The sequence below is a fragment of the Vulpes lagopus genome, chromosome X (assembly GCF_018345385.1).
Source record: "Vulpes lagopus strain Blue_001 chromosome X, ASM1834538v1, whole genome shotgun sequence".
Classification (NCBI taxonomy): Eukaryota; Metazoa; Chordata; class Mammalia; order Carnivora; family Canidae; genus Vulpes; species Vulpes lagopus.
In genome coordinates, this window is record NC_054848.1 from 84,629,084 (window position 1) to 85,205,799 (window position 576,716).

General features: G+C 39.2%; 4 protein-coding genes and 3 pseudogenes across 4 annotated transcripts; 5 read left to right on the forward strand and 2 right to left on the reverse strand.

The window, feature by feature from the left end:
• Window positions 1-282: 282 nt before the first annotated feature.
• LOC121483090 (ubiquitin-40S ribosomal protein S27a-like) lies at window positions 283-797 on the forward strand. The gene has a single exon (XM_041741321.1). The coding sequence runs from the start codon at window positions 292-294 to the stop codon at window positions 760-762; it is 471 nt and encodes a 156-aa protein (XP_041597255.1). The 5' UTR covers window positions 283-291; the 3' UTR covers window positions 763-797.
• A 4,641-nt stretch (window positions 798-5,438) lies between these two features.
• On the forward strand, window positions 5,439-71,057 carry ALG13 (ALG13 UDP-N-acetylglucosaminyltransferase subunit). Its single transcript, XM_041740465.1, is given in 29 exon segments — window positions 5,439-5,581; window positions 6,572-6,734; window positions 7,659-7,797; window positions 26,484-26,517; window positions 26,520-26,583; window positions 26,586-26,638; window positions 26,640-26,843; window positions 27,402-27,485; window positions 29,494-29,544; window positions 32,014-32,175; window positions 34,696-34,777; window positions 34,974-35,136; window positions 36,848-36,923; window positions 37,908-38,016; window positions 39,055-39,119; window positions 39,668-39,768; window positions 40,965-41,092; window positions 41,451-41,697; window positions 42,285-42,398; window positions 42,588-42,744; window positions 43,095-43,215; window positions 45,357-45,389; window positions 45,492-45,547; window positions 49,129-49,200; window positions 50,396-50,561; window positions 60,008-60,166; window positions 64,510-64,550; window positions 66,501-66,684; window positions 70,144-71,057. Coding segments are annotated over 29 exon segments (3,375 nt in total). The 5' UTR covers window positions 5,439-5,500; the 3' UTR covers window positions 70,410-71,057.
• Window positions 51,377-55,264, forward strand: LOC121483037 (annotated as a pseudogene).
• Window positions 71,058-87,459: 16,402 nt separating the features above from the next.
• On the reverse strand, window positions 87,460-358,434 carry TRPC5 (transient receptor potential cation channel subfamily C member 5). Its single transcript, XM_041741576.1, has 11 exons — window positions 358,370-358,434; window positions 235,439-235,837; window positions 192,386-192,907; window positions 138,367-138,703; window positions 136,863-137,002; window positions 131,699-132,021; window positions 117,273-117,468; window positions 91,974-92,177; window positions 91,703-91,744; window positions 90,572-90,661; window positions 87,460-88,213 (listed from the first exon to the last, which is right to left on the reverse strand). Exons 2-11 carry the CDS (start codon window positions 235,814-235,816, stop codon window positions 87,521-87,523), a joined length of 2,925 nt encoding a protein of 974 aa, XP_041597510.1. The 5' UTR covers window positions 235,817-235,837; window positions 358,370-358,434; the 3' UTR covers window positions 87,460-87,520.
• TRPC5OS (TRPC5 opposite strand) lies at window positions 186,712-187,044 on the forward strand. Its single transcript, XM_041741249.1, has one exon. It carries the CDS (start codon window positions 186,712-186,714, stop codon window positions 187,042-187,044), a length of 333 nt encoding a protein of 110 aa, XP_041597183.1.
• A 36,784-nt stretch (window positions 358,435-395,218) lies between the features above and the next one.
• On the reverse strand, window positions 395,219-395,369 carry LOC121483732 (annotated as a pseudogene).
• A 56,032-nt stretch (window positions 395,370-451,401) lies between these two features.
• Window positions 451,402-452,699, forward strand: LOC121483364 (annotated as a pseudogene).
• Window positions 452,700-576,716: the final 124,017 nt, after the last annotated feature.

Consider the following 576,716-nt stretch of genomic DNA (forward strand, 5'->3'; position numbering starts at 1 on the left):
AAACCATTGGTCAGCCAATGAACAAAACAAATACTCTATTATTAGAACAGAAAAGGAATTATGTTTTAATTATCTCTAATCCCCCCAGGGCCTAGGATGGTCCCTAATAATTTAACTCTTTTTAGTTCAATAAACATTTATTGAGGATCTTCTAAGTTCCAGGGATAGCACTGAATCCTGGGAATTCAGAGATGAGGTAGACATGCTCTCTACCTTTTAGGATTTTACAGTGCAGAGGAAGTAAAAAGTATATAGGTAATTTAAACATCAAGAATTATGGCTGAGGCCAAGATGCAGATTTTCGTGAAGACCCTTACGGGGAAGACCATCACTCTCAAGGTTGAGCCCTCAGATACAATAGAAAATGTAAAGGCCAAGATTCAGGATAAGGAAGGAATCCCTCCTGATCAGCAGAGACTGATATTTGCTGGCAAGCAACTGGAGGATGGCCGTACTTTGTCTGACTACAACATTCAAAAGGAGTCCACTTCTCATCTTGTGTTGAGACTTCGTGGTGGTGCTAAGAAAAGGAAGAAGAAGTCTTACACCACTCCCAAGAAGAATAAGCATAAGAGAAAGAAGGTTAAGCTAGCCATCCTGAAATACTACAAGGTGGATGAGAATGGCAAAATCAGTCACCTTCGTCGAGAGTGCCCTTCAGATGAATGTGGTGCTGGAGTTTTTATGGCTAGCCACTTTGACAGACATTATTGTGGCAAATGTTGTCTGACCTATTGCTTCAACAAACCAGAAGACAAGTAATTGTATATGGATTGATAATAAAAGAAGTGAACTGATAACATTAAAAAAAAAAAGAATTATGGCTGAGGTAGACAAAGAGTAGTATTTTACATAGTGAATGTAACTTACAAGGGCCAGAGAAAGGCTTCCTGGAGGAAATCATCCTCTGCTGAATCTTTTTTTTTAAATTTTTTTATTGGAGTTCAATTTGCCAACATATAGCATAACACCCAGTGTTCATCCCCCCAAGTGCCCCCCTCAGTGCCCATCACCCAGTCACCCTAACCCTCCACCCACCTCCCTTTCCACTACCCCTTGTCGTTTCCGAGTTAGGTGTCTCTCATGTTCTGTCACCCTTTCTGATATTTCCCACTCATTTTCTCTCCTTTCCCCTTTAATCCCTTTCACCATTTTTTATATTCTCCATATGAGTGAGACCATCTAATGTTTGTCCTTCTCCGATTGACCTCTGCTGAATCTTGAAGGATTAGTTATCCATAATGATGGAGAGGCAGAGAAAATAGCAAGAGCAGAAACAAAACATATAAAAAGAATATGAATAAGTTAATATGGCATGCATTCATTACAGTCTCTTAAAAAATTAAATAGCTGGGATCCCTGGGTGGCTTAGTGGTTTAGCGCCTGCCTTCAGCCCAGGGCATGATCCTGGAGTCCCAGGATCAAGTCCCACATTGGGCTCCCTGCATGGAGCCTGCTTCTCCCTCTGCCTGTGTCTCTGACTCTCTGTGTGTCTCTCATGAATAAATAAGTAAAACCTTTAAAAAAATTAAATAGCTCCCTCCTCAGTTACATAAAATAATTAAGAAACCACACTTATTATAGGGATAACTAACGTTACTTTATTTTCCATATTTCCTTTAGATTCTTAGCAATAGCTTCATGTTTATTTTATCTGGGAAGGGACGTATGAGGTTTTTTTTGTTTTGTTTTGTTTTGTTTCTAAAATGCATGTCAGGATACCTGGGTTTCACGTGATGAATAACTGTGAAATATTTTGAAAGAGAAAAAAAAAGAAAAAAAGATTATTCGGCATCTTATGGAAGGTGAGGCATTGTTTAGCACATGCATCCTGGTTATCTGATGCTATGCTATCTGTGCCTTTCACTGGATTAAAATGAGCCCTGGAAATCTTACCATAGTCCACTGGTATGGTCTGAAAGTTACCTAAGTGATGTCAGCTCAGAAGCCTGAATCTCAAAGTCTGTTCTTTGGAGTGTCAATCATGTGAGGTACCTCGAATGGTCCCTTTCCATGTGGCTCTGAGATTGTTCTTTGTTGAAGATGCAAATTCTGGCCTGTAGTTTATAGCAGAACCTTCAGGTATGCTTTAGAATAAAACAAGAACATTAAGAGATTTAATGGCTGTGGTTAATTTATTACTATTGTCAACTCTATATATTGCCAATCTTCAATAGATGCAAAACTCTATCAAAGTACAGTATATATTTCATAAGACAGAGGCAGAGACACAGGCAGAGGGAAGCCCAATGTGGGACTCGATCCCAGGACCCCAGGATCAGGCCGAGTCAAAGGCAGACACTCAACCACTGAGCCACCCAGGCATCCTTATAATACTGTTTTACATTCTGCATGTAAAGAATAACCTTTTGTATTGTAGGTAGAAGATTTAATTACTAAAGAAAGTAAGACCATCTAAACTGAGGGGGTGCTGTAAACATTTGAATACATTTCATAGCTTCATTTCAGACTTAGGTTTTATAAGCCACAGCAAATAAAATCCACTTTCTAAATTCTGTCATTTTTTAATACTCTTTCACATTCTTTTAGAGGATCTGTGAGGTCAAAATGATTTTCATAACAATACTAAGATGTTATCTGTCTTTTTGACTCTCTTCCTCTCATGAGTGTACAGTGGAGTTTTCCAGAGGCTATGTGATGTGTGAAATGCAATGGATTAAAAGCAAAAGTTGATAACAAAGATCTGGCTTTCTTTCTATCTGTTAGCCCAGATAGTAAACAATGCTATTCTTTTTATGAAAATTTTTGTTTGGCAAAAAAGCTATTTTCATAAAAAATAGGTCATTTACATTAACATACAATGTGCTCATCATTGCGACTTTCAAATGAATCAACAAATATTTAAAATTTTCTCATTTTGGGACGCCTTTGGCTCGGGTTGTGATCCTGGCGTCCAGGAATTGAGTCCCACATCATTGGGCTCCCTGCATGGAGCCTCCTTCTCCCTCTGCCTGTGTCTCTCATGAATAAATAAATAAAATCTTCAAAAAAATTTTTTTCTCATTTTTATCTCAAATATGGTAAATAATAGTTAATGCACATTATAATCCATATAAACAAAATCTCTGAGGTTTTTGGTAATTTTTGATAGTATAAAAGGTCTGAAAACTAAAAAGCAGCTTTAGGCAAAAATTATCCTTTGTCCTTGAAAAAAGAAAACAGACACAGTATTGTAATTGTCACTGTTACTCTTTGAAGAGCCTCAACTACCATATTAATTATAACTTTGGACCAAAGTGACTAACTTCTATTGGTGGAAAATAGAAGTATCTGGCATATGCAAACATTTTTACAGACTAGCAAGGCTTAAGAATACACATGACAAAACTTCCCACAGCCACACAAATCCTTTTTATAACTTCCTAAAGTGGCAAAAATAAGACATTATACAATTCCAAGACATGGCTTCTCTATAGCATCTCAAAATAAGATGCAAAATCATATAAAATTCATATTGGAATTATGCTTAGCTTAAATCAATGTTTCAATAATCTGTTTTATTTATTAAGTTTCTAGTGATGCAACGATTATCCATTCATTGACCCAATTTAATGGGTCCATATTCTAAGTTGTTTAAAGATCTTGGAAACTATCTTCAAGTTAGCATACTACAAAGTATATTTGTAGTTGAAATAAAATTTGTCAGAATATTTATTTAATGTAGTTGAAAATAAATTTACATTTTTCATAATCATAAACATTTTTACAGGTAATGTTAACTTCTTTTCTCAGTAAGCCTGTGTAAGTTTAGGAAAAACACACTTAAGTAAAGTAAAATGCATTCTCGTATTGTACTTAACACTGACAAAACAGAGAAAAGACTTACTTGCCAAAATTTTACATTAATTATGTAATCTTGGGTACTTAAAACATTTCTGGATCAGTTTCTGCAAGAAGATGCTTTATTAAAGTCCAGCATATTTAAAATATTAGAAGTTCAATTTTCTGTTTTTCTGGGAATTTAAGAATATTCCATTTATACGTGCACTTTTCTTTCTGCTAATCAGAACAGTGCTCCTTTAATTAAGTATCTTCTACATATAGAAAAAAAAAGGTCACAGACATAAGAAGAGATCAAGGTTTTTCTGAATTACAGAATATTTTGGAATGTTTTCATATTTCAATAAATATTCAGTTTATTCCTCTTATTAGGCAGAAAACTTGTTATGCTTATTTTTTAACCATGATCTTTGTACATTTGCTGTTATGAGTCTGTAGTTTGTTTCATTCTATCATTAATTCGTGAATATTGTTATCAAGAAAAGCGAAGCTGCACATCACTCCCCCAAAAAAGACAATTAACCAGGCTATGAGATTTAAAGGAACAGTCCAGGAGAAATATGCCTAAGAGGTTTTTTTCCCCACTTAAGTTCTAGGCCTAATTCACCTCTAATCCTTTTCCTCTTTAATTTCTTCTCGCAGCTTCCCTTCTGTACATAACCAGGCAGGGTAAAAGACAAATATGAATTAAAGAGAGATTTTAAGTAGGAAATACAGAAAACATTAGAATGATATTAAGCAGGCAATCATCCTAGTAATGGTGGTAGGAGAAAGAAGGGAGTCGTGAGAAATCACCTCCCGGGTACTTGACTACTTCAGTGTAACGTTATCTGTGGTATTTATTCATGTTAATGTGTAACTTTACATTTTATCATAATTTAAATTTATCATAACTTTACGTTTTATTTATTTATTTTTAAAAGATTTTGTTTATTCATTCATGAAAGACACACACAGAGAGAGGCAGAGACACAGGAGGAGGGAGAAGCAGGCTCCATGCTGGGAGCCTGATGTGGGACTTGATCCCAGGTCTCCAAGATCATGCCCCGGGCCAAAGGCAGGGGCTAAACCGCTGAGCCACCCAGGGATCCCCTAACTTTACGTTTTAAAGGGCTCAATGGATGAGTAAGGAATTACAGATGCATGCTCCAGGCCCCTAGTGCCTCTATTTTACACACAATGCTTGCTAAATGAAGGTAACTGACTCTGCAGCTTCCAAGAGACCCTGTAGGAAAGTAGTCTGAAGAGCCTATGCTAATGAGTGATTTTGAAAAGGCACTTTTTTTTTTCACATGCTCTCGAGACTTGAGGTGAAAACATAGCTCAAACGGAAACTGGCAAAACAGGGTAGCAAATAAAGATTCCCAAAGTCTTGTAGCATTCAAAAGTTTTGTGGCACCCAAGCAATGACACAACCACAGCACTTAGGTGTGATGTTTCATCAAAAACTACCACTTTTCAACTCCCCACTTCTCCATTGTGAGGGCTCAGTAAGTTCACACAAGTTTCAGGCACGTACGCGATTTGTACCCTTCGGTCCCCCGCCCGCCCCTCCCCCCACGCCACACTCCCGGGTCCCCATCGCCCCCTGGCGGCCATGGCCGACTTCCGCTTCCCCCGCTGAGCGCGGCCTCTGCAGCACACGTGGCGTCCTCTACGTCACATCCGGCCCTTGCGATTCGGGCTGGGAACCCGCGCGATGAAGTGCGTATTTGTTACAGTAGGGACCACCAGCTTTGACGACCTCGTTGCGTGTGTCTCGGCTCACGACACTCTGCAAGTGAGTGGGGGAGGTGCGCAGTCGCGTGCACGGTGGCTCTGCTCGCCGCTCGCAGCCCGCCGCCGCCGCTAGTCTTACCACTAGCCTCGGTAACCTTTCCTGAACGCCGCGCTTCGGAAGAACCCCCAACAGCTCTACCTCAGGTGCCGCCGCCCCTTTACTGGCTCCTCCCCGCGCCCGGCTAGGCCCTCCTCCTGCTCTCAGTCGCCGCGGCGCCCTCCGCCTGCTCTTCCTGCCGCCCTCCCGGCCCCTCCTCCCCGTCCTTTCTCTGGCTCCTCCTTTCCCTGGCTTTTCCCTTCCGACTCTCCGCCTCCGCCTCTCTTTCCTCCGGCTTCGCCCCTCCTTCCCGCTGCTCCGCCTCTCCAAGTGGGGCTCCTGGGGTCCGGGCCAGCCTCTCGACGTACCTCAGGCTCGCTCGGGGTCGGGTAGTCAGCGCCGGGCGCCTCGACGAGCTCCGTCAGGCTCGGCCCGGCTCGACTCGATCCGGCCGGTTCCTCTCGGCGAGCCGTCCCCGCCCTGCCCCCGCTGCACTCGGGCGAGCCCGCGCCTCGCGGTCTCACCAGGCGTCCTCGCGGCTGGCGTCCTCCGGCGGCGGTTTGGCGGCTTGGCGGCTCCTCCAAACGGGGGTTTGCACAGCTTCAGCCCTGAGGCGGATCGGGGCCGTTTCTTCGTCTCCTTTCCAGTTTTCGAACCTTTCTCAGGGTCTCTACCTGGTCGTCTGCTTGTGGCGTGGCCTGTCCTTTCGACGGCTTGGTGAGCACAGTCACATAGATCTTAACGTTAGGGCTTGTGAGGTACCCTGTCGGGGCCGGGTACGGTGTGTGTGTGTGTGTGGGTGCACAGCTTGGTTCTGGAAAAGTAAAATCAGCCACAGGTAGAAGATTTTGTGGCCCGCGCGCGGGTCTGAACACCGACTTTAGGGGTGGCGGTTGTCCTTTTTACGGAAGCCTGTTTAAAAGTCCCGCTTTTTTTTTTTTTTCTTTTTTCCAGATCCTCAGGAGTCTGGGCTACAACCGACTTGTCCTCCAGATAGGTAGAGGAAAGGTGGTACCTGAACCATTGAGTACTGAGACATTTGCTCTGGATGTTTACAGGTACAAGGATTCATTGGAAGAAGATCTTCAGAAAGCAGATCTTGTTATTAGTCACGCAGGTAAAGTGACTTAGAATCCCACGGTTTAGGTTTTGATAGTTAAGAACAGAAATTTAGGGATTTTTTTTTTATTTTTTTGAGGTAAAGTAAAATCAGAGTAACTCACTGTAGCCCTTTTGAGTATGATACTTATTTGAATATACCTATTGAGAACATTTATTAGACGTTACTATTTTGGGTAAGATAAAAGTTTTAAAACTTTTGGGGATAAAAGGATAAGAAATTAAGAACATGGACTAACTGTACAGTAAGAAACTCTAAACGCAGGAGCAAAATAATTTGTCTAGTGTCATGCGTAAAGAGTTGTCTAATTTGAAATTAGCGTTTGGGCTTAGATCTGCTGAAATGTTCAGCCAGCTAATTGGGTTGGACATGAAGAAATTGGCTTTGAACAATTTTTTTTCTTACATTTTACATGTGAGTATGAAAGACAGAGAAGCAGAGACACAGGCAGAGAGAGAAGCAGGTTCCTTGTGTGGAGCCCGATGTGGGGGACTCCATACCAGGACTCCAGGATCACGCCCTGGGCAGAAGGCAGACAGACGTGTAACCCCTGAACCATCCAGGCATCCCAAGAATGTATTTTTCAAGTCAAATTTTGTAGCATTTAATACAGAGCAAGTGATCATTTGACTTTTGTTATTTTGAATGTATAATTAAGAGGCCTGGTTTGTAGTTCTGCCAGCTAAGTTTTTCTTTTTTTTAATTAGTTAATTAATTGATTTTTATTTATTTTTTGTATATTTTTTTAATTGGAGTTCGATTTGCCAACATAGAGCATAACACCCAGTGCTCATCCCGTCAAGTGACCCTCTCAGTGCCTGTCACTGCCAGCTAAGTTTTTCATCTTCAGTTCTGTCTTAAAGCTTGGTGGAGCACATTAATTTTTTTTTTAACTGTAAACAATTTTGATTTATTTTGTAGGTGCAGGAAGCTGTTTGGAGACTCTGGAAAAAAGAAAGCCACTTGTAGTAGTTGTAAACGAAAAGTTGATGAACAATCATCAGCTGGAATTGGCAAAGCAGCTACATAAAGACGGGCATCTCTTCTACTGTACCTGCAGGTATACTACAGACTGATAATTTGACCTCTTGCCTTAAATCCTCACTAGCTATTCTTATCCACCTACCTGACCTGTCGGTCTTTTTAAACCTCTTACCTTCTGCTTATCAAACGCTTTGATTTTCCTCACCTGTGAAACTGTTGTTTGTCTTCCACTGTGTGTTTTCTGTTATATTTCTTTCTGTATCTGTGCCTATTTCATTTCATGTGATTATCTGAATGTATGTAGGCATGTATGTAAGTTTCATCTGGGCACTGAAGGCTCCGAGGATATGATTTTTGAGTTTGTTGGCTTTTCATTATACAAAGAAGGCATTTGCTTATTTTTTTTTATAATTAAAGTTTTACCTTCCGTAAATCCATTGGGAAAGCCCCTGCTCTCATGGTACTAATGTTCTATTAGTGGGAGATAGTAAACAGTTTAAGAATAAGCGATCAAGATAATTTCACATTGTGAAATGTGGTTTTTTTTTTTTTGGTGAAACGTGTTATGAAGAAAATAAGGGTGAGAAGATAGCTGGGAGTAAAGATTAATTAGATTGATCAGGGAAGGCATGAATGAGTATATGACATTTGAGTTGAGACCTGAACAAGAGGTAGTCATGTGATTGAAGCTCTAGAGGAAGAAGGAACAGCAGCCATTGCAAAAGCCCTAAGTTAGGAATGAGCTTGGAGTTGAGGAACCAGAGGGAAGATTAAGTGTGGCAGGAGTATGGTAAGCAAGGCAGAAGATAGATTGGGTGGAGATAGCTCACGTAAGAGTTCTGATTGTATTGTGTTTAGTGAGAAGCGATTAAAGTATTTTAAGCCTGAGGAATTACTATGATAAGGAGTATTATTTTTTAGAAGTATATTAAAATTCAACAAGAACTGATCAACACAGTAGAAGGATGAAGAAAATTGCTGGTTGGTTTTCTGTTAATTCTTGAGACACTAGAAGCTTGCCAAAGGGTCAGGTCAGTAATTCCCAATTATTTGACTTTAAAAGTTATCATAGTTTGATGTTTTAAAAAGTAAAGACCTCATAGAAGTATTATAAAATACGTATCTTTTATGTTATAATTGAAATTAATTTTAAAGTGAAAAATAAGTTTTAGGAGAAACTGGCTAGAACCTAAAGGCTTTTCTTTTAACTTCACTGCATCTCTTAGACACTCAGTAAATACTTGTTTATTTGTTTAATATTTATTGAGCACCTACTATGTGCTAGGCATTATTCTAGGTACTTGGGCGTATATTGGTGAACAAAACAGACAATTTCTGTTTTTATAGAGGAGACAAATTCATTGATTATTTCAGGAACAATTGACGTCTTAATCCCTATATGATGGGGGAGAGGGAATATCAGGGTGGCTGTGTAACATAGAAGCCGTTATTGTAAGTATTCTGTGTTGGAAGAAGCTATATAATAATTATGTAGGCTTCTGATAGTAGGCATAGGTGTCCTTGGGTAGCAGAGATTGTTAGGGGCTAATATTTTTTTTTAAAGAATAAACTAACTGGTTTATGCAAGTCAATTTTTCCAGACATTTCTAAGGAGTATTTTTATTCTAGATGTTAATCAGCTTTGATTTTATGTTAGTACATTTATTTTTAATTTTTTAAAGACGATTTTGTTTATTCATGAGAGACACAGAGAGAGAGGCAGAGGCAGAAGGAGGAGCAGGCTCCATGCAGGGAGCCCGACTCAGGATCACACCCTGGATCACGCCCTGGGCCCAAGGCAGGCGCTAAACATTTGAGCCACCCAGGGATCCCCTTATGTTAGTACATTTAAAAGGAGAAACCATTGATACCCAAAACATCCTGATTCCTTATTCAAGCTGAAAAGGAAGCTGTGCAAGTCTCCCAATTTATTTTTTACAGTTTGAGAAGTCTTATATTTTAAGACATGAATATGGTAAAAATAATTGGTTATATTTTCATTTTAGGTATATTATTTATTCCCCTGAGTCTAGGCTGGATGATTGTATGTCTGGTTTTTTTTAAGATTTTATTTAGTTATTCATGAGAGACAGAGAGAGAGAGAGGCAGAGACACAAGCAGAGGGAGAAGCAGGCTCCATGCAGGGAGCCGGACATGGGACTCGATCCTGGGTCTCCAGGACTACACCCTGGACTGAAGGTGGTGCTAAACCACTGAGCCACCCAGGCTGCCCCTGTATGTCTGTTCTAATTTAAGTGGCTGCTTTACTTACATTTCTGAAGTAATACTTATGTCATGGTTTGGAATCTTACTTCCAACATGCATGGTGATTGTATATTACTTAATTATATGTGGATTTATGGTAGTACAATTACTGACAAAAGAAAGTTATTTCACAGTCTTCATGCATGGTCCAGTAGTCTCCCCAGCTTATTGTTCTTGTCTGGCAGCTGTTAATTTTGTTTTCATTTATTCTGTTTTCATAAATTAATTTTGCCTTGGTTTATGTCTGCCCAGTCCTGAAAAATGTTCAAAAGTCCCATGACTACATCTTTAATGAAATAACATTTCTTTAATATTTCAGTTGACAAAATATACAGTATCTGTTGAATTGGTATGGACAGGTACTACATAGACCTCTTCATATTGCTTTCATTTTTGTATGTGTGGTTGACCCTCGAACAACACAGATTTGAATGACATGGGTTCACTTCTACACAGATTTTTTTCAATACAGTACTATAAATGTGTTTTCTCTTCTGATTTTCATAGTAACATTTTTTCTCTAGTTTATTGTTAAGATTATAGTGTGTAACGTCATGTACAAAATGTGTTAATAGACTCTGTTATTGGTAAGGCTTCCCATCAACAGTAGGGTATTTGTAGTTCAGGTGTGGGGGAGTCAGAAGGTGTACATGAATTTTCTTTTTTTTTTAAGATTTTTATTTATTTGAGAGAGAGCAAGTGGGGGAGGGGCAGAGGGAGAGGGAAAAGCAGAATCCCTGCTGAACTTAGAGCCCAAGGAGATGGGGCTTGATCCCAGGACCCTAGATCATGACCTGAGTGGAAGTCAGATGCTTAACTGATGGAGTCACCCTGGTGCTCCTGAAAGTTGTACATGTATTTTCAATTGTTCAGGTGATCAGTTCCTTTAACTCCATGTTGTTCAAGGGTCAACTATATATATAATAAAAGTATACTAAAATTCACATGTACAGTTTCAGAAGCATCACAGTATTCTTGGAAGTTAGATTCAGTCATCAAGTGGGCGGCAAATGAATTTTACAGAATTTTCTCCCTTGTTACCTAATATTTTTCTTCTTTTGTTTTAGCACGCTTCCGGGGCTGTTACAGTCAATGGACTTATCAACACTGAAATGTTTTCCTCCTGGCCAGCCAGAAAAATTTTCTGCATTTTTGGATAAAGTTGTTGGATTACAAAAATAAACACTAATCTCTGAACACTTTAAAAACACCCCTCCCAAATTCAACCTATGGAATGTGGTTAAATCAAATTATAAATACATAGTATATATTTGCAGAATAATATAAATTAATAAATTTACACATCTATAGAATGTATAGAATTATTCATGGTGTGAATGTTAGCATCTGGGTCCAAATCCTTATTGCTACTTAGTAGATTTTTTGCTTAATCTTTATATTTTAGTTAAAATATGTAGTGAGCATTCATAGGTTTTATCCTAGAATCCCAAATTGATTTAGAAATCATGTCAAAAATAAATCTGAAAACTTTGACAAGAACCTCAAATGAAGTTATTAGTTTTGTGTTGCTTAGAGTAAAAAAAAAAATGAAGCAGTAACAAATTGGTAAAGGCATTTGAGAGTCAGTATCTTTAGCTGTACAATTTAAGGAGCCAATTTTTTAAAAACAAGCTAAAATGATGAGTTGTGTTCTGTGAAATAAAAAGTTAAAAAATTACCTTAAAAAGATTAACAAGATTAAAGATCAAGTTAGTTGATTGGTGGTACTTGGAGAAACTACTTCAGTGGAGTAGATTCATTCTCTTTTCTCTAAAATACAAAGAGAAAAGGACAAACTAATCTTGTTCAATATGGAAGCTTTATTGGTTTGAAAAGAGTAAATCAAAAAGGACTCAGGCCAATAGAACTTGCTGTTAGGCCCTTTCTCAGTAGTTTTGAAACATTTATTATAACATCATAGAGGAATTTATAATTTACGTACTTAAAACATTAGTTTTATAAGCAATTATGTGATCAGATGTATAGAATAGCCTAAATACATGACTTTTGGGTTCATGTAACTTAAGATTGATACGTCATGAAATTCTGATTAAGTAGTCTTGAGACCTATAAAATTAGATTATCTGTAGGTGTTCATAGCTTTCTGGTAGAAATTTTGTATACAGTTCATAAAATAGTACATACTATAAAGACATACTTTTCATAATATTCCAAGATGTTGGCTATTCTAAGCATTTTACCAGTGCTTTATGTAGTGTCTCTGTAGATTTCGTTTCCTGATTGTGTTTTACTTAGGTTAATATTAAAATAAATTCTTACTAATAGTAGAAGGTGGTGACTGAGAAATACTCTGGGTAGCAGGAGGAAGCCAACATGGATTAAAATTTGCTGAGAATAATCTAAAAAGTGAGTAATCTGCATCTACGTAGTTTGAGAATTAACAGCACCATAATCATTATTATACATTAATCTTATATTAATGTTATATAGGAAAGGCCCTTTTCAAATACTTGGAGATAATTTGACTTTTCTGGGCTCTTTTAAATGTGGTTCTCTAATCGATAAAAATTACGGTTTAAAATGTATTTTGATCACTTGGTTTTTAGTTATTTTATGTCATGAAGGACTAACCATAGAGAATCAGAAACAAAGGGTCTACTCAAACATGACAACTGTAAAACAGTATGGACCCCAAATCCTGTTTCTTTCCCACAAGAATATATAATCATGATTCCATTATTTCATTTAGCAGGGGGTTAAGCCAGTGGTGTTAAATTGTGTGTAGTGCTAGCCTTTGACTATATACCTTTGTGAAATAGTTTATCAGTTGTTCAGCTTAAAAATCCAGGGATATTTTGATTTGGCAGGAATTTTTGAGATCATCTAGTCCAGTCCCATCAGAAGTTTACAACTTGTCTAGATAGAGCTGCCACTGGAAGCAGTTTCTTGACTCCTGGTCTTGTAACTCTTTTTATCATACCATAATATATATTTTAAGTTTTTTGATTCTGCATAATCGTTTGCCTGGTATTTAGTTACTTTACTCCCTTACAGGGAGAGTTTTGTTCATTTATTAGAAATTTATTTTAGTAGGAATTTCACACTTAATTGGATTTTTCTTTGGTGTATGATAAACTTACCTTGGACTTAGAAACCTGTGATTCTTGCGGTTTTAGAATCTTAACAAAATGCCATGGGTAGGATTGATACTAGTTGAATAAAGGAAGACTTTGAGACAAGGAATTGTAGATTTTTGGAGTTAGAAGAGAATATTAAACCTAGCTATTACAAACCACTTCATAGTTGAGGAAGGAGGCTAAGGTAAATTAATTGTCAAATTTACCTGTTATTGGTCCTTATGGAAAATGAATGGTTAACCAAGATTCTATTTGGAATATTTACTCTAAGTGAAATTTGTGTGGTTTCATTGCATGGCTGGCAGGGTTTCAGGTTCTTGAAGTCAGTGGGTAAGTGGAATGTAGTTTAATTAGCAGTGTTCTGTTAGAGGTGTTTAGATTTCCAGGGATAAGGAAGCAATTTATATCAATGGCTAAGTTTAGAGATGGACAGGTATGAATAGTAGAAAGTTGATGTTGGAGTAGATGAAAAGTGATGTGAGGGTATAAGATGACCCTGGGAAATAGGGAGTTTTGATGACTGCTTATGATTTGGGAGGAAAGAAAGCTGGAAGGATTTGGTGGTAGCTAAGCTAGTGCAGCTGAACATTTAAAGGTATAGTTGACTCTTGAACAATGTGGAGGATTAGTGGTGCAAAACCCCAGCACAGTTGAAAATCCACATATAAATTTTGACTCCCAGAAGATTTGACTGATAACCTACTGTTAACTAGAAGTCTTATTGATAAACTGTCCATTAGCACATATTTTGTCTATTATGTGTATTATATATTGTATCCTTAATAAGGGAATGTGAAGAAAATAAAGAAAAATACATGTATAATACTGTACTGTATTGAAAAAAGTCTATATAGGTAGACTTGTACAGTTCAAATCCGTGTTGTTCAAGGGTCAACTAGTTGTCATCTGAAAATTCTGTCAAGTCTCTGATTTTAGACACCTTAGAGTACTGCTGTGTATGCTTTTAAAGGTAAATCATGTTGCTAAAAAGGGCAATATAAAAGTGTGTACCACCACTTTGATAGTTTGAGGACGTTTTTTCTGAGACTAAAAAGTTAGTAATGACTAGAAGTAATATAGACATTTTTCTTGGCCCTTTTTTATGGTATAAGCATTTAATCACTGATTTGTTCAAAATGTAAAATTTTCAGACATGACCAGAAATCTGTATATAACCTACGTAATGAGATGTATGGACAGACTATTTGAAACTGATTTTGGGGAAAGATTTGGAATCGGTGGTCCAGATAATAGTGTGGTAACCTGTTTTTCTGCTGTACAGCCAATACTATATTTTTGTGAAGGAGTGGGAAATGGAAAATAATAATAGTTAACACCTGTTGTGTGCTTAGTATGTATCAGATACTATTTAAAGTTGCTCAGGGGCTCCTGGGTGGCTCAGTTGGTTAAGTGTCTACCTTTGGCTCAGGTCATGATCTCAGGGTCCTAGGATTGAGCCCCACACCTGGTTCCCTGTTTAGTAGGGAGTCTGCTTCTCTTACTCTCTCCTTCTGCCCCTCCCCCCCAACTTGTGCTCACTGTTGCTCTCAAAAAATCTTAAGATTATAGGTACAAAGTTATTAAATCTTTACAATAACCATATGAAATAGCTACTATTTGCCCATTTTGCAGATGAGGAACCTAAGCTCAGAACATAATGCAAAAAGGAAGTTTTATGCTATGTAAGTGTCTGATGGACTGGGAATTGTAATTGTTAGAATGCTTATTTCCATTGTATTTCCATCATTTATGGTCACAGGACAGAATATTTGAAGTTAGAGGACTATTCCAAGAAATTTTGGTTGTATGATAATCATAGATCTATTAGTTATTTCAGTTTTAGTTATTGTTAGAAATATATTAGTTATTTCAGTTTTAGTTCTTGTTAAAAGCATACTGAATGCTACTCAAAATCAATGCAGAGAAACTCTCCTGGGTGGTTTGCCTGGTTGCAAGTTACTTACTGGCTCTTTTTTTTTTTTCTGAATACCATTTTAGGTTCTATTTTTGCTCGTTTTCTTTATATGTATTTTTCTTGATACTTTTCAACACTCCCAGAGCTGCTATTGATGCTCCTATTCTATATCCGTCACCTCTGATTTGAGCTCCTGAAGGGTATTTCCAGTTACTTACTGGTCATTTTTGTCTGTTAATTCTCTTAAGCACGGTAAACTTAATGCGCTCCAATCTAAATCCTATTTCTCCTATCCTTCTGAGATATTGGTAGTATTATGTTTAGTCTTCCAGGCTTATATCTCTAACCCTTTATATCTGATTGATCACCAGGTTTTTTTAGCTTTACTTTCTAAATGTCTCAAGCCCATTTATTTGCTCATTTAGTCTTTTAATTAATGTAAATGCATAATAAGAATCTACTTGTATAAGCACTCAAGACATGATTCCTGCTCTGGAGGAACTCTTGCTAGTTGAGGAGGAACTGTCTTACTCATTCTTGAATCCTCTGCCTGCAGCACAGTAGGCTTTCCATAAACAATAAATGCACTTCCTCATTGTCTTGATTAGGATTAGGTATTGACTTTAGGAAACACAATAATCTTGCACACAATTATTTCATTATAGTCTATCTAGTATGTCTCTTATTCAGAAGAAAGATGTGACCATCACATTGTATGGTGAAGTTTGTAAGATCAAACATTGACAGGACTGGCATTAAAACATAGCAGTACTGATCCTGTGTATATCCAAATAGTATTGAAGGGTCTGTCAAATAATGGTACTTATTGTGGATTTTTGGTAAAACATGATGTTAAAAATCAAGAGGTTTATTAAAGCAATAGCTATAGTGTTTTCAAGTAAAAGATTACATGGAGAAAGGTTTAAGACAACCACCAAACATTTCATTCCTTGTTAGATGGTTAATTCCTTCATGAGTGCAATCTTTATATTGAATAGAAATTCTAATTTTTGTGAGGGGCTAGACAGAAGGTAAACAAACCTAGCTTGCTTCAAACAGGAATGAATATATGCTTCTTGGCCCTGATATTGATTCTCAAAATATTTTTAGGGTCTTTTACACTATTAAATGCCATCTGTTTTGGTATTTCACTTTATTATGTTCATGAATTTTTGCCACATCCTGGCCAGAATTATTTTAATTGACTGTCATTTTATTTTGATGGTTATAGTCCTGCTCTCTAAGGCTCAGGAATGAGTATAAGCCTCTGGGACTTGGAACCCTTCAGAATATTTAGAACTATTGTTTCTCTCAACTAACACGTTTTGCAGTGAATTTCAGGAAGTTTTCCCAGGTACCTTGAGGCTACAGGTTAAGAATCTCCAGAATGAGGCCAACTTAAGTATTTTCATTCCTTGTCCATTAGTACTCTGGTGGTAACTATTAGACTCCTTCATAGACTCCTATTAGACTCCTGCTGATTAAGTTTAGTAATTGCCAGTTTTCCCACTAAACAAATTATAAGCTTACCAAGTTTAACACATAGCAAGCACAATTTGAAATTAAATATTCTATTAACTGTAATCCATAATGTGTAGCACTGTTTTCTAACTGATAGAAGGAACTAAATGGAAATTTTTTCGTTTGTAGTAATTATTTTAGAGTATACTAGAATAGGCTATTTGGAAAAGCAATACAGATTTGTACCTTATTTACTATCAGGTGTGCTTCTAATGTATTTGCTGAACTGATAATCACTGTTGGAATGATGTCTGTGAGGCCATATACTGCATCTTTTTTACTATTCATTTCTCCTTTTTTTTTTTTTTCCATTTCTCCTTTTGTATAGAACATTGGTTCTTTCTCCACTACCAGTGTGCAGTGGGTGGATAGTACATTCCCCAAATTTTAGGAATGAAAAACATTCTTAAATCCTCTGCCTAAGTAATTTTCTGGATCTCAGTTTTCCCATTTGTGAATTAGTAAAACTGAGTTTCTTCATAGGTGATTTCTAAGACATAAAACCAATTATGTGGCATGTTTGAAAATAAAAAATGTCATTGAAATAATACATTTTCCCAGTTTAGAGTTTTTAAGAAGTAAGAGTAGACTTAGAGATATTTACGTGGAATTTACAGTATATACTCCTAAATGATACAGAAAGCAGTTTACATTGAATTTCATATTTAAATTCATAGTCTCTAGTTAGGGTTATAGTTAGAGAATTAAGGATTATTTAGAGATTTAAGGGAGCTCCTCAAAACAAGAGTGTTCTGGTCATTATTCTCCTTTCCTTCAATTCCCTGTATGTTGTTAGACTAGACGCTGTAAGTATCTTGAATAAAAAAACAACCCTGATATTTCTGTGCCATTATGATGCATTTTTAAACAAAATATTACTTTACTTTTTTCCCCTAATCTATATTAGAGTGCTTCTGATGGAAGTGGGGAAGAGAAGGAAATAAAAGCAAATGGCTCTTGGTAATATTTCTTTTATTTTGCATATCCTCAGGCTCACTGCTCTGGGAAATCAATTCTTTTTTGTCTCTCTGCTAAAGCTTGAGAGAGGTTGAATAGGGTCCTTTGGCCAAATTTTGTTTTGGAAAGATTGTGTTCCCTTATGAATCCTGCTTTGTTCATCTTGTTTAAATATCTACTACGAAAAGTAGCAACAGGTTCTAGTACCAGGGTGCTGTTAAAAATGTTTTCAAAATGTTTACTATTTTATTTTTTTTAGTAATGAAAAACCTTAAAAGGGCCAGTAGAGTTATTTAATACCCCAGTTGTCTCCATGTTCTATTTTGCTACTAAAAATAAGTGAAATATGATTTTTAGTGCTAAAGTTTTTTTTTGGTACTGATTGCCTTGCAGCAGTTGCTCATAAGTTGTTACATACATGTGATTGTCATTTTAATTTTTTCCAGTTAAAGATAAAATTGACAACATTGTTTAAGGTTTAAGGTATATGATGTAATGATTGGGTGCATGTTTATATTGCAAAATGATTACCACAATAAGTTAGTATTCATCACCACACATGATTATAAATTTTGATACCTTTAAAAATCTAGGTCTGTTTATTTCATTTGCAAGGTAAGATTAACTCATTTTTGTATGAGCCAGTCAACCCCACAATTTGCTAGTATAATAGGTTAATCCCTCTACAAGCTATTTTTATGGTTAATGTTGATCACAAATTTGACCATCTAAAGGGAGGTCAAACAAATCAACAGATTTGTTATCCACCATTGAATCAGTTCCTTAGACCAGAAAGAGAGCTTAGACATGCAGCACATCTTCACTTTATAAATGAGGAAACTGACTCAAAATGGCATAACCAAATTCATAATACTCTTCATGTTAGTTACCATGTTGCCTCTCAAAATAGTAACTCAGAAGCCTCATGTCCTATATACATTTATAATTAAACCTTGTGTATCACAGATAATGTATGCTTTAAAATTTTTTTTCAGGCAAGTACCTCATTTAATTAGTTGAAACTTGAAGGAGTGTTATCTTAGAACTAGTATTGTGTTGTACTATAGAGAATTTCCCTATTTGATTAGTGAAGAAATAAGAATTCTACAAATTAAAACAAGTCACATTTGCAGGTTAAATTACAATATAAAAAGTAGTAATTATAAAATTAAAGCACATCAGTTTCATAACAAGTCAAATAATGTTCATTATTTTAAGTTAATTTGATTTTCTTAAATATGTTCTTTTAATCTGTACCAGAGTACAGTGCCTAAAAGTTTTTAAGGCAGTTACTTTTCTTTCCATTACTTTTGGAAGTGAAAGAAACTTAGGGTTGGGGAAAGCTGCTTTGGGGAGCTATATTTGACCTTTGACTTGATTTCCAGTAGAATTTAGGTGAAATTGTTCTGGTTCTTCCCTTTTGTTTGTTTTTGACCAAAGAATTTCTTAGTGAATTGTTTTGTCAGGTAGCAGCTAACAGTAGTAAATAATAAATTAAGCACTTTTGCGCTAAGCGCTTAACATTCAGTACCTTATGTAATTATTCCAACAACCGTAGGTATAGATGACAAAAAAATTTGTACAGCAACATTTTTCAAATTTTGAAACAATTTAAAAGCTAAAAACTATTGCTGGGTCACTTGGGTGGCTCAGTCAAGTGTCTTCAGCTCAAGTAATGGTTCCAGGAGTCCTGGGATTGAGACCCGCATGGGACTCCCTGCTCAGCAAGAAGTCTGCTTCTCTCCATCTGACTTCCCCCTTGCTCATGCTTGCTTGCTCGCTTTCTTTCTTTGAAATGAATAAATAAAACCTTTAAAAAGAAAACCTGTTAATTTGAATGCTAAAGTTCCCTGCCTAACTTTGATGGCTTTTCCCAAATCTTCAGAAAGATTTGGAAAGTTTTTGTAAAAGATTTCCCTATGGAAAAGATCATGTCAAAAAAGGAAAAGATCATGTCAAAGTTAAGCAGGGAACTTCAGCATTCCTTACAGCCTTTAATACTGCTAATGGGCATTGTGAACTCAAGGACTGGGTTATAACGTGCAGTGTTTGCTGAAATTTTCGCCTTGAAACTCTTCAGGGGTGATTATTAATAGTTTGTAAAACAACATTGTTGGAGAGCACTAGTTCCCAAATTGGTCCTGAACCAGCAGCATCAGCATCACCTGAGAACTTGTTAGAAATTCTTAGGACCCAACCCAGACCTGAATCCGCGTCTTGTATGAGGTAATCTGTTTTAATGGAGCCCTTCTACTGTTCTAGAGGTTTACAGGATTGGAGTAGTTTAATGTAGAAGAATAGTAAGCCAATGGGGATTTTAAGTGCAATAAGGTACTTTGAAGGACAGTATTAAATAATATGAAATGGCTTTAAAATACAGGATGAAGTCTACTATTGTCCTGCAGGTCTTTTTAAAAAGTCCTATTGTACTAATCTGGGGAATGTAACCTGTTCTAACCACCTCTGAACCTTCATCTTTTCTTTTTTGATAAGTGATTCCTCTTTATAATAATTGTATAAAAGTCAGACAATATATAGTCCTTGTACTGTTACTGATGGGATGTGAAAACCTGGACAAATTTCATAATTAATTGAAACTTCATCTGTAAAATAGGTCCCTTGTAGCTATAAAATTCTATTTATTTTCCCATTTTATTATGCTGTCATATCTTTGCTTATTGAGTATGTTTAAAAATTTTTATTTAAAATTATACATGTAAATAGTATAAAATATTAGCTTAATTGTATAAGATGTATAACAGCAGTTCTAGGTCCCATTTTTCCCCATCTCTGATCCTGCTTTCTTTAGTCAGCCATATTACATTTTATGTTTTGTAAGCGAATATGTTCAGACTCGTTTTCATCATTTTGATTTTTTTAAAAGATTCTACCCATTTATTTGACAGCACACAAGCAGGGGGAGCAGAAGCAGGCTCCCTGCTGAAGGAGCCTGATTCGAGGCTCGGAGCTGATTCCAGGGCCCAGAGATCATGACCTGAACTGCAGACACTTAACTGAATTGAGCCACCCAGGCACTCCTATTTTTTAAAATTTAAATGTATAGACTGGCTAGTATGGAGGAGGAGGTTTTATCTTCCTGTTCTCTTCCACATTAAGAAGTCTGTAGATGGTAAATAAAAAAGAAACATTTATTTTAATCAGTTCTTGTGAGTTCTGTTCTCAGTGTTAACATGATTAAGTACAATATTCACATCTGAGTCATGTAGTCCATGTTCATTGATTACATAGCCTTTTCTATAAAACTGCTTTACCTTATTTTTTCTGTTTTCATTTGCTCGATTTTTAAAAAAGATTTTATTTATTCATGAGAGACAGAGAGAGAGAGAGAGAGAGAGAGAGAGGCAGGTTCCATTCAGGGAGCCTGACGTGGGACTAGATCTTGGGACTCCAGGATCACCACGCCCTGGGCTGAAGGCAGCACAAAACTGCTGAGCCACCCGGGCTGCCCTCATTTGCTTGATTTTCTATAATAAAAATATTCCCAAATGGTCCCAAAAGAGATACACATCTTTCCTAGTATGTTTAAATAGATTACGTTATCTGCAGCTTTGATTATTTATTTTTGAAATGTCTGTGCTGGAGTTCTGTGCCCTTTTATGTGAACTGGTCGTTCTCTAGTCCTGAATATCTGTCTTCCAGGGATTTCCTCCTCACCCTTATCCTAGAAATTTCTTTTGCTTCTCTCTTGCATTGAATCTGCTGTTTTTAGGACTCTGTGCCCCCTTCCTTTGCGGTTTAACTTTGTTATTTTGGTTTCAAATATTCTTCATAGCTTTCTGAGAAAAGATGATACTTTTTAAAAAATCTTTCGTATTTGGAAACACTTCTACTTCCATCTGATTGATAGCTTGGTATAGAGTTCAAAGTTGGAAATAGTTTTCCTTCACATTACTGAACTTTATTTTTTTTCTAGCTTCTAGTTATTCTGTTGAGAAGTTTATTGTTCATATGTGTGATCTTTTGTATATGACCCATTTTTCCTCTCTGCAAGCTTTAGAATCTTTATCCCTGACTTCAGAAGTAGTATGTGCATTACTGATCTTTTTTGCTTTTATTGTTCTGGCTACTTCATGGAGTTTTTCGATCTAAATATGGTTATTCATTCATGCACTGCTAGAATTTTCCTTTCGTCATCATCATCACCATCATTTCTTTCCTTCCACTTTTTTTTTTGGGGGGGGGGGCGCCTGTTGGTTAGATGTTGGTCATCCAGTAGTCTTCTAATTTTCTTCTTTTTTCTGTTCAATCTTCTCCATTCTGTGAACTCCTCAACTCTAAATTCTTTCTGATACTTTTTGTTTTATTTAGTTTTCAATTTAAATACAGCAGAATCAGGGCACCTGAGTGGCTCAGTCAGTTGAGCGTCTGCCTTTGACTCTGGTCATGATCCCACGGTCCTGGAATCAAGTCCTTCATTGGGCTCCCTCCTCAGCATGGAGTCTCCTCCCTCTGCCCCCCCCCCCACTGTGTGCATGCACATGCTCTCTCTCAAATAATAAAAAAATAAATACAATAAAATTGGCATTTTTCTTGTATAGTTGTATAAATTTTGACAATTGTGTAATTGTGTAACCACTACCACAGTCAAGATACAGAATACTCATATCACCCCCGTACATCCCTTTCTAGTCCACTTTTTCCTACAGCCCTAACTACTGGCAGCAACTGATCCTGTTTGCCCTTTCTTGTAGTTTTGGTTTTTCCTGTATGTCATAAATGCCGTCATACAGCATGTAGCCTTTTGAATCTATCTACTTTTACTGAATGTGGTTTCAGATTCACGCATGTACATTCATGCATGCATATTCATACATCATTTTTTATTACTGAAGAGTATTCTATTGTATGGATGTACCAGATTGACCATTTACCAATTGAAGGATGTTTGGATTGTTTCCATTTTGGGGCGAATCATGATTATGAATAAAACTGCTATAAACATTCATGTACGGGTTTTTGTGTGAGCTGAAATTTTCATTTCTCTTGGGTAGATAATGAGAAGTGGAATTGCTGGGTTATGTGGCAACTCTTGTGTTTATAGAAAGTACTAAACAATTTTTTTTAGAGTGGCTGTACTATTTTATATTCATACCAGCAACATATGAGAGTTCCAGTTGCTCTGCATCCTTGTCAACACTTGCTACCAGTTGAAAAAAAATTCATTTTAAAATGTATGTAATGGTATCTCATTAGTGACATACAAATGGTCAATAGACCCATGAAAGGTTTTCAGCATTGTTAACCATCAGGAAAATACAAAACAAAACAATGAGGTACCACTTGATACCCACTAGAATGGCTATAGTCAAGAGATGGACAGTAATTATGGATAAAATGTGGAAAAATGGGAACCCTCATTTACTACTGAGGAGAATCTAAAATGGTGCAGCTGCTGTGGAAGACAGTCTTGACAGTTGCTCAAATGATTAATCATAGATCCAGCAACACCATTCCTAGGTGTTATCCAGGAGAATAGAAACCTGTCCAAACAAAAACTTGCACATGAATGGTTATAACAACATTAGTCATAAAAAGCCAAAAAGTGGGAACAACCTAAATGTCTACTAATTGATGACTGGATAGATAAAATATATTTTTGAAGATTTTATTTATTTATTCATGAGAGGCAGAGGGAGAAGCAGGCTCCATGCAGGGAGCCCAATTTGGGACTCGATCCTAGGACTCCCAAGATCACACCCTGAGCTGAAGGCAGACGCCCAACCACTGAGCCACCAAGGCATCCTGATAAAATGTAGTTTATAGGATTGAAATACTCATAAATGCTACAACATGGGTGAACTTATTTTTTTTTAATTTATTTTGTTTTCAATGGAAAAAGGTTTTATTAAAGCATGGGGAGAAGACCAGTGGGCAGAAAGAGCTGTGCATGGGAGAACCTTTAAAACCTCCTGCTAAGTGAAAGAAGCCAGCTACACAGGAACATAAATTGTATGATTCCGTTTACTGAAATGTGTGGAATAGGCAAATACAGAGACACAGAAAGTAGATTGGTTACCTAGAGTTGGTGGGCATGGGGGATTAGGTTGGTGGTTATGGGATGTGGTTTTATTTGAATGTAATGAGAATGCTTTCAAATAGACTGCTGATGGGTAACAACTCTGTACTAAAAATTATTGAAATGTGCACTTAGAGTGAATTGTATGGTATGTGAGTTAAAAAGCTGTTAGAAATCATCACTTTTAAGTGCATGATAATTTTTAGTGAATATACAGAAGTGTGTAAACATCATAAAACCGTCTTAGAACATTTTTTATCACACCAAAAAAGATCCTTTGTGCTTGTTTGCAATTAATGCTTATTCACACCCAACCCCAGGCAGCCACCAATCTGCTTTCTATCTCTATAGATTTGCCTTTTTGATGTATTTTCATATAAATTGAATCCTGTATCTTTTGGAATCAAACCCCTTTTACATCTAGCTTCTTTTACTTAGGTTTCAATTTCTCCACATCCTTGCTGACACTTTTTTTGCCTGTATTTATTATAGCCGTGCCAATAGGTGTGTTTTGATATTTCATAATGGTTTTAATTTGTACTTTCCTAATGACTAGTGACTTTGAACATCTTTTAAGCTTATTAGCTATTTCTATATTTTCATATGTAGTCATGTCATTTGGGCATTTATTTGTGTTGTTACTGACTTGTGAATTCTTTTTATATATTTGATGCAAAGCTTTTTAGTCAGATATGGGATATATTAATATTTTCTTCCAATCTGTGGCTTGTATTTTCATTTTCCTGTCATTTGCAGATCAAAAGTTTTTAATTTTAATCAAGTCTAATTACTCATTTTCTTTTTATTATATCTAAGAACTCTGCTTAACTCAAGGTCTTGAAGATTTTCCCCTATGTTTTCTTCCGAAAGTTTTGAAGTTTTGGTCTGCATTTAGGCCTTTGATCCATTTTAATTATATAAAATGTGAGGTATAGATTAAAATCATTGTTTTATATGAATGCCATTGTGTAGCACCATTTGATGAAAATACCGTCTGTTGAACTGCTCTTGCATCTTTGTCAAAAATCTATTAACCATATTTGTGTGGGTCTTTCTGTGTGCCTTCTCTGTGTACTTTCGCTATCTTTGTCTCCTTTTCGTTTCTTTCCTCTTTTTGTCTTATGGTCTCTAATTTCTCTTTGTTTCCTGCTCTTTCTTCTATTAGTTTTCTAGTTCTTTTTTCCTCTCCCAGTTTTCCCTTCATCATAATGAAGTATGTGGATTAGTATTAATTGAAGTTTTATGTACCTTAATTTTAGTTTCAATAGCAATATATGTGAAGAATGTGAAGAATATATGTGAAGCATTTTTTCCTAGAAGTAAAAACTGCCAAAAATTAGTTATCTTTTTCATTATAGCATTTAATTTTTCTCAATGAATTTGTGGCCTTAGAAAAAGTTGGTGATCCCTCTTCCCAAACCATGTTTCAGGACTTTTTCAAAAGGCGTAATTTCCTTAGTGTTCTGGTTTCTTTAAAAAAGAAACTAAGGTAACTTCAAATTGATACGCTAAAGGAAGTCAAAATTTTATTCTTTATTTAAACCATGTTTTTATTTAATTCCTAAATTATAGGATTATTGATGCGTTTTTTTTTTTTTTTTTAAATTTTTTATTTATTTATGATAGTCACACAGAGAGAGAGAGAGAGAGAGGCAGAGACACAGGCAGAGGGAGAAGCAGGCTCCATGCACCGGGAGCCCGATGTGGGATTCGATCCTGGGTCTCCAGGATCGCGCCCTGGGCCAAAGGCAGGCGCCAAACCGCTGCGCCACCCAGGGATCCCATATTGATGCGTTTCTATAGGCAGGGCAGTCATGAATACCACTGGATCCACAGATAGAAGAAAAACAATTTTCAAAGCAGCTTAATTTTGCAATTTCTCCAAAGCCAACATTTAAAAAAAATTTTTTTTTAAATTTTATTTATTTATGATAGGCACACAGAGAGAGAGAGAGAAGCAGAGACACAGGCAGAGGGAGAAGCAGGCTCCATGCACTGGGAGCCCGACGTGGGATTCGATCCCGGGTCTCCAGGATTGCGCCCTGGGCCAAAGGCAGGAGCCAAACCGCTGCGCCACCCAGGGATCCCAGCCAACATTTTTTAAAATTTATTTTTTAACACTTAAGTAAAAGAAAGGGACTTGATTTTGGTATTTAAATAAAAAGGAGACACTTGACAGTGGAATCAAGTAATGTAAATGATCAGGCCTATTTTTTGAACCTTACAAATAAGCCGTATGTACTTTGGTTTTCTTAGAACCCAGAGTAGTTTTTCCAGAAAATTGCCCTAATAATACATGGAAATAGTCTTATGTTCAACACCTCTAATGCTGTGCCCCACAGCATTTTAAATGTATTCTGTTAGAAAGTTTGTGGGTAAGACATTCCTTTCATGCTGCTTCAGTTTAAACTTTGTTTCCAGTTTCTAAAAAACACTTTCTACGTTTTCTTTTTGCTAATGCTATACAGTAATTTGGGAATATTAGTCAAGAATTGTATCAGTGTTTCCTAATACAGTAAATGGATTTAGCTTCTGTGATCTTAGCAGAGGGTTATTATCCAGTAGAACCAAATGAGATTACTTAAACTTACTAGCTAGTGAGTTCTATCTTTTTTTCCTCTCATCTCCATGAAATTATGAGGGGAGCAGGGAACTTGGGCAGAGACTAGTTGGAAATTTGGGCAGAAATCTTAACGCGATATAATGTGGGCCAGGCTGCATCATATACACCTGAGCCTTGTTGCAGTCCTATTGCAGCCTCGTGCAGCAGTTGCCCTGAGTTAAGCTGCAAACTCGGCTTCCTTTTGGTCCCAAAGCTCAGCTGCTTGTGCATATTTCTCTCAACCTTAGGCTGATTGCATTAATCCAATCCTTCCTCAACAGGTATCTCCCCAAGTGCTTTCTCCCATGTCTTCTCAAGTCCAGTTCTCTATTCCTAGGAGCATCGGCTTTTTCTCTTCTTTTCACAGGGTCCCGACTTGTCCCAGGCAAGCCAGCCCTTTGCTTCTCCTGCTCCTGAGAAGTGCCAAGATTCTGCAGTGCTGACTTCAACTGCCTTCTCATCCCTAGACTTGGGCTGCTTTCCGGATACCTGCATAAGCAAGCCCTTGTCACTGCTACCTATTCCTACCTGCACCCTGCTTTTCCTTCTTGCCACATTTGTGTTTCTTCCCCCTCCCCCTGGCAAAATGCATAAAGGATGGAAAAAGTTCTGCGGCCAGAAGTCTCTGAATGAGGCATCAATGGATGACTACTTAGGCAGCTTAGGGCTGTTTCGAAAGCTGACTGCCAAGGATGCCTCTTGCCTCTTTCGGGCTATTTCGGAGCAGGTAAAAGGAAAACAAGTATATTTTCCCTATACTGAGTTTTCAGGGTTTGACACATGGCATGATACTGGAGCTAGAAGACCTGTAGCTCACCAAAAAAAAAAAAAAAATTCCCTTTTCTCTTTCCTAGTAAAGACTTCCAGGCCTGTCTGCCACTTATTAGTTTGGTGTATGCCTTTGCTGATGAGTCCAAATATATTGCTGTGCCTCTGCTGTCTTTTCTGTTTTCTAAATGCCAGTTTGGAATGTAGGAGAGCTAAGAATAGAATTACAGAAAACTTTGAAATCCTGATCTTTTATAAGGATCTTTCTCTAAATTTTATGCCTAAGGAAAAATTTATAGGTTGTGCCATAAGGAGTAGAAAAAGGGTGAGGGTGGTAACTATCTCTCCCCAATCCCACTAAAGATGGCAAAAACATATTTTAGAAAGGTCAGTACTTAATTTCCCAATTTTTACATATGTTTTGAACAAGGGGGACGTAGTGTCCAGTTCATTGTTTTAATTTAAAAGCTATTTCAAATGACTGTTGACAGTGAGCTGGTCTTTCTCTTCTTTTTAGTTGTTTTGCAGCCAGGTCCATCATTTGGAAATCAGGAAGGCTTGTGTGTCCTATATGAGAGAAAATCAACAAACTTTTGAGTCTGTAAGTAGAATATATGTGCAAAGTAAAGATGTCAGTAGTGTGTGTAGCAAATAGGAAATGAACTTTGAACCATCTATGTAATGAAAATTATGTCATGCAATCTCCTCACAAGAGCAAATACTTATTTTCAGCTGCCTTCCCCCTAGCTAGCATACTTCTGGACTGCCTCTAGAATTAAATTGTTCTGTACTCTATAAGTTAAGAAAAACAGTTCATTTGTATCCTTTCTACTATTTTCTACTCCCCACATACTCCCCTATAATCTCCCAAGTCCTAAAAAGTCATATTTTGACTGCTATTCTGTATTATGCATACCACTGTTTTCTTGAACAAGTAATCATAGTTGACAAAAAGTGAGGCTGTGTTAACATTTTTTAATGTATGCTTCCAAGTATGTATAAATCAGAAACCCCTCTGTTAATTTTATGAAGAATCTTAACCTAATTGTAGGGAAGCAAACTAGTTCTTAACATTAATATTTTCATGTGACAAATTGGTAATTGGTGCTCTGCCATTAATGATTGGCTTTAAAACAACTTTTAGAAGACGTCTTTGTATACTTTGGAATATTTGAATTCTTGTTAACAGAATGAGGTTTTACCAAGGTCTTATTTGTAGTGTGCCCTTTTATGTGGCTTAAAAGAAACATTCTTAGCCCTTCCAGTACAATTTGTTTTCTTCTGACTGTAAGTTATGGGTATTTGCCTGCTGTTCGAGGTTTACTCTTAATTTTCCCCAACAGGTTTCAGTGAATTTTAAAACTATGTGAAGGCTTCTTGACTTTAAACTTATTACCTAGGAGTTAATTAGAGACTTTACCACACCTGGCAAAAGGATTATTCCTGAAATTACTTCAAATGCAAGACCATGGTGTAAAACAGTGCATCTCAAGTATTTTTGTGCATACAAATCACCTGGAGATCTTGTTAAGGTGCAGATTCTGATTCAGTAGTTCTGAGCTGGGGCCCGAGATTTTCTGCATTTTAACAAAACTGCCAAGTGATGCTTGCTTTTGTTTGTGATACAGTAATAGTAGCCATATTTTGAATAACAAGATTTGTGTAAAATTTTACAACTTACATGGATAAATCTCAATTATTCCAAGGGAAAGAAGGCAGATCCTCCCCAAAGTATATACTGTATGATTTCCTTTATATAAAACTCTAGAAAATGCAAACCAGTCTATAGTGATAGAAATCAGATCAGTAGTTGCTTGGGGGTCAGTGGAGTTTTAGAGGGACACAGGAAAACTTACGGGGGTGATAGATCTATTCACTACCTCAATTGTCATGATGGTTTCATGGGTACATACATATGTCAAAATGTATTTGATTCTGCTATTTAAATATGAGCAGTTTGTTATATGTCAATTTATCTCAAGCTGTTTAAAAAGGGATTGAGCAAAATTAAAAAATTGATCTTTAAGTCTAGTGATATATGTACATGGAACTAGACATATATTCTGTTCTTCGAGTTTATTTTTATTGAGATATATTTTACACACGATAAAATTCACCATTTTAAGTTTAGCACTTTCAGATTTGGCAATAATATATAGTCCTGCAACTGCCACTGAAATCAAGATACCAAACATTTCTATTATCTCAAAAATTCCCTTTAAAGTTCCTCAGTTTAACTTTGCAAAAAAATGCATGTCTCCGATCAGATTTAAAATCCTTATAATTATTGGGCTTTCATGATTTATGGAAATTGTCAAGTTATTTAAGTTGGCATTTCAAAAGAAACTAAAAGGTATTATCATTTGCTGAAATGCACTGGTATGTGGATAAGCCAGGACCATTTCCTAAGATAGTTTTATACTCCAGCTTGTCTCCACTCCTAACTTTTGTGTATGTGCAAATCTTCTTGAGGTGCTGTGCAAAATAGTTATTTAATACCATAATTGTTGAGCTGAACAAAACCCCATTGGAGGATAATATTGCAGAATATAATCAGATTTTAGTAATGCTGTGTATTTGGTTAAGTCAAGTTTGTTTTATTTTTGAAGTATGTGGAGGGATCTTTTGAGAAATACCTGGAACGGTTGGGAGATCCCAAGGTAAGATCAAATACGGGAATTTAATCTTTTCAGAGTATTTGGAATAGTAAACCTAAATATTCATTCAGCTGTGTCGCTTTAGCTAGATGCAACCTATTTTCTTAAGTAGCCAGCTGTGTTGAATCAGATTTTGCAAAACCTAGAGCTGGCAATTGACTTACTGTTTTGGTTTCTTTAAAAAAGAAACTAAGGTAACTTCAAATTGATACGCTAAAGGAAGTCAAAATTTTATTCTTTATTTAAACCATGTTTTTATTTAATTCCTAAATTATAGGATTATTGATGCGTTTTTTTTTTTTTTTAAATTTTTTATTTATTTATGATAGTCACACAGAGAGAGAGAGAGAAGCAGAGACACAGGCAGAGGGAGAAGCAGGCTCCATGCACCGGGAGCCCGATGTGGGATTCGATCCTGGGTCTCCAGGATCGCGCCCTGGGCCAAAGGCAGGCGCCAAAACCGCTGCGCCACCCAGGGATCCCATATTGATGCGTTTCTATAGGCAGGGCAGTCATGAATACCACTGATCCACAGATAGAAGAAAAACAATTTTCAAAGCAGCTTAATTTTGCAATTTCTCCAAAGCCAACATTTAAAAAAAATTTTTTTTTAAATTTTTTATTTATTTATGATAGTCACACAGAGAGAGAGAGAGAAGCAGAGACACAGGCAGAGGGAGAAGCAGGCTCCATGCAGGGAACCTGACGTGGGACTCGATCTGGGTCTCCTGGACCATGTCCTGAGCTGAAGGCAGATGCTCAACCACTGAGCCACTCAGGCATTCCAAGAGCCAGCTTTTATTTTTATTATATCTAAGAACTCTGCTTAACTCAAGGTCTTGAAGATTTTCCCCTATGTTTTCTTCCGAAAGTTTTGAAGTTTTGGTCTGCATTTAGGCCTTTGATCCATTTTAATTATATAAAATGTGAGGTATAGATTAAAATCATTGTTTTATATGAATGCCATTGTGTAGCACCATTTGATGAAAATACCGTCTGTTGAACTGCTCTTGCATCTTTGTCAAAAATCTATTAACCATATTTGTGTGGGTCTTTCTGTGTGCCTTCTCTGTGTACTTTCGCTATCTTTGTCTCCTTTTCGTTTCTTTCCTCTTTTTGTCTTATGGTCTCTAATTTCTCTTTGTTTCCTGCTCTTTCTTCTATTAGTTTTCTAGTTCTTTTTTCCTCTCCCAGTTTTCCCTTCATCATAATGAAGTATGTGGATTAGTATTAATTGAAGTTTTATGTACCTTAATTTTAGTTTCAATAGCAATATATGTGAAGAATGTGAAGAATATATGTGAAGCATTTTTTCCTAGAAGTAAAAACTGCCAAAAATTAGTTATCTTTTTCATTATAGCATTTAATTTTCTCAATGAATTTGTGGCCTTAGAAAAAGTTGGTGATCCCTCTTCCCAAACCATGTTTCAGGACTTTTTCAAAAGGCGTAATTTCCTTAGTGTTCTGGTTTCTTTAAAAAAGAAACTAAGGTAACTTCAAATTGATACGCTAAAGGAAGTCAAAATTTTATTCTTTATTTAAACCATGTTTTTATTTAATTCCTAAATTATAGGATTATTGATGCGTTTTTTTTTTTTTTAAATTTTTTATTTATTTATGATAGTCACACAGAGAGAGAGAGAGAAGCAGAGACACAGGCAGAGGGAGAAGCAGGCTCCTCCAGTGGAGCCTGATATGTGGGACTCGATCCTGGGTCTCCGGGACCATGTCCTGAGCTGAAGGCAGATGCTCAACCACTGAGCCACTCAGGCATTCCAAGAGCCAGCTTTTATTTTTATTTATTTTTAAAAGATTTTATTTTTTCGAGAGAGAGAGACAGACAGACACACAGGCAGAGGGAGAAGCAGGCTCCATGCAGGGAACCTGACGTGGGACTCGATCCTGGGTCTCCAGGATCACACATACCCTAGGCTGAAGGCGGCGCTAAACCGCTGAGCCACCGGGCTGCCCCAAGAGCCAGCTTTTAAATTTGCCTTCTGTGTATGTATGCCCCTCAAGCTAAGAATTTTTTTAAAAGTTTTTAAATGGTTGAATCAAAACTAGAATAATGTTTCCTGGCATGTGAAAATTGTATGAAATTCAAATTTCAGTGTCCATAAGTTAAATTTTACTGGAACAGTTGTGTACTGGTTTATCATGGTCTGTGGCTGCTTTAATGCTACAAAGTTATAGTTGAGTAAACTGTATGGTCTGCAAAAGCTGAAATGCTTGTTCTCTGTTCTTTTACCAAGTAAAATTTGCTAGCCCATGCTTTAAATGAGTGGGGAGTCTCCAACACTCAGAAACATGCATACAGTTGGTAATCTAGTTTCTTTACTCCTCCTTTCCCCAAATTAAGGTACATTTTAAAAATCCATAGAACTTTAGGGGCAGTTATAGCTGTCTACTTTGAATTACCATTATTTAGCCTCTTTTAAACATTTGGATTTTTTATATGAATAAGGTGGGCAGTTTGAAAGCCCAAATATTTGTTCTTATAACTATCTCTCGCATATATTAAATTATCTCTTTTCAACCACCTATGTTTTCTACCCATGTAGTCGGGATTTTATTCTTTATCGCTATCCTGGAAAGCCTCCAACTTATGTTACAGATAATGGCTATGAAGACAAGGTAAGAAGATGAATGAATGTTTACTAAAATAAAAGAAATTGAATGATGCTGCTGGCTTACCAAGATAGTAAGAAATCATCTTTTATTACCTAATTAATGGGAAAACATAGTCTAAATGCCAAGCTTCTCTGCCACCAGCCTTTTTCTCTCCATTCAGTTATCCTCAGTGTTGTTAGCCACTTTTCTGAACAGACCTGATCTTACTTATTGGATTATTTGAGTACAGACTATACAGTAATTGTGTTTTATAAGTCTTAATTTCACACCATGGAGCATAATTCAGGAAACATTTTGATCATAAGACAAGACTAGACACTGGGAGAACTGTTAGGATGTTAAAGTAATCTAGACAAAAGACCTGAACCAGGCAAGTGGCATTGGGAATAGAGCAGAATGCAAGAGATAACTTAGAAAGTAAGTATAATAATAAAAAAATAATAAGAAGAAAGTAAGTATAAATTGGGACACCTTGTTTTATCATTGATACTGCCGTCTAATTTGTTTGGCAACATTAAGCCCCTGTAGTGTACCAAGCACTTCACTGGGCTTTGGGGACACCAAGTTGAATACAACATAATACTTGTTTTCCAAGGGCTTAACAGATGAACACAGACATGCAAATTGTTAATTTTACAGCGAAATGATAAGTTTCACTTACCATTATATATAATAGAAGTATGTACAAAGAGCATAGAAGAAAAAGTCGTTCCCTCTGCTTGAGGAAGTTTAGAGAGTTTCATGATGGTAATGATATTTAAATGGAATACCAAAAAATGAGTCAAACAAGTATGAAGGGCAGTCTATTCAGAGGACTTCTGCAAAGGCATGGAAGCAGCAGACCCTTTGGGACTCAAGTAGTTGGGTGGGGAAAGGTCAATGCTGAAAAGTTAGGCTGGAATTACATAATGAGGGGACCATGCCAAGAATTTGGCTTTTCAGAATAGTCGATTGAAGCTTTTTTACAATATTTTATTATAAGAATTTAAAAAAAATACAGAAGAGCTAAAATAATTTTACAGCGAATATTCTAATTCCCACCACTTGAATATCCTTATTTTATCACCTGTCTATCCATTTATCAATCTGTCTTAATTTTTGGTATATTTCAAAGTAAATTTCAGAGCATTTACAATTGTTCCTAAACACTCATTCAGAGTTTTTAAGCAGGGGTGTGACATAATCAGAATTCTTTGAGGAAGGAGGATGGTAGCTTTTGTATTTTTAGTAATTGTATACAGCATTGCCAGAGATGAAATTTAGACATTTAGATCTTTACCAGGACTCTAAACTTGCACTTCAGTTTTTTCCCTCGACATTTTATTTTGTGAAAATTTTCATATAGAGAAAAATTAAAAGACTTGTATAGTGAACATTCATATACCTAGTACCTAGTTCCTACAATTTTACAGCTCCATTTTTAAATGAGTCCTATACATTTTAGAGATATTATTGAGCTAATTAAAGGGAGAACATCACCCATTGGGAAGCAGAAGAATATAAAAGGTATAAGACCTTTTGAGTATTTGCAACCATGAAAATATGTATAATTCTAATCTGTACATGCATACAAAGCTAATACTTAGCAGTTGGGCATTTGCATGCACAACATAGTGTATATATGTCTGATTTGCAAATGTATAAAGTTTGGGTAGGTATCCTCTATCATTCTCTTTGCATTTATTTTTTTTTAATGTAGATGGGCTCATGCTAAACATGTTGTTACTTTTCTTCTCATTTACCCTCATCGGTAGTACAGATCTACCTCATTTTTTCACTAGTTTAATGCCATTACATCCCATCTACTTACCCACAAGTATGTATCAGAGAACTATTATTTTATGTTGGGATACCACCAGGAACATAAAAGCCATTTCATGTTTAGTTTTACCTCTTCCAATCAAAATTTAACTTCTTGCCACATGAATAGAGAAATTACACCATTATCTCTGGGTTTTTTTTCCTGCTTATTTTTTCAGTTCTGGTTAGCTGGATTGCTTTACTCCTTAACAACTGCCTCCAGTTATTGACCTTTCTTAGTTGGAGTTTCCATTTTTTTTCCAGTCAGTTTTCGAAGTTAAGCTGGGTTTTTTGACTTCCGTTAGGATTTCTGTTAGATTTACCCAGTTTGTAAAAGTTCCCATCTATTTGGAAATTTATAAATCAGTCCTTGTTTGGTATATTAATGGGAATGTGACTTAGGCTCACAGTGTAGCCTTGGTAGTAAATCTTGGCATTTAAAAGTCACTTTGAAGAAAATCTAAGTTCTAGTTTGCACTTATCTGTATTTAAATTTTAAAACTCACTTTGCCTTAGTTTTATTGAGATATAATTGATACATTATGTTAAGTGAAATGAGTCAAAGGTAAGTACTGCATGATATTGCCTAATCTGTGGAATCTAAAAAAAATCATGTTTTTAAAAATTAGTTACCAATTTCTGATTAGCAACTTAATTTCAAGTATTTCATGGTTGTGAGATATGTAACATTCACTTAATTGTCCTGTGTGTTTTTCTTTTCAGGTTCTACTCTGCTATTCAAGTAATGGCCATTATGATTCAGTATATTCAAAACAGTTTCAGTCAAGTGCAGCTGTTTGCCAGGGTATGTGAAGGCTTTATCAATGCTTAGATGTGTTTTGGATCATTTTTTTTGCCCATCTTTAAATTGAGGGACCCACCATAAGCAGCCGTTTTAAGACTTTGTTGGCACCTATTGAAATTGTGGTTTATGGCTGTTTTCACATTGTTATAAAGAGATCTTACTTTGAGAGTTGAGAGTTTTGGCTTTTTTCCTTTAGCTGTATTGTATGAAATTCTCTATAAAGATGTGTTTTTTGTGGATGAAGAAGAGTTGAAGACTGCGGTTGAATTGTTTCGAAGTGGTTCCAAAAAGAACAGAAACAATGCTCTGACTGGCAGTGAAGATGTCCATATTGACTACAAGAGTTCAACTGAGGATAGGTAATAAAGGGAAAAGGGGATGTCAACTATAGGATCATGTTTCTGTGCATCATCATTTGAAAGTGGAAGGGGCTTGACAAGTTTATGCCTTAAACTACACACACATATGTATATGAATATATATTTTTTAATTGGGGTTGAGAAATTTTACCATGAAGATATATTATATTTTGATATGCTTAAGCTTTGGAGATTTTTTTTTTAGATATTTATTTATGAGAGAGAGGCAGAGACACAGGCAGGGGGAGAAGCAGGCTCCATGTAGTGAGCCCGATGTGGGACTCGATTCTGGGTCTCCAGGATCAGGCCTTAAAACTTCAGTTGTATATGAGGGTATACTTACAGTGCTTGTTAGAAATGCAGATTCTTGGGCCTACTTTCACAAAATTTGGAATCAGAGTGGGGCCAGAGTGTCTTTTTTTTTTTTTTGACAAGTACACCCCAGGTATTCTGATGTAAGTATTTGAGAAAAACTGGTTCTAAACCAGCACCATCATTTTGTTAATTTGCTAACTGAAGTTCATAGTAGTTACTTGACACACATCCGAGTAGTAGAAAAGAATCTCTCAGGCTAAGGGACATTTTAGGAGCTTTTGAGTGTCTGTCTTTGGTATTCACTAGGAGGGTAGATTGTGGCCTCTGAGGAAACCACTATTGAACAGATTTCATCAAAAACTTTGTGTTAGAGATAATAAAGTAGATGTTGTCTTGTATTTCTTGATTCCTACGTCTGTCTAGGAAATTCAGATAGGCTCATTGCCAGTCAGATGTTACCTGGTCTTTTTGCCTTGCTTACAATTTTATTTCTTGGATATTAAATCCTTGCAAATTTTTTTGGTAGAAGAGGGGTTTTTAAAACTTATTCGGGAATGCAGGGGGTGGCAGTCCTGTATGAGGGTAAAAATTGCTTCATTCTTCACTGATGACTTGTCCTAAGGATGGTAGGCACATAGAAACTATAGTAGTAAAAAGGCAAGATACATTATTATTGCTCCAGGACCATAATACTACAGATTTTGCAACTTAACACACTTAATCTCACAATTATGTGGGTTGGGAATCTGGGCACAGCTTAACTGGGTCTTCTGCTTAGGGTTTCACTAGGACTATGGTGAGGTTGGCCAGGATTGAGTTCTTTTTTTTTTTTTTCAGGGTTGAGTTCTTACCTGGAGTTTTGACTGAGGAAGGATCCACTTTTCCACCCAAATAGTTCTTGGCAGCATTTAGTTCCTTGAAGCTGTAGGAGTGAGAAATTTGTGGGGGTTTTTTCCTGGCTGTCAGCCAGAGGTAACCCTCAGTTCCTTGCCACGTGGGCTTGGTGAACATGATTGCTTGCTTCCTTATAGTCAGCAAGAGAGGCCAGCAATACAGACCCTACATTCTTATGTACTACAATAACATGTCCTATCTATCGATGGGTTAGAAACAAACTTGAGGAGATAGGGGAATCATACATGGATGTGAACACCAGGAGGCAAGGATCATAGGGACCATCTTAAGAGATGGAGCTGTGAAATATAGGAAATCATCTTCTAAGTATATTGTAGTATATACTTATACAAAGGAAGCATAAATGTAAATGTTGGGGTAAAAAGTATTGGTCTCATTTTTAGACCTGAGCTACTTTACCACTAGGTGGTGGTATAGTCATTAGACTTAAAACAGCTACTGCATATATATAAAGTTCTTTGTTCTAAATCTTTTCAATTAGGACTGAAGAGTTGGGTGCCTGCTGCAATGTTGAAAATACACCAGAGGGGTACAGTCAAGGAACAGAAGAAGCAAAGGTTTGAAATTTTCTAGGGCAAAGAATTTTCATAATTCTGGCTTGCAGCATCAGAACTTGAATGAGTTAAGGTCATGTGGTCCGTTCTAGTTATATGGGGTGAGGGAGGATTTCATGTTTTACTTTCCTTAATCTGAAAATGTCCAAGGGGTGTTTAATGTCTGAATTTTTGTTCTTAATGGAATTATATAGATTGTTTCCAAGCAACACTTGAGAATTTTCAGAAGCTGTTTTTCAAGTTAAAATAATGTTACAAATCCAATAGATATTTCCTTTAATCACTCTTCTGATGCTGAGGGTTTTTTTTTGTCATTAAAAAATATAATGCTTGTCCTATTCTATTCAAAGAAAATAGGTAGTAATTCTGTTTAGAGAAACGGGAGAAATTTTACCATTCTTATAGGCCTAAAATCAAGCAGACCTTTATTTTGAGGCTAGCTACGTAGGGCAAATACTGTTAAAATAATCTTTGTGTATGCCCCAAGTGCTGATATTTTGGGAACAGTAGCAGTATTGGATATGGTGAAATTCTAGGAAAGGGGAAGAAAAAGGTAATTTCTTGGAAGTTGTAACAGATTTTGACAAATGAAATAAAATTTTCAGATTTTTTTCAGTTGATTTTAGGGTACAGACACACTACACCTCTGTGTATATATCAAGATGAGATTTATTGAATAGCCTGACTGACTCTTTAATCTTTGTGTGTGTTGCATTGATTTATAGGAGATGAATCCTGAGTTGTTGGCTGCTTTAGGCAGTATTTCCCTTCTGCCATCCAAAACCTGGTAGATTATTTGCATGTTGCTGCTTTAATCTCCTGATTTTTAAAATACACAATAAAACTTATTATGGCATTAATTTCTTTTTTAGCAAGAAAAGGGAGGCATATGTATATAGTTTAAAAAGACAGGAAGAACTTTTAATTCTTCTTTCTTCCCCTGAAGCTAAGGATGGTGAATTTGTAGCATGATTATTTTTGTTTTAGTCTCCAGAAAGTCCATCAAAGATGCTCTTCCCCTATAAGGTGCTAAAAGCCCTGGATCCAGAAATCTATCGTAATGTAGAATTTGATGTTTGGCTGGACAGCAGGAAAGGTAATGATACAACAGCATACTTTTGAATCCTGACAGATCAGGGAAAAAATATTGCAAATTGTTTCTGATTATGTGTTTTTAATGTATTGTTATAAAAAATAGCCTGGTATCTTTTAGCTTACTAGATACATGATTTTATTTTATATTTTTAAAAGATTTTATCTGAAAGAGGGGGAGAACATAAGCAGGGGGAGGGGCAGAGGGAGAAGGAGAAGCAGGCTCCTTGCTGAGCAGGGAAGGCAGACGCTTAACTGAGCCACCCAGGCGCTATGTACATCCTCATGATTTTAAATCCAAAGAAGAAACAAATATGTTTAGAAGTGGAAAGGGATCTTTTAGAATCTGATGTTTATCCAAGACTTTTGGTTTTGCAAAGACTAAGTGGAGATAAACTTCTGATGATTTTAAGAGTACCTGAGACTTGTAACTGCAAATAAGCCTGTCTTAAATTTAAAATGATAGGACTACCCTCACTGATAAATGAATAGGTCAGATGGTCACAAACTATGGCCTATAGACCAAATCCATTCTGCTGGCTGTTTCTGTATGGTCCTGTGAGCTAAGAATGGTATTTATATTTTTAATGCTTCCTATTTGTCATCTTGGACCTTGGTGAACTTAGGTATAATTAATAACCCAACAGTCTAGAATGAGGTTAAGCTCCTGTGGAACACAGTAAGTTGAAAATAACAGTTGATTTGAAGAAGCTGTGTAAGTTTTTTTTTTCTTTTAATTGAGGCGTGTTACTTCAAATTGTTATCTTACTGGTGTTTGACCAACCCAAGATTATAACCTCCCGATTCCCACCTATCTGTGTTCTGTAGCACAAAACTGTTTTGGCAGGTCTCCTTAAATTGACCAGGGAAAGAACCGTATCAAGAGTAATAGAATGACCCTTTAGGATCCCGTCTGCCCCTGATTTTACCTTAAGAGTGTCATTGTCAAAAACACTGGTAAAAGTAAATTAGAAAATTAAATGATGTAGAATGGGAAAGGGAGCAGTTTGGTTGAGCTTGAATCTTCATTTTCTTTTAATAGAACTTCAAAAATCTGATTACATGGAGTATGCTGGGAGACAGTACTATTTGGGAGACAAGTGTCAGGTTAGTTCATCTTTTAAAAACTCAGTAATTTGTTTTCCCAAGGTTGTGGTTTTAGTCACAGGTTCAACAAAGCTCATTTACAAAATGCTAGAAAATTTTAAAAATATTTTATTTACCTATTCATGAGAAACAGAGAGAGAGAGAGAGGAGCGCAGAGACACAGGCAGAGGGAGAAGCAGGCTCCATGCAGGGAGCCCGATGTGGGACTCGATCCTGGGACTCCAGGATCACGTCCTGGGTTGAAGGCAGGCGCTAAACCACTGAGCCACCTGGGGATCCTGAAAATTTTTTTTAATGTTTGCATTAAATTTTAATTACAAACTTTTGTGAGAAGATATAAGGATCTTTCAAAAAGATGTAAGGATCTTTCAGCATGTGCCACCTCTATTAAATGAGACTGGATGGCAGTGTTGATTATCAACCACTTTAATAAGTTGACACTGAACTCCATTTGGAGAGAAATTGTATTTTTATTTTTTTGGCAGAAGACCTATCTGTCAATAGATTTGAGATTAGATGTATTTTTACTGTCTCCTATCTCCTTTCAGGTTCGCTTGGAATCAGGTGGAAGATACTATAATGCTCATATTCAGGAAGTTGGAAATGAGAACAATTCAGTAACAGTCTTCATTGAAGAATTGGCAGAAAAGTAAGAATATAATTGTTTGTTAATTACTAAAATATTTGGCTCTTGATGCCTTTTTGTAATACTAAATTGAGAATTACCAGGATGCTAGTAAAAGATCCAAAGTTCCATCTGGTACCAGCTTAAGATGATTTAAAATTGTTAAAAGCACATGCTGAAGTATGAAATATTATTACCGCTATATGAAAAGTTTCCAGATCCCTAGTTCACAGCCAACTTACTAGGCATATTACATACAATAGAATTCTGGTATAAAACTGTTCTATTGGAAAGCTGATTTACCAACTGAACTTCTGCCTATACCACGATAAGCTAGCTCAGTCATTCTCAAACTTTAACATGTCCCAGAATTACATAGCTTGTTAAAACAGCTCCATCCCCAGAGTTTCTGACTTCAGTAGGTCTGTGGTAGGGCCTAAGAATTTGAACTTCTGACAAGTTTCCAGGTGATACTGATGCTGTTGGTCCACTTACAGAACCATTAAACTTAGTTATGCTGCCCTTACAACCAAAAAAATTTCGGTAGCTTAAAACAATGAAGTTCATTTCTTATTTAGCAATCCATAGTGCATCAACAAAGGGGACACAGGCCAGCAGAGGCTTTATCTAGATACAGTCTTCCATGATCATGGTAAAAATGAACGTGACCAACCATGTGCTAGTTCTTAAAGCGTCTGCTCACATTTTATTAGTCAAAGTGGGTTACACAGCTGAGGCTGAAGCCAGTGGAGTGGGAAAATACAATCTCCTTCCAAGGAAAGGCAACGATAGTTGTGGTTTTTTTTAAGATTTTATTTATTCATGAGTGAGACTAGAGGCAGAGACATAGGTAGAGGGAGAAGCAGGCTCTTCTCAGGGAGCTCGATGTGGGACTAGATCCCTGGATCAAGATGATGCTATGCTCTGAGCTGAAGGCAGACGCTCAACTGCTGAGTCACCAAGGCATCCCTAACATTTGAAGACTAGTCTGTGACAGTCTTTTACTCTGGATCATAATATGTGCTACAAATAGCTGTGAAATTATATAAACTACTCTTAGGTTTTTCTAACCTTAAAAGAAAACCCCAGTAGGGTAGCTAGTGTCAACAAGCTTAAGTAGAATATACTTGAAAATGAAGTGGGATGGGTGAAGGTATATATATCCAGTGAGAATTAAGTCTGTTTTGCAATGGCTTAATGGTGGTATCTTTAACTTTAAGGCATGTGGTTCCACTGGCTAACTTAAAACCAGTTACCCAAGTCACACCTGTTCCTGCCTGGAATGCTATGCCCAGTCGGAAAGGAAGAGGTTACCAGAAAATTTCTGGGGGCTATGTCCCAGAAATGGGTTTGTATGCTGAAGTTTTTTATTATTTCCCCCTTCTTGTACTTACATCTTATCTTTAAATAAAAGACAACATAGATAAGCCTTGTTCTCAGTTTCTCAACTTTGGTGTGTTACTGACATTTTAGGATGCATGGCAGCTTTGTCGTGGGCAGCTGTCTTGTGCATAATGTGCATTATAGGTTGCTTAGCATCTCTGGCCCCTATCCACTAGATGCCAGTAGCATCCTTTTCCCACAGTTGCAATAATAACCACAAATGTCTCCATACATTACCAAATGGTTCTAGGCACTTGGGGGAGGGGTGGACTGGATCTTTTGCTTTGGTTATGAAACTTATTTGATACTTCTTTGCCTGAAAGTGATGTCAGAGATGGACATGAAACAACGGAAGAAGATGTTCAAAAAAGTTAGAGGAAAAGAGGTTTTTATGACTATGGCTTACAGCAGGGGAGATGCCCTCCTCCCGCCCAGGCTTCAACACAGTATGCATTACGGGCATGACCCTCCAATGCACTATCCACAGACAGCCGGCAGTATTATGTCTAATGAGCATTTTCATCCTCAACATTCATCTCAGAGACAAGGTCGGGGATATGGGATGCCCAGGTAAGGCTTAACTGACTTGCAAGATAATGTACGTTTCTGTTGAAATATGGTTAATAATTCCTGGACAGAATTCTAGTAGAATTTAGAAATACCCTTTTTAAAAAGATTTTATTTATTTATTCATGAGAGATAGTGAGAGAGAGGCAGAGACACAGGCAAAGGGGCTCCCCGCAAGGAGCCCGATGTGGGACTTGTTCCCAGACCCCAGGATCACGCCCTGAGTGAAAGGCAGATGCTCAACCACTGAGCCACCCAGTGTCCCAGAATTTAGAAATGTTTTAACAGTTTAGCTCCCTTTTGTGATGTCTGCATAGAGGATGGGACTAATGTATACTTAAATTTTTGTCAAATGAATTTATTGGGAGAATTGTATTCCCACTATTTAAGGATATATGGAATGGTTGAAGACATGTGGGGCCATCAAGCACTGTATCCATTAATAATGGATAGGCCTAATGCCAGGAGTGAGGAGATCACAGCTCTTTCTATTAGATTTTTAGAAAGATGTGTTAATTCTATTTAAGCGTAAAGATTGACAATGCAAGTACTATGAATAGAGTTGTTTTCTCCTTTCTCTTCATTTTTAGGGATTCATCTCGCTTTATAAACAGGCATAACATGGAGGGCCCTAAAGTTGGTTTTTACCCTGGCCCAGGTAAAAGGTGTTGCCAGAGCTATGATAACTTCTCCTATAGATCTCGGTAAGTGAATTTTAAATGTTGAAAATCACAAAATGGGTAAGTTTGGCTTCCTTGCTGAACAACAAATGTGGATTAATTTTTTTAAAATGTCAACATTGAGAAGTGTGAACTGTTATTTAGAAATTAGAAACAAGTTACCACCATATGTAATCATTTTCCCTCTTTTCTCTGAACTACTGAATACTTAAGTTCGTTTAGACGTAGTCACCGCCAGATGCACTGTATGAATAAGGAGTGCCAGTATAGCTTTTCCCCAGAGAGTGGACCAATGCCCAGGGGCTTGGAAGAAACCATTACCTTTTATGAAGTTGAAGAAGGGGATGAGACTGCTTATCCAACTTTATCTGTAAGTAGGTCGAAGCTTTATTCAAAAAGCTGTTTACTTTTTCTTTTCTTTTAAGTAAAGGCAATGTGGATAAATTTTTAGCGTTTTGACAAACCACCAAATAAAGCACTTCCGAAAAACATGAGTTTTTATCTTAGAGCTTTTAAAGATGGGAGAGGAGAACTTTTTCTCAGATATTTTTAGAGAGAAAGGGTAGAGATGGACCAATAATCTTGGCTTACATAATATGGGAAAATATTTTCTGTTTTCTTGATAATTTTCTCATGTTTTTTGATTCTAAGTTACATTAAAATACTTGGAGCTGTTTTTTTCCTGAACAGCTTGTGTGTATGTATGTGTCTTTGGTACAGAATCACAGAGGGCGCCCTACAGTGGTTCCTGCTGCTTCAAGATACTGTGTTTCAAGACGAGGACATAGCTCAGGCAAACAGACTTTGAATTCAGAGGAGGGCAGTGGCCAGAGTGACCATGGTGAGTCAGTTACAGTTAAATGTATCTTTGAAAGGTGATTCTTATGGCATATCAGGCCCACTGTTCTGGTAGCTTGTTTTGAATGAGTTATCAATTCTTGTCTCAGACCTTGCTAGGTGTTTGAAGATGTCTTGGTCTTTCTCAGAAGGACGGACTTCCAGTTCTATAGGCTTATTTTCAACTCTCTGCATAGGTCTTTACTGAGTTTTGATTTGGTGTGATTTCAGTATGGAAAATATCTATTCCTTATTAGTAAGGCACCTCACAAATGGTGAGGACCCTTTGTTTGTAGAACTACTTTGGGCTTTTCTGTAACTAGTTGCAATTTTATGAGATGGCTAGAAAATAATTTCTTTGCCCAAAGAAGTCTATTTAAAATGTTACTATTCATTGTATCCTATTGGTCATCTACCGTACTAAATAACTATAACTTAATACTTAACAGTGAACCTCTAAGGAATATGGTATCCTTGGTTATAAATGAGGAGATTGAGGCTCAAAGGGTAAATGACATGGCCAAAGTCATACCCTTGGTAAGTGGCAGAGATTGAAGTCTTTTATAATAGCTTTATTTAGATATAATCCACGTATGGCATATTTCACCTACTTAAAAAGTATACAGTGATTTTAATACAGTCACAGAGTTGCATGACCATCTCCACAATCAATTTTAGAACATTTTTATGACCCCAAAAGAAATCTTGTACTCGTTAGCAGCCACTTCCCATTTCTCTCCACCAACCCCCACCCCCAGCCCTAGGCAACCACCAGTCTGCTTTCTATCTTAATAGATTTGCCAATTCTGGACATTTCATATGAGTGGAGTCATGCAGTATATGCAATATATGATCCTTTGTGATTGTCAGGGATCGATTTTGAATTTGGGTTTGTCTGACACTAAAGACAACATCTGACACTAAGAAACATCTGTCTGTATGTTCTTAACAGTTGCTATAGTGCCTCTCACCATGGGGTGTGCTTGTTATTTTACCATTTTACTGTAAAATGACGTTACAGACAATTCTACTGAAACAATTCTGGAGGAATTGGGTGGATTAAGGAGGTATGAGGCAATCTCACTTAACAGTCAAGTTTTTATTATGATGTTTTTCTTTCTATATGTGTAGAAGAAAATAGGTATTTCTAGGAATTAGGACAGAACATCTAGCAGAGGAATGATCTGTGAAGACTTTGTCCCCATGCATGTGCATGCATGTGCTTAAGGATGTATATTCTCTGCTCTTTTACTCAGCATGACCCTTTTGTCTTTTCCCTTTAGCTTGGTGGGCACCTTCAGATGTGTATTGCTTACCTGTAGTGGGATATTCAAAGTAACCAAATCTTTGTTCTCACCTTAAATCCTGCTGTCTGGAGTGGTTGCATGTATGTGTTTGATAAGTGATGTGTTTGAGAATCAAATCCAGTTTTGAACTGTGGAGTTTATTTGGTGGAAAACTGTCCAATTGATCATTAACTTTCTCTGTGTTTTAATGGTATAGTAGTCTTAAAGTAAAATCCTTTTAGTACACTGAGCCATCCTCTGAGAACAAACCAATTTTAAATGTATTATTTACTTAAAACAGGCTGAGAAACAGATGGTTCATGATATGCCCTTTTAATGTCCATGTAAGCAAATGATAGGTTATACTCCAATTACTTAATAGACACCATTTACTATATATCAAGCACCGTGCTGTGTTCTTTTCCCGCTCTATGATCTGGGTACTTTTATTCCCTGTTTTATAGTGCAGAAATTGAGGCACAAAAAAATAACTCCCCTAAAGTGATGTAAGTTAATCAGGATTCAAATGTAGACAGCCCTAAGTCTAGAGCCAGTGAACTCAGTCACCATACTTTACTGTTTGACTGAAAAAAATTAGATACATCTGGGTTTTCATCTCTGTCTGAACTCTTAAGAACTAAGGGAATTTTCAGAGGAGAAATTTGTCCTGTTTACAGTCAATATCTGACTTCAGTATCTGTTGACTAGTATCAAAGTTCACATCACTTGTTTCAAGGACCATATACATTTTAGTTCTGAATATATATCCATAAAACTTAAGAAAAAGCAAGTGCTGGCCATCTGGCTCTGCTGAGCTAAAAAGCCCTACATAAACACTTCTTCTGTCTTTTTTTTGTAGGGAGATATCATGAAGAATATATTTATCCTTCAGGTCAGTGAGCTCTAGATATAATCTGACATTCATCATTGTTTATACAATTTTAAGTTCTAAAATAATGCTCATTTTTTACTTTACTTTGGCTATATTCTCTAGAACCAGACTATGAAACTTCAGGTGTTTATAGCACAACTGAATCTACAGCAAACTTGGTAGGTATTTAATAATGGCAAGCACTTATACCTCCTATTGTGTATGAGGGCACTATTTTAAGAGCAATAGATATAAATGTATTTAAATCAGAACAATCCTATGAGGTAGTTAGGGCCTCATTCCATCATTTTGTAGATGAAGAAATTAAGACCCTGAAATTAATTTATTTAGAGATCTTCTAATGTGTTGATACAAGAGAAAATTCAAACACTGGCAGTGATGATTTTTAAGAGGATTTTAGTATGATTTTTCTATAAGAATGGGCCATAAGTCTCAGTTACTTCATATAACAAAAATTTGTTTCCTGGTTATGCTTCATGACCAGTGGAGGTCTACAGGAGGGCTCTGCTCAGGGACTGAGGCTGATAGAAGCTCCATTCATGGTTGCCAAGGCAGGAAACAAAAGGTACACTGGCTCTTACAGCTTCCATCTGGAGATGAGGACATGTGTCATTTTCATTTTCATTAGCCAGAGTATGTTCCACTGAAGTATCTAACTTCTATGTGACTGAAAGTCAAAAAGTTGGAAGTTATTTTAACAGTGCTAAGGACAGCATGCAACTCAAACTCCCACAGACAAAATACTTGCTTCCACAGGTGGAACTCACGGAAGATAATCCACAAATCTTAGTGTAATTAAACTCAGAGCCCAAAGTTTTTGGGAAATGTGTAGTACTCTGTATATTGGGTCCAGATGTGGCTCTTCTTCATCTGGAGGCCTAAAACCAAAGATACAAAGTTAACCACTATATACCCAACTTAAAATTGTGGAGCAGGGACTGAAAAATGTCAGTAAAAATTCCCATTCAGAAAAGAGGGGGAATGGGAGAAATATAGCTAATGGCCTGTAGCAATTCTGACATCATGGGTAGACATCGTGAGGGCCTTCAACCTAGGCACAGGGACTGTTCCCTGGAGGGGTCCTCTCTGATTCATTGTTTTCTGGGGCCCTTGGTTGTCCTTGGTCATATTTGAAGTGTAGGCATTGGGGAATAATCCTTCTTGGCAGCTGAGCAGCTTTCTCAGCCTGCTTCTTAGAGAAAATTGGGAGCCCAAGGGTTGTTTTATCTCAGTTGGATGGTTTTAGTTCTGCTCATAGTTTCTTTGGCTGTGTGATTAATTTATTCTGCTTCTCTGTTTGATTCCTGTTAGTTTCATATGCTAATAGCCATACTGACAATTTTTTTTTTAAAATAGACATCCTACTTAGAATTGCTGTAAGTTGTTTTCTTATCCCTATGTGTCTCTCTCTACTTGATTGCAAGTACCTTGAGCCTATTAGGGATGGAGGAGCCATACTTTTGGAGGCTTTTCCATGAGTCATTTTGTTCAATTGCAAGGATTCGATGGGTGTTGCATTCTTAGTTGGACTCTTGCTTTGAAATATCTTAATGCAGTCAGATTTTAACAATTTGATTTTTGTTTCAAAGCCAAGTTTTAACTGATCTTTGTTGTTCAAAGTATTTATCAATTTTATATTTTACAGTTTGAAGTTCAAACAATTGCATCTTCAACCCTCTAAGTCCCTGTATTCAAGGACTTACTCCCTGTATTCTCTTCCCTTTCATTCCTTCCTACAGACTACTTTTCTATACACATCTGTCTTAAAATATGTTGCTAATCTCTGCCAACAGTAATCAAAACACAAAACTAACATTGTTTTCCAAACCTCCCCTAAGAAGCACAAGTTCATTATCTCATTTTCAAGTTAGGTTTTTATTACAGTAGCACCCTACTTCTAATCAAATTACTATTTCAGTCAATCTAAGTTATGCCGCAGTAACACCCCCCTTCCCAAATCTTAGCGGCTTAACACAGGACAATTATTTTTGCTCATGTTCTATGTGTAGTGTAGGTTGGTAGCAGGCTTTTGTTCATCATAGTCCCTCAGGGGACCCAGGCTGATGGACATGTGTGCTTTCACAGTCACTTTGCAGGACTGAAGATAGGGTAATTGTACACTGGCTTTTAATATTTCTGCTCACATTGGCCAAATAAATCACGTGGGCACACCTAACTTTAAATGAGGCCAGGAAGAACAACTTTCCATGTAGCCAGGAGAACTGGAATATTTGTAAGAACTTGAGTAACAACCCTCTGTTCTCTAACTATGTTTAATCTTAACTTCAGGACAGCCCGGGTGGCTCAGCGGTTTAGCGCCGCCTTCAGCCCAAGGCGTGATCCAGGATTGAGTCCCACGTCAGGCTCCCTGCATGGAGCCTGCTTCTCCCTCTGCCTATGTGTCTGCCCCCCCCCTCACATGAATAAATAAAGTCTTAAAAAAACAATCTTAACTTCATGTACTAAACTTTTGTTTTCTCTGTTTAGGTGATACATCTTAAGAAAGAAGAAAACTATGATATGTGGTTCTCTTCCTTATTTCTTCTTCCCTTTCCTTTCCCCTTCTAGAGGAATAGGTTTTCCTCCCACTCTGCCATTACTATTCTCCTATCATATGCTTCTTGTGCCATTTCTTAAAATAGCCACCCCAGTGAGAAAAGCAAGTAAAAATCTCCCCATCAAGGATGACAAGTTTATCCCTTTAATTTCATTTGTCAACATATTCCTTTTTATTCTGAGCTTTATTGTATAGTCCCAGTAGCTTTTAGTCTCTTCAGGATGTGTTCCCCTCCCACACTCCAATCACCAAATCTATAGCAAGTTTCTAAGTAATTTTTTTCACAGCATGCTGTGGGGAACAGGACCAATGTAGGACTTACAGATGTCCAGGCAGAGCCTTCTAAAAAAGAAACCCCCACAAACATTTATTGCTACTTATTTCTATGCCCAACTCTCAACAAAATCCTTCTGTAGAACTCTTTGGCATTCGCACTAGGCCTTTTGAGTCCAAGCCAAAGTTTGCTATTTGGAAGGTGCTTTAGCTGTACTTGAACATAGACTTTAGAAATGTGCAATCCATGTTAAGTTGGGTTCATCTTTGTCACAGTATTATGATTCCTCTGTTTTCTGTGATTGCTTCCCTTGATTCCCTCTGTGTTCTTATCATTGTTAAACCAATTTCTGCTCCTAGGTTTTTTGTTTTTTGTTACAATTTGTCATGCATAACTCTGAGCCTTTTAAAATCATTTTCATTTTCACAAAGAAATCCTTGAGCCAGAGGGGAGTGGTGTTCGGACTATACTCCATCCTGCTTAGCTAGGATATAGCTGAATAACCAGATACCCACCCTTGTCCTAAGCTACAGTTGTAGATGGAATGTTTTTGATGAGCAGAACTGTTGTTGGTCCTACTGATTTTAAGCTCTTAAGTCAAGAAAGTCCACTAAAGTGTGTAAACTACAATCCTCTATTTTAGTTTCTGCATTGGACTAGAATTGGATATGATCCAGGATCATATATGATCCTGAAAAATATGATCAGGATCACTATAGATAGGAAATAGCACAGTCACCTGAATTATAATGAACATTATCTTAGTTGCTTCCAAATCTGAATACTTAAAGGACAGAGGACTTGTCACTTAATTTTAGGAGATGTTGAAACAAAGCAGATCTTTTATTGATGTGTTGTTTGGTTTCTTGATTTACCTTTACTTAACTGTACTTCTGTATTCATTAAAGTCTCTTCAGGACAGAAGACCATGTTCTATGTCTGCTCAGGACACGGTTACCTCATACAACTACCCCCAGAAGGTAATCTTAATTGTGTTAACGAGCAGTCAGATGGGTGGGAAATGACTTTTGTTTTGTTTTGGTTCTTCTTTCATTATATTTAAAAGATGTTACTTGTGTTTATAGCTTAAGTATTATTGTATTTTGTGGTGCCTGGCACAGTAATTAGTAAATTCATTGAACAAATTGATTATCTGCTGTGTTCCAGACACTATTCTATGTGTGGGCGTTAGACTACTTATAGTCCTGTCTCTTCTTAACCTCTTATATAATCTGTCATTTGCTGAAACTGAAGTGTAAAGAATAGATTCAGAGCTAGCGTCAAAAAGGTAGCTGAAACCATGGGAGTGAATAAGATAATCCTGGGGGAAGGAAGAGATTGAGAAGAACACCTAGAACAGAGCTTGTGCATCACCGAATGTTAGCAAATGGGCAGAGAAGGAATAGTCAAGGGAACAGGAAAAGTAGGAGAGTATATTGCTATGGAAGCACCAGGAAGAGCATGTTTCAAGGAGTAGTCAAGTGTCAGTTGCTGCCAAGAGGTGAAGCACCATAAGGACTAGCAAGAGTCTACTAGGATTTGTTGCCATGAAGACCACTGGTGACTTTGAATACAGTTTCTGAGGACCGGAATGGGTAGCAGCCACATAGTAGTAGGTGTGGTAAGAAAATAGAGACTGCATTGAGAAGTGTCTGTTACTATGTATTGGACGTCTTTCTGTGCACAGTGCTGTGTTGGGTGCTGTGGCCTCATCAGAAAAATAAATTGCAGTCCCGTGAAGTTTTACACAAAGCATTTTTTTCTCTTAAAAAGTATGTGTTAGTGTGGAGAAATGTAAATACATTTAAAAATAAACATTTAAATCTCTGGATAATATGTAGGAAACCCATAGGTTACCTGTTTGGAAAATGGGGAACTGGGCAGATGGAGGATAAGGGGTTGGAAGAAAATATTTCATTATATGCAATTTTATATTTGATTTTTGAATCCTATTAATGTATTACTTTTTCAGAAAAATAAGAAATTAAAATTAAGATCTTAAAGTTAATTGTGGTCTTTTAAAAGAAATAACCTATATGTGGCTTACATAAAAATTGATTTCTCAGTGTTCTAGTTCTCAAAATACTGTGTCTTGAAACTTAGGATCAAATAAGAGACTAATAATGTTTGAAAAATCACTAAACTTGATTTCTAAACTTTCTTCTATATTTACAGGTGATGGTAAATTCTGCAGCAGTTGCAGCTTCCTGTGCCAATAATATTCCAGCTCCAGTCTTACTTAACTGTGCAGCAGCTAATCAAGCTAGTAGTACCACTTCAGTTTCCTCACAGAATGCTATACAGCCTCTATTTGTATCTCCCCCTATACAAGGCAGACCAGGTAGGTTATTAGTGGTTGCTTACTTTGGGAAGCCTCTTTTCCTATTCATAAACATGCATACAACAGTTCTGGTGATTAGATGGGATTACTTTAATTTCTAGTATTAAATTTATTTAACCTGCTTAATAAAGTATGTTCTGTATTTGAAGGATCCATGAGATTTGAGAGCCAGAGTCTCAAATTTTTTCTTGCAAATTTGGCTTTTTTTTTTTTTTTTTGCAAATTTGGCTTTGATATGATTTTGTATCTATTGTTTTGCTACCCTATTGAAAACTTAGAGGATTTTACTAGTTTCTTAAACTTTGAGTTAAGTTTTATTATACAGGAATTAAACTAGAGGTGTTTCATACTTCACAGAATTTTCATTCCTAAAATGTTTGCTGTAAAATACATTTGTATTTAATGAATCATTTCCCCATGAATGTTGTAAGAAAGAATAGAGGCACTAGAATTTAAGACGTTTAGATTAGAATTTTGGTTTTACAACTCACTACCTATGTAATTTTGGACAAGGTATTGAGCCTTTCTTACCTATGAGCTTGGGGGTACTGGTAGTACCAATTTATGAACTGGTTGTGAAATTCCAGTGAGTTAATATAATTTAGAATTCTGGGAAGGTGGTAGCAACAACAACATAGCTATTTAATCTGAGTCTTCAAATAAAAATGGAAATAGCAAAACCAAAACCCATACACAACATTTACAATAAAACGAGGTGACAAGGTATCCCCATGGACCCCAAAACTTAAGCAGGTAGGGGCAAACCAGCAGTCACAAGATCTGTATGCTATCAGGATCTTTGTGGGAGCCAGAACATGGAAGCATTGGGGATGTTGTCTGATGGACCTAAGAACAGAAGGCCCCCCAGAAGAGCTAATAAGAATTCACTGGAAAGTGGGGTAGCCAATTTGGAAGGAACAGCTAAGACTGGGAAGTGATTTGACTTCTCCCAGTACTAAGTAATTGCTTTGGGTACACGGTAAAAGGACTTGAAAAGCTCTGGAGCAATCTGGCACCTAAGAACCCTCAAAACTAACCTGCCAGGGCTCCCTTTTAGGATAGTATTCTTCACTGGGAGAAACTGCTAGGAGTGGAATGGGAAGTGATTGGGATAGGGGAAAAGAACATCTTCAGACCAAAGCTGAGAAGAACAGAGCCATGGAATCCTAGAAAGCAGTCATGTTTTTGAACATGACAGAAAAACAAAACTACTCTGTATCCACTTCTTTCTGAAGTTCATGAATAATAATTTCACATAGTAAAGAAAAAGCATCAAGGTGAAATCCTATACAAAGATGTTTTAAGAACAAAAAAAAATAATATCCCTATAGACAGTAAAAGTATGTCGGAAATACGCCCACCAAACTAAACCAACTAAACAGCTATTTCAGAATGAGCTAAAGATATAAATAATGTAATAAAACATTAAAGAATAACTGGAATTAAACTAAAATCTTAAGAATAACATCAGAATTAGAAAAACTCAAATGAAGTGACAACTCCGGAAAGCATTAAAAATGGCAGTCATTTCAGTAATGAAGACTAAATGATAAAGAACATGATCAAGTATATACAACAGATAAGCCTTAAAATGTAAGAAGGGGGTGGTATCTAGAATGAAGAAAAGGAAGATAAAGATTCAAAAGTGACTTAAAGTTGGGCAAAGGAGATCAGTGATAGAAGTCTCTGAAGAAGAAAACCAAAGTAAGAGAAAAGAACAGATACTGAAAACTAAAATTCAGAAAACTTTACCTGAAATTAAAAACTTTATAGAATGAAATAATACTCTGCATACCTGAAAATACCAACCCAGAACAGCCAACACCAAGCGAATTCTAGTAAAATAACTGGATGTTAAAGTCTTTTGATTATCCAGATAAAAGAGCCTATGGAATATAAAGGAAATAAAATGATAATCATCAAACTTTGACAGTATTGCTTCATACTAGAAGAAAATGGAGTAACATTTAAAATAAGGAATGTGTAAACCAAACATCTTATATCCAACCAAAACTGATTTTCAAGCCTACAAAGGTAGTAATATTTCAGAGAATATCATTGGCATGAACCCTTCCTGAAGATTCTACTAAAGCTATGCTGTCAAGCAAGGTAATCACTAGCCACATGTGAAAACTTGTTTTAATTAAGTACAATGAAATAAAATCCTCACGCTCACTTGCACAAACCACAGCCAAATGCTCAAAGCCACATGTGGCCAGTGGCTAGTGTATCGGACAGCACAGATAAAGAAGATTTCTATTATCGTGGAAAGTTGTATTAGATGAACTTCAGTGTACCAGAGAATTAGTTGACTTTTAGACTACCAAAACAATTAAATAAATCAACACCTAAGATCTAATGGTAAGTATTAAATGTATAATGATCTAAAGAATTAAGAAAATGAGGCCGAGCTGTGGCCAGTGGTGCTGACATCGGCGGCTGGGCCAGTGACCTCATCGCACTGACGGAGGCTGGGCCAGGGGCGGGAAGATGCCCCCCACTGCCTGCCCCCTGTTGTGTGCGCCTCCACGCCACAGCCGGCCTCATCTCCCTGGATGCAGTGAAAGGTAAGATTCAGCAGCAGGCGGACAAGGCGGAGGACTGCACAGGGCCGAGCTGGACGCCAATTGCAAGCGGCGCAAGAAAGCTGAAGCGGATGTGGCAGCTCTCAGTTGACGCATCCAGCTTGTGGAGGAGGAGCTGGACAGGGCTCAGGAGTGACTAGCCACAGAAGCTGGAAGAAGCAGAAAAGGCTGCGGATGAGAGCAAGAGAGGAATGAAGGTGATAGAAAACCGGGCCATGAAAAAAAAAAAAAACACGCCATGAAAGATGAGAAGATGGAGATTCAGGAAATGCAGCTCAAAGAGGCCAAGCACATCGCTGAGGAGGCTGACCGAAAGTAGGAGGCAGTGGCTTATAAATTGGTCATCCTGGAGGGCGAGCTGGAGAGGGTGGAGAAGCATGCTGAGGTGTCTGAACTAAAATGTAGTAACCTAGAAGAAGAACTCAAGAATGTCACTAAATCTGAAGTCACTCGAGGCTGCGTCTGAAAAGTTTCTGAAAAGGAGGATAAATAAGAAGAAATCAAACTTTTGTCTGACAAACTGAAAGAGGCTGAGACCCGTGCTGAATTTGCAGAGAGAATGGTTGCAAAACTGGAAAAGACCATTGATGACCTGGAAGAAAAACTTGCCCAGGCCAAGGAAGAGAATGTGGGCTTACATCAGACACTAAACAAACTTAACTGTATATAACCAAAACAGAAGAGTCTTGTTCTGACAGAAACTCCAGAGCTCCATGTCTTTCTCTTCTCTTGTAAGAAGTTTCTTTTGCTGTTGAATCTTCGCTTTGCTGGAAATGTCAAGCAAATTACAAATACATGACCAAATATTTTGTATCAGAGAAGCTTTGAGCACCAGTTAAATCTAATTCCTTCCTTTTTTCAAATGGCACCAGCTTTTTCAGCTCTATTTTTATCCTTAAGTTGCATTTATTCATAAGATAGGCAGGGTATTTCATATTGAGCATAACTCTTTTAAGACTGAGGGCATTTGGTTCCTGGGAGAATAGACAACCCTACACTTTCAAAAACAACTCCAGTATCTAGTCATGGGTCAACTTAAAAGGCCAAGGAATATATAACCTTCTGGGCCACTGTTGGTCACATGACAGGTAGCCAGGGACCATCACATTATAATATGGGTAGGTATTTTCCATCCAGAGCAAAAAAAGAAAACAAAACAAAGCCGGGGGAGGGGGGCTGGCTTTGTGGGAAGTCATAAACCATAGAAAGATTAACTTAATCATCTTGGCCCTTTCCCACACTCCACAATGCAGAACAAACATCCTCTGAGTAGTCAGCATGACAATACTTAGAAAATAATCATAATAATTACCCAAATATTTTCTGGATAGATCCTTGATGTTATGCTCTTCTACATGTTCCTTTCATTCTAAAGTCGGTCTCTGAGGAGCAGATAGCTTATTCCTTTTTTTTAAGATTTTATTTATTTATTCATGAGAGACAAACGGAGTGGGGGGCAGAGACCTAGGCAGAGGGAGAAGCAAGCTCCATGCAGGGAGCCCAATGGGGGACTCGACCTGGGACTCCAGGATTATGCCCTGGGCCGAAGGCAGGCGCTCAACCACTGGTCCACCCAGGGATTCCGATAGCTTATTCCAATAATGACCCGTGCTTGTCTGTTCTGATCTGAGACCATCTACTCAGCAGGAATAAGTGTGGTAGAATCCAGTCTTACTTAGAGAAATTCTATCAGGAAGACCACTAGCCATCAATAACTGAGTAGTTCTTAACAAATAGTGGGTAGAAGGGGCCTCTCTGACAGCAAAGTAGAGATAAAGTAATTGGCCTAATTTCATCTCTTTTATAATTCAGGGAATGGCAAACTGAGGATTTACTTATGTAGGACTTTAATTCCTTCTTTAGGACCAAGTTAATAAAAGACCAGGAAACTCCTGATTAAACTGGATATGGAGTATTTTGTAGGCAGGGCTGCACATTTTGGCTTAGTTGTAATTTCTGCTTTCTTGTTTAACATCTCAGCTGAAATATTCCACATTCCCCAGCAGTGTGGGGGCCAATTCAAGTTTATAATTCTGACAAAATTATCCTGCTTCTAGCTTATCCAAATCCTCTGCCCCTCACTCCTATTTATTAAGCATCACACTACCCAGAAGGTACACTAGCAAATTGTGCAATTGAATAAAACCCACACTTTTCATTTAGATTCTTAGAAACTGTATCATATGTAATAGTGTACTTCTACATTTTGGTCAAATTTTTACATAAACTGTAAAAAAAAAGAATGAGGCCTAACAGGTGGAGACTATACTATGTAATGGCAATATCCTTATGTTTGGACAATGTAGATATTGTATAACTATTTTTAAAAATAGAGTTGAGAGACCATGTGCCAAGCATTTTTAAATCCTCTCAATAATCATATGAGGTTCTTGTAACTAGATAATCAGATTGTTATTCTGTTATTCTGAGACTGTGATGTTGGCTAAAACAAACGAGTGAGTGTATGATATTCTAATTTTATTCCCTTGTGCCCTTGCAAACCAGGAGCCTCAGTATGGAAGAAAGGTAATATGAATATAATAAGGCTAAAGAAAACCTTTTATGGTCTCAAATTTGAATTGGATGTATCAGTATAAATTCAGGTATTTTATTTTTAAATATGTGTATATTTCCCAGCTCTGTCCATTGTAAAGGCCTGGAAACCATGAATATTCTTACCACTCAAAAAATGTTGTGGTCTTGAAATACCATTTCTAACTTAAAAAAAATAAGCAGCTCTGTGGAGAAACGGTTGCTGATTCCAGGTCTGGGCAGGGAATGTTCAAGATGAGCCTATATCGTTTTGTTATACTAGATAACAAGGAAGCTATCAGAGTACTGGGGCCAATGTCAAAAGAACTCAGGAATCATCTCGACGAGGTTCCCAGTGGCCAAAGATGGAACAAATTGAATCTCAACGATGATAATTGCAGCAAACTGGAACGTACCAAATAAGTTAAATTTAAAAATTAATGATATTTTAAAAATTGGTCACCTTAGGATAAGAAACTAGTTCATTTTCTTAACTGGAAAATAAAGTGAAAGAATCAAGCATTTATCCTGCCTACCTTATATGAACTGTACCACTGGGTAACCAAATAGTAGATGAGGGGAAGTGTTTGTGTATTAGTATTCTAAGTAATCAGCGAAGGTAAGTATGTTTTGGTCCTACTAAATGCGAATTAAACAGCGATAGTTGTGAAGATTGCAGAAACATTACCTGTAGATGTGTCAAAGGAATCAATTCTGAGTCTGATCCAGTCTTCTGGATCTAGCTGCCTATTTGCAAGAAATAGAGAACATAATTGAAAATACCATGAGTATAATCAGGAAAATCCAGACTGTGGGAAACTCAACAGGTCAAAGGGCCCACATCTTCAAAAGAAAAACTGAAAGGAAATGACAGAGATGGAGAAAGGACCAATAGCTTAAAAGAAACTTAAGACATGAACTTCTAAAAATTATCTAGGGAGGCAGTTTTGGGTGACAAAAGTCTTAAAACCATAGGGGAGTGATTACTGTGAATTTCAGGGTAATGATTAAATTATAGTGGGAGCGAGAGGGTTGTGATTGGGTTGGGACGCAAAGATGTTTTCTGGAATGACTGGCAAAGTTTTATTTCTTGACCTGGATGGTGTCCACCTTAAAATTATTTTGATTTGTTTTCTGTATCTGATTCACTTAAAATTTAAAAATTAAGTGCTTAGTTGGCATAGTGCCTGGAACAAAAACAATTTATGTTCATTAATGACCATAGAAATTTTTCACTGAAAACATTAAGGTAGGCCCTGGTTTTACTACTTTGTGCTAATTGTAAGAAAAAGCATTGGGTGTCTGCTTTACAGACCTCTGAGCTTAAAAAAAAAAGTAAAAAGACAAGTGAATCAAGCATTGGAGCGCCTCATTTATGTACAGTCATTGAAAACTTACCAGTTTATGCCAGATTATGTTCTGTGTAGATATTTCTTAAATTGTATTTATTTTACTTCTTATTCTTTGAGTCACTCCTCAACCTCAGCTATAACTGCTAGGTTGGCTGCTATTTAATTGTTCTTTAACATTCCTTTCACTCCTCTGGATGAAACAACTCGTGTTTCCCATTGTGTTATTCGTGTGTTTCTCTGGCAGCCCCAGCCCATCCTTCATTATGAAGTCACTTCTTATTTGCCAGGCATTTAGATGGCATGGTTGCTTTTAATATGAATCTCCTTATAGGCATTAAATACTGTTAACTGACTTTGGTAACCGTTCCAAGGCTTTTGTTAGGGCCAGAACTAGTGACTAATTTGCCCTGGGTGCAAAATTTAAGACCATGCCAAAAAAAAAAGCCTACAGTAATAGTAATTAAGGTAAAATAATACTTCAGTGTAATTTTTTTGTTGTTGTCAGAACATGTGTGTATGCATACAAGCTGGGTGGAGGAGGGTGGAGGGACGGAGGGAGAAGGAGAGAATCTTAAGCAGGCTAAATACCCAGCGCAGAGCCTGATGGGCTTGATCTCATGACTCTGAGATCATGACCTGAGCTGAAATCAAAGAGTTGGATGCTTAACTTACTAAGCCACCCAGGTGCCCCTAATATATATATATTTTAAACAAGAGTAATTAAAAAAATCCATGGTAAAGTATCAAAATTAAAGACAGGGTCTATGGGCCAAGCTTAGGGTGAGTTGAGTGAGGTACTCTTGAGATCATGCAAATGCAAGCTTGGATCCTGTCTTCATTTATAATTTTAATATTTTTACTAATCATGGATCTTTTTATACATTATATTGGTGGACCTTGAATTTTGTGCCTCACTGCACCTAAACCCCACCCCCATCCTTTGATCTGTAGAGAAGTCTAGCCTTACTATATATATTCATATGTTCTATCTGCAACATCCTGAAACACTGCCGCTTCATGGACAGGGGAAATAGGCATTTTGAATGCACTACATTTGTTTCTATTAATATTTTAGTGAAGTTTGTACTGTTTTGGAGCTATCCCTTAAATTCTACCTGTTAAACCTATAGAGCCCTGTTAAGTTTACAAATGAGATGCTCAGGTATTTCTAGAGCAATTAGAAATTATAAAAGCTTTTTCTTAGGAGGCTTACTATGATATTCATTTTCAGGGAAGATGAGTTCAGGTAAAGTAATCTCCAACAATTTTTTTCTGCTTTTGATTCTCTCAGGCCCATGAGAACTTCCTTAGCTATCTCCATGTCTAGTAGTTGGTTTTTACCTAGTGGTCATAATCACATTCTGCTATCTATAGCTAATTGCTAACTTAACTTTTTAAAAAACGGTGTGATTTGAGTGCTAGTTTAAAAGGACTATAAGTGTAGCTTTGTTGGAGAAGCCTTTTTTTTTAATAGAAAACAAATTGATAAAGCCTTTAGAATATTTGGATACACTCTAAAAATTAAATGCCTTTTCCAAATCTGTGAAAGTGGAGATTTCTACATACATGATGAAACTCCAGAACAGTTGAGCAAGTTTTAAAATTTTACTGTTTAATTTAGATACAGAATCATTTTTGGGTGCCCAGTTCTGAGTTTTGACAATGCATAGAATTGTTTAACCACCGTCACAATCAAGACAGTTTCATCATCCCTGAAGAATTCTTTTTAAGATTTTATTTATTCATGAGAGAGACCAAGAATGAGGCAGAGACATAGGCAGAGGGAGAAGCAGGCTCCTCATAGGGAGCCTGATGCGGAACTCGATCCTGGACCCCAGGATCATGCACTGAGCCGAAGTCAGATGCTCAACCACTGAGCTACCTAGGCATCCCAAGAATTGTTTTTCCAGGTTTTAAATCACCCTAAGACATCTCTGATCATTGTTAGCCTGTAATTGTGTAAAGGGTGTAGATAAGTATATTTATGTTGGTGAATGAAAGCAATATGGAATATTTCTAATACTTGACCTTAAATTCCTCTTGCTAAATTACCAAAATCAGCTTGTGTGCACTGTTCCTGTACTAAATTAAGTGTTCTAAAACTCTGAACTTAAATCTTTATTGAATGAGACTAAACTTTGTGTACTTCTCAGGATTAAAATTATAGTGCAGGTAACACAGTTAATTGGCTAAAATGATTCAGTTGAAGGGTTGTGTCATTGATCTTTAGTCAAATTTAACAAATTTACCTGGTATGTGTATAGGAGAAACTTCTATTTACTGTGTTGGAACATCATTTCCTTTGTAGAGGAAGAATTTATTCATATTTAAACATAATTGTACTTGAATTTCTTATGTCAAAAATTGGAACTCCTGAATGAATATTGTTTTATATATATATATATATAGGTATAGAAAGTTAAAGGGATAAGATATTTCATCTAGCCTTAGATTCTGTGTGTCCTTAGAAATGGAACTGTCCTGGTTTAGAATGCCCTATATTCTAGTATTGATGCTACCAAATAGAAACCTTCAAGGATTACTTAAACCTGTAATCTGTAATTTAGTCTCTCTTATTAGCTTCTACATTTTAGGATTTTACTAAGAATGGCAGATGGCTGAAAACATCCTTAACTTTGTATTAAGCTAACTAAAAATTTTGCTTTAATGGTATTTCACTTATGTACCCATTGGCTGATATTTTTTAAAGTCTTGATACTCAAAACTCTGCAACTTCCGGTTTTTTCCTTTTAATTTCAAGTAATTACTGTAACTCAAAATAACCTATAATGAACTCCCAGTTTCAACTGGCATGTCTAAGAATGTGGGCAATTCATCTTCTAAGTTTTTGTTCTTAAAGTCAAACTGTAAGAATTAGAATTGTTTGGCCATATTGGGGACCCAAAAGAAGTAGAAGATGAACTACTGCTTATAAGGCATTAGAGTTGTACATTGCTATTTTGTTTTTCTTTTTTAGTGATTGCTTCACCATCCTATCCATACCTTCCTGCTCCTATTCGTGCTGCTGCTGCTCTACCACCTCCACCTCCTCCTCTTGAGGTCGGAGAGGCTTCAAACTTACCACCACCACCTCCACCTTATTCCTGTGATCCAAGTGGCAGTGATCTGCCTCAGGGTAAGGGGATTTTGAGACTTGCATGAGGATTATTTAGTCTGAATTTTCTTTTTTTCTTAGAGCATATCTTTGGTTGTCCACTGGGGGTAGGATGGGGGGACCAAATGGAAATTGACTGGAGAGCATAATGCTAGGTAAGTAATAACTAAGGAAAGGAAGAACTGAAAGCTGAGAAAAACTTTTCCATAATCAAGAAGTGGATGATTTTTTAGATGGTTTCAGATCTGCCTTGAAGAACATTATCAGCTGAGTATCTTTATTCTCAACTATTTTTTGAAAAGCAGGAATTGACTTGATGGGATGAGCACTGGGTGTTATATGTTGGCAAATTTAATTTAAATTTTAAAAAGCAGGAATTGATACCAAAATTTCTCCATTTCTTAAATTCCTACCAGAAGTGTATGAAATTGTTGCAGTTCTTGATGTTTAGGATTCCAGCTAAATTTTGGATTTTGAGAAGTTGGTTTTTTTTTTTTTTTACATATTATGTATTATTATTTTTTTTATTTTTTTTTACTTATGATAGAGAGAGAGAGAGAGAGAGAGAGAGGCAGAGACACAGGCAGAGGGAGAAGCAGGCTCCATGCACCGGGAGCCCGATGTGGGATTCGATCCTGGGTCTCCAGGATCGCGCCCTGGGTCAAAGGCAGGCGCCAAACCGCTGCGCCACCCAGGGATCCCCGAGAAGTTGGTTTTTGAGAAATTAGGGGTCTGATCTGCCTAGGATTTTAGCCATGTCGTCCTGTTTCTTTAGTTAAACTAAGGGATAGCTTTCCATTGGAAGTTCTTTGTTACTCATCAGTTTGGCAGTGTTTCTCAAAGGAGAATTGTAGTTGAAAGGTGTTTTGTAGCTAATTTATACCTCTTTGCTGTAAAATTTTCTGGATTTTTCTAGCTGCTTCTCTATTTCAATTTTTTCAGCTCCTGTATAGTTACCAAGATTTTCAGTTCCATGCTGTTCTTTTTCTCTACCTTACAACTTCATTATCACCTTTTTATAAACAATTCCTAAATCTATCTAGCCTTGGCCTCTGAAATTTGTACTTATCTGTAGCTACTTGCTAGACGTTTTCTCTTGGCTTTCTTACTTTCATTTCAAACTCCATCTATAATGAAATTCCTTATCTTTTATCTCCCTTTTTTCTTCTTTCCAGGCCACACAAAACATTGACACCTTGGTTTCCTATTGTTACTGGTGCTTCATTTCTGCCTAACTTACCCTGATCCTGTCACTCTTCTTTTCTTACTTACCTATTCCTGCCTAAGATCTACTCTGTCACCACATAATGCTGATTTTGCATTTCCCAACATTTTATTATGAAAATGTTCAAATATACATGAAAGTTGAATTTCAAAATGAATGTTCATGTATTCATCACCTAGATTCTATCATTAGCCTTTTTTTTCTATCATTAACCTTTAAGTGTATTTGCTTTATCACATATCTGTCCGTCTTTTCCTCCATCCATCTCCTTGTCCATCAAGTTATCCATTTCGATTGTGATGTATTCCAAAGTAAATTGTAGACATCAATATTCTTCCTCACAAAAACTTCAGTATAAGTATCATTAACTAGAGTTTGGAGTTTATTTTTTCTTTTGATGTAAATTGAACATGTAATGCACAAATCTTAAATGTATAATTGCTGAGTTTTGAGAAATGAGTGCATTCACCTTTGTAACCCAAATCTTCATCAAAATATACCATTATCCTCATGCCCCTTCCCGGTATTTTTCCACCTCTACCTCTACTTATCCCCAAGAGGCAGCCACTCTTTGATTTTTTTTCTGTCATAGTTTCACTTGTTTTAGAATGTCATATAAATATACAATATGTAATCTTTATGGAAGGCTTCTTAAACTCTGCATATTTTTTATATTCTTTCATATTGCTGCATATATCAGTAGTCCAATTGCTATTGCTGAGTAATATTTCATTGTATAAAATTTCTTGTTTATTGGTGAACATCTGGGTTATTTCCATTTTGGGGCTTTTATGAATTAGGCTGTGAATATTCTTGTAAAAAGTCTTTATGAACATATGTTTTTATTCCCTTTGAGCATATACCTGGGAGTGGAATTGATGGATCATAGATAGGTGTGTGTTTAGTTTTATAAGAAACTGCTTATTTTTCCAAAGTTGTATCTTACACCTTTCTACTTTTTTTTAGATTTTATTTATTTACTTTAGAATAAGCACAAGTGGGGCTAGGGAAGGGCAGAGAGAGAAGCAGACTCCCTGCTGAGCAGGGAGTCTAATATGGGGCTTTATCCCAGGATCCTGAAATCGTGACCTGAGCTGAATGCAGATCCTTAACCAACTGAGCCACCCAGGTGCCCCTTATCTCTACTTTTGCTAGAACTCTGTGCACCTGATTTTTTTACTTCTAAACCTTTGCCTAACATACGGTGATCTACTCATTCTTTCCCCTTCAGTCTTTCACCTTCCTATTAAAATCAAGTCATTTTCATGATACCCCCATTACATTTTGAAGTGATGTTTTGAGTTTTTATAGTCCCTGTCTTTGCCAACTTTTTTTTAACAGCTGGAGATCTAATTCACATACTATACAAGCCACCCATTTAAAGTGTACAAGTTGATGGGTTTCTAGTATATTCACAAATACATACAATCATCACCACTATTTCCAGAACATTTTCATCACCCCAGAAAGAAACCCTTGTACCCATTAACAGTCCCCACTTCTTCCCCCCGTTGCTACCACGATTCTACTTTGTATGTCTATAGATTTGCCTATTCTGGACATTTGACCTAATATGAATCATGCAATATGTGGTCTTTTGTGACTGGCTTCTTTCATTTAGCATGATATTTTCAAGGTTCATCCATGTTGTACCATGTATCCATACTTCATTTTTCTTATAGCTGAATAATGTTCTATTGTTAGGTATGCCACATTTTATCATCTATTAGTTGATGCACAATTGGGTGGTTTTCACTTTTTTGCTACTATGAATAATACTACTATGGATATTTGTATTTAAATTTTGTGTGAATACAACACACACACACACACACACACACACACCCAAGGAATGGAATCCCATGGATTTACTTCCTTCTGTTATCTCTTAATATTCTTTAGCTTAACCTTTAGTCTTTATACTCCTACATAATGGTCAAAATAAAAGCTGATTATTTTAAAATAGTAGTAAACATATCTCTATATGTGGGAAGTCTCCAATTTAAAAAGAAGGGTTTTCTGAGAGTTTGTTAATGGGAGTCAAGTTATTTATCAGAATATACATGGATCCCAGATCAGTCGATAACGTAGATTTAGAGTTACAATTAGAATGCTAAGATTATTCCCTCTCTTCCCATACATATAGTTTTTACTTATTTGTGAAATATTTTAAATTCTATGAAGAAGTTTTTATCACCGTAGAATATATATTGAGTTACCTTTCTTATTGCCTCCTCTTTTTGGAAGTTCTAGTGGTGTGGTACGTTAGTCATGTTAAATAAAAGCAAGATGAATTGTTTTCACAGAGTAGTAGTTATGTTAGTAGGCATCATTAATCTTGTCATTAGTAGAGCCTTGGTTTGTATTGTGTAGTAGTTCCATTAATAGAAGACCATTAAGGGAATCCCTGGGTGGCTCAGCGGTTTAGCGCCTGCCTTTGGCCAGGGTGTGATGCTGGAGTCCCGGGATCGAGTCCCACGTCGGGCTCCCTGCACGGGGCCTGCTTCTCCCTCTGCCTATGTCTCTGCCTCTCTCTCTGTCTCTCATGAATAAATGGATAAAATCTTAAAAAAAAATAGACCATTAAGATTGGTTATGTAGTAAATTGCTTGTCTCAAGATTTTATTCTTGAGATCTCACAAGAAGAAAATGGCTTTACTGGATTTTTTTTTAAGATTTTATTCATTCATGAGAGAGACAGAGGCAGGCAGAGAACACAGGTAGAGGGAGAAGCAGGCTCCACGCAGGGAGCCCAATGTAGGACTCGATCCCTGGACTTCAGGACCGTGCCCCTAGGCTGAAGGCAGGTCCTAAACTGCTGATCCACCCAGCGATCCCCTACTGGATTCTTTCTAAATATTAGCAGGGTAGTATTCCTGTAACATTTACCTAATATTAAGACTAGAAATATTGGTCTTAAAATATATAGAATACATATTTTATAATTAAACCTTGGATCAGAAAGTGATTTTTACCTATAGTGTCTGATAAATGACTATTTACTACAAGGTAGAATTGAGAGTGGTGTTGATGTGGGAAGACTACATTTTTATCTACCTTAATACTCAAAAAAGCTTTTGAGTGGTAGTTCTAATTGCTTATGTTTTCTAGTCACTAAAATTAAGATTTTTAATTTTAGATACAAAAGTTTTGCAGTACTATTTCAATCTGGGATTGCAGGTAAGTCATGTTAAAATTGTTTTGACAAACTCTAGATTAAAAATGCAAGTTGGTTTGATAATCAGACTCTTGAACTTTTAAAAGCCAAGAACACTGTGAGGAGCCCAAAAGTTGTCTTTATAAAAGATATCTCTGAAGATGATACAAGTGAGTTTTCTATTTTAGCCTCCCAGTGCTTCAATTCCTCTTAGAAAATAGTTGTTATAGCAAGTGGGGGCCCTAACAGCACAACTTTAGCATTTATTGGCTTCCGTATTTAGCATCATGTATATGCCAACACTTTATTATGTTTTTCTGTTTCAGTAATAAAGGGGTCATTTGTCTTGCTTACTTGAAATATTTTTATGGTTATTTCTACATGTTCTATGAAAATAACATGACTAATTCAATAAAGGGCTGTATTATTTTTAAAGCACTTACGTGGTCGTAGATATTTACAAACACTTGATTTTTAACACTCCCCTGAGTTCTAGAAGGGTGAGGGTACTGACAAATAGCTTAATATTCCCTGAAAGGTGTCTCTGATTTCAGGTAAGAGCTTTTTTATTTTATTCTTTCAGGCATTATTTCCCCCCCCCCCCGAAATACACCTGACTTCAGATATAACAAGATGGCTTATTTCCTAAAAAGGAATGATACATTTTAAGATTTGGCAGATGATAGTAAACTAGACAGTCTCCTGGATAATGCTCAGATTAGTTCATATTCCCAGACACTGATTTCACTAAAATGTTGGGCCTATCATTTCCAGAAAACTATCTTCTCCCAACTGGCACACGTTTATAAATTAAGAATGGTGAAGTTGGTTTTTTTGTTCTTTGAGACTATTTCCTAAATGCAGTTTCAGGAATTGAAAATATAAACTGCTTTGCTTTTAGTTATGTTTATTATAGTTACTTGTTGAAATGTAATTCATATCAGATGGCTGAGGCATTTTAAAACATTCTTCTGCATTTTACATCATGGGAATACAAGGAAATGCAGAATAGTTATTTTAATACTTTTTAAAAATTTATTTATTTTTAAAGATTTTATTTATTCATGAGAGAGAGAGAAAGAGGGGAGCAGAGACACAGGCAGAGGGAGAAGCAGGCCCCATGCAGGAAGCCTGACTTGGGACTCGATCCCGGATCCCCAGGATCAGGCCCTGGGCTGAAGGCAGTGCTAAACTGCTGAGCTACCCGGGCTGCCCGATACTTTTATATATTAAAAGTAATAGTATTCATTGTAGTACATGTGAAAAATATTAAAGTATAAAGAAAAGTGAAATCCCGTGTGTAATTATAGCTTATTTTATAAAATATTGATCATGCTATGTAATTTTGTAAACTTTTAACAATATGAGCATTTTTTTCTTAAATACTTGACAGCATATTTTTTTATTGCCTCTATTGTATCCCATCATGGATATATCATAATTCATCCAGTTCCTTATTGTTGAATATTTAGGTTGTACACTATATTTTTCTTTTAAAAAATCAATGTATAGTTGACACAGTGTTACATTAGTTTTAGATGTACTGCATACTCATTTGATATGTGTGTGCATTATGCTATGCCCATCATTTGTGCCACCCGTTACCATACAGCGCTATTAAAATACCATAGGCTATATATTCCTTATGTTGTACCTTTCATCCCTGTAACTTATTCCACTCTATTTTGCTTTTAAAAATAATGCTAGAAAACATGTCTTTGTATACAGGTCATTGTATATCTGTAATTTCCTTTGGATGCTTTCTTAAAAGAATTCCTATGTTCAGATATGAGATACATCTGTTGCAAAAGATCTTAAAGTTGTAATAGAGGATAGATTTTCTAAATGTTCTGATTTTTAGGTCAAAAAAGTCACTGCTACTGTCCCTGAAAATCATAGCCCAGCTTTTTTTTAGTGAGGAACTGTACTACTTTAAAGGTATAGTAAAGTGTTTTTTTTCTTTCTTACCCAAGTGCTATCACCACAACTACTGGCACTCCATGGTCTATGTGCCACAGATGCAGCAGCAGCAGCAACTTCATGTAGAGAATTATCCAGTTTATGCTGAGCCACCTCCTCTGGTAGATCAGACAGTTCCTCAGTTGTATGGTGAGGTGGGGAGACAAGATGGCACACAGATGGAAGCATCGGTAAATGGTGAGTATGTAATGAGAGTACCTGCAAGAAGGACAATTAGATTGTATTATGTAATTTAACAACCTTCAGATACCTCATTTTGTCCATATTCTAGACTCATGTTTGGGTTCTTTTTTTTTTTTTTTTTTGAGAGGAAGAGCATGAGTGGGTATGGAGGGGCAGAAGATGAGAGAGAGAGAGAATCTTAAGCAGGCTCCATGTTCAATGTGTACCCTGATGCAGGGCTCGATCTCATGACCCTGAGATGATGTCCTGAGCTGAAATCAAGAGTCAGATGCATAAAAAATTGAGCCACGCAGGTGCCTCTGGGCCCATGTTTGTTTTTTAAAGCATAGTATGTAGACCCTTGGAGTACCTGAGACCCTTTCAAGGACTCCATGAAACCAAAAGTATTCATCAAAATATACAGATCTTAAAGATTTTTATTTGTGCCTTTCACTGTTATATTCTGCTTTGAGGATGCAGAAATCAGTAGTGAGTAAAAACCACTGCCGCCTAAGCACAAATCCAGACGGGGGCACCAAACTGTGCTAGTAATCAGTGTCTTCACTGCCATATACACCCATGTTACAAAAATTGCCAGTTAGATGTTTTTTGTTTTTTTTTACTCAAAAACGTTCTTATTTTATTAAATCTTTATCTTTGGACTTCATGTTCCATGTGACAAAATGGGGAGTATTTGTACTAAAGTATGATAATTAAAAGGATTTATGAGGTTGACTAATGAGATGAACTAGTGTTTTTCATGCAACACTGTTTTTACTTGTGAATGATACACAAACTATGGTTATTTAGACTTGAGGATCTGGCAGATATTTTCTCAAATAAATAACATGAGCCTTTCACTTCAAGAAAAAAAAAAAACAACCAAATGTATTTGTTGTCAAAGATAAAAATTCCTTAGAGACCCTGGGTGGCTCACTTGGTTGAGCCATCTGGCTCTTGATTTCAGCTCAGGTCATAATACCAGCCAGGCTCGTGAGATTGAGCCCAGTGTCAGGCTCCACTGCCAGCAGAGAATCTTGCTCTCCCTCTACCCCTAACCCCATATATGCTTGTGCTCACTGTCTTGCTCTCCTCAAATAAATAAATCTTGGGGGGTAGGGGAGATAAAAATACCAGCTTTCAAATAAAACTTAGAACTTTGTAATACTTGTATCTGCCACCATGAGCTTGACAGCTCAATATTTAACTTTTCTAATAATATGGATGGGGTTATTGGGGTGCGTGGCTAGCTCAGTCAGTAGAGCATGCAACTCTTGATCTTAGGGTTGAGAGTTTGAGCTCTACACTGGATATAGAGATCACTTAAAAATAATAAAATCTTTAAGAAAAAACATAGGTGGGACTATTAATTAATGTTTTTTCACATTGTGTGATGAAATGTGTCAACATTTGGAAGATCTATGTAACTCAGTAAAATAATACTTTTCCAGTTATCCAATGCATGGTGTTACCTATGTATGATTTTGTAAAAGGTCTATTCAAAGTGCAGGATAAAACAGTGGATTTCATTGTTGAGAGAGTATGAAAAAGTCCACATTGCTGCTCACCTTTTGCCACTATCACTTACCTAGTTTTGGTGTAGCATCAAAGAGTATCTATAACTATCTGAAAAGGGTGGTTATTAAAAGACTTCTCTCTTTTCCAGCTATGTATCTGTATGAGGCCAGGTTTTCTTCATATACATAAAAACAACATATCCTAATTGACTAAATACAGAAGCAGATGTAAGAATCCAGTTTTCTTCTATTGAGCCATAGGTTCAAAATTTGCACAAGTGTAAAACAATGCCACTTGTTTCACAGTATTTTTGTTTTAGAATATACACTCATTTTTCATAAAAAGTTTAATTTGTGTTAACATTAATAGGCTTATTTTTACATGAATTAATATTTTTAACTTTCTCATTTTAATTCCTAGTATGGTAAATTCATAGTACAGTTTATGTGATATAACTCACATAAAAGCTATTTGAGATCCTGAATTTTTAAGAATGTACAGGGATCCTGAGACCAAAGAGTTTGAGACTACTGTGCCAGACCATAAGGATGATTGCTCTATGAGTTTACAGTACAGTATAGACAGGCATTTTAAAGGAATCAGAATAGGATCTTTGGACTTCCCTTGTTGGAAAAGAATGAACAAGAGGTAGAAAAAATTATGTAGACTAAACCAAATTTTTTGCATTCCAGTGCTGCTACTTGACAGTTGTGATCTCACCTAAATTACTTAACCTCTCTAAGCCTGAATTTCTGTAAAATGGGGAATACCTGACTTGCCAGGGTTACTATAAGAACTAAATGAGATGTACTGTTTGTGTATACCAGATAGAGAAGTTACTGTACCTGGTATGTGTGAGAAATGTGAATTTCCTTTTGTTTCTCCCTTTCTTTAAAGCATATTAATGGTTTGGGAATATTAGCACTATAGAGTCTTATTCCTAGTGTGGTGATATGATATATGGCCCATAGTAATAAAAATTAAAGTGTCAACATTTGTTGCGTTTTTGTACCAAAAACTATTCTTAATTGTTGTAAACCATGAGGCAGTGCCAGTCTTCATTCCACAGAATGTGCTTATCTAAGTTATCCCAGGTAATGAAGGATTTCTTTTTAGTATTTACATAGTCACTATAGCAAGGTCAGAACTTCATCTGTTTCCACTAAAACTGACTCATGGTAGCAAAAGTGGGGTAAAATGGTGGGGGTAAAAGTGATGCTAGGATCTTAATGACATTCAGGAGACAACACTTAAATGTTTGGTCTTTAAGATGCTCTTCAGAACTATACCTTCAAGTATGGACCAGATTGTGTAGACACCAAAGTTTTTAAATGCTAAAGTGGAATATAAAATGGTTATTTGGATAATACTTGGCACAGTGGGAACTATTGGATAACTTAATTGGAAACTACCTTTATGTGAACTTAATTGGCTAGAAGGACTAGAGAATGTTCCTGTATGTATTTAGTGTGTAGGTACCTAAAACATCCTAGAAAGATAGCTATCTCTAGTTAGAATACATTGACCCATTATACATGCACACATACTTAAATTTTTTTAATTAGGGAGTTTTTATATAATCTTTTGGTAGCCTACTCTAGTCACTAATGTTCATATCTCAAGTGTTCTTTGGATACCTGGGTGGCTCAGTTGCTTAAACATCCAACTCTTAATTTCTGCTCAGGTCATGAACCCAGGGTTGTGAGATCGAGCCCTGCATTGGGCTCTGCACTGGATGTGGAGCCTACTTGAGGTTCTCTCCTCTCTCTGCCCCCTGCCTCCCTTTCTCCTTCCCTCTCTACAATAGTAAAATAAAACTGCTCTTGCCACATTTATTATGATCTTTCCTATAGTTAGTGCTAAGTTTCACATTTACCTATAAGAACATCTGTTTATGTTGATATTTTAGTGAATCTTTGTATATAAAGTGTGTACTGTATGCATTCTTTGTTTCAGGTACTTTTCCAAATGCTGACCCTGCATCTGTCCCTCATGGAGCAGTCTATTATCCAATGATGTCAGATCCTTATGGGCCACCACCTTTGCCGGGTTTTGATTCCTGTCTTCCTGTTGTGCCAGATTATCCCTATGTTGCCCCTTGGCATCCAGTTGGTACAGCATATGGTGGCTCTTCTCAAATTCATGGTGCTATGAATGCTGGGCCAGTTGGCTATATTGCTTCACCTCCCTCAGCTTCTCATTACATACCTCAGAATATGTAAGATTCAGCAGTATGAAGTATTCTTGCACTGCCATTTTTTTGTTGTTTTGATTTTTTTAAGAAGTGTTTTATGTTAGTGTTTAAGTGATTTAGGTGGTTAGGGTGGTTACTATTGTATCTGTCTTTAAGATTATTTTATCCTTTGATTTAAAATACTACTTTAAAGGAATACTACTTTTGGTTGTGGATAAGGAAATTGAGATGGATGTACAGCTAGCCCCATATTGAGCATAATTTCATTGTATTCAGCTAATTTCCTGTCAGCCAGCTTGTCAACTTTGTATTAGCTGATGGTTCCAGTTGATAAAAGGAATAAATCATACAAACTATTTCTTTGGTTCAGATGTCACACATACTAAACCGTGCAGAACTGAAATAACTTTCACTTTTTTTCTGGAAAATAAAAAACAAAACCAAGAGCAGTTGCTTCTGGATAACTAAATATTAAATGAGAGAGCTCTTCAGGTTCTTAAGAATTGTCTGAACTAAGTTATGTTCTGTGATAATCAGTTTCAAAGGCACATGGTGCTCTGCTTTAGATTTATCCCATATGCTATTGTTTGATACTGGATTTATGTAACTGTTTTACTGCACAGTATTGAATTGGTGTCCTTTGCACAGTTAGCAGTAAATAAAAATTAGCATTTAAAATTGCTAAAATGAGTGGGATTTTCTTTTTTTCTTTTTTGTAGCAGCAAAAAGAGTACCAGACATTTGATTGATCTAATGTTTTTCCCCTGCTATCATGGTGTCAAAAAAAAAAAAGTAATTTTTATGACATGAACTGGTTGGGCCCAATCAAAATGTTATTCAATCTCAAGACTTTAATGGTGCATACTACTAAATCTAGTCTTTTTCCCTTGAGTATGTCCCTTTTTAAGTTGTGGGTTTTTTTTTAATCTTATGGAACTTTAGACTTACTTTCTTATTGTCCTGTACTTCCAATAGTTGTATCTTTCAGTTTTTGTTTTTAGACGTACCTTGTATCTCTAGGCCTGCCTTGTCTCTGACATTCTGTGAGACCTATTTCATCAGCCTTTCTGTCTTTTCTCTTTCATCTATCCAGAGACCACAAGATCCTTTATATTCACCAGTTCTCCTGTAAGTTTTTCATAATGAATACTTTGCTGTATTTCACCTGACAAACAGCTACTTAAAAAGTGTTCTTTGGTTGCCACAAGACCTATTTATATTGCTGTCTTTAAAGGTTATTTATGCTTGTGAATCAGTCCTTTTTTCCCTGCACCTTCACCTACACCCTAGGCAAAAATAGTCATTGAGAACCTCCAGGCTTCAGGGGCCTTAGCAGTTAGCTGAAAGTACTGGAGGGGAAACCATTTTAAAGAAGACGTTCTATCTTTAATGTATCGTTCTCAAGATAATTGTTATTAATGTGTTCCAAATCCATGTACTAGTTAAAGCTCATCTTTCATAATAGAGATGGAATTGTTTTGTTTTTATATCCTTCAGCTTAAGTCCTTGCTGTACAAGTTGGCATCAGGCGTTAGTAAAAAATGGAACAACAGTGCACTCATCTGTATAACAACCTGACTATGCATTAATGTTTTAGCTTCTCTCCTAATCTCCTGGATCCTCAATTTGGGCAGCCTACGAATCGTTTTATGTTTTCAGTAGGGGTTTATTTTAGTCAAGCTTAAAACATAGAGCAGAACCTCTATCTCAGGTGGTTCAGGTGTATTTCAGAAATATGCTAAATACACATAACTCACAGCAAGTGATTGTCCTGTATCTTCAACTCTCAGTGGTTTACTAATTAGCTTCTAAGTGGTGTTTTAGAAGGTTATAGTCTATTTTGAGAATGTGGGTCTGGAAATTTTGTGGTTTTGATACAAGTATGTTTGCCTTAGCCTTCCAGTTGATTTTTCTTTTAAACTTGTAGGTTGCTGCTTTGCTTTGAGTCCCATTACTTATCAGTGTGATTTTTTTTGTATATATTTTTTTATTGGAGTTCGATTTGCCATAATCAATGTGATTTAATGAGATGCTAGTTAACCAGAAAACCAGAAATCAGTGGTATATACTAGGTCAACCTAATTGTTAACTCACCAGTGTGGAAATCAGTATTTATGGTCTGTTAACATACAAGTATAGTCCACTTGTTGATGTATTATGAGAAGTCTTCTCAAAGAAATAATCAAGACGTGTATCCCGACCTTATTGTTTTGGAGTTTGAGAGGGTGAAGGAAACCCGTACCGTTGCAGAAGTCTGCAGTGGTTTTTGAAAGTAGCTTCCAGATAAAAAGGAAGTGGTTTTTCTGCTAATTAAAAAGCCCTAAGACTTAATGTGTTTAATCAACCTATAGTATAGATATAATGGTAGGCTTCTTTTTACATATTACCTCTTTAGGGCCCTTAATGTTACAAAAACTTCCTGTCTTTCCTCTGCTGCAAAGGCATCGTGTTTTGTTCTTGACCCTTTACTTCCACCCCCTTCCTGAGATAGATCTGATTACACCAAGCAAAGGTAGAAAGCTGAATCATTTCTATAGTGAGGAAAACAATTATAATTCTTTTTTATTGTGTATTTTTGATTTCAGAATTAGTTGCAGTTTTATGCCTTGGTTTAAGAGCAAGTGAAAATATTAAATCTGTTTTACTGTTGAAATTCTAGAATTGTGAATTTTTCAAACCTCTTTCATTTCCTTGGAACCTATAATTAAGGCATAACCTTTTAATTAGCTTTGTTTTTTTAAAATATTTTATTTATTTATTCATGAGAGAGAGAGAGAGAGAGAGAGAGAGAGGCAGAGACACAGGCAGGTTCCATATAGGGAGCCCGATGTGGGACTTGATCCTGGGTCCCCAGGATCACACCCTGGGCTGAAGGCAGCACTAAACTGCTGAGCCACCCGGGCTGCCCTTTTAATTAGCTTTGGAAATAAAAGTCAGAATAAATAATTTCTTATGTGAAAACCCAGACATTCAGAACTTAATTCAGACCTAAATCTCCATGAATAATGAAATATAGCCCATTTGAGGAACAGTGGTACACGAACTTAATCTAGACTTTTTCTAAATCTGGGACAGATGTTCATTTTACATGAAACTTTTCAATCCATTTACATTTCCATTTGCAATAAAAACTAAATTCAGGAGAATTAATAGAGCAAAAGACAACCTCTTGTTTGCCCCCATCTCACCTAGAATGTTAAGCTTCAATCAATGGGAGCAGCTTGATTAGAACACTTGTCTTATACTTCAGTTATCAAAGACAGTTTTAGGAATATGTTGAGTCCCTGTGCATGGGGTGTGATACAGCTTCAGGGAAGGATGGACCTGAGTTTAGGTAACAACTATGGGACTACAACCACCTCAGTGACTAATCTGGGCATCACTTCAAAATCGGGGTGGCAGGGTTGATAGATGAAGGATTAGCTGCATGTTAATTGCTGAATAGTTGTTGAAGCTTGGGTTCATTATGCTATTCCCTCTAGTGTTTGAAGTTTTTCATAATAGTTTTTTTCTGAAAAGCTACCTTAGCAGGTGGAATATAAGAAACAGCATAGAGGATCATAGGGGTACGGGGGTGGGGAACTGAATGGGAAGTCATCAGAGGGAGAAAAACCATGAGAGACTCAACTATAGGAAACAAACAGGATTGCTGGAGGGGAGGTGACTGGGGGCATGGGGTGATTTGGTGATGGACATTAGGAAGGCACATGACATGATGAGCACTGGTTACACAAAACTGATCAATTATTGAACACTAAATCTGAAACTGTGTACTATATGTTGGCTAATTGAATTTAAATTAAGAAAATAAAAAAAAGGGGATCCCTGGGTGGCGCAGCGGTTTGGCGCCTGCCTTTGGCCCAGGGCGCGATCCTGGAGACCCGGGATCGAATCCCACATCGGGCTCCCAGCGCATGGAGCCTGCTTCTCCCTCTGCCTGTGTCTCTGCCTCTCTCTCTCTCTGTGTGACTATCATAAATAAATAAAAATTAAAAAAAATTTAAGAAAATAAAAAAATAACTACCTTGGCAGCTGGCAATAGAGAGTAAATGTTTACGAAGTTAGTTAAGATTTGAGGTCTTTAGAAAATTTTTGCCTTGATTGCTAAAAAACAATCTTAGGCTATTACATAAGGTCCATAGATTAGGTACCTAATAAGGTACATTGGGGGTTGGGAGAAGCCTATGGTGTAGGCAACTGATTATTCAAATTCTGTAATTCTCAAAAATATTCACTAGCTACTTGTAAAACTAAATTTTGTTAAACCATGATAAACATTTGTAGTTGAAATTGAGGTGACTGAACTGTTTCAGGCTTTACTGCTTCACTATTCCCTATCAACACTTTTGAGTTCACTGCTTATGGCTGCCAGAAGGAAGCTTGGAAATCAAGAAGTCCTTTACTGTTGAACAGCTATTTTTTTCCCCCTGGTAGATGGTCCTTGCCACTAGCTAGGTTTTTTTGTGAAAGAGGGCTGGGGGAAGTGATTCAACAATATTCAGGTTAAATGGAATCCTTTCTTGTGAAAATTCAGGCCAGTCCCTGAATAAAAATGTTCAGATGTATCTTAGCAAACATGACTGATTGTGGATGTTCAGTCCCTTCACCTAATCAACTAATGGATCTTTGTGGCAGATCTTAATGGCCTTTCTCAAACAATATAGGTTTTTCAAATCATTTGCAGAATTATAGAAAAAAAATTTACCTTAGTACTAGGGTACTAAAGTTCTAGACCTAAAAAAACCTAGTATTTTATTTCCTTACTGGTATATTTGTGAGATCAAAGTGAGGTTTTTTAAAGATGTTATTTATTCATTCATGAAAGAATGACACAGAGAGGCAGAAACACAGGCAGAGGGAGAAGCAGGCTCCATGCAGGAAGCCCAATGTGTGGGACTCGATCCCATGACTCCAGGATCATGCCCTGAGCCAAAGGCAGATGCTCAACCACTGAACAACCTAGGCGTCCCTCAAAGTTTTTATCTTGATAATTGTGTAAGTTTCATTTCTCCAAGTTGGAGTTCTAGAGATCTACTATACAACATTGTGGCTATAGATTACAATTCTATATTGTACACTTAAAAATCTGTTAAGAGGGTAGCTGTCCCAGTAAGTGTTCTTACCACAATAAGTTAGAAACAAAAGTTCTACCATATGGTTAGCCTTACCAACCCCCGCCCCCAAAAGACCCCACCATTCTATACTTGTTTTGCCTGCTTTAGCAGTTGAATTTTAAAAAATTTTCTTTCATTCCTTTTGCTCTGCTAAAATAGCTTCAGCTATCCAAGAAGTTTCCCCCCCTTCTAGTTTTGAAGCACAGTATAGTTTTGGCTTTTGTTAACCTAGTTCTTTTCCTTTACTCACTGCTTATTTTTTCCAATATTTTATTATGAAAACTTAAAATATGGAAAAATTGAAATAATTGTGTAGTGAACATCTGTATATCCACCATCTAAGTTTTACAATTAACATTTTACTCTACTTTTCACATATCCATCTATAAATCCTTGTAATTTTATGCATTACAAAGAAAATTGCAGACTCCAGTACACCTCACTCCTAAATATTTCAGCATGCAATATTAATATTGTTAACTAGAATTGAGTATTTGTTAAAGGTTCACTTTCTTCTCTTTTGAGGTAAAATGGACAGGCAACGATATGCACAAATCTTGTGTTTGATGTAATGAGTTTTGATAAATCCTGCATTTATGAAACTCAAACCCTTATCAAGGTAATATTTTCATCACCCCAGGAAATTCCCTCAAGGTCCTTCCTAGTCAATCTCTGCTCCCCCAGCCCGTCCCCTAGGCAACCACTGTTCCTTCTGATATTTACCCCATCATAGATTAGTTTTTCAGAATGTATATAATTGAAAAAGAGTATCTGCTCCCTTGTATAAGGCTTCTTTCAGCACAGTGTATTCGGGATTCATTCATGTTTTGTGTGCCAGTAGTTCACATTTATTGCTGAGCAGTGTTTCATTGTATGAATATGCCATCATTTGTTTATCCAGTCTATCGATGGACACCTGAGCCATTCTGTTTTTAGTATGAAAAAAGCTGCTATGAACATTTTTTTAGAAGCCTGTGAGCATTTGTTTTTATTCCTTTTGAAATGGAATTGGTGGGTCATAGTTAAGATGTACATTTAGTAAGGAACTGCAAGACATTTTTCCAAAGTGAACATACCATTTTACACTCCCACTAGCAATGTATGAGAGTTCCACTTGTTTTTCAGCAGTATCAAAGTTTGGTAGTGATCAGTCTTTATGATTTATCAGCCATCGTGGTAGGTGTGTAGTAAGTTGTATCTCCGTGGTTTTATTTTGCATTTCCCAGATTATGTTGAGCACTTTTTCATGTGTTTATTTGCTAGTTGTATATATTCCTTTTTTAAAGTGTGTTCAAATTCGTTTTTCAAAAAATTTTATCTATTTGAGAAAGAGCGAGAGAGAAAGCACTAGTGGGGAAAGGAAAAAGCAGATACAGGGCCTGATCACAGGACCCTGGGATCATGATTCGAGCCAAAGGTGGATGCCCAACTGACTGAGTCACCCAGGTGCCCTAAATTTGTTCTTTTTATTACTGTTGGAGTTTATTGCATATGCCAGTTGCAGATCTTTTCCAGCTATGTTACTGCCTATTTAGTTGTTCTTCCTAACTAATGTGTAGATGTTATTTACCCAATCATACTTTAAATAATTAGACCAGGACTTGCAAGTGAGTTATTTGGCTGAAAGTTAAACTGTTCTGATGTGCTAACCAGTTCTCTGGTGGCCTAAAATTAATGTTAGTAGAATAAAAACAATAAAGTTTCAGAGTCTGAATGAACTAGGGGCAAGGTAATTGCTAAGAAATCTATTACTACAAAATTTTTTTGGAGAGTGCACATGCAAGCGTGGTGGAGAGGGGCAAAGGCAGAGGGAGAGGAAGAATCTTAAGCAGGCTCCATGCCCAGCATGGAGCCCATGCAGGGCTTGGTCTCACAACCCTGAGATCATGAACTGAGCGGAAATCAAGTTGGATGCTTCAACTGACTGAGCCACCTAGGTGCCTTATTAAAAAAACAAAAACTTACAGCATCATTTTCCTGATATTTCAGGAAATACTGCCCAAATGTACTTAGATTATACTAAGTTTATTTTTTTAAAGATTTTATTTATTCATGAGACACACACAGAGAGGCGGAGACACAGGCAGAGGGAGAAGCAGGCTCCCTGCAGGGAGCCCGATGCGGGACTCGATCCCAGGATCCTGGGATCACGACCTGAGCCAAAGGCAGACACTCAACCATTGAGCCACCCTGGTGTTCTAGATTATACTACTTTAATAACAACCAGCTTAACTTCAGTTTATGTGTCTTCTTTCTGGCCTACAGATTCAAACTGTTCTACACAACATGTATCATACTTTGGTTACTCAATAAAGAATAAGAAATTTTCAGGATAAGGCCTGTAAAGTATCTCATTTTGTAAGGTCGAGCTTTATAACTGTCTTGGTCCCTTCGTGTCATTATCTCATAGTTCTTTAGGAATGCTGCTTTCAGTTTTTAAATATTTGATAGTCACAGCTCTAATGGTAAATATAAGGATGATATCAATAATGTTTATTCTCAATCATCTTTTTCAAAATATATGGGACTTCAGAGATCTCAAGTGTCTGCTGGTTAAATTCTAGTGTAAAATCCATTGTTTTCTAATGTTTATTAATAATCAGTGGATATTAATGATAGAAAATGGAGAAACAAAACACCTTGATTCTGAGCAGCCAGACATTTCGGGGGGAAGAAGGTCAATGCTTTATTTTTCTTGATACTGAAGCTAAAAATACACAGAATCATTTCATTGTACAATATTTTTAATACACTTAAAGATGACACTAACTTTGCACTTCTTATAGAAAGTATTCAAATAAAGTTCCTCAAGGTGGTTTTAGCTTTTAAAATTGTAGTCGGCAAAGCCAAAATGCCATTTACACAAACACATAAGGAATTTTCCTTTTCATTATTAAGCCCAAGAGATCTAATTTTAACCTTAAGCTTGCTGCAAATGTTTTCTGTATGGCGATGTGTGATTGGGGCTGTCAACTAGGGTTAAGAATGTAAATTCAACACCACCTGTGTTTTTTACTGTCAAATGTGACTTCCAAACTACATAATTCTGTGAAAGGTTTAAATATTGGTATCTTCTTGAATACTACCACTGGTGTGCATTCTTGTATTATAAGAAACAAAGACAAAATGTTTTCACTTAAGAAGGATGTATTTGTTTATACTTAACTGAAATATCCTTGAGAAAGTCTTTCCCTTTATAATTGAACTAAGAAAACACATGGGTTTATTTTTACTATGTTAAAGGAGTAATTTGAACAGGTAAAATTTTTAAAGCTAATCATTTATAAAATTTGATTCCCTTTAACATTAAGAAAGCCAGAGACTAATGTGTTAACCCTTTGGGTTTAGAGGTTTCCTCATGAGTTCACATGACATTCATTTTAGTGTCATTGGTTCTAATGATCCTGTTATATACTTGAGAATTCTTCTCGTGTCCAAGTATACTAAGTACATTTACTACTGTGCTTATTGGACTACAGGCTACATTGCTTTGGTTATTTAAACTGATCACTTAATATGTGTCCTAAAAAAAGTCCTGCAGGGCATGACCACAAAGTGATGAAACCTTAAGTCATTTAATTAGACCTTACACAGGAAAAAGATGTGACTTTGAAATGACTTGAACATTCAACTGGCTGCCGCCATCCTACCTCTAGATCCACCTCCTAGTTAGTTCTACCAGAGCTCCTCCTGGGTCCAACCCCCACCACCCTCCATTTTTCTACAAAGGCTGGGGCTTTTCTTTACTGACCCTTCTTCCTGCTAACAGCTTCGTTGTCAGAATCCCTGCATCATAAAGTGTCATTTCTTATGGCTCATACAAGGTTTGGGAAGCCAATTCTGGGTTTAGTTCTATTAAACTATTGGATCTTGGGATGTGCTCTACTATTTAAACTCAAATGTTTCAAGGGTTGAGTGATTATGGTTGTTCCCAAATCAGTGGAGGTTCTATATCTACATACGGTGTTCTTTAATGTTTCCTCCTTGGGAGGCTTTTTATGCCCTTATTTCAGTAATGCTGCCACTCACTGTTCCAAGCATGTTTAAAACTAGATTTCAAGACAAGATTCCATCAAAATCCTAGAGAACACAGGCAACACCCTTTTTGAACTCGGCCACAGTAACTTCTTGCAAGATACATCCATGAAAGCAAGAGAAACAAACAGAAGCAAAAATGAACTATTGTGACTTCATCATCAAGGTAAGAAGCTTTTGCACAGCAAAAGAAACAGTCAACAAAACTAAAAGACAACCTACAGAATGGGAGAAGATATTTGCAAATGACGTATCTGATAAAGGACTACTATCCAAGATCTATAAAGAACTTATTAAACTCAACAGCAAAGAAAGAATCCAATCATGAAATGGGCAAAAGACATGAACAGAAATCTCACAGAGGAAGACATAGACATAGCCAACAAGCACATGAGAAAATGCTCCGCATCACTGGCCATCAGGGAAATACAAATCAAAACCGCAATGAGATACCACCTCACACCAGTGAGAATGGGGAAAATTAACAAGACAGGAAACAACAAATGTTGGAGAGGATGTGGAGAAAGGGGAAACCTCTTGCACTGTTGGTGGGAATGTGAACTGGTGCAGCCACTCTGGAAAACTGTGTGGAGGTTCCTCAAAGAGTTAAATAGATGTGCCCTACGACCCAGCAATTGCACTGCTGGGGATTTACCCCAAAGATACAGATGCAGTGAAACGCCGGGACACCTGCACCCCGATGTTTATAGCAGCAATGTCCGCAATAACCAAACTGTGGAAGGAGCCTCGGTGTCCATCGGAAGATGCATGGATAAAGAAGATGTGGTCTATGTATACAATGGAGTATTACTCAGCCTTTAGAAGCGACAAATACCCACCATTTGCTTCATTGTGGATGGAACTGGAGGGTATTATGCTGAGTGAAATAAGTCAGTCGGAGAAGGACAAACATTATATGGTCTCATTCATTTGGGGAATATAAAAAATAGTGACAGGGAATAAAGGGGAAAGGAGAAAAATGAGTGGGAAATATCAGAAAGGGAGACAGAACATGAGAGACTCCTAACTCTGGGAAATGAGCAAGGGGTGGTAGAAAGGGAGATGGGTGGGGGGTGGGGATGACTGGGTGACAGGCACTGAGGGGGGCACTTGATGGGATGAGCACTGGGTGTTATTCTATATGTTGGCAAATTGAACAATAAAAAATAAATAATAAAAATAAAACTAGATTTCAGACTGCAAAGAGGAATGAGGACTCTGGGGGTGGCGGAAATTTTTGTACCTTAATGGTGATGGTGGTTCCAGGGATATATACAACTGCGAAAACTCACTGAATTCTACATTTTAAAGGTATGCACATAATTGTACACCAATCATTCCTCGATAAAGTTGATAAAAAATTAACTGGTTTCCAAAGAGTAGTTTCAGGTCACTTTACAATCACATAAGAAACTATCTCATTTTATACTTGTGCCTATTAAAGTGCCTATTATGTATTAGCACTTGAACCAGACAAAATAGAACTCAGCTTGATTACCTACCTTTTTACCCAGTATGGATCTAAAATTACTTTTGACTGTTTCTAAACATTTTATCTTATAGGATCATGATTTTCTACCACTTGAGGATATTCAGAGGTTGTATTATGGATTTGAAAGTCCTCCCCAAAGCAGAAGTCCACAATGATTTGAGTAATGGCAGCCTTAGAATATGGATGCAGCTTAAAGGTGATTACTTTGAAGAACAGCATTCATTTGGGCACATATATTCCAGCATGCTTATGAAAATATCAATCTCATTATTTTGTAATCTCACTTGATATGTTTATTCCAAATTTATGAGGCTAAAAGATGACACCAGGTATAGAATCTAGCTTTCTTCTATACTACCCTCCAATTTTACCTTTTATTTCTCTTTGATGTAGAGTTTTGACAAATTCATTTTATTTCTTAGATAAAATTTGGAGAGATCAATCCCAGTAGCTGGTCAAACACGTATACTTATAAAAGCCAATCAATTATATTGCGCAATTTAAAATATAACCTTACTATGAGTCTTTGTTGAACCTAGTAACACAGTGATCACAAAGTGAGAACTTGCTATAATTTGAGATTCAAACTAAATTTGACCCGACCTTTGAAAAATGATTTACAGTTTTTTCAGAGCTTGTTTTCACATACTATTGCTCTTCTGGAATTTTTTGAGTGAGAAGAGGGTGATGTTGATGTTTTAATTCAGGAACTACACTTTTTATTGGGGTACTCCATCTCAATTTGGTCACCTAAAGAGTTCAGCAATTTGACGGTTTAGCCCTAGGTTTTAACCACTGGTCAGTACTCATTCTTTAGAAGCTTTTCCATCTGTCTCTTAGTATACCACCAGCATCTAAGTACCTCAAGCACTCCCTGCAAAAGTTGAAAGCCTCTTGTTTGTCTTGTCTTCCAAGGGTCAGTTTTAAGGGTTGTATAAGACCAGAGAACTGTCAAAAGGGTTTCTAAGTTGGAAGGCAGTTGGTGGCATTGAGTATTTTGGGAATATGTTGAACTTTGTGGAAAAGGGCATGAAATGGCCAAGGCCGGCTTAGCTGTACTTGCAAATGGTTGGCCACCTTAGGCTAAAATAAAAGGCACACTGCCACCTACTCATTCAAGTGCTGAGGATGTTGCCTTGGTATGTGTGTGTGCATGTGTTGAGGTGTACCTCCTGGGATGTTAGGTTCCCTGAAACCTGTTCATTGGTGAAGTCAGAGGGCAAAATAGGCTGCAAATTGGTGAAAATGACCTTAACATTGCAGGCCATTCTTACATACTTTAGTCTTTTTTGGTTCTATCAAGCCATTTGGAGAGTCGTACAAAAGGCTTTTCTTTTTGAGCGTGAACAATTAGGGTAGTGTAGATATGTGTTACATTAATGGATTTATGAAGGTTGATTACGATGGTTGAAAGTGGCAGACTCTTCCTGTTACTACAAAAATTGCCTTTCATTTGTGTAGTAACAGGAAGTTCCTACAGAGCTTCACTACTTTTCACATCAGATAAGAAAGCTAGCTATTGGCATACGAGCATTCCACTTAGTTTTATATTTAGACATAATTCTTATGTGTATGTCTCTCAAGTACCACAAGCACTGATGGTAGATCTTTACAAAATGAAAGACCACAACTGAAATCCAATAAACTAACAAATAAAAGATGTAAGTCCACTCTAGAGTAGGAGTAAAATATGGAGCTTAAAAATGCTAGAGCACCCTGGCCTGCTGCCTGTATCACCCCAAGCAATTGCCTCTTTTGTTTCTTACCGAACATCTCATTCTCTAAAAGTAAAGTTCAAAACCACCTATAGGTAACTTTTTCTCTGGACTACCATGCAGCCTTTAGGTGGAAATCCTAGGCCACATATCAGCATATAAATGAATAGTACTACCTCAAGTATGCAATAAATCTCAAGTATGCAGACTTAATTTAAATCACCAAAAACACATATTTTAATTTTTACAAGTAGGTTTTTCCTTCTGACCTAAATGCTTTATCTTTTTATGAAACCGGAAACCCAAAATTCTGAGAGCTTTCAATATTAACAATTGTGCTACAGCAGATACTGTCACAGCAATTTATTTTAGAAATTCCTCACCATATCTCAGGAAGTTTCTTTCCATTAAAGTTATTCCTGTTCCCCCTCCCTTCAGAATGATTAAATAATTACCAAAAAAGATGAAGGACCAAGGCCAGAATGATCAAATGCTATTAAGTTTCATCGTGTGCATTTGCCTGCGTGTATAACACAGATAAGGTTCTCAGTTCTAAAAAAAAGGAAAAAAAAAGAAAAAAAAGGTTCTCAGTTCTACATACATCCCCGTAAAAGCAACGCAAGTCAAAACCCTCATCTGTTGGATACAAAGTGATGGAAAAAGTCACCGGAAAGCCAGTAAAAATAGCATTTCTCTGTACTAAAGTAATGCTCACATTGAATTGTGGTACTCGGTTCCCAATGGCTAGTTCTTCACCAGCAAAGTGGATATTTGGAACAACTATCTAGATAAAGCAAGCCAGAGAAACAATCTAAAATGCCTGTAGCTTTGAGGCAAAGTCACAGGGGTAAGAGGAAGCTGACAAGTGGGTATGAAGAAGTTATTTAGATGATCTGAAAAATTACATCAATTTATGTTGGTTATATCTATACAATCTGTTAGCTCTGTTTTGAAAACTCTATTACCAGAATAATGTGGTCAGTTTTTCTTACGTACTTTTAAAACAGGAAAGACTGTCTCCCTAACTTCAAGTACTTTTTACCTGATAGTTTAATAAATCAAGGTCTGGGCCACTTAAACTGTTAGTCAAAATACCACTGGAGTCTTACAAGGCAAAAGGAACATCGAATGGTCATTGATATATTCTGGCTAAGGTAGTGGCTCATATTTTTCACTGAAATTTAATGAAATTTACAGGAGAGCTTTTGCACTGCCATAACTATAAAATTCTTAAAAAGTATTTAAGTCATTCAAAAGGTAGAGGCCCTAGGTTTTTTAAAGTTCTTTACTCAAATTGCAGGCAGATGTTTAGATGTTTTGGGCTTAGCTGAAATAGCCTAAATTAGGTCAGAGTAGAATGAAAAATGACTATGGGAGGCAGAAAGAAATCTGTAAATTCTGATGTAAGTGGACAGAAATATAACTTGGAGCATTTATACCCCTATACCATTTGGCATCTTCCAAAAATGATGACCTTGAATTTGAAGTCTTTCCTCTGTCTTTGTACTCCACTGGCCTTAAAGTTGGAAGTGGAAGAGATAACTTCAACAGTGGTCATTTTCCAATATAAATCAGACATTTTCTTTATAAGGTCTATACCTTTACTAATTATCTGGGGCACTCTGATGGATTTATGGTGGAATCAAACAAATGAATACAAGTATCTAGAAGTGACAAGCCAACTGTAATGGAGGTGAACCGTGGTATAGATATTTGGACAACTAGTAAATGATTTTTACACCATGTATTATTATATTTGACTTTGGAGTTCATTTTTCACTTTACTTTTAAATATGTCAGTCTGAAATTTGGGGGCAAATGAACAAAAATATATGTGTATCGGCCATTCCATTTTCACATTTCCTATATATACCATATAATATGCTTAATAATAAATGTTTTGCTACTATGATTTAGAAGATTTAGGTTTATTGACTGGCTCTTTGACCTTGAGCCAGTCATTATTCGTCTCTGCACCTTTTTTGTTGTTGTTTGTAAAATAAGAGGTTGGAATAGAGGTTGAGATACAGTGGATTGTCTCTGAGATACTCTCTTAGGTCCAATTTTCTGTTTCTAAATTCACTCTCACATTGGCTTTTACTTTCTCTGGGATCAGATGACATTTAAGCACTGTACTTGAAATACCTTTCTTGATAGTAGCTGGTCCAGAGGTCCAAAGGTGAACACAAATTTCTTTTCCTTCCTACTTCCTATGTTAGAGTTCCTACTTTTCTGAGTTAGAGTAAATAAAAATGTTGATGTCATCAATATGGAAGTAATGGCAATAGTTGTTCGGCTTTAACAGCTCGCTGGCCTCAGTCCCTGTCAGACCCTGGCCTCAAGGTAGCTAGTGAAGTTGTAAGCCCAAGTCATAAGCATAGTAGCCCTGAGACTATCTGAAAAGGAATGTACTGCTTATGAAATATGACATTGGTTTCTTTTAGTAGTTGAGATTGGCTACTATAATTTATACACATTCTCTCCTCAGAACGTAACTGAGAGAAGACTATTTTGGAGCATGGCTCTATGGCTACCATTGTTTTCTGACAAACTGATGCAGTAACTGCCAGAACAATTATACCTAGGTTATCACAAGTACATGTATTTGTGAGAAATAGGGCCATATATTGGGTTTTGGTGCCATCAGTATGAATTAGGAATGTAGCCCGGGTGCCATTTATTATTGAATGTAGACTTGACAATTGGAAAAGTTGAATCTGTAAAATTAGAAACCTTCCTTCTGGAAAATAACCTGATATTGATGTCATTAAGGTCATTTATGATAGTTCCGCTGAGGGAAGTGGGAGAGAAATTGGAGTTGAGTAAATAATCACTTCAGATATGATTAAAGAATTACTTGGGGACAATCTGTTATCAAATGGGTCTTGTTGCAGCTTGTTCTCGGGATAACTTTTCCTTGGATCTGAGCTTTATTCAACATTTAGGGTTCCCCCCTCCCCACCAGTTTGTCTCTTCATGTGGAATTTTTTTTCATGTGGAATATTTTGACCATCAGTCACCAAAGCTAGGGCTAGAAATGGGAATCAATTCAAATAACCCAGAAACTACAATGTCAGAAGCTATTTTGGAGGCATATATGCATTGTTTGAAAATGCTTCATTTTACTTACTTGTAACAGAAAGTAGACACATGAATTTAGGTGGATTTCTATTACTGTTGATATTTACAGAACAACACCTAACTTTCTTATTTTTCTGAGCCTACGCACTGTTAATTTAACTCTCTAGGACCCAGACCTAGGGCTGTTTGGGTCATATGTTAGAGTGTGAATTGGGGACAGCCCTGTACTAATGTTGGTTAAAAGAAAGAAAGAAAGAAAAAAAAAAAGCAACCAGAAAACCTAAAACCAAAAAAAACCACAAAAACCAAACCAAAACAAAACAAAAAAAAACCCCACCCTAGGTCAGTAGGTTATCTGCTCAGTGGCTATTGGGTCAGTTACAGATTTCATTTTTTAACCTGCATGTTTGGATTTTGATGAGGTACTATTAAGCTTTGGAGAGTCATTTGTATGTATAAATGCAGCTTTCTTTGATGACAGTAGAATTTGGATCACGCTTATAGTTCCATGAATTCACTAGGGTTATGTTATATTTCTAATGTAAGTTGACACATGCAATTCCACTGCTCGCAATGAGTATTAAAACTGCAACTGGAATCAGGTTATCTAGACCTAAAATTGTTTTTTTCATTAGAATGTGATTAAAATGAAGATGCACTTTCCAGATTTCGACAGTGCAGCAAGATGTTATTTTTCTGATTAAAAAAATGTTTTCAAACCCAGGCTTTCACCTTAGAAATGCTTTTGATAGCAATGACTAAAACTATCAACAGTCGATGGGACCCTATACATGTACCAGCTAATTATTTTTCTTGCCAATGTATGAGATATAGCAACTACTGGTTAGAGTGCAGCAGAAGTTTTTAAAAACAGCACACATCCTAAATACTAATCTCAATACTATCACATTTGAAAAGGTAGTGGGTCAACTGAAACACACAAACACAGAAAAGGAATTCACTAACTTCTTAGGTGGGACACATAACTACGTGGTAAATATTCACTGGCACACTTTGGGAAACTAACAGATCTTTCAGAAACAAAACACTCAACAACCTCCACGGTAAGGAGAAGTTGTGTTTAAGAACAAAAACAAGAAGGCCAGTTCTACCTAGAAACCACAAGCTGACAATTCTTTGGAGTCTGTTCAGTCTCCCTTTGATGCTGTTCATTGAACTGGAATGGGCAGCATGGAGCACTGAAGGGCAACAGAGATGGCTTGTCTCATCTGATAGCTGGTGGGGACTGCCGAGCACCTCCCTCAGCCCCTGGGGAAATGGCGTGAGATCCTGAGGAAGGTCAGGGATCTGTGCGACAGCAATGGTAGCAAAGTGGCACCTGGAGCTTCAAAGAAGCAAGGGTAAGAAAAGCAAAGCCAAAGGGTAAAGCACCCGACTGCACCTCTGCTGATTCGGGGTAAGCACCCCTTGCAGTTGGTTGTGAAACGGACTTCATGTTAAGAGGCATAAAAAGGCAAATAATAGCAATAACACTAAGAATCACACTGACAAGAACAAAAAAAAAAAAAGGAAAATGTGGCTATAAAAGAAAATAGAGGAGTTTCACTCTCCTTTCTGGGGAGGGGGTTGGGCAATGAGGGAATCAGATTCTATGTCACCTCTGAGAGCAGGGAAATTACAAATTTTCTCTTGAGTTCCAGAGCGGGGGGCAGGGCAGGGGGAGGGGAGGGGACGGCTTGACTTAGAGTCGAGTTGTTACTTGTTCTTCCTGTCCATCACCCCATTTGTGCATGAGCAGGTCGCAGGCCTCTCCCCAAGTTTCGAACACATCCTCTGAGGAGTCTAAAAGTTTGGAATTTGAGGAGCAGATGCTGGATGCACAGTGAAGAGAGCTGGAACAGGATAGAGGGCATTCACTGCTCGGAGCAGCACCCCGGGCTTCACCTAATTCTACCTCACTGAGGTTCATTTCACTCTGAGAACAGGCCCCTGCTTTCCCTTTCTCCATCTGAGAATATCTGATGTCTTGCCACATGTAGTGCTGTTGAGCAATGCCATCCGAAATGGTGTACATTGGCTCTGAACTTGGTTCGGACATATGACCATTGAACTTGGAAAACAGAAGACCGAGTTTCTTGAGAGAAGGACCCACGAAGGAGCGTTTGCTCGATGACTCAGATTTTGACTTCCCTTGGGTGCCACTGGCTCTTGGCACAGTTCTGATGAGAGGTGGCCCGTGGCAGGCCTTTTTTTTGCAGCCTAAGTTGAAAGAGACACTCTTGGATTTGGCCCGTGCCCCACCACTGCCATCATTGGTATCGTCCCTCTGAGAGAGTTCGGTGCTGCTCGTGGAAAAGCTTCTCCTTGAGTGTTTCCTATTTCCTAAGAGGTCAAGTACTTCATATCGAAAGCTGGAGATGTCCTGCTTTAATTCCTAGGGCAGGAGAGAAGACACCTTACGTTAAGAAGCTTGGTCTTGAGTTCAAAATAGGCTTGCTCATTGGGTGTCCTTTGGAAGGCTCCCAGTTTTGCCTAGTGCAAATTACAAAGTACACAGACTACCAGGAAAATCTTGCATTATTCCAGCACAGGAAAAGCAGATTAAGAATTCTGTGGGCAGGGCTGGCCATTGGAAAAACTGTATAATTGGTAAAGTTGATTTCAGTTGGCCCTTATCACGAGGACACTAACGGACTTGTCCCTGTGAGAGTGCTAACTAGCAATTAAGGAACTAGCTCTCCTAGGCATATCTGCATATAGAAAAACTAGGGAAGAGGAAAACCGCTTTTAGGACCCTAAGGAATAAAAGTAGGGAAGTGGAACGTGTCAGGTTAGAGACTCCTCTTTGAAGACTGGGGCAGGCGTAGGGGGTGGGGGTGGGGCTCCTGGCCACTCAAGTCCCCAGGAAATGTCTTCTATCTCTAACTGGCTGCCTAGAGGCTAGAATCCTCCTTTAAAAGACAACTTTTAAAAGCTTAAGTTGGGTCATATTGCTCCCCTGCTTTTAAAACTCTTGAGTAACTTGTCACTGACCTTGGGTAAAAGTAGAAATGCTATTCCAAGGGGACGCCCGGGTGGCTCAGCTGTTTGGCACCTGCCTTTGGCCCAGGGTGTGATCCTGGAGACCCAGGAATGAGTCCCATGTCAGGCTCCCTGCATGGACCCTGCTTCTCCCTCTGCCTGTGTCTCTGCCTCTCTCTCTGTATCTCTCATGAATAAATAAAATCTTAAACAAAAAAAGAAATGCTATTCCAAGGACTACAAGGTTTTTCAAGGCCTTGTGTCAGCTCTTCCTACTCTATTTCCGGGCTCTCTACTGTCCACCTGCCTGGACATATTATCTCTTGCCTTGGGCCCTTTGCCTGTGCTGTTCTCTCTGTCTAGAACATTCTTCTCCACAACTCTCCTTTATCTGGCTCCTCCTTTAAGCCTCAGCTTAAATGCGGCTTCTTCTGAGAAGCTGCCCCAACTCTCCAAATCCCAGTCGAGTGTCCCTCCTCTCTGTCTCCACATCACTGTGTGTTTATCCTGTCAGAATACTCAGTCCTTCTATTGTTACCATCTGTGTGTCACTCTGAAGAGTGGGGGCTGGTGATATCTTGATACCCCAGGATCTGTTGGAATGCTTGGAACATAGCAAGCCCTCAATAGATGAGTTCTATCTATGGATTAGTATAATAGGCCTTCTAAGAAGATTTATTTATTAGAGAGAGAGAAAGAAAGGGAGAGAGAGTCTGGTGGGGGAGGGGCAGAGGGAAAGAGATAGAGAAACCCAAGCAGACTCTGTGCTGAATGCAGAGCCTTGACATGGGGATCGATCCCACAACCCCGAGATCACCACCTGAGCTGAAACCAAGAGTCAGACTCAACCAACTGTGCCACTCAGGCACCCCGGATAATGCCCTTTTTTTTGTTCCTTAGAAAGTATACATGTGTTCTAAGATAGGGTTTCTTAATCACTTGACATGTTGAGCTGGATCATCTTGGTTGTGGGAGGCTGTCCTGTGCTTTGTAAGATGTTTAGTAGCAATCTTGGTCTCCACCCACTAGGTGCCACTAGCATACACATCCAGTGTGACAACCAAAAATGTCCCCAGACATTGCCAGATGCGCCCTAGGGAACAAAATTGCCCCTGATTGAGAACCATTGTTTTAGGCTAATGCTAGTATTATGAGAATTTTGATGTTTCGTGGTAGAGTTTATTAAATCTTAGATTTAATATTGGATTAGTTGGTCTTCATCTCTGAAGTAAAGAAAGTCTTTACATTTGCAGGCATATTCCTTTTGCTCTGTTGCCCCTTACTGCACATCCTTGCCACAACACTTAAAGCCCTCAATTCTCACACTGGGAGACACCCACAATATTAAAAGGATGCATAAGGCAAACTTCTTTTATTCTTAAAGCTGATTGTAGTGATAGACATTGATGAAATCTCTCTATTGACTGGATAACAGACCATTTTTTTTTTTGAGAGAAAGAACAAGAGAGTATGTGAGTGGGAGTGAGGGAGGCAGAGGGAGAGGGACAAGAAGACTGTGCTAAGAGCCTGACTCAGAACTCGATCTCATGACTCTGAGATCAGGGGCTGAGCTGAAATCAAGAGTTGGATGCTTAACCATCTGAGCTACCCAGGCACCCCAATGACAGATCATTCTAAGAGAACATAAAAACCTTAGGCGTTTTTGCTGTATTATAGGCAGTTGAAATGATCACCAGAAACCTCCAATGCTGTGAAGATTAAATAACGCTTAGGAAATGTGAAATGAGAAACCACTTCATGATTTGATTACCTTAAAATTTTCTTCTGTTAGTCCCTCATTTGTTTTGGAATTTCTTATCATAGCAGCCACATATCTTTTGACTAAATTCCTGATAACTTCCTGGAAATTAAAAAAAAAAAAAAACAGAGGCATTAAGTTTTCTTCTCAGGCTCTCAGTAAAATAAGAAACATACCCAAGAAATAGAACATGCTCAGACTGCCTTTGCAATAGGAAATCCTCCTAGGATCCAGTCATTTTCTGCAAAATCCATCGGTTACAGTCATTTTCTGCAAAAATCCATTGGCTAAACGAAGAATTACTATGTGTCTAAATGTGGTGGCAGAGTGGGCCATGCAAGATCAAATTCACCCAAAAAAGGAACATTTCTGCCCACACAGAAGGGAAACACAGATTCACATTTATAGAATAATGAGAGTGGAATAATCCTTGGATGGTCATGTCCAATACCCTTCCTTTCAGACTGGATTAAACTTTAACATTCCTAGTAAGATGAGAATTATTCTTTGCTCTTGTAGAATTGATAAAATCATTCTTTGGTGTCACAAAGTTTGCCGATTTCAATGTTTACTAATCGCATAATCCAGACAATTTTCTTAAGGTCAATGTACACTTCTCCTTTATAGGGATGTAAAGTAGTCTTTTTTAAAAAGACTTTATTTGAGAGAGAGAGAGTGAGGGGAGGGGCAGAGAGAGAGAGGGAGAGAGAGAATCCCAAGCAAGCTTATCCTGAGTGCAGAATGCAGCACGGGGCTCGATCCCACAACCCTGAAATCATGACCTAAGCCAAAATCAAGAGTCGGAAGCCCAACCAACTGAGCCACCCAGGCACCCTGGGATGGTCTCTTTTTTACTTAGCTTCCTGGGAATGGCACGCACGTGGTCACTCTGCTTTGTATTAGTAATGACAATGATGATAGATAACACTTAATGACCCAGAACACATGCACACACATGCACATGCACACACAATCATTTATACATGCTCACCACTTGATTGTCTCAACAACCCCGTGAGTTGTGTTTTATCACCCCCATTTCACAGATGAAGAAACTGAGGCTCAGTGAGGTTAAATGACTTGTCCAAGGTCACACCAACTGACCAAGAACTGTTTTTGTTTAGTCTCTGGGTCGAGCTTTACCTGATAATGTTGATTCTGTATCAGGCTGTCAGCGTGGCGTTCCTGTAATTAAAAAAGGACAGAAAGCTCCCATCAGTGGTCTCCCAGCAACTCATCCACTGGAATATATTTCTAAATATTAGGACTAGAGAATAACACAGGAGCTAAACTCCTGTGATTGGAGTGATTTTATGCTGTTTAATGTAGGGACTGTCTGGAAGGGTGGGGTAGGGGTAGGGGAGATAGAAAACAGTTTTGTTTTAAAAAGAAATGTAATTTTAAAAAGCCTTACTGTGAAGCTTCTCAAGTTGTGCCTTCTCCGTCTACCATCAGGATCTCTTTTGGGGCAGAAGGTATTGTTGAACCAGTTACCAAGGTATAGAAATGACTTGGGACTGGGGATGATGTTGAAAGGAGGTGGCAAGGTGCCGCCTTCATCAAAGTAACTCATCCAGAGCTTCGTCCTTGCAAACTTCCACTCAATATCGGCATGATCCTGTGAAAGAGAGATGTTCAAGAATTTGGAATGGGAAGCTTGCAAAATGCACACATGACTTGTTCTAAAAGTTCATCTTGCTTCTATAGAGGGCAATCTGTCAGTTGGTATGAAAATTCAAATTATACATATCCCAGGACCCAGTAATCCTACTTTTAGAGATTTAGCTTATCATTATACTTGCAAAAAGGTGCGTGCATAGGGTCATTCACTGTAGCACCATAGCTTGTCATAGCAAAACAACTGGCAACGACCTAAATATCCAACAGTGGGAGACTCTTTAAGTAAATGATGTTCTGTCCACAAAATGGCTTGCAATATAGCTATTGCAAATATAGTAGGTCTATTACCATTTTTATATCTGGAACATTTATATGTATATATGCGCTTATCCATATATCTAAGAGCTCCAAGACCTGGAAGTGCAAAAAAGCAGCATAAAACATCTATTGTGTACAATGATGGCATTTATGCAACTGAAGAACCCTTTATATTACATGCTTACATGTTCTAGACAGGTACATACCAAACTGTCAACAGTGGTTATTTTTAAGGAGTGGAATTGGTTTGGGCAGGCTTTTTTTTTTTTAAAGATTTATTTATTTTTTATTTCATAGCGACAGAGAGAGTGTGTGGGTGGTGAGAGGGAAAGGACCCCCTAAGCCGACTCCCAGTGGATCATGGAGCCTGATGGGGCCTCCATCCCAGGACCCATGAAATCACGACCTGAGCCAAAACCGAGAGTTGGACGCTCAAATAACAAGCCACCCAGGCATCGTGAGGCTTTTTTTTGTTGTTGTTGTTGTTCTAATTTCGCGTCATCGAGGTATGATTTCCATAGAGTAAAATGGACCCATTGGAGGTGTTCTATGAGTTTTGACAAGAGTATATATACCTGTGTAACCACCATCATAATCAAGATACACACAGACACACAGACACACACACACACCTTTTTAGGAGTTTTGAGATCTGGATGGACTGCTGTAACCACCACAGTCAGGATACACAACAATCCCACCACCTTCCCCAAATTCCCTTGTGTTGCCCCTCTGTAATCAATCTCTCCCCAACTCCTAGCCCCTGGCAACCACTGCTCCAATCCCCAATGCTTTAGTTTGCCTCTTCCAAGATACTAGATAAATGGAATCATACAGTAAATAACCTTAAAAAAAAAGATTTTATCTATTCATTTGACTTAGAGAGAGAGAAAGAGAGGGAACAAGCAGGAGGAGCGGCAGTCTGGAAAGGAGGAAAGGAAGAAGTTGCCTTCCCGCTGAGCAGAGAGCCCAATGCGGGACTCGATCTCAGGACTCCAGGATCATTACCTGAGCCAAAGGCAGACGCTTCACTGACTGAGCCACCCTGGCACCCCCATAGATAACCTTTTTGAAACTGGCTTTGAGATTCATCTACCTCCCATTTTAGTTCTAAGTGATTTTCCGTTATATGGATGAAGTTTGTTCATTCACTTCTTGAAGAACATTTGGGTTGTTTCTAGTTTTTGCAATTGTGACTAAAGCTGCTCTGAATGTACATGTACAAGTTTTTTGTTAAACCTAAGTTTAACCTCTCTAGCTTAATTAGGTAGGGTGGTATTGCAATCACATGGTAATTGTACGTTTAACTTTATAATGAACTGCCAAACTGTCTTCCTGAGTCACTGTGCAGTTTTTCAAATTCCCATTGCTTGCCCTGTAACTTCCTTAGCACTTACCAGGTTTTTATTTTTATTTTTTATCAAGTTTTTAGTTCCACTTTGTTAACAGAAAGGATTATAATAGTGTCAGATTCACGATATAGTGATTTGGCACTTCCCTACATCACCAAGTGCCATTTGTCATGGTTTTAAAGTTTAGCCATTCTAACAGATAAGTAGTTGGCGCTCATTATGATTTTAAGATGCATTTCCCAACTAGCTAATAATGTTGAGCATCTTTTCATATGCCCAATATCTATATATCCTCTGTGGTGAAGTGTCTATTCAGATCCTTTGCCCAGAACCCATTCTGTTCAAACCCATTTTTATTGTGTTGTTTTCTTGCAAGTGTAATTTGGTAGTTTTTTTACTATACAGGCATACCTCAGAGATATAGCAGTCTCAGTTCCAGACCATCACAATAAAACAAATCTCACAATAAATAAAGCAAGTCAAATGAATTTTTTCGTTTTGTAGTGCATATAAAAATTATGTTCATACTATACTGTCATCTGTTAAGTGTGCAATAGCATCATATTCAAAAAACAATATGCATACTTTAATTAGAAAGTACTTAAAGATTTATTTATTTTAGAAGGAGAGAGAGTGTGTAGGGAGAGGGGCAGAGGGAGAAGGAGAGAGAAAAAATTCTTAAGCAGACTCTCCGTTGAGCATGGAGCCTGATGTGGGGCTTGATCCCAGGATACTGAGATCATGACCTGAGCCGAAACCAAGAGTCATATGCTTAACTGACCAAGCCACCCAGGCTCCCAAATTGAAAGTACTTTATTGCTAAAAAATGGTAACCTGAGCTTTCAGCAAGTCAGAGACTGAACATAGATCACCATAACAAATATAATAATAATGAATATGTTTGAAACATTCCAAGAATTACCAACATGTGAGACAGAGACAAAAAGTGAGCAAATGCTGTTGGAAAAACGGTGCCAATGGACTTGCTTGATGCAGGGTTGCCGCAGATCTTCAGTTTGTAAAAAAAAAACACCGTATCTGCAAAGCACAATAAAATGAGGTATGCTTATATTCTAGATACAAGCTCTTTGTCAGGAATGTGACTTGCAAATGTTTTTTGCCCATCTGCATCTTGTCTTTTCATACATTCAGTGGTGTCTTCCATAGCGCAATCTATTAATTTCAGTGAAGTGAAATTTATCATTTGGTCTGAGGATCTTAGTCTCTTGCTGGCTATTGGCTGAAGACCTTCCTCAGTTCCTTGCCACATGGGCTTCTCCATAGGACAGCTCATAACATGGCAGCAGGCTTCATTCAGTGGTAGTGAATGAGAAGAGCCATGGTCTTCATGTAACCTAATCTCTGAAGTGACATCACTTCTGCCATATTCTATTTGTTAGAATTGAGTCCCTAGCTCATAGTCAAGGGAAAAAGATTGTATAAGGGTTCACATGCCAGAAACTGGGGATCAGTGGGGGCCATCTCAGAGGCTTCTTACCACAGTATTACTTTCCAGAAATTGAGAAAATGAATGACTATAATCTTTTTTTTTTTTAAATTAATTTTTATTGGTGTTCAATTTACCAACATACAGAAAAACACCCAGTGCTCATCCCGTCAAGTGTCCACCTCAGTGCCCGGAATGACTATAATCTTGAGTAACAAATCTTTTTCTAAGTCGTGTGGTTTATAATTCTTTGCTGTTGATAAAATATAAAGCGAACCTAACCAAGCTGTCAGATGATAGATTATTAAAATATTATTTCATATGATAGATTATTAAAATATTATTTCATGAAAAATCGTTACGTGGCTTTTTGGCATGTAGCTCAGAGTTCAAAAAAACTGAATGACAATGGCATAATAAAACTGTCCATTCAGATGTACTTATTAATATGAAAAGGTTTCTTAGCACTTACTTTTATAAAAATAGAAAAATATAGTTGATGCTGAATTGTGTTCCTGAAAATTACTTAATATTCTATGGCTATAATAACTGAATTTATTGGAAATGAATTTCTTAAATATGTGAATAAGGTGTGAAATGAAAAACCCTATTCACATATTTAAGAAATTCATTTCCAATAAAAATGTATTTTTATGTCTTAGTTATTTACCAAAATTTGTATTGTTTTGTGTATTTTTGAGCTGTTTTGTACTGCTAGCTGTGGAAGCATAACTAAAGTCAAAGGAAATGTTTTAACGTTTATTACCTTCTGCCCACAGGAAATAAAAACTTAAAATTTAATTTATATTTTTGTTATGAAGAACTATTATAGGGTGAACAAAGTAATAAAATACTTAAAGCAAAAATTGTACAACATCAGGATAAAATCCTGTGGGGATATGAATAGAAATAAGAATTTAAGAAGGAGAGGAATGATGTAAACTTTGTGCCCTTAAAGATTTTAGCCATTTAATTTTTAAATACATGTTTATGAGTCACAAATCACTATGGTATTCAGAGTCCATTGGATACATTTAAATGAGTGATCAGGTAGTTTTATTTCAAATGTCAATATTTACCACATTCCAGAAATTATATCACTTGCAATGGTTTAAACTTATGACATATCTAGATGTCAACCTGAAAACGTATAAAAGGATATATATTTTTTCCCTCGAAATTCATTAGAGAGTATGCTTGAAAAACACTTGAATTGCCCCTGATGAGACCCAGAACTAAGACAGTTTCAGTATATAAATTGTACACACATGCACATATATGTGCACAATTATCGGTATAGTAAGTATCACTGCCTTGCCTTGAGAGACAATGGTGCTGTAGGCAAACTGGCATGCAGGGGAGGACCGAGGTTCTTTCCACTGCATTTCTGAGCCCATAACACCAGAAACAAACTTTGAATTTTTCGTTTTACCCTTTGATGGCCCCAAATAGCCCATCTTTCATCCACGGATGTTTCCGTAGTTCCTGAAATGAAGTGACTATTCAAGAAGTATTTCTTAAGATGAACTGAGTCACATTTTCAAACTTGCCTAGATAACCTGGTATCTGGAAATGCTCTTTTCTTTTTTTTAATCTTTTTTTTTAAATTTTTATTTATGATAGTCACAGAGAGAGAGAGAGAGAGGCAGAGACACAGGCAGAGGGAGAAACAGACTCCATGCACCGGGAGCCCGATGTGGGACTCGATCCCGGGTCTCCAGGATCGCGCGCTGGGCCAAAGGCAGGCGCCAAACCGCTGCGCCACCCAGGGATCCCGGAAATGCTCTTTTCTTTTTCTTAATTCCTGTGTGAGTTAAGGCTTTTGTGTTTTAAACTCTAGGAAGTTATTACCTTTTAAAAAAATTTTTTTAATTTTTAATTTTAATTTTTTAATTTTTTTTAACTTTTGTTTTAAAAGTAGTCTAAAATTCTGAGGGGAAAAATGTATTTAATCTCAAAAAAGAATAGAGTTGTACGGTGGGCCATGTTATAAACCATAGATATCTTTTTGAGCTCAGGAGTCTTTCTGGTGTCCCTTATTGTCCCTATCCCATTCAGGTAGAAGATATGATTTTGGCTAAGCATTTTGCAATCAGCTCAAGTACCCCCATTACTACCATTCCATGCCCCTAAGGCTCAGGTGAGGTCAGGTTGGGAATTACTATGTACTAATTTAGCAGAGAAGTTATTGCAAATTACTCTCTCTTATTTATTTATTTATTTATTTATTTATTTATTTATTTATTTATGTGAGACACAGAGAGAGAGGCAAAAACACAGGCAGAGGGAGAAGCAGGCTCCATGCAGGGAGCCCGATGCCGGACTTGATTCTGGGACTCTGGGATCACGCCTTAGGCAAAAGACAGACGCTCAACTGCTGAGCCACCCAGGCATCCCCAAATTACTCTCTTAATAGTCCTTTTCCAAAAAAAAAAAAAAAAAAAAAGTCCTTTTCCATTAATTTATCATGTATCAATTCATGGTCCACTTAGCCTCCATTTTTTGATTCCTATGTTGAGCAACGAACTACTACATTACAGGTACTCTGCTAGGTGCTGGGTTTAGAGAGATGACTGCACAGTAGTGGTGGCAGGAGTATCACACAAAACATGATTAGTTTACAGAATTAACACCTGAGTCCTGAAAATCTGGAAATAATAGACCACCTGGCAGGATTAAACAGTGTGAGCTGTAAAGTGATTAGTAAGTATTTACTCATACATTCACTCATTCATCAATATATATAGACACTAGGTATTAGGACTGTAGCAGTGAACAACTGATCAAAAAGATGATTTGGCATGTAGAAATCTGTCTTATTTTCAATCTGTCAATTTCAAGGCGCTAATTTGAATTGCAAGATGATAGATGTGGCTTTTGTAGTTGTATTTGTCTACAACTTCCTTGAATGTATGATGCCCAAAAGGTTTTTATACAACTGCATGAGGCTAGCCTTTCACCTTTCGTGATGGACAAATAAGACACTATTTCTTTGCTTATTTTCAGTGTTGGGTTCTCATACTCTCTGCCCTACCCTTTCTGCTCAACTATTACATCCTCCACGATCAGCCGCTGTTAGAACCCTACCAAAAGGGTTCTTTTGTGTAAGATACACTTATACAACCAGAGACTGTGGTTTTCCTCTTTCACACTTTCCAAAATATTCAGGACTTTGGTGCTACCATAAGTTGCTCTTCATGACACATAGATTTACATATGTGTTCTATGTCATGTGTGCCGTGCATTGCCTTTGAGATAGTCAGGTCCTGTAGAGCAGACCAGGGCTCTATTTTACATTATCTCCATTCACTATCCCAGTGTGACTGTAGAACATACCCTCACATGTTGCTGACTGGCTCAGATTCTGAACACATGGCCACAGCTAGGTCAAATGAACACGTCTGTTCAATTTCACATTTCTCAACAAATCCAAGCTCAAGGTTATTTTCCTTGCAATCAAACCACACGGCCCATTTCTTACCAGCTTTTGACAAATTTTTGTGCACTCTCTTAGATCTCCTGCCAGCAACCATCTTGCTGTAGCAAATTGGAAAGCTTTATAACATAATGCTAAGGGAGAGTGGCAGGCATAGACATAGCAAAGCAGAGCTAATAATAACCGTTAAGGAGAAAAGCTACTCTCAAGAAATCTTGGGCCTAATGGCAGGCTGGTGGGAGGGTGATTTTGAGTAAGGGGATATTTTGGCATTTTTCACATTAACGAGTAGCTGCTAACTTCATCTGGGCAAAGGACCCACTCTGTTTCCCTATAAGGGGAAAGCAACACAAATTGCTGTGGGTACACACACTCCAAACTAAGGCGAGAGAATTCACTTCCCTGGCATTTCAAGGGAAGCCTACCTCCTTTGGAGCACTTCCTTCTCCATTAGAATTCAGGGCACACTTCTCAAAGGTTGGTGTGCATATGGGGCATTTGTTAAAAATGCAGATTTCTGGACCTTGCCCAATGTTATATGTTGCATTGTGGTTTTGCCTCAAAGCTAAAAATGCCATTTTGAAACGATGTAAGCATTTAAAATATATCATAGTTTTCTCCATTTTTGTTTGAATTCAGTTAAAAAATATACAGGAATCTTCAGAATATGGAAGTAGTCCAGCTCTCTTGGAAGCCCTGAGGTAGAGCAAGTCCCCTCAGTGAGTATCGCCATTCTCGGGACACCTGGGTGGCTCAGCGGTTGAGCGTCTGCCTTTGGCTCAGGGCGTGATCCTGGAGACTCGGGATCGAGTCCCGCGTTGGGCTCCCTGCATGGAGCCTGCTTCTCCCTCTGCCTATGTCTCTGCCTCTCTCTCTCTCTCTCTCTCTCTCTCTGTGTGTGTCTCATGAATAAATAAAATCTTAAAAAAAAAAAGAGTATCGCCATTCTTTTCTGGTGCCCTCACCTCCAGTTTATTACGCATGTACGCATGTGCAGTGGTCTAGAGGGAAGCCGGTTCCCTGTCATTCAGGGATCAGCAGTCCTCCTCTCTTCCCCAAGGTGGTTAGAATGTCCTGTTCCCATCACTCTGGAGCCTGCTGAGAGTGACTCGGATGCTGGTGATGCTGGTGATGCTGGTGTATCAACTTTACAGCCTTTGCACCGTAGTTCTGACACCTCCTCAATAGTCCAATTAGCCCTTCTCAGACTGCAAGAGCCCCTTCACTGGGTGTTTACAAACAGGTCCTTCTCCCTACGGAACATACGCAGTTGTCTAGTGGGCGGCCATTTTGTCTTCCCGCACCCCCTCCCCAGGCATGAAACACCTGCGTATCCCTGTCCATGATTATGTTGCTAAGTGGTTGCTCTGACCGTCTGGGGGCTTGGTTGTGTCACTGTTTTACTGGTTACCCAGCTTCCAGCCCTAGAACAACTTCAGCACGCAGAGGTGGGGGTTGGGGGAGAACTTTCCAGAAAGAAGTAACACTATGAAAAGTGAGGCAGCATAGAGCCGTTGAGCATAGCTATTGAAGTTAATTGAACTTCTTGGGATTTGTCAACATCAGTGGTTCTCAAGTTTCAGTGAATATTAGACATGGCTGGGGGGGCTTGCCAAAATGCAGATTCCTGGACCCCACTTCAGACCCACAAACACTGATGATGCTGTGGGGATGGGAGGTCTGAAAATCTACATTGTTTAATAAGCCTCTTTGGCTGATATCGATGCAGGTGTTTGTTGACCACACTTTTGGAAACATTAATCCTGCGATTCTACCTGCTAGTTCAGGTGTATTCAGCAGTCCAAAGCAGCAGACCAGCAGCTTTGCCTCCTCCCTGTCTATCCCTATCTTTCCATGGATAACCCCTCTACCCCAGCCCAGCTTCCATCCCTCTCTAGATGGGACAGTGGGAAATATAGTTGTACACCCCCAAAGATAATGTCATGAGGCCACCCAGCAACATGAACAAAGCTGCCTTATCAGGCTACTATGGAAGGAGTACAGTGTGCAGGAAGGAGAGGCAAAGGCAGCTCCCTAGCCTTTCTTAATGTGTGCACAATACAGTCAACGAGCTGAAAGGTGCCCGGGAGGATATCTGATGGTCCTTGAGGCTTGGTACTCTCTGAGTTTTCATTTTGGTGGGGTGGGGTTGGGGTGGGGCTGATAATGTTTAACTTTGCAGAATTATTATTTTTTTCTTTTGGTTTTACTGACATATAAATTGGCATATATTACCATATAAGTTTAAGGCATACAACACAATGATTTGACCTATGTATATTTACCACAATAAGTTTAATTAACATCCTCATACAGATACACAAAATATTTTTTCCTTGTGGTAAGAACTTGTACTATCTAGTTTTACCAATTTTCAATATATACCATATATGTGTGTTTATACATATATTGGTATATATACCAATATATACTAGTAGTGTTAACTATAGTTGTCATATTGGACATTACATTCCCAGTATTTATTTATCTTAGAACTGGAAGTGGATGCCTTTTGACCACCTTCCTCCAATTTTCCCTCCAGTGACCACAAATCTGATCTCTTTTTCTATGAGTTTTTTTTTTGAGTTTTATTATTTTTTATTTTTAAAGATTTTATTTATTTATTCATGAGAGACACACAGAGAGAGAGAGAGAGAGAGGCAGAGACACAGGCAGAGGGAGAAGCAGGCTCCATGCAGGGAGCCCAATGTGGGACTCCAGGATCACACCCTGGGCTGAAGGCAGGTGCTAAACCGCTGAGCCACCTGGGCTTCCCTTTGAGTTTTATTTTTTAAGATTCCACATAAATCTAAAAATTTAAAATTTGTAAAATAATTTAAAATATATTTTAACTGAGGATAATGAAAATGGCAGGAAAAACAACAACAACAGCTGTAAATTGATTCGGTGCACTAGGTCCCTGAGACTGCAGAAGGATCTACTTTGCACCTTCTAAAATGGTCCTTTGAGGTCCTCACAAGCATCACTGGGTTTTATTTAGCTTCCATTTAGTAAATGGAACAGAAGCACACTTGTAAAAACAGTACAGGGTCCCAAACAATAGACTGTTATGTTCCTCTCTCTGATTCCAAGGGACATGGCAGGAAAAGTGGCAAACAAGTTAGTGAGAGCACTGTATCACTGGAAATCCCTCCTCGGTGATCCACCTCTGACCCACTCTGCTGCTTTCAAAGAAATCATCTACTATCTGAGGTTCACAATGACATTTGGGCAGCTTTAAGTTCCTAAATTCTTGTGAAATCAACCAGTGGGATTGCAGTCCCTTACTCTCTTGTCAGACAACCTCTGTTGTCATCTTGCCTGTTTCAGTGATCTTCCTCTTCTTCCCTGTCCTACCCAAGGGTGGGGTGAGGGTGGGGGAGGGGAAGAAACAAGAGGGGCACTCAGCATAACTGGATGCTGGAGATTAAAAATGTGGTTCTTTTCCAGTAGACACCTACCCCTCTCAGTTGTTATGTAAGAGAGGTGGGCCTCAGTGGAGTAGCACACAGCCTAGGTGAGTTTGTTGTTGTTTTATTTTATTTTATTTTATTTTTTTATTATTTATTTATGATAGTCACACACACAGAGAGAGAGAGAGAGAGAGAGAGAGAGAGGCAGAGACACAGGCAGGCTCCATGCACTGGGAGCCCGACGTGGGATTCGATCCCGGGTCTCCAGGATCGCGCCCTGGGCCAAAGGCAGGCACCAAACCGCTGCGCCACCCAGGGATCCCCTGTTGTTGTTGTTTTTTAAGTAGGATCCATGCTAGGCCCGAACTCACAACTATGAGATCAAGACCTGGGCTGAGATCACAAGGCAGATGCTCAGCTGACTAAGCCACCCAGGTGCCCCAGCATAGGTAAATTTTGCCTGAGGAACAACACTGTACAAGCCTCTGGGTAATACATGAAATATGTAGATCATAGATGAGACTTGGAAACAAGCTATGTTACTTCCTCTAGGCCTCCAGTTTATCACTGCAAAAATTGTTCTCGTGAAATCTCAGGTGGTCCTCAAAGCAAATAAGCTCTAATTGGACTCTCAGGTCCTACTGGGCTCAGTTGATGGAGCCAACATCCTGGACCCCCGATATCCTGACAAGGTGTGCTGGCCATCATGGCATGGGGACCCTCTTAGCACTTTCTAGAGCCACTGTCTTCTCTATGTAAGTGCTTTCTTGCCAGTTTCAAACACGAGGGGCCAGAAAATAAAATGCCAAGTGTTTCACCTTTAGCTTGCTCCTGGGAAAAAGACATCAGACAGCCAGACCTCATTTGTCTAGAGCTTTACGCTTTTCCAGGCACTTTGACATTTTCTCTTTTGATTCTCAGACCCATCCTGTGCAGTTGGCAGTACACTTGTTGTGATGTTGTATGTGGTGAATGGGGTCTGGAGGGATAAATTACTTCTTGAGGGTCACACATATAGTTAGTGGCAAAGCAGATCTAGAAACTGCGTCCTCTGACCTTGCCTCCACTCAGATCTGCCACTTACTTTTTTCACTAACTATCTATGGGGATCATGCTCAGACAAGATTCAGTCGGATAATGTCTGGAAACATCTGTAACATCCTGCCACACCCAATCCCCATCTGAAGCTCTGAGTAACCTGACCTTCTTGTGTCCTCATTCCCTGCTCCTTACTCTCCTGATAGCCTTCCTGAGCCTTGGGTTTGGGCCCGCCAGTACCCAGGGGGCTCCTTAGGCCCCCTTTCACATCCCCAACTAAATTGGCAATTCAAGGCTTTACTTCTCCAAGAGTCTCCATAGAATGACTCAAGATACAATGATCAGGGTAAAAGAGGAGGGATTTGGGGAAAATTTTTTTCTGTTTATGTTTTAATTGTATTTTTTACTAGTCAGGGAAATAGAGCTGGCTTATTCTCATTTGTCCATTCTCAGCTCAAATCTCACCTCCTCGGAGAGACTTGCCTTGAAGAACCAATTTAGAGTAGGCTTCTTCGGTATTCTACCTCACAGCACTCTGCTGTGTTCTCTTACACCCATAATCACAACTCACTTTAATGGACTTCTCCCTAGTTATTTATTCTTAGGCTCCTCATTAGAAGGAAAGCCCATTGAGGTTAGAGACTTTTGTCTTATTTGCTATTGCAGCCCTAGAGACTAGCACAGATTGGGTGGACAACAGATTCTTTCTTTTAAAGAGTGAGAGAGAGAGTGAGCAGTGGGAGGGGCAGAGGGAGAGGGAAAGAATCTCAAGCAGACACTACGCCCAGCATGGAGCCTGATCTGGGGCTCGATCTCATGACCCTGAGATCGTGACCTGAGCTGAAACCAAGAGTCGGCCACTTAAACCGACTGAGCCACCCATGTACCCTACAACAGATTTTTGTACAAAGAATTCATTGGAGGCCAAAGGCAGATATATTAGTGAAGGGACCATCAGTAATATTTTTCAAGCATATCATCTTATTTGGTCTTTACCACAGCCTACTGAGCTAGATTGTTTTACTATTTACTTATAAATAAGGCTCACCAATGTGAAGAAACATCTCTAGGAACATACAGCTAGAAACTGGTGGAGCACAATTCCAGCCTGGGTTGGGTTGATGCTAGGACCCAAGCTCTTGTTTAAGATTTTATTTATTTATTTATTTATTTATTTATTTATTTATTTGAGAGAGAGAGAGAGAGAGAGAGAGAGTCCCTGGGTGGCTCAATGGTTTAGCGCCTGCCTTCAGCTCAAGACATGATCCTGGAGCCCCGGGATCGAGTCTCACATCGGGCTCCCATGGAGCCTTCTTCTCCCTCTGCCTGTGTCTCTGCCTCTCTCTCTCTGTGTGTCTCTCATGAATAAAAAAAATAAATAAAATCTTTAAAAGAGAGAGAGAGAGAGAGAGGGAGTGCACAAGCAATGGGCGGGGTGGGGAGGGAGAAGCAGACTCCCTGCCAAGAGGGGAGCCCAACCGTGTGTGGCTCGATCCCAGGACCCTGGGATCATGACCTGAGCTGAAGGCAGCCGCTTAACCCAATGAGCCACCCAGGCGCCCCAGGACCCAAGCTCTTAACCACTAAGGTGCTACATTGTACTGTCTCTTTGGGAATTGCACAGGGTGGGACTTCATAATAAGCAGCAGGTTTATTCCTGTGTGTCAGAAAGGTACCTGCGAAAAGTACAGAGACAGAGCGTGCTGCTCGGGCTCCAAGATTTTGAAAACAGATCCCACTACACACTTGGCCAGGCCTCTGCCAACCCAGGTTTCCTTTCCACTTGTTTCCTTCAGCTTTTTGTGCTTCAGAAGAGACCTTTTGCAGGGCTCTGGCATTCAGCCGTGTAGGTCGTACACTGCACAATTCTGGTGGCACCATTCACAGCAGATGTGGTGATCCTGAAGTTCACTGAACTGTCTGTCACCATTTCTGGGGGTCTCCAGAAATGTAAAGTGAGCCCTTCATCCCAGGAGACACAGATTGTTCTGCCTGCCTGTATCTTTCATGTGGGGAGGATGAGGACCTTTTCTTTTCAGAGGACAGAAGCAATCAGATGGTGGTGCAAGCTGTGGTTTGCAGAGCTCCCCCTGCAGTTTTCAGAAATAACCAAGACCAAGCCAGTCAGGGCCTGCCATTTCTGAGCCTGGGCCCAGAGAGATGGGCCCAGAGAGAGATGGGCCTGATCCCGTGGGCATGGGAAAATCTACTTGTCTGTCCCGATTGGCCTCACTTAGCAGGACTTTACTTTTAACTCTCTAGGCCACATTTCTTCTTCTTTTTTTTTTTAAGATGTTATTTATTTATTTAAGAGAGAGTATGAGTGGCATAGGAAGGAGCAGAGGGAGAAGTAGCTGAAGCCAGACTTGGGGCTTGATCAGAGCTCACATTTTGTTTCTAAACCTCAGCTGCTCAGAAATCAAAGATCATTTGCACCACTTCACTTTCCAGTCAACTGACCCCTGGTGCCCAGAACAATAATAATGGGAACCAGTAGAAGCCACAAAGAACTTCATGGCCCAACAACGACTTTTGGACCATGGGCATTTGACTTGTCCACAAATATGATTTGTAGCCTATGAAAAGGACATTCAGAGACCAGTCCAGAGGGAGGCCAGGTCTTCCACGAGGAACGGTTCTTCCCGAGTCTCAGATCTGAAATCATTTGAAATACAAACACAGGGCACCTGGGTGGCAAGGCACCTGCCTTTGGCTTGGGTCATGATCCCAGGGTCCTGGGATCACACACTGTGTTGGGCTCCCTGCTCAGCGGGGAGCCTGCTTCTCCCTCTCCCTGCTGCTCTCCCTGCTTGTGCTCCCTCTCCCTCTCTCCCCCAAACAAATCAATAAAATATCTTTAAAAAATGAAATACAAACACAGTCAAGTCATTTTTATGAACACAGATTGTCCATTGATAGTTGTGATTTTATAGAGTGGCTGAAGGCACCTTTGGCTTGGTGACTGTTGCCACAGATCTGATCCTGTGCAAAGTCATGATGATGGTGACATTGTTCTTCTGTGCCTCTAATCCCTTTTCCTTGTTATTGTCTCCTCCCCAGTCCTCTGGGGAAGGTACAGTTCCCTCATGGTCTTTCTCACTTGCTTGGCCCCGTATGCACACCTGATCTTAGGAAGGGACCGGACTCATTTACCCTGAGACAGTGGCCTCCTAACAGCTTAAAACAGATTCACATGCTGAGGACAGGTCTTAAGATGAGGGATTTCTGGAGGAGTGGGAGGATGTTTGTGAACCCTCTGAGATTTTTCTGCCAAGTTGGATCATGTATGCTCATCTGTGCATTTTTCCTGTCCATGGTCAACAGATGATCAAAGCAGTCCATGACCCTGAAAAGGTTAAGGGCAGTCTTCAAGTAAAAAATGAAATGCAAATTGTGACATGTAAAAATGCTCCATGAATGTAGACCCCGTGAGAGCAGGGGTCTGTCCTATTCATCTGCCACCTATTGTATCCCCAGTGACAGGAACATAGTGTAGTATGTTGCAATCTCTCAATAAACATTTGTTAAATGTATTCGTCTATTTAATTTATCCTTCCTTTATTTATCTCTTGATTTATCATATCTCGTCCAAGGGATATTTATTGTCAAATGAATGGGTGAAGTAGTAAACGCCACCACCCAGCAGGTAAACAGAGGGATGCTTTGGGCATTAAGCTCTTCCTGTCACTTGCATACTTGGTCTTGTTTTGTTTGAGTCACTCGGGATAGAGTCACCATGACAACTAGTGATGTTCTTGATGAACATCCAGGACAGGAGAATCTGGGATGCAGAGGAGCAGTGCAGCCATCTGCCCTGTTGATTGCCTTTTGGCCCAGCGAGACGGGGTGGGGCGGGGGAAGGAAAGCCATTTCCCTTCATTGTCTTCTTCCGGTCCCCCTTGCATATTTGTCAGTGACCAAAATCATTACCAGGTCACAGCAGGCATTAGAGGCTGCTGCTGCTGTTGGAAGCACAGCCTGCCGCTCAAGAGAGACCTGCCAAAGGACGCCCTCAGCATTTTGAGGTGGAGAGCTCTCATCCTCAGCAGCTGCGGCTCTCAGGACCGCTGGCTGACAAAACCATGAACGGGCCTTGATGCCAAGGGCTCGAGAAATCCAGTTCTGTGTTAGACCAGCAGGGGGCAGGCCTGGCCCAAGCAAGAGGCAGAGGTCTGAAAAGCCTGCCTTTGGCTCCCCCTGCAGTGTTAGCAGAGGATATGCTCCTCTCTCGAAACTTCCCTGAACCTGGAGGGTGGATAGGTAGTCTACTTGCTTGTGGGAATATACTTTCAAGAGAGGCTTTTGGCCTGCAAGAGCCCTCTGGGAAGGACAGCATGAGAAGTCCTAAGGCAGGATGTGTAAGTTGAATGAGGAATTCTTGTCAAGCCAGTGAGCTTGCCAGCATTGAACTTTTTATCCTCTGTGGGTGTGATTATCTCAGGTGGATTGTGTGATTGTTCATTGAGGAGGCTGGAAGTATTCAGGGCAGAGCTGAGAAGAAACTGGAAGTTTGAAGTGCTCACAGGCACAATGAAGGAGAAAAAGAGCCACCGTGTGTGTGTGTGTGTGTGTGTGTGTGTGTGTTAGGGGTGGGGGGCAGAGAATCTCAGCTGAGGTAAATGGAAGGCCCGTAGTCTCTAGAACCAAGGAAAAGACCCTTAGAGGATATCCCTCTGGCTAGAAGTCAGGAGACCGTCAGTAAACCAAGTGGAAAGAAAACGCTGAGGGATTCCAATGTTGGGGGAGGGGAGGGGAAGTGAGGGGGTAGGGTGTGTTCATTTGAGTCTTGCAGGGGTTGGAATGCAGGCAGGAAAGATGATTACTTTGGGTTACACACACCTGCCAGTGCCATTATTAAGAGTGTCCCCTTGGAAAAGTCACTTTGAGCTCTGTGCCTCAGTTTCCTCACCTATAAAATTGAATTTATAATAGTACCTGCCTCATAAAGTTGTAAAAATTTAATGAGAAAATATGTAGGAAGAGTGCTTTGTATAGTGTCTGGAATATAATAAATGCTCAATAAATGGTAGTTATCATTGATAGCAGTTATGATAATAAATTGGAAACAGATGAGTGCTTGTTTATAACATTAATAAAGACTGTTTATGTTAGATATTCATTGCATGCTTATTAGTCAGGCAAGGCAGTTAGCCCAGGGTACTATGCTAAGCAATGGAGACAGCAGTATAAAGACTCAGAATGGAGATATGAAAAGGCCACAAGAGCAGACCCCCATCTTTTAAAATTATTATTCTAAAGGTAGGCTCTGAACTTTGGGTTTTTTTTTAAAGATTGTATTTATTTATTCATGAGAGACACACACAGAGAGAGAGGCAGAGATATAGGCAGAGGGAGAAGCAGGCTCCCTGGGGGGAGCTTGATGTGAGACTCCATCCCAGGACCCCGGATCACGCCCTGAGTCAAAGGCAGATGCTCAATCACTGAGCCACCCAGGTGCTCCAGGCTCTGAACTTTGTCATCCAGCTCCTAAAGATATGATTTGCCTACGTGCTTCTTTTTCATTGCTGGGGCATACTCCCTGTTGGTGCAGGGAGGACCATTTGAGGATACTTTCATGGGATATCAAAGAATAGAAGGCAGAAAAGAATGAGGCCAGCTCCTACACCCTGACTGCCTTCGATCAACACCAGACCGATCCTTACTGGCATACTACTTCCCTCCCAGAAATGAGATCTGAAAGCTATCCCCACTTTTCTGTTTATTCTGATTTGACCTTCAGGTCTCAGCCCTGTCTGCCTGTCCTAAATCAACCCCACCAATAACTTGATCAGAGAGGTACCGAGAGATGGGGTATAGCCAGACAAATGGAAATCTCTCTAGGTCTTTTAAGCAGAAAATTTCAAACAGGGATTAGGATGTCAATAAGGAGCCAAACGGGACAGTGAGACAACTCAGAGAGTTGTCAATTCAGCAACAACAGGAAGCTGCTCTTCTCCCTGGAGTTCGAGGGACAACTGGGAGGTGGTGAGTGGTGTTACCAGGGCCCAGAGACTGGGGCTATCTGGTGGGACCTAGAGCCAAGATGGGGATGCCTTGCAAAAATTAGGGCCAAGGAGGCTTGGGATGCCTGTGGTAGCTGGAGGTGAGTCCCATGGGAAATACAGCTGCTGCTTGGAAGTACCACAAAAAGGGGGCTTGGGGTGCAGAAGAGATATATGAGCTTCTTCTTTCTTCTTATCTTTGGGTTGGTTAAACCTAAGAAGCCAAAGGGCGGCAGATGGTGGGGAATATAGTTCCCTTGATACAGAGCAGTGTAGGAAATGGACAGAGGATGGATCAGAGAGTCAGCAGATAAAAAGCCTAATTATCATCCTTATTGTACAGAGAAGTCATATGAGGCAGAAAGAGGTCAAGTTGCCCCAAAGCACACTAAATGGCAGTCCAGATCTCAAATCCAGGCAGTCTGACTTCTACGCCCATTCTCTCTATAATCACTGTTATTATCTATTGTGATAATACTATTGCTATTTTACTCATGTCTGACTTCTCCCTCTGAAGTAGACTTTAAGCCCCCTAAACCCATTAACTGTGTCTTTACCTTCATATCACTTACAGCACCAAGCCCTCGTGTATTTCTCAGAACCTACCAGGAAATGTAGGTTGTTCACTGATAGGGGATTACTAGCAGGTTTGCATAGGTCCCACGTTACCCAAAGTGGGGGCACTATTAAAATGTCCTCTGTGGTTCTGAATGTTTGCTTTCTTGTTAGTGAGATGTAGCAATCCCAGATGGGATTCCAGGGAATGGTTTGGCAGTAGGGAAAAGCACAAGCTACAATGAGAAAAATTAATATCTAGATTGCTTGAGGGTATCCCAAAGGAAAGAGACAGTTATTAAAATTTGAAATGGCTCTGCTCCAATATCATAACATTTCTATAGGTTGAATCAAGAAGCTCCTTCACCTGGAAAGAGGCTCTACTCTTCCTTAGACTTATTATAGCTTCCATAGTTCAGATTGCTTTACGGGACTGAAAGCTGGCAAGGTTTATGTTTTCTTCTGTTTCCTGATGAAGCCATTCTTGAGAGTTAAGAGAGGGATACAGGTGTGTTGATAAAATGTTTGAGGTTCCTATGCTAATGGAACCTTTAGTCATTGGAACTGGTAGGTCAAGGAGATTGGTGGTTCAGAATTGTGATGTAGCTAGGGAAGGAGAAAAGGTATGCTGGGGACTTAGCAGTGAAAGTGCAGTCCAGGTGCTTCCTGGTCTCAAGGTCTGTGTGATAGGGTAGCAGTTCAAGAATGCTGGGGTCAGACTACCTCAATTCAAATCCCGGATCTACCACTCTTTAGCATATGATGTTATCCGTATCCTGGGGATAATACAGTATTATAATATAGTGCACTATCCTTATTTTTCTCCTACCTCTCTGGTTGTTCTTAATCTCCTTGGGCGATCTGTCCTGTCTTTCCAACCTCTATGCATTAGAATGCCTCACTTTTGGACCTCTTCTCTTTTGTATCCATACTCACTCCCTTAGTGATCTCACCGAATCCCATGGCTTTCAATACCATGCACATGCTAGTGACTCCCAAATCTCTGTCTGCAGCTTGGACCTCTCTGCTAGACCTGTAGACCACTGCCTACCTGACATCTCCATTCAGATGTCTAACAGGCATTTCCAACTCAATATGTCTAAAACTTAATTCTGGATCTCTGTCTTCCATGTTAAGCCTCCTCCTTTACCACACTTCTGCCTCTCAGTAAGGGAATACTCCACCCTGCCAGTTACTCAGGCCCAGAGTCTTGGTGTCATCCTGGACTCCTCTCTTTTGCTCATACTCCACATCTGATCCATAAGAATTGGATGTAGCTTTGAAATATACCTAGAATCTGACCATTTCTCATCGTGCCTATCATGACCACGCTATTCTAAGCCACGATCAGCTCTTATTTTTGGTTAATGCAATGATCTCATAACTGGTCTTGGCTGGTGCAACACTTCTGTCTTTTCTCAATCAGCATACTCTTTTTTTAAAAAAGATTTTATTTCTCTATTTGAGACAGAGAGAGCACGAACAGGGGGAGGGACAGAAGGAGAGGAAGAAGCAGGCTCCCTGTTGAGCAAGGAGCCCGACATGGGACTCGATCCCAGAACCCTGGGATCAGGACCTGAGCCAAAGGCAGATACCCAGGTGCTCCTCAATCAGCATATTCTTATTAAAGTGCAAGTCAGATCATGTACCTCCAAAACCCTCGCATGGCTCCCAATTTCACTCAGAGTAGAGACCAAAGTCTTTACAAAGGTCTCTCAGGCCTGACACAACCTCTTATTGACCCTCATTACCTTTCTGACATCATCTCCTACTTCTCTCTGATTTGTGTACTCCACTCCACTCACAGTGGCCTTCCCGAGGCTGAAATCAGAGTGTCGGTGTGGCTTAGCTCTTATCTAGAGGATCTGGAGAAGAATATGCTTCCAAGTTCATTTATGTTGTTGATGGAATTCATTTCCTCGTGGTTGTAGTACTGAGGTCCCCACTTCCTTACAGGCTGTCAGCTGGGGGCTGTGCTCATTTCCTAGAGACCACCTGAATTTCTTACCACATGCTTCCCTCCATCATCAAGCAATGGCACAGCAAATCCACCTCATGCTTTGAATCTCTGACGTCTTCTTTTGTTACCAGCTGGAGAAAATTCTACTTTTAAAGGACTGACATGATTAGATTAGGCCTATCTGGATAATCTCCCTGATTAGTGACCTTAATTACATATGTAAAACTCTCCTGCCATGTATGCAACATAATCACAATTGTGCCATCTCATCATCTTCACAGTCCTGACGATTAGGGCAGGAAATCTTAGGGGAGCATTTTAGTGTTCTGCCTGCCATGATGACTATGACATTCAGACTGTTTAAGAAACCGACCCATCAAAGTGTATGCCAGAGACAGCATTGGAACAGAGGCATGGAAAATACCTGCTATTCCAGGCATCAACTTTCACCTGCTGGATTGTGAAGTCATCCATTGGCATCCCAGAGAGACAGCTGGAGTGGCAGCTATTTACCAACTGGTATGGAGATATTTCAATTTCAGTCTTCACAACTAGGTGCCATACCAGTGTTTAGCAGTTGGTTATCTGCCTGGCTAGTGGGTTACAAATCATAGTGTGGTGTGTGAGTTGTTGTCTTCTCTGTGCTTTGGAAATCTGAGGTTGTCTCTGAGTGACTGGGTGTGGGCAGGAAGACCACTTGCCCCCCTTGGAACTCCTGGGTATGCAGTGGCCCCTTCCAGCCTTGTTTACTGTCTTTGTAGTGCTGGGATTGTTTTTGATGAATGTCTTCATGGGCATAACTGTCTTTTGCAGTTGGAGAGTTCATCCATTATCTGAGCCTCCAAATGCTGCCACCCTAAGGGAGATAATCAATTTTATGTATTTGGGCTCTCCCCAAGTCTTGCAGCAGATGTGGCTCAGTGAGGCAAGTGCTATTTACTTAATCTCGACTTTATAGTGAACACTCCTCAGAAGCCAGAGAAGCGGAGGGTTCTTAGTAACTTGCCAAACGAGGCTATATCACACAGATCATTAGAAGTTTCATGTTTTGTAAGGATCAGTCTCAGGCAAAAGAGATGCCCCTTGTAGGTGAGTTGGAGGTAGGAATAGGGCCTAAGGTAAGTGGGTTTTTGTGGAGCTGGTCTGTCCCTCCCACCTACTGTTTTCATAAAGGTGAATTTGTAAAATGGTATCAAGGGCAGCTTCACTTGATGGAACTAGACATATATATGAGGAACAGCAGCAACAAGGTGGATGTGTTGGAAGAAGTGTCACAGAGAGAAATAAGCAGCTTCGGAGAGATAAAAGGATAAAGGAAGAAGAGTAAATCAATGCTAACCACAAACAATATGAATATAAAATATGGCCAGCTTCACTTGATGATGCTGGCTGGGACCACAGAGCACAGGCCTGGAGTGATCCTTGCTTCCCCATATCTTAAAACTGACTATCTGTGACTGCAGTGGTGCTTCCTCTGGCACAGAAATATGAATTTCTCAAGAGCCACATATCTACTCCACCAGCAGCTCTGCATCCGGCACAGAGCATCGAGAAAGAGGTTGACCCTTCAAGGGATTCCTATTACCTTCTATTCCTGAGCTCTGTCCTAGAATGTATGCTTAAACACATCCCCAGTAAAGCATGTCAACAACTGAGTCTCCACTTAGACTGAGTCAGCCTGTTGTTACCTTTTGAAGTAGGAGAGATTTGTCTTCAGTGGCTTCCCTTGCTATAGCATTTCCTCCTGATATATCAGGGCCTTCTAAAAACTGCATTGACTACTGAAGTGGAGATGTTGCAAGTGGAATAAAATCTACTTGCTGGTTTTTACTGCTCAGATCCAGATATTATTGGAATCAGATTGCCCAATATCAGGATCTCACTGGATCCAGTTCCAAATGATACAGACACATTACCAGAAGATCCCAAAGTAGGAGATGGCATTCAGAGTGGTTGGCCATGAGTCCATAGGTATGGGATGGTGTAGACCCTATTCAGGCCATCTTCCAGCAAACCCTCACTGCTCCACTCCCAAGCTTTCTCTTCAAGCTAAGGTGTTTTCTTCAGGTACAACAGTAGGTGGCATTAAAACACAACTTGCTACCAGTGGGTGGTGACAAGAGAGCAGGAGTTGACTATTTCCACCCTTCCTAGCAAAATGTCACTGAGCTCAGTGGGAGACACCACAGCCCTGTATTAGGTGACAAGAAAATCTATTTCTTTTCCACTGCCTTTAGGGGCAATCAGCTGCAAGACACCCAGGGAGAAAATGACAAGTGCCTCGGCATGAATATTGCCATCTTTGGCAGGGTAAGGAAATGCTAGGCATAGGGGTGGAAAAATAACCCCCTGGGATTTTAGGCCTATCCCCTTTATACAGACAGACTTGTAGTAAGCATAGATCATTCCAGAGTTCTTGGTCTGGTTGGGTTTGAACTATTAAGAGAGAGAGAAAAGTATAAAATTGAATGCTATTCCATTTCAAAAGCAGCAGATGGACAGCATTTCAGGGCTAGAAGGGGCCTTGTGAGCTTGGCCTGTTCATCTAGACACCCAGACTCACAGGATGTCAGAGCTGACAGGGATTTTAAAGATCACTGTATCAGACATACAAATGGCCAACAGGTGCATGAAAAATTGCTCAGCATAGGTAATCATGAGGGAAATGGAAGTCAAAACCAGCATGAGCTATCATGTCACAGCTGTTAGAATGGCTATTATCAAAAAGATAAGAGGTAGCAATTGTAGTGCAAATGTGAAGAAAAGGAAACCAAGGTGCACTATTGGTGGGAATGGAAATTGGTGCAGCTGCTATGGAAAACAGTATGGAGGGTCCTCAAAACAATTAAAAATAGAAGTGCCATGAAGGATGCTTCAGCAATCCTACTTTTGGGTGTATATCCAAAGAAGATGCAACTACTATCTTGAAAAAAAATCTGCACTCCCATGCCTACTGTGGCATTGTTCAGAATAGACCAGACATAGAAACAACCTAACTGTCCCTTGACAGACAAATGGATAAAGAAAATATGGTATATATATGGACAACAGAATATTATTCAGCCATGAGAAAGAAGGTTTTCCTGGATGGATGAAAATGGAGGGCATTATGCTAAGACAAATAAGTCGGGCAGAAGAAGACCAATATTGGCTGATCTCAGTTACATGTGGAATCAAAAACGCAAACTCAGAGAGACAGAGAGTAGAATGGTAGCTGCCACGAGCTCAGAGTTGGGGGAAATGGGGAATGTTAGTCAAAGGGTACAAATTTACAGTTAGAAGTTGAGTAAGTTCTAGGAACATAAGGCCCAGCATGGTGACTCTAGTTAACAGTGTTAATAGTGTTATAGCATATACTTGAAAGTTGCTATCTTAAATGTTCTCACCAAAAAAAAAAAAAAAAAAGGTCATTTATGTGAGGTGATGGATGCGTTAACTAACCTTATTATGATAAACATTTTGCAATATATATGTGTATCAAATCATCACATTGTACACCTTAAGCTTACTGAATGCTATATGTCAATTATATCTCAATAAAGACCATTTTAACCCTCTTTTTGGAAGAAACTCAAGCCAACAAAGGGAAAGTAAGTTACTCAAGATCACAGTTATAAATGACAAGACTAGAACTAGAGTCCCTAATATATTTTTTCACTATATGTCCCCCCTGAGGCACCTAAGACCTAACCCATCCTAATGGATATTTTTACGTTCTAATTTCTTTAAACTGTCCAGTGAGAGAAATTCTACAAACCCACCTAGGGGAATATATTTCATTGCTATCTATGGTTAGGAAATTTTTCCAAATAGAAAGCTCAAAAGTCTCCTGCTGCAACATAAACCCATTCCGCTTTGGTCCTCGTCCTTAATAGAAATGGATCACAGATGGTCACTATCACCAGTAATATTTATGAAATATGGACAATATGTGTGTATATATATATATGTATGTAAAAATATGTGTGTATATTTATGTATATAAATATGTATGTATGTATTTATTCATGAGAAACGCAGAGAGAGAGAGAGAGAGAGAGAGAGAGGCAGAGACAGATACAGGCAAAGGGAGAAGCAGGATCCCCCAGGGAGCTGATGTGGACTCGATCCCAGACCCCGGGATCACGTCCTGAGCCAAGGGCAGATAGATGCTCAATCATTGAGCCACTCAGGCGTCCCAGTATACTTATATTCATATAACCAATAACTTAAGCTGTTTTTCTGTAAGCTAAATGATTCCTCAGTGGTAGATCAAATCTGAGAAATAGCATCTATGAAGGAAGACAAGAGTCGGGTCTTTTCATCTGTCTTCTGTGTTATATCAAAAACTTACAGCAACAGATAGACCCATGGAAGTGGTCTAGCATCTTATTATGAACTAAACATCCAAAGCCACTGATAACCAACTAAACAGGAACTCAGATAGAGTTCAGATAGTCAAAACTCCTAATACTCCATTTTATTTTTTTAAAATTTTTTTGTATTTATTTATGATAGTCACACACACACACACAGAGAGAGAGAGGCAGAGACACAGGCAGAGGGAGAAGCAGGCTCCATGCACCGGGAGCCTGACGTGGGATTCGATCCCGGGTCTCCAGGATCGCGCCCTGGGCCAAAGGCAGGCGCTAAACCGCTGCGCCACCCAGGGATCCCAATACTCTGTTTTAAAATATGATAGGTAGATCATAAGAAAATAAGCTAAGATTAGATATTTATTTTGGCATCAAAAACCAGAGCAGGGCCTGGACCATTCTCATATCCTATACCTTTACCATTTCTCATTTATTGCTGATCCAAATTATAGCATGATGGTCAAGAAAAGATTCAGTGATTGACTCTACTTAAGCATGTCTCACAGTGGAGTGCAATTTCTCATATATTCTTTCTTAAAAAAATTTATTTATTTATTTATTTATTTATTTATTTATTTATTTATTTATTTATTTATGAGAGACAGAGAGGCAGAGACATAGGCAGAGGGAGAAGCAGACTCATGCAGGGAGCCCGGTGTGGGACTCGATCCTGGAACTCCAGGATCACACCCTGAGCCGAAGGCAGACACTTAACCACTGAGCCACCCAGGTGTCCCTCATATATCCTTGATGAAAAAAATAGTCATTCTCTGAGAAAGTTGTCTTTGGCAATGGAATGCTCAGTTTTGTGAAGGACATGTTTGCAGTGAAGAAGGAGATATAGACCCTCCTTACCTAGAGAACCACTCAATCCACCCTGGAGATTAGTGGGGTGACAAGTTATAGCCAAACTGTGCTCACACCTTCCGAATTCTTTCTAAGGCAAGAAAGTGGACTCACAGTTTTAAACATATTATTTAACAGGCTACCAGAAAGTCTTATTAACTAAAACCTCCTCTTCAAGATTACTGAGATTCAGTGGACTAAGAGTGCAAACCAAGTTGCCTTTGAAAGAAATAATTCACTCTAACAAGTGGGAAAACTAATGTAAAATACTCGATGCAAACACACTGCTTCATTGAGCTTCCAGTGGGCTCCAGGCCAATGTGGCCACTCCTGAAGTCAAGTAATCACCCTTGTAAAGCAAAGCTACTCACAGCAATAAGCTGGTAGGAGTTGTTCATCATGGCAATCAGCATGTTCAGCAGCACTACTAGGGAGATGACGTTGTATGTCCCAAACATGGTAGCTCCCACAAACTCTGTGAACTCGTGTCTGGCTTTCACATTGGTAACATAGAGATTTAAAAGGCCGAATACAGACCAGAAGAGTGACTGGAGGGTTTCAAAGAGCCTGAAAGAGGTCAAAGAACAGGTTAGTTAGTTCTTTAGGAAAGGTAAGGAAAAGAGAGAAAATGTGGATGGATCTGCTTAAATAAGGGGCCTGTCAGATTTCCATCCCAACAGGGAGACTGGTGATGTCACATATTTTGGTCTCTTTCCCTACCCAGCCCAATCAAGTGGGTTAATTTGTTTGTTGCTGCTTCTGTATCTTAGGCTTTTCTCTTCCACCTGGAATACCTTCCTTCTTTTCTTTGTCTACAGAAAGCCTATACTTTTCTAAGACTTATTTGAAGGGTTCCTTCCTTTGCCAAACTTTCTCTTTCATCTTGAGACCATATGATTTATCACCTTTCTAATTACATAAAGGCAGTAAATGAGTAGTTAAGAATATGGTGCTTGGGTTAGATTGTTCTAGGTTAAGATCTCAACTCTGTCATTTGCTAGCTGAGTGAATGTGAACAAGTTACATTTCTGATACTTCTTTTGTGGTTCTGACAGGGCCCAGCATAGTGCTAAGCTCAGTGGGTGAGTTTAGGGATCCTTGAATTAACATGTTGTGTAGATTATTTTAAATGATATGTTAACTAACAATTACTGAGAACTTACTATATATAAACATGTTAAGCACTTTTCCATACATGATCGTTATTATTCTTGTAAAACCTTTATTGTTACAGCTGAGGAAGCAAAGATTCAGAGGTCACTCAGCTCTCACTGCTGAGCCAGAATTCAAATACAATTCCAGGGCAGCCCTGGTGGCGCAGCGGTTTAGCACCGCCTGCAGCCTGGGGTTTGATCCTGGGGACCCTGGATAGAGTCCCACATCAGGCTCCCTGCTTGCTTCTCCCTCTGCCTGTGCCTCTGCCTCTCTCTCTCTCTCTCTCTGTGTGTGTGTGTCTCTTTGAATAAATAAATAAAATCATTAAAAAAAACAAATACAATTCCACCTCACCTCCTCAGACCACTGCATTATTTTATTAGACTGCTCCAAAATTATGTTTCCTCTCCTAGTCTCCAAATATGCAACTTTGCAATGATACGTTTTCAGTGTCTAGGGTTTCTTTGGCCTTATATTCAGAAATCTGTGTAGGTAGCAATAAAAGGCAGCCAGCTCTGGGTGGCAGAAATCAACTATTTCTCAAGCACATGGATGAGGGGCAGAACATAAGAAATGCTACTTTAAGATTAGATGCCCCTTTTCAATTGCTCAAAATACGTTCTTTTTATTTTTTAAAGATTTATTTATGTATATATTTTTAGAGAAAGAGTGAGCGGGGGGGGCAGAGGGAGAGAGAGAGAGAGAGAAAGAGAGAGAAAGTGAGAAAAGCAGACTTTCTGCTGAGTGCAGAGCCCAATGTGGGGCTCAATCTCATGACTCTGGGATCATGACCTGAGCCAAAATCAAGAGTGGGATGCCCAACTGAATGAGCCTGGCAGGCACATCCAAAATATGTTGTTTTTAGTGCAATATATATATATATATATATATATATATATATTATATAATATATATATAGTCTTTTTTATCTCTTTACTCATAAGAGACACAGAGAGGCAGAGACATAGGCAGAGGGAGAAGCAGGTTCCCTGCAGGGAGCCTGATGCAGGACTCGATCCTGGGACCTTGGGATCATGCCCTGAGCCCAGAGCAGATGCTCAACTGCTGAGCCACCCAGGTGCCCCTAAAGTGCAATATATTTTGAGAGGTTTAGAGATTTGTTCTTGGGTTCATTTAGGGGGTATGTGGGGTAATGTTTTAAAGCTTCCCTCTCTCTGGGATTGGTCTTTCCCCAGACCTTTGAATGACTGTCTCCTTAACATCACTGCAGTCTCAGCTCAAATCTCACTTCCTCAGAGAAGCTTTCCTCAGTCACTCTACCAAAAGTGGCTCCACCAATTTTCTTTTACCTTATGGTCTCATTTAATTTTCTTTGTAGCATTTAAAACTCCCTAAAATTAGTGAAGTAATTTTTTTGTTTAAATATTCATTTTCTGTCCATCCCCACTAGTATGTAAGCTCTATGAGGGCAGGGACATACAGCTACTATGTACCTGGTACATGATAACTACTCAATAATACTTGTTGAATAAATGAATGAATACATATGAACTATTATTGTTATCAATGGATTCAGGTCTAGAAGACTCCAGTCCCATTGACACAACCAGTAGGATGCACAGTGGGGTTAGTCATTTTGATGAAGGTTGTGTTCTGTCTGCACTGGCCTGACTCTCACAGCGCCCCCTTCAAGGCTGCCTAGGCAACATGCACATGGCTCTTTCAACATCATAGGTAACTTCCATGATTTTTCCAGCAACACATTGCTTGTGAGCTAGCCTAGAAGGAAGAAATTTGCTTTTCGTGTGATGAAAATAAGTGCTGGTTGGTGAAGCATTTGAGAATCAAAAGTCAGATGAGAGCCTGGAGTTCAGAGGCCAGGGCACAAGAACCAGAATATGGCAAGTCAGACTTAACACAGGATCTGAATTTCCAGGAGAGTCTTTTTTTTTCTATTTATTTATTCATGAGAGACACAGAGAGAGGCAGAGACATAGGCAAAGGGAGAGAGAGAAGCAGGCTCCCCTCAGGGAGCCCGATGTGGGACTCGATCCCTGAACTCCAGGATCTCACCCTGGGCCAAAGGCAGAGCTTAACCACTGAGCCATCCAGGTGTCCCTCCAGGAAAGTCTAAAAGTCAGGGCTAGGCAATACAGTGTATTACAGAGCCAGGAAGAAAGTCAAAACTGGGAGAGATATGGTGCTCAGGAGTCTGGTTCTACCAAGAGGGCACAACCAGGGCATGGTAGTGTACGCTTGAAATCAGGGCAGGTGGGAGGCCAGTAGTGGCACAAGCAGCTAGGCAATAGCTGAAGAGCAGAAGCCAAGGCGAGTGTGGTTCAGAAAAACAGAAAGGAGCTGCAGCAGATAGGAATGGAATGACCTCGAATATAGAAAACATTCAGTAAGGATTTGTTCATTGCATGACAGATAACAAGGCCACAAACCAGGACAAGTGATATGTTGGCAAGGTCTCCCTTCATTGGTTGTTTTTCCAATCGAGGATGTTACACTCCTCCACCCCCATCCTCATAAATAATGAAAATTGCAACGGTTAATGCTTGAGTGTAGAGCTTACTAGCTGTTCCAATAACTAATAGAAAGATTCCCTAAAAGTGAAAGTCTAGGCATTTAAAATCTTCCCTCAACTGTGGTGATATTCTAGTCAGGGAGATCCTATATGTATAATTGTACAAGAGAGGGGGAAAAAAGGTGGAAAGATTGCTCCTCAGTTTTCATAACTCATACTGAGAATGCCTTCAATATGGCACACAAAATGTCAGAATATGGCCTGGCCACTAGGAGAAGCTGGCTTGTTGAAAGGCACACCCAGGTTAAATGGGTGACTGACATATGGGGCAGATAAGAGCATTCTAGTAATACATCAGTAGGAAGCCCTGTGGCTTCTAGGCTCAGCTGAATTTACAGGAAAAGGGTCGCTCTCTAGGGCATTATAGACCTGGTGGCCAGGTCCATAATAAAATCATCACAGATCACAGGGATGGAAAGGGATGTTGACCAAACCCCAGAATCCTAATGCCAAAAGAATATCTTTTTAGTTTTAAAGGATATGATTTTAAAGAAAATAATCCATTTTTATTTAGCAGAGAATAAACAAACATAGGGAACTTGCTAGCTCAAGAAGGGGCACAAAGTGAGGCTACAAAGATTGAAGAAGACTTGATATTAAATATATGAAAGACAAATCTGTCCCAGCTGGTTAAGGAGAAAACTTGAGCATGTTGAGAGCCATTCACAAATAGATCACAAAGCTAAGAGAGGCACAGTGGAATAAAGATAGGAACTATAGTCCTCTGGACACTTTCTGAAAGTCTCACCTATGAGATAAAGAGTTCATCTTATAAAGGTAGAAGGACTATGGAGAGGGCTTACCCCTCTGGACTTAATTCAGACAAGTGAAGAATTGGAGTGTAAACTGGAATAGAAAGTCTCATCGGGTAAAAGCAGTAATGTCATCCTGTATTTCACAGGGCCATTCTGCAGTTTCCTGGACTTGCAATTTCTTATTCCATCACGCATTTCATAAGCTTCTAACTCTGGGTGGAATGCTCCTGCCATGCTCTCAACTTCTAACCTCCACTTTCATCCCATCTCCTTCTCTGCCCATCTCTTGTTTATTCCTTCCCTGCCTCCTTCCCTAAAAGGTTGGGTTAGATGCTCCTCTTTTGTTCTCCCATAGCACCTTAGCCTGATTCTATAAACATATGTATCACACTCTGAAACAGTAAAAGAGAGTGGCCAACTTTAGACTCCTCCCCTTATTAACCGTTTGACTTTGGAAAACTTAAATAGCCTTTAAACGTCAGATTTCCTCATCTCTAAAATAGTTTATTGGAAGGATAAATACTAATTGCTAACATTTATTGTGTTCTTATTATGTGCCAGGCACTATGCTAAGTGCTTTGGAAGTCCTGTAATGTTGGATTCTCAGAATAATCCTGTGAAATAGTTACACTTATTTTTTTTTTCAGATGAAAAACTAAAGCACCCAGTGGTCACACTGGGAGAGAGTGGCAAAAGCAGGATTTGCACCAGACTCTTCTGATCCTGGAGCCCACATGCTTAACTAGCCACTTTTCTCTATTACATAAGATACTGCATATAATGCACTCAGCACAGTGTTTGGCATAAGCATTAAAAATGGCAGCTATTCTAATTATTTACTCATGTTCTTCATTAGACAATGAACCTCTTAAGGATAAGGGTGCCATCTTAGTATCCTCATTGGCTGGCATGTAGCAGTTGCTGAATACATGTTCGTTGAATAAATCTGTTTTTTTAAAAGATTTTATTTATTTATTCATGAGAGACAGAGAGAGAGACAGAGACAGAGAGAGAGACAGAGACACAGGCAGAGGGAGAAGCAGGCTCATGCAGGGAGCCTGACGTGGGACTCAATCCCAAACCCTGGGATCATGACCTGAGTCAAAGGCAGACGCTCAACCGCTGAGCCATCCAGGCATCCCTCATTGAATAAATCTGTTAAAGATGATGGGCGAAGCACACACCTAAGTAAAGTATAGATAATTGGTACCATCCTGTGATAAGAGGAGCAGGAAGGCTATGCACTTAAAATAGGGGAAAAAAGCAGGAGACAATAACAATCTTTAATAATCTGGCCAGAACATAAAGAACCTTTGATAGAGACTGAGTTTGTTGTATTCATGTAACTAAGCTGGGAAAATATAGGCTGAATGCTGGGTAGAGAAATCACCACTGATTAAGTGGGAATAGCCACAAATGAATGGAGTTAGTCTATAAGGAGGTCCCAAGTGACCTGCTAGGTCATGGCTCTGTCCAATATTTTTGCATGTATTCATGATGCTTGCAACTTTACACAACAAATTTTATGTAGCTTTATAAAACTGGTTTTATACCTACATCCCTGGATAAAAGCACAGCCTACAGGTTATATGTCTGCATTGAAATCCTGACTCTGACATTTACCATCTATGTGATTGGAGGCAGCCTGGGTAACTGCTTTGTACCCTAATGTCCCTATCTGTAAAATGGGTAATAATAATAATAATAATAATAATAATAATAATGCCTACCTCATAGCATGGTTGTGAGGATTAAATGATTTAATTCATGTATAGTTCATTTTGTCCTGGTGCCTAGACCTAACTCAGTAAATATTAGATACTTTTATGATTATTGTTAACCTTTACATTTTTTTAAAAGATTTTATTTATTTATTCATGAGAGACACAGAGAGAGAGGCAGACACACAGGCAGAGGGAGAAGCAGGCTCCATGCAGGAAGCCTGATGTGGGACTCGATCCCGGGTCTTCAGGATCACACCCCGGGCTGAAGGTGGCGCTAAACCACTGAGCCACCCAGGCTGCCCAACCTTTACATTTCTTTATTGTCTTTACAGATTGCCATCCATATGCAAATCTAGTTACATATTTGCAATCATAGTGTATATAATTTTTGTGTTTTTAAAATATTTTGTTTATTTATTCATGAGAGACACAGAGACATAGGGGGAGGGAGAAGCAGGTTCCTTGCAGGGAGCCCGATGTGGGACTTGATCCCTGGACCCAGGATCACACCCTGAGCCAAAGGCAGATGCTCAACCACTGAGCCACCCAGGCATCCCTAATTTTTGTGTTTTTAAGAATTACACATTTCGGGTATGGTGCTTTTTGTGTCTATATAGAATATTTCCGTGTTATCATTTTAATAGCTGCCCAATATTCCACCCAGTGAATATCAAGCCTGTCTGACATTTTTATCAATGCTTTGGATAAGAATAGATGTCAAGCTTCTAAGATTTTTCAGATGACACAGACTGGGATGGATAGTTAATAGATGGGATGACAGGATCAAGATTCAGAAAGATTTCAACAGCATGAAGCAATGGGCTGGAACTAACGAGATGAAATTTAATAGGGATCAATGTAGAGCTTTGCTCTTGGGCCAAGTGCCCAAATTCAGGATGAGGGATGTAGGAGAAATGCCAAGGATTTTCTCTGACAGCAAGCTAAAAGTGGATCAGCAGAGTGACACTGTGCTAAATGCTTTGCATGTGTTGTAATATATGATTCTCAGATCTTCAGTATGGCCAGATACTTCACCCATATGAGGGGGACCGTGCAGAAGTAAGTATTCTAGAATAGAGGACAGGATGGGCATGTCGAACATCATTATGTCTTAGGCCTCTGTGGTAGGTGCAAGGCTTACTAAAGTGGAGGGATCTCTGTTTGGTGGGTGAAAGAGACAACAATGACTAACATACAACAAGTTATATTGTCATGGAGATGTGCTTAGAATGTCATGCAAACAAATACAGAAGGAGCCTATAACAGAGTAGAGTTAGAATGGGTAGGAAGAGACTTAAAAGAGCAGGTAATTTTTCAGCAGAGGCTTGAAAGATGGGTGAGAGTTTGCTAGGCTGGCCAGGTGGAGATGGGCATTCCAAGCAGGCAGAGGGAATGGTGTGGGATGTGTCAAGGCCCATAGGGCCAAGATGCTCTCCTGTAGTTGGGAAGAACAAGATGTTGCCTATGGGGAAGAGGAGTGAGAGGCTGGAGACGTCGGTCCAGCTTACCAACATCCTGTGTGCTATGGTAAAGAAGCGGATTTTACACTGGAGATGATTCCAATATCTGGCAGGCATGAAGCTGAGTGGTAACAAGATGAGACTGGTATTTAGAAAGAAACTTCTGTGAGGCAGGTGGGAAATTTTTGGAAAGAGAGAAGACTAGAGCAGGGAGACCAGCATTTCTCTTTCTCTCTCTCTCTCTCTCTGTGTGTGTGTGTGTGTGTGTGTGTGTGCTCATGTAGAGGCTGAATTCAAGAAATATTTGGGAAGTACAACTGGCAGGGCTAGGTGAGAGACTGGACATGAAAAAGAGGGTAAGAGTCATAGATGACTCCTATGGTTCTGGCTGGTGTCACTTAATAAGATGAGGAATTAAAGGGGAAATAGGTTTGGGGTGGGGATATGGAGATAATGGAATTTAGTTGTGAACATTTTGTGTTTGAGAGGCCTGTGACACAGACATGTGCATTCAGGAGGCATCTGGAATCGAGAGCTGGAACCTCAGAAACAGACATAAGACACAAGTTAGCTTCTTGCCACTTCCACTATTTTCTCTCACAAGTCCCATGCCTGCAGAATGCTAATGCATTCCCAATTGCTTCTCTCAATAGTAAATGAAGGCCAGGTGTGCCCAGGGTAGACTACTAGACTTAAAACGTGCAATAGTACTGTCCTATGGTTGTCAGCAAGGACAATGAGGTCCTCCTGAACTGTGCACCTAGGAAAAATATCTTTTTTTTTTTTTTAAAGCCAAAGAATAGCAATGGCATCTCTGGAGAATCGGAAGGAAAAGGATGACAATAAGCCGATGGCATAGTTGATGTCAGGTATATAAATGAGCTTGCTTTTTCTTTCTCTTAAAAGTTGAGGTTTTCTGATATTCTGACCCAAAGGGGTGTGTTTTAGCAGGTCTTAATAAATGCCTCAGTTGAGGTATTTAAGAGAAAACATAAAGCTGAGTCAGACCTCTATGGGGGAAAAAAATCAACACTTAGAGGAAAAGTTGAGGTAACAACTTTCTTTATACCTGACACCCCAAGGTATAATTTTGTGTACACCAGGTACCCATTCTTGTCAATTAATTGTCCCTGCTGGGCAAGTGATGGGAACAAAATGTTAGTTGGCAACAGAGGTGTTAATAATGACTATACAAACTTGCAGGAAGGCATTTCATAAACTTCTTCAGCAGAGTTTACATGAAAGGATAACTGGCAGGGGACCTGGCCTCCTGGAAAGCACCTCGTATTCAGGTGTTCAGTTCTGTTGAACACTTTGATGTGAACAAATGCAGTCTCCTGGTGCTCAAGCTACTACAGATTTTACTTTTTATCCTGAAAACAGGTTGATATGAATTCTGCCTCTAGAGTAATGCAGGAGAGGTAGCAGGGCCTAGTCAAGAGGCACTAGCAAGGTAACCAGTTGCGTGGTTGGCTTAACCAAAAAACCCCACTACCTTCTCATCAACCCACTTGGCTTCTTTTTCCTCTCACATGAGTCTTATTTCCTTTATTTCCAATATTTTTTCCTGAGTTCTGGGAAGAGAGGCAGGGAGTGGGACCTAGTGCAGGGGGTGGGTGCTGTAAAATGGGCAATCGAGTGAGCCAAAAATTTTCAAACTCTGTTCATTGGTATGTAATCCTGGCCAATGTATTTTGTGTAACTTCTCCCTACATCATGGATTCACAGTGAAACATCTCTGAGAAGGCCTTCAGTGAAGAAATCTTTTAAAATTTGTCCTAGCATTTCCAAAAGTCGTTGGATCATAGATCCTGTCTTTATGTTTCTTAAACATCCCTGTGAACTGTGTTTATTTGTAACCCATTTTAGGAAATGCTGCTAAAACAAATAATAGGGGTAGACTACCTAGCACTGGTTTTTTCCCCTCCTCTCTATTGGTACAACATGAGGATGAGCAGAAACTCTTTTTCCCCTAGCCTTTGTTATTGAACACATTTCTAGAATGTCTGAGTTCACTGAACTGCCTTCACTTATAGGGCTAAGGGGGAAAAAATGTACCTTCGTTTAATGACTCAAACCCTCTCATGACCTTGGGGTCAGTGCTATGAATACCAGGGATGGGTGGCACTATCCAGAATTAGAGGATTGAAATGGACAAGTTATAGGTCATTGAGTCTAGGGTAAGCCCAGGACCTCTTTTGGATTCTAACAAATTTCATTTCCTGTGCTTATTTTCTTCTTGTTTGTTTCCCCTAATGGTAGTTTGTCAGAAAATAAAAGCCATTTTGGAGGCTTGAAGGTCCTAGAGTAGTAGATGTTGAGTTTACAAAGACAAGGTACAGGAATTCCATGTGGGGATACCTGGGTGGCTCAGCGGTTTAGCACCTGCCTTTGGCCCCAGGGCGTGATCCTGGAGTCCTGGGATTGAGTCCCACATCAGGCTCCCTGCAGGGAGCCTGCTTCTCCCTCTGCCTGTGTCTCTGCCTCTCTCTCTCTCTCCCTCTCTCATGAATAAATAAGTAAAATCTTAAAAAAAAAAAAAGGAATTCCATGTGTCTGAAGGCAGTGGACTAATGGACAGTCTCATGAGTTGTCTCCTTGGGTCCCAAGTGGGAAAAGGAGACATTTCTCATCAGTGCTAGATGCCCTTTGGCCCACTTGAAACCTTACATTAATCCCAGAAGGTGAACTGATTCTAATTTTGCCTTCAGCCTATCCCCTCTCTAGCTTACTCCTATGAAAGGGGGTGCAGTTTTCAATGGGAGGTGCTCACAGGCTTTTATTGCAAGCCCAGTCTATGCTCTACTTAGGGCTATGGCATGGAGAATTTGTCCCTATGAGCACTCCAACTTCTATTCCACACTGTGTGGACTCAGGCAATCTTACTGGTTCTTATGAAGCATGCCCAATTAACATTGCTTGAAGGGTGGATTTGCATACCTTCTGTCTTACAATACTAGGTAGGAGAGACACTCTTCAATCAGATATAATGTCCATCCCCACAATGCAATTGGATAAAACAGATGCAACCAACTTTACATAAAGGCTACTCAAACATACCAGTTTTCCTACAAACTTTTACCTTAATTCTATCGACTCTTTTGATTCTACCTCTAGTCTCTATTAGGATTTCTTTTTTTTAAAGTGTTTATTTAGGGATCCCTGGGTGGCGCAGTGGTTTGGCGCTTGCCTTTGGCCCGGGGCGCGATCCTGGAGACCCGGGATCGAATCCCACATCAGGCTCCCGGTGCATGGAGCCTGCTTCTCCCTCTGCCTATGTCTCTGCCTCTCTCTCTCTCTCTCTCTCTCTGTGACTATCATAAATAAATAAAAATTAAAAAAAAAATAAAGTGTTTATTTATTTCTTCATGAGAGACACACAGAGAGAGGCAGAGACATAGCCCAAGATAGAAGCAGGCTCCCTGTGGGGAGCCTGATGCAGGACCGGATCCTGGGACACCAGGATCCTGACCTGAGCCAAAGGCAGATGCTGAACCATAGAGCCACCCAGGTGCCCTTCTAATAGGATTTCACTGATAGTTTTATAATACCAGGTAGGGGAAGTTTTCCCCAGCCAGACTATAATATCCATTCCCATAAAAATGTTTAGGTAAAGGAGACAAAATATTTTTACATAAAGCCTGCTCAGGGATCCCTGGGTGGTGCAGCGGTTTGGCGCTTGCCTTTGGCCCAGGGTGTGATCCTGGAGACCCGGGATCAAATCCCACGTCGGGCTCCCGGTGCATGGAGCCTGCTTCTCCCTCTGCCTTTGTCTCTGCCCCCCTCTCTCTCTGTGTGACTATCATAAATAAATAAAAATTAAAAAAAATAAAGCCTGCTTAAGCATTCTACCTCTCACGATTGTATCAACTCTTACATTTTTAGTTTATTATTTCTTTTTAAGTAAGCTCTACACCCAACATGGGGCCTGAGCTCATGACATTAAGATCAAGAGTCACATGCTGTATCAACTGACCTAGCCAGGCATCCCTACCCTTTCATTTTTGTATTTTCTCAATCTAATTGTGGTCTGAGTCAGGGCATCACCAATGGGTTTTGATACCACAGTTATGAGGATTTCTGTATTCATGAGTCCTGGAAAAGTCTCTTTTCCACCCTCTGGCCATTTTACCCACTCTTGTGCAGAAGGCATTGGGTCCCCAGACAGAGTTTGAGCCAAGGAACCCTGGCTTTTTTGTTAATCTTTAATTTCATTAATCTGCCCAAACACTGCCCCAAATGATTGCTGGTCAGGTTTCTCATCATAATTTTTGCCTGCTGGCTGTTTAAAGTTCTCCAAACTAGGATAAATAGAGTAGACTTGTTTGGGGCCCTTTAATGTTGGGGACCAGCACGGGGTCCCTTTGGTCCTCCCAACCTTTGACAGTGCTGTATTAAAATCTTTACTTTAACCTGATCAATGTCTGTTTTATTCATCTCTTTTCTTAACAACCATCTAAAGATTTCCATCCTGTGGGATGAGTCCTGGGACTCCTCTGTTTCCTCTTTGTTTTGCTCCTTTCAAGATTAGCTTTATTCACCTTATTCCTTAATAACTGTTTAAAAGCTTCCACCTTTGTGGCCTCTTCCTATTCTATTGTTAATTAGCCTAATGTTTTCATTAATATCCATGAGAGAAAGCTGAGACTTCAAATTGGCAAAGGCTTCCCAGAGTATTTTTTGGTTTTGGAGCAGTAAGGTTATATGGGGTGGGCTGTATGAAGGAGGCCCCCTAACCCCATGACCTGGGTAATGGCCATATTCAGCAGGCAAATATCTCAGTCATCTTAAAGCCAGTTCCATGTAGCTTGCATATGAAGCATGTCAGTCGTTTCCTCTGGGGTATTCCACTTGGCATTGATATGTGAAATTGACAAGTCCCCCTGCCCAGGTTAAACAGACCCTACAGTGGCTTTTATCCAGTTAACTGGGTTGGTCATTCCCTTAGGAGTAACCTCCTGTGTATATGGATCACATATAGTCATCTGTGATTGTTCAGTCATGAGCCATGGGTCTTGTATTAACCCAATTATTACCATCCACTCCACAGTATTCAAGACCAGAGACACAGCTCCTAAATTAGTTACTCTCATAATCTGCTTTAGTAATGGTTCTTCAGGAAGCTGATGACACTGATGCACAAAATGAAAACAATTCTTTTTACATTATACTCTCTGGTTTCAATAATTTCTTGATTTTGCCCTCCCTCACATTGACTACCTTCTTGGTGATCAGAGGTCTGAGAGGGACCTTCTGTTATCCCTGTACAATTTTTACCTTGGGGGGTGGCTTTGAGTCTAGTGGCCCAAATTCAGACTGACCCAAATCTGAGCTTGGTTTAGCATCAAGGCCCAACCCAGCACTTTCTTTTTACTTTCATTTTAGCTATTATGGATAATAACCAAGGGATTGTGTATTTAGCGTAGTTCTTATTATTTTGCATTTCCTTATATATCCAATGAGCTAACTCCTCAAGAGTTGGGTTTACTACTAAAGTGGTTCAGAATAAAGCTCCCCAAAGTATGCCATTTTGGCATGTGAATTGCTTTGAACTGAAGGCAATCAAGACCCAAAGGGCTCAGGAGAAATTTTTGCCCCTCCTTTAACTACCTAGAAGAATTCAAATTGGAAAATTTTCTCCAAATGAGAGTTTTTACCAGAGACAAATTTTATTTAAGTGACCCATCTGTATGGCAGGGCAAACACCTAATTGCCAAACATCTGCTTTTCTTGTTCTGTGAATTACCCTTTGAAGCCCCAGGCCTATAAGCCCATTCCCTAGCTCAGGTTGGCATATATACCTCATTTTACTTTTCTGTCTTTGAACCTTTCATATATGTCGGGTTCCCATACAGATGAAATTAAATTTGATTTTCTCCTCTTAATCTGTCTCTTGTCAATTTAATTCGTAGACCAGCTGGAAGAACCTTTGAAGGGTAGAAGAAAAATATTCACCCCCAACACTACCATTTCTAAATTCCGTTGTTAATTTTTACTTTTAGTAATGGATCACAGTGCAGCTGCAGTTGCGTACTGTGGTAGCCACCCAGGGATCAAAGGTTCATCATCCCCTGCCCTCCTCTCCTTTCTCTTCCTAAACCGCAAGTTTCCATGAGTCAGGGCTCTTTCAGCAAATTCCATTTTTCTGATGCCAACTAACGGCTTCTGAACCCAACATGTAGATACGGGGAGGATTTTCCCCAACACCACCAATTCTCCAACACCAGCTGGGTGTCCTGTAATTCAACCCAATTCTGACACTACAGGGAGATAGTGTTAGATTCTGTTGATCAAGGGCTCTGTCCCCAGAAGACTACTCCCTTTCCCCCACTTAAGATGTTAGTTGAAAGTTCAGGTTGTTACCTGTTCTGACTGATGGGTTATAGATGAGGGCTTCCCACAACCTTCTCTTTGGGTTAAATTAATTTCCTAGAGTAGCTTACAGAACTCAGAGAAACATTTCACTTACTAGATTATTGGTTTATCATAAAAGGCTATAACTCAGGAACAGCCATATGGAAGAGATGCATAGAACAAAGTATGGAGGAAAGGTGCAGATCTTCCATGCTTTCTCCAGGCTCACCATTGTCCCCAAATCTCCATGTGTTCATCATTCTGGAGGCTCTCCAAAACCTATCCTTTTGGATTTATGTGGAGACTTCATTGCATAGTCATGATTGATTAGACCCATTGGCCATTGGAGATTAAACTTAATGTTCAGCTCCTCTCCCCTCCCTGGTGGTTGAGGGTGGGACTGAATGTTTCAACCTTTCAGTCACATGGTTGATTCCCCTGGCAACCAGCCTCCATCCTTAGGTAGGGGCCCAAAAGTCACCTCCTTAACACAGCAAAAGACACCTTCCCACAAATTCCTCTAAAAATATGAGAAGCTACCAAAACCATTCAGAATTAACTCTATAGATGAGTTCCTGGGAGCCTATTTGTGTGCTTGTCTCTTTCCTCCCTCACCTAATTGTTTCCTCTCTTAGTCTTCTATAGTGAGCAAAGGACCTCCCTCCACTTCAGACCTTTTGGGTTGATCCATAAGTGAGTTTTGTATGCACTGCCAAGAAACAGTGACGAAGTTGTGGATTAAAATAGAGCAAAGAAAGAGAAAGCAGAAAAAGGCAAAAGAGAGAGAGAGGGTCTTACGTGGAGAAGGCATTATTCTGTTTCTCACATCGGATTCCCTTGCAGTTGTTTGGCTCATCGATTGCTCTGGTCTCATAATAAAAGTATAGCTGGTTCAATCCGTTGGCAAAAGCTAGCAGTACCAGGCAGTAGATAAAGAGGAATTTGAGGATATCGAGCAGCATGCGCCCCAAAGAGATCTGCAGAGGCCCTAAGTGGGAGTTGGCTGTGAACAGGGATATGAGGCGCAACGAACTTAAAATGTTGGATATTGCAAAGAGTGCTTCTGCAATCAGAGTCGGGTGCCACATTTCCCATTCTTCCCTTGGACGAGAACCATTATACTGAAAGAAACAAGTGCACAAGATGAGAGGTACAGTGGGCATTCATAAAACTTTTTGCTTTTTTCTCCTAATACCCAAATAAAGCCACCAAAGTAAGCATCAACCATGCATTTATACAACAGGCCCCACGCATGGCACTATTTGTCTCCCCTCCCCATCCAATCGATATATGATGCTAATAACTCTTTTCCTCCCACTCACATCCAAATATATTCCCTGCATAAACACAGAGAAAAATGAATTTTGGAGCAATAATCTGGAGCAACCACCTGTGGTTTATCAACAGACATTTTCTGTCAGTTTACCAGATTGTTCGGGAGTGTCACTGGAATAGAGCCATTGGTATACCCAAGGCAGTGGGGACAAATTACTCTGGTTCCTAATGAGATTTCAAATCATATTTACCTCTCCAATCCCCCATTTTCTTCAGAGCATCACGGGCAACTTGTAGTTTCTGAATGATAAAGGATAGGTTCGGCCACCTCAGTGTGCAATGTTTATCCTGACTTCCTCGCTGACTTGCAGTTTGGGGCTGTTAGAGCAACCTTAGAGGGTCATTCAGTTTTCTGCTGAATTTTAGCAGTCTGCAATGTATTTTATATTATTACAGATAGCATGTCAACCTTCCAGGTAGTGAATTTAGTACTGCTCCACATGGTGGTGTACGCATATATTTATAGTTCCTTTGACAGCCCTACAAGTTCAAATGTCCTTCTAGTACAAATGAAGAACCAGGGGGTTGAAGGAGGGGAAGAACCAGTATTTCTGGGGTTGGTTGTCCATTTCTCAGCCCCATCCTGGACTTCCCACTCCTGGAACATTGGGAGTAGTCTTATAGAAAGATGGCTTCATTGTGAGACCGTAGGTCTGACTTGGGCTTTGTCAACTTAAAATGGCCTGTATCTCTCAATTTCACCATAGAATGAGGATAATATCTACTCCTATCCATTGCACAGGTTTGTGATTATGTATCCATATGTGAGAAAGCATGTACTCCATAAGGAGAGATGTTATGGAAATATAAGAATTTGCTTATTACCTTCCCCAAGACAGAAGTAGATTTTGCCTGGAATTCAATTTGAAGCATATTGCCTTGAGTGCTCATCTAAATATCACAATTTCTTAGGACTAAATGTAAACAACTTTTCTGAGAAAATGTTGCATTGGGGGCCAAATTATATTGTTAGCATTTCTAAGATGTGCTTCAGTTCCAACAACTGACAAAACTGGTGTTGTTAAAATCATTTGTGTGTATCCAATGCTCTTCACTGTCAGAGGAGTTGGGAGAAGCCTTGCCACACTTGTGCTTCTGTTTCAGATGAACTTTAGGTGACTAATACGTTTTCTATGCTCTTGGCCAAATCCTGTATCTCGACACTTTTCCTTCCAAAAACAACAATAAGAACACCCCACATTGGCTGCATTGCTGTGAGGGGTGGGTATTTTCATGCCTGTTTTATAAATGGAGGAACTGAAATCCAGATAGGCAGAGTGACTTGCTTAAGATCATACAGCAAGTTGGTAGCAGAGCCAGCACTAAAACTGAGATTTCTATATAGTCAGTCTGGTATTATCTCTATTAAATGTTCAAATAATAGTTGATATCACAGCACATATGTTAGATACGTCTTTAAAAGTTTTGAGCACTATGCAAGAGATGGAGACTGCTGATAATGAAGTAGACGTATGTTTTAAAGCTAGGAATTATCAACTGGAACATGCACAGCTCACAATTCAGGATTTTCTCCTTCCATAATCACAACTGTAAGCACAGGGAAGTCTGCTGTCCATGGGACAGTGAGTCTGGATGTGCAGAATATTCAGAAGTGTGAAACATGATTCTTATGGCAAATCTATGTTTTGCATCTATACCTTTGGAGGAAGATATATAGAATATGAGATCAGGGAACAAACTTAAGGCACATTTAGCATCAAGTTCAGCAAACTTTTTCTGTCAAGGGCAGATAGTAGATATTTTTGGCTTGGTGGGTATATGGTCCCGGTCACAACTACTCGGTTCTTCCTTGTAGAACTAACAGGGAATAAGTGAACAAATGGGTATGGCAGCAGGCCAAATTTTGCCTGCAGACTGTAGTTTGATGACTTCTGGCCTAACATAGGTGGTTTGCAAATTGTGTTCCTTGAAGCCTGAAGGTTCAGTAGAGGCATCTGGTAGCCTCTCTGGAAGCCAAAGAGGAGGCCTAGAAGATTGATTCCACAACCCAGATTCAATCTTTGAGCTCTTTAATGTGTTGAAATTCCTAATAAGTTTTAACTTCAAGATATGGTTTCATGGGAAAAATTAAAAGGCTGACAGCCACTAATCTAGTCTAGTCTGCTTATTTTTTAGAGGCAGATTCTCAGGCTCAGGGAGGTAGAAGGATCAACTGTGGTAATCTAGCTTGGGTCAGAGCAAGGATTGCATTCAGGTTTCCTGATTCTTGAGTTAGTGATACTAGGAGGCAAGTGATTTTTCTTATATTCTTTGAGATGGAATACAGATTGAAAATTGGCCTCCATGTATTTCAAAGGGGTATAAATCGCACTCTGTCAACTCAGAAGCAAAATATGAAGAAGGCCAGCCTAATTTAGGGATATAATAATAATAAGGATAGAGTGAGAAATTGTGTCTTCAGCCAAGTACTAGCTGAAGAAAGGACCACAACTCAATGAGTGTCAAAGTTCACATTTTGTTTGAACATATGGAAGTAAGGTGATGGTGGGATAAATCTAGCTGGTAGTACCCTAGAAGACAAAAAGGTAATTATTCTCCATTTGTAGGATTATCTGGGAGGCACTAAGGGCCAGACTTATATGTATTTGTCCTTTTGAGTACTTTGGTATGTACCTTTTGGTTTCTGTTGTTGCAGACCGTGTGCAGTGGAGTATATATATTGTTGACTATTGTTTTTGCTCTAATAAAGGATCTTCTGTAAGGCCAGTTTATCCCATAGCATTTCTGTACTGCTTTAGTACAACAGTGATCTGAAATGTTTCAAGGGAGTCCGGGGACCAACTCTTGTGGCTTCGCTTCATAGAGGTTGTCTTAACCTACTTGGAGAAGTTCATCTCAGACTAGTGTGTCTCTGTGGATGAGCAGACCAGACTGACCATCTGAAATTTTTCATTGCAAATCCAAATCTGCATGTGGCATGTCTTGCTTCATAAATTCTCCTTTTTTTTTTTTAGAAGAACTCCAGCTCTTTGGCAAATGTATCCTTTGGGTTGTTTATCAGTTGAGGGGCATTTACTCAGCTTAATATAGCTGATTTATCCATCCACTACATGATGGGGAAATTCTAGCTCCTTGGAACCCTTGCCAGTGAAATTGGATAGGTTATAAAATTAGCTAATGTTGGGAATCTATAGACACATGTTTATATCCTTAAGAGAAAATCCTTTTCTTGATCATTTATTCTAAACTTTCCTTTTTAAGCAAAACCCACCAATTTCTAGATTGATAATCTATTGTCCCTCTTGTGTATAAATACTACTTCCAAAGGAAGAGGTTTTTTTTAAAGGCAAACAGTGTTACTTAGTCAACAGAGTTCCAGAATCACGTGGATTTCATCCAGGCACATTAACAAGAGAGATTCAAACATTTTCCTTACCAGCTTTTTCTTGTAAGGAAGTTGTAAGTATGTGTTAAACCATCACCACAAGGATAAGGCATACTCTTAGGCTTCTTTCAAAAATGTTTCATGACTGCATTCAATATTCATGCTCCACATAACTAACTCCCAAGGTCTTCAAATTTATGCAATATGCATATTAGGGATATAAAAATAAGTTGTTAGAGATTTGGGGGACAGCCATATTCCCATTCTAAAACTCCTTAATGTGGGAGTTAGTGCCAAAAAGCATGACTGACTAGACAATCTTGGAGACTGGATTGTCAGCTTTTCCTCATGCTGGAGAAGTTCAACTCAGGGTAGAAGGAACCAGCCATTCTATCATCTAATGAGCACCAAATCTGAACTCAGAGCCTCGGACTACCCAATGTGAGATGTTGGCCATGAGGCTATTTTTTTTTTCAGGATGATTTAGGCTGTACATTGTGTGGAAAAACATTAAGGTAGTGTGTATGTGTACACATTATCTAAATTGGTAGAGAGGCATAGCTTGAGTGATACTCAAAAAGATAGATTTATAACATCTTGAATAGTCATCTTTGTGCTGGAAGTAATGACGGAGGCAGAGATGATTAAAGATCTCTGTCCTCTGCAGTGAAGTTTCTAAGGTTCTACTACCTGTCATATAAAGAACACTTGAGGGAAGAGTGAATAGTTAGCTTTGAGAAGAGTCAACTCAGCAAGTTAGGGAGAGATGGTTTTACATTGGAAGCACTATTCAGGAAAAGGAACAGCTTTGTTGTTTGACCCCACTGGGAAGGATTATTAATGGATGTGTCCCAGAGAAAGTAATATCAGAAAAACACAAAGTAGCACTTTTTAATGAAGTGACAAGGGTTGAGAGAGACTTTTGGAGATTGTGAATTCAGTGTGTTTTCTGTCCCTGACTTATGGAAGCATCTGTGGACCATCTTCTTGGCAAGGATATTATAATAGAGAGGATTTAAACACTGAATGGGTGGATGGGTGGCTGAAGACCCTTCTACTGTCAGAGTTTAAGAAGCTAAAGATTCATTTGTAAACTGTTCTGTTCTTCACTTAGGTGGAAACTACTTATAATCTATTGAAAGAGTGCCTGTTTGTATGGTACTTTCCCGCATGGATTGGACTGTTAACAGCACTTTTCCCCTAAATTCTTCTTGCTCCCTGAGCTAAAGCTTAATGTAACCCAAATAAATTGCTTAAAAAATGGCAGACATTCCAAGTTACCTTGACATAGGCCACAATCTTCAAGGAAATAGTTGCCAGGTAGAGTGAGTTCATTGCAAAATCCATCAGGTTCCACCAGTCATGGATATATTCAGTAAATCCACCATCCCACATTTCCTTAATCTCCCCCCAAATGAAACCTGAGGAATGGAGGCAAGATGTTTATTTCTAGACAGGGTCAGAATAGTCATCATAGTCATCACAGTAGGATTCCCTTGAGTAAAGATAGGCAGAAACAACGAATGAATTGAGATCACTGGAGTGAAGGCCCCAGACATGGTAATAATAATGTAGCTCATTTTCTTTCCTGTGTCACCTCTCAGTTATGGACTTGCCAATCCTGATAGGCATTACCTGAAGATGCTCATATGTCATACTTTTCTGGGTGCTACTCACTTTTTAGCACTGTTATTATAGTTCCTGGAATGCTGGTACAATTTTGGGTGCCTGATTCTACCCCCTTCCAATTTTGGAGTAGGAAATTTATTAATTTCATTAATAAATTAATGAGGCCAGTATTATCCTATAGTCTTTAGTTTCTACCATGTGCTAAAACTCAGTAAGTTTTGAGGTGAGCTAGCTAACCACCAACCAAATTACTGGATGTTGAGGCTGAAGCTAGGCAATGAGGCCCAAAATAATTTAGAATCCTCTTTTCTCTTTTCTCCTCTCATCGTGTGTGGGGTTTTGTGGAATTCTGCCTGATGGCATAGATGTTTCTTGAATCTTGGAATTAGGAGACAGTAAAAGGTGTGACTGTGGTCTAAGGCAGTGCTTTCTAGACTTTAAAGTGCATGCCAATCACCTGGGGATCATGTTGGAATGGATTCTGATTCCCTAGCTCCACAGTGGGACTTGAAATTCTGTCTAACAAGTTCCCAAGTGATGATGCTGACATTGCTGATTTGGGAATTACAGTTCGAGTAGCAAGGATTTGGGGGATAGCAGTGCATTGGAGGGTCCAATGCAATCTAACCATGCTTGGAGACTACTGGTAAAGTTACTTTTACCATGAATTGTGTGAATTTCCCAGGTTCCCCTCCTGATTGTGGAATTAGTACCCATATAGGATGTGAACCCTGAATAAGTACTGGGATTGTGTGGAGTAGCTACAAGAAAGCAATAGGTTCAAGTGCTCTTGAGTTATAGGAAGTGCATTGAATAGACTGATTGACACTTGCTCTGCCTGTCTTATCTAAAATCCATTCTGATTGATACTTGGCTTTCCTTCTAAACCAATTGACAATCTCTTGTCCTTGAAGATGTTAGGTTAGCAGAATTAAGCCCTGGGTTCACTGCCAATCTCACTGTGAGCCATGTAATATTAAGTGACCAGGGTCTAGGGAAGAAAGAACCACATTTTTGAGACTCCCAACAAAGGGCTTCCCCACTGCACAAAGAGATGATGTCCTAATTCAGGGCCAGTCTTTCTGCCTGTTCCAGCATTTTCTTCAAACAAGAATAGCAGGCAATCTGGCCATAGAGCCTGCTTTCTTTGACTCACCGAGAACCCAAGGCAATATCATCCATTCCACCACAGTTGGGGGAGGCCCCTGTACATGAAGGTCTGTCCTGACGATGTGTTGAGAAGCCAGGAGAAGCATGAAGAGGAAGGTCAGATATGATGCTGTGTGGCAGATAAACTTGATAAAGGGTTTCTTGATGAACAGCCCAAGGTTGCTCCTGGGTGAGATCAGATAAGCTATGGACAGCATGGGAAACAGGAACCCAATGGTCATGCAGGTTAGAAGCTTGACTACCCAGTGTTTCCGTCGCCATCCAGGGAAGCCGTCATACCACAGAGTGGCAAGTAATTGTTGGCAATTAGGCTGAGCAACAAACTGGGAAAAGAAGAGAACAAATTAGGCATCTTGGATGTCCAGGGGGAAGTCTACATTCATAATACATCTCCTAGTTTGCAGCCAGCTGCATGGCCAATCCCCAGAAAGGGCCTGTTTTCTAGGTTTCCATGAATGGGTCTAACTCCAGGGACAGCTCTATGTGTCAAGCTATGAGACTGGCTTTTCCTTAGAGATATTTGTTTCATATATTAAGCAAAATCACTCTGTTGGGTTTGTGCTTTAGCATGCTTCCCTATTCTTCCTCCCATAATCTTAGAGAAATGGTTCCTGAGCCTTGGCTCTCCATTAGAATCATACAGTGAACATTAAAAGATTCAGATTTCTGGGTCACAAATTGGGCATCTCTGGGGAGTAGAGCCTGGGCAGTTATTTTATGAAGTTTCACTGGGAATATCCATATCTATTAGCAGAGAATCATGGGGATATTTTCTTTCTTTCTTTCTTTCTTTCTTTCTTTCTTTCTTTCTTTCTTTCTTTTTTCTTTCTTTCTTTCTTTCCCTTCCTTCCTTCCTTCCTTCCTTCCTTCCTTCCTTCCTTCCTTCTTTCTTTCTCTTTCTTTCTTTCTTTCTTTCTTTCTTTCTTTCTTTCTTTCTCTCTCTCTCTTTCTTTCTTTCTTTCTTTCTTTCTTTCTTTCTTTCTTTCTTTCTTTCTTCTTTTTCTTTTTTTACTTTTACTTGTTCCCCGAGCTTACCTGAGGTCAACAAATGTGTGCTGTGTTTGGGCAAAGACAAACTGGCACGGAATATGCTCATGCCTGTGGCTATGGTTTAGAATGCAAATGAGCTCTCTGCTTGTTTTGTCTTTTTTTTTTTTTTTTTTTACCCTTTGGTTTTGAGCACCTCTTGGTTGGTTCACAGTAAATCAGCTTACTGTTTTTCCATCTATTAACACCCTCTCAACTCTAGACATGCAGAGGAGGGGAAAATATTTAGGGGCCCAAATTACAATGCTGTGTACTAACCCAGCTGGGATTTTACTTAAAGGCAATCTACAAAGTGTCAATGATTAATAGTTAAGGAATCATCAGCATTGCAAGTCATCATCAAGTTTCTACTCCCTGGTAAGCAACTCAATAGGGAGCTCAAGAGTCAGCCATGATTTTAAATACTGCCATATTCCCCAGCTTCCCATGGGAAAGGTTAAACAGAGCTGTACCATATAGCTTACTAGGACAAAGGAAATAAAATTCTTTCATCATTTACCCAACACCCGAGGTAGACTAGCCCAACTTTACTGTTAGTATATATGTGAAGGTGACTAGCTTCCCACCAAAGCCATTCTGTTCTTCCTTGAGCACACAGTGGGACAGACTACACCTTCTAGTCTCCCTTGCAGTGACATGTGGCCACGTGACTAGGTTCCTAATAATGGGACTGCAGAGAAAAGATGAGTGGTACTTCCTGGCCTGGTCTGTAGAGGTATCCCATGTGTGTTCCTCCATGTTCTCTCCTGCTTCTGGCTGACTGGGATGTGGTAACCCAGGATGACCTAGGATTTTCTGTCAGCTTTTATCCATCAAGGACCATATAGAGGAGAACTATCCTGCTGATAACCGCCTTGGACTGTTACATGACTGAGAGGATTCTAGTGTGTTTGGGCCATTGTATATTTGGGAGTCTAGACTACCCCAAAGCTGTTTACTCTTATGAAACTATCAAAAATAAGCTGTCGGGATCCCTGGGTGGTGCAGCGGTTTGGTGCCTGCCTTTGGCCCAGGGCGCGATCCTGGAGACCCGGGATCGAGTCCCACGTTGGGCTCCCGGTCCATGGAGCCTGCTTCTCCCTCTGCCTGTGTCTCTGCCTCTCTCTGTCTCTCTGTGTGACTATCATAAATTAAAAAAATAAGCTGTCAATTTTTTTAATCATGTCATCTCATCTTTTTCAAAGATGCTTATGATGCCCAACATGCCCTATGTCACATAGAAAGACACAATCTTATAGTCCCTTACTACTACTCTTCTTGGCATTTCAGTCTATGCCAGAGGCTAGGATAAAAATGTCCTTAAAAAAGTATAGAAAATTAGAAGGGTTAAGCAAGACGTTTGGATGCAGTGGGAAGAGCACTGTGAATGCACAGTCTAGTGAGGGAGAAAGATATATAAAAAGATGGTTATAAAACAGTATAATAAGGGCTTAAAATTAAAATGGATAAGAACAAAGCATAATGGGAGCACAATGGAGAACAAATCTGGACTGCTCAGCCAAGGCTCCCTAGTGGAGGCAATACCTGAGTGGAGCAGTACATGATGTATAGAATTTGGTTAAGTAGAGGGGAAGAGAGGGGAAAGGAGTGAACAGCCAAAGCAGAGGGAATGACATAACTAAAGGCATCAAGGTTAAAAAAGAACATGATTTGTATGAGGAACTAGAGCAGTCTGCCGTGGCTACAGCTTGAAATGCAAAGCCATAAATGGCAAGATATGGGGCTGGGGAGGTAGACAGGGGTTACAGAAGATTAAAATGATAACCTTTGGCTCCTGCAAATAGTATTATTCATCTTAAGAGAGATAGGGAGCCTTAAGTGATATGTTTATGTGTGTGAGTGTGTGTGTTTGTGTGTGTTCAGAGTAGTAGAGTAAGTAGTTGAGACTCTCCATTAGAGACTCGAGCTAGATCGCCATGGTTCTCTTTGTTCTTCAGTGTTTTTGTCTGAAGAATCGAGATGACAACAGCATCTACCGGCTAGTGTTGGTGTGAGAATTAAGATCACTTATGGGGTGCTTGGGTGGCTCAGTCGACTGAGCGTATGACTCCTGATTTTGGCTTAGATCCTGATCTCAGGGTTGTGGGACTGAGCCCCAAGTTGGGATCTACACTTGGTGGGGAGTCTACTTGATATTCTTTCTCCCTCTCCATCTACCCTGCCCCAACTTACATGCTTCTCTCTAAAATAAATAAATCTTGAAAAAAAGATCACTTACTACATATGAAGTATTTAGAACTGTGCCTAGCACATAATAAGGGATCATTCCATTTTAGATGCAGATATTACTATGCATGCAATAGGATCAGACTTAGACATTAGAAAGATCCTTCTGCGGATTGAGTGGGAGATGAATGGAGGGTAGAAAGCAGGCAAAACTTGAGGCAGGAAGACTGGTTAGAAACCTGGTATACAATGATTACAATGTAGACTAAGGTAATGGCAGTGGAAATGGAAAGCTGAATTCAGATGCAAAATGCAGTGAGGAGGTGGAAGGAAGTAATACATGTGGATTGACTATAAAGGGGAGGGAGGCTTCTCTTTTGGGTGAATTGGTAGCTATTAGTGTCATCATCAACCAAGAGTGGGAACACTGAAGCTGGAACAGGTAGGTTTATGGAAATGCATGCAGAGTTAGATTTGTCTGTGTGACACCGAGTGGAGATATCTGGACTGATGTACTGATGTCCTACAGCAGGAGTTGACAAACTTTTAAAAAAAAATATTTTATTTATTTGAGGAGAGAGAGAGAGAGAGAGAGAGAGAGAGAGAGAGAATGAGCGAATGAGGGGGGAGGGACAAGCAGACTCCCTGCTGAGCAGGGAGCCCAATGCTGGGCTCAATGCAGGGCTCAATCCCAGGACTCCAGAATCATGACCTGAGCTGAAGGCAGATGTGTAACCAACTGAGTCATCCAGGAGCCCTGACAAACTTTTTCTGTAAAAGGCCAAATAGTAAATATGTGGGGCTTTGCAGTCCATAGAGTTCCTGTAGTAACTACTCAACTGTTTTAGTGGCAACTCAGCCATAGAAAATCTGTAAATATGTAAATGAATGGGTGTGGCTATGTGTGTGCCAATAACACTTTATTTTTTTAGATTTATTTGCTTATTTGAGATAGAGCAAGAGAGCAGTGGGAGGGGCAGAAGGAGAGGGAGAGGGAGAGGGAGAAGAAGAGTGAGAATCTCAAGCAGACTCCCTGCTGAACACAGAGTTCAATATGGGGCTATATATCTCACAACACTGAGATCACAACCTGAGCCAAAATCAAGAGTCAGATGCTCAACTGACTGAGCGACCCAGGCACCCTTTTGTCATAGTTTGCCAATCCCTGTACTATGACATTGCTCCCTGATGCTGCCAGGACCAAGCAAATATTTGGACCACGTCAGTGGCAATCTTTATGACCTCCTGCAACTTCCCCTTGTGTATCCCCAAGAATTATGACTCCAGAAATCACTTTCTCTTAGGCAAAAGTGCAGAGGTGAAGCTTCTCTTAATAATAGATATTACCATCTAACCTCTATCTTCATTGCCTCTGCTCTGATTTTCAATTAGGCTGAAGTTGGTAATTTTACAAAGTTTGGACAGGTTTTTTATTTTCTGTTTTTAAATCTGACAAGAGTAGTGTAGGGTGGTGTGGATTCTGGCAGAACAAACTGCAATTACAGTATTATAAAGGAGGTTTTTATTAAGCCACCATGTAGTATCAAAGCCCAAAACATCTGTGAGCCTTAAAAGCACAACCCTGATTCCTGTTTGCATACTGAAATTCAAATTTGACAGGTTACTTAATCAATCTCTCTTTTTTTTAAAAAATTTTATTTATTTATTTATGATAGTCACAGAGAGAGAGAGAGAGAGAGAGGCAGAGACACAGGTGGAGGAAGAAGCAGGCTCCATGCACCGGGAGCCCGATGTGGGATTCGATCCCGGGTCTCCAGGATCGCGCCCTGGGCCAAAGGCAGGCGCCAAACCGCTGCGCCACCCAGGGATCCCTACTTAATCAATCTCTACTCAATTTCCAGAATGCCTCAGGATAGATTGCGGGAAAAACAGAGGAGTGTGTGTTGTATGCTTGATTGTGCTAAGGGCCGAACTGTACGGCGACTAGAACAGTAATTTTTAATTTTGATGGAGTCCAATTTGTGTTTTATGTTGTTTCTTGTGCTGTTGCTGCCATATCTAAAAATCCATCACTCTATCCAAGGTCACAAAGGTCTGTACCTAGGTTTTCTTCTCTGGATTTGAAATCTTTAGCTCCTATGTTTATGTATTTGATCTATTTTGAATTAACTTTTGCATATTGTGTGAGAAAGGGGTCCAACTTCATTCATTTGCATGTGGATATCTACTTGTACCAGCACACTTTTTTTTTTTTGAAAAAGCTTACTATTTCCCCCATTATATTCTTCTTCTGGCATCCTTGTTGAAAATTAACTAACCATTAATATCAGGGTTTACTTTGGGCTCTTTATTCCATTTATCAATAAGTCTATCCTTATTCCTGATTTTAAGGGAAAAGCTTTCAACTGGTCTTCATTAAGTGTGATATTAGCTATGGCTTTCTCTTAGATGGCTTTCATCAGGTTAAGGAAGTTTTTTTTTTAAAGATTTTATTTATTCATGAGAGAGAATGAGAGACAGACAGACAGAAGCAGGTTCTATGTATGCAGGGAGTTTGGCATGGGACTTGATCCCGGGTCTCCAGGATCAGGCCCTAGGTTCAAGGTGGCGCTAAACCGCTGAGCCACCCGGGCTGCACAGGTTAAGGAAGTTCTAATCTGTTTTCTGAGCGTTTTTTTTTTTTTTAATCACAAAAGGATGTTGAATTATGTCAAATACTTTTCCTATGTCAATTGAAATGATTATGTGTGTTTTTCTCTCTTCCATGGATATAATGTAATACATTGATTTTGTTATGTTAATCACTCCTGTACTACTAGGATGAATTCCACTAGGTCATGATGTACAATCCTTTCTATATATTTCTGGATTCAGATTTTTTTTTTGTTTAAGCCTATATTGTTTGCCTCAACAACTATCCACTGTTTCAGGTGGCTGTGATGCAAAACAATTGCTGCTGAATTTTCCAACAAATTCCCTTAGGGAAAGGGCTGTTGGTCCTGAGTAAGATCACATAAACATGAGTTCTGTGGGAGTTGCCAGACAGGTCATATAATGACAATTTTCTGGGGACAGGTCTTTTAGGGGAGCTCCAAACTCAATCTTTTCCTTTCCAATGGCTGCCAAGCTGTTGCTTTTCCCAGTTGCTGTGGTTCCAAGTCTATTGATTTGCAAGACTACTTGGGACTGGGTAAAAGGAGAGAGGAATAGGCAAGTTAAAATACCACAAACTTGCTGTTCTTACCAAGATTCAGCTGTTTTTCTTGAATACATGTTCCTCTGGTTGGTGCAAAATTTTGGTTAATTTTCAGAGTTGTGAAATGTTTATTTGGAATATTTTTCCTATGCCTTGTTGCTTTTTTCGAGTGTATTTTCAGCAGTCCCTACTCCACCATTCTGGAAGTGTATTCCCTTTGCCACTTTTTAACTTTTTGTGGGAGGTGATGTTGTATTTGGGTTGTTGGATTATGGAAAAGGATAGAGTCCTTTCCCAAATTCCTCCCCAGGGAGCTTCAAACAAAACAAAACAAAACAAAACAACAAAACAAGGTTTGAGCAGTAAGAGAGCTTCTTAAAAGCTGGAAGACTGGGTCTTGGTCAAGGACTAGGAGCATATCTTAGTTTCCATTAAATTCCCAGCATTTTGCTAAGCACCTGGCACAAGGCAAACACTGGATAAATATTTGTTAAATGAGCGATTGAATAAATAGGTATGTGATAGATGAACCTTGGTGGAATGCTGTCTTTCCAAAGCTTTCTTTCCTTAGTGTATATGGGGAGTGATGTATGGTAGTTAAGACAAAGCTCCTGGAAATTGAAATTAGGAACTATTCTTGGGGCACCTGGGTGACTCAGTAAGTTAAGTGTCTGCCTTCTGCTCAGGGTCCTGGGATGGAGCCCTGCATCAGGCTCTCCACTCAGCGGGGAGTCTGCTTCTCCCGCTGTCTCTGCCCCTGCTTGTGCTCTCTCTCTTTCTCTCTCTCTCTCAAATAAATAAAACCTTAAAAAAAGAAATTAGCAACTACTCTTAACGTAGATTAATTACTATATATTGAGCTCTTACAATGTACCAAACATTGTATCAGATTTTCACATGCATCACCCCAAAGCAACCCTAAAAGCTGATATTAGCATTGTACACCTTTCACAGATGATGGAACTAAGCCCAAGATCACATTTGTGGTATGTGGTGGGGCCAGAAGTGGAGCCCTGGTGTGGCTGACTCTAAAGACCAAGCCCTTAAACACTGCACTCTGGCAATCCATATATGGTATGAGTTGGGGCCTGCAGAAAGCTGAATTTCCCAGTATTGTCCCCACTGGCCTGGCCACAGTGATTGAAATGTTCCTATCACTTGTTGCTTTGGGTCAAGGTGTTGAAATTATATTCATGTTTTTATGGGGTGCCTGGGTGTCTCAGTCAGTTAACCATCTGCCTTTGAGTCACGTCCTGATCTCAGGATCCTGGGATCAAGCCCCATGTTGTAGGGCTCCCTGCTCAGCGGGGAGTCTACTTTTCCCTCTCCTCCACCTCTCCTCCTTGCTCATGCTCTCTCTCTCAAATAAGTAAAATCTTTAAAAAAAAAATTAACTGTTGGGATGCCTTGGTGGTTCAGTGGTTGAGTGTCTGCCTTCCGCTCAGGGTGTGATCCTGGGTTCCTGGGATCAAATCCTGACTCTCCCATCGGGCTCCCCACAGGGAGCCTGCTTCTCTCTCTTCCTATGTCTCTGCCTCTCTTTGTGTCTCTCATGAATAAATAAATAAAATCTTAAAAAAACTAACATTTAAGGTTTAGTTAATAGTTTCATATGTTACCACTTCCTAAAAACATGAATATAATTTCTTTTTCTTTAAATATTTTATTTAAGAGAGAACACGAGCAGAGGAGAGCCAGAAGGGAGAGGCAGAGTCAGAGGCAGAGGAAGAAGCAGACTCCCTGCTAAGCAGGGGACCCTATGTGGGGCTCAATCCCAGGACCCCAAGATCATAACCTGAGCTGGAGGCAGGTGCTTAAATGAGCCATCCAGGTGCCCCAAACCATAACAGTTTAAAGTGAGTGTATATAAAAAAAAGTGAGTGTATCATATTAGCCAGTTACCTAGCTATAAGGGACCTGTACACCAGCAACGCTGAAGAGGAATGATCAGAAACTCAGATCTGGGCTGAAGATCTTACCTTCCTAGTTTAGCCCCAGCCCAGATCTCTATGGCACTCCCCTTTCCAACCGTCTACATCTTTTCTTCACAAACCTGCTAGGGCCCTCTGTACAGTTCCTTTTATTTTTAAAAATCTTCGATGCTTTATTTCTCCAATGCTCTCAGGCAAGGGCTGAAAATTAATTTTTTCCTTACATAGGACTTTTGGAAAAGCCCTGACTTTCTTCCTTTGACATAAAGCTGCATTTTAAATGGAAGAGCTCAATAGCTCTTTGCCCATCGAAAGAGTAATTCTTGATAGGAATAACGTCAGGTTCTACCAGAAAGAGCCTGACCCTCCCCCAGACAACTAGGAAAACTGGTTCAATTTCATCTGGGCTGAGCTCTGACTTCATTCATTCAGTGAGGAGAATTATTTCTTTAGCTCCTCACTAGTCCATTGGATTAAACTTTTGTTCCTACAGCTGTCTAAATGATCACGTGGTTTTAGTGCTTCATTCACATGCTGAACCCAAAGCAGAACCAAATTTGACTTGCTCATTGCTAAGGGAATGCAAGAGCAATGTGACTCAATTTAGGTGTTGCAACAAGTATTTCTGTACACCTGCTCCATGACCAGTTCTGTGTGGTGCGTGGGGAGAGGGCCACAGGAGAGACCCACAGTGACTCTGACCTGCAGGATCTCACTGACAGACCAGCCAAACTCACATGACACAAGTAATAAGCAATAATGTCTGTGTTCAGAAGCCCGCACAAGCACAAGTGGTACAGATGGTAAAAGTTTCAGGTTCTCAGCTGGTTGGTGGCCAGAGACTGGTGAAGGCCACTCCCTTCCAATTCGGGAGATTTTCCCAAGTAAGGATGTAATAAAAAAGAAAAAAAAAACAACCCTACACCGCTTTGATTCTTCTGTTAGAGCCACTTCATAAAAAGAAAGGTCAGAATAAAGTGCAGTCATTCAAACTGGATCCATTTGGCATTAGGAAAAAGTGACTACGTTGTCATGAGGAATGACAACTTAGAGACTCAGGGCATTCGGAGAAGGAACGAATCAGCAGGCACGAGAGTCAGAAGGAAAGGCTATAGAGAATCCTTAAATCAGAGAATCTCACTTCCTCCTGGAAGCCTTCCGTAATTGCCCCAGCCAGAGGTGATCCCTCTTCCTCAAGCCCAGACCACTTTGCTTCTTCCTTGAGGTACCTTAGAGCCCGACCTATGTTAGTTACACTTACTTTCATGTAGAGCTTTTTTACCATAGTAAAATTCTGAAGGGGAGGGACAATTTTGTATGTTGTATGACATTTCATAGCCCAAAGGGCTTTGCAGACATTTACTGTACTTGTTAAAGTGAGAAAATTCTCTTCTCTGCTTTCCTGCTAAACTTCAGTCCTGAATATTCACTGCCTAGTGGGCATTTCAAATTCATAACCCAAGTGGAACTTTTTCTTCCCCAAACCTCCCAACACACACACACACACACACACACACACACACACACACAATTCTCTTTCACCTCATATTCTGTGTACCCTCCAAGTATTTCTCTAATACCAGTCATAATAGTCACAGATTAAATGTACACAGAATTTTCTGTTTTGGATAATTTTAAAAGCATGTTATACATATGAACAAACCCAGGGGGTTGGTACTGCATTTACACCCATTTTACAGATGAGAGAAACTGACTCCCAGAGAGGTTAAATACTAATGAGCATTTGAGTGCTCACTGTGTGTCAAGCACTATAGTAAGTGTTCATTTAAGAGTAGTGAGCTTAGGATATACTAACCTGGTTAGTGACCAGGTTCACCCCCCCACGTCCCCCTCCTTCTCCACCCTCCCCACCCCCAACCACCGTCTCTAATGAGACACTGGGAAATGAGGGGGAAGTCCCTTGGTTGGAGTAAAGGATCTAGTGGTGGGGGGCTCTTGAGAAGGAAGCCAGGCTGTAAGGCAGAGAAAAAAAAGCCCGCAGCAGTTGAGTTTTCAGTGGTTCCCCTAGGGACGGGCAGTGTGGTCAGAGAAGAAAAAAAAATCTTTCTTAACTCCCACAATCCACTCTGTTCTGTGCCATGGAGGCAGTCAGGAAGAGAAAAATCAGATCAGGATAAAACAAGTCGGTCCTACATTGAGTCACCTCACTGGTGATTTGTGCATGATTTTAAACTGTTGGGTATGTGTTGAAGTGGAGTAGATGAGACTAGAAGAAAGGTCACCTTGACGTATGTTTAACATTCAGAGCTCTGTTAAGCAGCTCAGGACTGTTGTTCCCGGGAGTAATTGGCACTGAGTTATCTTTGTGTGTTTCCTAAAAGAGAGCAGTTGACCTCAAGCTGGGGGACTTACAGCTGTAAACACTTCTTCCTTTAGTAGCTTGGAAGAAAAGAAAATCTGAGAGGTGATAATGAGCACCCCCCAACATTCCCCAGGGAAGAAGGTGAGGATCCGGAAGAAAACTTGAGTTCCCAACTATGGCAGGTTCTGAGCTAAGGGCCTTTCTGTGTGGTTGGAAAAAGTCTACTCATCTTTCAAGAACTTGACTCTGCTCCTTCAGTGAGTGGCTAGACAATGGAATAAGCCCAACTTGCATTGCCTCAGATGTCAGTTCTTCAAAAGACAGTCCAGTTGTGTACAAGGGTGTATTTAAAAAGCCAGCTGGCAAAAATGATCTGAGATAGAGCAAGTTTGGTTGGTTTGTTTTGTAGTTGCCAAACAGGCTGGGCTCTGATGAGGAGAAAAACGCTCAAAAAGTAAATCCAGGTCAGCACACAATTTTCCAAAGAGGAGGCAAATGTGCAAAACACTTTCCTTCCCTATCATGATGGTGAGCTTGTTGAGCTGTGCTTTTTTTTTTTTTTAAAGATTTTATTTATTTATTCATGAGAGATATACAGAGAGAGAGGCAGAGACACAGGCAGAGGGAGAAGCACGCTCCATGCAAGAAGCCCGACATGGGACTCGATCCGGGTCTTCACAATCATGCCCTGGGCCGAAGGCAGAGTTAAACCGCTGAGCCACCCGGGCTGCCCCTGAGCTGTGCTTTTATGAAGTGGTTCATCTTTTTACCACGGTAGCAGAAATTTGAGATGAAGAAGTAGGTTTTGGCAAGTAGATTAGGCCCAGGTCATAATTCAAAGTGGTCCCTACGTTTTACATGTAGTCTCTGTCTGAAATGGTGTCAATCTACTTAGATCACTAATCTGCAGTGATTTTTTTTTTTTTTTTTTTTGGAAAGAAGGAGCTGCAGTGCTTTTGCAGGGATTACTGAGACATTTTGTACTCATCGGGCTGTTGCTGCAGTTACCTGGTGCACTTGGTTCCTGTACTTGGCTACCAATGTCAATGGCAACAGAAGTACAGACTGATAAAATGAGTCAACTGGCAGTCATCCCTCTGATTTCACATTTGAGTTAAGGCTCACTAATTTGAACTCACTGAGGGAAAGTGAGGCTAGATGCTGAAGATTCGGTTTTAGAATACGTATTTTAAAAAATACAGTTACCCATTTGCACGTACATACAGCAGTGGGGATTTGCTAAATGGCGTTTCCTGGCAGATGTTATCCTCCCTTGTTGGAGCTGATAGGCTCTCAAAGGATCTAGTGCTGCGAAATTTAGTCCAATGCAGTGGCGTATTCTAGTCGTGAGGTGGCAGCAGAGGGCGGTGGGAGCTCACGTCCTACTTCCAAGAGGGGAGTTCTAGAAGGAAAGAGGAGCCTGTCTTGGAAAACTTCTCACCTGGGAGAGAGCAAGTGAACCAGCATGTCAGGGCAATTGGAGAGGAGAGCCTGGAAACTCATTAAAGCCAAATAAGAAGTCAGATGGGGTGTGATTAGGTCAATTAACGACCCATGGAACAGAACAGGGGCAAAATAAAATGAGAGCCAGAGGCAACCAATTCTGAGGGTGTAAGTCTTTGAGAGCTGGGTGTCCTGGGCAGTTCCAAGCCCAGTGCTGGGTGATGGTACAGGTTCACAAGTCCACAGTACTTACTCCAAAATCCTTGAGGCCAGATGTGTTTTGGAATTCTAAATTTGTCAGATTTCAGAACAATAATATGCCATTAATATGCCATCTGCACTATTATTAGGTAACACCCCCAGTGGGATTTAAGGCAGCACTCTTAATTAGGGTTGCCAAATTTAGCAAATAAAAATACAAGAGGTCTAGTTATATTTGAATTTCAGATCAACAGTGAATTGTGTTTTAGTCTAAGTGTATCCCCTTATGATATTTGGGACATACTGACACTAAAACATGGTTCACTGTTGATCTGAAATTCACATGTAACCGGATGTCCTGTATTTTATCTGGAAATCTGACGATAGTCAAACACATTAGTATCACAGCAGTGAAACCTATGAATGCTTAGACTAAATGGGATAAATAAAGACAATAAATTGCCTCATGTCAGTTCATTTCATGTTTTGTCACCATATGAGTTTTGATAGGAAATCTATGGAAATTTTTTTTTGGTTTTTCAGAACATTGTATATTTTGGAATTGTGGACTTGCAATCATTCAATAAATAGAAGAGAACAATGGAGAGATCTATGTTAACAGGTATTCATGCCTGAAGTATTTCTAGTTCTTCAGGGCATGGGTCCTTTTTTTTCAGGTCACAAGATGTGTGCAGGTTTGGCAGGTCCTGAGACTTTGGGGCATGAAAGGAGATTGAGTCAGGTGCACCCAAATAGTTTTCATCTTTATAAGAAGGTTTGGCTGGAGGTTTCATGATGTGCTGTGAGCTGCCCACTTTGAAATCTTCAGCATGAAATCAGAATAAAGGGGGTGGAGGAAATTTAGCTCCTAGCCATAAGAAAGAACCCATTTGGGAAACATATCTTGAGCTCTGACTCTCTTTTGCTCTGTGATTTGTGGTGGAACTCAAGGTGTGTCGTTGTGTTTGGGTATCTGTGCAATTGGTGGTTGCCACCCACCTGACCTTTTCATCATAGGACTCCCTGGACAATCAAATGGATCATGGGGGTGGGAAAATGCTTTGAAACATTCTCAACACCAACAATAGTAAGATAGCGTTCCTCATACATCCTTGTTAGCTTATCAGTGCAATGTATGCCTTATACACAAAGATATTCCTAATAAGGTAGAGTGGTAGCATGGTCTCTATTGTTAGGCAGACCTGAGGTTTAAATTCTAGTTCCACAACTTCCTGGCTGGATGACCTTGGGCAAGTTGCTTAATCTCTCTGGACCTCAGTTTCCCCATTGGAAAAATGAGGATTATACTAGTAACCCATGTCCTAAGGTCATTCTAAAGGTGAAGAGAGTTAACTCAGTGCCTGGCAGCAAAGAAAGAAGCATCATCATTGCCATTCTCATCATGGATTATTGTGAGAACTAGGCAAAGAAGTGTTTAATAAATGTTAGTTATTTTCATCATTATGGCTCTCATTGTTATGAGATGGAGAAGCATTGCTGCTTGCAGAGTCTCGAAGTGACTATATATGTGACCCTACACAGGCTTTGCCTAGACAGTACACTCAATTTGAGTCAGTATGGTCCTTGTCATATAGTTAGATCCTGTGTTTAACTCCCACAAGTTCCAGAATGAAAAACTGGATTATTACACAAGACATACTTCAGAGGAAGGGAGACAACTCAGTAGATAAAGGGGAGGGGGATTTCTCATTGAGCAAGACTGGTAAGTCAGGATTGCAGGAAGGACAGCTTTTGGGGCGCTGACAAGCTGATGTATCTCCGGGAGTTCTTTAAAGCCAGGATGGAAGATTCCATAAGTATGGCTTTGGGTCTGGGCAAAAATCTTGCTCCAGGTGGCTTGCACTGGGTGATTGTTCAGGAGGATGGCCCGGGGACACAGAACAGGATCCGGCCTCCCACCGGGACAGGCAGAGGCCAGGAGGGCCCAGGACAACAAGGACGCTCCTGCCCCGAGCTGAGCAGATCAGCAGCCCCGCCCCCGGAGCATCCAGGCCCTGCAGACGGAGAGCCCCGGAGTTACTGCGGGAGCTGAATCCAGGGCTCCAGAGCTGGTCCCGCCACTGTGTTTGTTCCTCCTGGGGCCTCACGGGGTAAACAACCCCCACTGAGCCCTGCACCAGGCAGGGGGCAGAGCAGCTCCCCCAAGTGCTAACACCTCAAAATCACCACAACAGGCCCCTCCCCCAGAAGACCAGCTAGACGGACAAGTTCCAGGGGAAGTCAAGGGACTTAAAGTATACAGAATCAGAAGATACTCCCCGTGGTTTTTTTTTTTTTTTTTTTTTTTTTTGCTTTTTGATTTCTGTTTCCCCCACCCTTTTTTTCTTTCTTTCTTTTTCTTTCTCTTTTTCTTCTCTTTTTTTCTTTTTGTCTTCCTTTTTTCTTTTTCTCTTTTCTTTCCTTGTTTCTCTCCTCTCTTTTTCTCCTTTTCCCAATACAACTTGTTTTTGGCCACTCTGCACTGAGCAAAATGACTAGAAGGAAAACCTCACCTCAAAAGTAAGAATCAGAAACAGTCCTCTCTCCCACAGAGTTACAAAATCTGGATTACAATTCAATGTCAGAAAGCCAATTCAGAAGCACTATTATACAGCTACTGGTGGCTCTAGAAGGACTCAAGAGACTTCATAACTGCAGAATTTAGATCCAATCAGGCAGAAATTAAGAATCAATTGAATGAGATGCAATCCAAACTAGAAGTCCTAACGACGAGGGTTAACGAGGTGGAAGAACGAGTGAGTGACATAGAAGACAAGTTGATGGCAAAGAGGGAAACTGAGGAAAAAAGAGACAAACAATGAAAAGATCATGAGGATAGATTAAGGGACATAAATGACAGCCTGAGGAAGAAAAACCTACGTTTAATTGGGTTCCCGAGGGCGCTGAAAAGGACAGAGGTCCAGAATATGTATTTGAACAAATCATAGCTGAAAACTTTCCTAATCTGGGAAGGGAAACAGACATTCAGATCCAGGGAATAGAGAGACCCCCCCCAATCAATAAAAACCATTCAACACCTTGACATTTAATAGTTAAGCTTGCAAATTCCAAAGATAAAGGGAAGATCCTTAAAGCAGCAAGAGACAAGAAATCCCTGACTTTTATGGGGAGGAGTATTAGGGTAACAGCAGACCTCTCCACAGAGACCTGGCAGGCCAGAAAGGGCTGGCAGGATATATTCAGGGTCCTAAGTGAGAAAAACATGCAACCAAGAATACTTTATCCACCAAGACTCTCATTCAGAATGGAAGGAGAGATAAAGAGCTTCCAAGACAGGCAGGAACTGAAAGAATATGTGACCTCCACACCAGCTCTGCAAGAAATTTTAAGGGGGACTCTTCAAATTCCCATTTAAGAAGAAGTCCAGTGGAACAATCCACAAAAACAAGGACTGAATAGATATCATGATGACCCTAAACTCATATCTTTCAATAGTAACACTGAACGTGAACGGGCTTAATGACCCTATCAAAAGGCGCAGGGTTTCAGACTGGATAAAAAAGCAAGACCCGGGATCCCTGGGTGGCGCAGCGGTTTGGCCCCTGCCTTTGGCCGAGGGCGCAATCCTGGAGACCCGGGATCGAATCCCACGTCGGGCTCCCGGTGCATGGCGCCTGCTTCTCCCTCTGCCTGTGTCTCTGCCTCTCTCTCTCTCTCTGTGACTATCATAAATAAATAAAAATTAAAAAAAAAAAGCAAGACCCATCTATTTGCTGTCTACAAGAGACTCATTTTAGACAGAAGGACACCTACACCCTGAAAATAAAAGGTTGGAGAACCATTTACCATTGAAATGGTCCTCAAAAGAAAGCAGGGGTAGCCATCCTTATATCAGATAAACTAAAATTTACCCTGAAGACTGTAGTGAGAGATGAAGAGGGACACTATATCATACTTAAAGGATCTATCCAACAAGAGGACTTAACTTACAATCCTCAATATATATGCCCCGAATGTGGGAGCTGCCAAATATATCAATTAATAACCGAAGTTAAGATATACTTAGATAATAATACACTTATACTTGGTGACTTCAATCTAGCTCTTTCTACACTCGATAGGTTTTCTAAACACAACAACATCTCCAAAGAGATGAGAGCTTTAAATGATAAAGTGGACCAGATGGATTTCACAGATATCTACAGAACTTTACATCCAAACTCAACTGAATACACATTCTTCTCAAGTGCACATGGAACTTTCTGCAGAATAGACCACATACTGGGTCACAAATCAGGTCTGAACCAATACCAAAGGATTGGGATCATCCCCTCCATATTCTCAGACCATAATGCCTTGAAATTAGAACTAAATCACAACAAGAGTTTTGGAAGGACTTCAGACACGTGGAGGTTAAGGACCATCCTGCTAAAAGATGAAAGGGTCAACCAGGAAATTAAGGAAGAATTTAAAAGATTCATGGAAACTAGTGAGATGAAGATACAACCGTTCAAAATCTTTGGGATGCAGCAAAAGCAGTCCTGAGGGGGAAATAACATCACAATATAAGCATCCATCCAAAAACTGGAAAGAACTCAAATACAAAAGCTAACCTTACACCTAAAGGAGCTAGAGAAAAAACAGCAAATAGATCCTACACCCAGCAGAAGAAGAGAGTTAATAAAGATTCGAGCAGAACTCAACGAAATCGAGACCAGAAGAACTGTGGAACAGATCAACAAAATCAGGAGTTGGTTCTTTGAAAGAATAAGATAGATAAACCATTAGCCAGCCTTATGAAAAAGAAGAGAGAGAAGACTCAAATTAATAAAATCATGAATGAGAAAGGAGAGATCACTACCAACACCAAGGAAATACAAACAATTTTAAAAACATATTATGAACAGCTATGCGCCAATAAATTAGGCAATCTAGAAGAAATGGACGCATTCCTGGAAAGCCACAAACTACCAAAACTGGAAAAGGAAGAAATAGAAAACCTGAACAGGCCAATAACCAGGGAGGAAATTGAACCAGTCATCAAAAACCTCCCAAGACACAAAATGCCAGGGCCAGGTGGCTTCCCAGGGGAATTCTATCAAACGTTTAAAGAAGAAACCTTACCTATTCTAGTAAAGCTGTTCAGAAAGATAGAAAGAGATGGAGTACTTCCAAATTCGTTCTATGAGGCCAGCATCACCTTAATTCCAAAACCAGACAAAGACCCCACCAAAAAGGAGAATTACAGACCAATATCCCTGATGAACATGGATGCAAAAATTCTCAACAAGATACTAGCCAATAGGATCCAACAGTACATTAAGAAAATTATTCACCACGACCAAGTAGTATTTATCCCCGGGACACAAGGCTGGTTCAACATGCGTAAAACCATCAATGTGATTCATCATATCAGCAAGAGAAAAACCAAGAACCATATGATCCTCTCATTAGATGCAGAGAAAGCATTTGACAAAATACAGCATCCATTCCTGATCAAAACTCTTCAGAGTGTAGGGATAGAGGGAACATTCCTCAACATCTTAAAAGCCATCTACGAAAAGCCCACAGCAAATATCATTCTCAATGGGGAAGCACTGGGAGCCTTTCCCCTAAGATCAGGAACAAGACAGGGATGTCCACTCTCACCACTACTATTCAACATAGTACTGGAAGTCCTCGCCTCAGCAATCAGACAACAAAAAGACATTAAAGGCTTTCAAATTGGCAAAGAAGAAGTCAAACTCTCCCTCTTCGCCGATGACATGATACTCTACATAGAAAACCCAAAAGCCTCCACCCCAAGATTGCTAGAACTCATACAGCAATTTGGTAGTGTGGCAGGATACAAAATCAATTCCCAGAAATCAGTGGCATTTCTATACAGTAAGAAGGAGACTGAAGAAAGAGAAATTAAGGAGTCAATCCCATTTACAATAGCACCCAAAAGCATAAAATACCTAGGAATAAACCTAACCAAAGAGGTAAAAGATCTATACCCTAAAAACTACACAACACTTCTGAAAGAAATTGAGGAAGTCACAAACTGATGGAAAAATATTCCATGCTCATGGATTGGCAGAATTAACATTGTAAAAATGTCAATGTTACCCAGGGAAATTTACATGTTTAATGCAATCCCTATCAAAATACCATGGACTTTCTTCAGAGAGTTAGAACAAATTATTTTAAGATTTGTGTGGAATCAGAAAAGACCCCGAATAGCCAGGGGAATTTTAAAAAGAAAACCAGAGCTGGGGGCATCACAATGCCAGATTTCAGGTTGTACTACAAAGCTGTGGTCATCAAGACAGTGTGGTACTGGCACAAAAACAGACACATAGATCAATGGAACAGAATAGAGAAGCCAGAAGTGGACCCTCAACTTTATGGTCATCTAATATTCGATAAAGGAGGAAAGACTATCCACTGGAAGAAAGACAGTCTCTTCAATAAATGGTGCTGGGAAAATTGGACATCCACATGCAGAAGAATGAAACTAGACCACTCTCTTTCACCATACACAAAGATAAAGTCAAAATGGATGAAAGATCTAAATGTGAGACAAGAACTATTGGGACTTCATCAAGATAAGAAGCTTTTGCACAGCAAAGGATACAGTCAACAAAACTAAAAGACAACCTACAGAATGGGAGAAGATATTTGCAAATGATATATCAGATAAAGGGCTAGTTTCCAAAATCTATAAAGAACTTATTAAACTCAACACCAAAGAAACAAACAATCCAATCATGAAATGGGCAAAAGACATGAAGAGAAATCTCACAGAGGAAGACATGGACATGGCCAACAAGCACATGAGAAAATGCTCTGCATCACTTGCCATCAGGGAAATACAAATCAAAACCACAATGAGATACCACCTCACACCAGTGAGAATGGGGAAAATTAACAAGGCAGGAAACAACAAATGTTGGAGAGGATGCGGAGAAAAGGGAACCCTCTTACACTGTTGGTGGGAATGTGAACTGGTGCAGCCACTCTGGAAAACTGTGTGGAGGTTCCTCAAAGAGTTAAAAATAGACCTGCCCTACGACCCAGCAATTGCACTGTTGGGGATTTACCCCAAAGATTCAGATGCAATGAAACGTCGGGACACCTGCACCCCGATGTTTCTATCAGCAATGGCCACAATAGCCAAACTGTGGAAGGAGCCTCGGTGTCCATCGAAAGATGAATGGATAAAGAAGATGTGGTTTATGTATACAATGGAATATTACTCAGCAATTAGAAACGACAAATACCCACCATTTGCTTCAACGTGGATGGAACTGGAGGGTATTATGCTGAGTGAAATAAGTCAATCGGAGAAGGACAAACAGTGTATGTTCTCATTCATTTGGGGAATATGAATAATAGTGAAAGGGAATATAAAGGAAGGGAAAAGAAATGTTGGGAAATATCAGGAAGGGAGACAGAACATAAAGACTCCTAACTCGGGGAAACGAACTAGGGGTGGTGGAAGGGGAGGAGGGCGGGTGTTGGAGGGGAATGGGTGACGGGCACTGAGGTGGACACTTGACGGGATGAGCACTGGGTGTTTTTCTGTATGTTGGTAAATTAAACACCAATAAAAAAAAAATAAATGTGAGACAAGATTCCATCAAAATCCTAGAGGAGAACACAGGCAACACCCTTTTTGAACTCGGCCACAGTAACTTCTTGCAAGATACATCCACAAAGGCAAAAGAAACAAAAGCAAAAATGAACTATTGGGACTTCATCAAGATAAGAAGCTTTTGCACAGCAAAGGATACAGTCAACAAAACTAAAAGATCACCTACAGAATGGGAGAAGATATTTGCAAATGATATATCAGATAAAGGGCTAGTTTCCAAGATCTATAAAGAACTTATTAAACTCAACACCAAAGAAACAAACAATCCAATCATGAAATGGGCAAAAGACATGAAGAGAAATCTCACAGAGGAAGACATAGACATGGCCAACATGCACATGAGAAAATGCTCTGCATCACTTGCCATCAGGGAAATACAAATCAAAACCACAATGAGATACCACCTCACACCAGTGAGAATGGGGAAAATTAACAAGGCAGGAAGCCACAAATGTTGGAGAGGATGCGGAGAAAAGGGAACCCTCTTACACTGTTGGTGGGAATGTGAACTGGTGCAGCCACTCTGCAAAACTGTGTGGAGGTTCCTCAAAGAGTTAAATAGATGTGCCCTACGACCCAGCAATTGCACTGCTGGGGATTTACCCCAAAGATTCAGATGCAATGAAACGTCGGGACACCTGCACCCCGATGTTTCTAGCAGCAATGGCCACAATAGCCAAACTGTGGAAGGAGCCTCAGTGTCCATTGAAAGATGAATGGATAAAGAAGATGTGGTTTATGTATACAATGGAATATTACTCAGCCATTAGAAATGACTAATATCCACCATTTGCTTCAATGTGGATGGAACTGGAGGGTATTATGCTGAGTGAAGTAAGTCAATCGGAGAAGGACAAACATTATATGGTCTCATTCATTTGAGGAATATAAATAATAGTGAAAGGGAATAGAAGGGAAGGGAGAAGAAATGTGTGGGAAATATCAGCAAGGGAGACAGAACATAAAGACTCCTAACTCTGGGAAATGAACTAGGGGTGGTGGAAGGGGAGGAGGGCGCGGGGTGGGGGTGAATGGGTGACGGGCACTGAGGGGGGCACTTGACGGGATGAGCACTGTGTGTTTTCTGTATGTTGGCAAATTGAACACCAATGAAAAATAAATTTATTATTAAAAAATAAGGTTTTATTGGGATCTGGCCATACGCATTCGTTTACATATTATCTATGGCTGTTTCTGTGCTACTGTGGCAGAGTTGAGAAAGTACAACAGAGACCATATGGCCCATGATGCCTGAAATAACTGCTGTGTGGCCCTTTACAGAAAACTTGCTGACCCCCAGCTCTCCCCACTAGAGTACACAGTCTCTGTCTGGAGACTTTGGAGTTAGACAGAGGCTGAAGTCAAACTTCAGTTTTGCCATTTTTTAATAGCGGGTCCTTGGACAAATATTTCTAAGTCTGTGTGCCTTAGTTTCCTTATCTGTAAAAATAGAAATAATATTACCTATCCTCTAGGATTGTTATGAGGATCGTTGTGAAGTGCTATGCATGGAAGGTTCTCAGCAGTGTCTGCATGCTTGGCACATGGTGCACTCTTAAAAAAGGGAGTTACAGGGCACCGGGTGTCTCAGTCATTTTAGCGTCTGCCTTCGGCTCAGGTCATGATCTCCGGGTCCTGGGATTGAGACCCTCATTAGGCTCCCCACTCAGCGTGGAGTTTGCTTGTCCCTCTCTGCCACTTCCCCTGCTCATGCTCACTTTCTCTCTCTCAAATAAATAAATAAAATCTCAAAAAAAAGGTAGTTAAATTATTTGGAGTTGTAATAACAGCAGTTAGCCAGAACATAGCTCTGTGCCTGGCACATAGTGAGTGCCACTTCAATACCAAATCTCTGCACTTGTTTTGTTCCTCTTCTTGCTGACTTTTCTAGGACCTTGCGTTGCTGAATAAAATTCTGAAGTTTGGGGCTGGAGGTAGAGATGTGGGGATCAGTAGGGCAAGGCAGTGAACACAGTCGTTTTGGCCTTAGAAGGTAGTTGACAGCTGAGGATTTATTCTTGAACAAGCGGTTTAATGCTTTAAGCCTGAACCATATTATGTGACCAAAATGAAGGGTGTGTGTGTATGTGTGTGTGCATGTATGTGAAAGAGAGAGTGCACCCCCAATCCTATGGTTTTTTTTCCTTGCTTCTTCAAAATCCCTCTTCCTGTGTTACACTTGAATGAACTATGATTCCATTCTTTGAAAATTTTGCAATTTTCTTCAAGATTCCGGCCGTGCTCACCTCCCCATTCTCCAAGTTCCTGTAGCAAGTACAGAAAAAAAATTACTCTGGGATACATTATGTTCTCAGATGTGCTTGGTTGGCCTCCCTGATTAGACTCTAAACTCCTGTAGGGCTGAGACCCCGGCCTCTATCTCACAGGTTCAGGGAGAAGGAGTGTGTTGCTACTATTAAACAATTAAGGTGTGTGTGTGTGTGTGTGTGTGTGTGTGTGTGTGTGTGTGTGTGTATGTTTCTGGCTGGAGAAGTCTCTGATAGAGAAAGGAGAATGAATTTCAGAAGCAAGGTCGTGGGGAGATAAGTGAAATGTTTCAATGTTTCAGTGTCCTCTCAAGCAACAAAAGAACTAGAAATGAGATCTTGGGGAATAAAGGGCAGGAACATCACCAGGAGGACCTTCTGCTGGGTGGCCACCATCTCTCAGTTACCCAGATGAAAGAAGTTACCTTCGAATGATGGCAATTCCTACCTTTGACAGGTAAGCCATTGGTGATGGCCCTTCTATTTCTGAGAACCATCTTTTCCTAATGTCTCTGTGAAGGTCAACCCTTCACTCACAAGGTGAGTTCCCTCATAAACAATTCACCGCTTGCAAGTATCAGAGAGGACACAGAGCATACATGTGGTTTGCCGAGGGAGGTAGGAATGAGCTCTCTTTCCCTTCTGGGGAAAGCACCTGCCCTTCTCCTTCGGATGCCAGTTTTCACGTCTTGTAATCTATATTTAGAGTGCCATGTCCATTATTCAAATGGGATACATATTTCCTGTCACTGACATAAACATCTTTCAAACCAATTCTCTTTTTTTCTTGTTAGTCGAGTGTGGAAAGTCGATGACTCTTGCAACCAAAATTTGGAGCAGGACCGCAGATGAATTAAGACCTAACAGCCTAAGGGAGCAAGTGGGTTCTCTCTCAAGCTGTCTTATCTCTGCATAATATCACTTCCAGATGATTCTGTTCCAGATGAGGATCAAGGCCATAATTGGTCTATACTACCCAGGACTTCCTGGCAATGCTGACTTGCCTTAACTGTGGTTGTCATATACTCCTCTGAAGAAATGAGATGCAAAACTAAACAGACTCAGAATTCCTGGCTTCTCAAGGGTATGGTGATTGGTTTGGTTTGGTTTTGCTTTTTCCCTTTCACTTACAGCCTATATGATTACTGGGGGTGCTTTAGTCCATCGTAGCCACATTCCTCAGCTATCACACTGTGCAGTCATCATGCTTGAATACCCAGGAGCTTTGGTTTAATCCTGGTCTTACGATTCAGTTTGTGAGACTTCCAGGTTGCTAAGATATTTACCTCTGCGTGCTCAGATGTCTGTTTCAGAATGATCAATCTTGGCTGTTTGGAAGATGAATTGGCAAAGGGAATAGGGATGGGGTGACAGAATGGCTGGAGATGGGGGTGCTGATTAGGAGTCCGTTGTAACTCTCCAAGTGAGAGGCAACAGAGCCTGAGTTAGAGCAGTGGGAGTTAAATGAGGCTATGATAATGGAGATATTTTAAAGGTGGAATTGGCAATATTTGGTAATGGATTGCATGAAGGAGTGGAAGGTTATTACATGATAAAAGGGGACAAGTGGAGGACTGAGTTTGGGACAGATACTAATGAGTTCACTTTAGGTGTGGTGACTTATGGTCCAGGTTTGTCTGCTACCGAGGGAATACCCAGAATGTGGGACTCTCAGTACTAAAACCAGGAAAGTTCTGGGCAGACCAGGACAAGTTTGTCACCCTAAGTTTAGGATATATTGGATTTGAGGTGTCCGCATACAGTGTCCAGGAGGTAGCTGGGCACGTGGGAGTGGTGTGTAGAAAAGATATCAGAGTCAGGGGTTTAGTCCGGGGAGTTGCCTGTTACAGAAGATGGGTGAGCCCATGGAAATGCATAGGATAACTGAGGGAGAATACACGGGATGAGATTATACCTATCTCAAATCCCCTGAGGAACTCTAGATCCTTGTGAATATGAATGAATGAATAAAATAACTAAGAGCAAGAGGTGAATGAGAACGAGACAGCAGGCTGCACTTTGAGGCACATCTACCTGTACAGGTGGGCAAAAAAGAACCAGAATGGATGAACATGAAAGACTCCTAACTCTGGGAAACGAACTAGGGGTGGTGGAAGGGGAGGTGGGCAGGGGGTGGGGGTGACTGGGTGGCGGGCACTGAGATGGACACTTGACGGGATGAGCACTGGGTGTTATTCTGTATGTTGACAAATTGAGAACCAATAAAAAATAAATTTATTTAAAAAAAAGTCAAGGAGGAAGAAAATTCAAAAGGATACGGGTTAAGAGGATTAATATTGAGGACAGGCAATTGGCTCTGGTAATTAATATGTCAACTGTAAAAGAACACTTTCTGTGACATCCTGAAATCAGATTATAAGATGCTGGTTAAATAGACAAAGAGAAGAAAGGAAGTATGGGTAGCAGAGGTTCATCTTTCTCCCAACAATGAGGGAAAAGGAAAGAATAGTTTTCTCCCTTAAAGGCCAGTTCAAGTCCCAAGTCTTCTTAAGTTTTCCTGAATGATTGCCATGCCTATTGTTCTTCCCCTTCTCAAAGCACTAGAGACTCTGTAGGAAAAAAAAATAGCTATGTGTGATATACTTCTTTAATTTTCTGGTAGCTTCTAGTGTGCTCGTTTGGTCTTCCTATTAAACTCTGAGCTTCTGGGCAGCCTGGGTGGCTCAGTAGTTTAGCGCCTCCTTCAGCTCAGGTCATGGTCCTGGGGTCCTAGGATGGAGTCCCACGTCAGGCTCCCTGCATGGAGCCTGCTTCTCCCTCTGCCTGTGTCTCTGTGTCTCCCTCTCTGTCTCTCATGAATAAATAAATAAAATAAAATAAAACCCTTTAAGCTTCCTGAGGGGTAGAAACCACAGCTTAGGTCTCCCATCTTGCCTACAAGAAAGGCCTTCAAGAATATTTGCTAGTTGTTAGGATGGGAAGGATGGAAAGATTCTCCAGTTCACATTTTTTTCAACTTCTGCAGTATTTGCGTTTTGGGCTGGATAAGTCTTTGTTCCAGGAGACTGTCCTGGGCACTGTTGGGTGTTCAGTTTGACATTTCTCTATCCCTCTCCTATAGTTGTGACAATTGAAAAGTATTTCCAGACATTGCCAAATGTCTCTCGGTGTGTATGTGTTTGTATGTGTGTGCATGCGCGCTCTGTTCGGGAATAGACTCAGTTGATACCCACTGCTCTAGGTGACCTGAGCCTAGCTTAGTTGCACCCTTGTCCTTCAGCCGGGGCAATTCAAAGCCATTTCCCACTGAGAAACATTGGCGTCCAATTCACAGCCTTCAGGAAGATGTATAATATTCCTTGGTTACTTGCTTTCAGTTCTGAGATCTTAAACTCATTCCTTTCTCTGCCTCTCCCTGGAGTGAGTTAATGGCTCAGTACTTGCACTTAAACACAAAGTACTGAAAAGATGCCAACACACTTCCTTTATGATCCTGAATATCAAAGCAGAGCCGGAGAGACATCTAATTGCAGCAGCAGTTTGTAATGTTTCTACAACTGTAAGGGAAACATTTATTAATTTGTTCACAAAGTGTAACTAGTAATTAATAATACTTATTCTGTTCAAAGTATCTTTCAAATATTATATTATAACTCCATCTGTAGCCTCCTCAGAGACTGGCTAGAGGATGAGGGAAATTAGAGAAAGAGAAAATGTATAAAATAGAGGTACAGGATGTTTCAGTGCTCAAGCAGAGTGGAGAACCTAGGAGTCCTGGGCTCTCATTCTTTAGGTTAGTCCTGAAGTGTCTTCCTGACATTTTAAGAAATATTTATTTATTCATTTATGTGTTTATTTATGAGAGAGAGAGAGAGAATCCCAAGCAGGCTCCATATCCAATGTAGAGCCTGAGCTTGATCTCATGACCCTCTGAGATTACAACCTGAGCCAAAATCAAGTCTGATGCTTAACTGACTGAACCACCCAGGTGCCCCTCTTCCTGACATTTTTTATGTATCATCACAACGGGGCCCATTGTTCCCAAAGGACATTTCATGTGGGTTGAGCTGGATTGTGGGTGAGGATAAGAAAAATGCTCTGACACCTTGCCCTGTTCTACCACCATTTTACAGATTTCTGAGGTTCCTGAGTAGTGCTCTGCAAATCTTCCTACTGCTGCTCTATGGGAAAGTCCAATAAACCAGGCAGTTCATTTTTATCAAGTGCATGATAAATAGTCTTATGACACCAAAAGTGATACGGATAGAAGGAGTAAGGTTGTACAGGGCATAGCTCATTCTTCCTGGTTCTTAATGGAGCATGTTAATTTATTGAACTAAGAATTTTCTGTATATTCTTGGATTTTAGCCCCATGGCAGCCCCATAAAACAGGTATTAGTATCTGGCCTCTTTATACAGAGAAGAGAATGTTAAATCAGTGAGGTTAAATCACATGCCAAAGGCATATAGATATAAAGTTATAGAGAGCTGTGATTCCAACCCATTCTGTATAACTCCAAAGTCTGTGGTCTTATCCCCTATGCTAATGTGTTTCATTTATCCGGTCCACTTTCTCTCCATTTTCTTTTTTAAATGGTAAGCTATTCCATTTTATGGAAGGAAGAACTGTGGACCAGAAGGTATAAATGACTTGCCCAGGATGACTCGGTGCTGGTGATGGTAGGAGTGGGAGGGGAAGAGGCTAGAAAACACATTTTCTTCCTTATACTGTGTGTGCTCTTTTCTCCTTATCACATTATTACTAGTTTAGAATATAAGTCACATCTCATTCTAGGAAACAATTAAAGGACTAGAAAAGGAAGCCTGCCATTAATTGTGTGATACTAAATTTCTGAATTCTGTGGCACTGACAAATCAGATGATGGAGCCATTTTATTTCCCAATGGATATTGGAGGTCATTAGCTAGCGTTAGCCTGCCAGCAGGCTTTGAGTGGAGAGTACATTCCATCCTTCCTTTCAGGATCTCCCAGGAGGAATGAAGAATCTAGTGAATATATAGAAATAGAGAATATTGAAACAACTTCCTACATACCTTAACCAAGGAGCTGGACTAAAGAATCTAGTTGCCACAAAAGGAGAGATTTTCTTTTATTTTTTTAAAAGATTTTATTTATTTCAGTGATAGAGACGGAAAGCATAAGCAGGGGAGAGAGGGGCAGAAGGAGATGCGACTCCCCACGGAGCAGGGAACCCGAAGGGGGGGCTCAATCCCAAGACCCTTGGATCAGGAACTGAGCTTAAGGCAGACAGTTAACTGACTGGGCCACCCAGGCGCCCCAAAAGAAGAGGCTTTCTATAGCATTACTAAGTTGCTTCTGAGTCACTTTGAGGAGTGAGAGGGAGAAGAAATGCAGAACCAATTGGCATCTTCCAGGACTTAATGGAGTGATGGTTCTACATCTAGAATAACCTTGGAAAGTCCTTGGTCTTGAAGCAGGTCAGTTTCCTACTGTCAGCTGGAATTCTCCTGTACACCTCTGTGCAATCAACTCTCTCCCATCATTGGGTCAAGGTGAATAAATCAGAGAGATGGGGCTAGTCTCTTATTTCCAAGAAACTTAATTTTATTTTTGTTTATTATAGATAGCATATTTACATGTAAGAATGATCTGTTCTGTTGGGAGAATATGGACTCTTAAGCATTATCATTTCTAGCAACTCCAGGGATTACTGTAAATCCCTCAGAGATTTTTGTTACATTCAACAATCACAAGCCTTCTGGTTATTCCTACCTTTTCTCAGTAATTGACTAGGAAGGAATCTTCATGAATTATCCTTTTTCATTTGTCTCTTTTCCCACAAAAGTGGTCATAGCCCACAGGTTTTATACAATTGTAGCCATCTTTTTCTTTTTAGCCATTGTCCATGCCACACTCCTTGAGGCTTGTCACCAGATTTTCATGCCTCCCTTTCCATCATAACCGTACCCCTGCCTGATCATCAAGAAGTGGGCGGAACTGAAGAAGGACTGAGCTGGTGATGCATGGATTTAGTAAAGGAATCTGAAGACCCTTTATGCTCTTTCCTTCATTTCCTTATATTTCTAAGGCCAGACATCAGTTCTGGTGTGTGGTGGCCCTGGAAAGCTCTTGGGTTCTGGAGTCAGTCAGTTCTGGGTTAGAATCCTGTATCTGCCACTTACAGCCAAGTGATATTCAGCAACTCACTGTTTCCATCTTTTTAAAGTGAGGATGATATTCATTTGTTGCTGCTGTCTGTTTTTCTGACCCCCTGGCCACTTGCCTAGCTCTTTCCCTCGAATTCCTACACCTATTCTTTCATTTTGATCTGTGCCCATTGCTTTTGACTTTGCCCTGTGAGTTTGTAGGGTACAGATTGTTTTTATCTAGTCTTTGACTCAGGGCTATGCAGACTTGCCCTTGGTTTTGTTTGTAGAATGAAAACCCTGAGAGGGCCAGAGCTGTGGTTATTTGTGCTTACCATCATAGTCCCAGGACCTAGGACCATATTTGGAACATAGGAGGTGATCAGTAGATTCTTATGGGATAAATGAATGCACAGGGTTCCTGATCCTAATGCCCAGATCAGTCCCTTTGACCTACTACAGCACACAGCCTAATGTAAGGAGTGGTTATATCCTACAAGAACAGGCCCTGTTCAGTCACTATCCTGTGAACAGGACTACTTGCCCACTTTGCCTTGGAAAGTACCCACAAATTTCTGTTAGTTCATTCAGGGCTGATCCTGAGTCATCCTGTACTTGAGGAGGTTAATAGGACTGTACAGACCTATTTAAATTGATAAGGATGACAAAAATGATTAGTGGAGCCAAAGTGAACAAATGCTCTTGAGTTCAGCCTTGTGAAGCTTATACTCCCTTTACTGCAATTGTGGCATATTAAGCCATTTCTTCTTCTTCTTCTTCTTCTTCTTCTTCTTCTTCTTTTCTTCTTCTTCTTCTTCTTCTTCTTCTTCTTCTTCTTCTTCTTCTTCTTCTTCTTCTTCTTCTTCTTTCAGAGAGAGAGAGAGTGAGCAGGAGTCAGGTGGGGTGGTGCAGAGGGCAAAGGAGAGAAAATCTTAAGCTGAATGTGGAGCCCTACACAGGGCTCCATCTCACAACCCTGAGACAATGACCTGAGCTGAAATCAAGAGTCAGATGTTTAACTGACTGAGCTACCCAGGCACCCTGTTATCTTTCTTTTTAAATTCCCAATTGTACATTATGGGCAAAAGCTGTCACTTTATCTCTTGTCCTTGAGAAGCCTTTCTTCTATATCTGCTACAAACTTGTTACAAAATGTAGGTGTCCTGGAAGCAGTTGTACAGACCATCTGGACTGAATGAAAAGATTTACTTCTGGGTGGAGTGTTAAGTGAAAGAGTATCCCCTGGTTTCTTGGGGGTTATCATTTCAGTCTTTGCTTCCCGTGTGACATTATAAATACATCTGGCTGCAGTGAGGCTAGAAGTAGCTTATTTCCTGTTGCAGTTGGATAAGGTGGAATTATGCCCATTCCTATTTATGACTCAGAGAGCAGCCTGAAACTGCAGGATAACTGAGGTAATGGCAGATGAAAACCAGGGTAGGTGAGGGCCAAAAGGAGTTTTTGATTGAGGTTACTTTTAGTAAAGAGGCTTTAGGCAAGTATAGTCCTATTAACTGCAATTTAGCTAGGCCTAAGCAATGGTTAATTAAGGCAAAGCCAGGGCCTATCCAGGAGCACAGTTTAGATAAGGCCTAGCTGGGGCTTAAATTAAGCCATAGTCATAGTTAGGCCTAACCAGGGCACAGCCAGGTTCAAAGTCTAGTTAAGGCCTAGTCAGCCTGGTTGAGGGCTAGTCAGCCCAATTAAGATGTAACCGGAGCCTAAGCCTACCTATGGCTTAGTTGCTCAGTTAAAGCCTAGATAACCCAGTTAAGGTCTAGTCAGAATCTAGTTAAGGCATACCCAGGGCCTAAGTGTAGTTAACTACTAGTCAGAATATAGTTAGACTTAGCCAGACCATGTTTAAGACCTATCAGAGTCTTCTTAAGGTTATGCCAGGTCCTAAGCCTAGTTAAAAGCAAGCTAGGTTGGTGAAGGACTCATCAGAGTATTGTCAAAGCACAGCCAGTGCCTTAGCCTACTTTTGGTCCTGGCAAATCCCATTTAAGGCCAATGGACCTAAGACTACTTAAATCCTAATCATAGTCTAGTTAAGTCCTAGCAAGGGCATAAACAAAGTTTAGTTCTAGTCACAGCTTAGTTAGGACTTAGCTAGGTCTAAACCTTGTGAAATTGTAGTCAGAGCCCAGTTAAGATTTAGTCAGGGCCTCTCCTGACTAAATTTGTGGGTACTCTCCAAGGCAAAGTGGGCAAGTAGTCCTGTTCACAGGATAATTGTAGTCAGAGCCTAGTTAAGTGTTAGAGCCCAGTGAATGTCCAGCCAGGTTCTAAGGCTAGTTTAGACTTTGTTAAAGTCTGGTTAAAGCCTGGTCAGTGTTTAAGCTTATTTAAGGTCTATTCAGAACCCAGATAAAGCCTAACCTTAGTTCAGTATTAGTCAGAAACAAATTAAGGTATAGACAGGGCCTAAGCTTAGGCAAGGCCCAACCAGAGGCTTGTTAAGATATAGCAGAGCCTAAGCCTATAGGGTTAAAAGCTAACATGGTTTAAGATCTCCTCAGAGTATGATAAGGACTAGCCATGGCCTAAGCCTAGTTTATGTTTAGTCAGAGACCAGTTGGGGCCAAAATCTAGTTAACTTTTAGTAAGAAACGACTTGAGGTACATCCAGGACCTAAGCTTATTAAAGCCTTTTCAGAGCTTGGTTAAGGCCTAGCCAGAGCCTTGTTAAGGTATTCCTAGGACCTAAACCTAGTTAAAAGTTAGCCAGCCCAGTTGAGGCCTAACTGGGGCTAAAGCCTAGTTCAGGCCTAGTCAGAGCCCCATAAAGGTCTAGTCAGAACCTAAGAGTCTAGTTAATGTATAGCCAGGGCTTGAGACTAGTTAAGGGATAGTTTGTCCAATTAAGGCCTAGTTAGTTTATTTAAGGCCCAGCTAGGGCCAAAACCCAGTGAAAGTTTCATCAGTCCAGTTAAGGCCTAGTCAAGGCTCAGCTGAGACTTAGGGTTTAGTTCAGGCCTAGTCAGAGCCTGAGACTGGTTAAAGCTTGGCCAGCTCACGTAAGGCGTAACCAGGATTGAAACATAATTTTGGCCTAGCTAGAACCCATTTAAGCCCTAGCAAGGGTCAAAATGTAGTTAAGGCATAGTTGGGATCTAATTAAGGCCTAGCTGCAGCCTAAATCTAGAGAAGCCATAGTCAAGGCCTAGTTAAGGGATATTAGGTTTCTAAGCCCAGTTAAGACTTAATCAGTGCAGTTAATGCCTGGTCAATTCAGTTAAGGCTTAATAAGCTCAGCTGAGTCCTCGTCAGGGCCTAAGCCTAGTTTTTTTCTTTTTTTTAAAGATTTTATTTATTTATGGGAGACACACAGAGAGAGGCAGAAGGAGAAACAGGCTCCCTGTGGGGAGCCCGATGCAGGACTCAATCCCCAGACCCCAGAATCATGACCTGAGCCGAAGGCAGATGCTCAACCACTGAGCCAGTCAGGAGCCCCAGGGCCTAAGTCCACTTGAGGTCTATTTGAATCCCACTTAAGGTCTAGCCGTGGACTAAGCCTAGCCGGGACCTAGCTCTAGAGAAGACATGATAGCCAGAGCCTCATTTTTAAAGTGTAACAAGGCCTGAGTCTTTTATTTATTTATTTATTTATTTAATGAAAGGGAAGACATTCTATTTTTTTTTTAATTTTATGATAGTCACACAGAGAGAGAGGCAGAGACATAGGCAGAGGGAGAAGCAGGCTCCATGCACCGGGAGCCCGACGTGGGATTCGATCCCGGGTCTCCAGGATCGCGCCCTGGGCCAAAGGCAGGCGCCAAACCGCTGCGCCACCCAGGGATCCCGGCCTGAGTCTTTTAAAGGCCTATTTAGCCCAGTTAAAGCCCAGAATTGGGCTGAACTTAGTGATGTTGTAGTCAGAGTGTAGTTAGGTCCTTGCCAGGCTTAAGCCCAGTTAATGCCTAGTTAGAGTCTAGTTAAGGTGAAGCCAGGGCCTATATCTAGTTAAGGCCTCGTCATCCCAGCTAAGGCCTACTTAGGCCCTTCACTCTGTTAAGGGCTAGTCAAGACTAGGGTAACCAGCTTATTCCAGTTTGCCCAAGACTTTCCATATATAGCACTGAAAGTCTGGGTACTGGAAAATCCCTTGGTCCCTGCAAGGGATCAAGTCACTGACTGGTCACTCTAGTCAAGGCCTTTTTTTTTTTTTTAAAGATTTTATTCATTCATGAGAGACAGGGAGAGAAAGAGAAAGAGAGGCAGAGACACAGGCAGAGGGAGAAGCAGGCTCCATGCAGGGAACCCGATGTAGGAATTGATCCCGAGACTCCAGGATCATGCCCTGGGCCAAAGGCAGGTGCTAAACCTCTGAGCCACCCAGGGATCCCCAAGTCAAGGCCTTTTAAAGAAAACTTTTCTTTGCCTTGGAGTTTACAAAGCACATTCATAGTTTATAGTTTTTGTTTATAGTTTACAAAACACATTTTCAACCTTATTTTGTCGGAGTATTATAGTATCTACTTGAGATAGGTGTTATCGTCATCCTTGATATATATATAGATGAGTCAACTCAGGTTTTGAGAGAAGGGCCTTCCTCAATGCCATACAGCGTCAAAGGTAGAGTTTAATCAAATTTCAAAATGTTTGAATTCAAAAGCCATGCTGTTATTTTTCAAGCTACAGTAAAGGGGCATTTCCCCATAATTAAAAGCTGTTGAAATGGTAAAAGTTAACACTTGCTCAAGGTATTACCATCATCCTGTTTGCAGGTCAGGAAAGTGAGTTATGGCAAGCTTTTGCGACCTGCCCAAGGTAAGAAAAATTTTAAACTTAAACTCAGGGTTCTCTGCCTCCAATTCTCTGCCTCCTTATTTTTCCCCTTTAAAGATAATCTCTTTCCTTCATCCATCCTACTTGCTCAGTGTCGGGTACACATCTGTGTGGCTGAGACTCTTGGCGATGTCTGGAGCTATCAATGATGTTTCCATGCATACGTTATCTGAAGTCCATCAGGCATTTGGTAGACTGTTCTCGTGTTGACACTTCTGTTTGCAGCCTGAGGGTTATCTATTGGATAGATGCTCATCTCATTAGGGAAAGGTTGTTAAGCCTGGCAGCAGAGCTGACATGGTAGTAGAGTCAAGCCTCAACCACTTGATTTGCTGTGATCAAAGGATAAAGACAATAAAGAGAAACCTTGTCTCCTTGGGAGTTTTTGGGAGGGTGACTGGATACATCCATGTTATAATGACATTTTGGGGACTAGGGAAAGAGATCAGGCCTCCCTCTCTGTTACTGTGGATTCTGTTGCCAGAAGGCACTGAGAACTTGGCTTGCCTTTTCCTGCCATTTCTCTTGCCTCCTGTAAGCTTACCAGGGGTGACAGGTGTCTCTGTTAAAAAGCCTGTATGCAAATATAGCTGTATCTTCCACTATGTTATCCCGAGGACAAAATAGTTGCCACCCCTGCAGAATGTAGCAGCTTCTGGATTGGATGCCAATGGTAGCAGCGTGCCAAGCATGAAGTATCCTGTTCCCTCCAACCCTGCCAAATAAACACCAGTTTCCTCTTTAGTGTTACATTTAAAGGGACAGCCTCCACTCTTCTTGTATGGCAGAGATAGAAGGGGAAAGCTTTCAACATGGGTGATCTGTGGCTCGGATGGTGGCACTATGGAAGAGACCACCCACTAGGATACACTTTAGGTAGTGCCTTCTTGGACTGTAATTTCCTGCTCTCTGCTCTTAGGTTGCTTTGGAGAACTACTTGGTTTACTGAATAATGTGAAAGGAAGATAGAGCTGGTTAGGAAGAAACAAATGATTTATTCCATTGAGCAGCTGGTAGATTCAAACGTTGCTTTCTTTCTTGGAGAGAACATCATGTGGGAATGGCATTATTTTCTCTGACATTCACATGATGACTCCCCACATAAACTCAGGCCTTTAGATGACTTCATGTGTTTGCATTTCCATGAGCTAGTGAAGCACATTCAGCTTCGAGGCATTGGGTTAATGGCATAAGCAAGCCATATCTCTGTCCTAATAAAAGATCTGGAAGACCTTTCCTTGGGGACTGGGGGCTTTGCAGTATACTGTTGGAGGCTATGGAAAAAGAGCACGGAACTAGTTTTCTGGTTCTACTACATTCCAGTTACGTGACTTTGGGTAGATTGTTTTGCCTCTCTGGGTATCAATTTTTCTAAATGTAAAATGGAGGTAATAAACACTGTGTTACCCTATCCATGCTATGTGTTAACGGTGAAGATCAAATGAGATATAATGTGAAAATACTAGAAAAAGTTTAAAATCCTATACAAAAGGTAAGGAATTATTAGTCCTATTATTCATTCAACAAATATTTATTGAATACCCACTGTGCATGTTTAAACATGTAACTCTCATTGAGAAGATGAGATGTGAGCAAAGAGTTTCAAAGAGGTGAGGATATTTGAGCAGATATTTGAGCAAAGAACGTTCCAGACAGAAGTAGTAGGCAGTGCAAAGCACCTTCAGAGGAAGTGTGCCTGGTGAGTTTGGGGAATGGTCAAGTGGCCAGAGTGGCTGGAATAGAGGGAGGGGAGTGAAGTAGAAATGAAGTTGTAGATTACATTGTGGAGGGCCATGTAGTCCATTATAAGGATCTGGGCTTTACTCTGAAGGACATGCAGAACCATTAGAGGAGGACAGACATGAACTGACTTACATTTTATTTTATAATTAATTACGATAAAGAATGTGTGTGAATGCATGAGCAGAGGATAGGGAGAGGAGGAGAGAATCTTAAGTAGGCTCCATGCCCAGCACAGAGCCCAACACAGGGCTCGATCTCATGACATTGAGATCATCATGACCAGAGCCAAAATCAAGAGTCGGTTGCTTAATCAACTGAGCCACCCAGGCACCCCATTCTGACTTACATTTTATTTATTTTTTAAAAGATTTATTTATTTATTTGAGAGATAGAAAGAATGAGGGGGAGGGGCAGAGAGAGAGGGAAACTTAAGCAGACTCTAGGCTAAGTGTTGAGCCCTACATGGGGCTCGATCTGACAATCCTGAGTTCATGACCCCAGTTAAAACCAAGAGTCAGATGCCTAAATGACTGCACCACCCAGGCACCTCCTGACTTACATTTTAAAGAGCTCACTCTGGTTTTTGTGTTGGGAAGAGGTTGGGGTGAAGCAAAAGGAATCCTATGAGGAGGTTGTTAAAATAATCAAGGTGTGAGGTAGATGCCAGTGGCTCACAATTACAAATTATTAGATTTTGAGTATATTTTGAAGGCAGGGCCAAAAGGATATTGGCTATGGATTGAGGGGAAAAGAAAAAAAGTCAAAGAAAACTCAAGATTTTTGAGCTCGAGTAGTTAGAAGGATAGAGTTACCATCTACTGAGCTGGAGAAGGCTATAGGTAGAATAAGTTTTGGAGGGAATATCAAGGATCTAGTTTTGGATATACTGAGTTTTAGATATCACAGGTCAGGGTGAAGGCAATTAGATACACAAAGATGAAATTCTGGAGAAAGGTCAGAACTAGATAAATAAATTTGGGAGTCATCTGCATATAGGTGTTATTTACAGCCTGTATGAGATTGCTAAGGAAGTAGTTATAGATGGAACATAAGACGACCTGGGAGTTATCAACCATGTCAAGTGTGGAAGCCACTGGAGACTTGGACAAGGATACTTAAGTGGAGTGGCCATTCTATTTAACTAAAAGTGTGTGTTTTAGAACAGAAATATTTAACCTGGTAATATTGGTCATGAGATAAGAGAGAGATTTTGTTCTTGTCAACCAAACCTGCCTTAAGATTCCCCTGCCTCTAGCTAATATTAAAAAAATTCTGTGAGGAATCCTGAAAAGACAAGTCCATCCAGCCTTTCACTTGAGGGCTCTTGCCAGACCAAAGAACTGTGGCCCGGATGTGCTTTTCTGAGTGCCAAGCATATAGGTAATGGATGTGCTCTTTACCCATGTTTAAAATGCTAACCTTTGGCCCCTTTTTGAACCTACAGAGGCAGAGGATAAAATGTTCAGAGGGAAAGGAAACAATAAATTCATGCCCAAGGGCAAAGTATTATCTTTATAGAATATTAAGAAATGTTTTCTTTGCCTCCCTTCCTCCAATTTATTCTGATTGTATTTATCTCAGAGGTCAAACATGGAGAAGTCTTATTTTTTTTTATTTCTGTGGAGCAGCATATGGTCTTTGGGTGATTTTAATGTTCATGTAGGTTTTTGCTATCTTTCCTTTTTACTAGAATGTTCTAAGTGTGGTTGCACTCTGGGAACAATAATAGGGATGAGGACAATAAAATGGTTATACTCAAGGAGCCCTGTGGCCTATGAGCTACTTGGTAAGCCACCCACCATGGCCATATTGTGTTCTTGTTGCCATCTTAACACTGTTTCTTATTCTGTTGGTGATCAGGAGTTCCCCAGAGCATTACTAGGTGCCATCATGTAAGGTACAGCACAGAGGGTCAAGAGACTGAAGAATTAGATTCTCACTCTTGCTCTGCTACTAACCAGCTGTGTAATCTTGGAAAATCACTTATCGATGTTGGTTCTTCATTTCCTTAGTTGTAAAAAAGGAATAATCCTTGCTGCACAGGATGTTATCAGGATTAAATACATTAATGTATGTGAAAGTACTTGAGGATATAATTAGCAGAAGGAGGAAACTATGAAACACAGATAAACTACCAAGGGAGGTTATGGAATCTTATTTTGAGATGAAAAAAAACAGAAGCACTCTTCCTTTGGTGGATAAGCAGTGAGCACATTTGCAGGCAGACAGAAGAACTATATGGCCTTTGATCTTTCTTACAGTTAGAAAAAGAAACAAATTGGGTCTCTCCTGGCAAGCTGACATTTGCCACAGAAACAGAGGAAGCCACGGCTGGTGCTTAGTCTTGCTTTTTATCAAATTTCTGAGAAGTATTCTTGAAACTCAAGACTAAATCCAGGTTAGGATAGTAGAGGATAAGAAGTATGCAAAGATATATGTATGATGCTCCCTTTCTTACCCAAATGATTCACATAGGAAGATCTGAAAGTCTGGGCTGGTTCAAGTGAAGTCATGCTAGACACGGGATAATGGCCTTCATTATCTTGCCTGAATGACTTTGCCAATTACTCTCCAAGTAAGTGTTTCCAAAGAATAGCTAGTTAATGCTCTGAAAGATTTATTGCCATAAGACCAAGTGGAGGGCCTTCTCCATGCAGCTGGTGCTACACTGGAGGACTAGCCAATGAGCAGTATGATGCATGGCCAGCTTCTACCTGACAGGGTGAGGAGCCAGAGTGAGTGGATGCTTCAAAGGCAAGAAGGAGTTAGGTCAGGAAGATCCACCAATCTTCAAGGATTCCCTGCCTAACTGGTCTCAGGTCTCCTGAAAGGGTTATGTGGGAGCAAGAGTCACAAGATAGTCCTGATCCCTCACATCTTTACCCAAGTTCAAAGTCATGTGAGTTCCAACTATGAGCTAAGTTGTCATATCTGGTACTTCCTTCTAGGTTTTGTAAAACCTGCAGTTGTCCCCCCCCCTCCTTCTAGGGGTCACTAGTCAGTACTCAGGATGCACCACACACTGTTTCTTGGATCCCAGAATTTTTCCAGAACAATGACATTAGCTAGTATATATTAAGAGCTTCCTATATACCAGGCACCATTCTAAACATGTTGTGTATATTAACTCAGGTTGTTCTCATGATCATTATTAACTTCATTTTACAGTTGAGAAACTGAGGCAGAGTAGGTTGGCCACCTTCCAGGTCATAGGTGTAAAAGTTGTGATTCAAACACAGATCTGTTTTACACAGATCCTACATGATCCTACCCTTACAACTGCTAGCATCTCTTGACTGTATCTCCCAAAGAAAATACACAAACAAACAAAAGCGATGTGCCTTTTTCCTTCTCAGAAATCTGAGAAAAGATGTGGAAATAAAATCTCTTTTTCTGTTACTTCCAAGTTTTGTCCTTATTTCCCTTATTTTAGACCCTGTCCTCTGCACTGGTAATATTTAAAAAGCCAAGAACCTTTCTAGAAGTAGTACAGCTCTTTTTAGTGTCTCTGAGAGTGGGGGGAGGGCTGTGGGCTTCTCACCAGAGCCAAGATTCAGGGACAAGCCTGTGCAGAGTCCTACCAAGTCACGATGGGGGGGGGGGGGGGGAGGCTGTTCTCCTGTTTGGATAGTTTTGAGGAAACTCTTTGTCTGTCTAGGAAAATAACCAAGAGATACATTTTCAAAAGTGGTTGTTTTTCTCCAGTGACTAAGTTGTTTTTCAGAAGGGTAAGCAAGAATTTGTGATTCTCTCTGCAGCAGTGAGCAAATTTGGAGGAGGAGGAAAGAAATTCAGTAGAATTCAGTTTAAATTGACCATAAGGACATTTCCTACTCCCGCTCTTTCCAGTTTCTGTTTTGAATTTTTCATATATTTTCAAGAAGGGACCATGTTTAGCTCCTCAGCTGCACAATCCTTTCCTTTCTCTCTTGATAAATTAAAGATGGTTCATGGGGATTTTAAATGTCATATCCTATAACAGGCAAATGCCTTATTGCACACAGTTTTGTGTTTTTTTAAGGCAAAGGTTTGTCCCTTCAAAAAAAGAGTTTAAAGGGTAAATACTGTTGCTTTGTTCACTGTAATCCCCCTGCCCAGAGAGTACCAGCTATGTCAAAATTATAAAATTTGTCAGGGCACCTGGGTGGCTTAGTCAGTGAAGCATCTGCCTCTTGATTTTGGCTCAGGTCATGGTCTCAGTGTCTTGAGATCGAGCCCCTGTGTCAAGCTACGCACTGACCATGGAGCCTGCACGTCCCTTTCCCTCTGCTCCTCCCCCAGCTCCTTCTCTCAAATAAAATCTTTTAAAAAATTATAAAATTTTTCATTTGGGGACAAGGACCTCTCGATGTTTTCCTCAGGGGTGGGGACAGCAATAAGAAGTAAGGTCTGGGAAGGGCTTTAAAAAAAAATATCTGTATTGAATGCATGTATCCAAATGGTACTGCGGCACCAGAGAAGGGAGCATTTTGAAAAAAATTTCCTGTTTGTAGATAGGAACCTGGCACCTACACTCACCAAAGGCGCATTTTAATCTCTCCCACATAACTGCCTCTGTTCCCCTTGGATATGAACTAATTTACCTTGCCTGATGCAGAGAAGCTTATCAACTATAAACATGGACCCAGAGGATTTGTATTTCTTTGCTCCTTTTCCATCCTACTGTTAGACACTTATTGCCAGTTTGTTAGTTATGAGCACCACAAAATAGCAGGGTAGGACTATCAGCTAAATGAAAAATGATGGCTCTTGATTAGTTGTGCTGACAAAAATGTCATAAAAGTGAGATTAATAAGAACCTATGGGTTAAAGACTCTAGTTATCAGATGGATAGGATGGCCTCTGCCCCAGCTGTCTTTCTGAGCTACTTGGAAGATGTGGGTCATCTCATCTTGTGTTAGTTTATGACTACATCTAGCTATAAGCCCTCTTGCTTTACTTAGTTAGCACTGACCTGAGGTAGAGAGCCAAATGGGCCAAAGGGACCCTTTTCTGTACCTTCAGATTTCATTCCATTTTCATTGGCCGTGATGACTGGCTTGCTAAACACTGGCAAGACTCTCATCACTGTCTTGCTGTTCCTACTGGTTTTACAAGAAAGAGACCTGCAATTAAAAGTCAGATAATTTTTTTGAGATATACATACAGCGAAGTGCACAAATTGTAAGGGTACCCCTGAATGTTTATTTTTTAAATTAAATTTTATTTTTTAAGATTTTATTTATTCATTTGAGAGAGAGATAGTGAAAGAGAGCATGAGCAAGGGGCGGGGACAGGGAGAAGCAGGTTCCTCGTTGTGCAGGGAGCCCAATGTAGGGCTTAATCCCGAGACTCTGGGATCATGCCCTGAGTCAAAGACAGATGCTTAACTGACAGCCATTCAGGCACCCCAGAATTTTTTTTTTTAGAAAAACATGTAATCATATTTTGACAGAGAACCTTTCTAGCACCCTAGAAAGCTTTTTCATATCCCTGGCCAGTCAATAACCCCCCACCCAAAGGTAATCACTATGTTTACTTCCATTCCATAGTTTTGTTTACTTTTAAAATTTCATGTAAATGGAATTATATGATACACACTTTTACACATCTGGTTTCTTTCAGTATTCTTGTGCTTGTATTTTGGGGACATTTGTACACTTTTCTTTTCGGTTATATACTTAGAAATAGAATAGGGTCATGGGATAGAGGTACGTTTGGTTTTAGCAGATAATGTCCAACAGTTCTCTAAAGTACTTATACCAGTTAACACTCACCAACAATGTACAAGAGTTTCAGTTGCTCCCTGTTCTTCTCAATGCTTGGTATTGTCAGTTTTTTTTTTCCATGCTAGCTGTTCTTTGGTGGGGTTTTGTGTGTCTAATTGTAGCTTTAATTTGTATTTTCTCATGTACAGTAATGAAAAGCTGTTCATATGCTTGTATGCCACTTGAATGTTCTCTTCTGTGAGGTGCCATTTAATTCTTTGTAACGCCAAACTGTGGAAGGAGCCTCGGTGTCCATCGGAAGATGAATGGATAAAGAAGATGTGGTTTATGTATACAATGGAATATTACTCAGCCATTAGAAACGACAAATACCCACCATTTGCTTCGACGTGGATGGAACTGGAGGGTATTATGCTGAGTGAAGTAAGTCAATCGGAGAAGGACAAACATTAGAAGGTTTCACTCATATGGGGAATATAAAAAATAGTGAAAGGGATTATAGGGGAAAGGAGAGAAAATAATTGGGAAAAATCAGAGAGGGTGACAGAACATGATAGACTCCTAACTGGGAAACAAACAAGGGGTAGTGGAAGGGGAGGTGGGCAGGGGATTGGGGTAACTGGGTGGCGGGCACTGAGGGGGGCACTTGACAGAATGGGCACTGGGTGTTATGTTATATGTTGGCAAATCGAACTCAAAAAAGCATACAGGAAAAAAAAGAAAAAGAAAAAAGATATTTCTTTGTAAACTTTTTAAAAAAAATTGGATTCTCTCTTTTTCTTGTTGATTTGAAAAACTGTAAAAAATATATGTATATACTGGATACAAGTCCTTTGTTATACAGTGAATATTTTTTCCCAGTCTGTGGTTGGTCTTTTCACCCTTTTAAGGAGTTTTTTAATAAATGGAAGTTATTTATTTTTATGAAATCCAGTTTATGAATCTTCTTTCATAGTTAATATTTTTTTTCTGTCAAATAAGAAATCTTTGCCTACCAAGGTCAAGAAGATATTTACCTATGGTTTGATCTTGAAGATTTATTGTTTTATCATTCATGTTAGGTCATGTTATCATGATCCATTTACTATTTTATTATTATTATTATTATTAATTTTGGTATGTGGTGTGAGGTACTGGCCGTGGTTCTGTTGATTTGTTTGTTCTTGTGCTTGTACCATGCTGTCAAAATTATGTAGCTATAAAGCTAACCTTGATATCTGGCAGTGTATGTCTTCCAATTTTGTTTTTCAAGATGTTTTGGCACCTTGTCCCAGTACCCTCTGGGGATGGTTTTGAGTTGATTAACTCATTAGAAACCCCACAGCCTCCTAGCTTCAAACTCTAGGTATCATTTTGAAGGAGGGACTGGTAGTGTTTGTGGCAGTCCTCTTCCCTCTAGTGAGAATTTGTCTCTGAAGTACCATGAGACGGTGGGAAATTTCACAGAGCTTTTCCCTGCTCAGGAAGGAGCCTAGAACTCAGCTGACTTCAGGTGAAGAAAACTAATCCTGCATTTCAGGCTTCTCAAATTTCCAATCCATTATGCTCACCTCAAATGTTATGCAGATCTCTCCTTTTCGGGATAGTAGAGTCCTTTTGCCTTGGGGACAAACCTCATCTTCAACTTGGGCCCAGAATGAGCAAATGTCTCAGTGGAAAAAAAAGCTCCTGATGACCAGCTCACTTAGGAAGGGCCTTGTGCTCTCAGAAATTTTAGGTTATCTTGCCTGTGTCTCCACAGATCAGGGATATCTTTACATATTGATTTTGCAATTTTATCCTTCTTTTTTTTTTTTTTTTTTTTAGTTGTGACAGGAGCATTCACATCCTTGCTTGAAAGCCAAAGTCCTGAAAATATTCAGGAGTTGGAACCTTGACTTTCTCATCCATCTTGGGTCCATCACAGGTGAGTAGTTTGAGTGTTTGGGCCAATTCAGCAGGTCAGTGGAAGGGCAGATAAAAGAACACAGCATTTCTTTCACAGATGATGGGGATCCTTGAGGGCACTGATCAGGCTGTCTCCATCCAGTCCACATCCAGGCTGTGAGCTTTAGGGCTCACAGTTAATTTGAAATTCATCCAGTTTCCAGGGATGGCAAATGAGTTTAACATTCTAGTTCTATCCCTGCTCAAAATGAACTGTCAGCTCTGGCCTGAATAAGGCAAATTTTGCTCCTATGTAGGCACCTGAATTGGTGCCATCTGGCATAGGACTTTTAGGAGTCAGACTTGGACTGACTTTTAGTTTTGCATCTTTACTTACCCTGTGACTGTGGGCAAGCTTGTTAATTTCTCTGATTCTCAATTCTATCTATAACTTCATAGAGTGTGAAAATTAAATGTCCTAATATAAGACAAGTGAGTTTCACAGAAACAATAGATCTTCTACAAATGTATTTATTAGAATAATTATTTATGGGCATGTCATCTCATCTAATATATAGTTCTTGAGGCTGGGGATTATGCTTGGTTGCATTTTTGGAAGAAGTAAAATTTACATGCAATGAGATGTACAAATCTTACGAGTACTATTTAGTGAGTTTTGACAGATGCATATTCATATTCCTTTGTAACACAAAACTCTATCTAAAATATAATCATTACCATCACCCCAGAAAGTTCTATTGTGCCTCTTCCCAATCGGTTCTGCTCCCCTAGATGCAACCACTTCTCTGATTTTTTTCTATCATAGGTCATTTTGCATTTTCTAGAGTTGCATATGAATGGAATCCTATAGTATGTATTCTTTCATGTCTGGCTTCTTTCATTAAGTATAATGTTTTTGATATCCATTCATGCTGTGGTCCCTATCAGTAGTGACTTTCTTTTTCTTGCTGATTAGTATTACATTATATGAATTTATTTCATTTTGTTTATCCATTCTCCTTTCGATTGACAGCTGGGCTCTTTCTGCTTTTTTTGTTTTGCTATTATGCATAAAGCTGTTATAACCATTCTTCTAAAAGTCTTCTTGTGAATTTCATTTCTCTTGGTTAAATACCACAGGGTGAAATTGCGGGATCAGGTGGATGCTTGCTTCGTTTTATAAGAAACTGCCAGACATTTTCAAAGAGGTTGTACCATTTTATACTCCCACCAGCAATGTGTGAGAATTCTGATTGCTTTACATCTTTGTCAACATCTGGTATTGTCAGTCTTTAATTTTAGCCAGCTTAGTTAGTATGTTGTGGTGCCCTATTGTGATGTTAATTTGTATTCCTTTGATGACTAATGATGTTGAATATGTTTTCATGTGCTTATTAGCTATTTATTTTTCTTCCTTTGTGAAATGTTTGTCCAAATCTTCTGCCCATTTTTAATTGGTTTATCTTTTTATCATTGAGTTCTAGGGGCCCTGTTTTTTTTAAGTGAGGTACAAGTGACATAAAACAATATATTAGTTTCAGATATACAACAGATTGGTTTGATCTTTGTATATATTGCAAAATGATCACCACAATAAATGTCACTAACGTCCATCACCACATGTAGTTACAAAACGTTTTTTCTTGTTATGATAATTTTTGAGATTTACTCTCCTAGTAACTTTCAAATATGCAATACAATATTATTCACTATAGTCACCATGCTCTACATTACATCCTGTGGCTTATTTAGTTTATAGTGGAAAGTGTGTACCTTTTGACTTCATTCACCCACTTCACTCACCACCCATCCCCTAGTCAGCAGTGTTCCCCAAACCACACGGTGCAGAAGGATCACCCCTGAGACTCCACCCTAAGCCCAGGCCTCGAGAGCTGCCCTGTTCCAAGCCTACTTCTCTGCGCATATTGACAGATTCCTCTCCAGCTCCCAGTCCGTGGACACGGGACTGTTCACCTGACATCAGACACACTGACACTTCGTATCCTTGAACGCCCCAGCTTCCATGGACCCGCAGTGCCTGAGGGCACCTGTCCACCTGGCCATGCACAGGCAGGCAGTGGGTAGATGGCGGCCTCCCACCCATGGCCTGTCATTTTGCAAAAGTCACCTAAACTGAGCCATCAGGCTTTCATATGGGGATACCTACGTCGCAGGGGGGCATGGGGATTAGCGGGGTTCTTTATATATTCTGGTTACATGTTCTTTGTCAGATAAATGAGAAAGGGATGGTTAGGGGAGCTTTTTTAGGTTGGAGGGTAAGAAATCTGAGAAGATGACATTTAAACTGAGACCAGAATGGCAAGAAGCCATTTTTCTGCCTAGGGGAAGGGATCCTAGGCAGAGGGAACAGTTAATAAAAAGGCCCTTAAGGAACCATATACACTGTTGGTGGAAATATAAATTGGTGCAGGCACTATGGAAAACAATGTGGAGTTTCCTCAAAAAATTAAAAATAGAACTACCATATGATATAGTGATTCCACTTCTGGGTATTTATCTGAAGAAAATAAAAACACTAATTTGAAAGGATAGACATACCCTATGTTCATTGCAGCATTATATAATAGCCAAGATACATGGAAGCAACATACATATCTATCAGTGGGTGAATGGAAAAGAAGATGTGGTTTATATACACAACAGAATACCCCTCTGTCATAAAAAAAAGAGATGTTGCCATTTGCAACAACACGGATGGATCTAGAGGGTATTATGCTAAGTGAAATAAGTTGGGCAGAGAAAGACAAATACTATATGATTTCATTTATATGTGAGATCTAAAAACAAAACAACACAAAACAAAACTCATAGATACAGAGAACAGATTGGTGATTATCAGAGAAGAAGGGGATTGGGTGGTAGGCAAGAAGGCTGAAGGGGGTCAGCTGTATGGTGATGGATGGTAACTAGATTTATTGTGGTGATCACTTTGTGATACATGCAAATATCAAATTATTATGTTGACTACCTGAAACTAATTTAATGTTACATACCAATTTGAAGTCAATAAAAGATACATATAAATTAAACTGAAAAAGCTTAAGAGATATATTTAAAAATGGCCCTTAAGGTAAGTTGAAGCTGGGCACAAACTATCCAAAATACCCGTTTTAGGCAAACTAAGGTGTCAGGGGCTGCTTGCTTTAAAAATTACCGCAACTGGAATAAGCTGATGCTATAGTTTTACTCTTTCTTAGCACTATAGGACTTATCAGTTTCTCAACACCCTCCTTGTTTTCCCCATACCCTCCAGATCCTAGGTTCCAAGATGATTTGAAGCTAGGAACTGTGGATTAGTTAACACAATGGTCAATAGAGTTAAGGCTAAGTCAGGAAATGTATTCCCCTTAAAGGTGACCAAGTGATAGAGAGAACAGATCAAAGTTTGCATAAGTAAAAAGTGACCACACTTATCTTTGTAAAACAGCAATGTTCTACTCTTCTGCCTTTTACATTTAGATTGTCTAATGTAAAACTTTATCAATACAATATCAATTCAATAAGTGGAATATAATTTATTTTTGAAATTTTTCTCAGTTTAAGGAGAGATGGAAGAAAAGGTGTGGGAAGGAATAGTGGAAGATGGAGATACAGAGAGAGTCAAATAGAATGAAACACATAGATATGAATAACTGGAGGTCTGTTGATCAAGAGGAGGAATAACAGAGTTCAAGAGGGAGGTAGAGGAGCTGAGAAAAAAAAAAAACCCCGAAGGAGAAGCCATAAGTTAAATCTGTTTTGTGTGAGTGTATTCCTCTTGTGCCTTTGGGCTATGGGTACCATAGTAGTCTATTATTGCTTCCTTTGAAAAATGTGATGGTACTCTTTAATAGTATTTAATATACACCTTTCTTCTGTGTTTCCTTTCTGATGAGTTGATCCATGCTCTACATTAATGCCAAATTCCTCTAATGATTTCTTTCCCTTATTTCCTTCCACCAGACTGCTTTTTTTCTCTAATCAAAAGGCAGAGATTCTTTAAGTTAATAAAATAACCTCCAGTGCCCATTCTCCCATATTTCAGATGAGAAGTAACCTCCAATAATAATCATGCCTTCTGGTCATCCTGGTTGTCACCCTTCTTGAGGCAAACTTCACACCTACTGTCAGGGTTTTGGACTAAAAAAAATGTGTGGTTCTGAAAGAACTTATGCTAAGTAGAGATAGTATATAACTGAGTGGGTCAAAGTTGGCCCCATGGAGACCAGCAAGTTCCATGCAAAAACCACAGATCATCTGGCCAATGGTTTGCTATACCCTGATAAAGGTCTAAGGAGTACAGTTAGCTGGAGTTAGTGCCTATGATTTTCTGGGCCCTACTCTGGTCAGATCTGCTGGAAACAGGGCATTGATGGATTTGGCAGTCCCCTAAAGGAGTGAGATGGATGGCTGCTTCCTAATACTTTCCACTAGGAGAAGCTCAACTGAGTCTGGAGAAATAAAACCCGCCCCATTTGTAGGACTGGTGGCTAGAAATTCAATGTGCATATATGTACCCAAGGAAAAATTGGTCAAAGATATATAGCTAAACTGATTAGCCATGGACTGGAGATGTATACCATAATAAATGGAACATTACAGACTGGTCTCTTGCAGGAAAAACAATCTGGTGGAGGAAGATAAGAAAAAAAAATCAATGAAAGAAATGTAGCAATTCAGGTAGGACATGTACCAACTTATCAGAACAGAAAGAATAATCTATTTAGAGTAAAAGTGGAGACAATTTGACCCCCAAAACTAATGTAGACTCTACAGTCTTGGGGACTCCAAGTCCAAACTCAACTCCCTTGTCAGTTCAATTTAAGGTCACAGAACAGGTACGTGCAGCCCCATGGCATATGGACATGAGTGCCGTAGGTAAGCAGAGGAGAAAGAGTAGGAACAAAAAAGTACGAATCAAACCAACAACAAGTAAACAACATGAAACATGTCAAATTACTAAAAACCTGCATCTTCAACAAACTCATTTTTAAGAGGAGTGGTACATGTGAAACCAGACCAATGTGTGAAGTAGATTATACTGAGCCAATCTTTAGATTTTTAAACAAAGAATATTGTCTTATAGAAGTATAAACTTCCTCAGGAAGAGGATTTGCAGAGCACACCAGACATGCAGTTGAGAATAATATATCTGTAACTTTAAACAATATTGAAGGAACTAGCTGTTAGATATGCAATATTGGCAGTAATAGGAAATTACCCAGGAACTAATTTTATAACAGAAATTGTCCAAAATTTGGCAAAAGACAGACTGTGGGACTTTAGTTTCACAAATTCCTCAAACTGCAGGGGCAATAGGAAGCCTTAATGAATAGAAGACTAAAAACACAAAGAATTTAGCAGCACCAGATATAAGTGGCAGTGAGGTAAAGGTGCTAATAAAGACAGAATTAATTGAAAGACTCTGAGTGAATGTAACTCCCTTAATAGAGATGTTCAAGAAAGATGGACAACCTATGCCCACTTTGTTCTTAAATCCTCTAAGAAGAGATAAAGAAATGAGAAGTGTGAAGGAAAGCGAGTATGAGTGGGAGATCCTCATAAGACCATCAAACGGAGGGTGAATAACTAAGAATACTCTTTCATCCTTATCCTATAGCCAGAACCTGTAGGATGGATAAAGGCTCAAGGATACTAATCTTTGTATTTCTCTTTTCTATTATTAGATCTGCTTTGCCGTTCTCTTTTGGCTGTGGCAGTCTGTCTGGTGGTCGTTGTAATAGCAGTTTACTACCAACACAAACAAGACTGCCATATATAAATTTTGTGGGAGGTTCACCAACTTTATCAAAAAGTGCTGTGGGACCACTGGCCTCATTCTGTACTTGATCATCATCATAATCATATCAGCAGCCTCATTTCTTGGCCAAACCAACCATAGAACCCAGGAACTATCAGCCCCACAGGATCCATTATCACCAAGAGCCCATTTGCTACAACTTTCAGTAATATTTATCTGCTGAGGAGATCATTGAGGCATGGAGCCTGTGTCAATCCCCGAACTGGTTGGTGGACTTGTTGATTGTGTAGCCCAGTTAATAAGAATAGCTGAAGAGCTTTTACAACTGATTTCACAAGAACAAATTCCATGTAGAGAGCAAAATGATAGAGCAGAACATATGGAAGCAGATGCATCTTCTCCTGAAGAAGGTTCACTCCCAGACCTTTCTGATTTCTCAGACTTAGAGTCAATACTTACACCAAGAGAAGATGAAGACTTAATCTTTGACATAGATCAAGCGATGTTAGACATAGAAGACTTATATGAAGATGTACTCTCTGGCATAAATGAGGACTTAAGAAGTGGTTAAGATTTAATTTGCCCCCAGCAGCATGTGAGAACTGATCATTTTTCTGTTTTAAATAGATTCAGACTTTTCTGAATGTTAGCAATGTGAGTTTTCTCCTACTTCTGTATATTTTCATTACTAATACCTTATAGAACAAGCAATACTAGATTTACTTCCAGTAGAAGCTAATCTCTTTTCTTCTTTATGTTTCTTTTAAAAGCTCCAACGTTAGCCATATAGTTCTTTCTCTACCTGTCCTTGTTCTCCTGTTAGGGTTACTAATAACAGGAGCAAACAATACCAAAAAAATAAACTCCTCATCTAATAGCGGAGTGAAGACCTCACAGACTCTATCACATAATAGAACCCAATGGTATTGTTCTGCACATGGAAACCAAAAGGGGAATATTCCCCAGGATTGTATTATAATGAATACATCACATTGACAAGACAGTTTTGGAACACTTTTACTTGAAAAGTTGTAACTCCTTACTAGGCCTTTAGGAGAGGATGTGTCAACCAAAGGATGCTATAGGAGACCAGGGGAAGCAATTTTGAAAAAGCACCATCTGTCGGATAATAAAACAGTAGAAAGCTTTTCAGATAACTTTTGCAGAAAGAAACCTTTGAAAAATCCGAGGCCAAGAGGTTCCGATGCAGGATTTTTCCCTCAAATGATGACCCACACTGCAACTAGTCTTCAATATTGTTCCTCAAATGGAAAGGACTAATTAAATCATATAATGATATGAGTATGCCAGTACTAGAACATCTAAACAAAGCCCCATGAGGAGTGTTCACCAGTGGAGAGTCAAACACTCATGGCATAGGCTCAGACGTGACGGTCCGCAAATAGAAGTGGATAAAATATATCTTCTTGGGTATAGCTAGATTTACAAAGAATAGCTGATAGGCTTATTATAGTGAACCTGCTGCCACTTTGACATAGAAATCTTAACTATTGACAAATGGAAGCAATGATGAATCTGAATAAAATAGGAACTGATATTTAGCCCCAATAATTCTACAAATAGCAGAAGGGTAAAATGCAATAGTTGGAGGACCTCCCTCCCCATATCAAAACAGAAAGAGACCCAATATATGTGTGGGAAATTCACTGCCTGTAGTCATTCCATGCTGTACAGCAGTCTCATTTCCATTTGGAGAAATAGCTACCCTTCAGAGAAGCCCAGGATCACTATGGTCCTCCTTCCTAGAGAATGACCTTTGTGTCCTACAACTGGTAAAGGCATTAAAGTGTATTTAGGACAAATTGGTGTATTCAAATTGTGAAGAAATGATATGAAGTTAATTCACGCTGGTGGAAAACAGACTATACCCAATTCATTGAGTCCTAAAGCATATTATTGGCAAAAAGATTAAAAACACATTGAATACAGAGAGCTCCAGAGCTAGCCAACATGACAGATGCTGTATCTAATCCTAAGCAGGGTCTACACACACGGATAATTAGCTGCTTTTAAAGGTAAATGTGGGGGAAAATTAGAGATCCAATGTGGATGAGCAATAGCAGAAGAAGCATAAGTCAGTCTTGCCACTGAATTTCAGGATAATTATGTAACAAATTGCAGAAAGAGACTGCTGTATCAAAAAAAAAAAAAAAAAGCTACCACAGACCCTTTCGAAAATGAGAGGAACTTAGGGAGCTACTCAAACATGTTACTATGAGAAAGTTCCATAATAGACTGCTACGTGGAAAGACAGAGGAGATGAGGATCCAGGACACTTAGACAGGTGCACAAAGACACAAAGAGGAAAAATAAAAGTTTGATCATCAAGCAACTACTGTGGGTAATTACAAGCCAGACAAGACATCAGATTGAGGGACTTGGCTACTGCACTAAGTGGACAAATCAAGCCTTACTTTCCTAGAGTAAGGGACTCTAGCTATCGCAGTATGTCCAAAATGGCAAATAAGAGATGCAGCACAAAGGGACTATGTGAAATTAAAATATAGTGCTGGGAAAGCAAGAAGAAATGGTTTATCCCACCATTCCATTAGGAGCAGTTTTACAAGGAGGATTTGTGATAACAATTAAACATGAAATCTATACATGTAGCAACCAAGAAGAATCACAGAGGAATTGGTTAAAGTTAAAAGATAGAATCTACGTTTTAATTAAAGGTTTGGGAAAAAAAGGTTTGAAAACAGGGAAGATACAAACTCTCCACTAGGAATTTGGACTTTAGGAAATTGGCTATAATTTTGTGTCAAAATAAAATCCAAAGCAGGAGTACTTCGGCAAAATCAGGAAACATCCAAGGAGAGACCATCAGTCTGTTACAAATTCTATTTAGTGAGCAATTTCACTGTAAATGGACAGATCTGGTGCTCCTCATATATGATAGATACTGAAGGGTGGCTATTCCCCTAGGTAGAACTCTGGAATATAGACTTTATAGCAATTCTGCAATGGATTAGTGTGAGCTTACTAAAACTGTTAATATTAATGAGAAACCACAAGCAAGCAAACTAACTCAAACAGGCCATCAAAATACATCAAGAGAAATCTGTGTGACTACTCCAGACCTTGAAACAAGATAAAGCTTGAAGCAGCCTATAAAACAACTATGTGTCAAAACTGGAAGATGTTTGAAGCTGGGTAGCCTCCTGGTTCCATGGGTCACGTGGAAAGATTGTACTATAATGATGCCTCAGGATTAGATAAAATATATTGCAATGTTTGCTTTGTGTGATTATATGTGTTTAAGAACTGTTCAAGTGTAACCCCGCTCCAAACAATGGGTTGTTGTATTAAGTGTGTATAGTGTTGATAGTGATAAGTAAGTGTAGGCAATAATAAAATACTTAGGAACAAGAGCGAGTAAGGAATAGTATTTTCAGGAGAGAAGAAAAGCAGTAAGTTGTATAGAATAGTCATGCGGCTATTTAGAGTGGAAAGCCATGGTATAGAGTTCCTAAGCAGGTTTATGAACAAAGCCTTGTTTTTGTAATATGCAAATTAACTAACCCTAAGTCATTGATATTGATAGAAATAGTTGGTTGGCGATTAATACAGGTCATGCACTTAAAAGCCCAATTAGAGGGAGATATGTTAATTAAATTAGCAGTACACTGATTGAATACCTCTGATTGGAATCCAGGAGAATGGAGAAAGTGGCTACTACATTATTTAAACTAGCTCTTTTCTGGACCTTCTTGAGACTAACACCAAAGCCAATTCTTGTATGGCACAGAGGGATAAAGGGGGAGACAGGCTCATCATTCTGAGACAAACTTGAAGATGTGAAAACCCAGGGAGATAGGTTGGAGCTGGCAATGAACTAGGAAGCACAAGTCTTTATCCTTCTGTGTTTGACTAATGTGCATGAGAGGTTGCAACTACATAATTGCATCCTTATGTGATGATCAATGTCAGTCATTAAATTATAATTGAATATCATCTTTATTTGCTGTTGATCCATGCCATTTTATTGCTATGTGTTTTAACAGATTTTAACTAATAAACTTTCATTCACAAATCAAAGAACGTGTGTTCATCTTAAATTACCTGGTGGTGAATTTGGAGGTACAAAACCAGCATAAAAGAACCCCACACGGCAGAAGATAGAGTACACTCAGAGACAGTATTGTACCAGCAGTCTGAAAGTTCTACTTCTGGCTTTATCTGATAATCCTGAACAAATCTCTGAAATATAGTTCTTTCTTGTTTGTAAAATGAATTATAATAATTTTTCTGCCTAACTTCAATGGTAATAAGGAATAAATACAGTGGTAAAATTTTCAAAGACTTTCGGATGATATATCTGACAAATGGGACAATATATGAAATCAGGACTTTTTAGGAATATCTGACAAATGTCCATATGACAATGCCCAAGGGTCTATGTCACATGGAAAGATTATACAATAGTTTTACACCTGTTTTCTAAGAGATTAGAGCTTTCCTATTTTACTCCATGTCAAAGTCATACTTTGGAATCAGATTTTGTTTCATTCTTCTGAGCTTCTTTATTTTTGAATCACCAAGTTAAATTCTTTTTGGGAGCCCACTGGAGTGCTAGTAGGAATAGTAATGAGTTAAAAGCCAACAATGAAAAAGCCTTCCAGGAAATAGTAAATTATATTCCATTTAAAGTTAAGATTTTATTCCTGAGGGGATTATGTAACTCTGAACATTATTAACCCACTATTACCCAACTAGATTTTTACAATAATTTTTTACATAAAAGTTGATTACTGAATTCTTGTATTGATAGCATTATCTCAATAGACTAAAGGTACTGAGCCATATTATAGGGTATATACTTATTTTTTCAAGGGCCCTATTCCTCCAGTCCATATTTAAAACTTGTTTTTCTTCTGCCTATATAACCCTTAGTTCAAAGGCCAGTCAGCTAACCAACCAACCAACCACCACCAACACCAACAACAAAAAAAGTAAAAAAAGAAAAAATAACCCCTAATTCCTTTAGTTATTTGGGAGAGTTTTGTATTGACAGATACAACTACCCATACAGTCTCAAATGTCACATCTCTTTAGTTTTTTTGGGAAGTTATTTGTATTGACAGACACAACTACCCATCAGTCTCAAATGTCACATCTCTTCAGGGTAATAGTCTCTGGAGGTCATCTCCATTAGACTTCTGAAAGGTGGAACTGCATTTTAGCAAGGTAAGGAAAACCGCTGAATTCTCTACCCCTTGTCACAATTTCATCTTAAAGATCTTAGTAAAATGCTGGAAAGCATCTCAAGAGAGATTTTTGAGCTTAACATAAGTATTCATGTAAAGTGGACCAGGGAGATGCAGTTATGAAACACAACCTTAGTGTTTCAGATTCCTTTAATCAAAGATGCTATTCACAATAATCATTCATTTCCAGAAGCATCCAGACCATGAGCCCTCCTTGATTACTAACTACCATGGCCCTAGTATATAGGGTAGGGTCTTTTGTTATGAGTTCTCATAGAAGTTCTCCTTCAGATCACTTACATTGCTTGTAATTACATATTTACTAATGTGATCATTTACTTAACGTCCACAACTAGCTTGTAAGCTTCATGAAGGCAGGGTCAGTGCCTGTTTTCTGTATCCTAAACACCTAGAAAAGTGCTGAATAAGCATTTTTAAAAAGACTGAGTACTTCCCCATCAACAAATTAGTTGGTCAGTGTTTTTCCTAGTTATCTGTCCATAAGGAAAATATGCAGAGGCTGTATGTATCTTAGATAAATAAGCCTACTGTTTTTTTGAGGCCTATTGAACCATTCATTTGTAAGAGGGCTAAATGGTAGAGATAAAATGCTGACTCTTACTCTGCTGCACTGGACCCTGGAGGGCTTACGATTTCCTGAAAGCAGAAAAAAGCTCAGCTTACCTCTTTCTGGTGGTATTTGATTGCCACCTTCAGCTTGGCCAGGTCATGGTACTTCTGAGGGTCCAGCTCTTCACTGTGGTCATCTCGATGGTTGAGGATGATTTCCAGTTCCCGGGAGCTCCGAGCTTGGTCCAGCAGGTCTTTGGCAAAGAGCTTGCACTGCTGGGAGAGCTCCTCATACTCAGCCTTGAACTCATTCTCCACCTTGCTGAGCTCCTTGAGCTCCCAGCCCAGACGGAAGGCAGTTAGGATGGGGTCCTCACTTGATAAGGCGATGAGCGAGGGGCTTGCTAGAGCCTTATAGATATTCAGCCGGGAGCGGGAATGGCGCAGGCTGTCTACCTCTGAACTGGACACACACTCCACGCAGTTGCAGCGAATCTGGTGGGGCCGTGGAATAGTGACTCGTTTTTGGACAAGCAATTTGATGATCTCATAATTGTTGGTGTGGGCAGCCAGCATGATGGGAGTGATGTCTGGTGTGAACTCAGAGAACTGGGTATCCATCATCAGGGTGGGGACCTACATACAATAAAATAAAAGTATAAAGGGCAGGATTAAGGCTAAGAGAGATGAGGGAGCATAGGGCCCATCCAATGTTAGTGATTCAGGAATTGGAATCACTGTTCCTTTGTCAGTTCCCCTCTTTGTCATAGCTATTTGTGGAATACTTACTGTATGCCAAGCACACAGCACTTCACGTGTATTACTCATTTAATTCCCATGACCTCCTGAGGTATATATTCTCCTCAAATGAAGAAGCTGAGGCACACAGAAGTTAAAGAACATATCCAAGGTTACATAGCTCTTAGTAACTGAGCCAAGATTCAAACCCAAGCAATAGAACTCTAGAGCTTGGTTCTGAAAATTATGCAACCACAATATGCCCAATTCTGTCTAAGACATGATGGGGGAATACAGAGAAGTAAGGGGTATTTTTTCTAACCTTCTGGAGCTTGGTTGGGTGGATCAGACTTAAATAAAATTGTAGGGATCCCTGGGTGGCGCAGCGGTTTGGCGCCTGCCTTTGGCCCAGGGCGCGATCCTAGAGACCCGGGATCGAACCCCACGTCGGGCTCCCGGTGCATGGAGCCTGCTTCTCCCTCTGCCTGTGTCTCTGCCTCTCTCTCTCTCTCTCTCTCTGTGACTATCGTAAATAAATAAAAATTAAAAAAAAATAAAATTGTAAGTAGGAGTACATAGTAGCATGTGCTCAGTTCCAGATGAGCAATAGAGACTTAGGAATATTTGTTTGAAAGGCTAAAGACAACCAGTAATCTTAAAGGCCATGCCACTAAATCAAGCCCCAGAGGCCTAAGAAAAGACAATCTCAAGTGGTTCTGTTGACTTTGTGTGTACATTGGACTTCAGGGGATCAAAGACCAAGGCCTGATAGTGTTCCTCCAACTTGCTGTAGGTCTAGAAAGGTAGAATCTATTATTGCCAGAAAGAAGTGCTCTGTAAATGGAGACCTCTTGGCTTGGGTGAGGGGTTACCAATAGAAAAAGGAACTTTGATAACATCATTCTGTCTATGATGTAATGCTTGGTGTAAATAGCAGCTATTGGAGAAAGGTCTGGGGTTCTTTGGTCATTCAGGAGCATTTTTAGGTGAGTTTGCCGGACCTGACCAATGAATTAAAAAAATCTTTTGACTTTAAAATGTGTGTTTTGGGATCCAGGCTGTTCTCAGTGTAATAGGGAAATGGAGGCAGATCTATACCCACAGAAGAGTCTCAGCGTGGTAGGATCTAGAGCTAAGGAATGAGGAGGATTTAAGTAGTCAGGGGAGGCTTCACGGAGGGATGGAGATGAGTATTGAAAGCATGGATAGGATTCCAGGAAATTGTGAAATATTGATCTTACTACACTTCGAAGAAAATATTTCCAAATACTCATTTGAGTTGGGGAGAACAATACATGGATAACTGAGATTCTCATGGAATAGACAAATATTGTTTTACTCAATAGTTTCTTTATACTCTTAAAAAAGTTTTTTAGAACATTGCAGTCATTGCTGAACAGACAGAAGGATGTGTTACAGTCTCCATCATCTTTGCCTCCTTCCCACCTTGATTAAGGATTCACAAACAGGAAAGTGACCAGAAAACAGGAAGTGGGAGGGGGTGGAGGAGAACCGCGGGGAGGAGTTTGCAAGAAATCTGTTTACTTCATGGAGTGGTTGCATCAGCCTTGGAATAGTTAAGAACTGGTCGTCAATTACTTGGATAGAGCAGCAAGAAGACATTGTCAAACATTTAGAGGAAGCAGCTATAAACAAGACAGCAGGAAGTGAGCAACTGGCTCATAAAGTAAATTGGACACAGGAAAGAATAATATCAGAAATTAACATAAGCCTACAGGCTAATTACAAAGTAGGTCTAAGTGGGCCCAGTAATAAATGTAAACACACAACCAACATAAAGCCTTGAGTTGGGGGGATGGTAAGTAAGCAATATGTCACAGTCTGCCCAGGAAGAAAGGAGCTCAGATCTGGAAATCTGCCCCTTCCCAGTGGGCAGAAGCATTTCTCAATCTCTGCTATGATCCAGAAGCAGGAGGTGGCAGGTGGAGGGAGGATAGCCTGTAGCACAGGATTCCCTGGGTTAGATTGGAGGAATGTGTCTTCCCTACCATGGTGCTCTTCCTGTTTTCTCTCTTCCCCCACTTCCTTGCTCTTTCTACGTCTCTTACTCTTTTTCTTTCTTCTTTCTTCTTTCTTTCCCTCTATACCAATGCTGACAAGCCTGTTCAAGACAGACAATGGTACATGTGACTAATGCTTAGCCCCACTTGTGTAGTGGAGCTGAAAGTTGCTGTCTTTGCTTAGAATATGAAATGCTTTCTGGAGCCATCTGATTCCATCGTCTTAGACTTGGGGCTCAACAAGGAGGATCTGATTCTGTATTTGACTTTCTGAGTACATAACACAAAAGAGGAAATCTTTCTAAAAGAAAACTGGGGGAAGCCCCGGTGGCTCAGTGATTTAGAGCCACCTTTGGCCCAGGGTGTGATCCTGGAAGCCCCAGGATCAAGTCCCGTGTCTGGCTCCCTGCATGGAGCCTGCTTCTCCCTCTGCCTGTGTATCTGCCTCTCTCTCCCCCTGTGTCTCTCATGAATAAATAAATAAAATCATTTTAAAAAAGATAAAAGAAAACTGGTTTATAATGACCAGCCATGTCTTCCCACTCTCCAGTCAACCTTATTATTTATAGGTTGCCACACCCATCTCATTCACTGCTCTCTGAGTATACGGCCCTGTGGGATCCCCTGTGTGTGTGTGTGTGTATCTCTCCATTTCTCTGCCAGTGAAGGGCCATTGTGAGCCCTGGTTTCTTCCATAGCACCTCCTCTTAGCTTGATCCTACCCCTTACTGACCACCCAGATGTTGTGGGCACTAGGTCACATCTAGGATCTCACTTTTCTGATGCTGCCTCCTTATATTTTCTTTAATTATTTCACGTATGCATTTCTTGCTTCATCAATAAGGTTGTGAGTCGAAGACAGCTGTCTTAGATTGCTTTTGTTTTCTCTATAGCATCTGGCACAGTGTTAAACACACGATAGGCACAGGGCAAAAAAAAAGAAAAAAAAAAGAAGAAAAGAAAAAGATTTTCTATTTTCAAATTAAGAAATTGACTCATTTATAAACCAGGCTGGCTCCAATAATCTGAGTCAATGTGAGATAATTTCCTTGGGTCTTTCCTTTTCATGTCCATCTGAGAAGGTAGACATTCCAAGACTAAAGAGGGTTCACAAATGGGTTTTATAGGGAATATCCTGAGGTCTCCCCAGCTAGGACAGTCCCTGCCTGCTGTTTTCACAATTCTGGTGTTTTATAGTGGAGACTCTGACCCAAAGACCACAGATTTATACTCCTCTTCCCCTCTCTGCTTCTTCTTTTCTTATCCTGCTGCCTTTCCCTTTCTAGGGAAGGGACCATGGTCTATCATCAGGACAGTCATGGTAAAGAAAGACAGATTCTATAATGAGAGTGAGAGATTTCTCATAATACACAAGATTTTGTGATATGGTAACAGAAATGAAGGCTATATGTGGGTGTATATGCATAATTTGGATGAATGAATGATAGAAACCAGTGAACTGTAGAGCACATACCCTCTCAAAGGGGGTATCTGCTGCTATACTCCTTGTTGTTATAAAATTGTTATAAGCATGCATAAGGGCCTAATGTCGTAAGTGCTCAAAAGAAGCCAGAAATATGGACTTTACCATAGAATTTATTTTGTTGTTGAATAACGTCCTTTTTAAAACTTGAAGTATAATGGGCATACAATATCCTATTAGTTTCTGGTGTACATCATAGGGATTTGATACTTTGAAACATTATAAAAATGATCCCCATGATAAGTATAGTTACCATCTGTTACCATTGAAAGTTATTACCATATTATTGACTATATTCCTTATACTGTACATTATATTCTCATGCTTTGTTTTCTTTTTTTATTTTTTTTAACAATTTCTTTTTTTAAATTTTTTTTTAATTTTTTATGATAGTCACACACACACACAGAGAGAGAGAGAGAGAGGCAGAGACACAGGCAGAGGGAGAAGCAGGCTCCATGCACCGGGAGCCCGACGTGGGATTCGATCCCGGGTCTCCAGGATCGCGCCCTGGGCCAAAGGCAGGCGCTAAACTGCTGCACCACCCAGGGATCCCTCATGCTTTGTTTTCTAACTGGAAGTTTGTACCTCTTAATCCCCTGCAGGGTAGAATTTCTTAAAGTTTTAAATGTTGGCTTAAAAAGATAAAGACAGTGTGCAGTCCCAACAAAATACGTATATGAGACAATTTAGGCTTGAGCGAACCAGTTTGTGACCTTTGAGCTAGCATATAACTTATGAGATAAAGGCCAGGTAGGACAGGAAGCTGGACATTTAAGCAGGGGCCAGATGATGAAAAGCCTCATATGTTATGTTAAGGAATTTAATGTTACCTGTTGGCCGCGGGGAGCCATGGGGAGAGTTTTTTTTTTCTTTTTTATAGAGAGGGAAAGGGGGAGGGGGCAGATGGAGAGAGAGAAAGAGAGAGCGAGAGAGAGAGAGAGAGAGAGAGAGAGAGAGAATCATAAGCATGCTCCACACCCAGTGAGGAGCCTGATGTGGTGCTTCATGTCACAACCCCAAGATTATGACCTGAGCCAAAACCAAGAGTCTGATGCTTAATTGACTGAGACACCCAGGGGCTCCTACTTAAGAGTTTTTATTTAAAAATATTTTATTTGTTTATTCATGAGAGACACCCAGAGGGAGGCAGAGACAGAGGGAGAAGCAGGCTCCTCATAGGGAGCCTGATGTGGGACTCTATCCCCGGACTCCGGATCACACCCTGAGCCAAAGGTAGATGCTCAACCACTGAGCTACTCAGGCATCCCTGAAGAGTTCTAATCAAGGAGAGTGGCATAGTTGAACAAGTGTTTTACAAAGATCAGTTTGGCCCAAGACTGGGGAATGGACAGTGTTAAATGTGCTGGTAAATGATTAATAAGAAGCTCTCTATAAAAAAAAATCATGATCTGTAGTGTTTGTCAATTTCTATGGTGTAAGTATTCCCAATTTCAAGCTACCAATGATGTTGTAGAGCACAAAGTTGGGAAGTGATGTTTACAACCGGCTCTCCCAGTGTAAGCCCTAGTTAAAAATCTCATTAGTCCAAGTGAAGAGATGGGGAGGATCTTAAACTAGACAATAATTCTAAAGATAAACAGGCGAGAGCAGATTTAAGACATTCACTGGACATGTCAGTTAGTACTGGAGGGAGAAGAAATCAAGGATGTTGCATGCTTGGTTGAATAGGGGTGTTATCAATTGAGATAGCTGATACAGGAGGAGGGGCAGTTTTTGAGTTAAGACGAGTTCAATTTTGGACATGTTGAATTTGAAATACCTACTGGAACAGTAGCAGGAAATTGTATGACTCTAGTATGAATCTTGAAAGAAAGGTCAAGGCTGAAAATACAGGTGTGAGAGTCTTCAGCTTATAATTGCAATTGAAATCGAGGAAGTAAACAGAATCAGCCTCAGCTCACCCCAGCTCCCTCACAGCTCTGCCTGTGGATCTCCTCCAAAGATTGAGCCCAGCCCATTTCCAGAGCAAGTGAAGCTTGAGGTAGGATGTGGTCAGGTAGCCAGTCTCAGCCTCCCCCATTCCAAATTCCAATTACTGGAGCCCTGCATTAGGCCATTCTTTGTTCTGTTGGTTGCAGAATCCCAACTTCTCCCACACTGGGGCCCTCATTTGTCAAACAAGATTTCTCCCTGGATCTTAATCAAGGTTCTGTTCATGTAACTGGCCTAAAATAGTCTAGGTCTAGTATATTTTCTGCATTATCCGTGCTTTGATGGTCTTTGAGCTATTTTACAAGGTTGTAAATTGTAATGCAAATATTACTTGTTTGGTGAAATGCAATTGATCATTGCCTTAAGCATCTGTTTGTAAATTTCTTTGCACCTGTTTGTAAGTTCTTTTTCCAGCATTTCTGACGGTCTATATAAGGGGTCAATAAACTTTTTCCATGAATAGTGGATGGTGAATAGGTTAGGCTTAGTGGGCCTTGCAACTCTGCTGTTGTGGCTGGAAAATAGCCATATGTAATATGGAAATGAATGGGTATGGTTGTACAACATAACATTTCATTTACAAAAACAGGTGACAGGCTGAATTTGGCTTGGCTTGCAGGCCATAGTTTACAGACAACCCCCCCATCCCTCAGTAATTAATGAATTAAATAAAATCTCTGACGTGCTTAATTTAAATTTGTATAAGGATCATGGTTTAACCTTTTTTATTTTTAATAAAAATTATCCTTTAACAGCCATTTTGTGTTCAGATTGAGGCCAGGTGGAAAATTCAATTTTATTCTTTTCTTATCAAGTTTTGCTTTTTTTAAAAAGATTAATTTTTTTTGGTGTTCAATTTACCAACATACAGAATAACACCCAGTGCTCATCCCTTCAAGTGCCCCCTCGGTGCCCGTCACCCATTCACCCCCACCCCCGGCCCTCCGCCCCTTCCACCACCCCTAGTTCATTTCCCAGAGTTAGGAGTCTTTATGTTCTGTCTCCCTTGCTGATATTTCCCACACATTTCTTCTCCCTTCCCTTCTATTCCCTTTCACTATTATTTATATTCCCCAAATGAATGAGAACATACAATGTTTGTCCTTCTCCGATTGACTTACTTCACTCAGCATAATACCCTCCAGTTCCATCCACATTGAAGCAATGGTGGGTATTTGTCGTTTCTAATGGCTGAGTAATATTCCATTGTATACATAAACCACATCTTCTTTATCCATTCATCATTCGATGGACACCGAGACTCCTTCCACAGTTTGGATATTGCGGACATTGCTGCTAGAAACATCGGGGTGCAGGTGTCCCGGCGTTTCATTGCATCTGAATCTTTGGGGTAAATCCCCAACAGTGCAATTGCTGGGTCCTAGGGCAGGTCTATTTTTAACTCTTTGAGAAACCTCCACACAGTTTTCGAGAGTGGCTGTACCAGTTCACATTCCCACCAACAGTGTAAGAGGGTTCCCTTTTCTCTGCATCCTCTCCAACATTTGTGGCTTCCTGCCTTGTTAATTTCCCCCATTCTCACTGGTGTGAGGTGGTATCTCATTGTGGTTTTTTTTTATTATTATTTATTTATGATAGTCACAGAGAGAGAGAGAGAGAGAGAGAGGCAGAGACACAGGCAGAGGGAGAAGCAGGCTCCATGCACCGGGAGCCCGATGTGGGATTCGATCCCGGGTCTCCAGGATCGCGCCCTGGGCCAAAGGCAGGCGCCGAACCGCTGCGCCACCCAGGGATCCCCTCATTGTGGTTTTGATTTGTATTTCCCTGATGGCAAGTGATGCAGAGCATTTTCTCGTGTGCATGTTGGCCATGTCCATGTCTTCCTCTGTGAGATTTCTCTTCATGTCTTTTGCCCATTTCATGATTGGATTGTTTGTTTCTCTGGTGTTGAGTTTAATAAGTTCTTTATAGATTTTGGAAACTAGCCCTTTATCTGATATGTCATTTGCAAATATCTTCTCCCATTCTGTAGGTTGTCTTTTAGTTTTGTTGACTGTATCCTTTGCTGTGCAAAAGCTTCTTATCTTGATGAAGTCCCAATAGTTCATTTTTGCTTTTGTTTCTTTTGCCTTTGTGGATGTATCTTGCAAGAAGTTACTGTGGCCAAGTTCAAAAAGGGTGTTGCCTGTGTTCTCCTCTAGGATTTTGATGGAATCTTGTCTCACATTTAGATCTCTCATCCATTTTGAGTTTATCTTTGTGTTTGGTGAAAGAGAGTGGTCCAGTTTCATTCTTCTGCATGTGGATGTCCAATTTTCCCAGCACCATTTATTGAAGAGACTGTCTTTCTTCCAGTGATAGCCTTTCCTCCTTTATCGAATATTAGTTGACCATACATTTCAGGGTCCACTTCTGGGTTCTCTATTCTGTTCCATTGATCTATGTGTCTGTTTTTGTGCCAGTACCACACTGTCTTGATGACCACAGCTTTGTAGTACAACCTGAAATCTGGCATTGTGATGCCCCCAGCTCTGGTTTTCTTTTTAAAATTCCCCTGGCTATTCGGGGTCTTTTCTGATTCCACACAAATCTTAAAATAATTTGTTCTAACTCTCTGAAGAAAGTCCATGGTATTTTGATAGGGATTGCATTAATCGTGTAAATTGCCCTGGGTAACATTGACATTTTCACAATATTAATTCTGCCAATCCATGAGCATGGAATATTTTTCCATCTCTTTGTGTCTTCCTCAATTTCTTTCAGAAGTGTTCTATAGTTTTTAGGGTATAGATCCTTTACCTCTTTGGTTAGGTTTATTCCTAGGTATCTTACGCGTTTGGGTGCAATTGTAAATGGGATTGACTCCTTAATTTCTCTTTCTTCAGTCTCATTGTTAGTGTATAGAAATGCCATTGATTTCTGGGCATTGATTTTGTATCCTGCCATGCTACCAAATTGCTGTATGAGTTCTAGCAACCTTGGGGTGGAGGCTTTTGGGTTTTCTATGTAGAGTATCATGTCATCGGCGAAGAGGGAGAGTTTGACTTCTTCTTTGCCAATTTGAATGCCTTTAATGTCTTTTTGTTGTCTGATTGCTGAGGCGAGGACTTCCAGTACTATGTTGAATAGCAGTGGTGAGAGTGGACATCCCTGTCTTGTTCCTGATCTTAGGGGAAAGGCTCCCAGTGCTTCCCCATTGAGAATGATATTTGCTGTGGGCTTTTCGTAGATGGCTTTTAAGATGTCGAGGAAAGTTCCCTCTATCCCAACACTCTGAAGATTTTGATCAGGAATGGATGCTGTATTTTGTAAAATGCTTTCTCTGCATCTAATGAGAGGATCATATGGTTCTTGGTTTTTCTCTTGCTGATATGATGAATCACATTGAATGTTTTACGCATGTTGAACCAGCCTTGTGTCCCGGGGATAAATCCTACTTGGTCGTGGTGAATAATTTTCTTAATGTACTGTTGGATCCTATTGGCTAGTATCTTGTTGAGAATTTTTGCATCCATGTTCATCAGGGATATTGGTCTGTAATTCTCCTTTTCGGTGGGGTCTTTGTCTGGTTTTGGAATTAAGGTGATGCTGGCCTCATAGAACGAATTTGGAAGTACTCCATCTCTTTCTATCTTTCTGAACAGCTTTACTAGAATAGGTATGGTTTCTTCTTTTTTTTTTTTTTTTTGGTATGGTTTCTTCTTTAAACGTTTGATAGAATTCCCCTGGGAAGCCACCTGGCCCTGGCGTTTTGTGTCTTGGGAGGTTTTTGATGACTGCTTCAATTTCCTCCCTGGTTATTGGCCTGTTCAGGTTTTCTATTTCTTCCTGCTCCAGTTTTGGTAATTTGTGGCTTTCCAGGAATGCGTCCATTTCTTCTAGATTTCCTAATTTATTGGCGTACAGCTGTTCATAATATGTTTTTAAAAATCGTTTGTATTTCCTTGGTGTTGGTAGTGATCTCTCCTTTCTCATTCATGATTTTATTAATTTGAGTCTTCTCTCTCTTCTTTTTCATAAGGCTGGCTAATGGTTTATCTATCTTATTCTTTCAAAGAACCAACTCCTGATTTTGTTGATCTGTTCCACAGTTCTTCTGGTCTCGATTTCATTGAGTTCTGCTCGAATCTTTATTAACTCTCTTCTTCTGCTGGGTGTAGGATCTATTTGCTGTTTTTTCTCTAGCTCCTTTATGTGTAAGGTTAGCTTTTGTATTTGAGTTCTTTCCAGTTTTTGGATGGATGCTTGTATTGCGATGTATTTCCCCCTCAGGACTGCTTTTGCTGCATCCCAAAGATTTTGAATGGTTGTATCTTCATCTCACTAGTTTCCATGAATCTTTTAAATTCTTCCTTAATTTCCTGGTTGACCTTTTCATCTTTTAGCAGGATGGTCCTTAACCTCCACGTGTCTGAAGTCCTTCCAAAACTCTTGTTGTGATTTAGTTCTAATTTCATGGCATTATGGTCTGAGAATATGGAGGGGATGGTCCCAATCTTTTGGTATTGGTTCAGACCTGATTTCTGACCCAGTATGTGGTCTATTCTGCAGAAAGTTCCATGTGCACTTGAGAAGAATGTGTATTCAGTTGAGTTTGGATGTAAAGTTCTGTAGATATCTGTGAAATCCATCTGGTCCAGTGTATTATTTAAAGCTCTCGTTTCTTTGGAGATGTTGTGTTTAGAAGACCTATCGAGGGGGGGAGGGTCAAGATGGCTGAAGAGTAGGGTCTCCAAATCACCTGTCCCCAACAAATTACCTAGAAAACCTTCCAATCATCCTGAAAATCTACGAATTCGGCCTGAGATTTAAAGAGAGACCAGCTGGAATGCTACAGTGAGAAGAGTTCGCGCTTCTATCAAGGTAGGAAGACGGGGAAAAAGAAATAAAGAAACAAAAGGCCTCCAAGGGGGAGGGGCCCCGCGAGGAGCCGGGCTGAGGCCGGGGCGAGTGACCCCAGGACAGGAGAGCCCCGTCCCGGGGGAGCAGGAGCTGCACCAACCTTCCCCGCGGAAAGGGGCTCCCCGGGAATTGGAGCAGGATCCCCAGAAAGGCGGGGATGCCCTCGGGCTCCCTGGGACAGTAACAGAGGAACTGCGCCCCGGGGAGAGTGCGCCGAGCTCCCTAAGGGCTGCAGCGCTCGGCGGGACCCGGAGCAGCTCGGAGGGGCTCCGGCGGCGGCTCCGCGAAGGGAGCTGCGCGGCTCTGGGAGCAGCTCAGCGGCGGCGGCTCGGGCGGAGGAAGAAGCTCCTCGGAGGGGGCTGCCTGTCTTGGAAGGTCTTTATCTCTCCTTCCATTTTGAATGAGAGCCTTGCTGGATAAAGTATTCCTGGTTGCATGTTCTTCTTATTTAGGACCCTGAATATATCCTGCCAGCCCTTTCTGGCCTGCCAGGTCTCTGTGGAGAGGTCTGCTGTTACCCTAATACTCCTCCCCATAAAAGTCAGGGATTTCTTGTCTCTTGCTGCTTTAAGGATCTTCTCCTTATCTTTGGAATTTGCAAGCTTCACTATTAAACGTCGAGGTGTTGAACGGTTTTTGTTGATTTTAGGGGGGGATCTCTCTATTTCCTGGATCTGAATGCCTGTTTCCCTTCCCAGATTCGGAAAGTTTTCAGCTAGGATTTGTTCAAATACATTTTCTGGCCCTCTGGCCCTTTCGGCGCCCTCGGGAATCCCAATTAAACGTAGTTTTTTCTTCCTCAGGCTGTCATTTATTTCCCTTAATCTATCCTCATGATCTTTTAATTGCTTGTCTCTTTTTTCCTCAGTTTCCGTCTTTGCCATCAACTTGTCTTCTATGTCACTCACTCGTTCTTCCACCTCGTCAAGCCTCGTCGTTAGGACTTCTAGCTTGGATTGCATCTCATTTAATTGATTTTTAATTTCTGCCTGATTGGATCTAAATTCTGCAGTCATGAAGTCTCTTGAGTCCTTTATGGTTTTTTCTAGAGCCACCAGTAGCTGTATAATAGTGCTTCTGGATTGGCTTTCTGACAATGAATTGTAATCCAGATTTTGTGACTCTGTGGGAGAGAGGACTGTTTCTGATTCTTTTTTTTTAGGTGAGGTTTTCCTTCTAGTCATTTTGCTCCGTGCAGAGTGGCCAAAAGCAAGTTGTATTGGGAAAAGGAGAAAAAGAGAGAGAAGGAAAGAAAAGAGAAAAAAAAAGGGGGGGGAGAGAAATAAAAAGAAAGAAAGGAGAAAAAAAAAGGGGGTGGGGTGGGGGAAGCAATCAGAAATCAAGAAGAAAGAAAAAAAACACAAAACAAAACAAAACAAAACCAAAAAACCACGGGGGAGTATCTTCCGATTCTGTTTACTTTAAGTCCCTTGACTTCCCTTGGAACTGGTCCGTTTCGCTGGTCTTCTGGGGGAGGGGCCTGCTGTGCTGATTTTCAGGTGTTAGCACTTGGGGGAGCTGCTCTGCCCTGCCTGGTGCAGGGCTCAGTGGGGGTTGTTCACCCCGTAAGGCCCCAGGAGGAACAACCACAGTGGCGGGACCAGCTCTGGTGCTCTGGATTCAGCTCCTGCAGTAACCACAGAGCTCTCCGTCTGCAGGGCCTGGAGGCTCCGGGCGGGGCCGCTGATCTGCTCAGCTCGGGGCAGGACCGTCCTCACTGTCCTGGCCCTCCCGGCCTCTGCCTGTCCCGGGAGGCCGGATCCTGGCTGTGTCCCGGCGCCCTGTGCTCCGGGGCCTGCGCTATTGGATTCGCGCATCCCGCCCCGCAGCCCCCTCTGCACGGAGCCTCTTCCTCCGCCCGAGCCCCTCCGAGCTGCTCTGGGTCCCGCCGAGCGCTGCAGCCCTTAGGGAGCTCGGCGCACTCTCCCGGGGCGCAGTTCCTCTGTTACTGTCCCAGGGAGCCCGAGGGCATCCCCGCCCTCCTGGGGATCCTGCTCTAACTCCCTGCGAGGCCTTTCCGCGGGGAAGGTTGGTGCAGCTCCTGCTCCTCCAGGACGGGGCTCTCCTGTCCTGGGGACACTCGCCCCGGCCTCAGCCCGGCTCCTCGCGGGGCCCCTCCCCCTTGGAGGCCTTTTGTTTCTTTATTTCTTTTTCCCCGTCTTCCTACCTTGATAGAAGCGCGAACTCTTCTCTCTGTAGCATTCCAGCTGGTCTCTCTTTACATCTCAGGCCGAATTCGTAGATTTTCAGGATGATTTGAAGGTTTTCTAGGCAATTTGTTGGGGACAGGTGATTTGGGGACCCTACTCTGCCGCCATCTTGCCCCTCCACCCTGCTTTTTCTTTGAACTTCAAAATTATAGTGAATGATTTTGGGCCTCCCATTAAAAATCATGATTTTTAAAAGGAAAATCAGGAGAGGGGAGGGAAATCAACACACCAGGAAATTAGATTTCATTCACATTATCTTCAATTGCATTTCTAAGGAAACCTGGTTCATGAACCGACTTGATTGAGTTTTAAAATTTGCATGATGTGGGCTTAGGGCAAGGCCACTAAAAAAGTTACCTTGCCCACCTCCCCGGGACTTTGCATCCAAGCCCTAATGAGTTTGCTTCTGGATCTGCCCTAGGTCTCCCTGTCAAAAAGCAAGCATTATATTCTAGGATCTTTTTGGATTAATGAGTACAGAACAGAGTTGCTAGGCTCAGAGCTCATCACATAAAATGCAGTACAGTGAACATAGTGAGCTGAAGTCAGCTTCTTTATATTTTCACCTTAATTCCATAGCCAGAGGATACAGAGGAATAAATAATGCTCCACCTTCCCCACTCTCAGGACTAGCTGGAGTTTTTACAAGGTTATTGTACTCAAGGGGCCCAAATGATACATTCATTTCCATAACTTCATCACTGGACACAATCTGCTAATTGGAATTTTTCTGAACCCTATTGTTACCAGCCTTAGGCAGGCACCCTTGCTGGAGTTTTATCACAAGCTTCTGAAATTAAACCCCCCATTTATAATTAATGGGCAGACCCTTATCAGGAGCCACCTAATTCATACCCATAATGCTGTCTGGTCATAGGCCAAACCTCTCCAATTGGCACTTCCTCACACAGCTGGCCTGATAGCATCATGTTGAAAACAAATCTCCTATCTTGTGCCTGGATTGAGTGAAACTGCAAGGCTTCTTTTTCTACCTGCTGGATCCCTTCCTCCCCCGCCCCTAACATGCCAGATAGAATCAATGTTCAATCTTTTTCTCCTTTCCCTTGGGCTGCTGGAAATGAAATTTCATTTCTCTGTATTACTCAAAAAATGAAGAACACCAGCATCTAATCATGTCACATTACCAGCTGCCCACTCTGCCTTACCTATAAGGTCAGTTAGCTAGAAGGGTGATAATACATGAGTTACTTTGGAGCAGCTATTGGCATCAGATGGGAAATAATCTTTTTCCTATTCTGATAAAAATAGAATAATAAAAATTAAGGTTTTGTAGATCATCTGAGCTGATTTCAAGGCCAAAGTATATATAATCTAGGTTGGAAGACGAAAATGGGCAAAACTTATTTGGGGACAATGTTATAGAACTCATGTGGTATTTTAAAAAGGTCAATATTGATATGTAAAAATCAATAGTGTATATAACAGTGGCCAGCATTAGCCTGATTAACATGGGATAAAAAAAAATACTAATGCCTACTGGTTATTGAGCCCTTTCCATATACCAGGTGATGTGGGAAATGAAGGCAAAAGAAAAATTAAATTTCCTTATTCCTTATAGTTCATTGCCAAGGCCTTGAAACGGGCAGAGTAACCTTCCTCTGGGAGCTCAGCTGCCTGGATGTTGATACTTTGCTAAGAGCAAAAGACAATCTCACAGGATCCTGTGAGACTACTTTAAGCATATAGAAATTCCTTTGAAAACTTCTTGATCTCTGTCCCCCATGATGTATGTTGGCAATCATTCCCCAAGCATATGGCCCACTGCTGTAGATCTGTAGGGTCTCATTACTGAAGTTTTACTAAACCGTAATAAATGACCTTTTTCCTAACATAGCTAGCCCACTTAGGGTCCTGGAAACCTTGTTTCCAAAATACCCTGGAGGTTTGTGCTGTCCCTAATCCCCTCCTCCCAACTTTAAAGTATATAGTCGGTCACTTCGGCACAACCCCGTTGTATCTCTTTTCTGCCCATGGGTGCTGTCCCCCTGCTTTAAGAAAACCACCTTTTTGCACCCAAGATGTCTTAAGAATTCTTTCTTGACTGCTCAGAACCCTAACATTTCTACATCACCAGGCACCATGCTCAGTATCTCATTTAATTCTAACCATGGTTCTATAGTATAGGCATAGGAATTATCCCCATTTACACCTGAGGAAACTCAGTCTTCGAGAAGGTAAGTACCTTATCCAAGGTCATATAGCTAGGAAGTAGTCGCCGGCACTTGAACACAGGCAATTTGGTTCCAAAGTCTGTACTGTTAACTGCTATACTACTTAACCTCAAACCAGCAAAAGACCAACTGTTTGATTTTGTTACATCAATAAACAAATCTACAATACTAACATTGAATATTCAGATATAACATAAGTATATGTTATAGGTTTTATTGGGTATTAATTGACCTTATTGACTAAACTTCTTTAAACCCATATAAACATTATATAGCATTGCTCAAGATTTGGAAGCCTACAAAACCATTCTCAATTTCTCATCTGATGGGGGCTCATAATTTTTCAAAAGATAAGAGCTAAGTCTATGATAAAATGCATATAGCTAACTCGATAGGTTGTAAGAGTTTAGTTGTAAAACCTAATTTTAGGTTTCCAGTTGGAAGAAAACTAGAAAGGCATTTTTCTCAAATCTAGGTGATCACAAAGTGTAAATGAATCATTCCATACACCTTACTTTGCAAAATATGAGTATAATGAATAACGGGGACCACTGACTCCTAATGTAAGATGTGCCTTTAGATGGAAATGAAGGAGAAGGAAAAAAAAAAAGCCAATATAGGAAGGGCATATACTGTGAGTGGCTTTTGGGGAGCTAGCTGTCTGTAAAGGCATTCTGTGCACAGTTAAGATATGACACTCTCCAGAAAAATAGTGAAAATGGTGCAGCAAGTTAAAAAGAAGTGAATCAGAAGATGTAGGTTATTATGGAGATGGGAAAAATGTCAGAAGTGAAGGGCTCATCATTGTATCTCTAAGACCACACAAAGGAATGGAGCCTCAATCTGCCAACATGAGTGTGGTTAGCTGGAGAGATAGTCCTATGGTGGAGCTTGATACAAATATCTGTTTAGGAAGGCCGTTGCTCTTGGTTTGTTTTTCTATAGGTCACCAGGTAAATTTTAAATTAAATTTTTCTTATAGATTGCTTTGCTGAGAAGAGGATGCTACCAAGCTGATTTAGAGTTTTCCATGTCATTTCTTATCACATGACTACTGTGAGTTTGGGTAGCATGGTAACAGTTTATGGGCCAGGCTGAGAACCCAGATGCAGAAACCTTAGTGATCCAACCAAGGCAGAAGACCATGTGAGGGGAACCAGATTGATATCAACTATATCATAAAATTCAATACAAACTACCATTGATTATTTTCCAATTTTTCCAGTGGATACTGATCTTTTTAAACATTTTTTAAAAATTTTAAGTTTTTTAGAAGCAGGGAGGAGAGAGAGAGATAGATAGATAGAGATAGAGATAGAGATAGAGATAGAGAGAGAGAGAGAGAGAGAGAGAGAGAATGGATCTTAAGCAAGCTACATGCCCAGCATGGAGTCTGACATGGGGCTCAATCTCACAACCCTGAGATCATGACCTGAGCCCAAACCAAGAGTAGGGCACTTAACTGACTGAGCCGTCCAGGTGCCTCCAGTGGGTACTGATCTTGATAGAAGCACATTTGCCAACCAAAAAAAAAAAATCAGAATGAGCAGAAAAAGAGTCTTTCATGCAAAAAAAAGAGCCAACAATCTCTATTTTAAGTAGTTCACAGCCATACGCTTGAAAGGTATGTTCATTGCCGTACCATTGAAAATTGGTAGGTATGAGTGGGAGCACCAGTTTAGGCCTAGAGGAGCTTAGGTGATAACTTTTAAACTCAATTGGTTCTCATAGTGTGGTAGCAGTTATAATAGGGTAATTCTCACTAGTACTCTCCAAAGCAATGTGGGATAAGGCTAGATAAAGAAAATGGCTTCATGTTGGTTTGTGGTAGGTAAGAGACCTTTTAAAAAGGTATAAAGAAAAGCAGGCCAGAAATCTAAAAGCCAACTTCATGTTAAATAATATCAAAAGTATTCCCTTTGCCAATAATGCTTTTCATCACATGCTCCATATATGTGCCAAATGGTGTTTTGTTTTAAAGTTGCTCAATTCATATTCAGGCATTGGATTGAAGGGTTATGTAATTGAAGGACAAGGCTTGAAAGAGGAGATTGTGTCACATTCATGAAGCAATTATTGACTTCACATTCCTGCTTCTCTTAGTTATCCACACCTGAAACAATCCAGGGAGCTGGCCGTAGAACTCCAGAGGTAGGACACTAGTGCTTAACAGGAACTTTAAATGTGGGCATAGGTCCTGAGTAGGTGGGGAGATCATTTCTCTTTACATGACTATCCTCAATCTTTTAGCAAAGGAAACATTATAAGGTCATCAGTTTTCTTCTGTCTAGTGGTAAAACATCTGCAAGATTGAATCATATCCGGCCCTGAGGGTTGCTGTTGCATAGAGGCATTTGGTTTATTGTTAGACAAAGTGTAGTCAAGAGTAGGGGATCATTATGTAGTATAGTTTAGAATTTCCCCAAGCTCAGTTAGGAGAAGAAAAGTGGGTTTATTTTTTTAAGATTTTATTTATTTATTCATAGAGATGCAGAGAGAGAGAGAAAGAGAGAGAGAGGCAGAGACACAGGCAGAGGGAGAAGCAGGCTCCATGCAGAGAGCCTGACGTGGGACTCTATCCAGGGTCTCCAGATCACGCCCTGGGCTGCAGGCAGTGCTAAACCGCTGCGCCACCGGGGCTGCCCAGAAAAGTGAGTTTATAATCTGAATTATCCAGTTTGGTTTTCAAAAATGAACACAGAGACTTTTCAACTTCTTCCCTGAAGACAACGTGTGAGAAAATGTACCTAAACTGCAGGATGGAGAAATTCAGAAGACCTAAAATATGTGATCTAGCCCAGTGACTATCTCAGGCTTGTGGGCCTTACAGCCAAGATTTCTGTCTTTGAGGCATAGGATGTGTTGGGGGAGAGCGTGAATTCCTTCCATGTTATCAATTTCTTTTTCTTTTTCTAAGGATTTTATTTATTTATTCATGAGAGACACAGAGAGAGAGGAGACATAGACAGAGGGAGAAGCAGGCTTCTCACAGGGAGTCCTATGCAGAACTCAATCCCTGGAACCAGGGTCACACCCTGACCTGAAGGCAGATGCTCTACCCCTGAGCTACCCAGATGTCCCCCTTGCTATCAGTTTCAAAGAGGGATGGCCCTAATATTTCAGGCTTCTCCAAATAGTCCCTTATGAATTTTTTCTTCTTTTATTGTATATTTTTTATTGGAGTTCGATTTGCCAACATACAACACCAGTGCTCATCTCATCAAGTGCCCCCCCCTCAGTGCCCGCCACCCGGTCACCCCATCCCCCCACCCACCTCCCCTTCCACTAACCCTTGTTTGTTTCCCAGTTTTTGGAGTCTCTCATGTTCTGTCACCCTCTCTGATATTTCCCACTCATTTTCTTTCCTTTCCCTTTTAATCCCTTTCACTATTTTTTATATTCCCCGAATGAATGAAACCATATAATGTTTGTCCTACTCCAATTGACTTACTTCACTCAGCATAAAACCCTCCAGTTCTATCCACGTTGAAGCAAATGGTGGGTATTTATCATTTCTATGGCTGAGTAATATTCCATTGTATATATAGACCACATCTTTATCCACTTATGACTTTAGAAGCTAAATCCAACACCATTTGAGAATTTCTTTACCCTTTTATACTTATCACCTTTTGGGGTAATGTGGTCAGCCATTTTATTACCTGGGAATCATAATCTGTCATTCATTCTAAAACTTTGGCAGGTTCAAAGGCTTTCTTCCTTCAAATATCTTATTAATTGGTGAACTAGATCCAGTTTTCCTTCTCTATAGCCTCCATCGTCTTAGAAACGTTTTTCTTTGCTATTCAGATTGAAAATTGGGTTTTTGAAACTATTCCTATTATGGAAAGGAACAATTTTCTTCCAGGTAATTCGAAGGGAGTAAACTAGGGTTAGTGTAAACATTGCACTGAATTCTTCAGGGAGTTTAGAGACCTCTGTCCTTGGAGACCTTTTTTTTTAAAAGTAGGCTCCACATCCAGCATGGAGCCCAACATAGGCCGAACCCACAAACCCGAGATCAAGATCCCGAGATCAAGATCTGAGCTGATAGCAAGAAATGCTGAACTGACTGAACCACCACCCAGGCGCCCCTGTCCTTGGAAACCCTTAAGAGCAGAATAGATGTCTGAGATTGTTTCAGAATCCCTCCAGAGCAGAGTTTCTCAACATTCAGGGCCAGAAAATTCTTTGTTGTGGGGGGACATCCTGTACATTGTAGAATGTTTAGCTGTATCCTTGGTTTCTGCCCACTAGACGCCACTATCAGTTCTCCCTTCCCCCAGATTTCATAACCACAAATATCTCTGGACATTGTCTAGTGTCCCTGGGAGGTAAAATCACCCCAGTTGGGAAACACTGCTCTAGGTTATGAGACTTGTTTGGCAGTGGATTGACTGGAGCAGGGAGGGGCAGAACTAGCTACAATTTGTCACACCAGTTTTAGGCTCTTCTATTCCAATCTGCCTGAGGATTGCAACACATTTCCATCAGTACAGTGGCTCACTAGGCCAATAATTCTCAATGGCTGGAAAGATAGGGAGTGGGAATTCCACTCCTTTCCCCAGGAGAGTTTATTGGAAGTTTATTTTTGGTAGAATATTAGGTTTAAAAAAACTCTAGAAGCGTGTCGTGCATTATGAGGACCATTAGCCATATTCGGCTACTTAAATTAATTAAAATTAAGTAATATTTTATTTTTATTTTTAAGTAATATTTGAAGAATCTAGTTCCTCAGTCACACTATCGACATTGCAACTACTCAATAGCCATATGATGGCTACCTTATTGGACAGCACAGATAAAAGTCATTTCTATCATGGTAGAATTTTCTATTGGACAGCACTGCTTTAGAAGGTTGATAATTACTGGATAAAAGAGACCTGCTAAAGCAATTTACAAATGCCTTAGTGATGGTTAATAGCAAAAGTTTACCATATTCTTTTTTTTTTAAGATTTACTGGGTGTTGTTCTATATGTTGGCAAATTGAACACCAATAAAAAATAAATTTATAAAAAAAGATTTACTTATTTTTAAAAAAGTTTTTATTTATTTATTCATGAGAGACACAGAGAGAAAGAGAGAGAGGCAGAGACACTGGTAGAGGGAGAAGCAAGCCCCATGCAGGGAGCCTGATGGAGGACTCAATCTCGGGTTTCCAGGATCAGGCCCTGAGCTGAAGGCAGCGCTAAACCACTGAGCCACTGGGGCCGCCCTCTGGATTTACTTATTTTTATTTGAGCATAAGGGGAAGGGGCAGAGGGAGAAGGAGAGAGTCACAGGCAGACTCTGTACTGAATACAGAGCCTGACTTGGGACTGGATCCCACAACCCTGATATCATGACCTGAGCCAAAACCAAGAGTTGGACGTTCAACTGACTGCACTACCCAGGTGTCCCCATTTACCAAATTCTTGATAATGTGCTAGAAATTTTGCTAAGCACTTGGTACGTATTATCTCATTTATGAGGTAAAAACTGCCATTATTTGTATTTTATAGATAAGAAAACTGAGGCTCAGGAAGGTAAAGCAACTTACCTAAGGTTACATAGCTCCTCCTCAAATGGAGGAGCCAGGACTTTAATTCAAGCAGTTTGATCCAGAGTTTGGAGTGTTAATGGGCATGTGACACAGACTCAAGGTGGTAGAATGTTGGGTGTCTGACATCAGAAGCAGTCCAGACATGCTAGTCACGGATAAGATAGCTTTCTCAATATGTGTACAGAACAGTGTATCTGGAGAGTGTGGATGTATGCAGAGGTCTAGGAGGCAGGTGGTTGGTTTTGGAGAGGTCTGGAAATGTAATCAGGATACTGGGCAGGATATAAGTATAAGATAGGGACCCAGGTACTGGAATTAGTCCATGATATCTCAACCTTGGCACTCTTGACATTTTGGCCCAGATGATTTTTGGGATTGTTGTGGGGGGGCTGTCCTGTTCATAGTAGGATATTTAGTAGCCTTCCTGGCCTCTACCCCTTTGATACCAGTAGCACCTCCTCCCCAAGTGTGGCAGCCAAAAACATCTCTAGACATTGCCAAATATCCCCCCTGTGGCACAAAATTGCCTGCAGTTTAGAAAAGTAGAGTTTAAAAGCAGAGGCGGGGTTACATGACAATAAGGCAAAGGCTTTCATATAGCCACCAACATAGGAGACTCAGAGGGGACCAGTTTGACTGGATGCTGAGCTGTTGGCCTCCAGATCAAAGAGTCTCAATGAATAGGAACAGGATTAGTCCCAGAGCCTGTACTAGAAGAGTCACCCCATGGGAATGAAGTATCTTAATCTGGAGGTGGTGGTCTCAAGGGGCTACAGTGGCAGGGAACTAGGCAGCTTATCATGGAGGTCACCTTCCCATGGCATGATACTATTGTTCTATTATCTTTAGCTGCACCGAAAAGGAGTCAGGACACCTGGATCTCATGGCACCAGCACAGGCAGGGCCCTTGGTTATCATCCAAATGGAAACTCCATGAGTTATGGATGTTCTAGGCAAACATGAGACAAACCTATAGTGACTGCCATTCGTGGCAGGGAACATGTTTTATGGTTGGTGTTGCTGGAGGCACCCTGAGGAATTTTGTAGTTAGGAGGTTTTTTCTTCTTAAACTCCCCACCTGGGATTTCCTAGTGGCTTCTCTTAGAATCACCCATGCAATAAGGAGCCCCTCACTCTGTAGCAGGGCTTGGCTGAAGTTGGGAAGCCTTTGAGGAAAGAGGCTTGAGCCTGGATAATGGAAAGAAGCTTACACCCACCTAGCACAGGCATCTTGGCAAAATTTATTTCAAGTATGTTTTTTTCTGGACACTTGGGTGGCTCAGTTAGTTAAGCATCTGACCTCGGCTCAGTTTATGATCCTGGGGTCCTGGGATCAAACCCCACGTCTGGCTCCCTGCTCAGTGGGGTGCCTGCTTCTCCCTCACCCTCTGCCTCCCACTCCCTGCTCATGCTCAGTCTCTCTCTCTCTCTCTCTCTCAAATAAATAAGTAAAATCTTTAAAAAAAATTCTTAAGAATATTTTTTTCTTCTTTAGCAGAAACACAGGATTCAAAAGTCTCTGATGGCTATGGCAGCATACATCATGAGGAACAGTTGATACTTCGGTACACCATGGCCAGAATTAAGTTATGGGGTCATAATATTAAGTGAGACATGTTTTTAAAAGTATGTAACCTTTGGTTGATAAGAAAAGCAGGTTAGGTCATTGTATGATTAAACTTAGTGCCCGTCGTGTTGACAGGATCATTTGCAAGTAAGTTATTTCCAAACACAGCCTTTGACAAGCAAAGATTTACTAACATCCATATATGTATTGCATTTACTCATGTATTTTCCCTCTATCAAACTTTGAGAGGAAAAACTCATGAAAAATGTTTCCCCTCACCAGAATTTCTTCCTCTCTCTGATATTACTTTTATTTTTTTAATAATAAATTTATTTTTTATTGGTGTTCAATTTGCCAACATACAGAATAACACCCAGTGCTCATCCCGTCAAGTGCCCCCCTCAGTGCCCGTCACCCATTCACCCCCACCCCCCGCCCTCCTCCCCTTCCACCACCCCTAGTTCGTTTCCCAGAGTTAGGAGTCTTTATGTTCTGTCTCCCTTTCTGATATTTCCACCATAACTGACTCTGCCACCCAGGCACCCCAAGAACTCCAGTTTTATTCTAGAAATGTATCAATGATATAAGTGCCTACCCACTTCTTCTCCCTTCCCTTCTATTCCCTTCCACTATTATTTATATTCCCCAAATGAATGAGAACATATAATGTTTGTCCTTCTCCAATTGACTTATTTCACTCAGCATAATACCCTCCAGTTCCAACCACGTTGAAGCAAATGGTGGGTTGTCATTTCTAATGGCTGAGTAATAGTTTTAATTTTATTGCTTTTAACTGGCAGCTGCACTGTCAATAGTGTCTTCTCAAGCAGAATGCCTTTTATTCTTGTCAGAACAGACCAAGTGTTAAAAGAAAGGGGGAAGGAGTTTGGCTGTCTCCGGTTGAAGATGGGAGAAAAGAGAGGTACTCTGTGCTTCTGACCCCACAGCTATTGTCTCTTCTGTCTCATGTCTATTTTTCTCCCACAGCCCTCCCAGGCTCTGGGTGTAGGTTGCTGTCTTCCCAGAGAAAGGTAAGCTAGGTGCTGATCATAGATGAATTAGGAAGACATCAGCTGCCTTGTCCTTATTTCTCTGAAGTCAAACATGCTCCAAAGCTGAAGCATGGAAAGGCAAAGACATTTCAAATGTAAGGATGACCTTTCAGTCACTTGGAAAACATTCCCCTCTCTCTAAAGGATATATGTAACAGACACCTTAGGGCTTCAATGACATCTTTCACTTGGACACCTTTTCAGGAATGCAAGCCAGGAGTAATGGGAGGAGTCTAAAAGGAACTGGGGTTCCACATTGAATTCACTATTGCTTAATTTTCTCCTTTATATTCAGTTAATAGGGACAAGAATCCCAAAGAGTGATGAAACGTTGCAAGAGGTAGTGATTGAGGCTTTCAAATGTTTGATTATTCCACTCCAATTTCTAATGGGAGAGGAAAGAGCATCCAGATTACAGAGGGCTCCATAGATGCTGGGGATTATCTACTGTCAGAAAAGAGCTGCAAAGGCAATCAGGTATGCAAAGATGAGGCTTAGCTGCCAGCAAACTCTTCATCTGTTAATTTAATACTGTTCATTTACAAACTTGAGACTCCCTGGCGGCCCCAGACATACATTGGAAGAGTTTGGGGCACCTGACAGTTGCACAGAATTGCCTTGGGATTTCTTTCTTACTCTGCCAAAGTTCTGCTCCAACAAATTAACATTGAGGTGCTGAACTCTTTCTGAGGCTAGAGGTTAATACACCTTGGATTGATTGCAGTGACAGAGAAATGGTCTAGACTACTACTATGTTTCATTTAATCCCGACTATTCTATGATTAAGTGGGTCACAGCAAAACAGATATCCACCAGAACTCTGGAAGTTGTTTTTTTTTTAATAGATTTATTTATTTATTTATTTATTTATTTATTTATTTATTTATTTATTTATAGAGAGAAAGAGAAAGCATGAGTGGGAAGTGCAGAGGGAGACGGAGAGAAAATCTCTGCTGAGCACAGAGCCAGATGCAGGGATGGATTTCATGACCTTGAGATCACCACCTGAGCTGAAACCAAGAGTTGGAGGCTTAACTGACTGTGCCACCCAGGCACCCCAAGAACTCCAGTTTTATTCTAGAAATGTATCAATGATATAACTGCCTGCGAGTTATTAGTGAACTCCTCTATGGGTTTTTATATATAGGGGCTTTGTATTCTTGCCTTTGTGCTATGCCAATTATGTGTCAGGCACAGTACCTTTTTCATGTGGATTTATAAAGTAGTTTTAGAATTTCAAAACATTGTTAATTTCCTCACAGCATCCCTGTGATATTATTTAGTATTACCTCTTTGCTTTTCAATGCTAAGAGGTTAAACTATAAAAAGGTTGAGTAATTTGCCTTAGGGCCACATAAACAGTTGAGGGATGGAGTCAACATGAGAATGCTACTTTAAGATTCATATTCATCATATCATGCACCACAGCTGGTATACACATTGCAAAATCACAGGGTTGGAAAAGATGTTGGAGATGACATAGTCCAACCTCATAATAGCTGTTTAATTCCTTTGGTAACACTCCTGCCCAATGGCCATTCTGTACTCAAATATGTCCTGTGGTGATATGTCATTTTGTTTCTCTTCACTACTGATATTATGGTTTTGAAATTGGGTGGTTACATTTCTTCCCTCCTGATCAAACACTACTCAGCACCCATGGGCTGTTCTTTCTAGTATGGAACACTTTATTAAGATTGCTTTCTTGAGTAGTGACATGGGATACAACAGACAGTGAAGATGTACTCCTTCCTATTTCTTGTCTTCATCTTCATGGTGGGGGATAGCTATGGCTGTAGTTGGTTCTGTAGCCAATATGTGGTTCTTTGCCCATGCCCAGGAGCTACACATCCTCAAGGCAACTGGCTGGAAGACAGTTTCCCACATCAAGGCTCATGGAGCTCACTTAAGGGAATCACTCCAGATCACTCCAGAAATGGTGCTTCTGGCAGGCACACCTCTGGAGGCTGAGGCCGCCCTTGGTCAGTGTAGGGTGGAAGCCCTGGCCAGGTCCTCCAAAACTAGCTGATCACATGCTTGTAGGTGAAGTCCATGGTACCCTGGCCTGTGCTGGGAAAGTGAGAATCCAGACTCCCAGACTAACCAAAGAGGAGGAAAAGAAAGAGTAAGGAGAGGAGGAGGAGATGATGATGGGCTGCATCAGAAATGAGGTATTACTGTTGCTTCATCAATATTATACCCACTATTGGCAAGAAGTTCACGAATGTTAACTCTTTAGTGCTTTGTGATACTGATTTTTGTAAATAAAGCCATTTGGTCCAGTCTGCCCTGCCAAACAAAACAAAACAAAACAAAACACAACACAACACAACAACAACAACAACAACAACAACAAAACCCAAACCAAACCAAAGATGCTTTTCTATCTTATAGCTCATTCCCTTTAGGAGGTAGCTTCTTGTTCATCTGATCAATTTATGGATGCTGGGTTCAAAGGTCTTTTAGGAAAAATTTCAGCCTAGTCCAAAGAAGGAGCTCAGGACCGAGAGTGCCAGCTCAGTGCTCACATCAGGCCATACTCTTCTGTCTGACTACTGGGTTGTGTTCTCCAATCCTAAGGACCAAGGGGGATGGAATTGACACTACCAGTTAAATCATTTCGTTGAACTTATGAATTCAGGATTCTTCCTAGGTAGTTTGAATGAAAAAGTAGTGGGAATGACCAAAGAATGATTTTCAGGTAAAGATAGCCTAGCTCCTTTGAGTCACTTCCCCCAAAGATGATCTATAGCATTTTCTCCCAAGTCAGTTCTAGCATTCAGAGAACAGTTTCCACTCTAATCAGACAAGCTATTGCCCAGAGTAGCTTAGTACTGGCCACAGACTATATGAGCCCATCTTGTCTTGCTTCCGGTTTACAAATGGGATCAGCCAGTTTAGAAATCATATCAGTCTGTGATTGAAATAATGGAGACTCTAACACTGGAAGAAGAAAATGAAACTTTCAACGGGTAGGGCAGAAAAATAACTGCATCAAAGTTGAGCCAGGGCTTACTACTGAGTACCCCCTTAGTATTCCTAGGGAAGGCTGTTTGGTTGGCAAAAGCTGTGAATTATGATCACATTTTTATCACAGATGAATGTTTCAGATGCAATATTAGGGGCTCTTAGGTTTGGTTTTTAGATAAAAATATGTTTTAGTTTTAGAGAATATATTTTAATGGTCTCCTGCACTAACTGCACTAACTTGAAGTAAAAAATATTGTCACTTAGACATTTATGTGGCCTTATTTCCTTGGGTCTCTAGATTCCTGCCATCAAACAAGAGAGGCTTGCTTCATGGAGTTGATATAAGTCTTTTGGGACACCATGGAGGTTGGAAACCTTGTCTTGGATTTTGTTCATAGCAAATATCAGCTCCTTGAAATGACAAATATTTCATTGAAAGGAAGTTTGTATATCTTTAGAATGTTTCTCCTCTTCACTAAGAGCTGAAGTAGAGAAAATTGTTTAGCCTATAAGATGAAGAATTTAGTTTAGAGGCAAGGAAGATAGACTCCAGAATGGGTGACTATAGAATGTCACAGAATTTACTTGAGTGGCTTTCAAGACAGAATAACTTTTTAAGAGGATTTTATTTATTTGAGAGGAGAGAGAGCAAAAGTGGGTAGGAGCAGAAGGAGAAGGAGAAGCAGACTCCCTGCTAAGCAGGAATCCCGATGTGGGACTTGATCCCAAGACCCTGAGACCATGACCTGAGCCAAAGGCAGATGCTCAACTGACTGAGTGACCCAGGCACCTCAAGAAAGAAGAACTTTTTAATTAGTGGAAGCAACACTCAGTTGGAAATCAGAAGTTATGCATCTTGGCTCTGCTATATGAGCCAGTTCATTGAGCCTGGAGAAATCACTTCCTCTCTGTGAGTCTAATTGTCCCCATCTATAAGATGGGGAGGAGGTGGACTAGACTATCTTTCTAGGTCTGTCATTCTATTCATTTCACTCATTCAAATAACTACTTATGTGTGACAATATGAGTGGACTTGAGAACATTATTCCAAGTGAAATAAGTCAGACAGAGAAAGACAAATACTGTATAACCTCACTTATGTGTAGAATCTTAAAACAAACAACCAAACTCATCAGTACAGAGATTGGTGGTTGCCAGAGGTGGTGGGTGAGAGCTGGGGGGGAATGGATGAAGTTGTTCAAAAGACACAAACTTCCAGATGTAAAATAAACCAATGCTAGGGATCTAATGTACAATAAGATGATAATAGTTAATAATACTGGATTGTATATTTGGAAGTTGCTAAGAGAGTAGATCTTAAACGTTTTTATCACAAGAAAAATGTGTGTAACTGTGTGGTGATGGATGTTAACTACACATATTATAGAGATAATTTTGCAATATATAAAAATATCAAATCATTATGTTGTGTTCTTGAAACTAATATACTGTTTTATGTCAATTATATCTCAATAACAACCTTTATGGAATACATGCCATGTTCTGAAAGCTGTTCTAGGCACTGGGGATTTGAAAATGAACAAACACACAAAGTCACTTCTCTAGAGAGGCTGACACAGGCAACAGACATATGTCAGGTGGTGATAACTGCTATGGATAATCTTGATGCAAAGAGGTAGGAAGCAATGGGGAAGGTGTTATTTTCATATAGGGAGATCAAGGAAGGCCTGCCTAATGAGGTAGCACAGGACCAAATATCTAAAGAAAAATAAGGGAGCCAGCCATGCAGCTATGTGGATGGGGAACATTTCAGGCAAAGCCACTGAGGCTAGACCATTCCTGTACGAGGTGACTATGGCTGGAGCAGATCGAGGGAGGGAGAGTGGTATGAGATGAGAGCAAGGAGCAAGAGGCCAGATCATGCAGGGCCTTGAAAGCATTGGAAAGGGCTTGGGAGGGCTTTGACCAGGATGACATGGTCTGACTTATGTCTTAAAAGGGTGGCTGATTGCCATTAGGAAAAGACTAGACTGTGGGGCTTACAGGGTAAACAGGGAGATCAGTTAGGAGCCCCTGATCATTGTCCAGGTAAGAAGTAATGGTGGCTTGGACTAGGGTGAAGTGGTAGGGGTGTTGAGAAATGGTCAGATTCTAGGGTGGTCTGGAATGATTCAAGGCTTGTACAGGTTCTTGTCATGGAAATCTCATGATTTCTTCTATTCTTTGCACCCCTTCCAGATATCATGAGTCTATAATAGCACTTCATGTGTTTCAAAGACAAGAGATTTTTTTGTTTATCCCTTTTGTGAATTCCCCAAGTTCCTAGCTCTTCTCAAACCAAAGTAGAAAAAAAATACCCTAACAGACAATGGAGGTTGTTGGTATCATCAGTCTAGAGAGGGCTTGTCCTTTTCAAGCTTGTTAAGGTTGTTCTATTCCAGAGCTAAATGACATTTTATTGACTGCAGGGCAAGAAGATACTTAACGCTTCTACATTATCAAGAATCTTTCTGGCCTATCTCTCAGGGTTGTCTGACCATCCTGTTTTGACACAGGTATTTGTCTACTCTCTCAGTGTCCCAAACACTTTCTTAATCTAGGTGATTATATCAGCATGGCATCAAGTCAAGAAAGAATTTGGAAACTATTCTATTTATTTGATCTATGTAGACAATTTGAAGAGTCTAGACCAGAAATAGAATAGCTTTGTCATGTTACATTTCTTCTCTCATGTTTCCTCCCTACTAAGGAAATTCAGGAAAATGTTTTCCTATATAATTTGATACTTTCCCTTTTTTTCTGAAATAGCAATTCTGCTGCCAATGAAGTCAGGGCAAAGAATGGATTAGATGGATTTTTGTCATTACCTGGATATTATAACTCATTCCTCAGCTAAAGATCAATCCTTCTTACTGTCTCTCTTTTTTAGAAAATATTTTATTTATTTATTTGAAAGAGAGAGTATGAGAGAGCACAAGCAGGGGGAGTGTCAGAGGGAGAAGCAGACTCCCTGCTGAGCAGGGAGCCTTATGTGGGGTTTGATGCCAGTACTCTAGGATCATGACCTAGCCAAAGGCAAATACTTAACTGACTGAGCCACCCAGGTGCCCCCCTCTTCTTCCTGTCTCTGTCTCATTTCTTCTTCCCTTGCGCTTGACATATAGGTCTGTCTGGTTCTTTTCTATGCCTCCAACTTCGTAAACTCTAGCCAGAACAGCCATATAGACTTTCTTTCCTTTGAACAAAGGTACTTAAGTACTAAACGGGAAATTTAAAGGAACGATTAAGCATGAATACTCTTTCATCCATGCTTTCTTACACCAGAGAGATACTAAGATATTTTAAGCATCACTTGAAACAATTTAATACTTTTATGCAAAAAAGGCTAAAAATCTATAGTACAATTAGCTTTGCTTTTTGCTCCAGACTTGCTGTAAAATTCTGAGTAAATCACTATTCTTTAAAAAATCAGGGTGAAAAATTTTCAAGAATGAATAAAGTGCTAATGAGTTTAATATACCAAGAGTTTAGGCAAATCAGTAAGTAAAAGATGAAGACTCAAGTAAGAAAATGGGTTAAAAAATGAACAGTTGATTCCCAGAAGAATAAAATACATTGCTTATAATATGAAAGGGTGTGAAATCCCACTTTCAATAAAATTCAAATGTAAAACAATAATGAGATAGCATATTTAGCTGTCAGATTGATAAAGATTTCCCAAAACCATTGACTTTTTTTTTGCAATTTATGATTCCAAGGATGTGAGAGAACAGGCTTTCTCACACACTGTTGGTAGGAAGGCAATTTGGCAAGAGCTGTTGAAATTAAATAATGCACATTCCCCGTGATTCCATAATCTCATTCCTAAGAATTTACCTTACACATATAATCGCACAGGTGTTCAAAGACACACACACACACACACACACACACGCACAGATATTCATCACAGCATTGTTTAGAAAAGCAAAATCCAAAAACTTAAATATCCTTGACACAAAGTGTTCATTAATAGAAGACTGGTTAAATAAATATGGCACATTTGTATGATATAATATTGTCACTAAAAAGAATATTGTAGAAATAAGTATATTCACAGGGAAAGATGTCCATAATGTATTTGAAATGAAAAATAAACAAGTTGCAGAACATTTGTGAAAAGAAGTCTGTGTATGTTTGTTTGTGTGTATGTTTCTGTTAGAATATGCATAGAAAATACCTAAGAGGACACACCTATATTGTTCATAATGATGACTTCCAGGGAGTGGGTTTTGAGACTAATACCATGTATTATTTTTTAGCAAAAACTTTAAAATAAACATGGTTGTGGAGAAGGGTGATGGCTATCTGGGTTCCTGATACTTGAATAACCTCAGTTTGAGAATTAAGAAATAACGGGGTGGGAGGGGGAGAAAACTGCTTGAGTAAATGTGACACATCTTCATTTTGGTTGGGTAGACAAAGCCCAAACTGTTCTAAATTCTGGCTATTTCAGTAGGTATTGAAGTCTTCACTGTATAGGCCCATCAGAAGGTGGAGAGATACTATCTGGCTATTAGATGATGAGGGGATAGATTGGAGGATCTCTAGAGGTCATTTTTAGCTCAAAAATTCTATCCACAATTCCTTATATGAATAATGGAGCTGGTGGTGGCCACAAACATCAAATCACTCCAAGTTGTCTTTGAAGACCAGAGGGAAATTTAAAAATTCCACTCTCCAGCTTCAGAAGGGTTCTCCATGGGTCATCATCCCCCTTTTCTGGAGGAAGAGGTAAAGGTGGTAGATGCACAGGAGATTTGCAATTGGGACCATGTTCCTTTCCATTCTCTGATTTGTATTTCTTTGGAAAGTTCTTTCAGTGCCTTTTTCTCTTCTGGCTCACCGCCCCCCCCCCCCCCCCCCCCGGTTTTAAACTAACGAACAAGCAATAACAATCCACTGATTACCTTCCGTCTAGAGGACCTCCAAAGGCTTCTGTACTTTTTAGGATAGAAAAGAGACGCCAAATTAGGGTCATTTAATTCTGCCAGTGGCAACCAAGTGTTCCCTGAATCCACAATGTCCTTCAGTAAGGCAGCTGTCCTTCTGACTCTGGAGAGTCCTTCTACTCCTGGTAGAATAAACCACTTCCCTTATACTGTCCTATCTGTTGGACTCACTATCCCCCTAAACTTAGGGGTGGATTTATCAGTGACAATTCAGCCTGAATTCCCAGCCCTCTTTCCTCAAACTGTCAACCCTGCACCAGTATTTTGAACTTTATTCTACGGTAAGTAAGGAGCAACCCTGACCATTTGAGTAACATGATCAGACACTTATGATCCCACAAACACAGTACTTTCTTATCTCTAACAGCACTTATATTTTGACTAATTGTTTATATGTTTGCTTCCTTACCTCAGTTAAGTTCTTTAAAGGGACTTGGTAACTAACTTGGTGTAGAGGGGGTGAAGGATAGGGTGAAGATGAAGACCACTGCAAGGTTTCAAATCTAGAACACTGGAAGGCTATATGGAGGGATGAAGGTGCCATGACCTGGGAAAGGATACACTGGATGAGGAGGAGGATATGGAGGGCAAAGCGAGGCTAGCACAGGCAAGAACACAGGCTCTGCAGACAGATTGCCTAGGTTTAAATTCCAGTTAGTCTACACACCAGCTGTATAATCTTTGGAAAGTTATTTAACCTCTTTGTACCCTAATGCCTCCATATGTAGGAATGAGTAGTAGTAGTATCCCACATTACAGGATGGTTGTAAGTATCAAACAAATTAATGTAGATTATGTACTTAGAATGGTGCCTGGCACATAATAAATGCAAATTCGTGTTTACTATTTTTATTATTAGACATTGTGAATTGTAAAGGTCTGGGGTACATCTAGGTGGGTAAATCTAGCTGAAATCGAGAAAGAAATTATGGATCTCTTGATAGATACTGAGCTACAGAGGGAGAAGAGATAGAGCTCGGGGCAGCACCAGTATTGAAGGGGAAAAAAGACAAGGACTCTGAAGAAGAGACTAAAAGGCAGTGGTCAGAGAGAGAAGAAGCACCAGGTAGACATGATATCATGGAAGCCAAGAGAGTTGCCAACCAATGAGATTAAAGTGATACACCAACATTGGAACTGTGTGTATGGCGAGGGATTGGAAGAGAGGAGGGAGGGAATGTCATCTGGGGAGTAGATAGATGAAAGGGGAAAGAGTTAAAGATCAATATGGCCAGCTCCTCACAAATACTTGCTGAGGAGTAGCACTGTTCAACCAGTCCCCTGGGTTATCAGTGGATCCAGCTTTTTTCTTTCACCCCACTTCAGTCTTCTCTGCCCCAACTTCCAGTCAGAGGACAAGTAACCACCAGCTGGGATGTGATGGCTATTCATCAAGGTTCCAACTTAGGAGTGGCTCAGCCAATGACCATAGACTAATTCCCTTTACTCCAACTAGGATCAGAGAAAAAAGAAGGAGGGCAGATAGATGAGCACAGGAACCTAATAATTGATGTTTATGATAAGAATCAGGGTGCACCTGACCCAGGGCTCTGACTCTGGGTGTGGCATCTGGAACCTTCCATCATAAGGCTTATGAAGGTAACAGAGTCCCAAGCATTGTTTTCATCACCAACCCTTCATTCCACCAGCCACTCTGACTGGGCCACCACCATTCTCACTCCCCTTAACATTGCTCATTTGCTTCCCTCTGACCCATGTGCCATCCTCTTCTCTCTTCCTTTCCAGCTCAAAGCCTATATTTAAAAATGTCCCCCACCTTGAAACCTCTGTATCTACTTGTGTCTGGAGTGTCTTCCTATATTGTCCACATCACACATTTTGGACGACAGAACATACATTTGCTTGCACTGCTCTATTTCTGTCCTATGGTTTTTGCTGGCATATGAAAAGGAACAGTACCAGGGAGTGTTTAGTGCACTGGGATAGGACAGCTGGGAAGGGAAACGGAAGGAGAGCTCTGGGTTTTGCACCAATATTTCACACTTGAACTGAATTTGCAACAAGAACTATAAGCTGAAAAAAAAAATCGCAATGATGAGCCTGGGGTGAAAAGGAGACAGAAAATGGCTGTCTTTTAAACAATCAAACATGTGAGGTGAAGGAGGAGAGGATGATATCACAGGCAGATAAGATATACCTGCCCTGGGATAGGAGAATAGGAAACTTCCTAGCTGGACATGTGTATGTCGGTTAGGGCTATATACAACAATGAGCATGAAGCTCTAGAAAGGCAGCCCTGAGATGCTGTAACCCTGAGGGAGGGAGGGAGAGAGCATGGCTAAAAACTCACATGTGTTTTTATTTAGTGATTGGCTTTTTATATTACTGCCTGGTTTCTTCTTTGTGAGGTATTATACAGCCAGCTCCCTTGGTCTTTCTGAAACCAAGTTTAAGTAATTATGATTTTTTTTCCTTTCTGAGAGGTGAATATCACTGTTTTAAATCTTTTGTGTCCCTTGGAACATAGACGGCCATGCTCACTAAGAGGGGCGGGGACTGGAAGGACAGCATGTGCATGCTTGTTCTCTGTACAATACTATAAATTTCTTGAGAGCACTCACTGTATCTTTCAATTTTATTGTGAGACATATAATTAGCAGTCAAAAATACTTAGACAATTGAATAGAACTGAAGAGAATTAATCATTTGCTGAAACTCTATCATCAATGAGTTGTTTCAGAGAGACACTACTTGGAGCTGCTTTTTTTATTTTCAGCTTCATTGTAATGGTTACCACTTCTGATGGGCCCTCAGAGGCAGAGTGGAGTAGCAGAAAGAGTGGCTTGAGAGACAGGAAGCATTTTTGCCAGTTCAGATTCAGCTGAGTGACCTTGGACATGTTGCTTCAGACCAAATGATCTATAAACTCTACAATTCTCTATGAGTGCAGTAGGCCTTGTCCACTGAAAGTCAGCAGAGATACAGGAGAGAAAGTAACTCAGTGTTTCAGTTTGGCCACTAGGATATGATACAGTTATTCTGGCCTTATCCTCCCAAGAAGGTTTATTATCTCGAGTTGATTGGTACAACCCATTTATTTTTTGGTCTAGAACTTAGATTTTGGAATGAAAATCAGAGAATTAAAGCTGTTACTCAGTTTATGAAAAGGCAAATACTTTCTGTTATGTTGGGTAATTCTGGTAACAAAGAGTTTATAATGTTAATACTATTTTGTATTAATGCTAAGAATATAGGTATCATATATTGAATGTTACGTACTACAAATTATGCCAAATATCCAGAAATAATTCTCATTTAAATCTTGCAACCATCTGGGACATGGGTAGTATCATTATCCCCATTATACAGATGAGGAAACTGATGCTCAATTACAGTAAACAACTTTGTCAAGGTCACTCTGCCGGACCTCTCAGCTACTATGTGCTAGGGGGTGCTTAACACATTTTTGAAAAAAATGGATACATGATATTAGCCAGCAGGCTTCAAACTAGTAGGAGTAGGGGTTTTATTAGCTACCACTTCTGAGTATTGGCTATGTGTCAGGCACTGTTCTAAGTAATGTACATGCATTATTCCATTTAATTCTTACTTTACCTCTCTGAAGTAGACTCCATTGTTGTTCCCATTTACAGATGAAGAAACTGAAGTTTGAAGAGATTAAGTGATATGCGCAAGGAAACACATCTAATAAGTGGCTGACTGCAAAGCCTATTCTTTCTACCATTTCAGGTTGTCTATGAATAGCAGGGGGACTTTGGCCATTCTCCCCATTACTTTCTGCTCTCATATTTTGAGTGGTTGAGACTTAGAGGTTAGACTCCTTAATTTTCCTCTCTGTGTCACCTTTGCCCAGGCCCTCACCATTCCCCTCCACACTGTGCAATCTCTCCTTGAGACCACGAGTCAGATAGAAGGGAGTAAATGGAATGTCTTGTTGCTGATTTTCTACAATCTTAACACAAACACTTATCAGTGTTGTTGAAACTTAATCTCACTAGCTCATCTGTGAGACCAATTTTAATTTGGAGCCATCTGCCACAGACAAATGAGTAATTATGGCAGAGCCCAGAGGGGTGGGCCTTGGGGAGAAGGTTGGCTTAGCCTCTTTCCGCCTGCATGCATTGACGCAAGTGACCAAGAAAGAAAATTCTTTGGGTGGGCTGTTGATGCTGAGACCAGCAGCTGTACCTCCCTGTTGCTTAAGTCCTTAAGGACACCAGTGAACAAGAAAGGATGACTTTGAGGTTATACAGCTTGCCTAAAAGCAGAAGGGAGAATCATCTCTCTGTCATCAAGGCCAAGCAGAAGGAGGTAATCTGTGAACTGGGCCAGCTTGCTGACCAGCCTCTCTCTCTCATTATACTAGTGGTTCCTTATGATGAGTGCCACTTGCCAGCTGGTCTCTCCACATTATATGACAAGAGAAGTCAAATTGATGGAATGAAGCTGAAAGCAATAGTAATTGACCTCTGCCTAACATTTAAATTATTTTCAAAAGCCTTTAATGTATCTTTATCTTATTTCTTCCTAATGACAAGCCCTGAGATTAGCAGGTACTGTTAGATTCATTTTATATATGAGGAAACTGAGCCTTAGGGTGATTCTGTAACTGGACATGTGTAAAAGACCTCATACCTTGCTTAGGGTCACCCTGTTAGCTATAATCTGGGTAGCACCGCAAACTCTGAATTCTAGTCTGTCATTTTGTCTTTGAGACGAGTGGTTTTCCAGCTATGCCTGATCCTCAGGGGCCAAGGAGGTATAGGAGTATATGTGTGTGAACAAGTCGGAGCTTCGGGCCCTGATCTACACATAAACTAGGGCAGCTCTGTGTGGGTCTGTCTGTTTGACATCTGGGCAGGATTTTGTTGAATGAAAGGCTCTGCTTCTGAAAATGTTTGAAAACCACTTGCCTGACTGGTATTTCTCATGGAGAGTAGAATGGGTTACAAGGTGTCCCCTCAAAAGATATGTTCAAGTCTTAACCTCCAGGACCTGTGAGTATGACCTTATTTAGAAAAAGGGTCTTTGCAGATGTCAAGTGAAAATGAGATCATCCTACATTAGGGTGGGCCCTAAATCAATGGCTGGTGTCTTTTTTTTAAAGATTTTATTTATTTATCCATGAGACACACACACACACACAGAGAGAGAGAGAGAGAGAGAGAGAGGCAGAGACACAGGCAGAGGGAGAAGCAGGCTCCATTCAGGGAGCCCGACGTGGGACTCGATCCCGAGGATCACACCCCGGGCTGCAGGCAGCGCCAAACCACTGCACCACTGGGGCTGCCCAATGGCTGGTGTCTTATAAGAAAAAGAAGATGGAGATCAGGACCCAGAGACACAGGGAAAAGACACAGAGGAGAACTCTGTGTGATGATGGAGGCAGAGACTAATGCAAGTATAGTCCAAGGCATGGAACAGATTCTCTCTTCGGGCCTCCAGATGGAAACAACCCTGATGGTACCTTCATTTCAGACTTGTGACCTCCTGAATTATGAGACAATGCATTTATTTTAAGTCTCCCAGTTTGTGGGAATTTGTTATGGCAGCCTTAGGAAACAAATACAGAGAGGGTCATAGACCTCTTACTGAGAAATGGGTGAGGGTGGGCTTATTAAAATGCTGGTTCCAGGCCCAAACCCCAATATTCTGACTCTGTAGGGGCTCAGCCATCTGTATTTTGACAAGTTCTCCATATGCACAACAATTAATTTTTGAGCTGGTTTTGACCAGAGACATGGATATGAGACTCTGCTGTGGATTGTAGCTGGTTTGGCTCCTCTAGCTGATGACACTCCTCTAGTGGCTCCCAGAGTCAGTGGGCCAAAGGGGAAGGCTTAATATACAAGAAATAGGCTGGCATTAAACCTTCTGTAGTACAAAACTTTTGAATTCTGAGAATTATTTAAGAGTGTTTACTCCCAAGGAATCACAAAATCTGCCACTACGCAAATAGGCTGTAGTAGTCAGGGAGTGGATGCTGCCAAGAGGGTCTGATTTCTGGAGCAGCAAGAAGACTTCAGAACAACACATACACAAGAAGACAAAAGACTAACACCACACACACACACACACACACACACACACTCATGCATGTACAGTCTTATACCTGTCTGGTGTAGAAAATTCTGATAAAGCATCAACATTTTACTTTAAGAATTGGTCTCTATTAAAGATGCAGGTTGCCAAGTGAGCGTTGATACTTGAAGCCAGTGTTAGCCATTTATGCCTGGCCTCTGATCTTTATCTGAGAGCACTTTTGATAAGCTAGAAGAGGGAAAAGAGCATGATGAGCTGAGCAAAAGGGTTCTTTTTGCCATCCTGAGGCCAAACTCTGCCTAGTAAAGCCAAAAAGGGCACTAGTTTATCCACCCAAGACTGATGGAGGTCAGCTGTGCCCAGTCCCTTGGAGAGATGGAGGAGGGCTGGTGAAAAAGCCCGGTGTTTGGATTCTGTGTGTGGGAGGGGCACCTTCCTGAGAGTAGCCTACCAAGCTGGACCTGTGGTCCTTCAGGAGGCCTGTGTTTGCTCACATCCCTGATTGCTCCCAGGTAAACAAATCCTGTTTCTATCTCCCAGAAAGGCAGAACTCCAGCACTGTGGCAGGCTGTTGTTATAGTTACTGACATATGACTTATCACAGCAATTGTCAGAGCAATGGGAGAAAATAAAATTTAGCAGAGGCTGGTGGTGGGGGTTGGTAGAGAGAGCAGAGTGGGAAGAGAAAGCTTTTGGAGAAGACTTGGGGATGGGGCTGCTGGCTTTGTGCATTTGTACATATGCTGTGATATTGGAGTATGGACAAAGGAGGTCTTACATTGGCAGTGTGTCTGAAAGAATCTTGGGAAAAGACAGCCTGTCCCAAACAGTTTTACCCCTGTTCCATATGTCTGACATTTCACCGTTTGTTAGTGGTTCATTCCTGTGAGTTAAGCACTGCTTTTCCCCAGGGGAGGTCATGCCTTAGATTGTATTTCAGAGTAAGTTTTTCTGGTGCCTTTCTTCCTCAGGGTTTGCCAGAGTACTGGGAAATATGAGGGAGATGGTGGCCATCAAATGAAGACACAACCTATGTTCAAAACTTAGATAGGGTTGGTATTGCTAGCCTCCTCTTTGGAAACTTCCCTGTAGTCTCCTCTCTTTCACAACAGTTAGGAAGTTAAATGGGGTTGAATATTAAAGTCCAGGATGTCTTATTCAATCAGCTAGCCATGTACTTTTCTGAGGGATACATGTAACTCCTTATTCATCAGCAAATATTTATATATAATCCATTATATACTAGGCACTGGGTTAGGTAGTATTGGGGGAGAACCTGGAAACAGTTGGGCATTAAACTATGTCCAACATTTAAGAAACAATCTAGTTACAGAGACCAAACATGTACTCAAGTAAGATTGATTAATAGTACATAGTAGCATGTGATTGGTGTCAACGGAAGGATAGAGCTAAAGGCTACACAGTCTCAGAGGTGAGCAAGGTCATCATAGAGCAGGTTATCTGGGTAACCCTTAGTTCAGAGTAACACAGCAAATCACTCATCACTCAGGCCTTTAGCAGGGCTGTGAGGAAACAGGGCACAGAACAAATCAGTTTTTATGGGAATCGTGATACGGTCTGGGTAGGTAACATGTTCATACCTCTCTGCTTTGCTATTATTCAAATTCTGGCCTGTCCTTTCCAGAGAGCTCTCTGTCCTTCACTGATCTACCCTGTCTCAGAACTCCTGTGAGGGGATTCCCAAGATTTAGCAGTATAGCCAAATGGTTAGGCAGGTAGGTTTAGGAGTTAGATTGCTTGGGTTTGGATCCCGCCTCTGACACTGTGATCTTGGACAACTGATTTGACTGTGACTTGATTTTCCTCATTGGTAGAATGGGGGCAGTCATAATAGTGTCTACCTGACAGAGTCGCTGGGGGGATTAAGTGAACTCAGTGGTATAAGCTGCTTAACACAGTGCTGGCTGCATACTATTTGTTTATAAAATAAGTATTTATTGAGTGATATTACAGCAACTTTCCTAGTGTAGACATATAGCTGTGCTCTATTAGGTCCTGATGGAGAATGGGGGCATTCAGGCCCTTTACTCAGTGAATTTTTTATCTACTGTCTTTCTGCTCTGTCAATTCCAATGTTTGGTCTGGGTGTTATCACTTAGCTTACCTCCATTCCTTTTTGTTTAACTGGGTAGGCAAGTAGAAAAGCTTTGAATTCCTTTTTAACCTAGCTTTGGTTGTATCCTATAAGGCTTGATGTCAAGTGTTTTCTTATCTAAGCACTTGGCGATTTGGGGTTTGATTCATACTATTTTTGTTTTTTAATGTATTGTGGTATTCCATGTTTGATGACTCTGTATTTCTTTTGTTCCTACTCTATGTTCCTACTATGCTCCAAAGAAAGCGAGACCATTAAGAAACCTGCCTGAGATACCTAGGAATAAACCTAACCAAAGAAGTAAAGAATCTATACCCTAAAAACTATAGAACACTTCTGAAAGAAATTGAGGAAGACACAAAGAGATGGAAAAATATTCCGTGCTCATGGATTGGCAGAATTAATATTGTGAAAATGTCAATGTTACCCAGGGCAATTTACATGTTTAATGCAATCCCTATTAAAATACCATGGACTTTCTTCAGAGAGTTAGAACAAATTATTTTAAGATTTGTGTGGAATCAGAAAAGACCCCGAATATCCAGGGGAATTTTAAAAAAGAAAACCATAGCTGGGGGCATCACAATGCCAGATTTCAGGTTGTACTACAAAGCTGTGGTCATCAAGACAGTGTGGTACTGGCACAAAAACAGACACATAGATCAATGGAACAGAATAGAGAATCCAGAAGTGGACCCTCAACTTTATGGTCAACCAATATTCGATAAAGGAGGAAAGACTATCCACTGGAAGAAAGACAGCCTCTTCAATAAATGGTACTGGGAAAATTGGACATCCACATGCAGAAGAATGAGACTAGACCACTCCCTTGCACCATACACAAAGATAAAGTCAAAATGGATGAAAGATCTAAATGTGAGACAAGATTCCATCAAAATCCTAGAGGAGAACACAGGCAACACCCTTTTTGAACTCGGCCACAGTAACTTCTTGCAAGATACATCCACGAAGGCGAAAGAAACAAAAGCAAAAATGAACTATTGGGACTTCATCAAGATAAGAAGCTTTTGCACAGCAAAGGATACAGTCAACAAAACTAAAAGACAACCTACAGAATGGGAGAAGATATTTGCAAATGACGTATCAGATAAAGGGCTAGTTTCCAAGATCTATAAAGAACTTCTTAAACTCAACAGCAAAGAAACAAACAATCCAATCATGAAATGGGCAAAAGACATGAAGAGAAATCTCACAGAGGAAGACATAGACATGGCCAACACGCACATGAGAAAATGCTCTGCATCACTTGCCATCAGGGAAATACAAATCAAAACCACAATGAGATACCACCTCACACCAGTGAGAATGGCGAAAATTAACAAGGCAGGAAGCCACAAATGTTGGAGAGGATGCGGAGAAAAGGGAACCCTCTTACACTTTTGGTGGGAATGTAAAATGTTGCAGCCACTCTGGAAAACTGTGTGGAGGTTCCTCAAAGAGTTAAAAATAGACCTGCCCTACAACCCAGTAATTGCACTGTTGGGGATTTACCCCAAAGATGCAGACGCAATGAAAGGCCGGGACACCTGCACCCCGATGTTTCTAGCAGCAATGTCCACAATAGCCAAACTGTGGAAGGAGCCTCTGTGTCCATCAAAAGATGAATGGATAAAGAAGATGTGGTTTCTGTATACAATGGAATATTCCTCAGCCATTAGAAACGACAAATACCCACCATCTGCTTCAACATGGACAGAACTGGAGGGTATTATGCTGAGTGAAGTAAGTCAATCGGAGAAGGACAAACATTATATGTTCTCATTCATTTTGGGAATATAAATAATAGTGAAAGGGAATAGAAGGGAAGGGAGAAGAAATGGATAGGAAATATCAGAAAGGGAGACAGAACATAAAGACTCCTAACTCTGGGTAACAAACTAGGGGTGGTGGAAGGGGAGGAGGGCAGAGGGTGGGGGTAAATGGGTGATGGGCACCGAGGGGGGCACTTGACAGGATGAGCACTGGGTGTTATTCTGTATGTTGGCAAATTGAACACCAATAAAAAATAAATTTATTATTAAAAAAACAATGAATACTAGAACTTATTAAAAAAAAAGAAAAAGAAACCTGCCTGACACAAGGGGCTTAGGAGAAACCTGTGGGAGACAGGACCAGAAAAGTAGGGTACTGAATGCTGGGCTTCATGTGCTGGTTTTGTTTGTAATGAGACCTTGTAGTCACCGAAAGCATGAGAGGAATGACAGGATTGTTATGCTGTATTGGGGAGAATAAGCCAGCATCATTGCTCAAGATGGCTTGTGAAAGGGTTCTATAAGCAGGGAATCCAGTTAGAAGATTTTCATGTTAGTGTAGGATAGTGGTTCTTAAACCTGAATGTTCATCATAGTCCCCGGGGGGCTGGTCAACACCGTTTTTTGGGCCTCCCCCCCAGATTTTCTCATTCCCTCAGTTTTCAGTGGGGCCTGAGAATTTGTGTTTGCATTTCTATCAAGTTTCCCTGGTGGTGCTATCTAATGCTGCTGGTCCAGGAACCACACTTTGAGAATCACTCATCTAGGAGAGAGATGATGAGGAGCACAGTGGTGGGAGGAAAGAAAATATGTAAGTGAGATTGGGGAAGAAGAAACCATAGAGCTTGGAGATTGGACACAGATGCAAGGAAAAGGAAAGACTCAAATATGATTCCAGAGTATTAAATCTAAGTGCCTCAGAGGGTAGGAAGGTCACAGAGGCAAAACCCCAACTATTTAGGGCTGGAATGCAGTTGCATCACAGGCATTGAGAAAATACATGAGCCCCTGTGTCCTCTGCATCTATGCCATGGCATTCACATTTAAAGGTCTTCTTGTCATTCTCCAGGAGAGAGGCTGGTGAGAGGGACAAATCCCATGTCTGTGTTTGGTTTCCTCCTTTTTTAAAAAAGATTTTATTTAGTTTTGCGCATGCACATGCCTGTGCATGAGAGACAGAGAGAGAGAGAGAGAGAGAGAGAGAGACCACAGCATGAGGGGCAGAGGGAGAAACAGACTCCCTGTTGAGCAGGGAACCTGATGTGGGACTCAATTCCAGGACCTTAGGATCATGACCTGAGCCAAAGGCAGATGCTTAACTGATTGAGCCACCCAGGCATTCCTGGTCTCTTCCTTTCTAGAATGTAACCTTTGAGTAGAGGAAGAAAATGAAGCTAGGGAGCAGGAGGTAGATAGGATAGAAGGAGCTTAGATATTCTGGAAATGGAGTGTACACTTTCAGGTTGCTAGGTATTGAATGTATATAGGCAAATGCTCACAGGAAAAAGACAAATGAGGAAAACTCAGTGTGGGCCATGCAGGGTAGCTCTAGGATACTGAGATCACTGATGCTATTTCTGAAAAGAGAGTGTTGCCATCATAGGGCTTCTTAACTCCAGCCTACCTAACCTTCCCTAGTTTCAAGGCTTCTGATTCAGGGCCCTTATTGTTCCTGGCTGTTTCCCCAGCCTGCAGGGATTTCTCTTACCTGCTTCTCTCCACTCGGCCGCCTGTAACTGAGCAGAAGCTCCACAGCACCCACCACCTCCTTGCGGATGGCGTAGAGCAATGCATCGCCTACATACACGCTGTGGTTCAGCAGTAGCTCCATGATCTCCAAGTTCTCATTCTCAATGGCAATGAGCAGGGCACTCCGGCCCAGAGGATCCATGCAGTTGATGTTGACATTGTAGTAGATTTCAGCCTCCTGTAGGGCCTGCTTCACGGTAGCATAGTCCCCCTTCTCCACCGCATTGAGGAAAGCCTTCTCTTCTGCAGAGAGCTCAGTCTCAGCCCTCACAATTTGCAGGGGGATGCGATCTCTGTATGGTGAGTAGTTGACTTTTTTGTAGTAGAGTTGGGCCATGGTTCATAGCAATTTAGCAACCTATGAGAGAGGAAGACCAAAGAGAGTCTTAGGTGCTTGAAGATCTCAAGTGGCCAGTTTATGGAGGCAGCCTGGCTAAGGGGTTGGAAAATCAACTGTTTTCACATCAGATCTTTCTCTTCTTGCAAAAGGGTATAGTAGAAAAAGCCCAGACTTTAGGGTGGGAAAGACCTTGGTTCAAGTCCTGGCTCTGCAACCTTGGATAAGTTACTCAAGCCCACTGTACTTCAGTTTATTATTATTAAGGTTATCAATTGTAATAGCATTAATAGCAGTTATCACTTAGTTACTGTTTACTGTGTACCAGTGCTATGTACCAGTGCTATGCTAGAGAATAATTCCTTCTTCATAAAGCTATTTTGAGAGTCAGATGAGATATTATCAAGAAGTTGGCACACTGTTAACCTCCTAAGACATGGCACAAATTATTTCTTTCCCTTCTGAAGACACTCATAATACTTCTGATTGATGATGCAAAGTTGGAGTTACCTTTGACCAGCTTTTTCATGCTAACTGAAACCCTGCTTCTTGCTGCTGCTCAGTGGAGAGCAGGTAATGGCTCCAAGAGACCAAAGTCAAGTACTGCCTCTACCTATTCATAATTTTGTCCTCTACCACTTGAAATCAAGGAGCTGATGGATCTGATAATCTGTTCTATTCAGTTCTCAGAAGTGAATGGTCTATTTCATATGCACCACATCTAAAACCAGATTTCAATGGAATTGATTTTAAAGTAAAACATATTATTGAACTACTACAATGTGTTTCACTTTCTCTGGGAAACCAAGAAGACAGTCTTTGCCTTCAATTGTATAAAATGAATAGCAGTTTAGAGTTCTTGCCTTATAGTTTACAGCTCAAATTTATGCATGACCCTTGCTGACTCCTTGTACTAGTCCCGTGGGATAGGAATGTTTATCCTCCCCAGGGGAGAACATGAGGCTCAGATCCATAAGGTGACTGGCTCCCCTTTATCTCCCATCCCTGGGCCCTCCAGGACCCTCTGGAGGCTGAGCTGGGTAGATCAATTTAAGTGTCTCATTACCAAACTGTTCTGCCAGCAAAAGGAAATGGATGTGATAAAGGGCCACTTGTCTCATCTCCTGAATGGAAGAGAAGATGAAGACATGAAGCTTCTACAAATGTTTGCCTCACTCTTCCAGGTAATGACATCCTTGCTTTGGCAGAGAAAGAAGCATATATTATACCAAGTGACATTTGCAATTCATGTGCTTGTGATCTTCTGGGAAGTTAGTATTTGAAGGTGAGTGTCACCTCTTGCCCTGAACAAGCCCAAATGACAAATTTCTCTCTGCATCCAAGTCTCAGGAGAGCCGGGTGCTGTTTGGCTGTCTTGAGAAGCACTGATATTTTTCTGTGCTACTTTCAAGTAACTCAGCAGTGGCTAAAGGGAAGTGACACTTAGAGTAGGCATTTGCCACTAAACAGCAAATGACTTTAATAATACTAATTGTAGACTGCCACTCTATCTCCACGATAAAAAAAAAAAAAAAACAAGGATGAGGAAGAAGAGACAGTGTGATCTCCTGAAGGGAGACTCAACAACCCGATTCAGGTTATATTTATTTAATCAATGTAAACACACTGGAAGCCTGCAGTGTACCTTGCACTATGCTAGTCACTTTGGGAGGGTAGGAAAGAATAGGTCCATGCCTTCATCATCTCTCACTTAAACCATTTCACAAACTTACAGTTGGTCATCCTCATTCTATTCTCTTCCCCTCTGCATGGTCTTTGGCACCACCTCCAAGTTGTCCCATGGAATATACATCTGATTCCATTTTACTCCTCCTTGATTAGTTTCTTGCTACTTTTGTGATGAAATCAACATTCCTTTCTGAGGGCTCCTAGGTCTGGGCTTGTGTTTACCTCTTCAAATTCTTGCTCTCGTCTGCTATTCTTTAGCCTCATGGAACTTCTTTTGATTCTCCCAACATGCCAAGCGTTTTTGCCACCTCAAGAACTTTGATTATCTCCTAGAATGCTCTTTGCCAGCTTTCTTCATCTCTCAAGCCTCAACAAAATGTCACCTCCACAGAGTAGCCCTCACTAGCCACCTTTTCTAAAGTAGTTCCTTCATACTCTTCTCTCCATTGTATTCTCTTCCTTTTTAATGCTTATCACAATTTGTAGTTACATATATCTTTGTCTTACTGAATAATCATCTCTTCTGTCCAATTTGCTTTAAATCTTAAGTTCAGGGACTGCGCTGTCCTGTTTTTATAGAACGTGCACCTAGCCAAGTTCCTGGCATGCCCTGAATGCTTGACATATATTTGATGAATAGATGAGTAAACTTTCCATGATATTCTCTCATCTTTCTCCATCTCACCCTAAGTTCTAGCCATACCGAGCCATGCTCTCTGAGTTCCCCTTTTATAATCATACCTTTGCACATAGCTTCATTCTACTCTCTCTTCCTGATAAATTTCTTCTCAGCTTCAGCACTTTGCTCATAGTTCTCCTTCTCTGTGAACTTCTCCCCCAACAGCTTCAGAAAGTTAGCTAATGTCCCTCTGAGTTCTCCACTGTTACTTTGATGACTTTTTTTTTTTCCAATGTCACCTAACTGCATGTTTGTCTTTCTGCCACTAGGGTAGGAGTACCTTGATTCCTGCCTTCTAAGTACTCACAGAGGGTCTGGAACATGACAGGTGCTTGACAAGTGAATGTTTAATGAACAAATATCTAACTTTGGAGGGTTGGCATGGTCATGAAGTGCTAAATTATGTGGCACTGATTTGGTTTTTTTGCGATTTCAGGAAGGGCTCAGTGAGGGCTGAAGATTGCAGAGAAGGTTTCATGGAGGAGGTAGCTCTAAGCCAGTCTTTGGAAGATGAATTAAATGTGAAAATGTAAGGGTAGTACAGTCACTGCAGAGCATAAGAACAACAGTGGTGAGATTGATCACGGCCTAGTTGGAGGGAGCATAGTTTTTGGGCTATAATAAGGTACAAAGATTGGAGGTGAGCTAAAATTCCAAGCCAAGAGCTCATAACCTCAGTTTTCCTATCTGAAAAATGACCTTAAATACTTGTTGCCCATTTGCTACTTAAGAGGTTACCATGGGAGAGAAGGCTAGATGTCTTTTCAGATGGTGTTATAGCACGGTTGCTGCGGGAAGATCTTGTCCACTTCTGTAAGGAAAAGCTGTGGGGTAAACTAAAGACAAATGTGTCCTAGAACAGTATGAGAAGGAGGAGAACTAACTAAATCTGTGCCCTATTATATGCTAGGCACTATGCCAGGAGCTAGTGCAACAAAATAATTAGTAGAGTTTTGAATATTTACTATGTCCCAGGCACTGTTCCAGGGCAGCACTATTACTACTACTGCTTCCTGCGCTAATAGTAGTACTAATGAAGGCGACAAGCAGTACCATTCATTGAGCTTTCACTATGTACCAGATGTGTGGGTTATAGTAGTAAAGAAAGAAGACAGTAAAATCATGGTGATTTGAGACTTGAAGTAAGTATAATTGGATTATATATAGTCAATTCAGAGTCTAGATTTACTTTTCATATCTTGCATTTGAAGTTGGTCTAGTCTATTGCATTTCCAGTGAGCTGTGCTATGAGAAGCCTCGTAGTATTCCCCATGGAGAAAAACATCTCCTCCAGAGGTTTGCCTGAGAGTGTACTATTAGGGAATCACTCCTTTGCTTTAAGGCACAACATCTCTAAAACTACGGCTGGAAGGAATATGAAATCATGGGGCTAACAACATCCACCTTAATGTGGATTCCTTGATGAGAAAAGTGGCTGTGGCCTTGGGAGTACAGAAACGTGTGTCTATAAGGTCAGGGAAGAGGTGGTGAAGGGGAAAGGAGAGGCCTGGTGTCCAGTCTTGGAAATCTCTTTTATGTATCCATGCCCAGCTCTACACTACACATTGACAGTGATGTAAAATGGGTTCTCTGCATTGTCTGTCTACATGTAGGCTTATGTAGACATCTAATGCCTTGCCTAGTATCCTCCCCTCTTCAATTCTCCACAGCTGGTGCCATCTGATCCTTCCTTACAGCTATAGCCTCAGCCTTGCTCTAGGCTGAGACCAATCCTTTCTTCATATGCTTGCTGTTAGTCCTACTTTGCCATTATTCTGGGAACAAATACTTAATGATAAAGTTTCTGGCATCTCTTGAGGATGTATTATTGGGAAGGTTCCTTCCCATTACCCTTTACCTTTATACTTGGCAGATTGTACTCATTTGCCATTAACATAAGCCAAGAGATGAGGTTGGCTTTTCCATTATTATGCACTGGGCTTGAGGTGTGTTCTTAACTGAACAAAACGAAACCAGTCAGCACTTCATGCCATTTCTACAAGTGAACCTCACTTGTAGAATGTAGTCCACCAAGTAAGGAACATTAGGAATGGTCTAACAGTCTGCCTCAGGGGGGCTTATAATGTTCTTTCTTTTCTGTGCTGCTAGCCAGAGGAAATTGTCTAATGGGATCTATGACATTTGTAGGCTTAAATGATTTGATTTAAAGAGCTAAATCAATGGGCTGGGCAGAAGGCCAGGGTGCAAATCCCAGCCCAGATCAATGCCCAGCTCAGGACTTTGTCTGTGAGGAGGAAAGCCTAGCTTTCCACCTAACTAAAAAAAAGTGTATTTAGAGAGAGATGGTATCTGTGCATGGCTTACACTCTGTGCTATAAGCATTGAGCTTGAATAGTGAAGGCCTTGTGACCTCTCACCCTTATCCATGCCTACTTATCCACTTCTGCATCTCTTCAGAGCCCTTTAAGACAAATTTGAACAATCTCAGGTATAAATGGTGGATAACAAGCACATTCAATGAATATGTACCAGGCACTGATAGAAGCTGATGATGATGGCTAAGTGGCTTAAAGTTGTACCTCCTCTAGGAAAAGATTATATTTAAAGAGGAACTTGAATTCCCAATCCCAAAAGTAACTGGAATTTTTATGTACAAAGGCACAGGAGTGGGCTAGTCTGAGGAATACTCTGTGTGTGTGTGTGTGTGTGTGTGTGCACGCGCACACATACATATTTGGTGGAGTATTGATTTTTAGAGCATTTTGGCTCTTTCATAGTACCACTTCAAGAACTTCCTAATTTTACTTTATTTTGTTTTATTTTTAAAAAAGATTCTATTTATTTATTTGACAGAGAAAGAGAGAGCACAAGCAGGGGGAGTGGCAGGCAGAGGGAGAAGCAAACTCCCCGTTGAGCAAGGAGCCAGATGTGATGTGGGGCTTGATCTCAGAAACCTGGGATAATGACTGAGCTGAAAGCAGACATTTAATGGACTGAGCCACCCAGGTGCCCCATGAGAACTTCCTAATTTTAATGTAATAATACTAATCTTACGTAGAAAGGTCCAGATCTTGAACTTCCTGCAGGGGACCACAAAGGTCATCTAGAATAATCCGCTGCCCAATGAAAAAGTCCCCTTGACAATATCCTTGTTAAGTGATTATTCAGCTAATGAGTGCTTCCACCAATGGGGAACTCATCACTTTGTTACCTGCGTGGTAAATGCTGACTTTCTGCAAATGCTTTTCTATGTTGAGCTGAAATACCCTGCCTACAATTTCTATTCCATTGTCCTAGTTCTTTTCTCTAGAGCAGCACTGAGCAAAACTCTTTCTTCTGCACGACAACCCTTCAAATGTTTGATTTCAGCTCTCATGTCTCTCTCTATCTTGAGTCTCCCCTTCTCTGGAATTATGATCATTCTAGTAGTTTGCTTCTAGTTACACTATATTTTGTTTCTTTTAGTTTTATATTTTTTAATAAATTAATTTTTTATTGGTGTTCAATTTACCAACATACAGAATAACACCCAGTGCTCATCCCGTCAAGTGTCCCCCTCAGTGCCCGTCACCCATTCACCCCCACCCTCCACCCTCCTCCCCTTCCACCACCCCTAGTTCATTTCCCAGAGTTAGGAGTCTTTATGTTCTGTCTCTCTTTCTGATATTTCCTATCCATTTCTTTTAAAATATGATGCTCTGAAATGAAGCTAGTGCTCTAGAATGGTCAGGCCAGCACAGACTACACTGTGGCTAATTTTTCTTCATTCATACATTCAGCAATGCTTTGTTGAGGTCAAGATACACTACTGTTTCAGGAGGCACTTTAAACCCTCCTACATAGTCTATTGCAGTATTGTTTCTCATTTGTTTAAGTCTTATCAATTCAAGAATTTCATTACTTTACAAATAATAATAAATTAACATTAAGCACTAATCATATGCCAATACTATGTTACTAAATGCTTCATATGCATTATTTAAATTATTTTTCACTTTTAGACAGTTACTGTTATAATCTCCCACTTCACAGATAAGGAATCTGAATCACAGAGAGGTTAAGTAAATTACTTTAGTTCACACAGCTAGTAAGTGGTGGCTTGGGATTAGAGCCAAACTTCTGACTCCAGAGTCTACATTTTTAACTACTTGTATGAAAGTAGGCTCTTTTATATGCTTCATAATGCCTATAATAGTGCCAGGAATAGTAGATAGTCAGTATTTCAATTCAACAAATACTTGTTATGTACCTACTGTTTGTCAGGCCCAGCATACTTAGTAGTGGGGCCTTTAAGCAACCCCCAGTCTAGAGAGAGAGAAAAATGAAAATACGTTAAATGTACTATCATATGATTAGGATTCTAACACATAGTAGGGATATGAAGGAGGAAGTGTTCAACCCTACCTGGGGAGGTAATTTAAGAGAAAGTAATATTCGAGCTATGGCTTGAAAAATTGGTAGGAGTTCGCTAGATAGCAGTGTAGGGATGGTCATCCTAGGTAACACACACAATATGTGCTTAGGCATGGATATATAAAACACAGTGTTATTTTAAGATAACACTGACTCTCTATTCTTCATACCTCTCAAGCATGTGACCACCTTGGGACCTTTGCACATGTAGTTTGCTGCCTATAATCTTCTTCCAGCAGATCTTCACAATCTCTTTCTTAAACATACAAGCTTCAGATCAAATGTTATCTCCTCAGTAAGCCTTCCTAGACACTTTTTCTAATGGAGCAAGCCTCTCAAATGTTCCTCTCCATCTCATTACCTTGACTTGTTTTTCTTCGAGAAAACACTACCACTATTCAAAATGATCATATTTATATTTGTTATTTTAAGAACTGGCTTTCCCAATTAAAATGTAAAGTTCATAATAACAAGAACCTTATCTGTCATATTTACTACTCTATACCCAAAGCCTGGCACATAGTAGGCTCTCAATAAATTTGTATGGAATTGCTAAATGAAATGATGGTGAGGATAGAGATGGGGTAATGTTCTGTTGGTAGAGCTCTGCTTTTGTTTGTGTGTTTAACCTCCTCCCCTCCATGCAGCCATGTACTCAGGCAATAAACCTCTCCTTCTTTCAAGGAAAAAAGCCTCATTTAGTCTACGACTAAGTCAGTATTGGTAATTTCATTTCTTTGGCCAGTGATTGATCTAGGTTTGAGTATTTGTTGCAATTCTGTCCAAGTTCTGAAAAAGAGATGTAAAAAAAGAAATATTTCCCTTTTTGACTCTGAATGTTGTCATTTGCTTGTGATACCAAAGAATTTGGTAGCCACCTTGGAACTCTGAGGAATAACCAACCTAAAAGATTCAGCCTACATGCTAAGGATGGCATACATCAAGTCCTTTATGATGTCTTTGAGCCATTGAATCAACCAATCTAGGAGTTGCTCAATTTCTAGCCTTTTAGTTGTGTGAGATAAAAACTCCCTTTTTGTTAACCCACTTTTAGGCCTGCTTTTCTTTTACAAGAAGCTGAAGACATCCTAAGTGACTATATTTTCTGAAAAATTAAAACCATAAATATTTTCTGAAAATTAAAACCAAAATTAAACCATAAATAAATGGAAAAACTGACCAGATTAGTAATCATAGAAGAAATTAAAATAGTTTGAAATTAAAAATCATTCCACTCAAGTGGTTTCACAGCTGTATATATAGAACTTTAAAAAATATAGATGGCTATTTTGATATTAAATATAGTTCAAATTATGCAAAAGGAATTCATTCTACAGAGCAAGCGTAATATTAATGCCAAAATCTAATAAAGATGACCTAAGATGAAAACTATAGACTTCCTCCAAAAAAAAACTATAGACTGTTTCAATCATGAAAATAATTCCAAAAATTCTAAATAAAATATTAGCAAATTATAAAGCAGTAGTGAATTTGATGAATAATACATTATAACCAAGTGGAATTTATCCTAAGAATGCAAGCATGGTTCAATGTGAAGAAATTGTCAATATAATTCAATAAATAAGTCAGTGACTTCCAGGAAAGGAAGGATTTCATGATCATATCAATACATGAAAAGAAATTTGATGTAACTCAGTATCTATTTAAAAAAAACTAAAGTTGGAACAGAAGTAAACTACTTATACACAAAAACACTATTTACCTCAGAGCAATAATAAATATAATAAATTGTGAAATACTGCATCCATTGCCATTAAAATCAAGAACAAGATAGGGATGCCACAAGTAGCACTATTATTCAATTTTAAAGTTCTGGCTACTGTAGTAAGAGGACACGAAAGTATGATAAGTATTTAGCAGAGGATACAAAATTACTTTTATATTTACATGATGTAATCGTATAATAAAACAACCCAAGAAAACTTTACAAAGATCTGTTAGACCTAACAAGGAACTTTGGGAAGGTGAAAGAATGTAAGAAAAATATACAAATAACGATAGCTTTAAAAAACTTAACCATAATCATCACTATCACTCAGAAATTGAAATGTAAAAAATCCAGTGCACAATAGTGCCATCTTAAGATGTCCAGGAGTTAATTTATTTAAAAGGGAACAGGATCCAAGTAAAAGAAGTTACTGAAGGGTATAAAGCAAGACTGAAGAGAACAGAGAAGCACATTTTGTTGCTGAATAGAAAGACTCACACTAATAAAAATATAATTTCTTAATTAAATTAAGATATAAATTACAAAAAGTATACCATTTAGGTTTTATTTTTAAAAATATTTTATTTATTTATTTATTTATGAAAGACACACAGAGAGAGGCAGAGACATAGGCAGAGGGAGAAGCAGGTTCTCCGTGGGGAACCTGATGGTAAGATTCAATCCCAGGATCCCAAGATCATGACCTAAGCCAAAGGCAGATGCTCAACCACTGAGCCACCCAGGTGGCCCTGTCATTCAGATTTTATATGGAGCTGGACAGAAAAATTAAAGTTTAAGTGAAAGGATAAATGTGTAAATATTTCCATAAAATTTTTGATTAAGAAAAAAAGACATAAAAAATGGCAAAGTAGAGAATTCAAAAAACCCATCTCTCCACTAATGCATCTATCATAAAAAACTATCATAGCTAAAACCATCAGAATCAACTTTTTCTGAAATCTGGTATTTAATAAAAACTTAAAAGAATAAGATGAGTACTTAATGAAGAAAGAAGCCACTAAATTTTGGCAGAGAATTTTGTAGCATTTTCACTGAACTTCCTACCAACCATCTCCCACTCCTTTAGCTTAGATAAAGCTTTGGAGACAGTGGCCCACATTCCTAGTGGTGGCTTGCTGGTACCAGCAGGCCAATATGGATTTTGTTCTCAAGGAATTGTGATTGTAGGTTTTGACAGGTTAATGCATATGTATTGAATTGCTGCATGAAAAAAGAGGGATCAGCTGACAAGATTGCTCTTGTTTTTCTTTAAAGATTTATTTATTTTTTCCAGAGAAGTGGGGAGGAGCAGAGGAAGAGAGAGAGAGAGAAACTCTAAGCAGACTCTGTGCTGAGCATGGAACCCCATGTGGGGCTCGATCTCATGACCCTGAGATCACAACCTGAACTGAAACTAAGAGTTGGATGCTTAACTGACTGTTCCCCCCAGGCTCTCCAGGTTTACCTTTGTTTTATATCCCACCACCTTCCTTAGAATTTTCTCAGCGTTAGAGTGGCCTTCCCTGTAGTATTTACCAAATTATGAACAGCAGATTTGAGCAAGCAGGGGATAGAATCAGTGAAACTGAAGATATATCAATTGAAATTTTCCAGTATGAGGGGCATAAAGGAAAAGGTAATGAAGAGAAATGAATAGCACCTCAGTTGTATGTGAGATACTTACTAAGTGTACCAACAGATGCATAATGGGGGTTGTAGACGGAGAAGAGAGAAAAAATGGCAGAAAGTATATGTGAAGAAATAATGGCCAAAATATTCCACAATTTGATGAAATACATCAATCTATCCAAGAAGACTAACAAACTCTAAGAAGGCTAAACTCAAAGAGATGCCACACCAAGACACATTACAATCGAACTATCAAAAGACAAAGACAAAGAAGCAATCTTTAATGTAGCAAGAGAAGTGATTTGTCACAGACAAGGGATCCTCAATAAAATTAAGAGCCAATTTTTCTTCAGAAACCATATAATTCAGAAGGCAGTAGTGTAATATGTTTAAAATGTTTATAGAAAAGAACTCCCCCCCCAAAAAAAAAAGAAAAAGAAAAAGAAAAAGAAAAGAAAAAAAGAAAAGAAAAGAAAAACCCCTTCTAAGGGATACCTGGGTGACTCAGTGGTTGAGTGTCTGCTTTTGGCTCAGGGTACGATCCCGCTTCCAGGGATTGAGTCCCACATTGGGCTCCCTGTGGGGACCCTGCTTCTCCCTCTGCCTATGTCTCTGCCTCTCTCCCTATGTCTCTTATGAATAAATAAAATCTTAAAAAACCCTTCTCAACCTAAATTCTATACTCTGCGAAACTATCCTTCAAAAATGAAGGTGAAATGAAGACATTCCCAGATAAACAAAAGCTGAAGGAGGTTTTTCTTCTTAAGATTTTATTTATTCATTCATGAGACACACACACACACACACACACACACACACACACACACAGAGGCAGGTGCTAAACCACTGAGCCACCCAGGGATCCCCTGAAGGAGTTAATTATCAGTAATCCTGCCCTACAAGAAATGCTAAAGGTAGTCCTTCAGGCCAGACAGCAATTCAAAACCATATGTAGAAATAAAGAACACTGGTAAAGATAAATGAATACCTAAATATAAAAGCCAAAATTCTTATACTTTTTGGTTGTAAGTCTTCTTATTTTCTATATAAGATTTAAAAGACAAATGCATAGAACAAAAATTATAAGTCTATGTTAATGGATGCACAGTATATAAAGATGTAAACTGTGACAATAATAACATAGAGGAGGAGGAATGGAGCTGCATTGGAACAGAGTTTTTATACTTTTAAAGTTATGCTATTATTAACTGAAACTAGCTTGCTATACATAGAAGTTGTTGATATTAATCTCCAAGATAGACACTAAGAAAATAATTAAAAACATATGGAATAGACCTCTTTTTGCTACACCTGACTGGCTCAGTCAGTAGAGCACAAGACTCTTGATCTTGGTCACAAGTTTGAGTCCCATGTTGGGGGTAGAGTTTACTTAAAAAATGTATATAATAGGAAATGAGAAGTAAATCAGAACAATAAAATATAAAAAAGATAAACACAACAGAAGGCTATAATGAAGGAATTGAGAAATAAAAAATATCTCAGACAAATAAAAAACAAATAGCAAAATGGCAGAAATAAGTCCAGTAATTACAGTCTGAAGTATTTGGGTGAGGGCAATACTAGACAATGATATTCCCTTTAGCTATATTGGTGTTGGAGGGGGTTTTTTGGGTGGGGGTGGAGAATAAGAAAGGAAAGATCCAGCCAGCATCTGCAGCACAGCATTGAGATCTAGTAATATAGAGTTAAGAATCATCAGCATATTGATCAAAGGTTCTCAAATCTGGCTGCACATTAAAACCACCTGAGGACCTCTTTAAAAAATATCCATGTTTGGGTCATAGTACCTCTCCCCCCTCCACACTGATGCTTAAGAATAGTGCCTGAGGTGAATGTAATATGAAGCTGAGATTGAGTACCATTATCATAAGGTAACTTCAGTGAGATTGCAAAGAGATCAGGGGAACTGGAGAGGAAATTTCTAGAGTGGAGAAAGGTCTAGATCTCCACTGTCCAGTATGGTAGCTGCTAGCCACATGTAGCTATGTAAATCTAAATGAATTAAAATGAGATGAGATAAAAAAATTCAGTTCTGCTGTTATACAAGTCACATTTCAAGCACCTAATAACCACAGGTGACTCATGACTACCATAGTGAACAGCACAGATAGAGAGCATTTTCATCATTACCGGGAGTCCAATAGGACAAGTGCTGGATGACCCAAATGTCTCTTCTACCTCAAAATGTCTATACCAAAGAGGACTTTTTCAAATGCAGGATAGAAATATATAGTATCTGTGCTAAAATGTGGGTACTTTCATTTGCATAATACATTTTCATGGCTATGGATATGTGGTGTTTTTATTTCTGTAATGTCCTCAACTCTTTATTCCTTTCTCTTTGATGTCCAGAGGAGTTATGTGGAACTGCTGGCAGCCGGATTAAATTGATGTTTTTCATTTTTACTAGAGGGAAGGTATGAACAAAAAATATGTATGTTTCCCTCAAGACATTCAGCTGAATCAGGAAGTTTAAATCTGTTGCTCAACATTTATTATCACTTTGTCTGCATGATGTTCCTTGAGGTAGTCAAGGGAAAGGCAGAATGTGATAATGTTGATTACAGTAAATAATAGACAGTGTAATTGGTTAAAAGTCTTACATCTGATTATTAGTCTTCGGAATGGCTTTCATCCCAGATTCCACAGGCCATGAGAAATGAGTGTCTCCTTTCTGTCACTTTGGAATCTAAAGTGACAGTGTTTGCATAGGAGCTTATTGGCCAAACAATCTTTAAATGGGGCAGAAGGACTTCTTTACAAGTTTTATTTATCCCTTTTGACTGGAATCGCCATCTTCCAGTAATTTGCCAAAATGATCAACATAAAGGGAAAGAGGAGAGTTACCTGATATATGTTCTTTAGGCCTTTTAGAAAACATGGAATTGTTCCTTTGGCCACATACATGCAAATCTACAAGAAAGGTGATATTGTAGGTGTTAAGCAAATGGGCACTGTTCAAAATGGAATGCCCCACAAATATTACCATGGCAAAACTGGAAGAGTCTACAATGTTATCCAGCATGCTGTTGGCATAATTGTAAACAAGTTAGAGGCAAGATTCTTGCCAAGAGAATTAATGTATATATTGAGTATATTAAGCATTCAAAGAGCCGAGATAGCTTTCTGAAGCATGTGAAGGAAAATAATCAGAAAAAGAAGGGAGTCGAGAGGGGAGGGTCAAGATGGCTGAAGAGTAGGGTCCCCAAATCACCTGTCCCCAACAAATTACCTAGAAAACCATCCAATCATCCTAAAAATCTACGAATTTGGCCTGAGATTTAAAGAGAGACCAGCTGGAACGCTACAGTGAGAAGAGTTCACGCTTCTATCAAGGTAGGAAGACGGGAAAAAAGAAATAAAGGAACAAAAGGGATCCAAGGGGGAGGGGCCCCGCGAGGAGCCGGGCTGAGGCCGGGGCGAGTGTCCCCAGGACAGGAGAGCCCCGTCCCGGAGGAGCAGGAGCTGCACCGACCTTCCCCGCGGAAAGGCCTCCCGGGGAATTGGAGCAGGATCCCCAGAAAGGCGGGGATGCCCTCGGGCTCCCTGGGACAGTAACAGAGGAACTGCGCCCCGGGAGAGTGCGCCGAGCTCCCTAAGGGCTGCAGCGCTCGGCGGGACCCAGAGCAGCTCGGGGGGCTCGGGCGGCGGCTCCGCGGAGGGGGCTGCGGGGCTCCGGGAACAGCTCAGCGGCGGCGGCTCGGGCGGAGGAAGAAGCTCCGCAGAGGGGGGGGGGCGCGGCTCCGGGAACAGCTCGGAGGGGCTCGGGCGGCGGCTCCGCGGAGGGGGCTGCGGGGCTCCGAGAGCAGCTCAGCGGCGGCGGCTCGGGCAGAGGAAGAAGCTCCGCAGAGGGGGCTGCGGGGCTCCGGGAACAGCTCGGAGGGGCTCGGGCTGCGGCTCCGCGGAGGGGGCTGCGGGGCAGGAGCGGAATCCAACAGCGCAGGCCCCGGAGCACTGGGCGCCGGGACACAGCCCAGGATCCGGCCTCCCCCGGGACAGGCAGAGGCCGGGAGGCCCCAGGACAGCAAGGACGCTCCTGCCCCGAGCTGAGCAGATCAGCGGCCTCGCCCGGGAGCCCCCAGGCCCTGCAGACGGAGAGCCCCGGAGCTACTGCGGGAGCTGACTCCAGGGTCCCAGAGCTGCCCCCGCCACTGTGGCTTCCTCCCGGGGCCTCACGGGGTGAACAACCCCCACCGAGCCCTGCACCAGGCAGGGGCAGAGCAGCTCCCCCAAGTGCTAACACCTGAGAATCAGCACAGCAGGCCCCTCCCCCAGAAGACCAAGGAGACGGACCAGTTCCAGGGGAAGTCAAGGGACTTAAAGTATACAGAATCGGAAGATACTCCCCCGTGTTTTTTTTGTTTTTGTTTTTGTTTGTTTTTGTTTTGTTTTGTGCTTTTTTTTCTTTCCTTCTTCTTGATTTCTGATTGCTTCCCCCACCCCACCCCCTTTTTTCTCCTTTCTTTCTTTTTCTTTCTCTTTTTCTTCTCTTTTTCCCCTCTTTTTTCTTTTTCTCTTTTCTTTCCTTCTCTCTCTTTTTCTCCTTTTCCCAATACAACTTGTTTCTGGCCACTCTGCACTGAGCAAAATGACTAGAAGGAAAACCTCACCTCAAAAGTAAAAATCAGAAACAGTCCTCTCTCCCACAGAGTTACAAAATCTGGATTACAATTCAATGTCAGAAACCCAATTCAGAAGCACTATTATACAGCTACTGGTGGCTCTAGAAAAAACCATAAAGGACTCAAGAGACTTCATGACGGCAGAATTTAGATCCAATCAGGCAGAAATTAAAAATCAATTAAATGAGATGCAATCCAAGCTAGAAGATTCAGATGCAATGGGACACCTGCACCCCGATGTTTCTATCAGCAATGGCCACAATAGCCAAACTGTGGAAGGAGCCTCGGTGTCCATCGAAAGATGAATGGATAAAGAAGATGTGGTTTATGTATACAATGGAATATTACTCAGCAATTAGAAACGACAAATACCCACCATTTGCTTCAACGTGGATGGAACTGGAGGGTATTATGCTGAGTGAAATAAGTCAATCGGAGAAGGACAAACAGTGTATGTTCTCATTCATTTGGGGAATATGAATAATAGTGAAAGGGAATATAAAGGAAGGGAAAAGAAATGTTGGGAAATATCAGGAAGGGAGACAGAACATAAAGACTCCTAACTCGGGGAAACAAACTAGGGGTGGTGGAAGGGGAGGAGGGCGGGTGTTGGAGGGGAATGGGTGACGGGCACTGAGGTGGACACTTGACGGGATGAGCACTGGGTGTTTTTCTGTATGTTGGTAAATTAAACACCAATAAAAGTTAATTAAAAAAAAAAAAAAAAAAAAAAACCAAGCTAGAAGTCCTAACGACGAGGCTTGACGAGGTGGAAGAACGAGTGAGTGACATAGAAGACAAGTTGATGGCAAAGAGGGAAACTGAGGAAAAAAGAGACAGGCAATTAAAAGACCATGAGGATAGATTAAGGGAAATAAATGACAGCCTGAGGAAGAAAAACCTACGTTTAATTGGGGTTCCTGAGGGCGCGGAAAGGGACAGAGGGCCAGAATATGTATTTGAACAAATCCTAGCTGAAAACTTTCCGAATCTGGGAAGGGAAACAGGCATTCAGATCCAGGAAATAGAGAGATCCCCCCCTAAAATCAACAAAAACCGTTCAACACCTCGACATTTAATAGTGAAGCTTGCAAATTCCAAAGATAAGGAGAAGATCCTTAAAGCAGCAAGAGAAAAAAAGTCCCTGACTTTTATGGGGAGGAATATTAGGGTAACAGCAGACCTCTCCACAGAGACCTGGCAGGCCAGAAAGGGCTGGCAGGATATATTCAGGGTCCTAAATGAGAAGAACATGCAACCAAGAATACTTTATCCAGCAAGGCTCTCATTCAAAATGGAAGGAGAGATAAAGAGCTTCCAAGACAGGCAGGAACTGAAAGAATATGTAACCTCCAAACCAGCTCTGCAAGCAATTTTAAGGGGGACTCTCAAAATCCCCCTTTTAGAAGAAGTTCAGTGGAACAATCCACAAAAACAAGGACTGAATAGATATGATGACACTAAACTCATATCTGTCAATAGTAACTCTGAACGTGAATGGGCTTAATGACCCCATCAAAAGGCGCAGGGTGTCAGACTGGATAAAAAAGCAGGACCCATCTATTTGCTGTCTACAAGAGACTCATTTTAGACAGAAGGACACCTACAACCTGAAAATAAAAGGTTGGAGAACCATTTACCATTCAAATGGCCCTCAAAAGAAAGCAGGGGTAGCCATCCTCATATCAGATAAATTAAAATTTACCCCGAAGACTGTAGTGAGAGATGAAGAGGGACACTATCTCATACTCAAAGGATCTATCCAACAAGAGGACTTAACAATCCTCAATATATATGCCCTGAATGTGGGAGCTGCCAAATATTTAAACCAATTAATAACCAAACTGAAGAAATACTTTGATAATAATACACTTATACTTGGTGACTTCAATCTAGCTCTCTCTATACTAGATACGTCTTCTAAGCACAACATCTCCAAAGAAACGAGAGCTTTAAATGATACACTGGACCAGATGGATTTCACAGATATCTACAGAACTTTACATCCAAACTCAACTCAATACACATTCTTCTCAAGTGTACATGGAACTTTCTCCAGAATAGACCACATACTGGGTCACAAATCGGGTCTGAACCGATACCAAAAGATCCGGATCGTCCCCTGCATATTCTCAGACCATAATGCATTGAAATTAGAACTTAATCACAACAAGAAGTTTGGAAGGACCACAAACACGTGGAGGTTAAGGACCATCCTGCTAAAAGATGAAAAGGTCAACCAGGAAATTAAGGAAGAATTAAAAAGATTCATGGAAACTAATGAGAATGAAGATACAACCGTTCAAAATCTTTGGGATGCAGCAAAAGCAGTCCTGAGGGGGAAATACATCGCAATACAAGCATCCATTCAAAAACTGGAAAGAACTCAAATTCAAAAGCTCACCTTACACATAAAGGAACTAGAGAAAAAGCAACAAATGGACCCCACCCCCAGCAGAAGAAGACAGTTAATTAAAATTCGAGCAGAACTAAATGAAATCGAGACCAAAAGAACTGTGGAACAGATCAACAGAACCAGGAGTTGGTTCTTTGAAAGAATTCATAAGATAGATAAACCATTAGCCAACCTTATTAAAAAGAAGAGAGAGAAGACTCAAATTAATAAAATCATGAATGAGAAAGGAGAGATCACTACCAACACCAAGGAAATACAAACGATTTTAAAAACATATTATGAACAGCTGTACGCCAATAAATTAGGAAATCTAGAAGAAATGGACGCATTCCTGGAAAGCCACAAACTACCAAAACTGGAGTAGGAAGAAATATAAAACCTGAACAGGCCAATAACCAGGGAGGAAATTGAAGCAGTCATCAAAAACCTCCCAAGACACAAGAGTCCAGGGCCAGATGGCTTCCCAGGGGAATTCTATCAAACGTTTAAAGAATAAATCATACCTATTCTACTAAAGCTGTTTGGAAAGATAGAAAGAGATGGAGTACTTTCAAATTCATTCTATGAGGCCAGCACCACCTTACTTCCAAAACCAGACAAAGACCCCACCAAAAAGGAGAATTACAGACCAATATCCCTGATGAACATGGATGCAAAAATTCTCAACAAGATACTAGCCAATAGGATCCAACAACACATTAAGAAAATTATTCACCATGACCAAGTAGGATTTATCCCCGGGACACAAGGCTGGTTCAACACTCGTAAAACCATCAATGTGATTCATCATATCAGCAAGAGAAAAACCAAGAACCATATGATCTTCTCATTAGATGCAGAGAAAGCATTTGACAAAATACAGCATCCATTCCTGATCAAAACCCTTCAGAGTATTGGGATAGAGGGAACTTTCCTTGACATCTTAAAAGGCATTTACGAAAAGCCCACAGCAAATATCATTCTCAATGGGGAAGCACTGGGAGCCTTTCCCCTAAGATCAGGAACAAGACAGGGATGTCCACTCTCACCACTGCTATTCAACATAGTTCTGGAAGTCCTCGCCTCAGCAATCAGACAACAAAAAGACATTAAAGGCATTCAAATTGGCAAAGAAGAAGTCAAACTCTCCCTCTTCGCCGATGACATGATACTCTACATAGAAAACCCAAAAGCCTCCACCCCAAGATTGCTAGAACTCATACAGCAATTGGGTAGCGTGGCAGGATACAAAATCAATGCCCAGAAATCAATGGCATTTCTATACACTAACAATGAGTCTGAAGAAAGAGAAATTAAGGAGTCAATCCCATTTACAATTGCACCCAAAAGCATAAGATACCTAGGAATAAACCTAACCAAAGAGGTAAAAGATCTATACCCTAAAAACTATAGAACACTTCTGAAAGAAATTGAGGAAGACACAAAGAGATGGGAAAATATTCCATGCCCATGGATTGGCAGAATTAATATTGTGAAAATGTCAATGTTACCCAGGGCAATTTACACGATTAATGCAATCCCTATCAAAATACCATGGACTTTCTTCAGAGAGTTAGAAAAATTTATTTTAAGATTTGTGTGGAATCAGAAAAGACCCCGAATAGCCAGGGGAATTTTAAAAAAGAAAACCAGAGCTGGGGGCATCACAATGCCAGATTTCAGGTTGTACTACAAAGCTGTGGTCATCAAGACATTGTGGTACTTGCACAAAAACAGACACATAGATCAATGGAACAGAATAGAGAACCCAGAAGTCGACCCTGAAATGTATGGTCATCTAATATTCGATAAAGGAGGAAAGACTATCCATTGGAAGAAAGACAGTCTCTTCAATAAATGGTGTTGGGAAAATTGGACATCCACATGCAGAAGAATGAAACTGGACCACTCTCTTTCACCATACACAAAGATAAACTCAAAATGGATGAGAGATCTAAATGTGAGACAAGAGTCCATCAAAATCATAGAAGAGAACACAGGCAACACCCTTTTTGAACTTGGCCACAGTAACTTCTTGCAAGATACATCCACAAAGGCAAGAGAAACAAAAGCAAAAATGAACTATTGGGACTTCATCAAGATAAGAAGCTTTTGCACAGCAAAGGATACAGTCAACAAAACTAAAAGACAACCTACAGAATGGGAGAAGATATTTGCAAATGACATATCAGATAAAGGGCTAGTTTCCAAAATCTATAAAGAACTTATTAAACTCAACACCAAAGAAACAAACAATCCAATCATGAAATGGGCAAAAGACATGAAGAGAAATCTCACAGAGGAAGACATAGACATGGCCAACATGCACATGAGAAAATGCTCTGCATCACTTGCCATCAGGGAAATACAAATCAAAACCACAATGAGATACCACCTCACACCAGTGAGAATGGGGAAAATTAACAAGGCAGGAAACCACAAATGTTGGAGAGGATGCGGAGAAAAGGGAACCCTCTTACACTGTTGGTGGGAGTGTGAACTGGTGCAGCCACTCTGGAAAACTGTGTGGAGGTTCCTCAAAGAGTTAAAAATAGACCTGCCCTATGACCCAGCAATTGCACTGTTGGGGATTTACCCCCAAGTTTCAGATGCAATGAAACGTCGGGACACCTGCACCCCGATGTTTCTAGCAGCAATGTCCACAATAGCCAAACTGCGGAAGGAGCCTCAGTGTCCATCGAAAGATGAATGGATAAAGAAGATGTGGTTTATGTATACAATGGAATATTACTGAGCAATTAGAAACGACAAATACCCACCTTTTGCTTCAACGTGGATGGAACTGGAGGGTATTATGCTGAGTGAAATAAGTCAATCGGAGAAGGACAAACAGTGTATGTTCTCATTCATTTGGGGAATATAAATAATAGTGAAAGGGAATATAAAGGAAGGGAAAAGAAATGTTGGGAAATATCAGGAAGGGAGACAGAACATAAAGATTCCTAACTCTGGGAAACGAACTAGGGGTGGTGGAAGGGGAGGAGGGCGGGTGTTGGAGGGGAATGGGTGACGGGCACTGAGGCGGACACTTGACGGGATGAGCACTGGGCATGAGCATCCCGTTTTTCTGTATGTTGGTAAATTGAACACCAATAAAAATTAATTAAAAAAAAAAAGAGCAAACAAAAAAAAAAAAAAAGAAAAGAAAAGAAAAAGAAGGGAGTCAAAGAGAAAGGTACTTGGGTTCAACTAAGGTGCCAGCCTGCTCTACCCAGAGAAGCACACTTTGTGAGAACCAATGGAAAGGAGCCTGAGCTGCTGGAACCCTTTCCCTATGAATTCATGGTATGATAAGTGTAAAAAAAAACAAAACAGAAAAACTCAATACTGCAATAAATAAATAAATAAAAGTTCATTTATGCTAATATTTAGGGAATATGATGAGTGAGACGTACACAGGAGTTCTTTTACTATTCTTACACCTTTGTATGTGTCTGAAATTATTTTAAAATAAAAATTACTTAAATCAGAAAATCACGAATTTTCATGAAAAAAATCAATTTCCTTAAACAAGGATTCCCAGTCTTCCCCCTATGCATTTTAAGTGAGTTCATCCTGTATATACATTTTCTATCAGTTTTTTTCACTTAATATCTTGTAAGAATTTCCCATACATTATTATCAATAATGTCACTCTTTAAATCATCTGCCCTTTCTATCACCAATTTCCCTAGTGGAATAGTGACTCTGCTAGGTGAGATTGAGTCAGTATGGTTTAATACCATCTTATGTTAAAATATCATGTTAAATAGCCATTTGATATTTTATTGGATTGGATCAAGTATACCATAATATACTTAACTAGTCTCCATTTTGGTGATCTTTAGGGTGTCTCCAGTTTATCTCTACTGTTATAAACAAAGGTGTGATTTTTTTTACATATGTTTTTTAATATTCAAAGTTTTTTGCTCAGTATAGTGTCCCAGAAAGTCGAATTACTTAGTCAAAAACCAGGTGCGTTTTTAAAGATATGTACTGTCAAAATTCTTTTAAAATTGTGTTATTTACCAGTAGTAGCTCTATAACGGGAAATAAACCTTAGAATACCAAGAAAACAGAAATGGACCTCACTTTTCTTGTGTATAATTAATGATCTAAAGCCCCTTCCCTCTCAAATATTCTAAGATTCTGTGATTCTGTAACAAATGGGTAATGAAGTACATTTTGCATGGTCCAACAGATGTTACTTTCTTTTTGGGAGGAAGAAAGATTAGGGAATCCTTTAACTGATGGCCTGGCGCTCTCTATAGTAATAGATACTAAGGGCTAAATGAACATCATCTGTTTCAGACCAGGACTTTATTAAATGGGTTCCAAATTTTGCCTGTTAGTTTTTCCCATTTCTAAAGAAGCAAGAAGATCAGTACCTTGAGCATAGCTGGCACTAATTAAAATTGTAAAGATCAAGATCAGCTGGAGTTTTGGGGAGGTGGTTAGGAAAGGTATGTGGGACATGTAAACCAGAGCTGGGTCTGAAAGGCTGAGTGGGATTTAGATAGGCAGATGTGGGAATTGGGATAACACCTCTCTTATATGTGGGAGGAGGATAGAAGCTAAAGGTGCAAATTAGTATTACCTTGGGTATGGCAGTGCTTGGGAAGAGAGGGAAGTATGTTGGAGTAGCTAAGCTGGGGCCCATTAGTTGGGGGATATTGAATATTTGGTTGAGAGACTAGGTCTTGATCATGTAGGCATTGGGGAGTCACTCTAGGTTCTTAAACAGGATGTGATCAAGAAAGCTGTATAAGATGACTCCTATGTCTGTGCCAGTGGTAAATCAGAGTAGGAGATAATAGGATTTTTTTCAATGAGATAAGGGAGTCCCATCTAGAATGCTGGCAGTCAGAATGCAGAAGGGAAGAATTTTAGAGTTATTTCCAAGACACAGAAAAATAGGGCTTGGTAATGGATATATTATAAGGGATGAGGTAGACAGGACCTCAAAATGATATTACAGTTTCAGCTTGAGTGACCATAAGACTTCATAGTGCTGCTGTCCATGTGATTGAGAAAGGCTCTTCACTGGGTTGGTGACTGAGGCCCTGATACTTTTAGAGGAAACTGAGTTTCTGTCAACAGATTCTATTTATTCATAACCTCCATTGTACTTCAAAGATGTTTCTTTTGCTTTCTTCTTGGTCTTCATCTGGCAGTGGTTCTTAGCATTTTAACTTTGTTTCTCTGTCCCAGAGGATTCTGCCAAGTAATAATCATAAATGCTTAAATGCACTCAAGAAGTTCTGCTGAGTAGTCCCTTCTAATGCAATCTCCTTCAGTGTGACTATTTTGTAACTTTCTCATTTTGCATATTGGGATCTTTAAAACCAGGTCACCCTTGTTACTGAGAGGGTTTTACTTTTGTACAAGGATACATTTCCTACAAAATTGGTTAGATCTCCACCTCCCTGCCTGACCCAACATTTGAGATTAGTACAGTTTTAAATCAAAAGTTAAAAATTTCTCAGGGGACGTCCCTGGAAATAATGGTGCATACCTGTATGTGTAAAGTGGTGCAGTTTAAAGAATAGTGTCCTGGGAATTAAGAACTTGGATTCTAGTCTTGTCTCTTCTGCTAATTGACATATTAACTTGAACAAGTAACATTTAGCTCTTCTTTATGTCTCTGTTTCCTTTTCTGTGAAATGAGAAAGACAAAATAGATGATTGCTAAGATCATGGCCAGCCCTCAGACCAACATTTTATTAAAACAATGTTTGCGGAGCATTAGCAACATTTAGAATGCTTAGAGACCACTGGGTTAGATACAGTACCAATGTGTTCACTCGATAAAGACAGGCAAATGTGATGATTCAGGCTAAAAGAAATGAAGGTTGAGACTCAGTTATTGGTTTGGATTGTTTTTGTAGATGGAATAGACCAAACCATTCAGATTGAATAATAATTTCCTTTGACACTGGGGTCAGTCCAATGTTATATGCCAGTTCTCCTAAAGTAGAATAGAACAGGACCCAAAGGTGGGGCTGCTCTGATTTTCTGAGGTCTGTGCCTATAGCCTCTTGAGTGTTGATTCCCAGAAATAGCAGTCATACTGCTCAGAGATATCTTAATGAATCCTAGTAATTTTTTCATAAGGGCAACCAGCCCAAGATCTTTCTTCTAATAAAGACTCCAAGGAGTATGTTGTTAGAAGAGAATTAAGACTATTGCCAGAGTATCTCTATTGTCTATTAGTGATCCCTTATGGCTCTGTTATCCACAACTTAACGTTAGTGCTTCTGAAATCTGGATTACAGATCACCTGGAGGTCAGAATGCTCTCTATAAAATATAAAATATTGCTATAAATGCAATATTTTATTGCTATAAATGCAATATTGCCTATAAAATATTGCTATAAATGTATTCCAACTTCTTTAAGAATTTGCATCTATTACTTCAATATGCATTGAGCATCATGTAAATAGAAGGCCATACTAACACACAAAAGCTCTGTTTAGCAAATTTTTCAGCTCTCAGCTCAATTCAACTCTGTTCTCCCAGCTACTTATTCTATCTATACCTTGCTCTCTGGATTAAATGCTGATATAAACTGTGTTCTTCTTGGCTTCAGACTTTGGCTTCTTTTAAGACTTTCCTGCTTCCAGTACTGCCTCAGGTTACATTAAATTGCCCTGAATTGCAGCTCCTGCTCTTTTCCCCCACTACTTTCCTTTGTGGGCAAATGGTTCTTACAAGGCAGATTGTGACAGTATGCTTCATACCATCATATAACTACAGGGTATTTTTCCTAGCAGTTTAAAGTGCAGACACAAGTATGTGACCACAAATAAACAAAATCAAGCCATTGATGACACCTGGTGTGCTTGTGCTAGGTGTTCTGCTAACATGTTCATTTGTTTTGCTGTCTGCTCTAGTCACTCAAGGATTCAAGAGGATCCTGTGACTGAAAATCTGAAATGGAGAAAATTCTCCCCATGAACTAAAATTGTGTTTGCAAATTAAGGAATGACTACCACAGATTGATTTTGGTTGTGGAACACCTTGATTCAACCTGAAGAACAACAGTGATTTGTGGACCTGTAATCTGATGAATACCAATTGATCAGAACATTTTAAATGTTTATATAATTAGTCATCCTGTGCTACTACTTATAGTAAGCAGCTTTGTAAGTTATGTCTACAACTTACTGTACAATGTGGGACTTTTGTTGATCCTCAAACATCCTCAAATACTAGCATCTTAGAATACTAGTATCTTATTAAAAATGTTCCTCTTGGCCTTTGTCTCTCCCAGATGAAGTATTGTCTCAAGTCAGGAGGCTTTTAAGCTCTCTATTTAGTTCAGCGGTCCCTAATATTTCTCAAGGGCTTTATGATTACAAAGCTCTTTTATATACATCATCTCATTAAACTATTTTACATATCCTTGACTACCTCACTGAGTTGCTATCATTATTTTTTAAAATACAGTCAATCCTTGAGCAATGTAAGGGTTACGGGTGCTGACTGCTTGGGCAAAAATCCATGTGTAGGTTTCAACTGCCCCACAAATTAACCACTAATCACCTACTGTTGACCAAAGCCTTACCAATAACATAAACAGTTGATTAACATGTGTTTTGTATGTCATATGTATTATACACTGTGTTCTCACAATAAAGTAAGCTTAAGAAACTGCTATGAAAATCATAAGGAAGAGAAATATGTTCACTGTACTATATCAAAAAGATCCATATACAAGTGGACCCATGCAGTTGAAGTCCATGTTGTTCAAGAGTCAACCGTAGATGAATATTTTCAGCATCACATAAATTAAGAGTTTGCTATACCACCCAGGGACTATTAAGTGGTGGAGTCCGAATTATAACCCAAGTGTTCTGATTCCATGTTTTAGGGCTTTCTCACCTGGTCCATTCAGTGTAGAATGAAAAAGTGAGGAATACCCTATGAAATACAGTGATTACAGTGAAAGGCCTTGTGTGACTTGTCTGCAGTGATCCCAGGGCTGCACTTCACATTGTATTTGAAGACAGTCAGCATGTTTCAGCTGAGCTCTAGAGAGCATTCTGCCCTTGGATCTTTACCAGGTTGAAATCCTTTTAAGTGGCAAAATTTCTTCACTGATATGAACTAAAATATTTCCCCCCCAATTCATATGTTAAAGCCCTAATGTCCAGTGTGATTGTATTTAGAGTAAGAAAGTAATTAAAGTTAAATGAGATCATGAGGGTAGGGCCCTGACTGGATTAGTGCCCTTATAAGGAGAGACATCAGGGAGCTCCGGTCACTCTCTCCATTGTGTTGAGACACACTGCCTGCAACCAAGAAGAGAGCTCTTGCCAGAAACCAAATCAGCCAGAACCTTGATCTTGGACTTCCCAGCATCTAGAACTTTGAGAAATAAATTTCTCTTGCTTAAGCCACCAAGTCTATGGTAATTTGTTATGTCTGCGTGAGCAGACTAAGACATCCACTGGAGGTTTCTTCTTACCTTGGAAAAATTAAAAAGTCTAAAGAAGGTATCATTGGGGGTGCCTGGGTGGCTCAGTTGTTTAAGCATCTGACTCTTAGTTTCAGCTCAGGTCTTGATCTCAGGGTCATGGGACTGAGCCCCATGTCAGGCTTCATGCTCAGCATGGAACCTACTTGAGAATTTCTCTCTCTCTCCCTCTCCTGCCCCTCTTCTCCACATTCTCTCACTCTCAAATAAATAAATAAATAAATAAATAAATAAATCTTAAAAAGGAAGGTATCACTGACATTCCAACAGTTATATACATGTGACAGGTTGATTATACCTATTTCTTTCTGAGGTGATATATTTAAATTAATATATTCCACTCATAGTAGACATTGAGAGGTCACCCTGGATTTGAGGTTAGAAGGAACTGAGGGAACTTTATTAAATGACTTTTTTTACACTAGGGGAGGGAGTCAGTAGTATTTTACCCCTTGAAATTCAGTGTAGCAGACCGGGAATTTGTACTACCTGCTCAGTAGATTGGCAGGTATGGGAATTTGTATGGGAATTGCTAATTTATGGTTAGTGGGGCTTGATCTGGTATTTAATATTCTTCTTACTCAAAGGTGTTAAAAATGTTATATACATTCAACATATTTATTGTATTATACAAACCCATTTGTAATTTTGGTTTTTAATCTGAGCAAAAAGTATTATTTTGAACTTAAGTCAAAATGACAGTTTCATCACAGACCCGGTTTTATACAGCAACTTCTCCTTCCTCATTTTTCTCTGGTTGCTTTACTTACATGAACTGCTGAACATTCCTAGATTATTTATTTTTTGGCATGGCTACTGTTGTAAAGGTATTTAATCTAATTTTATTTTGTGGGGGTATTTTAAACCTTTGAAGTTTATGGGTGGTCTTGTTTCCTTTTCTTCTTTCAGTTTTTTTCCCCAATATAAGAATGGTCTTGAGGATATGGGCGAGACAGAATGGTCAGCAGCTTTCCCTGTTAGTGGACAGTAAGGCCAAGATAGAAAAAGGACACCAGCTATTCTCTTAATATTTAAAAACATAGTCCCACATATGAGTATAATACAGCTGGCCTTCTGAAACACTATGAAAAAGGCAGTTTCTTGGGCGTATTTCTCCTTTTCCTTTTTTATTTCCTTTTCACATCTATTTTACCTACACCAAGCACATAACCTATAGGCCAATGACACAGGGCAATTTTTCTCAATTAGCTGTCTAATGTCCATAAAGGTGTGAGCTGATTAAAAGGCTGGAGGTATTACTGCTCATAGGAAACACATTACCATTTATTTAAAAGGTGATTCTTGGAAATAAAAAAGACTTCAAGTCCCACACTGGGTTCCCTGCATAGAGCCTGCTTCTCTCTCTGCCTGTGTTTCTGCCTCTCTGTGTCTCTCATGAATAAATAAATAAAATCCTTAAAAAAAACCCAAAACCCCATGTCCCTAGGTAGAAGAATTCTGCTCCTTGCATACAGATTATAGTGATGCTTCTGCAGTGATTCTAATATCCAGAGACAGAGACAGTAGTGTGTTGTAGATGGCTCATACAGCTTCACATCTTAGATTTGGCAAAAGATTTCTGTCCAGGCAACATAAGCAAATATAGATAAATTAGACCTTGTCAAAGTTGAAAACTTTTCTATGCTTCAAAAGATGCTTCCAGGAAAATAAATTTGCTAATGTTTGTGTCAATAAGGTGCCACCTGCCTGTCAGTCAGTTGGTGACAAAAAAACTGGTTTGTTGTACCTAGTTCAGTTGATTGAAGCATTTTACATAGCATTGCACTTTCATAGTGATGGTAGCTGATACTTTGTCATTTTCTTTTTTTAACTTTATCATCTTTTTTAAACATTTTTTATTGGAGTTCAATTTGCCAACATATAGCATAACACCCTGTGCTCATCCCGTCAAGTGCCTCCCTCAGTGCCCGTCACCCAGTCACCCCAACCCCCTGCCCACCTCCTTTCCCACTACCCATTGTTCGTTTCCCAGAGTTAGGTGTCTCTCATGTTTTGTCACGGTCACTGATATTCTGTCATTTTCTACCTGTTTTACCCTCTCTTGTTTTTCATCCTGCTGCAAAATTTCCCTTGCATCTGAAAAGACAAGTCACTTGGAAACATGAGGTTGTCACTTGGTCTTTTACCTAAAGTTTCCAGGCTGGTATTCAAGTATTGAGTGAACATCTGCTATGCCCTGGGCATTCTTAGGAGTATGCATTATATTATTTATCTTTATATTTCCCCCAAAGTGTCTAGAATTTTGCCTCCATACAGTAGGCTCTCACTATATTGTCACTGAAGAAATAAATGAGACCACATGGTGCTTATAATTTGACTGCTATCTATGTTCACGGTGCCCAACCCAATGTGCCTGATCATGCTTAATTACCTTGCATTTTCATGGTACATAACTTCTTATGGATTCAAGTCCATGAGAACAAAAATTGGGTCTGTCACATTAACCAATATATTTCCTCATTTAGCACAGCATCTAGAACTGAGCAATAGTAACTTGGCAAAATTTTGTTGAGTAGATGAATGAATGAATAAACAAATGGACTTTGGGAAAGCTATTTAATCTTTCTGAGCTCTTGTTTCCTAATATGGAAAGTAGCTTTAATAATCTTATTGTAATAATATGTATGTAAGATACCTAGCACATTGCTTGGCACATAGCAGGCAATCAATGTATGTCCAATTTCTTCCTTTCTCCTTCTCTTTGCTTCATCCCAACCACTTACCTGTTATACATGTCCTGAGACTATTTTCCATAATAACTTTGTTCTATCATTTGAACTGATAAACCAAGTTATCAACCATGTTGATGGCAACATTATCTTAATTTAACTCTCAAAATGGGTCCAGGGAACTTTTATGGATGGAAAACCCTTCAAGATCTAAAGCTATAAAGTCTGAAAGGAAGATTTTTCAGACCCTCATGAGCAAAGGTAGAAGAAATATTTATGAGCTCTGAAGCTCTTCACTACATAAGTCCATTGGTTGGAGGACTCTAAGGCTTACCAGCTGTGGGATGTCTGAATGCTCAGAATTTTCATATTCTCCAATCTGATGTTCCAACCGCATATTAGACCAATTAAGACTTCCATGAGGGCAGCCCCAGTGGCTCAGCGGTTTAGCGCTGCCTTTAGTCCAGGGCCTGATCCTGGAGACCCGGGGTCGAGTCCCACGTCAGGCTCCTGCATGGAGCCTGCTTCTCCCTCTGCCTATGTCTCTGCCTCTCCCTCTCTGTGTCTCGAATAAATAAATATCTTTAAAAAAAAAAAAGACTTCCATGAATGAACCTAGACAGCCAACTTTTGAGAAACTCATCTACCTTTCATCTAAGATCTGGTTTCTAGTTCCAACTATGCTAAAACTTACCTTAGGCCAGTCCTGTAACTTCTTTGAGATTCAATTCTCTCCCATAAAGAAGATATATAAATTTCCATCAAGGTGGAAGAGGATAAAGAAAATGCAGTGCTTTCATACAACGGAATATTGAACTGCAGTTAAAAGGAATAGTCTAGGAGCACCTGGGTGGCTCAGTTGTTAAACGTCCAACTCAGTTTTAGCTCAGATCTTGATTTCTGGATCCTGAGATCAACCCCCCACTGGGCTCTGTGCTTAGTGCAGAGTATGCTTGCCCCCCCCCATGCCTCTCCTCCCCCTGCCCACTCTCCCTTAAATAAATAAAATAAAGGAGTGGTCTATCCCAAAACAATACTGAGTGAAAAAAACCAGATACATACTGTATGATAACTTTTAAACAAAACACAAAAAATAATACTACATGTTTATTTGTATGTAGAATTATCAAATATGATCTGAAAAGAAAATTAGCAAACTAATAATAGTTCTTACATCTGAGGAGAGTGGTGGGGGCACAAGGAGGTATCCTAGATTGGGAGGAAGTCATCAGATTTATCTGTAAGGTTCTGTCCTAAATTAAAAATAAATTTTCTTTATTTTTAAAGTCAATTTCTAAAATATTCTTTAAAAAAAAAAAAAGAAGAAAAGCGTTAGATTTGGTAGTCCCTAAGGTCCCTTTGGAGCTCTAAAATCCTAGGGTTCTAAGATAAAAGGAAGAATTCAGTAGTGGAAGTTTGCAATAGTCTCACTTAGCTCACTTTGGCTAAATTCTCCCCTGGGAGATCACAGCCGACCTTAAGTGCTGTTCCCACACTGAGTGTCTATGGAAACAAGAGAAGACAGACTCAGCTCTTTTATATGATTCATTGCTTTCTGGGCTCCTGCATGAATTGTGTCCTCACTTCAGTGTAGAAGTTGGGGATCAGAGGGCGTGGCTATCCAATGGCTTACTACACAAAGGTAGAATTATCTTGGATATTTTCCACCATGGAATACTTCTATCATTTGACAGGAATATCAAGGGAAGATGTTTTCCTGTAGAATTTTCTTCCCTTGCTTACTTTTTCTTTTATGTTAACTGCTGCTGCTAATAGAAGCTGCTCTAAGCAGAATTGCTTTATTTTTGATGAGTAGACAAGGGCTTGTCTGAAATTTAAAAAAAACCCAGACATCTGATTGCTACTTATTGTGGTAAAAAGACGGAAGAACTAATTGACAACACTCTCACTCTCACCAGTTTTCTGCTCTTTTCTCTCTCCTTTCTTATGTTTCTATCCCTTCTAGGACAGCAATGCAGGGCTATTAGATACCTTCAGCCCTGAACACTGGGGATTCTTTCTTTCTCTCTATACCACGGCACATTTATTCCTGCCTCTAACACAGTAGTTATCCCAGTGGGTAGATGCATTTAGAATACTTTCCTCCTTTCTTCTGGGTTTACGTTCAGCTCCCCTTCACAGATTCCCTGACCACCTCATTGCACAGTAACCTCACTTGCCTGTCTGTTATGGCATATCAGCTATGCCATATAGATTAATTCTTATACTTCTTTGAATTATCTGACCATTTAAATGATGTTAATCTTATTTCCCTATCGTCTCATTTTGTAAATAGGGCTGGGAATTTGATGGATGGGTGACAGTGGCCAAGGATAGTGATCTGTTAGGGCCCAAATGTTCATATGATCCTTTTTCACTCCTAGTTTTTTTCTCGCTATTTAGAGTGAAAATGTTAGGTCAATGTGCAGGTGGAGAACACACCTGAGCAAATGAGCAAAGCTGATAGATATATCAATTTGATAGAGAAAAGATCCTTAGGGCTCCTATGCATTATTTTTATAAGAACTAGGCAGTAATCTATCACTTCTAGGTTCATTCATCAAATAAATAGGTTGGGTAGCTTTTATTAAAAAATGAATTTAGTTGCTGACTGGCTCTGCTACCTTTGTCATAACCTGAGAAACTGTCTACTGGGTAAATTAGAGATTTTTCAAAAGCTTATAAATACCAAACCCATTTTTCCTAATACACAGAAGCCCAAAAATGATCCCTAGGGTTTTGGTCTATCTGATAAATAATCTACATCTTTTATTTCTAAAAAGAAGATATCAATCAGCCCAGCTGATTTCTTAGATTAGATTTCTAACTCAGAATTTATCATAATTCTTCTTACTGTAGTTAGTGTGGATGTCAGCCTGAAGCTGAAGTTGGGCACTGAGAATTCCAAGTCACAGATCAGTAAACTATGACACTAATCAAATGAACCCAGTTATTATGGGCAAAGCTGATATGATCATTGGCAAGCAGAATCTCTAAGTTACTGCCTTGCACATTCAAAAAATAATTTGTGCTTGGAGACAGTTTGGGGGAGGAGTAGGGGTGGAATGAGTGTTTGCAAAACATGAAAACCTTTGGGGTGATGGATATGCTCATCTTGATTGTGATGATGATTTCATATGTGTATACATATGTCAAAACAAGTCATACACTTTAAATATGTGGAGCTTATTGTATTTCAATTGTATCTCAATAAGGCTGTTAAAAATAATTTAAAGATATACATTTTAAAAATTTGCATTTCATCATTGAGACAAATTCTTGAAGCTCATAATTTCCACCTTAACCCCAGTGGTTAAGGAAATGTGTTTTGGAGTTGGTTGGATTTTTGGCTCTATCATTTACTAGCTTAGTGACTTTGGGAAGTTGTTTTTAAATGTCACTGAGTCTCAGTTTCCCATCTGAATATTAGAGGTTGTAATGAGAGTACCTATTCATACTTTCGGGGCTAAATAAGAGAATGCTTGGAAAGCACTTAGCACAGCATAGAGCACTAATTAAGCCTTAAAGACATGGAAGCTATTATTTTACCTGCGAGTGTGATATTAACCTTGTCTTGGATGAAAGCATACAGAATCCCCAGCAGATTCCTAAAGCAGTTTATTGATTGCAATTAGCTACCTTTATTAGATACTCACTTGTGGGCAGATCCCCATAACAGAAACTGCTAGGAAGTAAAAAGATATGCAAATTAGAGCCCCTGACCTCAGCGAGCTCATTAAATGAACGGGAAAGATGGGACACATGTATGAATGAGATTGTGCCAGAGCATGTATGGAAATAAACAAAGAAGTCCTGATTTAAGTAGTGGAAGCAATCCAAGAAACAGTGAGTGGGTGATCTGGCAAGGCTCACTGGGAAACAGTGGTGGTTGGTAGTCAAACAGGTGAGGGTTTGAGTTCGACCCCTATCACTTATTAGTTGGGTAAGTCACTGAGCCTTTCTGAACCTTAGTTTCATACATAAAGATACTAATATCTTCCTTCTGAGGTTTCCAGGAAGATTAGATGAGGTGATGAATTTGTAGCATTTTAGCAGAGAGCTTACAGCATGGTAAGCATTCAACAAAAATGAGGGCAATTTCCATAATTATATCTCCAAATTATATCTCCAAATTTCCAGATTTCCACAGAAGAATCCTAGGGCAGTTTCTCTGACCAAAGCCTCCTGATCTTCCTGGCAGTGTGTCATGTTCTCAGCAGGCCTGATGACTTCTGCCCTTTTGGATTCCATTTAGCCATTCTAGTGGATAATTAGAGCTAACACTTACATGGTCCTATAACATAACATTTTGTGTCAAACAATACAGGACATTTTAGAGAGACGACTCACTGGACCAAATCTTTCTGTGCCCAGGTGTATTATTAGTCAGCTTAGACTGCCATAACAAAATACTGTGGGCAACGTGAATTTATTGTTCATACTAACAGAGACAGGAAGTCTGGTTGCTTGCTGATTCCATTCCTGGTTTGCATACAGCATTCTTCTCACTGTGTCCTCACATGGTAGGGAGAGAGACACACACAGAGAAAGACACACACACACACACACACACACACACAGTGAAAGAGCATGTGAGAGAGAGGGACAGAGTATATGATGTCTCTTCTTACAAGAGCATTATTCCCATCATGATGGCTCCACCCTCATGAACTCACCCAATTCTAATTACCTCCCAAAGGCCCCATCTCCAAATACCGTTACATTGGGGATTAGGGTTTCAATATTTCAATTGGAGGGGCACACAATTCAGTCCTTAGGCTATTAATTTTGTTCATAATTGGGTAAATGGCAAGTGCAAACTTGCATTTTCTTTTTTTTTCTTTAAAGATTTTATTTATTTATTCATCAGAGACACACACAGAGAGAGGCAGAGACACAGGCAGAGGTCCATCCAGGGTGCCTGACGTGGGACTCGATCCTGGGTTTCTGGGATGAGGCTGCACTAAACCACTGAGCCACCCGGGCTGCCCAAACTTGCATTTTCTTAGGCCAAAATACTTGGAGTTGTCTAGCAATTAGGATCCTGGTTTGCACCCAGGTTGTCCAGCTTTGACTCTTGATGTGGATATACTGTCCTGGTAAAGAGGCAGTGGAGTCAATAGCCAAACTGTGGAAGGAGCCTCGGTGTCCATCGAAAGATGAATGGATAAAGAAGATGTGGCTTATGTATACAATGGATTATTACTCAGCCATTAGAAATGACCCACCATTTGCCTCAACGTGGATGGAACTGGAGGGTATTATGCTGAGTGAAATAAGTCAATAGGAGAAGGACAAACATTATATGGTCTCATTCATTTGGGGAATATAAAAAATAGTGAAAGGGAATAAAGGGGAAAGGAGAAAAAATGAGTGGGAAATATCAGAAAGGGAGACAGAAGATGAAAGACTCCTAACTCTGGGAAACGAACTAGGGGTGATGGAAGAAGAGGTGGGCGGGGGGTGGGGGTGACTGGGTGACCGGCACTGAGGGGGGCACTTGACGGGATGAGCACTGGGTGTTATTCTATATGTTGGCAAATTGAACACCAATAAAAAATTTATAAAAAAAAAAAAAAGAGGCAGTGGAGTGTAATGGTTGGAACTCAAACTCGAGCAGAACTTCCTGATTTTGTAACAAAGTTTTGCTCCCTACCATCTGTGAGACTTGAGAAAACTTAATCACTCTCTCTGTGAGGCTAATCATCTGTAAAATGGAGGAGATACCATGTATGCATACATACATACCTTATTGATTTGTGGTGAGGATTAAATTAGTCAAGAAAGCAAAGAGTTTAGAACATAGAAAGTGCTAAATGTGGGCTATTATTGTCCAGTAGAAAACAAGCTCCAAGGGGGTTGGGATTTTTCTTTGTTGTGTCCCAAGCACACATACTGTTCTAGTACTTGGTACCTATAGAAGGTGCTCAGTAAATATTTTTGAATAAATGAGTGAATCTTTAATTCCTTTCTTTCCCCCATCATATTCAACTCATCAGTTCTACTTTCTCTCTTTTTTTAAGATTTTATTTATTTGAGGAGAGTAAGAGAACATGAGCAGGAGAAGGGGCAGAGAGAGAAGCAGACTCCCTGCTGAGCAGGGGCTCTGATATAGGGCTTGTTCCCAAGACCTTGAGATCATGACCTGAGCCAAAGGCAGATGCTTAACTGACTGAGCCACCCAGGCTGCCCCCATCAGTTCTACTTTCAAAATATATCTAGAATTGACCAATTTTCCCTGTTTTCTCTGCTACCATCTGGTTAATAGTCTCAATTTCCTTTCAACAGAATGATTACAACATCATCCTAACTGACCCTGGTCTTTCATTCTTTCACTGCCACTGTCCCTCCCCACTGAAACCTGCCTCCCCTCTCCTTGCCCAGAATCATTTCTTCAAATACCATTCAAAGTGATTGAGTCTTTTTAAAATCCTTTAAAAATATTTTAATTTAAATTCCAGGTAGTTAACATACAGTGTAATATTAGTTTCAGGTGTAGAATATGATGATTCAGCACTTCCATACAGATGATTGATCCTTCTTAGGCCTAACTTAGATCACACTGCTCCTCTGCTCAAACCCTCCTGTGACCCCCACCCCAGTTCATTCATGGGAAAGGGCAAAATTTGTATCTGATCTGCTCTTAGTTACGTCTCTGATCTCATCTTCTATTACTTTCCCCTTTGTTTATTGTGTTTTGGTCACACTGGACTAGAACAGTATTCTTTAATATACTATGAACATACTCCTGATTCAGGATCCTTGCATTTGGTATGCTTTCTTCCAAGAGTGCTCCAATTCACTTGCTCATTTTCTTCAGATCTCTACTTAAATATTGCCATTAGAGAGACAGTTCCTGATCATCCTATATAAAACAGCATCCCAACTTCTAATGTTCCCTCACCACCTCATTCCACTTTAGTTGTCTCCATAGCATTTATTCCCACCTGAGATATCTGTTATTTGTTTGTTACTTATCATTTGTCTCACCTCAACAAAATGTCATATCTACCAGGGAAGGCACTTTGGTAATTTTGTTCACTGCTGTATTCCAAGTGCTTGGAATAGTATCTGGAATATTTTGATTCCTCAGTAATTTGTTGAAAGAATGAAGAGATGGTCTTTGAAAAGTAATATTCTTTTCAAGAATACATGAATACACAGACATGACATGTCTGTGTCATGTCATGACACAGACATGACATGTCTGTGTCATGTCATGACACAGACATGAATACACACTTTTCCAAAGAAGACATCCAGATGGCTAACGGACACATGGAAAGATGTTCAACAGCACTCATCATCAGGGAAATACATATAAAAACCATGATGAGCTACCACCTCACACCTGTCATAATGACTAAAATTAAGAGCACAAGAAACAACAGGTATTGTTGAGGGTGCAGAGAAAAGGGAACCCTCTTGCAACATGGGTGGGAATGCAAACTGGTGCAACCACTCTGGAAAACAGTGTGGAGTTTCCTCAAAAAGTTAAAAATACAACTACCCTACAATCCAGCAATTGCACTACGAGGTATTTGCCTAAAGGATGCAAAAATACAGATTCGAAGGGGCACATACACCCTGATGTTTATAGGAGTATTATTAACCATAGCCAGACTATGGAAAGAGCCCAAATGTTCATCAACTGGTGAATGGATAAAGATGTGGTATGTGCACACACACACACACACACACACACAATGGAGTATTACTCAGCTATCAAAAGAACTTGCCATTTGCAACAACATGGATGGAGCTAGAGTGTATTATAAGCAAAATAAGAGAAAAACAAAAACCATATGATTTCACTCATGTGGAATTTAAGAAACAAGACAGATGAACATTTGGGAGGGGGAAAAAGAAAAATGAGAGAAAGAAAAACTAGAAGAGACTCTTAAATATAGAGAACAAATAGAGGGTTGATGGAGGGAAGGGGGTGGGGAATGGGCAAGATGGGAGATGGGAATTAAGGAAGGTACTTGTTATGATGAGTACTGGGTATTGTATGTAAGTGATGAATCACAGAATTGTACACTAGAAATCAATATTGCACTGTACATTATTAACTAACTAGAATTTAAATAAGAAATTGAAAAGAAAGAAAAAGTAATGTCCCTTATTAGCATCTTCTTACTCTAAGAAGCAGCTTATATTCTGTGATAACCTCCTTTGAAGGCCAGTTATATTTGGCTTTGATTATTGGAGAGTGGGAAAAATAAATTTTTCCTTTACAAAATCAGTTTGGTAAGTGAAAACATGGGACTCACGGGGGAAAATATTTACAAAAGCCCTTGGGGATGAAAATCTCAAGAGACAATAGCCTTATTATATGGTATCATTTCTCCATGCTTTGGATCTGGTCAAAGCTGGATCTGGTCAATGTTGCCAGTCTAAGGTGATGAGTACTGAGGACCACCTCCCTCTGGCTGCATTTAAAAACCATTCTGCAAAGTCTTTTATTTCCATAAAATAACATCTTTCAAAAGACTCAAACTATTAACAGTGTCTTCTGGGAAATGTGTTGTTTCGGGGTGGGGGGCATGGCAGAGGACCTCGGGAATAAGGGACGGGAAGAATAGGCTCTTATATAATTCTCTATTACTAATTTTTTTTAACATTGAGAATTGCCTTTTTAAAATAAAAATATCTTCTCTATTCTAATTTTTTTTCTTTTGGGAGAAAAACCTTAGAAAATATCAACTGATGACGATTCTCCCTATTTTAAAAAATTGATAACATTTTAAATTTAAAAAAATTTATAATGGACAAAAGTATAGGAAAATAAAAAAAAACATAAAAGCTCTAGACAAGATTATTGAAACTAGGATTTTTTAAGTTTGTGAACTTGCAGCTCCATATAAAATGTTTAATTCACAGATCTTTGCTTGGGGCTGTGAATTTATGCTCTAAAACAGAGATTTAAAAATTAGGAAGACTCTGGTTTTTCCATCTGTGTTAAATCCATATAATCAGATGAGTCACAATGAGCTTTTGGGGGGAGCTCTGTTTTTACAAAACACGAGTCCACCAGAACTCTCTGAGCCACTCTGTATGTTTTCCACACATTGGCTGACAGTCAGAAAGTAGCACTAGGCTATCCACATGAAAAGATTCCAGATCTTTTGGTTCTAACCCAAACTGTAACCTAAGACCTGGGAAGGAGGGACAAGGCAGTCATCCAAAACTCAGGCTTGGGTAAGGATGGAGTCAGCAAGTTGCAGCTGACTTTTCTAACCCTGACCTCACTCAGCTGCATGCTACTTCTTAGAGGTCCAGGAGATGTTCTCAAATAGCAGACATCCGAATAATGACAGCAAAATGCAGATGCAGCCTCCCCTGTACCCAGCAAGACTGTCAGGGTTAGACCTGCTATGCCCATGATACACCTTTCTCCACTGATTAGCACCACTATTCCTTGAATCCAGTGCCTATGAAGTATGTTTCTACTCTTCTCAGCAGCTCCTCTCTCATTACACACCTGTACATATCTCTTGTTTGTTTTCTTTCTGATTGCCTAGGCTATCACATTAAAAAGGCAAATAAACTACCTCCAAACCACATAGAACTGAAGCAGTAAGTTGTCTTGATTTTCAATGCAAAGCTCACTAAAGAATTGTGGTGTAAGTGGCTCCATCACTTATAGTACCATGTTCCAAGACTGTTAGACCCTTGACAGAATGTTTTCCAAATTTTCCAAAATTTGGACAGGTACCCTGTACATCTTGAAAGTATCAAAAGAGCAAGTAAGCAACATGCTTTAAACACTTCTTCATCTGTTTTAAATAATTAGGTTTGGAAGGAAGCAATCTATCAGAATGTCTATATGTAATTTTGGAATCAGGAAGAAATTGGAAAGATAACCATTGTGACTCCATTCTAAGAAGCTTGAATGGAAGCAGAATAGCTAAAGAGAAGACTCTTTCTACTCTTTCCAGTTCCTCCTCCTACTCAGAGAGTTCAGTGTAAGCCAGTTGTTCTAAGACCCCTGAAACGCGGCATTGTAGGTAGCCACCCCTCTCTTTTAGGATTTGAGTAAGACTAAGGGTAGTTTTGTGGGCATTCATTTCAGAGAGAGTGAGTGCCGACTACTAGGCAAGAATTGGGCTAGGTGTTGGGTATACAATGGTGAGCAAAAACAGGTGTGATGCCTGCTTTATTGGAGCTGCTGATGTCATGGGTGAGACAGACATTAATCAAATAATTACACAAATGGGTATATAATTATAAACTGAGTTAAATATTCTGAAGTAAAGAAACACAGTTCTAAGGAAGTATACACTATAATGGGGAGTTAATGAAGGATTCCCTGGAGAAATATTGCTTAAACTAAGATTTGAAGAGTCAGTAGGAGTTAAGTAATTGAACAGAAAAAAAATGTGTTCTAAGTAGGAAGAATAGCAGGTCTCAAAAGCTGTGGAACACCAGAAACAGGGTCAGCATGACGGGTCCAGACAGCAAGGGAGCAGTGTGAGACAAAGCTGAAGAATTCAGTGGGGATATTTTTCAGTGGGGGTTCCACTGGCTTTGCAACACCCCAATTGTACATGGGGGTGTGGAGTGCTAGATCCTATATCAAAGTTGCAGAAGTTCAGCCTCTCTGGTCTCTGCCCACTAATGTCAAACTGTCCCCTAGCATTTATGACAACCAAAATGTCCTTAAATGCCCCCAGTTAAGAACCACTGAATTTAGAGCCTTGTCCTACAAGCAAGGGTGAAGTAAACAGGAAATAGTTTAAGTGGAAGAAGAAAGTGACTCAATTTATATTCTGGAAAGATCATTTTGTAAATGCCTATTGCTAAGTGAAAAAAAGCCAATCTGAAGAGGCTACACACTGTTTAATTCCAACTATATAATACTCTGGGAAAGGAAAATCTATGGAGACAATAAAAAGATCAGTGGTTGCCAGAGGTTAATAAAGAGAGAGGAATGAATCAACAGAGCACAGTGGATTCTTTTTGGGAAGTGAAACTATTCTGTATGCTAATATAATGGTGGATAGATGTTATTATATATTTGTCCAAACATATAGAATGTACAACACTGAAAGTAAACCCTACTGTAAACTATGGACTTTGGGTTGTTATGATGTGTCAGTGTAGGTTCACTAATGATAACAAATGTACTACTCTGGTGAGAGATAATGGGGGAGGCTATGCCTAAGTGGGGATATATGGGAAATCTCTGTGCCTTCCATTCAATTTTGCTATGAGCCTAACACTGCTCTAAAAAATAAAATCTATTTTTTTTATAAAAAGCAAAGGAAAGTCAGAAGGATCACTGTCCAAAAATTGAAGGTAGGAGGTGAGTATCTAATTCAGATATACTCTTGGAATTACATAGGAGAAAGTTGCTTAAAAAAAAAAAGACTATTCTAGCTGCAGTGCAAAAAAAATGGAGGGTTTCCCCAGAGACCCTCCCCGATTAGGTTGTTGTTAGAATGCAAAGGCTGCCTGAGGATCAGGTGGAGTTATCAGGGGATAACTCCACAAGCTGTCATTAGATATTAATAGTAGCATTTTCATGCATTTGTAATAACAACTACTTACTGAGTACTTAATATGTGCCAAGTGTGTGGTATTTGCTTTACACACATTATTTTATTTTATTCCTGTGGTAACAGTGCAAAGTATGCCTGATATCCCTATATTACAGAAAATATAGCATTGGAGTTTAGTGACTTTCCCCGTGTTAGCAAGTGGTAGATCCAAGAGTCCATAAGGACTGTTTGACTCCAGAGACTATGATCTTAACCATGGTGCCATACCCAGATGCTATATTCTTAACAGAGCATCTTAGTAGAATACAGAGACCAAAGGGCATGTGAAGAGAGCAAAAAAGTCTGGCTGGAGCACAAGAGCTTTTCCTGTGGAGCGTTTTGAAGAGCTAGTGACTGGCATGAAAACCCTGGGTGCTTGGGATACAAGGGTGGGGATAAGAAGACACTAAAGAGAAATGGAAAGGTGCTGAAGACAAATTTGTTCCTTTAATGTCTGCCAAGGGAAGTCCTCCTAGAGCCATTCCTTCCCTGGTACTGCAGTGTCAATTTGAAACAGGCCTTCTGGAAATTATGGAAGGGGAGAGCAGTTTCTACTGAGTTATAAGGGAAAGCTGAAGCCTTTGGGGCTTACACTATGCATTCAGAGAAGAATGGTGTTATCCTATGTGATCTGAGTTCAGTTTGCAGAGCACACCTAGGCTTCATCTATATTTTGGAGTGTATGGTTTCATTCAAGACATATTTACAGGGCTCCTTCAGAATTAATGCATCATTAAGCATTATAGGAGAAGCAAGCATGCCTGCAATATAAAGCCACCTTCAATGGAAAAGACAGAAATACACCAAATATAATGAACAGAGACACAGATAAAACACCATGGGAGAACAGAGCAGAAATATCACTTTCACCTGGGAGGTAGGGGTGGGAAAAGAAGTTTTTATAGTGAAGGTAGCATTTGAGTTGGCCTGACTTAGAGGGTAAATTTTTCTACGTCAGTGGTCCTCAGAATGTAGTCTTTTGACCAGTAGTAGCATCACCTGAGAACTTGTTAGTGATTCAAATCTTAGGTCCCCCTTAGACCTAACAGAATCAGAAATTCTTAGGTGGATCCCAGTAATCTGTATTATAACGAGCCCTCACATTTGAGAACCATTAGTTTAAGCAAAGAAGAGGAGGCATTCTAGGTCAAGGAACCAATGTGAACAAAATTTCAGTGGGATTGATCTAGGTGGTTCCTCTGGGAACTGTAAAGAACCAGGTGTGGCTAAAGGGTAGAGTACATAATAGAGGTCACAGGAAAGCAAATAGGGTCATATTAAGGGGGCTCTTTGACTTTATATTTTAAGAAGTAGGTGTCAGACAGGTGGTCAAGGAGGAGAAAGATATAGAAACCAGGAGATTAATTAAGAGGCTGCTAACCTCGGGGGATGGGGGAGCACCTACGTGGCTCAATCAGTAGAGCATGTGACTTTTGATCTCAGGGTGGGGAGTTTGGGCCCCATGCTAAGCATAGAGATCAGTTTTTAAAAAAAGGTGCTGCTAATCTTGTCTAGTCCAGTGGTTCTTTGCCCTAGCTGCACATTAAACTCACAGGGATAGCTTGTCAACATCACCAACATGCTTTGCCAGACCTTCAGATTTAATTGGTGCTCAGGGTGGCCTAACATTGGTATGTTTCAGGAGTACCACAGGTGATTCTCAGGATTGGCAGGGTTGAGGACATCTGCTCCAAAAGAAGGATAAAGCACTCTGTAAGTGGATGGGAAGGAATAGGGAGTGACACTGCTGGAAGCTGTTCTCATCACAGCTGGGGTATCACAAAGGACCCTTGCAGAAGGCCCAAGTTAGGCTCTTACTCTTCATATAGGCCGAGCCACTTCCCTGATTACTTTGTGAATGACTTCAGAAGCTCAGGATCAATCTGTGCTGCAAAGTTAGAGTTGATCTGATTCCCAGAGCCATTTCATACAGATGTCTGGACAAAGCTCATTCAAAATCTTTATGTATCTCCCAAAGTCCACCATGGGATTTGCCAGAGAAGTGGTTAGGCCTTGGGAGAAAGAAGGAGTGGTATTCAAAGCCTGAATATCAATTCCCAGAGCTGATTCCCTCAGAAGTCCTCATTGGCAAATGTGCTTATTCTTCTCCAAGTCTGCCTCTGCAGCTTCTGCTGATCCATCAGGTTGATCTCACACTAGCAGAGAGAGAAGAGAGTTCAACAGCATGCAAATTATGATGATCTAAAGCCAGAAGAAGATAGTTGAGGTTTACATGAGAGAGAAGTAGAGGGACGTGGCAGGTCACCATGAGATACCTGAAATCCAGCTAGTAATGTGGCTGATTAGACTGGAATAAAGACATGGTGACTTCTAGAACCACTTAACTCTGTAACCATCACAACAACAAACAACAATATTAGCAGCTAATATTCATTGAGAGTTTACTAGGAGCCAGGCACTGTGCTTAGATATTTATTTATATTATCTCATTTAATTCTTATACTGACCTTATAAGATAGGCACCATTGGTATCCCTTTTTTACAGATAAGGAAATGGAGGTTCAGAGAGGTTAAGGCATTTGTCCAAAGTCACGCAGCCAGTAAGTATAGTACTAGGACCCTAAGCCAGGTTTGTCTGACTTCGAAATGTGAGCTGTTAACCATTTTGCTGAAGTTAGTTCATGATAAGACCATCCTCAATTTTGAACTGGATTGAATTTGTATGAGATGGATGGAAGATTAGACAGAGGTCAGGTTGTAGGGGTTTGGGTTTGATTTTAGGGGGACTGGACAGCTATTAGAGATGTCATTGGCATTAGTAAGAAAAATAACAAATATGTATAAGATAGATCCAGATAGGGAGAGATAGGCAGGACTGGTTACATAATTTGTGAGTCCCATTGCAAAATGAACATGTAGGATCCTTTGTTAAAACATTATTAAAACTTTCAAGGCAGTGATAGCACAGTGTTAAACCAAGTGTGAGTCCCTGTGAGAGTGCACAGATAGCATGTGATGAAGCCAGCTCTAGAGACAGGAAGACAGTCTGGAAGGTATTAAGTGGCGGAGTGGGTGGGATGTGGAAAAAGTCAGGGGCTCATAGCACTGCCTTCGGCTCAGGGCATAATCCTGGAGTCCCGGAAGCAAGTCCCGTGTCCGGCTCTCTGCATGGAGCCTGCTTCTCCCGCTGCCTGTGTCTCTGCCTCTCTCATGAATGAATAAATACAAAAATCTTTTTAAAAAACATCAGGGGCTCAGGTGGTGGTGGTGGTCAGGGCTAGAAAGGAAAGGATGCATGCAAGCCACATTGGGAAATTAGAATCCATGAGATTTCATGAGTGTTCTCTTTTTCATCTCCCATATTCAGTGACAATTCTGAGATCAAGGAATGGAAGAATCAGGAAGGGGAGCTAATTTGAGAGAGAAATTCATGAATTTGCTTTGGAAATCTATGCAGTTTCACCTATGTACTTGGTGTTTAGATGAGCCTGAATGTTATTAATTAATATCATATGCTTTCCTATAAGTGACTTCTCTGGCTTGGCCATGAAGCTATGTTTTGCTTCTTTTCTGAGAGAGATTTATTTAAATTTTTTTTCCAGGAATAGAGGTGGGCAAAGTAAACTCTCCTTCAATCTGCTTTCTTTGGACTAGAAGAGTCCAAACCTCTCAACCTCATTTGACAAGAAATGGAGTTCCTACATGGATTGGAGTTAGAGAGTACATGGCAATAACTTCTCCCTTCTTCCATGCCCCAGAGTCTTCAGATCCTGAAGGTCTTTCCAGGTACAAGGGGGTCAAGTTTGTAACAGATTTGTTACCTTGACTTACGGCCTCCCCTATGTTCTCAACATTTCCTTGGCCTTGTTCCCCCTAATCTGCTTATTAGCACACTGATGCACTCTGAGCGATCCTGGTCCAAGATGAAAGCCTTTGAATGGCTCTACAGCAGGTATTCTTGCTCTCCAACCAGGTCACTCTGACAAATGAACAGTGAACCTACAGGAATCAGAGTGGTTTTAGTTCCAGTGCAACAGGGAAGGTGTACTTACTTCTCAACAAGTGCTTGGGAAGCTCCATATTAAAGAACTGAAATGGAGGAGTCTGCTTAAGATGGCCTAACAATTTGGGTGACAGGGGAGAGGAATAGTTGCTCCACATCTTATTTATTCCCTGTGAATTTCCTGTCTCATAAAGTGTCCGGCTGTACTCCAAAGGTACCCTACAAAGAAGTAGGCCCTCTGTCCAAGGTGAAAAGCACAAAGCACATGCTCATGTGTTAGTTATCCTGGTGAGGAGAGCCTGAGTTGGATGTAAGTGAGGAGATGGGTCATTTGGTAGGTGATGTGAGTGGCATTGGTTCACCTTTTCCCTGATGCCCAACTACTGGGTCCTTGGTCTGCTACAGAACTCAGAATCCTTTATACATTCATGTGAGAAGATTGATTGAAACTCATGCAGAAGTCACCATTTTTTTGCATGGACTCTACTATATTTAAAAACAGAGAAACTAGCTTTGGGGATAGACAGAAAATCCCAATTTGCTACTTACTAGCCATGTGACCTTTTACCAATTATTTCCCAGAGCCTTGGTTTTCTTATTCACAATAATAACTACTTAATAAAGTTATTGTGAAGATTAAATGAGTTAATGCCTGTAAAACAGAACAGTGTCTGGTACATATCAGATATTTGATAAAGGGAAGATTCATCATAATCTGAATCATAATGAGAGAAGCTGAGTGGTTCGAGCGTGTAGGCTGTGTAGTCACCATAAGCTGAAAGTCCAGGTTGCAAGATGTCCTAGGGGATCTGCAGGTCACTGCCACAGTCAATAACTGTGGCTTATTCAGACTGTTAAAGGCTTTCTAATTCCTTCTGATCTGGATGTTTCTCAGGCATCTCATTCTTTTAAGTGCCGCCACAAGGTAGATGAGCTGGTGGCAGGCTTCACTGAGTGAGGAGTGTCACAGCTATGATGAGGACAACTCTGAGTCTGGACATCCACCCACCACTGGGGGGGCGGGGGTGCTCATGCCCGAGGGACACAGTATTTTCACATGAAATCCCTGACTAGTTAGGACTCCTCATTGTGGTCATTCTTAGGCCTAAGCTCTTCTGGGCAACTCTTCTAGCCATACACCTTCCCTCAATTCTCTTCCTTGTCTTTATACCTTGCCTGTTTGGGTATCCTGATTCTCAGGATTCCGCTAGGTTTTGAATATGATAACAAGCTTTGCACCTGTGTGTTAATGACCAATGATGCCTGTATTACTCTTGCCAATTTTTAAAAGATTTTATTTATTTATTCGAGAGAGAGAGAGAGCCCAAGAGAGTGAGAGAGTGTAGAGAGAGGCAGAGGGAGAGGGAGAAGCTGACTCCCCACTGAGCAGGGAGCCCGATGTGTGGCTGGATCTCAGGATCATGACCTGAGCCAAAGGCAATGCTTAACTGACTGAGCCATCCAGGCCCCACCACTGCCAAGATTTATTCATTATTCAGGAAGGGCCTTGGATGCCTCAGAAGAGGGAGCAGAGCATAAACTCTTGACTCAGCAGGGCAAGAAGAAGACAGTTCAAGCCCTGGTGCAAGTGGCTGACCTCTGAGTATGACCTTTGGCCTTCCCTCTGGCCCATTTACCCCTTAGAAAGACCTTACTTCAAGAGGTAGGATATTCTAGTAGTTCAGAGAATAGGCTCAGGAGCCGGACTACCTGGTCAACACCTAGGTCTCCCACTTACAAGCTCTGTGACTTTGAGCAGATTATTTCATCTTTCTGTGCCTCAGTTTCTTCATCAGCAAAGTGGACTTAATGTACACATTGCACAGAGTTGTTATGGGAATAGTGAGTTACTATGTGTCTGATGCCCAGAATAGCACCCGGAACATGGTAAGGGTTAAGTAAATGTTTGTGAAATAAATGTGGGGCCAGAGGTAACTGGCAGCCAAACTTCCTGCTTGGTAGAGATCCAGTCAGACAGCCCCCTACTCCCACAGGGGAGAGCATGAGGAATGTTCAGGCTAGAATCAGAGTGGTCTTAGTCCTCTACAGAAGGAAGTCCTGTTCTCCCCAATTTGACAAAGGTAAGACAAGTTAAGCCTAATGAGGCAGTGCGGGGTTGGCAGCGTTGGAGAGGAAGATGAATCTGATTCCATCATGGGCTGACGGATGCAGCTGCCTTTGGGAAACCCCTGCCTGGGACAGTGGTCCCAAATTTTTCTTAGATTTAGCGGGCCTTAATCCCCTTGGCTGATTTTATTGCTTCCAGGACCAAGGGATCTAAACTGGCTGTGCCTGAACAAGTCAGAATGTATCTAATCTGGTGGGTGTGAAACCCAGCCAGCCACCCAAGGAAGGTGGAAGTGGCAGGGCTCTGCGGACTTATGCATATATTTTTATAATGAAAAGTTACAGGCATCATCAGGACTGTGATTTGGAAAAATGCTGCCGCTGCTGCTGCCTCTTCTTGGTAGAGGCTGGAGGCTTGCGGAATCGCAGGGTGCAGAGACTATTATCCATCTCAACCTCACTTTAGCTTGTGCTGAGCTCCTTTGCCTGCAACAGGGGAGCTCCTCAAAGCAGCCTTTAGCATGCCAGGGCTTCTCCAGTGGAGGCTGAGTGCCCCATTCCCCTCATATCCATGAGCCAACGGGAAGGAAGGGAGTGGGGCTAGATGGGTGGCTGAGAGGAAGGTATTTTGAAGAAAAAAGATTCAGAAACTCTAGGGATCTCAGTAGGTTACTCAGAAAAGAGAGCTCATTGGCTGCCCCTGGGCCCACTAACTCTGCTTCCATGCACTGCACATTTTGCGTTATATCCAATTCACAACTTTGTTAAACATTTGAGGATTGATACTGTTTTCTTGCACATCAATCCTTCCTCCATAGTATCAGACTTTATGTGAAATGAGGCACAGGCTCATATATATCCCAATACCATTGGTGAGTTCATCAGGAAAATGGTTGAATGGGCAATTTTGTGTGATTCTGCCTGCCATTTCTTAGCTATGCCTCTCAGAACCTTATGCAGAGCTCCGTATGTAGCAGGTACTTGTCAAACCTTTTTTTTTATTTTAAAGATTTTTATTTATTTATTCATGAGAGACACAGAGACAGAAACCTAGGCAGAGAGAGAAGCAGGGAGCCCGATGTGGTACTCGATTCCGGGACTCGAGGATGAGGCCCTGGGCCCTAGGCAGACACTCAACCTCTGAGCCACCCAGGGTTCCCCCTATTTCTGTTTGATTAAATTGCAGGTAACCAGGATCTCACAATTCCCTTTGCTTGCATATGCAAATGTCATTCAGGATAATAACATCCTCTCACTGATTATCTATGCTGGGCCATTTACATAGTCCATTGTCCTATTTAATCCTGAGAAAAACCTTATGAAGCAGGTGTTATTGTCTCATTTCCACAGATGAGTCTGTGGCTCAGTGATGTTAAATGGTGTGTCCGATCTTTTTGCCATATGGATCTTTGCTGTAGACAGCATTGCTGCAAGCATTTTGCTGTGAACATTTTCACTGCATAACTAATTGGCCATAAGGCAATTTTGCTGTAAAAGATAAAATCATGAAAAATTAAAGAGGGACATTCATTAAAAAGGACGTAATGAAATACTAAAAAGGAATAACAAATTTATTTTATTTTTTTTTTAATTTTTACTTATTTATGATAGTCACAGAGAGAGAGAGAGAGAGAGAGGCAGAGACACAGGCAGAGGGAGAAGCAGGCTCCATGCACCGGGAGCCCGACGTGGGATTTGATCCCGGGTCTCCGGGATCGCGCCCTGGGCCAAAGGCAGGCGCCAAACCGCTGCGCCACCCAGGGATCCCAGGAATAACAAATTTAAAAGACATCATTGTAAAATACAAATTATTTGAATACATTAAAAATGTGTGTAGATTTAGGGCAATACTGTGCAAATAACTGATTCTATTTTGTGGATTGTACCTGAGCCCTTGTATTTAGTCTTTTGTTTATAGTATTATACTTTTTTTTCCCTTTTTGCTTGTTGACTCATTATTTCCTTGTTTGGCATCACACTTTGAATATTTTTGTTACTGAAGTTCTTCCTTCATTAAGAGAGGTATCATTTCCAAATACTAGCATACATATTTGTAACTGAGCTTTGTACTGTGTTGTGAAACTCTTCTGCAATGTTGTTTGTTCTTGTCAGACTGTTGATAGACATTCCAAGGTTCTATGGAAAATGCAGAGGAAATGCTAGCTCTGTAATGCATTTGTAACTGAGCTCACTGATGTTACCATTTTCTAGGATAGTACCATATGCAGTCTTGCCTTATACTCTTATTTCATACTTCCAGTAACTTTTATCACATTTCCTATCAAGTCAATATATGTAGTTGTTACCCACTATTTTAAGACTACCATATCTACTTGTCACTGTATAGACCATTATGAGGGCTAACTAAGATTTATTTAGACCATTATGAGGGCTAAGATTTATATAATATGAAAATCAGAAATTTATCAATGGAGAAATGAAAACAAACTGTCAACCAGTTGTTTTATCTTTTTAAAAAGATTTTATTAATTCATTTATTTGAGAAAGAGAGTGTGATACAGAGCACACAAGAGGGGTGGAGAGAGCACGACAGAGGGAGAGGCAGAGGGAAAAGGAAAGGGAGAAGCAGGCTCCCTGCTGTGCAGGGAGCCCCATGCAGGGTTAGATCTCAGGGTCCTGGGATCAGGATCTGAGCTGAAAGCAGACACTTAACCGACTGAGCCACCCAGGCACCCCAGTTATTTTATCTTTTATGGTAGAATTGCCTTATGGCCAATTAGTTATGTGGCACAAATGTTTGCAGTGAAATGCTTGAGCAAAAATGCCTACAGCAAAGATGTTTAGCTGAAAATACCTAGAACAGTTAAATGACAGGTCTCAGTCCCCATACAGCTACTGTGGGGGCAGGGATTTGCACCTAGGGCTGGCCTCTGGCATCCCTTTCTATTGCATTCCCCTCTTATATGTATTGAGGATTTTCCTTGACCTTTTATTATATTTTCACCTTCTAATGTTTAAGGGCAATTGAGGGGTTCACTCAGTCCTACAACCCTAATGAACACAGCAGCTTACTGTCATTTGTGCAAAATGTTTCATAGCTACCTCAAACAGTTTCCTACCATGAAGAGGGACTCCTATGTGCTACTTAGATAATGGAAAACTCCAATTATTATATGGGTTGGGTCAGTGTTTAATCAGGTGGTTGCAGGTTGCCACACATTAATGATTAAACCACCACCTATAGTCATTTGCTGGGTGCTGGAAATTGATGATGTATACAAAACATATTCTGAGGCTGCAGGAAGATTTTGTGTTTATATGGCCATATATTTATAAAAACTGTCTGGGTCACTAAACTCTCAGTATCACAGGACAGATCTTTAAGCAGAGCAATTTAGATGTCAACAGAATGCTTGGAGGTCTTATAATCAGAATTCTTCCAATTAGCTGTGAAAACTGAGACTAAAGTGGGAAGTGCCTTGCTCCAGGTTAAAAAATGGATTTAAAGGCAGAGCCAGTACCCAAACTCAGATATATCTTACTTCTGCCCCCTTAACTATACCCTGCCTCCTTCAGCACCATAATCCTTGGCTTACAAGGTACTCAGATAACAAATATTTTTTAAAGATTTTCTTCATTCATCTATTTTAGAGAGGGAGTGTGTGTGCTTGAGCAGGGGGAGGGTCAGAGGGAGGGAGGGAGAGAGAGAGAGAGAGAATCTCAAGCAGATGTCCCCTTGAATGTGGAGCCTGATGCAGGGCTTGATCTCACAACCCAAGATCATGACCTAAGCCAAAACCAAGAATCAGACTCTTAACTGACTGAGCCACCCAGGTGCCTCTCAGATAACAAACATTTATTGAGAACCTGCTATGTGCCAGATTTTCAGTCAGAGATGTTTGGTGACCTTTCTAGGGTCACACTACAAGCATGTATCAGGTTTCAGAGGCCCACTCTAGTGTTTCCTACCAACCACATTGCCAGTCCTCACTGTAGCCCTGCACCTCTGTCAGCATTTTCCAGTGCAGTTCTATAGAGGTTGTGATCAGGGTCTCAATAGGCAGGCTCCTCTGTGAATACTTATTAATGTGAAAAAAGGAAAAATAAAAATCTCCATTGAGAATCCATTGAATGAACACATTAGAGGTGTGCTTCTTAAAATTGAGCATGCACCAGGGTTACCTGGATGACTTGTTAAAACACAGAAGGCAGGGGCCCATTCCCAGAATTTCTGATTCAGTAGGATTGAGGTGGGTCTTGAGAATTTGCGTTTCTAACGAGTTCCACGTATTAAGAAACACTGTTCCAGTCTACAAAATGGGTCATGATATTTGACCTCATTCCTCCCTAAGTCCTGAGTCATCTCAAACTTTTAGAGGAGAATGGTTTTGGATATAGTACTATACTTTTCTTCATAATTTTGAATATGCTGAAACAGCTTCCAAATCATATCTGTCTTTATCTTTTCCATAGCATTCTAGAAGAAATCAGGGGGAATTTTTAGGTCATCTAGACTATCATTCTAAGCTGGGATGTACCTAACCCATTCCAAATATATGCTTGGCTCTTCCATCTTTTTTGTTCATTTATGCCTCGAATGATTGTAATGAGCATATTCTCTGTATGGTTCTGTGAACTAATTATCTATTTATCCCAATACCTCCCCTCAGATGTTCCACAGTGATTGCTCCAGGAAATCTATTTGCCCAGGGCTGTGTGGGCCTAGTGCCTCTCTGAACACTTGGTGCATAGCAGGCACTTGATGTGCATTAGTTCCCTTGCCTTCCCTTTCTAAAACTGGTAATACCTCCTTATTTCTCAGGAGCCATCCTGGCATTCCCCTGCTTCATTTACCAAATGATACCTGAAAGGGGAAAGCCCTCCAGCTGACACCTGACCTTATAGTTCTACAAGTGGTGGTTCTCAAACCTGGTATCACATTAGAACCACCTGGGTATCTTGTTAAAAATTTTAATACCAGGGCCCCATGTCAGATCACCTGAGTCTGAATCCTGGGCATCAGTATTTTTAGAGCTCTCCAGATGATTCTAATGCTCATCCAAGCTTGAAAGCTGTTAAAGCCAAAGCCACTTTTACCTTTTCTCTGTCTTCTTGCCTTTCTATGCAATTTCTCCAACTATGGGTTTTACTTTAGAAGGGATTCAGTAAAGCAGTGGTTCTGAAATGTTTGTATGCATCAGAATCCTCTGTTTCACAAAGACTTCTGACTTCACCCTCAGAGTTGCTGATTTAGTAGCACTGGGATGGGGCCTGAGAATCTGAATTTCTACCAAGTTTCCCATGTGGTATGTGGATGCTGATGGTTCAGGGATCACACTTTACAAGTCACTGTTATTAAGGGAAGGGACACAATTCTCTTCATCTAGTACCCCTTCATAAGACAGTTGAAATCAGTGATTTTTTTTTTTTTACCATCAAGCACCAAGACAATTTTTGAACACTGTAAGGGTGTGTACACTCACACAGCTGTGTTTGGGAGAGCAGTCTCAAAGTTGCCAATTGTCCATTTTCAAAGACAAGTGAAAGGCAAATGTACTACATTGGGGGAACTAAGCAAACGTTCTTCTGGGCAATAGAAGGCAGCCAGTGGCTGAGGAAAGAGTTAAATCATTAGGTTGTTTATCTTGATTCAGTCTCTATAGGGCTTGAGCTCCATCTCTACCTGCCATGATTAGAGTTTTCTTCTACCACTTATTTTTTAAAAAGATTTATTTGAGAGAGAGAAAGAAAGAGTGTGAACAGGGGGGGAGAGGCAGAGAGAGAGAGAGAGAGAGAGAATCCCAAGCAGATTCCCTGATGAGCATGGAGCCTGACTTGGGGATCAATCCCATGACACCGAGATCATGACCTGAGCCCAAACCAAGAGTCAGACACAAAACCGACTGACCCACCCAGGTGTCCCTATTCTACCATTTAAAGAGGAGTGGGTTTATTGTTAAAATGCAAGGGCAAATTAGAGATCACAGGCACCAATGAAGATCATAAGGTATCAAACCGTTCCTAATCCAGGGCAGCAGATCAGAAAGAATGTTTTGGGTTGTTTTTGAATATCACAGTCAGCTCTAATAGTGGCCAGTGCTTGCAAGCTTAATTATTCTCCACAAAGATGGTGGTGGTGGGGAAGGTAGCTAGATAGGGATGATGAGGTTGGGAAGGAATTGGTTAGTGCTTCCATCAGCTCAGAATGACTGACAATGTAGCTCTTGCTACATTGCATTTGCCATCTATTCTTTCTACTCTCCTGGATCAGAAACAAGAACAGAGATGGTAAATGAGTCCAGCAGCCCTAAGACCAATTACATTAGACCTTAAAGAGAAGCACCTCTGGGAGATCAGAGTGTGTGTATGTCCCAACAACACCTATTTTATTAGATAATGAGTCTTACAAATTTCTCTCTGATGCAGCCCAGAGTAGGGATGAGCTGGCATAAATGCTGGCCTAGCTAGAGATACTCTGAAAGAAGAGTTGGTAGGTCAGTCTTGATATCTTTTTTGTTTCTGGCCCTACATCCTACTACCTTAAGACCACAAGGAATAGGATGCTCTCCATCCTTTTTCGGTCCCTTCCCTCAGCATGACCACCAGTTCACCTTCTTAAGAGCTTGGTCCAACCTAACCACGTATTTCTCAGGACTAAACTTTTGCTGTCTGTGCGTGTGTGAAGAAGGTGAAGATGCACTATAGCTTAATGTTAACTATGCAAATTCAGACTCCTTGGGTTTAAATCCCATCTGTACCACCTATTGGCTGCATTACCCTGAATAAATCATTTCACCACTCTAAGCTTCCATTCTTTTCTTTAAACAAGGGATAAACAAAGGGCCTAATATAGAATGTTGTGAGACTTAAAGAGATAATCCATGTGAATCACTCAGCTTGGCACACTATAAAGACTTAAATGCATGTGAGCTGTTATCATTATCATTACTTTTATGGAGGGAGAGAGAGAGACTTAAGAAAAAAAGAAGAGAGACTTCTGGAACAGGCAGAGAAGCCCATAGTAGTGGCAAGATAACCTAAATATTGGGGGCACTGTAAAACCACTATTTTGGGCCTTTGAGATAGGCCCAAACTTCATGACTAAATTAAGCTGTTTAATAGACTCTGGGTAGGAGGGGTTTAGAGAGTAATATTTCCAAGCAGAGAAAGGACTGGCAGGGTTTGCTTACAAGGGTCCTTAAGTAGGAAGAAGCAATGCTGACAGAGTGGATCAGCATGCAGTGAGGCTAATTACATGGAGAGTAGTGGAGGAAGATGGGTGTTGGGCCTTACTTCTTCCTTCCCCATCTACACTCCAGCAGTGTCTGAAATTTTTGAGGCTCTCCGGGAATGCTCTGCTTTCCTTTCCATGACTTTTGAGCATACTCATCCCTTTTCACATTGCCAGTTCTTTGCTTATGCTATTCTCTCATCCTGGAACACCCTTGTACTCACTATTCACCTGGTTAACACTTACTAAGCTTTCTTTCCCCCAACCCTTTCTTCAGGACTGAGTTTAATTCCTTGTTTTAATGCTCTCACAGCCTCCAGAATTCTCATAGCATAACAAATAATCATAGTTGGTTGTATAGAGTCAAATACACCTGTGGTGTCTGGAAGAGTAGTCATGAGCCAGCCACATGTGGTTATTGAGCACTTGAAATGTGGCTCGTCAGAAATAAGATACATTGTGAATGTGACATACACACAGAATTTGAAAATTTAGTATGAAAAAAGAATGTAAAATATCTCAATGATTCTGCATTGTTGATTATATGGTGAAATAATATTTGGGGTATGTTGGGTTAAATAAAACATCACAGTTAATTTCATGTATTTATTTCCTTTTCTAAAGGTGGATCACTGAAAATTTAAGGTGACTAGTGTGGCTGTCATTATATTTCTGTTGCACTATGCTGTGAGCTCCATGAGGGCAGACATCTTTTTTTTTTTTTTTTTTTTTTTTACCATGTGTCCCCACTGCCTGCTATAGAGTAGTTTTCCCTAAGTATTTCTGAATAACTGAATGAAGGAATTAATCTTGCCTCTGGGCTTGCATTGAACCATGGAACTTTGTCTAGAAGTTACATGGAATCATCTTGGAGTTATTTTTCCGTCCTCTGGGTGATGTGATGAGGTACTTCATATTACTGGATTTCATGTCTTTAATTTCAATAATGATAGGAAGTTGTAGCTGTGGCTAAGTGATGCTACATTGTTCCACTTACAGATTTATAATCTGTAAACCCTTCTCACATCTGTTCAGAGAAGCGATGAGATGAAGAAATAATTCCCCAAATGAGGGAAATTTAAAGTAAAAATTTAGCATGATGAGCACTGAGTAATGATGTATAGAATTGTTGAATCACTATACTGTACACCTGAAACTAATATAACACTGTATGTTAACTTTATAGGAATTAGAATTAAAAACATAGTAATATCGCAAAAAGAAAAAGTGGAGGTGGCAATAGGAGCCAGGACTTCATGGCTAAAAGGAATTGTAATAGGGGCAACTGGGTGGGCTCAGTTGGTTAAGTGTCTGTCTCATGATCCCAGGGTTCTGGGATATGACACAGTGTCAAGGCTTCCTTCTCAGCAGGGAAGCAGCCTGCTTCCCCTCTCTGCTCCTCCCCTTGCTTGTTCTCCAACTCTCTTTCTCAAATAAGTAAATAAATAATATTTCAAATAACTGTTAAAAGTAACCTTAATAATTTTCTATTGCTCCATAAAAATTACTAGAAACAACAGTTTAAAGAACGTAAGTTCATCATCTCACAGTCTCTGTGGTTCAGAAGTCTGGGTACAGCATTCCTAGATTCTCTGCTCAAGGTCTCATTGAGCTGAAATCAAGGTGTTTGACCAGGGCTACATGTCTCATCTAGGCTGAGGGCCTCTTCTAATTTTATTCAGGTTGCTGGAAGAATCTGGTTTTCTTCTAATTGTTGTTGGCTGGAGACTGTTCTCAGTTCCTAGTCATGTGGTCCCCAAAGGCAATTCACAAGATGAATGTTTGCTTTTTTCCAACCATCTAGCTATATGTCTAACCTACCCTCCCTCATCAGCCAGAAAAGTCTCCTTGCTTTTAAAGAGCTCATGCAATTAGGTCAGTCCCGCCCAGACCTAAAGTCAACTGATTTGGAAACTTAATTACATCTGCAAACACTTTCAGAGCAGTACCTAGATTAATGTTTTATTGAATAACTTGGAGAACATGTGTATGCACCAGTGACGGGGAATCTTGGCAGCCTATCTCAGAATTCTGCCTACCACAGGACCTCAGATAAGGTCTTCCATTGTTTCAGTAAGAATGAAATTGTGAGCAGAAATTTTGAGTCTACAGATGGAGCCAATTCTTTCACAGCCTGAGAAAGCCTATTTAGGAAGTGGCCAAAGGACCTGTGGAGGGAACTCGAAATAAGGAAATGCAAGTATTTAGAAGGCATGTTAAAACTAATATTAAATAACCCTCCCATTTTACATATGTGGAAACAGAGGCCAGGGCGTGGAAGCCTTCCAGGAATGCTCATTGCAGCCACCTCATGTTCCCTCTGTAGAATCTATTGATGGTTGGAAGAGTTGGCAGATGGAGCATTTGAAATCTGGTGAGATTAAAATCTCTCATCTAAACTTTCTCACTTTTCCCATGACTACCTTATTCTGAAACAATTTACAGCCAAAAACCACTTTTATTCTTTGAGTTTTAAAAAACCAAATTATTCCTAACATTGAATACATCCTCTTATTCACATTCTAACCCTGAATGTACTGAAAGTTAGGTCATGAATTGTGCTGAATTTCCCATTTTTCTGCCGCGTATCTTTCTTTAAACCAATTGTTGAAAGATGAGGAATTTGGAAAAAGAATTGGCTCCATGTCTCAGTGAGGATAAAGTATAGCGATGGAATTATTTGAGAATAGGCTTTTAAGGGCAGAAACTTAGAGGACGTTGGGAAATGTGGGCCAGGAGTCTTGATAGTTTGGGATGGAAATAACCTTTGAGTCCCAAAGTCCTCTTGCTCTGACTCCTCAAAAAGGATCTGATGAGGAACTCAGAAAGGAACTTAACACCCTGGGGTCTCAAAAGAACATTAACCTGAGCGACATTCTTAGGCCCAAATTTTAAGAATGCACACATACGGTTTGTTCCTCCAGTGCTGATGGTACATTATCAATGTGATGAGATGAGCAAGTATTGTTTTTGCAGAGGCAGAAAAAAAAAAAAATGGAATCTCTAGGGACTGTCTGGTATGACTGAATTTAGACAGCTGCATTCTATGTTCCTTACCTTTGGATTTGGGCTGGGGCTTGTTTCAGATCCCTGTCAGATCAGCTTAGGTAATTTATTGAAAATGTTTTCTTCTCATTTCTATTTCCAGAGGTTCAGGCACTGAGAATAATTTTTCTACTGCAAAATAATCAATAGCCTGATGGCAGCTGACTTTCCCCACTCACAACAGCAGTCAATTCTTAACTCTTCTGGGGATGTTTATCTAGTTGCCAGTTGCTTCAGGCTACCTGCTTGATGACTTCCATTTGCTTCTGGCCTGTGGGGTCTTTGCTTATTACCACCTCCACCACAGGGTCACAAGAGGATAGAAGATAGTGGCAGAAAATCAGTTTACTTTCTTGTTGTTTGAAGCTTTAAGGAAAAGTCTGGAAGGAGTTGGTGTAGAAACATGCTATTGATTCTACTGGGTTATGGGGGAATTAACTATCACCTATCGCTTTCTCTTGCTTTCCTGCCTGCCCCATCCTTACATATAATTGACAACTGATGTAGTGGTCCAAGAAACCCTCTGGGTTTGCAATATTAAATGGTGTCCACTCTGCCAACCCACACAATAATTGTGATAGGCAGGTAAAAAAAAAAAAAAACAGGGTGAGAACAAACAAAAAAAAACAACACAGAAAGGCCTCCAGGTGATCAGTTATCGGTGCATCCATCTAATTACCTCCTTGTAGCCAAGTCAAAAAAACCTGAAGGTTTTCTCCACCAACCAATGGTGAAAGAGAATATCCATAAATTTCACCAATTATACAGATGGCTGAAGCTGCTCTCCTGTTTTTATATTAACCTCTATTGTGAAACTGCCACAACCTCTGATTTCGCAATCCAAACTAAATAGGGGTAGAAGTGCAGGCTGTCAGTCACTTGCTAGTGAATGAATCTCTCATTACCACCACTACCTCTCTGTCCCTTCTTGGTGTCCCCATGCAAATGGAGCATCTAAAGGGAATAACAGCTACTGAATAGTCAAGATGATTGAATATACCTGCTCCAAGGACTAAGGGCTACTGTGTGTGCTGTGTTTGTGGCTATTTCATGCACATAGGGGGATGATGGGGAAAAAGAGGCCCCCCATATGGACACCAGGGAGCAAGGCCATGGAGTCAAAAGAATAATTTTCATATTCCAAATGGACTACTTACTAGCTTATGATCTTGGGTAAGTTATTGACACATCTTGCTGGGAAACACAAAGTCTAGGAAGCTTAAGAATACCCATTCTGCATCTCCCACAGGGTGTTGTGAGGAATAAATGGAATAATTATGTGAGCATTTCTAGCAAAAAAAACCAATAAATGTTTGTAGATTCTTTTTTTTTTCAAGGAGGTGGGAATTTTTTTAATAAATTTATTTTTTATTGGTGTTCAATTTACCAACATACAGAATAACACCCAGTGCTCATCCCGTCAAGTGTTTGTAGATTCTGAATGATATCTCTAAGGGGTCTGGCTTCAAGAGGCCCAGGAGCTCAATAAGTAGAGCTTAGGTGTACGTTTTGGAGTAGGTAAGTAAACAAGGAATTAGGGAAATTGGATATTCTAAGCCACACTCAGATTTCCATTTATCCCAATCTGCTGTCGTATTTGCCGGAAATAGGAGTACTTTTTTTTTTTTTTAAAAGATTTTATTTATTCACGAGAGAGAGAGAAAGACAGAGAGAGATAGAGACAGGCAGAGGGAGAAGCAGGCTCCACACAGGGATCCTGATGTGGGACTTGATCCTGGGACTCCGCGATCATGCCCTGAGCAGAAGGCAGACGCTCAACCACTGAGCCACTCAGGGGTCCCTAGGAGTACTTTTCTAGGACTAAGATACTCCACTAAATCATTAAAGTATAGACAGGCAGGAAAGAGCTTCTGATTCTTCATGTATATCCCAGGATAGGTCAAAATTCCTAGTTACCAGTCCCATTCCACTGAGGACAATTCACAGGAATACAAGCTTTATGAGAAGTGATGTGAGTGTGTGTGTGTGTGTGTGTGTTTCACTGCTGTATCTCTAGTGTCTAGAAAAATTCCTGGCAGAATACATGTGTTGAATTGATGAATGAGTGCACATTCATTGTTCCAGATAGGACCTTGTAACCAAAACCTATATATTGCTTTTTAGTGTAATTGTCATGGAATGAGAGTATGGAATCTAGAAAAGGCATGGTAGTTCCAAAATTACAAACATAAAAAGAATTTAGATTGATAAGGTCTTTGAACTTGGAATAAGCTTAGGAAAAGAGAAAAAAATGTCAATTGCCAAGGGATTTACTAGAAATATATATATATATATATATATATATATATATATATATATATGTATATATATATATATTTTTTAATGGGGGCAAGATTTACTGATAATGGAGTTACTGACAGCAAGACTAGCACTTTCTACCTTCTTATTGTTTACCATTTATGTAATTCAATTCCAATATAGTGAAGCTGTATTAAACCCATCCTTGGAGATTGGGGAAGATTTGTTACAAACAGATCTTAGTTACTTTAAAATTCTTTATTGTCTTCTTCCTTCTTGGCCTTCTCTTTGCAATTTTCCCACCTGACACTGAAATCTGTTCTTAACCTCCAGCCTCCGGTGAGTTTCTCACAGTCCTTGGAAAATCCTTTTGACAAAGATCCTGATTCTGTGACATGATCATGTGACATGATCCTGATTTTTGTGGACATGTTGGTCCTGGACTGGCCAGATCCCAGCAAGCAGGTCCCAGCTCCTGTGAAAAAGTTTAAAAGGCTTCCTATCAGAGACAGTTATTTGGTTTCCAAATCTTCTTGTCTCTGGATCCATGTATCAGCCTCTACTATTCTAATTTCTTGATTTGCCTTGCCATCTAGGTTCTGAAGTCTTCTATTGATTACTTGCCTGGCTCTGATCTGTCATTTTATTCTGATCTGCAGTTTCCATGAACTCCCTGGAACCAGACTGTTTTCTTGATCTGTTTCTATATTCTGGTTCTATAATCTACCTTTATCTGCAGCTATAATTTCATGTTTTTTCTGTAGCTCAGTGCCTTTGCCTGATATCCTCATGTTCTTGATGCTCCAAGTACTGCCGGAGTCCCAACAGAGGGGAAGATGCAAGGTGGGATTAGTCCAAATAAAAGAAAATGTGCAAAAGGAGTGAGAGCAGTTTCAACTAGTAATTTTACACTACACCCATCCCCTATTTATATAGGCAGGGACATGGTGTTCTCAATCCCTAGAAATCTTTTCCATAGGAATTCTGGCCTTGGAAGCTTCATTCAATCGTAGGTCATCTTAAAAATGAACTGTACTTTCTTAGAGATGCTTATCCATCTCTGAGCAGAAGCGAAGAGGACTAATGATTACCCAAGCCCTATTTCCTCTGACAAGAAGATAAAAGTTTCCTCCATCCCTGCTGTGATGCTTAATTTTATGTGTCAACTTGACTGGGTCATTTGTGCCCAGATATCTGGTAAACATTATTCTGAGTGTGTCTGTGAGGGTATGGTGGATGAGACTGGCATTTTAACTGATAGACTAAGTAAAGTATATTCCCCTTCCTAATGTCAGTGGCCCTCATATAATCAGTTGGAGGCCTAAATAGAATAAAAGGCTGACTGCTGAGTAAGAGGGAACTCCTCCTGCCCAACTGCTTGAGCTGGACACTGGTCTTTTCTTGCCTTCATACTTAAACATTGGTTCTTCTTGTGTCTCAAGCCTGCCTAGTTTTGGGCCTAGAACTTACATCATTGATCTTCCTGGTTCTCAGGCCTTTGCACTTAGACCGGAATTATACCACTGGTTCTCCAAAGTTTCTAGCTCTTTGACTCACCTTGCAGATTTTGGGAATTGACAGCCTACATAGTCATGTGAACCAATTTCTTATCCTCTCTCTCTCTCTCTCTCTCTCTCTCTCTCTCTCTCTCTCTCTCTCATGCTATTGTGTTTCTCTGGAGAACCCTTACTAAACATTTTTCCTTCCACATTGACTTCTCCAGGAAGAACAAGAGAAAAGATAGAGGAAAGTCCCAAGCTATCTTATTATACTTTTGTTGTTGTTAAGTAGGTTCCATGCCCAGTGTGGAGCCCAATGCAGGTCTCCAGGTTTGTGAGATCAAGACCTGGGCTGAAATTAAAAGAGTGGCATACTTAACTGACTGAGCCATCCAGGTGCCCCAGCAATCTTATTATTCTTGAGAAAATATTTCAAATTAGAGTGAATTTGGAGAAAGGAAGCTTTGCTATGAATCAAGAGACCAAAATTGTAAATCTGACTCAATTTTCTTGTGGCATGATTTTTGGTAAGTCATCTCCCCTGTATTACTCCCATTTTATAGTGAGAAGAGCTACTGTAATGAATTTTAACCCTATATCCATGATATAAGTATGCTATAAAAAAGTCAAGCAATTTGGGGATCCCTGGGTGGCTCAGCAGTTTAGCTCCTGCCTCATCCCAGGGTGTGATCCTGGAGTTCCGGGATTGAGTTCCGGGATCAAGTCCCGCATTGGACTCCCTGCATGGAGCCTGCTTCTCTCTCTGCCTGTGTCTCTGCCGCTCTCTCTCTTTGTGTCTCTCATGAATAAATAAATACAATCTTTTTTAAAAGTCAGGCAACTCAATTATTGTTAATGAGTAATAATATCAACTCCCCAATTTTTTTCCTTTTAACCAAGAACAATTTGTTATAATTTTTCCAGATGCTATTTATACTAAAGGCAACATGAACCCCTTGCTTTCTTTTGTGTCTTTAAATAGAAATAGAGATACAACGTCTTCCAGAAACAATTTGGTGCATGTATGGTTACAACAATTCAACAAAATTATGTGCAGGAAATGGGTGCCCAGATATTATTTAAAAAATCTAACCATACATAATCAAAAAGTCCTATAAATCATAGTATTTTAGTATATGGGATAGGATTTGATATTTTATTTCCAAGCTTGCTGTTGGAGATAAAAACAAGAATTAGGTGAACATGCCAATTTTCAAAACTGCAGCTTATTAGGGCTCATGCTAAAGCTGATTTTATAGACTCCTCCATTACTGATACCATTCTAAAAGGGTTAGTAGAAACAGATTTTGCCAAAATAAGAATTAAAAAGTTTTGTGAGGAAGATACATAGGTAGCTGGCACCATTTTCACAAAGAATGGCTAGAAGACCATTTTGGATGCATCAGCACCCCTGTACCTCTACTCAGACTATATCTCTGCCAGGATACCCTCTCCTTCCAATTGTTGAATCCCTCCCCACATAGTGCAGTTTAAGTCCAGTCTCCTCTAGGAAGCAGCCTCTGCCGACCACAGCCCCCCTGTGATTCTGCCTGCCTACATGATTTGTGTCCAACACTTATTTGGCACTTAGTAGTAGCAGAGATACCACAAGGTAATATGTATTCTCCACTTCAACACTTCATGGTTTGGTTAAACACTTGCAGCAAAATCTTGGAGATTGCTCGACTTTTCTGGACCTCCATCTCTTCATCTTTGAAATGAGGAATTTGGATCAAAGCTGAGGTTTTCAGTTTTTGTTTTGGTTATGGAAACTTTCCTGCAACAAAATCTGTGGAACTCCAATACAATATAGAGACAATATAGGGATTTCTTTTAAAAAAAAAAAAACAAAACAGGGCTATGGACTGAGAGTCTTCTGGATACCAAACCAAATCAACAAATAAAAAACCTAGACCTCTTCTTAATGTTGGTTTGAGATCCTGTGAGATCCTAAAAGCTTCATGAGTGAGTGTGAAAGCCACTGAACTAGATAAACTCTAAAGACCCTTTCTAGCCTCTATAGTCTATACTTCTTTGTGCATATTTGGAGTTTTGGCTGGATTGCAATCTTCTTAAGGACAGTGATTTTGTATGACATTGGATTTCTATATTATATACTGTCTATGGAAAGAAGGTGCTATCTTGAGATATGTGGGGAAAAAGAGAAGGATGAGCTCCCTTGGAATAAGATTTAGTTTTCTTTTCAATAGTCTGAAACAAAGTTTTTGCTTTTTTTCCTGGACTAAGGAGATGGAGGCAACAGTTACCACTTTCTGACTTTGACCTTAAGACTTTGAATTTGCCCTTTAGCAACATTTCCTAAGTTTTAGCTCTACCCTCGGTAGACTGCTTGACTTACTGGCTGAGGACATGTATGCACATGCACATGTATGTGCATATTTGTGAAGTTTTGTAAATCCTGTTATGTTTTATCTTTTGAGTTACGGGGTCAAAGCTTAACTAAGTAAGTTTGATAATAGAAAAAAATGTCCTTGGATCTGAAAGTAGGCTATGTTGATATTTTAGATCAAATAACAACATTCTCTTTTCTAGGTCCCTTTTTATAATTTTCTCAAAACCATTTCATACCAAAGAACTCATCATCATGTGTCTGAAACTAGGTTGATTCATTACATTAACATAGTGACTATTACATACCCATATTATTTGCATATTCTTTATTCTATGCATATAAAATACAGATGCTTATTTTCAGGGAGAATAAACTTTAGGAAAAGCCAACAAGGAAGTATTTGTGATCTCTATCCTAGGTGCTAGGCTTAAATTAAATAAACTAGTTGACCATTTGAGGTCCCTCAAATATCCGTAAGTCCATTACTCTTTTCTTCTTGCTAGCAGAGGTTATGACTTGTCATTCACTGTCAGCTTGTAGTGATGTTTCATGTAAGTTTAAAACTAGAAGGGATACTTGAGCCCAAGATGCTCATTTACTGTATATAAACATAGGCCCAGAAAGATGGTGTGCTAGTTAATAGAAACACTAGGGCTAAACTCAGTAGCGTGTTATATTCCCTACTGACAAAAGTTTCTTGTCTCTCAACTTTTAAATTGAGCCAGTAGGGATGTACATATCCTAATGTAGGGGACCCTGAAGTGATCATTTGAATGAAAAGAAAGGTGGGTATGATTCATTTTCATGACAGCCTCATCTTTAAAAAGTAGTCCCTTTCTGTAAAATGTGGTAGAATTTCATGTGATAGGAAGAGGAAAGGAATAAATATTAATGGGTTATTGACTATGTACTCAGCACTCAACATGTATTATCCTGTGTAATACACACAACAAACCTATTTATTATAAATGAGAAAGAACTCCAAGCCTCAGAGAAGGTGACTTGCACTAACTAGGTTCATAGGTGGTGAGCAGGAGATCTGGGAATTGAACCAACATCTGTCTGAATCTGCATGCACATTCTTTGTGAAGCTACTATTAACATTCAGATTCCTGGCACCCCCTGGGGAGTATAAGAAAACCATTACTTTTCCTACTCAAATGATTTCATTGTGATTCATTTAGTAGCTGAACTTTCCTTTGCTTATGGGATGTGGATATCTTTGGTTTCTTATAGAGTCATTAGAAAAGACAAGGATTTTGTGGTTAAATTGCCCATCAGCCTCCTCTTTCTCTTATTCTGCTGATCTCTTCTGGAGGAATCTGCTTTTATCCCTCCTCATGGAGGATGTTTTTACCAGGTGAAAAAAGCATTGCTTTGGATACTCTACTTTATCACCTAATATAATTATTTTGGTATCTTTTGTAATTGAAGTTTTGGTTTATTGGTCCTTTCTAATCAACCAATTCTAATTACTTTTTTTGGAAGGAAATGAAGTGGGAGGGAGAAGGCATTTGTAATTTGATGGAAGAAAAATTGCATCAAGTATTTACTCTGTGCCAGGCATTGTGATGGGCATATTATATCTATCTCAATCCTCACAACAATCCTTCAGAGTTGTATATCTACATTTAAGAGAAGAGGGAACTGATGTTTGAGAAGGCTAGGTAAATAGTGTGAATTCAAAAGGAAGAGTTAGGATTTGAACCCAGGCCATTTTTACTCTAAGATCCAAGGTCTATTCCACTATTCTACTCAGCCTTCATTTAAAACATGCTTACTGCTTTCTATAAGAGTCTAGATAAACTGAGAAATCTCAGTCTTGCTTAATTGTCTTTAAATTCTGGCTCCCACTCTAGAGTTTCCTCCATAGTAGAATGAAAACAATCTACCATCTTCGCCAAAAAGTAAAATGGCAGAAAGAACAGCACCTTCATACATGGAATTAAAAGTTTATTTTTTGCTTCCTCCTGTCTCTGCCTGGATGAAAGGTCTGAGTATATCTTTCCTGCATCTAGTCAAATCAAAGACTGGCATCTGGGAATGGCTTCTTGGCTATGAAAGTCAGTGTTTTTATTGTCATTTTAACTGCAAGCATTTCTTCCAGCCTCCTGTTTCCAATTCCTGCACCTGCTAATTGGCTAATCTTGTTTTCAGTTTGCTGAAGCTTGTATATTCTTTTTTAAAATATTTTATTTATTTATTCATGAGACAGAGAGAGAGAGAGGCAGAGATACAGGCAGAGGGAGAAGGAGGCTCCAAACAGGGAGCCTGATGTAGGACCCGATCCAGGGATTCCAGGATCACACCCTGGGCTGAAGACAGGTGCTAAACCGCTGAGACACCCAGGGATCCCTGAAGCATGTATATTCTTAATTATGTTAATAGGGGCAAGCTATTTGAAATATTAAAACATGTACTGAACACCAGAAAAGGTTTTTTAAAAAAATAATTTATTTAGATAAAATTCACATACCATAAAACTAACCATTCAAAAGTGAACAATTTGGTGGCTTCAATACATTCACAATGTTGGGCAACTATCACCTCTATCTAGTTCTAAAACATTTCCATCATGACTGAGTAAAATCCCTAACTCATGAAGCAGTTCCTTCTTATTTTTACCTCTACCCTCAACTCTACTCTAGCCCCTGGCAACCACCAATCTGCATTCTATCTGCATGGATATATATATTCTGGATATTTCACATAAATGGAAGCATATAATATATGACATTTTTTTGACTAGCTCCTTTCACTTAGCATAATGTCTTCCAAGTTCATCCACATTGTAGCATTTATTGGGACTTCATTGCTTTTTATGGCTGAATAATATTTCACTATATATATATTTATGAAATCAAGTTTCATAAATTTAATTTGGCTAGGAAGCCAGTATATATACAGAATTTGTAAGTATGTATATATATATATATACACATATATATATATGTATATATATATAATTCGTAAGTGTGTATATATATATATAATTTGTAAGTATATATATATAATTCATAAATGTATATATACTATTTCCTTATAAGTCCACTGATGACATTTGGGCTGTTTCTGCTTTTAGGCTATAGTGAATAGTGTTGCTATGAACATGTGTGTGCATATACTTGCTTGAGGACCTGTTTTTAATTATTTGGGATAAATACCAAAAAGTGGAATTGCAGGTGCATATTACAATTCTAGTCTTTAACTTTTTGAAGAACCATCAAACTGCCTTTCAAAATGCCTGAACCTTTTACATTCTCATCAGCAATGTACAAGAGTTCTAATTTCTCCGTATCTTGGTCAGCACTTGCTATTGTCCCTTTTAAAAAAAAAATTTAGAGAGAGTGCATGTATTCACAAGCAGGGGGAGGGGCGGGGAAGAGGGTAAGAGAGGGAGAGAGAAGCAGACTCCCCATTGAGCATGGAGCCTGATGTGAAGCTCGTTCTCATAACACTGAGATCATGACCTGAATGGAAACTGAGTCAGTTGTTTAACTGACTGGGCCATCCAGGCACCCCGTCCTTATTCTTTTAATTATATACCATCCTAGTGGTTGTGAAGTTCCCCATTGTGGTTTTGATTTTTATTTCCCTGATGACTAATGCTGTTAAACATCTTTTTATGTGCTTGTCCACCATTTGTATATCTTCTTTGGAGAAGTGTATATTTAAGATTTTTGCTCATTTTTAGTTGTGTTCTTATCTGTCCATTGTTGAGTTTGCAAAAGTTCTTTATATATTCTGGATACCAGGACCTTATTACATATCTGACTTGTAAAACATTTCTGTGATTCTACAGTTTATCTTTTTATTGTCTTGATAATGTTCTTTGATGCATATGTCTTTTGGCATCAGTTAAGAAGATGATGTGGTTTTCCTCCTTATTTCTTTTAATGTAATATTTTATATCGGACTTTCTGATGGTGAACCACCTTGCATATCTGGAATAAATCTCATCTGGTCATAGTATATAATACCTTTAAAATGGTATTTGATTCAATGTGCTAGTATTTTGTTGAGGATTTTTGCATCTATATTCATAAGGTGTATTCTGTAGTTTTCTTGTGATGTTTTTATCAGGATTATGCTGGCCTCATACAATGAGGTAGGGAGTTTTCTCTCCTATCTTTTCAAAGAATTTGAGAAGAATTGGTGTTAATTACTCTTCAAATATATGGTAGAATTCACCAGTGAACTTTCCATTGTTGAGAGGGAATTTTTTGTTCATTTTTTTACTAAATTAATCTCTCAGAATTTATATTTCTTCTTCAGTCAGTTTTGGTAATTTGTAAGTGTTTAAGAATGTGTCCATTTTGTCTAGGTCATCTAATTTGCTGTCATAGAATTGTTCATAGTGTTCTCTTATAATCTGTGTTATTTCTGTAAAGTTGGTAATAATGTACCCATTTTTATTTTTGATTTTAGTTATTTGCATCTTCTCTCATTTTTTGTCAGTTTACCTAAAGGTCTGTGAATATTGTTGATATTTCCAAAGAACCAACATTTGGTTTCTTTTATTCTTTGTATTAGATTTCTGTTCCCTATTTTGTTTATCTCTACTCTGATCATTATTTCTTTTTGTTTGCCAGCTTTGTATTTGCATTGCTCCTTAAGGTGTAAAGTTATGTTATTTTTTAAAAATATTTTATTTATTTATTCATGAGAGACACACACACACACAGGCAGAGACACAGGCAGAGTGAGAAACAGGCTCCATGCAGGAAGCCTGATGTGGGACTCGATTCCGGGACTCCAGGATCATGCCCTGGGCCAAAGGCTAAACCGCTGAGCCACCCAGGGATCCCAAGTTATGTTATTGATTTGATAATTTTCTTTTTTTTTTAGTGTAGGCATGTAAAACTATAAATTTCCTTCTTAACAATGGACTCCCCCAGGGGTGATTTTTGTCTGCTTCTTTTTTTCTGGTGAATGGGCCATACTTTCCTGTTTCTTTATATATGCCTTGTGATCTTTTGTTGAAAACTTGATATTGAATAAAATATAATTATGTAGCTCTGGAAATCAAACTTCTCCAGAGTTTGTTATTTATTTCTTTTTGAAAATTTTAATTCCAGTACAGAGTTCACTATTTTTGATCAAGAAGTCTATAAAATTCAAACTATTTTGCATAGGCTGCTTTTTTTTTTTGTCATGTATACCCAGTGAAGTCTCTTTTCCTTTTGTTTTTAAAGATTTTATTTATATTCGAGAAAAGAAAGAGAGAGAGAGAGAGGCAGGCAGAGGGAGAAACAAGCTCCATGCAGGGAGCCCTATGTGGGATTTGATCACAGGACTCTGGGATCACACCCTGAGCCAAAGGCAGGCGCTCAACCACTGAGCCGCCCAGGCATCCCTCTTTCCCTTTAACTTTGTTTAAATAGTATTTTTTTAAATCTAGTGTAGTTTTCTTTGTTATTGTTTCTATTTTTTATTATTTTTTTAAGTTTTTATTTAAATTCCAGTTAGCATATGGTGTGATATTAGTTTCAGGTGTCTGATATAGTGATGCAACACTTCCATGCATCACCAGGTGCTCATCACAACAAATGCACTGCTTAATCCTCATCACCTATTTCACCAATCCCCCCACTTACCTCCCCTCTGATAACCATCAGTTTGTTCTCCAGAGTTAAGAGTCTGTTTCTTCGTTTGCCTCCCTCTCTCTCTTTGTTTCCTATGCTTGTTTGTTTTTTTTAATTTCACATATGAGTAAAATAATATGGTATTTGTCTTTCTCTGAATGACTGATTTAATTTGTATTTTGACAGAGATTTCTTTAACTCCAGAATACATTCATATACTCACGCACACACACCCTTCAACACCAAAACACAAAACCAAAAAGCCCACATCTCCCAGTCTTTGCAGATTGGTTCTGTGCTGGGACACTCAATTTCAACACTTAGCCAGATTGTTTACAACTCTGGAGTGGCCTTTACTTCCTATTTACACTGAGCCCAGAGATCAGCCAGAGGTGGAAACTTGGTATCTTCTTAGGTCTTTTCTGAATATGCATCCTATCCTGGGAATGTGTGTGGCTTTCTAAATTCCTCAGTATACACGGATACTTTTGAATGCCCTCCTTTCCCAAAAAGCTCTCTTCCCAGATATTCTTTCAGGTTTTAAGCAGCCTATTATTTGTCTCATCTGTAATCTTTTGCCCTAGGTCAGTGCAAGTTTTTCATTTGCCTTACAATGTTTTTGAGCAAAGTCCACTATTTTTCTGCCGAGTGATTTCTAAGTGAAACAGAGATTAGTGCCTTGCATCAGTTCTTAGGGGAGTTTTCAGACAGTTTAGAGGAGATAAAGATAATAATAATCAGAAAAGATCTGCCTACTCCCTCTAGAACTGGGAACCAGGGTCTCACACAAGAAACGGAATTTGTTGTTTTCAAGACTGCTGTTGAGCTGGGAGGGGGTAGATAAAGGGCATGTAAAAATGCCATAAAGCATCCCTACAATGTGGAAGTTGCTTTTCTTCTTGATTCAGCACTTTTTTTTTTTTTTTAGTTTCTGTAAATCCTTGACTATTTTTTTTTTTTTTTTGGTTTCTGTAAATCCTTGACTACTTTCCAGAGTTCTGACAAAATAGATGCTGCCAGTTTCTGCTGTTTTTCAATGTTTCGAGGGAGGGATGGGAGTTTGGATCTGCCTACTCTGACATTTTGCTGATATCACTCTCACCAACAAAGTTTCAACAGGGCCATTAAGTTTAGGGCTTATTCAGGAAGGCTTGGTTTGAGAAGGCTATTACTTTTGGCCACCACAGACACTTCTCTCCAGTGATCCTTAAAAGGAACCCTGGTCTCCATATGCCTTCTCCACATAGGACTCCTTGTTTAGAATTAGTCCTAGAGGATGGATACACACAGCTATTTGAATGTTGATGGATGATGGGAAAAGATTCTGTTGATTATTAATGTAATGGGAAGAGAAGTCAAGCAACGTTTCAGTCAAGTGACCATTTTCTGGTCTTCCCTCAAAATATGTCCCCACAAACAGCTTTTCTTGATGCATTTAGTATCCTCTTGGGTTGTTCTTTGTTTCGTCTCCTTTCTTTCTCTGTCAATTGTAAACATCCTTTGTTCTGTGGAAGACATATTTTCTTGCTAAACACAGCTCTGAAATATTATTACATACCTACCATGCTAGGAAATTTCTCTGGTATCTAGGTTTACCTGATTAGTCCTCTTCTCTGAGTCCATACTTACCACTTTTTGTAGTTCATCTACCATTCCTAGTCTGGACTCCTTAACAATGAAGGCTCAGATCCACTCAAAGGCTACTCTGGATTTTTTTAAATTCCCCTCCTACAACTGCCACCAAAGGGCAGGCAAAAACCACATTAATCAGATTTGCCCTATCTAGATTAAACTGGCTGCTTCCTCTGGAATGTAACCATTTCACTTATTGGGAAATTCATGACAATTTTTTTTTGCTATCTTCACCTTACCTTTTTTCCCCCTAAATCTTTTCTGAGCATTGTCCTCCATGATAGGTACTTTTTTAGCCCTTGGAGTAGCTATTAGAACTAAGCAATACAATTTCCTCTTCATCTCAATTCTCTCTCTCACTTTCTGCCATGGGTCCATTTATTCTTACCCTTTTCCAAAAGCTCTGAACTGTAAGTTACAAACATAGATAACTTCCATTTCTTTGGCATTTTCAGAAAATGTAGGTTATGGTATTATCAGACAAATAGTCAAAGCTGTAGTTGCTATAGGTGAAATGGAAACTAAGTGCTGAGTGTACAGATGAGAAATCACAATAATTGCCTTGTAATCTAATTGGACAAGCATTCTACTGCAAAGATGCATTGTGGGTAATTTTCTTCTACTTTGTGGGCTGTCTATATTTGTACTGGATTTTAACTGGAAATTCACTGCTAATAAAAGATTCAGGACATTTTGTGACCCCTTAGAAGCATTTAAAATATGCAATTAAAAATAAAGATCCCCCCTTCTTCCAAGAGTTGAAAAACTTGGCAAAACCAGGTACATGTATTTTTCCACTGCAAAAAGGAGTATTGGATGCAAAATCATCACCTTGTTTCAATAAGAGGTGACCAAGGCTGTCAAATATGAAGTCAGAATAATGTAGAATAAAAACATAATAATACATGGAACTCTTGAGAAAGGAATCTTTCTGGATAACAGTTTTCCGGAGTTCAGATATACCTCTTTGCATTTCAATGACATTTAATTTAATCATTTTGGCTAGAATCTTTTCTAACATATATTGCACACTTCCTTACCTCCTTAAGTAGAATATACTGAATATAATTTCATCTTTTCTTGATGACTCGGGGTCCATGCTGTTATTTGTATCCAGTGATACCCTCAGGGCCTATTACAGTCTATAAGAATGTTTGCTCCAACACTAAATGTTCCCAGACTGCAGTTATTTTATCAGCTTTTTCTTAGTTTTTTTTTTCCTCTCTCCCTTTGCTGTAAGTGTTCTCCTATCTTTGTCTTAACATCCACTGTCATGATGTTCTGAATCTTTGGTAGGATTAAAAATAAAATAGCTAAACGTGGTTATAATTGTGCATAAAATACAAGCGTAGGGATCCTCAATCAAATCCTATCACAGCTCACCTTGAGAGAGAAGCACATGTGTTAAAATGCATGGATGTGGTGCTCAGGTACCCTCTTTGCTTTGTTGCTGGTTCTTAGCTACATTACAGTTAAGTAATATTGCTGAGGTTAAAAAGTGAGGTTGTAAAAGGTGGAGGGTCACTTTTTTTTAAACAATTTTTTTTTAATTTTTTATTTATTTATGATAGTCACAGAGAGACAGAGAGAGGCAGAGACACAGGCGGAGGGAGAAGCAGGCTCCATGCACCGGGAGCCCGATGTGGGATTCGATCCCGGGTCTCCAGGATCGCGCCCTGGGCCAAAGGCAGGCGCCAAACCGCTGCGCCACCCAGGGATCCCTGGAGGGTCACTTTTTACAGTAACATTCAAGTTATTGTAAAGCCAGAAGGTAGGTGACAATGTGCTTCATGTTGGATTCCGCTGTTCTAAAATGATACTCTTATTTTTTCACCTTTCAGAGAAATATATTAAGCCATAGCTGAGGGCCATAATTTAAGCATACCAGTGGGTTGCACCTTTCCTGCAGCCTCAGTTTCTGATCTCATGAGCATCTTATACCTAATGCTGAGGACTCTGAAGGCTTTCACCTATAGGTCCTGTAGATGGGGGAAATAAGTTAGATAGCAAGGATCAGGTGAAGCCCCTTTTTATTTTTTATTTTTATTTTTGCACAAAAATAGAAGCTTCTGGTTTGATCACATTCCTGAATTTGAACATTGGAACAGAGATGATTTCTACCTGGGCAAATATTCTTTGGGAGCTTAAAGGAAAAAGGCTCCTTTGATTATTCTCTTAAGGAATAACCATGATAGGAGTTTTTCACTTATGTTCATAATGAAAAAGATATTTGCAGATCCTTTTGACAAAGCTAAGTGTCTTGTTTGGTTCTTTTATGTATCCTAAAGCTGCAGGGAGCCTCTATTATTGTTTTGCAGAGACTAAATTCAACTGGAAAAAACAGGGACAATGAAAACAGCAGATCTGTGCTGAATCAAGTTCAGTGAGGAGCATTCAGATGTTAGTAAGTCCTGTGTCTGTCACTTAATTCAATAAATGATTTATTTTATCCCAACCTCTAGACCCAAATCATTTTTTATGAAAAATAAAAATAGCCCAATGTGACCTTGGCATTCACCTGAGTACTGAATGTCTTGGAGGGAAGGCAAGCACAGGCAAGTTTTTCACTGATGTATCTGTCGTACATTGCTTCCCTAATTACAGTCCTTCATGTGGGACCAGATGGCCATTAATTAAGGAGGCTCTCTGAATAAGAGACCCCAATGTACAGAACCTTCTTGTGCTCTACATCTAACAGATGCTCAGTCTAACTAGCTTTAGTTTTGGTACCCAGGGTTATGGTGTACTTTCCTTTTGGGTAGGAGATACAGAACATAGACACAGCATGAAAAACATGATGCCTTACATAAATAAATCCTTATTACCCAGTAGTGCATTGGTTGGGGAACCATCAGCACACAACCAGCAGCTCTTTTGTATGTCTCCCCAATGTAATGAGAATTGATATGTATACACCTGGCCCTGAGCATGTCTGGATCCCCAATTTCCTTCCAAATAACTAACGGAAACTTAATTTGTATTCAATGTAACCACCAATGAATGTAACCACCATGCTAAATGTCACTTAAAAAAATGTTTTAGCTAATTCAGAACATCTCTACCTAGACTCTTTGATGAACTTAGAACAATCCATTTCCAGATTCCGACATAATTTAGTTTTCATTAGGTAGATGGTTAGTTAAGTTTATACCCTTAAAGAACAAACTGATAAATATGCATGTCACACATGGAAAAGTTCAATGATATGAGTCCGTTGGAGCGTGTGTGACCCTTTCCTGCCTTGTGTGCATATACTTCTGGGAGATCAACTGATGCATAATGAGGAGGAGGATAATGGGGGAATTATGGACATTATTAATCTGTGTACAGCTTGTAAAAACTACAATATATTTTTTTGGTAATAGAAAAAGAATGTAGGTGGTCAAGAGACTTGGGTTTTTGGCCCAGCACTTCCATTAAGTACTCCCACGACCCATAACTCTACTTATTTCAAAATTATGATGTCTTCCTTTACCTATCTCATAGGTTTGTGAGAAGATCTTTGTTTGGGCTTCCCAAACTAAGACAAGGATTCAAATATAAGTAGTTTGTTTGAGAGTTGAAAGGACACTGGTAGAAGAGTGGGGTGGTAAAATAAGGAAGGGAAGAAAACCGGCATTAAAGAGAACATTATCAAAGCTAGCTACCACAGAGGATGACTGGTGCCTTAGCCTTCAGGACAAAGTCTGAGAGGCAGTGTAAGTCATTTGTTTCAGGATTATCTCACCTGAGAGGTGAAGTGATGCTAACTCCTGTTAGTCTGGTTTAGGGACATTAATGCCTTGACATGTCCAACCTGCCACACAGATTGGCAAAAAAAGTTTTGGCATCCAGAGGAAGTCCTCAGGAAAAGAAATGCAAATGCCGGCAGTAGGAAATTGGGGTAGCATGATCTGAAGTGGTGAGTTTGAAGAGATATGGCCATGATAGCATCTGTTATATTCAGTACAAGGGTATTAATGAATGTTTCTTTGTATAAATAAAAGTTCTTAATAATTATAAGCATTAGAATTATAGATGCCTGCTAATACCTGTGAAACTGATGACTTTACATATGGCTGGAAAGAAATGGAAATAGTTATGAGCATACCATCTACTAAATATTTGCTATGTGTCAAATACCATAATAAGTATTTTAAATTCGGGATCCCTGGGTGGCGCAGCGGTTTGGCGCCTGCCTTTGGCCCAGGGCGCGGTCCTGGAGACCCGGGATCGAATCCCACGTCGGGCTCCCGGTGCATGGAGCCTGCTTCTCCCTCTACCTATGTCTCTGCCTCTCTCTCTCTCTCTCTCTCTCTCTCTCTGTATGACTCTCATAAATAAATAATAAAAAAATTTTTTTTTTAAAAATAAGTATTTTAAATTCATTAAACCATTTACTCTTCTTTATGAGCTAAATACTGTGATTATTTTACAAGAAGACTGAAGTTTGGACAGCTGACATAACTTGCTCAAGGTCACAGAGCTAATAAGCGGCAGACCTGGGGTTTGAACCCTGGCAGTTAAACAATCCAGTCCACACTCTTAAGGCTACTATGTTCTACTGACAACCCTGGGGGTAAGGGGTGGAGTTGCCTCTTTAGTGATCTTGAAGATCCTGTATCTTTAATGCTTCCTTTATTACAACTGCCTCATTTCAGCTGGTAAAGAGGATTTAAGATACCTTGCTGAGGTTTCATTTGTTGGTTTCTGGACAAGTGCCTTGAAAATGACAAGGATCTCTGATCTATTTTTTACAGGTTATATTGCATATAGCTCTGTAGTAGAAAAGAAATCAACATTTTGTATGAACATGGCTCCCCTTATTGAGGAAAGATATTTTATAGCTTGATTCTTTCTCTCATTCTCAAAGGCTTTAGGCAAGCTGGCCAACTTGGAAAATATTTTTTTGTTTTACCAGTCACCTATGGACAGTGGGATGGTTACTCAAATGCAAATAAAATAAACTAAGCTTAATTTGCATGTCTTAATCCACTCAGGAAAAGCAGTATGGGGAAGCTAGAATGTTAAAGATTAGAAACTAATTCTCTATTTGCAGCCTATGATGAGGCTGACAGATGCTCACTGCAGATAAGGCAAGTGCATATCTTATCTGAAAACTGTCTTCTACAAGGACTTTGGTATAAACCTTCTAACTGATGCCCATGAAATGACAGTGTTGCAATCAAGTTTCCTGAACGACATGACAACCATTAAATGTATGATCTGCAGGAAGGGAAGATAAATGGTGCTGAACATTTGGAGAAAAAACAGAAGGTGCCATATTGGACCCAAGGACTCTGATGTTATTGATGGGCTGTGCTCAGTTGCTCCAAGAGGAATGACTGTTTTTCCTCTAATTCTTTTCCTTCATCTGAGCTAACATCTTTAATGATCTATTCTGTGCATATACCTATCATTCTCCGAGATTAACCATACCAAACACAACTCATAACCCTCCTCTCTATTTGGGCTTCTACTAGTGCTGATGGCTTTCTGCTCCTTTTCCTTGGCTTTCCTCCTGAAGGTAATTGTCCCTCCCTTTTCTCTTCTCATGCATTGGCCCTCTTGAGTCCCCCACACCTGATTTATCACTAATCCTAACTACAGACTTTCTCCCACCTGAAACTTCATTCTTCCTGCTAAAGCCCAAACCCCATACTGGAGCAGACAAAAAGTATTAATAGACTCATCATCTTTTCCAAGCTCTCTGCCTTTAAAACGATACATGATAAAACTAGGCTACGTTTCTCCACCCTAATTTCTTCATCTAGGCAAATCCCTATTCTGGCCTGCAGTCCTACCAGGTTTGTTCTCACCTCTCTGATTTTGTGAGCCTTATTCCTTCCACCTGAACTATTCTTGCTCCTTGTATATGCTCATGTAAAGTCTACCCATCATTTAAGTTCTCCCCCATGAATCCCTCCTGTCTCTATAGCCTATTATACTTGATACTATATGCAATCATTCTTTTTGATAAGTCCTTATATACACATTATGTTTATATTATAGAAATGCTTCATTTAAGAGTCTCATCTCCTTAACTGGATCATAAACCTCTTGAGACAAGAACTGTGGTGTATATTTCTTCTGAGTTGTCACAGTTCTTTGCAGAGTGCTGAGCCTAGACAGCTTCACTTTTAAGGTTTTTGACAAACTAGACACTGTTAACCACAATGTGCCAATGTATCTTTGATGTAACCATCAAACAGACCCATATAAAAAGTGCTTAAATGTGTAGGTTCTTTGATTTGCTGTTTTAGTGTGAGTTTGGGTTTGCATCACAGCCTGGAAAGAAAAAAGAACCTACCTGTGGCAGAAGGTACTATGGGGATGCTGTAGGTAGTTAGCAGTTTGCTATGGAAACTCATCACATGTAAATTTAAAGTTACACTAAGCCAGCCCTTACCTTTGGAAATAACTTCAGAGGAAGGATGTTCTGATCTGATGTAGAGTGAATACTTGTGTCCCCCCCCCCCCAGAATTTGTATATTGGAAGCTAATGACTAATGTGACAATATTAGGAGGTAGAACCTTTGGGAGGTACTTAGGTCATGTGGTGAAGTCCTCATGAATGGGATTAGTGTTCCTAAAAAGAGATCCCATAGAGCTCATAACCCTTTCTGCCATGTTGGGACACAATGAAAAGATGGATAACTATGAACCAAAAAGTGGGTCTTCACCAGACACTAAATCTGCTGGCACTGTGATCTTGGACTTCCCAGCTTCCAAAACTATGAGAAATAAATGTTTGTTGTTTACAAGTCACCCATTTATAGTATTTTATTATAGTAGCCCTAACAAACTAAGGTACTATCTATCTAGGGCGAGAATAAAAATTTGCCTCATTCTTATAGCAAGAAAAGCTATGGGGCTCTGTGTTTTCAGTAATTAACATATTGCTGTTTGATAGTTTCTCTGCTGAGAAGAGGTAGAAAAGATAGACAGGAAACTCAAAAGGAGAAACTATCTTGCCTAGTCTTTTCTCATTCTAGAAGCCTTTTCCATGAAGTCTTAGATGCAAACTGGGGAAAAATAAAAACTTTTCTACCTAAGAGAAAGAGCCCATGGCTCTTCTGTTGGTAAGGCAAATCAAAATCTTGATGCTGTATACTAGTCAGGAAGGAATTTGATTTAAAAATAAAGATTCAGATTGAAGTAGAATGCAACATCCTAATTATAGTCTGAGAATGAGACCATACTTTAGTTAAACTAGTTGATAACAGATCAACTTTGAAAGACAACAAATGTATACATATATATGTATATTTTTTCTATAAATGATTTTATGTGCCTGATCTTTAAGTATATATGAACATATTACTTAAGATAGACCAGCAGAGTATAATATTCTTTATAAAATGTAAAGTCCTAGAAATCCATAATTTTTGTTGTAGTCTACAGTAAGCACACACGTTAACAGTTTAAATTTGATCATTCAAACCACTTACCCAAGGAACTTACTGCCACCTGTTGTTCATGTATCTGAATTACGTGAAAAGTGCCTAAAGGATATTAGAATCTTGAGGGTTGACTATACATATGCATATAAAGTGGCATTTGTCATCTATACTGACATCTCAATGATTTCATGAGACATCTGCATATTGCACTCTTAAGTGAGCAATAGTATTTAGAAAATTGTGATAAGAGGAAGAAAGCGTGGATTTTATTGCAGCTTGGGAAAGTCACTTAACTTTTCAAACCTCAGTTTCCTCATCCATAAAATGAGATGATGATGATAATGATTGCTCTTCCATAGAGAGGTGTTGTGAAAATCCAACTGGAGACCATTATATAAAAGTTTAGTAAAATTGTGTGTAACATATGCCTACTCAGTGTTGCCAATGTAAATGCTGATAGAAAATAGAACAGCATGCTGTCATGGGCTCAATTAATATTTAAGTACTACAGTTCACCTTCTTTTAATATCAGGTTAAATGTACTTTGGTTCCCCTTTACTGTTCCAATAATTGAGGAGATTCTATGTGGTTGCCTTCCCCTAAGTCCCTCAAGCATGATATGACGTTTGCCAGAATTTCCCCTAGCTTAGAAACTCCACTTCCTAATCCCTCTTGATTATACAAACTCCACAGTGCTTTTAACTATGTCTTCTGAAAGAAAGGGAAAAGTGACTCTATCCCTCTGGGCCATAGTTAATTAAAAAGAGGGATTAGGAACTGTGGATTTTTGCCTCATCTCTGCCAGTCTCTCATTATACAACCTCTTCTAAGTCACTTAAATTCTTTATGCCAGTATTTCCTCATCTATAAAATGGAGGTTACAATCTTTGCATTTTACCTGCTTCACAAGGGTGGTGTAAGAGACTGATAATAGCTGTCCCCCCAAAAGAAATATCCATGTCCTAATTTCTGAACTTGTGAATGTTACCTCATATGGTAAAATAAAGTCTTTGCAGGTGTGATTAAGGATTTTAAGATGGGGAAATTATCCTGGATTACTTGGGAGGCCCTAAATTCAATCATATGCATCTTTATAAGAGGGAGGCAGAGGGAAATTTGACAACACAGAGAAGAGGAAGTAGTAATGGGACTACAGATGCAGAGATTGGAGTGGTGTGGTCATACATCAGGGGATTCTGGCAACCGCCAGAAGATGGAAGAGTTAAGGAATGGAAGAGTCTTCCCTAGAACCCACTGAGGGTGTGTGGCCCTGCCAACCTTGATTTTGGCCCAGTAATCCTGATTTCAGACTTGTGATCTCCTGAACTGTGAGAGAATGCATTTCTGTGGTTTAAAGCCATTAAATATGTGGTGATTCATTACAGCCACCACAGGAAACTAATACAGGTGGTATGAGGATTATAGGTTCCTGGCACATAGAAAATAACCAATGAATGTTAAACTGAGCTCAAATAAGTTACAGACATGCCATACATCTGTAAGGAGTAGTCAACATAACTTGATTTGAGGCCCCTAAATGTTGGCCTTCGGAAATTCATCTTTAGTGAGTGGAAATACTGTTCCAATTATGCTGGGTTGTTTAAAGTCAAGGGAGGCAGTTGAAAAAAAATATTATTTATATTATATTATATTATATTATATTATATTATATTATATTATTATATTTAAATATTCAAATTATTCATGTGAACCCTGAAGTGGAGTTCTGTATATAGACTTATTTGATCCATCATGCTTGGAAAACATACTCTATAGGGTTCTCTAAGAGTTAATGTCCAGAATCTCTAATTGCACTTATTTCTAGGACAGTGGTTCTTAACTCGAGGCAAGGAACATGAGTGATAACTCAATACATTTTTGGTTGTCACAATTTGGGAGTGGGGGAACTACTAGCATCCATTGAATGGAGGCCAAGGATCTTACAGTGCACACAATGGCCCCACAACAAATAATTATCTGGCTTAAAACATCAAGAGTGCTGAGGTTAAGAGATCCTGCTCTAGAGGGAGAGAAAACTGGTAGCAGGCTAAGTCTTTCCCTCTGTTTTAAAAATTTATTTCTTCTGGATTAGAAAATAATATTTTTTTAAAAGTTCATTTAAGACTATGGAACTTGGTGGGACGGCAATCTCATGAGAATCCTCCTTTGGATGGCTTTGTTGGCTTACAGCCAGTGGAAGGAAAAGTTCTGGAGCTCTTTCCAAAGTTCTCACTACAATGAGAGTAGTACAATGAGAGTAGTTCTCCTGGGAGGATGAGCTGAGCCAGAGCCTGGTGTTTAGCTCTATAACCTGTTCTTGGATCAGTAGCTTAATTCTCAAACCCCTGCAGGTTGTCATGCTCTCACAGTCACCAGGGCCCCCAGTATATTATTTAGAATCAGAATGTTTGTTTACATGCCTATACAAAGTGAATCTGTCATTTCTGTTGCACTGCAGTAAAAGGTTAGAGCTTACATAAGCTAGAGAAATGCAAAGTCAAGGTGACTCTATTTTATGTATCACATTAACATAGAACTGTAAATCTTTGGGGCACATTTTAGGAATTGAGGGAAGTTATGGCTATATTGCCTAGAAAAGGGAAAAGATGCATGCAATTTAGAGAAAAACATGGATAATAAGAACTATGTAGACCTTGGCATCTCTCCCACCTGGAATATACCTCTATTGTGGAGCAGTCTGTAAAGGAGATTCAGCAGGACCAAGTTGGATGGACCAACTGCATCCACTTCTCTCCTTCTGCTTTTGTCTACCCTATCCTGACCTTAATGTACTTATATTATTTTTGCTCCAATTTTCCTGTCTCCAAAGTGAAAGGTGCAAGCTAGAACTCTTCTTGGCCATCCAACTCTAACAAGGAACTACTCTACCAGACAGCTTTGTGAGAGCAGGGACCCTTGCCTTCTTTATTGAATCTTCAGCACCTTGCACAGTGTTTGCTGCATAGTAGCTGCTCAAAAAATATTTGTTGGATAAATGAATGAATGAACTCTCTTCTCAAGCCTTTTTTATTTTTTTGGTCATTGTTGCAGCTGAGGCCCATATTTCTGATTTGTCTTTGGTGTTTCTGTTGGTCAGATGACCTACATTCATCCACAAATATCCATTGAGTATCCCCTTGAAAGTGGTTTTCAAACCTCATCAGATCAAAACAGATCATCAAACAGAATCATGGAAAGGGCTTATTCCAACACAGATGGCTGGGCCCCACCCATAGAATTTCTGATATAGTTGGTCTTGGTGGGGCTTGAGAATTCACATTTCTGACAAGTTCTCAGGTGATTTCGGTACACTCTAAAGTGCCCAGAGGATGCATACTTTGGAACCATTGCCTGAGGTTTATGCTATGGTTTTATGTAGCAGATGCAGCTTGTCACAGGTGAGAACACAGTGCTATTGATTAGCTCTACTGGTGAAGAGGAAATGGCATGAAGTAAAAATAAATGTTCAACTTTAGAAATATTTCTTAAAATGCTCATTAAAAATGAGCTCTCCTCCCCAGCAGAGCAGAAAAAAAGGAGACCATTCCATATTGGTAAGAGAGTAGGTATTTCATACTTGATTTGTGGGAGTCAACTTTGGTGCAGCCTTCCCTTCACTATTTCTCATCCTTCAGATCTCAGCTTAATTGTCCCTTCCTTAGAGAAGCATTTCATGCTTGCCTAATCCAAAGAAAGATTATTCTTATAATTCATCGTGTTTGATATTTTATAAATCTCTGTGAATATTTATTAATATGTTTACTGATTTAATGCCTGCTGTCCCTATCAGACTAGTCCCTGGAAGGTTGGGTCCATATCTATTTTGTACATTGCCCTATGTCTAGCACTCACTATTACATCTGGTATCTAGTAAGACCTCAATCACTCAATTGGTATCTGTTGTCATTGCTGTTTATAGTTGTAAACAATTTATTTTTTATAGTTGTAAATGATTTAAATGTCAGGCAATAGGTGTTTGGTTAAAAAAATATATGGTACATACAGTCAGTGGTCTGCTTTGTATCCACTAAATATATTTTTTGTAGAAATATATCTATTGACATGTAATGATGCCAAGAAATATGAGAGATGATAAAGGCAGCTTCCAAAACAGCAATATGACATAATTTTGGGGAAAAATATTTCTAATTGACTCTAAGATGCCATGATTTTTAGACACATCATCTATATGATAACCCTAACCATATTTGTATGTGAAGCACAACCACATCAATTGTGAACATCCATTGGAAGACACAGCCCAATTCCAAATCACTAGCATATGAAAGAAAATGCACAATAGAATCTAATATACATAGAAAAAAGGGTTTGGAACACTATACACCGAGGTGTCAAAAGTAGTTCTTTTCTGGATAGTTATGGGTGTTTATTGGTATTTTGATTTTTTTCTTCTTCTTGCTTATTTGCAGTTGCTGACCTTTCTATAATGAGTATGGTTAACTTTTGCAATAAAAGGAAACCTCTTTAAAGATACGCTGCCTACTCCTCTCTTCTTGGAGGTTAATCAAGGGCAAGAGCATATCCTCAACCCTGCCTCCTGTCCCACCAGTAAAATGCTTAGCACCAAGTACCTGATGAGTTTGGATCATTGCAAGGTATTAAAAGAAGCACTGGATTCAAACGTCTAGACATGATTTTGAGTCCTGGTTCTGCTAAGTAACCTTAAAAGATATACACAATCTTGCTGTTTTTTTCATCTGTTAAATGGGGATGATCATACCTATCTCAGTTGTTTAGAAATGACATGGGGCATGTGAAAGCTCTCTGCATCTGTTTTTCAAATGTGAATTTTTATTTTTAGTTGCACATAGAGCAGCCACATTTCATCTTGCCTAAATGATGCCAGTACTAAGGGACTACCTTGTATTCATGGCATTCTGAAGTGCCTTTTATCTGCTTTAGGTTAGAAGCTATACCTTTTTATGCCCCCTCACCCAAATGCATCTGGAAATACCACCAACCAGGGGTCACCAGGGCAGGAACTGAGAGAGAAAGCGTATGCTATGGGCTAACATATATTTTAATTGTAACATGACATATCTGGGAAAGAAATGTACATAGAAGCTGTCTGGATATAGGAGTTGGTGTAGCAATTCAGATCATTCCAAGGAATTTGAGAGGCTGTGGGTACAGTGGTGGGAGAGTTCTACAGTCAAATAAGTTTAACAGAAACTTAACAAAGCAAAAAACTATGTATTTTAGTGCTCTCAGAGATGCACAATACACATTAGAACATTAAAGGCTATGAGAAATCCTGCAGTAAAGATGCCTATTTACCTTTGTTTATCCCAGAATTTTCCACACAGATATGACTCTCCCCACCCCCTGTAACATTTGTTAAGATTCTGGATGAACACATGCTGAGCAATATTGCTTTAGATGATTATCTCAGGGATACTTGGTCTCCTACATAGTATAATATAAAAGACAAAGTAATGATTAATGTCTTGGTTTCCATTCTTATGGGTGGTAATATTGGTTTGACAAAAGCAAAAATAATAACAGGTTGAAGAGTGGAGAGTGACATCATCAAGATGGCAGCATAGGTCATTCCTGACTTTGCTCCCCCTTACCTGAAGAACAAATAACATTTGTTTAAGAACAAGACACCACTGAGAGAATCCTAGAATATGAGGGCAAGGTTGAAGTGTCCCCCCTGCATCTCAGAGACCAAGACAGACTATATTAGAAGGGTGAGAGAAATGGTTACATGTTGACCACATTGCCCCTCACCCAGGGCAGTGCAGTACTGAGCTGCCTGTTCCTTCAGTGGGGAAAGAGAATTCAGGGAGAAGAACCAGCCTACCCTAGCACTGTGGGTCACTTTGTGGGAGCCCCTACTCTGATCTTGCACCATGAGGACTGCAGCGTAATTGACAGGGCCCAGGCACTTGGAATCTGACTGCAATGGAAAAGGGGGGATCACTTGCAACAACCAGCACACAAATCTTGGCAGATTGAGTTCATACCTGCAGTGCCCAAGTAGTAATCTTAACCAGTGGCTTTTGCTCATTTACAGAACCAAGTCAGGGGTGCACTCAGCAGAGTGCAGATCTGCATGATTCAGATCCCCAGATAAAAAGTTTTGCCCAGCCCTAGGGCCTGGTGTGTCTATACCCAGGTAAGGTGCTGAGTCATAGCCCTACCCATTGTGGAAAGTATCTTCCCATTCCATCTGACCAAAAGGGCTGGTGACAACTCCTGGAAGCTGTGTGTCCCAATGGTACTTGAACTGAGATAGGACAGAGCCAATAGTTTGTGGTGCAAAGCCAGTGGCCCAGTTTGGCCAGGGAACTTGGGGTATGGCTCAGCTTAAGTTAAGACAACACATAGCTTTACTAATTTTAGAGTTGCTTCTCCTGTTGTGCCCAGGCAGGGAATCTAATTCATAGCTCTACTCATCACTGATAGAGCCTTTAGCCTATCCAGCCAGAAAATCCACCCAGAACACACAGGAAGCTACAGAAACCATTCAACACCCCTACGTACCATGGCAGAGAGCATAGTCCATGGCTTTCCTGCTCTGCAGAGCAAAACTGGTGGCCTCACCTGACCAAAAAATCTAGTGTAAACTCAGGCCTGATTTGGGCCTCCAAATGAGCTATAAAGGTCCTGGACCCTGGCCTGCTGCCCTTCCAATGCAGTGAAGTTAAATCATGACTTCTTCTACCACTGAATATAGTACCCAGTCCTGCCTATCTAGTAAACCTGATCAGAGAATTCAGGCAACTGCAAAGCCCATCTTTAGGTAGGGAACTGAGCCAGTAGTGTTATCCAATTGTTCTTTGCCAGTAGTATGCCCCCATTCTTATTCTTAGAGCTCAAATAGTCGCCTCACCCCAAAATAGACCATGTAGCAGGCCCCACCTACCCAAAGACATTAGCAGAAGATACACCCAGAAAGCCAAACTGAGCTGACTGGTAAATTACTCAAATGTACAAATACCAACATAAAGAATCAAGGATAATAAAAATCAGATAAATATGACACCACCAAAGAAAACTAATACAACTCCAAAAAGTTGACCCTAGGGGAAGGGACGCCTGGGTGGCTCAGCGATTGAGCATCTGCCTTTGGCTCACGTTGTGATCCTGGGGTCCTGGAATTGAGTCCTGCGTCAGGCTCCCTGCATGGAGCCCTCTGCCTGTGTCTCTGCCTCTCTCTCTGTGTCTCTTATGAATAAATAAATAAAATCTTTAAAACAAAACAAAAAAGCTAGCCCTAAATAAATATGGATCTGTGAACTATCAAAAATTTCAGAATAATCCTTTTAAGGAAGCTTACTAAGGTAAAGGAAAACACAGACAACTAAATGAAATTAGGAAAACAATGCATGAACAAAATAAGAAATTTGACAAGGAAACAGAAACCATCAGAAAAAAAACCCACAACAATCCTAGAGTTGAAATATAAAGTAATGGAACTGAAGAATTAAATAGAGAATTTCAAAAGTAGATTTGATCATGAAGAAGAAAGAATTAATTTGGGAGATTAGGGAGATTTGGGAGATTAGGACACTGGAAATTACCCAGTTAGAGGAACCAAAAGGAAAAAGAGTGAATAAAGCCTATATGTATTATGGGACACAATGAAAAGAAGCAATATTAGCATTTTTGGAATTCCAGAAAGTGAAGAGAAAGATATAGAAAGTGTGTTTAAAGCAATAATAGCTGAAAATTCCCTGAACCTGGGGAGAGAAGTGGACATGCAGATCCATGAGGCCCAAAGAATCCCAAATAGATTGAATCCAAATAGGGCTACACTGAGACACATTATAATTGTCAAAAGTCAAAGATAAAGAATTTTGAGATCAGCAGGAGAAGACAGAAGTTATATATAAGGCAATGCCCAACAAACAGATTTCTTACCAGAAACTTTTTAGATCAGGAGAGAATGGGATGACATATTGAAAGAAAATAAGGGTCAACCATGAACTACATGCCTGGCAATGCTGTTCTTCATAAACAAAGGAAGGATAAAGACTTTTCCAGATAAACAAAAAGCTTGTGGGAGTTTATTACCACCATACCTATCTGACAAGAAATTCTACAGGGAACTTGTTGAAGGGAAGTAAAAGAACATTGGTTAACATCATGAAAGCATAGTGTAAGTCTCACTGATAATAGTAAATATATAGTCACAATTAGGTTCTACAGTATGATAATAGTAACAACTGACAACTATAGTTTAAAAGTTAAAAATTTAGCAAATATTATCATAAACACAATCTGTTAGTTACACAATATAAAAAAATGTACAGTGTAACAGAAATAACCTACAATGTGAGAAGAGAAGTAAAAGTATAACATATATGTATTATACTGAAGTTAAGTTGTTTTCAGTTGAATATAAGGTGTTACAAGTTTGAGATATTTTATATAAACCTATGGTAAGTACAAGGAAAAATCTTGTAGTAATTACATGAAAGAAGATGATAAAGAAGTCAAACCATACTGATTCCAAAAGACATCAAAGCGCAAAAAAAGACATCAGGATAATGTAATGACATTACAAGAAAACTCCATAAAATAACAAAATGGCAATAGTAAATCCTTATCTGTCAAGATTACTTTATATGTAAATGGATTAAATTCTCCAAAAGAAACAGAATGGCTGAATGGATTTAAAAACCAAGATCCAAGAATATGCTGTTTACAGGAGAATCACTTTAGCCTTAAAGGCACACATAGATGAGAATGAACGTATATAAAGACATTTCAAGGAAATGGAAACAGCCACAACAACAAAAAGCAGGAATAGTTATTTTATATCAAGCAAAACAGTCTTTAAAAATGGTAAAAAGAGACAAAGTCATTATATAATGATAAACAGGTCAATACATCAAAGAGATATAACAATTATAAATATTTATGCATCCAACATCAGAATACCTAAATATATAAAGCACAGACAAGGCTAAAAGGAGAAATAAACAGAAATAGAATAATTGTAGAGGACTTTAATATGTCACTATCAACAGTGGACCAATCATCCAGAGACTCAGTAAGGAAACGGCAAAATAGAACAACACAACATAGACCAAATGTTCTATCCAACAACAGCAGAATATACATTCTTCTCAAGAGCACATGGAACATTTTCTAAGATAGACCTTGTGCTAGGCCATAAAACAAGTCACAGCAAATCCAAGAAGATTGAAATAATACCAAGTGCCTCCTGTGGCCGCAATAGCGTGAAACTAGAAATCATTAACAAGAAATGGAAAATTCATGATCACATGGAAATTGAACAACAATCACCTGAACAAAGAAGAAATTAAAAGAAATAAAAAAAATTTTGAGACAAATAATAATGGAAACACAACATACCAGGACATATGGGATGCAGCAAAAGCAGTTCTAAGAGGGAAATTCATAGCAATAAAAACCTACATTAAGAAGCAAGAAAGACCCCAAATAAACAACCTAACTCTATGCCTGAAGAAACTCAAAAAAGAACAAACTGTACCCAAAATTAGCAGTAGGAAAAAACAATCAATAAAATTATAAATGAAAAAGGAGACATTAAAACTGATACTCCTAAAAAAAAAAAAACCCAAAAACCTGATACTCCTGAAATTCAAATGATCATAAGAAGCTACTATGAACAACTATATGCCAACAAACTGGACAATATAGAAGAAAATGAAAAAATCTTAGAGATGTGCAACTTACCAAGACTTATCAGGAACAAATAGGAAATCTAAATCAATCAATAACTAGTAAGGATATGGAATTAGTAATTGAAAATCTCCCAATGAAGAAAAACCCAGGCTTCATTGGTGAATTTTACTAACCATTTCAACCATTTAAAGAAGAATGAACACCAATACTTCTTAAATTCTTCCAAAAAACTTAAGAGGAAACACTGACAAACTCATTTTACAAAACTAGCATTTTGTTATGAAGCAAGAAAAGGACTCTCCAAGGGAAAAAAACAAAACACAAAAAACAACAACTTTAGTCAATGTCCCTGATGAATATAGATGTAAAAATTCTTCATAAAATGCTAGGAAACTAAATTCAGTATCACATTAAAAGGATCATTCTTCATGATCAAGTGGGATTTATTCATGGAATACAAGGATGGTTCAACATACAGAAATCAATCAATGTGATCCATTACATTAATACAATGAAAGAAAAGAATTATATGATCATCTCAATAGATGCAGAAAAAAACCCAGATAAAATTCAACATCCATTCATTATATAAACTTAACAAATTAGGCATAGAAGGAATATATCTCAACATAATAAAGGCCATATATGGCAAGCCCACAGCTAACGTTATACTCAGTGGTGAAAGGAATGAAAGCTTTTCCTCTAAGCTCAGGAATAAGACAAGGATGCCTACTCTATTCAATCCTATGTAACATAGTACTGGAAGTCTTAGATCAATTAGGCAAGAAAGGAAATAAATGTATCAGAATTGGACAATAACTAAAATGGTCTCTATTTGCAGACAACATGGGTTTACATATGGAAAAATTTAAAGACTCAAACATACTGTAGATCTAATCAATGAATTCAGTAAAAATTACATGATGAAAAATTAACATACAGAAATCATTAGCATTTCTATATGCTAACCACAAAATTTCTGAAAAACAAATATATTGATCCAATTTGCAATAGCATAAGAAACAATAAAATAATATGGGTAAATATCCAGTAATAGAATTACTGAATCATATGGAATTTCTGTTTTTAATTTTCTGAGGAACCTCCATTCTGCTTTCCATAGAGGACATGCCAATTTCCATTTCCACCAACTTTTTCTCCTTGTTATCCTTGATAACACGTTTTATTTCTCGTCTTTTTGATTCTAGCCATTCTGACAAGTGTAAGGTGATATCTCATATGGTTTTGAGTTGAATTTCCCTAATGATGAATGATGTTGGGAATCTTTTCATGTGTCTGTTGTCCGTCTGTATGTCTTCTTTGGAAAAATATCTATTCATGTCCTCTGCCCATTTTTCATTTGGATTCTTTGTGGTTTTTTGGTGTTGAGTTGTGTAATTTCTTTATATTTTTGAATATTAACACTTTATCAGAAATGTCATTTGCAAATATTTTCTCCCATTCTTTAGGTTGCCTTTTTGTTTTGTTGATGGTTTCATTTGTGTAAAATATCTTTCTTTTTATATAGTCTCATTAGCTTGTTTTTGCTTTTGTTTCCTTTGCCGGAGGAGACATATCTAGAAAAATGTTGATAAGGCTGATATCAAAGAAATCCTCTAGGAAGATTTCCTCTACAAGTTATGTTTTTCTCTAGGAGTTTTATGGTTTTATGTCTTACATCTAGGATATTTACCTGGGGAAAATGAAAACCATAATTTATTTTTTATTTTTAAAAATTTTAAAAAGATTTTATTTTATTTATTTATTCATGAGAGACATACAGAGAGGCAGAGACACAGGCAGAGGGAGAAGCAGGCTACATGCAGGGAGCCCAACGTGGGACTCGATCCCGGGACCAGGATCACACCCTGAGCCAAAGGGCATGATGCTTAACCACTGAGCCACCCAGGCATCCCCCAAAACCATAATTTACAAAGATATATGAACCCCTATGTTTATTGTACCCTTATTTACAAAGACCAAGATATGAAGACAACCTAAGTGTCCACTGATAGATGATTGGATAAAGAAGATGTGATATATATAATATAATGGAATATTAATCAACCATAAACATTAGATCTTGTGAAAGTAAAGGGATGGAAGAATTTATCATGGAAATGGATGTGAAAAGAAAGCCAGGGTATCAATACTTATATCAGACAAAATATACTTTAAAACAAAGACTATAGCAAGAGGCAAAGAAGGACACTGTATAATCATTAAGGGAACAACTCAAAAAGAAGATACAACAATGGTAAATTTTTATGAACCCAGAATAGGAGCACCCAAATACTTAAAGCAGTTAATAACAAACAAAATAATTGGTAGTAATACAATAATAGTGGGAGACATTAACACCCCACTTACTTCAATGGACAGATCATCCAAATAGAAAATCAAAGAAAGAGTGGCTTTGAATCACACATTGAACCAGGTGGATTTAACAAATATATTCAGAAAATTTCATCATAAAACAGCTGAATACACATTCATTTTAAGTGCAGAGGGAACATTCTCTAGAATAGATCACATATTAGGCCACAAAACAAGTCTCAACAAATTGAAAAAGATCTAAGTCATTCCACACATCTTTCCTGACCACAATGCTATGAAACTAGAAATCAACCATACAAAAAAATCTGCAAAGAGCACAAACACATGGAATTTAAATAATGTGCTATTAAACAATGAATGGGTCAACCAAGAAATAAAAAAGGAAATAAAAAATAAATAGAAACAAAAATGAAAACACAATGGTCCAAAATCTTTGCAATGCAGCAAATGTGGTTCTAAGAGGGAATTTTATAGCAATACAAGAATCAAGAAAAATACCAAATAAACAACCTAACCTTATATGTAAAGGAGCTAGTAAAAAGAAGCCTATCATTTGTTATTTTGTTTGAGTCTCATAGGAGTCCTGTCAGGGAACAGGACTGGGGTTACTACATACAAATTCCTGTGAATAAACAATCAAAATAGATTAACTGACTTGCCTAAGGTCCATGGTTATTAACAGGTCTAGTATTTGAACCAAAGTATGCTTCTTATTTTGTTTGCCACGTCCAACACATATAACCTTTGTTTATTCTCTACTTTGCTCTCTGCCTTGAGAGGCTAACTTTAGAACATAACGTAGGTCCTTTGCTAGCTTGCTTTCCAGTTGAAATCAGCCAATGGATGTTTCCTGCAGGATACTGAAGGATAGGAAGAGAGAAAGCTCACTATATTACTTCTCTGCCTTTTCTTAGCTTTGGTGTCACTTCCTTAGTGCCTTAAATCTAGATTCTGCTAGGTAGCTCCTTCTGCAAGGTTCTGCTTCTCTCACTGTTTCCTCTTTTTATTCCTTCACCTCCAGGATTGGCAATGGAGCCCTGGTGTTGCTAGTCTCTAGGAGCTTCACCAATCCTTTGTTTATTCTCTTTATTAAAATCTCTTTGAACATCTGAGGTGCATTCTGTTCACTACTGAGACCCTGACTGATATAGTATGTCTTCTCAACTCAACATCTACTGTTTTTCCCATCCATCTTCTGCCTCAGTAATGTTGGAGCAGGGATTACCAGTTTTCCAAAGCAATGTTCATCTGCTCTAAATTTGAAAGAAGTAGACACAGAAGCTGAACACTCTTGAGAAAAGATGTCATTGAATTGTTTCATCTGATTTGGAACCAGTTTTGCCAGGGAACCTTTTTTTTTAAATTGTGGTATAATATATATAACATAAAATTTACTACCTTAACCATTTTTAGGTGTACAGTTCAGTAGTGTTATAAGTACATTCACAGTGTTGTGCAATGAATCTCTATAATGCTTTTTATCTTGCAATATTGAAATTCTATACCCATTAAGCAACAAATCCCATTCTATCCACCCATCTCCTGGAAACTACCATTCCACTTTCTATCTCCATGAATTTGAGATACCTACCTTAGGGACCTCAAATGTGAGAATTTGTACCATAGGTGGTCTGTCTGGCTCATTTCACTTAGCATAGTGTCTTCAAGTTTCTCTTTTGTAGTATGTGTCAGAATTTCCTTCCTTTTTAAGGCTGAATAATATTCCATTGTGTATACATGCCACATTTTGTTTACCCTTTCATCTATTGATGAATGTTTGGGTTGTTTCCACTTTTTGGCTATTATGAATAAAGGTGCTAAGAACAAGGATGAACAAATATCTCTCTGATACCCTGCTTTCAATTCTTTTGGGTATATACCTGAAAGTGGAATTGCTAGGTCACATGGTAATCTTATTTTTAATTTTTAGAAGAGCCTAATATTTTTTTCTATTGTGGTTGTGCCATTTTACATTCCCACCAACAGTGCACAAGGATTCTGCTTTCTCCACATTCTTTCCAACATTTGTTATTCATTCATTAATTTTTTTTATAGTATCCATCCTAATGGGTGTGAGGTGGTAACTCATTGTGGTTTTGATTAGCATTCATCTAATAATTAGTCATGTTGATCAACTTTTCATATGTTTCTTGGCCATTTGCATATCTTTAGAAAAATGTCTATTCAAGTTCTTAGCACATTTTTTAGTTGAATTGTTTATTTTGTTGTTGAGTTACAAGAATTCTTTATTTATTCTGTAAATTAACCCCTTATCAGATATATTATTTGCAAATATTTTCTTCCATTCTGTAGGTTGCCTCTTTATTCTGTTCACTGTGTCTTTTGATACACAGAAGTTTTAAATTTGGTGTCCTATTTATCTTTTTTTTTAGGGGTTTTCCTTCTAGTCATTTTGCTCAGTGCAGAGTGGCCAAAAACAAGTTGTATTGGGAAAAGGAGAAAAAGAGAGAGAAGGAAAGAAAAGAGAAAAAGAAAAAAGAGAAAGAAGAAAAAAATAGGGGAAAAAGAGAAGAAAAAGAAAGAAAAAGAAAGAAAGGAGAAAAAAGAAAAAAGGGGGGGTGGGGGAAGCAATCAGAAATCAAGAAGAAAGAGAGAAAAAAAAGCACAAAACAAAACAAAACAAAAAAACAACAACAACAACAAAAAAAACAAAAACAAAAAAACAAAAAACAAAAAAAACCACGGGGGAGTATCTTCCGATTCTGTGTAGTTTAAGTCCCTTGACTTCCCTTGGAACTGGTCCGTCTCGCTGGTCTTCTGGGGGAGGGGCCTGCTGTGCTGATTCTCAGGTGTTGGCACTTGGGGGAGCTGCTCTGCCCCTGCCTGGTGCAGGGCTCGGTGGGGGTTGTTGACCCCGTGAGGCCCCGGGAGGAAGCCACAGTGGCGGGGGCAGCTCTGGGACCCTGGATCCAGCCCCCGCAGTAGCTCCGGGGCTCTCCTTCTGCAGGGCCTGGGGGCTCCGGGGCGGGGCCGCTGATCTGCTCAGTTCCAGGCAGGAGCGTCCTTGCTGTCCTGGGCCCTCCCGGCCTCTGCCTGTCCCGGGGGAGGCCGGATCCTGGGCTGTGTCCCGGCGCCCTGTGCTCCGGGGCCTGCGCTGTTGGATTCGCGCTCCCGGCGGTGCAGCCCCCTCCGCGGAGCCGCCGCCCGAGCCTCTCCGAGCTGTTCCCGGAGCCGCGCAGCCCCCTCCGCGCGGAGCTTCTTCCTCCGCCCGAGCCGCCGCCGCTGAGCTGTTCCCGGAGCCCCGCAGCCCCCTCCGCGGAGCCGCCGCCCGAGCCCCTCCGAGCTGCTCCGGGTCCCGCCGAGCGCTGCAGCCCTTAGGGAGCTCGGCGCATCTCCCGGGGCTCAGTTCCTCTGTTACTGTCCCAGGGAGCCCGAGGGCATCCCCGCCTTTCTGGGGATCCTGCTCCAATTCCCCGGGAGGCCTTTCCGCGGGGAAGGTCGGTGCAGCTCCTGCTCCTCCGGGACGGGGCTCTCCTGTCCTGGGGACACTCGCCCCGGCCTCAGCCCGGCTCCTCGCGGGGCCCCTCCCCCTTGGAGGCCTTTTGTTCCTTTATTTCTTTTCCCCGTCTTCCTACCTTGATAGAAGCGCGAACTCTTCTCACTGTAGCGTTCCAGCTGGTCTCTCTTTAAATCTCAGGCCGAATTCGTAGGTTTTCAGGATGATTGGATGGTTTTCTAGGTAATTTGCTGAGGACAGGTGACTTGGAGACCCTACTCCTCCGCCATCTTGCCCCTCCCCCTCTATCTTTTTTTTTTAAACTTTTGTTGCCTGTGATTTTGCTGCCAGATCTGTGTCATGAAGGTTTTTTATGGTTTCTTCTAAGAACTCTTCTAAGAGTTATAGTTTTAGGACTTATATTTATGACTTTGATCCATTTTGTGTTAATTTTTGTATGTATCATAAAGTAAGGTTCTAGCTTGTTTACATGTTGCTCTCCAGTTTTCCTAGCACTACTTGTTAAAAAGATTGTCTTTTCCCCTTGAATGGTCTTGACAGCCTTGTCAAAAAATCATTTGAGCATATATATGGTTTATTTCTGGGCTCTCTGGTCTATTCAATTGGTTTATGTCTATCTTTATGTGTCATAGAACGCTTATGGAAAGGTCTAAATAATTTTATTTAGTATAGTAGTGGATCCTCTTACCCATTAGGTATGGTGCTAAGAGGTAGGGTAGCAGTAACAGAGTCAGGGAAGGAATGAGATGAAAGTATCAAGCAATGTGAAGGAAACCTGTCAATAAATAGCAACATTAACATTAGTGTCCTCAAGTAGAAAGCAGTCTGGCTGTAGAAATGAAAACACTTTACAAATGAGGTCACTCATGAGTATAAAGCCTTTAGTGGTTCAATTCTAGAATCTGACATTTAAATCAACTTTGGGAACTTGATTTGCATTTTCCCGTAGGAAGAAAGTATATATAGTGTCTTCCTTCTAAAGCAGAATTATAAATATTTAACTCAGAATATGTTGGAAATAGTAGCTATTGGTAATAAAAAATATGGTAGGCCATATTTTACCATTTTATTCTTTGAAAGACAATGAATAGAGATCATCATTTGTTTGATGTATTTTAAAAGCTAGTCCTGAAGTAAAAACAAATTGAATTTGAGAATCAAAGAGGAGAATGGTGAAGACCTGGAGAGTCTAAAGAAACTTTCCCAAACTGTGGATCAGAATCGTAAGGGAAGGACTATGAGTTCAGATATTCTAAGCCTGCTACTTTCGGGCTATATGACTTAGAGTCTTTGAGCTTTAATTTCTTCATTTATAAAATGGTGGTAGCAGTACCAATGTTTTCAGGATTGTCGTCAGGACTAAATGAAATTTGGTATGCTTAACACCTATCACAGCACCTACCATAGTAAGTGCTTATCAACTGCTGTTCCCTCATGTTTAAAGGGATTTAGAGATCAATGACACTGTTTCTGATGCTAGTATATACCCTACTATTTAAAGTTAATAGAGGAATGACTAGCTGGAGCTTCAGGGGAAAATAGTAGAGAGTTTTACTCTGGTACAATAGATCAAGAGCTGGCCCAGAGAGGAGTTATAGGAAGGGAGTGGAAGAAAGTATGTGTGTGTGTGAAATAATTTCCTGATGTGATTAATTAAGTTTATGAACGTGGGGAGCATTACAAAGGTACACTTTCCCTGAGGTTGGAGAAAAGAGGTGGCAGGGGAGGGGACATGGCACCAGGTATCAGTCTTCCCATATATGACAGTATTTAATGTACTTAAAATTGTTTTTAAGTAACCTATTAGCTTAGATGTATCCAATTAGCTCATATGTATCTAGCTTACATGTATCCAATTGTTGTAGTCATTATAATTTTATACAAATCTTAATAAAGCCGACCTGGCCAGGCTGCTATGTTGTAAAACTTAGAGAGTCAACAGTTTAGGTAGATACCTGTATTTTAAAAGTATTATAAGCTTCACATTCTTTAAATTTGATCTTTTTCTTCATTTTTTGGAATGTTCAACTGATCTAAGCTAGGTGAGGTTTGACTGTGGTACAAAATTACCAACAGCTTGGGGTGATGTAGGACCATGAATTAATCAGGGTGGTGTAGATAAATATGGGAAATATTTCCTGAAGGTAATATGTTCTGAGCTGAACCTTGAAGAGTGATATGAATTGGTAGCAAAGGGGGTGAATTGTCAAGGGAGAAGAATGCCACATGTTAAATAATAATAGAGGGATAAAATTTGTTGTACATGATGAAGATCTCAAGAAATTATCTTGGCATGTAGAGATGAGGTGGTTGTGGTAAGGGTGCTAGAGGCTGGACTAAGATGCTTGGGTTTAGCTGCATAGGCAACAGGGAGCCACTATGCAATACTGCAATAGAGAGTGACAGGATGTGAGTTAAAAGACTCTATAGCCATGATGATGGCTATGGTATACTTTGGTGGTTCCCAAATCTTGTTTAAAAAATACAGATGTCAGGCAGCCTGGGTGGCCCAGCGGTTTAGCACTGCCTTTGGCCCAGGGCGTGATCCGGGAGATCCGGGATCAAGTCCCATGTTGGGCTCCCTGCGTGGAGCCTGCTTCTCCCTCTGCCTGTATCTCTGCTTCTCTCTCTCTCTCTCTCTCTCTCTCTCTCTCTCTGTCTATCATGAATAAATAAATAAAATATTAAAATAAATAAATAAATAAATAAATAAATAAATAAATAAATAAATAAAACAGATGTCAATGCAGGTTGCAACCCCAAAGATTCTGATCCAGGGGGTGGGTATGAGAGAGGTGGGCATAGGGAATCAATGGTGACATGTGACGGAGGTGAGGACCACGGCCAGAACTAGGGATTAGAACCCTAAAGCCTGACAATCCTTAAAGTCTATAAACACAACCACCTTCTCTTTTTGAAAGTTCTTATATTGTTTTCTCTTCCTGGAATGCCTTTTCTCTCCATCTTGAAAATTCCGCCCATTATTTAAGGCCCAGCTCAGATATAGCCTCCCCTGAGAAGTCCTACTGGGTCCATGTCTCCCAACTGCTGTGATCTCTCCTGTGATTACTTAGGGAGAAGATACAAGAAGACCATAGGTCTAGAGTTCATAGGGGAATTGGAGAATTCAGCTAGTTGCAGACCATGAATAATAAGTGAAGTATTTGAAGGGCAGGAAGGAAGGGCAGGACAAGGGAAGGTTTATGATATCATCGTTACTTTTTCATTTGCTCTCTAAATTATTGAAACACATTGCAGTTTGTGTGTGGCCTGCTTATGTGGAATTACAGATCATATTGTCTAGTTTTTAACTGACCTAATCCTCATACAATGACCAAAGAGTTGGAAATCCTTCCTGCAAATAAACCAGGGATTGTGGAGAAACCTAGCATAAGCACAAGAGAACAATAAGAAAATGGCAGAGCCAATGCCATTCTGCACCTAGAAGCTTCTACTCCTAGAATGAGCTCATTGTCAGCCACATTACCAAATAAAACCAACAACAATCTAATTAATAAACTATTATAAAGTGGGCTACAAAAATTTTCTAGAAGGCTTTGTGAGATATCTTTTTTTTTTTTTTTTTGGTGTACGTGTGTGTGTTTGACAGCCACTGCCACCAAAAATTGAAATTACTGAACTTAGAATTGGAGCTTCAGATTGCTAAGTAATGAACAATTAAACTAAGACCTTAAAATTAAGCTTATTAAATCACATTACTCTCTATCTAAAGTTATTATTTTAATATTAACTGTTTTAGTAAAAACAAAAAGGATTTTAAAGCTTTTAATATATTTACAAATTATTTTAAAATATAGTTAATTTCATCATATATAAAGTTATATTTAAATTGGATACTTTTAAATTTCTTTCTTGTGTTTGTTTTATAATGTACACAATGTTAGTACAGTAGTATGTATATTTATATATGTATATATACATATATAAAACAGACCTCTTCTCTCTTTTTTAAAAAATTTATTTATTTATTCATGAGAGACACAGAGAGAGGCCAAGACAGGCAGAGAGAGAATCAGGCTCCATGCAGGGACCCCAATGTGGGACTTGATCCTGGAACTCCAGGATCATGCCCTGGGCCAAAGGCAGGCTCTCAACCACTGAGCTACCCAGGTATCCCAGACCTCTTCAAGAAAATCAAGAAAACTTGAAAATCTTTGCAATGAGCATCTACATACTTGCGATGAGGAGGAAGGCAAAAGGGTACCACCAATTGAAAGGGCTTTTCTGTTCAGAGACACAGAAGGGTCAGCCACCAAATTAAGCCTTTTTCAAGATTGGGATTTTAATATTTTAAGATCGGGGTAAAAATATTGGGGGTATCACAGCAGGGTTGAGCAGGGAGTAGCAGTGATACTTGCAAGAGGTAGGAGTCAAGGATATAATGCCACTGCTAATCTATATTGTGCCTTTGTAAAGTTAGAAAAAGGTTCACCTTCCTTCAAGCAGATGCAGCTTACACCAAAGTCCATAGCTTGATAAGTCTGTATACCAGCTCAAGCTGAACCCCCATTTATTCCCATCACTCTTGTGCAGTGCATAACCCAAACAACTGTATACAATGGCGCTATGTAAGAATACTTAATAAGTGGCATATCTGCTTAAAAACCCTCCCCAAATGGTTCTGATGACCAAGTTATAAAATATTGGTCTATATAATAGCATTTTTACTTATTTATTCTATAACTCTGTAGAATTATTAAGAGAGATGCATTTTAAAAACTGGTCTACAATTCGGACATCTCACTAAACTTGCCTTCCCACCATTATGGAATGTCTATAACCAGTGATCTAGCTGGGAGACCCTGGGTTACTTTCCCTCTCTGAGTCTGTTTCTTCAGTTCTAAAATGAAAGGAGTTGAACTAGATGATCTGGAAAGTCCTTACCAGACATAGTACTGTATGTTTAGTGCATTTTACTGCTTAGTGATGTATGAAAATTCTCTGCCAGGCAGCCTCTGCAGCTACATTTTACTGGCTGGCTTTGGCTCATTTTCCTGAGAGAGTTGAAGGCATATGTTCACTCTAACTCTGTTTTTTTAGAGGGGCTGTTTTTACCATTAATTGCACTGTCTTCCTCTTGCCAGTGTCTAATAGGCATCTCTAAAGTGGGGGTAGCATCATGGGCAACATTTACAGCCAACCATAGAGTGGCAGCTGCAATTGTTGGGTTATCTTTGATATGCCTTGAAAATTATTCAAAAACCATTTTCTTTCCTGGTTGCTCCAGTAGATAGCTGTGAACCAAAAGTCTAACTTCAGCAATTTGAAGGCTTGATCAGAGCAGCTGAAGATCTGTTCTTGGAATCTTTTCACTTTTGGTCACAAAGCTTCATTAGATCTCCTTTAGATGTTCTGCCCAAAATCTCAAAAGAATTTTCTGCTTCGGCTGATAAACAATAAATACTAATGGGGAGGCAACAATACAGTGGGAAAAATGGTGTTTTCTTCTTGGATTAGGAGGAGGAAAGAGAAATGTGGGCAGATAGGCAACTAAACCAAATAAGTTTGGTCTTCTCATCAATGACTGATTTAATAAAGACATATAACCAATTAACTAGCTATGTGGCCTTGGACGAATGACTACCCCCACTAAGACTTAGTTTCTTTTTTTTTAAATTTTTTTTAATTTTTCATTTATTTATGATAGTCACACACACACACAGAGAGAGAGAGAGAGAGAGAGAGACACGCAGAGACATAGGCAGAGGGAGAAGCAGGCTCCATGCACCAGGAGCCCGACGTGGGATTCGATCCCGGGTCTCCAGGATCGTGCCCTGGGCCAAAGGCAGGCGCCAAACCGCTGTGCCACCCAGGGTTCCCAGCCTTAGTTTCTTTAGTTATAAAATAAGTTCATTTGTGTTTGTGGAGCTCAAGAAATCTATAGAGCACAACCAAAGGCATTTCTTTTCATTATTCTTTAATTATTCATTCTGGAGGCATAAATATAAACCTACCTTCAGGTAGTTCAGGCTTTATATAGTTCAGGTTTTTTCCTGAATGAACAAACCTAGTCACCTCATTTTAAGAACAGAAATAATGTGCTAAGAGTTTCCACAGGTGTTGTTGGTTCCACATTCCTATGTGCCTGCCTGACTTACCTTGCCAGAAAATCTTTTCCCCAATATAATTCTCTCCAGCTACAACTGGATTCAGGAAGCTGGTGATTGGTCAGACCAGTGATTGGTTAGTCCAAACCAGTGATTGGTTCTTGAGCATGTTTCTCAGTGGACAAATGAATCACTTGGGGAGCTTATTAATACTCAAATTCCTGGGTCCCACTACCACAGATTCAGAGCTAGTGGGTCTAAACAGTGCCCAGGAATGTTATATTTTTACAAGTACTCCAGAGGATTTCATTGTAGGTAGCCAGTGGTCCACCATTAGAGGAACGACTTGCTTGAAAGATAATAATGGAGAGAGACCACTAAAGCCATTTACGATTTGTCTTTTCTCTAGCCCCTGTCCTATCTTTTTGTTTCCAGTCCAAGTTACTGCTTTTTGTATTAGAAAACAAACCTAGACAGAAAAACTGATAAGCCTAACACTTATCAGTTAGTGGTATAACTAACCCACACAGTGGGTTAATGTTGTGAGAGCAAAGACTCTGTCCACCTTATGTGTTACCATAGCCCTGGGAGTAGCTCGGAGGAGTAACTTCAGCAGACTTGGAATCAACCTGAGCTGCCCAGATGAATTAAGAAAGTGTATGTGTATGGCCCTGACTCCTAGTCAAGGCATGAAACATACTGGTTAATATTTTTGTTTGCAACCATGGACCTGAGGAGTTTGGGGATGATTTGTATCAGCTTGTTAGCATTTTCTTTTTCATTGAGGTATAATTGGTATATAACATTATATTAACTTTTATGTGTACAACATAATGATTCAATATTTATATGTATTGTGAAATAATCACAATTAGTCCAGTTAACATCTGTTACTTTACAAAGTCATAGATTATTTTGTGTGTGTAATGAGGACTTTTAAGTTTACTCTCAGCAACTTTCAAATATGCAACACACTGTTATTAACTATAGCCACCATGCTGTACATTATATCCCCATGACTTATTTACTTTATAACTGGAAGTTTGCACCTTTTGACCCCCTTTGATCTTGTTTCTGCTCTCCATGTAGTGTCTTTGTGAGAAAAGGACAGTGATTGCAAACTCTGTTTTCTCCAGGTTCAGAGAAGTGAAGTGACTTCTCCAGAGCCCCCACCGAGTAAAGAAAGAACAATATTGGAATTTCCTCTCCTAGCTAGACGCTGATCTCCTAGGCTGGACTTTATAGAGCAGTCTTACCCTGACATTCAGTACAACAATAGGTCAGGATAAGAAGAAAGCCAATATGATAACCTTAGTCTTTTTATCTACCAGCTGGTCTGTGTAATTCCAGTGACCAGTATTAGATTTATAGGGAACAAAAGGAATAAAATATTGCTGTCAAATCCTTGCTGTAGCTTTCACTGCTAAAGTATGATCTTTACTGTCCCCTAGCAGCTGGTGTGAGCATATGAGCTGGGGGCAGGAGCCTATTATTTCACAATTCTGATATCAGAGTTAAGGCAGAGTAAGAGGATCACTCAGTCTCAGGGACTAAGAGAATCTAAAGCATATGCAGGATATCATTCTCTTATACTAAAGTTCAGATTTGGAGGAGGGGCAAGATGGCAGAAGAGTAGGGTCCCCAAATCACCTGTCCCCACCAAATTACCTAGAAAACCTTCAAATTATCCTGAAAATCTACGAATTCGGCCTGAGATTTAAAGAGAGACCAGCTGGAATGCTACAGTGAGAAGAGTTCGCGCTTCTATCAAGGTAGGAAGACGGGGAAAAAGAAATAAAGAAACAAAAGGCCTCCAAGGGGGAGGGGCCCCGCGAGGAGCCCGGCTGAGGCCGGGGCGAGTGTCCCCAGGACAGGAGAGCCCCGTCCCGGAGAAGCAGGAGCTGCACCAACCTTCCCGGGTGGAAAGGCGCTTGCAGGGAGTTGGAGCAGGACCCCAGGAGGGCGGGGATGCCCTCAGGCTCCCTGGGACACTAACAGGCACCTGTGCCCCGGGGAGAGTGTCCCGAGCTCCCTAAAGTGCTGCAGCGCTCACGGCTGGACCCAAAGCAGCTCAGAGGGGCTCGGGTGGGGGCTCCGCAGAGGGGGCTGCGCGGTTCCGGGAGCAGCTCAGAGGGACTCGGGCGGCGGCTCCGCGGAGGGGGCTGCGGGGCGGGAGCACGAATCCAACAGCGCAGACCGGGAGCACTGGGCGCCGGGACACAGCCCAGGATCCGGCCTCCCCCCGGGACAGGCAGAGACCGGGAGGGCCCAGGACAGCAAGGACGCTCCTGCCCCGAGCTGAGCAGATCAGCGGCCCCGCCCCGGAGCCCCCAGGCCCTGCAGACAGAGAGCCCCGGAGTTACTGTGGGAGCTGAATCCAGGGCTCCAGGGTGGACCCCGCCACTGGGGTTGTTCCTACTGGGGCCTCACGGGGTAAACAACCCCCACTGAGCCCTGCACCAGGCAGGGGCAGAGCAGCTCCCCCAAGTGCTAACACCTGAAAATCAGCACAGCAGGCCCCTCCCCCAGAAGACCGGCTAGATGGACAAGTTCCAGGGGAAGTCAAGGGACTTAAACTATCAGAATCGGAAGATACTCTCCCGTGTCTTTTTTTTTTTTTTTTTTTTTTGCTTTTTGATTTGTTTGCTTCCCCCACCCTTTTTTCCCCTTTCTTTTTCTTTCTCTCTTTCTTCTCTATTTTTTTTCCTTTTTCCTTTTTTCTTTTTCTCTTTTCTTTCCTTCTTTCTCTCCTCTCTTTTTCTCCTTTTCCCAATATGATTTGTTTTTGGCCACTCTGCACCGAGCAAAATGACTAGAAGGAAAACCTCACCTCAAAAGAAAGAATCAGAAACAGTCCTCTCTCCCACAGAGTTACAAAATCTGGATTACAATTCAATGTTAGAAAGCCAATTCAGAAGCACTATTATACAGCTCCTGGTGGCTCTAGAAAAAAGCATAAAGGACTCAAGAGACTTCATGACTGCAGAATTTAGATCCAATCAGGCAGAAATTAAGAATCAATTGAATGAGATGCAATCCAAACTAGAAGTCCTAATGACGAGGGTTAACGAGGTGGAAGAACGAGTGAGTGACATAGAAGACAAGTTGATGGCAAAGAGGGAAACTGAGGAAAAAAGAGACAAACAATTAAAAGACCATGAAGATAGATTAAGGGAAATAAACGACAGCCTGAGGAAGAAAAACCTACGTTTAATTGGGGTTCCCAAGGGCGCCGAAAGAGACAGAGGGCCAGAATATGTATTTGAACAAATCATAGCTGAAAACTTTCCTAATCTGGGAAGGGAAACAGACATTCAGATCCAGGAAATACAGAGATCCCCCCCTAAAATCAATAAACAACACCTCGACATTTAATAGTTAAGCTTGCAAATTCCAAAGATAAAGAGAAGATCCTTAAAGTAACAAGAGATAAGAAATCCCTGACTTTTATGGGGAGGAGTATTAGGGTAACACCAGACCTCTCCACAGAGACCTGGCAGGCCAGAAAGGGCTGGCAGGATATATTCAGGGTCCTAAATGAGAAGAACATGCAACCAAGATACTTTATCCAGCAAGGCTCTCATTCAAAATGGAAGGAGAGATAAAGAGCTTCCAAGACAGGCAGGAACAGAAAGAATATGTGACCTCCAAACCAGCTCTGCAAGCAATTTTAAGGGGGACTCTTAAAATTCCCCTTTAAGAAGAAGTTCAGTGGAACAATCCACAAAAACAAGGACTGAATAGATAATCATGATGACACTAAACTCATATCTCTCAATAGTAACTCTGAACGTGAAAGGGCTTGATGACCCCATCAAAAGGCACAGGGTTTCAGACTGGATAAAAAAGCAGGACCCATCTATTTGCTGTCTACAAGACACTCACTTTACACAGAAGGACACCTACAGCCTGAAAATAAAAGGTTGGAGAACCATTTACCTTTGAAATGATCCTCAAAAGAAAGCAGGGGTAGCCATCCTTATATCAGATAAACTAAAATTTACCCCGAAGACTGTAGTGAGAGATGAAGAGGGACACTATATCATACTTAAAGGATCTATCCAACAAGAGGACTTAACAATCCTCAATATATATACCCCGAATGTGGGAGCTGCCAAATATATAAATCAATTAATAACCAAAGTGAAGAAATATTTAGATAATAATACACTTATACTTGGTGACTTCAATCTAGCTCTTTCTACACTCGATAGGTCTTCTAAGCACAACATCTCCAAAGAAACAAGAGCTTTAAATGATACACTGGACCAGATGGATTTCACAGATATCTACAGAACTTTACATCCAAACTCAACTGAATACACATTCTTCTCAAGTGCACATGGAACTTTCTCCAGAATAGACCACATGCTGGGTCACAAATCGGGTCTGAACCGATACCAAAAGATTGGGATCGTCAGTCTCTTCAATAAATGGTGCTGGGAAAATTGGACATCCACATGCAGAAGAATGAAACTAGACCACTCTCTTTCACCATACACAAAGATAAACTCAAAATGGATGAAAGATCTAAATGTGAGACAAGAGTCCATCAAAATCCTAGAGGAGAACACAGGCAACATCCTTTTTGAACTCAGCCACAGTAACTTCTTGCAAGATACATCCACAAAGGCAAAAGAAACAAAAGCAAAAATGAACTATTGGGACTTCATCAAGATAAGAAGCTTTTGCACAGCAAAGGATACAGTCAACAAAACTAAAAGACCACCTACAGAATGGGAGAAGATATTTGCAAATGACCTATCAGATCAAGGGCTAGTTTCCAGGATCTATAAAGAACTTATTAAACTCAACAGCAAAGAAACAAACAATCCAATCATGAAATGGGCAAAAGACATGAAGAGAAATCTCACAGAGGAAGACATAGACATGGCCAACATGCACATGAGAAAATGCTCTGCGTCACTTGCCATCAGGGAAATACAAATCAAAACCAGAATGAGATACCACCTCACACCAGTGAGAATGGGGAAAATTAACAAGGCAGGAAGCCACAAATTTTGGAGAGGATGCGGAGAAAAGGGAACCCTCTTACACTGTTGGTGGGAATGTGAACTGGTGCAGCCACTCTGGAAAACTGTGTGGAGGTTCCTCAAAGAGTTAAAAATAGACCTGCCCTACGACCCAGCAATTGTACTGTTGGGGATTTACCCCAAAGATTCAGATGCAATGAAACGCCGGGACACCTGCACCCCGATGTTTCTAGCAGCAATGTCCACAATAGCCAAACTGTGGAAGGAGCCTCAGTGTCCATCGAATGATGAATGGATAAAGAAGATGTGGTTTATGTATACAATGGAATATTACTCAGCCATTAGAAATGACTAATACCCACCATTTGCTTCAATGTGGATGGAACTGGAGGGTATTATGCTGAGTGAAGTAAGTCAATCGGAGAAGGACAAACATTATATGTTCTCATTCATTTTGGGAATATAAATAATAGTGAAAGGGAATAGAAGGGAAGGGAGAAGAAATGTGTGGGAAATATCAGCAAGGGAGACAGAACATAAAGACTCCTAACTCTGGGAAACGAACTAGGGGTGTTGGAAGGGGAGGAGGGTGGGGGTGGGGGGTGAATGGGTGATGGGCACTGAGGGGGGCACTTGACGGGATGAGCACTGGGTGTTATTCTGTATGTTGGTAAATTGAACACCAATAAAAAATAAATTTATTAAAAAAATAAAAAATAAAAAAATAAAGTTCAGATTTTTAAAAAGTAGTATCAACTGATCTTGAATAAAATGTTGTACTATCAAAATATTCTTGGAAAACTGTGTATTGTTCCATCATCTCATTTTATAGATAGATAAATTAAGACCCAGAGAGGGAATGTGACTTGCTAAGTTATCCTTAAACATTTAAATACTGAACATTGATTTCAACTCTACTCTTAATAGCTATTAAGCTAATTTATTTGAATATTCAATACATGTCAGGCACTGTTTCTTCCATGTGCTTCATATTTAATGCCGACAGCAACACTGTAATGTAAATATCATTATTATCATCCTCATTTTATAGACGAAGGAACTAGGCACAGAAAAGTTCACCAAACTACCCATGACCTCACAGATAGCCTTAGAGTTGCAATCAGAACCCAGAGAGTCCTGCTCCGGAGCCTGTGAGTTTAACCATTATTCATCCTGTTCCTCAAACACAAGGGACAGGATCACTAAAATAATCTTCATCAAACTCTTTCCATCCCATCAGTTCCCTGTTCAAAAATCCACAATGGGTTCTGGTTACAACAATACTGATTTTTTTTAAAGATTTTATTTATTTATTTATTCATGAGAGAGAGAGAGAGAGGCAGAGACCCAGGCAGAGGGAGAAGCAGGCTCCATGCAGGGAGTTTGATCTAGGACTCCAGGATCACGCCCTGAGGCAATGGCAGGTGCTAAACCGCTGAGCCACCCAGGGATCCCCAACAATACTGATTCTTGATTAGCTTTGCTGATGCTTGAGAATTCCAACAATGGTGAAATGAGAACCCCAACACACCAACCACACCATGCATTAGTACTCAAAGACTACCATATCACCAAGCCCATTCTGTCTTTCTGGATGGCTATTCAGCACTACTAAAATGTATTTGGTGCTATTCTATTCACAACATATGGAATGATCTCTGCCCTCTAAGAAACTTTACATCTAAATTGTTTCTGCAGCTGTCATCGTCAGCAGAGCTTCTCATTGCATACTGCTATTTTGGTTGCTAAAATCTCTGTCACACAATGTAGTTCAATTTCTAGAACTGTTCAGGTTATGTAAAACCCATTCAAAGAGCATGGTTCAGGGTAGGCACTCAGTGGGCAATGTAGCTCTCTGGAGCTTCTGAGTTATGCTAGAGTTTAGGGATGGAAGGTCAGGAAGATATAGAAAACATCCCAACAACCAAGCCAGTAGTTGTCTGCTAACTCAAGAACTCCATGCCTATCCTTACCATCATTAATTTTGCCTAAAATGTCTCTTTCTCAGAGTTTTCATCTGTGTTGACCTCACAACAGGGCCAATATAGGGCGTCAGATCCTACTCTCCAAAATGCCAAATAGCTCTCACAGAGAATAATTAGGGACAATGTTGATTGTAAATGTAAGAAACTTTATGGAGATATTTAAACCAAAGGAGTATCATACAAAACTTTGTTCTGGGGGTAGAATAAGGGGAGTGCTATTAAATATAAGAAAATTGATTTTTATGAAAACTCATTTAGAACCTGATCCTTAAGGAGTTTTGATTGATTGGTAATGCTAAATACAAAATGACCAATCTATCTTAAAGGTGCTAAGGACTTATTGAGCCCATCCCACTTCCCTTGTAGTTCTAACCAAGGGCAGGAAATGAGGTGCCCAAAGTTGAATCCAAAACTTAGAAATATGTGTTTGGCAGGCATGTGGTTTAAAAAAGTTTGAATTTAAGTCTTTTAGTGGGCATGTCTTCTCCTGATTACTGTAGTTCTCACCACTCCCAATTGTCTTGTATCCAGCCATTTCACACGTTTATGTTATTTGATCTAATCCCTGAAGACATTTAAATTGACAATCCCTGCCAAACTACCTTAGAATGGTGAAATTATACATTGTGAAGGGAGGAGTAGCCACACACAACTGTTCAGAACTTGAAATGAGAGAATAAAAATATTGTTTTTATAAACTCAAGTGAGGTTGCAAATAATACTAGTAATATGTCTTTTGAATGATATAGGTAGGATCTAACGTTTTCCAATGTTGATGCACATTGAGGATATCTCATCAGTATAATACATTGGCATGATAAATTACTTGGATATTAACAGATTGGAAATAAAGAACCTTATCTGAGGTCCCGTGTCAAAGACATTGATGCTTTCTGATTCCTGTGTTTGGTTGAATTAATCACCCTAATTTAGCTCAGTGGTTCTCTACAGGGGGAGCACATAAACATATCAGAACTTCCCAAGGGAAACTCTCACAGTAAATCATTCTGTACATGAGATATGTTGCTAATTAGAGTATGTTGTTTGTATGAATGCTGTAGAAGCAAAAAAAGAATGGCTGAAAACTCCTGACTGACAGAGCCTATTTTGAAAGGCTTCCCAAGAAAGAGTTGGTTTGCTAGGTGCATTTTGCTTTCTCTTTGAACTTATGCATCTACAGATCCCCTGTGAAATGGGGAAGATAAAACCTATCTTTCTTGATTTTCTTATTTTGTGGACTACTAGATGGAAAATGCCTAATGGTTTAATTTTGGCTTTCCCTTAGACTCTCTAACAATTGGCCATTTCCCGGACCTAAATCTGTTTTATCCTTAGAACTGTCCTCCAATGCTAAGAAAAACAATTCCTGGATTGGCTCCATCCTGATTTGTGCCTGATTCAGTGTGTAGGCAATTGAAACTGCTCAGCAACTGTTTATTAATTAAACTCCCACAGGGTTTCTTAGACTGTACCAAGCTCTGTCTACTCTATGGCCAAGTTCAATTTTGATCAAATCTGTGCTGAAGGCTACATAGAGGGCAGGTGGCAAAACAAGAAAAAGAGAGTTGACAGAAGGTGTCCTTCATCTCCTACTGGACATCAACACTCAACCCTGTTATACTCCCGGTGGTGTAGAAGCCCTAGGGTATACTTGGAGCTAGTTCCTGGATATTAAAACAGGCTTGTTACATTGGGAGGCCAGGCACAAGTTGAGGCTAATGGAGAAAGCAAAGCCATCTGAGGAGGAGTGCTACAGGGAGAACTGAAGGTGGTATTAGTCTTCAAGTCTGAGATGATCCTGGGGCCTGAAATCAGAGCTGAAGCAAGAGGAGGAGCTGAGTGAAGGCAGAGTAGGTCAGGAAACAAGCTCTCTGAGAGTCTCTGACATTTGGTTTTGGGTTAGAACTGTAGTAGTCCCACACTCACCAATTGAATTTGAATGCTACAAGGAGGCAGAGAAGTGCAAACTTTACCAAGGTTTTCTCTCCTTTCTTCTTCACTTTCCTCCCTCTCCCTCTGTCCCTTTCTCTCTTCTCCTCCCTCTCTCTTCCCTTCCCCCCCACATTCACATTTGAATGTGTGTGTGTGTGTGTGTGTGTGTGTGTGTGTGTGTGTAGAAGCCCTAGGAATAGTTGGGGACACAGCAGGGAGGAAACAGTGTAAGAGAAGGAGGGAAAGAGAGTAAAGGAAAAAGTCCAGAGAGAGACAGGTTCTTCTGGTGCTGGTTCACCTCTGCTCTTTAAAAACAAACAAACAAACCAAACCAAACCAAAACAAAACAAAAAACACTAATCCACAATCTATAAGGAAGCTTAAAGTGAATTCCTAACTGGAAGTTATTAAGAGTTATGTGTTAGGTCTCCTGCCTAAAACCAGGAACAGTTTATTCCAATGATAGAATTTCTTTATTTTCCTTTATGAGTTATAGACATCTTTCTATTTCTCCTATATAATTTAGGCATTCTCTGGATCTCCAGGCCATTCCATTTAATCAGCAAGATTTGTTTTCCTTCTAGACTTGGAATTCAATTTTGTTGTGGCAGAGATAGCCAACTTACTTTACTTTTTGCTGTACTTCCTTTAAATTGTTTTGACGCTGCCTGACAACTCTCTCCCAAAGCAATAAGACTTCTGATTGTAAATATGCTATTATAAAAATAATTGAAAAAATATTTACTGGCTTCCTATTGTATGCAAGGCAATGTCATTTTCAGGGTGTAGTGTGAGGATTGGATAGGAAAAAAATACAGAATGGAGTAGCTGCTCTAAAGGAGCTGAGTCTACTTGGGAAGAGAAAATGTTTAGACAGAAAACTATGGCTAAGAATAATATAGTGGGAATTATTTAAAAGGGTCAATTGTGAAATTCAGTTACTATCCTATGTAGTCAGAGGAGAGAACAATCACCAAAAACTACGAAGGCTAGCAAAAGCTTTAAAATGCAATAAATATATTTGTTGGGTGAGGTAGAATTTGAGCTAGATCTTGAAGGATGGGTAATACTTTTTGAAGGATGGGTGGTTTAGTGTAGGAACTATATTCTTGATAGAATATATGATATAGGCAAACATGGAGGAGCATAGATTGTGCTGGGGGTTACTATAGTAGAATAAAGGGTTTATGAAAGGAGATTACATTGAAAATATAGTTGGTGCCAGATGGTAGAAGCCTAGGATACATGGGAAAGGAGTGTGAGTTTTTCCTGTGTTACAGAACAACTGAAAGTTTTGAGAAAAGGATTATGTCAAGGGAGGATACATCTGGTAACAGTGTTCAGGTGGATTGCCAGGGAGAGACTGGAGGCAGTTGGGCTAGCTAGGAGGCTACTAGAGTGGTCTGGACAGGAAGTAATAAGGGCTGTAACTACAGTAGTAGCAGTGGGGAATGTAGTAAGATACAGAGTAACAACATGTCAAAGATGAATGAACATGACTCAATGACTTGATTTCATATACAAGGCAAAGGATAGGTGGAAAGTCAGATGACTTGCACTTCCAGTCCTTGAGATTGAAGAACAGTGGCATTACAAGAAATATTTTCTCTGCTTAGAAGCTGTTTAAAGCTCTCTTAGGCTAATTTGCAAAAGGATGAGACTTAGAACGCTATTTTTGTTGTCTAAGTCCATTTTGTGTTGTTATATCTTGGGACTCTGGAAGAATCCTAGAGATTGTAGACTGGCAGTTTGAGGTCTGGACTATAGGCAGAGCCAACTGAAATTATGACAGATCATTTCCATTGTGTCCTGATTCATCTCTCTTGCTATTTCATTCAGATTGCAAGTCTGCTGGTTCTACCTGGACTTACCGTTTTCTGCTACTCAGTAGGGGCCGAATAGCTTTTATTCACTGATGTGTCTTCCTCCTTACTCATGCAGTACTGTCTCTCTGCTTGATATTAGCATATGTCTCCATGCTCATTTTTGGACTTTGAGAGCTACCAGACATCTCAGGGATTGATGTTTGCTGCTTTTTTTATGCAACTGAAGGCACCAGCCCTAGAAAACGAATGATGCCTTTATTTTTATTTTATCAATTTAAATAAAAGAGCCCTTTTGTCTGTAGAGCAGGCTAAGAGACACAGAAAGATTTTTTCCCCTTTCCTCACAAGGGACTGGGTTCAGTAGCATATGCTTGAATAAATTCCTTGAAGCAAATGAGATACTAAAGGAATCTATATGAATGATTAAAAGAATAATGTCAGGTAGTATATAAAAACCTATGTAGTGTTTTAAACATTTACTTATTCCAAAGCCATTTTTTTAAATTTAATATATTCATTCGACACAGAAAGAGCACAAGCACACACAGCAGCAAGCAGAGGGAGAGGGAGAAGCAGGCTTCCTGCTGAGCAGGGAGACCGATATGGGGCTCAATCCCAGGACCCTGGGATCATGATCTAAGCAGAAGGCAGACACTTAACCAGTTGAGCCACCCAGGTGTCCCCAAAGCCATTTCTAATAGTTTATCTACAAGGAAGCATATTCTTCACCCCACCCCAAAGAGATGTACATTCCAAAATTACAAAGTTCCATGGTCACTTCTGCCATATATAGGAAAATAAATGGATGTAGAATACCATTTTTGATTGGATCAATGATAAATTGGAAAGTAAAACCCAAGGATCTTGGTGCTTGGAATTATACTATATTTCATTTACAGTGAATTTTTGTAAAGGTCTTCATTTAAGTAATCTCCGCACCAAAATGGGGCTCGAACTCAGGATCCCAAGCTCAAGAGTCACATGCTCTTCTGACTGAGCCAGCCAGGTGCCCATCATTTACAGTTTATTTTTTAAAAACATTTTCATACTCCTTACCTCATTTGATCCTCATGGATTTCTTGTGAGCTAGATCAGGTAGGTATCATTATTTCCCAAGTTACACAGAGGAGAAATTACTTGCTCAAGGTCACCAAGCAATTTAGCATCAAATTTATGCCCTTTCTCTTTCTCCTCCTCCTCTACTTCCTCCAATTCTGTCCCTTCCCAATTTCCTTCTCCTTCTCTGTGTTCGTTGTTTTATTCTGGAGAGGAAAGGCTATTGCCAAGCTTTGCTCTGGGTCTCAGTAGCCAATCAGTCATCAGAGGCAAGGCACCCCTGGAAGACAGAGGCAGTCCTTCCTGCAATGTAGAGATCATAGAGTTGCTGTCCACTGTGGTAGCCCCACACATGTCTGGCAGTTAGCTTCAGGAATAGGAAGGATGCACCCAGGGTCTTTGGCTCAAGCCCTCAGAATGGGAGCCAATCCTCCGCTTTGTCCATTGCAACTGATTAATTTTCCTAAGCATCTAGAACTGTTGTATGGGGAATAATTCCCCTATGGAAAAGTTTAGATAACGGGTTCCCTTACAACATAGGATGGATCAAATCATAGTCTAGGTGTTTTGAACAAAGACCAATCTCACTCATGCACATAGTTTCAATGACCGATTTATACAGCAATGAATATCAAATCTAATCTCCTTCTACATCTCTTTCCTGAACTTAAGATCTATGTGTCAAACTGCCTACTAGCACTGCCAATGGAATGTAATCTTTCCACACATACCTCAAATTCAACAAGTCTAATATCAAATTCATCATCACCCCCATCTTAACCTGCCTCATATATCTTGAATCTGCTTTGGTGATACCATCTATCTTGTTTCCTAGACTAGGAAGCTGGAAGTCCTTCTTGAATCCCCCTTTTCTATGACTCTCCCATACCCCATCACTAAGAGGTCTCAGCATTAAGACTCTAAGACTACTCTCCATTCTCTTATCTCCATTCCTATTACTTTTGTCTGGGTTCAGGACTTTGCCATCTGGATTTGCCACTCTACTGGATTGTTGCACCCTCTTGTTTTATGGTCTACCTGACTACATGTTCTCCTCCATCTTGGTGATTATGAGATTTCCATGACACAAATCCAATTATATCGTCCCCTATTTAAAAGCTTACTTAAAAAAAAAAATAAAAAAAAAAATAAAAGCTTACTGATGGTTTTATTCTGGCTAGGATCAATTTTGTCTTTTTTTTTAAATTTTTTATTTATTTATGATAGTCACAGAGAGAGAGAGAGAGAGAGAGAGAGAGAGAGAGGCAGAGACACAGGCAGAGGGAGAAGCAGGCTCCATGCACCGGGAGCCTGACGTGGGATTCGATCCCAGGTCTCCAGGATCGCGCCCTAGGCCAAAGGCAGGCGCTAAACCGCTGCACCACCCGGGATCCCCTACAGGATCAATTTTGAATTGATCTGTAGGCCCCTACCTGGCTCTCCAAAGGTATCTTTTGCTACTCCCACTCATATATCCTGGACTCCAGCCACACCATACTATCTGTCCCCACTGACTTTCCTTATCCCTTTGTCTTGGCTTGGGATGCCTTCACTTGATACCTGTTCTCTGCTTATGAATACCTCCTTCTTTAAGTTGCAGCTTAAATGTTACCTCCACTCCTGATAGCTCTCCCTAACTTCTCTATGTTGAACCAAATCCTGCTGCTTCTCTGATCCCATGGTCTCAGAGTTGTCAATAGTTCTTTAAATACATTGAAAATAGCTCCTATCACAAGGTATTGCAATTATTTGTTTTTCACAAGTAAAACAAGCTTGGGGTAGGGAGATGGATTTATCCACTCTCCCCCCCACCATCCTACACACTTTGCACATTATTTGGCACTTAGTTGGTTTGCAGCGAATACTCACTGAATCAGTAATTCATTAATAAATGCAATCACTCAACCCCTATATTAAGCCCTGGGTTTTGGTGATGAGCCAGCAAGGCCTGTCTCTGGCCCTCATGGGGACTACCATCAATGCTTATAATGGCAGGGACACTCACAGCGAAATGCAAAATTCTAATGGAACATGGTTGGTGTACAGTTGATTTTACACTGTCTGCATGAAATAGAGGCAAAGAGCATAACTTCTTCTCTAGAATTGGGCTAGCCTGGATTTGAATACTGGTTTCACCATTTACTAGTTGTGTTGCTTTAGGCAATTTACCTAATGTCCCTATGTTTTGCTTTCCTTATCTTTTAAAGAGGCATTATTATAGTCTTTATCTTATAGAGCTGTTTTGAGGATTATATGAGTTAATATTTGTTAAATGCTTAGTGTCTGACATATACCAAATGTTTAATAAAATAATTAAATGAAATCTAGTGGAGAGTACAAAGAAACCTAAATTGCCTGGTTTAAGGGATAATGGGGCTAGCTTTGTTTCTTCCTTAACACTTCTAATTATACCTCTCTTATAATGACCTTCCCCATTACTGTCACTTTAGGATCAGAGCTTATTTAGGGAGAAGAAAAAAGGAAGGCATGGTAAGAATGCCCCTTCAGAGGGGAGTGCAGCATCTTGCTACTCTCTCTACTTAGCTACTTCATATACCTGGAGCCTCAGCCTTGCTCAGGGCCAGTCAACCGTGTGGCAAGGGCTGAGTCATGGGGCCCTGACTAGTGGGCCTTAGGTATTTCTCTGTCTTATTACCAGTCTCATCTCTCTTTCATACCTCTTTGGGAGTGACTCTTAGCCTATCCCTGACTGCTTTCCTCACAGAGAAGACTGTAAAGATCCCTGGGACTTGCAGGCAGACATTTTGTGGGGCTTTGACAACCTCTGGCCAAACTGGGTCCTTGGTCCTAGCCATTCCTTCCTTTGTTGCCTCTCTTCCACTAGCTCCCGCTCTTGTGGGGCCTCGGAGCCCAGCAGTGTCAGGGAGAAGGAAAGGAGAGAAGAAAAAAATTGCTAATAGCCTCAGTAATTATTTTTATATTGCTTTATTTATTTACCGACACAACTGTTTTGCCATATTGTTAGAACGTGTGTCTGCTGTCTCAGATTTGGCAGGCCAATTATGTCCCTGCTTTTAATGACTCTAGAGCTGTGTCCCTGAGAGGTCATCCTAATTGTTTCTGCCTCCTCAGCTTGGTGCCAGGGGCTTTGTGTCTGTCTAGAGGCTGTAGCTGGCCAGTGGAAGGCATGTAGTCTCAAGTGCCTTGCCCTCTGCCCATTGTCCACATCCACTGATCTTAGATCAAACCTCTTAAGACCTACAGCCAGCCCCAGGGAAGCTGGTAAAGTCTTCTCCTTTGCCAGAGATAGGCAGGAAAACAGACTCAGAAATGAAGCATGGCAGGTGCATGAAACGCTCCACTGAACAGCAGAGGGGTTGGGAGGAATACTGGTGTATCTCACCTGGCTATTAGCTGTCAAGGTCACTGCAACCTTGAGCCTCATTTGAGAAGTTTATCAAAGTCCCTTTAGTTGCCAGTGTCCTAATAATCCCTTATATCTGGGCAGGGACTTATAAGCATGTTTACACACATGTTTTTCCTCATAATCTGGTGAATTAGATAGCATTATCATCCCATTTTACAGGTAAAAAACTAAGGTTGTGTTGATTAGCTGCTTAGCACAGAGTCTCGGTAAAGGACCAACTACTCCCAGAGAGTACAAATGGGAAGAGCCATGGGTTGGGAATAGAGGACCTTGGGTTCTTGTTCCAGGTTTGTCGTTGTTTCATTGAGTAAATGCCTTTGCCACTCGGGTCTATAAAAATGCCAGTTTTCCTGTCTATAAAATGAGGTGAAGCTCTCTCAAACAGAAAATGAGCATTTGATAGTACTGTGTACTTTTTCACACAAAGTATCTTGTTTGATCAGAAAGTCTGATTTAAACTTAGAATGAGGAAACCAGCTCAGGAAGGTTATGTGGCAGAGCCAGCATTTAAGCCCAATTTTATTGGAAGTCATGCTTCAGGGTCTTTCTATGGTAAATGAAAATAACGATGATGATAATGATGGCAGCCAAGGAGTGCTTCTCATAAGCCAGACTATGCGCTAAGCACTGTTACTTAATCATCACAACATATCTATAGGGACAGCACTCTTATGATCCTCATTTTAGAAATGCTAAAAGCTGAGGCCCAGAATGACTGAATGTTTTGCTTAAGGTTACCCCACTAGTAAGTAGCAGATCTAGTGCTTAAACCTAGGACTCTTTTGACTTTCAGGTCAGTGCTCTTGATACTGCTCCTGTCTGCTTCAAATGCTAAATGAGAAAGTGCTTTGGGAAGTGCCTTGTGCAGTGATGACTGCAAACTGGTCCTCTACATCATTTTAATAGGCCCACCAAATGAGCCTGGCAGCCTCCAAGGGCAATACACACTTGTCTGAGTCCTAAGTCAGAAGGTCAAGGCAAGATATGGAAATGCCTATAGGAGGCTCTATTTCACCAGCAGGAAGCTAGTGTGTGCAGAATCCTCAGATCTACCCAACCTGTTGTGTCAGCTGAGCTGCACATCACCAAGGCAGCTCAGTGGGCATCTATCTGAGAGCAACCATTGCTCCATTTCTTCCTTGCCACCTTGATTCTTAGCCAAAGCATTTGCTTCTTCCATCTCCAGCCTCTTCGGACCACTAGGGAGACACATCCCTTTCTCTCATCTCTGCTCTGCCTCTGGTTTGCCCAGACAGGAGGTGGCCTTTTAGCCTTGTCACTTTACCTCTGGGGTCTCAAGGCAACCAAACCTAACACACAAGCTATTGTAGCATTTTATTTGGATCTATGCTGGGACACCCCATAAAGCTTGTGCCTGCATCTTGTAAATTAAAAAGGATTTTATTGTCGGGCTCATGGAATTTTGCTAGGTACTCAAGCCACCTCTGGAACTAGCCCCCATCATTCAGCAGTATCATATTCTCTCCATAAAAGTCACAGTTTATGTTCCTCCTCAGACTTTTCCAGTGTACTGTCTTTGTTATCATGTTGCAAAGAGATCTCAGGGAAAGAAATCCAGAAATGTCTGGGAGGTTGTGCCATTGTGCAAACTAGATACACCAGACAGGATAAAGATGAACATGTTTCAGAGTCTGTTGACAAGGTCATGGTTTCAAGGACAGGCTTGTGTGGGATCAAGTGGTGCCAGGGTTAACATTGCATTTTCCAAGGCTTTCAACACTTTTCAAGTCCTGAGTCCACTCAACCCTTCATTTCCTAGATCTCTTCTCTTAGACTTTTGAGTACCTGAAGAGAAAGTCACACTGGCTGTGCAGATTGGGGCCACCAAGTTATTTTTCTAAGCTCCGCCAAGCCCACAGTGCTATTCTATACATGCTTCTTTTAATTTCTTGGGTTGGTTTCCTTTTGAAAGTCCCATGGAAGGGGATCCACCCTGTTCCCCTGCCTCCTGCCCCCTGCCTTATAACAGAAAAGCTTCTCCTACTTCATAGAGAAAAGTGACTTCATAGAGAAAAGTAACTTTTTTTGAGATATTAAGTTTCTCCACTCCATGGCAAATCTTGTATCTGTATCCAATTTCACTTTACTTTTTGAGGTGCTCCTATTCCTTTCTAAGGCCAATCTCTGCACCTCTGCTTTTGATCCTCTACTTCCTACCTCCGCTGTATATTGTGCCATATTTTTTCTCAGATGCTCAATCTTCACTCAATTCTCCCCTTCTCGGCCTTTGAATGTGTTTGAGTCTCACTATCCAAAATACAAATTCCCACTCAAGCTACTTCTGCCAGCATCCTCAACTACACTGAAAATTCTCAAAAGCATAGTTTCCATTTGTATAGTTTTCATCTCCAATTCCTTTTGCTACTGATTACAGTTGGGCTTCTGTCTCCATGACTCATTTCTACCACATTGGAACATTAACAGCAGCTGATATCTATTAGGTTCTTACTAATAACCAGGCATTGTGTTGGGCATGTTATATGAATAGTTGTATTTGATACTTACAACAACCCTCTGGCCTAAATACTATTATAAGCTCCGTTTAATAGACAAGGGTAGTTAGAGCCTTTGAGTGACTTGAGGTCACATAGTCCGCTGAGTAGTAGAGATGGGATTTGAACAGAGGTAATCTGATATAAGAGCCCATACTTTAACTTAGTTACCCATAGACTTGTTCTGTAAAGGCCTAGATAGTGAAGGTTTTAGGCTTTGCATGCCAGATGGTCTCTGGTGTTATTGTGTAGCTCTGTTCTTGTGGTGTGAATGCAGCCATAGACAATATGTAAATTAATGAGAATGATTGTGTTTCAATAAAACTTTATTTATGGACACTGAAGTTGTGTCATATGATTTTCATGTGCCATGAACTATGCTACTTCTGAGTTTTTTCAGACATTTAAAAATATGAAGACCAGGGTGCCTGGGTGGTATGGTCGGTTAAGTGACCGACTCTTGATTTTGGCTTAGGTCATTATCTCGGGGTTGTGAGATCAAGCCTCACTGCAGGCTCTGCATTAGGTGTGGAACTTGCTTAAGAGTCTCTTTCTCCCTCTTCCTCTGCCCCTCCCCCACCCTGCTTGCACACATGTATATACACACACACACTCTCTCTCAAAAACAAAACAAAACAAAACAAAACAAAAAAACCAGTAAGACCATTTTTAGCTTGCAGTCCATGTAAAAATAGGCAATGGGCTGTATTTGGCCCATGGTTGTGGTTTGCTGGCCCCTGCTCTAACCATTACATTATTCAGGGCTCCTTAGTTTGTCAAATCCAATGGATAAGCTTTTAATGTTGATGATGCACCCCACTTTTTTTCTCTTCTCATGATTTTGAAGGCCACACTCCCTTCCAGTTTTCCTTCTACCTTTATGATCATTAGTCTTCTGAGAGCTTCTTTTATCTATCTACCTGGCAAATGTTGGTATTTCTCAGGATCAATAGTTGACTTATTTCTTTGTTTACTCTGCTAGAGTAATTGATTTTACTTTCATGGCTAACACCTGCTATTGAAGCAGTAACTCACAATATGGGCTTTGAGTTCACTTGTCTGGGTTTAATTCCTGGCACCTGGGTGGCTCAGTGGTTGAGCATCTGCCTTTGTCTCCGGTCATGATTATGGGGTCCTGGGATTGAGTCCCACATCAGGCTCCCTGCAGGGAGCCTGCTTTTAACTCTGCCTATGTCTCTGCCTCTCTGTGTGTGTCTCTCATGAATAAATAAATAAAATCTTAAAAGAATATCCTGGCTCCAATGAATACTATTTACCCAACCTCATAGAGCTGTTGTGAAGGTTAAATGATTTATTATTTGGAAAACTCTTGGAACCATGTTGTTATTTTTTTAAAGATTTTATTTATTTATTCATGAGACACACACACACACACACACACACACACACACACACAGAGAGAGAGAGAGAGAGAAAGGCAGAGACACATGCAGAGGGAGAGGCAGGCCCCATGCAGGGACCCTGATGTGGGACTTGATCCCGGGACTCCAGGACCACGCCCTGGGCCAAAGACGGGCACTAAACCACCGAGCCACCCAGGGATCCCCATGTTGTTAATATATATTTAATAAAATATTCATTTACCATAATGTTATTATTGTGCTACTATTATCAGATACTGACTTCCTAACCTGTATCTCCAGCCCAGACTTCTCCTTTGAGGTCTGGATCTATATATCTAATTGCCAATTCAATATCTGTACTTAGATGTCCCACTGGCACCTTGACCTCAGCATGTTCCAAACCTAATACATCATCTCTCTCCCACTCCCACATCCCCTCACCCTAACCTGCTATTTTCCTCCATACATCCTTATACAGCAATGCTGTCCACTCAATCACTTAACTGAGAATGCTGGGAGTCCATGTCAGAAAAAAGTGACATGAAACATCCAGCTTAAAAGCCAAAATGAGACTTAACATTTTAAATTTCCTTCCATTGGGACTTGAGATTAGCTATGTGATTGATTTGAAAATTTTTCCTCTTTTCCTTTTCCTAATCTTCTCTTCTTCACTCCTGTCAGAATGATCTCTCTCTCCCTTAAACTTGATGCACCCATTTCTAACTCCTCACCTTTGATCAGACAATTCCTCTCATCTGAAAGGCACTCCCTCCCATATATCTCCAAATGCCATTCAGCATTCAAGAGCTAAAATACCCATGAAGTCCTCTCTACTTCTCTAGTCAACAAGATAAGGTGTATTTTGGAACTGAGAGCTTATATGTTTAAACTGAATTTCACTATTACATATTTCATACTTTATAAAGCTTTCTGTCACAAGTCTATAAGTCAAATTGTTTCAACTGGATCATAAACATCCTTATGTCCACAGAACATAGAATGTTCTCTTTTGTGAATTCTCCATAGTGTCTCACAGAAATCTCCTTTTGCCTTCAGTCACTCTTTCTCTGCCCCTTCTCCCTCCAATAAACATGGACCACACAGTTCTACTTTAACTATTTGCTTTTCTCCTTCTTCTGACTTTCTCCCTTGGGGATTTTCCAATCTATTTTTAGAGGTAATTTTTTTTATATCTATACCTATGAATTCCCAAATTTTCATCTCATTTCCTAACTTCTCTCTTGAGCTGTATGCCCACATCTCAAATTTTCTGATGGATGTTTTCATGAGAATGTTTTGCCTGACCTCAAACTTTTTTTTTCTGACCTCAAACTTAATAAAATATTGAAATCTTAACTCATCATCTTCCCTTCTCACCCCACCTTTACCTTTCCTTATGGCATCACTGTTTTCTGTCACCTGGATAAAACCTGCAGTCATTTTTGACTACTTTCACCACACATATATAGTCATTCACCATAGTATATCTACTGTTCCTTTGTTCCGTTATGGTGTCCTTTATGCCCCATCCTTTCCCCACTACTGCAGTAACAACAACAATAATAACAACTATAACAGCTGGTACTGGGCCAAGTATTTTATATTTATGTTTTATATTTTCCTCTTCATAGCATTATGAGGTAGGTATTCTTAGTATCTTCTTTTCATAGGTGAGGAAACCAAGGCTCAGAGTGGCAGAGCTAGAATCACACCAAAATGTGTTTGGACTTAGATTCCTTTTATAACCACAGTGCCATTTACTCCTCATCCCTAGATTTCTATTATTGCTTCCTAACTGATATGCCTGTGATTTCTTGCTCCCCCATCGATCTCTCCTGCATACCATTTTCAGAATAATCATTCCCAAACATTGCTACCATTATTTCACTTCTCATCTCCAAATTGATTGCTATCTCCCTTTTATCCACTAAATTAAATCTAGCCACAGCCTCAAGTCCTCCACAATCTTAACCACAACCTAACTTTCCAGCTCAGTCTCCTGTAAGCATATATCTGCATGAATGGATTAATTCACAGTGTTCTACTCAGCCATACCATGACTTCATTTTATGATTGCTCCTATCACCCACTCACTCCTGACCCTGTTGTGAGTTCCTAGAGGGAAAAGGATGCATATTTGCACCCACAGTGCCTTCTGTGTAGTCTACACTTAGTGAGTATATATCAAGGGCTTGATTGTAGGGTCCCGGGTACCACTTGGAGATTGGATTGTCTAATTGCTCCTTAACACTCTCCTCTTCTTCCCCATTAGTCCTCTTACTTTTCTGTTCCTTGGCATAAATGCCCTACAAAAATGTAAAAATCCTCTCTTCTGCATTATCAAAATTGTAGGAAAAACCTTTACCTATGCATCACTGTGTCATCAGCTTTTTCTTCAGTTTATCTCCTAACATACCTTTCTGTCAATCTTTCTTCATTGCTTGGTAGTTATCATTAGACTAAATTTCACTCATCTAGGAAGTTTCTGGAGATGACCTCTGTGTGAAGATGATAGCACAGTCTACAGCGCAAGGTTCTCTGGTCCTTCTTGAGGTAAAATATTTTATGTAAGTTGCAGACTTTCAGATCAGGTTCAGCACTGGCCAGGGTCCCTGAGTAATTGTATCTAAGATATGGCAAGGGAAATGACAACTGGGAAGCTTAGTTCCAAATGCAGATATTATAAATCTTCAGATGTTCTTATATCCTATAGAGAGAACATTCTCATTTTTATTGGATTTTAAAAATTTTGTTCCTTTGTGTTTTAGATCCTTGCTGCCTTCTGGGAATTGCCACAGATTAGGGACCATAATGCCAAGAGACAGCATGGAATGCCTTTATAGTTCAAGAAGATCATGGTTTTTATGTATAGGCAGAGATTCTTCTTTTTTTTGTATATAGAGGGAGAGCATGGTGAAGGGGGTGCAGAGGCAGAGGGAGGGAGAGAACCTTAAGAAAGCTCTACGTTCAGCTCAGAGCTCCATGTGGGGCTTGCTCTTACTACCTTGAGAGCATGACCTGAACTGAACTTGAGTCCAATGCTTAACCAACTGAGCCACCCAAACACCCCAGAGATTCATTTAGTTATAAGGATTATAACATCTAGTCATTGGTCTTAGTCATTCAAAGCAATATTTGTCAAACTTTTTGACAATAACTCACAGCAAGAAAAACAATTTACATTGGGCCTAATATACACACACCTGTATACACACACACACACACACACACACACACACACACACACACGGGTTACTGAACACAAGTGTCATTAAACAATGTTTACCCTTACATTAAACAATGTCATTAAACATGTGAATCCCATTTTTCTCTTTTAATCGATTTAATTTAAAAACAGTGATGATGAACTACTAAATTGATTTTGGAGTACACTAATGAAAAACAAAATGTGAAGGTTTAAAGGATGGAAACAAAAAGACATGATAAGATGTTCTGATGTGTGCTACTAGTGGGCAAGTATCTATTGCATGCAACTGATAATGCTGGGAAGGGGCAGTTCTTAAGTCATAGCTAAAGACCAATGTCCACAGCAGGGAAAACAAAAATAATTAAATATAGTGTATTGATTTTGTTATCAGCTTTGGGCAATTCTTTGCTTAAAATTAAATGTAATTTTTTGTGCTGTTTTTTTGTTTTTGTTTTTGTTTTTTTTGGTGCCTGTTGCTGCATAGCATGATACCCAACTATACAAGAGTCTGTTTCAATGTTTACAATCATGTAAGAGTTCACATTCTTTTGCAAGTTAGATTGAAAACTGTGGCAATTTTTCAAAGATCACTCATAAAGAAGATATTGAGTTTATTTATTTGAAAATATGATCACCTTATTGCTATATAGGCTAATACTCACTATATTTCATGAATTTGTTTGGTTTTCTCCCCAATATTGTGACATATAACAATATTGAGGCATTGGGGTTATATAATGTACAGAATATTCAGGTGAGCACCCTGGGACCAAAGGGAGTGTAGAGTATTTTAGAAACTGGGTGTAGTCACCAGTTACTTGAATGACTGATTAGCCCAAAAATCTGTCCTTTAACAGGGATCTTAGCTCTTCCAAAGTTGCACTGTGGTGAGGATACAGCAAAAGGACAAGATAGATTTGAGCTATAGTTTGAGAGATTTTGTTATGATGTAAAGATCTTTCTGAACATCAATTCATAGGTTTTTTTTGCATTTGCATTCAGAAGTTCTAGAGTGAAAAAAATAAAATAAGGAAGGGGTAGTGGCAACCAAATAGATAGTAAACTGAGTGGGAGTAGCTTTTTCACTGAATATCCTTTTATATATTCTGATTTTTGAGCAATGGATATAAAAGACCTATTCAAAAATTTAAATAAAAAAAGAGAAAGCACTGAGGCTCAGGGCATGATCCTGGGGTCCTGGGATTGAGTTCCACATCTGGCTCCCCTCAGGAAGCTTGCTTCTCCCTCTGCCTATGTCTCTGCCTCTTTCTCTGTGTCTCTCGTGAATAAATAAATAAAATCTTTTTTTTTAAAAGAGAAAGTACAAAATAAAATAATATGGAAAACAAAAATAACAACCAAAAGAGCTTTCTGATAATGAAGAGGTAGTATAATGCAGGTCAAGGGGGATATGCAAGAGTTGGAGGAAGAGAGACCTACATTTCAATCTTGCCTCCACCATTTACCAGCTGTGCAGTATCAGGTATACCACTTAAGTTGCCTGATCTTGTCTCCTCATCTGTTAATGGAAATAATAATAATAATACCTATTATAAAAGGCTATAGTGAAGATTATTTAAGATAACATATTTGTCACACTCATCGCAAAGAAGTTTGTGGGAGGCAGGATAATGGCCCTCTAAATATATCCACACATCCCCAGAACCACCTGTTCATGTGTTATGTTACATGGCAAAAGGGATTTTTCCAGATGGAATTAGGTTAATAATTAAATGAACTTCAAATAGGGAGACTATCCTGGATTTTCCAGGGGGCCCAGTGTCCTCATTTGGGCTCTCAAAAGCAGCAGCAGTCAATAGAGTCGAGAGAGAGAGAGAGAGAGAGAGAGAGAGAGAGAGAGAGAGAGAGAGAGACAGGCAGGCAAAGAAAGAAGAGGTAGGAGAGATTCAAAGTGTGAATGGGACTCACCTGCCCTGACTGGCTTTGAAGCTGGAGGAATGGGGCAGCAGACCAGGAAGTGTGGGGGCTCCCAGAAGCCTTCGACTGGCAGCCAGCAAAGAAACTGGGACTTCAGTCCTAAAACTGCAAGGAAGTGAATTATGCCAACAACCTGAATGAGGAAAAAAAAAACTCTCCCTTAGGGCCTCCAGAAGCAAATGCAGCCCTGCTGACACCTTGGTTTTTAGCCTGGTGATCTCTGTGTCTGATTTCTAACATCCAGAACTATAACAAGAGTAAATGTGTGTTGTTCAAGACTGCTAAATTTGTGGTTATTATGGTCACAGTGGAGAACCAATACAAAGATATTCCATAATTGATAGCAATTGCTATTGTTAACTGAGAGTGATCAGAGAAATCTTCGAAATTAGTATTTTATATTATCTATTATAAGATTATTGATGCACCAATCTGATCCTCTTGAAAATCAGCAGCCATTGGGTAAAGTCTCAGTGCCTATAGAAGCTGGAGGTCTCAAATACGCCAATTACTGAGACGCCTATCTCTGTGTCTATGCAATCAGGTTGCCCCAGACTACATATGCCAACCAAGGAGTTTTTGGAGTGCTTAGTAGTTTTATTGGAATGCATAAGGTTTATTAAAATTCATAGCATTGTTGAAATTCACAGGTACTATACCTATCATATTTTATGGGTGAGAAAATTGAGCAGGTGGAGAGCACTATGGGCTGAGAGAAGGTAGGAGTTTTCTGTTTCTTTCACTTGTAAAATAGTGATAGGTATAGTGTTTACCTAAGTCATTAAAGTCTATAATGAGTAAGTTACTTACTTCCTTTGATCTTCAGTATTGTTTGTAAAATAAAGATAATGTACCTATCTTATGGACTTGTCTTGAGGGTTTCCATGAGACATGACATGTAAAACGCTTGGCACATAACCTAGCACTCTCTAAGTGTTAACTGTTGCTGTTGAGCTGCCCTTTCTAAGATGTGTTGACAAGGAAAAGTATTTCTTATCTAATAACAAGTCAGTGCTTTCTGGGGGGAAAAATCATTGTAGCTTAGGTGGATTTATATATAATGTCTTTGTTCCTTTTGTGGAGTCAGGTTAAAAATATACCCTTTGAGTTTCTCTGCTATACCTTTATGTTCATTTTTTTACCCGAATCATTTCATCATTTCACATCTATCCTATGAAGTAAGGGTTATTATTCATCCATTTCACAGATTGTTATCAGGCCAGAAATCAGTAATATTTAGTTCTGCCCCTGGAATGCTATTTTGGCCTTGAGTTTTTTCACAGTTGCTCCATTGAAGAGCTTGTGTGTATGTATCTTTGTGCACATGTGTGTGCCAACTGTACATATGTACATACATGCAGAAAGAGCCTCACTGCTAACTTTCTAACTTCATAATTCTGAGACATGCCATATAATAGGTCATTTTGTGTGTGTGTGTGTGTGTGTGTGTGTGTGTGTGCATTTTAGAGACAGGGAGAGAGCATGTGTGTGCACATGAGTGGGCGGGGGGGGGAGCAGAAGGACAGAGGGAAAGGGAGAGAAGATCCTAAGCAGGCTCCATACTGAGTGCAGAGCCCAGTGTGGGGCTCAATCTCACAACCCTGAGATATCACCTGAGCTGAATCAAAAGTCCAACACCACCCAGGCACCCCAAATAGAGCCACTTCTGATAGTAGCCTTATTCTATGGAGTGATTTCATCAGGACCACCTTAAATTTTTTCTGAATAATATTTGTTTTGGGGCCTCCATTCCATTGAAATATATTTTACTTTTATGTCTTTCTCAATGTTCTATTTGCAGAGAGCGCAATGTGATTCACACCAATTAGAAATAGATGCTAGGTGCCCTATACCATGACATCCAGTGACTAGTTTTCTAGCAAACTAAAATTATTGACAAAATCATATTAATTATAATAATATCTTCCATGTATTGATTATTAATGATATGCCAGCACCTGATAATGTCTCATGGAATCTTCATAACAACTCAGTGTCAGCAGGTGCTATTATTAATCCCTTTATATTTATGAAGAATTTGAGGCCAGGAGACAAAATACCTTGTACAAGTTTACACAGCTAGTTATTTGTAGACAGAATCAGGATTTGAACTCAGGTCTGTGTGTATCCCCAATTCCAGGTCCTCCTGGTAAGCAAAACAATCCTATGGTCTGGCTCCTTATAAATAAACTCTCTTGCCCACATTTAAGGCCTTTACACTGGATAATGGAGAAGGGCACCCAGGGAAAGTTTATATTTTAATTCTTTCAGTGATAAGCCACTTGAATTGTCCCTGCATGCCCTGTTGATAATTGCTTATTTTCAAATGACTTCAGATGTTTTTTGGGATAAGCTCTAGTTCAATGCCTCTCAAACGTTAGTATGCAAACAAATGACTGAACATCTTTTTTTTTTTTAAGATTTTATTTATTTATTCATGAGAGACACACAGAGAGGCAGAGAATAGGCAGAAGCCGGCTCCCTTAGGAAGCATCAAGTCAAGATGTGGGGGACTTGATCCCAGGACCCCAGGATCATGACCTGAGCCAAAGGCAGATGCTCAACCACTGAGCCACCCAGGCATCCCAAATCACTGGACATCTATCCAAAAAGTCAAGGGAAAACAAAAATCAGATTCCAATTCAGTAGGCCCAAGGAAGAGTTTAAGCTTCTGCACTTTTAAATAGCTCCCAGCGGATGGTGGTTTGGAGCCCACATACCTGGAGTAGCAAGACCCTAACCCACTCCATCCTAGCCTCTCTTTACTAACTTTGTGATATCCTCACTATAATATAGAAGTTCTTCATATCATCCTTCTGGGTTCTAAGAGACATGTTTGCATCAGCCTATTTTCTCAGATCCTAAAAAAATCTAGGGTGGGATTAATTGAAACCAGGTATCAAAGCTAAAGAATGGAGACAGGAACTCCCCACCCCACCCAAAACCTTCCTTCTTCTCAGACTCTACTATAAAAACCATCTGCCTTGTCTTTTCTGCTGCTTTTGTTTTAATTTTTCAGGAAGTGTGTGTGTGTGTACACACATGCATTTATGGGTGCTGGTTCTGAGAATGACTGTACAAGGCCAGAGCCATAGTTACTGGAATCCACCAGTTTCCATTCTCAAAACTAACAGAGTGCAGCAGAGTATCAGTTTTCTAGATACCTTGCTGTTGGTGGTGTGAGCCAGATAAGTGTGGGAAGCTAAATATTTGTCATGTTTAATTCTTCCCTCCAACTGAATATACTAGCTGTGGGCATATGCCATGTTTTCTTAGCTGACAAGATAGGTGTGTGTGTGTGTGTGTGTGTGTGTGTGTGTGTGTGTGTACTGAGAGCAGGTGGAGGGTGAGAAGGCGAGTCACAAGGATATGGCAGTAAACATGGTAAATATAAACATGGCAAGAAAGTAGAGGGTTGTGATCTTGGCAAACTTGGTTTTAGTTTTCCCTTGACTCTTTGGAGAGATCTCCAGGGAGCTTTAGGGAATTTATTGAGTACTTGCAGGCAGTCTTGGGTTCTGGTTTTGATTCTGTCACTAGCTAGTTGTATGATTTTGGCAAGTCATTTTTACTCCCTGGCCCTCAGTTTTTCTGTAGGTGAAATGAGGGCATTGGGCCTTGCCCTCATCCCTGCTTGTTTCCCACCATCAGCTCGTTCTTGCAAAAAGCTAGACTAATTGCACTGGTTACCAGCATCTAACTGCTAACCCCACAATGGGTGGTGGATAATCCAGCCTAGGAAACATGCAAAGTTCCCTGGACCCAGTGAACTGTGATTTTTTTTTTTGCTTTGTCCCACCAGCTTTTATTTCTTTTTGAAATCATCTGTTGTTGCTTGATTGAGCACAATGCACACATTTGTGTATGAGACCACAGCTGAATCATTCACAACTCATTCTTTGCGATCAGGATGGGTCATTTGGTCTCACTGCTCAAAGGACTTGAGATCCATCAACAGAAGGAAAGCCATGGGAGTTTTAGAAAGAATGACATTATGAAATCTTAGCTACCAAGCTCTGGACTTAGTGGCCAGCCTCGGCTTCGCCCTGATCTAAAACAGATTACTGCAAATTTCTGCCTAGAATGAGGCATCATTTCTGCCTGTAGGATGCAAACTTTGTCATACTCCTCCCTGAGAATCTGGAAAATGACCTGGGCAGGTTACGTTGGTCACACCTTAAGGTTGCAGGGTGCTTTGGGGAGAAAGGTCCTGCCCCTTAGATTCCTGACCAGCTAACAGAAGGCTTCTGAGCAGCTTAGTGTACTTAGCTAAAAACAAGCATCTTTGGCAGGAATAAAGCAGGTAGAGATGTTTTGGTACCTCTTCTTCAGTGATGGAGCCACGGCAAAAGACAAATTAGAATATTTGGAAGTAGGCTGGAAGGAAATAGCATGACACATTTGAAATATCCACTCGATAATTAAGCACCTGAATGGCTCATAGATTGAAATTTAATATGCAAAGGAATGAAATGAGGTGGCAAAAGTGAAATTGTACTCCATTGCTCCCAATTCTCTGGTTCTAAGGAAGTCTATTGTTGTTTACTCAGTATTTACAAGGCAAATCGTGAGCAATTTTAGTGTGCTTCACATAAGAATCAATTTTTTGGACTAATTCCATTCTCAGTTGAGCAAAAGAAAGCAAACACCTGGATGGTTTTCTTTCCATGTGTTTCAAAACATCTCTGGGTTCTCTCCTGTCCCTCTTTTCTTCCTCCCTACCATATCTTTAATTTTCTGGCCCACCCTTCTCTAAGTGTGTATGGTTCTGTATGTCCTTCTGTTTGTGAATTCTAGAAAGAGTGGAATCATAGGACTGTTGCTTGTATAGTTGGCAGAGATGAGAGATATTTGGTACAGGTTTCTATGTTGGATCATATACTGAAGCCAGAGGAACCTGGGGACTGCATTGGCTCTGTAACTCTGTACTACCCACCTCCTTGTCCCCTGAGTAATTGTGGATCAAGACCCATTGTGGAACCAGATACATCACCAAGAACAGAGCAGTGACCTATACCTTTCTTAGGCTTCATCCCTGTGGACACTTTCAGTTCTTCCCCAATATGAAACTGCCAGTTTTTCCCCACCTGTCTGCAACCTGGTCTTTGCTATTTATGGGAAAGTATAATTTTAACCTATCTAAGAAGATATTTGCTTATGGTCACCTAAAAAAAGTAACAGAATGGGTACCTTTTCAGATCCTACTTGAGTAATCCTCATTCTGTTCTGTCTCTAGGCAGTAAGCACTAGAACAAATTGCCTGATACAACATAAACAGCTTCACTTAATGCAGAATCTGTTTCTCTCATTTGCTGAGTTGGAAGGAGGTAATTCATTGTATTCTGGTAACATAGTAATAAATAGAAAGTTTAACACAAGAGTCTGGGTGCTTTAGAAGCACAAATTTAAAATTCCCCTTTCTACTACAGCAGCACAAAGCCCAGATTGTATGGGGTTGATCTGGGTCCTTGAAAAAATACACACACGATATTAATATATATATATAATACATATTATATATATAATACATATTAATATATATAACAACTTTAAGAAAGCGTCACACACATACACAGTATGCATATATACATATATATGCACATATACTATATACATATATAGTAAACTCTATGAGCGCAACATCTCCAAGGGATCAGAACAGATTTCAAGTGGCATTCAGTTTTTCCCTCAACCTTGCAAACAGCAAGAGCAGCAGCTCTTGTCCCTGTGGGTTTCCTTTATTCCAGGTTGAATATTTACTTTGAAACCAACTGGCTACTGTGTGAATGTATTTTCATGCCTTTTGAGTTACAATAAGCAGATGTTAAAGAGTGAGTGAAAGGTACTATTTGACATCATTTATATCTCAGCTTTGTAAGAGTCTATCAGAAAGGAGACATGATATAAATCATCTGTAAAACACCAAAAACCAAAAAAGAAAGAAAGAAGAAAGAAAGAAAGAAAGAAAGAAAGAAAGAGAAAGAAAGAAAGAAAGAAAGAAAGAAAGAAAGAAAGAAAGAAAGAAAAAAGATCCCAGCCTGAGACTGACAAAAGACAATTATGAATGCTGATATACAAACTTGTCATATTCGCTAAATACTATGAAGATAAATACATGGCAATAGATAAGAGGGTCTGGGTACTATGTCATGTAGTAATTATTTCTCATTTGAAGTGAGGGCTGCCTCACACAATCTCTAAAGGGAGCATTATTGATTCGTCTGTGTGTCTCCTACTCATATAATAAACTCGGGTAAAGTTCAGAGATCCTGTCTTCCACGCTGGTTTCTAGGCTTCAGGCTTTTCATGAGGGAGTGATAACCTTGTTAGCTGCTTGGCCATCACATCACAGCATACCTGACTGTAGTCAGAAGCCCAGGTTGGCAATGGAAAAGAAGCTCTCCCCCTAGTCACATTCTTAGAGACGGTGGAGAAATACCAGGATCTGCAAATACAGCTCAGTATCCATGTGTGTGTGTGTGTGTGTGTGTGGGGGGGGTGTGTGTGATGGCGGTAGGATAATGTCCAAGTCAGTATATGTATTTGGAGGGAGGGGGTGTCTACTCTAGAGCAAAGATCTGACTGATGTACCCCCATTTGCATTTCCTAGGTCTTTTAAGGAAGCCAGGAAAATGAATCTGGTCATTTCTTAAGTTCAAAAGAAACAAAACATAAAGAAGGGTAAATGGACTCTCCTGAGTTCACCCCAGCTCTTTGCATCTTAAAGTGGCTTTTGGCAAAAGAGCTAGTGTCCTTATTCCCATGCCCCTCTAGCTTCCAGGTAGATTTTGAGGAAGCCTAGGAGCAGCTTCCCCAGGGAGCCTGATACCTAACCAGGGATGGAGCAGATCACTGTCGGGGCTAGGGCAAAGCACTGGTGTAGAACATCCGGAAAGAAACGCTTCTTTTGGTTCTTGCCAAGAGCCACCTTGTCCTAACACCCCTAGAGCTTTTCGCCCATTGTATCTGTCTCCCTGTGTCCAAAAACAATCTGTTGCTGGCTTTGCTCTGCTCCCCACTACCCCAGCCCACAGCCTGCCAACCAGCGCCTCCCAGCCCTCAGCATCCCAGCACCCTCATTTAACCCGCACCTCGCCACCTCTTAAGGCAGCGCTCCAGTAGCGAAGCACAGGGCACAGGGCCGCCTGTCGACTTACCCTGGGGGGCCAACTGGTTTGTGAGGGCCTGCGTCGTCTGGTGTCCGGGAGCCCGGGCGCGCGATGCGGCCGCCTCGCCGCCTCGCCAGACTGGGTCTCCGGAGGCGCGCTAACAGCAGCTGCCTGGGACAGCTCCCGGCCTGGAGGCTGCCCGCGGTGGGCAGCGGAGCACAGGGAGAGGGGCGGGGTGTGGTGAGAGGCGCGTGGGCTGGCTCCTACCTTGGTTTCGCCCTCCGCTCCTCAGTTATCCCCAAACTTCCTGTGGCTGGCCGGCCCTCTTCACCTTTTGCCTCCGTCAGCGCCCCGAAACTCTTCGCTCCACCTGCCCCCTGCCTTATTTTCTCTCGCTTCTCCGGGCTGTCTAACCCGACCTGGGCCGCTTTAAATGCACGCACTCCCTTCCCGCAGCCAGCCACACAATAAGAGGCAGGGAAGAAACTGACACCGGGAAACTGACAGGGGTGGCCGACACGGGAGTGTGACGGGAGAGAGAGAAAGAGAGAAGAGACAGGGAGATAGAGACAAGGAGAGAGAGCCACACAGAGAGAACCGCATTTATACTCTTCCATGCACAAACGCACACTCAAGCTCCCCAGCTGTCAGGTAGCGGCTGGTGGGAGACCCGGCCACCCCTCCAAATCTTTCTAGTCTAGAGGTTTCCGTCCCCTTCTGCTGCCGCTTCTGGAAAATGCTATACAACGAAGGGGAGAGAAAAGCAAACAGGGGTGGGGAGGGCAAAATCGAGGAGGTACGCTCCCTTTCTCCTCCCCACCCCTAGCTCCAAAAATGTCCAACCCTGAGCTCTTCCTTTTCCCTTCTATCTGCTCCTGGCTTCCCTCTGCTCCCGTTCTCTTTCTCCTTCCCTTTGGATGTCTGCGAACCGGCGCGGTTGAGGTGTGTGTGTGTGTGTGTGTGTGTGTGTGTGTGTGTGTGTGTGTATGTGTTAGGGAGAAAGCCGTGGATGGTAGAGGAAAGCACCTCTCACCTCCCCCAGCCCGGGCCGAAGCCACACACACCCCCAGCTCCCGGCAGGGGCGGGCGGGGCGGGGCGGGGGGGGGGCGAAGGCGGAGAAGGGGGAGGGAAAGAGAGAGGACGGGGCAGCCTGCAGGGGCAGCAGCTACTGCCTTCTCTGCATCTCAGTGGCCGGGGGTGGAAGGAAGCTGAAGCCGCAACCCCAAGTCAGCCCCCGCTGCCCCGTCCCACCGCCTCATCTCTCCCCCCTCGGTACGAAATTTTCTGTTTCATTCGTTTGCTCTCCCCGGGCCTCCCCCTCCCCTGGGTGGTGGCAGAGACTGGGGGGCTGAGCGCCGGTGCGGGTAGAGGGGACCGGAGCGCCTTGGGGCGGTTGGCTTGCAGAGTCTCTTTTGATCCTTGGCTTGAGTACCCCCTGCTTTGGACAATGACCCCCTCGCCCCAGGCCAGGCTCGGTGCTGGCGGTGGTGGGGCTGTGCTGGCAGCCACCGGTCATCCCGGGGTAAGGGGAGTTGAGCCAATGAGAGCGGGCTAGTGGCCGGTGGACAGCCGGACAGCCAGACAGCTGGACAGCGGGACCCTGAGTTGCCAGGGGCTGACCTGGGGTCATCTGGGCTGGTTTTAATCCCTGACGGGTTTAGTGTAACCCAGCGCAGGCAGCCCGGGAACTGCCCCGATTCTCCCGTTTGTGTTCTTGTCACCCGTAGGGTTGGTCTCCCAAGACCAGCCTAGATTGGAGGAGGGTGGGGAGTGGGGACGGATAGTGGTATTGAGGATGAGGGAGTAAGATGCTTCGTGGTGGCAGTGGTGTCTATGGCGGGGGGGGGGGGGGGGGGGGGGGGGGGGGGGCGGCGGGAAAGCAGTGTCAGCAGACACTTGCGCAACTCATTGATCTTTGCGCCTTTGTGTCATGTGAGCGCCCCCCCCAAACTCTTGTGCCCAGAGCGCAGACCCTCTTGAACCTTCCTGGGACCAACTAAATGGATCCACCCCCACTACAAGCCTGAGAGTACTACCTGAAACCTCCAGACACTTAGGTCCACTAGCTGGCCCAACCTCATAGCCCCTAAGCTTGGCTTTGTCGTTTATCTCCCTCTCCACCTCTCACCAGAAAGGGGAATACAAGGCTCTGGTTTTCTGAACGCTGGGCTGATAACTGAAGCCCTTTCCCTTACCCATTTTCAGAGATATCCAGGTCTCAGAGAATGCTGCCTTGTTCTTCCAGCTGTCACCTAAACACACACACTACGAACCTGAGTGGAGCTCTAGAAGGAGCCAGAACCTTCTGCCCTGTCTAAATGGCCAAGTGTTCCATTGTCTTGTCTTTGAAGCTGGCGTAGTTATGTTTAGTGGGAGCCCTAGCAACTCTCCTAGGCTACTCTGGGAAAATCCCTTAGGGCACCAAGCAAGGCAAGTTTTTCTGTTGTCCTCAGTACCCTTCACCCTGAGGTGGCCCACTATTCTGGAGAGTATTAAGCTTTCTGTGGGAGCAAGGCATCTGAGAAAAGTATTGCCTTGGAGGATGAAGAATTTGTGTTTGTGTGTGTGAGGGGGGAGAGGGGTGAGGATGGAGCCTCCCCCTCCATACTGTTGAAACACTTGAGGAAGTGTATCTAAACACTGGGCAATGATACAGATGGGAAATAAATCACTTGATTCTGGAACCTCTTTGCCTTTCTTCAATTCAAAGGCCAACAACCTCAAGTGTACAGCCTCCCAAACAAAAGAGGTCAATGTTGTCATCAAGCTGGTTCCTCTTTTGGCGTGAGGGGTGAATAGGATATATGGCTCTGGACAAGACCTTGGGGCATCTCCCTTTCTCTGACCAAAGTGTGGTCTAGATGAGGCTTCCAGGCAAGCCTAGGATGCAACCAGGAGCAGTGCCCAGGAAGAGAAGAACCCTATTCTTGGGAGCCATCTCCTGCAAAGGCCTTATATACAGTGCAATTGCCTTTAACATATGGGGATTATGGGTGTTGTTGAATTTTGATGCTTTCCCATTGGTTTGTGGATAAGATCCCCAATTTTCTTCTTGCGCTAACCTTACCCTGCTAACCTCTTCAGGAGATCAAGGATATACAAAATAAAATCCCTTCCAAAGTTAAAAGCACCATGCAAATATCAGACACTACTATAGGAATTCTAGGACAAACCTACTGATCTCCTAATGCAGTGAAGAAACTGACTTGGACAGGAGCCTACACTTGCCTTGGTTGCTTGTCAGCCTTGAGGCTGGAGGGCCCATCTTCTCTGTGAATATGGAAATATTCCAGTTTTCTACTTGGTGGCTGAGAGTGTATGTCTGTTTGAACTCTCCTAGGGCAGTTAGCAACCAAAGGCTACAACTACAGAAGGGGTTCAAAGTCAGAAGTGATAGTGACTATTAGTAATTGAAGCCAGATCTACCTGGCTTCTACGTGAGGTTAATTCACATGGCCTGGCTTACTTACACACCATCCAGATATGACTTCATAATGCAATTGAGACTTAAACATTCAGAGACACTCTCTTTCCTATTCTAGCTGTGACTATAATGGTAAGTGGGACATGTAGACCACAGTTTGGTGTAATATCACAGGCAAAGTGAGATTGATGTGAGAGATCCAGAGATTAAAAGCATTTTCTTTTCCCTGTTAAGCAAGGTTTCTCAATCTGGTCAGTACCGACCTTAAGGGCCATATGGTTCCTTATGGTGAGGGGCTATGCTGGCATTGTAGGATGTTTAGCAGCATCTCTAGCCTTTGTCCACTAGATGCCAGTAACACCCCCCACCTTGTGACAGCCCAAAATGCCTCCAGACCTTGTCACATGTCCCCTAGGGGGCAGAATTGGCCTCCCCATTGAGAACCACTGCCATTTAAATTAGTGTCATATTTCAAAGACCCTATTTTACCTTAATTTCCCCCACACAGCATGTCCCGATCTTGTATGGAACAGAATCTCAGAAAGTATGAATATTTTGTGAGGAAACAGCATAAAAAGGAGTTCTTACAAATCGAGAAATTTTGACAAATGATTAAATTCATTGTTATAATCATTGCCACCTCCCCATCGCTATGGAACTTTTGTTGAGCACTCACTATAAGTAGGGTGTCGATTATAGCAATGATCTGGAAAGGCACAATTCCAGCCTTCAATATACTAAGGAACTATTGACCTTTATGTCCTTAAAGGGAAAGGGTTACGGATTTTCATGGATCACCAGTTTCTGGATTGAATCTAACCTGGCTTTCTCCCCCTTTTATTTCTCTTTTGTTCTCAGTGACTTAATCTTTAAGGTTCTGCTTAGGGAGATTGCTCTTTGTCTTGCTAATCACCATAGCTCTATGTGGAATTTTTTTGTGACTTCTCTCTAAGTGACACATACGCCACCATAACAATGTATCCAACATTGAAATGACCACAGCATCACAAAAGCTTTAACAAATTGAACAGTTTGAAGGGCAGGTTTTTATTTACAAAGGAAAGTGCTTCTAGTCACCTTTGCATTAGAGAAATACTCGACAGTGGCAAAGACAAAGGAAAGGAATGCAATGCAAGAAGAAAAGGTGATTCTTAAAATTCTGTGGAGTGTTGATTGTGGGTTTTAACTCAGCCATCTCGCTGCCCCAGGGAGTCAAACAATGCTAATATGAGTTGCAGGATCCTGCTCAGTATATCAGCAAAGGAAAACGCAGGAGTTAGTGGAGAATATGTGTTCAAAATCGGCTGAGTGAGCCCCCGCCTTAGAAAATGAGTTTCCCATGAGCCAGACCTACATCACTGTCACTTGCTTTGAATAAGTAAGTCCTAGGCCAATACCGTGCATATATAGACAGCAACATGTCCCTCATGAAAACCTACACAGGGACTACCAATCAGCACATTTAAACTTCGTGTTTTCATGAGTTAAGATTCTCTGGCCAAGGCTAATAATTTATTTGAGTAAAAGCTTTGTCTGAATTGGAACCATGAATGGCTGTAAGTAATTGAAAACACGTTTCACATTTCAGAAGTGTGTTCAAATTCTCATATCACAACAGGATTCCTGTAATCAAGGCATAAGTCCTTAAATAGTGATTAATCTTAATAAAAGAAGTATAAACACAACCATACTTCATGGATTAGCTAAGGACTTTGCTGTGCCTACCATTAATGGAAATGCAGATGCAGCTAGCCCTGGGCAAATTTATAAAGTGGAATTACAGCATCACAGAACATTTAGAGAACATTGGGCCTTGCCTAAGTCTCCATGATAGTGACAGAGACAAGACCCCAAATAAAACCTTGCTGCTTTGTAGCTGACTCTCTGTGTGGCCTTAGGAAGGGCAGGTTTAGTCTCTATTCTGCCTGTCCCCATCCCCTTGGCTTATTTAAAATCTGCCCTCATGGAATGATATGATCTACCCTAATCAAAATACCAGCGTATTCTCTCTCTCACAAATAGCTCTGTCTAAAGCCTTTCTTTTTTTCCCCAATTGTCCAAAAATAAAGCCTCTATCTACTTTTAGTAAGGAAAGTGAAAGCATGAGGGTACAGGTATTCCTTTTACATAAAGACTTCCTGAGGCCCCTGAAAATCACCCCAGTTGCAGGTCAGGCTTTGTAAATCTCTGGAGGCCAGGGTAGGACTGAGAAAGGTGGTTTCTCCTGCCTTTTCAAGAATAGGCAATTTTTTTTTCCGGGAGGGTGTGCTACAAAAATGAAAATTTTAATTCGAGTATTTTTCTCTGGAGCATTGGTGGGTATGAAGGAGTATCTGGTGAGCTATGCTTTATTCTTTATCAATGACACAGATCATTATGGACAGAGTAATGAGGGACTAGCTATGGAAGGCTCTTGGAGAGTGGGTTATATTAGAGAATGTAAGCTTTGGAGTCAACAGACTTTGGTTTTAATTCCAGCTTCATGTTTTCTTAGTTGTAAAAAAAAAAAAGAAAAAAGTTATGATTTTGATAAAGTTTGGTGTTTTCTCATGAACATTTTTTGCTTTTAGTTCTTATGTTTAGGTCTTTGATTCATCTTGAGTTGATTTTTGCTCATGATGTGAGACAGGGATCCACTTTCATTTTTTTTGCATCTGGCTATCTGGTCCCAGCATCACTTGTTGAAAAAACTATTCATTCCCCTTTAGATGGTCTTGGCACCTTGTCCAAAATCATTTTGCCCATAGATGATATATGGGTTTATTTCTGGACCCGCAATTCTTTTTTTTTACAGATTTATTTCTTTATTTGAGAGAGAGAGAGCAAACGCACATGTGCAGCAGTGGGGGAGGGTTAGAGGGAGAAGGAGAGAAAGGAGAATCCTCAGGCAGACTCCTCCCTGAACACAGAGCCTGACTTGAGGCTCCATCCCAGGACTCTGAGATCATGATGTGAGCTGAAATCAAGAGTTGGCTGCTTAACTGACTGAGCCACCCAGCTGCTCCTGGACCCTTGATTCTACCCCAATTGGTCTAATTTGTCTATCCATGTTCCAGTACCACACTCTTTTGATTGCTGTAGCTTCGTATTGAGTTTTAAAATAAGGAAATGTGATTCTTCCAACATTGTTCTTCTGTCTCAAGATTGATCTGCATAGCCAAGGTCTCCCAACTCCATATAAATTTGAGGATCAGCCTTTTCATTTCACCAAAAAAGGCCATTAAGATTTTAGTTGTGTTTATACTGAATCTGTAGATCACTTTGAAGAGGATTTCCATCTTTTTTAAAAAAGAGATTTAAAACAATTTATTTCTTCATGAGACACACACACACACACACAGAGAAGCAGAGACATAGGCAGAGGGAGAAGCAGACTCCCCATGGGGAGCCCAATGTGGGACTCGATCCTGGGACCCCGGGATCACACCCTGAGCTAAAAGCAGATGCTCAACCACTGAGTCACCTAGGCATCCCAAGAGTATTTCCATCTTAACAATATTGTCTTCCAAACTATGACACACGATGTCTTTCCACTTATTTAGGTTTTCTTTAATTTCTTTCAGGAATGTTGTATAGTTTTATAGTTTTCAGTATGCAAGTCTTATACATTTTTGGTTAAGTTTATTCCTAAGTATTTTTGATGCTATTGAAAAATTAAATTGTTTCCCTAATTTTCTTTATGGATTGTTTATTCCTAATGTATAGATACAAGTGATTTACGCATGTTCATCTTGTATAAGCTGAGACTTTGTCTAGTTTGTCCATTAGCTATAATAGTTGTTTTGTTTATTCTTCAGGATGTTTTCTCTAGAGAGAGTTTTACTTCTTCCATCCCAATTTGGATGCCTTTTATTTCTTTTTCTTGCCTAGTTTCCTTGGCTAAAACTTTTGGTCCAATGTAGAATGGAAGTGAAAAAAATGAACATTTTTCACTTATTTCTGATTTTAGAGGGAAAGCTTTCAATTTTTTTGATAATTGAGTATAAACTTATTGGTAGGTATTTTGTAAATGCCCTTTATCAGGTAGACAAAATTGTGTTCTATTCCTAATTTTTTAGTGTTTTTATCATGAAAAGATGTTGAGTTTTGTCACATGCTCCTTTTTTCATTAAAAAGTAGAAATGATCATGTAGTTTTTCCTTCATTCTATTAATGTGGTATATTACATTGATTTTCTTGGAACAACCTTACATTCTTGGGCTAACTCCTACTTAGTTATGGTATATAATCCTTTTAATATGCTGCTAGATTCAGTTTATAGTATATTATTGAGGACGTTTTGCTCTGTATTCATAAAGGATATTGGTCTGTAGCTTTGTCTTCTTGTAATGTCTTGGTCTGGCTTTGGTATCAGAATAATGCTGGCCTCATAGCATGATTTAGTAAGTATTCTCTCCTATCTTTTGGAAGAGTTTAACGATGAATAGTTTTAATTATTCTTTGAATATTGATAGAATTCACCAGTAAAGCCATTTGGTACTGAGATTTTCTTTGGGACATTTTTGATTATAGGATGTTTTTGATAACTGATTCAATAATTTTGCTTTTTAAAGATTTGTTCACAATTTATATTTCTTCTTCTGTTTTGATAGTTTTAATTTCTAGAAATGTTTCCATTTTATTTTCAGTTCTCTAATTGCTTTGTATACAACTTTTTACTTTTTTCTTTTTCTTATTCATTCTTTGTATACAACTACCCATTTTATTTTTGTAAGATTGATAGTAAAATGTCCCTTCTTTAATTTCTTATTTTGGTAATTTGAGTCTTCCCTTTATTCTTAATCAATCTATAATATTGTTAATTTTTTATGTTTTTAAATAAATAATCTTTGCTTTGTTGATTTCCTCTATTTTTTTCTATTCTCTGGTTTATCTCTTCTCTAATTTTTATTATTTCTTTCTGCTAACTTTGGTTTTAATTTGTTCCTTTTATTTTAGTTGCTTAAAGTGTAAAGTTACATTGTTGATTAGAGTTCTTTTTTTAACATAGGTGTTTGCAATATAAATGTCCCTTGGGGCACTGCCTTCATTATATCACATAAGATTTAATGTGTTGGGAGCACCTGGGTGGCTCAGTCAGTTAAGTGCCTGCCTTCAGTTCAGGTCATGATCCCAGAGTCCTGGGATTGAGCCCTGCATCAGGCTCCCTGCTCAGTGGAGAGCCTGCTTGTCCCTCTCTCTCTCTGCCTTTCACCACTGCTCATGCTCTCTCTCCCTTTCTCTCTCCCTTTGCCCTCTCTCAAACAAACTCTTTAAAAAAAATTTGGTGTGTTGTATTTTCATTTTTATTCTTAAATTTTCTCTTGTGATTTCTTCTTTGATACTTTTGTTGTTTGAGAGTTTGCTGTTTAAATTCTATGTTTGTGAGATTTCTTGTTTTCCTTGTGTTATTGATTTCTATTTCTAGCTTCATACTATTGTGGTTGGTAAATATACTTTATGTGATTTCAATATTTTAAAATTTACTGAGATCTGTTTTGTAGGTTAAAAATTTATTGGGTAGAGTATTTTGCATATATCTTTTGTATCTAGTTGGTTTATAGTATTATTCAATCTTCTATTTCCTTTTCATTTTTTTGTCCCATTGTTCTATCCATTATTGAAAGTGGAGTATTTAAGTCTCCAACTATTATTTTAAAACTATTTCTCCCTTAAATCTTGAATCATGCATTTTGGGTTTCTGTTGTTTGGTGTATATATGTTTATATCGTTAGATCTTCTTGATGAGTTGAACCTTTATCAGTCTATAGTATTTTTCTTTGGCCCTTTTAATAATTTTTGACTTCAAGCCTATTTTGTCTGCTTTTAGTATAGTTACCTCAGCTTTCTTTTGGTAGCCATTTGCGTAGGATATCGTTCCATTCTTTCACTTTCCACCTATTTGTATTTTTGGCTCTAAAGTGAGTCTTTTAAAGACAGGATATACTTGGATTATATATATATTTTGGATTATATTTTTTTGTTAAATCCATTCTGCTAATCTCTGTCTTTTAATTAGAGACTTTAATCCATTCACATTTAAAGTAATTACTGATAAGGAAGAACTTACTATTGCCATGTTGCTATTCTTTTTCCATGTATCTCTTTTGTTTTCTAATTCCTCCATTTATAACTTATTTTCTGTTTGGTTTCCCCTTCTGCTTTGGGATTCTGTGTGGTAAAGGACCAGTATGGGAAAGCTAATAATCTATTCTTCATACATTTATACAGTAAGTATGAAATAGAAAACCCTCACTTCCCTCCATACTTACTTCCTCATCTTCTCTCATAGGCATTGCAAATCAGCTTCTCTGGTCTTTACCTATTACAGCCATACCTATCCACTTAAATGTTCAACTATCGGTTTAAACTCAGTTGTTCTGAAATGGACTACTTTCTCCAGAAAACCTATTTTATTTTGATAAATAAAATATAATCAGGAATTTTATTATTTCAGTCCTCCAGACATAAGTTTATCTTGGATTCTTCCCTCTCCCTTAGGCCTCCACATTCATAAAATCATTAATATCTATTGTCAATTCCTTCTTGTCACTTGGATTTGAGGGAAAATTTCCAGACAAAGATAGTAGTATGTGAGGATTCCTGGGAAAAAAACATGATATGTTCTAGGAAGTGAAAGAAAGTAAAAGTAGCTGTTATATAGAGTCCAAGAAAAAAAGTGGCTGGAATAGTCATGGGCTAGATTATGCAATTATGTAACATCATGTAAGGATTTGCCATGCTAGAGACTTTAAAGTTTATTCTAAGAAAAATGAAAAGTCCCTGAAGAAGGAGAGTTACATGACCAGCAATCCATGTTAAAAGGATCTCTCTGCTTAGAAAGAATGGGTTAGAGAAGAACACTAGAGGCAGGAGGATTAGCTAAGAGGGTGCTGAAATAATATAGGAAAGAAGTAATGGTGGCCTAGAATAAGGCAGTCACAGGTTGTAGAGAAGAGGACAGAATAATGAGATAGTTAAGAAATATAATCAATGAGACTTAGTGATGAATTGACTGTGGTGAGTAAGGAAGAGGAATGTGACAAAGACAATTTCCAAGTTTCTGGCTTGAGCAAGTAGGTGAATAGTGATACCATTTTACTGAAATGGGGAAACTGACAGCTATGCATATTTGAGAGGAAGAGTATGGGTTCAGGTAGGATAGGAAGAGATTATGATGCCTGTGAGACATCCAAGGAGAGATATTAGGTAATATAAAGAGTTGGTCTGGAGTTCCAAAGAAATATCAAGGTTGGTGACAAGATTCGGAAGTTGTCAGCATATGGATAGTATCTAAAGTCATGTGATTCAATATACCTAGGGAGAGAGTATAAATAGAAGAGGGCAGAGGGCTAACTGTGTAGTCCTCCAACGTTTACAGATCATGCAGTGAAGTAAAGGCCACAAAAGAGACTGATCATACTAGAGATATAGGAGAAAAATCAGAATAGTTTGATATTCCAACAACAGTTGAGGATGGTGGCCAAGGGACAAATATTTCAAGAGGGAATTCAAGAGAATTGGCAGAAAAAAGGAAATGAAGGGAGGGACTAGTCGGTGGGGCATATGGAGTCAAGTGAAGTTGGGTTTCTTTATTTTTAAGGTGGAAGAGCCTTTGAGATGTTTAAATCATGACAGGAAGAAACCAATTAAATAGGAGGGAAGGAGAAAGGAGATAATATAGTGGAGTCCCCAAATGGTACAGAATTAGCCTTAGAGAGGAGAGGAACATCTTTTCTACTGTAACATAAATGAAGGAGAAAAAGAACCAGTGTGCCTTAAGATAAGTTTGTAGTTTTCATAATACAAAGGTGGGGCAGTTTTCTTCTGACCTTTTTATATTTTCTGTGGATTACTAGGAAATGAGACCATTTACTGAGAAGGAGGGCTCAACGTTTAAGGGTTTGGAGGTTTAAGGAGAGAATAGAAAATCATTTTGAAAATGGGAGACCCAGTTAAGTGAGTAAACTAGAATCACCACGCAGTATTGAGAGCAGTTTGGTGGTTCTTCTAACACTGCTCAGCAGACTGAGTGCAGATACAGAAAAAGGAGATGGTTAACTTATCCAGGATTTTGCTAGGTGGGTGTGATAGTACAGTGGATCCAAAGAGCTGGAGGTGTGATGGATCATTGAATCCAAGCTCAATATAGAGAGAAGTGAGGCAAGTGGAGGCTATGGATAGGGTTAAAATAGAGGGCTCAATGAACAGGTGACCCTAGTAAGGTTCGAGAACTTCATTGTCTTGAAAACAATAGAGTACACACAGCAGAAGAATAGAGAGATTTGTGGTAAGAGAATGAGGTCAGAAATTACTTTTAGAGAAGGATCAGGTTCTGGTCTGACAAAGTTGAGGGTGTGGCTGTGAAAGTAGATGGCTGAGGTACACTGAAGGAGGAGAAGATAATTGGAAATAGAACTGAAGGATCAGGGTGTCGGTAGGATCATCTATATAGCCATGGATGTCACTAAAGGTGATGGTAGGAATTAGTGTTTAGATGAAGTTGAAAGCCTAAAATTGGGGTGCCTGGGTGGCTCAATCAGTTAAGCATCTATCTTTGGGTCAGGTCATGATCTCAAGGTCCTGGGTTCAATCCTCACATTGGGCTCCCTACTCAATAGAGTGCACACAGCAGAATAATAGAGAGATTTGGAGTGTGGAGCCTGCTTCTCCCTCTCCCTCTGCTACCATCCCCTCTTGTGCTGACTCTCTGTCTCAAATAAATAAATAAAACCCTTTAAAAAAGAGAGAGAACCTAAAATTTTCAATGAATGGCAGAGGATGGGGGTGGTGGTGATAAAGTGACTGGGAAGTTGGTTTATAACAAGAATATTAGAAGGCTATTTAGCTGAATAGTATGAGCTTTAAAGTAGCAGGGTTTATATGGAATCTGGAGCCAGACTGGCTGAGCTTAAATTCTGATCCTATCACAGAGAAGTGATGATTGTGAAGTTACTTAATCTCTGTGCCTCAGTTTTTTTATCTGTAAGGTGGGTATGATGATGTTACCGACCTCATAGGTTTGTTAGGAGATCAAATAAGGTAATTGCTGATGAATATTTAGAACATCATCTGGCCCATAGTTATATTCTTATGTAATATCCTTTATATAAGGTTGGGTACCCATCTCTGATTATTTTCAGATATAAGCTCTCAACCAACCATAGACTTACCATTTGTTAGCTTGAGTTGTTTTATTCCTGTCACCTGTGACCCAAGCCTATGCTGAGTATATCAGCAGTGAGGTCCTCAGACTCAGCCAGGTCATCAGCAGAGAGGCCATGTTTTCTGAAGTTCACTTTGTTTAGCAAGAGTCTGATGGGGAATATATCAGATGTATCCTCAAAGTTGTTTTGGTAATGATGGTCATTAGACTTATAAGCAGAGTGACCTGAGAGGAAGCTTCATCAGTGCCTTTGAAGCCACATTAAACAGTGTGGTGTAACCATTACAAATAAAAATTTTCCTATTTGGGAACTACAAACCAACCAGCCATCCCCATAGTAGAAGAGCCTCACACTGCATAGAAAAACAGTATGCAGAATGGTGAGATAAGAGGGTAAAGCCATTCCCAGGAAGATCCTCTATTAGAGGCAGTTAATATCCTTATAAATCCACAGTAGTCTTAGAGGGTACAATTGGAAGATGTCATCATGATTTGACATTTTAATGTATGTCCAGAGGAAGTATTTGTTCTCTAGTTCCACCCATTCCACCCAGATATGCCAATATCAGATGATTCTAATGGAATCACAAACTCAGGTGTGGAAGAGGCCTTAGAATCGAGGTATGCCTTAATGGTAAAGGTTATATAACAGACTCAGTGGGTTATGACTTCTTTAATAGTTAGAGGAGGGTAGGAACTCTAAATCCAAATAATACAGCCATCCTTTCCCCTAGTCTCATATACACTCATTCATTCATTTCAAATAATTATTAATTGGGATGTATCAGTAAACAAAACAAAGATCCTTGGCCCTATGGAATTTCCAGGAGAGGAAAGAGAGAAGGGAATACGTAACAGTGTATTCAACCAAAAGAATCATGATTGTTTATTTTCAAAGCGTTAGTTACTTCATTTTCATCTACCAAGATGACACAGGAAAGAAAAAGTTTCTGCCAACAAAGTATGTTATCTGTTTTCTTCCATTTCCCCAATAAGTATCTGGTGCTGAAAATACACTTTTTATACCCCTCTAAATGTATTCTTTGGAAAAGGTCTGGTAAAATGACTATGAGCACTTTTGGCCCATCCTAGAGACATAATTTCACAGTAGCGAGTATCTTAAGTCAGAGGTGGAAAGGTAGAATTTTAGGTATTAAGTCAGGGGTGGAATTGTAAAATTTTAGGCAGTAGTGAGCTGGGAAGGTGTAGGTGTTGTGAGGACCAGGAATCTTCTTCATTCTGGCCCTGGCTATGGGTTCTTTTTTTAAGCCAGACATTGTGCTAGATCCTAGATTTGAATAAGATAGTTCCTGGTTTCAAAAAGCTTTAGATCTGTGGAAGGGATATAATAGACACTGCAAAAGATAATCACAACATGATTAGTACTATATCAGTGGTGTGGTCAACATGGTGGGATACATATGGAGGAGAAAGAATGACGCGTTACTAACTCTGTGGGAGTCTGGGAAAGCTTCACAGAATAGGTGATATTTTAACTGGGGATTGAAAGGTTAATGAGAGTGTACTGAAGAAAGAATAGAGGCAAGACTTTCTATGCAGAGAGAACAACATGTACAAAAATATGAAGCCATGAAAGCATAGGCTAAAAGTAAATTTTCTAGTCATGTGAGAACTCTACTATTGTTGGAGCATAGGAAGTGTGTGGGGAGGGTGTGGTAGGAGATGAAGTGGAAGATGGAGTGTGTCAGATTGCCAAGGAATTTGTACATCATACTAAGGAGTTTGGCAGCGGAAAATCAACAGAGTTGTTTTCAAAGCAAGGTGGATATGTAATCAAATATTTTTGGTTTTATTTTTCAAAGAATGGGATTAGTAGCTTTATGGAGGATGAAGGAGAAACTAGAGGTGAATGGGGCCCTGGAACTGTTGCAACAGTCCAAGAAAGAGACAATGTACATCTAAATGAAAGCAATAGCTATGATAGAAAGCACGGAAGAGAAAATTTTGAGTAAGATTGATAAGATTTGGTAACTAATTGGAAATACACAGGAAGGCCCAAAGAAGAGTGAAAGATCATACTAAGGTTGGGTGTGTAGATATTAACCAAAATGAGGTATACTGAAGGAAACAGGCTTAAATGGGAATAAGATGAATTCAGTTTTGAGATTGTTGTGGAAGATTAAGCCAGGTAGTCAGAAATATGGCTCTGGGTTTCAGAAAGAAAACCAAAAACAAAGCAAACTAAACAAAACACAATATCTTAAAAAACAAGTATGAAATGTTCTAGAAAGATAAAGTATAATGAAGATTGATAACAGAAAAAGGGAATTCAGCAATAAAGGGACCTTACCAAGAGCAATTTCAGTGCAGTGGTGGGAACAGAAACAAGATTACATCGGTTTGAAGTTTAAATGAGAAAAATTAGAAATGGAGATTGTCAAAAAATAAAAAAATAAAATTAATATCAAATGAATATAAAAAGCAAGGCATAAAGTATTAGTTGGGAAAAAAGAGCATTTTTTATTGACAAAAGCTAAAGTCTACATTAAACGCGAGTCATGAACTTCTATGCACCAATTAGTGTAGCATGACAGTATAAAACAAAGACTATTACAAGGAATAATTGACAAAATTGTGATCCTAGTGGGAGACACTAACCTACTTGTATTAATTAGAATTACTTTTGACTGCATGTAAGGAAAAACTTAAAATAGCAAGGGCTTAAGCTGGGTAAAGGCTTATTTCTCCCTCATGGAAAGAATTCTGGGTATAGATATTCCAGGGCCTTATGTCTTGCTGTTCTTCCATCAGTGTATTGCCTTATAGTCCAAAATGGTTGCTTGAACAGCTATCATAGCTACATTCCATGTGGGAGAAAGGAAGAAGAGGAGCTGCCCCTGTCACACATATATCACTTACATCACAGTAGACAGAAATGAGTCAGGTGGGAGCAGCAGGGGAGGCTGGGAAATGTGGCCTTTTATTTAGGTGACAATATGCTCAATGCAATGCAATGATGAAGAAATAAAAGAATGATTATTGGGTTGGCAAGTAGCAGCACCTGAATTATAAATGTCTTAGTACTGAGCAGATCAAATAGAAAAAGAAGAAAGAGAACTAACAAATTCAATAACATAATAAGTTTGACTTTATACCTATGCCTATATCTACAACTTTGTGTACCACACAGAACACATACTTTTACTCAATGTTCATGAAACTGTTACAATAATGTTTTCATATTAAAAAGACCACAGAAGAAACTTTAATATGTTACAAAAAGCAGAGCTGATTTAGGTCATAATCTCACATTCTCTAATCACAAGTCAATGTGCCTAATTATTAAAACCCACAAGAAATTAATAAACAAAATCAAAGCAGGCAGAACATTTAGGAAACTTCCTATAATAGGTTTTGGAGGGGTGCCCAGGTAGCTCAGTTGGTTAAGCATCTGCCTTCAGCTCAGATCATGATCCCAGGGTCCTGGGAATGAGCCCTACATCCGGCTCCTTGGTCAGTGGGGTGTCTGCTTCTCCCTCTGCCTCCCCCACCTAGCTTGTGCTTGTGCTCTCTCTTTAAAATAAATAAATAAAATCTTTTTAAAAATATAAATAAATAAATAAATAAATAAATAAATAAATAAATAAATAAATTTGGGGTCAAAGATGAAAACTTCAGTTGCATATTATTAATATAATAATGAGGAATACAACATATTAACAAATTAGAGAACACTCCCAATGCTTTATTCAAAGAAAAATTCACACATTTTTTTTTTGTCAAATGGAGAAAAACAAATCACAAAGCTAGAAAAGGCAAAAGAAAATTAGGAAGGCATGCATAATTATGAAAGAAGAAATGAGAAAATAGAAACCCAGAAAAACTGATAAGTGAGTATAAGAGTCAGACTGTGAAATGACATGTAAGTTAAAAAATCCCTGGGGAGGGATGCCTGGGTGGCTCAGCGGTTAAGTGTCTGCCTTCAGCCCAGGGTGTGATCCTGGAGTCCCGGGATCGAGTCCCACATCAGGTTCCCTGCATGGAGCCTGCTTCTCCCTCTGCCTGTGTCTCTGCCTCTCTCTCTCTTTCTCTCTCTGTGTCTCATGAATAAGTAAATAAAATCTTAAAAAACAAAAACAAAAACAACCTCCTGGCAAAAGTAATCAAGAATACAAGAGGAATAAGGAAAAAGGAAGCACAACATTAGAAATGTTATGTAGTGGTTGAATTCATGTTCATTTAGAATGTCAGAGTGTGACCTTACTGAAAATAGGGTCTTTGCCGATGTAATTAAAGTGAAGTCATACTGGATAAGCATAAGCCCTAAATCCAATGATTGGTGAGCACACCAAAAACTGGGGCAGACAGAATGATACACACAGTGATTGGTGGACAGACAGAAAAACAGAGACACAGGGAAAAAGGCCATGTGAAGATGGAGGCAGAGATTAGAGTTACACTGACACAAGCCAAGGAATGTCAGGAGCCCCCAGGAGCTGGAAGAAGCGAGGAAGGATTCTCCCCCTAGAAACTTTGGAGAGAGAAGCACCGTATAGAAAATTGATTTCAGACTCTGGCTTCCAATGCTTTGAGAGAATAAATTTCAGTTGTTTCAAGCCATCCAGTTTGTGGTACTCTGTAATGGCAGCCCCAGGAAATGAATATATGTCTTGGCTTAAAAATTGAGGACTAAATATATTATAGGGACTATTCTAAGCGTTCTACACTTGTGCATATATTTATTAATTGCATCCATACAACACGTGGTGAAGATGTTGAAGCAGGTGCTGTTTTACAAATGAAAATATTGAGGGTATAAGTAATTTGCCCAAGTGAAAGTATTCAAACCTAGATAGATTGATTTCAGAGTCTGGGGTCTATATCATACACTTAACATCCTCTCAGACATAGTGTAGATATAGTAGAGAGAGAGAATGTCACACATTTAAAATCCTGAGGAAAATTACACAAATTGACCCAAGAAAGGTAGAAAGTAACTATGACAAATATTGTCAAATAATATACTTTTTTTTTTTAACTTTTATTGGTGTTTAATTTACCAACATACAGAAAAACACCCAGTGCTCATCCCGTCAAGTGTCCACCTCAGTGCCCGTCACCCATTCCCCTCCAACACCCGCCCTCCTCCCCTTCCACCACCCCTAGTTCGTTTCCCCGAGTTAGGAGTCTTTATGTTCTGTCTCCCTTAAATAATATACTTTTTTAAACCACAAACCAAACAAAACAAAATAAAAACAAACAAATAATACCACATAGAGTTTTATAGGTGAGTTCTTTCAAACATTGAAAAAAGTACTTGTGGGAGGCAATTTGACCATGTATTTTGAAAGGTTAAAAATTTATTTTTTATTGGTGTTCAATTTGCCAACATAGAATAACACCCAGTGCTCATCCCATCAAGTGCCCCCCTCAGTGCCCATCACCCAGTCACCCCCACCCCCCCACCCACTCCCTTTCTACCACCCCTAGTTCGTTTCCCAGAGTTAGGACATTTATTGACTTTAAATGAGCAGTTCTACTTTCAATAATTTATTCCAAGGAAATAATGCTATAAATCTACAATATTTAATATATATATATATATACATCAATTATACTCATAATATTGTTTGTAATCTGGAAGCAACCTAAGTGTGAAATAGTAAGGGATCAACTGGGCAAATTATGGTTTATATTTAAAATAAAATATAACACAAAAAATAATATATATAGAACTCATAGTTATAGACCCAGAAATATGCTCTTTTTAATATTTCCCAGCTTTACTAAGGTATGATTGACAAATAAAAATTATATATATTTAGGTTGTGCAACATGAATTTTTAAGTTGTACAACGTGATGATTTTGATTTCATATATATTATTACAATTGAGTGAATTAACACATCCATCACTTCATATAGTTACCATTTTTGTGTGGGAGGAAGAACATTTAAAATCTACTCTCAACAAATTTTAAGTATACAATAAAATAATAATAATCACCATGGTGTACATTAGACACCTAGAACTTACTCATCTTATAACTGAGAGTTTGTGTGCTTTGACCATTATCTCTCCCTCCCTCCCCATCCCCCCACAACCCCTGGCAAACAGTGTTCTACTCTGGTTTTATGAGATTTACTTTTTTGGATTCTACATATAACTAAGATCATGCAGTATTTGTCTTTTTGTTTCTGGCTTATTTTACTTAGCATAATAGCTCCAAGTTCATTCACGTTTTTGCAAATGGCAGGGCTTTCTTCTTTTTATGGCTGAGTAAAATTGCATTGTGTATATGCATGTCACATTTTCTTTATCCATTCATCCATTGACACTTAAGTGGTTTCCATATCTTAGCTATTGTGAATAATGCAACAATGAGCATGGAAGGGTGGCTATATCTTTGAGATACTGACTTCATATCTTTTGGATACACATCCAGAAGTGAGATTGTTTTGTTTTTAAATTTTAAAGGAACATCCATACTGTTTTCCATGACTGTACCAATTTACATTCCCACCAATGACAAAATCATTGTCAAGACCAATGTTAAGGAGCTTTTCCCTTATGTTTTCTTGTAGGAGTTTTATGGTTTTGGGTCTTAGAGTTCTGTCTTTAATCCATGTCAAGTTAGTCTTTGTGTATAGTGTAAGGTAAGAGTAAAATTTCATTCTTTTCTTTGTGGATATCCAGTTTTCCTAGCACCATTTATTAAAGAGACTGTCCTTTCCCCCACTATGTATTCTTATCAAAGATTAGCTGATCATATATATCTGGGTTTATTTCTGGGCTCTCTATTCTGTCCCATTGGTCTGTGTCTGTTTTTGTGTTAGTACAATACTGTTTTTATTACTATACCTTTGTAATATAACTTGAAACAAGGAAATGTGAAGATTCTTCCAGCTTTCTTCTTTCTCAAGATTGCATCGGCTATTTGGGATCTTTTGTGATTCCATACAAATTTTAGAGGTTTTTTTTTTTTTTCTGTGAAAAAATGCCATTGAAATTTTGATGGGGATTGCATTGAATCTGGTTATAGCTTTAAGCAGTATGGACATTTTCACAGTATTAATTCTTCCAATCCAAGAACATGGGATAGCTTTCCTTTTATTTGTGTCTTCAATTTTTTTTTCATTAATGTCATATAACTTTCTTTTTTTTCTTTTTTTTTTTTTTTGTCATATAACTTTCATATAACTTTTGGTGTATAGATCTTTTACTTCCTTGGTTAAATTTTTTCCTAAGTGTTTTTTTGATGCCATTGTAAATGGGATTGTTTTCTTATTTTTTTTGGATAGTTCCTTGTTAGTATATGGAAATGTAATTACATTTTGTACGCTAATTTTGTATCCTGGGTTATTACTGAATTTACTTATTAGTTTTAACAGTTTTTTTAATGGAATCCTTAGGTTTTTCTATATATGAGATTATGTCATTTGAAAATAGCCAAATAGAGACAATTTAACTGTTCTCTCTAATTTAGATGCCTTTTATTTCTATTTCTTGTCTACTTGTTCTAGCTAGGACTTCCAAAACTATATTGAATAGGAGTGGTGAGCCTGAGCATTCTTGTCTTGTTCCTGATCTTAGATAATAAGCTTTCAGCTTTTCACCATTGAATATGATGTTAGCTGTGGGATTATCATGTGTAGAAATACATTCTTCATTGTTTTATTTTGTTTTTATATTTTCGTTAAGTTTTTAATTTTAATTCCAGTGTTAACATACAGTGTTATATTAGTTTCAGGTATAGAATACAGTGATTCAACAATTCTATACATTACTCAATATTCATCATGATAGTATATGTGCTGCCAAAGCGAGCACAATACTCATCATGATAACTGTACACTTTAATCATCATCACCTATTTCACCCCTCCCCCCTCCCCTCTGGTAACCATCAGTTTGTTCTCTATAGTTAAGAGTATGTTTCTTTGTCTCTCTCTCTATTTCCCTTTGTTCGTTTGTTTTGTTTTTTAAACTTTACATGAGTGAGGTCATATGGTATTTGTCTTTCTCTGACTGTGGCTTATTTCACTTAACATTATTCTCTCTAGCTCCATCCATGTTTTTGCAAATGGCAAGATTTCATTCTTTTTTTACAACTGAGTAATATTATATATATATATATATATATATATATATATATATATATATATATAATATATATAAGAGTAAAATTTCATGGTTCCAGGGTCCTAGCATGGAGCCCCATGTCAGGCTCCCTGCTCAGTGGGGAGTTTGCTTCTCTCTCTCCCCCTCCTGCCCACTCATGCATGCTCTCTCTCTCTCTCTCTGAAATAAATAAATAAAATCTTTTTTTTAAATGATATAAGCATCCCTATGCTTATAGCAGCCTTATTTACAATAACCAAATTATGGAAGCAACCCAAGTGTCCATCAGTAGATGAATGGATAAGGAAGATATATATATATATATATATATATATATATATATATATATATATATGAAATGAAATGAAATGTCTTTTTTTTCCCCTACACTAAATATAGATCTCATTTAATTAATGGAGCCACAGCAAAATACTACTATAATTTCAAAGTATAGTTTGTAAACTAATACATCTCATGATGTAAAAAAATATTGCACAGGATAATTTGCCCATGTTCCATCGCTGTGGGATCATGGCACTGGTTGTGGCATACCTCAACTTTGTGAGTCAGATGATAGCTGTCCCTGCATTTTGCCAGCATGTTAGCAAGGTCATTGAGATTCGAACTATGGAAGCCCCTTATTTTCTACCAGAGCATATTTTCAGAGATAAGTGCATGCTTCCAAAATCTTTAGAGAAGCATGACAAAAATTTATACTTTTTGACCAACAAGATTGCAGAATCACTAGGTGGAAGCGGCTATGGTGTTGAGAGATTGTCAGTACCATACGTACCACAAGTAACAGATGAAGATCGACTTTCTAGAAGAAAAAGTATTGTGGACACTGTATCCATTCAGGTGGATATTTTACCCAACAGCATTCCTTCTGATGATGTGGTTAGTAACACTGAAGAAATCACCTTTGAAGCATTGAAGAAAGCAATTGATACCAGTGGAATGGAAGAACAGGAAAAGGAAAAGAGGCGTCTTGTGATAGAGAAATTCCAGAAAGCACCTTTTGAAGAAATAGCAGCACAATGTGAATCCAAAGCAAATTTGCTTCATGATAGACTTGCTCAAATATTGGAACTCACCATACGCCCTCCTCCCAGTCCATCAGGAACGCTGACCATTACTTCTGGGCATGCCCAGTACCAGTCTGTCCCAGTCTATGAGATGAAGTTTCCAGATCTGTGTGTGTACTGAGTGGCTGGCTCATGAAGACCTCAGCATAGGAGCCTAAAAATTAAGGCCACACCGAGTTTTCAGGGTTTACTTAATGCGTGTTAACATACTTCTGGAGAATAATGGTGAGACTTCTCTTTAACCACATGCTTGGCGCATACCACGTTAGAAATGGTGGAACCAAATGTGATGTGGAGTGCTTTTGAAGATGGATTTCTGCCCTGATAATTTCTTTTGCGGTTCCTGTTGGCTTTTGATCTCCCATTATTCCATAGTTAAACAGTGTATTTTAAACTTTTCACAAACATGTAATTTTTAAAAATTTGCCTTCAGAGGGTTGAAGATGTATGAAGTGTCTACTGTATTTCTTCAACATCTACACAACCGCTTAGAAATAGAAGTGCTTTTGTGTTCAGTTATCTGCAAAAGCAAATACATACAAATATATTGCTAATCTTGGGGCTGCAAAAGTGTTCTGTGGCTTGTTGTCCCCATGTTTTAGATGTTGTGAATATATAACAACATGTGATAGGCATTCCTCAACTTGTTTATGGTAATACTCCTAGAATATGACCAACCCTACAATCGCCATACTTAAAAGTGTCTAGTTCTTGTAATACTGTGTTTTCTGCCAAGGGTTTAAGCATTCTACTTGAGAGAAGCTTAGAGCTTACTCTTGGCACACCAAACTGGATGTTTTTATTTTTTGGTGTTGAGTTGTATAAGTCCTTTATACACTTTGGATATTAACACTTTATTAGATACATCGTTTGCAAATGTCTTCTTCCACTTAGTGCATTGTCTTTTTGTTTTGTTGATGGTTTCCTTCACTGTAAAAAATCTTTTTATTTTAGTATAGTATAGTACTAATAGTTTAATTTAGCTTTTCCTTGCCAAAGAAAACAAAAACACTAATTCAAAAAGATATGTGCACCTCTATGTTTATTGCAGCATTATTTACTATAGCTAAGATATGGAAGCAACCTAAGTGTTCATCTGTAGATAAATGAATAGATCTCTCTCTCTCTCTCTCTTTCACACACACACACACACACACACACACACATACACACACACACACACAGATATGGAATATTATTCAGCCATAAAAATGAAATCTTGCCATTTGCAACAACATAGATGTATCTAGAGGCAATAATGCTAAATGAAATAAATCAGTGAGAGAAAGACAAGTACCATATGATTTTACTCATATGTGAACTTTAAGAAAGAAAACAAATAAAGAAAGAAAAAAGAGACAAACAAAAAAACAGACTCTTAAATACAGAGAACAAACTGGTGGTTGCCAGAAGGGAGGTGGATGGGGGATGGGTGAAATAGGTAGAGTGTTAAGAGTACACGAATTGTGATGAGCACTGAGTAATGTATAGAATTGTAGAATTACTATACTCTACACATGAAACTAATATAACATTATATGTTAATTATACTGGAATAAGAAAATACAAAATACAATTTTTAATGGCATGGCCATAAAAATAGAAGGTTATTTCATGCAGGTGCATGAATTATTTTTTATTAGAAAAGTCTTCATTACATAGGTCAAGAATTTGCACATGGGTATATAAAACCTAGGGTTTTTTAGAATTTGGAAACTCATTAATATATAAGACAAGCCTTCGAATGTACAAGTTTCTCTTTTTCTGAAAAAAAAAACCTGCCAAAAATACTATATTACTGGAGAACATGAAAAACACTACACACCTGATCATAGGGGTTGAAAGTGTATTTGGTAGCAATACTTGTGGTGAATATAGCATAATGTATAACTTGTTGAATCTCTATTACACACTTGAAACTAATATAACATTGTCAACTATACTCAAATTTTTAAAATGCTTTCAGCAAATTGAAACATAGCTCTTTTCATCCTGCATACAGAAAATTTGATATACGGTAAAAATTTTATCTCTATGTTCCAATCCCTCTGTAAAACCTATTGACTGATGCCCAGGAGCTACTAAATGCTTGCAGCTGATAAACTCCTCTCTGTTAAGTCAGAATAGTCTTACTGCCACCAACTGAGAAGTGACAAGATGGGGTTATATTTGTTTCCAAACCTGTTTAAACCAATTGAACTTGTTATTGTAATTCCATAATTTAATTTTAATATTATGACAATCAATGGAACATGACTACAAAAGTAAAATTGTTATTTCTGTGAAAACCAAGTTGAATGAACAATATTAGGAATAAAATAAGGGACTTATAGCAGATATTAATAAGAATATTGTAAAGCACTTCATGCTAATACTGTTAAAAATTAGATGAAATGGACTTCTAGAAAAATATAAACTATTGAAGGTGACTCAATAGTTAAACATATAATTACCAGAAAACCCAGATATTCCAACCCTTAGTTATATACCCAAGATAATTAAACACTGATATTTAAACAAATATTGTACCTGGATGTTCATAGCAGCACTATTTACAATAGCCAAAAGATAGAAACAATCCAAATACTGAATAATGAATAAGTAGGTGAGCAAATTATGGTACATCCACACAATTGAATATTATTCAGTCATAAAAATTAATACTGTACATTTTGCAACATGGATGAAGCTTGAAAACATGCTAAGTGAAAGAACCCAGACACCAAAGACAACATATTATATGATTCTATTAATGTGAAATGTCCAGGATAAATAAATCCATTAATACTGAAAACAGGTTAGTTGGGTTGACAGAAATATTTAAGAACTAGGTAAATATGGTGATAATATAACATTGTGAATGTACTGAATATCACTGAATTGTTCACTTCAAGATGATTACTCTTACGTGAATTTTACCTCAATTAAAAAGTAAAAGAATGTCCCAAAATAATTTTCCAAGAATAATGAGTAGCCCACTATCAATGCATAAAATGTATCAAGGCACCGTGAATGAGCACCAGCAGAAACAACAACAACAAAAAAAATCAGTAGTATCCCCAAAGGGCTTCAGATGTTGGATTTATGAGACACAAATTATTCCTTTAAATTGTTTATAAAATATGTCTTCTATGTTTTAAAAAACAAGAGATAAAATTAAAATATTTCTAGAGAACAAGAAAGTATAAAAATAAACCAGCAGATTTGAATTGTAATGAAATAGAGTTTCTAGAAATAAAAAGAAATACTGTAACTAAACTTTAAAATTCAGTGGATGAAACTGACTGCAGAAGACATAGAAAATCTAAATTCTTTTACATCAATTTTTAAAATTGAATTTAAAATTAAAAACCAAAAAAAAAATTAAATTAAATTAAAAACCTCTGCACAATGGAAACACCAATCCCAGATGGCTTGACTGGTAAATTCTACCAAATATTTAAGAAAAAATATCAACTGTACACAAAATCATTTAGAAAATAAAGGAAGAGAAAACATTTCATGGCACATTTTATGAGGCCAGAATTTCCCCCATATGAAGATCAAAAAAATAAAAGACAAGGAAACTATAAGCCAATATCCTTCATGAACAAAAATCCCTAACAAAATATTAGCAAATAGAATCTAGCAATATACAAAAAGGATACTACCTCATGGTTTAATTTTATCCCTGTACTGAAAGGTTGATTTCCTATTTGAATATCAAGAAATATAGTTCACAATATTAATAGACCTTAGGAGGGAAATCATAGATTCTTCTCAAATAGACAGTGCAAAAGCATTTGACAAAATTCAATACTCAGAGAGTTCTGCTTGGAACCAAGATAGGAACTTGATTTGCCCTTCTGCCTAAAACAGCTAAAAGAAAAAAACCTGGACAAATCATGTAAAACAATAATTTTCAAGACATTGGGTATTGTTGAAGAAAGGGTGATAGTACCTGAGAAACAGGAAAAAAGTAAGGTGAGCCCTAGATTACTGTCTAAAGAGTGTATTCAGCCCATGGCACGGAGGAGGAAATACAGGCAGAGCCCACTAAAATCTGTAATTAGACGAGTCAAAGCTGAGAGTCTGGGGAGGCAAAGGGTACTTAGAGTTCACAAGGCAGAGTATGGTAGCCTTTTTTTTTTTTAATTGAGAAGCTGACTCTCAAAGATGAGTATAATTAACAGATGAAAACAGAAAAACCATTATGATCACCATAATAGACACAGATAAAGCATTTGACAAAAACTCACAATTCATTTTTGATAAAAATTCTTAGCAAACCAGGAATAGAAAGAAATCTTAACTTGTTAAAGTGTACCAGCCAGAAAACTATAGCTAACATTATGAGTAAAGATGAAAGACTATGTTTGTGTTCTGATATCATGAAACAATGCAAGGAAGTCATTTTTTACCACTTGTATTCAACAGTAGGCAGGCAATTCTGTCCATTGCTATAAGGCAAGAAAGAGAAATCTGAATAAGAAAGGAAGAACTAAAACTAAAACTGTCATGATTTTAAGACTTTATGATCTTCTATATAGAAAATCTGATGGAATCTACCAAAAATCTACTAAAACTAAGTGAATTTAGCAGAGATTCAGGATAGAAGATCAACATACAAAAATGAGATGATTTGGTATATTTTGGTGTTGAGTTGTATAGAAGTTCTTTATTTTTTAAATATTAACCTCTTATCAGATATATTGTTTGCAAATACTTTATCCTATTCAGTAGGCTGCCTTTTAAGTTTGTTGATGGTTTCCTTCTCTGTACAAAACCTTTTTATTTTGACATAGTCTCAATTATTTTTGTTTCCCTTTTGTTTCTTTTGCCTGAAGAAACATATCTAGAAAAATGTTGCTAAGGCTAATGTCTAAGAGATTATGGCCTATGTTTTCTTTAAGAGGTTTTGTGGTTTTGGGTCTCACATTTAAACCTATAATCCATTTTGAGTTTATTTTTGTGTATAGTGTAAGAAAGTAGTTCATTTTTATTCTTTTGCATGCAGCTGTCCAGTTTTCCCAGCACTGTTTATTGAAGAGACTGTCTTCTCCATTGTATATTCTTGCCTCTTTTGTCATAGATTAATTGACAGTATAAGTATGAATTTGTTTCTGGCTCTCAGTCCTGTTGCATTTATCTATGTGTCTATTTTTGTGCCATTTCCATATTGTTTTAATTACTATGGTTGTGTAGTATATCTTTAAATCTGGCATTATGAAACCTCCAGCTTTGTTCTGCTTTCTCAAGAGTGCATTGGGGTCTTTTGTAATTCTACACAAATTTTAGAATTATTTGCTCTAGTTCTGTGAAAGATACTATTGGCTTTTTAATGGGGATTGTACTGGATCTGTTGATTACTTTAGGTGATATGAACATTTTAACAGTATTAATTATTTCAATCCATGAGCATGATATATATTTCCATTTTTATGTCATCTTCAATTTCTTTCTACAGTTTTCAGAGTACAGGTCTGTCTTTCACTTCCTTGGTTAAGTTTATTCCAAGGTATTCTATTCTTTTTGGTGAAATTGTAAATGAGATTATTTTCTTAATTTCTCTTTCTGAAACTTCATTATTAGAGTATAAAAACAGAGCAGATTTCTGTATATTAATTTTTTATTCTGCACTTTACTGAATTTTTTTTGTTTTTGTTTTTTTTAAATTAATTTTTATTGGTGTTCAATTTACCAACATACAGAAAAACACCCAGTGCTCATCCCGTCAAGTGTCCGCCTCAGTGCCCGTCACCCATTCCCCTCCACCCCCCGCCCTCCTCCCCATCCACCACCCCTAGTTCATTTCCCAGAGTTAGGAGTCTTTATGTTCTGTCTCCCTTCCTGTTATTTCCCAACATTTCTTTTCCCTTCCTTTATATTCCCTTTCACTATTTTTTATATTCCCTAAATGAATTTATGTATTAGTTCTAGTAGTTTATTGCTAGAGCCTATAGAATTTTCAGTGTATAGTATCATGTCATTTACAACAGTGACAATTTTACTTCTTTCTTACCAATTTGAGGGCCTTTTATTTCTTTTTCTTTTCTTATTGCTGTGGCTAGTACTTCTAGTACTGTGTTGAATAAAAGTGGTGAGAGTGACCATCTTTGACTTGTTCCTGATCGTAGAAGAAGTTTTCAACTTTTCACCAATGAGTATGTTACTAGCTGTGTGTTTGCCATATATGCCCCTCATTATGTTGAGGTATGTTTCATCTAAACCCACTTTGTTGAGAGTTTTTATCATGAATAAATGTTACATTTTGTCAATTGGTTTGTATACATCTATTGAGATAATCATTGTTTTATCCTTTTGTTAATGTGATATATCACATTGGTTCGTGGATATTGAAACATCCTCATATCCTTGGAATAAATCCCACTTGATTAGACTGCAATAGACATTTTTTTCTTAGAAAACACACAGATGGCCAACAGACTCATGAAAATATGCTCATCACTAATCATCAGGAAAATGCAAATCAAAACCACAATGATATATTATTACCTTACACCTTTTAGAAAGGCTAGAATCAAAAAGACAAGAAATAACAAGTGTTGGTGTGGAGAAAAAGTAATCCTCATGCACTGTTGGTGGGAATGTAAATTGGTTGCAACAATTGTGAGAACAATATAGAATCCCTGAAAAAGTTAAAAGTAGAAATACCATCTGATCCAATAATTCCACTACTGAGTTTTTATCCAAAGAAAATAAAAACACTAATTTGAAAAGATGTACACCTCCATATGTTTATTGCAGCATTATTTACAGTAGCCAAGTTATGGAAACAACCTAAACATCCATGGATAGATAAATGGATGAAGATATATATATATATATATATATATATATATATATATATATATTATATATCAGAATATTAATCAGCCTAAAAAAAGATGAGATCTTGGATTTGCAAACAACATGGATGGCCCTAGAGAGTATTATGTTAAGTGAAATAAGTCTGACAGAGAATGACAAACACCTTGTGATTGCACTTATATGTAGAATCTAAGAAATAAAACAATCAGAAACAGATACATAAATACAGAAAACTAACTGACAGTTGCCAGAGGAGAGGATGGTGGTGGATAGGCAAAAGGGGTGAATGAGAGTGGGAAGTGCAGGCTTCCAATTATGAAATGAATTAGTCATAAGAATGAAAGTTATAGCATAGGAATATAGTCAATGATATTGTAATAGTGTTGCATGGTGACAGATGGTAGCTACACTTGTGGTAAATATAGCATATAGAATTGTTAAATCACTATGTTGTACACCTGAAACTATTGTAACATTGCATGTCAACTATACATCAATGAAACATTTGTTGTATTTTTATATATTAGCAAAAATTAAAAATTTCCATGGAAAAAATGCCATTAACAGTAGCTCCAGAATATGTTAAATACTTATGGATTAATCTGAGAAAAGATGTGTAAGACTGAGAAAAATCAGAGGAGACCTTAGTAAGTAGAGAGATATATTGTTTCCATGAATCAGAAGGAAGACTTGATATTATTAAAATGTTAATTATTCACAATTTATCTACAGATTAACTCAATCTCAATTAAAATGTTGGTATGCTTTTTAAAAAAATTGACAAAAAAAGATGGTTCTCAAATTTACATAGAAATATAAAGAACCTAAATTAGCCAAAACAAATTCAAAAAAGAACAAATTTGGAGGACTTGCACTAGCTTATTTTCAAGTCTTAATATAATGCTACGTTAATCATGACTATGATATTGGCATAAAGATAAACAATTAGATTGATTTTTGCCAGCATCCATGAAACTGTGGCAGGCCAACTTGTCAGCTTGCAACTAGGATAAAATCTCAGACCCTTCACAGTTCTTGACACAAGAGCCTTCAAAGTTATTTGTGATAATATATTTCTTAAATTGGGTTGTGAGTACGTGGATCTTCATTTAATGTTTATTCTCTATATTTTACATACACATTATAAGTTATTTTTATATGATACATTTAATAATAAAAACAAAAGAATACTAAACTTATTTGGAAAAATTCAGTAAATCCATGTCACTAAAAATGGTGCTGTCAAGCCAAATGGGATTATGACCTCTATAAATAATTGAGAATAATATCACACGACATAGTACACTTGATCTTAGCCAAGAGGCTGAGAAGCGATGAGATCACACAACGTAAGATTCCTTACTCAGTATGCTTTACAAGTTTTGACTCCATGCAGAAAGAACCAAAACTAGAAATCATTGATGACACTTATGGGTGAATTTTATACAAGAAAAATTACAATATATTGGGAAAGGAATGTACATTTATGTTTTAAGTTAAAACATAAGTTAAAAAAATATATATATCCTTCCTTTTTGTTTTCTGCTTTAAAGGAGTTTTTTAAAAAACTAGTCAACCCTCTCCTTGTCTCTGTGGCATTGGTATGTAGGCTTGCATCATATTTTAATTAATTAATCTAGCAAACAGGTTTTTAGATAAATGTTGCTTGGATAATTGGCTTTTCATTTAAGTAAAAGCTCAAGAGCTTAGGGAGAACTTCAAATCTCCATGGCACCCAGGGACTTATTTTCAGCTCCGAGTACAACAGGAAACCTGACATTGATTTTGGCTGAGATAGAGCCATTCAAGGAGACATGGTAAGTCTAGAAGTAATTGCATATTTATAGATGAGATTTCACCTGATTTCTTTTTTTTAAAATTTTTATTTATTTATGATAGTCACACACACACACAGAGAGAGAGAGAGAGAGAGAGAGAGAGGCAGAGACACAGGCAGAGGGAGAAGCAGGCTCCATGCACTGGGAGCCCGACGTGGGATTCAATCCCAGGTCTCCAGGATCACGCCCTGGGCCAAAGGCAGGTGCCAAACCGCTGTGCCACCCAGGGATCCCCTAGATGAGATTTCAGGTGAAGATGCAGGACTTCAATAATGAGATCTGATATCCTTGAAATTTGGATTTTATTTTCCCTTGACTATTCGTGTCTTGAGTCTTCCAAGTTGCTTCATGTTTCCCTCTTTCCTGACAGGTGAATATCAGGGAAGGCAGATATATGGTGAGAGAAGGAGAGAGATTAAAGAGAGGAAGGTAGAAAGATACTGGAAAAGAAAGAGGGGAAGCAAGGAAGATATAAGAAAGGGGCCAATCAGGAAAATAAATAGATTTAGCAGAACAGAGAGAAATAAGTAGAAGGAATTAAAAAAAAAACAAAAACAAAAACAGGGGATCCCTGGGTGGCGCAGCGGTTTGGTGCCTGCCTTTGGCCCAGGGCGCGATCCTGGAGACCTGGGATCGAATCCCACGTCAGGCTCCCGGTGCATGGAGCCTGCTTCTCCTCTGCCTGTGTCTCTGCCTCTCTCTCTCTCTCTCTGTATGACTATCATAAATAAATAATAATAATAAAAAATTAAAAAAAAACAGGAGTAGAAAGACTGAGACTATGGTGATAATAGTAAATTCTAATAAAAAAAATTCTACTATTTATTATGCCTTTTCTATTTACCAGGCTCTTTACCTAATCTCATTTAATGTGTATAACATTAAGAAGTAGTTCCTATAATTCCCATTTTATAAATTAGAAAACAGCGGCCCAAAGAAGTTAAGTAATTGTCCCAAAATGGTGGAGTCTGGATTTGAATCCAGATCTGTTTGTCTCTAAAGCTAATACTTTCCCCACTGTATCAGACTACCTCTGCATGACACTGAAACAATAGGTTGAAAGGCAAGAGTTTATACTAAATAGGTTACCTGGCATCATATAAACAGAACACACAGAAATAATCTAGCTTTTGTTTCTCTTAATTTTCTCCCCTCATGCTACCCACAAAGGAGATTAAACTGACAGGCAGGGAGAGATATAAAATCCCAGCTTCAGTTTTTACTATTGCTGGGGCTTATAGGTCAAGCAACTTACTTCCCTCTGATCTCACAAAGGGCTTAATGCACAGTTCACTCATAAAAACTCAGTCCAAACTAGCATTTCCTAATCTTTTAGGGGGTATGAACTCCTTTAAGATTCTAAAGAAAACTAAATATTCACTCTTTAGAAATATGCACATTTACATGCAAAATTTTGTGCAACAATTCAGGAGTTTCATAGGCCATCTCAAAGTTCTGAGATTTACATCTGAGATAGAGGTCTTAGTGTTTGGAACTGCAAAAAATGACCCTGAAATCTGAGATAGAGGATGAGCACCAAACCTAGCACCTTGGCTCTGACAGAACTTGGATGAGTCATTTTCAAATGCAAGGTTGGATGTCGTTATCTTCTCTTCAGTTTTCATGGATAGCCCTATGAAAAGCTTGATGTCTGAAGCTTAAGTTTAAATTCCTACCTAGACTCCTACCTGATAAGCATTAAGAAAGTTCCATTAGAGCATTGTATTATTTGTGCACTTCAGTGCCCACTTGTGGTCAAGCAAAAATATTTTACCTTGAGTATTGGATGTTAGAGATGGCTATCACGTCCTGGAGGAGTACAGCTCACTTTGAATTTCAGAATAGGGTCTTCTCTTTAGACATTACTTACTTTCATATCACTTTTATTTTTCAAAACTCATATATTCCACTAAAATTTTGATGGGACCTTGTTGTGGTTCATAGTGAAATAATAACATATAATAAAGAATGCTGGACAGAGTCAAGACCTGCCACTAACTTGCTGTTATTGTTACTGAAGGTAGAGCACATTCCCTTTGTGTCCTCTGTATTTTCATTTGTAACATGAAGGGATTGTATTATTATCAGTACTTTTCAAACCTCTTTACATTTTTTTTAGTAGTGAAAACTTGTAACCAGTGGAAATCTTATCTAAACAAACTGAAGTAGCGCTGTTATGATTGAAAAGTGATCATAGTGATGGGAAAGAGTCAGATTCCCTTCCCTCTTCTCATTCTTTCTCCATACCACCAACAAATCTATAAGCCAATTCCATATAGTTTGAAAATAGTTGATCTACAGAGCAACAGCATGTAATGGTCAAGAACATGTGCATTGGAGTCAAGCATATACAGGTTCTGTTCCTAGCTTCATCACTTAATAGCTCTATGCTTTTCAGCAAACCACTTAATCCCTCTATGCCTCAATTTCCATATCTTACAAGTAAGGATGATAAATAGCTCTTATTCCATAAGGTGGTTGTGAAGACTTAGTGACTTAATGTATGTAAAGTGATTACCCAGTGCCTGGTATATGGTAAGTGCTCAATGAATGTTTGCTGTTATTAGTATTGATTTATATCATTTTATACAAAGATTTGGCTCATGAAAAATTAGGTCATCTAGGTTTCCCATTGTGCTTTCTTGCTCAATAACTTCTTCCTTCTTATGCTATGCTATGCTATAGTTAGAGTAACTAGCATAGTAAGCAGGACCTCTCAATCTCTTTAACATTTTTACTACACTACAATAAGTACAATAAATGGATGTAGTAAATAGTCACATAGCACACTTTTTGAGATATACTTGTGATTTTCCATTTTTATCTTTTTAGTTATGGGGTACTTTTGTTTTTTAAAATACAATATTACTCAGGGCACCTGGGTGGCTCAGTTGGTTAACCATCTGACTCTTTTTTTTTAATTAATTTTTATTGGTGTTCAATTTACCAACATACAGAAAAACACCCAGTGCTCATCCTGTCAAGTGTCCGCCTCAGTGCCCGTCACCCATTCCCCTCCACCCCCCGCCCTCCTCCCCTTCCACCACCCCTAGTTCGTTTCCCAGAGTTAGGAGTCTAACCATCTGACTCTTGATCAGGTCAGGTCATGGTCTCAGGGTTGTGAAATGGAGCCCCACATCAGGCTCCATGCTGAGTGTGGAGCCTACTTAAGATTCTCTCTCTTCATCTCCCTCTGTCCATCCTCCCCTCTCAAAAATAAAGAAAAATGGGGAAATAAGATTACTATGGAATTCAGTATGTAAAGCAGATAAGAGTAGAGCTACTCTAATTGAGTCAGAATGGAAGAGGAAGAATTACCTCCTATATCTTTTCCACCCCTGCAACACCAACCTCCTCATACACTCTGGAGAACACAGAAATATTCCATTGCTCTATGGAGAAATGTTTGAAAACCACTGGACCACTAAGATCCTTCTATATCTTAGGTTCTATGAAACTAATTCATTAAGACAATTTAAGGTTTTCCATACTCCCATTATTTTAAGGAAAATACAGACCTAGAAAAGGATACTTTACCCTAGAGATCATTCTTAGACCCATTGGATAAGAAACTTAGCCTACGTGTCCTACTACTGTGATCCACTTTGAGTCTATCTGCTCAGAACTCCCATGGTACGTTAAAAAAAACAAAACAGCTTTATGGAGGTATAACTGGCATACATAAACTGTATATATTTAAAGTGCATAATTTAATCTTTTCACATATGTCTACATCCATGAAACCATTATTACTATAAAGTTAGTGAACATACCCATTGTCTCCCAAAGTTTCAACAGGACCTTTTGGAATCTCCTCTCAGCCCCAGAAAACTTCTTTTGGTCACAGTATAATAGTTTATGTTTCTCAGATTTTTATATAAATGGAATCACAGTATATCCTTTTATTTGTCTAGCTTCTCTAACTCAATCATATTATTTTGAGATATATCTAAATGTTGCATATCAACAATTTGTTCCTTTGTATTTATAAGCAGTATTCCATTGTATGGATATACCACAGTTTGTTTATCCATTCACACATGGATGGACAGTTGAGTCATTTCCGGTGTTTAGACCATTCACATTTAATATAATTATTAATATGGCTAGGTTTAATCCCCTCCTCTTGCTATTTAATTTTCATTTGTCATATGTGTTCTTTGTTCCCTTTCCTGTATTTTTTGTTTTTTTCTTTATTTTGGCTCAATTGAAAATTTTTTATCACATTTAATCTCATTTATTGTCTTATTAACTTTAAGTCTTTGTTTTGTAATTTTATTAGTATTTGGGGAGGGAGTTATAATATACGTCTTAAATCACAATCTGTTTTCAAGTGTTACTATACAATTTACCATATAGTATAGGAGTCATACAACAGTATGCTTCCATTTCTCTCCTTTAAGCCTTAGTGCTACAGTTGTCATGCATTTGGCTTTTATTCATCCAACAGTTGGGTCTGCTGGTGATGAATTTTGTCAGTTTTGGTGTCTGAAAACATCTTTAATTCCCTTTCATTTTTATATTTTTTTTATTGTAGTAAAATACACATAACATAAAATTTACCATTTTAACCATTTTAAATTATTCAGTTCAGTGGCATTGAGTACATTCACATTGTTGTACAATCATCACTACCATCCATATCCAGAACTTTTTCATCTTTCTCAACCAGAACCCTATACCCATCAAACACTAACTCTCTACTCCCCTGCTATTAGCCCCTGCCAACCACTTTTCTTTCTGTCTCTATGAATTTGACTACTTTAGGTACCTTACATAAGTGAAATCACACAATATTTGTCTTTTGGTGAGTGGTTTATTTTACTTAGTATAAAGTCCTCAGTGTTCAGCCATGTTGTAGTATGTGTCAGAATTACCTTCCTTTTTAAGGCTGAATAATATTCTACTTCATGTGTATATCACATTTTGTTTATCATCTGTTGATGAACATTTGTGTTCCCATCTTTTAACTATGGTAAATAATGTTGCTTTGAATATGGGTGTACAAATACTTGTTAAAGTCCTTGCTTTCACTTCTTTTGGGTATATACTCAAGAGTATATGGGTATGTCTCCTTTATTTTTATTTATTTATTTTTGTCCCTTTTATTTTTAGAAGATACTTTATCTTGACAGTTTTTTTCTTTTGGTATTTCGAAGATAATACTGCACTGTCTTCCTACTTACATTGTTTCCAGTGAAAAAAATCTGTTATTCCTTTCTTTGTTTCTCTACATTAGGTGTCTTTTTTTCTCTACTTTTAAGATTTTCTCTTTATCACTGGCTTCCCTGAAGTTTGATTATGATGTCAATTCGTGTGGTGGTGGTCTCCTCCTCCTCCTCCTCCTCCTCCTCCTCCTCCTCCTCCTCCTTCTCCGTCTCCTCCTTCTTTGGTTCGAGTTTTCTTGATCTTCTTGGATATGTGTTTTTATATTTTCATCAAATGTGGAAATTTATTGTCCATCATCTTCAAATATTTTTTCTTTCCTACTCTTCTTTCTCCCCTTTACTCTTTGTGTTTTGTTTTATATACTATCTTTGTGGATTTAGGTGTATTGACATTTTAAAATTCAATATCTAGTCTGTTATTAATTATATCTAGTAGCATTTTTCCATCTCACACATTGTAGTTTTCATCTCTACAACTTTTATTTAGGTCCTTCTTATATCTTACATATCTTTATTTAACTTTTTAATACAGTAGAATACAGTAGAATAAATTTTTTTTTTCAGTAGAATAAATTTTAAGTGTCCTTTTCTGCTTATAGTAATGTATACTCCGGTAGTGGGCCAGTCTTGGTGGGTTATTTTCACATTATGGGTCATTTTTTCCTGCCACTTTGCATGCATGGTAACCTTTTATTTGATGCCAGATATTGTGAGTCTTACTTTGTTAGGGTTGTACATATATTTTTTGTATTCCTATAAATATTCTTGCGTTTTGTTCTGGGACATAGTGATACCACTTGGAAAGAGAATGATAAGTTTAGTTCTTACTTTTAGGTTTATTAGGCAGAACTAGATTTATGTTCAGCCTGGAACTAGTTACTTCCTATTATTGAAGATAAACCCTTCTATCAGTCAAAGATCAAGACCTGAACAATCACCTGGATAGGCCATACCCAAAGCAGCATCCTAAGGAGACTAAACAATGGTTTTGGTCTATGACAATGAATGAGTTGTCCTTGTTCTATTAAGTTCAACGAGACCTTGAGGTGAGAGAGTAAAAAGCTAGGTGGAGTTTGAAAGTCCTGTGATATGAATGTGTTTCTGTATGTGTATGTATGTAATTGGTACATGCACAGAATATATCGTTTTAAGCTGAATAGCAGACTACTTCATCTTCCATTTATGGCTTATGTTAGCATACATCAGGCATAGGCTGGAAATAGAGGGGAATGTTTCAGATGCCATTACCATCATTGAATATTTATGGATTATGACTAGAAATGTATGATGTTAGGCTGGTGTAGTATAAGTCAGTCAGAAAGGTGACCTCTTCATTACTTTACATGCCAAGATAGGTATTCTAAGACACCCTAAAATTACTCTGAGATGAACTCAGGAAATTTATTCATAGAGTTTAAATAAGTAGGTCCCAAACAAGGATTAAATTGACAATAGAAAATAAGCTGCAGTGTGCTTCCACATGTCCACTTTATTTTTGGCATTATTGTTGTTAGTTTCTAATTCTGGCATGTGGATTCAGCACTCAAGAGGCCATTAAATCCTGTCAGTTATTTTGTTCCCAGTTAGCATATAGCCACCAGAATGATGTCAGTAAGTATCTTTATTTGCAAGGTCATATGATTAAATTTATAAGGAACATACACATTTCATCTACCATCTAGACCACTGACATTAATATTCAATCAGAATTCTTTTTGATCAACCCATTGATAAAATTAAGTTCATATAGAGTACATTTCTTACAGTTTGGTAAGAAGACCACCTACAACATAATCACCTAAAAAGCTTACTGAAACTGTAAATTTATAGGTCTCATTCCAGACCTACTAAATCAGAATCTCTGGGGATGCCTGAGTGGCTCAGTCTGTTGAATGTCCAACTCTTGATTTTGGCTCAGGTCATGATCTCAGGCTCCAAGGATCAGCCCCGTGAAGGGCTCCCCACTCAACAGGGAGTCTGCTTATCTCCCTCTCTCTCTGCCCTCCTCCCTGCTCTCTCTCTCTCTCTCAAATAAAATAAATCTTTAAAAAAATAAAATAAGAATATCTGGGTGTGGGGCCCAGGAATCTATATTTTTAACAAGTTACCCACAGGTTTCTGTAGCACACTAATTTTTTAAAAGCACTGCTATAGGACTAATATTTTTTAAAAGGAAAAAGTCTTCTAAGTATGAACCAGTACCTTTGTTGTTAATTGTTAAATATTTCCAGATATCTTCTAAACTTGGATTTAATCTTATATTTACATTTTGGTTCAGTGCTCATTCTTAACTCACTAACATCTCTTCAAGAGAGAATTGCACAAAAACCGAGATCCAGCTGTAGTGCTTCAGTTCAGTTTATAGTCAATGTACCTCTAGTTGCTCCTTGCATCTCTATTTACATCTATTACAGTTGGGGGGGAATATATTCACTTTAATTTGTTACTTCTGGTTAAAGCAGTGGTTCTTGCACTTAGGGGTGCATTATCACCTGGAGGGCTTGTTAAACCACAGATCACTGGGCCCTGTCCCCAGAGTTTCTGATTCAGTAGATCTGTGATGAGCCCCATGATTTGTATTTCTAACATATTCCTGAGTGATACTGTTGCTGCAGGTCTGGGGACCAACTTTGAGAACCAGAGTTAAAGAAACAGGCTGCCTTCTGAAGGTTTGGATTAGCTAAAAACTGGTTCTCAAAGGGGACTACACCTTGGATTCACCTGAGAATCTTAAACAGTATACTAGTGCCTGGGACTTGCTCCAGATTAATTAAATCAGAATCACTGGGAGTGAATCCTGGGCATGAGTGGCTTTTAATATTTAAACGTGATTCTAGCATGAATTCAGTGTTGCAACCTACTGTGCTATAAACTTCAGGCCAAATTCCCTTCTATTCCTTTACTTCTTTTTCCCCATGTATCTGAAAAATGACTGAAGATGTTGAAAAACCCTTGCACTTTTTACTTCATCCATTGGACAGCTTCCCTAATTGTATATTGTACCTTGTTGCTTCGGGACAATCTTCTTTTTAATTCCAACTTTGACCTGTTTTCAAGGATCCTGATGCTGACTTGGAGTGACCCTGCACAGTGTGATCTTTTCCTCCTTCCCTGTGTCTATAGTTTTACAAGTCCATTTCTTTCTGAAGCAATAAGCTATTCATCATCAGAGCTATTATCCAGAAGGGTTCTGTGCAGGAGCTCTTCTCCTATACAATGTTTGCAACAGGTGATGTTTTTAATCTCTTTATTTATAGCATCCTCCATAATTGGAATGTGCCAAACAAGTGACAGTAGTTGGAAGATCTTAATTATTGAACATTCATCATGTGCATAGTTTGGAATAGTACTTTTGATCATGATGGATCCTTTCTCATTAAAATCCTTTGTAGACTAGAGAAATCAGTTTTGCCACAAAAAGAATACTCTCTGAGAGCTGTATTGATGCTTAATTCACCTGTCAGGATTAAGATGAGGTGGAAAGCAGTTTCTTCCCAAACTCCCTATGGTCTTACTTAGAATGTGGACTATATTTGGGAATGGGGCTTCACAGAGACAGGGAACATTGTGACCCAGTGAAATCAAGTCTCTATTGAGGTTTCTATTTTCATTCATGTGCTCAAAAAAATATTTGCTAAAGGTATACTGTAAGTGTTTGGGATAGAGCAATGGGGAAGATAAAGTTCCTTCCTCATGGCAATGCCATTCCATTGGCCAGTGTGTGTGGGTGTGGGTGTCTGTGTAAGACGTCTAAAAATGTAGGCAAGTAAAAAAAAAAATATATATACAGGTATAAAAAATTTCAAATGTGGTAAGTACTAGGAAGGAAAGAAGCAGGATAGTGAGAAAGAGTGCATTGGGAGTGAGAGCAGGGCTATGCTGCTTTGCCTAAGGATGTCCAATGAGAAGTCAATGCAGAAGCACATTATCTGGATAAGGATTTTATTTTTTTAATTAATTTATTTTTGTATATATATTTTTAATTTATTTTTTTACTGGAGTTCAATTTGCCAACATATAGCATAATGCCCAGTGCTCATCTCACCAAGTGCCCCCCTCAGTGCCATCACTGTCACCCCAACCCCCCGCCCACCTCCCCTACCACTACCCCTTATTCATTTCCCAGAGTTAGGTGTCTCTCATGTTTTGTCACCCTCACTGATATTTTCACTCATTTTCTCTCCTTTCCCTTTCACTAATTTTTATATTCCCCAAATGAATGAGACCATATAAGTTTGTCCTTCTCCGATTGACTTATTTCGCTCATCATAACACCCTCCAGGTCCATCTACATCGAAGCAAAAGGTGGGTATTTGTCGTTTCTAATGGCTGAGTAATATTCCATTGTATACATATACCAAATCTTCTTTATCCATTCATCTTTCAATGGACACCGAGGCTCCTTCCACAGTTTGGCTATAGGGGACATTGCTGCTAGAAACATTGGGGTGCAGATGTCCTGGCATTTCACTGCATCTGTATCTTTGGGGTAAATCCCCAGCAGAGCAATTGCTGGGTCGTAGGGAAGAACTATTTTTAACTCTTTGAGGAACCTCCACACAGTTTTCCAGAGTAGCTGCACCAGTTCACATTCCCACCAACAGTGCAAGAGGGTTCTCCTTTCTCCACATCCTCTCCAACATTTGTTGTTTTCCTCCTTGTTAATTTTCAACATTCTCACTGGTGTGAGGTGGTATCTCATTGTGGTTTGATTTGTATTTCCCTGATGGCAAGTGATGCGGAGCATTTTCTCATGTGCTTGTTGGCTATGTCTATGTCTTCCTCTGTGACATTTTTGTTCAGGTCTTTTGCCCATTTCATGATTGGATTGTTTGTATCTTTGCTGTTAAGTTTAATAAGTTCTTTATAGATCTTGGATACTAGCCCTTTATCTGATATGTCACTTGCAAATATCTTCTCCCATTCTGTAGGTGGTCTTTTAGTTTTGTGGACTGTTTCTTTTGCTGTGCAAAAGCTTCTTATCTTGATGAAGTCCCAATAATTCAGTTTTGCTTTTGTTTCTTTTGCTTTCATGGATGTATCTTGCAAGAAGTTGCTGTGGCCAAGTTCAAAAAGGGTGTTGCCTGTGTTCTCCTCTAGGATTTGGATGGGGGATCTCTGGGTGGCGCAGAGGTTTAGCGCCTGCCTTTGGCCCAGGGCGCGATCCTGGAGACCCGGGATCGAATCCCACATCGGGCTCCCGGTGCATGGAGCCTGCTTCTCCCTCTGCCTGTGTCTCTGCCTCTCTCTCTCTCTCTCTCTCCCTCTGTGTGTGTGTGTGTGTGTGTGACTAATAAATAAATAAATAACAAAACACTAGGATTTGGATGGAATCTTGTCTCACATTTAGATCTTTCATCCATTTTGAGTTTATCTTTGTGTATGGTGTAAGAGAATAGTCTAGTTTCATTCTTCTACATGTGGATGTCCAATTTTCCCAGCACCATTTATTGAAGAGACTGTCTTTTTTCCAGTGGATAGTCTTTCCTGCTTTTTCGAATATTAGTTGACCATAAAGTTGAGGGTCCACTTCTGGATTCTCCATTCTGTTCCATTGATCTATGTGTCTGTTTTTGTGCCAATACCACAGTGTCTTGATGACCACAGCTTTGTAGTACAACCTGAAATCTGGCATTGTGATGCCCCCGGCTCTGGTTTTCTTTTTTAATATTCTTCTGGCTATTCAGGGTCTTTTCTGATTCCACAGAAATCTAAGATGATTTGTTCCAACTCTCTGAAGAAAGTTCATGGTATTTTGATAGGGATTGCATTAAACGTGTAAATTGCCCTAGGTAACATTGATATTTTCACAATATTAATTCTTCCAATCCATGAGCATGGAATATTTTTCCATCTCTTTGTGTTTTCCTCAATTTCTTTCAGAGGTTTTCTGTAGCTTTTAGGGTATAGATCCTTTACCTCTTTGGTTAGGTCTATTCCTAGGTATCTTATGCTTTTGGGTTGCTAAAGTCTCCCAGTATTAGTGTAGAATTATCTACATATGTCTTTACTTTGGTTATTAATTGATTGATATACTTGGCAGCTCCCACATTAGGGGCATAAATATTCATAATTGTTAGGTCCTTTGTTGGATAGATCCTTGAAGTATGATACAGTGTCCCTCTTCATCTCTTACTACAGTCTTTGAGATAAACTTTAATTTATCTGATAGGATTGCTACCCCTGCTTTTTTTGAGGACCATTGGAGTGGTAAATGGTTCTTTACCTTTCATTTTCAGGCTGTAGGTGTCCTTAGGTCTGAAATGAGTCTCTTGTAGACAGCAAATAGATGGGTCTTGCTTTTTTGGGGGGAGGGGGTCTCGCTTTTTTATCCAGTCTGAAACCCTGCATCTTTTGATGGTATCACTAAACCCATTCAGGTTCAGTTACTATTGAAAGATAGATTTAGTGTCATCATAATACCTATTCAGTCCCTGTTTTTGTTGGTTATTTCCTTCGGCATCCTCTTTCTTTTACAGAGTCCCCCTTAATATTTCTTGCAGAGCGGTTTGGTGGTGTCATATTCTTTCAGTTTCTGCCTATCTTGGAACCTCTTTATCTCTCCTTCTATTCTGAATGAGAGCCTTGATGGATAAAGTATTCTTTGCTGCATGTTCTTCTCATTTAGTACCATTTAGCCCTTTCTGGCCTGCCAGGTCTCTGTGGAGAAGTCTGCTGTTAAAATAATATTTCTCCCCATATAAGTTAGGGACCTCTTGTCTCTTGCTGCTTTAAGGATTTTTCTCTTTAACTTTGGAATTTGCAAGTTTCACTATTAAATGTTGAGGTGTTGAATGGTTTTTATGGATTTTAAGGGGGGGAAACCTCTCTATCTCCTGGATCTGAGTGCCTGTTTCCCTCCCCAAATTAGGGAAGTTCTCAGCTATGATTTGTTCAAATAAAGTTTCTGGCCCTCTATCCCTTCGGTGCCCTCTGGAACCCCAATTAAATGTAGATTTTTCCTTTTGAGGCTGTCATTTATTTCCTTTAACCTTTCCTCATGGTCTTTTAAATTGTTTTTCTCTTTTTTCCTCAGCTTCCTTCCTTGGCATCAACTTGTGTTCTTTTTTATTTTTTAATATTTTAATTATTTATGAAAGACACAAAGAGAGAGAGGCAGAGACACAGACAAGGGAGAAGCAGGCTCCATGCAGAGAGCCTGATGTGGGATTCGAGATTTGATCCTGGGACTTCAGGATCATGCCCTGAGCCAAAAGCAGATGCTCAACCACTGAGCCACCCAGGCATTCCATCAACTTGTCTTCTATGTCACTCACTCTGTCTTCTACCTCCTTAACCCTCGTTGTTAGGGCCTGCAGTTTGGATTGCATCTCATTTAATTGTTTTTTAATTTCGGCTTGATTAGATCTTAATTCTGCAGTCATGAAGTCTCTTGAATCCTTTATGCTTTTTTCCAGAGCCACCAGTAGCTTTATAATTGTGCTGCTAAATTGGCTGACATTGAATTGTAATCCAAATTCTGTAACTGTGGCAGAGAGTAATGTTTCTGATTTTTTCTTTTGTGGTAAGTTCTTTCTAGTCATTTTGCTCAGTGCAGAGTGGCTAAAAACGATTTGTACTTGTTAAAAGCACAAACTCCTCTCTGTAGCATTCTAGCTGTTTTCTCTTTAAATCTCAGGTCGAATTCATAAGCACATAAGTTTTCAGGATGATTTGAAAGTTATCTAGGTAAGTTGGTGGGGACATGAGTTGGGGACCCTACTCCTCTGCCATCTTGCCCCCCCTCCCTGATAATGATTTTAAAATGATTACTCTGGCTGCTACAGAGTATGGTCTATAAGATGGCAAGAGTGAGTACAGAGTGATTAGATTGGAGGTGACTTAGCCTATGATTTTAGCAATGCAGGAATGAGAAATGGGTAAATAAGTGAATATCATGAATATCATGAATTTTACAGGCATAGCCAACAGGACTTGCTGATGGACTGGCTATGGAATGGGAGGAAAAGAGAAAAGATGTCTGGGTTTTTGGTTTGAACAACTGGGATGATGTTGGGGGTATTTACTGAAATGGGGAACAGCGGGAGGAAGAGAAAATTTAGGAGAAAAGAATTCTATTTTGGTCATGCTTACTTTGAGATGTCTATATTGTAATAGAGATTCTTGTTTGGTATCATGACTATGGAATTCAGAGAGAGATGTCTGAGCTGGAGATAAACATTTTTGATTCTCCAACATATAGAGGGAATTTAAAGCCATGGGCCTGAATAAGATGCCCTAGGGAATGAGTGTAGAAGAGAGGAGAGACCTGAAGCCTGAGCCCTGAGGCTAATGGTAAGGGAAATGAGGAGGATATAGAGGAGATTAAGAAGGAACAGCCAATGAGGTAGGAGGACAAACTCAGTGAATGCCTTACCCAGAAACCCAAATGTAAGAAGTAAATCCGGAAGAAGGGCTGATCAACTGTGTTAACTCATGCTGACCAATGCTGCTGAGAGGCATGTCCTGAGCCAATGTAATATACAGAATAGAATGCTGGTTTGCAAAGCAGGAAACTTGAGTTTTAAATAAGTAACTGGAACTAATTGCATCATCATCATCATCATCATGGTAGTAATCAATTTTTCCCCATATCTATTATGTTTCAGGCACTGGCCTAAGTGTTTGAATGCATTAGCTCAATGAATCCTCCAAAACACAATAAGAGGAATATACTATTATAATTTCCATTTCACAGATGGGGGAACTGAAGCTCACAGAAGTAAAATCATATGCTCAATGTCACAGCATTGTCTGGGGCAAATTTCTTTTAAGCCTCAGTTTCCCATACCTATAAAATAAGTGAGTGGATTGGTTTATTTTTCTCTTCAGATGTTTATTTAAATTCCAGTTATTTTACTAAACTTTTTTCAGCAATAATACCTTCATCTAAAACAAAAGCAGGGGCAGTCTGGGTGGCTCAGTTGTTTAGCAGTGCCTTTGGCCCAGGGTGTGATCCTGGAGACCCGGGATCGAGTCCCATGTCAGGCTCCCTGCATGGAGCCTGCTTCTCCCTCTGCCTGTGTCTCTCCCCCTCTCTCTCTGTCACTCATGAATAAATAAATATAATCTTTCAGAAAAAAGCAGAAGCAGAAACTCAATATTAAAAAATCACAGAATTGCGCTATTATAAACTTTCATATAAGTTTGGTAGTCCCATATTCTGGGCTTCTACCCACTCCCCCACTCTCTGCCCTGTGTTTCCCAAACCACTCAACTGAATGGATTCTGTGTCCTTTGGCCTTTGAAAGCTAATTTAGGTTTTCATCTGCCCTCCTTGTGACCAAGGGCTAGTATTACAGTGTTATTGGTCAGTGTTAAGACATTCTTCTCTGGCTCTGGGCCACATACAAGAGCCATCAGTACGTGTGGGGTGAAGTCAGGACTACTTGCACTTCAGTGAACTGGCCATAATGTAAGCTCCTCACTGTCCTCATTTAAAGTAAACATCTAGATGAATATGGCCCAACATCATAACTTGAAAAATATTGGGTGTTCAATAAATGGTTAATTTAAAAAGAATTATTTGAGTGGTTCTTTGACATTTCTTTTGGAAAATTTTCTCTACATCCTCTAGAAAAAGTCAAACTTTTTCCTCTGTATGTACTCCCTGGATATTCTTTCTTTTTTTATTTTTTCTTTTTTTAAAGATTTTACTTATTTATTCATGAAAGACACAGAAAGAGAGAGGCAGAGACACAAGCAGAGAGTGAAGCAGGCTCCATGCAGGGAGCCTGATGTGAGACTCCATCCTGGGACTGCGAGATCATGCCTTGGGCCAAAGGCAGGCACTTAATTGCTGAGCCACCCAGGCATCCCTGGATCCTTTTTCTACCCCCACTATAGTCTTTGCCACATTAGGAAGTCATTTATCATCGGATTATGTCTGTCTCCTCTAGTAGATGGAATCACATTCACCCTGGCCCCTAGCACAGGGCCTGACCATGCTCATCCAACATACATTGAATGAATAACAGACTTTCTTTTTGGGGAGAGAGATTGGCTATAAGAAGGGGAGGAAAAAAAAAAGAAGGGGAAGAATATCGTTTGGCAGACCTCAAGAAAGCCTAGTGTCTTCCACTCATTTGGTGTTCATCAGAACATTTTGTTTCTGGGAATTTTCTCTGTACCATCATATAGGCTTGGAATTCATTAGTGCATATTAGCATATCATAAACAAGGAGTACATGTGTTTCACTTCTCTCAACTGCTATGTGACACTTAGAGTGCAAAATTTTGGTTTTGGTCTTCCAGCTCCAGCTCTGCTAAAGGAAATGAAATATAGTGAGGGACATACAGGCAAATACAGTCAACAGCCTGCAAGATTGACATTTATTGTGATGTGCTACAGGGTTGGGCCAGGGCAGCAAATAATTTGTGCAAAGGCCTTCCATAGCTGAGAATGGAAAATACTCACTGCAGTTCCTAAGTAATGCCAAGTCTGAAGATTTTGACCTATTGTTCAGCATGAAAATCTTGATAAGAGTATACATCCTCCCTTCAACTACAATAGTATGGTAGAGCAGAAAGAACAGAGTCTCAGTGTGCTACTGACCTGGGTTTGAAACCCAGGTCTGTATATTTCTAGTCATGTTATTTTCAGCAAGTCACTCAATTTCTCTTAGTTTTTATTCTATAAGGATAATGAAGTGCCTGTGTGATTCGGTCAGTTACATGTTTAGCTCTTGGCTTCGGTTCAGGTCATGATCTTAGGGTCATGAGACTGAGCCCCTAATAGGGCTCCACACTAACTTCAGAGTCTGCTTGAGATTCCCTCCCTCTCCCTTTGCTCCTCCCCCCACTCTCTCTCAAACATAAATAAATAAAATCTTAAAAAAGTAAAAATAATTATGTGTACTTTGATAAGTTTGTGTGAGCAGTTCAGATGGTTATATAAAGGGTCTGGCACACAATAAATTCCCATGTTAGAATAGATTAGAAAATCAAAGTAGTTTTACCTGTGCCAGAAGTAGTCCTTGCATCTTACCCAATTAATGTGTCTTATCTGTTAAGCATCCCAGGTAAGGAGTGGGTGATGATGGCATCTCTGAGGACAGATAGGGAAGGCAATCTCCCTACCCTTATGTATCTCAGTATATCGTTCATTTATCTGCAAATGAAGGCATATGTATTTTCATTGTTTAAGCCATTCATTCTTTTTTCCTGAAAAGAAAACAGCATCAGTGGTTTATCCCAGAGAATTAACCCTGTACACTTGTTCACTCAATTATTAATTCCTTTAGCAGATATTTAATAAGTGCCTGCTATGAATGAGGCCCTTTTAGAGGTACTAGGGATACAAGATAGACAAAGATCCTCACTTTAGAGCTTACAATATTTTTTGAGGGAGACAGACAATATAAAGGTAAGTAAAATATGTCACTGCATGTTAGACAGTGATACTAAGTACCAGGGAGAAAAATAAAGCAGGAAAAAGTGATAGTATTGAAAGTATCCTGAATGAGAATTTCAGTTTGAGATGGAGAGACCAGGGAAGGGATCACTTAGAAGATGACATTTGATTAAAGGGCTGAAGAAATGCAAATAATATGGAGAGGAGCATTCTATTCAGAGGGTACAGGACAAGTTCAAAGATCATCAAGCAGGGGGAATGGATAATACATATATAGAGTAGCAAAGGAGCCAGTGTGGCAAGAGTTGAGTGAACAAGAACAGCAGTAAAAATATGAAGCCAGAGAGGAACCCCTGGGTGGCTCAGTCAGTTGATTGTCCAACTTTTTGGTTTCAGGTCAGGTCATGATCTCAGGGTTGTAAGATTGAACCCCATGTAGGGCTCCACCCTCAGTGGAGGAATCTGCTTGGGATTCTCTCTCTCCCTCCCCCTCTTCCTTTCCCTCTGCTCATGTTCATGCATACTCTCTCTCTCTCAAATAAATAAATAAACAAATAAAATTAAAAATGAGACCAGAGATATAACTGGGGAATTGGAAGGTAGATGGTGAGAACTTTGTAGGTAATAGTAAGTACTTTGCCTTTTACTCAGTATGAGATAGGGAGGTATGGAAAAATTAGAAGGATCTCTCTGGTTACTGTGTGAAGATTAGACTTTGGTCGGGGCAAAAAGGAAGGGCAGAACATCACTCTGAGAGGTTATTGACAATTTTACCCACAATCATCATCCAAGAAGGTGGTAGAAAGTAAAAGGTTGTCTTGAGAGGATGCTAGCCTGTCAGTCAGTCTGAAATAATCACCAGTTGAGGATGTAGCTGGGGATCATAAAGGATGGTAGCAATGTATCAAAGCACCAACTGATTTAACAATTTTGCTGCTATCTGTGTTTTCCTGGTAGTAGGTGTGTGTGGGGGGAAGCTTCTCACCAACCTCAAGACGTTGTCTCAGCTCAGCTGTCATGGTCACTGTGACAACAGCCTCATCCTGGGTCTCATTCTGACTTTGGAAAAAGGCCCAAACGTATGGTGAAATGCTAAACTGCAAATGCCTCTTCCCTTCTGTGTCTCTTTAGCATCAGTTTTTTCCCACTCAGATTTAATCTCAGGCTTTTGCCATTCACTCATTACCAAGTTCTTTAGCAAAAACAACTGGGTGTTTGAGAGATCTAGTAGGTTTATGACATGCCATTTCTTCTTTGGATGAGGAGATTGTGGGTTACAAGCTCTCCAAGGTGCAAGCATTTAGCATTCTTAGTTTTCTTAAATTACATTTACTTTGAATATCTAGAAATACTACCATGGGGGTATTTTTAAGTTTTGTGTCATCCAAGAAGTGGTCTAGGTACTAATGGCAGGATTGGACATCCTGCCTATTGCAAATTGTACCCAGAGACAGGGAACATATTTGGCAAATTCAGTAAATAGGTAAATTGGCTCCAAGAAGGATGAAAGAGTGCTATGTTCTCAGCTATCAGGTGGCCATAATGAGGGCAAAGCTAAGGTTATATCTGTGCAGGCAGAATAATATGATTGTGGCAGAGCTAATCTGTTGATTTCCACTGCCTTAATGATCCACTGCGTGCCTTCCAGGGCAGTCCTGAGTACAAAAATGGCCGACACGAACCAAGCTGTTTCACAAACACGCTACCGGTGATACTAGGCTCATCATCTACCTCCTGTTTTTCTAATACAACATTGCTAATATACGTAGCCCTTTTTAGATTATTTTCACACATATCTTATTTCATCATTATGGGATAAGCAGAACAGGGATTATTATGTCTATTTTCAGACGAGGAAAGTGAGATCCAGAAGAAGGGAAAGGTATTGCTCATAAATGAAGAGTAGACCCATACCTTGAATCTAGTCTTCATTGCACTTTCCTAAACATGAATCATGGTGCCTATCACAGAATTATTAAATAGACTTTATTAAGTGCCTGTTTAGGTATGAAACAAAAAGTACATATACTTATTTTCTCTAAATCTTTGTTTTCTATATGCAAAGGATAAACATATGACAAATAGGAGCACAGGGATAAAACAAACATCAAATTTGGTGACATCACAGTTGTGTTTTAGTTATGGGCACTGTACAGTAGAAAGAGGGTGAACTTATACATACAATCTGAATGACAACTAGGGTGATGAACCATCCTGGTTTACCTGGGACTGGGAGGCTTCTTAGAAAACAGGACTTTCAGTGCTAAAACTAGGAAAGGCCTAGGCACTCTATACAACAAAGCTTCCCCATGCGGAAAATATGGAAATAGATAACATAGAAGGAGCACTGAACTTAGAGCTAAAAGTCTAGATTAAAATCCTGACTTTAGGGCACCTGGGTAGCTCAGTCAGTTAAGTGACTGCCTTTCTCTCAGGTCATGGGTCCTGAAATAGAGCCCCCAGTCAGGGTCCCTGCTCAGCAGGGAGTCTGCATCTCCCTCTTTCTCTGACCCTCCCCTACCTCAAGTTGTCTCTTATGCTTTCTATCAAGCTCTCCCTCATGCTGGTTCTCTCATTAAAATCCTGAGCTGTCATCCACCAGCCACATAACCTGAGGAATGTCTTTGCTCCTTCCTAGGTCATAGCTGATTCATGTGGAAAATGGTGATATCATTATACCCATCACACAGAATAGTAAGTATTAAATGAAATAATTCATATAGGTAAAAAGATCAATTATGGATAGCTATGCAAATGTTGTTTTATTTGATGGTGGCTCCAAAGAAAACAATAAGAACAAGTTTTATGCATGTTCTCATGCATCTACTCTATCTGTGAAAATAGTTTTGTGAAAATAGTTTCAATGAGCTTTGAATGATCTGAAGTCAAGACAGTCAGCAAAATTGTCTAATGTAAAACAAGTTTGTGACTGTACTACATGTCATCTTCTCTCATAGATCTGGAGAATGAAACAATAGCAATTGTAGGTGTTTCTTATGTTTTCTTTACCAAACCAATTCTGAGAAAGCATCCTTTTCCACTTCCTCCTATTTGACTATTTTTTGCAAAATGTGTAGCCAGACTCCACATAAAGAGCAATCAAACCAGGTCAAAAGTGGGAATTAAAATATTCATGTTAATTAGAGACTTATTTTCCTATGTGTCCCTACTTCAACTTGAAATCTTTAAAAAATGGTTTTGAGGGAGTTATCCATTTTTTTAAAGCTGCATCCCCTTCATTGTCATTGGAACAGTGTAGCTAAGAAAAAGGAATATTTAACTTCCAGAAAGTTGTTTTTTATCTGTTCATTTACTCATTCAACTCATATTTTTTAAGAGTATCCAGGGCCCAATCCGTCACTTGGGCACTAGTGATACAAGTGAACAAGGCAGACAAGGTCCCAGACTCCTCATCAGATTTCATTCTAATGAGAATCATATGCTAAACATTTTTTAAAAATAAAAATAAATAAATAAATGATAATTACACATGTTGAATAGTGCTATGAGATAAAAGGACAAGAAAATTTGACAAAGATTAATGGGAGTTTTATTTTAAATTGGAGTGTGTAGGAGAAGGTGGGGTAAGATGGCAGAGGAGGAGGGGACCTGGCCCCACCAACTTACCTAGCCCCACCAAGTACTAGATAACTTTCAAGTAATCCTGAAGACCTATGAATTTGACCTGAGATTTAAAGAGAGAACAGCCAGAACACTATAGAGAGAAGGGATTTTGCTTCTAACAAGGTAGGAAGGTGGGAAAAAATACAATAAAAAAGAATCAAGAGGGGGAGGGGCACTACAAGGAGCCAGGCAAAAACCAGGCGCTGACAGCCTCCGGGACAGGAAAGCCCAGCCCTGGAGAAGCAGGAACTTAAAAATCCGCACCTGATTCTTCCTGGAGGGAAAAGTGCTCAGCAGGGGAACCGGACAGAATCACAGGAGGGGCAGTGGAGCCTCCAGTCTCTCGGGGTCACTAATAGAGGAAGTGCACCCCAGGGAGAGCACAACACATACTGCGGGCTGATCTTGGTAAAGGGCTGGAGCCTGCGCCCAGCGGGGCCTCAGAGAACAGCTCAGGCAGCCACTCCACGCGGAGGGGGCTGCACCCTGCTGCCTTCAGGAGCTGCCACCCTGGGAGCTTGATTCCAGCAGCACAGGCCCCGGATCCCAGGACACTGGGGGAACACAGCCCAGGAACCTGTGCTCCCCCCGGGACAGGTGGAGGGGGGTAGGGCACAGGACAGCGAGGACTCTCCTGCCACCGGGTGCCGCCGAGCTGTGCAGGTCAGCGCCCCACGCCCCCGGAGCATCCAGGCCAATGCAGACAGGGAGCTGTAGTAGTTACTGTGGGAGCTGCCTCCAGGGCTGGAGAGGGGCCGCTGCCAGTGTGGTTGTTTCTCCTTGTGTCACCCTGTGCCTGGGAGGGTGGGACCACCAGGGAATAGAGGCCTCATGGGGTAAAGAGCTCCCACCGAGCCCTGCACCCAGCAGGGGACGGGGCAGCTCCCCCAGGTGCACACATCTGAGAATCAACACAGCAGCCCCTCCCCCAGGAGACCAGCTGGAAGGACAGGGGAAGAGCAAGTTCTTGACCAAGCAGCGATGAAAATCTTCAGGGGAAGTCGAGGGATTTACAGTATATAGAACCAAAGGGTACCCCCTCCCTTCTCCCCCGTTTTTTTCTGGAACAACCTGTTTTTATATCAGATTAAAAATTTCCAATATTTTTTTTCTTTTCCCACCTTAAGTACAATATTTTGCCACCTCTTCATTTTTAAGTTGCTTCCTTTTTGACTTTCATATTTCTACAATTAAATGTCTTAGATACATTTACCACTTCTAGATTCCCTTCAACATATTCAATTCAAATTAAGGAGATATACGAGATTTGTTTTTTGTTTTCTCTGCCTCATTTTTTTCTACAGTGGTGGAAGTTCATACCTTCTAAAACATGACTAGCATGCACCCAGAGCCAAGTGGTATACTGTGGTGGTTCATTGTGAGCTAATATTCTCTCTTCATTCCCATTCTGCTCCCTGTTTTATCTCATTTATATTTTGGTGGCCAAGTTGGGGCTTTCTACAAGTATTTTTGGTTTATATAAATTTGGGACTGAGCATCTTCTAACATACAGAACTTAATACACTCAGAACCAAGAGGATCACGTTCCAGGACCCCTCAGGTAGACTACATTCTCCCTCCACTACAACTTCTTCACCACCATCATCTCCCAGTCCCCTCTCTTTTTTTTTCTCTTCCCTTTTTTTTTCTCTTTATATTTGCTTTTTCTCTTCTTTTTTTCTTCATCGTTAGGATTCTTGGCCTTTTATTTTGTACTACTCTGTTTTAAAATTTGTTTTTCACTTTAGTGGTCCTTGTGTTTTATTTTGTTTTGATCTTTGTTCCCATTTTCTGGTCTCTGACCTTGTCAGAATAATCTGGGGTGAAATTTACTTAGGTTGTGGTTGATATTCTTCACTCAGCCCACTCATACAGCCAGTCTGCACTGAGTAAAATGACTAGAAGGAAGAACTCACTACAAAAGAAAGAATCAGAAACAGTACTCTCTGCCACAGAGTTACAGGATAGGGATTTCAATTTGATATCAGAAAACCAATTCAGAAGTACAATTACATAGCTACTGTTAGCTCTATAAAAAAGCATAAAGGATTTAAGAGACTTCATGACTGCAGAATTTAGATCAAATCAGGCCAAAATTAAAAACAATTAAATGAGCTGCAATCCAAACTACAAGTTCTAACAATGAGGGCTACAGGGGTGGAAGAAAGAGTGAGTAACATAGAAGACAAGTTGATGGCAAGGAAGGAAGCTGATGAAAAAGAGAAAAACAATTAAAAGACCATGAGGAAAGGTTAAGGGAAATAAATGATAACCTCAGAAAGAAGAATATACATATAATTGAGGTTTCAGAGGGTGCTGAAAAGGATAGAAGGCCAGAAAGCATATTTGAACAAATCAAAGCTGAGAACTTCCCTAATTTGGGGAGGGAAACAGGCACTCAGATCCAGGAGATAGAGAATCCCCACAAAAAATCCATAAAAACCATTCAACATCTTCACATTTAATAGTGAAACTTGCAAATTCCAAAGATAAAGAGAAAATCCTTAAAGAAGCAAGAGACAAGAGATCCCTAACTTATACGGGGAGAAATATTAGATTCACAGCAGACCTCTCCACAGAGACCTGGCAGGCCAGAAAGGGCTGGCAGGATATATTCAGGGTCCTAAACGAGAAGAACATGCAGCCATGACTACTTTATCCAGCAAGGCACTCATTCAGAGTAGAAGGAGAGATAAAGAGATGCCAAGATAGGCAGGAACTGAAAGAATATGTGACCACCAAACCAGCTCTGCAAGGAGGACCCTGTAAGAGAAAGAGGAAGCCCAAAGAAATAAGCCACAAAAACAGGGACTGAATAGGTATTACAATGACACTAAATTCATATCTTTCAATAGTTACTCTGAACATAAATGGGCTAAATGATCCCATCAAGAGATGCAGGGTTTGGGACTAGATAAAAAAGTAAGACCCCTCTATTTGCTATTTACAAGTTACTCATTTTAGATCTTAGGAATCCTCCAGCCTGAAAATGAAAGGTTAGAGAACCACTTACCATTCCAATAGTCCTCAAAAGAAAGCTTGGGGTAGCAATCCTTATATCAGATAAATTAATGTTTATCTCACATACTGTAGTAAGTGATGAAGAGGAGCACTGTATCATACTTAAAGGGTCTATCCAACAAGAAGACCTAACAATCATGAATATTTATGCCCCTTTTGTGAGAGCTGCCAAGTATATCAATTAATAGCCAAAGTAAGGACATACTTAGATAATAATATACTAATAGTAGGAGACTTCAACACGGAGCTTTCTGCAAATGACAGATATTCTAAGCACAACATCGCCAAAGAAACAAGGTTCTTTAAATGATACATTGGACCAGATGGATTTCAGATATTTACAGAACTTTCCATCTGAACGTAACTGAATACACATTCTTCTCAAATGCACATGGAACTTTCATCAGAATAGACCACATACTGGGTCACAAATCAGGTCTCAACTGTAGCAAAAGATTGGGATTGTCCCCTGCATGTTTTCAGACCACAATGCTTTGAAACTAGAACTCAATCACAAGAAGAAATTTGGAAGAAACTCAAATACGTGGTGGTTAAAGAGCATCCTACAAATAGATGAAAGGGTCAACCAGGAAATTAAAGAATAATTTAAAAGATTCATGGAAACTAATGAAAATGAAGATACAACCATTCACAATCTTTGGGATATAGCAAAAACAGTCCTAAGAGGGAAATACATCGCAATACAAGCCTCCCTCAAAAAACTAGAAAAAACTCAAATACACAAACTAACCTTGCACCTAAAGGAACTGGAGAAAGAACAAGTAACACCTACACGAAGCAGAAGAAGAGAGATAATAAAGATTCGAGCAGAACTCAATGAAATAGAGACCAGGAGTATTGTAGAACACATCAACAAAACCAGGAGTTGGTTCTTTGAAAGAATTAATAAGACAGATAAACCATTAGCCAGCCTTATTAAAAAGAAAAAAAGGCAACTCAATAAAATCATGAATGAAAGAGGAGAGATCACAACCAATATCAAGGAAATAAAAACAATTTAATGATGTATTGTGAGCAGCTACTCACGAATAAGTTAGGCAATCTAGAAAAAAATGGATGCATTTCTGGAAAACCAGAAATTAGCAAACTGGAACAGGAAGAAATAGAAAAACTGAATAGGTCAATATCCACGGAGGAAATTGAAGCAGTCATCAAAAACCTCCCAAGACACAAAAGTCCAGGGCCAGATGGCTTCCCAGGGGAATTCTATCAAACCTTTAAAGGAGAAAAAAATGCTTATTCTACTAAAGCTGTTCTGAATGATAGAAAGGGATGTAATACTTCCAACTCATTCTATGAGGCCAGCATCACCTTAATTCCAAAACCAGACAAAGAGCCCACCAAAAAGTAGAATTATAGACCAATATCCCTGATGAACATGGATGCAGAATTTCTCAACAGGATACTAGCCAATAGGATCCAACAGTACATTAAGAAGATTATTCACCATGACAAAGTGGGATTTATCCCCAGGATGCAAGGTTGGTTTAACACTCATATGCCATCAATGTGATAGATTATATCAACAAGCGAAAATACAAGAACCATGTGATCCTCTCAATAGATGCAGAGAAAGCATTTGACAAAATACATCATCCATCCCTGATCAAAACTCTTCAGAGTGTAGGCATAGAGAGAACATTCCTCAGCATCTTAAAAGCCATCTATGAAAAGCCCACAGCAAATATAATTCTCAATGGGGAAACACTGGGAGCCTTTCCTCTAAGATCAGGAACAAGACAGGGATGTCCACTCTCACCACTGCTATTCAACATAGTACTGGAAGTCCTAGCCTCAGCAATCAGACAACAAAATAATTAAAAGGCATTCAAATTGGCAAAGAAGAAGTCAAACTCTCCCTCTTTGCAGATGATAGGATACTGTACGTAGAAAACCCAAAAGACTCCACCCCAAGATTGCTAGAATTCATATAGCAATTCGGTAGTGTGGCAGGATAGAAAATCAATGACCAGAAATCAGCGGCATTTCTATACACTAACAATGAGACTGAAGAAAGAGACATTAAGGAGTCAATCGCGTTTACAATGGCACCCAAAATTATGATACCTAGGAATAAACCTAACCAAAGAGGTAAAGGATCTATACCCTAAAAACTACTGAACACTTCTGAAAGAAATTGAGGAAGACACAAAGAGATGAAAAAATATTCCATGCTCATGGATTGGAAGAGTTAATATTGTGAAAATGTCTATGCTACCCAGGGCAATTTACATGTTCAATGCAATCCCTATTAAAATACCATGGACTTTCTTCAGAGAGTTGGAACAAATCTGAAGATTTTTGTGGGATCAGAAAAGAGCTTGAATAGCCAGGGGAATATTGAAAAAGAAAGCCTGAGTTGGGGGCATCACAATGCCAGTTTTCAAGTTGTACTACAAAGCTGTGATCATCAAGATAGTGTGGTACTGGCAGAAAAACAGACACCTAGATCCTTGGAACAGAATAGAGAACCCAGAAATGGGCCCTCAACTCTATGGTCAACTAATCTTCGACAAAGCAGGAAAGAGATCCACTGGAAAAAAGGACAGTCTCTTCAATAAATGGTGCTGGGAAAATTGGACAGCCACATGCAGAAGAATGAAACTAGACCATTCTCTTACACCATACACAGAGATAAATAAAATGCATGAAAAATCTAAATGTGAGATAAGAATACATCAAAATCTTAGGCACAGGCAACACCCTTTTTGAACTTGGCCACAGCAACTTCTTGCAAGATATGTCTATGAAGGCAATGGAAACAAAAGCAAAAATGAATTATTGCAACTTAATTAAGATAAAAATCTTTTGCACAGCCAAAGAAAGAGTCAACAAAACTAAAAGAGAACCTACAGAATGCAAGAAGATATTTGCAAATGACATATCAGATAAAAGGCTAGTGTCCAAGATCTATAAAGAACTTATTAAACTCAACAGCAAAGAAACAAACAATCCAATCATGAAATGGACAAAAGACATGAACAGAAATTTCACCAAATTAGAGGCATTTTAGCTTTCACTTTGAATGAAATAGGTAGCCATTGTAGTATTAGGGGCAACCAGTGACTTTCTAATTCATCTCTCATGTCTCCCCAAATCCTAATTTATTATGCTACAGGTTCCTTGTTCTCCCCAACATAGCAGGCATGCTGCTAGTGTGGGGTTTTATACTTGCTGTTTCCTTTATCCAGAATGCTTTTCTTCCATATATCTACATTGCTCTCTCCTTCACTTTTTTCATGTCTCTGTTCAGATGTCACACTGTCAGTGGAACCCTCCCTGACTATCCTGTATAATGAATCTTTGCCTGAAACCACCTGAAACTCCTCACCTCTATTTCCCTTCTTTGATTTCTCTTTTGTTTGTATGACAACATGACATACTACATACTGACTTATTTCTTTCTAATTTCTTCCCTTCCCACCCTACCCCCAATGGCAGGAACTTGTTTTACTTTGTTTATTGAGTATGGTCCAGACATTCAATATTTTTTTGTTGTTGGAAGAATGGGTATACACTAAATGACCTGCTCAGTGATTTATATACATTCTCTCTCCCCTCTCTCTGAGTCATTGAGAAATGTTATTTCCTAATTCAAACACACATTGATATATGTTGTGATAACAAATTTTATTATCAAAGGTGATGTCGGGCAGCCCTGGTGGCTCAGTGGGTTTGGCGCCCCCTTCAGTCCAGGGTGTGATCCCGGAGACCCGGGATGGAGTCCCACGTCAGGCTCCCTGCATGGAGCCTGCTTCTCCCTCTGCCTGTGTCTCTGCATCTCTCTCTCTGTGTCTCTATGAAAATGTTTTTAAAAAAGGTGATGTCAAGTTTAATATTTAAGAACTGAAAATTAAAGATCATCTTTGAGTCTGAGGGTCCAAAAAATCCCTTTGACCCTTTGCCTGTTTGTTTTTTACCATAAAACATCTGCAGTGATGGTTATTTTAGTACTGTACATACATATGTTATGTTACCATATCAATTAAAAAGAAACTCAACATCCTAAACAAAACAAAACAAAAAAAAGAAATTGCACCAAAGAAGACGTACACATGGCCAATAAGCACATGAGAAAATGCTCCACATCACTGACCATCAGGGAAATACAAATCAAAACCACAATGAGATACCACCTCACACCAGTGAGAATGATGAAAATTAACAAGACAGGAAACAACAAATGTGGAGATGTGGAGAAACCCTCTTGCACTGTTGGTGGGAATGTGAACTCGTACAGCCACTCTGGAAAACTGTGTGGAGGTTCCTCAAAGAGTTTAAAGTAGAGCTACCCTATGATCCAGCACATCATGCACTACTGGGGATTTACCCAAAGGATACAGATGTAGTGAAACGCTGGGACACCTGCACCCTAATGTTCATAGCAGCAATGTCCACAATAGCCAAACTGTGGAAGGAGCCACCATGTCCTTCAACAGATGAATGGATAAAGAAGATGTGGTCTATACATACAATGGAATATTCACTCAGCCATTAGACATGACGAATGCCCACCATTTGCTTTGATGTAGATAGAACTGGAGGATATTATGCTGAGTAAAGTAAGTCAATCAGAGAAGGAGAACCATCATATGGTTTCACTCATATGGGGAAAATAAAAAATAGTGAAAGGGATTATAGGTGGAAGGAGAGAAAATGAGTGGGAAAAATCAGAGAGGGTGACAAAACATGAGAGACTCCTAACTCTGGGAAATGAACAAGGGGTAGAGGAAGGGGAAGTGAATTGGGGGATGGGGTGACTGGGTGACAGGCACTGGAGGGAGGCACTTGATGGGATGAGCACTGGGTGTTATACTATATGTTGGCAGGTTGAACTCCAATAAAAATATATACAAAAAAAATTGGTGTGTGTATCAATGAAGCTTATACTTCAAAGTATCATCTGACATTGGAATAGAAATGAAATGCAGTATTAATACAGATACTTTTTCTTTTTCCCTAAATTGCCAATGAGAAACTCAGTTTTAGAGCTTTGATACTGAGCTCTGTGTTCATTGTTCATTCAACAAATATGATTATCTATTTTATGCTAGGCATTGCTTTAGGTGCTGGGAGAAAGTGTGGAATACATGGTAGATAGTGTTCCTGCCTCTACGGAGCTTATAACCTATTGGGACGAGAAGATAAATATATGTTAGATGGTGAAACATGCTAAAAAATAAAAATAAAAGGAGGTGAATGAGAAGGAGAAACCTGGGGTGCGAGTTACTATTTGAAATAAGGTGGTTAGGAAAGGTCTTTCTGATCAGGTGATATTTGAGTAGAGACCTGAAGCAAGCATGGGAGCCAGCTATGTGGCTTTCTGGTAATAAATCCTTTCTAGATAGAGGGAATGACCAGTACACAAGATATGAGGCTAGAGTGTTCTTGTGTGTTCAAGGAATAGTGAGGATACCGATATGCCTAGAACAACATGAGAGAGGAAAAGAATATGGCATGAGATGAGGTCAGAAAAGTAGTAAGAGTAGCTGGGGCAGGGGGGCCTTCAACTTTGTAGCCCATTGCAAGGAGTGGGTTTTTTTTTTTTCATTTGAAAGAAATGCTGGTGATCCTTGGGAAGAAAATGCTATCTCTAAAACTTGGCAGGACAATTCTACCATCTCTATGAAGTGAAGGATATGTGCACTGCCCAGGAAGCTAGAATGATGCTAGGCCAGCACTAATTAAGTTATCCATGTTTTAGAAGTTGTCAGGATATAGCTTGGTAGCTTTTCTTAGAAACAGAAATTTCAATTTGGTACATGAAAATGAATATAAAGACCATGAGATGGGAAGAATTCCAAATGTGGACAGTATCTTGGTGTATATGTAAAGGAATCTTGGGGCCAGGTTCTTAGAACAGATGATGTTCTTAAAATAGATTTATTAGCCAGGTAGTGTTTTTCAAGTCAGAGTTTAATGGTTGGTCACTTCTGGAAGGGGCAAATAAAATGGAGAAGGCAGGTAATCTTGACGAGGTTAAAGAACATGGCAGAAACCTAGGCAGTAGAGATGCTTTTTTGATTCTAACAGATTGCTCCTGACTGAAACAAATTGTCCCCCATCACCTACCCAAACATAGCCATTTTTCCTTTATCTCTCTATCCCCTGCTTTAATATACTGAAATTCAAGAGGGAAGACATAGAAATGTTCAGTAGTGGCAGTACCCCCAACAGTGGTGTTTAACCTTTTTAGAGTAAAAGACTCCATTGAGAATCCGACAAAAAGGTATGAAACATTTTTTCAAGTTGTATAAACATATTACCATGCATTTTTGCCTATTTCCATAAGTTCGTGGACCCCCTTATGTCCATATGTGGATGCTTTAGAGGAAGCTGGAATGCAGGTTAAATAACTATACTAAGAGATCAACCAGGTCTTTTGCTTTAATAAAGGCAAATGTGGTACATGGAAGACTATGAGAAGAAACAATTGAAAATCATTACTCTGATAGCATTAATTGAGGTTATTTTCCCACCTACCCATTTTCTCTGCACTCTGAAAAAGCACTCCTTGTTTTCTACTCTTCTTATTGCTGACCATCTGGTTTATACAAGGGATTCAGAGAGACATTAGGCAGGGACTTCTTAGGACCCCCCCCCACACACACACACACACTTTCTCACCCTCCCATGGGAAAGGGATCTGGCCACATTGTCTGAAACAAAGTCAAGAAAAAGAGGAGTACACAGGATACATTAAGGAATCTAAATCTTTCATTTTTAATTCTTCCAAAAAGAAGGACGTTTTTTTCAACCAAGTTCAGGCATACAAGATGGTCCCTGGCTGGCTGTGAATGCTGATATCAGTGCATGGTCTCACAGAGATTTGTCCTATTGGGGATGTTTTTCTTTGTCGGGAAGCTTCCTTTTTTGTGCATGGTTTTTCAGCCTCTCTTAGCACATATTCAATGGAAAAAACTCAGGGTTGAGCCAAACGCAATTATGAAGCACTCATAGATTTGGAGACTGAGAAATGCTAACTATTTGGGATATACTTATTCTTCTTGTCTTTTCACCACTTTCTCCAGCCCCGCCCCACAACCTGGTATGGACTGACTGTTCAGTTTATCATGGCTCATTACCAAGGTTTGCCTTTATCACTTCGGCATTATGTAAAGAAATATCAGTAATGAAGCCATTTGTGCTACTTCTCCAGCACTGAGGTTAGTGAGAAGTATGATGATTTCATGTCAATGCTGAATGTCTTTTCACTATTTCTTTTCATTAGTCACTGGGGAAGAAAGAAACAGATTTTGATGGTGTTTGTGTCGTCTATATGTTCTCCTGGAAGCAAAATGAGTTTAATTTATTTCTACAATTTCACCTTTTGTCCGCCTCAGCAAGGCAGTTGTTCATTCTGCTTTAATCCATTCAAAGCAATGACTAATCAAACTATTTTGCAGCAATTCTGTTTTGAGCCCTGACCTCATAACTCCTCTGATCACAAAATTTTCATGTTAACATTCATGCAGGTTTACAAGTGGAATGCTAGAGGGAAACAGAAGGAGAGAGCAACTCTAGGTCAACACAGATTTTAATGTGCTTATTGAACATATGACTAAATCCATTAAACAAAACACCATTTGGGAGGAGGTAGTTCTTTCTACAGATTTCTAGGCTTTTAAGGACCAATCAAACAAGGGGATATGGTTATAGTATCTTGCCCAGGGTACTTTCTTCTTTTTTAAAACAAGACTTATTTATTCATTTATGAGGGAAAGAGAGAGAGAGAGAGAGAGAGAGAGAGAGAGAGAGTAAGAGAGCATGTGTGGGGAGGGGGCAGAGGGAGAGAATCTCAAGGAGACTCCCTACAGAGTGCAGAGCCCAGTGTGGGGCTCAGTCTCATGACAATAAGATCATGACTTGAGCTGAAATCAAGAGTCGGTCACTTAACTGATTGAGCTACCCAGATGCCCCTATTTTCTTCTTTAGGTGAATCAATGTGCTCACTTCGGCAGCACATATACTAAAAATAGGTGAATCAAGAGTGCTATTTTCGGACTTAGCCTAAGAGGAACAAACATAATCTAAATGGCCATAGTTGCCCCTAATAGCTTTGTAGGATATAGTACTATGGTCTAGAGGGCTATAAATGGGGTGGGGGTAGGGGTGGGTATTTCTATTTTTTTTCTCAGTACTCTGTAATTTGGAAACTGGTGGGGGAAAAATCACTTCATTCTTGGCTCCAAGGTTCAGTGGTTAATGCCTAACATTAATTTGGAATGTACTTTGAAAGGCATTTAGTAAACCCTTAATGGAAGTTTTTATCATTGGAAACTTGGAGAATAATTATTCTTCCCTAACCTGTGACTTCCATAAGAATGGAACCTGTGTCTGTTAATGTTCACTGTAGTATCTCTTGGGCCTAGTAACAGTGCCTGGTTCGTTGTAGCTTTCTATTACATATTTGTTGAGTAAATGAATGACTTACCACTCTGGTAGCAACTTGACCTTGTCTTCTCACTTGCCTAGCCACACAGGCCTTTAGGAAGAAAGCTATTACTCTGCAGATTAACCCAGCTATGTAGCATTCCTGTTAAAGAAGGTTGGAAGAAGTGGTCTCTGTCCCCTTTCATGTCTAGTAAAGTTTCTAAAGTTTTCTCCTCAACAGATTTATACTAATCTTATCTCTGCTAGAGAGTTAGACTAAAGAAAAATAAGACTTTGGGTCTTTATTGACTTTTTCTTCAATAAAGTTCACAGTCCTTTCACACTGTTCAAGCAGATTTTTCTGTTTACAGCAGTCTTTCTAGCTTTAAGTAAGGTGTTTTAGAAAGTTGGATGAACTTATTCATGTCCCTTGAGGACATTAAAAAGCCTATGCAAAAGCCTACTAAACATTTCCCCAGTCATCAAAAAGTGTTCAATAGCTTTCAAAGTACTTAATTTATAGTCAGGTAAAACAATTGTTTATATATCTGAAATCCAGACCATAGAAAGGTCAAATAAGCAGAATTCTTTGGCATTTTCTACCCACTGCTTTGATGAGAAAGAATAAGCAAATGACATAAGGAATTGATTTTTAAAAATACAACATCCAAGGACTGGTTAGGACTTGGTACATATTCAACTCAAGTTTCTAAAACCAGTTATATCTCTAGTATTGGATAAGGAGCAACCACATTCTCCATGGGAACATTAAAGCTGTAAACAAGGTTCAATCATTGGAGAAAAAATGGTCATTCTCTGTAAAGTAGATTTTCTGTTTTTCATGTTATTATCTTGATTATCTGAAAAATGGCAATTTATGTAGGAAGTAAAAAGAGCTGATAACTTTCAGTTGCCCAGAGTGATCAATTAAGAAATAAGCCACTTTCCAATCAAACTGACTAAATGAAAGTTGATTATTAAGATATTTCTGTAATGGTTTTTTATAGTTTGATTTATTTAATAATCAAGTTTTTTTTTTCCTCTGAAATAATTTGCCTGTAAGCATTTTGATTATGGGTCCAAGATTCAAGCAATCAGCCTTTCTGTAAGCTAATATAACAGAGAAATAAGTTTAATTTTCCATGTAAGTATTCATTTCTATAAAAATGTAATTCTAATGCTTGTTTTTGGCTATTTGAATATGAGATGACATAAATAGTCTTAAAGCATACATTTTATTTTATTTTATTTTATTTTATTTTATTATTTTATTATTACTTTAAGTGTTTTATTTGAGTCTGGTTGACACACATTACATTAGTTTCAAGTGTACAATATAGTGATCGAACTTTTCTGTATGTTATGCTTGCCCCAAGTGTAGCTACCATATGTCACCAGAAAACACAGTTTAACATAAAAATATAGAAATAACTAGGCTCAAAACTTTCAAGAATTTTTTCTTTGACTTTCAAACAATTTGATTATAATGTGTTGTCAAAATTCCAGGTAAGGTAAAATAAAAATCACCAAATCAATAGAGTATTTAATAAGAATTTTTTGTGCATGTAAGAACAGTTCATAAACTGAGAGCTTTCAAATCAAAGACTGATATGAAGTTAGGGACATGATGTTAACAGAATGGCTTATAAAGGGAAAAATAAGGAAGTTGCTTAATGTTTATTATGATTGGTTATTACAATGGAGCTTTCCAGATTAAAAGCAATTACCTTATACCATTTTTAGGAAGATGACTTAAGTTTCTTTAATGATTATCAGGGGCATTTTCAAGAAGCGGCCCAAGATGCGTTTTATTTGTTTAGCATAACAAGCTAAATTAAGTTTCACTTATATGACTTAAATGGTTTTGTTTGCTCAGGGAATTTTCTAGTCTGATCTCCGTTTTGTGTTTTAACAGTATTTAGGTATGAATTTTCTTGAGTTATTCTACCTAGAATTAGTTGAGTTTCTTGTAGATTAAGGCTTCTCATCAAATTAGCAAAGCTTTAGCCATTGTTTCTTCAAATAATTCCTTCTGCCCTCCTTTCTTCTAAAACTCCCATGAGGTGTATTTTAGTATTCTTAATGGTGTCTACAGGTCTCTTAGGCTGTGTTCATTTTTCTTTATTTTATATTTCTGTTCTCATACTGGATAATTTCAGTTGACTTTTTTTTATAAGTTTACTGACTTTTTCTGCCTTCTCAGATTGATGGTGAGCCTCTCTCTTGAAGATCTCAATTATTATTGTACTTTCAAATTCCAGGTTTCCTATTTCATTATTTTATAATTCCTATTCCTTTACTGATGTTCTGTATTTGACAAAGCATCATTCCAATACTTTCCTTTAGTTCTCTAGACACAGTTTTTTAAAAAAGATATTTTAAAAAGCTGATTTAAATATTTATCTAATAAATCCAACATCTGAGCTTTCTCAGGGATAATTTCTACTGAGTACTTCTTTTTCTATCTCTAAGCCAAAATTCTTTATTTCTTTGCATGTATGGTAAATTTTTGTTGAAAACTGGGAAATATCAGGAAGGGAGACAGAACATAAAGACTCCTAACTCTGGGAAACAAACTAGGGGTGGTGGAAGGGGAGGAGGGCGGGGAGTGGGGGTGAATGGGTGACGGGCACTGAGGGGGGCACTTGATGGGATGAGCACTGGGTGTTATTCTGTACGTTAGCAAATTGAACACCAATAAAAAATAAATTTATTATTAAAAAAAAGAAAACTGGATGTGTTCAATAATGTAATGTGTCAAGGTAGGAAATTGGATTCCCACTCCCTCAGGGTTTCTTGTTGCCATTGGTTATTATTATTGGCATGCTGGTTTTGTTTATTTAGTGATTTTCCTGTACTAATTCGGTATAGTCTGTGTTGTTTTCATGCATGGTCACTGAAGTCTCTGATTAGTTATCTTAGTGGTCAGTTAATGATTTGATGGAGATTTCCTTAAATTATTTGAACCAAAATATCTTCTAATCATTGCAGAGGGTCTCTGTGTGATTGTTGGGGCATGTTGTTACCCCTCCAGCTTATAAGGTATATAAGGCAGAATTCTCTGCCTTACCCTTTACCTCCTTCTTGTACATGCAGAGCCTCAAGATAAGCAGAGGTGAGATTAGGGATTTCTTCAGTTTTTCCAGGGGAAGCACACAGTCTTATCCATTTGTATGGCCTTTTAGATCCTTAGGAATATATTGGCACTTAAAAAATTTTTTTTATTGGAGTTCAATTGGCCAACATATAGCATAACACCCAGTGCTCATCCAGTCAAGTGCCCCCGTCAGTGCGCGTCACCCAATCACCCCATCCCCCGGTCCGCCTCCCTTTCCACCACCCCCTGTTCGTTTCCCAGGGATAGGTGTCTCTCATGTTCTCTCAACCTTGCTGATATTTCTCATGCATTTTCTCTCCTTTCCCTTTTATTCCCTTTCACTATTTTTTTATATTCCCCAAATGAATGAGACCATATAATGTTTATCCTTCTCCAATAGACTTATTTCACTCAGCATAATACCCTCCAGTTCCATCCACGTCAAAGCAAATGGTGGGTATTTGTCATTTCTAATGGCTGAGTAATATTCCATTGTATACATATACCACATCTATTTATGGACACCGAGGCTCCTTCCACAGTTTGGCTATTGTGGGCATTGCTGCTATAAACATTGGGGTGCAGGTGTCCTGCCGTTTCACTGCATCTGTATCTTTGGGGTAAATCCCCAGCACTGCAATTGCTGGATCATAGGGCAGATCTATGTTTAACTCTTTGAGGAACCTCCACACAGTTTTCCAGAGTGGCTGTACCAGTTCACATTCCCACCAACAGTGCAAGAGGGTTCCCCTTTCTCTACATCCTCTTCAACATTTGTGGTTTCCAGTCTTGTTAATTTTCACCATTCTCACTGGTGTGAGGTGGTATCTCATTGTGGTTTTGATTTGTATTTCCCTGATGGCTAGTGATACGGAGCACTTTCTCATGTGCTTGTTGGCCATGTGTATGTCCTCTATAATGAAATTTCTGTTCATGTCTTTTTCCCATTTCATGATTGGATTGTTTGTTTCTTTGCTGTTGAGTTTAATAAGTTCTTATAGATCTTGGATACTAGCCCTTTATCTGATATGTCATTTGCAAATATCTTCTCCCATTCTGTAGGTTGTCTTTAGTTTTGTTGACTATTTCTTGCGCTGTGCAGAAGCTTTCTTATCTTGATTAAGTCCCAATAATTCATTTTTTCTTTTGTTTCCCTTGCCTTCATGGATGTATCTAGTAAGAAGTTGCTGTGGCAAAGTTCAAAAAGGGTGTTTGCCTGTGTTCTCCTCTAGGATTGGATGTAATCTTGTCTCACACTGAGATCTTTCATCCATTTGAGTTGATCTTTGTGTATGGTGTAAGGAAATGGTCTAGTTTCATTCTTCTGCATGTGGATGTCCAATTTTCCCAGCACCATTTATTGAAGAGACTGTCTATTTTCTAGTGTATAGTCTTTCCTGCTTTGTCGAATATTAGTTGACCATATTGTTGAGGGCCCATTTCTGGGTTCTCTATTCTGTTCCATTGATCTAGATGTCTGTTTTTCTGCCAGTAACACACTGTCTTGATGACTACAACTTTGTAGTACAACCTGAAAATTGGCATTGTGATGCCCCCGGCTCTGGTTTTCGTTTTCAGTATTCCCCTGGCTATTCGGGGTCTCTTCAGATTCCATACAAATCTTAAGATGATTTGTTCCAACTCTCTGAAAAAAGTCCATGGTATTTTGATAGAGATTGCATTAAATGTGTGAATTGCCCTGGATAGCATTGACATTTTCACAATATTAACTCTTCCAATCCATGAGCATGAAATATTTTTTCATCTCTTTGTGTAATCCTCAATTTCTTTCAGAAGTGTTCAGTAGTTTTTAGGGTATAGATCCTTTACCTCTTTGGTTAGGTTTATTCCTAGGTATATTATGCTTTTGGATGCCATTGTAAATGGGACTGACTCCTTAATTTCTCTTTCTTCAGTCTCATTGTTAGTGTATAGAAATGCCGCTGATTTCTGGTCATTGATTTTGTATCATGCCGCACTGCCGAATTGCTATATGAGTTCTAGCAATCTTGGGGTGGGTGTCTTTGGGTTTTCTACGTACAGTATCCTATCATCTGCAAAGAGGGAGAGTTTGACTTCTTCTTTGCCAATTTGAATGCCTTTTAATTCTTTTTGTTTGATTGCTGAGGCTAGAACTTCTAGTACTATGTTGAATAGCAGTTGTGAGAGTGGACATCCATGTCTGTTAGTGATCTTAGGGGCAAGGCTCCCAGTGTTTCCCCATTGAGAATTATATTTGCTGTGGGCTTTTCATAGATGGCTTTTAAGATGCCGAGGAATGTTCCCTCTATGACTACACTCCAAAGAGTTTGGATTAGAAATGGATGCTGCATTTTCTCAAATGCTTTCTCTGCATCTATTGAGAGGATCATATGGTTCTTGTTTCTTCCTTTGTTGATGTGATCTATCATGTTGATTCCTTTCACGTTGAAGGCTGTTGAGCCAGCGTTGCATCCCGGGGATAAATCCCACTTGGTCATGGTGAATAATCTTCTTAATGTACTGTTGGATCCTATTGGCTAATATCTTGTTGAGAATTTTTTGCATCTGTGTTCATCGGGGATATTGGTCTATAATTATCCTTTTTGGTGGGGTCTTTGTCTGGTTTTGGAATTAAGGTGATGCTGGCCTCATAGAATGAGTTTGGAAGTATTCCATCCCTTTCTATCATTCAGAACAGCTTTAGTAGAAAAGGTATTGTTTCTTCTTTAAAGGTTTGATAGAATTCCCCTGGGAAGCCCTCTGGCCCTGGACTTTTGTGTCTTGGGAAGTTTTTGATGACTGCTTCAATTTTCTCCCTGGTTATCGGCCTGTTTAGGTTTTCTATTTCTTCTTGTTCCATTTTTGGTATTTTGTGGTTTTCCAGAAATGTGTCCTATACTTTTCTATTGCCTAATTTATTTGCATATATCTGCTCATGTTTTAAAAATCATTTGTATTTCCTTCATATTGGTTGGAATCTCTCCTTTTTCATTTGTGATTTTATTAATTTGAGTCTTTTTTGTTTTTACTAGGCTGGCTAATGTTTTATCTATCTTATTAATTCTTTGAAAGAACCAACTCCTGTTTTTGTTGATCTGTTATGCAATCCTTCTGGTCTCTATTTCATTGAGTTCTGCCCAAATCTTTATTAACTCTCTTATTCTGCTGGGTGTAGGTTTTATTTGCTGTTTTTCTCCAGTTCCTTTAGGTGTAAGGTTAGCTTGTGTATCTGAGTTTTTTCCAGCTCTTTGAGGGAGGCTTGTATTGCGATGCATTTCCCTCTTAGGGCTGCTTTTGCTGTATTCCAAAGATATTGAATGGTTATATCTTCATTCTCATTAGTTTCCATGAATGAATCTTTTTAATTCTATTCTCATTTCCTGGTTGACCCTTTCATCTTTTATCAGAATGCTCTTTAACCTCCACATGTTTGGGTTTCTTCCAAATTTCTTCTTGTGATTCAGTTCTAGTTTCAAAGCATTGTATGGTCTGAAAACATGCAGAGGACAATCCCAATCTCTCGGTATCAGTTGAAACCTGATTTGTGACCCAGTATGTGGTCTATTCTGGAGAAAGTTCCATGTGCACTTGAGAAGAATGTGTATTCAGTTGCGTTCAGAAGGTAAGTTCTGTAAATATCTGTGAAATCCATCTGGTCCAGTGTATCATTTAAAGCTCTTGTTTCTTTGGTGATGTTGTGCTTAGAGAATCTGTCATTTGCAGAAAGTGCCATGTTGAAGTCTCCTACTATTAGGGTATTATTATCTAAGTATGTCTATACTTTGGTTATTAATTGATTGATATACTTGGCAGCTCCCACATTAGGGGCATAAATATTCATGATTGTTAGGTCCTTTGTTGGATAGATCCTTGAAGTATGTTACAGTGTCCCTCTTCATCTCTTACTACAGTCTTTGAGATAAACTTTAATTTATGTGATATGAGGATTGCTACCCCTGCTTTCTTTTGAGGACCATTGGAATGGTAAATGGTTTTCCAACTTTTCATTTTCAGACTGGAAGTGTCCTTAAGTCTAAAATTGGTCTCTTGTAGACAGCAAATAGATAGGTCTTGCTTTTTTTTTATCCAGTCTGAAACCCTGCGCCTTTTGATGGGATCATTAAGCCCATTCACGTTCAGAGTTACTATTGAAAGATAAATTTAATGTCATCGTAATATCTATTCAGTCCCTGTTTTTGTGGGTTATTTCTTTGGGCATCCTCTTTCTTTTACAGAGTCCCCCTTAATATTTCTTGCAGAGGTAGTTTGGTGGTGACATATCCTTTCAGTTTCTTTTTTTTTATATAAGATATAATTTATTTATTCATGCGAGACACAGATATATGAGAGAGAGACAGAGACAGAGACACAGGCAGAGGGACAAGCAGGCTCCATGCAGGGATCCCAACCTGGGACTCGATCCCAGGACTCCAGGATCACGCCCTGGGCCGAAGACAGGTGCTAAACCACTGAGCCAACCAGGTGTCCCTCCTTTCAGTTTTTTGCCTATCTTGGAAGCTCTTTATCTCTCCTTCTACTCTGAATGAGTGCCTTGCTGGATAAAGTATTCTTGGCTGCATGTTCTTCTCATTTAGGACCCTGAATATATCCTGCCAGCCCTTTTTGGCCTGCCAGGTCTCTGTGGAGAGGTCTGCTGTTAAAATAATATTTTTCCCCATGTAAGTTTTGGATCTCTTGTCTCTTGCTGCTTTAAGGATTTTCTCTTTATCTTTGGAATTTGCAAATTTCACTATTAAATGTGAAGATGTTGAATGGCTTTTATGGATTTTTTTGTGGGGATTCTCTATCTCCTGGATGTGAATGCCTGTTTCCCTCCCCAAATTAGGGACGTTCTCAGCTATGATTTGTCAAATATGCTTTCTGGACCTCTGTCCCTTTTGGCGCCCTCTGCAACCCCAATTAAATATAGAGTGTTCCTTCTGAGGCTGTCAGTTATACCCCTTAACCTTTCCTCATGGTCTTTTCATTGTGTTTCTCTCTTTTCCTCAGCTTTCTTCCTTGACATCAACGTGTCTTCTGTTAGTCACTCTTTCTTCTACCTCATTAACCCTTGTCGTTAGGACCTCCAGTTTGGATTTCATCTCATTTAATTGATTTTTAATTTTGGCCTGATTAGATCTATATTCTGTAGACATGAAGTCTCTTGAATCCTGTATGCTTTTTTCCAGAGCCACCAGTAGCTTTATAATTGTGCCTCTGAATTGGCTTTCTGACATCAAATTGTAATCCAAATTCTGTAACTTTGTGGGAGAGAGTACTGTTTCCGATTCTTTCTTTCATGGGGATTTCTTCTTTCTAGTCATTTTTGTCAGTGCAGTGTGGCTAAAAATGAGTTGTACTGGAAAAAGGAAGAAAAAAGGAAAGAAAAAAATGATGGAGGGGTATCTTCTGGTTTTATATATTGTAAATCCATCGACTTCCCCTGGAGCTTTCCAGCGCTGCTCAGTCAAGAACTTGCTCTATCCCTGTACTTCCAGCTGGTCTTCTGTGGGAGGGGCCTGCTTTGTTGATTTTCAGGTGTGCACACCTGGAGGAGCTGCCCCTCCCCCTTGCAGATACACAGCTCAGTGGGAGCTGTTTACCCTGTGAGGCCTCTGTTCCCTGGCAGCCCTGATCCTCCCAGGCACAGGGTGACACAAGGAGGAACAGCAATAGGGCAGTGGCCAGGTCTCCAGCTCTGGAGTCAGCTCCCGCAGTAACTACTGCAGTCTCCCAGTCCACACTGGCCTGATGCTCTGGGGCTGGGGGCGCTGATCTGCACAGATTGGGGGCGCCTGGCAGCAGGAGTGTCCTTGCTGTCCTATGCCCTCCTTCGCCTTGGCCTGTTTCGGGGGGAGAGCAGGATCCTGGGCTGTGTCCCCCAGCACCCTGGGCTCCCGGGCCGCGCAGACCCTCCACGCTGAGCCGCTGCCTGAGCTTCTCCTGAGGCTCTGCTGGGCACATGCTCCAGCGCTTTACCAGGCTCGGCCTTGGTGTGTGGCGCGCTCTCCCCTGGGGCACATCTCCTCTGTTAGTGACCCCGGGAACCTGGGGCTCCACTGCCCCTCCTGGGATCCTGCCTGAGTTCCTTGTGAGTGCCTTTCCCTCTGCGACGAATCCGGTGTGGATTTTTAAAAGTTCCTGCTTCTCGGGGATTGGGCTTTCCTGTCCTGGAGGCTTTTGCTGCCTGGACTTAGACTTAGCCCAGCTCCTTGGGGGGGGGGGCCCTCCCCCACTTGATATTTATTTATTTATTATTTATTATTTATTTATTTATTTATTTATTTATTTATTTATTTATTTTCTGTCTTCTTACCTTGTTAGAAGTGCAAACTCTTCTCTCTGTAGTGTAGTGTTCCTGCTGTTCTCTCTTTAAATCTCAGGCCGAATTCATAGGTTTTAAGGATGATTTGAAAGTTACCTAGGTAAGTTGGTGGGGAGAGGTGACTTCGGGGCCCTACTCTTCTGCCATCTTGCCCTGCCCCTCTATATTGGCACTTTTTATTTTTTATTTTTTTTAAATTTTATTTATTTATGATAGTCACAGAGAGAGAGAGAGAGAGAGGCAGAGACATAGGCAGAGGGAGAAGCAGGCTCCATGCACCAGGAGCCCGATGTGGGATTCGATCCCGGGTCTCCAGGATCGCGCCCTAGGCCAAAGGCAGGCGCCAAACCGCTGCGCCACCCAGGGATCCCCTATATTGGCACTTTTTAAACTCCACTGTGTACATCTCATTTTTTTTTCCAGCACTAACTATATTTGAAAGAACTAACTACATTTGAGCAGCTACCATGTTTACACAGCCATGGTGCATCAGAGAACCCAAGAATGGAGTACTAAAAGTAAACACCCCTCCCCAAAATAGCACACAGTTGCACATGTGCATACACATGCATCCTCTCAGTCTATCAGTGCACTGTAACTGTAAATTGAGCTTCAGGGTTTAGCACCAAAGCTCAGATGCTGAAAGTCAATCTTTTGTAAATAATAACCAGAATTTTCCAATTCCTCTTTCCTTCCAGAGAGAAGGGGCTACAAGATGGGAGTGGAGCTGAGAAGATCCAGGGCTACAGGGCCACCACACTGCCCAATTCTAGAGGCCCCAGTTCCACTAAATAATGAATCCAATGGCCTGTTGAGTTGTGAAGTGTCCAGCTATAAGCAGCAGCCCTAAGAGGAGGGGACAGAAGAGAGGGGAAGAGCGGAAGGAGAGGGAGAAAGAGAATCTCAAACAGATTCTGTGCTGATCACAGAGCTTGATCTCACAACCCTGAGATCATGATCTGAGGTGAAATCAAGTGTCAGATGCTTAACTGACTGAGCTACCCAGGGCTCCCAATTATTTTGGGTTTTTAAGCCACCTTCTTAGTTCCCCAAGTTTTATTGCTGTCTTACACAGATACAATATTAAATTATTGACACAAATCATTTTCAAAACTCCAAGGAAAAGGCTGTTTACATTGAGCAGTGTCTGAGTTAGGTCAGATAAAGACAAGTGACATGAGGTTTAATGGAACTGCAAGACAGGCCAAATAATGACAATTCTGATAATAGTAGTTTGACAAAGCTATGAAACCATTTTTCCCTATCCAGTAGCTACTAGGTTGTTTGGTTTCACTGTGATTGTGGGCATGTTGGTATTCAACGTTACTATGGAGCCGTGGGGTGGAGGTTGTGAGCAGAGCATGTAAAATATGACAAGGCTTACAACTCTTACAGATTCAACCATTTTTCTTGAACAAACATTGATTGGATTGTTGCCTGTCGTTAATTTCCATAGTTCTGAAAAAGTTGATTTTGCCATTTATTTAGGCCAGTGTTCTCATTGCTTCTATGGAGAAGTAGCTTTTAGGAAGGCTTTGCTCTGTATTCTCACTGCCATCATTTCCCTAGGGACCATAATTAGTAATCCTGTTATTAGTATTTGGTTAATATAGCTATGGTTTAAAGTTGAGACTTCACCAAATTCCATCTTTTGGCTTAGTCTGCATGGCTATGGGAGTTTTAGGCCATGCTTTCAGCAGTTCAGCACCACATTGTGCTTACAAAATTAAGTGGCTATTGGGTTGCTCATTAGATTTCAGTGCAAAAAAATTATTCTTTTTGTTTTCCTCCTTTACAGCCTATTCTGAAATAATTCCTCAGTGGTTTCAGCTACCTTGTTTGAGACTTTCTTTTCAATCTCTTTTATGTTTCCTGATGAGAGTAACAGCAATGTCCTCTTCTCTGATAAAAACTCTGGAAGGACATTTTTATTTCCTATATCACCTGTGACTTACAGGTCAAATTATTTAAAAGCTAAATTATTTAAAAGCTAAATTATTTAAAAGATAAGTAACATAAATAAAAGCAAATGAAAGACACTTCAAGAGTCATTTGTTTAAAATGGCATGGTTAGTTCTGCTTGGAGAATTCTTCCTTTCCTAACACACAGCCATGATGGATAAAGTATAGACAGAGGAAATGTAGAAAACACAGCTGTTCTCAAAATAAGGTAAAAGTCTCATGGATGAGAAACTACACAGAAATACAAGAAAAAAAACACCCCTGAAAGTAAGGTTAATATCACAGGTATATTTTATTCCTAGTCTAGGTGTAAACAGAGGTAGATGGATGTTCAACTATTTTGGAAAAGAAGAACTAAAAGTGCTTGATAGGAGGATTAAGAATTAAAACTAGACTTGCTACTCAGAATTAGGATCTGATATTAGTCTTTTATGCATTGAGGCTGAGGGTCAGACTTTTCTACATTGAAAGAAGGTTGAAAACATGCTCCCTATTGCTTTCATTCATAGGCGTTATGACTTGTGTAAAGCTATATACCCAGGGAGTGGGAGGAAGCAGACATATCCTAGTATCTAGAACTTAAGCTAAATCTCTGACTAGCTCAACAATTATATTTATATCACCAATATCCTATCAAAACAGAGGACCTAAGACACCTGGTCCTGAACTACAGAGGAGGGGAGGGGCGGTTGTCAGTAGAGGCAACTAAAAATGTACAAGATAGTATTGATGAAAAAAAAAGATTGATCTTGCTCAAGTTGAGCCTGAAAGTTAACATTCCAAAATTGAGGAAAAAAATAAGTCTAAGGAAGGTAACCAATAAAATCAATAATTAGGAAATAAATTGAGTGCAGGTGGAAATAACATAATCAGAAGATGATATTGAAATATGCTAGTTTAAAATACTCAAATATATATAAAGACATTCATTAAAAAACTAAGTCAGGCATAAATTTTTTTAAAGATTTTATTCATTTATTCATGAGAGACAGAGAGAGGAGAGAGAGAGGCAGGGACACAGGCAGAGGGAGAAGCAGGCTCCATGCAGGGAGCCTGACATGGGACTCAATCCGGATCTCCAGGATCAGGCCCTGGGCTCAAGGTGGCACTAAACTGCTGAGCCACCCAGGGATCCCCAAGCCAGGCATAAATTAAATAAAAAATACACATAATTAGAAATCTTGGAAATATAAAAATACAGAAATTTAAATTTAAGAAAAAGCTAAATAAATTCTAGACTGTAGGTATGTAGTAGAAGGCATATTTTCATTCAGAGTTCTGAAAAAAGTATCAATTTAGAGTACTATAGATAAACTACCATTCATAAGTGAGGGATAAAAAAGGCATTTTGAGATATAAGAAGACTAAAAGAGTTTATCACTTATAGGACCTTTAAAAAGAACTACTTAATCAGAAAACATGCAAGTATGAAAGTAGAATGAAATATTTAAATAGTTGAGGAAAATAAACCTAGCAACCTATGATTCTGTATTCTGTGAAATTACCCTTAAAAGGTGTAAAAGAAACATTTTTTTTCTGACAACAATTGAGAGGTTTTTGTAGCCAGTATATCTTCTTTGCAAGACATGTTAAAAGAAGTTGTTATGAGAGACTCCTAACTCTGGGAAATGAACAAGGGTTAGTGGAAGAGGAGGTGGGCAGGGGGATGGAGTGACTGGGTGACGGGCACTGAGGGGGGCACTTGACAGGATGAGCACTGGGTGTTATACTATATGCCGGCAAATCGAACTCCAACAAAAATATATACAAAAAAAGTTCTCTAGAGAAAAGAATAATATAAGTCAGAAACTCAGATATACATTAAAAATCTATAGTATTAAAGAAGGAATAAATGAAGGTGAAAAAATTTTCTATTCTTAATTGATCTAACAAATTTATTCAAAAATAATAGCAACAGATTATTTCTTTATGCTTATGAATATATTTGGTGTATATGTATGTGTATACATGCTAATTTATGATTATATATAAATGAAATAATTGAATGCAATGATACAAGGGAAGAAAGGAAGAAATTAGGATTATTTTGTTATTATAAAGTGTTCACACTACCAGTGAAGCAATACAGAATGATCTGAAAGTGACTTGCATTAGTTATAAATGTATATTGCAAAAGCTATGTAGATACTAAAAATAAAATAAATATCACCTCTCTTAACATATCTTGTTAAGATATGTTAATATGTTGATAGAATAGAAGAATGAATGTTGATAGAATAAGATATGTTGATAGAATAGAATCATATAAAATGTTCATTTAAGATCACAAAAGACAAAAAGAGTAAAAGACAAAAATAAGAACAAAGGCAACAAATTGAAAACAATAATATAAATATGATAGATATAAATTGATCTATATCAATAATCATTTTGAATGCCAGTAGTCTAAATGCACCAATCAGAAGGCAGATTGTCAGAGTGGATTAAAAAAAAACACCCAGCTATATGTTGTCTACAAAAAAACCCCACTTTAAATATAAAGACATATAGATTGAAAGTAAGTGGCTGACTTATTTCACTTGGCACAATACCTTCTAGTTCCATCTATGTTGTTGCAAATGGCAAAATTTCATTCTTTTTGATGGCTGAGTAATATTTCATTATATATACATAAATATATACCACATCTTCTTTATCCAGTCATCTGCTGATTGACATCTCGGCTCTTTCCATGTTTTGGCTATTGTAGACAACACTGCTATAAACATTGGGGTGCATGCGCCCCTTCAAATCAATATACTTGTATTCTTTCGATAAATACCTAGTAGTGCAATGGGTGGGTCATAGGGTAGCTCTGTTTTTAACATTTTGAGGAACCTCCCTCCATATTGTTTTCCAGAAAGGCTGCACCAGTTTGCATTCCCACCAAGAGTGTAAGAGAGTTCCACTTTTTCCACATCCTCACCAATATCTGTTGTTTCCTGAATTGTTCATTTTAGCCATTGTGACAGGTGTGCGGTGGGATCTCACTGTGGTTTTCATTTGTATTTCCCGAATGCCAAGTGATGTTGAACATTTTTTCATGTGTCTGTTGGCCATTTGTATGAACTAGAGGGTATTATACTAAGCGAAATAAGTCAGTCAGAGAGAGACGTATATGATTTCATTCATATGTGGAATTTAAGAAACAAAACAGATGAACATAGAGGAATGGACGGAAAAACAAAATAAGACAGAAATAGAAAGGGAAGCAAACCTTAAGAGACACTGAACTCCATTAAACAAGCTGAGGGTTGCTAGAAGGGAGTTGGGATGGGGAGAAGGGATAACTGGGTGATGGGCATTAAGGAGGGCACTTGATGTAATGAGTAGTGGGTGTTATATGCAACTGACGAATCACTAAACTCTACCCTTGAAACTAATAATACAGTATATGTTAACTAAATTGACTTTAAATGAATAATTTTAAAAATAAATAAATAAAAATTCTATAGTTTTATATCTTATGTTTTAAAAAAGTAAATGGTTGGAGAAAGATATACTACACTAATACTAATCAAAAGTGAGTAGTTATATTAATTTCAGCACAAACATCAAAGCAAGGAAAACTATTGGAGAAAAAGAGGGATATTACATAGTAATAAAGGGCTCAATTCTCCCAAAACAGAGAATAATCCTTAATATTATGTACCTAGTAACAGAACATCAAAGTATGGTAGTCAAAAACAGATAGGACTGGATGGCGGGGAAAGATGGCAGTAGAGTAGGGGTCCTCAACTCACCTGGTCCCACCAAATTACCTAGATAACTTTCAAATCATCATGAATATCTACGAATTTGACCTGAGATTTAAAGAGAGAACAGCCAGAATGCTACAGAGAGAAGAGTTTTCACTTCTAGCAAGATATAATTTCCACTTCTGGATAACAAAATATTCAATTTTATTTTGGGAGATATACGAGATACGGTTTTTTGTTTTCTCTGCCTCATATTGTTCTACAATGGCGGAGTTAATATGTTCTAAAACATGAACAGCATGCACCCAGAACCAAGTGGTATACTATGCTAGTTCATTCTGTGAGATTCTCTCATCATTCCCATTCTGCGCCCTCTTTTATCTCGTTTATGTTTTGGTGGTCAATGTTAGGGCTCTTTACAAGTATTGCTGGTTTATATAAGTTTGGGACTGAGCATCTTCTAACATACATAACTGAATACACTCAGAACCAAGAGAATCACCCTCTAGGACCCCTAAGGTAGATTAAATTCTACCTCCGCTATGACATTTTCACAACTACCATTTCCCAGTACTGCCCATTTTTTCCCTCAATTTTAACTTTTTAATTTTTTCTCTTCACTTTTGCTTTTTTCTCTACTTTTAATCTTTTTTCTCTTTTTCCTTTTTCTTTGGATTCTTGGCCTTTTATTTTTTACTATGTTTTATTTTTTCTTTTTATATATATATAAATTTATTTTTTATTGGTGTTCAATTTGCCACCATATAGAATAACACCCAGTGCTCATCCCGTAAAGTGCCCCCCTCAGTGCCCGTCACCCAGTCACTCCCAGCCCCCACCCACCTCCCCTTCCACGCCTCCTAGTTCGTCTCCCAGAGTTAGGAGTCTCTCACGTTCTGTCTCCCTTTCTGATATTCCCACTCATTTTTTTCTCCTTTACCCTTTATTCACTTTCACAATTTTTTATACTCCCCAAATGAATGAGACCATACATGTTTGTGCTTCTCCGATTGACTTATTTCACTCAGCATAATATCCTCCAGTTCCATCCACAATGAAGCAAATGGTGGGTATTTGTCATTTCTAATGGCTGAGGAATATTCCATTGTATACATAAACCACATCTTCTTTATCCATTCATCTTTCGATGGACACCGAGGCTCCTTCCACAGTTTGGCTACTGTGGACAATGCTGCAATAAACATTGGGATACAGGTGCCCCGGTGTTTCATTGCATCTGAATCTTTGGGGTAAATCCCCGGCAGAGCAATTGCTGGGTCGTAGGGCAGATCTATTTTTAACTCTTTGAAGAACCTCCACACAGGTTTCCAGAGTGGCTGCAACAGTTCACATTCCCACCAACAGTGCAGGAGGGTTCCCCTTTCTCCACATCCTCTCCAACATTGGTTGTTTCCTGCCTTGTTAATTTTCCTCATTCTCACTGGTGTGAGGTGCTATCTCATTGTGGTTTTGATTTGTATTTCACTGAAGGCCAGTGATGCGGAGCATTTTCTCATGTGCTTGTTGGCCATGTCCATGTCTTCCTCTGTGAGATTTCTATTCATGTCTTTTTCCCATTTCATGATTGGATTGTTTGTTTCTTTGCTGTTGAGTTTAATAGGTTCTTTATAGATCTTGGGTACTAGCCCTTTATCTGATACATCATTTGCAAGTATCTTCTCCCATTCTGTAGGTTGTCTTTTAGTTTTGTTGACTGTATCTTTTGCTGTGCAAAGGCTTCTTATCTTGATGAAGTCCCAATAGTTCATTTTTGCTTTTGTTTCTCTTGCCTTCATGGATGTATCTTGCAAGAAGTTGCTGTGGCAAAGTTCAAAAAGGGTGTTGCCTGTGTTCTCCTCTAGGATTTTGATGCAATCTTGTCTCACATTTATATCTTTCATCCATTTTGAGTTTACCTTTGTGTATGGTGAAAGGGAGTGGTCTAGTTTCATTCTTCTGCATGTGGATGTCCAATTTTCCCAGCACCATTTACTGAAGAGACTGTCTTTTTTCCAATGGATAGTCTTTCCTGCTTTGTCAAATATTAGTTGACCATATTGTTGAGGGCCCATTTCTGGGTTCTCTATTCTGTTCCATTGATCTATGTGTCTATTTTTGTTCCAGTACCACACTGTCTTGATGACCACAGCTTTGTAGTACAACCTGAAAACTGGCATTGTGATGCCCCCAGCTATGGTTTTCTTTTTTAATATTCCCCTGGCTTTTCAGGGTCTTTTCTGATTCCACACAAATCTTAAAATAATTTGTTCCAACTCTCTGAAGAAAGTCCATGGTATTTTGATAGAGATTGCAATAAACGTGTAAATTGCCCTGGGTAAGATTGACATTTTCACATTATTAATTCTTCCAATCCATGAGCATGGAATATTTTTCCATCTCTTTGTGTCTTCCTCGATCTCTTTCAGAAGTGTTCTGTAGTTTTTAGTGTATAGATCCTTTACCTCTTTGCTTAGGTTTATTCCTAGGTATCTTATGCTTTTGGGTGCCATTGTAAATGGGATTGACTCCTTAATTTCTCTTTCTTCAGTCTCATTGTTAGTGTATAGAAATGCCATTGACTTCTGGCATTGATTTTGTATCCTGCCACACTGCCAAATTGCCATATGAGTTCTAGCAATCTTGGGGTGGAGTCTTTTGGGTTTTCCATGTAGAGTATCATGTCATCTGCAAAGAGGGAGAGTTTGACTTCTTCTTTCCCAATTTGAATGCCTTTTATTTCTTTTTGTTGTCTGATTGCTGAGGCTAGGACTTCCAGTACTATGTTGAATAGCAATGGTGAGAGTGGACATCCCTGTCTTGTTCCTGATCTTAGGGGAAAGGCTCCCAGTGCTTCCCCATTGAGAATGACATTTACTGTGGGCTTTTCGTAGATGGCTTTTAAGATGTCGAGATAAGTTCCCTCTATCCCTACACTCTGAAGAGTTTTGATCAGGAATGGATGCTGTATTTTGTCAATTGCTTTCTCTGCATCTATTGAGAGTATCAAATTTTCTTGTTTTTTCTCTTGCTGATATGATGAAACACATTGATTGTTTTACGAGTCTTGAACCAGTGTTGCATCCCGGGAATAAATCCTACTTGGTCATGGTGAATGATCTTCTTAACGTATTGTTATATCCCATTGGCTAGTATCTTACTGAGAACTTTTGCATCTGTGCTCATCAGGGATATTGGTCTATAATTCTCCTTTTTGGTTGGTTCTTTGTCTGGTTTTGCAACTAAGGTGATGCTGGCCTCATAGAATGAATTTGGAAGTACTATCTCTTTCTATCTTTCTGAACAGCTTTACTAGAATAGGTATGTTTTCTTCTTTAAACGTTTGATAGGATTCCCCAGAGAAGCCATCTGGCCCTGGACTTTTGTGTCTTGGGATGTTTTTGATGACTGCTTCAATTTCCTCCCTGGTTATTGGCCTGTTCAGGTTTTCTATTTCTTCCTACTCCAGTTTTGGTAGTTTGTGGCTTACCAGAAATGTGTCTATTTCTTCTGGATTGCCTAATTTATTGGCATATAGCTGTTCATAATATGTTTTCAAAATTGTTTTTATTCCCTTGATGTTGGTAGTGATCTCTCTTTTCTCATTCATGATTTTATTAATTTGAGTCTTCTCTCTCTTCTTTTTAATAAGGTTGGCTAATGGTTTATCTATCTTATTAATTCTTTCAAAGAACCAACTCCTGGTTCTGTTGATCTGTTCCACAGTTCTTCTGGTCTTGATTTCGTTGTTCTGCTCTAATTTTAATTAACTATCTTCTTCTGCTGCTTGTAGGACCTATTTGCTGTTTTTTTTTCTAGCTCCTTTAGGTGTAAGGTTAGCGTTTGTATTTGTGTTCCTCCAGTTTTTGGATGGCTGCTTGTATTGCGATGTATTTCCCCCTCAGGACTGCTTTTGCTGTATACCAAAGATTTGGAATGGTTGTATCTTCATTCTCATTAGTTTACATTAAACTTTTTAATTCTTCATTAATTTCCTTGTTGACCCTTTCATCTTTGAGCAGGATGGTCCTTAACCCCCACGTGTTTGAAATCCTTCCAAACTTCTTCTTGTGATTTAGTTCTAATTTCAAAGCATTATGGTCTGAGAATATGCAGGGGTCGATCCAAATCTTTTGGTATTGGTTAAGACCTGATTTGTGACCCAGTATGCGGTCTATTCTGGAGAAAGTTCCATGTGCACTTGAGAAGAATGTGTATTCAGTTGTGTTTGGATGTAAAGTTCTGTAGATATCTGTGACATCCATCTGGTCTAGAGTATCATTTAAAGCTCTTGTTTCTTTGCGGATGTTGTGCTTAGAATACCGATCAATTGTAGAAAGCGGTATATTGAAGTCACCAAGTATAAATGTATTATTATCTAAGTATGTCTTAACTTTGGTTATTAATTGATTTAAATATTTGGCAGCTCCCACATTCGGGGCATATATATTGAGGGTTGTTAATTCCTCTTGTTGGATAGATCCTTTAAGTATGATATAGTGTCCCTCTTCATCTCTTACTACCTTCTTCGGGATAAACTTTAGTTTATCTGATATAGGGATGGCTACCCCTGCTTTCTTTTGAGGACCATTTCAATGGTAAATGGTACTCCAACCTTTTATTTTCACGCTGTAGGTGTCCTTCTGTCTAAAATGAGTCTCTTGTAGACAGCAAATATATGGGTCCTGCTTTTTTATCCAGTCTGAAACCCTGCGCCTTTTGATGGGGTCATTAATCCCATTCACGTTCAGAGTTACTATTGAAAGATATGAGTTTAGCGTCATCATGATACCTATTCAGTCTCTGTTTTTGTGGATTGTTCCATTGGACTTCCTCTTAAAGAGGAATTTTAAGAAACTCCCTTAAAATTTCTTGCAGAGCTGGTTTGGTGGTCACATATTCTTTCAGTTCCTGCCTATCTTGGAAGCTCTTTATCTCTCCTTCTATTCGGAATGAGAGCCTTGCTGGATAAAGTATTCTTGGCTGCATGTTCTTCTCATTTAGGATCCTGAATATATCCTGCCAGCCCTTTCTGGCCTTCCAGGTCTCTGTGGAGAGGTCTGCTGTTACCCTAATATTTCTCCCCGTAAAACTTAGTGATTTCTTGTCTCTTGCTGCTTTAAGGATCTTCTCTTTATCTTTGGAATTTGCAAGCTTCACTATTAAATATCGACTTGTTGAGAGGTTTTTATTGATTTTAGGGGGGATTTCTCTATTTCCTGGATCTGAATGCCTGTTTCCCTTCCCAGATTAGGAAAGTTTTCAGCTAGGATTTGTTCAAATACATATTCTGGCCCTCTGTCCCTTTCGGCACCCTCGGGTACCCCAATTAAACATAGATTTTTCTTCCTCTGGCTGTCATTTATTTCCCTTAATCTATCCTCATGATCTTTTAATTGTTTCTCTCTTTTTTCCTCAGTTTCCCTCTTTGTCTTCTATGTCCCTCACTCGTTCTTCTACCTTGTTAATCTTGTCGTTAGGACTTCTAATTTGGATTGCATCTCATTCAATTGATTTTTAATTTCTGCCTGATTGGATCTAAATTCTGCAGTCATGAAGTCTCTTGAGTCCTTTATGGTTTTTTCTAGAGCCACCAGGAGCTGTATAATAGTGCTTCTGAATTGGCTTTCTGATATTGAATTGTAATCCAGATTTTGTAACTCTGTGGGAGAGAGTACTGTTTCTGATTCTTTGTTTTGAGGTGAGGTTTTCCTTCTAGTCATTTTGCTCAGTGCAGAGTGGCCAAAAACATGTTGTATTGGGAAAAGGAGAAAAAGAGAGAAGAGAAAGAAGAAAAGAAAAAGAAAAAGAAAAAAGAAAAAAAGAAGAAAGAAAGAAAAGAGAAGAGAAGAAAAAAAGGTGGGGAAACGAACAGAAATAAAAAAACAGAGAACAAAAAACAAGGGGGAGTATCCTCTGAATCTGTATACTGTAAATCCCTCGACTTCCCCTGGAACTTTCCAGTGCTGCTTGGTCAATAATTTGCTTTTCCCCTGTAAGTCTAGCTGGTCTTCTGGGGGAGGGGCCTGCTGTGCTGATTTTCAGGTGTTAGCACTTGGGGGAGCTGCTTAGCTTCAGCCTGGTGCAGGGCTCAGTGAGAGTTGTTTAACCTGTTTATCCGGCAAGGCCACTGTGAGGCTCAGTGGGGGTTGTTTATACTGTGAGGCCCCAGGAGGAACAACAACAGTAGCAGCTTGAGTCAGCTTCTGCAGTAACTACAGAGGTCTCAGTCCACAGGGGCCTGGATGCTCCAGGGGTGGGGGCCGCTGATCTGCTCAGCTCAGGGCCGACCGTAGGCTGGAGTTTCCTTGCTGTCCTGTGGCCCTCCCGGCCTCTGCTTGTCCCGGAGGGAGCACCGGATCTTGGGCTGTGTCCCCGGCGCCCTGTGCTCCTGGGCCTGCACTGTCGGAATCCAGATCTCGGCAGCGCAGCCCCCTCCCGGTGGAGCTGCCAGGTGAGCCACCTCCGAGCTGGAGCCCTTTAGGGAGCTCGGCCGTGGGGTGTGGCATGCTCTCCCTGGGCGCAGGTGCTCTGTTAATGTCCCAGGGAGCCTGAGGGCATCCCCGCCCCTCCTGGGATCCTGCTTCAACTCCCTGCGAGTGCCTTTCCATCTGGGAAGATTGGTGAAGCCCCTGCTTCTCCTGGAGGGGCTTTCCTGTCCTGGGGGCACTCCACATGGCCTTAGCCAGGCTCCTCGCAGGACGCCTCCCCCTTGGATGCCTTTTGTTTCTTGATCCCCCCCCCCATCTTCCTACTTTGATAGAAGCGTGAATTCTTCTCACTGTAGTATTCCAGCTGTTCTCTCTTTAAATCTCAAGCCGAATTCGTAGGTTTTCTTGATGTTTTGAAGGTTATCTAGGTAATTTGGTGGGGACAGGTGACTTGAGGACCCTTCTCTTCTGCCATCTTGCTCCGCCTCCCTACTACTATGTTTTAAAATTTGTTTTTCACTTTAGTAGCTTTGTTTTATTTCGCTCTGATTTTCGTTTTTATTTTCTGGTCTCCGACCTCGTCAGAATAATCTAGGGTGAAATTTACTTAGATCGTGGTTGATATTCACCACTCCGCTCACTCATACAGCCACTCTGCACTGAGCAACAGGACTAGAAGGAAGAACTCACTACAAAAGAATCAGAAACAGTACTCTCTGCCACAGAGTTACAGAATCTGGATTACAATTCGATATCAGAAAGCCAATTCAGAAGCACAATTATAAAGCTACTGGTGGGTCTGGAAAAAAAGCATAAAGGATTTAAGAGACTTCATGACTGCAGAATTTAGATCTAATCAGACCTAAATTAAAAATCAATTAAATGATACACAATCCAAACTGGAGGTCCTAATGAGGAGGGTGAATGAAGTGGAAGAAAGAGTGAGCTACATAGAATACAAGTTGATGGCAAGGAAGGAAGCTGAGAAAAGAGAAAAACAATTGAAAGACCAAGAAAAGGTTAAGGAAATAATTGCCTCAGAAGGAAGAATCTACGTATAATTGAAGATCCAGAGGGTGCCAAGATGGCCAGCGCACCAGAAAGCATATTTGAACAAATCATAGCTGAGAACTTCCCTAATTTGGGGGGGGGGGCAGTCATTCAGACCCAGGAGATAGAGAGGTCCTCTCCTTCAAATCAGTAAAAACTATTCAACACCTTGACATTTAATAGTGAAAATTACAAATCAAAGATATGGAGAAAATACTTAAAGCAGCAAGAGACAAGAGATCCCTAACTTATATGGCGAGAAATATGAGATTAACAGCAGACCTCTCCACAGACACCTGGCAGGCCAGAAAGGGCTGGCAGGATATATTCAGGGTCCTAAATGAGAAGAACATGCAGCCAAGAATACTTTATCCAGCAAGGCTCTCATTCAGAATAGAAGGAGAGATAAAAAACTTCCAAGATAGGCAGACACTGAAAGAATATGTCACCATTAAAACGACTCTGCAAGAAATATTAAGGGGCCCCTGTAAAAGAAGAGGAAGCTCAAAGAAATAACCCACAAAAACAGAGACTGAATAGGTATTATGATGACACTAAATTCATATCTTTAAATAGTTACTCTGAACATAAATGGACTAAATGATCCCATCAAGAGATGCAGGGTTTTTGACTAGATAAAAAAGCAAGACCCACCTATTTGCTGTCTACAAGAGTCTTATTTTAGATCTAAGGACACCTCCAGCCTGAAAATGAAAGGTTAGAGAACCACTTACCATTCCAATGGTCCTCAAAATAAAGCTTGGGGTAGCAATCCTCATATCAGATAAATTAAAGTTTATCTCAAAGACTGTAGTAAATGATGAAGAGGAGCACTGTTTCATACTTAAAGGGTCTATCCAACAAGAAGACCTAACAATCACGAGTATTTATGCCCCTATTGTGGGAGCTGCCAAGTATATAAATCAATTAATAGCCAAAGTAAAGACATATTATTATTAGATAATAATACACTAATAGTAGGAGACTTCAACACGGAGCTTTATGCAAATGACAGATCTTCTAAGCACAATATCACCAAATAAACAAGGGCTTTAAATGACACAGTGGACCAGATGGGTTTCACAGATATTTACAGAACTTTCCATCTGAACGCAACTGAATACACATTCTTCTCAAGTGCACTTTCTCCAGGATAGATCACATACTGGGTCACAAATTAGGTCTCAACTGATACCAAAAGATTGGGATTGTCCCCTTCATGTTTTCAGACCACAGTGCTTTGAAACTAGACCCAATCAGAAGAAGAAATTTGGAAGAAACTCAAACATGTGTAGGTTAAAGATCATTCTACAAAAAGATGAATGGTTCAACCAGGAAATTAGAGAAAAATTAAAAAGATTCATGGAAACTAAAGGTAATGAAGATACAACCATTGAAAATCTTTGGGGGTTTCGAGCGGCTGAAGCAAGATGGGTCAAAGTCAGAGTGGTGGTCATGTCCCTGGAGGTGGCAAGAAGGATGACAAGGACAAGCAAAAGAAATATGAACCTCCCATACCAACCAGAGTGGGGAAAAAGAAGAAAACAAAGGGACCAGATGCTGCGAGCAAGCTTCCACTGGTGACACCTCAACTCAATGCTGGTTAAAATTATTGAAGTTAGAATTAAAGACTATCTTCTTGGAGTAAGAATTAATTAGAAATCAGGAACAAATGAAGCCTTTAGAAGAAAAGCAAGAGGAGGAAAGATCTAAGGTGGATGATCTGAGGGGGACACCAATGTCAGTAGGAACCTTGGAAGAGATCATTGATGACAATCATGCCATCGTGTCTACATCTGTAGGTTCAGAACACTATGTCAGCATTCTTTCCTTTGTAGAGAAGGATCTGCTGGAACCAGGCTGCTCCGTCCTGCTCAACCACAAGGTGCATGCTGTCATAGAGGTGCTCACGGATGACACGGTTCCCTTGGTCACAGTAATGAAGGTAGAAAGGCCCCCATGAAGCCTATGCTAATACCCGGATGTTGGACAACCAAATCCAGGAAACTAAGGAATCCGTGGAGCTTCCTCTCACTCATCCTGAACATTATGACCCCAAAGGAGGTCATTCTCTATGGTCCGCCTTTCACAGGTAAAACCTTATTAGCCAAAGCAGTAGCAAACCAAACCTCAGTCACTTTCTTGAGAGTGGTTGGCTCTGAACTTATTCAATAGTACCTAGGCAACAGGCCCAAACTCGTTCAGGAATTGTTTTGAGTTGCAGAAGAACATGCACCATCCATCATGTTTATTGATGAAATTGGTGCCATTGGAACAAAAAGATACAACTCAAATTCTGGTAGGGAGAGGGAAATTCAATGAACAATGTTGGAACTGTTAAACCAGTTGGATGGATTTGATTCAAGGGGTGATGTGAAGGTCATCATGGCCACAAACCAGATAGAAATCTTGGATCTAGCACTTATCAGACCAGGCCGCATTAACAGGAAGATTGAGTTCCTCCTGCCTGATGAAAAGACTAAGAAGCGCATCTTTCAGACCCACACAAGCAGGATGGCACTGGCCGATGATTTGACCCTGGACGACTTGATCATGGCTAAGGATGACCTCTCTGGTGCTGACATCAAGGCCATCTGCACAGAGGCAGGTCTGATATCCTTGAGAGAACGTCGGATGAAAGTAAAAAAAGAAGATTTCAAGAAATCTAAAGAAAATGTTCTTTATGAAAAAAACAAGAGGGCACCCCCGAGGGACTGTATCTGTAGCAGACCAGAGCTACCTTCAAGGAGATGGTTGGGCATGTCCTGACCCCTCCGAGGGAGGAGGTGGGGGATGCCCCCGGAGGAAACCATGTTCCAGTTGATCTTTCTTAGCAAAACCTCCCATGTACCTTTTTGCGCCTGATGTGTAGGACACCCCCTAGGCTGCCTTCCTCTATGGGTCATGTGCAGTGGTCTGTCCCCAATAAAGCGGGCTCCCCCTCAAAAAAAAAAAAAAAAGAAAAAAGAAAATCTTTGGGATACAGCAAAAGCAGTCCTGAGAGGGAAATACATCGCAATACAAGCCTTCCTCAAAAAACTGGAAAAAAAACCTCAAATACACAAGCTAACGTTGCACCTAAAGGGATTGGAGAAAGAAGAAGTAAAACCTACACCAAGCAGAAGAAGAGAGATAATAAAGATTCGAGCAGAACTCAATGAAATGAAGACTAGAAGAACTGTAGAACAGATAAAGAAAACCAGGAGTTGGTTCTTTGAAAGAATTAATAAGATAGATAAACCATTACCCAGCCTTAGTTAAAAGAAAAAAGGCAACTCAATAAAATCATGAATGAAAGAGGAGAGATCACAACCAATACCAAGGAAATACAAACGATTTTAAAAATGTATTATGAGCAGCTATATGCCAATAAGTTAGGCAACCAGAAGAAATGGATGCATTTCTGGAAAACCAGAAATTAGCAAACTGGAACAGGAAGAAATAGAAAACATGAACAGGCCAGTAACCAGGGAGGAAATTGAAGCAGTCATCAAAAACCTCCCAAGACACAAAAGTCCAGGGCCAGATGGCTTCCCAGGAGAATTCTATCAAAATTTAAAGAAGAAACAATTCCTATTCTACCAAAGCTATTCCGAAGGATAGAAAGGGATGGAATACTTCCAAACTCGTTTTTTTGAGGCCAGCATCACCTAAATTCCAAGACCAGACAAAAACCCCACCAAAAAGGAGAATTATAGACCAATATCCCTGATGAACACAGATGCAAAAAATTCTCAACAAGATACTAGCCAATAGGATCCAACACTACATTAAGAAGATTATTCACCATGACCAAGTGGGATTTATCCCTGGGATGCAACGCTGGTTCAACACTCGTAAAACAACGTGATAGCTCATATCAATCAGAGAAAAAACAAGAATCATATGATCCTCTCAATAGATGCAGAGAAAGCAATTGACAAAATACAGCATCCATTCTTGATCAAAACTCTTCAGAGTGTAGGGATAGAGGGAACATTCCCCAGCATCTTAAAAGCCAACTATGAAAAGCCCACAGCAAATATCATTCTCAATGAGGAAACACTGAGAGCCTTTGTCCTAAGATCAGGAGCACGACATGGATTCCACTCTCACCGCTGCTATTCAACATAATACTAGAAGTTCTAGCCTCAGCAAATCAGACAACAAAAGGAAATAAAGAGAATTCATATTGGCAAAGAAGAAATCAAACTCTTCCTCTTCACAGATGACATGATACTATATATAGAAAACTCAAAATTCTCCACGCCACCATTCCTAGAACTCATAGCAATTCGGCAGTGTGGCAGGATACAAAATCAATGCCCAGAAGTCAGTGGCATTTCTATACACTAACAATGAGATTGAAGAATGAGAAATTAAGGAGTCAGTCCCATTTACAATGGCATCCAAAAGCATAAGATACCTAGGAATAAACCTAACCAAAGAGGTAAAGGATCTATACCCTAAAAACTACAGAAAACTTCTGAAAGAAATTGAGTAAGACACAGAGATGGAAAAATATTCCATGTTCATGGAATGGAAGAGTTAATGTGAAAATGTCTATCCTACCCAGGGCAATTTACATGTTCAATGCAATCCCTATCAAAACTACATGGACTTTCTTCAGAGAGTTGGAACAAATAATCTCAATTGTTGTGTGGGATTTGAAAAGACCCCGAATAGCCAAGGGAATATTGAAAAAGAAACCCAGAGCCAGGGGCATCACAATGCCAGTTTTCAGGTTGTACTACAAAGCTGTGATCATCAAGACAGTGTGGTACTGGCACAAAAACAGACACCTAGATCCATGGAACTGAATAGAGAACCCAGAAATGGGCCCTCAACTCTATGGTCAACCAATCTTTGACAAAGCAGGAAAGAATGTTCACTGGTTAAAGTACAGTCTCTTTAATAAATGGTATTCGGAATATTGGACAGCCATATGCACAAAAATGAAACTGGACCATTCTCTTACACCATATGGAAAGATAAGCTCAAAATGGACAAAAGATCTAACTGTGAGACAAGAATCTATCCACATCCTAGAGGAGAACACAGGCAACACTCTTTTTGAACTTGGCCACAGCAACTTCTTGCAAGATACACCAATGATGGCAAGGGAAACAAAAGCAAAATTGAACTGTTGCGACTTAAGATAAAAAGCTTCTGCACAGCACAAGAAACAGTCAACAAAACTAAAAGACAACCTACACAATGGGAGAAGGTATTTGCAAATGACATATCACATAAAGGGCTAGTATCCAAGATCTATGAAGAACTTATTTAACTCAACAGCAAAGAAACAAACAGTCCAATCATGAAATGGGTGAAAGAGATGAAAAGAAATTTCACCAAAGAGGACATACACATGACCAACAAGCCCATTGGAAAATGCTCTGCATCACTGGCTATCAAGGAGATCAAAATCACAATGAGATACCACCTCACACCAGTGAGAATGGTGAAAATTAACAAGACAGGAAACAACAAATGTTGGAGAGGATGTGGAGAAAGGGGAACCCTCTTGCACTGTTGGTGGGAATGTGAACTGGTACAGCCACTCTGGGAAACTGTGTGGAGGTTCTTCAAAGAGTTAAAAATAGATCTTCCCTACAACCCAGCAATTGCACCTCTGGGGATTTACCCCAAAGATACAGATGCAGTGAACAGCTGAGTCACCTGCACCCCAATGTTTATAGCAGCAATGTCCACAATAGCCAAACTGTGGATGGAGCCTCAGTGTCCATCAAAAGATGAATGGATAAAGAAGATGTGATATATGCATACAATGGAATATTCCTCAGCCATTTGAAACAATGAATACCTGCCATTTGCTTTGATGTGGATTGAACAGTGGGTATTATGCTGAGTGAAGTACGTCAATTGGAGAAGGACAATCATTATATGGTTTCACTCATATGGAGAATAAAAAACTAGTGAAAGGAATGATATGGGAAAGGAGAGAAAATTAGTGGGAAAAATCATAGAGTGTGATAAAACACGAGAGACTCCTAACTCTCAGAAACAAACAAGGGGTAGTGAAAGGGGAGGTGGGTGGGGGGATGGTGTGATTGGGTGATGGGCACTGAGGGCAGCACTTGATGGGATGAGCACTGTGTTTTATACTATATGTTGGCAAATCGAACTCCAGTAGAAAAAAATATACAAAAAAACCCTGATAGGACTGCAAGAAGAAATAGATGAATTCAATATTACAGTCGGAGACTTCAATATTACTCTACCAGAAATGGACAAAACCCTGCTAGCAGAAAATCATTAAGGACGTAGTTGAACCCAACCACACGATCAATTAGTGGACATTTATAAATGTGTATAGATTACTTCATCCAACAGCAGCAGAATACACCTTCTGAAGCTCACATTGGAGCATTCAGCAAGGTAGAACACGTTCTGGGCCATAAACACACCTGAACAAGTATAAAAGAATAAAAATTATTCAACGTTCTCAGACCACAATGGAATTAAATAAGAAATCAATAAAACAAGCCAATTGGAAAACCCCCAAATATGTGCAGATTAAGCAAAACACTTGTAATAATACATGGGTCAAAGAAAAATCTCAAAGAAGTTAGGATATAATTTTAAATAAATGGAATTGAAAACACAACTTTTCAAAATTTGTGCGATGCAATAAAAGCAATGCCATGAAGGAAATTTATAGCATAGAATGCATATATTAGAAAAGAGGAAAGAGCTAAAATCAACAACTAAGCTTCCACCTTAAGAAACCAGAAAAAGGAAAGCAAATTAAATCTAAAGTAGGCAGAAGAAAAGAAATCATAATAACCTGCACAGAAATCAATGAAATTTAAAAAATAGAGGAAGTCAATGAAACCTAAAACTGCTTATTTGAAAATATTGATATAATAAAAAAGCCTCTGGGCATTCTAAGAAAAAAAGAGAGGTGACAAAAATTATTGGTATCAAATGAGAGAGAAGACATCACTAGAGATCCCATGGACAAATAAAATGATAATAAATAAATACCATGAATGTTTTTGCTCATAACTTTTGATGACATAACATGGATGAATTCCTTAAAAAATATGGTCTTTCAAACCTCACACAGGAAGAAATAGACCATTTACATAGTTCTATATCTAAAATAGGAATTGAATAAAAAATTATCATCTTCTGAAACAGAAAGCACCAGGTCCAAATGGGCTCACTGGTAAAATTATACCAATTCTCTACACCCCATTCAGAAGAAGAAGCAGAGGGAATATTTCTTACCTCATTCTATGAGGCCAGCATTATTCTAATGTCAATACAAGACAAATATATTACAATAAAAGAAAACTATAGACCAACACGTCTCATGAACATACATACAAATAACTTCAACAAAATATTAGCTAATTCAATCCAAGAATGTATAAAAAGAATTATATCCCACAACCAAGCGGGGTTTATCCAAGGTATACAAGTTTGATTCAACATTGAAAAATCAATGTAATTTATCACATCAATAGGCTAAAGAAGAAAAATTACATGATAATATCAACAGATACAGAAAATTGATTCTAAGGTTTATAATGAGAGATAAAAGAATGAGAATGAAGGACTCAGTATTGAAGAAGGACAATTGAAGAACTGATACCACCTCACTTCAAGACTTATTATGGCACTTGAATCATCAAAGCAATGCATTATTGGAAAAAATAAACAAATACATTAATAGAACAAAATAGAGAACCCAGAAATAAGCCCACATAAATATACTCAAATCCAAAGGATCAAATCCTTTGTGATCTTTCACAAAGGATTAACAGAAATAGAATGAAGCAAAGATTTTCTTTTCCAAAAATGGTACTGTAACAATTGGACATTGATATGCAAAAAAAATGAATCTAGACATGGACCACATCCTCTTCACACAAAAAAAATAATAACTCAAAATTGATCACAGACCTAAATGTAAATTTCAAAACCATAAAATTCCTGGAAATAACATATATGAAAACCTGGATGATCTTGGGTTTGGTGATGCCTTTTTATATACAACACCAATGCAAATTGAATCCAACAATGAGAAAATTCAGTTTGTCCAAAGGAACCACCTGAAGAACTATGAAATAACTAATTGATAAACCGGACCTCATTAAAACAAAAAATTTCTGCTCTGCAAAATACACTATCAAGAGAATAAAAAGACAAGGCATGGATTAGAATACAATATTTACAAAAGACATGTCTGAAAAAGGACTATTATCCAAAATACATAATGAACTCTTAACACTCAACAATTTAAAAAATAATGCACCCATGACTTTAACAAAGACCTCATCAAAGAAGATATATAGATGGTAAAGATCATATGAAAAGATGTGACACATCATATTATCATCAGGGAAATGAAAATTAAAACAATGGAATATAAGAAAAAAAACCCAATGGGCTATCACCACATACACATTAGAATGGCAAAATTCAAGAATGCTGACAATACCAAATACTGCTGAGGATGTTGAACAACAGGAACTTTCATTCATTATTTGTGGGATTGCAAAATGGTACAGCCACTTTAGAAGATGTTATGGTTGTTTCTTGCAAAACTATGCATGCTTTTAACATGATCCAGCCATCACACTCTGTATTTACCCAAATAATTGGAAACTTAACTGCACACATAAACCTGAACACAAATGTTTATAGAAGCTTTATTCATGATTGCTAAAACTTGGAAGCAACCAAGACATCCTTCAGTAGGTGAGTGGATAAATAAACCATAGTATATCCTTACAATGGAATATTATTTAGAACTAAAAATAGATGAGTTATCAAGATATGAAAGACATGGAAAATTCCTAATGCATATTACCATGTGAAAGAAGCCAATCTGAAAAAGTTATACTCCATATAATTCCATGTATATGACAATATGGAAAAGGCAAAACTATAAAGACAGTAAAAAGATCATTGGTTTTGTTAGGAGTTAGTGGGGAGGGAGAGATGAAGAAGAAAAACAGATTTTTAGGGCAGTGAAAATACTTTGTGTGATACTATAGTCACAGGTATATCTCGTTATACTTTTGTCCAAATCCATAGAATGAACAACACCATAAATGAACCCTAATGTAAACTATGGACTTTGAGTGATAAGGATGTGTCTATGTAGGTTCATCAATTTTAACAAATGTCCCACTTTGGAGAAGGATGTTGGTAATGAGGGAGGTTGCATGTGTGGGGTCAGAGGCCATATGGGAAATCTGTGTACCTTCCTCTCAATTTTTCTGTGAACCAAAAACTGATCTAAAAAAAATAAAATCTGGGATCCCTGGGTGGCGCAGCGGTTTGGCGCCTGCATTTGGCCCAGGGCGCGATCCTGGAGACCCAGGATCGAATCCCACATCGGGCTCCCGGTGCATGGAGCCTGCTTCTCCCTCTGCCTGTGTCTCTGCCTCTCTCTCTCTGTGACTATCATAAATAAATAAAAATTAAAAAAAAATAAAATCTTAGAATACAAAAAGAATTACTTTATTTGCATTTAAAAGAAATTTTAATTAAAGTGTAGTGGACATACAATATTACTTAAGATTATATTTTGTCAAATAGGAAGTCAACCCAGAAGGAAGGCATAGGGTACAAGCAGCAATGATGAAGACAAAACACTAAAATATGATGGTTATTTAATTAACTATAAACTATAAAATAACACTTGTGCATTTATAATAGAAGATCTAACTAAAACTCTAGAACCCAATCAGAGGAAATATGTGGATGTTCAGTATTGTTTGAAAGGAGGATGAAGATGCTGGATACAGAAGTCTCTAGTTCACGTTTGTTAAAAATGTAAAGATACTCACTAAAAAATATATGTTATAATTTCCAACCAACAGAGGGAAAATGAAATAAAGAAACTCAACAAAAAGTAGGAATCGACAAACAGAAAAGCCAAATTACAAAGTTTGGTAAAATGAAAAATGTCAAAAGCAGGAAAAAAAATCATTAATTGCAACCAATATAAATTAAACAAAACTTTTTATAAGACAGGACCTATTGGACTGAATTAAAAATAACAAAAAGCCCCCAATGTTCATAGCAGCAATGTCAAAAATACCCAAACTGTAGAAGGAACCAAGATGTCCTTCAACAGGTGAATGGATAAAGAAGATGCGGTATATATACAATGAAATATTATTCAGGCATCAGAAAGGACGAATACCCACAGTTGACGAAAACCCACATTTGCTTTGATGTAGATGGAACTGGTATTATGCTAAATGAAATGAGTCAATCAGAGACGGAAAACCATCATATGGTTTCACTCATATGTGAAATATAAGAAATAGTGAAAGGGCTTATAAGGGAAAGGAGGGAAACAGAGTGGGGAAAAATTAGAGAGAAAGACAAATCATGAAAGACTCCTAGCTCTGGGAAACAAAGGATCGTTGAAGGAGGTGGGGTGACTGGGTGACAGGCACTAAGGAAGGCACTTGATGGGATGAGCACTGGGTGTTATATGTTGGCAAATTGACTTAAAAAAATTAAGAAGGAGTGCAAAACAAAATAAAAATAACAAAAAGCACCTATATACACATTATGAGACAAGCCTAAGAGAAATAAACAGAATGAAAATAAAGGAAAGAAGAATACAAATGAGGCAAATACTAGGCAAAAGCAAAGCTAGTATGGCAAAATTAGTATCATACAAAAATAGAACTTAAGCCAAATAACATTAACAGTGTTAAAAGAGGACACTGTCTAGTAATAAAAGGAACAATATATTGTACAGGTAAGCTATTATTACCAATAAGAGAGTTCAATAAGTGATCTAGATACAAGATAAATATTTTTAAAAAAATCAAGGGAGGGGTGCCTGGGTGGCTCAGTTGGTTGAGTGTCTGACTCTTGATTCCATCTTAGGTCATTATCTCAGGGTCATGAGATGGAGCACAACTCCCTCTTCCCCCTGGGGCCATCATGGAGCCTTGAGATTCTATCTCTCCTTCCCTCTGCCCTTCCCCGCTCCCTCTCTTAAGAAACAAAAACAAAAACAAAAAATCAAGGGAATATTTATACACTAGTAATTAAATTTAGAAAAATGTGATGGAAAGAAATACATTCACAAAAGTAACAGACACTGTAAGATTATAAAGCATTTGATGAAAGAAATAAAAGTAGTCCTGAAGAAAAAGACAAGGATATTGCATTTTAGTAACCAGAAGACTTGGCCTCACAAAGGCTTAAACAGAAAAAGCAAAACTTTACAATTTTGGTGTAGTCAAATATATAACCTCAGAGCTGGCAAAGATTTCATAACATACGAAGGACAAACCATTGATGAATACGTTGAAGTCAAGTCTTCTGTGTATCAAGACACTTCCCAGAATGTATGATGTTTGCAGAGCATTTAGCTGGCAAATGATCCAGAATATTTTAGGAACATATACACATATATAAGAAAAAGGCTATTAGATTATAAAAACCTGATTAGAAAAATTAAAATTTAAAATGTATAAGTGCACAATTCACAGAAGAGAAAATCTGAATGGCTAAGAATCACCATTAAATTCTACCCCTGAAACCAATATTACACTGTATCTTAATTAACTATAATTAATTTATCTATTTTGAGAGAGAGAGAGAGAGAGAGAGAAAGAAGGGAGAAGAGGCAGAGGGAGAGAGAGAATCTTAAGCTCCATGCCCAGCATGGAACCTGAAAGTGGGTGGGGGGTGGGCATGATTTCATGACCCTGAGATCATGACCTGAGCTGAAATCAAGAGTTACTTAACCGATTGAGCCATCCAGGCTTTTTATTATTATTATTATTATTATTATTATTATTATTATTATTATTATTAACAAACTAGGATTTAAATAAAAACAAAACAAGACAAAAGAATAATGCCTATCTTCACTAGTTAGGAGGGAAATGCACATGAAAACAATCAGACACCACTTTTTACCTATCACATTGGCAAACTTTTAAAAGTTTGATGATTCCAAATGTTGTGAATGTGAAGAAAATGGAGTGCAAATTGGCACAGAATTTTTAATGAACAATTTGCCAGTGTCTAGTCAAACTGAAGATGTTTAGATCATATGATCTTGCTGTTAGTGAGGGCATGCTTCCTCCTCATTTTGGATATCTCATTTCACACTGAGAGAGTCCCATTAGTGTGGCACTTTTGGCCTCTCTCTGCTCCTTCACTCACTCTTCTCCAGGGGGAGAATAAGTGATTAATTTTATTGGTGAGTTTGGAAGCCAGACTGAATTGGTGAAGTCCAGCCTTTTCTTCTTCCTCTTGGGAGGCTAGGATGAGGTCAAGCACCTGTCTTCCTGTACTTCTCTGGGATGTATGTTTTACTTTCCAGTGTTGCTTATGACTTGAAGGGGGGTAAATTTGGTTTTAAAAAGAGAAAATATACTTGGCTGCAGATATAAACACATTCTTTAGTGTCAACTTTATTTCTTAATAATATCTTTCTTAATTTTTTCCTTATTTTCAAAATGAAAAAAACCAAAAATCTTGTGATTGGTAACCTAAGTGAGGAAAGGAGATGCTATTGAATTGGAAGCTCCTCAAGACCTAACACCTGTCATTCTACTTCTATGTAGATCCACTAGGGAAACAATCACACCATGCCAGGAGGGCTGCTTAAACCTAGCATAGAAAGCCTCAACACTCATGCCCTCATCTACTGCTGCTGTCCCTGGTTTTTTCCAACAATTTCTCCTCTTCAGTTATTCTTTTTTGCCTGATTTGAAGCCTTTGCTCTGGGCCTCCCCTTAAATGCAGACTTTGCTCCCACCATTATGCTTCAGCACTGTTTGGTGCTGTAAAAACTGATCTTTGCCAGGCTCCCCTGCTAAGATCTTGCCTTTCGTCCATTCCTTCTGGATCCATGGCACCTCTTGACTGCCCTGAACTCGACCCTAGCTTCCCTGTGGCCCCATGGCTCTTGTGACTTCTCTTGGTTTTACCACACTAGCCTGGGCCTACCTGCCATGATGCACTGCTTCTGAGGTGGCTGCCTTGAAAGGCAATTTGAATAGCATTTGGCCCTGGCATCCAACGCTGAAAGGAAACTGCCTGTCTTTGGTAAAACAAGAAGTCCTCATAATCTCAGCCTAGACCAAAAATGCTTCTAAATGAGCTCATGTCTTTTTTAAAAAAACAAGCCATTTTAAAAAAAAGATTTTATTTATTTATGAGAGAGAGAGAGAGAGAGAGACTCAGGCAGAGGGAGAAATAGGCTCTATGTAGGGAGCCTGACATGGGATTTGATCCCGGGTCTCTAGGATCAGGCCCTGGGCTCAAGGCGGTGCTAAACCGCCGAGCCACCTGGGCTGCCAAAACAAGCCTTTTTTTTTTTTAGACTCTTTTATTTTAAGATTTTTTTTAATTTAGTTATGAGAGACACAGAGAGGAGCAAGAGGCAGAGACACAGGCAGAGGGAGAAGCAGGCTCCATGCGGGGAGCCCGATGTGGGACTCGATCCCGGGTCTCTAGGATCACGCCTTGGGCTGCAGGCAGCGCCAAACCGCTGAGCCACCGGGGCTGCCCAAAAACAAGCCATTTTTAAAGAAATATTTATTAGATACCTAATGTGATTTTTAAAATAGTCCTTTAAAAATACAAGTAATATTTATTATGTAAAATATAGAATACAGACAAGCAAAAAGAAGGTAATAAGGACTTGCAGTCTCACCACTGAGAAATGACTACTAACATGTTGGCATGTACCATTTTTGGTCTTCTCTTTTTCTTCACATACTATGAAAATCATTATGTATACCCCCACACACATATATGCACACACACATGCACATACATATGTACATCCACACACAGATAGAATTTTTTTAACCAAATATAACTAGATTCTATATGATGTTTTCCCACTTAATGATATATGATGGCCATCTTACCATGTCATTATATATTTCATCAATGGCATTTTCAATGGCTGCATAGTATCTACTGTGGACAGACTAAGATATCATTTATCAATTCTTCAATTGTTGGACATATACATTGTTTGTATTTATTTTTATTGTTAGAAATAATAACGTAATTAATCTGTCTGTAGCTAAATTTTTTTGTCATTCTCAGATAATTTCCTGAGAGTCAATTCCTAGGAATGAAAACACTGGGTCAAAGAGTATGCATTTTGAAGGCCTTTGAAATGTATAGCCAGACAGACTTTCAAAACATTTGCACAATTGTAACACTAACCAGCATACTTCACTCTTGTCACAAAGATTTGTCCATATTACAAATCTTTAACAATCTGTTAGAAAAAACATGGTACTTCATTCTTGCTTTAATTTACATTCTTTGATTACCATTGAAATTTTTACTTTACTAAAGGCTTATTGGTCACCTGTATTTCTTTTCTGTGTGTTGCCTTTTTGTGTCCTCTGCCCATTTTTCTATTGCTGTCTTTGTCTTTGTCACATTGATTTGTAGCGTCTTCTTTAAAAAAAAAAAAGATTTTATTTATGAGAGACACAGAGAGAGAGGCAGAGACATAGTCAGGGGGAGAAGCAGGCTCCCCAGAGGGAGCCTGATGCAGGACTCTACCCCAGGACCCCAGGATCACAACCTGAGCCAAAGGCAGGTAGGTGCTCAACCACTGAGCCACCAGGCATCCCGATTTGTAGCATCTTCTAATGAGGTTTTTTTAAGGCAGAAATATGAAGTAGCTTCACTGTAGCCATCATAAGCAATTTTGGTTATAAGCAGGAGTAGAACCTTTTGCTCATTTATTATTTCAGCATCAGTGTGTAAGTCTCCATTGGAGCCAGATGCAGGATAGACATATTTGAGAGCCTGAAAGAAAGTCCCAGAAAAGTTCAGTGGCTTACTGAGTACCACTGTGAACTTGTGTGGCTGATCTAAGATGTGACATCCATCTTCCCAAATATTGCCATGTTAAATTACTAATCTCATATTCTAATGAGATCCAAGGGGAAATTATGAAAATATCTCTCTTCATGCCAATGTACTTATATTCAAATAAATCCTGAAGCTCAGTTTTTTATAGGCTATTTAATAATGGACTAGACAAGGTAAGACAAACATTTTGTCACTTTCTTTACTTTGTTACTTTATTCCTTGTCGAACAAACCTCTGGGGGCTCTCCATTATCCCCAGGCATGTTCAGTCCCCCAGCTTGTCATTCAAGACCTGTGGTAATCTGCTTCTGCATAGCTACCTGCCATTCTCTCCCCATTGCACTAAATATACTTCATCCAGATTGGTCTCATCAGTGATCCAGAGTGTGTCCCTCTTTGTGGGGCAATCCCTGTGACACTGTTGTTCTCCACATCTGTAATACTCTTCTTCCTCCCCTTTCTTGTGACTATATAAATACATCCTGTCCTCTAGCATCCAGAGAGACACTTCCATGGAGCCTCAGTATCCCAGCTCATACAGATCCTGACCTTCTCACATATCTTAAAGTCTGACTACACACTCTGTTACTTTACTATAGTCTTTTGTATGCTGTCCTATCTCTGAGTGTGGTTTCATCTTAAGGGTTGGGATAGAACCTGAATACATCTTGTCTGTTAGTATGAGATAACCTGGAGCAGAGACTTGTGAATTGGTAGGTGTTTGTCGGTATTTGTGCAGTCTACCATTTCAGTAAAATATGTATTAAGCACTTACTGTGTGCCTTTACTTCGCTAAGTACTGAAAAGTTTGTGCCTTTAAGAAGTCATAGTCCCCTGGGGGAGGTAGACCTAGGCTCTAAACCTGCCTGTCAAAGACTTAATAGTTTACGTTGGGAGTTTCATTCATTCCACAAGGCTTTATGTATCAGGCAATGTGCTTGGCCTGAGGGATATAGAGATGCATGGTATCAGCTCTACCATCCAAAAGCATATATGTGCTTGTCTCCTTATAGCACAATGTGATCAGTGCAATAGTAAAAACATGTGCAAAGTGCTATGGGAATGGAAGGAAAAGTCACACCTAAGTGCTTATCAGGCAGCAAGTACTATCTATGTAAATGATTTCAGCTTGAATAGGGGTGGGACATGAGGAATTTAAGGGAGAATTTTGAGGAAGGTGGACATTTAAACTGGATATGTTGGTTATAGAAGGTAGAGAGAAAGAGAAAGCATGACACTTCTGAACATCTTACAAGAGCTGGGGGGTGGGTGTCTATGTTTGTCTTGTGTGTATATTTATTTATATATTTATTTATTTATTTGTGTGTATATTTTGGAGTGGGAGAACTCTGAATGATAGGTAAGAAATGGATTACAAAGGGCTTTGAATACCATGCTAAGGAATTTGAGGAAAGAGATAAAGGTTTGCAATATAAACTGTGTGGAATGAGAAAGGAAAAGATAAGCAGAAGTGAATAAAAAAAGTTTCTTCTCTTTAAGAAATTTAAATGCAAGTGGAACTGCTTATTATAAGTGCTTGTGTGGTGTGTGTATGTAAAACAGCTTGGTAAACTGAAAAGTCGTGCAGTAACAATGTCCTTGTTGTTGCCTCGGTGAAAAACAAATAGTACCTATCCCCAGCTGAAAAATTTCTCCCCAATTTTTAAATATGTCCATTCTTAACATGTTAGCAAGAAGTATTCATTCCTTTGAGAAAAAACACTCCCTTCCCTCCATCATCTTTTTTTCAAAATAAGAATAGCAAACATATTAAGCCCTTTACCTTTCAATGTGAATGAAAGTTTGAGTTCTGTTTTTTCTTGAGTGGTGGCAAAGAACATGAGGGGAGAAAGCCCTGGAGGACAGAGAATATAGAGATTTCCCTGCCATAGGAGTAAATATGGACAGGCAGCAGCTCAAAAACACAAACTGAGACAACAGCAACTAATTTGTTGAAGCACCTACTAGGTGCCAGGAAGTCTGCTAAGCATATATAATTGACCTTATATTTTAAAAACTACAAATACACACCTGCACACAGTGCCAAGTGGGTATGAACATCATTCTCATTTTAAAGATGAAGAAACTTGGACATGCAGAAAGGTTGTGTCACTTGCTCAGGGCAAGTGAGGGGCCTTGGCTACTAAGGGTGGCCAGTCCAGGGTTAGAATCCAGAACTCTCTGATTCCGAAGCCTGTGTTTTTAAAAACAACAGCAACATTATATTCCCCAAAGAATGTTCCCTGAGGGGGATGTCAAATTGAAATGGCACTCATTTATTCCAGAGACCTTCATCAGTAAGTACTTATTGAGCTTCTACTATATCCCCAAACATTTCTAGGACCTATAGAAGCTAATAGTCTAATGAAAGAGATTAGGCCAATCCACATGAAATAGTAGAAAGAATCTGGGGTAGGAATGTTTTACATTTGGTTTGTGTGTCTCCGCTCTACTCTCTTATATCTATCACTAGATGCGGGTAGTCTATCACTTGATTTATTCCCATTAGGCCTGTGCTCAGATTAAGAGTCCTTCTCAACATGCATCTGCAATCAATCACAACTAGTTAGAGTTGGTGTGCAAGATGAAACCTACTTTACTTTCCTTTTCTAGGAGGAGAGAGGGAAAAGTGTTCATGGGGGACTGGCACTGTAAGAAATAAAAGAAGGTATGGAAAAGAAGAGACTACCTTTGGGGAGATTATTGTGAGTGGAGGCATGGAAATGAGGGCATCGTGTGTATTCAAGCACTGTAGAGCTCCTCACAAGTTAGAATGGCAGGTACCTGTATGTACAGTGGTAAGACAACATGGTTGCGAAAATAGAGAGGAGCCATATTATGAAATCTATTGAAGATTATGCAACTATCAACAAAATTAAAAGGCAATCTACTGAATGGGAGAAAATATTTGCAAATCAAATATCCCATAAGGGGCTAATATCCACAGTATATAAAGAACTCATAAAAATAAATAGCAAAAAAGAAAACTACAGAAATAGTCTGATTAAAAAATATAGGATCTGAATATATTTTCAAAGAAGACATACAGGTGTCCAACAGGCACTCAAGGTGCTCAACATCACTCATCATCAGGGAAATGCAAATCAAAACAATAATGAGTTATCACATCACACCTGTTAGAATGGCTATTATCAAAAAGACAAGAAATAACAAGTGCTGGGAAGGTCATAGAGAAAAGGGAATCTTCACACACTGTGGTAGGAAGGTAAATTGGTGTAGCTATTATGGAAAACCTATGGATGTTTCTCAAAAATTAAATAGAACCCCCATATGATCTTACAATTCTACTTATAAGTATTTATCTGAAGAAAATTAACTTGAAAGATATATACACCTCCATGATCATTGAAGCATTATTTATAATAGCTGAGCTATGGAAGCAACCTAAGTGCTCATTGATGGATGAATGGCTAAAGAAAGTATGGTGTGTATATTTAACGGAATATCATTTAGCCATAAAGAGGATGAAATCTTGTCATTTGCAACAACATGGGTGGACATTGAAAGCATCATGCTAAGTATAAACTTCTAGTTATAAAATTGATGTCATGGGGGTTTAATATACAGCCTGGAGACTATGGTTAAACACTGTATTGAATATTTGAAGATTGCTAAGAGAGTAAATCTTAAAAGTTCTCATTACAAGAAAAAATTGTGTAACTCTGTATAGTGATGGATGTTAACTATATTTACTGTGGTGATCATTTTGCAATATGTACATGTATTGAATCATTTTGCTATATACCTGGGACAAATATAATGGTGTATATCAATTATGCCTCAGTAAAAAAGAGGGGAAAGAAAACTATACACAGACATTTAGACTTGGTATTTCTGGCAGTAAATGTGTTAGACTTTGACGACTTCAGCAGAGAAATAACATGCTGAAAAGGTGCTTTAAGGAATGTCAGGCTGGTATAATGAATTAAGGTTGAATTAGTCTGGAGTCAGAGAGCATTGGTTTGATAAATGTGGAAGGAAAAAGTGACATGATTTACTAACTGGAAAAGGAGAAGGAAGAGTCATGTGTGAAAAGTGTGACCCTAGGCTCTGGTTTAAACCAGTTATCTTGGCATCATTTTCAATAGCTCCCCCTTTTGCTCTCAAGTGTCCTAATTTGGATGATAAATTTTATATTCACCTTGGTTTTCATCCTAGAGGATTCAAAGAATGGAGTATCAATGACAAATATAGATACCTAATGGAAGGTGATTTTTATGTGGTGGAGGAATGTTATAATGACTCGATATGTTGAGCTGCAGGTAACAGTGAGATATGCCCAGTAGACTGGATCTAAGAATCAAATATTACCCTCCAGTCTCTGACTCTCTTTATGTAAGCCCCAACAGAAAGTAAAATTGACATTCTTGCTTTATTTGCCAGGCCTTATTCTTGCTTGGTCTCTTGACTCTTAACTGCAAATTCATGGTTTTCCCTTATGTTAATTTGATAATTTTCATGGAGAGAGAGCAGCTTCTAAAGGGAAACCAAGCAGCCAAGCAGCGAATCTAAGACTCTTCTCTACTGCACCCAGTCACTTACTAGTTATATAATTCATACCTACCATGAGCCCAACATCATGAGAGTCACTATTGGGGGAAACAAAATAAGCAGAAGACAAGCTTCTCACTTTCAATCATTTTAAATCTTGTTAATTGCTTTTAATGTAATCTTTCAATCAGTTTAATTGATCTTTACATTGTAGATTTAGAGACTAAACACAAATTGTGAATGCGACATTTCTGTTTTCACCTAAAGCTTGAAAATATGAGTATTAAAAAGGTTATCTGTCCCTCTAAAGGTTATACTATCCCTCTAGTATCCCTGCACTTCTGATACTCTGACATTAGACTGACATTAGGTAGTTAGTATATATCTTGATTCATTGGCCTAGGGAATTTGAACAGTAGGCATGTGTTCTGTGAAGTCCAGTTATAGCTATTATTTGTTATAAATTTCCTTTACAATATCTGTGTCTATGTCTTATCTGTAGTTATAGATCTTAAAATAACTAAACATAGCACAGATGAATAGGTTAATTCTTCAGAGCAAACTTTGAAAGTACTAAACATGGAGATACATTATGGTACCTTTTTAATTAATCCTTAACAATTATGAGTTATAGCTTAATCTACCCTGAATTTTGCCTCATATATCAGTGAGATTTAGAATCTATGCTGAATCCTATCTTCAAGTTAATTCACATGAAAGATTTTTGTAACTTCAGTGCTGGAATTTTATTACAGTGCAGTTTCAAAAAACAACTAGAGTATTTCTGCCTAAAGAATAATTACCCAGCTTGTTGTCAAATGCATGCATTGTACATTTCACCTTTAATTTCCCTCCTTTCTATGGGACAAAGAAGGCAGAATGAGGGACAGCCTGGTTGATGTGGCTCAGAACACCATGAGGCCCTGTGCTTGCCAGGATTACTCTGCCAGGTTGCTGTTCTCTCTTTTCTTTCTTTCTTTCTTTCTTTCTTTCTTTCTTTCTTTCTTTCTTTCTTTCTTTCTTTCTTTCTTTCTTTCTTTCTTTCTTTCTTTTTTTTTGAGGGAAAATCCATTTAAATGCCCCCCTTGCCTTTCTGATTAACAACTTTTCTTCCACATGCAAACTGTGACTTGCTAGGGTCATTCCTGTATACCCAGCAACTTTTATAACTAGCTTCAACAGTATAGATTTTTAGAAATAACTTGCATTTCTTCTAATTAAATATAATTACATTTGCTGTTTAGAAAAAAACAGTTTCAGAAAGAAATTTTAGACAAATATATCACAGGTATATGATCTGCAGTTAACCAAATCAATCTGGTTTAACAATAATAATAACAAAACAGCAATAATATTACACTATGTGTTAATTAACTGGAATTCCAATAAAAACAACAACAATTAAAACTGTGTGAAAAAATGGTTTCAGTTTGAATCAATCCTAATTGAAGAAAGTCATCCTGGGGCAACAAACCACTGTCCAAGGAGGCAGGTTTTCTGCTTGTAACATCAAGGAAAACTCTGCTTTCCTTTTTTTTTTTTTTTTCAATCTTCTCATTGGTGAGTTGGTTTGGGGGATGGATATTATACAGACAGTGCTTGCGTGATTGATTCTAAAACTGATAAAAACTGTCAAACAGTCGTTTTCCAGTTGAGAAAACATTAGCCTGACAACATTTTCCCATTGATGAGAGGAGAAATGATTTGCCTGACATCATTAGTGATAGAATTTGGTTTAGAACCTCCTGCCCAAAGTACTTTCTACTACACTACTTCCTAGTGGGCCTGACCGGCCTTGGTTAAACTGAAATAGTTCTTTAGATAAAATTGTATGAGAGACAGGGCACCTGAGGAGTGCAGTCAATTGAGCCTCTGACGCTTGGTTTCTACTTGGGTTGTGATCTCAGGATTGTGAGATGGTGCCCCATGTTGAGCTCCATGCACAGCATGGAGTCTGCTTGAGATTCTCTCTCCCTCTTCCTTGCCCCTCCACCTCATGCTCTTTCTCTCTCTTAAACATAGAAATAAATCTTAAAAATTTTTAGTGAGAGGGCAGCCCGGGTGGCTCAGCGGTTTAGCGCCACCTTCAGCCCAGGGCATGATACTGGAGACCCGGGATCGAGTCCCACGTCGGGCTCCCTGTGTGGAACCTGCTTCTCCCTCTGCCTATGCCTGCCTCTCTCTCTCTCTCTCTCTCTCTCTCTCTCATAAATAAATAAAATATTTTTAAAAATTTAGTGGGAGAGGGTACACCTCAGGGCAAAAAGTGACTTTAGCACTAAGCTACTTAGGAGACCTTTATTGTGGTTAATTGTCATTGATTTCATCTCAGTAATTCATGGATTCATTTCATGTCCTTTGCCATCTGAAGTAGACAAGCCTCCCCTGAATGTCATTTACTGAAGAATTTCTGCCGCCGATTTTGCTTCAATTTTGCTCAGTATTTTCTGCTTCAGGAGCCTAAGGAGACAGAGTTTCATCTTGAAAAGTCAGTAGAATTTATTACTATTATTGTCATACCAGGGAAAGGAGATGAATTTATTTAGCAGCGTCTGAAAATAGAATTGCCTCAACGTTGACGCCCGCTGCTGATGCTAAATGATGAATACTAAGCACCTGGCACACACTTTACACTTCTCTTCATTTATCTGTTCTTTATATTCCAGTGCTTTAAGATGCATGGAGCACAATTGCACTGCATTCTACTCTTGGTCAGGAGCCAGGCAGTAGATGTCATTGATTATTTGTTGAGCATCCATAGCACATGGGGAACTGTACAAATCACAGCATGAAATTGTAGAAAGAACGCAAGTGTGTAGAATTCAGCCAGAAATCCTGCATTTGAACATTGGCTCTGTCAAATTCCTGGCTTTGTGACCTTGGGCAAATCATTTAAGATTCCTGAGATTCACCATCCTTAACTCTGAAATGGGGGTAATAATAGTCCTGTATAGTCCTATACCTTAGAGAGTAGTTCTCTATACCTTAGAGGGTTGACATGAGGATCCAGTGTGTTATTCCTTGGGCCAGAGTTTTGCAAATGTGTGTTTCTGCATGCTGCAGCAAGGGGTAGAGTGGGCATCATCTTCCTCACTTCACAAAGTACCTCCCAACATTCTATTGAGGAACTTTTGAGGCCTCCATTTCTTTTCCTTGAGGATAAAGCCTTTTGCAGTAGAACCAGAAACTGCTACCAGTGATGAGGACATTTGGAGTGGAAAGTGTGTGCGTGAACTCTGGAGTCAGACCCATTCAAATACTGTGTGATGTTAGAAAAGACACATAAGCTCCCTGAGCCTCAATTTCTTCAACTGTAGATTGGAGATGAGTAATAGTACCTACATTTAAAGACTTCTTTTTTTTTGAAAGAGAGAGAGAAGTGGGGGGAGGAGCAGAGAGAGGGAGAGACAAGCAGACTCCATGCTGAACAGGGAGCTCAAGGTGGAGCTCAATCCCATGACCCTAAATTCAAGACCTGAGCTGAGATCAAGAGTCAGATGCTTAACTGACTAAGCCACCCAGGTACCCGAATAGTATCTACTTTAATAGGACTATTGGGAAGTTTAAATGAGATGAAGTAGGGATCCCTGGGTGGCGCAGCGGTTTAGCGCCTGCCTTTGGCCCAGGGCGCGATCCTGGAGATCCGGGATCGAATCCCATGTCGGGCTCCCGGTGCATGGAGCCTGCTTCTCCCTCTGCCTGTGTCTCTCTCTGCCTTTCTCTCTCTCTGTGTGACTATGATAAATAAATAAAATTTTAAAAAAATGAGATGAAGTATGAAAACTACCTAGTGGAGAGTAGGCTTTCACTAAATTGTTAGTTCCTTTTGAAAGCAGAGGGGTAGTGTGGATGTCTCTAATGCACACCCACTCTTAAGTGTTATTCTATTAATTCAAGACTGTCAGGAATTGCATGAGCCTTTGGGAATGGGGCAACTAGTTTGCTCTGTCTGCAGTCATGGGAGATAGTTTGGTGAAGGATATAAAAGTAGCATGCATTCTTTTGAAACCTCAATCATCTCACTGGTAAAATTAGGCTAAGTTTTATAATTAAGGAAACTCATGTCTGGGGGTTGGAGGTGGAGTGATTTGTCCATGGGAAGCCAGTTAGTAAGTGGTGCAGCTAGAATGAATCCAGGCAGTCTAACCCAAAGCCTGTGTGATTTCCATTGATTCCAAGTAGCCTCCTGAAGCTAGAGTTTCATGATCCTTCATGAGGCAGCTGATAGGAAGAGGGGTGTGTGGAGACCCTCCCTGCAGGCATCCTAGCCACTGACCTCAAGTTCTGCCCTCTACTTATGGTCCTTCCTGGAATAGTGGTTTCATCTTAGCGGCCCTTATCTCCATAACTATCCTGCTGAAGTTCTCAATGCCGGCTGAGCTTTTCGGCTGAGGCAAAAACACTCTTTTCTGGAAGAAAGTATTAGGTAAGTCTAATCTCTCTGCTCCAGTTAGTTGCTAAGATAATAGAATAATGGTATAGGTAAGTCCTGTTTTTCTCTGTCTTCCCCTCATACTTGCCAGCCTTTGACTGCTCACAGGTGACCCAGCAGAGCATGGAGAGGACATGTCACTCTGGTAGTGCTGTTGACTATGCCGGTTGCCCAGAGAGGACTGAGTCTCACTATCTTTATCTAGATTCAAAAATCTATCTATAATCTGCTTCCAGCCTGCCCTTTCCTGTTGGAATAGTCCCCCTCAATCTGACTTTGGCCTGGTTCCTGGCTTCCTGTCTGTTTCCTTAAAACTGCCTATCAAAGGCTCACCTTTCTGACTCACCTCAGGGTGCCTTCCTCAATTTGCTCATTTCCTGACCATGACAATTTCATTATAGGATACCTTATACTGTAAGTCTCCTAAAAAGTGCAAGGCCCACCTGTTTTTCCTGCCTGATCTCCTGTTAGTCTTGTAAAACAACTTCAGTTACAGCCAGACTTCCCTACCTATTGCCAGGCCACATTTCTTCCTGTCTCTGGCATTTTTCAGGCTATGTGTCTGTCCCTTATCATTATCCGCAACAGCAATGCCTTCTTCTCTCTGCCTCATTCTACTGTCCTCATTTTCAGGTACCTGACCAGATACTTCCACATATATGGTAACTATCCCCATACTGGGATCATAGAGATTGTTCCCATTTTCAAAGAATCAGAGCCTGCACACCATATTCTGTCATTCTAAGATGCACAATTGCTTTTAAAAAGTTTTTCAGAAAATAAAATAAAACATTATATGAAATATACATAGCAACTGTAAGACAGCCTTTATTTTCAGAATCATTAAAATTCCCAAAGAAATACAGAGGTCTTAGTCTTGAGAAAATACAGTAGCTTGCACCATCTTATCCAACTCTTGTTTATAGATTGGCATGAACTCTCCTTTGTCTACTTGTCAGTGTGTCTTCTCTCTGGAACTCAGTGGTCCATTCATTGAAGGAAAGGATTTTTTTCTTGATTTTTCTTTTATAATCCTTGCCTCAGATCCCACCTCCACTACTCCCTCCACCCTGGCTCTGAGAGCAAAGCCAGGCACATAGGTGGGCCCCAGAAAGTCCTTGGGGAATTGGATTGATTGAATCTATTCAACTTGAATCATTTGTCTCCTGCTGGGCCAACCCCAGTATGAAATCTCATTTCCTACTGACAAAGCCCACTGACTTAAATCTGCTCTCTTTTATTTTTAATATGGTTGGCTCTAGTTTATTTGCTGTAGTTTTCATTACTTTGGCTTTGTATCCCTATCACATTCCTATTACTTTGGCTTTCTATTCCTTCTGCACAGTCAGGTAACCGCCAAGGAAGGCCTTTTGGAAAACACCAAATGAGCAGTCACTGTAACAATTTCCTTTCTCTGTCTTTAGGTGCTCTTCCAGCCCCCAGATGGTTGGATCCTGCAGGTATATTGTTGGAGACTTCCTAAGGTTTTTTTCCTGTCAAGGAGTGCCAGCATTATAGCACTCTGCCTTCCACTCCAATGCCATTAATGGAGAACATATTCATTAGACATGGAACATATGTTCATTAAAATCAATTCATATAGAAAATGCAGCACTCTTCAGGAGGAAGGAGATTAAGGAGATTTGCAACCTGAGGAATAATTGACTTGTTGAAACTTCCTCCATCCAAAGAATCAGGCCTTTCTTAAAAGCTCTAAAGAATAATTAATATAATGTTCTTGACAAAAGTGCTGATTAGTAAGAACTTACTGATCCATATTATTCAGCAATGTCTTTCAGGGATTCTACCCAATGAGAACACTCCAAGTGCTAGCATAGTCTTTGGGGCTACTAACAGCCAATGTAGAGATGGGGTACAGTACATTCTTTGGGTACTTAATTCTTTCAGTTCTCTTTTTCATTTTCTATAAAATACCATATTCTTGAATGGCCTGAATTGGCAGGAGGAACAAAAGTAGTACATGTGCAGGAGACAGAACATTTTTTATGTGTATTGGCAAACTACCAATGGCATAAGATTCAGTGAGCACAGATGAATGAGAAGGCAGGGAAGATGTAAGGGGTAAGTTTTCAGGACCTTCTGGAGATAATGTCCTGCTTAGGTTTTTTTTCGAGCTCCCAAATGTCAGTAAGTGTGGGTAAAGATGATTGCAGGTTAGAAGAAGTGAGTAAGTAGGGATAAAGATGGACATTTAAAAAGAAAAATGGCCTGTATAAACTCAGAAGGAACACTTCTTAGGGGTTTCTCTTATTCTTTTTCTTTTTATTGGAGTAGAGTTGACATACAATTTTACATTAGTTTCAGGTATACAATATAATAATTGCTATGCCTAACACAGGTGTAGCTACCATCTTTCACCATGCAACACTATTATGATACTATTGACTATATTCCCTATGCTGTGCCTTTTATTCCCATGATTCTTTTACTCAGATTAACTGCAGTGTGTGCTTGAAAGTGCTTTGTGTCCTAGAGAGGTGAAATAGTGCTGTATTTTACAAACAGAAACCTGGCAGTCAGGCTGTCTGGTTCTACCACTAATTAGCTGGATTACCTGAGTGAGCCTGTGCCTCAATTTCATTATCCTTACAATGGGATAGTAAAAGTACCTACCCCATGACGTGAAGATTTAAATGAGTTGATGTATGTGAAGTATGAACAGGGCTTGATACACAGTAATTGCTTCATAAGTAATGTTGATTATGGTTTTTTATTTTATTTTTCGTTTTTTATTGAAGTTTGATTTGCCAACATATAGTATAACACCCAGTGCTCATTCCATCAAGTGCCCTCCTCTGTGCCCATCACCCAGTTACCCCATCCCCCATGCCCACCTCCCCTTCTGCAACCGTTTGTTCATTTTCCAGAGTTAGGAGTCTCTCATGGTTTGTCTCCCTCTCTAATTTTTCCCACTCAGTTCTCCTCCTTTCCCTTATAATCTCTTTCACTATTTCTTATATTCCCCATATGAGTGAAACCATATGATGATTGTCCTCCAATTGACTTACTTCACACAGCATAATACCCTCCAGTTCTAGCCACATCGAAGCAAATGGTGGACATTCATCCTTTCTGATGGCTGAGTAATATTCCATTGTATATATATACCACATCTTCTTTATCCATTTTGATTATTTTTAAATTATTTTTGATTATTTTATGATGATATTCTGAGTCCATTCCCCTTCTGCTGCAGTTGCTCATCTTCTGCTTTTGGCTTGACAGGCATTCCCTACTCTGTTCTCCTATTTGATTTCTTCTGTTTAAAGGTAGACACATGGAAAGCCTCTATCTTTGTGTACCTGATGGGAAATAATGAGATAAGACAATCTTCCTTAGAGCAAAAAATATACCACAGACCAAGAATTTGCAGGGGAAACAGATCAGATTTGTTTGAGCTAAATCCTATGTGTACTTAGAGAGTCTCAGATCATTATGGTCAGCACCAAAAAGGGCGGATGCCCATCTGTGTGTTAAATATACATATAACAAGGTGGATCTTCCAGTGACATACTTGGGGACTCCGTTAGGTTTATTCAGTAAGTGTTCCACATCACCAGGAAAAGGAAAAAGTAGTTAAAGCAACATGGCAGTGAATAGTGGCAGAGAAAAGTGTTTTAATAGAATTCAGGTAAGTTTCTTCTTTCAGAATAAGGTTCCTCATTCTACCTACATTGTTTCATCTATTGTTTTTTCCTGACCTCTAGAGGCACAAAAACTAAGCAGTCTGACTGAATTCAAGGACTTCCATTGTCTTTAATTTTTTGAAGAAACAATCTTGTATTTATATCACTGACACTTTTCTTTCATACAGGGCTTGTTTGTTTGCTTAAAGATATGTGCAGGTTTTTTTAGTTCCTGCTATGTGTCTGCTACTATTTCATTTGATCTTTCCAACAATCTGTAGGGTACTGGTATTAATTATCCTTGTTTTACAGAAAAACTGAGTTTAAGTGAGGTTTGAATGTATCCAAGGTCATGCAGTATTTTATTTGTTGTGGTGGCATTTTCTAAAATAAAGATAGCTTTAGTGCTATTATTTTATATTAAAAGAAAATGCATACTCAATTTTAAAATAAATGAGAAAATATAGAAAGACTTGAAGAAATTTTATTTTTTTAAGATTTTATTTATTCATGAGAAACAGAGAGAGAGAGAGAGATAGGCAGAGACACAGGCAGAGGGAGAAGCAGGGTCCCGAAGGCAGCACTTAACTTCTGAGCCACCTGGGCTGCCCAGAAATTTTATTTTTTTTAATTTTAAAAAAGATTTATTTATTTATTATTTGAGACAGAGTGCACGTCTGCAACAGTGCACGTGAAGGAAAGGACAGAGGGAGAGAATCTCAAGGAGACTCCCTGTTGAGCATGGTTCCCAATGCAGGGCTCCATCTTACCACCCTGAGATCATGACCTGAACTGAAATCACAGTCAGATGCTTAACTGACTGAGCCATCCACCCAGGTATCCTGACCTGAAGAAATTTTAAAACCACAATGACAGCACTGTTGACATTTTGGTATATAGTCTTCTAAGACTCCTCTCTCTCTCTCTCTCTCTCTCTCTCTCTCTCTCTCTCTCTATTTGAGATATATATATATATATATATATATATATATATATATATATATATATATATTTCTTTATCACTTCAATTGTATTCTGGTAATCTCCAAGCTAGATCTCAGCCCATATTTGATCAGGGCTGACACAAGTATTTTGGAAATGTTCACCTTTGTCAATAAGCCCATTTTTGCTTGTGCATCTCTCTTGCATACTGAGCAAAAGATTTATCAAGAGAGCTGAAATGGTTCTAAAAAGCCATACATCAGTTCACCTTGAGTGCCATCACTACACCTTACTGTGGTGGACCCTGCTTGTCTTCCACACCATCTTCAAGGTCAGTGCTTTCCAAACACCTGAATTGCAACTATGGCATAAGTAGAAAATATTTCTATGGAATCCTGGTGTAAAAAGATGTGAGCTGTAGCACCCAGAGGCAATCAGTATTGGGACTTTGAGGCTGAGGGATCCATATCTCATCAATATGTTGGCAAACCTATAGCTCGTTTGCAGCACACTGAAGTGCTGGGGCAGACTAATTAGGGAGCACTGCTAGTTAACGACATTGTCCCAGTCTCTCCTCATATAGCTCTCCCTGTTATATATCTTTTGACCTCTTCTGGTTCCAACTTCCACATGGCTTCTGGCAGATATTCTATCAGACAAAAATTGGCCTCCAGACTTAATTAGATTGCTGGTGACAAAATTTGGTTCCAAGAAAGAAGAGTGGGCGGGTAACAGGTGCTGCTAGAACATAAAGTGAGCCTGTGTAATTCCTGCTGCCCCTACAGAAACATCAGGCAGTTGGATCAGGTACTTTTCTAGAGTTTTTTAAAGCCTATTTTTCTGATGTTTCATGTTTAGCCACAATTGATGATAGAGGATTACAGAAGATTTGAAAGGCTGTCTAGTGTGGTCCAAGAGTGTAATGCTCTAATCATTCCTAGCTGAGTTCCAATGCCTCTCACTGGCTGTGTGACATTGGGCAAGTTACTTGGCCTCTCTGAGTCTCAGTTTTCTCATCTCTAAAATGAAGATGATAAAGGCAATTATGGTTACATGATATCTGAGACATAGGGAAATGAGCAGCTTACTCTTGAGAGAGCTTGAGGAGAAAAAGGAGGCTTATGGCAGAGCCAGATTTCAACTAAGCAAAGGAATGTTATGTGAAGTTGAGCATATCAGAGAGTTTACTTACCTTGAAATGGTTTCAGAGAGCCCAATAAAAAAGGTTGGAAAGGCGATATAGAGAAAGATAGTACAGAGCAGTCCTAGGAGTGAGAGGGAATTGGGATTAAATGGAGGCATTTAGACATTTTGATGTTTTATCTATTGTACTTTTATTACAGCTGGTTGGGTGCATGTGTTTTCTTCTTCACTAAAATCATAATGGTTGAATGCCTTTTTGTAATCCCATAGGGCCCTATACTAAGTATTCAATGAAGGCTTGAATGATAAAAAATATTATCTGATGGTAATCTAATATTTTCAAGTCATCCTGAAGATGCAATTCTGTCAAAAGAAAGCATGAAAATATTTAAACAGATTATACCTATGGGTTTCCTTTATTTCTGTTTTTTGATATTACCATACTCATGCAGAGATCTCTCGGAGCACAGGTCAGGAGTTACTTCCCCCTTCCAACAAGCATGCCTTTCCAGGCTTTCTGTGGTTCAGTGATCTACTCTTATTAGAGATTTCAGAACCAGGTCCTGAGGTAGAAGCCAGGCTCAACAGTCTGGTTTTCCCAGAGTCTCCAGGAAAGCTTCACTTTCTACTGGGTATACCACTGTCCAAGCACCAGACCTCTGACACAGGATGAACATTTTGACTGACAGTTGCACAGCTTCTACTTGTTAGAGACCATCCAGGCTCCTTATTTCTCTACCTATTGACTAAATCTCAATCACTTTTCCTATAAAGGGCCAGATAGTAAATATTTTAGGCTTTATGGGCCAAAGGGTCTCTGTTGCAACTCATCAGCTGTGTCTTTGTAGTGCAAAGGCAGCCATAGACCATATGTAAGAGAATGGAAATGGTTAAGTATTCCAATAAAACTTTATTTACAAGAACAGGTAGCAGGCAAGATTTGGCCTGTGGGACTATAGTTTGCACACTCCTGGTCTAGAACGTTCTGTGTGTTTGTCACACTTTAGTAACTCCAACATGGCTACCTGATAATGCAGATTTGTCATGCCTGATAGAGTCACAGGCAGGGAATTCGTTCAGTGTGTCAGCCTGACCATAATGCTTTTTCATGCCTGAACATGCCCCTGTCATTGTGTTTATTATAAAGTCCTACTGAATTCTTGGTGAGTTCTTCTCCTTGATGCATTTTCAGAAACTCTGATTAGTAACTTTGGAGGCTCTGGGAAAACGGCCATAAAATCCTTTTTTGTCCACCTAATGTCTACTTGACACCTGATGTTGTTCTCTTTCTTTTCTCTCATGCTTTTACATTATCTGAAAGATGTCATTCCCCTTGCAATGTCCTTTTTGATTTTGCTGTTTAGCCAAACTCCTCTTGGCTGCACCACACAGTACAGACTAACCAGGATTTGTAATCAGAAAAAGAATCCCGAGTGAGCAGCTTTCCCTAATGAGATCAGCCATGGCTTGGCCTCCTGATTAGATCTCGTATTCTACCAAAAAGCTCTGTTAAATGCAATGTTAGATCCTAGACTGGGCCCTGAAACAGTAAGAGGGAATTAGTGAAAAAAACTAGTGAAATCAAATAATTTAGTTAATAGGAATGCGCTAATGTTAATTTCTTTCGACAAATGTACCATGGTTAAATAAGATGTTACCATTAGCAGAAACTGAGTAAAGGGTATGTGGGAACTTTCTGTACTACCTGTACAACTTTTCTGTGAATGTAAAATTATCCCAAAATGCAAAGTTTATTTAAAAAAAAAAAACCTGCCCACTTAACTGATCTCCCAATATCACCCCTCCCACTTCATTGTTAGGTACCATGGCAATCTCATTTATGATAATATGTGCAAAGTGCAAGCCCTCCTAGCCCAACCCGTTTCCACATTAATTTCCTGGGATGACAAAATATATACCAAGGATGCTTCTGAAGTAGATAGGTACACAATTCTCACTGTATTTCTCTCCTCTGATTACATATTTAGAAAATAGGTCCTTAACACATACTGGGAGCAAAGAGAGTATGAAGAGTCTCTTGAATTGTTAGTAGAGAAAAGAGTCCTCTTGGGTTCTTGGCCTAGTGGGCATAAATTAAAAGAGTTAGTTGGTAAATAAAAAAGTGGTGGGTTAGCTTGGCTCCTCCTTGAGGAACAGATTCCTAGTATTCAATATTTTCTAAGCATGGCCTACCAAATAGGCTGGTGGAAGAGGAGGCCAGTTAAACTGACTTGACAGGAGGTTAAAAGGGTCCCCAATTTCTGTTGCCCCCTAATTAATGTGGCCCCAGTTTTTCAATCCTTTTAGTCAGGCCTAGGGCATTAAAGTATTCCTCTTTAAAATGCAAACATTGCCTAGGAGGGGGAATAAGTCAAGTAATGCTAACCAGAATCTGGTTAACTAGAACCTGAATGAAGAAGTATGATGACCTGGAGGGGGGCTGTGGTGGGTAGTTATGCTTGTGCTTCATGTGTTTAGATCAAAACCATTTTATATACTCACATATGCAGTAACATAGGAAATAGCTTAAGAAAAATGAATAAATGAATAGTTTTGTGGGATGACCATTTTGTATGCAAAAAGTGTTTTGATTTAGCTATTTTCTTTCCTGGGTTATATATGGGTCCAGTTTATTAATCAGAATCTGGTTATCAGGTAGGGCAAGCAAAGGATTGATGCTCTAAGAATAGGAAGGTGAGGTTGATACTATAGAGCTGAGACATAGAGATTGAGCCCTAAAAAGTCTGCCAAGTCAAAAAAGAACAGGCTGTTATCATTCATTTATTATATATATATTGGACACTATTCTAGGCACAGAGTGAACAAAACAAACAAAATTGTCTGTCTCCACAGTGCTTATCCAAATTGTAAATGGAAAATATATATGTTAGGAGACAGTAAATGCTATGAAATAAAACAGCAGGACAAAGGAATGGATAGTGATGATAAGAGTTGGGGGTCCTGTCCCAGAACTAGATGAGCATGATTTAGAAGCTGAAAAATCCAATGTAGCAGCAAACCAGAATTTGTGAGCAAGGGATTCTAAAGACAAATATTAATGCTAGGGCAGAAGCATTTGCTCTGTACTTTGGTCTATCCTTTGCTGGATGTGGCAGACTTCTGTCTACAGGTACTGATCAGAATCCTGAAGGAGTCCAAAGAACAGAGGCAAATTTTGATATATATGGTCACTAAAATGTCTTGACATTTGTAGACATTCCTTTATATGCCCACTGTGGCTTGCATTTATGCTATCTTGCATGCCACAACCTTCTTCCCACTTTCCTGATAGCCTACAACCTGGAATAAAGGGATAGGTTGAAGGAAAACCAGAAAGGGAGAAAATTCCAAAGAGAAGTGAAAAATCTTAAAATTGGCATTGAACTTTCAGCTCTGGAGGCTTAACATAAAAACATATTTCTTTAAAGCCAAAGAAATATGATAATATCTATAGTACTTGACATAAAATCCATGCCTATTAGATATTTGAGTGAATGAGTGAACTGTACAAATGCCACAACAAAAGGAACAACTATAAGCCAAAAAAAAAAAAGGAGATCAAAATGACTTCCTGTGATATCACCTTATTTTTTCCAACATAAATTCCCCTTGGGGATTTTGCATCTTTTGAAATAGGGTCATTTACAAGCAGTTAATTAAACCTCTTTTTCCCCCCTTAAAAACCACTCCATTCTAATTAAATGAGGTCATTCATTTCTCTTACTTAAAGAACTAGTAGTTAGTGTACCTTATGGACTTGGAGATCAAAGCAATGTGATCTCTTCCCGTCTGTATACCTTCAGGACCTTGGTCCTCATGGACCTAAGAATAATCTCTTTACCCCATGCTCCTTAAGATAAGAGGAAGACTCTGCTCCACACACCTAATGATTCAGTTATCTGATTCAGATGCTTCAGGATATGATGCTAAATCTGTAGCTGTTATCTTCCTTTCTTCAGTTAAGAGCTGGCTGCTTGAATTATAACCTTAGCTCTGATACCTGAACTGCACACTTACTTAAAAACTCTATCATTTTAAAATTTAATTAGAAAAATGTATTCAGTTCAATCTGCAGAACAATAAACATAATTGAACAGGACAAGTATTTTATTTTTCTTAACTCTCACTTATCAAGAAATACAAAGATGTGAATCCAGACTTTTCAAAATGGAATTTCTAATGCCCTCACTCCCACTCTCTCCCAAGAGAAGAGAGCAAATCAATTCTAGTTTATGTTTTTCTTCCTGACCAAGGCAGAAAGTATTCATCATTCTCTGGGCAGAAGGTCATGTGGTTACCTTGAATCATGCTTTGCATTCACATTCTGCTATTTGATAGAAGTCCCCCTGGAGACTTTTTGAATGAAGAGATCACCTCTCCAAAATCAATGTGTTCATATCTTTTATTATAACACAAGAACTCATTTGAGGCCTTGGTTAGAGAAATAGATTATAGGCTATAGCCAGTGACTGCATGACTGTTTTATGACCAGTTAAACTAGCCCACCCATCCCTTCTTTCTCTTTATGAGCTCCAGCAAAATTATCTAAATGTTAACAGGAGTATGAAAATAATCTCCAAGACGTCTCCAGATCATTACCCAAGTATTTTCTTAACTGAGCTGAAAGCCTGGACAGACTCTAATTTCATAGGCCATGGGTTATGGAATACTGGAACTAGAGTGAATCTTAGAGATCATGGAGTCCAACCATATAATCTTTGAAAGGGGAAACTGAGGCTCAGAGAAGGAAAGTCACTTGCACAGAGTTGCACAACTAATCAGTGATAAAGCCAAGATTATAAGGTGATTTTCTTGATTCCCAATCTAGTACACTTAGCACTATCCTCTCATCAATGTTCAGCACTGCAAACACCTTCTGCATGGTTATGCACTTGCTATACTGGTCTCTTTGTTGTAGAGTATACAGCCATTATATCCCAACAGTGGTGTCAGGAGAGGGGAAATGCTCTTGATTTTTTTCTTCACCTTTGACTCATTTTAATAAGGTTAGGCTTTTCCTCTTGCATCAGCTATTTTGTTAAAGATATATCTTTTTCTAAGCCTATAGATAGGACTGATAAGTAAACAGAGAGATAGATATATAATCTCATTCAAGCTTCTTTGTGATATGCTGTGCTGTTATAGAATTGTGTGCTTTTTCTCATCATACTTATTTACCTCTGCGTGCATAGTTTCAAACTGAGATTTAAGAGGCAGACCGTATTGTGGTTAATCACACACATACTCTTTTTTTTAAAAATTTTTTCTTATTTATGATAGTCACAGAGAGAGAGAGAGAGAAAGAGAGAGAGAGAGAGAGGTAGAGACACAGGCAGAGGGAGAAGCAGGCTCCATGCACCGGGAGCCCGATGTGGGATTCGATCCCAGGTCTCCAGGATCGCGCCCTGGGCCAAAGGCAGGCACCAAACCGCTGCGCCACCCAGGGATCCCTCACACACATACTCTTAAACAAAACTACTTGGGTTCAAAACTTGGCTCCCCCATTTATTATCTGCTTGACTCTGGACAAATGGCTTAATCTCTCTGTGCCTTAGTATCCACATATTTTAAGATGGGGATATAGTACCCATTTAAGTCTCAATTAAGTTCAATCAAAGAAGCAGAACCACTATATGTGATAGAGAAAAAAGATATTTTATTATAAGGATTAGACATTATGCTATTGTAGGAGCTAATTAAATACCTTCAGCAAGGTTCATTGCAGTATTTGATGTTGTTGTTCAGGGGAAGTGGGGGAGAGAGAGAAAACAAACTGGAACCAAAGAGGACAAACCGTATCCCACAAGGACAATCTGGAACCTATGTCTATCTTTCACCACCTTCAGCTTTGATGATGTGGATAACCTCCCGGAAAAGCTGGTATCCTTCACCATGGAGCTGAACATGTATCTGGCCCAGAACTCAGAGAATCTAAAGAATGACATCTAGAGGAAGCTAGAGGACCTGTAGGCAAGACTCCTGCTCCATGCCAGTGAGCTGAGTCCTTGGATTAGCAACCATAATCATGAACTGAAACCTGGCCCCATAAGGACCTTCAGTGTCACAGTCATTGTTCCTTCACTTTCACCATTCAAAACTTGTGCAAATTTCTCTTTAGCCAACTGTAACTTTGAACCATACAGGGAAAGTAAATCTGAGAAGCATAGCTCCAGATTATAACTAATTTGGCATAATACAAAGCCACCACACTGTGCCTGGTATTTTATAAGCATTTACTAGACATTAGCTCTTGTATTTCCTAGTGTGGTTCTTTAATTAGTGATTTTCTCTTCTACTTGATTGCAATCAAGAGAGAGAAAATATGTATGTTTTTATGTACCTTTGTATCCCTCCACCTAGCACAGTAGCTGATATATGGTGGAAACTCATGAAATATTTGTTGGAGTAGAAGGGCAGACAAGACATAAAGAAGACAGTTTGGAGAAATTGTAACTCTTGCAAAATAATCTGTCAGCAAGTATTATGGATGGTACAGGGGAATACAGACAGATGCATAATATCTAGTCTCTGGCATAATTTGCAGCTGAGGAGTAGTAATTGGACATTGGGATGGCAGGCACATCAGTAGCACAAGGAAGTTTGGGCAGGGAAGGACTGGTAATAGCAGAACTGGTTCACCTATTAATGTAGTCTCCAACAGAAGTATTCACTTGTGCTGAGTGTTTTCCATTTGTTTTTCTAGACTCAGTCCTTACCTTTCTGCATTCTAGTCTGTGCTCCAGGAGGCTGACCTTTATGGATATATAGACTAGGTATTAGCCTTTTCGGGTGGGTGAAGCCAGTGGAAGACAGCACCAGAAGATGGGAGGAGATGGAGGTCAAGATACTTATTCCCTCAGGTTCATGTTAGTTGTCAGTGGCTGAATCAAAGACCACAATTTGTTGAGGAAAAGAGTTCAATCTCCTAAAGTCTCAGCTATAGGTCTTTCTCTGTGTTCTGCTCCCCCTGACTTGTCCCTTTAGGCCTAGGGATGGTAAAGGCTCCTCTGGTATTGCTAGCTTTAGGGTGCTTCATCATCCTTTGTTGAATTCTCTTAACTTTCCTACACCATTTAAATAGCCCCTTCATTAAACTCTCCTAAATTAACCACTTTAAGTATGACATGTTTCCTCCTGTGACCCTGACTAAAATATCATCAGTCCAATCTACTACTCAAAGGAATGTACTGAGGTTTCTGAGGCATGAGAGCAAAAGGGTCTAGGTGACAGACAACACTCAAAGTCTGATATGGGGTGTCATCCTGGTTCTCAGTTATTAGTCTTGTAATAAGATCTCTGACCATATCTGGAAATTCCATAACCCAGAACTCAACTTCCTGAGAAGGAACTTGTTAGATCTAGGCAGACAGACAAGATAGTCTTCATTTGCACCAAGAAACTGAGGCAGAAGTTCAATCATCTAGACTGAATCACCATGGGTTAAGGGACAGAAAGGCCACAGGGACATGAGTCCAGGGGTCACTCCAGGCTCACTGGACACCTTGCATGGGGAAGAATAACTAAGACCAAACCTATTCATTGGAAGAGATAAAGCTCCTAATACACTCCTAGCCATAGTTAAGATTTGTAAAGCTATTAAGCAGGCCTAGGATTGCCAGTAAATGGCTTCAAAGACTAATGACGTGGGAGAGGCTGCATGAGGCCAAATTGTGGAAGGCATTAAGTACCAAAAAAGGGAGTTTGGATCTGAAACCACAGAGCAGATAGGAGACATTGATGACTTTTTAACATTTAATGTCAATGACCTTTGATAAATCATTTGTTATGTGAATGATTTAGAAATACCTTTACTGCCAGTGTGGAGAGAAATTGATGATGATGATGATGTTAGTAGTTACTATTTATTGAGCAACTACTAGGTGTCGGGTGCATGCCCCTCACTTTATAAACAATATCTTCTTTAATCTTTACAATATTACTGATATTGTCAATATTATTATTATCCTCATTTTACACGTGAAGTAACTGAGGCTCAATAAATGGTTAAACATTTTGCTCAAAGTGCTAGAATTAGATTTAAGCCTAAGATTGAATGGATCCAAACCCTGTGCTTATAATCTCTATAATAGATCATCCCATTCCCATTCCATTGTCTTCTCTTCACCTCCAGTCTACCTATGGGCCTTTTCATCTTGAAGTTGGCATTGTCCTCTCAGCAATATTACAAAGGATACCAACTTACCAGTCTTATTTATGAGCACCAAGCACCACCTTTATTCTCAGGCAGATACTGGGCTCTTTGCCAAAGTAATGGCCCCGATATGTATCTTCTTTCAGTCCTCCTGCATTTGGACAGCAGATGATGAGAAAGGAGAGTCTGGAAACTTTAAAGCTGACTTTGGAGTTACCCTCTATAGTTGCCCTGAGGAGGTCTTAGAATGAGTCACCAACTTTCTAGACTGTATTTACTGATCCTTGGAGAGAAAATGTTATCTATCCCTGGCATTGTATTTCTATGACCCTCAGCTTCCAGTGACCCCAAAGCTTTGGGAAGATACCTCATGCCCTTGAAATAGAAAAGAAATTCATCTTCAAAATAACTAAACCCTCATTAGCATAGGACGTTCAATTATTTTCCTCACACTTTTATATACACATTATTTTTAAGTAAATGTCTGGGTTAAAAAAGCCCATAAGAATCTAGTTCAACCCCTTTAGCTTACAAGTAGGAAAACTGAAATCCATTGAGTAGAAAGGACCTGTCTGTGGTCTCATACTAAGTGAATATTAGAGCCAAGACTAGAGCCCAGATTTTCTGGCTTCCTGGTCCATTGCCCTTTCCTGTTTCTTTTTATTATCTACTCATGGTTTATTTTTCACTACTAGTGTGTAAGCTCTTGAAGACGGTGACCTGTTATATATATTTTTTGTGTGCCTATAAAATTATTTTCTAAGATTTTTTTTATTTATTTGCCAGAAAGAGAGAGATAGAGAGCATAATCATGGGGAGTGGCAAGCAGAGGGAGAAGCAGGCTCCCCTTTGAGCAAGGAGCCCAATGTGGGACTTGATCCCAGGACCCTGGGATCATGACCTGAGCTGAAGGCAGATGCTTAACTGACTGAGCCACTCAGGCATCTTGCCTATGAAATTCTTAAAGGTGCTTGGAATACAGCGGGTTTCTGTGAATGTTTGTTGATTAAACTATTTTTTTTTCCAGTTGACCATAGTTGGAGCAGAATAGATCTATTTCAGGTTTTGGGTATTGGCTTAGTTTGGAACCATCTTTCCCATTTTAATTTCATATTGGTCCAGTGGAAAAGCCAGTTGAATCTATTTTACTTAGTGCAAAGCCTATCAAAGAAGCCCAGCTCCCTAAGGGATTTTGTCTAATCCTAATTCTTAGAAAAACTCCTCAGGAAACAAAGTTTCTGACGAAGTCTGATTCCATTTCTTTCTTTGAGAACTAAGAGTTGGTGAAGTCTTATTGGGAAATCATTCTCATAGATTATATGCTACAGGAGCCTTGCCTGATTTTCCTCTTCATGTGAGAAATTTATGAATGTCATTAATACTTTACAATTCAATTTCTCTGTCTTTTCTCCTTAAGATTCATAATTACGTATGATATCAGTTTGTTTTTCCTCTTCCTGGGCCTAGCAAGTTTGAGAGTGGTTTAGAAACACTTCCAGAGACATTGAAAATGAAATAGCTGTATCTCATGGGAGGACCTGATTTCCCCTTTTTAAATAATTTCCCTTTTTGAGGTCAACATTCTGCATGTGGTTAATGCTTAATATGGTAATTTATGGGTAATTTAGTGCTGTGGCTAGTGTCCATATATTGCCTTCAGGCCAGACTTCTAAGCTAGAGGTTCACAACTCACCTTCTATCAATAGGGAAATCCCTTTCTCTATACTCTAAGAATGCACCTGGAGCATACTAAACAAAATACCATACCAGGGCATTGAGTAGGGGAGTGTCATGGAAGGTAGGGATGATGATGAACCAGTGGGTAAAAAAAGCAAAAATAATAGTAAAGTGTGGCCTTCATGCTGTACTGGTTGCCATTTCTTCCTTTTCCAAGTGCCTCATCTTGGCTTGTTCTCTTGAAAGACTGCATGTGTCCTTTACTTAATACTTCCTTCCCATCGAAATAATCTTGATCTCTGATATAGTCCCATTAGAAAGCATGTATATGTATATGCCATGGAAAGAGCAATAGACTTGGATTCAGCCTATCTAAATTCTTCATTAACTTTAAATACTGATAAATTATATGACTACTGGGAATCTATTTCTTGCCTTCCTCCCTACCATTCCTGACATAATCAATGTCATAGAGAAAAGCCTAGACTAGTTTTGCATGAAAAGAAATTTAGAAACGTTGTCGATTTTATGCCTACTGTCACCATGGGATTAGGTATTAAGGTATCTCAGGACTAAATCAAAGTGGAACTCTTTGGTTGCATTTTGTAATGCAAACTCCCCCCATGATATTTTTAGGATCTCCTTCCAATGCAATTCCCTTCTCTTGTTATCAAAAAACAAGGACATAGGCATTTTTAAAGACCAATGGGAAGGGTAAACTCGCAAATGTGACCCTGACCCCCCAATTCAGACTTGTTACCTTCAGTGATCTCATCGAGTGATTTTTGAACAATGTTTGGCATCCTGTGTCATAGGCTCTCATTACACAGGAAAGTGTCAGATGAAATAAGATAAAAACAGAGAGGGAGGCAAACCATAAGAAACTCTTAACTCTAGGAAACAAACTGAGGGTGGGTGGATGGGTAGTTGGGGGTAACAGGGTGATGGGCATTAAGGAAGGCACCTGATGTAATGAGCACTTGATGTTATACACAACTGATGAATCACTAAATTCTACCCCTGTAATGAATAATACACAGTAAGTTAACTAAAATGAAATTAAATAAAAATATTTTTAAAAAGTGTAAGATAGGGCGCTCCAAAGATTTTGGCACTAGGGATATTGTTTAGCTCTATGTGGGTTCTCCCAAATATTCAGCATAAATTGATAAGAAGAGGTCAAAATGGCAGTAATCTTACAAATTAAATGGACGAAGAAAAATAAGAAAGCAGTTTGTTAGTGGACAGTCACATCCATGGATATGAAAATACAGGGTATTGGGAAATATCAGAAAGGGAGACAGAACATAAAGACTCCTAACTCTGGGAAACGAACTAGGGGTGGTGGAAGGGGAGGAGGGCGGGGGGTGGGGGTGAATGGGTGACGGGCACTGAGGGGGGCACTTGACGGGATGAGCACTGGGTGTTATTCTGTATGTTGGTAAATTGAGCACCAATAAAAATGAATTTATTATATAAAAAAAAGAAAACTATAAACATGCCCTTCAAGGAGAATAAATACTCATTAGGATAGGTCAACTACAGATTGTAACACCTTAAACTTGGATATAACTTGGGTATAACTTATACCCATTCGGCTAGCAAATAATAGTAATTATTTTATGATAATAGTAATACACTGGATGATGACTATGAACTACACACTCTGCTAGAGGCATTATATCTATATTCTCATTTATTCTTAAAAACAACCCTATGAAGTAACTACTGCTACCATCACTCTTTTACACTTGAGGAAACAAGCTGGACACAGAAATTTAAATAAATTGGCAAAGATTATAAAGCCACTAAGTGAGTTAACATAATTTTTTTTCTTTCTCTTTAAATTCACATAGGATTCACACAATAGAATTCACCATTTTAAAGTGTACGATTTGGTGCCTTTCAGTATACTGAAAATGTGCAACCATCACTATTATCTAATTCCAGACTATATTTATCATCCCCAAAAGAAATTCTGTACCTATTAAGCAGTCCCTCCCCTTTTTTCTCTGTCCCCCAGCCCTAACCAACCATAGTCTGCTTTCTATCTCAATGTATATATCTCTTCTGAATTTTTCATATAAGTGAAAGTGTGCATTATGTGGCTTTTTGTGTCTGGCTTCTTTCACTTAGCATGTTTTCAAGGTTTATCCATGTTGTGGCAAGTAGCAGTACTCCATTTACTTTTATGGCCAAATAATACTACATTGTATTGATATACCACATTTTGTTTATTCATCATTTGATGGACATTTGGGTTGTTTTTATCTTTTGGCTATAGTGATCAGTCCTGTTATGAACATTTGTATGAATGCATTTGTTTGAATACCTATATTTAATTATTTTCAGCACATACTTAAGAGTGGAGTTGTTGATTCTTATGGTAATTGTACATTTAACTTTTTTTAGAAACCACCAAATTGTTTTCCATAGTGGTTGCAGCATTTTACATTCCCAACAGCAATTTATGAGGGTTCCAACTTCTCCACATCCTCACCAAGACTTCTTATTTTCTGTTTATTATAGTGTACCTGGTGGCTGTTTAAGTAGAATCTCATTGTGGTTTGATTTGCATTTTCCTAATGATTTATGATGTTAAGCATCTTTTCATGTATGTGTTGTCCATATGTATATTTTATTAGAAGTGTCTATTCAAATCCCTTGTCCATTTTTTAAATTGGGTTTTCATTTTAATATTGAGTTGCAAGTATGCTTTATGTTCTGGAGACTAGTACTTAATATCTGATTTTTTAACTTTCTTTATAGTGTTCTTTGAAGCACAAGCACTTTACATTTTTATGAAGTACAATTTATTTTTTCTTTGTGCTTTTGGTTTCATATCTAAGACATTGCAAATGCAAGGTCATGAAAATTTACACCAATGCTTCTTTCTACATATTTTATTGTTTTAGCTTTTATATTTAGGTTAAGTTAATTTTGTAAATAGTGTGAGGTAGGAGTCAAACTTCATGTTTCTTTGCATGTTTCTCCCAGAAACATTTGTTGAAAAGACTTTCCATTCATTCCCAAATTTCTTAGCATCATTTACACTTAATGTAACTACTGATTTATGTCCGATATTTTGCTTTTGTTTGCTATGTGTTTTATGTCTTTTTTGTTCCTCACTTACTTCAGTACTGTCTTTTTTGGGGTTAAATAGATATTTTCTGATGTACCAGTTTCATTCATTTGTTGTTTATATTGCTGAATACTTTTGTGTTATTTTGTTAGTGGTTGAACAGGGAATTTCCAATAACATCTTAATTGTAACAATTTATTTCAAATTAATACCTAATTGGGATGCCTAGGTGGCTTAGCGGTTGAGTGTCTGCCTTTGGCTCAGGGTGTGATCTCGGAATCTGAGATTGAGTCCTACATCTGGCTCCCTGCGATGAGACTGCTTCTCTCTCTGCCTATCTCTCTGCCTCTCTCTCTGTATCTCTAATAAATAAATAAAATAAAATCTTAAAAAAACAAAACAAATTAATACCTAATGAATTTCAATACTGTACAAGAATTTTGTATCTCTATAGCTCTGTTTTATACTCCATAAGTGCTGTTATTGTCACAAATTATATCTTAAAGCACGGTGTGCTCATCAACATTGATTTATACTTATTGATTTATGTGCTTAATTGCCATCTGTATATCCTCTTCAGTGAAATGTCTCTTCACATCTTTTGTTCATGTTCTAATTGGCTTATTTATTTTTTACTATTGAGTTTGAAGATTTCTTTATATATTCTAGTTGCTAGTTTTTTGTCAGATATGTATATTATAAATACTTCTCTCCATTTGCAGTTTTTTCATCCTCTTAACATCTTTTAAAAAATTCTAGTTAATATACAGTGCAATATTGGTTTCAGATAGTAGAATTCAGTGATTCATCACTTACATACAACACCCAGTGCTCATCATAACAAGTACCTTCCTTAATACCCATCACCCATCTAACCTATTTCCCCCCCCATCTCCCTCCATCAACCCTCAGTTTGTTCTCTATATTTAAGAGTCTCTAATGGTTTGTTTCCTTCTCTCTTTTCTCTCCCACCCCATATGTTCATCTGTTTTTTTTCCCTTAAATTCCACATATGAGTGATACATTATACTATTTGTCTTTCTTTGACTGACTTATTTTGCTTAGCATAATACATTCTAACTCCATCCATGTCATTACAAATGGCAAGATTCCATTCTTTTTGATGGCTGAGTCATAGTCCATTATATATATTATATATATATATATATATATATATATATATATATATATATATATATAATCCCATCTTCTTTACCCATTCATCAGTTGATGGACATTTGGGCTCTTTCCATAGTTTAGCTATTGTTGATAATGCTGCTATAAACATCAGGGTGCATGTACTCGCTTTGAATCAGTGTTTTTGTATTCTTTGGGTGAATACCTAGTAGTGCAATTTCTGGGTCATAGGGTAGTTCTATTTTCAACTTTTTGAGGTAACGTCATACAGTTTTCCAGAGTGGCTGCACCAGTTTGCATTCCCATAAATAGTGCGAGAAGGTTTCTCTTTCTTCTCATTCTTACCAGCACCTGTTGTGTTTTGTGTTCTTAATTTTATACATTCTGACAGGAGTGAGGTGGTATCTCATCGTGCTCTTAACAGCATCTTTAACATAGTAGTTTTTAGTTTTTATGAATTCAAATTTCTTCCTCCCTTCCTTCCTTCCTTTCTTGGAGTTCCAATGTATTTTTTACTTTTAATTCCAGTATAGTTAATATACAGTTTTATATTAGTTTCAGGTGTATAATATAGTGATTCAACAAATCCATACATCACTGAGTGCTCATCACAACACTGTGCATTCTTTAATCCCTATCGCCTGTTTCACTCATCCTCCCACCCACCTCCCTTCTGATAACCATCAGTTTGTTCTCTATAGTCAAGCCTCTGTTTCTTGATTTTTCTGTATTTTCCCCTGTGATCATTCATTTTGTTTCATAAATGCCACCTATGAGTGAAATCATGTGGTACTTGTTCATCTCTGACTTATTTCATGTAGTATTATACTCTCTAACTCCATCCATGTTGTTGCAAATGGCAAGATTTCATTCTTTTTATGGCTAAATAATATATTGTTTATATATACTACATCTGCCTATCCATTCATCAATGTTGGACACTTGGGCTGCTGTCATGGTTTGGCTATTGTAAATAATGCTGTAATAAACATAAGGGTGCATGTATCCCTTTGAATTAGTGCTTTTGTATTTCTGGGATAAATACCCAGTAGTGGAATTGCTAGATTATAAGGTAGTTCTATTTTTAACTTTTTGAGGAACTTCCATACTGTTTTTCAGTGGCTGTACCAGTTTGCATTCCCACCAACAGTGCATGACTCCTTTTTTCACCACATCCTTGCCAACACTTATTGTTTCTTTTGTTATTGATTTTAGCCATTCTGACAGGTGTGAAGTGATATCTCATTTCATTTTGATTTGCATTTCCCTGATGATGAGTGATGAACATCTTTTCATGTGTCTTCTGGAGGTCTTCTTTGGAGAAATGTCTGTTCATGCTTTCTGCCCATTTTTTAAAATTGGATTGTTTTTTGGGTGTTGAGTTGTATCAGTTCTTTATACATTTTGGATACAAACCCTTTATCCAATGTGTCATTTGCAAATATCTTCTCCCATTTTGTAGGTTGCCCTTTAGTTTTGTTGATTGTTTCCTTCACTGTCCAGAAGCTTTTTATTTTGATGCAGTCCCAATAATTTATTTTTGCTTTTATTTCTCTTGACTCAGGAGACACATTTAGAAAAACGTTGCTATTGTTGATGTCAAAGAAGTTACTGCTTGCATTCTCTTCTAGAATTTTTATGGTTTCAGGTCTCACATCAAAGTATTTAATACGCTTTGAGTTGATTTTGTGTAGGGTGTAAGAAAGTGGTCCAATTTTATTCTTTTGCATATAGCTCTCCAGTTTTCCCAACACCATTTGTTGAAGAGACTGTTGGGACACCTGGGTGGCTCAGTGGTTGAGCATCTGCCTTTGGCTTAGGGCATGATCCCAGGATCCAGGATTGAGTCCCACATTGGGGTCCTTGAAGGGAGCCTACTTCTCCCTCTGTCTATGTCTCTGCCTCTGTGTGTCTCTCATGAATAAATAAGAAACTTAAAAAAAAAAGACAGATGGCCATTTTCCCATTAGATATTCTTTCCTGTTTTGATGAAGACTAATTGACTATATAACTATAGATTTATTTCTGGGTTTTCTATTCTATTGATCTATGTGTCTATGTTTGTGCCAGTACCATGCTATTTTGATTACTACAGCTTTGTTGTAAAAATTAAAGTCTGGAATCGTGATACTTCCAGATTTGCTTTTCTTTTTCAAGATTGCTTCGGCTATTTGGGGACTTTTATGGTTCCACACAAATTTTGAGGTCATTTGTTTTAGTTCTGTGAAAAATGCTGTTGTTATTTTCATAGAGATTGAATTAAATATATAGATTGCTTTGGGTAGTATAGACATTTTAACATATTTGATCTTCTAATTCATGAACATGGAATGTCTTTCCATTTCTTTGTGTCATCTTTGATTTCTTTAATCAGTGTTTTCTAGTTTTCAGAGTGTAGGAATTTCATTTCTTTGGTTAGGTTTATTCCTAGATATCTTACTGTTTTTGGTGTAATTTAAATTGGATTTTTTTCCCTTAATTTCTCTTTCTACTGCTTCATTATTAGGGTATAGAAGTACAACAGATTTTTTTACCTTCATTTTATATCCTGCAACTTTATTGAATTCATTTATCAGTTCTAGCAATTTTTATGGCAGAGTCTTTCAGATATTTTACATTATAGTATCATGTCATCTGCAAATAGTGAATTTTACTTCTCTCTTAACCAATTTCAATGACTTTTATGACTTTTATTTCTTTTTGTTGTCTAATTGCCGTGGCTAGAATTTTTAGTACTATGTTAAATAAAAGTATAAGAATGGAGTCCTTGCTTTGTTCCTGAGCTTAGGGGGAAAGTTCTCAGATTTTTCCCTTTGAGTATCATGTTCACTGTGGGATTTTCATATATAGCCTTTATTATGTTGAAGTATGTTCCCTCTAAACAATTTGTTGCGGTTCCTGGGTGGCTCAGTTGGTTAAGCATCCAACTCTTGGTTTCAACTCAGGTCATGATCTCATGGGAGGTAAGATTGAGTACCTGTGTTGGGCTCTGTGCTCAGTGGGGAGTCTGCTTGAAGATTCTCTCCCTCTGCCCCTCCCTCCACTCACTCATACGCTCTGTCTCTCACTAAAACAAATAAATAAATAAATCTTAAAAAATACTTTATTGAGAGCTTTTATCATGAATGGATGTTGTACTTTGTCAAATGCTTTTTCTGCATATATTAAAATGATCATATAGTTTTTATTCTTTCTTTTATTGATGTGATGTATCACATTGATTTGTGAATATTGAACCACCCTTGAATCCTGGGAACAAATTCCACTTGATTGTGCTGAATAATTTTTTTAATGTATTATTGGATTCATCTTGGTACTATTTTGCTGAGAAGTTTTGCACCTATGTTCATTAGAAATGTTGGCATGTAGTCCTCTTTTTTTGTGGTGTCTTTATCTGGATCAAGGTGATATTGGCCTTATAGAATGGATTTGGAACTTTTCCTTGCTCTCCTATTTTTTGGGACAGTTTAAGAAGAATAGGTGTTAACTCTTTTTTAAATGTTTCATAGAATTCTCCTGTGAAGCCGTCTGGGCCTGGAATTCTGTTTGTTGGGAATTATTGATTATTGATTCAGTCTCCTTGCTGGTAATTGGTCAGTTTAAATTTTCCTTTTTTTTCTGCTTTAGTTTTGATAGGCTATATGTTTCTAGAAATTTAGCCAGTTTTTTCTAATTTGTCTAATGAGTTGGAATATAGTTTTTCATAATATGCTCTTATAATTGTTTGTATTTCTGTGGTGTTGGTTGTTATTTCTCCTCCCTCATTTATAATTTTATTTATTTGAGTCATTGTCTTTTTTACGTGATAAGTCTGGCTAGAGTTTTATCAATTTTTTTTTTCAAAGAATCAGTTCCTGGTTTCCTTGGTTTGATCTGTTCTATTGTTTTTTTAGTATCTACATTGTTTATTTTTATTCTAATATTTATTATTTCCTTCCTTCTGCTGGTTTTAGGTTGCGTTTCTTGTTCTTTTTCTAGCTCCTTTAGGTGTAAGGTTAGATGGTTTATTTGTGACTCTTCCTGCTTCCTAAAGTAGGCCTGTATTGCAATAAACTATCCTCTTAGAACTGCTTTTGCTACATCCCAGAGGTTTTGAACTGTTTGTTGTGGTACCTCTGTGCCTCCTGAATCTGGGTCTCTGTTTCCTTCTCTAGTTTCAGGAAGTTTTCAGCTATTATTTAGTCAAGTACATTTTCTGCCCCCTTTTTTCCATGTTCTCCTTCTGTGATCATTGTAATAAAAATGTTATTTTGCTTGATGGTGTCACTGAGTTCTCTAAGTCTATTCTCATTGTGCAGTATTTGTTTGTCTCTCATATGTTCAGGTTGATCACTTTTCATGATTCTATGCTCCAGGTCACTGATATGTATATTCCCCTGCTTCCTGTCTGCTATTTATTCCATCTATTGTGTTTTTAATTTCATTTATTGAACTCTTCATCTCTGGTTTGTTATTTTTTATCTCTTCATCAGGGTCACACTGATGTCCTCCACCCTTTTCTGAAGTCCAGTGAGTATCCTTATGATCATTATTTTTTTTTTATCATTACTTTTAATTCTCTATCAGGCAGGGGCACTGGCTGGCTCAGCCAATGGAGCATGTGACTCTTGATGTTGGAGTTGTGGGTTCAAACCCCCCGTTGAATGTGGAGATTATTTAAAAATAGTAAAATTTTAAACTTTATATCAGGCATATTACTTATTTCTGTTTCACTTAGATCTCCTGCTATGATTTTGTTTTGTTCTTTCACTTGGGATATATTCTCCTGTCTTACTTTGTCTACCTCTCTGTCTCTGGTTCTCTGTGTTAGGAAAGTCAGCTACAGCTTCTGCTCTTGAAAGTAGTAACTTTATGGAGAAGAGGGCCTATAGTACTCTGCAGCATGCTGTTCCCTGTTCACCAGAACCTGGCATTTCAGGGGAGTCTCCTCTGTGTGTTGCTTGCATCCTGCTGTTTTGTCTGAGTCACTTTTTGTTTCAGTCTGGATGTCTGCACTGACTATCTTCCTGTTGTGGGCTGTGCTTGTTCTCTGTGGGGTTAATAAGACCCAAACAGGCAAGTTCTAAGGTGGCATGACTGCAGGAGGGCTCAGGGGTGGGGCAGTGGTGTAAAGAAAATTTGGGCTGAGCTGCTAGTTCTAGGACAGATGCCCTGAAGCATGGTGGCCGCTGGGGTCTGGGGTATGAAGGTGGTGGCAGCAGCCAGGGGCATAGTGCACAGTGGAAGTGGTGGTTGCAGGAAGTGCCCAGCATCTGTGTGTGTGTGGTGGCTGTGCGGGGTGCACACCCACAGCATTAACCAAATTTGCCCTGAGGCCAGGGCTGAGGCCAGCAGGGAGTGGGCAAGTCCTCAGAAGAACATGTGAGCAGGGTGCACTACTAGCAGATTAGGTAGCAAGTGTCTGTGTAGTGCTGCCTCCCACAGGCGGCTTTGTTTATGTCAGGGGATGGAGGAGAAAAATGGCACCTGCCAGATACTTTGTTCCCAGAGAAGTCCCTCCAACAGGCTGTGAAATCAGTATAAACATCTCCCTCCTGTTCTGCAAGCTGTTGCTTCTATGTTGCCTCTCCATGAGTTACTGTTTCTTTAAGGGTGGTGACCCAGCTATCACTCACCCTCCAGGCTCACCCAGGGGTGAGTCAGCTTTTAAAGTCCCCAGCTCCAAGTCCTGCTAATTATACAATCTCAGGGAATTCAGCTCCTCTGGTTTTCAAAGCCAGACTTTATGGGTATTTGTCTTACCTGTGTGGGATCCCTGGTGCTTTTCCTTCCACATGCTCCCTCCCTTCTGTGGGTCCCTCCTGACCACGGTTTCTGCCCTTCCTAACTTCTCAGGTGTGACTTCTCCACATTTAGTTGTGGAGTTTGTTCTGCCTTTCTTTGAGTAGCTCTCCAGTTTATTTACGAGGACATAAGTGGTATCTAGTTGTAAACATGGGACAGAGTCAGCTTAAAGTCTTCCTTCTTTGCCATCTTCTCAAGCTCCCCTGGGTACAAATATATTAATATTTCCTTTTATGGATCATGTCTTTGGTGTCAAGTCTAAGAAATTTTTGCCTACTCCTAGATCCTGACGTTTTTACTTTTATTTGGTTCATCATTTTAGATTTTATATTTAAGTTAGTGACACACTTTGAAATTTGGGGGGACTGTAATTTGTGTGTTTGAGGTTCATGTCAAGGTTTTGTTTTTTTTCCCTCATAAATGTCAAAGTGCTCACCACCATTTGTTGAAAAAGCTGTCTTTCCTCCACTGAATTGATCTTGCACCTTTGAAAAAATAATTTTGTACATATTTGTGTTGATCTATTTCTAGTTTCTATATTTTGTTCTCTTGATCTATGTGTATCTCTTTATTAATAACCACACTATCTTGATTATTACAGCTATATGCTAATTCTTGGAATCAAGTAGATTGATTTTTATTACTTGTCTCTGATTCTTAGAACTTTGCTCATCTTTTTAAAAATTGCATTATTCTAGTTCTTTTGCTCTTCCATAAAATTTTAGAATAAACCTGTCCATATCTACAAAACATCTTGCTGACAGTTTGATAGGAGTTTGTCAGGAATTAAACCCATCTATCAATCTGGGAAGAACTGTCATCATTACTATACTGAATTATTGTTCTTCCAATCCATGAACACGGTATGCCTCTCCATTTATTTAGATATGATTTGACTTCCTTCATCAATTATGTAGTTTTCAGCGTACAAGTCTTGTACATGTTCTGTTAAATTTAAGTAGTTCATATTTTGAATAAATTGTATTTTTAATTTTAATGTGTACATTTTCATCACTAGTATATAGAAATACAGCTGTGTTTCTATGTTTATCTTATATCTTGCAATCTTGCTGAATTCATTCATTAGTCCTAGGCAAACCTTTATAAATTCTTTGGGATTTTCTGCATAGACAGCCATGCCATCTGTAAATAGGGATGGTTGTATTTTTTTCCTTTGTGATCTGTGTGACTTTTATTTACTTTTCTTGCCTTATACTGGCTAAAACTTCCATCACTGTGTTGAATAAAATTGGTGAATGCATACATTCTTGGCTTGTTCACAGTCTCAGGAATAGAACATTCAATCTTAGAGCATTACTTATTATGTTAGCTTTAGGTGTTTTGTAGATTCTCTTTATTAAGTTGAAAAAATTTCCTTCTATTCCTATTTTTCTGAGAGCTTTTATCATGAACTGTTGAATTTTGTAAAAGGCTTTTTTTTGCATCAATTAATATAAGTATCTGATTTCTCTTATTTAACCTGCAAATGTAGTGGATTTTACTGAATGTTTTGAATATCGAACTGGTCTTGAATCCTTGGAATAAACCCCACTAGTTCATCATTTATAATTCATTTCATATAGTGCCGAATTCTAATTGTTAATATGTTGTGAAGGATTATTGTGTCTATGTTCATGAGGAATATTAATCTGAAATTTTTTTTCTTTGTACTTTCTTTATCTGGTTTTGGTATCAGGATAATGCTAGCTTCATAAAATCAACTGAGGAGTACTCCCTCTTCTCTTTTCTGGAAGAGATTGTGTAGAATTGGTACTAATACTTTTAAGTGTCTGAGTAGAATTCTCTATGAAACCATCTGGGCTTATAGATAATTTTTGGGCCATTTTAAAGTTACAACTTTAATTTCCTTAACAGTGATAGACCTGTTCATGTTATTTATTTCATATTGGATAAATTGTGGTAGATTTTTAAAGAAGATTTTACTTATTTATTCATGAGAGACACAGAGAGAGAGGCACAGACACAGGCAGAGGGATAAATAGCCTCCTTGCAGGGAGCCTGATGTGAGACTTGATCCCCGGACTCCAAAACCATGCCCTGAGTGGAAGGCATATGCTCACCCACCGAGCCACTCAGGCATCCCTAGATTTTGTTTTTTGAAAAATTGTCTCATTTCATCTAAGTTCTCAAATTTTTGTGTGTAGAGGTTTTTTTCTTCAAATAGTATTCCTTTAATATACTTGTGATATCTGCAGGATTTGGAGTGATAAGTATTCTATGAGTTTCCTTGTGGTAATTTCTGACTTTTCTCTCTTTCTCTTCCTCAGTCTTTCTAGAGGGTTTTTTTTAAAAGATTTTATTTATTTATTCCTGAGAGACACAGAGAGAGAGAGGCAGAGACACAGGCAGAGAGAGAAGCAGGCTCCATGCAGGGAACCCAATGTGGGACCCGATCCTAGGACTCCAGGATCACACCCTGGGCCAAAGGTAGGCGCCAAACTGCTGAGCCACCCAGGGTTCCCTCTAGAGGGTTGTCAATTTTATCAATCTCTTCAAAGAATTAACTCTTTGTTTCATTGATTTTTTTCCTATTGTTTTTGTTTTCAATTTCATTGATTTTCCTTGTCTTTTGTTTTCTTCCTTATGTTTGATTTGTATTTATTTTGCTCTTTTATTGGGTTCTTGAGGGAGTGCTTAGATTATTGTTTTGAGACTTTCCTCTTTTCTAATGTATTCATTTATTGTTATAAATTTCCTGGTTAGCATAGCTTTATCTATAACTTACAAATTTTGATGTTATATTTTCCTTTTCATTCATTTCCACATATTTAAAAACTTTCCTTTAAGAGTTCTTCTTTCAATCATATGTTATTTAGAAATGCATTCTTTAGGGGCACCAGGGTGGTTCAATTGATTAAGTGTCCAATTCTTGATTTTAACTTAGGTCATGATCTTGGGGTCATGAGACTGAGCCCTATGTGGGGCTCTGTGCTGAGCATGGAGCCTGCTTAAGATTCTCTCTCCCTTTCCCTCTGCTCATCCCCTGCTCATGCATGTGCTTTCTCTCCCTCTCTTTCTCAAAAAAAAAAAAAAGAAAGAAAGAAGGAAAGAAAAGAAAAAAAAAGAAAAAAATGTACTTTTTAGTTACCAAGATTTTTAGATATTTTCCTTTTGTCTTTCTATTATTGGTTTCTAGTTTGATTTCTTTGTGGCCAGAGAATGCATTATGTGTAATTTTATTTCTTTTAAATATTTGGAGTTTTTTTTTTTATGGCTCAGGATATAATCTATCTTGCTATGTGTATACAGACACTTGAAAAGAATGTGTATTCTGCAGTTAGATGGAGTGGGGACAGTAATGGGACCCTGTTAATGCTGGGGATGGGTGGAAGTCTAATTTCCCCACCTGGCCTCCACTGACAATGTGGAGGGGGAAGCTCATTCTGGTCATACAGTGATCAAAGTGTCAACTTCTAGGGCAGCCCAGGTGGCTCAGTGGTTTAGCGCCACCTTTAGCCCAGGGTGTGATCCTGGAGACCGAGGATTGAGTCCCACGTCAGGCTCCCTGCATGGAGCCTGCTTCTCCCTCTGCCTGTGTCTCTGCCTCTCTCTCTCTCTCTCTCATAAATAAATAAATAAATAAATAAATAAATAAATAAATAAAATCTTTTTTTTAAAAAAAGAAAGTGTCAGCTTCTTGCTTAGCCTTATCTGGTACCACCCTAGCATGGAAGTTAGACTGCCTCGTTGCAACCTTGTGAGTGTAGAAGTCTAAGCTGTAATTCATTATTCCTGTACTGGTTAGGAGGAGGCCACAAGTTTTTCTGTGGTGAATGGTTGGAATACAGTAGTATTGCAGTATTGCACTGCAGTATTGTTCAAAAGTTTTCTCTCTTGTTAGGCTTCTTTCCTAATTCTCTGGCTAGAAAGAACAGACTTTTGTTGGCAAATTTTTGGGCTGCACCCATTGGCATTACCAGGTTATTGATTTCTTCTGCTACATGTCTGAAATATACGAGCAAAACAAAAACCCAGGGACATAGCTCCATGTTGTTTCCTGGTCCTGAGGTCTCTAGCTTCTGTGCTTTCTCCTCTTTACCCTTCAGAATCTTCTTATGTTTTCTTTTTATGTAATTTTCAGGATTTTAGTTGTACTTAGTGGGAGAAATAGGGAAAAGTATGTCGACCACATATTTCTGGAAGCAGAAGTCCCAAATTAGTTTCTGTAGATGTCACTTTTATGACTGGCTTCTCTTCACAGCCTCATAAATAGCTAACCCCTGACTTCTTTTGCATGGTACAGAGAAGTAAAAGAAGAAAAGTTCAGAGCAGAATGCCTCATCAGATTGTTGGGTACTGAGCACATGGTGAGGGATTAGGATTCAGGAAAAAAAATGTGACTGGGCAGAAAATGTACTACTAAAGAGATCTGGGGTTGTTATAGTCCAGAGAGAGTGCAGCATGCTCTGAAGAGATATGTGTATGAGTGAATAAATGGGACAGAAGGAAAGAAACTTGGATATACTATTTTTATATTCTTTTTTTAAAACATTTTATTTATTTATTCATGAGAGACAGAGAGAGAGAGAGAGAGAGAGAGAGAGAGAGAGAGAGGCAGAGACACAGACAGAGGGAGAAGCAGGCTCTATGCAGGGAGCCCGGGTCTCCAGGATCAGGCCCTGGGAGGAAGGCAGCACTAAACCGCTGAGCCACCCGGGCTGCCCTTTATATTCTTTTAAAAAATATATTTATTTGAAGGGGGAAGGCAGAAGGAGAGAGAGTCTCAAGCAGACTCTGTGTTGAGCATGTAGCCTGACACACAGGGCTTGATCTCATGACCCTGAGATCAGAACCTGAGCTGAAACCAAGAGTTGGATGCTTAACTGACTGTGCCACCCAGATGCCCCTTTTATTTATTCTTAAGAAGAAATGAATTGAAAATGAGTTTGGCATATGGTCAAGGAACAGAGATAGATTTGCCACTTTCTAACACATAATTTTCTTACTAACTTGTTTATCATCTTCCTCTTCCCACTAGTAAAGAAGCTTCATGAGGGCAGGGATTTTTTTTTATAGTTTAATCCAAATATATAGTTAATTTTTAAGTTATTTTTTAAATTTAAATTCAATTTGCCAACATATAGTATAACACCCAGTGCTCATCTCATTATATGCCCTCCTTAAAGCCCATAAGCCAGTTACCCTATCTCCCCACCCACTTTCCCTTCTGCAACCCTTTGATTGTTTCCCAGTTAGGAATCTCTCATGGTTTGTCTCCCTCTCTAATTTTTCCCACTCAGCTCCCCTCTTTTCCCTTATTGTCCCTTTCATTATTTCTTATATGCCACATATGAGTGAAACCATATGATGATTGTACTTCTCTGATTGACTCATTTCATTCAACATCATACCCTCCAGTTCTATCTATGTCAAAGAAAATGGTGGGTATTTGTCTTTTCTGATGGCTGAGTAATATTCCAGTGTGTGTGTATATAACACACAATGTTATATGTATAAAACATCTTTATCCATTCATCTGTTGAAGGACATCTTGGCTCCTTCCACAGTTTGGCTATTGTGGACATTGCTGCTATGAGCATTGGGGTGCAGGTGTCCTGTCATTTCACTACATCTGTATCCTTGGTGTAAATATGCAGTAGTGCAATTGCTGGGCCATAGGGTAGCTCTATTTTTTTTTAAATGCTATAATTTTTTTTTAAGATTTTATTTATTTATTCATGATAGTCACAGAGAGAGAGAGAGAGAGGCAGAGACAGGCAGAAGGAGAAACAGGCTCCATGCACCGGGAGCCCGACGTGGGATTCGATCCCGGGTCTCCAGGATCGCGCCCCGGGCCAAAGGCAGGCGCCAAACCGCTGCGCCACCCAGGGATCCCATCTATTTTTAACTTCTTGAGGAACCTCCACACTGTTTTCCAGAGTGGCTGCACCAGCTTGCATTCCCAACAACAGTGCAAGAGGGTTGCGGACATGGATTTTCATCTGAATTGTTTCCTAATATATACATAGAGCCTAGAATGATGTCTGGCATGTAGTAGGCTCCCAATAAATATTCACTGGATAAATGTATAAGTGAATGAATAACTTGGATATTGGGAGACCTATATTCTGTTCCTGACTTTACCACTAACTAGAGGTCTTAACCAGGCCATGTTTCTCTTCCTGGGTTCAGTTTCTGAAGTTATGAGAGTTAAAAATTACACTATAAGGTAATTTAGGTCCTTTGTCCTCTCTTATTCTTATAGCTTTGTGACTATGTATACTTTTTCTATAACCTATATATGATATCCATTCATGCACTTATTCATTCACTTAGCCAGCCACTCATTTATCCATCCATCCATCCATCATTTCTTGTTTGTTTTTTTCTTGATCCTCTTTATCTATTTTAACGTTTCCTCCATCTACCTCTCTTCTGAAAACCACCAGTTTGTTTTCTGGATTTAGAAGTTTGATTTTTTTTTTGTTTGTCTCTTTTTTTCTTTGTTCATTTGTTTTGTATCTTAAATTCCACATATGAGTGCAATTGTATGGTATTTGTCTTTGTCTGACTGACTTATTTCACTTAGCATTACACCCTCCAGATCCATTCATAGATCTATTCATGTTGCAAACAGCAAGAGCTTATTCTTTTTATGGCTGAGTAATATTCCACCACATATATCACATCATCTTTATCCATTTATCCATTCATCTATCAATGGACACTTGGGTTGCTTCCATATCTTCACTATTGTAAATAATGCTGCAATAATCATAAGGGTGCATATCTCTTTTTGAATTAGTATGTTGTTTTCATTGGATAAATACCCAGTAGTGGAATTATTGGATCACATAATAATTCTAATTTTAATTTTTTGCAGAACCTCCATAATGTTTTCCACAGTGGCTGCACCAGTTTGCATTCCCACCAACAGTGATTGGGAGGGTTCCTTTTCCTCCACATACTTGACAACAATTGTAATTTCTTATATTTTTGGTTTTAGCCATTCTGACATGTTTGAGGTGATAGCTCATTGTGGTTTTGATTTGTATTTCCCTGATGATGAATGATGTTGAGCATCTTTTCACGTGTCTGTTGACCGTCTGTATATCTTGTTTGGAAAAATGTATATTCAAGTGCTCTGCTCATTTTTTAATTGGATTATTTGTGGGTTTTTTGGTGTTTGGTTATATCAATTCTTTATATATTTCAGATATTACCCCTTTATTAGATATAGCCTTTGCAAATATCTTCTCCCATTCTGTAGGTTGCTTTTTAGTTTTGTTGATTATTTCCTTTGCTGTGTAGAAGCTTTTTTAAAAAAGATTTTATTTATTTATTCATGAGAGACACAGAAAGAGAGGCAGAGGCATAGGCTCCCTCCCCTGCAGGGAGCCTGATGTGGGACTCAATCCAGAACTCCGGGATCATGCCCTCAGCCAAAGGCAGATGCTCAACTGCTGAGCCACCCAGGTGTCCTTGTGTAGAAGCTTTTTTTTTTTTTTGGTAGAAGCTTTTTATTTTGGTTTAGTCCTGATAGTTTATTTTTGCTTTTGTTTCCTTTGCCTGAGGAAATATATCTAGAAAAATGTTTCTATGGCTGATATCAAAGAAATTAATGTCTTTGTTTTCTTCTAGGAGGGCTCACACTTAGGTCTTTAATCAATTTTGAGTTTATTTTTATGTATAGTGTAACTAAGTGGTCTTTTTTTTCCTTCTTTTGCATGTAGGTATCAGTTTTTCCAGCACCATTTGTTGAAGAGACTGTCTTTTCTCCCATTGTATACTCTTACCTCCTTTTTAATAAATTAACTGACCATATAAATATGGGCTTATTTTTAGGCTCTTTTTTTCTGTGCCTTTGACCTATGTGTCTATTTTTGTGCCAGTACCGTACTGTTTTGATTACTACAGCTTTGTAGTATATCTTGAAATCTGGGATTGTGACACTTTCAAGCTTTGTTATTTCTCAGGATTGTTTTTGCTATTTGAGGTCTTTTGTGATTCCATACAACTTTTATTATTATTTTTTTCTAGTTCTGTGAAAAAAGTTGCTGGTATTTTGATAAAAATTGGGTATTTTGATAAAGATTGGATTAAATCTGTAGATTTTTTGGGTAGTTTGGGCATTTTCACAATACTGGTTCTTCCAAATCATGACCATGAACTATCTTACCATTTGTGTCATCTTCAATTTCTTTTATCATTGTTTTATAGTTGTCAGAGTACAGATATTTCACCTCCTTGGTTAAGTTTATTCCTAACTATTTTTTTAGAGAGAGAGAGAGAGAGAGAGCATGAACTGGGGGGTGGACGGCAAAAGGATAGGGAAAGAGAGAATCTTAATCAGGCTGTATGCCCAGTGCAAAGCCCAATATGGCGCTTGATCTCACGACCCCGAGATCATGACCTCAGCTGAAATTAAGAGTCTGAGCCACCCAGGTGCCCCTATTCCCAAGTATTTTATTATTTTTGGTACAATTATAAATGGGATTGTTTTTTAATTTTTCTTTCTGCTACTTCATTATTGGAACATAGAAATGCAACAATTTCCTGTATATTAATTTTATATCTTGTGATTTAACTTATCAGTTCTAGTAGTTTTTTTGGTGGAGTCTTTAGGATTTTCTGTATATAAGTAACATGTTACGTGCAAATAGTGAAAGTTTTGCTTCTTTCTTGCCAATTTGTATGTCTTTTATTTCTTTTAGTTGTCTAATTACTGTGACCAGGACTTCCAATACTATGTTGAATAAAAGTGGTGAGAGTGGATATCCTTGTCTTTTTCCTTATCTTAGAGGAAAGGCTTTCAATTTTTCATCATTGACTATGATGTTAGCTGTGGGTTTTTCATATATGGCTTTTATTACGTTAAGGTGTATTCCCTCTAAGGAGAGGCTTTGAGAGGCTTTATCATGAATGGATGTCGTACTTTGTCAAATGATTTTTCTGTATCTATTGAGATGATCACATGGTTTTTATTCTTTCTCTTGTTAATGTGATATATCATGCTAATTGATTTGTAAATATCAAATCACCCCTCCATCCCTGGAATAAATCCTACTTGATCATGGTGAATGATTTTTTTAAAATGTATTGTTGGATTTGGTTTGCTAATATTTTATTGAGAATTTTTGCATCTATTTTTATCAGAAATATTGTCCTGTATTTTTCTTCTCTTTTGTAGTGTCTTCATCTGGTTTTGGTATTAAGACAGCGCTGGCCTCATAGAATGATCTTGGAAGCTTTCTTTTCTGCTTTTTGGGACAATTTGAGAAAAATAAGTATTAACTCTTCTTTAAATATTTGATAGAATTTACTTTTGAGTCCAACATCTCTTGAATACTGACTGTGTGAGAAGAACTTTAAGATATGGGGATCCCTGGGTGGCTCAGCGGTTTGGCGCCTGCCTTCGGCCCAGGGCATGATCCTGGAGTCCCAGGATCAAGTTCCATGTCAGGCTCCCCGCATGGAGCCTGCTTCTCCCTCTGCCTGTGTCTCTGCCTCTCTCTCTCTCTCTCTCATGAATAAACAAAATCTTTTAAAAAAAGAACTTTAAGATATACAAAAATTTGTGTCAGAGCTAAAGCAAGTGATTGGAGTTGTGCAGCATATTACTATGGAGAACTGTGGAGTACCATGGAGTATATAACTATGTATTACTTCTAAGCTAAGGGGCTAGGTAATATTCTTTGTGGTAAAACTAGGTAAGGGCACTGGGGTTGCAGAAGTGGGTAGGCAATTACCAGAAGAGGGAGCAACAGATACAAAGGCTCTGAGGCATAAAGGAGCTTTACCTGTGTTAAGGGAAAGAAAGATCCGTTTATGGAGGAGTTTATATTTTTTAAAGATGTTATTTGCTTATTCATGAGAAACATGCAGAGAGAGGCAGAGACATAGGTAGTGGAAGAAGCAGACCCCCTGTGGGAAACCTGATGCAGAACTCTATCCCAGAACCCTAGGATCATGACCTGAGCCAAAGGCAGATGCTCAACCAGTGAGCCACCCAGGTACCCCTCTGGAAGAGTTTAATGAGCTGAGAGCAGAGGGGTATGAGATAATATTCAAGATGGAGACAAGTATATGTAAATCCTTAAAAGAGTACAAAAAGACCAGCTATGTGCACATTTGATCTTTCTTTTAAGCTACTTGAGGAAGAATGAGTGGAATAATGGATGTGAGAGGCTCCATTAACCTCTTCCTAGTTACCCTGTCTGCCTTTCTATATCTTTCATGGAGACTTTATAGGACGAAATAGTAGTAAATGACATTGTTAGATTAGAATCAAGAAAGGCATATCTGGTTAAAAGTTATAGGGCTTGTCACAAGACTGACTGATGTGTAGGTAACTCTGTATAAGACCATTTGGATGAATCTAACTTCCCAGAAGGGCCCTTCTGGGGCTCACCAAACTCTACCAAAAATGCTCAAACATTTTATAAGAAATGCTGGATACTTTCCAGAATTAGCTGTTAATCACATTGTACACCAAAGTTCTGCTTCAGATAATCTATTCTGAGGTTTTAAACAATTTCCTTTCTTAATTATAAGAAGAGTAGTATAGTAGTAGTAGTCCTCATAGTTAAAATTTATGGAGCATTTATACATAGCAGGCACATGAGTAATGGCTTTCCATGCATTATTTCATTTGTTATGTGCCAGGCACTCTTCTAAGTGCTTTATATAACTCATTGACTCTCCACCACAACCTAAAGGTAGGAAATATTATTATACCCACTTTACAGATGAAACTTAAACCTAGAGGAATAAGTTTCTGTTTAAGATCTCCCATGTTGTAAATGGAAAGATGTCTAATTTAGGAGTCTAATTCTAGGGATTGGATTGGGCACTCTGCTATTTGGCTTTATGGTCAGCCATGCCATCATGGGTTGCCAATGCCAAAATACAAAGAATTCAAAGATGGCAAAAGGCAACAGACATCAGAATCCAGTTAATAAATTAGGAATTAGAGAGAAGTTCAAGCTCAGATATTGAGATCAATTACCCAAGACATCCAAATATGAGTAGGACTAATTTGAGCACCAAAGTTGGTGGGTTGTTTTTAAGTCAAAAGCCAACAGGTACAAACTAGAAGTTGGGGTGGGAATATCATTCATGAGTCTGCAGTCATTCTGGTTGGCTCTGGTCATACTCCCTTTGAAAGATTTCTTTTATTACCATTCTTTGAGTCTTACCCCCTCCTTGTTCTATCATTCTACTATTTCTACTTTGTTGTATCAATAGCTTACATTCAGTCCCAGAGCATCCAAGGAGAATTCTTCACTCACCTGCAAAGATATCTTTATTTTTTTTTTATTTTTTTTTTCTGCAAAGATATCTTTAAGAGAGTAAGTGCCTTTCATCAGTGGTTATAGTGCCGTTGAAACATGTCAAGAACTAGAAAAATACAAGTAATACACAGAAAGAAAGAGAGAAGACTAAAAAGCACCTGACTCATTGGGAACACAGTTGAGAACCAGGTAATAAGGGGAAAAAGAGCCTGTGAGGAATTAAATTAGGTTCAATCAAGAGCCTGCAGGAGAGCCTCCTTCTGCATGAGAAATGTGTTTGTTTTAGAACATTGATTTTGCATTACCTATTCACTTTTTTTATGTGGATTGATTTTTATAATGTTTTATTTTGAGGTAATTTTGCTACATGCAGTTATAAGCAATAATACAGAGGTATCCCAGAGCATACTTTATCTCATTCCCTCAATGATGACACCATGCATAACAATAGAACATAATAAACCAGAGAATTAATATTTATATAACTCAATTATCATATTAGATATCCCCGATTTTACATGTTGGGTGTGTGTGTGTTTACTTCTATACAGTTTTGTCACATGAGCAGATTTGTGTGACGACCACTACCAGAGTCAAATGCTGCCCTTGTATAACCAAACTCACCTTTTTACTGCCCTCCCAACCCCATCCTTAACCCCTGGCAATCACAAATATGTTCCCCATTTCTGTAATTTTGTCATTAAAAAAGTTACATAACTGTGATTGGTTTTTCTCTCATTTACTTCACTTAGCATTATACCATCTAGGTCCATCCATATTGTTACAAATGGCAAGATCTTATTCTTTTTTCATGGCTGAGTAATATTCTTTTTGAATTAGTGTTGGTTGTTTTCTTTGAGTAAATACCCAGTAGTGTCATTTATTATTGGATAATATGGTAATTCTATTTTTTAGTTCTTTTGAGGAACTTTCATACTGTTTTACCCAGTGGCTGCACACCAATTTGCATTCCTACCCATAGGGCACAAGGGTTCCTTTCCCTCCACATCCTCACTAATACTTGTTATTTCATTTGTTTTTTATTTTAGCCATTCTGACATGTATAAAGTGATATCTCATTATGGTTTTGAATTTCCTGATGATTTCACCTCCCTGACAATTAGTGATGCTGAGCATCTTTTCATGTTTGTGTTGGCCATCTGTATGTCTTCTTTGGAAAAATGTCTATTCAGGTCCTCTGCCCATTTTAATTAGATTATTTGTTTTTGTTTTTTATTTTTTATTTTTTTTTAAAGATTTTTATTTATTTATTCATGATGGACATAGAGAGAGAGAGAGAGAGGCAGAGACACGGGAGGAGGGAGAAGCAGGCTCCATGCACCGGAAGCCTGATGTGGGATTCGATCCCGGGTCTCCAGGATCGCGCCCTGGGCCAAAGGCAGGCGCCAAACCGCTGAGCCACCCAGGGATCCCTATTTTTTATTTATTCATTTTGGTGTTGAGTTGTATAAGTTCTTTATATATTTTGATATTAACTTCCTATTGAATATATCATTTGCAAATATCTTTTCCCATTCAGTAGACTGGACATAGAAGGTATAATGCTAACTAAAATAAGCCAGTAAGGGAAAGATAAATGTCATATGATTTCACTCATATGTGGAACTTAAGAAATAAAACAAACAAAAAAATCTGAGAGATACAAAAAACCAGACTCTTAAATACAAAGAACAAACTAGTAGCTGCCAGAGGGAAGGGTGAGTGGGAGAATAGGTGAAATAGATAAAGGAGATTAAGATTACATTTATCTTGATGAGTACTGAGAAATGTATAGTATTATTGAATCATTATATTGTATGCCTGAAATTAATATAACAGTGTATGTTAGTTATACTTCAACCAAAATATAGTTTTGAGGAAACAACTGCTTATGCACCTAAAAAAAGTTATATAAATGGAATCATCAGTAAGTTATGATTGTTTTTTTTCTTACCATACATAATTTTCGAGAGATTCATCCAAGTCATTGCTATTATCAATAGTCTGTTCCTTTTTACTGCTGAGTAGTATTCCATGGTAGGGATATGCCACATTTATTTAATCAGTTAATCATTTACTGTTAACATCTGGGTTGTAACCAGTTTAGGGGTAGTATGAATAAAACTGCTATCAATATCTGTGCATGTTTTTATTTGCACATAGAATATTAATTCTTTGAGATAAATATACAAGAGTACAATTTCTGGGTTGTATGGTAGTTTGCATGTTTAGTTCTGTAAAAAGCTGCCAAACTGTTTTCCAAAGTGGCCATACCATTTAAATTCCAAATGACAGGCAGTCCAGGTGGCTCAGTGGTTTAGTGCTGCCTTCCTCCCAGGGCCTGATCCTGGAGACCCGGGATCTAGTCACGTCGGGCTCCCTGCATGGAGCCTGCTTCTCTCTCCGCCTGTGTCTCTGCCTCTCTCTCTCTCTCTCTCCCATGAATAGATAGATAAGAACTTTAAAAGAAAAAAATAAAAATATATTCCAAATAACAATATATGAGTAATTTAGTTCCTCTCACATATTCCCCAGCATTTGATGTGGTCACTATTTTTGTTTTAGCCATTTTAATAGGTGTATAGTAATGTCATTGTGGTTTTAATTTGCATCTCTCTGATGGTTCATGATGTTGAACATCTTTTCACATGCTTATTTGCTAGCTGTATATTCTCTTCAATGAAATTTATCTTCATGTCTTTTGCTTATTTTATACTTGGATTGTTTATATTTTTACTGATGACCTTTGAGAGTTCTTTATGCATTCTTATACTGGCACTTTCTTAGATATATGGGTTGCAAATATTTTCTCTTCATCTGTAACTTGTCTTTTCATTTTCTTAACATGGTTTTTCATTGAGCAAAGGTTTTAAATTTTGATGAAGTCTGATTTATCAAATTTTCCTCCTTATAGCCTAAATAATTTCTCCATTTTTCTTAAAAATTGCAGTTTTAATATTAAAGTCCATGATATATTTTGAGATATTTTATATAAAATATGAGGCTTAGGTCAAGGTTCATTTTTTTTATGCCCATGACTGTCCAAGTGCTGCAGCACCATTTGTTGAAAAGACTACCCTTTCTTCATTGAATTGCTTTTGTGTCTTGTCAAAAATCAGTTGGGCATATTTGTGTGGGTCTATTTCTGGCTTCTATGTTCTATAAACATATCTATGTTCCATTCATCTATGTATCTATGTCTCCATTAATACAATACTGCCTTAATTTAACTGTATAGTAATCCTTAATATCAGAATGATTTCTCCCACTTTATTCTTCTTTGTAAAGGTTGTTCTAGCTATTCTAGGGCCTGTATCTTTCCATATAATTTTTTTAAGAAGCTTGTCCAATTTCTAAAATAATCTTACTAGGATTTTGATACAAATTACTTAAACTTAAGTTAAATCAATTTGGGGAAATTATTTACTATGTTGATTCTTCCAATTCATGAATATGGTATATATTTCCATTTATTTAAGTCTTCTTTGATTTTTTTTGTCAGAATTTTTATATTTTTAGTATGCAGATCCTGTATATATATTCTCTTAAGTGTACACCTTAACTTTACTGGGGCAGTTTTAAATGCATTGTGTTTTTAATTTTTGTTTCCATGTGTTCATTGTCAGTATATAGAAATGTGGTAAATTTTTCTGTGTTGATCTTGTATGCTACAACCTTGTTGATATTTACTTTCATTCCTCTCAAAGTTCTAACAGCTTTCTGAGCCTGGTTTCCAAGATGGCTGATAATTAGGAGGGAGAGTGATTGCCTCAGGCATATGTGCACATACAGCAGTACAATATGGAAAGTTGACATGAGGAGTGGAGGGATACGATTAGGTGGATATATAAACTCCAAATACACAGGGCTATGGAGCCTTCTGGCAAAAAAGCATATAGATTATGCTACCCTAAAATGTCCTTGTATAATTGAAATTCTTGATGACCTAAGAGGTCATTAAAAGGTCATTTATGACTTAAGAGGTCATAAAATGACGTTCTTAATAGACTTAAGGAACAGATGTTGGAATTATATGAAGATATTTTACCTTAAAAATGGAGCACATATAATTTATGAACTATGTTTATACAAAATAAGGTTTGAATCAAGTTATTGATCCTGTATTGGAGGTAAATACAATTGGGTTGATCATCCTGAGCAGCTAATTTCTCAAATGTACAGTGTGCCTAGATTCATAGATGCATATGTGCATACACATATGCACACATATGCATGAACACTTCCTAACTGCAAAGGGTTTAATTGATCTGCATTAATTTTAATATGAGAGACTTAGATCAACTGTTATAGAGATATCTTTTATTTGTGAACTAGACAGTTGAGTGCCCAGTGGTAATTATAATTCTATTTCACCAGTCTAGATCAGAAGCCTTATCTCTGCCATGTGTCAAAATATATATACTGGGGCGGGGGAACAAGTCAATGGGGAAAGTGCTGGCTAGACATGGACCAGAAAAGTAGGCAGTGCATTAGAAGAGGGTTTGTTGATTATATGTTGCAATACTCGTATGGGGATAGGGCTTTTAGGATATCTTTTTTAGATATAGATTGTGGTTTTAAATTACCTACACATCTTTCTGCTGAGACTACTTACATGCTGTTTGCACAGGGTTAATATGGGAAGTTCCCTGTGTATACTTTGACTCTCTATTTATTAAATATTGTTCTTCTCCTAGGGGTGGTAGAAGAAGTACACTTTTCTCTAGGTACATCTGTGGTCATTTTATTGCTTTTAGTCCCTTGTAAATCAAAGACTTGATCTGTTAAAATTTTCTGGGCCATATCTCACTCCCAGCAACAGTTTTAAGCAACAGTGTTTATTTGTAAAGCTTTCTCTTTATAGCTTTCTCTCTATTCTTTCATGAAGGTCTCTACTGACTATAACTATTCTTATACCTCTAAAGTAGGTGGCCAGCTGAGTGATAGGATCTCAGAAAAGGTGGGAAGACTATAATGACTTCCCCTTTCCCTCCAGTCTTCCAACTCATTGGCAAATCCTGAAATCTCACCATCACTCTGTCTTTACCTTATTTTACCTCTCAGAAACTTTTGACAGAAGTGACCACACCCTCCTTTCTGAAACACTATCCTCTCCAAACTTTCATGACACCATATTGTCCTGGTTTTCCTCCTACCTGGTAGAATGCTTTTTCTCTGCTATTTTGTTGGAAACCCTTTTCTCTGGTTCCTCAGGGCTTAATTGTATTCTTCATTCTCTATCTATACTCATTATGTAGGTGATCTCATTTAGTTTTATTTCCTTTATATCATTTCTATGCTGACTAATCCCAAATTTATATCTTCCTAGTATTTTGGACACCTATATCCAATTGGTTTCTTGGTATCTTCTGGATGTCTAATAGGTATTGTGGACATAATATGCTCAAAACATAATTCATTTGATTCTGTTCCCTACTTCCTTCCTCTGAAGTGGTTAAATCTATATATGTTCATTACACAGTATTTTTTAATCTCCCTTTGAGGTACTGAATCATTCATCCAAATGCTTAACACTTTTAAAACACAAGGATCATCCTTGATTTCTCTTTCTCTCACAACACACATTTAATTCCTCAACAAGTGCTCTCAAATTTACCTCTAAAAGTATATCACACGTATAACTACTTTTCTCAGTCTCCCCTTTAACCATTGTAGTTAGTCACCATCTTTGCTCAACAGAACTATTATAATAGTCTCCTTAATGTTTTCTCAATTTCTCACTTGTTCTCCTTCACAACAAGCCCCAGGACTAATATTTTGCAAATGTTAATCAATTCATGCTTAAACTTATTTGGTGGCTGCATGAATTATTATTCTCTGACCTCAACTTGAGTCACTGCATATATTGCACTGGTTCACTGAGTGCCAGCTGAATGTTTTGTTTTTCTTTCCATATCACCTTATCCCAAATGTCACCTCCTGAGGATCTTCCCTGACTCTCATACTATCTAACATAGTTCCATTGTCTACCACTCTGGTCATGCTATCCCATAATCCTGTTTTATTTTCTTCTTTGTATGTATGACTATTTGAAAGTACTTGATTGTGATTTAGGATGAAAACATTGCTTCAAAAAAGGATGTGATAAATTAATGGGTGGCAAACTTAACCACATATTTTTAAACAGGGACTATTCCTGACACTCCAATATCATTACTTGGAGACCCCATCCATATTAATGGTCAATCATGTTTGGATTAATTGCAGTAATGGCGTATAAAATTAATATATATATTTTAAAAGTGGTGTCATTGTTTCCAAATGAAATCTTCTGTAGAACCCCAGTAAATCAAACAGAAATGGAATTGCTCTAGTAAAGCAGAAGATAGGTTGGAATCCTGTGCTTGTCTTAGTCTTGTGGCTTGAAGCTTCTCTAGAGGCCCCTAAAGCCCATTGAATTCTGGGTATCTAAAACATGGCTTGAAACACTGAATTCGGTATTTAGTAGAATTGAATGCAGGGTCACAACACTGGGCCCTACTCCTCTAGCTTATGCTTATTCTAAACATATTTAGCAGGAGTAATAGAAATCAGAGACTTTATACAAATTGACCCCATTGAATTCCATGGCCTGAAAATATATTCCATTTAGACAGCTATTAGACCAGGGCACTGTTCAGTTTGCTAAGAACAGGAACTCATGATACTGAAGTTAAAGATTAAATCAGAGCATCTATTGCCATGGCAGGGGAAATTACCCTTGAGATTAACTGATGGTACTATGATTCAAAACTACTGTTAGTTGAAATGGAGTTCAACTAAAAAGGTCACTGAATGATTGTGTAGAGAAGATGCTCATGTTCCTCATTTATAAATCAATGGTGCTGATACAAATTATGACTTCTGAAGTGTTGGGAAATAGGACCTCTGTGGTGTTGGGAGATAGTGGGAGTGACCAGTTCAGGAGACATATTTGATCTGACAGTCCTTACCATCATTAGTCAAACCCAGATATCGTTCTGCTTGAAGGATCATGTCCTTATAATAGTAGTTCTGAGGCCAAGAGGTGTCTTGGCAACGGTTTATCTGTATTCTTTCTGTAATCAATCAAAAAAATAAGATCCTTGAGTTGTTCACTAAAATTGTTTCCAGGAGCTAGGATGATGTCCAGTAAATAGTAAACAGTAATAGTAAACAGTCACTTGGAGAGACTGAAAAAGTCAATATAGCTCTTATGTACCTATGGCCTCAATTAAGCCACTATTCTAATCAAAGGAGAAAGTCAGTTTCATTATCTGTCTTGCTAGATAAGGAAACCTTTAAAGCTGCTTAAAAACAGGCTAAATTATCAGAAAGCCTGAGGGTGTATGTAAAGACACAACCATAGATATTCTATCCTGTTTTTAGGCCAGAAATTCACCTGAGGAACATAGTTCAACTGCAGTCTTTGGGAGAAAGGGCTATTTTTGATCCTCTTAAGAACCATCCAGGTATGATATGTAGCAAAGCCCCAATGTGATATCACAGGCTGAAGGACTATACTGTGGTCTCTCTAGACTTTAAATCCTTTTATGAGTTCACAGTGAACTCTTCTTGGGTTCCTACTGATGATAACATTGACTTTCAGGTTGATGCATCAATTGGATCTCTATAAACAGGATTGGGTTAGAAGCAGGATTAACCTGTTTACCAAAATGCACCAGTGAAAGAAGGTTCTATGTAACTATCCTTTCCCCACCCACTCCTACCACCATACACAAATGCCCAGGAGGCACTGTAGTGTGGGCAGGCAGTACTGCTATCTCCAAGGTGTTCTGGAAACCTTGGGAATAGAGCTCCTAGTATCTCAGGAGAAGTAGATCACAAATGGTCTTGAACTTCCAGCCCTTTTAGATCTTTATTTCTGAAGCAAGTTTCTACTATCATATACTTAAGCCTTCTGATTTCATTCTCACCTCTTTTTTTTTTATAACAGCTTTGTTGAGATATACCATAAAAGTTGCTCTTCTAAAACATTTAAGTCAATGATTTTTAGTATATTCACAGGGTTGTGCAATCATCACCACTAATTCCAGAACATTTTCATTATCCTATACTTGTTAACAGTAAACTCTCCCTGCCCCCAGCTACTTCTCTCTTTATAGGTTGCCTATTCTGGAAATTCTCCTCTTGCTAACTATGTTCTTTTTCCAAAGGTGTTTTCTTAGACATTAGGATAATTTTCAGTTTTATTTCAAAACTGGCTTAGAATATTTAGATTCTTAGAGTTTGCTTTACTGTAAAAACAGCCCAACTATGATCATTTCATGCTTTGTGTACATTTTTCTTGCCTAGTCCTCTTAAACTTTTACTCCTTGTCTTATCTGAGAGTCATTATAAGAGAGAAGTTAAGAGTATGATGTTTGGAGTCAGACAGATCTGCATTATAATTTCAGCTTTGTTACTTATGAGCTCTGTGATCATGGGGCAAGTTATTTACTTCTATGTACTTCTGCTTCCCCATGTGAAAAATAAGAATAGTAATAGTACCTAAGTTATAAGGTTATTTTGTGAAAATTGAATAAATGTGTACATGGCACAGTGGCTGACAAATATTAAGTGCTTATTTGATGGTAGATTTCATTATGACCAAGCTACAAAATATGATATAACAGATTATATGATAACATGCAGTCATGCCATGTTCAGTTCTGTATGACTTAGTTCAATAATAACAAGAACATTCTAGATATTGGCACACAGAGCTAATCTTTTCATTTCTTGTACATTACTACATTTCTCATTATATCTTATCCAAAATTCATGTTTATTACTTCCCTGAAGATCAGAAATCCCTGTATCTTTTCATCCCAGTTTCAAACAGAGCTGTCTAGAGCCAGTGGGGACTCCACAAAGAGCAATACAAACCATTGACAGAGTCAGTCTATTTGCATTCATTTAAGTTTCAACCGAAATTTTCAGATGGGCTTCAGGGCATCACATCCAAGGAGGAAAAGGCTCTTGGAGCAGGTCTTAGATTTTTCAGCTTCTTTGTGAACTTGAGAATAAAAGTTTTCATTTAGCTTGGATTTCACCAAGTCCTAGAGAAAATCATGTTTTCCCTGAAGGAGAGCTATTTTTCCTTGAGAACTGTCTCTACTATGTCATGGGATATGCATTTATTCCTCACTGTTAAAATCCAGTAATAAGAATGGCAAAGACATAAGGGAGCTATTCCTTCAAAAACAGTTGGTTTATGTGTTCTAAAACTCCCTGTAAAAAAAGAATAATAAGGCATTGGAGATGAGACTTCACCCCCTTCAGAAAATGACACCACATGGAATGCTGAATACATCTTTCTCTGCATGAGATGATATTAGCGGCCTAGAAATAGAACCTAGTAAAATGAAGCTCACAGTCATAAATAGACAACTGAAGGTTTGCAAGTGCAGGGAGGGGATTTAATCAGGAAAATGTTCTTTTAATTTTAACTTTTTTATAGCAAAGCCACTGAGGAGCTTAGAAAGAGGACTAATTAAAACAGAGGGACAGAAGGTGAAATGGATGCTTCTTGTACTGAGGCCACTGGAATGCAGGAAAAGTCCATTGGCATATTTGCTTCCCAAGGAAATTGTGGATCTGCTTGTGTGAGCCACACCTCAGACCAGCTCCGCGTGGTAGGATACTTTATTAGAATGTGTATTCCAGTAAGAACAGTGCTGCCTAGAATTGGACCATGGGGGTGGCACACAGAGTAAGACTGTCTTAGGAATTCTTCCTGCTGCTGATTTGGCTGTTTTGACACAGCACATGGATCTGGGTTTGTTGTGAACCTTGCAGATGACTGAATCAGTGTTGGCCAAAATTTCATGCTTGCAGCCTATAACAATTCAGCAGTGTAGTTCAGTGGTTAAGAGCATAGGCTCTGACATTAGATTGACCTGGGTTTTAGTTTCTTCCTTGTTATTTGCTTCCTTCCATCCCATAAGTATTTATTGAGTGCTAAGTAATATATCAGCATTGTGCTAGGCAGTGGAGATAAAATGTGGAATAATATTAGATATAGATCTCGTATTAGTATTAATTAAACTCCAGACAGTATTCAGATTTGACTAGTTTTCTTAAAAAGTGTTATATACATAAGAAAAAAATCTTTCCCCATTCTTCCTCCCTGCAGTCCCTGGCAACCGCCATTCTGCTTTTTGTATCTATGAATTTGATTAGTTACCCCGTGTAAATGGAATAATAAAATAATTGTCCTTTTGTATATAGCTTATTTCACTTAGCTTAATGTTTCCAAGTTCATCCATGTTGTAGCATGTGCTAGAATTTCTTTCCTTTTTAAGGTTAATTGATATTCCACTGTATGGGTATACCACATTTTGTTTAGCCATTCAGCTGTTAATGAACACTTGGGTTGTTTCTACTTTTTGGTTACTGTGGATAATGCTGCAATGAACATAGGTGAACAAATATCTGTTTGAATCCCTGCTTTAAATTCTTTTGGATATATACCCAGAGGTGAAATTGCTGGGTCATACGGTAATTCTATGCTAAATTTTTGAGGAGCTACCATATTGTCCAAAGTAGCTGTGCTATTTCACACTCTTACCAGTAATACATAAGGGCTACTGAGTATATTTAAAGGCTTTCAGATTAATTTTCAACACATGAAGATCAGGACATTTCACATCTGTCAATATTGTTTTCCTTTATGTCAAGTGCTGGGGAAAGGCAGTGTTACTTTCTTAGATTCCAGAATGAAGCTAGGAAGCAGCACCAAATCCAAGTATGTATTCTAGGAAGTCAATCTGGATTCAATTTGAAACACATACATTAACTGAGCTGCTTTGGAAAAAAAGAAAAAGAGTTCCCAGTCAGCTTTTGGAGACCTATCTGTCAGGGACATTTCAGAGAAGATTGGTGAAGCAAGTGGAAGTTTGAAATACAATTCTTCTTTGAACTTTATCCAAATAAAATATTCTACCATATTAGGCACTAATGCTGCAATTAAGCAAAAAGAGTGATTTCAGTGAATGTTTTAGAACATCACGACTTTATAATCGCCATATATCTAACTATAGGATATTCATATTTTGATGGTTGCCATAGCCTTGTACCCCCATAAATGAATTTATCCCTAAAGAAAGAATTTTTGGGGATTAGTGTCTGGGCACTGGAGGGATATTTTGTCTATTCTGGCCCATTACTTATTTTGTCTATAAGTTCTGGTTATAGGAACTTATATGAAACTTATCTGAAAATTCTGGGTTAAATTTGGTGTCTCTCTTCTCCCTTTCCCCTACTTTCTTTGCCTCCCCATGAAGAGCTTTCCTATGATGTTGGATGGCTCCTATTTTTGATGGACTTGTGAAGATGGAAAGTATGATTGGCTTAGAGAGCCTTGGAATGGAATTGTCTCCTTGAGTATGTTTATTTTATTTTATTTCCTATTTATTTATTTTGAACATATGAGTGAGGGGAAGGGGAGAGAGAGAGAGAATCTTAAGCAGGCTTCACACCCAGCACAGAGCCCGACACAGGGCTGTATCTCACAATCCTGAGATCATGACCTGAGCTGAAACCAAGAGTCCAATGCTTAACCCACTGAGCCAAAGGAGTTTGGCTTTTTACCTTTTCTAATACAAAGGTATAAGAAGTCCTCTTTAGTATCTGTAGGGTGAAAAATTGTCTCATTGCCCCCAAGAACAGTGGAGCAGCCCATCAACATCTATCCATAAGTTGAGGATATCTTTTTGCTTATTCCAAAGTCTTTGGCCTCTGTACACTTAATGAGAACTTTAATCCAGCAGTTTTCACTAAATATTTGAAGGGTTAATGATTCATTGTTGACAATTCTGATTAGATATTCTACCTGTGATTTAAGCAGCTACCACTCTGTAGACATTAGTGCTGCTGGGTTATCAGCTATGGTATAACAATCTGAGTTCCTGGAAGTAACCATAGTCATGGTAGACTATAGTTGACAGTGTCTGAAATTTATGTTGCTTCTACCAGTATTTACATTTTAATTTCTTTATCAACACATAAGCAAAGAAAACAAGTTTGCCTTTTAAAATTTATTTTTAGGAGTCACAAAGACTACAAGATGATTTTGGCTTTAAGAAGTAGGCAGAATCAGTAATTATCAGGGAAATACAAATCAAAACCACAATGATCACCTCATCCTGTCAGAATGGCTATTACTCATCCTATCACCTCATACCTGTCAGAATGGCTATTACCAAAAAAGACAAAAGTGTTGGTGAGGATGTGGAGAAAGGGGAACTTCTGTGCATTGTTGGTCAGAATATAAGTTGGTGTAGTCACTATGGAAAGCAGTATGGAGGTTTTTCAGAAAATTAAAAATAAAACTTCCATATGACCCAGCAATTTCTTTTCTGATATTTATCCAAAGAACATGAAAACACTACTTTGAAAGGGTATAAGCACCCATATGTTTATTACAGCATTATTTACAATGGCCAAAATGTGGGAGTAACCCAAGTGTACATCGATAGATGAATGGATAAAGAATCTAATGGGATATTACCCAGCCACAAAAATAATGCAATCTTGCCATTTGCAACAGCATGAATGGACCTATGGAGTGTTATTCTAAGTGAAATAAGTCAGACAGAGAAAGACAAATACCATATGATTTCACTCATATGTGGGATCTAAAAACAAATGAACAAATAAAACAAAACAGAAACATAAATATAGAGAACAAACTGGTCATTGTCAGAGGGGAAAGAAGTGGAGGATGGGTAAAATAGGTGAAGGAGATTAAGAAGTACAAATTTCTAGTTACAAAATAACTAAGTCACAAGGGTGTATAGTACAGCCTGGGGAATATAGTCAGTTATATTCTTATTACTTTGTATGATGACAGATGGGGACTAGACTTATTGTGATCATTTTATAATGTATATAAATGTCAAATGTACACCAGATACTCATATAATGTTGTATGTCAATTATACTTCAATAAAAATAAAGTAGACAGAGTAGCTCCTAATACCACATTAGACTGATCTGGTGTATGATAAATAAAACGACTTAGGGCTTTTAGAAAGATGCATTTCTGTGGAGGGTTCTAGATTAGTGGACTCCAGAATGGTGTGCTTGAAGAAACTATTAGAAAATCTAGTGATATATTAACTTTCATTATATGAAAGGATGTACTTATATTTAACACTTAAATTAACATTTGTACCTTTATTCATTATCTATGTTAAAGGGACTCATGCCACCTAAAATTTATAAAATATCCTGAAGGAAGGGTAAGAATTCCACAACTAGAAACTCACTGATTTGCTTTCAGAACATTGCACTACATTGCAGTTTAGATATGTTTAGCTCAGTGAATTTACGAATCATATTATCTGATTTTAAGCTAACATAAAATGGGTATGTGGCTTCATAAATATTTTTTCAAAGCAACTGTGGATTCAAGATCATACTCATGACATAAGCATAAATGAACAACAAGAAAATGGCAGAGCTGGCACCTCTCCTATTTGTGGCATGAACTTTTCATCAGCTATTGATTTATCAGGTTAAAAAAGTGGTGATCTAATTAGTTTGGAAAACCAGTTTTCCAACAGAACAAAACAAAAAAAAATTATTGAGAAGACTATTTGGAAAAAAACACCTCTATTTATATTCATTATCATTAATGATCATATCTTATCCTAAGTATATATTTTGCCTAGAGATATTAGTGACTCATGATGGATTATGTACATCATTTATAGGCAAATAATTTTACATGTATTTGGACATATTTTCCAAAATATTTTGTAATGTGGTACATGATCTCTGCCCTTATGCTGTATATAGCTCAGTTAGACTATTGGTGACTTTGTTCTAAGGATTGCTTAGGATAGAAAAATCATTCTTCCTCTATACATTCTCCCTGTGTTTGTCAGCCTTTACTCTACTTCCCCCTTCTCTGTTTTCCCAGTCCCTTAGATTCAAATCATTCTAGTATTTTTATCTCTGCCTCCACCTAAACTGTCAAATCAGTAGTTTCCTCTCTATATACTCAGTTATGTTTACTCATTAAAAACTTCTCACAGCAGCTTTATAGCTGACTCTTGACACTAATGTTTTTCCTTAAATGGATTCTGCCCCTTTTCCTAGAACATAATTGTACTTTTTTAAACCTATGAAACAGTGACTTCTTTTTTTAAACAGGTAGAAACATGGAACATTTTTAATAAGTGAAATAATAAATAAATATAATTTCCATGACTGCAGTAATGCAAAAACATTTACATAGTGCCTATATATAATATATATAATATATATAATAAAGTTATGAGAAAATGGGGGAAAATAAATTCCTTAATCCTAAAAGAGGTTTAGTGTATGGTGAAATAGTGACTTCTTAAACTAAGAATAAGGTCAAGTTTTTTTTTTATAACCTAGATCAATTGTATTTGTTGAGTTGAAAAATATTTGTTTTTTTGTAGGTTCATAATATTTTTAAAAGAACTCTAGTCAAGTTGAAGCTATGGCACAATTGAGGCAATAGTGACACCATTAGCAGTATAGCCAGAAATCATTCAATTAATTGTATTAAAAAGAACTCCAAAGTGCTCTTTAAATAACAGATATAATTATTTGGTTGTATACGAATCAGTACTTTTTCAGTTCTATGTAAGAAATGAAAAACTCTCAAAGTGGTTTTGAATGAAAAATTGGCTCATGTAACCAAACAGTCTAGTGGAGATATTTGGCACCAGGCATGGCTAGATCAAGGTATTCTGGCCAGGTCATAAGGAATCTATTTCTACTTTTTGGTTCTGCTTTTTTGTATGTTGTTGGTCTCAGCCACATTTTCCTAAATGCTGAGAAAGATGGGCGTTAACAGCTCTAGGCTTATATTCTATTAGCTTGGCAATTCTAGCAGGAAAATCCTCTTTTCTGGTAATTTTAGTTAATATCTTGATGTTTACTCTTACTGGCCAGGATTGGGTCACCTGCTCTTCTGTGAAGTCAGGGAGAGGGGCTCAGACTCATCTAGATAACATGAGAAGTTGTTTTCCTAAGGAAAGTCAGGGTATTAGCAAAGGAAGGAGCAATGGACTATCAAAAATAAAGATTTAATTCTTTATTATGGCATCTCTTGGGCTGAATGGAACTCCTTTGGGGTTTCTAGTTTGCTTTCATTGTTCAAGATGGTTTTGTTTCCTGTGAGGTTCTGTTCTAGACAACAGAAACAATGAGTGTGAAACAATTAAAAGATCTTGAGCTCATCTTGTATTCCTTCTGTACTTCTCATTTGTTCACTCGTTATAAAATAAATATTTTAAAAAGAGCTCATTTCTCAGAATCAAGAGTGAGTTCTAAGATAGCACTATGAGAACTGTATAGTATCCTAAGAAGTCAAGATCTTAAGTGGTTTTCTTGAATATATAGAGGCTCACTAGACACACAAGGTCTGTAGTCATGACCAGGAAACAAAAATGATGGGAAGACAATACTCTCCCTATGTTGTCTCCAGAAATTCCACTCCCTTCTCCCCCCACCCCCATCCATTATAATGCATCTTCTTATTTCTATTCTATTCTATTATAGTGCATCTTCTGTGCTCGCTTCGGCAGCACATATACTATAGTGCATCTTCTTATTTCTAGGGACAGGAAATACATTCTAAAGCCTGGAAGATCAACTAGAACTGCAGACTTCTAGAATCAGAAATAGGCCCAGCTTTCACAGCCACAGCCAGAGAAGTGCTCTTTTTGTATTGTTTTTAACAGTAAAGAGCTTTCAGTCATTCATTAAGATCCAGTCAAAGAAATGCTGAATGGGGCTGATGCCATGTAATTGGCAAGAAGGTCCCTTGGCCCTGGCATATTGCTGACAACTGTCTTGTACTTTCTTTCTAGTCACCAGTGAAAGAAGTGGGGGTCGAGGGAGGGAAATCACTACCAGTGTTTTCACCCTCATTTAGTCCAGATTGAACATATTATAATACAAGTGTTAATGTATCATAAAAAGAGAACTAATGACAATTCTCAGCAGTGACCAAAGTGTGCATGGGATGCTGAACACTGCTCCTTTGGCTGACATTTTGCAAGCAGCCTGAACTGGGTATGGGATAGAGGAAGAAGGGTCAGGAGATGAGATTATCATCACAAGGATTTTTTTTTTTTTTTGCCTGTTCAAGCTGTCACTTGTTAATTGTATTCAGCTCTCATCACTGTCGGTATAGAAGGGTGACTGGAATTATGAATATGAAAACTTCCAGCTTTTTAATTCATTTGTAACCAATGGCTAATTGACTAGCACAACTGGGCTTGCATTTTAAATAGCTTTTTGGCATCTTTCCACCACCTAATACAATACAGATAATTCCCTGACAACATGCCAGAGATAATGCAATTATCATTGAGTTTCCTTAGACATGTTTTATATTATCTACTTAAAAGAATCCTATTTCCTTGCTTTAATCTAATCTAACTTGGACCTGACTATCTTAAATGAGACAAATAGTTTAAAGACAAAGGATAAGCTGGGGATGGGATAAGATGTTTACTACCTTTGCCTCCCCTGTGAGACAACATCTTCTGGGTAATGTGGGTCAATAAAAGAGGACACAGCCCCCAGTTGTGCATCTTCCTGTCCCTAGGGACATCTGTGCTACCTTCAGGCTATCACCATGAATGTTTCCAGTTATTAGACTCATAGGAAGAGATCTTGAGGGGACATTTAGTTTATTTCTCTCTTTCTATGAGGAGCTATGTTGGGAATATTCCAGCAGACCTTTTGTAAGTTCAAAACTCCACTTGAATGAGGACCTGCAGCCCCTCTCTGCCCTATCCAACAATCCACAGCAGTGTCTATTCCCCTATTCTTTCAGGAAGTTTCTTCTTTATATCCAACTTAAGTTACTGATGGAGTATCTCACTGCTCATTTTTCCTTAATGGAGATTTATAATACTATCTTCCTCCTCATGTAGTGATGCATTAGAATTCCTGGAAATCACAATCAACTTCCCTGGTAAAACTGCTATTTCCTTCATGTTTCCCTTTTAGGCCTCAGTTTTGAATATCTGTTGATTAGCTATCTTCTTTCTTTGGCCCTCACCTGGTTCTCCACATGTTCTGAATTGGTAGAGCCCAGGATTGCTCCCTACTGTTACAGCCAGAATAGGTATACCCTGGGACTGCTTGAGCAGTCAGGGATAGTCAGTCTGAGGGAGACTCATGCCAGAAGAGATATGGCCCATAAAGTGAATAGTGCAACTCTGTATTTTGGGTAACACCAAGTGAGTTTGGAGAATTGCATTATTTGTATTATGAATAATACAAATAATTATGAGCCTTCCATATTCTTTCAGAAAAAGAGTCCAGCCACTCATAGCAGAGATGTTTGCACTCCTCATTCACTCATATGTCACTTTAATGGCAGGCAAGCTCTCACATTGGTCACATAAAATGATCATAGTGGTTTCCATTCCCAGGCAGGTGAGAGTTTACTGGACGGGATCCATATTGCATTCCCCACCAATTTGATTTTCATTAAAGAAGTGGTCAGATTCTAATTCAGCCATGAACAGAATGTCTAGCCCATAACCCTCAGGAATGTTTTCTTTTCTAACTGGCCATTTATTTATGTAACAAACACATACAAGGCTTCTTATGTGCCAGGCACTATTCTAAGTACTTTACAAATATTAATTCATGTAATCTTCATGACAGTCACAGGAGGCAGTTACTTATAACAGCCTTATTTTACAGATAAGGAATGTGTGGCACAGAGTTAATAAATAACTTGTCTGAAGTCATACCACAAATGAGTGGCAGGACAAATATTTAAAGCTAGGCAGTTTGATTTCAAAAGCCGCCTGCTTACCTACGGTACTTCTCTGCCCTTTCGATTTTCTTCTCCATCCCACTCTCCAAACTCATCTCTTTTTCAAGACTAGACTTTGGTCTATCTTAAACTTATTTTTCTAGTAATCTTCTCTAGTACATTATGCATGTATATAGTGTATGATTTGGGCAGAGAGATGGCTGGGAGAATCACTATGCCTAAATGGTAAGCTTTCTTTTACTTTGGGCATTTTGTTCTTGTGCTTTTTTTTTTTTTGCCACTTTCATTATGAGGAGAGATTTATTTCCAACCCATTTATCAATTGCTTTCCCAATGGTGAAAACAGAAAACCTGGTGAGAAACTTGAGTGATTTTTTTTTAATTTCTCAGATGTCTGTGATTGGCATGAGCTAAGAGCCCTGCATTTTGCTCTGCTTGCATTGCCTGCAGTGCCTGTGTACTTGAGATGAGACTAAATACCCTAGATCGCCTCCAGCAGAATCATCATCGTTGGGGGTCAGGAGGAAATATTATAAAAATACAGATTCCTGGGATCCACTCCTGACCCACTTAATCAGAATTTTAGGAAAGATCCAGAAATAGCACATATTAGCACACATATTAGCAGGTTCCCCTCCAGTGATTCTTATGCATAACAGAGTATGAGATCCACTGCCCCAAGAAGCTTTGTGAATGGCCAGTCTGCAGAATTATGTGGAGGTTTTAAAAGAACACAGATGCTCTGGCTCTACCTCAAGAGAGTTTGCATGGTGGTATCCTGGTACCTTTTCTTTTGTAAAAGAAAAAAAAAATAAAGGTCTGATTTGTAGTATTTGCCAATTTTTGTGGTGTACATATTTCCACCATGATTTATTTCCAGCTACATATGTGAGGTCCTTGAACTCCAAGTTGGGAAGCCACGTGCACAGTAGATTCCTGCAAGCCAGTACAAACTGGCACTTGCACGCTTGAAGGGGTGAATGTGAGAGGGTGTGAGTAGGAAGTTGGCAGTCACATAGGAAGGGGAAGGACATCGAATGCATCGAGTAGTGTATAGAGATGTGATTTAAAGCCAGCACTCTCTCACTCCCAAATCCATGCCTTTAATCCCACTTCAGTCTGTGACTATGTGCATACTATGCAGCTATTTTCAGGAAGATTGTTTCCCTTCAGCTCTCTCTGTGAAAATTCTGCCCATCCCTCAAGGCTCTCCTCAGCTGCAGCCTCCTCCTTGAAGCCTTCCCTGTATCATTTCCCTATTCCCATTGCTATGGGATGGATTACAGAGAGGCATCATTATTGGACCTCTAAGCAGGTCCACTCTGCTTAAAAGCAGAGTAGCATGGGGCAGAAAAAGCAATGGGGGCACATTGGTAAGAGCATGGGTTTTGGAGCCATACATACATGAACTCAAAACCCCATGTCCAATATTGATCAGCTGTATAGAGAGGTAGTCTCCTTTCTAAGCCTCAGTTTCCATAGATATAAAATGGGAGTAAGAGTGACCCTGCAGGATCATTATAAAGATTAATAGGAACTTATGGGAAGTGCCAGGCACTTATAAATGCTGCTTATTATTCATACATTTGCCCTATGCCAGCAAATGTCACCCATGGCTCTGTATCTTGAATTATTTGATAGCAAAGGCAGCAACATCTATAAGTGTAGCTTTCCTTTATCAACCTTGAATACTTTTCCCTGTCCCATCCATCAAAAAGAACAGCATTCATGTTTGTCTTTGGTGACTCAGCAACACCCTGAGCCTTGGTCAGGACTGCCCACTTGTGTGGGAGCTATAGCCTTACTTGCCCTTCACCTTGCTAAGTTGCAAATGGCTCACTTGCCTGATAGCCACTTGCCCCTCCTGCCTCATGTTTTTTATGGCTTTCAGGGCTCTGAGTAAGTCAGGAGAGAGAAAGTTGGGATTGAGATGTACTGCATGTCCATACTAAAGTTCTAGTGTATAAAAATTTACTTTACATGCACTGTGGTCTCTTTGAATGGTGACCAGGCTCAGTGGGCTGATGGAGTTATGAAGAGGTTGTCAAAGAAACAGCCAATACCAGTCCACCAACTCAGCCTTTGGCCTACAGGTAGGAAAGAGCCATATGTGTCTGGAGTTTGCAAGCCTAGGCCCGGATCCCCTAGGATGATGGCTGCCAGGCTGGTGTGCTGGAGATTATCCAACTCTACATAACTCTGTGATACCTAAAGACATTCTGGAATGCTCTTCTTTCAACTCAGGCATTATTGAAGGCTGCTTTCAATGTACGATCATTGTGAGTGGGGAGCCACTAGCTGCTATTGATACCTGTGTAGAAATGAGTGCAGCATCTTTTGTCAGGTGTTCTATAATGCTTAGTGAGATTAAGGCAAGTGAGATTTAACACTGGGCCAGAATGGGCTGACTGGGTATCAGAACAGAGCAGCGGTTAATATTGCATTTGAATAGTAGTATGTGAGAAGGAGGAGAATACTGGGGTATTTTTTTAATACTGGAGTATTTTAAAAGTAAAATTGGCCATTCAAAAATGGGAATTTGGGATCCCTGGGTGGCGCAGCGGTTTGGCGCCTGCCTTTGGCCCAGGGCGCGATCCTGGAGACCCGGGATCGAATCCCACATCAGGCTCTCGGTGCATGGAGCCTGCTTCTCCCTCTGCCTGTGTCTCTGCCTCTCTCTTTCTCTCTGTATGACTATCATAAATAAATAAAAAAAAATTCAAAAATGGGAATTTTATGACTCAATAGACTAACTTTACAGACTTTGCTATCTTGCCTCAGGCTGATTCTGGATCCCAGATTCAGAGCAGCTCCCTGAATTGCCAAACAGCAAGCGACTTCACTTGCTGTTGGTCTGCACTGAGAAGTGGTAGATAATGGTGTGACAATATTTAGACATACTTGTATGCACTTGCTGACAGCCCAGGGACTGGAGGGTTGCAGAGCTGTATTTCAACAGCCTTTTTCAGTGCTCACTCTTGTGGATGCAGAGATCTTGGAGGGTATCACTGAGTCAAAAGTAAGGATTTGAATGACATTGAGGGAAATCAGTGCAGACTACATTTCTTGAAAGTGCCTTAGTTGAAGAGGGTGGTAGATGGTGAGGGCAGGGGCCCAGAATCATGACAGACTTTGCTTTGACTTCTTCCGTACCATACCCACAAGTTCAAAGAAACTATTCTTTTTTTTTTTTAAGTTTCATTTACTTATTTGAGAGAAAGAATGGGCAATTGCAGGATGAGGGGCAGAAAGAGAGGGAGGGAATTGCAAGCAGGCTGCACGCCCAGCATGGAGCATGACTCAGGGCTCATGACCCTGAGATCATGACCTGAGCTGAAAATTAGAGGGGACACTCAACTGACTGAGCCACTCAGGTGCCTCAAACTATTCTTATCTTAATTGTAATACAGTGAAATCTGTGAGGGTTTTTTTTTCCCTCCATGTAATTCTAATTTTGTCTCAACAAGATCTGATTAGTTGGGAATATCTCAAAAAAAAAATTTCAAATCAAGTTCCTAAAACCAAGCAACTGCACCCAGTCTTCCCTCACTGACTCCCTGATAACGACAAAACGCCAGATACTCAAACCATCTGTGAGATGAGTGAAACTTGACATTTATACAAAAAAAGGTGTCCCCTCTATAGGAAAAAATGTACTCCCACAAGGATTGGACATTGTTAATCCTCATTCATCCTACTAATTATCTTGTGTACTCCGATCCAGTCTTTCAAAGGATGATGTTTTGCTTATTTTGTCCCTCCTGTTGCAGGTGTTAGGCTGTTCACTTCCACCCCATAAATATTTACTGAGCATGTGTCAGGCACCATGCCAGGCATTCAGGCTAAAAATATAATTATTATAGTTACTATGTATTGTTTATCATATACCAGATACTTTAGATGTATTTTCTTTTAAATCCTCCCAACAGCTCTATACAGATAAGTACTATTATCATCCCCATTTTTCAGATGAACAAACTGACGCATAGATACATTCAGCAACTTACTAATGGCCACAAGTTGTAATAACACTTTAAATCTAGTTTTCTCTAGTTCAAGAGTCAATGCTTTTGTTCAATCATGTATATTACTGTGATAAAGACTTTGCCTTCTGATATGTGATACAAAAACCCTATTTGGTAAATATTATTATCATTCCCATTTTGTAGATGAGGAGACTGAGAGAAGTTATATGACTTGCCTGAGGTCATATGAGGAATAAGTGGTAGGGCTAGGATATAAGCCCTGGGAGTCAGACTCCAGAGCACATGTGCCTAACTGCTATGTTCCCCTGCTTCAGTGAAATTGATCTTTGGTTGTTACATGGGGACAAAGGGGCCAAAAAAGCATATTACTGACAATAAGACAGAGTAAACTAGAACTAGAAGCCCAGGTAGGTGAACTTGGAATAGGCAGGTATTATAATTCAGGTGAGCCAGTGGAATGTCAGAAAAGTTAAAAGGAATAGAAAGCAGATAATTTCAATTCAACTACAGGAAATAAAGCCCCAAAATGTCAGCTAAGGCCAATAGTAGCATAGATGCACTCAGTAAAGGGATCATATCTGGTATCTTCATAGAAGTCAGAAGATGTGGGTCATACTGTGAGCCTCACCATCTCCTCCCTGGGTAATAGTAGGCAAGTTAGCTCTCTTTGAACCTCAGTTTTTCCATCAGTATGATCCAAATTATAGTCTCTGCTCTATCTGACAGAGGAATTGTGAGGGTAAAAGAAAATAATAGATCTCTTCAAAGTGGCTGTTGAAATGCTTTTATTTCTATTAAATTCATTTTTGGAGTAATTAGATCCATTTTCTATATGTTTTTGTATGGCATAGGTACCAACTGAGTGTATCTGACTCTTGGTGATTAAGTGATCCAAATGGACTGAACACTTGTCTTTAGAAATATCTAGAAACAAGAGTCAACCATTTGCTACTGAAAGAGTAGCAGTAAAAAGAATGTTGTTGGACTTACTAAATTGTTCCATTGTCACTCTAGAACTTTGGTTTTACTTACTGGAAGATTTTTCTCAACAGTCAATGATCTATTGATTGTGATTTTGAAGTCAGAACCCTTACTGGCTGTCACCTTGGGCAATTCACCTAATCTTTCTGAGCTGTAGTGTGGTTTTTCTCCTGTCCCACAGGGTTAATAATGTACTCCTCACAGACATGCAGTCATGATTAAGTGAGATACCATAGGTAAAGCTGCTAGCATAGTGCCCTGCAACAGAAGAGATATACAACAAGCATCAATTCCCTAGCCCCTATTGTTTTGGCATTATTAGGCAATATGATATGGATATTGATTTGCCTTAAAAACAAAACCAGGAGGGGCAAGATGGCGGCAGAGTAGGGTCTCCAGGTCACCCGTCCTCAGCAAATTACCTAGAAAACCATCCAATCATCCTGAAAACCTACGAATTCGGCCTGAGATTTAAAGAGAGACCAGCTGGAACGCTACAGTGAGAAGAGTTCGCGCTTCTATCAGGTAGGAAGACGGGGAAAAAGAAATAAAGACACAAAAGGCCTCCAAGGGGGAGGGGCCCCGAGGAGCCGGGCTGAGGCCGGGGCGAGTGTCCCCAGGACAGGAGAGCCCCGTCCCGGAGGAGCAGGAGCTGCACCGACCTTCCCCGCGGAAAGGCCTCCCGGGGAATTGGAGCAGGATCCCCAGAAAGGCGGGGATGCCCTCGGGCTCCCTGGGACAGTGACAGAGGAACTGCGCCCCGGAGATGCGCTGAGCTCCCTAAGGGCTGCAGCGCTCGGCGGGACCCGGAGCAGCTCGGAAGGGCTCGGGCGGCGGCTCCGCGGAGGGGGCTGCACGGCGGGGAGTGCGAATCCAACAGCGCAGGCTCCGGAGCACAGGGCGCCGGGACACAGCCCAGGATCCGGCCTCCCCCCACCCCAGAGGCAGAGACCAGGAGGGCCCAGGACAGCAAGGACGTTCCTGCCCGGGGCTGAGCAGATCAGTGGCCCTGCCCCAGGCTTCCAGGCCCTGCAGACGGAGAGCCCCGGAGTTACTGCGGGGGCTGAATCCAGGTTTCCACAGCTACACCCGCCACTGTGGCTGTTCCTCCTGGGGCCTCACAGGGTAAACAACCCCCACTGAGCCCTGCACCAGGCAGGGGGCAGAGCAGCTCCCCCAAGTGCTAACACCTGAAAATCAGCACAGCAGGCCCCTCCCCAGAAGACCAGCTAGAAGGACAAGGTCCAGGGGAACTCAAGGGACTTAAAGTATACAGAATCAGAAGATACTCCCCCGTGGTTTTTTTTGTTTTGTTTTGTTTTTTGATTTCTGTTTGCATTCCCCACCCTTTTTTCCCTTTCTTTCTTTTTCTTTCTCTTTTTCTTCTCTTTTTTCCTTTTTTCTTTTTCTCTTTTCTTTCCTTCTCTCTCTCTCTTTTTCTCCTTTTCCCAATACAACTTGTTTTTGGCCACTCTGCACTGAGCAAAATGACTAGAAGGAAAACCTCACCTCAAAAAAAAGAATCAGAAACAGCCCACTCTCCCACAGAGTTACAAAATATGGATTACAATTCAATGTCAGAAAGCCAATTCAGAAGCACTATTTTACAGCTACTGGTAGCTCTAGAAAAAACCATAAAGGACTCAAGAGACTTCATGACTGCAGAATTTAGATCCAATCAGGCAGAAATTAAAAATCAATTAAATGAGATACAATCCAAGCTAGAAGTCCTAACGACGAGGCTAGACGAGGTGGAAGAACGAGTGAGTGACATAGAAGACAAGTTGATGGCAAAGAGGGAAAGTGAGGAAAAAAGAGACAGGCAATTAAAAGACCATGAGGATAGATTAAGGGAAATAAATGATAGCCTGAGGAAGAAAAACCTACGTTTAATTGGGGTTCCTGAGGGCGCCGAAAGCGACAGAGGGCCAGAATATGTATTTGAACAAATCCTAGCTGAAAACTTTCCTAATCTGGGAAGGGAAACAGGCATTCAGATCCAGGAAATAGAGAGATCCCCCCCTAAAATCAACAAAAACCGTTCAACACCTCGACATTTAATAGTGAAGCTTGCAAATTCCAAAGATAAGGAGAAGATCCTTAAAGCAGCAAGAGAAAAAAAGTCCCTGACTTTTATGGGGAGGAATATTAGGGTAACAGCAGACCTCTCCACAGAGACCTGGCAGGCCAGAAAGGGCTGGCAGGATATATTCAGGGTCCTAAATGAAAAGAACATGCAACCAAGAATACTTTACCCAGCAAGGCTTTCATTCAAAATGGAAGGAGAGATAAAGAGCTTCCAAGACAGGCAGGAACTGAAAGAATATGTAACCTCCAAACCAGCTCTGCAAGCAATTTTAAGGGGGACTCTTAAAATTCCCCTTTAAGAAGAAGTTCAGTGGAACAATCCACAAAAACAAGGACTGAATAGATATGATGACACTAAACTCATATCTATCAATAGTAACTCTGAATGTGAACGGGCTTAATGACCCCATCAAAAGGCGCAGGGTTTCAGACTGGATAAAAAAGCAGGACCCATCTATTTGCTGTCTACAAGAGACTCATTTTAGACAGAAGGACACCTACAACCTGAAAATAACAGGTTGGAGAACCATTTACCATTCAAATGGTCCTCAAAAGAAAGCAGGGGTTGCCATCCTTATATCAGATAAATTAAAATTTACCCCGAAGACTATAGTGAGAGATGAAGAGGGACACTATCTCATACTCAAAGGATCTATCCAACAAGAGGACTTAACACTCCTCAATATATATGCCCCGAATGTGGGAGCTGCCAAATATTTAAACCAATTAATAACCAAACTCAAGAAATACCTTGATAATAATACACTTATACTTGGTGACTTCAATCTAGCTCTTTCTACCCTGGATAGGTCTTCTAAGCACAACATCTCCAAAGAAACGAGAGCTTTAAATGATACACTGGACCAGATGGATTTCACAGATATCTACAGAACTTTACATCCAAACTCAACTGAATACACATTCTTCTCGAGTGCACATGGAACTTTCTCCAGAATAGACCACATACTGGGTCACAAATCGGGTCTGAACCGATACCAAAAGATCGGGATAGTCCCCTGTATATTCTCAGACCATAATGCCTTGAAATTAGAACTTAATCACAACAAGAAGTATGGAAGGACCACAAACACGTGGAGGTTAAGGACCATCCTGCTAAAAGATGAAAAGGTCAACCAGGAAATTAAGGAAGAATTAAAAAGATTCATGGAAACTAATGAGAATGAAGATACAACCGTTCAAAATCTTTGGGATGCAGCAAAAGCAGTCCTGAGGGGGAAATACATCGCAATACAAGCATCCATTCAAAAACTGGAAAGATCTCAAATTCAAAAGCTCACCTTACACATAAAGGAACTAGAGAAAAAGCAACAAATAGACCCCACCCCCAGCAGAAGAAGAGAGTTAATTAAAATTCGAGCAGAACTCAATGATATCGAGACCAAAAGAACTGTGGAACAGATCAACAGAACCAGGAGTTGGTTCTTTGAAAGAATTCATAAGATAGATAAACCATTAGCCAACCTTATTAAAAAGAAGAGAGAGAAGACTCAAATTAATAAAATCATGAATGAGAAAGGGGACATCACTACCAACACCAAGGAAATACAAACGATTTTAAAAACATATTATGAACAGCTGTACGCCAATAAATTAGGAAATCTAGAAGAAATGGACGCATTCCTGGAAAGCCACAAACTACCAAAACTGGAGCAGGAAGAAATAGAAAACCTGAACAGACCAATAACCAGGGAGGAAATTGAAGCAGTCATCAAAAACCTCCCAAGACACAAGAGTCCAGGGCCAGATGGCTTCCCAGGGGAATTCTATCAAACGTTTAAAGAAGAAATCATACCTATTCTACTAAAGCTGTTTGGAAAGATAGAAAGAGATGGAGTACTTCCAAATTCGTTCTGTGAGTCCAGCCTCACCTTAATTCCAGAACCAGACAAAGACCCCACCAAAAAGGAGAATTACAGACCAATATCCCTGATGAACATGGATGCAAAAATTCTCAACAAGATACTAGCCAATAGGATCCAACAACACATTAAGAAAATTATTCACCATGACCAAGTAGGATTTATCCCTGGGACACAAGGCTGGTTCAACACTCGTAAAACCATCAATGTGATTCATCATATCAACAAGAGAAAAACCAAGAACCATATGATACTCTCATTAGATGCAGAGAAAGCATTTGACAAAATACAGCATCCATTCCTGATCAAAACCCTTCAGAGTGTTGGGATAGAGGGAACTTTCCTCGACATCTTAAAAGCCATCTACGAAAAGCCCACAGCAAATATCATTCTCAATGGGGAAGCACTGGGAGCCTTTCCCCTAAGATCAGGAACAAGACAGGGATGTCCACTCTCACCACTGCTGTTCAACATAGTTCTGGAAGTCCTCGCCTCAGCAATCAGACAACAAAAAGACATTAAAGGCATTTAAATTGGCAAAGAAGAAGTCAAACTCTCCCTCTTCACCGATGACATGATACTCTACATAGAAAACCCAAAAGCCTCCACCCCAAGATTGCTAGAACTCATACAGCAATTTGGTAGCGTGGCAGGATACAAAATCAATGCCCAGAAATCAATGGCATTTCTATACACTAACAATGAGACTGAAGAAAGAGAAATTAAGGAATCAATCCCATTTACAATTGCACCCAAAAGCATAAGATACCTAGGAATAAACCTAACCAAAGAGGTAAAAGATCTATACCCTAAAAACTATAGAACACTTCTGAAAGAAATTGAGGAAGACACAAAGAGATGGAAAAATATTCCATGCTCATGGATTGGCAGAATTAATATTGTAAAAATGTCAATGTTACCCAGGGCAATTTATACGTTTAATGCAATCCCTATCAAAATACCATGGACTTTCTTCAGAGAGTTAGAACAAATTATTTTAAGATTTGTGTGGAATCAGAAAAGACCTCGAATAGCCAGGGGAATTTTAAAAAAGAAAACCATAGCTGGGGGCATCACAATGCCAGATTTCAGGTTGTACTACAAAGCTGTGGTCATCAAGACAGTGTGGTACTGGCACAAAAACAGACACATAGATCAATGGAACAGAATAGAGAACCCAGAAGTGGACCCTGAAATGTACGGTCATCTAATATTCGATAAAGGAGGAAAGACTATCCATTGGAAGAAAGACAGTCTCTTTAATAAATGGTGTTGGGAAAATTGGACATCCACATGCAGAAGAATGAAACTGGACCACTCTCTTTCACCATACACAAAGATAAACTCAAAATGGATGAGAGATCTAAATGTGAGACAAGATTCCATCAAAATCCTAGAGGAGAACACAGGCAACACCCTTTTTGAACTTGGCCACAGTAACTTCTTGCAAGATACATCCACAAAGGCAAAAGAAACAAAAGCAAAAATGAACTATTGGGACTTCATCAAGATAAGAAGCTTTTGCACAGCAAAGGATACAGTCAACAAAACTAAAAGACAACCTACAGAATGGGAGAAGATATTTGCAAATGACATATCAGATAAAGGGCTAGTTTCCAAAATCTATAAAGAACTTATTAAACTCAACACCAAAGAAACAAACAATCCAATCATGAAATGGGCAAAAGACATGAAGAGAAATCTCACAGAGGAAGACATGGACATGGCCAACAAGCACATGAGAAAATGCTCTGCATCACTTGCCATCAGGGAAATACAAATCAAAACCACAATGAGATACCACCTCACACCAGTGAGAATGGGGAAAATTAACAAGGCAGGAAACAACAAATGTTGGAGAGGATGCGGAGAAAAGGGAACCCTCTTACACTGTTGGTGGGAATGTGAACTGGTGCAGCCACTCTGGAAAACTGTGTGGAGGTTCCTCAAAGAGTTAAAAATAGACCTGCCCTACGACCCAGCAATTGCACTGTTGGGGATTTACCCCAAAGATTCAGATGCAATGAAACGTCGGGACACCTGCACCCCGATGTTTCTATCAGCAATGGCCACAATAGCCAAACTGTGGAAGGAGCCTCGGTGTCCATCGAAAGATGAATGGATAAAGAAGATGTGGTTTATGTATACAATGGAATATTACTCAGCAATTAGAAACGACAAATACCCACCATTTGCTTCAACGTGGATGGAACTGGAGGGTATTATGCTGAGTGAAATAAGTCAATCGGAGAAGGACAAACAGTGTATGTTCTCATTCATTTGGGGAATATGAATAATAGTGAAAGGGAATATAAAGGAAGGGAAAAGAAATGTTGGGAAATATCAGGAAGGGAGACAGAACATAAAGACTCCTAACTCGGGGAAACGAACTAGGGGTGGTGGAAGGGGAGGAGGGCGGGTGTTGGAGGGGAATGGGTGACGGGCACTGAGGTGGACACTTGACGGGATGAGCACTGGGTGTTTTTCTGTATGTTGGTAAATTAAACACCAATAAAAAATAAAAAAAAAAAACCAAAAACTTTCTTTTTTTTATTTTTATTTTTTTAAATAGATTAATTTTTATTAGTGTTCAATTTACCAACATACAGAAAAACACCCAGTGCTCATCCCGTCAAGTGAATAAAACAAACAAAATAGTTTAAAAAGTAAAAAACAAAACAAAACAAAACAAACAAAAAAAACCCAAAAACTTTCTGCCACAAATAGTAAATGGTAGACTTGTTAACCAGTACATTCTGTTCTGGTACTTCAGGGCTGTAGTGTCACCTTATATACTCTTATCCCTTTGTTCCTCCTATTGGGTCATCAGCCTTCATAAGTGGGACATAACCATGGAAAAACCAGCAGCTATAAAAACCTAACCTGGATTCATGCAAAATAATTGAATTTCCTGGGGCCTTCCACTGCAGTGGCACCATCATTAACACCATTTATTCTGGGGACTGGGAACCCCCAGGGTTTTTAGTTTAAATATAGGAATGCTATCTCCATAGTTATGGTCAGCTCTGGGACTAGTGGTCAACTTGCAAAGGTTTGTGATTTCCACAGGCTGCCCTTGGGTCAAGGGCTGTGAACCATGAGTAATCTTTGAATCTCACCTACCCACCTGTCCTCCCTTCTCCTTTTCCTCTGTCTTTGCCAGAGAAATTAGTGGCTGGAGAGAAGCCAGGTTGATGGGCTCCTTTTTGTACTCTAGAAAATCTGATTTTTAATCTCTACCTCAGGCAAATGGGATCAACATCACTCCCCCCAGTAAAATGCAAACCTGGATGGCTTAATTTGTAACTCTCAAACAATGTCATTATGATCACATTATACTTAATGGAGCAAAAGAGAGGGGGAGTGCACCAGAGAGCTTTATGATTTTGGTCTGGTGACTGCTTATATTCACCCTGGCTTTGAGGTTTGGCTAGTATATATTAAGTGGGAGGGTAGGCTTGGCTTTTTAGATATGTTCCGGGATTCTGCTCTTGGAGCTTATGATTCAGACTTGCCTGTTTTCAGGATTCAGGCACCTTGCCTTCTTTTTTTTTTTTTTAAGTTCAAGCTGTTTCTGGCAGCAAAACTAAGAAATATTATTAAGGCCTGTTCATAGAATTATTTGCCACAGATGATATCAAACTTAAATGAATAGACATTTCAGTTTTGGCTTCTTTACGACCTACCACTTACTCTCCATAGCCAACTTATATCAGTGGCTTCAGTCAAGGATAAATGACAAATGCTACCCTAGACTAGAATATCTCCTTAGCAGCAATTGACATGAACACATCCCAAATTTGAGTTAAGCCTGAGACTGAAGCCTGCTCAATTTAGGAGAGTGGTCTTCAACATGTATGTTTCAAGTTCTAGAATGGCTCTGCTAAGTTCCCAGAATGACTTAATGCTTTATAATAGCTATATTCCTTTAGTTTAGGCCCAAAGTAACCCCCCATAATTGCCTTCACTGCCAGGGCTATTGTTTGCCTTAGAAGTGTACAGTACATCTGATTGTGTCTTCTGTGAAGGCAGGGTTTAACAATATGGCTTGTCATGGAATTAAGTCCCAGAGCTCTAAAATATTTCTGCCCAAGTTATTGAGCAATATCATTTTAGTTATTGTGACATAAGCAAAAGCATAAATATTAGTTGTATCCAATAGAAACGCCAAGCTAATTTAGAACTCTATAAGCGCTAGCCAAGGTCTCACTGAGAAGTTGGACCTGGCACCCTTCCAAGAAGGTCCACGGACTGGCTTTATCGATGCATCAAGGAAGAAGCCATTCCTGTGTAGGGATTCTGACTTGCTCCCACTCTGTCCTTTGCTGTTTAAATCTGGGAAATATTACAACAAGCATATAGGGAAATCTCAGCTTCCAAGAATCTACACATGAGTAAGGCTGAGGAAATTATCCATTTTAGTGCTATTAATGTTTGTGGAAATAGCTTCTTACAAGTACTCATATAGCATCATGCATCCCAGGCTGCACCACATGTTTTTGGAAATGGAGAAAGTTATTGCTGTGGAGGTAGAATGGGAAAAAAGATGAAAGGGAAGAGAAAATGTGAAATAATTTATACTGCAGTGTTGGCCTTCGTGTGAGAGAAGGGAAATGAGTGCTTGAATGAACCTAGCAGTTCACCTATCTGGTTATTTTTGCTTACTTTTGATGGATTGGTTATGGGAACCCACTGTCGCACAGCATTTTCTTCACTATGGTTTGCCACTTCCTGTGTGATCTAAATAAATGATGTCTCAATGAGTCTCAATTTCCCCATTTACAAAATGGGAATAATAGTATCTACCTCACAAGTTCATTGTGAGGATTAAATGTCCTTTCCTTCCCCTCTCCATGGGACAGTGCCTGCTCTTCACTCTCTAGGTACACTTTTAAATATATTATCCTGTCAGAGTAACCAAAAGCTAGAGAAATCCACAGTGTCCAGACTCAAACCCGGGTCAATATCAAGAATTAGTAGAGACACTGGAGACAAATTTTGGATCAGGAGTCGAGACTATGAGGTGGATAAAAGAACAAAGTAGAATAATACCTCACCCTAGCCAAAGATGTCCACATCCTGATCTCTGAAATCTGTGAATATATTACCTTACATGGCAAAAAAGGCCTTGCATGTGTGATTAAATTAAGGTTTGGATTTTGAGATGGGAAGATTATCCTGGGTTATCTGAGTGGGGACAATGTAATTGCAAGGGTCCTAGTACGAGAGAGCCAGAAGGTTAAAGGCAGAAGGCAGTGTGACAACAGAAGCAAAAGTTGAAGTGATGCCATTGCTGGCTTTGAAGTTGGGAGTGATAATCCAAGAGAAATGAGAAGCCGCTAAAAGCTGGGGAAAAAGCAAGGAAAGGGGGACACCTGGGTGGTTCAGTGGTTGATTATCTACCTTTGTTCAGGTCATGATCCTGGGGTCCTGAGATTGAGTCCTGCATCAGGCTCCCCTCTGCCTCTGCCTCTGCCTCTCTCTTTGTGTCTCTCATGAATAAATAAATAAATGATTTTTTTTTTAAAAAAGCAAGAAAAAGGGCTTTTTCTTAGAACTTTCATAAAAAAAAACACACACACACAAAGAGCCCTAGAATTAAAGGGTCTTTAGTAAATAATCCTAGATTTCAGACAAGTTGCCTCTTCTTTTGATCAGGACTAGCATTATGTAGTGATAGGTCAGCTGCCAAGATGGTTTTATTTTAGTAGCATCTTCAAGGGCTGCCTTGCTCATAAGAATTCACATTAGAATCATGGAGGGAAGGCTTGTGTGGTTCATTGAGGAAGTGGGACAATTAGATATCAGCCTATGGGAGTACAGTGGTTTGCCACATAGCTGTTTCACTCATACAATTCACAGAGTGCACAGGGGCTAGAGTTTTGCCCTGAAAATTCCCTGAGGATCAGGATCGTGACCTACAGCTTGATCTCCTTTAAAGCTGAGTAGCCTCTGAAGAGCAAGTTCATAAGGGAAGAATTGCAGCCAGCAGTGAGGCAGATGGCTACTATTCTCTAAAGATTGGCTTCTATATTTCTCTACTTGAAGTACAACCTAAGGGAGGGAAACAGATTTTTTTCCTCCCTTCAAGCTTTTACAGCTCCATTATTATACCATATCAAACTCTAAGGGGAAATTAGTCTGAATGTTGCCATAATGGAGGTATATGCTTTGTATACATTTCTATTATAGCTTTCATATGATATATTTTATTACTAAACATTGCCAGTGTCTTATTCATGAGTATATGCTCAGCACTTAGCATGGAGAGGGGGCACTTACTACATTTTTTGTGTATGAATGAGGAGCAGTTTTTACTGAGAGTCAAATGATGCTGAGTGGGTCTCAGTGAGGTTGGTACATGAAGAAGGCTAAAAGCCATGATCTACTGAAGGAACATGACATCCTTTTTTAGAGTTAAAAAGGTGGCTCACTAGAGACTGCAAAATGCTCACTTCTTTTTTTTAAGATTTTATTTATTTATTTATTTATTTATGAGAGACACAGAGAGAGGCAGAGACATAGGCAGAGGGAGAAGCAGGCTCCTCACAGGGAGCCCGATGTGGGACTCGATCCCTGGACCTCGGGATCATGCCCTGAGCCAAAGGCAGATGCTCAACTGCTTGAGCACCCAGGCATCCTTGACCACTTCTTAAGAGATTATTTCACTAACATGGCTCCTACTACAAAGTGAATGTGTCCTTTGACTTCCAGTGAGACGAAGTACAGAAAAGTACAAAGAATAATAGTACCCATATCCCCTCTCCAGTACTATAATTAACTTTTGGCATTTTGTCTTATTTCCTTCTACTCTGTTTTAGGCACTATGACATTAAAAGTAAGCTAAAGTCCCTTTTAACCACTACCCCAGTCTCATTCCTCTCCACATTAGAGACAAGCAGTACAATAAATTTTAGATTCTTATGTATATTACCATAAACAGTGGATATTGTTCTTTGCATATATAATTTTTATTTATATAATTGGCATCATATTTTACTTATTATTCCATATATTACTTTTTTTACTCACCTTTGTTTTCTAAGATGTGCCCATGGTGATATATACAGATCTAGCCCATGCCTTATAATTGCTGTGGTAGTTCACCTTAAAACTACACCAGATATTTTCCTCTCTGATTTCTTCCCATTCAATTTTCCCTCCCTTCCCCTATGATACCGTGAGAGACTCTTAACTATAGGAAACAAACTAAGAAATTGCTTGTGGGGAGGTAGGTGGGGTAACAAGGTGATGAGATTTAAGGAGGGCACGTGATGTGATGGGCACTGGGTGTTGTATGCAACTGATGATTAACTGAACTCTACATTTGAAACTAATGATGTACTATATGTTGGCTAGTTGAATTTATATTTTAAGAACTTCACCAGATATAATTATTCTATTATCCTCTTAATGGACAACTAGGATATTTTCAGTCTTATTGCTATTACAAAGAGCACTGGAATGTCCTTTTTGCAGACAAGATGGAGCAGCCTCATCCTTTCATAGTCTCTCTCTTACCAATAACCATAGACTTAGCACATGAAATAAACAAGAAATCACCTAAAGGAGAAAAGAAGGCAGACTGTCTTAGAGACTTCAGGACTTAAGGAACAACACAAAAGTAATTTTGCTGAGTTCCCTTTTTACCTCCCATAAATCCCAGACAGCATACTGAAGTAGCCTCTATCCTGGAACCAACACACACAGCTAAAAAATATCAGTAAAGCCTGTTACTCCTAGCCAAAGCACTGGGGAAAGAATGATCTAAGAAACTTTTTTGGCAATTCCTGTCCTACTCCAACTAGCCACCTACAAAAAAAACTATACCTCACCCCTCCCATAGTTTTAGTGGGCCAAAGAGAAGCTACTTTCCACCCCATCCTCCTGTCTTGCAGAAACAGATAGCTATGCTCCAATTCTCCCACTGGGAAACAGATCTTATGCTATATCCCCACCTGGAAAACAGATGAAAAACTGAGTTCCTCATCCATGTAGCATCAATGGGCAGAGTAGGGAGCTGATCTACTCTCTCACCCTTTCACCCCATTACCTCTTGCTCTGTGGAATTAGGTGATATTCAGATTCCCTCTCTGGGGTGGTGTTGGGAGGGCTATACAGGAAGGAGCTGATTTTCCATCCCCATACTGGCAGAAGCAGTGGGGCCCAGTGGGGAGGTGAGATTCTACCCCTGCTAAATATCAACAAAGTAGGGTGAGGAACAGCAAGGTTATGTTATCAGGGCCTAGTAGAGAGACCAATGGGGAGTTGAGTTGCTATTCACACAACGAGACTGAATTATGGTATAAAGGGCTGGGCAAATGAGCATTCTGTTTTTCCCCTTGTTGATGTCAGGCTCAGAAGGGTAGCTGATCTTTCACTCACACATGGCAGCAACAAGACAGAACATGGATGTGCAAAGTAGAGTTGGTCCTCTGTCTCCTCCTCTATCCATGGTGTTAGCATGGCTCAGAGGGGTGCTGAGGTTTCACACCCTCTTGTTGTGAGTTTGTGCCCCATATTCACTGAAAGAGTATCAATGGGGTGAAGAGAGGAGCTGAACTTTCACTTAACCATTCAAGTGGGGTGGTTTGATTTAGCCTCAACTTTTGCTAAGGTAGTATTAACCGGCCCAGACAGAAGCTGAATACCCACTCCACCTATACCTGCATATGGTGCTTAAATATGGTGATTGCCTGCTATAAAGAAGTTTAAATAGGTTCAGAGTCTCACAACATAATACCTACATTTTCTAAGATATAATTGAAAATCACTTGTTAAACCAAGATTCAGGAAAACCAGAACTCGAATGAGAAAAGATAATTGATAATGAGGGAACTCACATTTTGGAATTATCTGACAAGGACTCTAAAGTAGCAATCATAAAAATGCTTCATTGGACAATAATAAACACTGGAAATAAATGAAAAATTGAATATCTCAGTAAAGAAATAAAAAATATAGAGAACCACGGGAATATTATAGAATTGAAAACTGTAATGACTGAACTTAAAAAATTAAAAAAACTTCCCAGACAGACTCAATAATAGATTGGAGATGACAGAGAAAAGAATCTATGAACTTGAAGAAATGTCAATGGAAATTACCCAATCTAAACAACAGGAATAAAATAGGCTGAAAAAACAATGAGCAGAGCCTCAGTGACAGTGAGCAATAATAAAACATCTAACATTTGTGTTATCAAAGTCCTGGAAGGAGAAAAGAAATACTGTAGATTGAAAAAAAATATTTGAAGAAATAGTGGCTAAAAACTTAACAAATTTGGCAAAAACCATAAACCTACTGATTTAAGAAGCTAAATACATCACAAAAAGGATAAATCCAAAGAAACCCATGTCAAGACCTTGTAATAAAATTCTGAAATCTAAAGACAAGAAAGAATCTTGAAAGAGGCTAAAGAGAAACAATAAATTACCTGTAGGGAGCCAGTGATTCAAATGTCAGTGAAATTCTCATCTAAAGCCATTGATGTCAGAGGAAGTGGCGCTGAAGGAACTGTCAACACCAAATTTCTATTCAATATTCAAGTGACCCAAAAGAAGGCTTGTAAAGGGAAACAGAGGAATAAAAAAGCCAAACAAAGAAATAGAAAATAGATAATAAAATAGCAGACTTAAGCCCTACATATGAGTACTTTAAGTGGTCTAAATATATCATTTAAATGACTGAGATTGTCATCACCTCAAAAAGAAACCTGTACCCATTAATAGTCATTCCCCATCACTCACTCCCCATTCCCAGCCCTAGGCAACTACTAATTGACTTTCTGTCTCTCTATATTTGCCTATTCTGGACATTTCACATAATTGGCATCATACAACATATCATCTTTTGTGACTGGCTTCTTTTACTTATCATTATGTTTTCAAAGTTCCTCCATGTTGTAGCATGGCTTCTTATTTTTAAATTTCTCACTTATTGGGCACAAAACATGGTACCAGGAACTATAATGGGCTCATTGAGATGCTTTATTTTGTTTGCTATTCAGAAAAATTCTTTGAAGTTAGTATATAAGATCATGTTGATTATAAATAAGGAAAATGAAACTCAAAGGTTAACTAATTTGCTTAATGTCTTAAAGCTAGTAAGTGGCTGAGCCAAATATTAAGCCCAGGTCTGATGCCAAAGCTCATGCTTGTTCCCCTATGTCATGCCACTTCACCATTCAAGACAAGGTGGACCTGTTCTGGAAGATAACTTGGAGATTCCAATCACTGGTTATGATTATTGTTTGGTCATAGTAACAATATTTGAAGATTCTATTGGTCTTGACTTAAATTGGATCCCCTGAAAACAGAAAGGACTGGTTTTCTCCAACCATGAAAGCTAGTCTTGCAGAACTGGGCCTCCCACATCTTTCATTTGCCACCAATTATGCTTGCATGTCAACAGATTTGGCTAATATTATTCCCCATCTATGACAAAGGGGTTAAGCATCTTCAAATCTTTGAGGTCTTAGGTGAAAGGAATAGACATTTATTTTATACTATGGTTGGTGGTAATTTATGTAGGTTATCATGCTTAATTAATGTAAGTGGAAGGCATCATTTGCTACAGGGAGCTATAATTATTTCCAGGAGAAATTTGGTGTTTTATTTTGTAGATTCTTTCTATAGTCTCTTGAAAAAATATCTGTTTTTCTTTACTGGTGAAAAGAGCGTTTTGAAATTTCCTCTCAGAGACTTGCAAGCAGAAAATTTGTTGAGCAAATAATGTGCAGTTGGGAAAAGCATCTTAGGTAGCCAGACTTTCAGTGGGTAATTTGATATTCTTAGATTGTCAGATACTGTAAGGCATCCAGGTAATTTGCTACTTTGAACCAAAACACAATTGCCTCCCCAATCCCCACAACTTAGTTTTGTTGTTTGAAATGTTGCCTAACAATGGCTTTCTCTCTTTAACTTACAATTCTGCACCATCTGTTAGGAGAGTGCCTATTTTGAACACAGTATCTCATGTACCCTATCATTCTTATAGCTCCTGAAGGAGCCAGGCTATTTGGAGAAAGAATCGTGGCATTGGGAAAATGAAGAGAAAGAAAAGGTAGAACCAGAGTCTTCAATATATTTCCAGGAAGTTTCTCTTCTATAGCAGGATAACTATCCCATTGTGGTCCACCCTTTGAATATGGGGAGTGATACCAAGTTAAAAATGGGTTAAAGTGTAGTCAAAGCCAGATCCAATTTAAGTAGAGAGTTTAAGGGTCAAAAACCAATGAGTGCTCATTGAATGATTATTTTCTTTCCAAAACAATCCTTTGGGGGGGGGGGATGTCAGGAGGATATATTTAGCTATGCAGAGTCAATATTGGAGGTAGAATCACAAATAAGAACCTAGGTTAGCTACAAGGTAGCAGTAGAATGGTCCTGAAAAGTGAGATAAAAGCAGTCCAGCTTTATTCTGAGTGATAGCCTATTGCTGGCACCAGCTCATTTTAAAAGTCCTGGGAGCATCCCTCTTAGGGTGAACTGCTCTTTGTCTTTAAGGTGTCAACCAGAGCCCAGTATTCTAAAGTGGCTGGGGAGAGAAACAAAGGTGGGATTATTCCATAGTTTTCAATGTGGCCAGAGTGAGGTTAGTGAGTGGGTTAAGGAAACAGTCTTATCTTCTCACCCTCCTAAACTCAATGAATCCCTTTTATGGACACTTGCTGGGGTAAACAGAAAGTGCTGATGGGTGATAAGCCTTGGGCAATACTGATGTCAATGAATAAAAATTTGGGGGGGATGTCGAATGAAGGCCAGTATGTGAGTATGTGAACAGCTTACTCATTTATCTGACTATTCCTCTTGATCAACCCTTAGATCCTGTGATGGTTAATTTTATGTGTCTACTTGACTGGGCTATGAGTGCTTAGATATTTGGTTAAACATTATTTCTGATTCTATTACGGTGTTTGAGATGAGATTAACACCTGAATTGGTAGACCAAGTAAAGTGGATTGCTCTTCCCAATGTGGGTAGGCTGAATGAGAAAGAATACTTTCTCTCTGCCTTTTTGCCTTCAAGCTGGACATTGGTCTTTTCCTGCCTTTGGATTCCTGGGTCTGATCTCAGCATCCATAATCATGTGAGCCAATTTCTTGTAATCTGTCTCTCTCCTATACATGCACACATTCAATTTCTGTTTCTCTGGGGATCCCTAATGCAAAACCAAAACTCCCATTGCTTGCCCCTTGATGAATCCAGTTCTCCCATGGGTGACCTTCTTGGAATAATAGAGTAGGATGTTCTTGCACTGCTCCTGTAAGAGGAAGAAATAATTATCTCCTACTTAAATCCATAACTTCCTTCTTTCATATAATCACAAAGACCCATGTGTAGATTTAAGATTTTGAGAACTGAAGTGAAATTGTGTGGTTCTTGATTAATTCAGCCTTGTGCTTGCTTGATTGTCTATAGCTATAACTACATGGGACTAGAATCAGCTCTTCTGGCTGAATTGACTGACCAACAGATGAGTGGGAATGTTATGTAGACCCAGACTCGGCATCACTTATGTTTGTGGGTGTTACTGCTTTAAATGTCCACAGAGCAGAGATTGCATTGTTGTGTGTACAGCTCTAGGCTAATGCTGCATGCATATGGGGGCTTCAGTGGAGTTAAGTGGTAAGGCGATAATTGATAATTCACCTTCTGTATGCAGATGTTTCAGGAGAAAGAAGACTAATCAAAAGCATTGTTATGGCTACATGGCAAGCCATATTTAAAGCTGCAAAATAAAAAATGCAATTGGTCATCAGATGCTTGGCTGTTATCAGTAGTGGGGAACATTTAGCCCCCAGAGGGAAAAGATCACATTTGCAGTTTATTTTATATTTAGCCGACAGGTCATACTTTCAAAGATCATCCTATTTATGTGTGTAGTTGAGAGCACAAATATGAGTATTTTGTGGATTTATTTAAGAAACAGTAAGAGACGAATGGTTTCCCATTCAAGATCTTTATCTGGGAAAATGTAACATGATGATAATGATAATGATGATGATAACTGTGATATTGACTATGATGGTGTAGTAAGAGTAGCTACTATATATTGAATATTTACTACCTACTTGATGTGGGAAAGGCAAAAGAAAATTAAATTTCCATACTATTTATAGCCCATTGACAAGTCCTTGAAATAGGCAGTAACCTTCCCCTAGGAACTCAGCTGCCTCCATGTTAATGCAAGGGCAAAATGCAATCTTAGCTTAACATTATCCTGACCACTCAGGATCCTGTTAGTCTACTTTAACATATAAAAATTCCTTTGGAAACTTCTTTCATCTCTATTACTCCCCCCTCCCCAAGATAAATATTAGCAATAGTCATCTAAGCATATAGCCCACTGATATATATCTGAAGGGTCTCATGACTAAGGTTTTACTAGACAGTAGTAAATGGCCTTATCCTAACAACAGCTAGTCTCCTCAAGGTCCTGGAAACTTTGCTTCCAAGATTCCTTAGAGACTATCCCCACTTGAGAGTATATAATCAATCACCCATCAAAACATCAGTGCAGCTCTTTCTGCCCATTGGTCCTGTCCCCGTGCTTTAATAAAACCACCATTTTGCACTGAAGACGTCTCAAGAATTCCTTCTTGACCATTTGCTCTGAACCCCAGCATTTTTACTGACACTATTTGAGGCGCTTTACCATATAACAAATTAATCCTCAAAAAGACTATTTTCAGCCATAGAGCTTCACTTATGGATGCTCCTTCAATGAGAAAAAGGAAATAATTTAGAAGTGCCTGCTGGGGGGATCCCTGGGTGGCTCAGCGGTTTGGCACCTGCTTTGGTCCGGGGCGTGATCCTGGGATTCCGAGTCCCGCGTCGGGCTCCCGGCCTGGAGCCTGCTTCTCCCTCTGCCTGTGTCTCTGCCTCTCTCCCTCTCTCCCTCTGTGTGTGTGTGTGTGTGTGTGTGTGTGTGTGTGTGTGTGTGTCAATCATAAATGAATAAATAAAATCTTAAAAAAAAAAAGAAGTGCCTGCTGGGGATCCCTGGGTAGCTCAGGGGTTTAGCGTCTGCCTTCAGCCCAGAGCGTGATCCTGGAGTCCTGGTATGGAGCCCCGGGATCGAGTCCCACATCAGGCTCCCTGCATGGAGCCTGCTTCTCCCTCTCCCTCTCTCTCTTTCTCTGTCTCTCATGAATAAATAAATAAAACCTTAAAGAAAAAAGAAATGCCCGCTCTGCTACAGTTTAAATAGAAATTAAATTCTGTCCATTTTTACCGACTGTTGAAATACAAAGGATTGTATTATTTTCTTTAAAAAAAAAATCTGTGTGTTAGATCTTTGTTTCTTGGTGCTTTGACCAACATCAAGCTCTTTCTTCTTTTCTAACCTTGCCTCATCTTCTCTGCTCATTCCTACCTTTTCTTTGTTCTGCTCTTCTTCTTTCCTTCACTGGCCATGTGTAAAAAGATGAAAGACATTGTTTGTGGCATGGGTCCTATTTATATCCTGTCAAAGCACCGCACATCAGGTCATTTGAAAACTTCTGGCCTAATAAGGGAGTTTTCTAATATTCACAATGTGTAAAGTAAACAAATTAAGTCTTGATCCAACCAAGTTTTATATAAGGTTAGTTTTACTATCTTTGACTATTTTTCACACTTACATAGATCATATATAATGTGGGTGTGGGTGTATGTGTTATAATCAAGGATAAGAGATTAGAAATTGCTCCATATTGACCTTGCAGGCTAGCACTCATTTCTGAAAGATTTATAGCCATAACTCCCAGTCTCTATCCCTCAAATACCTGGTGGTAATAAGCTAGGATGAAACAGCTTTTTATTTTATTTTATTTTATTTTATTTTATTTTATTTTATTTAAGATTTATTTATTTATTCATTCAGAGAGAGCGAAGAGAGAGGCAGAGACACAAGCAGAGGGAGAAGCAGGCTCCATGCAGGAAGCCCGATGTGGGACTCGATCCCGGATCTCCAGGATCACACCCCGGGCTGCAGGCGGCACTAAACCCCTGCGCCACTGGGGCTGCCCCAGCTTTTCATTTTAAAGCAGATATACAGCTTTATTTTAAAAAGTGCCCCAATGCCTAAGAGAAAAACAGGTACACTTTGATTTCAAAGGATTTAGTTGGTGAAGTTGTAAGCATTCTAATAAAAAATGTGTCTTTGAACGTTATGAAAATGAGATACACTAAAGCATGGAAAGTGAGCAGCAACCAAAGGACACCCGGAAAGACAGATCAATCTCTGAGTTCTCTGCTATCTGAGCTCTGGGAGATGATTTAAGTGGAACTTTTTCCATACTATCAGCTGCTTCCCTCTTTGTCATAAAAGATAAACAGCATTGGTAGGTGCCATGAAATCTACCTAAAGTGTAAAGAGTTTAAAATAAACTGTTTCATACCATCTTACCTGGCCCAAATTATTCCAGCATTCCTACAAAGAGCTGTGTTATTAAATAAAAGAAAAAGGAATTTTAAAAAAAGCTTTCTCTTAAACTGCAAGCTCATTTTTTTAAATAAATGTATTTTTATTGGTGTTCAATTTACCAACATACAAAATAACACCCAGTGCTCATCCTGTCAAGTGCCCCCCTCAGTGCCCATCACCCATTCACCCCCACACCCCTCCCTCCTCCCCTTCCACCACCCCTAGTTCATTTCCCAGAGTTAGGAGCCTTTATTTTCTGTCTCCCTTTCTGATATTTCCCACACATTTCTTCTCCCTTCCCTTATATTCCCTTTCACTATTATTTATATTCCCCAAATGAATGAGAACATGTAATGTTTGTCCTTCTCCGATTGACTTACTTCACTCAGCATAATACCCTCCAGTTCCATCCACGTTGAAGCTAATGGTGGGTATTTGTCGTTTCTAATGGCTAAGTAATATTCCATTGTATACATAAACCACATCTTTATCCATTCATCTTTCAATGGACACCGAGGCTCCTTCCACAGTTTGGCTATTGTCGCCATTGCTGCTATAAACATCGGGGTACAGGTGTCCTGCCATTTCACTGCATCTGTATCTTTGGGGTAAATCCCCAACAGTGCAATTGCTGGGTCGTAGGGCAGGTCTATTTTGAACTCTTTGAGGAACCTCCACACAGTTTTCCAGAGTGGCTGCACCAGTTCACATTCCCACCAACAGTGTAAGAGGGTTCCCTTTTCTCTCCAACAGAGAGAGTTCTTGTGGTTTCCTGCCTTGTTAATTTTCCCCATTCTCACTGGTGTGAGGTGGTATCTCATTGTGGTTTTGATTTGTATTTCCCTGATGGCAAGTGATGCAGAGCATTTTCTCATGTGCATGTTGGCCATGTCTATGTCTTCCTCTGTGAGATTTCTCTTCATGTCTTTTGCCCATTTCATGATTGGATTGTTTGTTTCTTTGCTGTTGAGTTTAATAAGTTCTTTATAGATCCTGGAAACTAGCCCTTTTTCTGATACGTCATTTGCAAATGTCTTCTCCCATTCTGTAGGTTGTCTTTTAGTTTTGTTGACTGTATCTTTTGCTGTGCAAAAGCTTCTTATCTTGATGAAGTCCCAATAGTTAATTTTTGCTTTTGTTTCTTTTGCTTTCGTGGATGTATCTTGCAAGAAGTTACTGTGGCCGAGTTCAAAAAAGGTGTTGCCTGTGTTCTCCTCTAGGATTCTGATGGAATCTTGTCTCACATTTAGATCTTTCATCCATTTTGAGTTTATCTTTGTGTATGGTGAAAGAGAGTGGTCCAGTTTCATTCTTCTGCATGTGGATGTCCAATTTTCCCACCACCATTTATTGAAGAGACTTTCTTCCAATGGATAGTCTTTCCTCCTTTATCGAATATTAGTTGACCATACATTTCAGGGTCCACTTCTGGGTTCTCCATTGTGTTCCATTGATCTATGTGTCTGTTTTTGTGCCAGTACCACACTGTCTTGATGACCACAGTTTTGTTGTACAACCTGAAATCTGGCATTGTGATGCCCCCAGCTATGGTTTTCTTTTTTAAAATTCCCCTGGCTATTCGGGGTCTTTTCTGATTCCACACATATCTTAAAATAATTTGTTCTAACTCTCTGAAGAAAGTCCATGGTATTTTGATAGGGATTGCATTAAACGTGTAAATTGCCAAACTACAAGCTCATTAATCTCTAAGTTCAATCACATAGCAAGTATTGCTCTGATAATAGGAGCATGGGAAGTGTTTGTTTATAACCTCCAATGTCAGGTTGCTTATTGAAAGAAAAGGTAGTGTCTATTGTAAACTATTTTATTTGGAGAGACAGAGACTGTGAGAGAGAGAGAGAGAGACTGTGTGTATGCATGGATCTGTGTGTGAACATGGAGGGTGGATGGAGCCTGTGCATTGCAAAATTATGTGATAAGTAAAGTTTGTAATTAATAATACTAAGCTCCAACTGTGGGTGCCCCAGTCCTGGCTATGGTGCCCTGCCAGACTTGACTCCACAGTATCCCCACTTTGTACATTTCTTTCTCCCTGTCCTCTATCACAACTTGCCTATTCTGAACTCTCTTAATTAGGTAGCTCCTTCTAGAAGATAATAAGTGCCCTCCTGGGCTAAAGAAACATAGAACCATAGAAAATGAGAACTGGATGAGATTTGGCCTAAACCCCTCATTTATTTTTTAATATTTTATTTAAATTCCATTTGCCAACATATAGTATAACACCCAGTGCTGATCTCATCATGTGCTCTCCTTAATGCCCATCATCCAGTTACCACATATCCCCACCCACGTCCTCTTATGCAACCCTTTGTTTGTTCCCCAGAGTTAGGTGTCTCTTGTGGTTTGTCTTCCTCTCTAATTTTTCCCCACTCACTTTCCCTCCTTTCCCTATAATCCCTTTCACATTTCTTATATTCTACATATGAGTGAAGCCATACAATAATTGTCTTTCTCTGATTGACTTATTTCACTCAGCATAATACCCTCCAGTTCCATCCACATCGAATTAAATGGTAGGTATTCGTTGTTTCTAATGGCTGAGAAATATTCCATTGTGTATATATACCACATCTTCTTTATCCATTCATCTGTCAAAGGTCATCTTGTTTCCTTCTACGGTTTGGCTATTATGGACATTGCTGCTATGAACATTGGGGTGCAGGTATCCTGTTGTTTCACTACATCTGTATCTTTGGGGTAAGTACCCAGTAGTGCAATTGCTGGGTCATAGGGTACCTCTATTTTTAACTTCTTGAGGAACCTCCACACTGTTTTCCAGAGTGGCTGCACCAGCTAAAGCCCTCATTTTTTACTTTGGTGATCCTGGAGCCCAGAGATGGAAATTACCTCAACCAAAGTCATACAGCCGGTTATTAAGGGCTAATAGGTTATCCTTCCCATGTCCTATTTTATGTAAGCTTCTGGAGTTAAGTACTTCAGCCCAATGGAGTGATGCTAATGGTGGAATTACTCCATGCTTGATGTGTTATAATAGATATGAAAAGCTTTGGAGCCATGTTAAGGCTTTTAGTGGGATGTCATTCCTTCTTCTATGCTACTGATTTGGCTTCTGTCTCTTGAGGTACAAAGCATGGGCCTCTGTGGTAGGTGAGCATATCATCCTAGCTGGCTGCACCTATGTGGTGTACCATAGAAACTCCCTCTGGTACCTTCTCTGATGAATGTTAAAGAAGTGGCTCCTAGGCAAGAGGTGAGTCTATGGCAAAGTGTTTTCACCTTTTCATTGAACTCATTTCCATTCTCTCTCTTTTGCAAGTTACTGATATGACTTGCCCACATAAATAGAAGCAGCTCCACTTAAAAATTGCATGGGGCTGTTCCCTAAGAATTCCACAGTGGGAAGCCTTCCAGGAACACTTCAGAAATGTGACTGTGAAGTTGACTATGAAGTCATCTTTATGCTTTCCTTGCTAGGTTCTGCTCAGAACTTAATAGACCAAAAAAACAAAAGGCCACATGGGCTGGTGTCAGAGTCCTGTGGGAAACTCACAGAGGTGGAACTCGTTTTGCTCTAGGCTTGCTTTCTTTTGAAGTGTCCACAGACATATCATATAGGTTTGGGTTCTAATGTATTACATACATAGTCATGCTTCTCTAAGTCCTCTTCTTGACTAGGCCCCTGCCCTGTCTTTGGCCTGCTCAGCTTAGTTTTAGCAAAGAATCCTGATAAGTAAGTAATCCTCCCACTCTTGATATCTAATTACTCTTGATCAACTTCCTCATCCCTCACTCTTGTTGTTTATGCCTTTGGCCTGCCTTTAGCAAGAATCCTGTTAGGCTAATTTAGTAAGAATCCCCCCTTTGATATTTCCTATAAATACTTTTCTATCTATTGACCCCCTCACCTTGCCCATTGGCTATAAATACCCAGCTCTCTTTGTTGTGGCCAGAATTCAGCTCAATCTTCCTACCCTAGTGCAGTAACTCGATTGCAATACTATGTTGTTGTTTTAAAATTTTTATTTATTCATTTGAAAAAGAAAGAGAGTATGAACAGGGAAAAGGGGCAGAAAGAGAGGGACAAGCAGACTCTTCACTGAGTAAGAAGCCAACATGGGCTCAATCCTAAGACCCTGAGATCGTGACCTGTGCCAAAGGCAGATGCTTAAATGAGCCACCCAGGCACCCCTATTGCAATACTCTTTGAATAAATCTTCCTTACTGTTTTCACAAGTGTCACAATATTTTTTTACTTAACATTCTCAATGCCAGAATTCCACCATACTGCATCCAGGCTCAATTTGAATGCTTCTGGTGATGGGGAGTTCATTACTTTGAGGTAGACCATTTAGATGATGTGCAAGATGTGAAAGGCATGAACCTAACTGGAAAAAAAGCAACAACTTTGGTGTCAGATCTGGATTGGTGGCTGGTTTCTTTCTTCTAACTTTCCTGTTGCTTCCATTCAACAGATATTTTATTAACCCTTTGCCAACAACAGGAGAAAATGGGATAAGGAAGCTGTTCTAGATAGAGGGAACAAACTATGTGAAGGCCATGAGGAAAGAAATAGGTAAGAAAGGAGGGATACCTTGGTGGCTCAGTGGTCGAGCGTCTGCCTTCAGCTTGGGGTGTGATCCTGGAGTTCCGGGATCAAGTCCTGCATGGGGCTCCCCATAGGGACCCTGCTTCTCCATCTGCCTATGTCTCTGCCTCTCTCTCTCTGTGTGTGTCTCTCATGAAAAAATAAATAAAATCTTTTTTTAAAAAAAGAAAGAGAGATAAGAAAGGAGAGAGCATGGCACATGTTAAAAAATAATTTCAGGACAAGGTAAAATCATGGTGCTTATACATGTATAAAAATGCATGTGTATTTAAAATGCTCATTACTAAATGATATGAGCAAACCAGGAAGATCTTGTAACTGGTGTCAAAACAGGACAGATTTATATGGTATAAAGGAATATTGAGAAAAAAATGCAAAAATGACAAAACTGGTATTAACATGGGGTAGGGAGGAGTCAACTAAATCACTGCTAGATAGGACATAACTTACAGATCTCTCAGTTATACACAACCTACAGTGACTTACAAAATGGCTCAAAGACAAAGAACAGGGATAGAATCTGATAACCCAGAAAAGTGTGCTGTAAAGGATGCATAGTTTTCCATTAAAATACTATTTTTTTTCAATATGTATTTGAGTAATTCAAGATACTCTGTGTGGCTACAGTAGAGTTCCAAGTAGCAACTGGTTAGAGAGTGGTAAGCAAGGGCCCTATCATGAAGGGCTTCTTAAGTGAAGCCAAGAAATTTCCAGAGAAAGTAACCAGGGAAGTAACACGATCAGATTTATGTTTTTTTTTTTTTTATTTTTTTTTTTTTTTTTTTTTATTTTATTTTTTTTTAGATTTATGTTTTAAAGAGAGCATTCTGGCTACTTGTTATTGGAGGGACAGGATGAGATGTATGGACCAAGTTAGTAGCATGTTGAGAGCTAGTTTAAATCCTTACCCTGCTGCTAGTAGCAGTAGAGTCTGAGATGAAGTTACTCAACATTTCTTTTTTTATTTTTTTAAGTGAACAGAAAGTTCATTAAATGAAGGTGAGAACAGAAAGGAAAGAAAAAGAGCTCTCTAGAGAGTCAGAAAGGTCTCAAATGGGTTGCCCCTGAAGTCTTCAACATTTCTGAGACTCCATTTTCTCTTCCAGAAAATAGATAATAATACCTTCCTTGCAAGATTGCTGTGAAGATTAGTATTATGCATACATGTTGTAGACAGCAAATATTAATTTTCTTCCACTCTGCTTCCACTTTGCAACCAAATTGTTAGAACATTTTCATACTGAACCAAAAGTCGCTTCCCTTAACTCATGATTGTGCAGGTCCTAGTAGTGCTATTTGAATGTATATGGACGTATATAAAATAAGACTAACCCTTCTTGCCTTCACATATTTAAAGATGGATCTTTTATTTCCCTTAAGTCTTCCTTCTTGAAACTTCCTTCTTGAAACTAATCTTTCTCAGCACTTTCATAGTTCCTTCTCTCCCTCCTGGAAATTCTCCCCTAGATGAAGGGAATATCTCTCCTAATTTATGACACACAAAGATGAAATGAGCATAATACTCTAGGTATGGTTGAGACAGTATATAGTAAAGTAGAACAATAAGTTCTCTTGATCTGGATAATAAAACTATTTTATTGCCTAAAATCACATTAGCCTTTTTGGCAACCATGCCATATGATTGGTTCATCTGTAGCCTATAGTTAACGAAGGTGTCGGAGTATTTTTCAGATGAGCTGTTTAAGTGACTTTTCGTTCATTCAGAACATATACAATGGCATTTTCAGCTTATAGACAGGATTTCATTTTGCCCACTAAATTTCACTTTTGGTTTCTTCAAGCTAGGTTTTGTGTGTATGTGTGTGTGTGTGTGTGTGTGTGTGTGCGCGCGCACGCATGTGTGTGTAGTGCATATTCAACTAAACATCACATTTCATAACAATGACCAGTAAATTACCCTATGTTGATATAGTCTTCCAACCCTTACCCTGAAGCATTCACTGTTGCTATTTCCTTGTGAATCCCTTCAAAAATGTTCTATTTCCATACAAGTAAATGTACAACTAAAAATACAAATGATAGCCTACTACATACACTTCTCTGCACTTTGTCCTTTACATATAATAATTCTAGTAAGCTCTGGGAACGCAGGAGTTTTTGTTTGTTTTTCTGCACCTAGAAAAATGTCTGACATATACTGGAGGATCTAGAAATATCTGTGAATGCTGAACGATGTTTTTGAAGGTTTTCCATATCAGTATGTTCCAGGGATCAGTAGACTTTCTATAAAGGACCAGATAGTAAATGTCTTAAGTTTGCAGGCCATATGGCCTGTGTCACAAATATTCAATCCTGCTGCTGTAGCATGGAAGCAGCTGTAGACAGATAATACAAAAACAAATAGGCTTGACTGTGTGCCAATTAAATTTTATATACCAGCAGGAAGCCAGATGTGTTCTGTGGGCTGTACTTTGCCAACCTCTGGCACATACAAATCAAGATGGGTTTTTTTCATAGTTGCATACTATTTTATCACATGGGTGAACTATAAATTCTGTAATCAGACCCTTGTTTTATGTTCATCTAGGTTAGCAATCTTTTGCTATTATAATCAATGCTGCAACAATGTTTCGATGAGCAATGTTTTTCTTTGTGTGCTGGTCTGGAAATATATTTCTAAATTGTACTGGCCAAGTAAAAGAAAGCAGGTATTCTTAATTAAACAGTACTGTATAATTGCCATCTCAAGAGGTTGCATTAATCTGTGTGCCCACCTCCAATGTATGACATTGCCTGCTTCTTCACACCCTCTCAATGCTGTGCATTATTAAATTTTCATTTCTGCTAATCTAGAAGATGGACACTTAGGTGATCATTTTCATTTTTATTTACAAAAAATTCAAGCACACAAAAAGCACAGGAAATAGTATTATAGACATAGCAACAATTAAGTAGATGCTATTATTTCACCTTATTTGCTGCACATCTCTCCCTCTTCTTTCTTTTTAAAGAAGACATAAAATGTTATAGAAATAACTAGAATCCCATTTCCAATCCTTTTCCTCTCCCTTCATTCTCAGAGATAACTACCTTAATGTTGATATATATCATTACCCATATATATATAATATGTATATTATATAGCAATATGTTAATATACATTACAAATATATATAAGGTAATGACCTGTAATAATATTTATAACAAATATATAATGTGTATCATTCTATATATGTATGTATATGCATATATATGATATATACACCCACATTAATATGTAGTATCTCTGTTTTTAAGCTTTATATAGTGATATCATATTGTGTTTGCAACTTGCTTTTTAGATTAAATTTATTTTTGAGGTTTATGCAACTTGCTTTTATTTATTCACAATTATATCTGAGGTTTACATAGATATATGTACATCTAGTTCACTTATTTTAGCTATTATGTAGTATTCCATTTTACAAAGAAAACATAGTTTATTTATCCATGTTCCTCCTGTGGAACAGTTAGATGTTGTCAAAGATTAACAAATATGGACACTAATTAAAGTTGTAGGGATAGATTATAAAATAATATACTATTGCACAGGAAAAAGAGACTAGTGTGAACTCAGGTTCGATTTATACAGAAATGACAGAGTTTTAAAGGGAGAATGAGGGAGGGGTGCAAGGACTCAGTAGAGTCAGGGAAGTGAAAGATTAAAAAGTAGGAGGGGGTTTTGTCCATGTGAAATCCAACTGGATTTGCTAACTGGCCCTTACTAAAGTTAGGTTCCGATATTCCCACAGAGACTGGGAGACAGGGGCCCTATCTTCAGATGTTGGCTGGAGCAATAAATTCTATGGGCAGACTTGAGTTTTCACAAGAAGGAACTTTAAAAGGGGACTAGGTCATCATGGGCATGTGGCTTTGAGCTGTTAGAAACCATGTTAAAGTTTTTATTCCAGCCTTTATAAGCTAAGGTTGAAGCTTAGGCAAGAAGGGGCCCAGGGGAGCCTGGGTAGTTTGGCCAAGGAGAGATAAATATTGCAACAATAGCAATTATATTATAATATATAAATATACCAAAGTAACACATTTTACACTTCAAATTTATACATCGAAGGAAACAAATAACAATCAACATAACAGGTTTTGATTTGCATTTCCCTGATGATGATGTTAGAATGCCCACTTTTAATTGGATTATTTGTTTTTCAGGTGTTGAGCTGTACCCTAGAAACCAGTAAATATACTACTGGGTATTTATCCCCAAAGTACAAAAACACTAATTTGAAGGGATACACGTGCACTCCTATGTTTATTGCAGGATCATTTACAATAGCTAAATTATGGAAGCAACCCAAGTGGCCATTGATAGATGAATGGTTAAGTAAGAAGAGGTATATATATTTACAATGGAATATTATTCAGCCATAAAAAATACTGAAATTTTGCCTTTTGCAATGATATGGATGGGGCTAGAGAGTAAAATGCTAAGCAGAATAAGTCAGCCAGAGAAAGACAAATACTTTATGATTTCACTCATATGTGGAATTTAAGAAATTAAAAAATGAGCAAAGAAAAAAGAGAGAGACAAATGAAGAAGTAGACTCTTAACTATAGAGAACACTAATGGTTATCAGAGAGGAAATGGGTGAGGAATGGAGGAAATAGGTGATGGGGATTAGAGAGGGCAATCGTGATGAGCACTGGTGATGTATGGAATTGTTGAGTCACTATATTGTACACCTGAAACTAATATATCACTATATATTAACTATACTGGAATATAAAACAAAATAAATAAATAAATAAATAAATAAATAAATAAATAAATACTTTTATACGACATTATATCAAATTTATTCAATAAAAAATTTAAAATAGGGGCATCTGGGTGGCTCAGTGAGGTAAGTGTCTAACTCTTAATTTTGCTCAAGTCACGACCTCATGGGTTGTGAGATTGGGCCCCAAATCTGCTTTGTGGTGATAAATAAATAAATATTTTCAAAAAAATTAAAATAATGATAGTTTTTTAAGTTCTGGTTTTGTTGAAGGTAAACCCCCCATTTATTATTATTATTACTATTATTATTATTATTATTATATTTGTTGTTATCCTGGCTAGTCTTGGCCTTTTATTCTTTAGCATAAATTTTACAATTCATTTTTGAAGAAAAATTTTGTTGGAATTGTATTGCTTTATGAAATAACTTCGAAGAAATTATAATCTTTGTGATACTGATTTTCCTATCTATGAATATGGCACATGAACATTGATGTTTCTTTATATATTTGTATCTTCTCTTATGCTTTTATTTATTTTTTTTTAAATTTTTTTTCTTATGCTTTTAATAATCTTTTACAATTTTCTTCATAAGTCTTATATTTCTGTTAGATTTATTCTTTAATACTTGTATTTTTCTATTGTAATAATATATATACTTATTATTTTACTTTTATTTTTTTATTATTTTACTTTTAATGTATAAGAACACAATCTTTATACATTAACTGTATCCAACAATATTTTAGTTTTAAAAGCTCATAGTTTTTCTTGGGTTTTCTGTGTAGGCAAACATTATGTCCAAACAATGTCAATTTTATTTTTTCTTTCCCATATTGAAATATTTGATTTATTTTCTTGTTCAGCTGATTTGGCCAGGTTTCCCAGTATAATATTCACTAAAATCAGTGGCAGTAGGCATTCTTCATGTATTCTTGACTTTAAAGCAAATATTTCAAAGGTATCACCAGTTATAGTTATACATTTTCCAGTAGGTAGCCTTTATTAAGGACATCAACTTTTTAAAAAAGAGTATTTTTTTAGAGTAGTCTTAAGTTTACAACAAGATTGAGAGGGAAATACAGAGATTTCTTATATACCCCCTATATCCACACTTGCACAACCTCCTCCATTATCAACATTCCTCACCAGAATGGTGCAGTTTTTACAATGGATGGACCTATATGGACACATCACAGTCACTCAAAGTCCATAGTATACCTAAGGATTCACTCTTGGTGTTGTACATCCTATGGGTGTGTGGACACATGCATAGTGAGTGGCATATATCCATCATTTTAATATCATAGAGTATTTTGACTGTCCCCCCAATTCTCTGTGCTCTGCCCTATTCATTTCATCGCAGCACCACTGGCAATCACTATTTTTCACTATCTCCACAGCTATTCCTTTTTGAAAATTAACTTTTTAAAAATTAATTTATTTATTTGAGAGAGAGCATGAGCAAGGAGAGGGGTAGAGAGAGGGGGATAAATCAGAAGCAGATTCCACACTGAGTGTGGAGCCTGATGTGGGATATGATCCCACAACTGTGAGATCATGACCTGAGCCAAAATCAAGGGTTGGATGCTTAATTGACTGATCCACCCAGGTACCCCTAGAAGTTTAACTTTTGTTCTCTGTTTTCTGAGAGTTCTTATCCAGAAAAGGTGTTAATATATATCAAAAACATTTCCTGCATTTCATCAAATTATTTTTCTGTTTGATCTTATAATGTTAACAAACATATATATATTTTTTTATTAACTTTTATTGGTGTTTAATTTACCAACATACAGAAAAACACCCAGTGCTCATCCCGTCAAGTGTCCACCTCAGTGCCCGTCACCCATTCCCCTCCAACACCCGCCCTCCTCCCCTTCCACCACCCCTAGTTCGTTTCCCCGAGTTAGGAGTCTTTATGTTCTGTCTCCCTTCCTGATATTTCCCAACATTTCTTTTCCCTTCCTTTATATTCCCTTTCACTATTATTATGCTGAGTCAAACATATATTTTTTATAGGATGTTAAATCATCATTGTAGTCTTCAGATATACCAAACATGGCCATGATGTGATATATATAGATGGATTGGTTTTTCGATATTTTATTTAGTGGTTTGTGTTTATGTTTATAATTGAGCTTGGCTTAATTGTTCATTTTTGTTTTGTCCTTTTCTCTTTTGATGTCAAAACTAAACCAGGCTCATTAAAGAATTGAATTTTTTCTGGAACATTCATATAAATTAGATATTATATGTTCTTTGAACGTTTGCTTTTTGAAATTTGGTTCAGGGAGATTTTTAACTACTTATTCAATTTTTCAACTATAATTGTAGGGCTTTTCAGGTTTTCTGTTTCTTTATGGGTTGGTTTGGAGACAATTTTCCTAAGTTTAGTTAGCATAAAGCTCTTTGTAGTCTTCTCTTTTGATGGTTAAAAATATTCTCGCTAAAAAATTCACTTAATTACAATGGTGGGTATATGTCATTATACATCTGTATAATGCAAAGGCATATTGTATAATGAAAAGGCAAAACTATAGAGGTAAAAAGATCAGTGGTTACCAGGAGTTGAGGGGCGGGGAGGCACGATGAATAGAATGAGCACAGAGGATTTTTACGGCAGTGAAAATACTCTCTATGGTGACATAATGATGGATACATGTCATTATACATTTGTTCAAACCCAGAGGTTGTACAAACGAAGAGTGAACCTTAATGTAAACTCTGAACTTTGAATGATGATGTGTCCTTGTAGTTTCATTGATTGCAACAAATGTACCACTCTGGTGGGGGATATTAATAGTGGGGGAGGTCATACATGTGTGGGGACAAGGGCCATATAGGAAATTTCTGTACATTTCAATTTTGTTATGATCCTAAAACTTCACTAGAAAATGAATCTATTAATTAAAAATATACATTTAATTATGGGTGAAGTTAACTATAAATTTAAAAGCCTTTAAAAATTGTTCTGTGAACTGTGTGTCCTTATTGTTTATCCATTTTCATTTAGTTGTATTTATTATAGGTTTTTAAGAAACTTTTATATATAAATGAAATTATGTCTTTATCCTATGCTGTAAATATTGTTTCCTTTTTCTTTGAATGTTTAGAATAGTTTTTGCTGTTAGAAATTAAAATATTTTCCATATTGAAATTTAAGTCTTTTCCTGTCTGACTCCTAGGTTTTGTGTGTTGCTTAGAAAGGCCTTCCTCAATATTAGATTAATTTATAAATATCTTGCCATATTTTCATTTAGCAGTTTTACCATTTTATTTTTTAAGTCTTTTACTATCTGGGATGTATTTCTGGTTAGGGAATTAGCCTATTTAATAACAATCAATAACATCAGTTTTCAATCAATCATCAATTCAATAACATGAGTTATTGAATACTTCATTTCCTGACAGATTTTAAATAACATCTACACAGTGCAAAACTCCTATCTGTATAGGTGCTCTTTCAGAACACTTTTCAGAGAAAAGTGATTAGTTGTTTGATCAGTTTGTTTTCTTATTAGCCAGAGAATGTTATAATTACCATAGCTTTATAGTCTATTTTCCATAGCTTTATAGTCTATTTTCTGGCTATTCTTACATGTTTATTTTTCCTCATGAACTTAATACCTACATGTCTAAATCCAAAAAGTCCTGTTGGTATTTTCATTTGCATAACAAATAAATAGACTAAATTTTAGACTAATATGTGAATTGTTATTTTACAATATCGATTTTTCATTTTCAAGAGCAGTGTGTCTTTCTATATGTGCAGCTGTTTTTTTATACCTCTCACTGATACTTTGAAGTTTAAAGTCCTCTTCATAGAAATCTTATGTATTTTTGTTTGGTTCTGTTCTCAATAGAATCTTTACTTCCATCAGGGTTTCTAATAATATGAAAGTTAACGGTTTCCTCATTTGTAAACTGATGATGATAATCATAACTACTAGTTCCCAGAGCTTTTTCAGGGGTTGAAGGAAATAATGTAGGCTTGGCACAGTGCCTGGCACCTAATAGCCATTTCATAATTATTGGAGAACTTATTTTTGGACATTATGTAATGAACCTACCAGGGGTATGCAGTACGGTGCCACCCAGATGGCTTCTTTGCCATACATGTAGACTCTATGCCTTGAAATTTTCATTGGAACAATGGACAAGCAATTCCAATCTCCATTTCAAGAAAAAGTGGTAGTCATGATGAGAATGACTCATTTTCTAACCATCAGCAACAAAAGTAATTCCCAGGAACTCTATCCTCTGTCTTTCTGTTCTCAGCACTTAACCAAATCATAGTTCTATTTTCTATAATATTTCTAAAATATTTCATATTTTCTCTATAACCACCCAGGACTTTCTTGAGGACTGAGAAGATAGTAACATGGAATCTCTAGCTATGATTGGGAAATGTTTTCTAAGGTGGTTAGCACTAGATTATTATAAAAAGAATTTTGGTTGGCTAGACAGATGCTTTTCTTCTTGGAAAACCTGTTTCAGTTATTTCTCGTGATATGAACTTTTGATCTCAATAAGGCCAATTATTTGAAGCTTGAGATAGATAGAATTCTGTCTTCTGACTCCCCTGGATGGAAAGCTCTGTTTTTTTGTGTTTTTTTTTTTTTCTTGAATGGTAGGGTACAGAATCTCAGCTGGCTGGAAAGAAGAAAAATTTATCTAGGGCTGTTGGCTGCAGTATCTAATTTATCTATGCTTATTGTACCAGCTCATGGAACCCCCTGAAGGAAATGGATCTGAGTCATCGAAGCAAGTACAACTTTTAAGACTGTCCATCTGCTTTGATATTTGGAGTTCCAAGGAGGTCCCACTGCCCATTAAAGTTCTTCTCTTTCAGCTCATGGAGGCCTTTGACTCTGCAATTGAGAAATAAGCACCTAGTAAAAAGATTGCAGTAAGTGCAATTAATTCAGAAGGAAAGGTTTGTGTTATCTGGCTGAATTTTCAAAGAGAAAGGCCTTGAATGTCTGGAGGTGGGGATATTATATTGGGGAATTGTTACAGCAGAGAGTCGACAATGGGTCTCAAAGGGAGGGTTTGGTCTTCTAAAGGCAATTTTTTTTAACATCAAACTTGAATACACAAATAGCCAAATTAATACAATTACCATCCTTCTTATATCCTGTCATCAGTGTTACTGTCTTTACATATCCAGGCAAATGTCTCTGCAAGGCTGATGGAAACGAGCATATAGACTTCAGGCCTCTCATTTTCCATTCATTTAAGCCCCATCTTTCTTGCTTCAATCCAGCTAGACCTATACATCACCTTCCTTATACTGAGTCTAAACACGATAGCAGAGAGCTTTTGCAGATTTGGGCCTCAGGATCATAAAGAACTCCATGAATATCTACTTTTAAGTAAGCAACTTTGCCTTGAGGAATAGGCAGGCTAAGGGGTTTATCTAGCCTCATTCAGAACATTGAATGGTTACCTGATATCAAGTATAAATTGTAAACCTGGCAATTGATCCCGGGAGACTCACAATTTGGTAAAGCCTAACTAAGGCCAAATCTTAGCTTTAAGTCATTTACAAAAGAAATTGATGTAAGGTACATAACATAATAGACACTGTGCAGAACACTGAGAATATAAGAATGAACAGGGCATGGACTCTGATCTCAAGGAGATTGTAGACAAATAGAAAGACAATTATGAAACAGAAGACTAAGGGCAGCGGTTGAGAGAAGTATACGGTTCTAAGTCCTCAGGTTCAGAGCTGATCACCCAGGGAGGGCTGAGGTGGAATTCTTGGAGCACAATACTTGAAGATTGTGCAGGGCAAGAGAATCTGGAATAGAAGACAAAGGATGAATGGTCAGCAAGGGAGTGAGATAGAAGACAATGAGAGAATGGTTTCAAAGAAATCAGAAGATGAGAGAGACATTTAAGGGAATAGGCAATAATGTCAAATGCAACAGAGATCAATTAAGAAGATGACAGATGAGAATCAATAGAATTTGGAATTATGAAGGTCACTGGTGACTTCAGGGAGAGTGGTGTTAGTGGCATTGTGAGGGATGAAGATAATTTGCAATAAGTTGAGGTATTAATGAAAAATCAGAGCATTAAAATGGTGAGGGTGGACTATCATTTCAAAGAGCTGCTGGGAAAGGAAGGAAAGCAAGAGGATGCCAGCTAGAAGGGGTTGCATTTTAAGAAGGGTTTTCAGTTTTGTTTAATTTAAAAGAGCCTTGAGCATGTTACTGTGCTGTGGAAAAAGAATCAGCAAGAGGGAATGAGGTTGAGGATGAGAGGGATGGGATACCTTATACAGCAGTGTCCCTGAGAACACAGGGGGCAAAAGAAGCCAAGTGGATGAGTTGGCCTTGGAGAGGAGGAGTGATAGCTTATTCTTTGGGACTGGAGAAAAGGAGTCAACAATGGGAGTGGTTGCTGAATAGCAAAGTCTCCCTTGATGACCTTGATTTTCTCAGCAAAGCAAGAGGCTTGAGCAACTATAGTGAGTGAAGGGAGAGGTGGCAGAGTATGATTTAGGATAGTCAGGTGTGTCTGGCTAAAACCATAGTGTCCAGGAGAGAATTTAGGGGGGAAAAGATGACAGCAGTGATGACGATGACAATGACTACTAGTACTACTATTACCCAAATATTTGGAAATTCAACAACCCTAACAGTGGTATTTCTAGGCTAGTGTGTAGAGAGATGCACCATGGCCAAGCAAACCTCAGCAGTTTCTTTAGCTCCAGGTCCCTATTGCATTGAGGTCAATCAAATTCATGTTTGGAGCCTTCCCATCTTCCTCTGTAAACAGCTCCACACACACTGCAGTTCTCCAAACTTTGAGATATATCTGCTGATAATAACGATGGGGAAGAAGAATAGTTAACATTCATTTAGTGTTTTCTAAGTACCAGAGACTGTTTTGAGCCCTTTCCATGTATTGGAGTTAGCTAAGTGTTAATCTATGGAAACTGTGTGTGTGAACATATGTATTACAAACATCATACCAATATACATATAACCTATGTACTCTACACTGTGCCTGATGCTTAGCAGGGACTCTGGTTTTTCCTTTCTTTCCCCATCTTCCCACCCTTCATCATTAGCCCTCACTACCCATCACCCCCACCCCCAGGGCTGGGGTAGTATAAAGGTGAATACAGAAGTTGTCATTTCTTTGAGGACAGGGGCCATGCTGTACCTTGTTTGAGGTACCCCATAAGCACTAGCATGGTAGTAGAAACATGGGAGGCTCTAAATTAGCTCTTAAGCTGAGGCAAGTGTTGGAGGTGTGACTGGCAGGTTCTCATGAGCACATAGAGAACAGCCACCCAGTAGAAGCCCTTTTTCAGTGCCCTGCTGGGGATGGGGCACAAGGCCTGGAAGCTGAGGACCTGCATTCCAGACGCAGCTCTGCCACCAACCATCTGAGTGACTCTGCATATCTATGCTTGCCTGGACCTCAGGGTCCTCAACTGTGAAGTGAAGGTTATAATCCTTTATCTGCTCACTTCACAGAGATTCTGTAAGGATCCAGTTTGGCTGACAGTCATGAAAGCTCTTTGCAAAGTAAAAAGTGTACAGATGTGAAGGGATGTTAACTCCCAGGGACAGGGCTTGATTCAGAAAAAGAGAGGAAGGGAGAGTCCCTGTGTAACCTGGACATATGGGGGTTTTAATTTGTTTTCCTCTTTTTTAACTAGCATCCATGATTCAAGCTGGTACAGCATTGGAACACTCTGTCCTTTGAGATCCTTAGGGACAGGAAAATTTGTAAAGCAGTGAGGCAGCAACCAGCTCATGGCATAGTGAAAAATAGATGGAAAATGGCAGGGTTCATACTTGTGCTTTTTCAAACATTCCCTAACAGCGGTCAGGTGAAAGTTAGGTAGCATGTCCCCTGTTTGTTTCTCTATAAAATCTTCCTCCCGTTACCCCTACCTGCTTTTTCAGTGTAGTCAGACTCCACAGCTCTTTACTGAACCTTCTTCCCTTCCATTATCTCCTTCCTCCCCTGCATAACACCATCCATTCTCTTAGCCATGAGAACCAATTCCAAAATCTGTGCCTACAGCCCAGAGCTCTGACTCAAGCCTTAGATCTGAAATCATTTGGATGTCCTACAGGTGCCCCAGATTTACCTTCTCCAAAATCTAACAAGGTACTTCAAACTGGCTGCTTCTCCTTCAGCTTGAGCTATGCAGGAGCTATGCAGAAGAGATCATCTCAAAGGCAAAAAGGAGATGGCTTGGAGTTGACGACATGGTCCAGGCCCACTTTATTGTATAATTGAAAAGAAAGGAGTAGCGGTGAAGGCTAGGGAGCTGGAGGGAATATAGATGAAGCCCTGTGTTAACAGATTTCTCTTTATTTTCATGACAATCTCAGCTAGACCCTTGGTTCTGATTGCCACTCCCTTTCCTTGGTCCATTCAACCATTCTCTCTGTATACTTTACCCTCTTCCTCAAACCCTCAACATTTCTTCCCTCACATCCCTTTATAATTGCTGACCTTCTGAAACAGTCATAATAGAAGTCCCACAGACTCCCACATCTACCCACCCACTGAAAATGTACCCATATTCTTTCTCTTCTATCTTGTTACAATGAAAGAATGATCTCAGCTCCTATTTAAGGCCAACTCCTCCCTGTGTTAGTAACCTAACACCTCTAGGTTACTCAAGGATATCACTTTAGCAATTCTTCCCTTGATCTCCTGCATTAGTGATTTTCACTCTCTAGTGGTTCATTCTTACTGCTATATAGATAAACTGTTACTGCTAACATCCTAAAAAAAAAACAACCCAAAAAACAGCAACTTGTCTTAACTCCACCTGCTATATATTTGTGGCCTTGGTTCTCAGCTCACTTTCTTAGCAAAACTCCTCAGAAAAATTTGTCTGTACTTGCAGGCGCCTGGGTGGCTCAGTCAGGTAAGTATTTGACTCTTGATTTTGGCTCAGGTCATGATCTCAGGGTCAAGGAGTCAAGCCCTGTGTTGTGCTCCAGGGTCACTGGGAAGTCTGCTTGAGATTCTCTCTCTCCCTCTCCCTCTGCCCCTACCCCTGCTTTTGCGCGCGCTCTCTCTTTCTCTCTTTCTTTATCTAAGACAAATAAATGAACCTTTTAAAAAATGCTCTACTTGCTGTCTTCAGTTCTCTTGTGTGCTCACTGTAATCAGGTTTTTTCCTCTATCACTCCACCAAAATTTTTCTTTGTAAAAGTCACCAATGACATCTACTTCATTAGTTAAGTGATCAGTTCTTATTCCTTATCTTGCTAGACCTATCAGCAGCAATTAACACATTAATATGCTTCCTAAAATACTTTTTTCATTTGGTTTCTAGGACTTGGCCCACTTCTGGTTCTTCTCAATCTCCTTTGCCGATTCCTCTTCCTTTCTGTGTCCTCTGATCTCTGTGATCCCCAGGTTTCCATCTTACAACCCCCTTTTTTTGTTATCCATACTCATTCTGTCAGTGATCTCATCCAGAATCATGGCTTAAATTCCTTTGGAGGGGAGAGTGTTAGTCAGGGGCAGGAGGAAGAGGCAGAAGGAGAGTGAGAGAGAAAATCTCAAGCAGACTCCCTGCTGAGCAAGAAGTTCCACATGAGGCTACATGCTGGGCTTGATCTCATGACCCTGAAATTATGACCTGAGCCAAAACAGAGTCAGATGCTTAACCTACTGAGCCATCCAGGCACCCCTCAAGGCTTTGAATACTAACTGTACAATGATGACCCCCAATTTTATATCCCCAGTCTGGACATCTTCTCTAACTTGTAGACTCCTACTTCCAAAATGGAATTCCTGATCTTTACCTCCAAACCTGCTTCTCCCATAGTCTTTCGCATCTCAGGAAATGGCAAGTCTATCCTTGAATTCTCTCTCTCTCTCTCTCTCTCTCTCTCTCGTAGAAAACCTATGAAAAGATTGGAGAAGAGCACCTCCTTTTCATGTTGCAGATATGGATAGGAGTAAATCACAGACTTTCCTGGAGTATTGATATCAGAATTGGTAGCTCCATTCCTATTTTATAAAAAGCCAGTAATGCAGACCCAACTTTTGTGAATTTTTTTTAAAATAATAAATTTATTTTTTTATTGGATATCAGAATTGGTAGCTCCATTCTGATTTTATAAAAAGCCAGTAAGGCAGACCCAACTTTTGTGAGTTCTTATTTCCTTGTCTGTAAAAAGGAGGTAATTCAACATGATGAACTCCCAGCTTCCTCTTGCTCTGACAACCCAAGTTTCCAAGCCTTTTGCTCAAACACAGATTTCCCATTAGGGAAAAAGAAGAAACGGGAAGTAGCACTTATTAAGTACCTCCCATGTACCAATCCAAATATGCATTATGCAATTTAATTAAATTCATGACAACTCCGTGAGAAGGGGATGCCTGTTTTTCACCTGAAGAAGCTGAGGTTCGACCAAGTTAAATAAAAAATGTAGGGTCACATGCTTAATAGGACTGGGCTTGGGCAGCCCTGGTGGCCCAGTGGTTTGGCGCCGCTTTTGGCCCGTGGTGTGATCCTGGATACCCGGGATCCAGTCCTGTGTCAAGCTCCCTGCATGGAGCCTGCTTCTCTCCCTCTCCCTCTGCCTGTGTCTCTGCCTCTCTCTCTCTCTCTCTGTCTGTCATGAATAAATAAATAAAATCTTTAAAAAAAGAAAAAGAAATAGGACTGGGCTTGATCCACGTCCCTTTTTCTTGAAAGCCTATGTCCCAGATCAAGATGTAGACTTGCCCCTGTCATTTTTCACCTAGGTGGCGTTTTTTTAGTCCCTAGGTACAATATAATTCATTTTCAAACGAAGAGTACTGAACCAAGTATCTAAGCATTATTTGTAATCTTTGAACACTAGAATTCACTTTTCTCCTCCTCTTATTGTCCAATTCACTTCTAGCCATATATTACAGTAATGCTGAAGCATGGTGTTCCCTCTGGAGAAAAACATAATTGTGCATAGCTTTGTGGCTTGAGAGGATTAATTACGAAGAAGGATAATCAGAATGCTAGGACCATTTATAATATCAGTCAAGTCAAAGTATTGGCAGCCTCCTTCGAGAGGACCCATTCCCTTCCCTCTTCTACTACAATCGATTGCCTTTTCTCTGACCCCTGGAAAAACTCTGTTGGGAAAGCCCACCTTTAGATGAGAAAGTTTAATCATATTCATTAGGGGTCAAATCTACCAGTTGGAAGGTGAAAGAATCAGCCTGTTTACTATGTACTTGGAATCTCCTCAGGTACCTCAACTGGTTTGGATGATTTTTTAAAAATTACCAATGATGAAATAAAGCTCTTTATATAATACTGCAGAACCATGAAACATTAACTAGCTTAGAAATGTAGTCACAGGGGATCCCTCGGTGGTTCAGCGGTTTAGCGCCTGCCTTCGGCCCAGGGCGTGATCCTGGAGTCCCGGGAACTAGTCCCACATCAGGCTCCCTGCATGGAGCCAGTTTCCCCCTCTGCCTGTGTCTCTGCCTCTGTCTCTCTCTATGTCTCTCATGAATAAATAAATAAATTTTTTTTAAAAAAGAAAAAGAAATGTAGTCACATTACTTGTAGTTCTGGTTTTTCAGTTCTGTTGATAACAAATGACTGTTTTGATTGACATAGGAGTAGAATGCTTTAAGACGCTAGCTGTTATTAGTGCCTCTGCTCAGACCAGTTTTTATGACAGTGGCATTATTCAGCAAAATTCCTAGGGACAAAGACAGAGGACAGGTCAACCTGCTTGGAAGAGGAGAGGTTATGGAGTTTGGGCATGGGTTCAAATTGCTATAGCTGAATCAGCTTATTATTTCATTTATTTTTTCTCTCTTTCTAGGACTAGGTCCTTCTTTTCTAGATAGTTAGCAGGTAGGCCTGTACCATTCACTGAAGGAGAAATGGGTTGGCCATTGGGAGGTGGCATGATGATGTTTGGTGCTTGGAAGTGCCTTCTGCTTGGAGGAAAAGAGGATACACACCTGAAGAGAATGGAGGTCTCTCAAGTCTTAACCCAGAGAACTGAGTAATGTGAAATGCTGCTTCTCTACTGAATTACCGACTGTAAAGAAGTATTTGCAGGCTAGTGGGCTTTTCTTAAAGGTCCTTCAGGAACACACAGGTAACTGATGTATAGGCCAGCTGTGCCTATTAGGGATCATAGCCCCTCAGGGGCAAAAAGCAGTCAGGAATCAATGAGGCACCCACTCTAATCTGTGGGAGTACTGTGAAAGATTTGGTCCTAAAGAGAGCAAAAAACGGAAGGAAACAACAGTAGTCCACATCAGTTAGGGTTTGCAGGAAAGAGATAAGAACAACACAATGAGAACTAAGTTGATACTCTCTGATGGGATTAAGGAGAACAAGCAGGGCTTTCAGAGACAAAAGGATAAGGCAGGAGAATCTAATGATTCATATATAAAGACAGAGTGTGAGATTAGCAATGACTCAGAAATGGCAGAAAGCCTGAGCTGTTTTGAGATCAATCTTTTGAAAGAAGCAAGATTTAAAAAAAATATATCATTGACAGTTTGAACATGTTGAAAGGTTGGCAGGAATTGGGATAGACAAAATTTCCCCCAGCCAACTGCTTAATTTATTCTCTTTGTTCTGTGACATACTCATCCATATAATTAATTGCTGTTGTCTGTCCTTTTTAGATGTTTGCATATAGCATTACTCTGTTTCATTCATTTTATTTAATACAAACCCTTATGTACCTAGAACTGAGGTAGAAGTTAGGAACACTTAAAAAAAAAAAAAAGAAGGATTGAAGACCTACATGTTTCTTGCCATTGAGCAGTTTATGATATTGGTTTGGAGGCAAGATTTTTCAATCATTATACAATTTAAAAATCATGGTGACACAGATATTTTCTTGAAATAATTTGAGAAACCCAAAAATTAATAAGTCAAATCATCATTTTCGTATGTTGGCCCTGAATGATCATGTCTCACATTATTTTCTGTAGGGAAAAGAGATGAGTTATAAATTTAGAAGCAAAGGGATCATTGGGAGTTGAGATTCATCTGGAAGACTGATCCTCAGCTGGGACTGCATGGATGGGCATGGAGGAGGGGGAAAGCAATAGTCACAGATGCAGAGGCAGGAATTGCAAAAGGTGTATTTGGTAGCAGTGAATACAAAGGTTTGACTAGAATATAGGTTTCAGGTTAGGAAAATAAGTGGAGGCTCTCTTATGTCAACCTGAACTTACTGATTTTAATTCTAGAGGGCTTTTGAGTAAAAGAATGGCATGATCACTTTTATTGATCACTTCATACTATAGCACATCCATTTCACACACCACTGGGCCTTTGAAAAGACTATATTTTAGATTGAAACAATTAAATAAGAGTAAGGTGTTCAGGGCTGTTTTCCAGACTTTTATCTTCCAGGGTCCATGTGGCCATTTAGAACCTAAAATTAATATTCACAGTTGATGGCATTAAGTGTGACACTCTCCCTGACCTAAGTGTGGTATGTTAATATTCTTATACCCAACTGAAATCTCATGACAAAAGAATCTTCCATTTAATGAAGTGATTTGCAATGTCTATGGACAATCCTCATCTGGTTATAGCAACTTCACGGTGACCTTAAAAACAGGAGTATTCTTTTCCCCCATGATATGAGAAAAGAACTTTCAGGAAGATGAATAGTAGTTCCTAGAAACATGGATTTTTAATGTCATACAGATCTGGGATTGGAATCCAACTCTGTCACTTCCTACCTGGGCCAGTTAAATAAGTGTCTTTGCCTCTCTGCGCTTCAGTTTCTTTATCTATAGAACGGAGAGAAGCATTCATACCTCATAGGGTTTAGGATTAATTAACATTCCTGTATGCAAAGCTTTCAGCATGATCTCTGGCACATAGTATTTGGCATTCAGTAGGTACCATCATTTGTTGAAAATGGTGAGAATTTTGAGTGCATATTGCATGGAAGGTGAAAGAGTGGGGTAGTTAAAATAAGAGCATGAGTTCTGGAGCTAACCTGCCTTGACTTGAATACTAGTTCCACTTTGTGGCTTTGAGCAAATAACTTGACCTTTCTGTGCCTGAATCTTCTCGTCTGCAAAATAAGGATAATAGTGGTAATCATGGCATTGAATTATGAGGGTTACATGAGTAAATACACGTAAAAAGTGCTAGAACACTGCCAGCACAGCAAATCTGAGTAGGTGTTGACTACTATTATGTGCTAGGCACTTAGGCTGATGGTTTACATGCTTTTTCTCATCTTATCCTCAGATACCCTATGAGGAGGTAAATATTGTTATCCTAGTTTCACAGAAAAGGAAATAGAAGCTCGGATAAATTCTAGTTAGTAATGTGTCTAAGGTCATACCAGTAGCAAATAACTCAAGTCCAGGTCTGTCTGACTCTGAAGCCTCTGAGCCACTGTTCCATAGTAGGATTTCCGTGTTGGAGGTGGGGCATTCAGGTGTGGTATGCCAGGGGCTAATGGGAAGGAAGGTGCCAATCTGGATGAAAAGGCAAGTCTGATGTGAGATACATTGAAATTGTGGGGCTGGAGGGGCCTTTCAGAGGAAAGTCTTCTATTCTCCGTGGAAAGATGTGTTTCCTTTAGAAGTCAGCAGTCTGTTCTGAGTCCTTGCTGTAAACACTTCAGGGGATTTGCAGAGCTTAATTAGAAAACTTCAGCAGTATTTTAAAACAGTAATAACACAAACTTCTTTAAAGGGC

Bases quoted from the DNA above. Each gene is read 5' to 3' on its own strand.
- LOC121483090 (XM_041741321.1), top strand. From the start codon at position 292: ATGCAGATTTTCGTGAAGACCCTTACGGGGAAGACCATCACTCTCAAG.
- TRPC5OS (XM_041741249.1), top strand. From the start codon at position 186,712: ATGGAGCCTGTGTCAATCCCCGAACTGGTTGGTGGACTTGTTGATTGT.
- TRPC5 (XM_041741576.1), bottom strand. From the start codon at position 235,816: ATGGCCCAACTCTACTACAAAAAAGTCAACTACTCACCATACAGAGAT. The intron at 138,704-192,385 runs GTAAGCTGAGCT...TTCTTTTCCCAG, and splicing joins TCAAATACCACCAGAAAGAG to TTTGTTGCTCAGCCTAATTG. The intron at 117,469-131,698 runs GTAAGACCCTCT...GACCTCTTTCAG, and splicing joins CAGAATAATGCCTTCTCCAC to GCTCTTTGAAACCCTCCAGT.